Genomic DNA, 542,366 nt, shown 5'->3' on the forward strand with positions numbered 1-542,366 from the left:
CCTAACGGTCCTTTTTATTGAATGTGAATGTTTGAAGATGGTATGTCAACTCCTTGGAATTCAAAGAAAAATATTAGAGATTGTTTGCAATTTCAGAAAAATATAAAAATTTAGTTATTATGCTGTTTTTGTACAAAGATAAAATATCATTATGAATCAAAACATGCACATAACTGTAATTTTATGCTCTGTTCTACAACCACAGCAAACTAAACGTATGCCCATTTTAGCAGTAACTACTGGTTCCCTTCTCTTTTCCCCAACTTCTGAGTACCCCTAACACTGTTCATATCCAACACAGTTACAAATACTGTGTAAAATTGATGTTCAACAATTATCCAAGATGCATTGAAAATTTATAATTTCATGAAAAGTTTCCTCATGAGAATTTAACCATATATTTTTATTATGAACTGCAAATTCAGATTTCAGACCACACAATAAAATGGTAGTATATGGTCAACATTCACATAAAGTGTAAATGTGCCTTTTGCAACTATAAAACCTTTTGATCTGCTAGTCGTCACCTTAATTTCTGCATAAAAGTTCTTTCTCAGAATAATAACCGCAATGGCATTGTGAATTGGTTGCATTCTTACAGCTGAGGGATTTGTTGAAAGATCACGTGAAACGGATAAAAGGTGGTACGAAGGAAAGGAACGGGAAAAAACTGCTAAAAGATCAATCACAATCACACACTTTTCATTCTTGATACTAATCTAGTGTTAGACTTCTTTTTCCGTAATTTTTAATTTTAAATCTGCCTTCTACCATCATACTAACATACTACTATCCATTATACTCATGTACTAGTATTTACCAGTAAGTATGAATCCAATTACTCTCCAATATTAACCAAACTTTTTTAATACTGTTAAGTTTAATTTTTTGTACATTCAGAGCAGAAGATGAGAGGAGCAGACTACCCTGGAGTTTTTTCTTTTCTGTGACTTATGCTACTTGGTGACATCAATAGTATTTTCATTATCTACTTTATCAGTTATAGCTACTTTGTGCAATATGCTCATGGCTTTTATTCACTGGTATGTTTCTTGACAGAGAACCAAAATTTGAGTTATTTTCAAACACAATTGGTTTTTATACGTATAATATACAGGATCCAGTCCAGCTTCTATAAATATTCTCCCTCCCCTCCCCCCCCTCTCTCTCTCTCTCTCTCTCACACACACACACACACACACACACACACACACACACACACACACACACACACACTTTTTATAAAATTATAAAAAAGGGCAATTTGTTAAATCTTTGTTACCCATACAAGCTGACAGAACAGTGTGAAATAATATAACAACAATGTTAATGACAAAATTGGAATATCTATTTACCAGCCATTTGCATATGGCAGACTGGAGCTAGTCTAAGACGAACATGAATTTAAAAACATCGTTAAATGTTTAGTTTTCAGAAATTTCAAAATTCTTCCGCTAGCAAAAAGGGAAAGATGAGAAGCAGGAAACGAAAGCGTAAAATGTAAACATGGTGAAGGGAATAAAAAGTATCATTAGTCTAGTTTCTCCAGATTTAGAGCTGGGTATGACTTCTCCTTCCTTTCAGCATCTATACATCATTTTCTTTTGCCTGATGAATGTCCTTTTATAAATTCTGTAAGCTCGAGAATATATATATAAAAACAAAGATGATGTGACTTACCATACGAAAGCGCTGGCAGGTCGATAGAAACACAGACACATACATACATACACACAAAATGTATGTATGTATGTATGTATGTGTCTGTTTGTGTTTCTATCGACCTGCCAGCGCTTTCGTATGGTAAGTCACATCATCTTTGTTTTTAAATATATTTTTCCCGCGTGGAATGTTTCCCTCTTTTCTACTTTGGCAGCCAGTAAACGGGCTCTCCTCTTTTATAGTAAATATTGATATTCATTCTGAATAAAAAGTGAGACAATTTTAAACCTTTTTTTAAGAATTATACTTCAAAATGGTGTCATATACTTAGTGATGTTCTGATCACTGGGCATTTGAAATGACTACCAGCAACATTTCTGAGTTCTAGACAGCTCAACTGATTTTCGTGTAGATTCAACAAACAATATGCAACCACATATGTCATATTTTCACGAGCTCACACCTGTTAGTATTCCACATGTTTCCATGAAACTTGCAGTCATAAAGCACTCAAGGACCAAGATATGGAGACTGTGACAATTCACAGTCAATAACTGAGCAAATATTTGATGTTTGTTGCTTAGTCAAAGTGAACTCCAGCAAAACAGTGTAATCAAACACACATCTTATGGCAGAAACAGTTATCTGCAGATCAATCTTCTTGTTGCTCTAAGTCACTATCTGATATATGTCAATATGAGTGTCTCAAAATTTTGATATGTTATGTACATAAGGACCCCTGTACCTGCAGCCATTACAGAATTAAATGTTAAGAATATTTGTTTGAGATGTACCACTCAAATAACACCACTACTATTCGCAAAATATATTGTGGGAACTGTAGTAACATCATTAGTTATCACTTGTTATTTCTTCCACTTATGATGGGTCATGTTATGATGTTTCAGCAGTTTACCTGTCAATATTTTCACAATACTAGCGTTCTTCACTCTTGGCATCATCACTAAGACATAGTGTAAATGGCCTTCTATGGAATCTGGGACGGGAGTTGGAATATTTTGTTTTTCTCTTTTGATGAAGGGTTCACCTTATGTTGTTGTTGTTCGAGGAGGAGGAGGAGGAGGAGGAGGAGGAGGAGGAGGTGATTAGCATTTAACGTCCCATCGACAATGAGGTCATTAGAGATGGAGCACAAGCTCGGATTAGGGAAGGATGGGGAAGGAAACCAGCCGTGCTCTTCCAAAGGAACCATCCCAGCATTTGCCTGAAACAATTTAGGGATGGCTGGAGACGTGATTGAACCATTGTCCTCCCGAATGCAAGTCCAGTGAGCTAACCACTGCACCACCTCGCTCGATCTTATGTTGTTAAGAATAAGATTTGACGGCGGTATGTCACAAATTGGCTTTTGTACTATACTGAAAGAGGAAAACCAGAAAAAAATGTTTCACAATTTACATTGTAAAGCACTCCCACACACATAATAAAAACTAGCTATGACCTATGTGATATGCAGAGTAGTCTTTCAACAAGATAAAACTACAACAAAAAGAATTATACTTCTTTCCCCCCCAAGTACTAAATAACGCTAATAATGCTAAGTGTGTGCCCTTTCACCCATTTCTGATCTCCATTAATTTCTTACCACATGGGCAGGCCCTCCACTCACTTTGTACTCTTAATTCATTCACCATTCACTCTCATTATTCCTTCAATCCCAGTCTCACTCATGCGGTGTTTCTTTAGCTGTTTGTAATTCCTGAATTCATTCTCTTATCTCTAACATCCAGTGCCCCATGCTCCTGCACCTGATCAGATACCACACATATTTCTCAAATGCTTGCCTACTAACTCTGTGTGTGTGTGTGTGTGTGTGTGTGTGTGTGTGTGTATTTTTTACTTCCCTTACAGGTACTTCACTCTAGAATTAAGTGAACACTTTAAAACTTCCTGGCAAATTAGAACAGTGTGCACATCTGAACCTTGAACCTGTTCATTGTTTTCAATGCTCTTACAGACTGAGCTATCTATTCTTTGTGGTCTGGTTCTAAAACTTTACTGTAACACTAAGACCAGTGTCTTAGTTCAATTCACAGTTTGGCACAGAGTTTTGATTTCTTAAGAAGTTTCATCGTGTGGTTTGTCTATGCCATTTCTAACACTTGCTTTCTTATGAAACACCATTAACAGAAATAAACTTGTAAGATATATTTGCTCCTGTGTACAATATAATGCAGTGACTCTCAAGCATAAACATTTAACTACGCAGCTCCAATATGGAGTTGAAAAAAACTGTAAACTGAACTTCACATAAATATATATACCTAACAGTGATTAACCTTAATGTTAATTTTGTGTGCCCAGTTGTGTTCTCAGCAGACATTTTTTTGTGCAACAGCAAGTGAAGTCCTCCTCATTAAAAGAAAACAACAGACATAACATTTATATATGTACATGTATATCACCAAGTAATTCAACAGCAACACAGTGACTAGTTTACACTTACAGCATATGATATGAAATGTACCGTTGCTCTACTTAATGTTTAAAAAATCATGAAGTAACATAAAACTAAGTGTATCTTATATACAATGACCTAGGAAACACTGAGAACATATATTTCTCAGACAGTTTATAAAATAAAACTTTCATTAGGAAGAGAGAGTTTCATTAACTTCATCTTGGACCAGGCAACAATAAAATAAATACTCAAGCTCTAGCCATAATCACAAGTAACAACTAGAAATATTTTGCAGCAACAGATTTGAATATGAATGCCTTTAAGCAACTCATCTTCCTTTCTCTTCCTAACATCTATTTGATAAACAAAGTTCACAAGTTCCTCAAGGAAAGAGAGAAATATATAACTAATACATCCTTTCCTTGTACAGTTACAAGTTTCTTTCTCAGCAGTGCTAATCTGACATCCACACCATTGACAACATAACATTTAAAACACTTCAGTAACATACAAAGTAAATGAGAAACAAACATCTACTGTAAAGTTGATAACTGGGATAATGAAATGTCTAATGGAAAAGCTACTACTAGCTGTTACATGCATAATATCCACAAGCAAATCACAGAAATCACTTTGGTCAGTTTACAATAACATGCCTGCATCCTTATTATAGTAATAATAATGATGGTGATAATAATAATTATAATTGTAAACCATTTGGTAACAGTGGATACCTTGAGAAAGGTACTCTATAAGAGTGAAAATAAAATTCTCAGAGGCGCAGCTATTAAATTATTTCACAACAAATGCTTAAAAAAAAGTGTTAACTAACAGTGGTTCAGTCAAGTGCTACATGCAGACATCTAATGGGAGTCAACAAATAATGCTCAGCTGATTCTCATGTTAACCATTTTCTTCATTACAGTTGTGCTAAATCTGAAATAATAAGCTATGCAACACTGAAATCAGAAACTGTAATGCTTAGCGTGCACAATTGTTAAATTTCACTTTCTTATTAAAAACAGTTACATTATAAGCAAACATGAGAAAGTTCACACGTCTTGAAAGGTGAGAATAATTCTTCTTTTGCTAAGATCTTAAAAAGTAGAAAGTTCATATTCCACAAATCCATATATATTTATATATAAAATATAATCATCACATTACAATATAATGTTCATTTCTCATTAACAGCTCTCACTTTATGTTTTGCATTATCAGAATAACATATTAAAAACTTTATAGAGATCAACTATATTCAATTTGTACAGCAACAGTTCAATGATGAGATGATGGTTTCAAATATGATTCGGATGCAGTCGAATAGAATGGCTGTGGATTCGCTGTGCTTGCGGTATGAGTGACTGCTACGTGCCCAACATAGTGTGATGTGGTTTCTTTTGGAGAGCTTTGCGGTATCACTGGTTCAGAATATGTCCCTCGAACCAGGTACTGGCTTTCAGAGATGCTGTGTGCTACCGATGCTGACTCTGAACTCTCAAGGAATGTAGCAGCTGGTAAGACACCAATTTTACCTTTCACTGGACTTGTGGCGACACTGCTCTTGGGATGAAGGCCTGCAGTAAAGGGCTGATAAACTTGTCCTTTCATTGAATACAATGGACTATATGCTGGCCCACTAACAACTGGTGCATGTAAAGTCGGTGTGTATAAGCCAGAAGAATAGTTTCCACTGTCAGAGCTGTAAGGACATATCTTATGGGCAGCTGAATAGACGCTTACCATAGGTGGTGATAACAATGTATTTGGTGGCATAACTGAATCTGAATGAGAGATAATCTGAGGTGGAGGATGAGGTAACAGCAGTTTCCGTTTTAGATCACTGTTACTCTCTTGCATTAAACCTGAAAAGAGAATACAATTATTAAAATGCATACAAAAACCACAAAATTTTATTGTTTCAATAATGGCTTAAATTATAAATTAAAAAGCACAAACAGCTGTCTTTTGCATAATAAATGAACATTCACCATGAAATAAAATTTCTGAACAATGAAGAGAGTTCTTTTACAGTGTCAGGGTCAATCTACTGCGTATAGCAGTAGTTTGTCACTGGATGAGGAAAATGTTATCTTTTTTCCTATAGTACTACTGGAATGAACAGTATTGTTTTGTGAATACATCATTACAACTAATTTTATTACTATGCCCTCAGAGTCTTTTGCTTTGGCATACCTGAATAAGATTTAAGTTTTCGAGCTCTGTCATTTCAAATAAAATCCTTTAGTTTGTGACAGCTCTCTCTGCCATCTTCCGAAGCAGAAACTACTGTCATGGTTGGCACAATGTTCCACTTATACAGGCATGGCATCAGTGTCTGGAACTTTCCAGAAGGCTGAAATTACAAATACCAGTGGGGAGACATTTTACACAGATTCTGGTAACTCTAGCCCACCATAGGGTTGAGTGATGTCTGCTGATGAGAAGGACTAGCATCATGTTCAAAATACTCCTGCCTTTCTGTAAACACAAGCAACTGTCTTTGTTTCTGCTCAGTGTCCAAAGCCTACCCCCATGCCTCACTAAGTGTATACACCTGATCTAGGTTAAAATTATTGCAGTTTATTCTACTCTCACCAGCTCCTTTATAACGGAATTCCAATATGATCACGCAGCACGAACTAGGATCTCATTTTTTGAAATTGTGTTTTGCATTCCTTTTCTAGACAGGGTGCAGAAAGAGTCAACTTCTCAAGCTCACTTTGCTTGATGCGTCATATGTGCTCGGCACAATGCTGACAGTGTGAATTGTTTGGCCTATGTAGATACTGTTTCATTTGCAAAGGACACCATAAGCACTGGGCACTGAAAGACTTATACTGTCTTTATGGGGTGTGATATGTCTCAGACCTTAAGAGGTGGTCTGGACTAGAGCCCTGCAAGCACATGGCCTATCTGTGTGGCCTGCATGCATCTGCAGGGTGCAAGAGAGAGAGTGTGAATATACTTAGCAAATGTTGGCGGAAGGTGCTGAATATGACCAATGTTATCTCGCCTGATAACACAGCCATGGAAGTGCTTGATGGCAGCCACAAAGAAGTCACGCACTTATCTACCAGCCACGCAGATGCCACACACTTGCATTCGCTTGCACATGCCTGATGCACAATGCTTACCACTACATCTTGTTTTTCCTTCCTCTTTCCGGTCAGTGCTGTTAGCATTGTCACTGTTACAGGTCATATTAGTTCATTTGTTCAATTTAGTCACAAGATGAGTGAACAGCAGTACAACATTGATGCAGGAACTCAACTGTGTACCTAAATATTAAAAAGAGTAGGCAATAAAGTACATGCTTGTCTGATGCCTTCATTTATTAAAATATTTTTCCCCTTTGTAATCCGCTACACAAATCATATTTTAAACTGCCACTTTGCAGACACAGCCGAAATCTAATCCACCATTACGTTCTTCACGTTGCTCATTGAAATTTCTTGACAGTTTCTGTCCAACTGCTTGTACTTGTTCGAGTCCAGTTGTTGCTACTGTATCTTCAGTTTCACAACCATCTCTCTGAAGCATAAAGTTATGCAAATAACACGGACCTTTTAAATTATCTACAGAAAAATCCAATGTATTCTTTCTTTTCAAACAACATTTAATTCAAACTCATGCAATCATTGGTTCACATTTCATTTCACTGGAACAGTGCTGAGAGACTGTGGAGGAATGAAATAAATGGAGCTACCCTATTGTGCTGCTCACAACAGCAGCTGCAGAAATGTGAAACAACTGTGGCAGCATGCCCTGTACATGATGCTGTTTAGACAGCTGCTAAAGAAGTGTGGCACATGGCTTTCACCCAGCTTAAAACTTCAGGTGGACCCCACACAGTCTAATAGGGCAGCACCAACTGTGCTGATGAGATGTAACTACTTCATCTGGCATTCCAAGCCACTGCCAGATAAATATGGTGCATTATACTTTGCCACACTACACGTCTGTGGAAAATAATGACAATTTATGAAACTTTCTCCTTTTGTTTTGCTATTATCTCTGTACTCAGGAGAGTAAGAAATGATACCGAGTTCAATATTCATACTGTTGGTCTTGTGGAGGATTATCCAAGTATTTATAATTGCAGCAGTGCTGTGCTTAACAGAGCATCGGGATGCAGAACATAAAGATTGAAAAATGACTGCAAATGAAATATCACAGGTAGGTGCAGCAACTGAAATTAATTTAAGGAATTTACGGAAAACAAAGAATATGTAGAACTAAACAGAAATATGTCATGTGGTTTCATATGAGCCAACACCTGGAACTTTGGCAATAAAATACCAAAAGAACATTCTACATTCCTTCCCCTAGTTAATCCATAATTAAATATACACCATTCATCACTTAAATATCTAGAAGGATTTGCCCTCATCACGGTATGTGTATTGAGAGAGGAAAACTGCTGTGTTCTTACAGCACTGGCATAGGATCTGGAAGTGAGACCTCATCTCTTAACAATGTTTTACCAAAAGAACTTTATCAGTACTTACAACATGACATGCTAGTTGTCCAAATGTATGCTGCATTTAATTTAAGAAACACAACATGTTTCAGAAAGTATACAGCACAGTGTCCCACTGCAGACTGTTAATGAAGGTAGGAGCATATGGAATAGGTTCCCATATTTGCAAGTGGCTCGAAGACTTTTTAAGTAATAGAACCCAGTATATTGTCATGAACAGCAATTATTTATTAGAGACAAGGGTACCGTCAGGAGTGCCCCAGAGAAGTGTGATAAGACTGCTATTATTTTCCCCCTTGTTAAAAACTTATACGGGTTGTTAGAGGGAAGTGAGAATATAATATTTTGAATAAGAATCCATGTCATGAGACATGCTGTTTCTGTTCTATGAAGGTTTCAATTCAGATGTTTAACTCATACACTTCTGCTTCAGAAATCAAATTAGGCTTGACACAGCACAATTATTAGGTACCAATTTGAAAGGAAACATAAAGAAACATAGTTTATCATTTACACACATTTTTTTGTATTAAAACTTGCACATTACACCTTTACACTAATCTGAAACAAAAGAACGCAGCATACTGTATGTACAGAACAGTATTGCTGCATTACAACAGCAGCTCAATGTGGCACGACCAATTTTGTTACAAACAATGTACCTATGAAGCATGTGCTGGTACACTCTCACCATTCCACATAGTGACTCTTCAATTTCTAGTGCACTGGCCAGAACTCATGCCAGCAGATCTTCCTCTGTTTCTATAGGAGTCTTGTAAGTTAAAATTTGCATATGACCCGACAATTAGTAGTCTATATGAGTTAAATCCGGCGATCGCAGTTGCCATGCAGTAGCACCACCTTGGCCTATCCATCTTTCACCGTATCGACTGTTGAGATGTGTCTGAACTATATGCGAGAAGTGAGGTAGGGCACCATCATACTGAAACCACATTTCCCAACAAACATTTGGTTGCACAGCTTCCAAGAACGAATTCTATATGTTTTATAGGAAGATCAGGTATGCCAGACCAATTAGCTTGAGTGGAAGAAGTTATAGCCCAATCACACAACTGTCCAGAATACCTGGACACACATTAATACCAAACCAGGGGTTGAAATGCCTGAACACATGCGGCACAAGGGTGTTTGTAAACTCAGACATGGCCGTTTCACAAATTCGGAACACAGTCCCTAGTGAACTCCATCTGCAAACAGAACTCAATGTGGAAACAGGGATATGTCAATGTAACAGTGCATGAACCACATGCAACAGGCCATATGTTGCGGAGAATTGGCTGGACCCATAACGCGTACCCTTTGTAAGTGGTACGAATGTAACTGTTGCCCACACACTCGTAGTCCCAGACTGTGCCTAACCCACTGTACGCACAATGGTTCAAGTACTAATTGAGGGGTTCTCTTCAACGCAATGCAGTACATCTTCTTCAAATTCGAGCATATGGCATTGCCGTGAGCATCACAATCCTCCCTCCTCATGATGAAGGTACCTGTTTCTTGGAGCCAATGTGTAACTTGGGCAAAAAGTTTGTGCAATGGCTTGCTACACTGTGGAAAACATTTATGATACAGAAAACTAGCAGCTCTTCCATTAACTTGAGCTTCGTCATACACAAGAAGCTGTCTGTGTATTTGGAAAACATGCACCAAACAATGTTTACTGTATCAGAGATGTACAGGCATTGAATAGGTCTCGCAGAAAGGCAGACACTTAAGTGACACTGGGTGAACCCCTGACGTAGTACATGTCATCTTGTCTGCCCTTTTCCATACCAGGACACGCAACTTTTGAGATTTTTCTCTTTCCCTCAGCAGTTGGGTATGCATAACACATCTGAACTGAAACTGTTACAGAACAGAACCAGTATGTTTCTGTACATGAGTTCCTGTTCAAAATACAATGTGCCCACTTTCCTCCACAAGTCCTGGAAGTTTGTAATGGGAATTCCCAACACCCTGTATACATAAACGATCTGGTGGACAGGGTGGGCAGCAATCTGTGGTTGTTTGCTGATGATGTTGTGGTGTATGGAAAGGTTTCAAAGTTAAGTGACCATACAGTATGACTCTGATAAATTTTCTACTTGGTGTGATGAATGGGAGCTAGCTCTAAATGTAGAAAAATGTAATTTGATTTGGATTAGTAGAAAAAACAAACCTGTAATGTTCGGATACAGCTTTAATAGTCTCTTGCCCAATACAGTCACACTGTTTAAATATCTGTGTGTAACATTGCTAAGCAATACGAAATGAAATGAGCAAGTGAGGATTGTGGTATGAAAGGTGAGTAGTCGACTTCCGATTTATTGGGAGAATTTTGGGAAAGCATGGTTTATCTACACAGGACACCACACCTGTGCATCCCTATTCTTGAGTACTGCACAAATGTTTGGGATCTGTACCAAGTCAGGTTAGAGGAAGATGTTGAAGCAATTCAGAGGCAGGCTGCTAGATTCATTACCGGCAGGTTCAGACAACACACGTGTTATGGAGATGCTTTGGGAACTCAAATGGGAATCCCTGACAGGAAGGCGAAGTTTTTTTGAGGAACACTATTTAGAAAATTTAGAGAACTGGCATTTGAAGCTGGCGGCAGAATGATTCTACTACCACTAACACACACATTTCGCATCAGGACCACGGAGATAAAATATGAGAAATCAGGGCTCATACAGAGTCATATAGACAGTTGTTTCTGCCTCACTTTATTTGTGAGCGGAAGAGGAAAGGAAATGACTAGCAGTGGTACAGGCCATGCAACTTAGGTGGCTTGCAGATTGTAGATGTAGGTGTTGACATGATCTCATTATCAAGTTCTTAAAATTATTATGCCATGCCACGCCAGAGTGGGATCATGTCTTCCTGAAACATGTTGTGTTTTTAAATTAAATACAGCACACATCTGGAAAACTTCTGTGTTATATTTTATGTACTGATAATGAAAAATGGACGTACTGTGACTTCAAAATGGACTTAATACTCTCGCATCACCGTTTCAGCCATACTCCCAATGCCAATGGATAAAAATGACCCATTTGCATCTCTAACAGCTAACAAAACAATAGAAGGAAAACCTTTGTAATTATAAAATGGAAATACAGATGTAGTAGGGGCTTTCAGTCTAAGGTAATTTCCATATAATCTACCAATACAGTTTGGTAGATTCCATAGTTCCCAATAGTGATCAGCAGGATTTTTTTTTTTTTTACGTTTCTAGCATTGGTGTTTGTTATAATGTCAAGTTTAACATATATATTTCAGAACGACACAACACATATAAGTCACAGAGTAAGTTGACAAGCAAGACATGTGTACACGTTAGCATTCGAATGAGCACCGAGTCCCAGTCTAGCGGCCGCTGCTCGGCTGGCCGCTTAGGTGGCGCAGCTGCTGCATGGCTGGCAGACAGAGCCGCACATAGAGGATGCACGTAATTGCGCGGCGGCGCTTTGAATGATCGGCGAGTCACAACATTTCCCCCCTTTGAAATTGTTGCACTGGTCTTGATGGAGGTGTCCTGGAGATGGCTAACGTCCATAGGCATTGTTTGACTCGCCGTAAAGTCTCGAGGAGGAGGCTTCCCGTACGGACAGAAGTGTCCCCGATGATAACGGGTCGAGATGACAGGAGAATCTGCTGGGGCCCCATGCATCAATCTGCCCGTTGCGGCAAGTCCAGTTGATATGACAGGAGACATGGGCGATGTGTCAGCGTCCGTTGGAGGAGGAGGCGAGTAGATTTGCTCTGACAGAGGATGGTCATCCGTTTCCTGCATGGGCACGTCTCCTGGTGGCATCCGTTCTTGTGCTGGCATCGCGATGACGGTGGGAGGGCTGCGTTGTGAGTATTGAGAGATGCCAAGATCCCGAGCATCAGGTAGAGCCAAGGGTGGTGTAGCGGCATTCGGAACAGATGTTGCTGGCACACGACGCCGAAGCTGGTCCGAATGACGCACTGCAACACCCGTGTCCGTCTGGATTTCATACAGGTGTCTGGCACAGTGTCTTAAGATGCGGCCCGGGCTCCATTTTGGCCGCCTGCCATATCCCCATACCCAGACGAGGTCGTCGGCGGTGAACCGGCCAAGTGAAGGCACCGGCGGCCGTGAGGTGGAAGGCCGCAGAAGATGAAGTAGCGTGCGGGGCTGTCTGCCATGTAAGAGCTCAGCCGGGCTGTGGTCGACCATGGGGGTGAAACGGTAAGACGCCAGAAACTGGAGAAGCGCATCATCAGCAGCAGAAGAAGTCAGAAGTTTCCGCATCTGAGCCTTAAATGTGTGGACCAGTCGTTCAGCCTCACCGTTGGATTGTGGATGGAACGGCGGGGCCGTGACATGCATAACGCCGTGACGAGCACAAAAATCCGCAAATTCAGAAGAGGCAAATTGCGAACCATTATCAGTAACAAGAGTAGAGGGGAGGCCTTCCAAAGAAAAAATGCGGGCGAGAGCACTGGTGGTTGCCGCGGTGGTAAGCGACGTGCAACGGACAATGAAAGGAAAGTTAGAGTAGGCGTCACTTACGAGGAGCTAATAAGTACCTAAAAAGGGTCCCGCAAAGTCAGCATGAATGCACTCCCAGGGCTTCTCAGGCGAAGGCCACGGTGACAAAGATGACTTCGGGGCAGCGGCCTGTGACGCACAAGGGCCGCACGCAGCGACCATGTGTGCTATTTCAGAGTCGATGCCAGGCCAGTACACATGACGGCGCGTCAGAGATTTTGTGCAAGACACACCCCAGTGTCCTCGGTGAAGGAGGCGCAAGACCGAAGCACGCAAAGATGCAGGTACCACAACACGCGGCGAAGCATTGTCAGTGGAGAGGAGGATAACACCATCCCTAGCCGTGAGGCGGTAGCACAAAGCATAGTAGTTCCGCAACGGATCAGAAGTCTTAGCGGATGGGCGATCTGGCCAACCCTTCCGAATACAGCGTAAAACCCGGGAGAGGGTAGGGTCAGAACCCGTAGCAGCCGCCAGCCTGTCCCCAGTGATGGGGAACCCGTCCACAACCCGCTGCTCGGCAACATCCAGGTGGAAACACAAAAGTTTGTCCCTATCGAATGCTTGATCAGGACCCATGGGAAGGCGAGACAGAGTATCAGCATTTGCATGTTGAGCCGTTGGCCGGAAATGAATCTCATAATTGAAACGAGACAAGTAAAGAGCCCAACGCTGGAGGCGGTGTGCAGCCTTGTCGGGAAGTGACGTTGATGGATGAAACAAGTGGTTTGTGATCCGTAACAAGACGAAATTTTGAGCCATAGAGAAAAACACCAAACTTATGAAGAGCATAAATAATGGCCAAAGCTTCTTTCTCAATTTGAGAATACTTTTGTTGGGCATCCGTGAGCGTTTTGGAGGCATAAGCAATGGGTTGTTCCGAACCGTCAGAAAAACGGTGCGCAAGGACTGCACCAACCCCATATTGAGAGGAATCTGTGGCAAGAACAAGATGTTGGCCAGGTCGATAAGTATCCAGGCACGGGGCCTGTTTCAGCATAGTCTTCAATTTCTGGAAAGCCACTTCGCATGACGCGTACCAGTGAAAAGGCACATTTTTATGCAACAGGCGATGTAACGGCTGAGCCACCGAAGCCACAGATGGTAAAAACTTGTGATAGTATGCTATTTTCCCCAAGAAGGCCTGCAGTTCCTTAACAGATGTAGGGCGAGGAAGGGCATTGATCGCAGCGACAGTTTGCTGATGCGAACGAATACCATCCCGAGAGAGTTGAAACCCCAAGTATGTGATAGATGCCTGAAAAAATTGTGATTTCTGAAGATTACACTTAAGACCGGCAGTCTGTAAAACATGAAAAAGTGTGCGGAGATTTTGAAGATGTTCTTCAGTGGTGGAGCCAGTGACTACAATGTCGTCCATGTAATTGAGACACCCAGGGACAGGGAGCAATAATTGTTCCAAGAATCGCTGAAAGAGAGCAGGGGTACTAGCAACCCCGAATGGCAAGCGTTGGTACTGATGGAGGCCGAAAGGCGTGTTAAAGACCAGAAACTGCCGGGAAGCAGCGTCGAGAGGAAGTTGATAAGCTTCCGACAGGTCAATTTTAGAAAAATACTGGCCTCCAGCAAGTTTAGTGAACAGTTCTTCAGGATGGGGCATAGGGTAAGTGTCGATGAGGCATTGAGCATTTACAGTGGCTTTGAAATAGCCACAGAGACGAATATCACCATTTGGCTTAGCAACGACAACGACAGGAGAGGACCACTCACTGGAAGTGACAGGAAGCAAGACCCCTGAAGTAGTGAGACGATCCAACTCCCATTTTACCCGATCACGAAGCGCCACAGGAATGGGCCGAGCCCGAAAAAACTTAGGCCGAGCAGTGAGTTTGAGCGTGATATGAGCTTCAAAGTCGTTTGCACGGCCTAACCCAGGAGAAAAAAGGGACGAAAATGTCGTCGACAAGGAATCCAGTTGAGCATAAGGAATAGCATCAGAGACAATATTGACAGAGTCATCTATGGAGAACCCAAAAACGTGAAAGGCATCGAAACCAAAAAGATTTTCTGCGTTGCTCTGGTCGACCACAAATATGGGAACAGTGCGAACGACGGATTTGTAAGATACCTTAGCATTAAACTGTCCCAAGAGAGAAATATTCTGTTTATTGTACATCTGTAATTGCCGAGTGACAGGTGACAGGAGTGGAGAACCCAACTGAAGATACGTCTGAGAATTAATTATAGTGGGAGCAGAACCGGTATCCACTTGCATGCGAACATCTCGACCAAGGATTCGGACAGTGAGGAATAACTTCCTTGAAAGGGAAGAAATGCAACTGACAGACAACACAGAATCAGACTCAGCGTCATGTTCATGAACATCATGTATGCGGTCGGATTTGCAAACTGAAGACACATGACCTTTCTTTTTGCAATTGTGACTCACAGCCCAACATTGGGGACAATCCTCGTGTGAATGTTTCGTAAAACACCGCGGACATGAAGGAAGTTGCCGGGGGTTTTGCTGCAGTTTCTTAGCGGGTTGTTTACGGCTAGGCCGAGGCTGCGTGTGGGAGCGCACTGCAGCCACATCGGCCAGCGGGGACGCGCCACACGCGTCGTCAACAGCGCACAGAAAGTTGTATTTCCCCATGCCTCTATTTGCGCCCCAGCGGCACGAGAAATTTCACGCGACTGCGCAATGGAGAGAACTTCATCTAGAGTCGGATTCGCCAACTGAAGGGCACATTGCCGAACTTCTTTGTCGGGCGCCAACCGGATAATAGCATCCCGTACCATGGAATCGGCATAGAATTCTTTGTGAACGTCAGTAACAAATTGACACTTTCGACTGAGGCCGTGAAGTTCAGCAGCCCAAGTGCGATAGGATTGATGTGGCTGTTTTTGACAACGATAAAAGGCAACACAAGAGGCTACCACATGTGTTTGCTTTTGAAAATAGACAGACAGAAGTGAGCACATTTCAGCAAAGGAGAAAGACGCAGGATCATTCAAAGGAGCCAATTGCGACAACAACCGATACATTTGAGGTGAAATCCAGGAAAGGAACAGAGACTTACATGGTTGTTCGTCCGTGACATGAAATGCCAAGAAGTGCTGTCGAAGACGTTTTTCATAATCAGACCAGTCTTCTGCCATCTCGTCGTAAGGAGGAAAAGGAGGTATAGCCAACGACGAGAAACGCCCTGCATTTGACGCCGCGACGAAATCGCGAATCGCCGCTGTTAGAAGCGTTTGCTGTTCAAGGAGATTTTGCAATAGTTGCTCAGCAGTAGCCATGGAACCCTGTGGGTCAACGGTGAAAAGGAAAAATCCACTACCTCGTCGCCAATTGTTATAACGTCAAGTTTAACACATATATTTCAGAATGACACAACACGTATAAGTCACAGAGTAAGTTGACAAGCAAGACATGTGTACACATTAGCATTCGAATGAGCACTGAGTCCCAGTCTAGCGGCCGCTGCTCGGCTGGCCGCTTAGGTGGCGCAGCTGCTGCATGGCTGGCAGACAGTGCCGCACGTAGAGGACGTGCGTAATTGCGCGGCGGAGCTTTGAATGATCGGCGAGTCACAACAGTGTTGGTTGCCAACGTTCCCTTGTTGCTTTTGACAGTTCACCAACAATTCTTTAAATGGTGGTGTGTTCTCAGAAAAAAATAACAGTCAAGCAAGGTACATTTTCAACTCTTTACACATGTTCATCAAAGTGCAATGTTTGTTCACATTAACATGCCAATAACGATGTGCCCAACAACATATTTTAGACATATGTTGATTAAAGACAGAAAAGTTTCTTCATCCGAAGAAGATGTGGTGCCGCGTTACTAACTATTCTCACTTCTACTAGTGTTGAACACAAGTGTAAGATGCCACATTTCATACTGCTTGCCACACTATATCTGTTAGCGGCATGGCAGGACCACGCACTGCACATGGTGAGCGAGTGCTGGGTGTTGGCGCCAGAGGCTACTGTTGGCCACGTGCTTGTGTGTGTGTGTGTGTGTGTGTGTGTACACAGCAAGTGATGGGCAATGAGTGCTGCACATGTGGTTTCGCCAAGCAGATGCAGTGCTATAGTCTAATCTGAACCACTAGTCTCACCCCATATCTCTGCAGCATGTGTCCAATTCCGCACCTCTTCTGTCAATTTAGGACAAATGTTTTGTCTGTGGAACTTGAAAGTGTTCTTTATTTCTCTCTTGCTGTAACCATATTCCCCGAACATGAATCTTAATTGCTGCAGTTCAGATGGTCATTGTCATAAATAATCTTTGCTGTGTTCACTAAAGTGTTCAAGATTGCTTTCTTGTGCACAAGATTGTGAAAACTATTTACTTTAAGGTAACAGTTGGGGTGGACCAGTTACCTGTACACTAAACGATCAAAGAAGTTTGCTGTTTTCTGCTCAACAAAAACATCCAATTTACATAGCTTGTCATTCCTATCCAGCTTAACTGTAAATTTAATGTTGAGATGGACACTGTTCATGTGATCAATGAACTGATGATGTGTACCTTCACTGAGAGGCCACACCAAGAAAATATTGTCAACTATCATATGAAGCAAGACACGCACAACATTGTAGAGTTGTATAACTTGTTCCTGAAAATTATCCATGAAGGATTTGTGACAGCAGGAATCTGATCACTACACTATAGTCAATTCATAATATTCATTGCAGTACACGAAGTATATTGTCATCAGGGTATAGCAGATCAGCTTGATGATCCCAGGTGGAAACGGTTTGTCTTCTACAGCCACATTTGTAAATAACCATACATTCTGACCAACAACTGTGTGTTTTGGCCTATTTTCATTTTTTTGAGTGCCTCAATAAATGCCTGTGATTAAAATAAATTGTTGTAACTTCCTCATAAGTTACATTAAGAAGTAAGTATCTTTTTTATTTCTTGACAGTGATTAGTTTTGGACTCACTGTCCATTTTCAAGCCATCCATACCATAAGTGTGAATGTACAAGCAAAAGTGCTTGCATTGATGATAAAAGCAACACTATGGCCAACTCGACAACAGTTAACAGATCGCATAGGACAGACACTGGAGAACATTATCACCGTAGGGACCATTTTTGTACATAGAATTTCACTGTATTGTCACACTTACGATACAGATGGTTTGAAAATACACATAACTTTTCAAAACTAGTCACCATCAAGAAATAAAAAAGATACTTCTTAATGAAGTTCATAAATTTCTGTGAGTTAACAACATAGTGTTCAAAATGTGCCATTTTGGCTGCTGATGATCCTCGCACATGTTTTGCTAGTCTGTAAGGTGGTGAACTAATGAAACTAAGAATGGTAATAAGAGGGACCCCATCCTTGTGTGGACTGCTGGAGCTCAAGAATTTTATTGAAAATAAGGTGGCTTGAAAACCAAAAGGATTTTACCTTTTTTACTGTTGGACTCAGGCCTCTTTTCTTTTACCTAAGAATATGTGCAATTTTTAGGATGTGAAGCACCTTGAGTCCTGTACTGCAAAAAATGACATATATAATACCACTATCATACTTTTCTTGTTGCCTTTTTTTCTGTGCACGTATAAGAGAATTATTGTTCATTAGTACATGCTGAGTATCTGTGAAGCTTGGCATTCTGACATCAGTTTATCCCCAACTGCCTTCCTGTTATTCTCTTCCCTCACACTGCACACACTAAATTAGGATATTTTGTCTGTCAATAACAAGTCACAAGTTACCATTCAAGGATCCATAATGACTATGTTGCTACAGCAGGTAAGAGGACTGGCAATATCTACAACTTTGTAATGCACAATTTTGATTTCCTGTAGACATCAAAAAGATCAGGTGAGATCAAAGATTAGCACGTGGCAACTCTACAACATAAATATTTTTTGGAATAAAAATCTTTGACACTTTTTTAGGCTTCCAATTTTTAAGGCTTTTCAATTTCTTTCATGCCCCTCGACTCATAACTGCCATCTGGTTTCTGTACAAATTGTAAATAGCCTTTCAAATCAAATGGTTCAAATGGCTCTGAGGACTATGGGACTTAACTCCTGAGGTCATCACTCCCCTAGAACTTAGAACTACTTAAACCTAACTAATCTAAGGACATCACAAACCACCATGCCCGAGGCATGATTCGAACCTGCGACTGTAGCGGTCGCGCGGTTCCAGACTGTAGCACCTAGAACCGCTTGGCCACACTGGCCGGCTTTCTCACAATCAAGGCTAGTTTTAGAACAATGAATTGTGCCAGAAGGTAAGATTTATTTTCTGGAATGCATATAAAAGAAATTAAGAACAGAAGCACTGGCTACATGATATTAAGAGCACAATAGAATATCTGTTGCACATGAAAACACAGAAAACATCCCCACACTATTCACCATATGGTACGCCACCAAATTTTAAAACAAAAATATTCTATGTCAAAAAGTCGTATGACACTGAAGGTTAAGAAAACCATATGTTGGATAAGTTACATTGAAAAACACTGAGTAATGCAGTATTCTCATACTGTAAAATAAAACATCCATGTTTAACCTTAACAATGCCACTGAACCTGGTTGTAATTACTATATATTCAATTTTAAGGCCTATAACACTGGAGTTTACGTCACAGGAATATTATTTTGTTTTGGACATAATTAAATTTAACACACAACACTTGTATGGTTAACATCCACCATGAGACAGCTCCTACATAGTTAGCCATATGACACAAAACAAATTTGTACAGTAGTTTCAGCTGTGTTGTACTCCGATGAATATCATATCATGGGAACCATGTAAATAGCATTTATCAAACTACACAAAATAATCACAAAATCTCTCACTTGCCTCTATACACAAATATCTTTGTTTGTCATTGCAGCAAACAGTTCGCCATGTTGGGATTGCACATACATTGCCTGCAGCTACCCATGTTGCTTGTTATTCCCACTACATCTGCCCGAGTCTGTTTCACCTACTGCCATGACTTGTGTGATTTTTTCGTTGGGCATATGGAGTGCACAAAATATAGTCCATTCATACATGAATTGTGATTTTTCCTCTTGCATTTTATTGGGCGTTTAAAGAAATGGACACCAGTGGCCTACCAGAGATATCAGTTTAAAGGAATCATTCACCTTATCACGGCTAGTGATAAACACTAGCCTTCCGAAAGATCAAATTAATTCAAAGTGGCAGAGGTTGAACATTTTCTTTACCACTGGTTACTTTGACAACTGTTCCACAGCAAACACATTTATTAATGTTCTTGGTTGTTACCAATAGTTCTCTTTTTCTATCTTCTCAGAAAAAAATTAAAAGAAATAGTGGAGAGCATACACATAATACTAAGACCCAAAACAACTCTACAACACAATATCAGTACAGGTAGCAGTCAGATACAGTGGTATACATGCAGACTAAGCATATTAACTGTCTTATGGATAATGTGGTGGAGTTTAAGACTAGATTAAAGAACTTTCTATTTCGCTGAAGAGTACTGTCACAGAAATTAATGTATTAGGTTACACTATGATTAATATTACCAACATAGCACTGTAACAGTTCACATGTCAAGTCATTTCAGTGAACTGCACTTAAATAAAATTGAAGTCTTTGACTACTTTTCATCTCTCAGAGATCCCTCTTTCCGGTATCCATGGAATATGATTCACACAGAGTAATGTAAATCCCTCAACATACAAATTAATGAAGAAAAATAAGGATAATATCAACAGTGGGTGCAAAAGTGTTTTGGACATAACCATGTGGCAATGGCAGAGGTAGATCTGGGCTAGTAACATGAGACGTATGGAAACAGACAACCCACGTGTTTCCACAATCCTATTAGAAGCTTGTTAGTAAGGAGAGGAAACTGTATCATGTCAGTGTGTCTGATACCCCAACATTTCCCATTATCAGCTTTGGGTCAGCTCCCATCTAAAGGTCACAGCTGTGGGAACCTCATCAAATACATCTTTTCCCAGATTCACAAGCATGCTACATCTTTAGAGGGAACTGCCTACCTGTACACAACACGTAATGGAAAAATTGTTAATGTCTGTCAATAATTCCAGCAACAATTCAGCAGCAAATGTTATGACAACTAAGAGTTAATTTTTGCAGTGCCATTTTGTGAAAAAGTTTTCTTAAATTTTATTTGTGAAGAAGTTTAATTAAATAATCACATTTTTTAAAAAAACATCTCAAAGTATATGGTATGATTTTGCATGCAACTGTAACAAAAACTTCGAAACTTTGTAACATATATTTTGTGGGTTCAGCTTTGCCTCCATTAATGATTTGTATTAATTTGTTTCCTGGTATGTACAGACTGTACTGTACATTATTGTGAATGATAATTCTTACACACTGGATTATCCAATAAGCTATTCTTCAATATCTATCTGTATAATTCAATGGGGGTGATGAAACAGCACAAGAGACTATCCTGCTTCTTCTCATACCACTCCTGATTTTCACATTACTTTTTTTTTTTTTTTTTGCTTAATCTCATTTTATTATTAATAATACATACACAATAGTTACTTCAAATGCCCAGTTTCTCATTTAAGCAGTGATTCTCAAAACTTTATTACTTACTGTTTCGTTTCTCAATTACTGATAATGATAGTATAGTTAGTACACCTAGGAATATTTTATTTACAGAGATATTAGTGATTTAGTAGAAATGCAAACCACGTAAAGATGAATTTTTCGGTGAGCAAAGAGCGGTTTGTTTCTAGATTGGTAATGCTCATTTGAAAGCTCTCATTACCCTCTTTTTAGTATGTATTTTACTTTTTCCAAAAACTTTATATTTCAGAAGTTATTCCAATACAAAATTTTTGTATTCTACATTGTTTCAATCTTAAAACATAATTATTTCCAAAATTCAGTGCCACTGTTATATAGAGCTGATTTTTCTGTTTCCAAAAATGCAAATTTTCACTAAAGTAACTGGTTTGTTTGTTAATTATTCCAAGTACAAAATTTTACTTTCTTAAAACATTTTCGTTGGGCCTCTGGAATCCTCATATACATCAAAATCACTGTCATAAAATAGTATCTATTATCTTTGCCATTTCTAGTTATATTGCTATTAGTTATTTAAATTTATGTCACTGCCTATTGTGTCTTTGTTTCTTTCAACTTTGTTGATTATTATAAAATTGCAGTTTTCCATATTACACGTGTTTATAAATAGGATTGATGCACAAAGCCTTATCAGTCAGATCAAAGTGAAATCACGAACAGCCTGTGTGTCATACAATTTTCAGTACAGTTTATATTATGTAATCAATTCGCACAGGAAAATGTAGCGTCTATTTTTGGCAAAATTCGCGCCTATATTTTTTTTGTAAATGATTAGATACACAAATTTAAAAGGTTGTCATGAGATATGAGTGAAGGCAAACAAAGCCATAGTATGTTGAAATTAACTGAAAAAAAAGTGTTGTTTGGGAACTTTTTGACTAAAAAGTTTGCTTTTGTGAAAACTTTAACACCTTTTTCTCCTGAAATTGTCTTTGTTTTCTTCGTTTGTGTGTATTTAAGCTTTCAAAAATGACTGTTCTGTTGAAAAATAGCAGCATTTTCCTGCTGTTTGCTGATGCGTCTCCAATTTAAGGTGTTTCTGGACATTATTTGTCTTTTCCAACTTAAGCCATTGATTTCCAACTCTATTAACCTATTAATTTCGACCTATGGTAGGCATTCAGTGTAAGAGTAGAAATAAAGATACGGTAACCCTAATTTAACAGTAGAGGCAGAATTTCAGGAGTCAAAAAACATTTCAGATTTTGCTTTGCAATCTCTATAGTGCACAGTACGGGCACTATAGCCTGTAGTGGCAGATATCACTGAGCATAAACAAACTATAATTTTGACTGCCAGAGGGGAGATGAGCAGTGCGTGGAAACGAGCCCTACCTTCCTCTTGCAGGGAACCAGCCTACAGCAGAACTGACACATGGTCACAGGAATTGCTAGTCTCTTATGTGGTTGTAAGAGTCCTTATTGAAACCCGTGATAGACCAGGATTAGTCGCTTCGCTAATTTCCAAATGAGAAAAGAGAGCAATGAGCAACGCAAAACACAAAGCAATGGGAAACGCCTACTCCACAGATTAGCAGTGTTTAGTTAACAATGTAGTTCCGGCCGAACCTCTAATAGTATTTCATGCAACCACAGTTCAAAAAATTCCGCACCTAATTTGCCACACTAAAAGTGTCTGCATTATACCATCTTTTGAGCTTTAGTTAACAAAGAAATGCACTTGTTTCTTTGTTATAAAATGCTAGGTCTTACAGCTGAGTATCACATTGCATATGTGGCGTGTACCTAAGAGAGACCATTCTACTGCTCACAACTGACATGGCATCTGACCATTGAGCTCACTGATATGTTGTTGCATTTGTACACTTTTTATCTCGCAAACAGATTCTTACACACATTATACTTATATGCAGAAAATAAAGATATTTCAGAACTATCTCTGATAAAATAGTTCATATGGATACAGTTCACTATAAAATAATATCTATTAATTTTGCTTTTTCACATTGTGAGGCAGAATTTACATCTACTTCACATTTATCGCAAAATGTTATTTTTCCAGTCCCTAGTAATCAATATCTAATAGTAAAATTGTACCATGTAGTTGTGTCAGCTAGTACTGAACTGTTAAAATGACAAGCCACTATGTTTTTCATTTGTGTAAATTAATGTGTTAATCTGCCACTGGTGAATTTTGTGAGCATTTGTTAATGAGTAACTTACCGATCTGTGTCTAATATTGTGGCTCCTTCAAGTTTCAAAGCTAATCATAATAGGGAACATTACATGTCAACAAATATGAAGAGATAGAAAATCATTTGTTGCAGTATTGTATATTTTCTTTAACCAATATCCCTGAAGCCCAGTAAAAGCAGGATGATTTTAGGAAACTGGTTATGAGACATCTGAGGTGGAGTTCCAGGCCAGTAAGTTTACAACTTGCACACTACTGTTTCAGCAGTAGTCCCTTCAGAAGACACTAACATACCACAATATTCACTGCACTGGAAAACATTCACTAAACTGGAAAACACCAATAAAATGTCTCCACAGTAATTATGCAGTGTTTCTTGTGGTCATTTGGCATACTGATGGGTTGCAATTTTCAAAAAGTAGTTATCCAATGCCTATGTTGGTTTATAAAAAATACAGGCATCAGATACGCTTTTTTGCGTGCCCAAGGTACACTACATCCCTCATTACTGTGTTTTCTCACATAGTATGTCCAGTTTTGGAAGTCCCAGCCCCAACTGTATTAAACACATTTTAAAACAACTCATTTATATGGTCACTCTCCCAACCTAGCATGTCCAAATTGGGTTGTATCAATACCATTTGACTGCTGCAACTTTAGCCACTGAGAATTCTGGGAGTGGGATGTTTGCAGATACGGGATGAAGAAATGTGTGGGGAGACAGTGCTTTTCAGTGCCAGCAACTTTGCACATCATATGGATCATTTGTTATGGAACAAATGATGTGTGGAAGTAGTTTGTATACATTGGCAGTAACTATGACAACTTCCAACTTCCGTAGCATCCAAACATAAATGGAATATTTACTAGTTTATAAATCGGTTGCTACTGTTCTCTGATCTTGTTCAGATCACAGAAATGGCAAACAAAAACAAGTGTAAGGAGGTCAGTTCCCAGAAATGGAAAACATGCTACTGAAGTGGACAACACAAGCTTGTGTTTCGAATATTACAACTGATAGTATTGTGGTTTGTGCTAAGGCAAGCTATTTGGTACAAAAGTTTTGACTCACAAACTTCAAAGCATTTAACAGCTGAATTGAAAGGTTTAAGAACCGACAAAATTTAGTGCATAAATGTGTTCGTGGTGAGGCTGGAGGCATAAACACTGATACTGTTCAGTCACGGAAAAATACTCTTCTGTTAATCATAGAAAGGTACAGACCCAATGATTTTTTTAATGCAGATGAAACGGGCTTATTTTGTCACCTTCTGCCTGACAAAAATCTTGAGCTCACAGGAGAGAAATGCCATGGCATAAAGAGAAGCTAACTGTCTCATTATGTTGTAATGAAAGTGGAACACTAAAGTAGGGATCACTAATAACTATAAAGGCAAACAGTCCATGATGCTCTAAAAATGTGCAGACATTTCCATGTAAATATATGTCTAATGCAAAAGCAAGGGTAATAACGATTATGTATATCTGAACAATTCTTGCATGCCTGGGATGCAAGGTCGGATGTCACAAATAGGAAAATCATCCTGTTTATTGACCAGTGTGCAGAGCATCCCAACTCTACAAGCTACCTCCAGCCACTGAACCAAGGCTTTACACAACATATAAAACAAAAATACAGTATGATTCTAGTACAGGAAATGCAGGCCTGTCTTCATACTACAATAAGAAAGGTAATGATCTTGGCCCTACACTTTTTGTAAGAGGTGCTTGGGATTCCATATGAACAAGAACAATCTCAAACTGCTTAAAGAAGGCTGCCTTTCATCAGGCTAAGAATTATAGAGTGAATGTGGGGCTTCTGAGCTTTGTTGTTTAGTATAAGAAGCACATTATAAATAACTAATATCGTAAATTTCTATGTGGATGTCATGGCAGAAAACAAACGAATTGCAGCTGAACAATGACAGCAAATAAAGATGTACAATACACCAACAGTTTGTTGAAATGACAACCCCTATTCTATTAACAGCAGTGATGCACTAATGGATAGATGCTAAATGAAAGATGTTCATTTATACCGAGAAATGGTACAGAAACTAAATTTTAGCATATTTTTGCTTTCCTACACAACATGCCACAATCATATTTTGGATGCTGGAGGCTACATGTTCTTGCATAACATAACTTTCTGCATTCCAATTGGCTGTTGGCAGAAGTATACACATCTGACACATTGGACTTAGCCAATGTCACCATATTTGACACATTTTTGCCTCTTGTATACTAACACACAGTTTTGAGTTTCTCAATGTGGTTCTGAATGTGTTCTTGAAAAGGCACATTTTGAAGTATAATATAATGAGACAGCGTGTAAGGAAGAGTAGTGTTGAAGAGATCACATACTACCCCAAATATGGCAGCCTTAATTTCGCATTTCCAATGACAAAAAAATCAAATAATTACCATATTAGGTATTTTTAGACAGTTTGTTTTTCTGCTAATGATGTCCAAAATCTGTGGTCCCTTCAAAAATGTGCTAACAAGATTCCATTGTACTTCCTTTCAGGTACCATTAAAATTCGATGTTTGAATGCTCTTACTTGAGATCATATATTTGAAGAAATGAGCTCTTTATCTTATATGAGCTCCAGTGCATTTTTGGTTTTGAAAAGCAAACCTAATATGGTACTGGAAATTAAAAACTGAACTAAAATAATTAAAACAGACACCATATTATCTCCTTCAGAAAAAAATGGAGAGAGACTATTTGCTGATAAAAGGTCTGCTTCTGAATGTTACTTTGTGTGTTCTTGGAGTCTGAGATATTGAGACAGAAATAAGAACAGAAAACAATGACAAAGGCCTTAGTAGTACTGTATCAGAAGTTTTTTATGCACGGCTAAATTTACAGTCAGCAATCTGGAATATCCAACGGATGAATTAAATATCAGCTTGCCATCCTATTGCTTTCTTTTAGCTGATTTATGTACATAAGGGGGAAATTTACACCCTACACATCTCTCATTAAAGCTGCAGAAGAGGCAGGGTAATCACACTATGCACACCAAGTATTCTATTAAAGAGCTGGCCACCTTTAATAAATACTTCTACTGGTCCCAGTGAAAGTTCCTTGCAAACAATCTTACTGACACCTACTTTTATGAGTCACACTTCAAGAAAAAGTTTGCATCTAAAGAATCATTATGAAATAAATTAAAAAACATTTCTGAGGAAATTCATAATTTATTCAAGTTTCTACTAATAAAGTGTGGTCTCAGTCGCACCAAATCACCACATGTGCAGCTGTATAATTTTCTGGTGAGGTCATTACACATCTAGCTCACTGAAACGATAAGAGTTCGGGCTTAAAATGTCTTCCTTAAATTACATGTCAGTAAATCTTGAAAATTGCCAAAATATTTCTTCAGGAAAAAAATGATAAATACATAAAGACATGTAGACTCAAATTTGCAAAATCAGTGCAAAGAAGGGATATGGTGTCCTGAATTTTCACGCTCTCCGTGCTGTGTACATCATACAATCTGACAATGCAGATACTTTGTTGCCATCAAATTCAAGCACACAAAAATCATTACATTCTATTGTACATTGAATTGTCAAATTGAATACCCATGATATTTTTGTTAATTATGGTCATTAAATGAACAAAAATTAATGTTCATCGGAGCTTATCAAAAATCACAGTGCTAAAGACTATTATGATATTAAACTTGCTAATGTATGATGATCCTGTTTGTGTGTGGCTTTTGATTCTGGATTTACAATCAAGGGGTTTATGTCCAACTGATAAATGTTTTAATTAAAGGCTGAGTGTTATGTATTTTTAATCAAAGGCAGTAGTGGAAGGAAATGAACACAATATTGCTAGAGAGATCAGCCTGACAATAACGATTTATGAAAAGCACAGAAATCTAAATCAAGATAACCAAACAAAAATGTGATTTCATCTCCAGAATATAGCTGAAGCATACAGATGAAACTGAAGAAAGGAACAAATTGAAGAAGGAAATTGTTACAGGTATAACACATTTACGGTAAGGAGCAAGAAAAGACAGTGGAGAATATACGAGGGCTATCCACAAAGTACATTACGTTTTGGAATTAAAAATAAATAAAGTATTGGAAATTTTTCTTATTATATACAGATGAAAGCCACACTTAAATACTACTTTTCTACATAGTTGCCATTTAAATTAAGGTACTTATTGTAGTGATGGACGAGCTTGGAAATTCCTTCGTCGTAAAATTCGGCCGCCTGCGCCTTCAACCACGTGGTTACCTCTTCTTGAAGCTGTGCGTCGTCATCAAAACGCTGCATAGCCAACCACTTCTCCATTGCTGGGAATAAGTGGAAGTCGCTCGGTGCCAGGTTGGGACTGTATGGCGGATGTGGAAAGAACTCCCACTTAAAAGTTTCGAGAACTTCACGAGTGGAATTTGCCGTGTGGGCCCGGGCATTGTCGTGAATCAGCCAGATCTTTGAGCCCAACTTTCCCCTGCGCTTGTTTTGTATTGCTCTTCTGAGGTTGTGCAGAGTTTGGCAATACCTTTGAGTGTTTATTGTTTTGCCTCTTTCCAGGAAATCCACAAAAATCACACCTTTTCTGTCCCAAAAGAAGAGGTAACTACGTGGTTGAAGGCGCAGGCGGCCGAATTTTACGACGAAGGAATTTCCAAGCTCGTCCATTGCTACGATAAGTGCCTTAATTTAAATGGCAACTATGTAGAAAAGTAGTATTTAAGTGTGGTTTTCATCTGTATATAATAAAAAAAATTTCTAATACTATACTTATTTTTAATTTCAAAACGTAATGTACTTTGTGGATAGCCCTCGTACAAGGAGATGGAGAGGCAGTATGTGTCATTTTCAAATGAAGGCTGACATGCAATACACAAGGAACATCCCGAACATCACAGGCTCTCAACTCAAAGAAATAAGTGTTTGTAAAACCGGCACAGGACTACCCATTTCTACCAAAACTGTTAGTAATAAATCATTATTACAGAAAATTTGCAACACAATAATATCTCATTGGTTTTCTTGCTGCGTCAATCCTCAGTCTGATATAAACAGCAGCAGGTAGCCTCCGGATGACTGATATGCAAATAAAGGTTTTCACGGGATGTCAATGCAATAAAAGCTTCTTGGGCTTCTTGCCAAGTCAACCTGCAATGGACACACTGATACAGAAAGGAACCCATGAAGAGTCGTGCTTGGGTAGCTGTTGGTAGAGCACTTGTCCGCAAAAGGCAAAGGTCCCAAGTTCCGAGTCTCAGTCCAGCACACATTTTTTATTTGCCAGGAAGTTTCAAATCAGTGCCTGCTCTATTGCAGAGTGAAAATTTCATTCTGAACCCAAGAATATCTTACTGCAATGACACACGATGAGACCCTTCATTTGCATACACAGAAACTTTGTCAATTAAAACATACAAGCAAATGCTGCAATTGCATTGCCTTGTTTAAATAGCAGGATTACAGGGAACATACAGCACTTTACACAAGTCTGAAGCTGAGAGAATATTAATGAACCTGATTAGAAATTCAAGTAGTGGCATGTTTCACAGCACGACTACTTCTGACCAAAATCTTGACAGCCCTCCACTGCAGTCCATTTTCTTTTAGAAAGTGGTTCACCACACCTCTCGAATTTGAGCTTTATTTTTCCTTTAGTACTTATCTACATCTGAAACTGCCATATTCATACATTTCCCACTCAATAACCGCAAGTTCTTATGCAATGATGAGGTTAAAGAAGTACCACTAAATTACTCAAGCAATTAGATTACTGTAAGAATCACAAGGCTATGCAAAAGAACAAAATCTTCTCCTTTCTCCTTTCCTTACATCCTCCACCATACCTACCTTACATGAATGGCACACATTGTTACAATCATCTTTAGGAAAAAAGAAATCACAAATACAGTGCCCTTCAAAACAATAAACAGAAAAGTACCTTGTCTTCTAGCTCTTTCCCGCTCCTCTTCTTCACTACGAAAAAGGCCAAATTCACGGCGCAAACGCGCTGTTAAATTTTCTCGCTCTCTCTCCACTAAAGTGGGAGCACAATTCCATCTCATGTAGTTTACATCATCAGATATTCCTGCAAGAATGACACAGTGAAAATTACCTGTTGTATACCTACAACTCACTGAAAAATGTTGTTGCTTTCACAGCTTAAAGAAATCTTCTCTAATTACATAATATGGTATTATTTTTTGAAGAGAGAGAGAGAGAGAGAGAGAGAGAGAGAGAGAGAGAGAGAGAGAGAGAGAGAGAGAGAGAGAGAGAGAGAGATTCCATAGGAAATTAATAATGATAAATTACAGACATGCTAATCTATCTTTCCTGTGGACTCATAAAGCTTCAACAAAGACACATAAATGTGGAAACATAAATAATGTACAAGAGTTTGAAATTCAATTCTAATTCTCAAATCACTGAGACACTGGGAAGAAGTAAAAAGGAAGTTTGGGTTTAACACATGGCCAATGATATAACTAAAACATTACCCCTCTCAGTGAGAGAGATTAGTCTATTAATGCGGAGGATCTACCAATTTTAAGTCAATAAACAATGAGCTGCCAAAGTTACTGCTACAATAAAATGGCACAGAGTAATTTTTACTGTATTCCAACTAAAACAAAACTGTCACACACAAATAATACAGCTACTCACCACATATTTAGTCATACATAAGATAAAGAAATTGTATAGATTAGTCACCACTTGTGCATGGAGACCTCAGTCAGCAAGAACTTTGCTCATCAAAGGCCGCGTTCTAAGTTTAAGTTGTTGACCGGCACATAGTTTTAATCTGATAGAATGTATGAAAATTACACATAGTACAGCACAGAGTAAAAGTTTCATTGTGCAAAGATAAATAAGCTGGCAATAGCAAAAATATTAAACTATAATCTGAGAAAATAAATTAAAGAATGTACTATGATAACTTGGCTCAATGGCTCTGATGAGTTTGGAAAGCAGTAGAGAGGTACTAACAGACTGAAATTTGTGCCAGGTCACAAGGAGTGTCTGGGTAGCAAAGCAGGTATGAGCAAGGCCTGTAAAATCCCCGGATCCAAGTTTAATTTCTTGTCAAGCATCCAAGAGGACCCACAGGAAGGACAGAGAGCTAGAGTGTGACGACTCATCAACAATTAGGTCATTAGAGACAGAGCGCAAGCCTGGATTGGTAGAAGTAAGGGAGCACACTCGCCATGCCTTTTAAAAGGAACAGTCCCAGTATTTGCCTTAAGTTATGGAATTGAAGAAAGTCTAGCCTAAATTTGGATTGCTGGGTGGGGATTTGCACTGCCATCCTTGGTCCTTAGGACCCAGAAGAAATCTATTGAAAAACTAGGATAGCCTTCTTAATAAAGGTTCAGCATTTTTCTATCAGGCACTCTCAGTCAGCACTACAATTTTGTTAACCTTTTACTTCTGTCACCACAGTTGTGTGCTCTTTTAGGACAAGTATAAAATTTCCCTGCTTGGCACTGATATGGCATTGAGGTCAGTTAAAATGTTTTTATTGTGTCGGTTCAAAAATGTTCAAATGTGTGTGAATTCCTAAGGAACCAAACTGCTGAGGTCATTGGTCCCTAGACTTACACACTACTAAAACTAACTTATGTTAAGAACACCACACACACACACACACACACACACACACACACGCGCCTGAGGGAGGACTTGAACCTCCGGCGGGAGGGGCTACACAATCTGTGAAATGGCGCCTCAAACTGCGTGGCCACTCCGCGTGACTATTTTATTGGTATATGATCTAAAACTACGTAAGTCAAGAATAAGCTAGGCAATCGTAATATTTTTGTTTAGAAAGCTTCTTAATGTATCAAGGGAATTCAAAAAGAAATAAGCCAGAGGCTCTAAAATGAAAACTGATAAGGGATTGCAAAGTCGTTTGTGTACGGAAGCAGGTGCGATCCCTACAAGAGCGTTAAGTTTCCAAACTTGACACTAGAGGAATACGGGCGCACACAGTGAGCATTTGCACAAACCTACCGTCCTTTTCTGACATAGCAAATTGGAACTATTCCATCTGTAATAATGCATTTAGTTTTACTGGGAATCAATTTAATTAAAACTTATTATGTAACAAGAAAAACATTGTGACCTAATTTCTGGGCCTGGTGACACGATAAGGTATTAAGACTGGCAGTTCAGCTTCTACATAACATACACCAAATTCTCTGAAATTAGTTTGTTTATGCAATAATTAACAATAAATTTCATAATTAGCCAAATTATAAATCACCCTTTTACCCCAGTGCTTATTAAATTCTTATCTTAGCCACTGTACTTTTATTAATCTGCCATTGTACTTTTATTAATCTGATTTTTATGCTGCAGGTGACATACTATTTGATTTGGTTATTATAGAGGGAAACATTCCACGTAGGAAAAATATATCTAAAAACAAAGATGATGTGACTTACCAAATGAAAGTGCTGGCAGGTTGACAGACACACAAACAAACACAAACATACACACAAAATTCAAGCTTTCGCAACAAACTGTTGCCTCATCAGGAAAGAGGGAAGGAGAGGGAAAGACGAAAGGATGTGGGTTTTAAGGGAGAGGGTAAGGAGTCATTCCAATCCCGGGAGCGGAAAGACTTACCTTAGGGGGAAAAAAGGACGGGTATACACTCGTGCACACACACACATATCCATCCACACATATACAGACACAAGAAGACATGTGTCTGTATATGTGTGGATGGATATGTGTGTGTGTGTGCGCGAGTGTATACCCGTCCTTTTTTCCCCCCTAAGGTAAGTCTTTCCGCTCCCGGGATTGGAATGACTCCTTACCCTCTCCCTTAAAACCCACATTCTTTCGTCTTTCCCTCTCCTTCCCTCTTTCCTGATGAGGCAACAGTTTGTTGCGAAAGCTTGAATTTTGTGTGTATGTTTGTGTTTGTTTGTGTGTCTGTCGACCTGGCAGCACTTTCATTTGGTAGGTCACATCATCTTTGTTTTTAGATATACTATTTGATTTAGTCAACAAGTAAGAATTTTGCATAATTTACAGTGTATTTCAATATGGTGTATGTACTCTTAAGTAAGGTATTCCCAATGTGGATGCACAAAGTACTTTGATCAACTTTTCTGAATTTCTAGATTACTGCAGTTCTTACAAAACAAAATTTAATCAATACTTATAATACATCCTGAATAGCAAAATTTAACCTAGCTGCTTTTCAATGACTGTGCAGTTTCTGAAATAAAAACTTGTTCATCCACCAGTCTTTAGATGGATGTCACTCAATGTCAACAGTCTAGGTCCAGTTTGTTGATGACAATACATGCACCTGCACTGCGAAAACTAAGCAATGTTGATATTTAAAAAGTTTCTAGTGATTTTTGTAACTCATACTCTGATTAAAACTAACTTTGTAATTGTCAGTTGCAATGGCCAGGAGGGGGGTTGGCAATGTTGCCGGAGTGCAGCCAGTCACACTTTACAAGGCGCTGCACATATCTACAAATCAAGCAACACAGTACGCACTTGGCACTCGAGAAACAACTATGACTGGATGGCAGCTGGCCCCTACCACTCTACTTGCTGAAATGTCAATCACAATACTAATTTTAATCAGAGTATAATTAATATTTTGACTGAACTCTCTCTTGGTTGGTAGGAGACTTTAAGTGAAGATGAGCTTTCATTAAGAGTAGTGATTTTTAATTAATGAGTGAATTAAGTGAACTGTTGCAGTGTACTTTTCTCTGGCAGATTTCTGTGAGCCAGTACTGTACATGAACTATGACATTTATGTAAACATGGAGAGTGTTTGCCCGATTTGATTACTTGGTTTAGGAACTTGATTATTGACAGTGCTTCATTAACGTGTGTTGTGATGATTTTGTAATTTATATGAGCGGTTCTGCCACTGAACTCTATAGTTATTTGTGGCTGCCAACCTGATTTTATGCACTAGTATTTTCCCCAAGTACGAAAATTGGTCATCGTCCATACAGGGTAACTCTGAGGCTAACAAAATATGTGTAAAAGTGCAGCCTATATTGTGGTGAAACTATGAAAAGCAGGTTGTTGCTTTACACCATGCACTAAGTAGTGGAGAAAACAGAGAAATGGATGCTTCGAAAGAAGAGCATAGGGATTTAAATGCATTTCCTTACAGCAAAAGGAGTGCTGAGAATGGGAATTCAATGAAAAATGGCACACTCTTAACATTCAATTAAACCTCTGGGGCAATGGCTGCCACCATAACTTGCTGGACAATAGTATCAGTAATGGTGTGGCATTTCAGATGATGTGTGATTGGGCAACGACATCTGTCCTTTCTTGAATTGCTTGTGTCATACCTTCACCCTTGTAATGGATGTGTAGTGCTCTTCACAGAATTGTGCCATTTTTAATGAATTTCAGTTCCCTTCAGTTATTCCGCTGTCAGGAAATGCACTACACTTCTTTTGAAGCCTTCATGCCGCTGTCTTCAGCACAACTCAGTGCAGTCAATGACAGATGTGTGCACATGCTCACTTTGTCATCACATGGGCATGGGCCCATGTCCCTCTAGTGGAGAGTTTGGGGCCTCAGTGCTTTCTTCCATAGGCATTCACATTATGAACCTTCCGCGGCTTTCATTTTACAGCCTCCAGCTCCTTTTTTTGTGAATGCCCTTATAGTCGTGTTGTATCTGATCTTTTTAAATGGATGTGGCAAAATATCACAGTGCTATAAATTTGAAATTGTAATGAAAAGGAAAGATTACAACTCGCCATACAGCGGAGATGCTGAGCTGCAGACAGGCACCACAAAAAAGACTGCTAGAGAAGTAAGCTTTCAGCCAAATGACCCTCTTCTGAATTACTAAAAAGCAGGCACATGCATGCGTGCTCCCCCCCCCCCGCCCCCCCGCCCCACACACACACACACAAACGCAACTAACACACGACCACTGTCTGTGGCTGCCCAGACCAGATTCTGGCCTCAGCAGCCAGAGACAGTGATCACCTGTGTGTGAGCTGCATTTGCGTAAATGTATGTGTGTGTGTTTTTTGTCTAATTCAGAAGAGGGCCTTTTGGTTAGAAGCTTACTTGTCTAGCAGTCTTTTTGTTGTGCCTGTCTGTGACTAAACATCTCAATTATATGAGTAGTAGCGATCTATCCTTTTCATTCCAATGTTGTTATTCCATCCTGGATTTACCACTGTTTGGTACAATTCTGTTTGCTTTGGACAGTTTACGGCTCACAAATTCATCGAAAGTTGGTGAAGGTTTATGATTCTGCTATTTCATTTTCAGCAGTTAAGAAATGGGCAGCTGATTTCACAATTATTTGTAACTTTCTTGAAAATAATCCACTTGGTGGACACCTGGCAACTGCAACTGCAGCTGGAAATATCAAGAAAGTATACAATACTGTACTAAATGATCAGTGAATAAAGGTATATGAAACTCCTCATCTCATAGGCACATCAAAAGCAAAGAGTGTGATTTATATAAAGAATTAAACGTGAGAAAACTATACGCAAGACGGCTGCTGAATTTGTTGAATACTGAACAGAGCAAATTTGAAATGACGATTTTAGTTCTTTAGAAATAAATCCAACTCTTTTTGGGTACCAAATAAAAACTATGTGGGCTCAAACCACCCCACACCAGAAACAAAACAGCACTCAAAGGCAATGAGTGAAGCCAGTGTTAGCTAAGATGAAAATGCGATTTTGCTAACTGATTACCTTCTGAACGGTAAAATAACAGCTGATCAATACTGGACTATCAAAAGAAGGAAAGAATCACTATTCATCAAGACAAAAGAAGCTAGTGACAGGAAATTATTTGGAATTCCTCAATTGGGTAGGTAGATTAGAGAAGTTAAAAAGAGAAATGGATACGTTGAAGTTACATATAGTGGGAGTTAGTGCAGTGTGATGGCAGGAATAACAGGACTTCTGATCAGATTAGTACAGTATTATCAAAACAAAATGAAATAGGGATAATGCAGGAATACGTCTAATAATGAATGAGAAAATACAAATAAGCTACTATGAACAAGACAGTGAACATATTACCATGGCCAGTATGGATACGCCAGTCAACACCCACCATAACAGTATAAGTTTATATCCATACTTGCTTTGCAGATGACGGACAGATTCACACACACACACACACACACACACACACACACACACACACACACCTATGCCCTTACATGGTGCCTGCTGGGTGAAAAAGAGGCCTTACCTTCAGTCCCACACCCAAGTTTAACCATACTGGACTTATCAAAGACCCACTCTCCTTTCCACGGTCCATATAGATGAAACACTTCTTTTCCACCAATTCCTCCAACCAGAGCTAACCTAATTTTAACACTGAACCTTACCTCTCCCAGTTAATACCCTCCACCCAACTGTAACCATCCCACTCTGCCACCTAACCACCCCCTGGGCATCTTCCAGGAATTCCTTATCTCCAACTTTGTCTCACCATCACCATCATTCCCCATATCCCTTCCTAAGAACACTAACCCTTTGACAGAAGAAAGGGCAGCCATGCACATGTAACCTCCAATCCCTACTGAAATCCATAAGCAGTTTCCAGAACCTCTGCTCCGAGTCAATCTCCCGCAACACCCACCCTCTACTTGCTCCCTAAAATCTGTGAACCCCACAATCTTGGATGCTCCATTGTAGCTGACTATTGTGTTCCCACTGAATAAATTTCTGCTCTTGTTGAACAGCACATCCAACCAACTGCCCGAAATCTAGCCTCCTACATCATCAAAGATATTAACCACCCCTTTACCTCCTGGACCCCTACTTGTCACTATTAAAAAATGCCATGTCCCCATACACTGGCATCCCTCATGCCTCTAGTCTTGTCCCTATCAACCTGTTTATGGGCAATCTACAGGTAACTTTCCTAGCCTAGCCTAGCCTAGCCTAGCCTAACCTCCCATCCTCCTACTCTGGTTCTGGTTCACTGATGGTGTCTTCATGATCTGTACTCATGACCAAGACATCTGATCCTCTTTCCTACACAACTTCAACACCTCGTCTCCTACCTGCTTCAACTAAGTCCTCCTCAACCCAACAATCCATTTTCCTGAACATTGATCTCCACCACTCTGATGGTTCCATCCACATCTGTCCAGATTAAACCCACTAACCATCAACAACACCAGCATTTTGAAAGCTGCTATCCCTTCCACACCAAAAAATCCCTTCCATATAGCCTAATCACCCATGGATGATGTACCTGCTGTTACAAGAGCTCCCTTGCCCAGTATGCTGAAGGTCTCAAGAAGACCTTTGTAGACAAGGACTGCCCCCCCCCCCCCCAAACCTAGTCCACAAACAGATTTCCTATGGCATATCCTCACACACCTGCAATCCTCCTACCACCCCCAAGTACCAACTACCAAGTAGTGCCCCTCGTTACCCAGTATCACCAAGGACTGCAACAGCTGAAGCATATCCTTTGTCAGGGCTTTGACTACCTCTTGTCATGGCCCAAAATCAGGGACATCCTATCCAAGATTTTCCACACACCTCCCGAATGGTGTTCCACTGCCCAACCAACCTACACAACACCCTAGTTCATACCTATGTCACTCCCATTCCCAACCCTTGCCACAGGAATCCTATACCTGTGGTGGACTAAGATGCAAGACTTGCCCAATCCACCCACCCAGCGCCTCCTGCTCCCCTCCCGTCACAGGCTTATACTATCCCATCAGAGGCCGGGAGACCTGTGAAAGCAGGCATGTCATATACCAATTCTATCGCAAATACTGGCCAGTTTTTTATTTCGGTATGACGACCAATCAACTGCCCACCATCATGAATGGTCACAGCCAAACTGTCACCAAGAACAAAGTTCACCAACCAGTGGCCAGCATGCTCAATTTCAATGGCTGCTTCACAACCTGGGTCATCTGGATCCTTCCCTCCACCACCAGCTTCTCTGAGCTATGCAGATGGGAGTTGTCCTCTCAACACATCCTTCACTCCCATAATTGTCCCAGATTCAATCTTGAATAATTCGCTTTCCCCACATCCTCCAACCAACTGTTTCCCCTTCCTCTGTCCTGTCACCCACACCAAGTTCATATCTCATCAACTTAAGCGTGTGCTGTTCTTCACTGGTTCTGACAACGGTGCACCCCATCTCCAGCCTGTGTACCTGCCACCCCTGCATCCCTACCCAGCAAACCAACTGCCTCCCTCTCAAGCCATAGCCACCAACTCCGCCCCCCCCCCCCCCCCAAAAAAAAATCCCTCTCCCTGTCTCCTACCTCTCCCCAACCCACATTACAAGCTTGTCCATCTGCCGAATGCAGCACTGTCACTGTTCATCCAAATGCTGCTGTGTAAGGGTATGTATGTATGTATGTACAGAGTGGTCCATTGATCGTGACCTGGCCAAATATCTCACAAAATAAGCGTCAAACGAAAAAACTACAAAGAACGAAACTTGTCTAGCTTGAAAGGGGAAACTAGATGGCGCTATGGTTGGCTCGCTAGATAGCGCTGCCATAGGTCAAACGGATATCAACTGCGTTTTTTTAAATAGGAACCCCCATTTTTTATTACATATTCGTGTAGTATGTAAAGAAATATGAATGTTTTAGTTGGAGCACTTTTTTCGCTTTGTGATAGATGGCGCTGTAACAGTCACAAACATATGGCTCATAATTTTAGATGAACAGTTAGTAACAGGTAGGCTTTTTAAATTAAAATACAGAACGTAAGTACATTTGAACATTTTATTTTGGTTGTTCCAATGTGATACATGTACCTTTGAGAACTTATCATTTCTGAGAAAGCATACTGTTACAGCGTGATGACCTGTAAATACCACATTAATGCAATAAATGCTCAAAATGATGTCTGTCAACCTCAATGCATTTGGCAATACGTGTAACGACATTCCACTGAACAGCGAGTAGTTTGCCTTCCGTAATGTTCACACATGTATTGACAATGCACTGACGCATGTTGTCAGGCGTTGTCAGTGTATCAAGATAGCAAATATCCTTCAACTTTCCCCACAGAAAGAAATATGGGGACATCAGATCTGGTGAATGTGAGGGCCATGGTATGGTGTTTCGACGACCAATCCACCAGTCACGAAATATGCTATTCAATACCGCTTCAACCACATGCAAGCTATGTGCCGGACATCCATCATGTTGGAAGTACATCGCCATTGTCATGCAGTGAAACATCTCATAGTAACATCGGTAGAACATTACGTAGGAAATCAGCACACACTGCACCATTTAGATTGCCATCGATAAAGTGGGGGCCAATTATGCTTCCGCCCATAATGTCGCCAAGGTCGCTGATGTTCCACTTGTCGCAGCCATAGTGGATTTTCTGTTGCCCAATAGTGCATATTATGCCAGTTTATGTTACCGCTGTTGGTGAATGACGTTTCGTCGCTAAATAGAACCCTTGCAAAAAAAATCTGACATCGTCCCGTAATTTCTCTCGTGTCCAGTGGCAGAACTGTACACAAACATCGAAGTCGTCACCATGCAATTTCTGGTGCATAGAAATATGGTACGGGTGCAATTGATGTTGATGTAGCATTCTCAAGACCAATGATTTTGAGATTCCCGATTCTCGCACAATTTGTCTGCTACTGATGTGTGGATTAGCCGCGACAGCAGCTAAAACACCTACTTGGGCATCATCATTTGTTTCAGGTTGTGTTTGACATTTCACATGTGGCTGAACACTTCCTGTTTCCTTATATAACGTAACTATACGGCGAATGGTCCGGACACTTGGATGATGTCGCCCAGGATACCGAGCAGCATACATAGCACACGCCCGTAAGGCATTTCGATCACAATAGCCATACATCAACACAATATCGACCTTTTCCGCAGTTGGTAAACGATCTATTTTAACAGGGGTAATTTATCACGAAGCAAATACCGTCCGCACTGGCGGAATGTTACGTCATACCACGTACTTATACGTTTGTGACTATTACAGCGCCATCTATCACAAAGCGAAGAAAGTAGTCCAACTAAAACATTCATATTTCTTTACGTACTACACGAATATGTAATAAAAAATGGGGGTTTCTACTTTAAAAAATGCATTTGATATCTGTTTGACCTATGGCACCGCCATCTAGTGGGCCAAACATAGCGCCGTCTGGTTTCCCCCTTCAAGCTAGACGAGTTTCGTTCTTTGTAGTTTTGTCGTTTGATGCTTATTTCATGAGATATTTGGCCCGGTCACTATCAATGGACCACCCTGTATGTCAGTGTGTGTGTGTGTGTGTGTGTGTGTGTGTGTGTGTGTGTGTGTGTGTGTGTGTGTGGTTTTTTTTACTCTAGCTCAAGAAAGGATTACCTCTGAAAGCCGGAAAGTTTTCTTTCTTTTTGCGTGTGCCTGTCGAAGACTCAATGATCCTGCTTTTCAGTGATTGGTCTCCTTTACTACAAAAACAGTAGATGAAAATGGACTGGGGTAAAGGAATGAAGGGGAAGCAACCGGGCAGAATTTTGCACAGAGCACAATTTAATAACTGCTAATAGTTTGTGTAAGAATTACGAAAGAAAGCTGTATCTCTTGGAAGAGACTAGAGACACCAGAAGGTATCAAGTAGAAGAAACTGCAGATAGGTTGGAAATTAAGTACATGGGATATGGATTTTTTAAAAAAAAACAGATGTTGTTAACGAGTTTGAAAGGGAGCGTTAAGCAACAATTGATCGAAACAAGGGAAAGGAATACAATAACAGCCAAAGGGCGTAGCATCGTGTCATGAAAAAGTGAAGGTAGTAGAGGTTTAAAAAGACCAAACCCAACAAAACCATTGGCCTTGCCGCAGTGGTAACACCGGTTACCATCAGATTACTGAAGTTAATCGCTGTTGCGGTGGGCTAACATTTGGGTGGGTGACCATGCAGTCTGCCAAGCACTGTTGGCAAATGGGGTGCACACAGCCCTTGTGAGGAAAACTGAGGAGCTATTTGATTGGAAGTAACAGCTCCAGTATTATAGATTGACAAAATGGCTCGGAGAGTGGTGTGCTGCACATGTGCCCCTCCATGGCGTATTCGGGTGGAGTAGAGTAGCAGACCCAGTAAAATCCTTGGATAATATATGAAATATTGAACTAAACTGACGAAAGGAGAAAATATAAAGTAGCAGCAAATAAATAAGGACGAAAGTAAATACATATTTTTAAAAATGAGACTGACAGAAAATGCAAGATGGCAAATGAGTAATGACTAAAGCAAAAATGCAAAGCTTTAGAAGCATGTATTATGAGAAAGAGAGATGCCAACTGTAAGAAAAGCAAAGCAAGCTTTGCAGGAAAGAGAAGCACCTGTATACCTATTACTGGTATGCTATTAGAGCTCTTAATATTCAAAGGAAAGGCTGAAAGGTGGAAGGAATATACAAACATTCTATTTCAGAAAAACAAACTTGAAGAGAATATTATAGAAATAGAAAAAGTAGTACACAAATATGAGATGAGAGTATGACACTGTGAGAATAATTTGACAGAGTACTCAAAGACCAAGTAGAACAAGGCCCCTCAAGAGGACGACATTCCTCAAGTTGTTGGGCTCGGTAGAGCCAACCATGAGAAATCTATTCCACCTGCTACACAAAATACATGAGAAAGTCAAAACACTGCTGGACTTGAAGAAGAATATAATAATTACAATTCCAAAGAAAGCAGGTACTACAGGTGTGAATATTACTGAACCATCAGTTTAATAAGTCATGGTTGCAAAATACTGACACAAATTATTTACAGAAGAATGGAAAAACTGGCAGAAACTGATCTCAGAGAAGATCACTTTGGGTTCTGAAGAAATGGTGCAAGCCTAGTTTTATCACAGCAGCTAGTTTTATTCTATCAACTTCTTAATACCAAATCTTATTTGTCAACACTGGGCAACTATTTATTAGCTACTTTGCAGTAATAAGGTTAATTAATGGCACAGGGATCCAAGTTTCATCCATTCGAGCAACTCTATAAAGAGTTTTTGGACTACTGGCGGGCAGCTCAGATTGGTTGGTTGGTTTGTGGGGTTAAAGGGACCAGACTGCTACCGTCATCGGTCCCTTTTTCCAAAAAACTAAAGCCACCCAAAGAGAATAAAAAACGAACAACAGGAAACACGGCAGACGACACAGGACAAGAAATACTCCGACAGAGAACAGACAAAACAAATTAAAATCACACCAAGTGTGACGGTGGTTGGCCGACCACAGAGAAAAAAAGGAAAAGCCAACCACCGAGAACACATTAAAAACTCAATTTAAAATCGGAGGCCAAAAGCCAGAATCAACATAAAAACAAACACTCAGATTAAATGATAAAAACCCCCTGCTCGAATAAAACGTAAAACTAAGCTAGACATTGCATTGTCGTCAGTTAAAAGGGCAGGGAGCGTATCAGGCAGTGCAAATGTCTGCCTGACCACATCTGCCTGACCACAGCTAAAAGGGGACAGGCCAACAAAATGTGGGCCACTGTCAAAGCCGCCCCGCAGCAACATAGAGGAAGGTCCTCCCGGCGCAGTAAATAACTGTGTGTCAGCCGGGAGTGGCCAATGCGGAGCCGGCATAGGACTACAGAGTCCCTGCGAGTGGCTCGCAGGGATGACTGCCACACAGCTGTCGTCTCCTTGACAGCACGGAGTTTATTACGTGTGGTCAGTTCGCGCCATTCATCGTCCCAAAGTGCAAAAACTTTGCAGCGTAAGACTGCCCTCAAATCAGTCTCCGGGAGGCCAATGTCCAGAGATGGTTTACTGGTGGCCTCTTTCGTCAGGCAGTCAACATGTTCATTGCCAGGTATCCCAACATGACCAGGGGTCCACACAAAGACCACAGAGCGGCCGCAACGTGCAAGAGTATGCAGGGACTCCTGGATAGCCATCACCAGACGGGAACGAGGGAAACACTGGTCGAGAGCTCGTAAACCGCTCAGGGAATCGCTACAGATAACGAAGGACTCACCTGAGCAGGAGCGGATATACTCTAGGGCTCGAAAGATAGCAACCAGCTCAGTAGTGTAAACGCTGCAGCCAGCCGGCAAGGAACGTTGTTCGGAATGGACCCCTAGAGTTAGCGCATAACTGACACGACCAGCAACCAATGAGCCGTCAGTGTAAACAATGCCAGAACCTTGATACGTGGCGAGGATGGAATAAAAGCGGGGGCGGAAGGCCTCTGGAGGGACTGAGTCCTTCGGGCCCTGTGCCAAGTCGAGCCGAAGGCAAAGGCGAGGAACACACCATCGGGGTGTACGCAAAGTGGTCCGAAAAGGAGGTGGAACAGTGAAAACCCTAAGCCCGGAGAGAAGCTCTTTGACGCGGACCGCGATCGTACAACCTGACCGGGGCCGACGTTCTGGTAAATGGACGACCGATTGCGGGAACAGGAGATGGTAGTGCGGATGCCCGGGCGAGCTAAAAACATGGGCAGCATAAGCGGCCAGTAGATTTTGGCGCCTCAACAGCAATGGAGGGACACCTGCTCCGCAAATATGCTGTCCACTGGGCTGGTCCAGAAAGCACCAGTGGCAAGGTGTATTCCGCTGTGTAGGATTGGGTCCAGTACCCGCAGTGCAGATGGGGATGCTGAGCCATAAGCCAGGCTCCCATAATCCAGACGAGACTGGATTAACGCCTGGTAGAGCCATAACAGGGTAGATCGGTCGGCGCCCCAGCGAGTGTGGCTCAAGCATCTCAGAGCATTTAGATGCCACCAACACGCCTATTTAAGCTGCCGGATATGAGGCAGCCAAGTCAACCGGGCATCGAAAACCACCCCCAAACACCTGTGTGATTCCACCACTGAAAGAAGTTCGCCGTCAAGATAAAGCCGCGACTACGGGTGGACAGTACGTCACCGGCAGAAATGCATAACGCAGGTCTTGGCTGCCGAAAACTGGAACTCATGAGCTACAGCCCAAGACTGCGCCTTGCGGATAGTGCCCTGTAGCTGACGTTCAACAGCTGCAATGCCAGTAGAGCTGTAGTAAAGGCAGAAGTCGTCAACATACAGGGAAGCGGAGACAGACTTTCCCACCGCTGCAGCGAGCCCGTTTATTTCGATTAAAAACAGGCAGACACTGAGGACAGATCCCTGTTGTACCCCGTTCTCCTGGACTCGGGAGGAACTATGAGAGGCCGCGACTTGCACGCACAAGGTACGATATGACAGAACATTTCGGATAAAGATCGGCAGAGGGCCCCGAAGACCCCATCTATGAAGCGTAGAAAGTATGTGATGACGCCATATCGTATCGTACGCCTTCCGCATGTCGAAAAAGACAGCGAGCGACCAGGTGCTGACGGCGGGCAAAGGCAGTACGGATGGCCGACTCCAGACTCACCAGAGTGTCGGTGGCAGAGCAGTCTTTACGGAACCCACCCTGAGACGGAGCCAGAAGGCCCCGAGACTCCAGTACCCAATTCAAGCGCCGGCTCACCATCCGTTCGAGAAGCTTGCAAAGAACGTTGGTGAGGCTAATGGGGCGGTAGCTGTCCACCTCCAAAGGGCTCTTGCCCGGTTTCAAAACGGGGATGACAATGCTTTCCCGCCATTGCGACGGAAACTCACCCTCGACCCAGAGACGGTTGTAAAGGTCGAGGAGGCGTCGCTTGCAGTCCACTGAAAGGTGTTTCAGCATCTGACAGGGAATGCGATCTGGCCCAGGAGCGGTATCAGGGCAAGCGGCAAGGGCACTGTGAAATTCCCACTCACTGAATGGAGCATTGTAGGATTCAGAATGGTGGGTGTGAAAAGAAAGCCTCCGACGTTCCATCCGCTCTTTAATGGAGCGGAAGGCCAGTGGGTAATTGGAAGAAGCGGAACTAAGAGCAAAATGCTCTGCCAAGCTGTTGGCAATTTCGTCGGAGTCTGTACAAACTGCTCCATTCAGTGAGAGCGCAGGGACGCTGACAGGGGTTCGATAGCCATAGAGGCATCAGATCTTGGCCCAGACCTGCGATGGAGAGACATGGGGGCCAATGGTGGACACATACCGCTCCCAGCACTCCTGCTTGCTTTTGTGGATAAGGCGGCGGGCCCGCGCACGCAGCCGTTTGAAGGTGATGAGGTGTTCAATGCAGGGATGTCGCTTGTGACGCTGTAGCGCCCGCCGGCAATCTTTAATCGCCTCAGCGATCTCAGGCGACCACCAAGGCACTGTCCGCTGCCGAGGGGACCCAGAAGAACTGGAAATGGCAGATTCTGCAGCAGTAACAATGCTGGTGGTGACTGAGTGAACCACCGCATCAACGTCGTCATTAGAGAGGTTCAATAGCGGCAATGGAGGAGAACAAGTCCCAGTCAGCCTTATTCATAGCCCATCTGCTGGGGCGCCCAGAAGAGTGACGTTGTGACAGTGACAGAAAGATCGGAACGTGGTCACTGCCACACAAGTTGTCATGCACACAAGTTGTCATGCACACAAGTTGTCATGCACACAAGTTGTCATGCACACAAGTTGTCATGCACACAAGTTGTCATGCACACTCCATTGGACAGACGGTAAGAGGCGAGGGCTACAGATAGAAAGGTCGATGGTGGAGTACGTGCCATGCACCACGCTGAAGTGTGTGAAGGAACCATCATTTAAAAGTGAAAGATCGAGCAGCTCAGACTGTTCCACAACTCTTCAATAACTTGTATAATGAACTGAGAAAAAACCTACAGGAATCTACCACACTTATTCAGAAAGACTTTACAGAAAGAAGGAGGCTGTGGCAGTGATGCAGACTGGACTTCAATCACAATGAAAACATAACAAAAGAGCTCCTTGCCAGGCCGTGAAGGCCCAAGAGATGTCTACCAGCCACCGTGTCACCCTCGTCCCTGTGGCATCGTGCAGATGCTGTATGAAGGGGGATGTGGTCAGCACACTGCTCTCCTGGACGTTTTACACACTTTCCAGACCATGGAGCTGCTACTACTCGGTCATGCAGCTCCTCAATTGGCATCACGACACTGAGTGCACCCCATACCAGTCATCCCACCAAGAAATATTCACTGTCAGTACTGGGAATCAAACCAGGTCCTCTGCATGGTACCCTTCTACACTGATCGCTCAGCTACTAAGGTGGACATGAGACTACTCTGCATAAATGATTTATAATGAGTTAATAGGTGACTGGTCATCTACAGCAAAAAAAAAAAAAAAAAAAAAAAAAAAAAAAAAAAAAAAAAAAAAAAAAAATTGTTGGTTAAAACTCTATTGTAGTGCTATTCCCATATACCCTGAGGGAGACCTAAGGTAGCAGTGTTCAGGAATCACAGGAGGAAACGTCAGTGAGCTGCCATTACCAAGGTCTACGTATAATCTATTGGCAGATGTGGTCTGTTGAATACTCCACAGCAATTCTTGGTGACAATGTTGAAATGTGTTAGTCATGCTCAATATTCATTAAAAAAAGTAAATGTTAGATATAAGTTTTCCACCGAATACCAAACAGGCCATCATCACAAATGGATTCAGTTTGCAATGACAACAGGAAAGGAAACATTTACCCAACTGAAGGCAATATCGAATAACGAGTCCACTCACAAACAGCATCATAAACAACTGCCAGTAAGGGCATCCACGGTCATTGTCTGTCAATAAAATTCTTCTGGATATGTGACCGCATTATCAAAATGTAAACGTCTCCAACATTTTGGCTATTGTTGCAAATGCTCTTCCTCAGGTGCTGAGCTGACAGTCAGGAGGGCCATTTGCAACAGTAGTCGTACCTCAATGTTTCAGCTCAGAAACTACCACCAATAACAATTTTCGTACTGAACATATTAATTCTAGCCAACAAAACTGTCATTGGTATACATCATCCTGCAATAAACATCTACAAAGAAATTCATCAACACCCATCTTCAACCTCATGGCTGAAGTCTACAATCAATATATACTAGAACTATAGCATATCAGGATAAGATACTTTAAACACGAACTGATAGCCACACAGTGGCTGCAACTATTGTTTGAAATAGTCTTTTCAACTATACATTCAGGTGATACATTCATAATGTCTAACACACTAGCTCAAAGGACAGCATAACAATGATTTTTTTTAAAATGATGTCATGTTTGCTCTTAACTGTAACTGTTACAGCCTAAAGTAATCATGATATCACTTAAAAAAAATTAATGAAAGCCATGATCTGTTTTACATGAAGTTAATAATAATGAATCACCGACTTTTAGTTCAGTTAACGAACAGCAGTTAATTCAGAAGGTATTGTACGTTATGATAATTTCTCATCTCTGAAGAAGTAACGAATTTCAATTCTTCCCCCCCCCCCCCCCCCCCCCCCCCAGACTCGGCCATATTAGTTAAATACTATAGTTTCAGAAACTGGTTTCATTGACATTTAGATTTTTAATAATATCTCACCTCTTTTATCATCAACACTTTCAGTATTTACAATCAGCGGTAGAGCTGCTGATTCTGGAGAACTGTCAATAGTATTTCTTTGTGGGTGATCCTCATCCTGTGACACGGATGAAGTGCTGCTTGTACTGCTTGAACGACTCCTTATAATTGTTGGTGAACAACATGTACTTTCTTTTTTAATGACCCCCTGTTCTGACCCACAACCACTGTGTTGTTTTCTCTGACGGTATTCAGATATGGAAAGCTGTAAAAAAATAAAATAAAAACGGAAGTTTCATACCACATTTAAACAACCAATATGTCAAACAAACATTTAAACCACATGAAGAACTTAAACAGAAGGCATGCACACTCCTACCGTTCTGACCTTGCGCTTGGCAGGTTGAACCAAGACTGTGTTCACTCTCTCTTCTTGTTTCGTTTTCTGTTCTTCAAGACTTTTCTGAACTGACTGACATGGGTTTATGATTCTAGTGTGTTCCTCATCTCCTTCTGCACTTTTACATGAACTTATCACAGAACATTCTGCAGATGTAACTCTATAGTTATGAGTTGTTTGCAATATGCCTCTTTCCCTCCGAGTTTCATTACAAAACAGTGAAGTGCTGCTTGTTTGTTTGGCTGCTGGTGCACACTCATCGATATCTGTGTCATCCCTTACAGACACTTCATCATCTTCTTCCTTCTTTTTGTTTCCTATTCCATTGCCTTCATGCTCCCCTTCCTCATCCATTACGTCTGTCCCAGAGGTTCCTCCTCTTCCTCCAGCTTGTCCTTCACCTGATACTGCTTCATAACCACCAACATCACCATCTTCTTCATCCCCATTATCATTAGCATCCTCTCCACCAGCAGCATCATGATCATCATTGTGGCCACCATCACCATCACCATCATCATCATCATCATCATCATCATCATCAATGTCATCACCCACTTCTTCTGTCTCTTCATCTTCTTCAATGTCAACATCCTCATCTTCTTCTTCATTGTCACCTTCACCACTACCACCAGCGCCACTACCACAACCACCAGTGCCATCATAATCATCATTTCTCGACTCCTTATAAGGAAATTTGCTGGCCTCTCCACTTATTATTTCATTAGGAGCTGAATCACAATTTATTTCACAGTCCTGTTGTGAGACATAATTCGCTTTTGGTTCTGCATTCCTGAAATTTTTGTCTAATCCGGCAAATTCAGATTCAGCATACTGAGGATAAGACCCAAAATTATGTTGCTGGCGTATAACAGTGGGATGTGCAGCCTTGATGACATGACTTTGGTTTTGTTCAATGTTTACACTGTATGTCAGTTCTACAGCAGAATCTTGAACTGGCCGTAATTCTGGTTCTTGTGCTTCACAACCTGATGCACCATACTGATCCTCCTCTTCCTCCTCCTCCTCCTCATCCTCTTCTTCCTCTTCCTCTTCATGAATAGAATGGCTGTCTTCCAAGGAGGCATTAGTATCGTCTTCATCACAGCTCACCTAAAATAAAAATGACTCATTACACAAAACAAAGAACATTATATATTTAATCTTTCCTATCTCTCAAATTCTAGTAATGGAAGCCATTAAAGCAAATGAGTACTCTTCCAGTTATTTTAAGCCATTAAAGTAAATGAGTACTCTTACAGTTATTTTTTTATCATGCAAGATCCACAGGCAGGATGTACAGGAAGGAACTAGAGGGATGCACAAGTTGGAAAGTAAGTACATGATGTATTCAGCACAAAGAGGGATGGAAAATGTCCCACACCACACGCTTAAGCTGTTTTCACCCCTGGCAAATAGCAACAATGCATTCTGTTCCACAAGGGGACACTGTTTCAGCTTCCAAATCTGTTCTGAAAAATTAATCTACTCTGTAAACAATTGCCGTCATTTGTTAATCTCAAAAACATTGTGCTTGTTTTACTTGCCCATAATTAACACTGTGATTGCTAAATAGTCTAACATTACCTACATTACAAATATAGTGGGGAAAGTTCTGGCTGGATGCAAATAGTTTAGAAGGGTCAAATCGCTTACTTTCGGAACACTTTTCTGCTTGACCATAATGGATTTTGATGAAATTTCATTTGAACATTTGCACATGTCTCTAATGAACACTGGTACAGTTTAACATTCATCAAAGAAATACCAGCTGCAATATTGTCGCTCGTTTGACTCCACGTGCAGAGTGAGGGTGAAATTCTGGTGACTTTGATATGTTATATCTCGGGCAATATTTTGTTGAAAGGGAGGGGAGGGAGGGGAGGGGGAGGGGGAGGGGGAGAGAGAGAGGGGGGGGAGGGAGAGGGAGAGGGGGAGAGAATGGAGATCATTGGTAAGTAGTAGGTGAATGAAATTTTTGTATTCCACAGCCTTGTGCTACCAACTTATTGCATATTAGAGGATGTCAAATTAAACACCTTTCATCTGTCAAATTTCCAAGCTTAGTTTACTTGGTAACCAATTTCAGCATTATACTTCACCATCTTCAGGCCCCTAAGCAACGTATAGGAAGACTCTATGTCAGTAGATACATGCTACAGAGATCACTTCAACTATCACTGATCAGCAGGTGCTAGTTGAAGTGATCATTGTAGCAAGTATCTGCTAATACCAGTATTGCTGGCCCTTGTTTAGATCCAACCAAGGTAGATTCTTCCCACACATCAGTCAGGAGCCTGAAGATGGCATAGTGTAACACTGTAACTGGTAGCCAAATAAAATAAGGTCGGAAATTTGACAGCTGAAAGTTGTTCAATTTGCCATTCTCAATCAAACAACTGAGTTCCGCAACCATCTTTAAAAAGATGGACATACTGAGTATTGCATATTAAGTTTCATGTTTAGTATGAATGTACTCTAATAGATAAGATATTTTAGAACCTTTTTTCATGCCGCTATTTTTGTGCCCGACTTTGATTCAAATTATCTACACTACTGGCCATTAAAATTGCTACACCATGAAGACGACGTGCTACAGACACGAAATTTAACCGACAGGAAGAAGATACTGTGATATGCAAATGATTGGCTTTTCAGAGCATTCATACAAGGTTGGCGCTGGTGGCGACACCTACAACATGCTGACATGAGAAAAGTTTCCAACCGATTTCTCATACACAAACAGCAGTTGAGCGGCGTTGCCTGGTGAAACGTTGTTGTCATGCCTCGTATAAGGAGGAGAAATGCGTACCATCAAGTTTCCAACTTTGATAAAGGTCGGATTGTAGCCTATCGTGATTGCGGTTTATCGTATCGCAACATTGCTGCTCGCGATGGTCGACATCCGATAAGTGTTAGCAGAATATGGAATCGGTGGGTTCAGGAGTGTAATACGGAACGTTGTTTTTTTTTTTTTTTCGGATGAATCCAGGTTCTGTTTACAGCATCATGATGGCCGCATCCATGTTTGGCGACATCGCAGTGAACGCACATTGGAAGTGTGTATTCGTAATCGCCATACTGGCGTATCACCCGGCGTGATGAGCTGTAACTGTACACGCCATCAAAGCTCTGTTTGACTCAATGCCAAGGTATATCAAGGCCTTTATTATGGCCAGAGGTGGTTGTTCTGGGTACTGAGCTCTCAGGATCTATGCACCCAAATTGGGTGAAAATGTAATCACATGTCAGTTCTAGTATAAAATATTTGTCCAATGAATACCTGTTTATCATCTGCATTTCTTCTTGCTGTAGCAATTTTAATGGCCAGTAGTGTAGCATTATTAACATGCATTGGATAATGAAATAAAGTTTTCTTTGTGGTTAAAACTATGGTCTTTCTAATGAGCACAGTTTGGAAAGTTTTCTAGAACATAGTTTTTTGCAAAATCAGGCCAAAACTATTGAATTTTTGATCTTTTTACAAAACGTTCAACTATGCACTTCATTTATTAATTTTGAAAGTGGTACACATCCTGTAGTGCATATTGCTGATAGGTGTAGCAGAATGATGTTACTGCTTCGTGCAGCCCAAGGTAGACTGCTCCTTGCTACTATGCACTGTCCCACGAACCACCCTCTTACAGTTACATCACTTTAGATGTAGTTGTCATGATGATGTTTATCATTTCTTAACACACAGTATTTTAGATTTTCTCAGTGTACTATCATTTTGAACTATTGTTGTTTATTCAGCTGAGTGTTATCTTGCAGATGGTGTGACAATCTGGCAAGCTGACTCTTTACCACCTTCAGATTGTCCTTATGACAGATTGCCTTCCACTGGCCACCACAGATAAATCACCTACTGATGGTCATGGGCCTGTAAATGTCTGGGAGTGCCTGCACTGGGAGAGCGGTTGAAGTAGTGCCTAATTGGGACACAAGCAGCAATCCTTACTGACCCTGTGCTGCTGACACCAGGCTCGTGACATTGCTGATGCGAAGGGGGTGGGTTTCGTAGTGTGGTCTTAGCTCTTCAGATGGTGTGGCATGAGTGATCTTTCCACTAGTTGCCATTGTGCTTTGAGCATGCTGAAGGCTAGTACTAAGCCTTAATTGGTTTTGAATCGATCTTTATTGCTGAATTTGTCATATAGCAATATCTCTACAGATTCTTTTAAGGCACCATCCCAGAATACGTCAATCTGTTGTAACAATTTAGTGCTGTCATAATTAACGAAGTCTTTATAGCACACTGGATATGGTGGCTGTCCTAACTGTTCTTAAAGGAAAATGTTTGTAGGTGCAGCAATTCTGGTGCTAAACTCTACTGGTCGGAGATTCAGCATGCTATAAACCGAAGAAACCTACTATGCCACAGCTTGCAGAGGAGGAAGGAAAACCTTTTTGCGACATTGTCTACCCCTTACATCTGGAACATCTTGGTGAAAATTGGAAGAATAATTTAGAAATATAATGTTGCGTATGTATTTTGCTCATCACATATGACAAAGATGTTGGGACACCTGGGACTCCAGATACCAGGAGTTGACAACAACCCATGGCAGTGCAGAAAAGCTGTGTAGAGCAAAGTGTTACAAGGATAACGACTAACTAACAAAATCAGCTGTCACAGAATACTGCATCTCTGAAGGACATATCATGAATTATGATGACACCAAGTTGTTGCAACAGACAAATACATTCTGGGACTGTATCTTATGATAATTTGTATAGAACAGTACATAAAGAGAGCATTTTCCATCTACATAAGGACTGGGACCCAAGTGTTTAGTTTGCTCATAGCTGAGATCATTTCATACAGATGCCCCTAAGTCACATTAGTTGTGTCCTGAGCTCAGCAGTGGCTGCAAAGAAACTGAGGACTACGACTTGTGCTCCAATGGCACACTTCTCCCTCGATCTTTCCAGTGGAGCTGTGCCATGGCATGCAGGTCCATGACCAACAGCAGCAGAAAGGTGATATATATGGACTGTGCCCAGCAAAAAACAATTAGTCCTCAGGACAGCCTGAGGAAGGTAACAAGTCAGCTTGCTGAAATATTGCACCATCTGGACAACGGCACTAAGCTCATTACCTAACAACACTTAAAAACAATTTATGACTATGTTTTTTTTAAACAGTTTCATCAAGTATTTGTGGCAGAACTAAATTTAAAAATATTACCATTTTACAGATATGATAATACAAACCTATCAAGAATCAGTGAGCAGTCTGGGTATTTAGACTTCCCAGACAAATTTCTTTAGGAATGGAACAACAGTTCTAGATGACATGTGAAATGAATTCTGACTAATATCATGTGTAATGGCATGACGATAAGCAACACTGAATGTTTTCGGAGGATCTCACTTTCATCATCATCATTATCATCTCAGCCTTTTCCCACGTCATGTGAGGTCGGCATTGCTTTGCTGGATCCTTCTCTTCCATAAATGCCTATCCAGTGCTTCTTCTCTTAGCCATCCTTTCTCCTGTAGGTCCCCTGCCACCTTGTCTTCCCATCTCAGTTTCAGTCTTCCTCTTCTCCTTCATCCTTTAATTTCTAGGTCTTCAACTCTTCTCCCCACGTAGTACTCCCCTCTTCTTTGAACATATCCATACCATCTTAGCCTACTTTCTTGGATCTTCTTCCCTATGGGCCCCACTATCACTGTTCCCCTGATGTACTCATTCCGCAGTCTATCCTTTCGTGTCACCCCATTCATCCACCTTAACAATCTCATTTCTACAACTTCCATCTTTTTCTCTCAGTATTTTGTAATTGGCCAAGTTTCTGTGCTATACAGCATCACAGGCCTTAGCACAGGCGTGTAAGGCTTTCCTTTCATTCTACAGCTAACCTTCTTATCACACAGTACTCCACTCAGGAATACTTCGCAGGACCTCACTTTAATAAGGATTAAAATAGTAGTTGGAAAGTCTACCTGAGTAACATGGTTTTTCAGTATTTTTTTCCAAAGTTTTATACAGAATTTATAATTTATATAATGATATGAAGTAACTTCATCATTTGTTATCAATAAATTCAGCTGCGACACTTTCCAGAACACTTTTTAACTTGAGTAGAGCAACTAAGTGTATTACTGCAACTTCACTTCAGCAAATCTTGCAGAACAAAGCAGCAAGGGTACATCCAAACACACATTGATCAGAGTGCTTAAATCTTCTACACAACAAAGCACAACAGATCAGAGTACACTAGAATAGGACAGAAACTGCTGCTACTATAATCTGCCTATTTAGAAGACATGGTGCTAATTAAACTTATATTTTGCAAGAATTTCCGTGTATTAAATGTGAACATGTCAATACGTAACATTTCAAGAGTACAACCCACTGAAAGAAAGTGTGGAGTAAAATTAAATGTGTGAGAAAAGAAGCTAATGAAACTTAGATTCTTCGACAACCCTCCCTTCCACAAAAATTATACGTAACTTTGACAAGAACTTAAGTGAAATGGTTAGGACATTTTCTGAAGAATTTGGTTTATACATGGTGTTTCAATGATGACAAAGGTGACAATAATACATGCATTGAGTAATGGTAGTGAAATGTAACTGCATCAATTTGAGATGGAAACTCTGGTCCAGAAGCGACTGAGTGTAACATTAAAAACAAAAATTCAAATTTACTCTTGCTCTCTCAAGAATGGTAAAGTCCAAGTAGATGCATTAATTTTATTTCTCTGTGGAACTTACAGAAGGTGATACATCTAGAACAGCTGTTCAAAGTGACATCCTCCAACTTCTATGCAAGCATGACATTGCTATGCCAACACATTCAAACAACGGCACACACAGCAAGAATTCTTGCCTGATCCTTTTCAATCTTGACAGGTACTTAATCCACAAGACTTTTCACATGACCCTAGAAGAACTAGGGTAATATCACGTGAATATTTGAAGCATAAAACATAATCTCACTCTTTCTATCCAAGGAACACCTGACACAACTCTTCCAGAGCACAATGTTCACAATGAGTTGGGATCCATCATGTACTAACATATGTGCACAGTCAACAAGTGGTTTTTCTTTAATGTGGGGAATATTTCACACAGAAACACTGGATATTGTTGCAGTGAAGAGGGAAACAAGTAGATATGGGCCTATTATCCAATCACTGAAGATATGTATTCATTATAGAGTGGGGATTCTCAATGGCTGAGTTGTCCCACTACACGTGTGACATTGTAATTTTAGACTCAGCACAGAATTATGGAAAAGTATTCTGAAATTATACAGTGGAAGAACTACACTACATCAACGTCATAAACAGATAATTGAAAACAAAAACGGGAGGTTCAAAGTATTTGAAATTCATAGTACAAAGTTGCTGCAAATTTAATGACACACAAAACTGATAATGAAGAAATGCAAAGTAAAATAAATGAAGAAAGACACCTAAGATAAAGCTTTACCAAAATAAGTGACACAGATAGAAAATAACCTAAATTTCTCTGATCCAGGTGTAAAATAACTTACACATTTTATACAGTAGTATTACAGTTTTCTTTAAGAAAAGTAAGCAAAGAAATGAGATAAATCAGACTAAATGTAAGAAAAGATTCATGGCTAGAATTCTGAAGATAATTTGAGGCATTACATCCACTCACTGACTGGAACCTTTAACTGTTGATGTACTAATTTATAACCAATCTCCATTTGAGTATTCTAAACCACAACACAATATACTGATGGGAGAAAAATAAATAAAGGTTAAATAGTAACAAATGATTACTAAGGATTATTATATTAATCACACAAACTAAGTTGACACTCGGTGCGGTGGCTGATGGGAAATGCCTTTATGGTCGCTCCCATCAGCCACAGCGCCGAGTGTCAACTTTGTTTGTGCGTTCAGTACATCAAAATATTCATTGAAATACTTACCCTGAAATTGTCACAGTTTGCATCATACTGTGAAACACCTTTCGTTGCATCAGCTGTATGGTGCTCTGCTAACATCGTTGGAGTAGTGGGTGGTGTAAAAGAACGTTCTGATGATACAGATGTTCTAGCCAAACGGCGTTTCTTCAGCGGTGTTACATAATCTTGAGAAGGTGGTGAGTCTGTAAAAGCATGTTCTCACTTTAGACCAACATTTGTTATCTTTTGTACTATACACCCATTTATTTTCAACATATAATCTGCTGTTTCCAGTGAATATCTGATGCAGTTAACAAGTGGGGTAGGTTTAAGACCAAAGCTGAGAAGAGGCACCAGGTATGTCCATGTGTTGTATACAGGCTACATCTTAATTGGTAGTGAAAACTTATATGGGTAAATGTAGTACAACACTACAAGGAAAAATGTTCCAATAAACATGGGTCCTCAAATGAACCATTTGCGAAATGCTTTTGAATGTGTGATAACGAACCATCAAAGACTTCACACTGAAACACTGTCCAGATTAGTATAAATGTATTTGAAATTAAAAAACTTTTCAGTCGAATCCTCATATAATTGGGTTCAAACTTCACCCGAGGCCTACCTTAAAGTAAAATAAAATACTGGTGCAGCACTTTAAATGGTAAAATTTATTGTACACATGTACCTGTCAAAAGAGATGTTCCCTCTGTCATCCTCACATCTGGTTGCAGTATGCACTAGTCTCTGCAGTGAGGTACCAATTCTGTCCAACATCCAGCAGATCACCTCACAACTTGACAATACCAAACAATTTGTTGCTCCAGTTCTTTAACTTTATCAATGGGAGTGCTGCATTCCTTACTTCTGAGATAAGCCCAGACAGAAAAATATGGAAGACAGGTCAGGAGAAATTGGAGACCAAGGTACAGGCCCTGTTTGAACTATCCACCTTGCAGCATTCTAGTGTGTTCGATGTCATCTTACATCATCAGCAAAACATGCCTGTGTTCGATTATGCATACATCGCATCCCCCAATGCTGCACAAGATATGGTAGGATGTGGGTGAAAGCTGAACCCAATTAAATGGGGACTTAACTAAAACATTAACATTCCATCAGCTATAACGTAAATTATTAGAGCTGCAATTCTTTGTGGCAGTAGAATGGCTTCCAGAGGGCATTAGTGTTGTTCATGTGTTTAGAGTTGTTACCAGGTCTGGAAAGGTACATAAGGAGTTTGAATAGTGTCAGATGTGGAGTGATCACTGTAAAGGACATAGAGATGCTGCATACTCATGTGAGACAGCATTATCAGTATCTGACAGTGTCTGTAAGCAGCCTCACTGTGGGTCTCCATTTGAATGGCTGGTTGAATCGTGCAATATCCATATTTCTCGGGCATTCGGATGCAAAAGTGGCCCGATGTTGTACTGCATGGGAATGTAAGGGCAAGCATACTTGTTGTCAAGATCATCTGAACAATTCGCATTTGATCACCGCAAGGGAACCACTGTTGTATTGTGCACAATACACACAGTAAACCATGCACGTCTGTGCTTGCCATCCACAAACAAGTAATGGCCTCCCTGCAACATTCTGTCTCATTCTGCACGATTGGTCAGAGCTTATATACTGTTCATTTACTTCCTCCTCCCTTTCTACAATATTGTCTTTTGAGTTCATTTCCCTTGTATTGCGATTCTATATATTCCTTTCAGCTTTCCCACCATTGCTTAGTACTGGCTTGCAAGCCGACAAAGTAGCCGCACCTACTCTTCATCAGTGATTTCACCTGAATTTGTGGTGTATGCATGGCTTCACAAGAAATGAAAGTGACAGAAGTCCGAGCTCCAGATGAGCAAGCGTTTGGAAAAAAATAGCATTTTTGGCATGGGCATAAGATATTTGTGGCCGTACTGGTTATAGGCAGCAGTTGGCACAGCAGACAGAATGCAGAACAATAATGCAAGGGCCATGGGCAATCGAAATACTGTTTTTAATGGCAGTTATAGTAAGATATTTATATTCATACATTTTCCTTCCTGGATGCCAGTACCAATCAATTTATAACCAAACAATGGACCACAGATGGGCAAAAGTAGTTCTTGTGAAATGACAGGATACGAATAAAGTAACCCACTTGTATACACTGGCCTATCCTATAACCCATTCTGGAAAATCGTTGTTGCCAACAATCTAGATACACATACAAAAGAGTACCAGCTCTTTCGGACTCAAGATTCAAAACATGATTGATGAGTACACCACAAAATACAGAACTATTTTCTTTACTTCATCAAAATCTGAAGAACTTGTAACAGCCTTAGATAAAAAAAATGTTGACTGAAATGATTAAGCCCTTTGTGCTTGTTAACTGACTTGTGGGGAGCACAAACAAAGCCACAATTATAGTATGAGATTTTTCAAGATGAAGGATTGCCTTTGTGCAGTATTAAAGTGATTCACCTCAAATGCACTCCACTAGTGGAACCCTGTGGCATCTATTTTTATCACCAGGTAAAGAACTGGATCAAACAGCTTCAAAACTGCTCTCATCCCACAGAGAGCAAAAGCGAGATTGCACCCTGACGAAGAAAACTGCATCAAAATACATTCCACACTGTACTTCACCAGTTATCCTCACCAATATTTGGCAAAATGATGTGCTACACATGCTTTGCTGCCAAGCTGTGGAATGAGAGAACCTTTCATGAATGTAAACCAAGTTTGTTTTTCCATTCAAATTTTAAAACAACCAGGTAATTGTAAAAATGTGGTGTTTATAAAGTGCGAAGACAATGAGAAAATTACCGATTCCCTTGTTTTTACGATGAATAACACCCCAACACTTGTACATCATGAACTCATACACTAAGCTCTTGTGTATGATTTACAATACATTCCTGGAATTTATTTGCAATCCTGCATTTTCCTTTGTCTTTCTTTTTCCTGCCTTTTATGAAAATATTAATCAGTAGTGTATAATGAGCACAATTTCAGTTTATTTGCAGCTGTACTCACTCTCTTTCCACTGCACCAGCCGCTGTCTGGAAACTATGCTAAAATAAATGGCTCATGCCTCACCTTGCCCATGCCAAAAATTATACTTTTTCTAAATGTTTGGCCACCTGGAGCTCCCACTTCTGTCACTTTCATTTCTGTCCAAGCCCTGCATATATAACAGATTTGGACAAAATCCACAATGATGTGATATTGAGACAGCTGCTTCCCATTCCTACAAAGCTTTCTTTAATTTTCCCTTAGTCACATGTGCTTCTGCTGTCTTGTATTTGTCCTCCAACCACATCTTTATTTTTTAAGGTTGTATCAGGGGCACCCGCAGGGGAGGGGGGGGGGGGGGGGGGCAGTTGACCCAAGTGAGAATTCATTTAGTTTACGAATATAAAAAATACCTGTAACTTTAGGGCTCAGTTACGTATGATTTAAAATACCTGTAAAATTATCACTAAAATAACTGGAAAATATTGATAAAATGACGTAAATATGATATAAAACATATGTAAACAGAATTACAGGATGAACTAGGGCAATGAAAAACTTTAAAGGAGAATCGAACTAAAATTAAAAATTGATGATAAATTTAAAAATTGTGTGTTTTTCTTTAAGAAATCTCGTTTGTTGAAGATGTGCAAAATTGTATATATCCGCCTTACAGCTATTGCCTACGAAGTATCTTTATTTTTATTTCTACACCCACATGTGGTAGAAATTAACAACAGCAAGTGAGGCAACAATGGGAATAATCAGATTAACCAGCAGTTTATTGTCAACTTTTACAAATGCATTCTTGAGTAACATTTAAGCATTTTTCCTGAAGGCAGGCCCATTGTTCGTTCTTTACATATTAAAAGAATCATTTGTGTCATAAAGGGATGTTAAACACAAATGTAAAAAAAAAATCTTCCTTGAAAAATAATCTACGATACAGTATCTATATGACGAAAAATACAAAATTAAAGATAGATATCTATAGCTGGAATATTCGAGATTTTAGTAACTGTAAACAATGCATATCTGATAAGGAAAGACCGTTTACATGTTAACAAACTCTGGGCATTACTAATAAGCTATAATAAAATAAAGCGAATCTGCCAATCGACAAACTACTACATGTGTACGTGGTCCCATTAAGAATGGTACCCATGGTGAGAGTTTCATCTCGAAAATGTTGACTTATAGGGTACTAAAATGTCACCTTCTCTGTTCCCACCTCAGTAGGTACAAACCTCTTCATAAACTTCAACTGGCAACACAATACAGTTGCACAACAAAACACACTCGGCAAAATTTTATTCTTTCAAATTTCAAATAATGGTTAACAATTGTCAGACGCTAATTTCAATTAGCGTATTGTATTATGTTCCATTTTGTTTGCTGAAGAAGTGTTCGAGGGTACTGTGTGGCCACTAATATCGCTACTTGTCTATAGAAGTAGGCAATATTCGTCATTGGAACTACTGTCAATGAACGTGATCTAGCAGGGTGTGGTGTGAGCTGCCTTCATTTCTGGAACATTCTAGATGAGTCTTGCTATGTTCTAATAGGAACATATCGCATAAATATTTCCACATCCATCGCAAGAAACCGCTCCAAATGATCACTCGAAACTCAAAGTCGCTGGCTTGCGGTCTAATGGACACCGCACTGTTTCATTGTTGAACCGAAACCCTGCCCTCCCTCCCACCACTGTGATACGATTTCAGCTTCTGTTCTTTAGACAACGCTCAGTTCGGCTCGGCATCACATCGCGTTAAGGGTTGTGTAAATTCATTGTGAGTTTTAAGTGGACAGTGGTGCACGATTGTGGTTTGCATAGACGTTTGTGCGTTGTGGATGTAAAAGCGCAGTGTATACAGTGGCAAAATGACCGATATACGTAAGTTTTTTGTACCTCATAAGCGAATCAAAACTACAAATGAAAGTGGAGGTGTCGAAGAAGATACTGTTTATGATAAGATATCACAGGAAAAGGGTGAGTCAAACACAACCATCACTATTAAAAATTCTAGTAATTGTGCTGATGGAGAAAGTAGACGAAGCCAGTACCTCTGCTGGTTTCAAGTGCGTTGATGAAAAGGGTAGTAGTATCCTGGTCAGTATTCCCGATGTCGGAAATTACATTGAAAAAAAGGATATTGACAACTGCCTAAAGTATAAGATTTTATTGAATCCATGGCAACCTGAAAAAAGTTATAATTTTAAGAATGACATAGACAGCACAAAAAGAACATTTCGACCAGACTGGCTGTCATTATATCCGTGGCTGGTCTATTCTAAAGCAGTTAAAGGTGCCCTCTGCACGTTTTGTGTGCCTTTCCGCCCATGCATAACGCATGTAGTCATCATGGTGCATTCAGAAGCCACCCATTCACAAATTTCAAAAAGTTCCATGAATGTGCAAAAATGCATATGAATTCCGAGTGGCATAAAGATGCAATAGAAAAGCCAAATAATTTCATTAGTGTTGTGACAAACAAAACTAAAAGTGTGGAAGAACTCGCCAATGAGAATCTTGCGAAATTAGTACAAACTAATAGTGCAAAGTTAAAATAAATTGTTTCTTATGTATTGTTTTGTGCATTACATGAGGAGGAGGAGATTAGTGTTTAACGTCCCGGCAACAACGAGATCATTAGAGACGGAGCGCAAGCTCGGGTGAGGGAAGGATGGGGAAGGAAATCGGCCGTGCCCTTTCAAAGGAACCATCCCGGCATTTGCCTGAAGCGAGTTAGGGAAATCACGGAAAACCTAAATCAGGATGGCCGGAGACGGGATTGAACCGTCGTCCTCCCGAATGCATTACATGACTTACCTTTAAGAGGAAAAACAAATTCAAATGCTGTATTTGATGATTTGTTACAATTTAGAGTACATCAGGTGATGAAACATTGCGGAAACATTTTGAGGGTGCACCTAAAAATGCTACCTATGCTTCTCATAGAACCCAAAATGATTTAATTGATGTATGCGCCGAAGTACTAAGAAATGATTTGATTAATACCATTCAAAACAGCAAATCATTTTCAGTTTTGGCAGACGAAACAATGGATATTGCAGGCACAGAACAACTTTCTCTTTCTGCACATTATTTTGACCTTGCAACTAATGTTGTCAGAGAAGACTTCCTTGGATTTACACCATTAGCAAGGTTAGATGCAAAACATACCTCCAACACAATAATATCTACTTTATCTGCTTGGGTTTTAAATCTAGATCAAATGGTAGGACAAGGCTATGACAGGTGCAGTACGATGGCCGGTGGTGGTGGTGGTTGTTGGGATGTTTAAGGGGGACTAAACAGCGAAGGTCATCAGTCCCCCATTCCAAAATCAGGCGAGCCGAAAATAGACGGAGCAGGTAAAAACCAAAGGGGGAGGAGACGTCCCCCCAGGCGCTAAAAGAACACAAATGCAGCAACAAACACTACAGACAAGAACAGGACAGAGGAACACCAGACAGAAAGAAACAGAAGAAAGGGAGATGGCCGGAGACTGGTTGACTGACCACGAGAACAAAAAAGGGAAAGAGTCAACCATCTCACGGCACACCAGAACAGCAACAGACACAAGGACAAAAGACACAGAAAGGGAAAGGTGCAGGACCTCCCTAAATCGAACCATAAAACGGACTACCACGGATAAAATTTAAAACGTCATCAGCCATGGAGGCATCGTCGAATAAAACCAAAGCCAAAGTGCCCGGGAGATTAAAAGATTGCCGGAGTGTGCACAGTCGAGGACACTCCAGCAAAATGTGGCCGACCGTCAGCCGGGACCCACACCGACACAGGGGGGGATCCTCCTGACGCAACAGATGGCCGTGCGTCAGGTACGTATGGCCGATGCGCAGCCGACACAGGACCACCGAGTCCCTGCGAGAAGCCCGCAGGGAGGAACGCCACACAGCGGTCGTCGCCTTGACAGCCCGCAGTTTATTCGGGGCTGTCATGCCACGCCACTCAGCAGCCCACATCCCAAGCACCTTACGGCGCAACACCAGCTGCTGGTCGTGAGCCGTAAGGCCGATCTCCAAAGCTGGGGCGTCGATCGCCCCTTTGGCCAGCCTGTCAACACGTTCGTTCCCCGGGATGCCAACGTGACCTGGCATCCAAACAAAAACCACCGAACGACCAGAGTGGGTAATGGTGGAAACAGACTCCCGAATAGAGGACACCAGAGGAGAAGAGGGATAGCAGCGGTCGATGGCCTGGAGGCTGCTCAGGGAGTCACTGCAGATGACGATGGACGCACCTGAGCAGGAACGCATATGCTCAAGAGCGCGCAAGATGGCCACCAGCTCTGCAGTAAAAACACTACAGCCAGCTGGCAAGGAGCGCCGTTCAACATGGGCATCGTGAGCAAAAGAGTAGGCAGTGCGACCATCAACCAGGGAACCATCAGTGTAGACAGGCTCACAGCCCGGAAATGAGGCGAGGAGCGCAAGAAAACGGCGACGGAGGGCCACAGGCGGAACCGAGTCCTTAGGTCCCTGTGCCAAATCCAGACGGACGGACGGCCGGGACAAACACCAGGGAGGCGTAGGTGTACGGACCCGGAAGGGAGGCAGAAGAGGGAATGACCCCAGTTCTGACAGCAGGGACTGGACATGGACAGCTACGGAAAGCCCAGACCTAGGTCGCCGTTCGGGCAGATGGAGGACCATAGCAGGGAAAAGCAGGCGACGATTGGGATGGTCTGGCGAGCAATGAACGTGGACAGCATAGTCGGCGAGCAGACGATGGCGGCGAATCTGCAGCGGGGGAACCCCGGCCTCCACCAGTAGACTATCCACGGGGCTGGTGCGAAAAGCGCCAGTTGCAAGCCGAACCCCACAGTGGTGTATGGGGTCTAACAACTTCAACACTGAGGGGGACGCAGACCCATAGGCCAGGCTCCCATAATCAAGCCGGGACTGCACAAGGGCCCTGTACAACCGCAGCAGCATGCAGCGATCTGCACCCCAAGACGTGTGGCTAAGGCAGCGGAGGGCGTTGAGGTGCTGCCAGCATTTTTGCTTCAGCTGAGTAACATGAGGAACACATGTGAGCCGGGCATCAAACACGAGTCCCAAGAAGCGGCAAGTGTCCACCACTTCAAGCAGGTGGCCGTCGAGGTAAAGTTCAGGATGAGGGTGGACCGTCCGACGCCTGCAGAAGTGCATAACTCGAGTCTTGGGTGCAGAGAACTGAAAACCGTGAGTCAGAGCCCAGGATGCTGCATTGCGAATGGCGACTTGCAGCCTGCGGTCGGCGACTCCCGTAGTCATGGAGCTAAATGAGATGCAGAAGTCGTCAGCATACAAAGAAGGAGACACCGACGACCCCACTGCTGCAGCCAGACCATTAATGGCCACCAGAAATAAGGAGACGCTCAACACTGAGCCCTGCGGGACCCCATTTTCCTGTATATAAGATGAACTAGAGGTGGCACCGACTTGCACCCGGAAAGAGCGGCGCAATAAAAAGCTCTGAAGAAAAGCCGGGAGCTGACCACGAAGACCCCACTCATGCAACGTGGCGAGGATGTGATGCCTCCATGTTGTGTCATACGCTTTCCGCAGATCGAAAAATACAGCAACGAGATGCTGACGTCGGGCAAAGGCCGTACGGACAGCAGATTCCAGCCGCACCAAATTGTCCACTGCAGACCGGCCCCGACGGAAGCCACCCTGGGATGGAGCGAGGAGACCGCGCGACTCAAGGACCCAACACAAACGCCGCCCCACCATACGTTCGAGCAATTTGCACAAAACGTTGGTGAGGGTAATGGGACGATAGCTGTCCACCGCCAGTGGGTCCGCACCGGGCTTCAAGATGGGGACAATAACACCCTCTCGCCATTGCGACGGGAACACGCCTTCGCTCCAAATGCGATTAAAGATCGCGAGAATGTGTCTCTGGCTGTCCCTGGAGAGATGCTTCAGCATCTGCGCGTGGATGCAGTCTGGGCCTGGTGCTGTATCAGGGCAATCGGCGAGGGCAGCGAGGAATTCCCTCTCGCTGAAAGGAGCATTGTATGTTTCAGAACGACGCGTGTGGAATGAGAACGGCGTCCGCTCGGCTCGCTCCTTGAGAGAGCGAAAGGCGGGGGGATAAGATGCAGTCGCAGAGCTCTGAGCAAAGTGCGCGGCAAGCCGTTCAGCAATGGCGGCAGCGTCCGTGCAGACAGCGCCGTCCAAGGAGAGCCCAGGGACACGCATAGGGGTCTTGTATCCATAAATCCGCCGGATCCGGGACCACACGAGTGAGGGGGAGACATGGGAGCCCAAGGATGAGACATACCTCTCCCAGCACTCCTGCTTACGCCGTGCAATAAGACGACGGGCGAAGGCACGGAGCCTCTTAAAGGCGATGAGGGTCTCCAGAGACGGGTGCCGCCTATGACGCTGAAGAGCCCGCCTACGGGCGCGAATAGCCTCAGCAATCTCCAGCGACCACCAGGGGACAGCCTTCCTCCGAGGGAGGCCAGAAGAACGGGGGATGGAAGCCTCGGCCGCTGAAATGATGGACGTGGTTAAAACACGGACCACCTCGTCAATGTCACCCTGTGGGGGAGACTCAATGGTTGCCGCAGAAGTAAAACCCGGCCAGTCTGCCCTGTGGAGAGCCCAGCGGGGCAGGCGCCCAGAAGAATGGCACTGGGTCAGTGACAAATAGATGGGAAAATGGTCACTACCACACAGGTCAGGATGCACTCTCCAGTGGAGGGATGGGACAAGTCCAGGGCTGCAAATAGAGAGATCGATGGCCGAGAACGAGCCCTGGGCAACACTGAAATGCGTGGGAGCACCGGTATTCAAGAGGCTAAGGTCGAGCTGAGCCAACACATGCTCCACGGCCCGACCACGGTCATCGGAGACAGTCCCACCCCATAGAGGGTTGTGGGCATTGAAATTGCCCAGAAGCAGCAAAGGTGGCGGGAGTTGAGCCAGCAGTGCAGCCAAGACATGTCGGGGGAGCTCCCCATCCGGAGGAATGTAAACAGAGCAAACAGTAATAGCCGGCGAGAGCTCAACCCTGACAGCGACTGCCTCTAAAGGCGTCTGAAGGGGTACTGGCGAGCTACAAACAGAGTGGTGAACAAAAAGACAAACCCCACCAGACGCTCGTTGACAGGCAGCGCGGTTCTTATAGTATCCCCGATAACCACGAAGGGCGGGGGTCCGCAGTGTCGGAAACCAAGTTTCCTGCAGAGCAATGCAGAAAACAAGGGACTGGGAGGGCGTGAATGCGACTAAGAGGCAGACAGCGCCTCAGAGCCAACTGCCGCCACCGGGTGAGAGGCAGCTGAGTCCATAGGAGAGGCCCCCAAGGGTTCCGTGAGGGCGAGATCCGCGGCAGAGGCGAGGATCTCCACCTCATCCCCGGAGCCAGGACTATGTACAGCAGGCGGTGCTGAAACCGCCGGAACGTCCTTCTTCTTGGACACATGCCGTTCCTTCTTCTCACGTCGGCCCTTAGGGTGAGAGGGCTGGGAGAGCTTCTCTGAAGGAGCGTCGGAGGCTGACGACGACGCAGAAGCCCTACGACCAGCAGGTGGCGGAACCTTCAGCCACTGGCTGACATCTGGCTGGGAAGGAGAAGAAACGGAGGAAGGGAGAACCCCGAGGGACCCCTTCCGCGAGAGAGGAACCGGCGGAGGCAACGCCGGCGGAGGAGGGGGGGGAGGGATCGAGCCTCCCGGTTGTGGAGCAGATGTCACTCCCGAAGTAAGTGTGGGGGGAGCGACAGAAGAGGGTTTGCCCCCAACTGCTAAGGGGGCAACAGAGGAAGGCTTGCCCCCAGGCACGAGGGGGGCAGACAGAGATACATGGCCCCGAGGGCCCACTGAAGGCGGCACAGATGAAGCGACAACCGTCGCTCGCGTGGGCGACGATAACGTGGCTGCAGCATAAGATGTTCGAAGGGAAGCAGGATACAACCTTTCATATTTCTGTTTAGCCTCTCGATAAGTAAGCCGGTCCAGGGTCTTAAATTCCATTATCTTCCGCTCCTTATGAAGAACGGGGCAATCCGGCGAGCATGGAGAGTGGTGCTCCCCACAGTTGACACATACAGGCGGAGGCGCACATGGAGAATCAGGATGAGAGGGGCGTCCGCAATCTCGACATGTAGTGCTGGATGGGCAACGGGAGGACATATGCCCAAACTTCCAGCACTGGAAGCACCGCATCGGGGGAGGCACGTATGGCTTGACGTCGCAACGGTAAACCATCACCTTGACCTTCTCGGGCAAGACATCACCCTCGAAGGCCAAGATAAAGGCACCGGTGGCCACCCTGTTTGTCTTGGGTCCTCGATGGACACGACGGACAAAATGCACACCACGTCGTTCCAAGTCGGCTCTCAGCTCGTCATCGGATTGCAACAAGAGGTCACGATGGTAAATAATCCCCTGGACCATATTTAAGCTACTGTGGGGAGTGACGGTAACAGGGACGTCACCCAGCTTATCACACAAGAGCAACGCTCGTGACTGGGCTGGGGAGGACGTCTTGAGGAGGATGGACCCATTCCTCATTTTTGACAACCCTGCCACTTCCCCAAACTTATCCTCCAGGTGTTCCACAAAAAACATAGGCTTCGTCGGAAGAAAGGAGTCACCATCAGTCCTGCTGCAGACAAGGTATTGCGGTACGTAAGGCTCCCGCTTGGCACTAGATCGGCGTCCCTCCCATGGCGCAGCCAACGAGGGGAACGTCTTAGGGTCATATTGCGCAGCATCGAAGTCGACTCTACCTCGCTTAGAGACGCTGGTGGCTGTGCGACCACCAGCTTGGTGTGATTTATTGCGCTTCATTGCGCCACATCCGCCCAGATGCCACCTACTCCGAACGAGGGCCCTCCCCAAGGGCGCCACCCAGCCAAAGCAACGGGTACCTGGCCGATATCCCGTTGCCCGGAGTCCCCGTGCCCCAGACAAGATGGGCACATACTCCTTGGCATGCATGGGGAGGAAACAGCTCTGGCATCTGTAGTGCGATCCCTGCGTGGTCAGGGGGCTACCACCAAGAGGGTACATGACGACCCCACCACAACGGACTGGCTACCGTGCTGGATTTTAGGTGTTGAAAGGGTCCACAGTTGTCCTGGGCGCTAAGAAGAAGAGTGCGCAGAAGGCGAGAAGGAGACAACCCAGAAGATGTTGGGCGCAGTCCCCCCCCCACACGACAATAGGTAACATGCAAGATGGTGGAGCAAGATGGACCAATAGAAAAACACCACGTAAGGTGTCCTTCCCCAAATGGCACGCACTAACAACGGAAATTTGGAAAAAAATAGGTCAAACCCAAGAGGGGACCATCACAGAAGGCCGAAACGTTTGAGACTCCTTTTAGTCGCCTCTTACGACAGGCAGGAATACCGCGGGCCTATTCTTACCCCCGAACCCGCAGGGGGGACGATGGCCGGTAAAATTGGCGGAGTACAGAAGATAATTGCTGAGAAATATCCCAAGGCTCGCTTCTATCATTGTGCTAGCCATAGACTTAATTTAGTTGTGAATGATTTGAACGCCTTACCAGAGGTTAGAAATGCCATTGGTACTATCAAAGAAGGAATTTCTTTTTTCCAGGGGAGCATGCAAAGGAAAGTCCAAGTTGGGAACCTTCAAAAACTGTGTGAGACACGCTGGTCTGAGAAGCTTAAGTCTATAAGGAAATTTAATGATAAGTTTTTAGAAATTGTTGAAGCATTAGCAATTTTACATAAATAAAGAGATCATGAAATTAGGCAGAAAGCCTGGCAACTTTACTGCACACTTACTTCTCCAACATTTATTGTTACATTAAAAGTTATAGCAAAATATTCAGCCAAACTAGAACCTGTCACCAATACCCTACAATAAGTAAACATTAACTTGTTAGAAGTTTCAGAACACATTCGAGGAATTGTAAAAGTGTTATTGGATGACAGAGAAAATGCAAAGCCGAATTTGAAATGATAATGAAAAGTGCTGAAAGCAACTATAGTGCACTTGGAATAGATGTCACTGGCATTCGACAACCGCAAGTTGTTGCACAACAAATACATTGTTCAAATCATCCATCAGTTTCTGTAGCTGAGTACTACAGAAAATCTCTCTTTATCCCATATTTGGATTCCCTAGTCCAGTCCTTGCAAGAACAGTTTTCAGAAGAAAACAAGGCATCTTTTGAGATTTTCTGCTTGCACCCAAAGGTAATGAAATCCCAAAGCGACCTAGATATGAAAAGGATAATTGAAAATATCAAAATATTTTATGGCGATCTTTTAGATAACTTCACTGAAGAAGCACGGACATGGATCAGTACTTGGAAACGCGATAAAGTAACTGAAGGAGATATTGATGAATTAAGTCTGACTGATCTACTGGACAAAGCCAAATTCTTGCTCGCCATAGCTTCAGCCTTGAAGATAGCCCTTAGCTTACCGGCAACCGCCTGCTCTGTGGAAAGATCGTTCAGGTACTTAATTACCACAGCAACATTTTTCTGATTGTAGTTACTTAATTAGAAAGACATTGAAACAATTTCTTAAGTCAGATGAAACATTTCTTCTAATTATTTTTCAATCTTATTTGAAATATTATCACAATAGAGTAATTGAAGAAGGTTACGCTGTATGAATTAGCATAGGCCTACGTCATGTTTGTTTGCAGCACTCTCAGGCGCGTGAAAACGTGGCTAAGAACTACCATGGCAGATAATGGACTCGGTTGTTTGTGTATGGTGTCAGTTCATCGTGATAAGATAAAATCAGAGGAGGAGTCCTTTATCGAAAAAGTGGTAGATAGTTATGGGAAGGACCCGAGACGAATTCAATTTCTGTTTAAGTAATGCAGGTATGTGAGTAGTCAAGTTTTGCACATTATTAATAACAGAACCGATTTCTACAATCGTATGGCTTCTATTGTTCTTAATATTAAATTTACAACAGTATTTCAAACTACATTAATATGTTTGTAACAGTAAAAGTCACATCATCCTTACAACCAAAGTTCACAAAATTTGTTAAGACATGAATCTGTTATGGGTTGGGAAATTATTGTGTACGTTTAGTTTTTACTTTACAAAATAGAAAGTAACTTTTTTTTTCACTTTTCAGAGGACTAACAGAGAAAAGTGTAAATAGCAAGAAAATGTATTAAGGCAGGCGAAAATGAACGATTTATTCTTACTTAAAAAGAGAAAATAATTTATTTTTACCTATTTAACAATCTGACATGGCACTGTGCCTAAAAATGTGCATTTATGAGAGCAATTCAGAATATTCCCACAACATTAACTCTTAAAATGAGACACCTTAACAGCAAATGTGTGAGAAACAGCAAATTCATCTAAAACCGATGTGGCTGACACTAGGGCGTCTGCCTGTAAGAATACAGCATAGGACACGAATCTAAACTTTGCAGAGGTGCCAAATTTTATTCGGAAATGCGTTTCCAGTTTTATTTGTCTCCACTCTATGACCATGTGGAGTCGCCAAAATGGGACAAGTTTGAAACATTTGCCAGTTGCCATTTACTTCAGTATTGCAAGCGAGGGTACGCCATTAATCACCCAGGCATTTGATCGATACGCCATATTGCAGAGAGATGGTAACTAATAAGTGACTGATGATTAATGAGACAATGATGGCTTGTTTGTGATAGTTTGATAATGACTTAGAAATGAGTGGTCTCAATCCCTTAGGAGTCACAAGGGCCACCTGTGTTTTTAGGCTTCGTTCCTATAATATATCCCGGATGTGCCAGTTTCCAAACATACAGGAAAGATAAAAACTGATTTTCAGTGTCTTGAAGGCCTCGTCACACACAACGCCGCAGTCTGCCTGTGCGGGTCAGGCATGGCGGATGACTGGGGCAAGGAACGCCGCACAGGCAAAAGCGGTTGCTGCTGCGTCAGCTGTCACACCATGGAAACGGACATAACCTTATCACATAGCAGCCTGCACATGTGGTGTGGTATCAAAGATCTGCCTCGCGCCGTTGCTGTCAAATGCGCCAGCAAATGCAAACAGCCGCTCCATGCTGCTGCGAATCTGTCTGTGTTGAAACTCGACGTCAGCCGGTGCGGCGAGCCGGCCAGAGTCACGCTCTGTGTGACTGACACCTATATACAACAATGATGTGACCTGGCCGTTGCCGTTGCTGTTCGAGGCCACAGGTCAGACCGCCAGGCCGTGCTCTTTCTGACTAGGTCTTTAAGGCCGGTTGCACTCACAGCGGATATTTTCTGCCAGGTCAATTGACCGTCGCCACTGCATGAGTCAGCAGATTAAAGGCAATGTAATTTCATCATCAAACACATTGATTTCATTTAAATGTGTTACGTAAATCATTCACTGTTTTTAAACGTACAGTTTTGTTTGAAATGAATAGACAGTAAAATCTAAGTATTGTTATAGTATTGAATAATGAAAAGGTGAAGGAGAAAACGAATAATTTGGAATCATCGTCCAATTAATTTAAGAACAGGGGAGGATGGAGCTTTCTAAACGTTGTTTGAAGGGAAGGATGACAAGATATTCTTCAATTACTTCCAAATGTCGATTTTTAATAGCAGGAAAACAAGTAGTTCAGAGAGAAAAAGCTTAGGACAAGACCAAACGAAAATGGCGGCAAAATGTAAAGTCTGATAATGTAAAAACAAGTTTTACTATAGTTATAAAGTTAAGTTTTTTATGTTCATAACTCTGGCATGGTACTAAAAGTGCATCAGTATTTCTAAATTGCATATAAGGGGAAAACATCTGGCTTACCATGAAACGACAAATGCTCTTCGGGGAACAACAGTAATTCAGTAAGCATATTAGAATGCGTAGGCCTATTCCAAAATAGAGCTACATCACATGAAAGAATCATTCTTAGTTAGTACGCTATGCAGCTGCAGAACACTATTGTTAAGTGCATAAAAGAAGCTTTCACAATATTGTAAGTGAATTTGACCAGGTTTACACAGTTGAGTGTAGTGAACCGTTTTTTTTTTTCCGGACTGTTAATTTAAATCCAACTGCGTTCACTGCATGAGCAGTGTTTTTAAGTGCTTAAACAATTATTAATGGTAAGAAAAAAGGGAAACATTCCACGTGGGAAAATATATCTAAAAACAAAGATGATGTAACTTACCAAATGAAAGCATTGGTATGTTGATAGACACACAAACACACACACACAAAATTCAAGCTTTTGCACCACACGGTTGCTTCATCAGGAAAGAGGGAAGGAGAGGGAAAGACGAAAGGATGTGGGTTTTAAGGGAGAGGGTAAGGAGTCATTCCAATCCTGGGAGCGGAAAGGCTTACCTTAGAGGGAAACAAGGACAGGTATACACTCTCTCTCTCTCTCTCTCACACACACACACACACACACACACACACACACACACACATATATCCATCTGCCTACGGTGAAAATTTTTTGCCCCTACCGAGACAAAAACCTGCGGGCGCCCCTGGGTTGTATATGGATATAAAATCTTGACACACTACACAATTTCATCGAGGAATTGGTACACTACCAAAAGATGCTTTGCTGCTTTATGAACATAAAATGGGAGATTTGCGTAACCAGTGTTACAGCTCTTACGAGGGCATGAATCACAAATCCTGTATGGGGCTGTTAACGCCTCTCTGGGTTTTAAGACAGTCATCTGATGCATGGATTATAGCGAAAGGATCCACCAGTGTAGGGAGCTTGAGATAAAGGATGATTACAGATCAACTGCCCATTGATGACAAGGCCATTAAAGGAGGAGCACAGGCTCTTGTAGGGGAAGGAAATCAGCTATGCCCTTTCAAAGCAACCATCCTGCAACTGCTTAAGAATTTTTGGGAATTCATGGAAAATCTAAATCTGGAATGTTGGATGGAGATTCGAACTACTGTCCTCCCAAATATGCCTAGTGTCTCTTGGTGGTGGTTTTGGTGTATGATCATCTGTTTGTCAAATTCTGAAATAGTGCACACAGTTTGCTCAGGAGGGTACAGTTTCTAGTAATTTCCATCATGTTTCACTCTTTCCAGTAAAGTTACTGAAAATAACTGAGCACATTTATTTGGTAGTTTTCATACAAACACGCACTATTTTTGTCACTGAGTTGCAATCATTATCAGGTTTAACTAATTTTGATGTTGAAAGATCATAAAACATGAAAACAAAGAGTCACATGGTGTTAAAAACAAATATAAATATAGCATTGTATTATTATAAATTATAGCATCAAGTATTTATAGGTAATTGGAAGTAAAATGGAAGTGACTACAATATCTACCAACATGTTTACCTGGTCGACTGTTGGGACTTGGAGAATCGCATTCTTCACTTATAGCTTGACGAAGCCACCTCTTTTTTGCTGAAGCTGGCCCTTGTACCAGCCGATTTATTCCAGGTTCTAAACCAGCTGAGGACCTTGGGCAGTCACTTGGTACTGGTGGTGAAGGTAAAGGTGGTACTGCAGGAGGATCTGGAGACTTGCTTAGCCATTCATTCATCAGAACCTAAAGTGAAAACATGTGTGCCATTCAGTTCTCATAAACAGTTTTTAAAACTTTTTCTCGCACTACAGAATAAATGGTTCAGACTCTTCAATAGAAAGAATGGTAATGAAGCTGACACAATCACAATTGAAAATGGGTACTATGTCTTCTGAAACTGAAAACACATGTTCAATTACAAGAACTACTGCATTTCATTAGAATGTACAATAAATTTAAAATTTTATAGTATATTACACCTGTGTGCTGGACAAATAACAGGACAGAACTCTCGCACTGAAATTCATTACATCAAATTAGTGTAACTATTACATAATTTCAACCTAGTTTGTTGAAAAATACAAAATGGAACTCCAAGGAGAAAAATCAATAAGATGAACCTCGTATTTTAGTTCATTCAGTACACCTGCAAAGGACGTTCACTAAAGCGGAAGAGTGGTCTATTTTTGATGAAGGCCTTACTGGCCGAAAGCATTATTTGTGACAGTCTTTTTGTTGTGCCTATTTACGACTCAGTATCTCTGCTATATGGTGGGTAGCAACTTCCCTTTTCATAATACTGATATGTAACATACTATTTATTACAGAATTTTGATCAACAAAATAGATAATTTTTTGCAGAGAAGTAATAATGGAAGTTGTAGTCACTTAATTTTGATGTAGAACAACTGGAAAATATGGGATGGACTACAATGTGTGTATGAGAAGAGATCACCAGTCACCAACCACAAGAGGCATTGAGCAGCAATGTGTGCATTGATTGGAAACTTCCTGGCAGACTGAAAGATTAAAACTGAGTTCCGGATTGGGATTCAAACCTGGGACCTTTGCCTTTCATGGGCAAGTGCTCTATTGACTGATGACCCATGACCCTAACTCACACCTTTACTTCCACCAGTACCTCATCTCTATCTTCCAAAATTAACTGTAGTTCTCCTGCATACCTCTCCTGGAAGAAAGGATATTGCAGAGACATGGCTTGGCCACATCTTGGGGGACTGTTTCCACTCTGCAGAGGAGTGTGTGCCGATTGGAGTCCTGGTCCAGCATACAGTTTTAATCTGCCAGGAAGTTTCAAATCAGCACACACTTCACTGTAGAGTGAAAATACATCTGAGAAAGAATCCCTTCTGTGGCTAAGATACGCCTCCGCAATATCCTTTCTTCCAGGAGTGCTAGTCCCACAAGGTATGCAGGATAACTTCTGTTAAGTTTGGAAATAGGAGCTGAGGTACTGGCAGAAATAAATTTATGAGGGCAGTTATGAGTTGTGCTTGGATAGCTCAGTTGGCAGAGCACTTGCCTGTGAAAGGCAAAGGTCCTAGTCCTGAGTCCCGGTCTGGCCCACAGTTTTAATCAGAGAGAGCAAGAGAGAGAGAGAGAGAGAGAGAGAGAGAGAGAGAGAGAGAGAGAGAGAGAATTTGGTGAATAGCACCTGTCATCAGGTACAGACTGAATGTACGGGTAGCATATTTTTATATTGGGACAAAACCGACGTTGGATATCAATTACATTTTACTTTATGTTTATCCATCTTCAATTTCTTGGGACAAGAACTAAATAACTATATCAATATGTTGGACTTAGGAGAAACGAGAGATAAGGTATCATTTTTTCCAAGGAAGAATAACCATACACAATAATTTACGGAAATATCTTTTGAATTTAAGTCATCAACAAGGAATGAAACATTCAAAGCAATTGTTGAACTTACCCATTTCCACAAACAATAGTGATGTATTCTGAGTAAAATAATTTTGGGTATTAGGTTGCATATTATAACTCACTAAAGAAGCTACATTGCCAACATTTCGACCAACGTACTGCAGTGTTCTTCAGAGCAGTTAACTGCTGGATACTAGTAGAGACAGACACAGATAAATGAAATTGACAAGTAACAAAATCTTCTTGGACTTAAAGCAATGTCAGGTGCATAAACTCCCACAACCTTTTGGTCAGGTATTCCCTGTCCATTGTCAGACAGCAACATCATCGTTATTTAGCTTTTCTGCCGCTTGTGGCATCACTGGTGTTCAGTCTATTGGAAAATTAAATAATATTTACGTTCCATACTCACTTGAACCCTACAACTGCTGGATCCCACACACTACAATGGTGCCCACCACCATCTTTGTTGTTGATGTTTTCTATTATTACGTTATCCCAGACATTACTTAACCTTCAAATTATAAAAGTATTGATGAAAGAAATTTGGTATCTATATTCTTGAGCATGTTCTGCCATGCATGATTTCTCAGGATAATATAGGTGTAAACACATCTCTTGTTCTGTTTAACATTGCTTCACATGCGCCCTTCTTCTTTGACCAGACATGATAGTGGCCAAACTCACAAATTATGTTATTTACGGCGGCGATCTGAATCCTGTATCAACCTTCACATGCGTCTTCAGTTCATTTACTGTAATGTTGTTCCGCTTTGACAGCCAGCTAATTTTCCTGCTCACTAAACACAAAATGAAGAAAATCACAAGCTTATAACATTGTTCTTTAGGAGTGTTTTATCTGCACATTTCCTCTGGAATGGCTTGCCTGCAAAATCTGCCAATGATTGTAGCCATTTTCATGGAAGAATTTTTACATGTGGCTCATTTCTTGTGGCAGTTTTTGGCATCGGAAGTGGATAAGGAACTAGCATCTTGGGAACACTACACTGCTTTGCCAGATGATGATGGCCGAGAGCATGCAGACACCAGTTCATACGGATAGACCCCCACATACACTACAGCTCAGATAAACATTAGTTTTATCCATTGATCAATATTGCTGTATTTGTTGATGGACCTAATACAAGTGACTTCATGGCCAGCAGAACAATTAAACACGGATTGGACCATAGATGACATGGCAGTCAGTTTCCACTTGACTGTGACCAAAGAGTACTTGGCTAAAAAAGAAGTCAGAATTTAACCACTCCACGTGGCTGGAGGTGTGAGCTTTAATTAATTAATATCACAACAGGTCTGTGCATTTCTAAGTTAGGAACTGTTTGAAATTTGTCTTAAACACCTTAAAAGCACAGCTGATTACATCATGGCATAGGTCATCACACCTGCCAACAGACAGTTTTATACAGCATGTTTCAAAATGGACTTTACAAGTTTGTAGGGAAATACATCAAGTTGTGTCTCACGTAAATTGCCAGTGCCGAATTGCACCATAAGGAGCGCTAGCAGCGGTTGCGTTAAAGATGGCTGTAGGGGTAGTCTGCTGCAACACTTGTGCCTGCATCCTCATCGTACTCTGTTGTGAGTTCTGGCATACATCACCGCCTATCCTGTTTCACATGGAGGGAGGGGGGGGGAGGGGGGGGGGGGGAGATGAGGCAAGCCTCCAATCTATACATTCTTTGATGAAGTGTAGACATCCAAACACCTTGTGGCTTACTCACGCTTTCAATATTTCCACCACTTTCCATAGACGCTCACATCAGCAGCCTATAAAAATTCAACACGTTTGTCATTTCTAAGATGCTCATTTCCAGGTGATGGGCCATAACAATCTGCCTTTTGTGAAAGTCACTAATGTCAGAGGATTTTCTTATTTGGCGTCCATGTTGTCATTAGAGTGATTTCCCATCCACCTCTCGTGTGCCTCACTGAATCACTTGTCTGCAACACTAACAGGTGCCATTCAATCTCACAATATAGGCAGTGGTCATAATGTTTTGACTCGTCAGTGAGGGTGTGTGCATGGTTCAGGTTCATTGATGACATCTTTATGCTCAGAACACAAGACCAAGACACCTATCCTCATTCTTTCATAGCCTCAATACCTCTCCTTTTTGCTTCATTTGGCCCTCCTCAGCCAAATGTGCCTCCTTCTTAGAGACTGACCTCCACTGCTCTGAGGGATCCATCAATACTTATGGCTTTATCAAGCCCATTAGCCCATTATATCTGCAATTTGATTGCTGTCATCCATTCCACACCAAAATATCCCACCCATACTGTCTGACCACTTGTTAATAGCCAACCAGAAATTTCCTTACTCTGATGCTGAAGGTCACCAGACTATGGTATTCACGGACAAACGCTGTGCCCCCCCCCCCCCCCCAACAAAGTCTACATATAGATTTCGCCCTCAGAAACCAGATGCAGAGAAGCACAAGTCTCATCACTCAGTATTACCTCGGACTGGAACAACTGAATTATATCCTTCACCAGAGCTTTGATTATCTATAATTGTGCCCAGAAATGAGCAACATCCTTCCCACAATATTTTGTGCCTCTCCCAGAGAGGTTTCCTGCCGTTCAATCAATCTACGCAATACCCTTATCCATCCATTTGTCACATCCGCTAACAAACCCCTTGCCATATGAGTCATATCCCTGTTTAATATCCACGTGCAAGAAGTGTCAAGTATACCAAACCATGATATCCTACTCCAGTGCTATCACATGATTTTCCTATTACTTCAGAGGCAGGGCTCCCTGTGAAAACAGTGATGTCATATATCAGATCTACTGCACTTTCTTCACAGTATTTTATGAGACTATGACCACCACCCAGTTGCCCAATCAACTGAATGGGCACCACTAAACTGTGGCCCAGAACCAAACTGAGCACTGAGGGCCAAACACACTGTTTAGCACAACAAGCTGGATTTCAATAGCCACTTCATAACTCATGCCATCTGGACACTTCCCCCAACAACAGCTTCTCTTAACCACATAAATAGACATTATCTTTGCAACACATACACTTTTTCTCTGCCATCCTCCTGGCCTCAATCTCAGCTAGTCCTGGCTTCACATACAATGTATCCTGTCCCAGGACCCAAACTTAACTCATCCTGCACCTACAACCTCTTCCCCGCAGTCTCCCCTTCCTCAATGTCATGCCCTCCTACTCCATTCCTCCAAGTCACCATCACCTCCGCATGCTGCGGGAAAAAGAAAAAAACTTGTGCCAGTGCCCATGTTACATCTCTATAATGTCTGCCTACTGCCTCTCCCTACTGCATTCTTATCTGGTGAACCTGTGTGTGTGTGTGTGTGTGTGTGTGTGTGTGTGTGTGTGTGTGTGTGTGTGTGTGTGTGTACTCTCTTACTAGAAAAAAGATTTGTCCAACAGCTATTGAAGTTTTCAGTCTTGTTTATGGATATGACAATGCCTCTAGTATTTGGAGAGTTAGTACTTTTCCACCAGAACTTTCCATTACCACATTTGTAATTATATTTCTTCAACATGTTACCAGAAACACACAAAAATTATTACATAAACAGTTGGGATAAGTCAGTTCAAGATGTTGGAGGCTCTGTAATGATGTGGGACGTGTGCAGTTGGAGTGATACCTCTCGATCAGTCTATTTCAAACAAACAATGGAATTCTGTGGAACTACTAAACAAAATAATTTGACTTACCTTCTTAGTTTTTGGGAATTTGAAACCTGGTGCAAGAGGACCAACAGCAGCTGCTACAAGCAGACAAGCTGAAGAAAGATTGGTTGGTGGAGTTGAGCCCTGTGAACTAATGCTTCCTCCACTATCACAAACAGTGCCAAACATGGCTGGATTTGATGAAATTTGGGTCTGTGGTGTAACTGGTGCTGACTGCTGCAATTTAATTAAGAAAGGCGACGTTTTAGAATTGAATACGTCACAATATTATTTTAAACACACATCTAAACAATAGCATAAATAACTTAGACAACACCATGATTATATTCTCTTTTCAGATTCACACCTAAAGACAGAATGAATGCTACTGAAGGTCTTTGGCAAATTTTCCTTTTAATTAAGAAGATAAATCCGTAAATATCAGTCATTAAAGGCAATTCGGATATTTAATAACTCTCTCAACTAATCTAACTATATTAAACAACAGTACCCTTGAAAATAAGATGGTAATATATTAATATTTCTGTGCCATTGTGCTTAACTTTACTCTTCCACATAGCAAAGATTAGGTCATTTCATATAATGTAACATATAGTGCCTTGAACTATCGAGTTACGTCAGTTCAATCCAGACTCGATAACAATGCACTGAATCAGAACAAGAGTGCCCCATGAACTGGCACTACACCACAGCTTTTCTGTAAGTTATATTTAGGTACTTGAAAAGTCTGTATTTTGTGATCAATCTGAATATAGATGCAACTTTTCCCCAAAATTTGACAACACAAAACTACCTAATAAATGTGGATTTTGCCCATAAGGGATATTTTATAGAGACAGTTTGAAACAGTTTTTATTTTCTGCTAATAAACAGCAAAAATTTAACAAATTTTCAGTTACTGGTATTGCACATAACCTGATGAAACCCAATTTGGAAACATAATATGGATAAGGACCTGTTTGCCAAATACAAAGAGCACGAAAGCAACAATGTATCATGTGTGTGATCACATTGTTTCTACGCAACACAGGCCTGCTAGCTAAAGTTAAAAAGTTGGTATAATCACAGCATTTACATGTGAAAACTTCCAGAAGATGAAAACCGAATTTTGGAAGCCATTTTTACACGTTATGAAGTGAAGCAGTTTTGCTAGACCAGTCAAATAGCACATATGGAATCCAGCTGTTTCAGTTTCTTATTTAGTCAGACAATGGCGCTTTATCCTCAGTTTAATGTTTCTACTTCCCACCATCTAGTAACCGGAATCAGATTGGGTACTGCAGGCTGACTGGCTGAGGGTATTGACGGTGAGTCGCCAAAACCCACAGAAAAACAGCTATGGACGTATGAGGACAACAACAATAAGGAAGTAGACAAGTCCATACAGAACACCAGATTGAGGGCCAAGATGTAGTGAGATTCAAGAAGCAACAATGATGCATATGGCATAGAACACTAGAGCGCAGTCGGAATACGACTGACTTCCGACCTTTATAGGGCTCCCGTAAGTGCTGACACTCGCTTGGCAGGTGTGGTTGGTTGGTTAGTTGGTTGTTTGGGGTTTAAGGGACCAGACAGCCAGGTCATCAGTCCCTTGTTTCAAATGTGGTCCATTTTGATAGTGTGACATCTCAGAAAAGTCAGAACGATGAAAGGGAAAGAGCTAAAAAATGTAAAAGGGCAGTCATGTTGTCAATGGTAAAAACAAAATGAGGTAAGTCAGCAAGAGAGAGAACCCAACGCTATGATAGAGGCAGGGAATATCCTACCTCTGAAGCAGCAGAGGCAAGACCACCTGCGACTTAAAAGGTGCAACCGCTAGAATGTAGAAGTGCGTATGGGAAAACGAGACTAACCAATCCTAAAAAATGATAAAAACAGAGTAAAAGGGCAGAAAAGAGAAGCTCGGTCAGGGAGGGGAGTCGGGAATCTCCAAACACGGCTTACAATGGGAGATACCCCAACACTCACCGCCCTGCCCCAACACCAGAGAGATGAAAAACCTTAAAACTGAGAATAAAAACCACTTTCCCAGAGGAAACCGAGGACCAGGTTGACCATCCGGGAATCGTCAGCCAACATCAAAGGTAAAGTGCAGGGGAGCCTGTACTTAGCACGCAGAGCCAAAAGAAGGGGGCATTCAACCAAAATGTGGGCTACTGACTGGAAGGCTCCACAACCACAAAGTAGGGGTGGTTCATCACACAAAAGAAAACCATGGGTCAGCCTGGTGTGGCCAATGCGGAGACGACACAGTGTGGTCGAGTCCTTTTGGGAGAGGCGAAAGGAAGAACGCCACGGGCCTGGTGTCACCTTAATTGCACGAAGTTTATTAGACAGGGAAGTAGCCTCCCAAGAGTTGGCCCATGATTGTGCGAAGTGGGACTTGATGTGAAGCCATAAATCTGCTGTAGAAGGGGTGACAGAAAACGGGGGGTAAGTGACTGCTCCCCCAGCCAAACGATCAGCGAGCTCATTACCCAGAATACCCACATGGCCAGGGACCCAAAGGAAGTCAACAGAACAAGCAGCACGGTGAATATCAGCGAGATGGTCATGGATGGCAGAGACCAAGGGATGGCGTGAAAAACACCGGTCAATAGCCAGAAGGCCACTCATTAAGTCCGTACATAACAAAACGCGGTTGTGACGGGACTGTTTAATACAGGTAAGGGCCTGGGAAATTGCCATCAATTCCGCAGTAAACACCCCACATGTAGGTGGCAGCAGATGATTTTCCGTTCCAACAGGACGTGAAGGCATATCCCAGCGATATGCGAAAGGGGGGGGGGGGGGGGGGGCGAGGAAGACAGGACAAAGAAGGAAGCTGAAAATCACGCCAAAGAGACGCAAGGCGGAGCCCAACCGGTAAACCCGCCTGAGGGCAGGAATCAGGTGGGCGACGTCCATAGTCTTGGAACAGAAAGGGGGGGGGGGGGGGGGGGGGGAGATCCCAGCTTCAACCATGAGACTATCAACAGGGCTAGTAGGGAAGGCACCAGTGGCCAAACGGGTACCACAATGGTGGACTGAATCCAGCACGTGCAGTGTGGAAGGAGCAGCCAAACCATAGTCCAAGTGAGACAGAACTAGAGCATGATAAAGACGGAGAAGGAGGGAGCGGTCAGCACCCCAAGAGGAGTGAGCAAGGAAGCGAACGACATTGAGTTTACGGAAACATCCTACCTTCAGAAGTCTGATATGGGGCAGCCAAGTGAGCTTGTTGTTGAAAAGAAGACCTAGGAAACGAAACTGTGGGACCACAGGCAATCGATGTGCATCAAGATAGAGTTCCGGATCAGGGTGGATTGTAGTACGGCGACAGAAGTGGACCACCGGCGATTTTAAACGAGAGAATTGAAACCCGTGTGAGAGGGTCCATGCAGAGGCACGCCGTATAGCTCCCTGGAGCTGCCGCTCTGCAGAGGCCATCGAAGAGGAACTAACCCAAATGCAGAAATCATCCACATACAGGGCAGGGGCGATCAAAGGACCGACAAAGGCCACAAGTCCATCGATAGCAACGAGGAAAAGAAGGACACTCAAGACAGAACCCTGTGGCATGCCCGTCTCCTGGGTCCGTGGAGAACTAAAAACAGTACCAAACCGAAACCTGAATGACCGATGGAACAGTAACTGGCGGATTAAAATCGGGACTGGGCCCCGAAGACCCCACTGATGAAGTGTGAGTAAGATGTGATGGCGCCAGGCCATGTCACAGGCCTTGTGTAGGTCAAAAACTACTGCAACCAAATGGCGGCACTGGGCAAAAGCCTACCGAACAGCGGATTCCAAGCGAAAAAAAAATGATCGATCGGAGACTGTCCCTCTCGGAAGCCACACTGGTAAGGGGACAATAGATCCCGAGATTCGAGGAACCAATTGAGCCGATGGGCTACCATCCGTTCAAGTAACTTGCAAACAACATTTGTCAGACTAATTGGCCGATAGCTGTCAACAAATAGGGGGTTCTTACCAGGCTTAAGGACAGGAACCACAATGCTATCCCTCCACTGAGAAGGGAAGTCATTCTGGAGCCAGATACGGCTAAACACCCAGAGAAGATGTTGCCGTTGTGGAGCACTGAGATGTTGAAGCAGTTGGTTATGAATGGAGTCTGGGCCAGGGGTCTTATCATGAGAAGAAGAAAGTGCGGAAAGAAATTCCCATTCAGTAAAAGGTTCATTGTAAGATTCTGACTCACAATGGGTAAAACATAAGTTGGAAGCTTCAGCCCGCTGTTTCTGGTGAAGGAAACCAGCCGGATAGGAGGCTGATGCTGATGCCATTGCAAAATGGGTCGTAAGATGTTCCGCAAGAATCAACGGGTCCGTACAAAGTCCATCTGGGAGGTGAAGGCCTGGGAGGCTGGACTGCCGATGGCAACCATGGAGAGAGCGAAGAGTAGCCCATACCCGTGACAGAGGGACAGTAGAACCGAGGGAAGAAACAAATCGTTCCCAACATATCCGTTTGCTCTGTTTGATTAAATAACGGGCTTTAGCGCGAAGGCGTTTAAAGGTAATAAGGCCGGCTACGGATGGGTCTCTCTTAAGATGTTGCAAAGCTTGACGGTGATCACGGATGGCAATGGCAATGGCCGTACTCGACCACGGGACTTGCCGGCGACGAAAGGGTTCAGATGAGCGCGGTACAGCAAGGTTAACAGCGCAAACAATCGCATCAGACACGTCACGTAGGACGTCATCAATACAACCCGACACAGAGGGAGAAAACGCAACCTGTGCAGTGTAGAGAGCCAATCGGCGCGTTGGAAAGACCAACGAGGTAACCTGTCCATCGGGGAGCGGGAAGGGAGAGAGAGAATTAACGGGTAATGGTCATTATCACAAAGGTCATCGTGTGGAGACCAGTGTAATGAAGGGAGGAGAGAGGGAGAAGAAAGAGAGAAATATCAATGGCAGAAAAGGTACCATGACCGGCACTGAAATGAGTAGGGGAGCCATCATTAAGAAGGCACAAGTGGTGGTCTGTAATAAACAGATCTAAGAGAAGACCTTGTCTAGATGGAAATGCACTGCCCCACAAGGGATGATGACCATTAAAATCCCCAAGAAGGAGGCAGGGAGGAGGAAGTTGCTGAAAAAGGGCAGTTGAGGCAGCAGGTGTAAGAGTCCTGTCAGGAGGGAGAGAAAGATTGCAAACCATGACCTCAGAGTCCAGGTGGACCCTAACAGCAACCGCTTCCAATGTAGTTTGAAGAGGAATCCACGCGCTAGTGATGTCTGTACGGACCAACGTACAAACGCCGCCAGAAGCCCGCAGGGGTCCAACCTGATTTTGACAGAAAACACGGAACCCACAGAGGTTCGGTGAGTGAGCATCAGTAAAATGAGATTCCTGTAGAACCACACAAGCTGCAGAGTAAGACAAAATAAGGTATTTCAATTCCGGGAGGTGACAGTAGTATCCATTAAAATTCCATTAGATAACCACAGAATAATGATTTAAAAGGGGGCTGAACAGGCTAAAGCCAGTCACACCACCGGGTCACCACCCATCACCGACAAGGAGGGGGTGACATCCATGAACGACAGGTCAGAATCTGGTTGTGAAGCTGGGGATGGGACCTCTGGTGACACCAGAGGCTCTTTGTGCCGGGACTTATGTTTCTTCTTCTTTTCAGGTTGAGATCGAGGAGGGCTGTGTGGCATAAAGGAGCCAGCTGCAGTAAGATCGGGAACAGAAAGAGATCGGGCGACCTGGGGGCCAACAGACCGCGATTCTCGCGGTCATCGCGTAGCAGCAGACCTATGGCCTGGAAGATGCTGGGAAGGGGCATCACGGGAGGGGCGCCCTTGACCGGCAGACGCCGAAGGAGTGGGACGCTTCTCTGGCTGGGGAGGGGGAGCAGCACCCAGAGGAGAAACGTACGGGAGCCGCAGGGGAGGGGGGGAGGAGAGGGGGTCCGGGACTGGGGTAAGGAAGGGGGAGGAAGGGGTGAAGATGTAACTAAAGCATAACTAGATGTCATGAACACAGGGTGAAGACGTGTATACCACTTACGAGCCTCTGTGTAGGTTAAACGATCAAGGGACTTATACTCCTGTATCTTCTTTTCCTTCTTATATACTGGGCAATCTGGTGAATGCGGAGAATGATTGCCATGACAATTAACACACACAGGAGGGGGAACACAGGGACTCCCCTCATGGAGTGGACGTCCACAGTCACCACAGAGAGGGGCCTGCGAACAGCGGGAAGACGTGTCCAAAACGCAAGCACTTAAAACACCTCATAGGAGGTGGGATGTACGGCTTCACATCACATCGATAAACCATAATCTTTACTTTCTCAGGGAGGGTATCCCCCCCAAAGACCGGGATAAAGGCACCAGTATCAATGCGATTGTCCTTAGGACCCTTCTGAACACGCCGAACAAAGTGAACACCCTGCCGTCCGAGATTGTCCCTAAGTTCCTCATCAGTTTGAAGGATGAGGTCCCTGTGAAAAATCACACCTTGAACCACATTTAGAGACTGGTGGGGGGTAATGGACACAGGAATTGTGCCAAGATGGGTACAGGCACGAAGGGCCGCAGACTGGGCAGCTGAAGCAGTTGTGATCAGCAACGAACCCGATCGCATCTTGCTCAGGGAGTCCACTTCGCCAAACTTGTCTTCAATGTGTTCCACAAAGAATAAAGGTTTGGTATTGGTGAAAGTATCCCCATCAGTCGTGGTGCAAACCAGACAGCGGGGGAAAGGCTTTGCCCCTAGCCGACGGGCCTGACCCTCTTCCCAGGGGGTAGCCATGGAAGGGAAGGCTGAAGGGGCAGGAGAAGCAGCACTAGAAGAATCAGTTCCCTGCAGAGAGACGGCCGCAGAAGAACAGCCAGAGGTCTGGACCCGTACGCGTTTCATTTTCATAGTGTCCGCCCTGATACCACCCACTCCGATCAGGAGCCCTCCTCACGGGCAACACCCAGCCACAGCACGGGCCGTCTGGCACGGCGGCCACTGCCGGGAGTACCGATGCTCCAGGATGACGAGCAGCCCCTCCAAGGCTTGCATGAGGTGGTCACAGCTCAGGTATCAGAAGTGTGATCCTGTGTGTTCAGGGGGCTCAACCAAAAGGGTACGTAGTGACCCCACCACACGGGCTGGCTACCGTGCTGGCTATGCACCCTAGCATCAGACAACGACGTGAAAGAGAAGGTGAAAGGAACTAGGAGGGCACACGTCGGAGACACTAGGTAAGGTGCTCTTCCCCAAATGGCTCACACTACGGAAGAGAAATTTAGTAATGGAGGTCAAACCCCAGAGGGGGACCAGGGAGTGACAATAGGAGGTGATTACGCAACAAAGACAAATTGCAAAACCAACATAACCAGAAGGATAGTGGGGGCCAACATAAGCAAGGACACCAAGAGAGAGAGAGGAGAGGGCGAGGGCGAAGGAGCAAGGAGAGGAAAGGAGGGAAAGGGGAAGGAAATGCAGCCCTGGAAAGAAGGAAGGCTGCAATAGCTCGGGGCCCCATGCTCGCCACGCACGTATCCACAAGAGAGTTGAGGACCCACTGGGGGGTTGGCAGGTGTGGCCCACGCACAGCGCTGTGGCAGCATCAGTAGCACTCCCTGGTTACAGGGGTGCAGCCTAGCGGCTGTCATCTATGTCTGTCCGCACCTTCTGGCGGGCCGTCCAAACTGTCAGACCGGGGTACCAGACACCACTACACATAAAATCACTCAGTCTACATTAGCCAAAACTTTTCAACAACGAGACCTAACTGGAAAACCTGCGTGTGTTTCAGACACAGTTGTGTATTTACATGGAAATGAAAATTGATTGTGGAATTTGAAACCCATCAACTAGAAACAGCACTTCCAGAACTGGCACTAGAGTGTTTACATGACCAACCACAAGAGGAAATTCGGAATTGGCTTACAGAATCCAGTTTTGGAAGCCACATGTCAAACAAGTGAATGTAGTTTTCGGCAGTGGTTGTCTTGAATTGTGGTTGTGTCAAACACTGACAGAGGCTGTACTACATCGTTTATGACACTGCCAATCTTTGCAAGCAACTGCGCGATTATTGCTACCACATGCTTTTTACTATGCCAAGGAGCTTGTCGGTTTTGTCTGTAGTGTTGTCAAGTATGAGATGGGTGGCAATGGATGCCCACAAAGGGTCAAAATGAATATTTCGCCAATTCTGTAACTATCAAACTAGGTTGGAAATGAAAAGAATTTTGAGAAAAATCATTAATCAGAGAAGCACTCTGTTAACTGATGGGAAAATGCTGCTGATTCTCAACATATGGATGCACATTTCACCAAAAATGAAAGTTAATTTTGCCAATAATAGATGTTACTCTTCAGGTTCCTAGTTATGTACTCAAATTAGATCAACACTACCTTGCATCTACCATCTGCAATATACACTGAAGTTCCAAAGAAACTGATATAGGCATGTGTATTCAAATACATACCCAGACACTAAGTGTCTGGTGCAGTTCTTAGATCGGTTACTGCTACTACAATGGCAGGTTATCAAGATTTAAGTGAGTTTGAACATAGTGTTATAGTTGGTGCATGAGCAATGGGACACAGCATCTCCGAGGTAGTGATGAAGTAGGGATTTTCCCATATGACCATTTCACGAGTGTACTGCGAATATCAGGAATCCAGTAAAACATCAAATCTCTGACATCACTGCGGCTGGAAAAAGATCCTGTAAGAACAGGATGAATGACAACTGAAAAGAATCGTTCAACATGACAGAAGTGCAGCCTTTCCGCAAATTGCTGCAGATTTCGATGATGGGCCATCAACAAGTGTTAGTGGGCAAAAAATTCAATGAAACATCATCAATATGGGCTTATGGAGCCGAAGGCCCACTAGTGTACCCTTGATGACTGCACGACACAAAGCTTTACACTGCCCGGGCCTGTCAACACTGACACGGACTGCTGACGACTGGAAACGAGTTGCGTGGTTGGACTAGTCTCATTTCAAATTGTATCGATCCGATGGACATGTATGGGTTTGGAGACACGCTCATGAATCCATGGACCCTTCATTTAACCAGGGAACTGTTAAAGCTGGTGGAGGCTCTGTAATGGTGTCGGGCATGTGCAGTTGGAATGATATGGGACCCCGATATGTCTAGATATGACTCTGACAGGTTGTTGTTGTTGTTGTTGTGGTCTTCAGTCCTGAGACTGGTTTGATGCAGCTCTCCATGCTACTCTATCCTGTGCAAGCTTCTTCATCTCCCGGTACAGGTAACAGGTAACAGGTACATAAGTGTCCTGTCTGATCACCTGCATCCATTCATGTCCATTGTGCATTCTGACAGACTTTGGCAATTCCAGCAGGACAATGCGACACCCCACATGTCCAGAATTGCTACAGAGTCGCTCCAGGAACACTCTTCTGGGTTTATACACGTCTGCTGGCCACCAAACTCCCCACACATGAACATTATTGAGCGTACCTGGGATGCCATGCAACGTGCTGTTGAGAAGAGATCTCCACTCCCTTGTAATCTTATGGATTTATTGACAGCCCTGTAGGATTCATGATGTCAATTCCCTCCACCACTACTTCATACATTAGCGGAGTCCATGCCATATTGTGTTGTGGAGATTGTGCATTCTCGCGGGGGCCCTAGACGATATTAGGCAGGTGTACTAATTTCTTTGGTTCTTCAGTGTACTTCTCAGGCTCATTAATATCTTCAAGCAGATTTCCTCAATTCATAGCTCTTATTCACAAGAGATACCTTTTGTAAAATTTGCCAAATGCCTAACTGTAATACCACTTACGTTACCACTAGTTACTCCCAAATTTTACATAATGTACATGAGGTCCTACTCATACATCAAAAAAGTTCAAAGGAGAGCAGCTTATTTTCATTATCGTGAAATAGAGGAGCAATTGTCATGGATATGATAAGGCAGTGTGGGAAATCACTAAGGCAAAGGTATTTTACGCTGTGACGAGATCTTTTCATGAAATTTCAGTTATTAACTTTCTCCCCTGAACAGCAATATATTTTCTTACTTTCACCAACACAGAGAGAAATGACCATTACAATAAACTATGAGGAATCAAGAGCTCACATGGAAAGATTTAGGCATTAATTACAGCTACAGGAGACACTAATAAATGGTGAAAACTGTCAGCTTTCAAGTCTTAAAAAATGCAAATCACTTTCTGTGGCAGCTTAATGAACCTTTGTGAGTAGGGTGAGCTGTTTTACACCCACCTGCCTATATTCCAATACAATTAACATGTGACTATTATTCATGTTCATAAGAGCTTCATTTTAATATATTCATTTGCTCTGCCCAAACTTGCATTTTTAAACAACAAACAGTTTACCAACCTCTACTGACATCCTTTTGCTACCTACTAGTATCAGTTAGTACAGTCACTTACGAGCATTAACATCACTGCTCACTGCGTAGATCACAGCAATATTTGAAAAGAAATGATAAATGGTGCAGTACTGTTTACACCTGTGCCTATATATATTGTATTTACAATAAATTATTAAATGGACTGTCCTTGCTCTATATATGTTAACTGTCAAAGTGTTACATTTTGATGTAACTAGACAGATATTTCTGGAAGCTGCTAGGACAGTTGCTTCTTTGCATTTCATCGGTGGCTTGACAGAAGTATACAACATTTCATCCAGGCATATCACTACGGTCATGGAGCGCAAAGAGACTGGGAAAGACCATATTATAACAAAGAGAGCAGAAACATTTGTGGTACATGTAAACATGTTCATTAAAGACAATTTTTTTTTCTTATAAAGTGTTACATTTGTCAACTAACTGCAAAAGTGGTGAAGAAATTGCGAAAAATGTTTCCGAAACACGAGACAAATGACTAAGATGATTTTAATACAATCAAGACAGATATTTAATGCATAAATCATAATTATGAGCTGGCAATTGGATTTCTTGGCACAGTCATAAATCATACCAGCACTCTATGACAAATAGCTGGAATTACAGAAACAAAAGAGAAGACACAAACAGTCAGTCAAAATTTTAAAAACAATGTTAGAATTATAAGAACAAGGGGTAATTCAAACATGTAGGACAATAACAGGTACAATTTTTTCAGTAAAATAAGCTAAAATTTATATTTAAAAAATATGACTCACAGTTCCTTCTTGCTGTGTTAAGTTTTCCTGCTCACAGGTTTCATCTGTATGCTGAGGTGAACTTGCACTTGCAAATGCAAGTAATAAATCAGCTGCTGATGATAGGCCACCTGCCTGTGTAGAATCAGGTACATTGCTTTCAGGAGCTCCAGCACAGTGTTCTACTTCATTAGATTCTGGGTTTTCAGCCGTTTCATCAACTGACGATGCATTTGAACTAATGGAGTTCAATCTTGTATGGTGCTTTTGTCGTAAAGATGCTTGCTGCTGGGAGCTGCTACTTCTACGCCGACGACCCTTTCGCCTACGAACAAGTGCAGAATGCCTGAAAATAATGGTGGCATGCAATGTCACACATCAGTTAACACTATTTTACAATAAAGGAGCTCATTTTACAAATCATGAAATTTAATTCTAAAATAGTCTGGAATACATTATAATTTCTTTATAATCTCTTAAATATGAAAATGATCTGGGCCTGAGTCATAAACACGGTCAAGTCATACTCCAAAACTGTGTCAACACTTCTTAAAACTGCAACAACGTGAATCGTGAATCATGAATCTACCTGTAACGTCCCCCTCCCCCACAGCCATGTTCTCCATTGAATCACTTAAAGATGTCAAGTATTTTGAGAGCTTATTTTAAGATCATGACATTTCAAAATTGTATCCAATATAACTCAAAAGAAAAAAAGAAAATTAACATGCTGTGCTCTCAGACAAAAAATGAATACTTATTTTTAGTGTCTGCAACACCAGTCATAGCTGATGAAATGAAGGCACGAGACTACACGAAAGACAAAACATGCAGACAAATAAGGAGTACTGCACAGGACAATTCACTGTAAACAATGTAGCAACTACAAATAATGTAACACTTAAAATAAGACCTATCCCACTAGGGATACCATCTTGCTAAGGAAAACAGTCAGAAAGTGTTCTGGAATGGAACCAAAAGTCATATTTGCATATAAGCATCACAAGAAAATGGTGAGGTGCCCATAGAAACCCCCACTCATATAAATGAATAGTTACATATCTCCAACCAGTATCATGTATCTTAAATAATTTCTATTTAGTCGAACCACATTGTCCTTTAAACTAACAATAAAAGCAATTTTTATGCCTTTGAAAATTATTGCAGACAACATGTGTTGTAACAATGTGAAGAAGAATGCAATGTTGAAAGCTGAGGTAAAATGTTTGTTTTTCACTCAGGATTCTCCATTAGTGTAGTAATTTTTATACAGGTACTTCTAGCAATGCTATGTTAACTATATGGGCTGGTGCAATCCTCTCCTGGTTTCAGTATGGGGTTATAATGTCCCCTTTATGACTCATTGTATAGGTTCCTACTCCAAATTTGACTAAAAACATCAATGATTGTTTCTTTGGATAGGAGACAGATGCAGAATACTGAATTCAATAGCAACAAATCAAAAAGCAGTATAATGAGTCAATAGTGCTGTATGCATCTTCTAGATGAGAGCCAATATAGCTCTTCATTCATGAAATTTCAATTAATCGCCTTCTATCCAAAACTCCATTATTGGTATGAAAACAAACAACTGGGTGTGCTAATCACATAATGCGTTGAAAGCAGTGTGCCACTGCCCATCATTTTGGTTAGTAGCTATGTTTACTTTTCCTTGAAATCCTATTCATCAAATTCTCTCTCACTAGGAAACATGTAATTACTAACAGAGTCTGGAAACCAATGCTGTCAACTTTTCTTGCTGTTTTGAATATCTATCTGATTTCAAATGTTTTGAGGTCCTTAGCAGAAGTATTTTTTCTCTGCAGTGCCACACACTTACCATTTGTTGACAGACACTGCTCACTCTACTGATGGTCATGCTTTATTCTACCCTCCCTCAGTACTCTTGCAAAGGTGTAACAATGATATCATGCCAGTAACAACTTATCCAACTATGAATACTCGCAAGGACAGAATGGCAGTTCGAATGACTAAAACAAACTGGAAACACATTTAAAATATAATGTTGTATCTATTTGAATAGCTATCCATTTCATTCATCTGTAAAACTACATCTATGGCCACTAGCAATATCTGAAGGTCCACGCACTAGCTCCAAAGTGCTACAACTATACAGACAGTACGATCGTGACCGTTGCAGTGTGCGATTGAAAAGAGCTTGTACTGACATAAAACATGAATAAGCTGAAGCCAATTAATCCTGTGAACAGGGAACTTGCTGTGTGAAAATGAGGATGTAATTGGAGTGGAAGATGAGCCATTTGCACACATGTTATATGGCAACGGAACACAAAAATACTATGGAGATTTAACAGAAATGTATTTGACACACAGGGTAGGAATAGTGATTGTGGGTCTGATAGCGGAGAAGGAACTGCGCATGTTTATGACAGTTATAACAGTTCTGGAATGTCATCACCAGCAAATGAAGGAACTGCAAGTCAAAGTGAATATACACCTTCACTCCCAAATATATCACAACCCTGTGTGTTACAGTGTATTGATGACCGAACACTGGACAGTATTTATGAGGATTATTTTAATTGTTACCATTCTTCCAGAAAACCTATGAACCATTATAGCTGCATGTGTTTGAAATCCAACTGCAATATAATTTTAGATCATGTGATGTGCAAAAGGCAAGACCCAGGCCACTCAAGGGAAACAAAACATCAAAATTAAAGGCTGTATGAGAATCTGCCACAGCACAATATGACGAAGCCAGAGACTATGGGTCAGAAGTCCATGTTTCATTCAGGCATATCATTATGGTTAGAGTGCACAAAGAGACTGAAGAAGCCCATATTATTAAAAAGTGAGAACAAAAATTTGTGGCAGATGTAAATGTGTTCATTAAAGACAAAAACATTTTTAATGTACATGTATGGAATAGTAACCATAGCCAATTTTTTCTTTAGTTTTTTTTTCAATACTATCACACAGAGGTGAAAAATCAACAGATGGCAGGATACGATTGGTTCACAGTGGCACACACAGTTACACAATATATGTGGCTGTGTTGATGGATAGTAGATTGGCGAACAAGCTTCACATTCATATGCAGGAAATGAGGGATGTTTTGCTACAGGTTGCAAAGAAACTAGCAGCAATGTGTCCAAAAAACATCCATACTGAAGCAAGTGTAAGTAGAAAAATGACCAAAGAGCAGAAGAAAAGCTTTTTTCAATTTGGTCCTTTGTGAATGCATTGGTGAAAATGGTCTATTACTTTGTGATTCATGATCGGCACACAAAAATTACATTCTGATAGAAGAACATGTTCTCAATAAAATATTACATTACAGATACTGCCACCAAAGACAACCAAATACTGCCAACCCATGGATGTATGTTTTTTTAGACAGTACATACTGCAGACATCTTGTTGATTTCATACTCTTGCAAATTGACAAACCACAGGTCACATTACATGAATGATATTTTATAATCTGCCTTCATTCTGTTATCTACATCTAACTTCCGACCTACAGTATAACCACACTTTTATGTTCCTGCAATTAATGTTTTCCCGCCGTTTACAACATTTTTTTATCACTCCTGTCAAATTTCGTATGTCCACAACGTTAATTCATACCCGATTTTATGTCAACATATTTATAATTTTCTCGCGATTTACGCTTTATGAAAAAATGTTCACGGAAAAAACTGACGTAAAACGATGCTGGCATGATGTTGGCCATCACGTAGTGTTTACTAACATTATGTGGTTAAGTTTCTTGACACCAGGGTGCTCTACTTAGCAGATTTAAACCGTTAAATGTGTAAAGTTGGAACAATTTGTGCTGTATCTCCTACCACTGCCAAACTCTACTCTGCAAGGTGGCTGATAGGAATAACTAGGTTCATACAAATAAAGGTATCTTGACCAGTCACAACCATATCCAAACTGTCTCTACAGTGCATATGCAGTTTAGTGACTGTCGTAATCATTGTCACAGCTCTGTCGAACAAAATTAGTGTGTTTCGTCTTTTGGCCACTTGTAACGCTATTTGACACCTTGATTCAGTTTGCATTGCTCAAATGTTTTTGGTTTGAACACAATGTAAATTACATATATTCTCATGCTGAGCAAAACGTGTTTCAAGGATTTATTCTCGTTGTTAAGTGGAATATTTACATATGTGTTTTTTGTGATGTTACAAAAAAATACAATGTGAGTGATGGTGTGTGTGTGTGGTTTTCTACGTAACTGAGGAAGCACAGTACCGGATAACCTCAGAGAGTCCAAGAGACTCGGAACAATACATATGCAAGCACCACACGAAATACTTGACATCAAGAAAAAATTCTTGAAACACGCTGTGCAAAGCATGAAAAAATATGTAACTGATGCAGTGTTTCATTATTAAATAGTGAATGACAGCTGCAGGCATTCCAAAAACATCGATAATGATGTATGAAACTGAGTCCAACATTTCTGCTTCCCAATTATCAGTTCCCATTATATCAGTGGTTTTCATTAGATAATAAACCATTATCAGATAATAAACAAGTCCCTGATATGAGTATTTTGATGCCTATTATGTGCATATACATAAAGCGCAAAAATGCAAGGGGGTATCCTATACATAACTTTTACAGCTTAAAACATTACTTCCTGCATTTTACACCATTTTTTTGAAGTCCCTTGAAATGTGTAAAAGCGGGGTTTCACTGTATGTTGACATATGCCTTGCAAAGGTCTGGATATGATGATGTTGATGCTCCTGTTGCATCATTTGATAATGTAGGCACTGTGGCTTTTGATACTGGACTACAGGATACACTGAAGACAATGTAGCATGTCCACACGGAACCCTTGTCAACTGTGCACACTGTCCCATTTCAGTGTGTTTTAGTCACTACACTGAAACTCCACTTTTGCACACTGATAACAAATAACGGAAGAACACTCCACAACACAGCATCTACTAGTTTGGAAAATAGAGACAGGTATGTACTGCATATGTTAACATATTATATTGTTTACAGCAAATTTCATGTAGCTTTCAGCCACATAATACCTAATTTATGTCTTTTGTGTATCTGCTGGTCTTAACTGTCTGTTACATGGTATTCTTTCATCAGCGACTTGTGCTTCTCTAGACATTAGACTTGTTATCCTTCAAACATTGATTATACACAAATGTGGAGTTCTACATATAAATAACCCTGATGGGTGGTGGAACAAGCACAGCTTCATATTGTAAACACATTTGTACTTGATTTTAGATGTTCAAGAAGGGGTACTTCCTCTGTCAGTATGAAACATAGGCAGAAGACAGGAAAATCTGTCTTGCTGAGAAACCACCCTGCAATTCTATTCTGCTATTTATGTATGGTGGGATAAAACAGAGAAGCAGTTTTAACTAAAAACAACTGTGCAGCATGAGTAATGACTGAAGATACTATAAAAAAAGGTGATTTCAAAGACAATTACACAAGAACTTGCATGAACCATTTCTAAGGTATTTAATGAAGTCTCTGTTCTTCGTGAACAGAGGCGGATAGAAACTTTAGTAACAGTTATCATCCATTTAGTTGTTGTGCATGAACCATTCCTAAGGTATTTAATGAAGTCTCTGTTCTTCATGAAAAGAGGCAGATAGAAACTTTAGTAACAGTTATCATCCATTTAGTTGTTATATTATTCATTTAAAAGTTACTTCAGTCTTGTGACAAATATTTTGTTTGTAGTTCAACCAGTTGTAATATTTTTCCTAGTAAAGAGTAGAGGACTAGAGTGATTTGGAGAGTTTTATTAATAATAAATCATTTGTGCGAATATTTGCCCAAAAGTAACACTAGCTGGTAAATATTAGTCAGACCACTGAGCATATTGTTTGAAAGCAACAAGTATATCACAACAGATACTATTTTTGTAAGCGTAGACTGAGCAAGAGTTTCAAAACTTCAATGTGAGTTCTTGAATAAGTTATGCTTCATTGTAGAACAGGAACCATGTACTAGAAAGTTTTTTTCCTCTCTCTGTATTGGAGGCAGCTGAGGAAGGCAGTAGAGACATGGGCATTTTCAAACACTGCCAACGATTTCAACAACAGCCATAATGTCTGATACAGTTCACATTTTTTTCCCTGTAGCTGGCTGTTCTGTACCTTTATTTTTCTTTAAAGACAAGGAAAGCAAACAGGCAAGTCTCTGCAAAATAGTTGTTTGTAGGAGAGCAGATTGATTATATCTGAGATGGAAAGCAAATTAACTAATGTTAATTCCAATTTGATACTCCCATAAAATGACATATTTATGGTTGGTGTTTGGTGCATGCATTTATTTTTACTATGAGCATTTTGAAGATCCACACAAGAAAGATAGCCATGTTACGGAGCTCCAAACCTTAATGAACAATTCACCCTCATGTATAGTATTTGTTTAACAATCCCTACTTTTGGATCTTATCAAGTTTGTGTTACCTAAGCACACTTATCACACACAGCATTTTCATTTAAATGAAGTATTACACTTTCCTTTCTTTGTGTAATTTAGTAGGATGCACTTTTTAGTGCATCTTCTATCAGTCTACTATATATTGTTTTATCTATACGCAAATTGAAGTCACCTGCCATGGTTCTGTCTGTATATTTGGGCTAATCTCTGGAACTACTGCAAGGACTTTAATATGGTTTTCACTAATAGATAGGCTGGTTTACAAGGAAGATTTATGTATACTTATTTTTTATAAATATTTTGTGCAAATTGGATGAACTATTGTCAATTAGTCTCCTGTCACCATGAGATTGATGCCATTGTCATGTAGCAGTAAATGGCACAACTCCTCGGAACCACAGCTCTGTGAAGAGCAATGCAGGGACTGCCAAACTGAGTGCACATGAATGTTTTGCTTGCCTTGATGTACTGGCAACAGGTGGAATCTGTTTGGTGTAGTGCAGTCAATATCAACATGACTTAATGTAATCAGACTCTTTTGTGAACATTTTTAAGTTATACAAGGGATTGGTAAATGAATCTCCACTGGCAAGAAAGGGATAGAGATCTTTTATGATCATAAAAAACATTTTGATATGTTAGATAAATTTTGTGCACAGCAATGTATAACCTAAAGTGAACCGACCTGAAAGAAGCAGCATTGCTTATAAACAGTGGTGAATTTGTGAGCTTCTTATAGAAGGAAACAGAGATGAGCATATTCTTCTTCACACCTTAAAAACGGAGGACGGAATTGGATTCAGAAATTCCTTGCTGATGACTATAGATTTTGAAAGACATCTACAGATGCTTGGGGGATGTATTTTTTAAAAAAAGGTGACAATTTCAGGCTACCTATTTCTTCCTCAGTCAGATTACCAACCACATTTCACATTCATCATCCACTGAACAATCTTCAAACAACGCTCATTGAGTTACTTCACTTCAGAGTATAGTAAGCAATAATTTGAGAACAACTGCGAAGTGAAAAAAACACGTGAACACAAAATTTGTGATTTTTAATTTTTCATGCAGAAAGTAAAACTTTTCTGAAGAACTACTTGTCAAGGAATGTAGCTTTGATTTGTTTATATAAAGAAAGTGTTTTCAGCAGTGTAGCAGATGACTCAGCTTTCAGTTTTCCTTGAATCAACCCTTGATGCAGACATGATTCCTTGTTTGGTAGACACACACACACACACACACACACACACACACACACACACACACGCGCGCGCGCGTGCGTGTGTGCACACAATAAAATTAAGTGGTTATTTACAGAAAGAAACTGTTTAAATAACACTGTATAACTATGAAATAAAACATTTTTAATTTCTCACCTTCTCCTTCTTGGTTTCTCAGGTCCTTGCTTATTCATATTTTGTGGCAATTCACTCTTCTCTTTTGGACTATCCTTTTCTTTTGATTTAGTCCTTTCCCTTCTTTCCTTTCTAGTACGTGACTCTTTCTTTACAGTGTCATGATCCTTCTTCTGTGCTTGTTTGGCTTGATTTTCCTGCCGTCTCTGCTCAGCTTTTTCAAGTCTCTCAAAAGCTTTCATTATTGCCTCCATTTTTCGTTCTTCCCTGGTCTGGAAGTATCAAGAAAATGTCCTATGATGAGAGTAAAAGTGGAGCTTGTTCTCACAAGTTTCTTCGTGTCGTACTGTAGCCCAAATTGTGTGTGTGTGTGTGTGTGTGTGTGTGTGTGTGTGTGTGTGTGTGTGTGAGGATGAACAGATCACATATCAGCACCATTAGATCATCCACATATTAACATTATGGATCATAGCAAATTAAGGCTTCATCAAATGCCACTGCATGATAATGGTAGAAAATGAAATTGGACACAAATTTGCAATGGCAAATATTGTAAACCTGTTGTTCAAGATACACAACATAATTAAGATGAAGAAAATGGACAATGAGTGCTTTATACTCCAAAGTGCAAAATAATCATTAAGAACAAAATGATACAATAGAACATAGCGGCATTATAGCTTTATATCTCCCACCCATACTGTTAACTACTCACATGGAATATTTATGATTTGAATTAGGACAGACAGGTGCTCACTACATGGAGAAAGCATTGGGTAGCATACAGGCACATTTAAAAGCATACTGTTGGATATTATTCAGCAATCAGAAAAGATCCATCAAATGTAGAAAACACATCCATGCATGCACACGTGCTCGCCTCCGGGCAGTATGGCCTGAATGTGACTGATTGCCACTTAACACCTTCTCTATACGATGAGTAGCAATCTATTCTAGTTCATATTACTGTTATTTCATCCTGGATTTTCCAGTGTTTGGTTTTAAATGGAATATTTGCTACTCCTACATAAACCATAGTTTTATTCTTCAACAGTCAGATATCAATAACACATATAAAAATATTTATCACATACAGTTAGGTAGTAATGAAATGAGACCTGTTTCATGACTGAAATCAACTAATTATTCTTGTTTATAAAAATTCATACAGTCTGGCCCCCATGGTAAACTGCACAGTTCAGCTTTAATGCCTCAGGGAATGACAGAACCATGTAAAATGACAAACCATTTTAGCCACAAACTCATACTTTTTCTACCATGATGATAAGTATGTATTTCACTCTGTAAATATTGCCATGGTGTATCAAATGTTTGATCTACACTATTATACCCGACAGCTACGATATGTAAACTAAGTCAAAAGGGACTTGATGGGCGATGGTATATAATTCAGACAATGAAAATCCAGGATGGAATGCAACAATGTCATGAAAAGGATAGTCGCTACTCACCGTATAGCGCAGATGCTGAGTCGCAGATAGGCACAACAAAAAGCCTGTTGGGCTGTAGACCGTAGACTGACTTCAGCTGCCAGAGACTGTGGCCGCAGCGCGCGCGCGTGTGTGTGTGTGTGTGTGTGTGTGTGTGTGTGTGTGTGTGTGTGTGTGTGTGTGCGTGTGTGTGTGTGTGTGTTTTCGATGAAGGCCTTGTTGCCTGAAAGCTTACTTCTCACTTTCCGACAGTCTTCTTGGTTGTGCCTACCTACGACTCAGCATCTTCGTTATACAGTGAGTAGCAACTATCCTTTTCATAATATTATAATACAATTCTGTCGTAAAAGAACCAATTTCAATAACCATTTTTTCGAAACACAATATGACACACAATCCAACATTATTCTAGAACAGATAATGTCACAACACATAAACCAGGAAATCATATAAAAACTAAGGAGATTTTAACAGTGGCTACACATATAAAGATACAGACGACAGACGGATAACTACAACTTTTTATAATGAATTGAAAAAGTCAACAATGCAAATATCTAATGGCAGTTTACAATATTCAACTCCAAGTGGAAGTCAGGTGTGAATAAGAAGAAACACCACAGCAAAATGATAATGGAACTTGTGGTCTGTAGAATTGTACTACCAGCAAATTGATACTAACTGTAAGCATCCAGGTACAACTGATACTCATTGCAATATCCACAACTGAGAGGTGAGGTGGCCATAATTAACTCAAGGCATCTTATAATTCCACACATACTAAGATCAAAAGACATATTTGTGGTATACTATTATATATACCTAACTGAGGGACTGAATGCATTAATCCGTTAACATATTTTCTTCCAAATTATGTTCCAAAAATAATATTTTTTATTCATGAAAAACAATCTATAATGAATGATATTACATACAGACAAATAAAGATACCTTTCGAAGCTCAAAATAATGAGTTACAAAATTCTTAAGATACCTATTAATAAAATCCTGGGTATAGTCATGCACTGGACTTTGGCTAAAACAGCCTGACACTTTAAGTCATTTTTTAGTTTCTGTACAGCTATGAAGTCTAACCATATATTTCACAATGGTTTGGTGTGAACATGAATCTTCAAGGAGCAGGCTGGAGCACAGTGGATGTCTTTATCTTGTACCACTGTCACTCTGCTGATGAACTGTTGTCACTCTCAATCTCTAATGAAGTAACATCACATTCTTTTTCACTCTCTGAGACACTAAATTCAATGTCAAACTCAGGATTACAATAGCCACCATTTTGTGAAAACACTGCCAAACTACAATACAGAAGAGACTCAAAGCGTGCATTTTGTTGTAGTGTGTCCAAAACTGCACACAGTAAAGATGACACCTAGTGGCAGCTATTACAACCAAAACACGACAGCCAGGCTAAAAATGTAGGACCTGCTACCATCAACATGGATACTGCAAATGACACTAAAGTGCCTGGCATAGGCTGCATCAAACCACCTTTACAATAATTCTCTATTATTCCACTCTTGAACAGTGTGTGGAAAAAACAAACACCTATACATTTCTGTGTGAGCTCTGATTCCCCTTATGATGATTGTTTCTTCCTATGAAGGTCGGTGTTAATAAAATATTTTTGCATTTGGATGAGAAATGCTGGTGATTGAAATTTCATGAGAAGAGTCCGTCATGTCCATTCCAAATCCTGTATCATGTCCCTGACACTCTTTCCCCCATTTCACGATAATACAAAACGTGCTGCTCTCCTTCAAACTTTCTCTATGTACTCTGTTAATCCTATCTGGTAAGGATCCCACACTGGACACCAGTACTCTAAAATAGGGCGGACAAGCATAGTGTAGTCGATCTGTTACATTTTCTAAGTGTCTGCCAATAAAATACAGTCTTTGGTTTGTCTTCCCCACTACACTTTTCCATGTGTTCTTTCCAATTTAAATTGTTCATGATAGTAATTCTTAGGTATTTAGTTGAATTTACAGCTTTTAAATTATACCGATTTATCATGTAACCAAGTTTAACGGATTGCTTTTAACACTCATATGGATGACCTCATTGTTTTGGGTCAATTGCCAATTTTCACACCATGCTTTTCTAAATCATTTTACAATTTGTTTCGAACTCCTGATGAGTTTACAAGACGATTATGGCAGCATCATCTGCAAACAACCTAAGATGGCTGCTCAGATTGTCTCCCAACTAATTTATATAGATAAGGAACAGCAGAGGGCCTATAACACTACCTTGGGGAATGCCAGAAGTCACTTCTGTTTCACTCAATGACTTTCCATCAACTACTATGAACTGTGACCTCTCTGACAGTAAATCACGAATCCACTCACATAATTGAGACGATATTCCATAAGCACGCGGTTTCACTACAAGCTGCTTGTGTGGTACAGTGTCAAAGGCCTTTTGGAAATCTATAAATACAGAGTCACTTTGAAATCCCTTGTCAATGGCACACAACACGTCGTGTGAGTAAAGAGGTAGTTGTGTTTTACAAGAATTATGTTTTCTAAATCTGTGTCTATAGACTGTTCTCTTCGAGGTAATTCATAATGTTTGAACACATTATATGTATCAGAATCCTGCTGCACATCGATGTTAATGATACTGGCCTGTAATTTAGTCAGTTACTCTTACTACCTTTCTTGAATATTGGCGTGACCTGTGCAACTTTCCAGTCTTTGAGTACAGAGCTTTCGTTGAGTGAGTGGTCGTATGTGATTGGAGGAGGAGATTAGTGTTTAACGTCCCGTCGACAACGAGGCCATTAGAGACGGAGCGCAAGCTCGGGTGAGGGAAGGATGGGGAAGGAAATTGGCCGTGCCCTTTCAAAGGAACCATCCCGGCATTTGCCTGAAGCGATTTAGGGAAATCACGGAAAACCTAAATCAGGATGGCCGGAGACGGGATTGAACCGTCGTCCTCCCGAATGCGAGTCCAGTGTGCTAACCACTGCGCCACCTCGCTCGGTGTCGTATGTGATTGTTCAGTATGGAGCTATTGTATCAGCATACTGTGAAAGGAATGTAATTGGTATACAGTCTCGACCATAAGAATGCTTTTATTAAGTTATTTAAATCGCTTTACTACTCCATGGATATCTACTTCTAAGTTCCTTATGTTGACAGCTATTCTTGGCTCGAGTTCAAGAACATTTTCTTCGGCTTCTTTGGTGAAGGAATTTTGAAAGGCTGTATTTAGTAATTCTGCTTTCGCAGCACTGTCACTGATAGTATTTCCACTGCTACCGCACAGAGAAGGCATTGCCTGTGTCTTGTCACTAGCACACTTTACATACAACCAGAATCTCTTCGGATTTTCTGCCAGGTTTCAATATATGTTTGCTGAGGAAACTATTACAGGGTGTATACGGGGACAAGGGAAAAAAAATTCCCGGATTTTTTCCAGATATCCCATTTAAAAAAATATGCTTTTTCCCATGCGAAAATACACTTTTTCTATGCTAAGTGACAGTAAGTTTTCCGTAGATTTTCCCTCAGGACTGTAAAACTTATCAATACTTTGAATGGTTAACATTACACACACTCGCATAGAACTTCCCGTAAAAAAAGGAAGAGACAGGGGAGAGAAGTTTTAGAAAGACTTTTAATGGAAAAAAAGGGGAAAGTTTTGGAAAGACCTTTGATTTGCAGCAACATATACACTGCATATTTTCGTATTACGAAAGTATAAATTCGAATTGCACCAAACACAGCGCGTTAGTTTCCGGAGCGTTGAAACCGAGGCTGTGATGTCCTTTGTAAGCCAATTGTATCTCATGCCATGTGATCTTCCCAGCTGATGACAGCAGATATTCAGAGCATAGGACACGTGTTACTGTCAGTCAATAGCAAGATAACTGGTTACGTAGCGCAAACACACAAAGAGGAAAAGTTAAAGGTTTATATTTATACACATAGCTATAGCTACAAGAAAAGTTAAGCTCTCACATATAATATTAGTCTCTACGATTAACAAGCTACAACAGAAGCTAAGCTTTCACATGTAATATTGATCTTTTTATGCGTGTGTTGTGCTTTATGTGTTGTGCTTTAAGATACATCACACAAATGTGCCAGTAAATTTAAAATTATGACATAAATGTCTGGGCTCGAAATTCTTTTACGTGGCTGGTCCTCAAAGTGTTCAGTTTTAAACGCTCTGTGATTCAGAAAATCATCGCACTTTCTCACACGTAACATAATTCATCTTGAGTAAAAAGAAATTTACTTTGAAAGTAACGCTTTTCGAACCACCGTTCGCAATACTATCCGGAGACGTTAGAAATAGGTTCAATTGAGCAGTAGTCAGAGAGCACCAGAAAAGAGGCATTACTGCGCATGTGCAGCTGCAGTGGTGTAGGAAGCCCGCATGTTCATATGTATAAAGCACTAAGAGAGCTTACATTGCACCATAAAAGAAAATGGGCATCAGAGGATACTCCCATGGGGCATCATAATTTCGTAAACCATACTAAAATGCATAATTCGGCTTGAAGTGCACATTCGTTTTTTCCAGATTCAGAATGAAGTAGGTCCCATCTGATACTATACGATCTCATTTTTTGGTTCTTTATTATGGCATAATCCCATACATGGCAGAAAATGATAATGTGCACTTGAAATTCAGCGAACAGTTGGAACTAGCCAATACTGTGGTATGAAACATTTCATTTCAAATAAAATGGTTGTCTCAGTGGAAAGATTAATAAAGCCTAATTTCTTTAGCAAACTTGCAAAAATAACTTATACTGTTCTGCAAGGCGATTAATGCTTGACTGCTAATAACTTGCAAATAAAAGTAAATCAGAAAACTGAAACTAATAATATATTTTTGCCCTCCGTAATTTTGTGAATGTATTTTAATTCACTTGATAGCTCCCAGCCACAGAAATCTGTTTTGTTTTCATTTGACGTGGGAGCTGTAAACCAAGAGAAGCGAAATCACTAAACGTCACTTAACACAAATACGGGTCACATGGAGACTAACCCCCTCCCCACTTCCACTCAGACAACTCTGCTCATGCGCGAATCTGGCAGCTAGGGCGCGCGGGAAAAATTTTTCTCGTTTACATCTGGCTGTTTGCTGCCACTGCCCTTACAGCTAACAGCCACACTTCAAGTAGCAGGAAGCGGGAGAACGTACTGCTCATACGCGAGTCAACTACGCATGCGCATCAGCCCGCTGGCAAGTGGTCAAAAGAACCTAATGCGAACAGTTGTGACGTCATGCTCACAGCAAGCAGTTTATTGTTACGAAGAATTACGTAGTCTTCCCCCTACGGCCTTTGACATATTTTTGCTTTTTGCAGACACTTGTGCGTGTACGGTGTTTTGTTGTTGTAAATTTCACATTTCCTTTGCTACTAAAGTTTTATTTTTTTCCTCTCTTTTATATATTATTGCTGCAGTATCATTCTCCAGTAGCAGGATACAGTAACATTCTTTGCTAGAGAATCCATTCTTACCAGTAAAAATTACAAAAATTTAACTGAAAGCTAAAACAATTAAAAATTCCCAGAATTACAAAAAAATTCCCGGGTTTTTACCGGTTTTCTCCCGGATGAAAAAATTCCCGGGTTTTTCCCGGATATCCCGGGTCGTATACACCCTGTATTAAAAACACCTCACATTGATGTCCACGCTAAATTTCACGCTTTTATAGAAGATCGCCAATCTCGGAGATTTTGCATTCGTTTGAATTTGGCATGCCTTTTTAGTTGTTTCTGCAACAGTGTTCTGACCTGTTTTGTGTACGAAGGGGGTAACCTCTGTCATTTGTTAATTTGTATGCTATAAATCTCTCAATTGCTATCAATACAATTTCTCTGAATTCAAGCTACATCTGGTCTCTACATTTATATTGTTAATTTGGAAGGAGTGGAGATTGTCTCTCAGGAAGGCATCACATGAATTTTTTTACAGCTTTTTTGAATAGGTATATTTTTTGTTTTAATTTTTGGATGATTTGGGGGTTACAATATTCAATCTTGCTTCGACAACCCTGTGTTCACTAATCTCTGTATCTGTTTTGATGCTTGTTATTAGCTCAGGATTATTTGTTGCTAAGAGGTCAAGTGTGTTTTCACAACTGCTTACTACTCACGTGACCTCATGAATTAACTGCTCAAAATAATTTTCAGAGAATGCATTTAGCACAATTTTGGATGCTGTTTTATGCATACCTCTGTGTTTAAACACGTATTTTCGCCAACATATCCAGGATAAATTAAAGTCACCACCAACTAAAACTGTATGAGTTGGGTATGTGTTTCAAATTAAACTCAAGTTTTCTCTGAACCTTTCAGCAATTGTACCATCTAAGTTGGGAGGTCAGTAAAAGGATCAAATTATTATTTTATCTGAGTTAACAAGAATGACCTCGCCCCATCGGTGCTTTCTATTGGTGTTTGGAGCTCTGGTACTTTCCCAACACAGCTACAACAATTTACACTGTTATATTGATGGTTCCTGTATCTATGTTCTTCCTGTATCCAGTCTGGGAGTCTGAAGCCCTCTTTGTATTTCCCCCCGAGAGCCTCTATCCTAAAAAAACCACCCAGTCCATGCACACAGCCCCAGCTACCTGTGTAGCTGCCTCCTGCATGTAGTGAACTCCTGGCCTATTCAGCAGAACCTGAAACCGACCAATCTGTGGCACAAGTCGAGGAATCTGCAGCCTAAAAGGTCATAGAACCATCTGAGCGTCTGATTCACACCCTCCACTTGGCTCTGTATCAAAGGTCCGCAATCAGTCCTGTTGACTATGTTGCACATGGTGAGCTCTGCTTTCATCTCGCAAGCAAGATTGGCAGCCTTTACCACTTCTGTTAGCCGCTTGAAACCAGAGGGAATCTCTTCGGATCTGAAGTGACGCACATCATTGGTACTGATGTGAGCCACCACCTGCAGTTGGCTGCACCCTGTGCTCTTCATGGCATCTGGAAGGACCCTTTCCATGTCTGGAATAACTCTACCCAGTATGCACACGGAGTGCACATTGGCTTTCTTTCCCTCCTTGGCAGCCATGACTATAAGGAGCTGCATAATGGGCCTAGCATTGGAGCTCCCAATTACCAATAACCCACCTTCTGCGATTGCCAATATCTCGCAGGCTGAGAGGTTCCCCCGAAACAGGACAAGCAACTGCACCTCGGTGAGGGACAGTGTCAGCCACAGACAGCATCTGGAACCTGTTTGTCAGAATAACTGGGGAAACATTATGTACGGCCCCCTGGGAAGTCTTCTGCTGCCTGCCGCACCCCGAAGCGACCTCCCACTCGGTCACGGGTGAGTGGTCAATCTCAGTCAGAGCAGTAACGGGGCTGATCATCGGTGCAGGCCAATCGGTGGATTCAGACATGCTGGACGTCTGTTGGATCTGCATGGCCAGCCCACAACAGTGATGCCCATCCACTGCAGCTTCAAACTGTGTAATCAAAGCCATCACAGCCTGGAGCTGAGAGTGAAGTGCCACCAACTTGGCTTGCATCTGCACACAGCCATCACAGTCTCTAGTCATACTAAAGACCGTGGAAAACTACACTACACAGACAAAAAAGGACAATCGACACGCGCTATAGAACTCTACTGTAGACATGGAGGAAAATTCAAGAACTGTGTCTTATACATTATATTAACACACATCGATTCAAAGACTGAACTACCAAAGCACTCGGGTAACACTAAATAATTATCTCCCGATTAGGAACTTGTAATACATCACAAAATTGGTTTACTTCCCAATACAAACAAAAACGTGAAAACTGTCTCTATTAAATATTAAATTAACAAACATAAACCTAAAAAAAACTGAACTTCCAAAGCACACTGATGAAACTATACAATTCACTCTTGGTTAGGAAGTCGTAAAATGTAACAAAATTGGTTACTTCCCTGTGGCTACGTGTGTCTTAGCCAGTCGCTGCTGACTGACTCAGATGCTCTCTAGTGGCTGAACACTTAATTATCAGTACTGAAACGATATAAGTGGGTCTTTATTTTTTTCAAACGTCTGTTCTGAATTTGCCCGAGGATACTTGAGATTTTAACTTTCTGTCAGAATAATAAAAATGAGAAAACTCGGAGTTTGATGTTAAGGGGTTAATGACAGTTAAGTTGCTATGGGTAGAACATAATATACTTACGAGTTTTCTCTTTTTTTCTGGCTCTTGAGTAACGTCAGACGATGAAGCAGGTGATAGTTTCTCTGGCTGAGGTTCTTCTGTCTTCTGAGTAGGTAGTTTTATGCTGATCACATTTCGACGGGGAGCTGCAGTAGAAGTGTTCTGTTGTATCTGCTGAGTTGCTGGGGATGATTCCCCATCTTCTGAGGATGTAGTGCGACGACTCCTGCGGCGCTGCTCACGACTGCAAAATCAAATATTCAATTTCTAACAAACAACATTCTGTTACAATACCATGGTGTGCTCTGCTTACAGTTCTTGAGAGGTTGAGTGAATCTTATGGCTGTGACTTACTCTGACACCTCCTGCGTAGGTTTTTTAGGATTGAGTGCCAAACATTCAGCAGCATTTCCACAAGCACATGATGTAGGGTTCCCTTCTGAATCCTGTAGTGTATCATGACTGATGGTTATCTCACTATTTTTTTCAATATTAGTTGTTGTGACAATGTACAAATGTAGAGTACCTTTTTCAATGCAGTGCCTAATCTGTAAAGAATAATCACATTATTTAACACACAGTATGTTGTTGGTGCACTATAAAATTTCACATTAAAGTATTTCCTATGGAAAAAGAACATATTGTTATAAGTTTAAGTCATTAACTAATTTTTGTATTACAACCTCTGCATTTGGTCTGCAGGATCTTCGTACAAATCTTGCATCATTCCCATAAGTTCTTGTATCTACACATACTTCAGATCCCTCTTTTGGTAACCGATAAAAAAATATAAATGGTCCTGGGGGCGGTCTTGCACGCTTCATATGCCCTGCAATTGACTGGGGTGATTTGTGCTGAGATGAAAGCATATATTTTCCTCGCAACTCAATTACTGGCTGGTTTGTTGACAACTGCACAGTTGAAACAAGGATCTGCAAGAAAAAAAGTATTTCAATCTCACACAGATAAAATAAGCAATTACAGCATGGCACATGGAACAACCACACATAATAGAGAACTTAAATATAAAATAGAATCACGGTCATCTAAACGTATCATCCTATGTATGTTACTAAGCAATCAAGTTATGCCAGTAACTATATATCGAAGTACACATTGTTGAAAAAATATCTATTACCAATGAATTATTAATGTCTACTGTTTACATAAATATTTTTCATCCTAAAGCTGAGTACAGTCTTTCATGAAGATGACACAAAGTTCCTTAAATACTTTTAGTATCACATGCAGCACACATCTGTTCTATGTACAAGAAAATGTATGGTAGTAGATAGAAAAGATTTCAATTGTTGTACAATTTAGTGGGGAGATATTTCTAACAGCATGAGGAGTTTCTTTAGATGTATACCACCCAATTTTGATTAACTGAAACTGACATTTGTTTCTGATTAAGCCACTATAGCAAAATGACACACACCAGACTGTTGAAAACAACATACTGACATTATACTGACATTGTGTTAGTTAACTGGAGTACTTTAGGGGCTAGTCGTAGTTTCTTAATATTAGTGTTACAAGATTTCTGAATATGGGACTCCAAAATGTTAAACTAAAACAACAAATATAATAGCATAATAAGCACAAGGAAAAAAGGGCCAACTTCTGTGTGTGTGTGTGTGTGTGTGTGTGGGGGGGGGGGGGGGGCGTATTTCCAGTTGTCTTCCTCCTGAAATGTATCTGCCTTGCCATACAAACACTTACTGGGTCAAGTTTCTAGTTTGGTTTGGTTTGATGAGTTTAAAAGGAAGCCAAATTAAAGATCTGGGTGCAGTGCAGTATTCTTTATTATTTTAAGTTCTGGAGGGTAAAAATGTGTATTTTATCATAGGTGTCAGAGTACTGTTTACTTAACAAATATAACTTGTATGTACTATATGACAAGTAATACACAACACTGTACTGAATAATTAAAATCTGCTGCTATTCCTAACACAAGTCATCTGGAGCATTCTCTCTGGTATTTCACTATGTATTAGGAATTTTGTTTCTGCATTATGTAGATCGAGTCAGTGCAAACAAATACTGGTATTCATGAGTTTTAATAAACTCTGAGCATTAACGAAAAATTTCCATTTGTTTCTCTTTACAAAATATTTTTCCAGCATGAATTTTATGTACCCACTCGATGGAGTGGCCCCAAATTACTGCAGTGTGATGTTCAGTTTAATGATATGTGTTAATAATGACAGAAAAACATGAAGAATAAAAGGTGCTTCAGTGACTACTCAATAGTGTTAATATATACAATGTTTCACTCACCAAACATCTAACACAGCTGGTACAGTTTGCATTTGCAACAACTTTATAATGAACCCTGTTAAGAGCGCCTTTTTATATAATAAGTATTAATTACTTATTTGAAAAGGTGCTCCCCCTTAACTTTGAAAGAACACAAAATATTCAATTATTTACAGGAAATAGAACAATATCAATGAAAAATGTAGCACATAAATAGGAGTCAGAGAGCATACCCTAATGTTACAAATTTTTTATATGAAAACACTGATGAAAATTGGAAGAAACACAGTATAAGGCTTCCCAAGCAGCGAAGCTAAGTAACTTTTGCTTTTCACAAAAGTGTTAGTTTTGGAAAAACACAAATAAACATCTAAATATAATTTCACTCACATTTTATTGCATAACAGTTTGGCACATAAAATCACTTAGGACAAAAGCAAGAAGTGTGAATGAAAAGCACTCTTCATCTAATTTCATCTTTTAGGTACCTTTCAATGACTTGGAACGTCTAACTGCTACCTAACAAACATACAGCATGTTCCTGCAATGCAAACTTTCTGAGATGACAGAAACGAGCACATTCAGCAATTTATGATCAGGAACACTGATCCAGAAATGATTAAGTCAAGCACTACACAGCCATACCTCATATGATGAACCTACAAATTATTGTTTGTATGATGTTGTAAATTCATTATTGCATAAATAGTTGCTAACACTGTACAGTAAGCAAACATGATGAACATAGGGGTGGGGACAGGTACCTCCACCAACAACCTGCAGATAAGATGATGCGTTCTCTGACATGATCAGTACTGAAACAGAAATGCATAGTACTCCAATGTATATTTACAAACTGAAGTGTACAATCAATCAGCCTTAGCATTTTAACCAGTTAATGGCTTAGCAGACATGACTTTTATGTGCAGGCAGGCAAATGGAAATAATACAGAAGCTGATAGGTTAAATTGGGCCAAGTATCCATGTAGAAGAAATTTGGAACATAACATATTTCCAGGACTGTTCTGACAGTTAAGGGGAAAATGGCAAGTGATACCACAATATGATAACTAGGGAAGACAACACACTGTATGTACTACAACCTGTAAAAAGCATTGCTTGCTCATTGGAATGAGGAGTCTTCGATTAATACTTGATCAGTAACACTGCAACAGTTTTAGATGTTTCCATGATGTCTTCTTTAACGTTTGTGAAAATACGAGGGTTGTATCAAAAATAAGGTTCCCCCACTTTTTTTAGACACAAGGAACTTTTTACTCGAAAAAACGATTACATCATTAGAAATGTTGACCTTTAAGCTATTTTTCCACAGTCCCCATTTTGTCCTACGCATTTTTTCTGTCGAGTAATCCACTTTTGGATTCCCACTTCAAAGAAGTCCGCCGCCAACCCATTGAGAAACTTGGAAACTACTTCTTGCAGCTCCTCGTCCGTCTGGAATCGTAGACTGTCTAGGTGCTCCTTCAATTTCAGAATCAGATGGTAATTGCTGGGTGCCACACTGGGGCTGTAAGGGGGTGGTCAATGACATACCAGCCAAATTTGTCGATTAACTCCTTCGTTTGTTGTGACACATGTGGACAGGCATTGTCGTGGTGTGGCCTCACACCTTTGCTGAGTTTTCCCCTACGTAATTTTGGACTGTGCGCCTGAGCTTTTTCAAAGTCTCACAACAACCTGTCGAGTTTATGTTGGTCCCTCTAGGCATAAAATCAATGGGGAGTACACCATGCCAGTCCCAAAACACCAATGCCATGATTTCTCCTGCTGACAGCTGCTGCTTAAACTTCTTTGGTGGTGGCGATCTGGTGTGTTTGCATTTGCGTGATTGTTGTTTTGTTTCCGGAGTAACATAATGGCATCACGATTCATCCCTCATAACAATTTAATCAAGGAAGTCTTCCTTATTCTTGACGCATTCACTCCAGAACTTCCCAGCACAGTTGACACGTTGCTGTTTGTGGACTTCTGAAAGCATGTGCGGCCCCCAGCGCGTGCAAACCTTGTGGTAGCCTAGCTTTTCATTCAATATCCCGTCAATTGAAGCTTCAGAAGCCTCAGGAATTTGAGCAGCCAGTTGCCAGATGGTGATTCACCAATCTTTGAGCAGGATTTGCTCAACTTTCGCCACAATTTCATTGGAGATTGACGGCCTCTCATTTTGTTGTTCGTCGTGGACGTCCGTACGGCCATTGGCAAACTTGCTACACCATTTGCGGACGTTTTGAATGCTTATACACATTTCCCCATACACTTCACCCAATTGCCGATGAATTTCTACAGGTGGTAACTTTCTTGTGTGCAAAAATTGGATGTCCGCACAAATTTCACACCTGGTGGTGACGGCGATGACAGGCTCCATCGCTTATGGCTGTCCAGCTGGTACTAACGATTGCAGATCCAGGCTGGTTGTTGGAATCGGTGGTGGGGGATCCGGTGAACACAGTGGTGTTGCCAGATTTTGCATTGCACCAAGCACGATAAGGGTACAGAGTTGGGAACCTTACTTTTGAAACAACCCTCATAGATATTTAAATCCCTTAATATAAACTGATGACCCAAAACATTAAGGCCACTATCCACCACAAGACTGAATGCCACCTGGTGGTATTGCAGTCACATGCCGCAAGAAGGAAAGTATACAAGCAGTACAGACACAAATGAGTAATCATTATCGATAACACAGGGCAACAACAGGGAAATACACTGACTAGTGATTTTGACGAAGGGTAGTGTGTTATGGCCTGGCACCTGGGAAGAAGCATCTTGGAAACAGCAAAGCTGGTCAGCTCTTTACATGTTACTGTAGTGAGCACCTAGGGTACATGGTGGAAGGAAGTGAAACCACGAGTATCCAATAAGGTGTTGGACATCCATGCATCATTACTGAACATGAAAATCACAGGCTTGCCTGCTCTGTAAGACAGGATAGATGGCAATCTGTGGCAGATCTGATGAAAAGAGTGTAATGATGGCGCACACAAAAGTGTTTCGATGCACATTGTTCAACACACACTGTAGAGCGTAGAGTTCTGCACCGGGTATCCTGTATGTGTTCCTTTGTTGACCCAACAAAATCATCAGTTATGATTGTAGCAGGCACAGGATAATCAAGAGTGCACCACATATCATTGGAAACACATCACCTGGTCATGTGAATCATGTTTCTCATTACATCACGTCAATGGTCATGTCCTGACACACCATCATCGAGGTGAATTGCTGCTCGAAACATACATCTCACCACAGATGTGGGCTTCTGGGGACAATATTATCCTATGGGGGCTAGGCCTCTATGGGGTCTATAGCAGTTATCGAAGGCATGATGATAGTTGTAGACTATGTGACCATTATTGTGGACCACCTGAATTCCTTCATGTTTGATGTCTTCAACAACAGTGATGGAAACTTCCAGCAGAATAACTGTCCCTGTCATAAGGCCAGAATCCTGCAACAATGGTTTGAGGAGCATGACAGTGAACTCACATTGATGTCTTGGCCACCAAATACATCTATCTGAACTCTATGGAACACATCAGTCCATAATTTATGGGAACTGTATAACCAGTGCACAGTCCTCAGGTGCCACATACCTCTGGAAACACATTAAGGATGTGCTGAATCCATGCTATACAGAAAGGTGGACCAACAAGTAATCAAGCCAATGGTCATTATGTTTTGGTTCAGCAGTGTATTTGTTTGTTTATAATGACATTTCGGTTATCACCAGATCAAAACTTCCATAAGTTAACAGTTGACACACTATATGGCTTTTACTGCAACTGACTATGAAATTTGTTTTACGAGTTTAAAGTTTTAATCTGATGATTGGAGTAGCAAAAAACATTGTTATAAATAAAGAAATATAATGAGTGATCTACATGGCTTTATTCACAAAAATCTCAAAGATCCCAGGCTCATTTTGGAATTCTTTTATTGGTAAATTTCTTTCATTAAACTTTGCTTTTTATCATGACGTCAGTTTTCATTTTGCTGTAGAAAGCTCTTAAAGCTTGTCAGGATCACTAAGATAATTTGCCCACATAATTTAGATGGTACTTCGTTGTAAGGGCTTAAAGTTATATGAAGATTGTAACAAGTGTACAATATATTGGAAATGTGGACACATTGAACTGAGGATATATTTTTATCACGATATTTTGTTCTGTAGTAGTCTGCCTGAGAAACAATGGAGCCGTGAGGGGTAGCTGTGTGGTCTGAGGCATCTTGTCACGGTCCGCCAATGTGGCGCATCAATTAAACCACATAATTATATAACACACAAGTATGAATAAAAAACACCAAAAATGGCATTTCAGCTTCACAAACATATGGTGCCAGCTTGGTTTGCATCTATAAGCCAGTCTGTAGGCCAATCACACTACACAACAAATGATGACAAGCAAATGCGTTTCTGCCAGTAAAATGGCACACACAGAATATCTATGTCAAAATTTAAATATTAGTCATATCATTTCGCAAAATAAAGTTTGTGACGAGCCCAAGGTCTATGTTAGGCTAAAAGATGATACTTGGGTTGCCTGCTAGCAAAGCCAATGAATATGACTCCATAAGGAGTTATAAATACTACTACTCGATTTAAATTTTTCCATCTGTCATATGCAACAGCAGTGATGTCCACATGACATCACCTACCCCGTGCTATGGTTGGCTGATAGAAACCATGCCTTGGTTCCATGCTTCAATTAGTAAAACTGGAACCCTTCTTGTCTGCCTGCCTGCCACTTTTTCTTATAAACGGGTGAAATTTATGTCACATACTATGGTCTACGGTTCCTCGGTGTGAAAAATTTAAGTTTCTACAGCCATAGGCACATGGACTGTGCATTCGAATGTCAACACTGAGCAAGTCGAGTTTCTTATGTCATAGTGTGGAAAAAGCATGTTTGGGAGTATTTCTGAACATGTAGAGTAGTATCTAGCATGTACAATATTCTGGATGTGTGTCTGAACATAGACCAATGAGATGGACGAATGCGACCTATGTCACATGATGCCATCTCTCTTCATACACTCTAGAGATGCCATATTGGCTTGCAGTTAAGTCCATAATTATGGGTATACACTGTTTCAATCTCTCAAAAACCTGTTGTCAATTGTACAGTTTGTTTGAGGACCCATCAAAAATGCATTGCTCTTGGTACAATTTGTTATAATCAAATGTCAGTTAGTAACATACCTATAATTAAAGCTTTCAGGAGATTGTAAGATGCAAAGTACAGTTCTACCTCATCCATTGTTTGTGCAGCATAACTCCCAGAAATGCAGGGTTGTAAGGTAATGGGTGATGTGTTGCTGTTTATGTGTCACTAGAACCAAACATTTATTTACTCACCTTTACATTGTCTAATAGGTTCTGATACTTTCTTATTAGTTTAATGTAAATATAGTCTATAATATTCGAAGCTATGTAAATGTAAGTGTGCCCTCTCTGAGTAATGAGTTTGTTAAATTGGCTTTGTCTAAAAGACAGCTTGCGCTTCTTGCAGGAACATATTGTGCACTTCATTGTTTCAAGTCTTCTACTTCACATGTTGTAAATATTCTGCTACTGAATAAGAACAGTGATCAAGTACAAATGACCTTAGGGTTTTACTAAAAAGTGAGAACAATGGAATAATTTTTATCTTATGTGGAGAACTAGTGCAAATTTATATCACACTATTTTAATGGAACTTTTATAAGTCAATGTCATTACTGATTGGACATGGTACTTTCCTTTTTTGCCTTCAACATGTTCATGACATCGATGCTTTTATTTATGTACACTACAGACAAAGATGTGACTAGCATATAGGCAAGGGAGGAAATGTTCATTTTAACAGAGCTAATGTAGGAAGTTTACACCCTTCCATTTTGTAGTGTGATTCGAGAGCCAGATATGGCAGACAACTGCCACTGGAGTGTGCTGTGACTGCATACACTACACTGAAGTACATACAGGGCATGCACAAGTTGCATTGTTTCTGATATTGAACTCAGTATGCTAAATTTTGACGTTTGAAAGTGCGGTTCGTATGCCGACAGCTTAATTCGATGCAGTCGAGTGATTTGTCACATATTTCGATACTTGCAAACTCACTCATCAAAATTGTTAAGGCTTTCATGGCCACAAGTTGATAGAGTGACTATTTGCTTCTGTCTTGGGTTCTTCGGCCGACATTTGTCTGATGATTTTACTGATGTTTTGCCAGCACTAGTGGCTGGCATTGTCAAAGCTTCACCCTCCATTGCCGGTGGTGAACTGGAGCCGAGCTCGTGGCTGCGGACTATATGTACCTGGCGTGCCAACATCCGAGGACTTCTCCGCAGTCATTTCCAGTGCAGTTCTCGTCTTTCTACCTGCATGTCTCGCCACGAGCTATTTCACGTGGAATGGCAATTTCTATGAACAGCTGGAAGGCATTGCTATGGGTAGTCCTCTTAGTCCAGTGGTGGTCAGCTTCTTCATGGAACATTTCGAAGCACAGGCATTGGACTTGGCAACTTGTAAACCTAAAGTGTGGTGCAGATACTTTGATGATACTTTGGTAGTGTGGAGCCACGGTGGAGAACAGCTTGGTGACTTCTGAAGACACTTGAACAGCCCCCATGCCAACATAAAATTTACCATGGAAGTAGAAAAGGACAAAAAACTACCATTTCTACATGTACTGGTCACAAGGGATGGTGAAATCCTGGGACATAGCATGTACCGAAAACAGACACACACAGACCAATACCTGCACAAACTATCATACCAACACCCGAGCCAGAAATGAGGCATGATTCAGGCCAGTGTAATGCGAGCGGGACAAATATGTGAGCCGCAGCACCTCAAATGCAAAATGCAACACCTTGAAAGTGTTACGAGGAGCAATGGCTCTGTTACAATTCTGATATAATTTGTGGAGTACCCAAACACTCGGCAAAGTAAGGAATTAGAAAAAGAAATGTCAGGTATGGCCTATCTGTCATACATTCCCAGAGTGGTGGACAGAATCAACCGTATATTGCACAAACATGGTGTAAAGACAATTTTCAAACTGACAAGGAAGATCAAAGAATGTCTTAGATCAGCAAAGGATAAAAGGGACCCACTTGAAGTGTTGGGAATATACTGCTTACCTTGCACATGCGGAAAAGTTTATGTCGGAATGACTGGACGATAAATCAACACCAGAATCAAAGAACACAAGTGATATTCCAGGTTGGGGCAGGGACAGCAATCGGCCATGGCAGAGCATGCACAGAGTCAGACGGACCATGTAATAAAATTCATCGACACGGAAGTTCTGGCTGTAGAGAAGCACTATCACACCCGTTTGTTGAGAGAAGCAGTAGAAATACACAAACACGGTAATAGCTTGCTTGATTGTTTGAGAGAGTATGGAACCAAACAGCGTGGTCATCAGTCCCGCGATTCCAAAGGGGGTTACATAAGAAAGAGTCTGCTAAAAGTGAACGGATTCAGTCAGAGGAGTCAAATTATAAAAGAATGAACATTAAGCACACACAGTATAAGTATAAAAGGTGAGATCAAATCTAAAAACTGGAAAAAGAGGGGCGGTCATGGGGTCACATACCATGAAAACTGCAAAAGGAGTCCCAATCACAACCAACCCACCCCTGCTCCAAGACAAAAGGAGAATCTTATATCTGGAAATACACTCCTGGAAATTGAAATAAGAACACCGTGAATTCATTGTCCCACGAAGGGGAAACTTTATTGACACATTCCTGGGGTCAGATACATCACATGATCACACTGACAGAACCACAGGCACATAGACACAGGCAACAGAGCATGCACAATGTCGGCACTAGTACAGTGTATATCCACCTTTCGCAGCAATGCAGGCTGCTATTCTCCCATGGAGACGATCGTAGAGATGCTGGATGTAGTCCTGTGGAACGGCTTGCCATGCCATTTCCACCTGGCGCCTCAGTTGGACCAGTGTTCGTGCTGGACGTGCAGACCGCGTGAGACGACGCTTCATCCAGTCCCAAACATGCTCAATGGGGGACAGATCCGGAGATCTTGCTGGCCAGGGTAGTTGACTTACACCTTCTAGAGCACGTTGGGTGGCACGGGATACATGCGGACGTGCATTGTCCTGTTGGAACAGCAAGTTCCCTTGCCGGTCTAGGAATGGTAGAACGATGGGTTCGATGACGGTTTGGATGTACCGTGCACTATTCAGTGTCCCCTCGACGATCACCAGTGGTGTACGGCCAGTGTAGGAGATCGCTCCCCACACCATGATGCCGGGTGTTGGCCCTGTGTGCCTCGGTCGTATGCAGTCCTGATTGTGGCGCTCACCTGCACGGCGCCAAACACGCATACGACCATCATTGACACCAAGGCAGAAGCGACTCTCATCGCTGAAGACGACACGTCTCCATTCGTCCCTCCATTCACGCCTGTCGAGACACCACTGGAGGCGGGCTGCACGATGTTGGGGCGTGAGCGGAAGACGGCCTAACGGTGTGCGGGACCGTAGCCCAGCTTCATGGAGACGGTTGCGAATGGTCCTCGCCGATACCCCAGGAGCAACAGTGTCCCTAATTTGCTGGGAAGTGGCGGTGCGGTCCCCTACGGCACTGCGTAGGATCCTACGGTCTTGGCGTGCATCCGTGCGTCGCTGCGGTCCGGTCCCAGGTCGACGGGCACGTGCACCTTCCGCCGACCACTGGCGACAACATCGATGTACTGTGGAGACCTCACGCCCCACGTGTTGAGCAATTCGGCGGTACGTCCACCCGGCCTCCCGCATGCCCACTATACGCCCTCGCTCAAAGTCCGTCAACTGCACATACGGTTCACGTCCACGCTGTCGCGGCATGCTACCAGTGTTAAAGACTGCGATGGAGCTCCGTATGCCACGGCAAACAGGCTGACACTGACGGCGGCGGTGCACAAATGCTGCGCAGCTAGCGCCATTCGACGGCCAACACCGCGGTTCCTGGTGTGTCCGCTGTGCCGTGCGTGTGATCATTGCTTGTACAGCCCTCTCGCAGTGTCCGGAGCAAGTATGGTGGGTCTGACACACCGGTGTCAATGTGTTCTTTTTTCCATTTCCAGGAGTGTAAAAACCACTTTCACGAAGGAAACCAAGGACCAGGTCTACCATCCGTGGATCGTCCGCTAATATTAAATTTAAGGAAGCAGGAAGACTATACTTAGCACGAAGGGCCGAAAGAAGGGGACATGCAGCCAATATGTGAGATATCGTCATTCTGGCACCACAACCACATTATGGGGGCAGGTCGCTACGTAGGAGGAAACAATGGGTACGGCCAATGCATAAATGCCATAAAACAGTGCACTCCTTCATAGAGGGGTGGAAAGAAGTGCCCCAAACTGCAGGACTCCTTGACTGTGCGGAGTTTATTACTATGAGCAGTAGTGCTCCAGATGGCATTCCACTGTTGGGCAAAGTGAGATTTGACATAGATCCACACATCTGCAGCTGGAATCGTGAAAGGAAAAGGGGGTAAGTATCTGCTTCTCTAGCCAAACGGTCAGCCAATTCATTCCCTGGGATTCCCACATGACTTGAGACCAAGAGAAAGACGACTGAACAGGCGGCAAGCTCAAGGACAGAGAGAAGGTCATCAATGGCAGAGACCAAGGGGGTGACGAGAGTAGCATTGATCGACAGCCTCTAGGCTGATCATGGAGTCTGAACAAATTAAAACACTATGGAGAGAGGCCTGAGAAACAAAAAGGAGGGCCCTGCTCTGCTGTAAATACACTACATGATCCTGGCAACAAATGGTGCTCGAAGCTGGTAGATGTAAAAGCGTATCCCACCTTATCAGTAGTCTTTGAACCATCAGTGTAAAGGATGGTCGCACCCTGGAACTCTGCAAGGATGGCACATACAAGACACCAGTAAACCATAGGAGCAACAGAGACCTTAGGACCCTGGAAGAAAGCGGTTCTAATCTGTGGTCTAGGCACAGCAGACACGTATAAAGGCCAATTGGCCCTGCGGAATGGCAAACGTGGGGGTATGTCTGCCTAGAGGCAGCAGGGGAATGATAGTGTCACTGGGACGTGGTCACTGTCACAAAGGCCATCATGGGATGACCAATGTAGGGACGCCACGAGGGCAGGGGAGGAGATCGTGAGATCGATAGCAGAGAAGGTGCCATGAGCAGCACTAGGACTGGTTAGGGGAACCATCGCTGGCGAGAGACAAATCAAAGTCCGTGATAAGTTGGTCGATTAGGATACCCCGACCCACTGATTGACACTCCCCCATAGTGGATGGTGGGCACTAAAATCCCCGAGGAGCAGAAATGGGGGCAGGAGTTGCTGAAGTAAGGTAGATAGTGCAACATAAGCTAGTGGCCTACCTGGAGGGAGGTAGACATTGCAAATGGTGATTGGCGGAGTTGTTTGCACTCTAACTGCTATCACTTCCAAGGTGGAACGTTTGGCGGTCCAGTCACTAAGGACATCAGAGCGAACCAGACCCTAGCAGATGCTATCCCAGGGGCAGCATGGTTCCGACACAATGCCCGATAACCACATAAAGTGGGAGAGTGGTCGTCATGGAAATGCGTTTCTTGGAGAACAAGGCAGAACGCAGAATAAGAGGAGACAAGACGTTGCCTTTCTGGTAGGTGACGATAGTAGCCATTGCAGTTCCACTGGATGATCATATGGCGTGAGTCCAAGGTAGGCACGAAGGAGCCGATGAGGAGGTCAGGTCACTTGGTCAGTAGTTGTCACCGGCAAGGTTGGGGTGACATCCATAAATAAGATGTCAGAACCAGGTTGCGAGAAGAAAGTTGGCACCTCTGGCGGCACCGGAGACGCCTTCACTTGAGATTTATGTTTCTTCTTCTCTTTCTGAGGTGGAGGAGGACAGGACACAGGGGGAGTACAGATGGGGTAACAGTCTTCTGGTCTGAGAGACGCTGCGGAGAGGGTTCCCGGGAGGGAGCCCGATCACCGGCAGATGCTGAAGAAGGGGGCAATTCTTCGGCCGGGATGGGCGAGCGACTCCCTGATGGGAGGTCGTGGGAATGGCAGGGGAGGTGGAGGGGAGAGTGGGGCGGGGCTGGGGTAAGGATGAGGGAGAGGAGGGAGGAGGAGGAGGAGGAAAGGAAGCAACAGAGGCAAAAGTTGAAGATAGTGACACCAGATGGAGTCTCTCATACTTTTAGTGAGCCACAGCGTAAGACAGGTGATCCAGGGACTTATTATATTCTTGTATCTTCTTTTCTCTCTTGTAAGCAGGGTTTTCTGGTGAGCGAGGGGAGTAGTGGGTCAGCACAATTAACACACACAGGCAGCAGAACACAAGGGGTTCCCTCATGGATGGGGTGGCCACAGTCACCACACAAAGGGTCTGCCGTACAGTGGGAAGACACGTGCCCAAACTGCAGGCACCGAAAGCACCACATAGGTGGAGGGATGTATGGCTTCACGTCACATCTGTAGCACATAACCTTGACCTTCTCTGGGAGGATATCCCGCTCAAAAGCCAGGATGAAGGCGCCAGTATCAGCGTGGTTGTCTTTGCGACCCTTCTGCACATGTCAAACAAAATGAACGCCACGCCGCTCCAGATTAGCCTGGAGTTCCTCATGAGTTTGCAGGATGAGGTCCCTCTGAAAAATGACTCCCTGGACCACATTCAGAGATCGGTGAGGAGTGATAGACAGACACTGGGACGTTGTCAAGATGATCACAGGCACAAAGAGCTGCGGATTGGGTGGCAGAAGCAGCTTTCATCAACAGGGAGCCCGACCGCATCTTACTAATAGACTCCACTTCGCCAAACTTGTCCTCGATATTTTCCATGAAAAACAATGGCTTTGTGGCAGTGAATGTGTCTCCATCCATCCTAGTACAGACGAGGTAACGGGGAAAACGTTTCAGCCCAAGATGGCGAACCTGGTCCTCCCCCCATGGTGTAGCCAGGAAAGGAAAGGCTGCCGGGTCATACGGACAGCATTTAAGGATCCTTCACCATTCGAAGAGACGGCCGCATGAGAACAGCAAGATTTTTGCAGCCTGATACACTTCATGCGCCAAGCATCCGCCCTGATACTACCCACTCCTCTCCCCATGGGTGCCACCCAGCCACAGAAAGGGCCGTCTGGCATGGCGGGAGTTCCGATGTTCTATGAAGACAAGCAACCACTCCTTGGCATACATGGGGAGGGAACAGCTCAAGTATCAGTAGTGTGATCCCTGTGTTGTCAGGGGGCTCAGCCATATGGGTACGTAACAGCCCCACCACAGGGACTGGCTACATGTGCTGGTGACCTAGCAGGGTCGAAGGGGTCTACAGTGTTGAAGGGAGAGGGAAGAGGAATCCACACCATAGATGCTAGAGAGGGAGTGCTTCCCCATATGGCTCACTCTAAAAACAGGAAATTTTGAAGTGGAGGTCAAACCTCAAGTGGGGACCGAAATGCCAAAAGGGTGAAAGAAATGCCAAAAGGGTGAAAGAACCAGCAAAAGGAACAAAACTGCAACCAATACAGGAAACCAGGGGAGTAGCCAGGTCGACATAAAGCAGAACACAAGAGAGGGGAAGAAGGTGCCAATGGGGAAGGAGCGGGGATAAGGAGGGAGGGGGCAGGGAGAAGGAAAACCAGCTAGGGAATGAAGAATGAGCTGCAATAGCTTGGGGTCCCATGTGCACAACGTACGAACTCACAAAAGAACTGTGAGCTCCCTGGGGGGCAGTAATAGCTTCAAGAAGAAAGAAGAAAGCCTTAAGGTAAACAGATCCTGGCTTCCCATACTGCAGCGAACGACCGTCGCACGTAACAAGAGGAGAACCGCACCGGAAATGACCGCGGAGAAGCCCTCGGACGTTGGCGCACCAGGTACATATAGTCCATGGCCACAAGCTAGGCTCCAGTTCACTACTGGCAATGTAAGGTGAAGCTGTGACAATGCTAGCCACTCATGCTGGCCAAACATCAGAAAAATCATCAGACGAACATCGGCCGAAGAAGACAGAAGCAAATAGGCAGTCTATCATTCATCAAAACCTATAGTGTACATCCTGTTGGCCTAGAATCATGAAATTTGAGAAGAAGCAAGGTTTCAAAGTAAAAGTGAAGGAAAAATCCAGCAATTGTTAATTTTTAATTATATCTTATAAATTAGGTATTTTAAAACCTCCAAACTCACTCATCAAAACCTATAGATGAACTATCTGTATACATGTTGGGCCTGGTGGTCTAGCAGTAAAGCATGTTTCTTGAAACTGAGAGGTCACTGCATTGAATCTTGGTTGGCTCACAGGTTTTTCAGCCTTTGTTTTAACCTAGCCTTCATCTCTCAATGACATGAGGATTCTACATTAAACTGTAGGTCCCTGTTCCTCAGTCGGATAAATGGATTAGGATTGGAATATGCAAGTCGCTGAAATGGTGACCAATAGAAAGGCTTGCAGCAGGCCTTCGTGCCACATGAAAAAATAATAATAATAATTATTATTATTATTAGTAGTAGTAGTATTAGTATATATACACAATTAAGTTTGTACGGAATGCACAGAGTGAGAGTCCTACTCAGACTTGTCCAGTTTTTGTATTTATACTTGTGTATTACACAAGAAAACAGTACACACTTTAAACATATCTTCAGAAGACAGGTTTTGTTATAATTTGTTGTACAAGTGTCAGAAAATCTGATACCTATGAATAAAATTGTGACCAGAATGGATTTCACTTGAAGTACTGTATTCTCGTTTCACATCATATCTTGGACTTAAGTTCTTCATGTGGAAAATGAATAGTCATTTTAATGTTATGTGAAAACATAAGGCCTTTAAAAAAAACAATTTCAATATTAAACACTGATGTTTACAATGTTAGTAAACTTTTGCCTTCAGATTTATGTAATTTTTACTCAAAATAACTGATTTCACATTATGTCATTAAAGACTGCCAACTTCTCACCATTATTTGTATTATCATTAATTGAAATTTTCGACCCCCTATGTTTCACCAATATTTGAAATTTGGATGTGTTGATATAGATGCTGTATGGATTCAAATTTATCTTTTGAAAACTACTATCCCTTTGTGTCTTTTACACTCCTACCAGATCATCTGTACCTTTGTTATTCTTCTTTTCTTCATTAGTAATGCAAGGTTTTCCTCTGAGCTGTACACTCTCTCTGCTAACCCATGTGCAACAGTATTATGTAGAACAGAAATTAATTAAAAAAATACATGATGAACTGAGAAAAAAATTACTTACTCTCACACTTGGTGACAACTGCTGCACACGGCATCTGACTGCACCAGTGTTTAAACTGCCAGGTCTCAAATCGGAATGCACACCATTTACTCTAATGCTAGCAATCCTTGCACGAAGCTCTGGTGAATAATGATTTGTTACAGCTTCTTCATAGTGGGTAATCCACTGACGTAACTGTTGCATTGTTTCAATTTCTGGAGTATCACTGTCACTATCAAGATTTTTACTCTGAAAAAAATTCAAGTCATAATTCACTATAGAAACAGTATGTGCCAAAAGATCATGGGAGCTTTATTATGTGACTTCTTTTTACGATTAGTTTTATTTGAACACAATGCATTTCATATATAATGATGAACATATTAATAAGGATGACAATTTAAAGCTCTCTGAGATGTACTAACAATTCATTGTTGAGGTTTTCCTCAATTTCCATCAAAACTGTTAGTATTTTGATAAGGAATGGGTGGTAGCATTTATATTAAGTCTTTTCAAGCCATCTGGAGATGCAATGTACTTTAGTTTCCAGTAGGTATTAAGTCCAATGTGCTGCATGCCAGATATCATAGCTAGATTCATGGGGGTCACTTAAGAACTGATATACTTATGAACATAAAATGTGCCGTAAGTGAGACTGCCAGCTGGAATATTAAGATAAATCAGGGCACTGGGAACAATTTACCTGACCACTTCCCTTACAACAAATGTATTAAAAATGGGTGAAAGCTCTTGACGGTTGGGAGCAGCGCCATTCCACAAACCAAATGAATCTCAGATCTAGCGAGAATCACAACAGTAATGAAGATGCATTCCAAACAAAAACAGGTAGGCCACTGCAATTAAAAACAGCTAAAATGCTGAGACGAGAATTGTGTGTAATGGGCATGGAGAACAGTGAAGAGCTATATAAAATAGTGTTTCTACAAAAAGCATTTCTATTAGAGCAAAACAGTTGTAACTGATGCCTCCCAATGATTAAGGATATGTAAAATGGAGTGATCAGTTTTGTTTATGCCTGTAGTATAATTACATATGACAATAATTTGGCTGCAATCCAATGGAGGCTTTTAATTACACTGTGTTCACCAAAGGAGATCTGGAAAACAGAGAGTAACCAAAGTGTCATAACATAGCATCATCATCATCATCTTGTTACATGTTGCAAAGGTTCTGAACAAAGACTGTCAACACTCAACAATGAACAAAACTATTTGTAATGTAAATAGCAAAACACTTCAAAAGGTAGAAAACAAATTAATACAATATAAGATATATTGCACTGATTTTACCATTAGTCTACATTACACCAATATTTACATCGGCTGTGTTTCATACAAATAGCAAAAATACTTGGGTACAGCTTTTGCAACAGAGTACGATACTGAAACAAACCTTTATAATTTTTAGTCGCATTGAGACTCGTTTGTTCTCTGGTGAAACAGCAGGTTTAGCAGGTACTTCTTTTCGTCTATTCTGAGCAGTACTGGAACGCCTTTGCATTCCAGAACTGACTTGTTGTGGTTGCTCCTTTGTGGAGTCACGACGGAGTCTTTGCCTTGTAACTACTACAGTTACTGGGGACTCATTACTACTGACTTGCCCTTTATTCCGATTGCTAGAAACGCTTCTCGTTTTCCTGCGAGAAGTCAATGGCCGTTTTCTGCGGGCAGTTACATTTGGCACTGCATCTACAAGGAAGAATATGAAGATGAGCTTGGAAACACAACACGGTTGCAAGCACACATGTATACACAATACACACTGACCTCCCTTCCCCCCGCCCCCTCTCTCTGGAATAAAGAGGTGGATAAGTGTGTGGAGACAAAAAGCAATGTAGGGAGGGGAGGACATAAATAAAAGTTATAAGCATATTGTAAAAGCATAAAGATAAACATATAAGGCATTTTTACTTGAAATTAGACAAATAGCAACAGCATTACACTAAAGACATTCAAGTTCATGTACCACACTGTCTTACATGTTGCAGAACCTAAACATAATTCTGTAACTCTAAATCAGCTGCATGTCCAACCATAACATACACCTGTAAGTTTCTTTCTGTTATGATGATGGATGTTTGATGTTCCATGAAATCTCTCTTTTTTCCAACAAGGAGAAAAAGAAAAATACCACACTTGGAGTTACAAGAACTTACAATTATATTTTGAAAGGCATTTCAGTTTTTTTCTGTTATCATGTAATGATAGATTACTCGAACTTTATTGAAACTAATTTTCTGCTGCACATGAAATGAATGTAAAATTCTCTATCTAAATATTCTGTTTATGAGTGTAAAATCACATAAAATATGACAAGATACTCAGTGTTCCAGTTCTAGTTCAGCAATAAAATGTGCAAGTTAATGCAACAGCTACACTACTAAACAGACATTACTACTACTACCTTCACAGCCAAAATAGTCATATTGCAGCTAATTTACTTACTGCTGACTGAATAAAACAAATGACATATCAGTATTAATTGCTTAGTAATCGGCAAATAACCTTCATGAATAAATCCTTCACAGATTTCGTGCAATGATATATTTGTCAATATCAAGCTTCTGATGAATTCCTCCATCAACATCGTCACGAGATTAGTTTCAGTAGACTGAATTGTAACAGAGACATCACAAGGTCATGGAACTTACATACACTAACAGAGATTATGTCGCTGTCTATGACTGAAGGACAGTGGTAGTAATGCTAATTTTGTTAGATGGTGGAAGACGAAACTTATTCTTTTGTTGCAGTTCAGCATCAAGCACTTGTTTACATGCACCACTAAGGGTGTAGCCACTATTCCTTTTAAAGTTGTCACACATTCCGATTTCAATGGTGTCTTTGATGGCTGAATCCCAGTAGGTGAATAATATTCTCGTTATATCAAGTATAATCACATGTTCGTTCAGAAGGCTGTGTTCGGCAACAGCAGATTTGTTGAACACATAATATTTAACATGGCACTGATTGTCTGTGGCACATGCTAAAATTGTTCTTATTATCTGACCAATGTAACTGCCACCTCATTCACAAGATATAATATAAACTACGGGAAATCTGAGACCAAGGCTGTCTTTTACTAGGCGCAACTTCTCTCATTTTCTTGGACTGTTAGAAAATGGATTGAATACTGTGTCTCCCCAGGACTTGATCTCATAATCCAGTTGTTCCTTGTCATAGAGCAGATATCTCAGAAACATATTCCAAAAGAACCACCATACTGATCGAGACAAAGACAGAGTACCAGGCATATATGGTATTCAGTCCATTTTACAACCCACCAAGAAAACTGAAGAAATGCTGCATCCAGCAAAAGACGTCACTTGTCTTTGTGTTCTTGGAGTTTTTAATGTATCTTGTGAATGTGGCAGCAGTTACACTGGTCAGACAATAAGAACAATTTCGGAATGCTACACGGAGAACCAATGCCATATTAAGTATTGCGATTTCAACAAATCTGGTAATGTCTAACACAGTCTAATGAACAGACATATGATTATCTTTGATAAAATGAAAATACTATCCCACTCATCTACCTACTTGCATTCTGTCATAAAATAATCTGTTGAAATCAAAATGTGTGACAACTTTAAAAGAGACAGTGGCTACACTATCTGTGATGCATGGAAACAGGTGGTTGATGCTGAACGCCAACAGAGAAATCAATTAGTCTTTCATCATCTAACAAAATCAGCATCGCTACCAATGTTCTTCAGTTATAGACATCATCATTATCTCTGGCAGTATGTGAGAGGTCCTTAACTTTGTGATGTCTTCATGCCATAATTCAACCAACTAAAATACCTAACAAACTACTGAAATGTAATCTCATGATGATGATGGAGGAAGTAATCGAAAGCTCAGGACTAACAAATATAATGCAGCATGAGCTCAATGAAGAATTTATTCAAGAATGTCATCACAAAAACACCAATATGTCAAATAACCTTCAAGTTACTTTTAAACAACTGCCACTGAATGTTTCTCATCAGGTATAAAGGATTCCTCTGAAACAATTACAAGAAATAAGAGCAAGAGGGAGCAGGAGGGGCAGGGAGAGGGAGAGGGAGAGGAGGAGGAGGAGGAGGAGGAGGAGGAGGGGCAAGGGGGGAGAGGGAGAGTGGAGAGGGGAGGGAGGAGGATGGGGAGAGGGGACAAGGGGGGAAGGGGAGGGGGAGAAGGGGGAGGGGGAAGGGGAGGGGGAGAGGGGGGATGGAGGGGGGGAGGGGGAAGGGGAGGGGGAGAGGGGGGATGGAGGGGGGAGGGAGAGGGGGGAGGGAGAGGGGGGAGGGAGGGGGGGAGGAGAGAGAGAGAGAGAGAGAGAGAGAGAGAGAGAGAGAGAAGATTGTCTGCCTCCACATGCATATGTCTGCCTATTCCACCAAACATGATACAATATAAAAAATATTATGAAAACTCATTAACTCTTCGTGAACTATTCTAAGTTGTGAGGAACTGCTATGTCATTATAGTAGTATTTTTCTGTATTTGCATTGCATCAGATCTGAACAAATTTTTTCAAACATTATTCAAATGTGTTGAATTAACACAAAAGATATGTTTCCTGGATTGTATCTTTTGCTTCTCACCAACAAACATTATATAAATAATAAGTTTCTATACATGGATCATGATAACAAAGTGATTGACAGCTAGCTGTTTACAGGAGAGCTAGCATAGCAACAGCTAATCAGAGAAAGATGTTGGTCACGACTTCTGTTGTGTTCAATGTTGTCATATCATAGTGTTCTCTCAGGTTCCATTTGCCTGCAGTCAAGGATTAATGCTGGTAGTGTAACAACTGTGATACATTTTATGAAACATTGCAGTACCTGTGTTATTCAGAAGTATGATGTTAAGTTCCTTTGGACGTGTATGGACGCCTGATGGAACTTCGCATCATACTTCTGAATAGCGCAGGCACTGCAACATCATATTTATCTGCTGACACCAGGCAATAGACTTTCAGTTAAAAATGTATCGCCTGTACAGGAATATACACAATGAAATGTATGAGTGCAGGTGTAGACACATGGTTGATGACATGGAAGTTTGGGTCTGGCCATGAATCTTGTATGGATGTCCTAATGGTAAGGCGACTGCTTGAGATGTGCGGGAAATCTAGGTTCCAGACCCAATCCAACACAAATTTTCATTGTCGTCATCTCATTATACAGCTGATGGCTGTCCATATTTGCAAATGTGAATAAATTACATGTTATACATTTTTTGTTGTACGCATTGTTTCTCTATGCAGCATGTTTATTTCATGCCACAGGATGTCCTAAACCAGTTGAGACAATGCACAGATAAGTGGTAACACTATTAGTACTATGCTAAATAACCCAACACTGCATGTTAACGGGCAGCGTATGAATGCATACAAAGAAGAAATGCACAGCTGTTCCTGTGGCAGTCATATTGCACGTGCAGACAACCTAGAATCGACATCGCCCCATCCCAGGCTTGACTGTCAATCACTTTATTGTTTGATCATGACATATGTCTATTTTTTATTGCTGTACAGCTTCAATATTCTGAAATTTTAATAGCTTGGTACCACGCAGCAAAAAATACACTATTTCTAAATACTTAGGTTCAAATTATCAACCAAGTAAGATCTTTAGCAAAGCAGTATATGAAGCATGTAAGTAACTTCATCCATCATTTTAAGATAATTATATGCGCCAGTAACACTGTTAGTAGTAGTAGTAGTAGTAGTAGTAGTAGCAGCAGTAGTAGTAGTAGCAGCAGTAGTAGTAGTAGCAGCAGTAGTAGTAGTAGTAGTAGTAGTAATAGTAATAGTAATAATAATAATAATAATAATAAATAATGCTGAAACTCACCATCATTACTGATGGCATTATCATTACTGCTGCCACCGCCAACACCACTACGTCCATCATCGTCATCATCATCATCATTAGTGTCATTGTCATCTTCACCAGCACCATCACCATCAGACGTAGTTTCAGTTGACGAATCACCAGAAGTGCTACTGTTCAGTAACTCTTCCCTTTTACGTAGCTGCAAAGCCCGAGCTCTATGGCGATCAACCCTTCGTGGTTGACACTTTTCACACAGATATTCTTCTGGTATATTTGTTCTGTCAATTCCCATGCAATCAACATGCTGCCACACACTGCAGAAAGCACATTCAAGCATGTAGGAAGAGTAATTCAGACAGAAAAGACAACTAATATTTTTTTTATATACAACCTCTTCAGATAGCTCTTTCATATTCTAAGCCAAATGGCGGCCAGTACATTAATTAGTACAATACATGGCTAGAACATATCTCATCTACTCAAGCAAGGATCAGAACTTTTTAGGGTCCACTATGCTCTTACTGGCAAACATTTGCAACTTTCAATTTAAGGTAACACAAGAGGTAGAACACGTACTTTCTGCATTTCGTAGAATTTTTGTTTTGCATGTTGGTATTCTGGTTGCTATGGGTTTATTTACTGACTGTCATTTTGAAATAGTGATTAGCACTGTGGACACTAGAAAATGGAGTGCCAAGTGGAGAAATCAGAACATTTTCAAGATATTCTGCTGTTTGAATTCAATAAAGGGGTGAAAGCAGCAAAGGCAGCAAGAAACGTCTGTGCTGTGTATGGGGATCATGCCATTGGACACATTATGGCAAGGAAATGGTTTTCTCATCTTAAGGAGGATCTTTTGACACTAGTTACTCTGCACGTTCAGGAAGAGATTCAGTGCTTGATGAAGAGTGTGTAAACACATTAATCCACAATGATCCATGTCAGTGCACTCGAGAACTGGCAAATGTGATGACCTGTGATCATTCCACCATCGTGTGACATTTGCTTGCAATGGGGAAGGTTCAAAAATAAAGTGTCTGGCTACCACATGCTCTACGCCAAAATCGCAAAAATCAGTGGCTGGTCAGGTGTGCATCTCTCCTTGCTTGACATCATTTGGTTCATGAACAACACTGACCATTCCTATCCTGTATCTTTATTGGTGATGAGAAATGGTGTCTTTATGCTAATATAAGGAAAAGAATGGAATAACCGAGCCCGAACAAGGGAGTAACTCCCGCTACAAGGACCAGTGCGCATCCACAAAAGGTAATGTTATGCATCTGGTGGAACTGTGATGGTGTGATATACTACGAATTGCTTCCTCGAGGCATAACCATCACTGCTGACCTCTACTGTCAACAACTGAGATGCCTCGCAGACGAAATTCAAGGACGACAACCAGGAAGACTGTGTGTGAATTGATGCTACTCCATGATAACGCCCTCCCATATGGAGCTACACTGGGGGGGGAAAAAAAACAACTATACAAGAGTTGAGTTTTGAACAACCTTCAAGAAACTTCCATTCCGGATGAAAATGCTTAATGAGTTCTTCACTTGAAAACCATGTGATTTTTAGTTTCGAAATCAAAAACATACCCCAGCATTGGCAGGCTGTTGTAAATAGTGAAGGAGAATGTACTACTGAACATTCAAGTCTGTGTTACATATATCATTTAATTTATTAAACTAAAAGAAAAATGCTATGAACTTATGCAGCAACTTAATATTATTGTTAATCCCAACCCACATGTATCAACAGAGAACTGTAGAGCATATTTTGTGGATATTAGTTACTAGATTTCAACAAATAGCCTTATGACCTTCAAAAAGACTGGGAGAATGTCATCACTGAGACAGTGTCTCATCGAGAGCAAATGCAGTACACTGAACTACCATGAATTCCCAAATCTAAGCCTTTTTTTTTTTTTTTTTTTTTAATCCTAAAAACCGCCTGGAGCTTAGAATCGAGTGGCAGCAAATGGAAATTCTGAACAATGGCACTAGCAGCCGTACAAGATTGGAAGGGAAAAAAAAGTGTGTGTATGTGTGTGGGTGGGTGGCGGGAGCGGTAGAATGGTAGAAGACGAGGCTACGCCCCCCACCTCCCCCCCCCCCCCCCCCCCCCCCTCCAACCACTGAATTTTAATTTATCATCCAACGAAGGAAAAAGAAAGTCAGTATTGTTCATCTTTGAATATAGCAGCCTTTTGAATATTTATGGCAAAAATAACAAATTTCTTCACACGAATATCAACAATAAATAAGGCTTATAATTGTTGCACGTAAGCTGTGGCTCATTCTGAATTCCCATATTGTTTCATTGAAGATTGTGAAGTGCTTGTGTTAGTGAACCATAATGAAGCGCATTCATTATAGCGCCAACTTGAAGAAGGAAGTTATTTCTTTTGCCAAAAGAAGTTCTAATCATGCTGGAATATGGGATTGATGAGTGTAACATCAGAACATGGCAACTGCAAAGAGACAAATTATTTTAATGTTCCAGAACATGGCAACTGCAAAGAGACAAATTATTTTAATGTTCCACTATCAGGAAGGCCTTTAGTGGGCGAAAATGTGGCCAGCATCGTCACTTGAAGCAATTTCAAATGAGTTTGTTATGGAACAGTGGCAGAAATTAACACTGAAATTTTAAAAATTAAGGCACATGAAATTGCTCAAGTGCAAAAAATCAAAAATTTTAAGGCTAGCCACAACTGAATTGGTCTTTTTATGGAGCACTGGGATTTTTCACTTTGGAGGTAAACTTTAGTTGTAGAGAAGCTGCCAAAAATTATGAAGAAAAACTTGTGGAATTTCAGTGCGTCATAATCAGGTGGGGCACACTGAAAACCAGTACCTTCTTGGCCTGATAAGAAATGCTGACCAAACTCCCAACTATTTTGACACGCTATCGAATTATACGGTCGATTCCAGAAGAAAGAAAGCAATAAGTATTTTTATATCAGGGGGTGAGAAACAGAAGATGTCCATCATGCTTACTTGCACAGTAGATGGGCATAAATTACCCCCATTTGTAGTTTTCAAACGAAGACTTTACTGAAATTGGAAGTGTTGACAAATATTGCAATTGCATAAACAAACTAAAGTGGGTGGTTTTTGGAGGATATTATGCTGGCATGGAACAAGCTTGTATGGAATCGTCGTCCTGGTGCAATGCTTGGTTTACACCGTCTGCTGGTGTTAGATGCATATGCAGGCCATACAATACCTGCAGTACAACGAAAATTATTAGATAGCAAACCAGAACTGACAGTAATTTCAGGCAGGTTGATGTCAATTCTGCAACCACTTAACGTCTGTTTGAATAAACCATTTTAGGAGAAGCTTAAACATATGTACATGGACTGGCTCTCGAAAAATGACAGACAACTGACACCAACAGCATATGTAAAATGCGCAACTTTGTCAATGGACTGATGAAGCATGTCAAATCAGACATGTTTGATATCCAATGCATTAGATGGTATGGAGGATGATTTTCTGTATGAAGAACTGAGCAACAAGGAATTGAGTGATAGTGATTCAGAATTATCCAGTTGATATTTCAAACATTTTTGTAAAATTTGTACAATGAATTTAATAAAATTTTCTTTTATGTTTCTACTTTTAATTTCTAAGTTATTTTCATTCATTAAGTGTTGCTAGTCATACATTTGAAGTCTACCACAAAAAATCCTGTGTGTACATCCATATGGTTGAAGCTGCGTCTTGGATGTTTTCCTACCCTATAAGAGATGGTTCCTACAAATCTTCACCACGAGGTTAAGAAGAATATAAATGTTACATCATGTATTCTTCCATGTTAGCTGTTACCTCATTTAAATTCTGTCTGCCTAACAAACTTGACTGAGACAACAGCAAATGCGAAAGAATATACATAACATGTAATGTTTACATTCGTATTATTCTAATGCAGGATAGTGATACAGTCAGAAAGAAGCATCACAACTGACTTCTAGTATTGATTTTTAAATCTTCTGTGATTATAAATTCTGTGCAAAAAGTTATGTGGTTTTAAATGTTTGAAAGAGTAAATTAATCTACAAAATAATCTTGCTTAAGCTTGACTAAGCTTATGACTCGAACCCTACTACTGTAGCGATATCTATCTAATTTGTGTCTCATGTTCGAATGAAGTAACTTGTCCGTCTTGAATTTCGAGTCTCATTTTTCGGGTGTGGCTTAGATTTGGGTAAATAGGTACATTGTGGAGTTTCTACAACAATATCTACAATGTTTATACCAAGTAAAATTGCCATCTTCAGTGACAAAATTAAGCAGCTAACATATATCTTATACTTCAATTCTTTAACACACTATGGCCCACAAAGGGAATGGTACAAAACTGCTCAGAATAAAATTCAGTCATCATTTGGTAATATATTTTTATTTAAAACTGAAGACTGAATTTTCTTAATAAATACTAAAGTTGCTGAAAATTACAGCCATGAATAAAATAATACAGTGGTATTTATTGCTGCATGGCAAGAGTCTTCATTACAGATCTGGAAAAAGTACACCTGCAGTCACCGTTGCTTTTAGCTACACGTGAATAAATTTGTCAATGTCGCAAACCTTATGGGATGCCTCAGACTTTCCTCAACTACACTTTTTCTCAGAAACAGTGAATGGAACTGTTCTGGTGTAGCCACAAGCACCGGAACGAATATGAAGAATGCAGGAGAAGAGATGGTGGCGAAAGGATATTGGCAAACTGTGCACTGATTAGGACCACACCACGACAGGAGCGGCCTCTACAAGAGGAGAATATAAGCGCCGTTCCTGCCTGCCTCGGCTGCTCAGTATTCGGACAGTATACGGATAGGCCTAGCAGAGAACACTCGTATACAGGGTGTTACAAAAAGGTACGGTCAAACTTTCAGGAAACATTCCTCACACACAAAGAAAGAAAATATGTTATGTGGACATGTGTCCGGAAACGCTTACTTTCCATGTTAGAGCTCATTTTATTACTTCTCTTCAAATCACATTAATCATGGAATGGAAACACACAGCAACAGAACGTACCAGCGTGACTTCAAACACTTTGTTACAGGAAATGTTCAAAATGTTCTCCGTTAGCGAGGATACATGCATCCACCCTCCGTCGCACGGAATCCCTGATGCGCTGATGCAGCCCTGGAGAATGGCGTATTGTATCACAGCCGTCCACAATACGAGCATGAAGAGTCTCTACATTTGGTACCGGGATTGCGTAGACAAGAGCTTTCAAATGCCCCCATAAATGAAAGTCAAGAGGGTTGAGGTCAGGAGAGCGTGGAGGCCATGGAATTGGTTCGCCTCTACCAATCCATCAGTCACCGAATCTGTTGTTGAGAAGTGTACGGACACTTCGACTGAAATGTGCAGGAGCTCCATCGTGCATGAACCACATGTTGTGTCGTACTTGTAAAGGCACATGTTCCAGCAGCACAGGTAGAGTATCCCGTATGAAATCATGATAACGTGCTCCATTGAGTGTAGGTGGAAGAACATGGGGCCCAATCAAGACATCACCAACAATGCCTGCCCAAACGTTCACAGAAAATCTGTGTTGATGACGTGATTGCACAATTGCGTGCGGATTCTCGTCAGCCCACACATGTTGATCGTGAAAATTTACAATTTGATCACGTTGGAATGAAGCCTCATCCGTAAAGAGAACATTTGCACTGAAATGAGGATTGACACATTGTTGGATGAACCATTCGCAGAAGTGTACCCGTGGAGGCCAATCAGCTGCTGATAGTGCCTGCACATGCTGTACATGGTACGGAAACAACTGGTTCTCCCGTAGCACTCTCCATACAGTGACGTGATCAACGTTACCTTGTACAGCAGCAACTTCTCTGACGCTGACATTAGGGTTATCGTCAATTGCACGAAGAATTACCTCGTCCATTCCATGTGTCCTCGTCGTTCTAGGTCTTCCCCAGTCGCGAGTCATAGGCTGGTATGTTCCGCGCTCCCTAAGACGCCGATCAATTGCTTCGAACGTCTTCCTGTTGGGACACCTTCATTCTGGAAATCTGTCTCGATACAAACGTACCGCGCCACGGCTATTGCCCCGTGCTAATCCATACATCAAATGGGCATCTGCCAACTCCGCATTTGTAAACACTGCACTGACTGCAAAACCACGTTCGTGATGAACACTAACCTGTTGATGCTACGTACTGATGTGCTTGATGCTAGTACTGTAGAGCAGTGAGTCCCATGTCAACACAAGCACCGAAGTCAACATTACCTTCCTTCAATTGGGCCAACTGGCAGAAAATCGAGGAAGTACAGCACATACTGACGAAACTAAAATAACCTCTAACATGGAAATTAAGCATTTCCGGACACATGTCCACATAACACCTTTTCTTTATTTGTGTGTGAGGAATGTTTCCTGAAAGTTTGGCTGTACCTTTTTGTAACACCCTGTATAACAAAGGACTCTGATTTATGTTGTATGTCACACATCACTTGGGACACCACTGTAAATTCCCAGTTAAGTATCGTTGGTCTTCTTATTTGTAATAAATTACTAATGTTATTTGCTTGAATTGTTGTATAGCATTCTGAGAACACAGCATCCCTTAGGTACCCCATAAGCAACAAGTGGGCAGGACCACACAGGAACTTTCGTTGCGTAACATGCATTTTAGGCAAACTAATAAAGGTGAAGAGTAAGCCAGAAGCAGATGGAAAGTGGTAGACGCAAGCTCAACTTCAGAATTTCAAACAGGAATAATACTGTCAGAATAAACTCACAACACTGAATATTTTTTGTGCATATAAGGAAACAAAGAAAGTTTACACATAATGAATGTTCTAGTTAATGTTGCAGTGAGGATTAAGAGAACCAAGAAGAGTAGACTCCTATGTCAGATCAAGATGTCTACACTGTGAAGCTGCTAATATAAATATGGTAACCATCATGACAGATGTCAGGAACAAATATATATGGACTGCTTATCCACTCAAGTTGTCATCAGCATGGTGAGTTTGTAACTCCCCAGAGTAGATTTGAATGTGTAACAAGCCATACAAGGACTGCCTATCTGCTAAATGATGACACTAACTGGAGACTTCAGGGCTTTGGCAGCAGGTTACCAGCATGTGAACTAGTTGTATTCATCCCAGGCACTGAGCTTCAAAGGATCTCAGTTCTGGCCTAAGACTGCTACGTCAAAACAGATGGCACTGTTCAATGTCTTGCCAAATACCTTCAGGTTACGCCATCTTAGTCTAGCATGGACAGGGTTTCCACAGGTCCCACTATCACAGACAAGATTCTTGGATGTTAACATTCCAATCCATGCAAAAGAACATTGGAAGCAGTGAACCAAGAGCACAAATACCCTGGCTTTGGTCATTGGCTATATCCTACTATTTATGCACTTAACACTTTGTTACACTACATTTTGTTAAAATGAAAACAATATGGACCTTAGGTACCCACTTGTTTCTACAACTTGTATTTAGGGACAATAAACTTTTCATGGTTTATGCCAAAATTGGATTTGCTAGACAATGGCAAAGTTTAGTGAAACATCTACTTATGTTAAAGTTTACAGGTGCTTCCTAAATAAAGTAGCGATAAGGCTTTACAAAATAAGGTAGTGGAGTTCAAAGAGGAATTAGATGAAGAAAAACTGATTATCAAAAGTATGGCAAAAAACAAAGATCAATTAGACTTAAAATCGTGTCACATATGAGAGGTGTTCAATAAGTAATGCAACACTTTTATTTTTAGTCAATATCAATTGAAGAAATGCAGAATTTGCTGTGGACCATCATGGAAGATTCCTGCTTTTGGCCCCTATAGTTTCATGAAGTGCCGATAGGTGGCAGTGCCTTCAAAATGGCATCTATAATGGAGGTGCATTCCAACAGAGAGCTACCATTGAGTTTCTTTTGGCGGCAAACCATAGGACCTGGTAGTGAACAAAAGCACGGTGATTCACTGGGCAAGGTGCCTGTTTTCATAGCAACAAGGTGCACAAACCTGTCCACCTCCCTGAGTCTAGCCAGCTGCACACAGCTGTAACTCTAGCAATGCCGGAATATGTGGACACACTCATTTGAGGTGATCAATGGATCACAATCGCACACCTCACTACTCAGCTTGATATCTATATTGGTATTGCTGTCACACTCATCCACCAGGTGTAGTGTTCAGAGGTGTGTGCCCGCTGCATTCCTTGCCGTGTAACAGAAGACCATACATAAAGAGCAACCACAGACCATCTGTGTGGAACTGTTTGCACATTATGGGGCTGATCATGAAAATGTTTTGTCACACACTGTCATAGGCGATGAAACATGGGTTCTCATTACTTCGAACTGGAAACAAAACAGCAAACCATGGATGGTGTGTTGCTACACCACCTCTCCTCTGGCGTAAAAGTTCAGAGCCACACCCACAGCTGGTTAAGTCATGGTAACAGTCTTCTGGGACTCGTGACGAGATTATTCTGATTGATGTCCTGCCTCGTGCTGCAATGGTCAATTCTGAAGGCTATTAAGCTAATCTCAGGAAACTGAAGTAACGACTGCAATGTGTTCGTTGTCACATAAACCCTAACAAACCACTATTTATCCATGACAATGCAAGGGCTAATGAAGGATGCACTGCATGGGAAGCAATATGTGGATGATGGGGCAGTTATTTATACAGCAAGATGTTGGCTCTGACGTCAACTAGTAGAGTGGTACCATACAGGCATACAGACCCTTCCAGTAAGATGGCATAAGGCCATCACATTGAATGGAGATTTCGTTGAAAAATAGGGTTTTGTAGCCAAAAGAGTGGGGAAGGATATGTTGTACTGGAATCCTGAATAAAACCAAGCTGCTTATGAAAGAAAGATGTGTTGAATTACTTATTGAATGAACCTCTTATTTTACTATCAAGGAATAGAGCAGTGAGGAAATTTTAAGTGTAGTCTTTATTTCAAACAATAAAATTAAAAACTGTATTGCTGTTCCTGAATTAATCTCAGACAGGAAAAAAAGACATGTTTTATGAAAAAACAAAAGAAACTAAAGAATGATTTTTCAGTGGTGAAGCTGGATATATTACTATGAATGGTGGAACACTTACACGTGTGAAATTTGCCAAGAGGAACCACATATATACCTTGAACACAATCAAAAAACAACAAATAGAAAATAGAATATCAACAATGTACGAAAAAAACAGATTTCTATTTACTGTAAAGGACACACAAAACACACCATAAGCTTTCGGCAGCTCAGGCCAGAATGCATCGCATGGGATGGGAGCAGTAATATGGAGGCGGGCAAGGAAGGGCAAGGGATAGGAATGTACGGGCAGGGGGTGAGGGATTGGGGGAGAGAGGAGTGCTGTCTGGAAAAGTGTGCTGAGACTAGAAAGATAACAGGAGCAGCATCAGGATGTTGTGGGGCAGGAAGGTGGGGAAAATTGAGCGAAAAAGGAGAGGAGTGCGGATACATGCGTGGGTGTGTTGGCAGAGAGTGGCAAACAAAGAGTGTGGGAGATGAGAATGGGGAGGAGGTGATAGGACAGAAGGTGTGGGGACACAGTATGTTACTGTAGGTTGAGGCCGGGATAATTACAGGAGCAGAGGATGTGTTCTACGGATAACTCCCATCTGTGTAGTTCAGAAAAGCTAGTGGTGGAGGGGAGGATCCAGATGCCTTGGGCTGTAAAGCTGCCATTGAAATTACTGTTTGGATGCATGTTTTGCCACAGGTTGGTCTACTCTGCTCTTGGCCACAGCTTGGTGGTGGCCATTCATCCTTGCGGACAACTGGATGGAAGTCATAACAATATTAAAAAATTGTGCAATGACTGCACCAGTTCTGCTAAATGACATTGTTGTTTACACAGGCAGCCCAGCCCCTGATGGGGCAGGATAAACCTGCGACAGGACTGGAATAGGAAGCACTGGGTGGGTGAACTGAGTAGGTCTTGCATTTGGGACATCCACAGGGATATGATCCTTGTGGCTTAGGGGTTGGGGCTGGGAATGGCATAGGGATGGATTAGGATGTTGGAAGGTTGGGAAGGCAACGGAACATCACTTTAGGAGAGATGGGAAGATCTTGGGTACGATGTCCCTCATTTCAGGGCATGATAATACGTAATCAGAGCTCTGTTTCAGTCCAGGGTGGTATTGGATGATGAACAGAGCACTCCTTTGTGGCCGGTTCTTGGAGGGGGGGGGGGGCAGGGGGTAGGAGGGGAAATGGCATGGGAGATCTGTTTGTGAACTATGTTTGGAGGATAGTGCCTGTCTGTGAAGGCCTTGATGAGACACTGGGTGAGGGAGTTCTTGTCACTGCAGGTGGGGTTTACTGTGGGCAGAGGTGTGGGTGGAGCCATCAGAGAGGAGATGGTCAATGTCTAGGAAGGTGACATGCTGGATTGAGGTGAACCAGGTGTAGCAGAAGGGAGACGTTTTGAGGTTTGAAGGAATGAGATAGTGTGTCTTGGACCTCAGTCAAGATCATGAAGATAATAACGAAGATATCATCAAGAACATGAACCAGACTAGTTTCCTCTAGATGGTCCATAAACAGGTTGGCATAGGGCGGTGCCATGTGGGTGTCCATGGCTGTGCCACAGGTTTGTTTGTATGCCTTCTCTTCAAGGGAGAGGTAGTTATGGAGACAGGATAAAGTTAGTAAGGTGTAGGAGGAACGAGGTTGTGAGTTTGGAGTCTGAAGGATGTTGAAAAAGGTAGTGTTCAATAGCAGTAAGATCATGGGCATGAGGGGTGTTTGTATATAGGGACATGACATCAGCAGTGATGGTAAGGGATCTACAAGGTAAACAAAGGGGGATGGTGGAGAGTTGGTGAAGGAAGTGGTCATTATCTTTGATATAGGAGACTAGATTATGGACAACTGATTGGAGGTGTTGGTCAATGAGGGCCAAAATTATTTCTGTTGGGGCACAATAATCAAATGCACAGAGGAATTCAGGATTGTAGAACTTGTGGATATTGGGGAGCACGTAGAAGGTGGTTTTGGGGTGTCAGAGGGGTGAGGAGGAAAATAGATTCAGGGGAGAGGTTCTGGGAACGGCCTAAGGCTTTAAGCAGGGACTGGAGGTTGTGTTGGATTTCTGGGATGGTATCGATCTGGCAGAGTTTATGGGTGGTGGAATCAGAGAATTGGCAGTGGCCTTACACCAGGTAGTCACTGTGATTCATAACAACTCCCATACAGGTGGCCACCTGGGGAACAGATGAAGGCTGTGGCCAAAAGCTTATGTGTAAGTTTCTTAATTGTGCCTGCCTGCAACTTGAGATGTCATCTTTACAGTAAGTAGCACATTGTTAGAAAATCAAATAGTTATTAATGAGAATAATAACATTCCTGAAGTAGTTACATGTGAGGCCTATAAAGCTATTTGTGTTGTGAAGGCAAGAAACACACTGGGAGGTAATTGTGTTTCACAAGAAATGTTTAAAGTTGGAGGAAAAATGGAAGAAAAGAAAGTTGAAAAATTATTTAAAGAATAGAATGAAATTTTCACTCTACAGTGGAGTGTGTGCTGATATGAAACTTTCTGGCAGATTAAAACTGTGTGCCGGACCAAGACTCGAACTCGGGACCTTTGCCTTTGGTGGGCTAGTGCTCTACCACTGACCTACCCAAGCATGACACACAACCCGTCCCCACAGCCTTAATTCCACCAGTGGCTCGTCTCCTACCTTCCAAACTTCACAAAAGCTCTCCTGCGAACCTTGCAGAACTAGCACTCCTGGAAGAAAGGATATTGTGGAGACATGGCTTAGCCACAGTCTGGTGGATGTTTCTAGAATGAGAGCTTCTGTGAAGTTTGGAAGGAAGGAGACGAGGTACTGGCGGAATTAAGGCTGTGAGGACGGGGTGTGAGTCGTGCTTGGGTAGCTCGGTTGGTAGAGCACTTGCCCGCAAAAAGCAAAGGTCCTCGAGTTCAAGTCTCGGTCCGGCACACAGTTTTAATCTGCCAGGAAGTTTCTTATTTAAAGAATGTTTGCGAAAGAAGACAATTTCCCAAATGTGGAACAATGCTGTTAATATACAACATCCTAGAAAAGGAGAGACAGACAAGACAGGAACTATAGAGAAATCATTGTTCTCTCTGTAACGTGCTAGATATTCACTAGAATCAGTACCAACTCCATAAAAGTACTTTGGATTTAAATCAAGTAATAGGCAAAAAATCAGCTGAAGAACTGGATAAAGCAGAACCGACCACTTGTGTGGTACTGTCCAGAGATAGCAGTGTCACAGCAAAGTCGGCAACACGAATTGATACCACAGCCATTAGCAATAACATATGGGAGGTGCTCCAGATGAGCACGCCTCCCTCTCAGCAACAGCAGCACCTCATGCTGAGGTGAGTACGAGATGGAATCCAAAATTTTTGGGACTGGTGCTGCAATCTGGAAAGTAGGAGTAGTAGATCTTTGCACCGCTAGGTGGCAAAAGCTGCATATCTGATGAGCCAGTGTGTGGAGTGGCATTCAGCTGGGGGGTCATGTTGCATGTCTACAGTGATTTCTGTAATAATCTGTGTTTGGTGTGTGGCGATTTTACAATGGATCTGAGAACACAACTGCGCATGTGTATCAAATTCCGTGCAAATCTCAGGAAAAGTGCTATGGAGACCCTTGCAATGATTCAAATGGATTTATGATTATGACCCCAGAGACAAAGCAACAACTGTCCCAGTGGAAGAGCCTGGGCTCTCCAAGACCCAAAAAAGCGAGACAGGTGAAGAGCAAAGTGAAGAGCATGATCATCATTTTCTTTGATACCTAGGGAATTGTGCACAAAGAATTCGTCCCATCCAACCAAACAGTGAATTCCACATGCTAATGTGATGTTTTGCGATGGCTCCATGAAAACGTGCGGCGGCGACGGCCCAAACTTTGGCGTCAAGGGAACTGGCTGCTGCATCATGACAATGAGCCCTGACACACGCCTTTGCTCACCAGGACCTTTTTGGCAAAAAAAACAACATGGCAGTTGTACCCCACCCACCGTACTCGCCAGGTTTGGCATCTTGTGACGTTGTGCTATTCCCAAAACTGAAACTCAAGTTGAAGGGCCGTTGGTTCGATACTTTAAAGAGGATTCAAGAAGCATCGTTGGCGGTGATAAACACCCTCAAAGAACAGAACATCCAGAAAATGTGGCAGAAGCACTGGGACCGGTGTGTACATGTGGGTGGGAACTACTTTGAGGGTGATTGTGACTATTAGTCCAAAGGAAAAGTTTTCAACAAATGGTAGCACCAGTCCCGAAAATTTTGGATAGCACCTCGTATAGTGCTGAGCACGCAAGAGGTATTCCCAGTTCGAGATCTCAGCTACACTGGTCAACATTGTTAAGTAGGACAATGACAGTTGAAGTTTCAAATGTTGAACATTGTACCTCAAGAGAACAGTTTGTTAATTAGTGCATCAAGTAATGCTCTGCTAGTCTATGGCAGTTGTAAATTACCCAATACTCCTTTGGTAAAGAACTAAATCACACGTAAGTAAATCTTTCATTCATTTATGAAATAAAGTGAACTAACATTTCGCGTGTTCTATTCTGATGAGCCTTCTCCCAGAGCAATCAAAGAACCCACAGTAGCCTGGTCAAAACAAATGGCAATGATGATCAGCATTTAATTTCTTCGTTATTCACACCAGATATCTGCCTGTGCAGAAATTGTGCACAGTTTTCTTGCTGTTTCCTGTTTTATTCTGTTGATATAATTTGTCTCCTATTTTTCACCATGACTGGGCTGCCACAGAAAATATCTCTAACCAAAATTGCACAGTTTCAGGCACAGCAAACAAAACACCTGCTGCTCACTGTTAGCCAATTGATGTCACTACTCAACAAACAGTACTGCTGCTCTAAAATTTTGCCTATACCACAGCAAGGCAAAGAACGATCACACTACGGGGTTCAATTAGAGGCACACTTCGCTCCCTACAAAGTAACAGGTATAGAGCACAATGCTTATTGTCCACTGTTGGTCCCAAAGTGTATTGCCTCTGTATTAAACTCTATGGAGGAACTGTTTCCTAGAAAGTCACATGTGACAACAATGTGAATCTGTTAGATAAATATTTTGACAGTCAAATCCACATAGCTGCTGCTTGGCTTAAATTTTTTCCTGCAAATCAGCAACCTGCTCAGACAGTCATTAAGAGGATAACAGAACTTGGAGGTCTCACAAGATATTGTAAGTTTAAATGTTCATGTGGAATTAACTATAGTGACATAATGCCATTACACAGAATGTATCTGACGCACACATTCATGCTGCAATTCTAAAATTGCCTGACCCTGATTTAAAATACTGCACTATTTATAGTGGAATCTCAACAGAGATTGATTTTGAAGTTCCATTTATTTCTTTTGTTCATAGTGTGCTAGACACTCAGGCTCATGTATGTTATAGTGTTTAAGTAGTTCAGAATACAGCTCAAACAATAGAAACAGTAATACTGTTAGAAGTAAAAACTTAAGAGCCTTGTAGCACATGGAGTGTGTTACAAAACTCTTGAGAGATAACCATGTTCTCAGTGTTTTTCAGGGCATGACCGAAAAAATTGTCATTGTCGTATTACTAGTTGCTTTCAATGTGGACATGAAGGTCACATTCAAGTCGTGTTCCTACATGGTAGGCAAGGCAAAGATAACAGCCACTGTCATTTTAGTGTGCGGTGAGCATAGCCTTGCGTAAAGTGTACACTGTACAGGCCGTGGCACTCACTCAGGCACGAGATGAACTTAGTACTTCAGCATCGCGGAAAGCTTTCCCTGCAATACGCAGGCAGGCAAACACACTTTTCGTCCATTTACAAGTGGTAAAAAAAAAGACAATTAAGTTGCAGTTGGACTCTGGTGCCACTGTTTCCCTAATAAAGACACTTACGACAAAATCGGTAGACCATCTCTACAGCAGCCTACTTCTATTATGTCTCCTACACTGTGCAAGGAATTCCAGTCCTTGGTGGGTGTATGTAGTTTGCCAGCAACTTTCCAGGGAGTGACAAAAGTGTGCTTCTTTTCATGTACTCAATTCTAGAAACATTGTCAAGATATTTGGATTGGCATAACAGTGTCCTACTTTTTACTAGTGTTGTGTCACTTGTAACAACAACAACGCTGTACTATTGTACATATAAGTAAATTTTTTTTCCATCTGATTTTTCGATAAATTAGTGTAATCGATGTTCTGATTTCATTTCTTTTTTGTTTCATGCCATTGTGTTAAGAAAACTGTAAACAAATTTTCAATGTGAATATTAATGTTTATGTAAAATGTCAAGCAATATTGTAATAGAATTGAAATGTAACAAATTTGAGACTGTTGTAAGATATTTAAAATTGTAACTGTGCGTCTGGTCCATACGTAGGCAATGTGTTAGGATATGTAGAATGCAAAACCTCGGGTGAATACCCTGTCTGTAAGGGAGCGGTAAAAGGAGGATGGCAGGCGAGCGCAGGAAAATGCGCACGGGCGCTGCACGGCACAACGGGCTCACCAGTAGTAGTTGGAGTTTGGCATTGGTCTGAGCAACACGTTCTGGATCGAGGAGGCTCTCCTGGAAGACGTAGTTTCATTGAGCCTCGGGTATGCTATTCCAACGCCCATACAACATGGCAAAATTCCATAGGCACTAAACGGAAAAGTATTGCGACGCTATGAAGAAATAAAGTGCCGGTACGTCAAGAGCCATAGCTGTGGTTGTATGTGTGCTCTGTGCCTCGCCATCTCGCCGCCTGCCAACCGCCGCATCGATACAAACAGGTTGAAACTTTTAGTACTGTACTCGTATGGACCAGTGTTACTTTTGTTCCATACTGTTCAACAACAACTTAAATTTTACCAGAACTTTCCTATCATTTAATTATCCTCACAACTAACTTAGACAGGGTCCTTTCCAAATGTTGTGGAATCCGAGTGTCCCAAGATGAAAAATTAAAATTTTGTGTTAATAATAATTACTTGCAGACCTAACTATGTAAGAATGGTGTTTAAAGAACTGTTTTGTTAATGAACCAGTAAATGAATAACGAAGGTCTGACAAAGTTGGAAGACAACTTTAATATTGATTTAGTAATGAAGTTTAATTATTTCGAGACAGATATAATGGTATTTAAATAACCAGGAAATAAGATAAAGAGAGTAGTAACTCATATACTGGAAATCTTGAGCGCATAATGATGTCAGTAATTAATTTTTTTAATACAGTGATCATAACAGTTTCAGGGTCCCCCCCCTTTTTTTTATTCATTTGACTTCTGAAGTGTTCTAAATTGATTTGACCAGCAAAAGTTAAAGTCAATATAAAAGCCAAAATTTATCAGTGTTTTATCTTTATCAAAATTGACATTGTGTGTGTGACTCGAAAGTGCTGTTTCTAGGGTAACCTATGCCCGATTTTAATCAGATCAATAGACAGTACGAAGTTTTGTAGTATACATTATAGTGTAGTGTTATTTATTTATGGTTTTTCCATATCAGTACAGAACGTGAAACTACCAGTTCAATAGATTTTCTGGTTCTAAAATTCTACTATATTATGCAGTGTTACTACTTGTTGCTTTGCACGAATATCTGCCAACTTGTACAGGGAAGAAACTCAGTAAATGCCTAATTAGGCTGGCGACCGTATTATTAACAAATTGGTAGCATCTTCTGTGTTGTTTTTTTGTCCGTCCTGACATGTAGTTGCATTTCGGACTTACTTGACGTATCATTGTTATTACAGAGTGGGTGTAAGTCTGATTAGCCACCATTCAGGTACACGCGGTCAATATCTATACAAAAATCCTGTCTTGTAAAGTCAACCCCCATTCACTTATCATAGTACAGGTTTTAATGAGTATTGTGTGCTCCACACGCGCACATTACACACTGAATTTTTCAATAGGCACCATCTTGATTAAGTGGTGAAATTGTCCTCGTAACCCCCTATTCAGTAGAAAAGAAACCATATGACCATTGCAAGAACCAGAACCACAATTTAGCACAGTCACTGCTACATTCTGCATATGGCAATACATGTTAGTGTTCAAAAAAATCTTCAGAGAAATATCGTACTGTAGTGGGGCATCCTCCTCTAGCATTACTTTTCCTCAACAGTAGTTGTTGATACTGGAATTATTTTTCAAATTTTGGAAATGTCAATATTATCTCAGCTGCTTTTCTGAAAACTTTCATATAATTTTATACACAGTATGTTATATTTCAAGCTTTTTTTGATGTTACATTCGGTAAGTACTAGCTCTGAATGTACAGTTAAAAAAAAAAAAAAAGAAACATTTGAAATTATGAATTATTTGGCACACTTAAAATTTATATTATTAATTACACAATCTATTACTGTTTACTATGTTTATTTCTGGATTCACTTATGAAATAATAATGGAAACTAATAGAAATTCATTTGTCAAGAAAACTTTTAAACCGTCTGGAATATTGTTATTACCGCAGAGTGCGGGAGTAGTAAGCATGCCTCTGATGTGATCAGATGTATTTTTGTATTTTGGGCGAACAATGTAATTTCGGCTTTGTTAATGTAAAAATTCAAAAGACTATGTGATATACTAAAATACAACAAAATATAGTAAAATAACAACAAAAATTCTGCAGCAACAACCTTCAAATTTATTTAGATCAATTCAACCATGAAGACCTAAAATGTGAGAATTTCAGCTTCAAGAATCAGACCCCCTAGACAAGAAGAACTAGGGCTAGCTCTACACGAGAAGCTAAGTAAACTAAAAAGTTTATTGCAACCTTTGCTCCTCTCAAATTTTTCATAAAAGACTTTGCTTATTGTAGTGGAATTAGGAAGGAGAGAGGAGATTACAGTATGACATACAGATATTTTGAAAGCCACAAAACCACATACTATTATCCTAGACCAATAACATTGGTTTATACACAACTGAGGTAGTGCCCTAAATTCGTTTAAGCAATATGCACAGAGTCACAGTGTGAGAAATAATATACTGCATAACTCTTTGGTGAGGTCAACAATGGACCTCTCCTGATGTTCCAGAGTGTTAAACTCTGTCTGAAGGCCAAAATGAGACTGTTAGCAGATTGCTTTGAGTTGGTGGACATTATGTATGTTTTCTCCTTCAAGTAGAGCATCTTAAATAGTTTTAAAGGCATTTTTATGAGGACTAACACGATCTGTACCCAATCAAACAACCAAGTTTGAAAGCAATGAGATTTGCATAATAGCGTATTCTGCTGTGTCGAAGTTTCATATTAACTACAAGCTCTACCTTCTATGAGACAAGTGATACAACTACACATGGTGGTCAGATATTTCTGGTATGACTACATAAATATACGAAAATCATCTGAAAATGTAAATGTCCAATACAGTGAGCATGTCATAAAATAGTAACTGTGAGCCTTTGATGATTTCTGCAATTGTGCTGCAAACTTTCAACCTCCAGCTTATAACAGATAAAGTTAGAAAAATAATAAGATAGACTAGGTTGGTTGGTGGTTGTTTGGGAGAGGGGACCAAACAGCAAGGTCATTGGTCCCATCAGACTAGAAAAGGATGGGGAAGTAAGTCCACCGTGCTGTTTCAAAGGAGACATCCTGGCATTTGCCTGAAGTGCTTTAGGGGAATCACAGAAAACCTAAATTAGGATGGCTGGACGCATGTTTCAACCGTCGTCCTCCCGAATGAGAGTCCAGTGTGCTAACCACAGCGCCACCTTGTTCAGTGAACATATACTACAATTTATTTAACCCATCTAAGGAGGACAGTACATGTAACATTCCTGTGTATATAGTTTAAAGTGAAACAGCCCGAAGTTACAGCATCTCCTTTTCTTTCATTTCATTTCTCATCCATAACCAGACATACACTTTATATGGAACGTCTGATAGCAGATTACTCTCACTGCACCACAAATTTACATGCAAGATCCAAACATATACAATGGAAGTTAGCAACTTCATTGTTTTTTATCTGACCATATCCTCACTACTTAGTAGCTACTGTAAGTAATCCTTACCTGGAAGAGAAAAGGGAACTAAGTCATACTGCACTGCTGCTGCTGCAGTAGTATACAATGAAAGTTATCTCCTAACAACCAGCAAGTACAGTATGCAACAGATTGAGAAAAATAATTCATTTTATGGCTATTTTCATATATGACAATGTGTTTCCTGTATGGTGGGTGAAGCAGACACCAATACTGTGCACAGAAGTTTGCATGTCTTCTACTCATATTGCCACAGAAAAAATTAATTTTTAATGTCTATACTAAAACAGGATTTCCTGGACAATGGTCAGAGTTTAGTGAAACATCTACTTACGTTAGAATTTACAGGTGCTCCCTAAATATTATGTCTGGAATACCAGAGGAAAAGAAGTCTTGTGGGTTTAAACTTGAATTCTTGGTATGTCCTGTGGACATTGTATTTTCTACTGAGATGATTATAAGTTGATTGTGTGAAATTTAATGTTGTCTCATACTGTAACAATACTTGTTAGAAAACATTCTGTAGCACCAACTACTGCTAAATGTGTATGAAGGAATTAAGTAATCACAAGGGAAATATGCCAGACACACGTATCATCAAATAAAATGTCTGTGGATAAGACCTGTCCAAATGTGTACTTGGAATATTCCTTGCTATACTAAAATTCTGAAAAAGAAGCTCAACATACATAACTGACTGTCACATTATCTAGTAGACATTATAGAAACCTAATACACTGCCATTATCACTGCACTGGAACATATAGAGTTCAGTAAAAAGTACTTCCTATTTCATACAGTAGCATTTTGTTTAATCACCTCTATCAGAACTACCATTAACCATTCAGAACAAGGACAAGGGTTTGTTATAAAACATTATACTTTGTATCATTTTCACAACTGCATGAGAGTTTCGGGCAACAATATTTCACCACTGTAGTAGTGTCCAATCTGAGCTCTCAACAATCATCTCTTCAAGCTCTGTTTCTTCTGCAAAAATCTTTATACTCTGGTACTCATTATAACCATGAAAATAACTCTGCTGTATTTCTGAAAGTCATTAAGCTATACAGCCTGTTCCCTTGTTGCTTACAACAGCTTTAACAAATACATATTTCTGAGGCCTGCTTGACGGTACAGATACTTGCATACCTTTGTGCCTAAATACAGGAGTTCGCTTCAGGATATCTGGTTGGCACTGCTAATTATAGTTGCCCAGAAATAATGATTTCTCAGAAAAAATTGAATGTCCACATCTACAGCATCATTGAGTAGAAAAGTATTCATTGCTAAAAAACGTGTAATCAGAATAATTGCTGGTGCCCACCCACGGTCATCCTGCAGACATCTATTTAAGGATCTAGGGATCCTCACAGTAACCTCACAGTATATATATTCAATTATGAAATTTGTTGTTAATAATCCAACCCAGTTCAAAAGTAATAGCAGTGTGCATAGCTGTAACACCAGGAGAAAGGATGATCTTCACTATGCAGGGCTAAATCTGACTTTGGCACAGAAAGGGGTAAATTATGCTGCCACAAAAGTCTTTGGTCACCTATCAAACAGCATCAAAAGCCTGACAGATAGCCAACCAACATTTAAAAATAAATTAAAAGAATTTCTAGATGACAACTCCTTCTACTCATTGGCTGAATTTTTAGATATAAATTAAGGGAGGGGAACAAAACCAACTTAAACATTAGTGTCATGCAATATTTTGTGTAATGCAATATCTTGTACAGACATTTTTTATTAACCTGACACGTTCCACATCATTACGAAGTGTCGTATTCATGATCTATGGAACAAGTATTAATTTAATCTAATCTAATCTAATATTTAGAGAATACTGTAATACACGATGTCCTGGTGTACTGGCTTCTTACATCCACATATATGTGATTGTCTATTGCTTATTTTATACAATTACAGACGATGGGATCCATGCCTCATTTTGAAATGGATTATGTGGGTTAACTTATTGCAATCTAAGTCTTTCACAAATTTTCAGTACAGTTAGTAAAAACGATGGTCAATCTTTATATCATCCCCGTCCCTGTATCATTCTACCAAGTACCAGTTCTAGAATGTGACTTTATTTATAACATGGTTTCCAGTGATCTGTTTCACATTGTCGATGTCCCCTTTCTGTGACTTAGTACCATGTAGCTTCCAACATGAGAGTTATATTGTCAGGACACATTTTCGTAATTATTAACAATGCTTCCATCAGTTTGGTTCTAAAAAGCTCTTGTTAATCTTAGACATATACCTCTCTGCATACATCCAATGTGCACTTTTCAACAATGGTAGTGCAACTGTAGGTCCAACTACCTTCTGCAATGCCTCAATGTTCACAAAGATGGCACTATTGCATAGTTATATTACTGTTTTATTTGTTTTGTTTTGTTTTAGGGCACAAAAACAACTCTGCTCATATGCGCTCATGTCAGAACTGTAGAACATGAAGACAAAAAAAAGGAGTTAAAAATGGATACAAGTTAAACCCAATCAATGGGCGGAAAGGCAGCTAAAAACAGGGACTTGGAGAAAGGTTCATAAAATACGCCATAGAGACAACGAGGGTCCTGAACAAAAGATTAAATGTTCTTCACCATATTGCTACAATAGATAAAAAATAAAACAAGGTCGACAGCCCACGAGTTGTTCACTAAAACGGCTGATAATTCAGGCAGCATAACATAACTGAGAATGTAAGTGGTTAACAAAAGGGCATTCTGTCAGGAAATGGTGAACCATCAAAAGTTGAGGGGAATGAGCACAAAGTGATGGGGATCACCACTTAACAAATGGTGATGGCTAAAAAGACAGTGCCCAGTATGTAACCTAACTAAATTGATCTTGTGGCGAGAGAGGCGGGAAGAGGCTGACCAAACCGTTGGGAGTGGTTTAATTCCCCAGAGCTTGTTCCCACGAAGGGATGGGAGGGTACGGATGAAGTGAGAGCATTATCTAGCTCCCTCATAGTAAAGGTGTCATTGTAGCACTCACAATTCTGAGAAGAGAAGGATATCGCCCAAGTGTCCTCCACACATTTCCGATGGAGGAAGGCAGGGTGATACTGGGTGGAGCTCGAAATCTCTGTGAAATAGTGACCCAAGGTGTTGGAGACAGTAACAGGTCCACTATCACATCCTCTGCTTTAGTCAGGCTAGGAATTGGGAAATGGAAGTTGGTCCCAGAGAGCTGTCGGAGATGGGCCCACACGATGGAAGAGGGAGTGGAACTATTCAAAGAACTAGTAAATGAAATCCAGCTAGCTTTTTTGCTATCCTGAAGAACGCGACGACACTGCGCACGCATCTGTTTATAACAAATGCAGTTTGCCATCGCATATCTGTGTGCGCGAATTGCATTTCAGTTCACCTCACTCCACAAAGGGACTGGGACACAGCACAGTAAAAATGAAGTGCGTGGAATGGAAAATCGAAGGTTGCCAGGGAGGAGTAAAGCCTCCAGTTGGGCTTAGAAAGCTGTCATTCGGGCGTGCACATCGGTGGGGTAAGAGTTGGCAAACGGATAGCACACGGGAAATGGTTGCTCGAGTATGTGTCAGAGAGAATGGACCACTGTTGACGACGGGCAAGCTGGGCACTGCAGAAGGAGAGGTCCAAATGGGAATAGGTATGCGTGGAGTCTGAATGGAATGCGAGTGCTCCCGTGTTAAGACAAATGAGGTTAAGTTGATTCAGGTGGTCAGCCAAGGTGGCACCTCTTGAACAGGTTCTGGAAGAACCCCAAAGGGGATGGTGCTCACTAGTCACCGAGCAGCAGAAAGGGGTGAGGGAGATGTCCAATACATGGGAGGAATATGCCCTGGTGATACCGTTTGACAGAAGGATGTAAACGGTACAAAGGGAAAAAGTGAAGTGAGGAAGGAAAATGCGAACTGCCACAGCTCAAAGCCGGGTAGTCAGGGATATGGTTTCAACTACGAACACCATCCCAGATGAGCAGCATGACTCCCCATGAGACGGAATGCCATCCTCAGGCGGAAGGTCAAAGTGGACCAGAAAGAAATACAAGAGGTCAAAGCGGTCATTACGACGCAATTTTGTTTCCTGGAGGCAGAGAACACATGGACACTGCGATTCAAAGAGCAACCGCAATTCCTCATTGTTGGATCTAAGGCCACGAATGTTCCATTGGAGGAGACTCACGACAAGGAAACGGAAGGAGGGATAAAATGAAGGGGTATTACCTCGGCGGCTGCCAAGTGCCAGCCTTCGAAGACACACTGTGACAAGGCACAGAGGCTGAAGGATCCTGCTCCCTGAGATCGACAGAGGCATCGGCATTCTCCTTCTGTTGGTCTGTGGAGTACAGGGCAGAAAAACGATTGGCAGTGCGCACCGGTGACACAGAGGTAGGCTAAATGAGGGTATCACATGGTGACACCATTCAAGAGGATTCTGAGTTGGAGAAGGAGAAGACTGTTTGCCTCTGTTTGACTTATTGGAGCCTTTGTGGGTGGCATATGATGAGTCAAATGTTTGTCGGATGGAGAGTCTTAACAGTGTAAGGCACCTTTTCCTTCACCAGGATCTGGTGAAAGGCCCGCTCATCAAGATACATGGGGCAATCTTGGGATGTGGCTGCATGGTTGCATTGCAACTCATGCAGCAGGGAGGTGGTGGACAATCACCCTTGTGAGCATCCTTACGACAGGTTCCACATTTGGCCAGGTGTTGATGGAACATGGTGTGTGGTTGTCAACAATGACACTGGTAGCAGTGCATCAGGATGGAAATATACCATTGGTCTGTGATAACTTCATAGCCTGCTTTGATATTGGAGGGAAGTACTACTCTATCAAACATCAGAAAGAGAGTGCGTGTGGGCACTAAGGACGCATCTACCTTTTCCATCATCCAACAGACTGCAGTGACGCCCTGATCAGAGAAGTACATTTGGATTTCTGCCTTGGTCAGACCACCGAGCAGCCAAGTGTAAATAACACCACACGAAAAACTCAGTGTGTGATGAGCTTCAACACAAATAAGTTAACTCTAGAGGAGCAAAGCTGCAAGCAGTTGTTGGGCTTGAGAATCAGACGTCGTCTCCAAAAGCAAAGTGTCATTGTGTAAATGAGCAGTATTTCACAGGACTGGCAACTGCACCAATGCCTTTCTGAATAATAAATGGATTTACTGTTGCACAGACTGACTGACTGAAGTACTTGAAACCATGAGAAACCATGGTGCAGCTGGCATTTAGTAGACATAGTGTGAAGAAGATGAGTTGCAAGAGAATCCCCCATGATTGCCAGCATCTATGATGGCACACTCCTCTCAACTGGGGTCCCCCCCTCAGAAGGGGGTGCACCTGCCTTAGGTGATTGTTCACACCTCAGCTCACACCACCTGAACACCTGACAAGAGGGACCAATTGGCAATTTGGCAAGGTAGCAGCTCAGGCAATCACCCCTCCCTGGGCATGGCCTGTACCTGGGGGTATGTGCGAACCCTACCTATTGACCCGGGGCTGGGAATTACGCTTTAGCCAGTCACCTGTTATATGTCAGACAGGTGGGCTGGCCTTCAGGAATGCACAGGCAGGAAGAAGAAAAAGAGGAACCTCAAACACCGAAGCGGAGGAAGAATAGGAGAAGGGGTAAGAAGAAAGAAAAAAGGACGAAAAACAGTGGAGAGAATGTTCTGATATCTGCTGCTGAAAATGCAGAACACATTTCCAAAAACATCCAAGACATGTTCCCCAAGGGAGGGGAAAAAGAATAGCATGAGGGCAGATGCGCAGCATGGAAGGGAAAAGATGCTGCAAAGGCTGGGGCCTTGTTGTAGCCAAGCATGAACCTGCCAAATAGTGGTGATCCCCCTGAGGTGATAGTTATATTATTGACAACAGCAGTTTGCAAGACAGAGTTCCAACTTGGGCAATGTTCTGCAAACTTCCTGAGAGATTTCACCAAAACCTACATATCTTTTCATCTATATACAAACCTGGCTCCTCCAAGTTCTCCTAAATAAACCTTTCAGTAGTAAGAAGGTTGTCATGTGGGCAGCACTATGAGTTCACACCAGTACCGAGTCAGTAACAGAGCACTTTTCACTTTTGGATCCAGCTATGAAGCAAGATCAGAGTTCAATGTCCTGTAGACAGTGTAGTCATTAGAAATGGAGCACAAGCTCAGGTTATGAATGAATGGGGAAGTAAATCAGCTGTGCCCCTTTCAAAGGAACTGTCTGGGCATTTGCCTGGAGCGATTTAGGAAAGTAACGGAAAACCTGAATCTCGATGGCCAGGTGGGGATTTGAACCACTGTCCTCCCGAATGTGAGTTCAGGGTGCTAACCACTGTGCCATCAGTCCTCTAGCTAAAATTTCGAATCTTCTGAAAGGTATACCAGTATGACAACTGCACAAGCTCCATGATTTTATTTATATCATCCAGCCCACCCAGTAAGAGATTGGTTAAAGCTTTAAAAACATGGATCCGCTTGTGTGTTCATTGAAGCATCTTTACCCTCTCCTTTTTTAAATTTCTGTGGCTCTTAGTGTTTTTCAGATCTCCAGAATGCAACCCAGTGAGCGTGTGTGACATAGCATGATGGATTCTTCCTATCGGTTTTTCTACTCCCATACATAACCAAATTTTTTTGTTAATTTTTATCTAATTTTCAATACATTTATCTGTTGACATGCGACATCTACATGCGAATCTCAAATTCTTATTTAGACTTAATTTTAATGGAATTTATTAGTCAGATTTCTATTTTGATTGTTTTGATTTCATTGGTGTAATTGCTTTTCATTAGGGCACTTATAGTTAGAAAATACAATTACTTGATGTTAGTACTACAGTTCGTCACACACACAAAATCTGTAAGCTAATCAATATATTTCAGAAAAGTGACCTATGCCATTCAAACGTTAAGCATTCTGTCTTTCCAGTAGAGTATTTTAAATGAATTAAAACTAAATATTTTCTGAAATAATTAAACTTGAATTTCAGAGCCACTGTCAATTTCTATTGCAGATTTCCTCACTACCACTGTTAGATTCTGATCTTTGATCTTTGACTATCTATCTGGGTTAACAGTTTCATAATGTGTAATTCTTCCGACTGAGTATCTTAATCAAATTCACTGCTGATCAGATGCTTTATTCTCTCTTTTAGATAAAGCCATCACTGAATACAGCCAGCTTTCACCTTCCTCTTCCTTCCCAAAAGTCACAATATTCACCTGTAGCTGGTTGATACATAATCTGGGGATTGTTAATATGTGACACACAGATATCCATACTAGTACAGACATCTGTCTTTTGAGCTTCAACTTTTTTTATAGTGTAATGAAAACACATATGCAAACACCTCCCCCCCCCCCCCCCACCCCCCCCCCCCCACACACACACACACAGAGAGAGCAACCCAAATGCAAACATCCATCACTACAGCATCTCTCATAGACATGATGTTGGACAGATCACGTGCAGAGATAAGAACTGTTTGACAAAGGGTTTTACACGAGGTTTTGGCAGGTTATGGTCACTAGCATGTGTGGCAAAGAAATGAGTGTTACCACAGCCATGGGTGGGTGTGTATCACAAAAGAGCAGTATATCAAAAGCTATGAACATCTCTGTGGTGTTACATTTGTGTATGTGCCCCATATCAATCAACTACACGCGAGTAGTGACCTTTCCTTGTGTTTTATTATTTCCATTTTAGAATTTATGTTCTGTAGTTATTTGTGCTGTTTACAGTTTGTTGTCATAAACGTGAACTAGCAACAAATTTCAGCTGTTTTTTCCCCCTTCCAAATGCAAAAATTGAACTAGGAATTTGGCAAGATTCTGAGTCAAAATTACTGACCCGAGCTTACTTCGTAAGCTTGACAGGGCTACAAATTATGGCTGGTCAATTTTAGCACATCACACAAATACCAAGGATGCAGCAATGTCTCTAACTGCAAAATATACACATCGTTCATTTTTACTGGTCTTTTAACTTCACTTTTTTATGGCCCTTCTGTGTATTGAAAATGTCTCCATCCTGTATCCACAGTGTTTAAAAAGGAATTAATTTCAATCTTACAGGTTTCATAATGAACAAGAGAACAGACCCATGCATGTTATAGCTATATAATAATTTATTTACACGGTGCTATACTTACAAACATCTGTCACAGCATATCATGTAACCATCATCATGTTGGAAATTGCTGCAAAATCAATACATTATGTCAGAGGTCAGGTTTGGACACTGCACTGTTAAGTAATGTTTAAATATTTGGTTTAATTAATCTCAGTAACAATAAAAATGCTACATAATTTGATCTCCAAATAGAAAAGTAAAAACTAACACAGAATGTTTTTCACATTTTAAAAGGAAAAATACAAAATGCCATTTCTTCCCGAGAGCAGTATTTGTTACACTAAATAAATGAAAATAGCAACTGTTCTGCTCAGGTATATCAAGAGAGATTACTTTTGAATCTGTTTTCATTGACTATGGAGACAGCATGAAGTCAATTTTACTGTTCTTTGAGCAGAAGGTACATCTGAGTTTTGAGGGCAATTTCAGAAGCATGGTTTTTGCTGACAGCAGTTAAGAAATTCAGAAGTAGGTAGAATGAAATGATTTTTGTATGATGGGCTGTTAGTGTATCCATCATCCAGTCTATCATTGCTACTTTTATGCATAGCTTTCACCACCAATTTTCCAGCAGCATTAACCAAAATTTTTATTTTATTTTTATTTACTTATTTATTTTTGCAGAAGTAACAATGAGAAAGAAAATATCTGTCCTCACACCTGAAGTGGCATGAAATGACAGCCCACTGTATCGAGTAAATCTTCATAATAATACCATTCATCTTATTACAATATTGACATTAACTGACAAAATAATATTCATCAATTATTTCCCCCAATTTTACTGTTTCTACCTCTTGCCCATCTGCCGATAGTGTGGCCAGGCAGTCATTTGTTCCAAAATTAAGATTGTGCTTGTGAATCTGGCTTTGGGAAGCACTATAAATTTTCACATAGAGGTTCCTCAACTTCACAGCAATTTGTCTTCATTCTAAAAATTTTGCATGCTGTAAAACTGTTAATACATCTCCTACAGAAGACAACAGCAAAAGCATAAATCACTGTGAATCCTCAAACATACAAATTTACAAGGCAGTAGTAAGTACAGCAGCCAACAGCATTGAGGCCATGGTAAAACCGGTTCCGTCAGATCGCTGAAGTTAAGTGCTGTTGGGTGGCCATTCTGAGTCTGCTGAGTGCTGCTGGCAAGCGGGCTGCACTCAGCCATTGCAAGGCCAATTGAGTAGCTACTTGACTGCATAGTAGAGGCTCCGGTCAATGAAACTGACAATGGCAGGGAGAGCAGTGTGCTGACCACAAGCCCCTCCATATCCGCATCCAATGTCGCCTATCAGATGAGGATGACACGGTGGTTGGTCAGTACCATTGGACTTTCTGAGGTCTGTTCAGATGGAGTTTAAGAGTTAAGTTTGGTAAGTATAGCAGCTAATCACAACAAAGAAAGAATTTCATTGAACTCCACAGAGGACTGAAGAAACAGTTTTCTTTAAACGTTACTAAGAAGGCAGAAGCAGCTACCTCTGGCAGTTAGTAGTAACTAAGGCTAGTATTCAATTTCAGTTAATCGGCACAAATAAATTGAAAAAAAAAATTTAAAAAAAAGAGAAAGAAAGAAAGAAAAACTGTGGAGCAATCTGAATACCATTATGAATACGCCCTTCAAACAACTTCCTAAGACAGCTTTCCAACAACTAGGTAAAAGATAAGATAATGTGTGTGATGTATAAACTCACTATGTTTAAACCTCTCTGAACTGTTTATTGGACCTGCTCTGTAAAATACAATACAATGAGCTGAACAAAATAGTGTGCCTTCCCCAATTTATTAAGTACGACTGCTCACTTTTTTTAACCTTGTGGTGCACAATTTTCACTGGAGTGAACAGTTTTTAAGGGTCACTTCTCTGGTGTTTTCGGTCAGACATGAGGTTGCAAATGTATGCATGGCACAACACCAGAAGGGAGTGCCAGCTGCAGTGGATTGAGTGCATTTGCAGCCTCAGGACTGACTACCAACTTAGAGAAGTGACCATTAACAGCCATCCACTGTAATGGACACTACATGCCCCAGGGTTAACAGCTTGTAGTTTTTATTATCGTAGGTGATGATTTATTGCAACAGGAAAGCTTTAGTTTTTGACAGAAATAAAATTGCTGTTGCTATACTGTTGGTACTGTATCGACAATTTTGTCTCTTGATGAAGAGATGGCGAAAAAAATAAAAATGTGTAACAAAAATTAAATAATGTGTTTATTTGCAATGCAGCACAATAAATTCAATGAAAGATTATTTACAATTGAATATGTATGAAAAAGACTTACCACACACAACGTGTAATACTGTCCTCTTCATTCCCTTCGTCCTCAGGAGCCGTTTCGGTTTCTTCGCCCAGAGGATCTATTTCACGCTCACTGCCACTGCTGATTGCACTATTTGTCTCATCATCATCATAATCATCATCATGAACAACAACATCTTTCAACTTACGTACATTCAGCAGGAAACCTACAAGCAAATACTTAATGTTTGTCTGCATCATTCAGATTTTGTATTAACAAACAATATAAGAAAAATTACAAATTATAACATTTTTTTTTTGTAAAATTTATCCTTTGAGGTCTTGTTTTCGTATTTGTTGCACTCTGGTTTAATTTAATTATTGCAAAACAAAAAATACATACTTTAATCGAACCATCATTTAGTGGTCCAAATCATTTAGTCTTATTTGTAGACTATCATGAATGAAAAACAGAATGAGACTTCATAGGAAAGATGCACGTAGCTACTTATAGCTGACGAAATGTTGAACTGAGCAGTAGCAGTAGTGACAGATAATACTACTACATAAATTCAAATTGTTTCTCTAATGTTTCATATCATTCTTGCATTTAAAAAATCAAATTAAATAATCTGGTAGAATCAACTACTTACTGGTTCTTTTGTCTCATCACAATTTAGTGATGCCAATCTTCAGAAATTATGTTAGAGAGGTTAACGGTTCATCATATGTCATTCAAATACAGAAATATTCAACATTTTCAATTATCAGTTCAACACAGCACAAATACTCTTTCGTTATGATCCAGATCTCTAACAGGATAAATATGTTTTGTGCCTTCTTTTAATAGCAGATATTAAGCACAATACCAAATATAAAATAAGATGATAAAGATCTGTGCATCTTAAAATAGCATTGGTTACTTTTGAAACATAACTTTCCAGGATTGTTCTCTGCGCCCCCCCCCCCCCCCCCCCCCAAGAAATATTTAAATATTTAGCGGAGAGACCCCTCCATCACAAAAGCGCCATTGTTTTTTATAACAAACTGTGCAGTATGATACGTTTTATTTCTGCAATCAAAACACACGGCAAGCTTTCCAATTCAGCCCAGCTGGCTTCATAGCTGACAATTTAGTTAGCGCTTCCTGCATGAAATGACAGAAGTTAATACAGGGGCTGGCAAAGAGACCTCCCATATTTGGAGAGGCTGCTGTATGAGTGGTGGTGAGGTTACTGATGTGGAGGAGGTATCAATCGATTGCGGTGTTCGTGCCATTTCCATCAGGCATAATGTCTTTTCTTTTATTTCTAAGTTGAAGACAGTACGTATTTTCTTTGGCCTGGCAAAAGCATTTGATTGTGCAGACCATGCAATACTGTTGCATAGTTGGAAAATTATTGTATTAAAGAAAAAGCACAACAATGGTTCACTTCATACTGCAAAATACGAAGCATAAGGTTGTCAACAGGGAAGAGGTCTGAATCTGACAGGGTAATGTAAAGAGGTGGATGCCAAAGATATCTGTTCTGGATCCAACGTTTTTCTTTACGTGTGTATCAATGATCTGCCACTAAATACAACAAGTGGTTCAAAAACTTTTCTCTCTGCAGATGACAAGTGTTACTACGGACCTGCCTCAATAGCCATGCATGTTAAAGCAACACCTCTGGGATGGTAAGTATGTGCCAATTCAGACAGCATCTTCTGCCTGGTAGATTAACAACGAGGGTCAGGGTCCTGGCCAACCTGGATGTGGTTTTTAGGCAGTTTCCCACATGCCACTAGATGAATAAAAGGCTGATATGTGAATACCAGGCTGGTACGCAAGTTCTGCTTCAGTTATATGATTTGCAAACATTTAAAAACCTTCTGATCACTCTCACATGAATGATACAAGACAGTTGGGGTACACATATTCCATCCTGGGGGTTATGGCGTGCATCTGGCCATCCCTTAAAATTAACCATGCCAAATCCATTAATCACCCTGCTGACCCTGCTTTGATGTGGGTCATAAGTGCAAGAAGAAGAAGAAGAAGAAGAAGGTGTTACTGTGAAAGATAGGGAGCATAACATACATGATATAGCTAATAGGGTAATCAGTAACATCAACACATGGTTTTCAGGGAACAAATTAACACTTAAACCGTAACAAAAAACAATGCCCACAGTTTCTGATATTGAACCTCTTGGAAATGCGAACATTTATTGTTCAATGTTGGTCAAATAGTAAAGTCTACCATTTTCATTTCTTAGGACTGAGGGCAGGTGGAAGACTTTCTTGGAAGTATCACATTCAAGATCTTGTGCAAAAACTGCATGCTGTTATCTTCACTTATAGAATGATCGCCACTGTCTCTAACATTGAAACACAAAGCTTGTTTCTTTCACACTACTATCACTATGGAGTTATTTTTGGGGCAACCCTGTCATCCTTTAAGAATGTTCTTAGGGGTAAAAAACTACTCTACCGCATAAGTTAGTGAACTTCATGTAGGCCGTCATTTAGGTGTCTCGAAATTCTAAATATGTCATTCCTGTGCATACATTCCATTATGGGATTTGTTGTTCACAATAATGCCTGATTCAGAAGAAACTGCATCTATCATTAAGCAGCTACTAGACGTAAAAATGATACACACTTGGCTAACACTTCCTTAAGCACTGCACAGTAAGCTGTGCATTATCCAACAAGTTTTGTTTTCAATAAGCTTCAGCAGAGCTGAAAAAAATTGAGTGATAAGCCCCACATATCAACATTCAAGCTGAAAGGATTCTTTTTGGCACACACCTTCTATTCTGCACAAGAGTTTCTTGCAGTAGTTGACAACTTTTTTCTGTAACGTATTATTTATCTGTATATTCTTTTAAATTTTGTCATTTTTTGTTAATTATTTCATTTATTAATTTTCTAATCAGCATTCTGTTCTATGCACAGACTCATTTCATGACCAAATCGCTGTGGCTTTCTTGGTCTCATGGAACCTGATAGATAGACAAACAAATAACTATATAAAATACTTGACTTTATCCATTACTAAGAGATGTATGCTACTGATCAATTCAGATAGCTGCCTTGAAGCAACTGTGTAGTGCATCTGTTTGAAAGTTTCAAATGAACTGCTAATGGACCCAAACAACAGAGAGTGCATCAGTAACATCTCACAGTGTAGTCGTGGCACTGAGAAACTGATATCCATGATTGGAATTGTTATTAACTAAGTGCAAAGCCAATGTTTTCCGCTCCCGGGATTGGAATGACTCCTTACCCTCTCCCTTAAAACCCACATCCTTTCGTCTTTCCCTCTCCTTCCCTCTTTCCTGACGAAGCAACTGTTGGTTGCGAAAGCTTGAATTTTGTGTGTATGTTTGTGTTTGTTTGTGTGTCTATCAACCTGCCAGCACTTTCGTTTCGTAAGTCACATCATCTTTGTTTATATATATATATATATATATATATGTGTGTGTGTGTGTGTGTGTGTGTGTGTGGGTTGAGGGGAATACATTGATCGAACACCTGGGGATTCTATTTTCTATATCTGCTGTGTCTAATGCTCAAGCACCTCAAATTCATAGTGGGTGGCTAACATTACTAATTTTCATTGTTTGTATTTTATCCTGGATTTTTCAGTCTCATATTAATGTCACCAAGTATCACGTTTACCAACAGTCATGCTACTTAATAAAATTTCTGACAACTGTTTAGAAATAGCACAGACTTCCGAATACAATTTTGATAAGTGACCACATGAGCAATTAACACAAACACGTTTTAGTTCCATAACTAGCTTTGCCACGTTTACTACAGTTCAGCTGGTCTTTACACCATCAGCATTTACAGATATTAAAGACAATTAAGTACAGAAAATGTAACTGGATGTACTCTACCAATCAAAGGGATTTGAAAGCCAGTAAAAGTAGTTGGCTCCCCGAATCTCTAAGCAACTGCTTTGTACTCTCTTTACTTTTGTTATACCATCACTCTGTTACTCACCTTACTATCATTACTATTGTATGCTTCTCAGCTCAATCTTATCTTTTTTTCTCCAGCTGTCTCTTTCTTTCCTAGACCACTTTATTTTCATATAAATCTTTGTAATAGTTACATAATAAGCTGTTAGTTTTAACACCACCACCAAAATTGAGTGTTTTATGTATGACTGACTCTTAGTGAAGTTGGCTAGTATATTTATTTTCGAACACAAAATAGCCTGAAAGACAAAGGTGGTAGTCTCTCAGTGAGAAGTGTATTGTTCTGTAGGCCTACAATAGATTTCAAGTTTCCCCCTATTTGTTATATAGATTTCTTGCTATAAAGTGGCGATTTCTTTTCAAATACAGCTCTTCTGGTTCCATGAGAAAAAATATGTTGTGCAAGAATGTCTATTTGTGTTGTTAAATTTCAGATGAGGTCTTCAAGAAAAATTAGGTGCGTGCCTTCTAAATTTTCAGATGCTACCATTCCCTGATGAACCACCCCCTGAAAACTAGAATAAGCTAGTTCTACATGGAACTCACGTGATGGTAAGAAGATAGCCATCCACGCAAACTGCCTCATATTCCTAGGTCAGCCCAATAAACTGAGGTGTATTAAGGTTGACCAATTGTCCAAGGTGTGCATATTAATGAGCATTTTACTTCAACACTCTTTTACATGACAGGTGTGTAAATGTGAATTTGAAATTCATAAATGCATCTAGTTCTCATTCGTGACCCTGTTTGTGAGGAATGTGAAGGTCTTTCTGAATGCGATAAGTTCTAAAGACAAAATTATCACGTAATTAAATAGTGACGTCAAAACTCTCAGAAAAGAAACAATAATCTTGAAGTGAGAAAACACAAAACTTTTAAATAAGAAAAAGGTTGTGGACTCGTGGAAACAGTGACAGATTATAGCCACAAAAACTGTTGAATTCAATGTGTTAAAAGTGATGTGCAAACTGAGAAGACTGATAATCATCACAAAGCAGGGGTACAAAGTAATTCAAAATATGTTGAACTTACAAGTGAATGTAAGTGGACTGCAGTAAAGTAAAAAAAGGAAAAAAAAGGGAAAAAAGTATAAAAAAAAGTGACAAATGAAGTACCAGAAATAACTTCTTAGTAATGAACAAAGTGTGTGTAAATCGCAGTGAAAATGTTTTCACTTTAAAACAACAGTTAACAAGAGATCATAAATGAAGCATGAAATCTGATCATGATCATGACAAACGTGTATCCAGCATCAAATTTAACTTTTAGAAGGTATCCTGCACAGAAAATCGGTGAGTGATAAATACATAGGCAGAATAAACAACCACATCAGACAGCAGTGCAACAGACATAGTGCAGTTTTCATTGACTCTAATTTATTAGTAATAAATGTTTAGGACGAGATGGGCTACATCTAAATAGATAGGCTCAGCTGCATTCAGTAGTCTGTACAGTGATATCTGTAAAGTTATGGTTAACAAGGGGAACTAGCCCACAGAGGTGGGGGTGTAAAAATGAATAACAAGGGTTGAAATGAAAGTACATAAACAACCTTCTGAAGTAGATTCTCATAAGGATATTCAAAACAATAAAAATGCATTCCTAATGCATTTAAATATAAATGGTCAACTGCAAACTATCCAAATGGCAGAGACAGAAAACTTGACAAATTGCAAATCATTCTATCAGAAAGGGTAAATATCGAAGTTGTTTGCTTGAATAAACACTTGCTTACAAATGAGAATATCAAAATCTTAAATAACCTTGGAAATTTACACGTTGCCAGTGGCTTTTGTAGGAGTAATTAACATGAGGAGGACCCTGCATACTTGTAAAAAGGTCAATGAAATATAAAGAAAGATACAATTTCGATTCTCTTAATAAAGAATGTATGTTTGAAATCTGCTGTTTACAGCTGGGCCACAATATTGTAATTCTGTCAGTGTATAGAATTTCAGGTACAAAAATATCAAATTATTTTTCTCGAAATTCCAGAGTCTATTGCAGAAACTAACAAAGAAACCAAGAACAGAGCCATAATAGCTGCTGATTTCAACGTAGATTTAGCTAGTGAAGTCAACAACTCAACAAAATAATTGACATGATTCAAAAACTGGGTTTCCTTACTAATTTTACTGATTTAACTCTAGTGAACGAATGGTCAGCAACACATATGGATAATATTTTAACTAATTATAGTAACAAGGAGAGTAACAAGGAGACAAATAAGTTTTGTTTTTGGATTTAGGACTTTCTGATCATTGTAACCAAACAACAGTGCAGCACAGAACATTTGAACTTATTTCTCCACCAATTAAATGAGATGCAGTGGACTATTGAAAATAGCAATTACAAAATCCGAAATTTTTTCAAAATTCTTGGAAAACTTCCTGCACACTTTTAATGAAACTCCCCCTTACTGTTAAAAAAAAAAAGGAAGTAAAGTAAAGTGGATTACTGAAGGAATACCAGCATCTAGTACAAGAAATAGACAGCTACAGAGGAAACTGAAACATAACAAAAGTCCTAATTTGTTACCTACATAAAAAATTACAAAAATATTTTTAAGAAAGTTGTAAAGGCAGTAAAAGAACTGGTAAATAATAGATTTATTCTGGATAGTGAAAACAAATCAAAGGCACTATGGCCAGTGATCAAAGCTAGAAACAGGCACTACAGTTAGAGGCCACGAAATTTCCAAAATCAAGAGGGAGGACAAAAGTATTGTAAATCCTGCTCAAATTTCAGAGCTCTTCAATGAAGTCTTTATAAATGTAAATGTATGAGACATTAATGTAGAAAATCACACAGATAAGGTAAATTTCTTTGGCACTGAGGAATCTGAAGGTGAACAGCAGAGTACATTCAGAAAAACTACAGCAAAAGATATATAGAAAATGCCATACTCACAGTAAAAAGTTAAACATCAGCAAGATGGGATGGAATGCCAACAGAAGTGTTAAAGGGAGTCTCTAAAACACTTATCTAGCCACTATCCACAACAGTTAATCAGTCCTTTGAAGAAGCCTGCTTTCCAAATACTCTGAAGTATACAATAATTAAACCCCTATTCAAAAAAGGAACAAAAGAATATATGGGGAAACTACTGCCCAATCTCTTTTCTTCCATTACTATCAACAACATTTGAAAAGGTTGTCACAGTACAAATTCAAATTTCATACAAAAGTTTAATACAATTTCATACAAAAGTTTAATACAATTTCACACAAATCAGTATGGGTTTCACAAAGGCACATTTTCTGCTAGCAATCAGTTTGTACACAAAAGTGGTTCCTCTCTAAACAAATGCCTGTATGCCACTGGCATTTTTTGTGACCTATCAAAGGCGTTTGATATCTACATCTATACTCTACAAATGACCGTGAGCTGCAAGGCAGAGGGTACGTCCCATTGTACCAGTTATTAGGGTTTCTTCCCATTCTATTCAAGTGTGGAGTGTGGGTAGAATGACAGACTGAATGCCTCTGTGCATGCAATAATTATTCTGATCTTATCTCGTGATCCCTATGTGAGCTATTAGGGGAGTGTAGTATATTCCTAGTCATCATTAAAACTGTGAACCACTGCTTGCTATTCTCTAGAAAAATATTGAATTAGGGGCACTATATTACAGTGTTTTAAGTCCCACCTAACCAATTAAAGATAAAGAGTGATGATAACATCAGAGAGGGGAAATTTTGCTCCACAATGAAAAACCATTTCACAAGGAGTATCCCAAGGTTGGGTCTTAGGCCCCATTCTGTTTGTGTTTTCCATAAATGACATGCTGCTTAATATTGAGTGCCACTCAGATTTATTTGCAGATAAAACATCTGTAATCATTAAAACTAACAGTACTAACTAAATTCCTCAAACTGTCATCAGTACCTTAGAAAAATTAGATGGGAATTAGATTAAACATGGAAAAACTCAGTTAATGCAGTTTCAAAAAAGTATTTGCAGCAAGTTAGCTGTGTGAAATTCCTCTGGATGCAATTAGATAAAAATTTATCATTGGGTTCAAATATACAACACCTTGCAAACAAATTAAACAACCAACCATTTGCAATGGTGATACTGTACAATGCTATCAGCTTGAAAATAAGGAAAGTAGTATATCACAATTACTTAGAATTAGTAATAAGGTATGGAACTATAATTCGGGGTAGCTTGAGTCATATGCCTTATATATTAAAACTTCAAAAAACTATAATAAGAAATACGAACACTGTAAAAACTGTAAACAAATTTTTGCATTCTGACAAGTCTCCTGAACACAAATTCAATGTTATGGGACAACAAACTTCGACTCTATTCTATTCTCTGTACCACAAGATGATGTAACAATCCATTCAATGGTAGTTACTGAAAGATGTACAAAGTTTATGTAACACTGGGGTGACTGCTGTCCAGCTTCCAATGCAAGAATCTGGGTACAATAAAACCATACCCAACCAGCATTAGGTGAGCTGCCTAAGTTGCTTGTGAATTAACATCACTAGGAACTATATGGAGCTTTAAGATCACTATGGACATGGGAAGGATTATCATGATAATATTAACTAGGTACATCAGCATCTTGTACAAAGGAAACCACTTCACATTGTAACATCATCAACCTCATGAAATCTTTGAAAGGCTAATTAAAATAGTTTGATTTTTCTTACACTCTGAGATCTTTCTGACCAATAAATAGACCTATTTCTTAAGAAACTTGCAGGACCAAGATCTGAGCTCAACAGTTAAAATTTATTAAAACCTTTCTCACAGCTATTACATAGCATTATCAAATAACTTAGCTATTTTAAGTATTATAATGATGGTGATCCCCCCCTGAAAATGCCAACCAAGACAAACTTTTTATGTAAGTAATCACAATTATTACATTTGATCAGAAGAGCAAATGATTGTGTGCCTGTTTTTCAACTCTTTTCTTCTGGAGTATACAGATTTGTTACCTAGCATTATCCACTGTGTATATACCTTTTCATGTTGAACACAACTGAAATCAGGAAATAAGCTTGTTACAACAGTTTCCAAGAGTACCATAATCCATTAATTTCCTTACCTTGACTATATGAGTGACCAATAGATGAGCTACTACCAGCAACTAAGGATGATCCTGCTCCAGAATGAAGAGCATATGCAGTACTATGTCTTGAATGTTGAATCAGAGCAGCTTGAAGCTGTGGACTCGGTGGAGGTGCACCATAATTATGATCCTGAAGTATATACTGAAAGGGAAAAAAATACTGTGATTTGCCGCAAGATACAATATAAAAAGTAATTTACCAATATACAATGCTGTCTGCTGTTATACGTAGTTTATTTCTTCATGTGGATCACAGTTTCCAATGTGGTATTTTTGTTGCAGGAAGCAAGTTGTTAGTGATCAAATTTAATTCAACTGCACTAAATATAAACTTCGGGGTTTGGTCAACAAAGCTTCATAGTAAATATAGTACAACACCACACAACACTGAAAGGACCACAGTATTTAAACAAGAATGCTACCTGACTGAATACTTAACGTAAAAATTTTGCACTCTTTCTACCATTTCATAGTAAGGTATTGTGGTGCATCTTTCCAAGTATTAATACAGTAGAACTTCAATAATCCAACTTCGAATGGTCTGACTCCCTGCTTAGTCAGACCATACCATTTCCGGTGCCTGCTTACATACTCAGGCCACTACGACAGTCAGGTCTGAATTTGTCAATGACTCATCATCTGTGATACGGATCAGTAGGTAGTTGACTATTGCTTAGTGCAATAGTGTGATCAATTTTAGTATGAAATAACTTGTTTCTAACTCGATCAATGGGCATTATTATGCACACATTTGTTTCATAAATTAGTGACAGTGTTTTTCTTACATATTAAAGTATGTAAGACTAAATTATTGCACCAACTAAACACAAACATGTGACGCTGTCTTTATAAATAGTTATTGAGCCCAGTGATTTGAGTAAGTGGATCAGGACAGCTGACATTAACTGCACAATGGAAGTAGAATTGACAACTGAATCATTGTCACTAACTCGAACAATCAATGAGAATGAGAAAGACGATGCTGACAATGAAAACAATGAATCTACAGTTTAAATATCACATGCTAAAAACAAATTTGATATAGCCCTTCAATACACTAAACAAAGTTCTATGTCCATGACAATAGAAATTTTATGGATTAGTAAAAAAAAAAAAAAATCAAGATATCATCTGCTAAGCAAAGAAATATTACAGACTTTCTTGTTCTGCTTAAGAACAGAACATTTTTATGGTGTGATTTCTCATATTTTAAACAGTAAAGTACAAATCAGCAGTGTCAATGCAGCACTGTAATAAGGTATGTAAAGATGTTTAACTTTGACTCAAGTCCGTCCCCGATAGCTGAGAAGTCAGTAAGACAGAATGTCAATCCTAAGGGCCTGGGTTCGATTACCGGATAGGTCGGAGATTTTCTCCACTCAGTGACTGCTGTTGTGCTGTCCTAATCATCATCATTCCATCCCTATTTACACGCAAGTCGCCGAAGTGGCATCAAATCTGAAGACTTGCACCCGGCGAATGGTCTACCCGACGGGAGGCCCTAGTCACACGACACTTACATTTACTTTGACTCACAGTAACAATATCTTACTACACAATACAGACATATATTACAGTACAGGCAATACCGTACATTACACATTCATAGAAGATTTTTTTGTGCGTCAACATTTTCTCTTCATTTTGTTACTGTTTTAACGTGTAACAATATTTTAGACAGAATTTCTAGTTGAAAATTAAAGTTATACTGTAATGTTTTGTGATGTTACGGGTCAATAAAAGTGTACCTCTGATAATCCGACCTTTTTTGCATTGACAATGCTCCCGGCCTCATAGGTGTTGGATTAATGAGGTTCTACTGTGCCTTAGAAATATTCTATTTCAAGGAAACAATCTGTGAATTTATCCTAGCCTGCTATCTCTCTCTCTCTCTCTCTCTCTCTCTCTCTCTCTCTCTCTCTCTCTCACACACACACACACACACACACACACACACACACACACACACACAGAGAGAGAGAGAGAGAGAGAGAGAGAGAGAGAGAGAGAGAGAGAGAGAGATAGAGAGAGAGAGAGAGAGACTATGTACTGAACCTTGGTCCAAAACTGCATAAATTTCACATAATACAACTAATACACAACTGTGAATGCTTCTCTGGTTTCATATTAAGTTTCATGTAATATACACAAAAAGAAATGATTTCTCATTCAATAGGACTCGACATTAGGTTAAGAAACGAGACTAGCCACATTTCATCCATAAGCAGCAGACAGTTAAGTTAATCTGATACAGTCCTAAGCACCTTACTATTGGTGTTAAGAATGTTGAGATTTCATATGTGGTGAACAATACACAAGCAAAGAGAGAAATGAAAACAACACTGAACTTAAAAGACTGCCACTGTCTGTATGTTGCACATTAATGGTGTCATTATTAAAAGCTACACAACCTTACAAAGCACTACATTTTCTAGTGTAATTGTTGACTCAAAAGAATTCCTAGTCTCAACAGGAGCTGCCAAACTCAACATTCTTTCCCAATGGCATTTTTACTGCAACCATTAATAAGTGTGTTGATTTCTTCATAGTTGTATTGAGTATTTGATTCCATCGGTGTTGCTGTTGCACAGTACCAGTACCTTTCGTGTTATTTGGCTACAGTTAGGATCCAGTTATGATGCATGACACATTACCTGCTCCCCAAGTGCAGTTGTTCTTTCCAGACATATATCAGTCTAACAGCCGACCTATGCCACGAGTGCAGTCACATGGTATGAGAAGGAATGCCTATGCCGCTCCCATCATAGGAGCTAACTTTGTGGAGCAAGAGTCATTAAGCTATTCCCAAAAAGATACTTTAAATCATCATCATCATAAGCGTGGACACTGGTGACAGGTGTAATCTTCTGACATTACAAAGATCAAGACCATGATGCTTCCCACATAATCTCCCCCCAAAGATCCTTCTTGCCTGTCATCTCACTAGTGATATAGTCTCAACCAGCCTGACCACAAGCTCAAGGACATCAATATTTATGAAACAGGACACTTTGTAAACAAACTGTATGCAAGAATTATGAGTGAACAAATAAAAACTAGCAGAAATATTCCACATATCAAGCACCACAAGCCATTTATATGTGATGGACAACTGAGATGTCACAGTGGACCAACTAGTCATCAAATTCTACAGGGGGTATCAGGTGCATACATAAATACACTTGTGAACAATATTGTTCATAGGAATGGTCACTGAATGCTAATGAAGATGTACAGCTGACCACGTCTGCTGGGAATAAAAGGTTTGCCTTCTCTAGTGAATCACTTTCCTCTGTTTTGTGCTGGTATGAATGTATGCATAGTGCTGTTCAAACAGCAGAAGAAGAACACTGCCATGACTTCTGGAAGATGCAGCTGATGGCAATAACATCAAGGTTTGAGAAATTTATGCAGGTCATTTTATGAGATAACTCGCTTACACCAAGTTGGGATCTGCCACTTTCTTTTATGGATGCTACAGGTTCTCTCAACAAACTCGATCATAAATTCACAGTTGCATAAAATGCAAACTAACGCAAGCTAAATTTCTCCTCTGAAGTTGACTGTATCTATCAGAATAGCCATACAGCCAGTAATACTGGCTGGAAACGTATCGACACAGATTGGCAAAGCACATGCATAATACGCAAGTGTTCTCCTACCCATTGAAATCCTTAGACGTGAATCCATCTGAGTATGTTGGACAACTTCAAGTGCCATACTCATTCACTGCATCCTCTATCAAAAATCTTACAGTTATTATGCATAGCTGGCAGTCAGCAAGCTCTCAAACATCTTTAATTATCTTCCATTATCTTAAAAGTGTTTGTATAACATCCATTATGTTAACTGTAAATACTGTTTATTGGTCAAAAAATTTATTGTGTACATATTAAATGATTGGGAAATATGGAAAGTGGAAGAATTGATAACTAAAAAAAACCCTCATTAAAGTGAATCCTACAGAACACAATATTCCAGATGGCATGGGATTGGTAAGGCCCATAGGAACCTCTGAATAAACATGAGCTCATGGACAGGCATTCACAACTGCGCATAAACAATGCTGGCTAATGAAAATGAAAAAATACAATCATTTTATTTTAGTAAAGATAAAGTAGTCATCGATCTGAAGACTAGTTTGAATGCCACAGTGCTTTACTAGGTTTGATCCTATTGGAGGTGGTACATCCTTGCCTTCTGCAAGTATTTGAAGTGAATTACCAGACAGTTTAACATTGATTTCAAAACCTAGTGTAACTTGGCTTTTTCACAGAAAAAAATAACTGCAAGATGTCAAGGATCCTAGGAGTGACATCTGGATTTGTGATCTGACACTAATCCAGTGAGCCACCAAGCCATTTTATTATGTTTGTGAAACAGGATATTTATTTTTATTTTAGAGGGACAAAGTACCTGGTTCAGAGGTTCAGCTACCACAATATCAAAACTTTTTCCAGTGTTGGTTTATAACACTGGGCCCTTTCTACACTTTCTATTCTCCCCATGATGGAAAATTGTTGTACAAAAAAATAGATTGAGCCACCAAATATATGAAGGTCGTCCACAAAGTAAGTTCCATTTCTATTTCTATCCACGGCAGCACTACGACTGTAGTTCCTAGCGTGGGCGGCAGTAACTGTAACTCAAGGAAAAGAAATGTACACCATTTTCAGATTGCTGCTGCCGAAGCGTGCTTTGTAGTCCTTCTTTATAATGTCAGCCATAATTGAAAATGCCACCGCGTGAGAAATCAGATCTGTGATTCATTTTCTAAATGCAAAGAAAGTTAAAGCAAAGGAAATTCATTGGCAAATCTACGAGGTTTACGGACAAAATGCTATGAGTGATTCAATGGTCACAAGATGGGTCAGACTATTCAATGAAGGACGTGATCAAGTGCACGATGAACAAAGTGGACGCTTGTCTGCACTTACTGATGAACTGGTTCACACAACTGAAGAGAAGATTAAGCACAACCATAAGTTTACATGTCGTGCCCTTGGTATGGAAGTTCTGCAAATCTCATGATCACTAATTCATGAAATTGTTACTAAAAAACTGAAATTTCGAAAACTTTGCTCACATTGGGTACCCAGAATTCTTACTGAACAACACAAGAAACAATGGATGGGCAGTGCACTTCAGTTTTTGGCATGCTACAATGAAGAAGGCAATGATTTTCTTTCTCTGATAGTCACAGGGGATGGAACTTGGGTATCGTACGACATCCCTGAAACAAAACAGCAATCGATGGAATGGAACCACACTTCATCCCCAACGAAGGTTAAGCCTAAGCACATCTTGACACCTCGAAAAGTCATGTGCATCCTTTTTTTGGGACAGAAAAGGCATTTTGCTGATTGATTTTTTACCATGAGGCCAACCAATCAATGCACATGGTTACTGCGAGACCATTAAGAAAGTGTGCCGCGCAATACAGAACAAGTGCCGAGGATTACTGTCAAAAGGTGGTGTTTTTTTCCACGATAATGCCTGACCTCATACGGTGAATGTGACCAAACAACTCTTACAGGAATTTCACTGGGACGCATTTAATCATCCACCGTACAGCCCGGACCTCGCTCCTTGCGACTTTCATCTCTTCTAATAGCTAAAATCTGTCCTTGGTGGTTAACACTACAACGATGATGGGCTGAAAGAACATGTTAGCAAATTATTGAATACACAGGCGGCAACCTTCTATGAAGAAGGCATACAAAAACTTGTGCCAACGCCTACAAAATTTCGGAAGCTATGTAGAAAAGTAGTTTAACAGTTGTAGATTTTTGTACAATACATATTTTTTTCTGTATTTGTACACATTTGTTTTATATAACCAAACGGAACTTACTTTGTGGACATACCTCATCAATGTTACATCAGTTGCTTTTCTTTGTCACTTGGTATTATCGTGACATGTAAGTCACAAACAAGTTCATGGTGCTAAAACATCAGTTCTTTAGTACAATGAGAATTATCAGTAATTGAACTGGCAGAGATGCACTATGCGGTGAAAATGAAAAAAGAGTACAAAATATTTACTTTTAGTTTCTGACACAATACAGACCTTGAAGCATTCTTTCAAGACACTAGTGAACTTTACTGTGTGTTAACTTTTACTATCCCCTTAACATTTCTTTACATACCATTTCACTGAGGGTAATGCAAATGTTCAGTTTTTTTGCATGTGGCTCTGACATGATGTATGCTACAGCTTCTGAGCTGATTATTGTGTCTCACTATACAAAAAGCACTTGGTTGTATGTTCTGATATAAATACTGACAGCTATTGATGAGAAAACCAGGGATCACATTTTCATTAGCTTATGTTTCAGAAGAGAGATTTACATACATTATGAATTTTGTATGCTTTTATATCAAGGAGTCAAGGCCAATAAGACACAAAACCCACAACTTTGCTTTTGTGTCAAATGTCTGGAATAATTTTGTTGAAAATTGTTTTCTGCTTTAATGTCCAAGACAAAATATCGCAACTGATGAGCAGCCATTTCCCACGAAGGGAAGGTTAGGAATTACATGCCTAATAAATTGAATAGTGGCATCAAATTTTGGTTCACCTGATGTAAACACCAGATATTTGTTCAACACACCAGTACATACCTGGGAAAAGGATGAACATCGACCAGAGAATCAAACCTTTTCTTAATATGTTGTCACGAAGCTTATGGAATCCATTCCTAAGAAGGGAAAGGAATGTGACAACAGATAATTTTTTCACATCTTTGCACCTTGCTGAAATATTGAAGAGTAAAGGTATAAGTGTAGTGCACACACCCAACAGTTCAAGAAAAGAAATACCAACACTAGTAAGAATATCAAAAGCACCACCATATGAAATTACTGTAATGAAGCACGGAGCGAGAATCTTGCCCATTTATAATGGAAAGAAAAATAAAAATGTTCATGTTCCTAGCATGCTTCATTATTCAAATCATCATCCAGAAACTGTAGAATTTTTGTATAAAACCAGATCTGAAGTGTGTATACTGGACCAGATGGTTGAAAATACTTAATGAAAGCAGCTTCATGGAGATGGGCAATTCTAGTGTTTTAAACTGGACTCTGCAGGAATAATGCATGCATTCTTAAACACTTGAAAAATAATTGCCAAAAAGTGTTTCCTGCAATCAGCAGGTGAAATAATGGGGATGAATCAGTGAGTAAGTAATGTTGACAGCAATGCAGTGTGTCAAAATGCAAGAACAACACAACTGATACATGTGACACCAGGAACAAACCCGTGAGCGAAAAAAATGTGACAGTAATCTCATAGCACTGCATTGCTTGCAATCAGTACTCACAATAATAAGGAAAAACAATTTTATTTTCTAATGAAGCCTTATTTCAAAATGAATACAATCACAAATAAAAATTAACTACTAATGAAAACAATGTGCAGATTCAAAGTCTTTTCATAAACAAAGTTCCTTTTTACAACTACACTTATCAGCCACAACATTATGACCACCAACCTACTACCATCAATATAAACCCATTCAGGCAATAGCAGTGCCACACAAGCATTTTGAAAACTGTGTGACTAGTCAGGTGTTTGGAGAGTGCTGTGGTGAGTGTCTTGATCATGCGGTGAAACCGAGGTGAAACAAAGCCTGGATATTGTGGGGCTGGGTGGCCACCCCTCATTACAGACGATGGATGTCGTAGGCTGGACAGACTGGTAAAACAGGACAGGCAGCAAACTGTGGTGGAACTAAAATCAGCCTTTAATGCTTGGCAGAGTACAAGAGTGTCTGAACACACAGTACACTGAACACTCCTGACAATGGGCCTCCACAGGTGACGATCCATGCATGTGCCAATATTAACACCATGATAGTGGCAAATATGACTGAAGTGGCTATGTGACCATCAACACTGATGAATAACAATATCTTCTTAATCATGCCAATGGGAGGGTGCGAATCTGTCGTCTTCCCCAGGAGAACAGCTCCTTGACACCTGTACTGCGGGACAAAGACAAGCTGGCAGTGGCTAGATTCAGCACTGGGGAACATTGACTTGGGGATCTATGGATCCAGTGGAGCCATGCAAGGCAGCATGTTGGGCAAGGAGTATCATACACTAGTTGCAGACCACATACACCCACTCATAATGATCGTTTTTCTTGACGGCAATAGCATTTTTCAATAAGATAATGTGCTATGTCACAAGGCCAGGAGTGAGGTGGAGTAGTTCTAGGAACACAGTGGTCATTTCCAATTGACCCCTCCCCCCACCCCCCAAACTCACCAGATCTGTACCCGATTGAACTCATCTGGGATGTGACTGAATGTGGTGTCAGAGCACATCACGATCTCCCCCCCACCCCCACCTCACCCACCCGAATTTATGGGACCCCCCCCCCCCCCAGAATTTATGGGAATCAGGTGACTTCTGAGTGCAGATGTGGTGCCAACTCCTTCCAGTGACCTACTGAGGCCTCATTGCTCCCATGCCAAAATGTGTTGCCGATATTATCCATGCAAAAGATGGACATACTGGCTATTAATTAGGTGGTCATAATATTCTGGCTGATCAGTGTAAATAGAAAAATGGGTAACTTTGCCACTGTGGTTAATTTGATCTCTGTCCCAATTTGAGGTAAATAAAAAGTGACGCGATTCTAGTGTTAACGATCAGCAGATTCTTTCCTTAAGCTAACAAACGTAAGTTATTTAAATGCCTTATTATATCAACAAGAAAAGTCAAGCCCACTATCCATTTATCATCTCTCAATGTTAACTCAGCCTCTACTTTAATTTCCATTAGGAAGGGGATTTTTTTTCTGAATCACAAAGAGCACATTAAGAACGTTCTCTATAAATACACCTTACCAGGCACCTGTAACATTAAATCACAATAAGCTGTTTCCACAACATTCGAAAAGCCTTGAATTATTGTTGAATGTCTGACATCATAAAAACTCGAGAAAAATGTACTATGATTTCATTATGTGTGGAAAGGACAAGCCAGGCAGCTTGTCACATGCATCAACAAGTGCATGAGTAGTCAGCACTTGCAGGCAATCTTATCATCATGGGCAGATTTGAAACAGCCTCCAATAGATATTACCTACTCAAATATTACAATTATAATACAAAATGGATTCCAAGCATAAACTGTGTCAGAAAGATATATGAAAAAATAGTGTGACTCAATGGCTGTGTGGGCACGGTAAATCCAAAGGTTCAAGATCCAATCCCTTACACATCCTAACTTTGCCATGCTTAGTTAAGAATTACTGTGTTCAAACTAATCTTCATCTAGATGATAACTTTATACTTTGACTGAAGTATAAAGTGTTCTGTAATAAAGTGAAAACACCAGATACACAAATAATATGCCGCTACACAAATAATATGCCGAGACACAAATAAAGAAGTGACTTACGTGTCACTGTGGTGAAAAACATAGAAATCTAAGAAGTGAACGAAATTCTCATTTTATTTACATTCACTTAAAGCAAATAAATATCCTCAGATCATCAGCTCCAATCAGCACTGACCATCTTCAGATCTACATAAAAGTATAATGTAAGGGGAATGAAAAACCCAGTACAATTTACATCTGAATAATTTTACTGTTGACTGCTATCAATAATTTATGGCTATTTATTCGTGATCACTGAAGTAAAAAACATTTCCAAAGGAATGTCAGGTCACACTTTATATTACAAAAATTACTAAGAACAGTACAAGCATATTTCCATACAATAATTTATAATTTTTAACTGCTTCAACAAAGGCATCAGACTGTTCTTGTATCACCCTGCATTTGCTGCTCTACATTATTTGATGCATTACCCACTCTGTAGTGCATTCTCTGTCGTGAGAATGTGCAGTCATTTCATCCACAGAGTTTGTGAGTTGCAATCACACATTGCACACATCCTGGACACTAGCACACCAAGACAGTGGTCTCCTTTGGCTCAAGCACAGGCTGTCGCTGAGTAAAACATGCACATGCAGAAAACATGCAGGAAAGTCCATTGTGGTACAAGGGCTTGTTGTATGTTCAGAGCATAAATTGTCAAGCAACATATACAAAAATTCCAATATGCTGATACATGCCTTTATTATGCCCGACACTCAAGTGCATTCCTTCTACTTGATAATTGTGAAAAGTCTTGCCAAGAAAGGATATGATCATCAAATGTTTTGTTTACCCCTCCCAAACACGATTAGAAGAGAAAAACAATAGCAATACAGTATTTACAAATAAATGGAGATTTTGCAACCTATGTTCTGGGGAATGCCCTGCACAGTTGCCAACTGCCCTGAATATGAGGTTGGAAAGTTTCAAGCACAACTTTACAGTGTTCACATACGAGTCACTGAGAAACAAAGGTGATGTTTTTTAGGAAGACAAAATCTGTTCTTGCAAAAAAATGGAAAATAGTCTTCCTTGGAAACTGAAACTCATCTAATTCTAAAGGGAATTTTATTGCCTTCAAATATTATTCTCATTAGATTTTTGCTCCAACATAAACAGAATGTTTGAAAATGATTCACACAATTCCACTCCTACGTGAAGGGAACTTTTGCATCGAAATTAAAATTTTACCTTTGCACTATTTATAAGTTGCCAATCTGTGTGACTGCTTGTAGAGAATCTTTCTGGCGTGGCTATCTAGCTAGCTACTAGCTACCTCGTTGGTTCATTTGTTACCCATAGAATACAGTATTGCACCTCCTACAGCTCGAAGCACTTGACAGTGGCACCAGCAGTTTCGAGAAACAGGTTATTTATGTAAGGGGAAATTCACAGGTCACCCCTATATGCTCACTGAAGACATAGAGAACAATCAATAAAGTTTTGTGTGTAGTCCATAGAAGTCTATTCCTTGTGCCACCCAATAGTTACGCATTTATTTATTATATCTGTATCTGGCATTTTTTCATCCCTTTTTTCCAGCCATGTTTGTCTTTTAAACCAAACCAGATTCCACTGTTGTAAGTCCTTTCTGATGGCAACAAACAACATGTAGAGTTCTGTGTCTTCATTCTCTACATGGAGATGGAAGATAACAATTTTCATTCACATTTAGTGTTCAGCAATGAGTGGAAAAGTGAACCAACAGAATGTAATAATGTAGGGAACACGGCAGCCACGTGACATAGCACAAGACTTTCGAAAACTTCAAGTGTTTTGCGTCATTTCATGAGAAAATATATATAGGCATTTTTGTTGTGGAACAGATTGTTACAGAAATTATGTACCTGGGAATGTTGAAAATTAGGATTTTCCTCAACTGCAAGAAAATGCCAAAAAATTAGTTTTTCTTTAAGACATAGCACCACTGCACTAGCTCCTGCTTATATCGGCATTTATTGGCAATGGCCTGTCTTGATGATGGATTGGCTACAAAAGGTGCTGCTATACCTCATGTTTTATCACGGGCCTCCAAGGCTGCCTGATCCCAAAGTGTTGATTTTTTTTAAACAAAAAATGCAGTAACTACAGATATGTTCATAGAAATAAGGGACAAGTGAATGACAACTCTGCTCTTAAATGTAATTTTAAAACATACCACAACGTTGTATGGGCAGGCATGTAATAGATATAACACCTGTAAAATCAGAAGGCTCTGCTAAAGACAAAAACTTTGTCCTCCTGTGCACAAGTTAATGCACTACTGGCCATTAAAATTTCTACACCATGAAGATCACATGCTACAGATGCGAAATTTAATCGACAGGAAGAAGATGCTGTGATATGCAAATGATTAGCTTTTCAGAGCATTCACACAAGGCTGGCGCCGGCGGCGACACATACAACATGCTGATATGAGGAAAGTTTCCAACCGATTTCTCATACACAAACAGCAGTTGACCGGCGTTGCCTGGTGAAATGTTGTTGTCATGCCTCGTGTAAGAAGGAGAAATGCGTACCATCACGTTTCCGACTTTGATAAAGGTCGGATTGTAACCTATCGTGATTGCGGTTTATCGTATTGCGACATTGCTGTTCGTGTTGGTCGAGATGCAAAGACTGTTAGCAGAATATGGAATTGGTGGGTTCAGGAGGGTAATACGGAACACAGTGCTGGATCCCAACGGCCTCGTATCACTAGCAGTAGAGATGACAGGCATCTTATCCTCATGGCTGTAACAGATCGTGCAGCCACGTCTCGATCCCTGAGTCAACAGTTCGACGATGTTTGCAGCAGCATAGACTATCAGCTCGGAGACCATGGCTGCGGTTACCCTTGACACTGCATTACAGACAGGAGTGCCTGCGATGGCGTACTCAACAACGATCCTGGGTGCACGAATGGCAAAATGTCATTTTTTCGGATGAATCCAGGTTCACATCCGTGTTTGGCGACATAGCGGTGAACGCACATTGGAAGCGTGTATTCATCATCGCCATACTGGCGTATCAGCCGGCGTGGGTTACACGTCTCGGTCACCTCTTGTTCGCATTGACAGTACTTTGAACAGAGGACATTACATTTCAGATGTGTTACGACCCGTGGCTCTTCCCTTCATTCGATCCCTGCAAAACCCTACATGTCAACAGGATAATGCACGACCGCATGTTGCAGGTCCTGTACGGGCCTTTCTGGGTACAGAAAATGTTCACCTGCTGCCCTTGCCAGCACATTCTCCAGCTCTCTCACCAATTGAAAATGTCTGGTCAATGGTGGCCGAGCAACTGGCTCGTCACAATACGCCAGTCACTACTCTTGATGAACTGTGGTATCATGTTGAAGCTGCATGGGCAGCTGTACCTGTACATGCCATCCAAGCTCTATTTGACTCAATGCCCAGGCGTATCAAGGCCGTTATTACAGCCAGAGGTGGTTGTTCTGGGTACTGATTTCTCAGGATCTATGCACCCAAATTGCGTGAAAATGTAATCACATATCAGTTCTAGCATAGTATATTTGTCCAATGAATACCCATTTATTATCTGCATTTATTCTTGGTGTAGCAATTTGAAACACCCTTTATATTTAATTTTGTTTACTATTTTTCCATCTCCGGTTCTAGAGCATATCCGCAAACTCAGAGGAAAACTAATTTCATTACTTTTGGATTTTTTTCTGTTTTGTGTTATTTGCAATAAAATGAAAACTCATAAAGTATATATTACACTTTGTATCTGCATTTCATTACAAGTATTCAAACAGTGAAGTTTGTTGAGTGCATTCTTTTCCTGTGATGTTTAAAGGACAATGGATCTAGCTTTGACTTCCAAAGTATCAAAAAGAATGAGTTAATGTCATGACTGTTTTAACTGTCACATCAAATCTATGGCAGTACATTACCTTCTACTTGTAAAATCTTATGCAGCTTATTTTATAGTATGTGTCAAGTGAAACAGAATAAGAAAATAATTACTGCTGCAACTTTACACACTGCCCAGAGTCAGAAGTATTGTCTTTCGTGTATACTCTAGATGACCTATTTGACAGTGTTCATCAAGATGCAGTTACAGACAGGACAGAAAGTGTCACTCCAGAAAGAAACGATGTCTTGGCAGCATGGGAGGTCTGATGTGAAATTTGTAAAATCAGAGCAATGAAGAGAAATGAGGTGGGCAGCTGAGATGTAAGATTGGAGAAATCAGTAAAAAAGGTGGCGAGTTTGAGGTTTTTTTTCCAAGTTATTTAGCACTACGTAGGCAGATAGTTTGACATTGAACTAAAATTTATATTTTATTTTTACAAGGTGAAAAAGTTGTAGGAGTGGAATTTGTACCAAACACTAACAGCACATTAGAGAAAGAAGAGCCACTGTAAGAGGGTATGGAGGATAATTTTTTCCAACTAGAGGAAGCAGAATCAAAAACAAATAGGAGGAAATGGGGCCAAAAACAAACAGGGGCTGGTACCAACAACAGTACAGAAGAGATGATTACTGAGAAACTGTCTATGTCTACATCCACACAGATACTCTGCAAACCACCATACTGTGCATAGCACAGGGTACCCTGTGCCACTACTAGTCATTTCCTTTCCTGTTCAACTCACAAATAGAGCAAGGGAAAAACAACTGTCTATATGCCTTCACATGAGCCCTAATTTCTCATATCTTATCTTCGTGGCCCCTGCATGCAATGTATGTTGGCGGCAGTAGAAACGTCTGGCAGTCAGCTTCAAATGCTGGTTCTTTGGTTCTTTAAATTTTCTCAATATTGTTTCTAATAAAGAACGTTGTCTTCCCTCCAGAGATTCCCATTTGAGTTCCCAAAGCATCTCTGTAAGATGTGTTATTCGAAACTGCTGGTACTGAATCTAGCTGCCCGCCTCTGAATTGCTTTGATGTCTTCTTGCAATCTGAGCTGGTACGGATCCCAAGCACTCTAACAGTACTCACGAGCATTCTATATATGGTCTCCTTTACAGGTGAACCACTCTTCCCTAAAATTCTCCCAATAAACTGAAGTTGACCATTCGTCTTCCCTAACACAGTTCCCACATACTCGTTCCATTTCATATTACTTTGCAAAGTTATGTCCAAATATTTAAACAATTTGACTGGGTCAAGCAGGACACTAGTAATACTGTACCCAAACATTACAGGTTTGTTCTTCTTACTCATCTGCATAACTTACATTTTCCTACATTTAGAGCTGTCATTCATCACACCAACTGGAAATTTTGTCTAAGTCATCTTGTATCTTCCTACAGTCACTCAACTTCAACACCTTACTGTACACCACAGGATCATCAGCAAACAACCAGTGACTGCCACCCAACCTTTCCACCAATGACAGCAGAGGTTCATAACCCAAAGAATTTAAGCAGAAATTAAAGCAGAAGTGTCATGGTACTCACCACACTGGACCTGATCAAATACAGATTGAGCACTTCACATTTAATGGCCTCTGTTGTGCACTGGGATCATAAATTACTTTCCAAAATGCGAAAGGGGGGGGGGGAGAGGCTGCAGTAATTTTGATTATTCGTGAGAATATAGATTAGCTGATTGGTGGTTCTCAGCTTGAAGACTGTGTGAAGTTTACTCAAGCAAAAACTTTTCATCAGCATTTGCATGTGTTCTGATAAATGGCACTAAATGATAATCTCCCTTGAAAATAACTAAGTTTGGCTAAACCAATTCTTAGAAAACTTTCTGCATATAGGATGTTAGTGCCATATTTCTGAAAATGTCACAAACTGACCATTTATTGGACCTACAAGGTGATGTTTTTGCTTATTCTTGCACTCCCATTTTTTAAGAGGTTTGAAATCAGTAATGACTGACATTTTCAAACAAAGAGAACTTAATCTCAAGTATTTGTTAAAATGTAAAAAATCTTATATATGTATGTGATGTAGACAATTGACACATTTTTGAAAAAGTATTCTTTATATTTTACTAGATTCAAAATTGATACACAATTATTAAACACTTATTCCTAAGTTTGGTGTAACAAGCAAGATAATTTAAAAGCTAAGATAACAGAGCCAGTTTACGGGTTTTTGATGATAAAGCCTCACTGGATACAAATAAATTCGAGACTTCAACTGCTGTTCAACAGAAGTTGACAAATCGTGGCATTTTCTGTTACAAGTTTTATTTCAATATACATAATTTTTTCCCAATTTGTCAGAAGTCACGTTATCAAGCTAACCCCAGAATTTTATATAATTATGATTATGGGTTTAAATGGATTAAACTTCTTGATAATTAGCCCCTCGATTCACAGGAAAGCAATGTATAAAGATTTGAGATAAAAAGAGGAGAATTGTCAGCTTCAGGGTCTGTGACCATGTCATCACAGTTGTAAATGGACAGGGTGGTTATAATTTAACTCTTGTTACTTGAGAGGACTCCCACAAAAACAAGTAATCATAGGGCAATGGAACTTTGTGGAAACATTGTAATGACATGCTGAAGAGAAATAATAAATAAGCCACTGAAAGAAATATTTTAATTTCCACATGAGAGGTTACATTTGTTAATTGTGTACCACTTTTCTGTTCAGGTTACAAACATTGCTCAATGTGACGAAGATCTGGAACTGCACTAGAAGTTGCTCCATTGCTGCCCATAACATCTCAGGTGGGATGCTGGCTACCTCCCTTGTTATGCTCATCTTCAACCTCCAATGTGTGTTAGTGTCCCACTGATAAACCCTGGACTTCAGGTAACCCTACAGCCAGAAATCACATGGGTTCAAATCTGCTAATCTTGGTGGCCAAGCAGTTTCGAACGATAGGCCAATGATTCGGTTTTCTTCAAATGTATTACAGAGTCAATGATTAACCTCATGATCACTCTGATGTGAAGCTCCATCATGCATGAAAACAGTTGATTCCAAAGCACCTCTTCTCCCACAGAGCAGGGATCAGATGTTGGCAAAGTAGATCACCGTAATGTGTTCCGATCATGCTACATGCCTTTTGTCCTTGCGATCCGAATTCCTCAAAGAAAAATGGGTGAGTCACGAATTGTGCTGTGAAGTCACACCACACAGTGGTGCGTTCACTATGCCAGGGAACTTCATGAACGTGCATTGGTGGTGATGAACCCCAAATGCGACAATTGTGACTGTTCACTGCTCCAGTGAGCATAAAGTGGGCTTCATCACTCTACAAAATATTCCAAGGCTGCAGTAAACTTCAATCCTTGCAAGAAACGAAAGAGCAATGTCCACTCGAATGTCTGCATCATGTGGCAAAAGTTAAATGTGTCATGTCGCACAGGTTATTCAGTAATGTGAAGTTTGTACAGATACCATTTCATAATTGTTCACAGCACTTTTCGACCATGGGATGTTCAGATGTCATGACACAACTCACGCACTGCTTGAAGATTGCACATTGTGTCCAGCATTCTCAGCCAAGGCAAAAGTAATTCCAATGATTTATGGCACAACTGGACACTGTTCTCTCCCAGAAGCAATCCCCATGTCACCAATTAATTCAAACTTCCGATTCATGTTCTTCAACATCAGCCTGGAAAGAGGACCTCTTCGTTTTCCTTTAATGCATCGATACTGGCGAAGAGCAGCAGCACTACTGCTGCTGTTTTGCTAAAAACAGCTTTACGAGCAAAGACCTCCTCCCACCTTGTCCAGACCCGTGTTGACTGTCTGCAACTGTAACACACGCTGATGCTTGTATTTCAACCCTATGTTGCTGTACCAGCGCCAGCACTTAACAGCAAGTGATAACACTAACACTACTAAAAATGCACATCCTGTGACTCATAGTGTCATTTCTATAAAGTTAGAAACCTGTACAGTATATGGCTTTCTGTCTACACAGGCTCAAGTAGTTAAAGTTTAATTATAACCATCCTGTACATGATAGTAATGTTAGCTAGATAGTTAAAAGTGAGATAAAATCCAGGCAGCTAAAACCGTAGCTGGTCACTGAAAGATATACCATGAAGGATTGTCATAGTCAGTACAACTAAAATAGGGTGAGAAACTAACATGTTATACAAAAATAGAGACTGTACAAACTGTAGAGAACTACGCAAGAGGTAATCCTGCCACAACCAACAGACACCGAGGTGCATTAAATTTTGTAGTAAAATCTGCTTTCCCTCAGGAAATGTATGACTGTTTGGTAGCTGCTAACATACCGCCCGCAAGTCTCTGAAGTAAAGAGGAAGACAGGTTAACTGCTCATCTCAGATCGACCGGCAGGACACACACTGTGAGAATATGAACGACTGTGAAATGACTACCACAGCTACACAGAATTCCTCTTGATGTAAAACGAGCTCATGGGTTAAGTCTGTTGTGGCCAATATGCAGTTGGTACAGTACAATGGCATCTTTCTTGAGGCTTGGAGAGAAGTATGTCACTCCCTTGGAGGTCCATGTCTTGCTCTCAACTTGTTATGGGTCGTGGTAGCCTGCCATTCCATATCCCAGGCAGTTTTTCAAAAGTTTATGTTGCAGTTGCAATTGTACTTCTGTGCTGGGTACTCCCTCAAGTTCAAGGCTGCTTGGTTGACTAGGGGTTTAAGGGACAAAACGAGCCAACTGTTCCTCGATCTGGGGGTAGGGGAATTAGAGATGTCCATGACGTACGTGTTCTCATGATGGAGAGACAGTAAGACTGAGGCATTGAACGCGTCACTGATGCCAGAACTGAGAAAGAATTTACAAATAAGTGTATGGATCAGGGTGGTATGCAGGCAGATGAGGGATCTCCCCCAGGGCTCATCAAGCGGTGAGTAAAGCACTACCTCACATGCAACTTCTGCCAGCCTGGTGAAGAGTGAAGACAAGTTACAAAGGAAGAACATTTTATAGTTGGCAGATTCAGAAAAGCAAATGTGAGAAGGCCAAAAATGTAATGGATGTCAGCTGGACTGTCAATAATAAAACCAAGAGGAGAGAAATAGGTTAGTCAGCAGATGGGCATGTGATGGGAGTCATCCCATCCACAACTGTCCCACATCTACTCCAGTGCAGTCATTGGTCAAAGCGTTAAAGAGTACCCCTACTCAACAGAATGCTACAAAACACAAAATAGGGTGTAGCAGAAAAGGGAAAAACCACATCTAAAAGCAATTAAAACAGAATAAGAGACGGATGAAAGGGTGATCTTGTGGTCAAGGAGGTAATATTGGGGGAACCCCAGACCCAGCATGCAGTTGGAGACAAACCAACCCCAACAACACTGCCCCTGCCCCAAAGGTAGCTTGGAACCTTACACCTGAAAATGAAAACCATTTTCAAGGAGAAAATGGAGAAATTGTTCAACTGTCGATGAACTGTCTGTCAATATTTGAGGCAAAGAATCTGGAAGGCCATGCTTAGCATGGAGGGCCAAAAGAAAGGGACATTCCACCAGGCTATGAGCTACTGTCTGTAAGGCTCCTCAACTACAATGTGGGGTGGCTCTTTACGTAAAATAGAACTGTGGGTTAGCCTGCTATGACTCACAGGGAGGTGACACAGGATGGTGAGCTCCTTCTGGGAGGAATAGAAGGAAGGATGCATGCAGCAGTAGTACGAGTTTATTAGAGGGGGCAGTAGCCAACCAGATGTTCCATCTCCAAGTGTTCAAAAGTTTTATTTGCACCAGCAAATATGCACTAGGGATCGGCAGAGTGAATGGAGGAGAGGGGGAGGGGGGGAAGCAATTGCTCCTCTAGCCAAACGGTCAGGCAGTTCGTTCACTGGGATACTCACTCTAGCCAAACCGTCGGGCAGTTCATTCACTGGGATACTCACATAACTTGGGAGCCAGAGAAGGGCAACTGAGCAGTCAGTATGACCAAGTTCAGAGTGAAGGTCATGAACAGCAGAGACCACAGGGTGACACTGGTCAATGACCTTAAGACTGTTTATTGAGTTATTACATATTAAAACACATTCAAGAGAGGCCCATTTAATGAAGTGTGGGACTCCATTTATGGTTATCAGTTCAGCTGTAAAAACACTACATGTTCCTGGTAACACATGATGTTCCAGACTGGCAAGGAATGTAAGAATGTATGCCATCTTACCCACACTTCCAGAGCTATCAGTGTAAAAGGTGGTAGTGTCTTGAAACTCCTGAAGAACTAAACATACACTGAAGCACCAAAGAAACTGGTATAGGCATGCAGATTCAAATACAGAGATATGTAAACAGGTAGAATACGGCGTTGTGGTTGGCAACGGCTATATAAGACAACAAGTGTCTGGCACAGTTATCAGATCTGTTACTGCTTCTAAAATGGCAGGTTATCAAGTGAGTGTGAACGTGGTGTTATAGTTGGTGCACGAGCGATGGGGCACAACATCTCCAGGTAGTGTTGAAGGGGGGATTTTTCTGTATGACAATTTCAACAGTTTACAGTGAATATCAGGAATCCGATAAAACATCAAATCTCCGACACTGCTGTGGCCGGAAAAAGATCCTGCAAGAACGGGACCAATGACGATTGAAGTGAACCGTTCAATGTGACACAAGTGCAAACCTTCTGCAAATTACTGCTGATTTAAATGCTGGGTCATCAACAAGTGTCAGGGTGTGAAGCATTCAACAAAATGTCATCGATATGGCCTTTCGGAGCCAAAGGCCCACTCGTGTACTCTTGATGACTGCATGACACAAAGCTTTACGCCTCGCCTGGACCTGTCAACACCAACATTGGACTGTTGATGACTGGAAATTTGTTGCCTGGTCAGATGAATCTCATTTCAAATTGTATCGATCGGATGGACATGCACAGGTGTGGAGACAACCTCATGAATCCATGGACGTTGCATGTCAGCAGGGGACTGCTCAAGCTGATAGAGCCTCTGTAATGGTGTGGGGTGCGTGCAGTTGAGTGATATGGGATCCCTAATACATCTAGATATGACTCTGACAGGTGACACATACACAAGTATCCTGTATGATCACCTGCATCCATTCACTTCCATTGAGCATTCCAACAGATTTCGACAATTCCAGCAGGACAATGCAACACCCTACATGTACAGAATTTCAACAGAGTCACTCCAGGAACACTCTTCTGGGTTTAAATACTTCCACTGGCCACCAAACTACCCAGACATGAACATTATTGAGCATAACTGGGATGCCGTGCAACAAGCTGTTTAGAAGAGATCTTCATCCCCTTGTACTCTTATGGATTTATGGAGAGTCCTGTAGGATTCATTGTGTCAGTTCCCTCCAGCACTACTTCAGATATTAGTAGAGTCCGTGCCGCGTCACGTTGTGGCACTTCTATGTGCTCGTGGGGGCCCTACATGATATTAGGTAGGTGTACCAGTTTCTTTGGCTTTTCAGTGTAACATATACCAAAAGGTCATGGTGGTGACAGACTTTAAGACCTTGAAATAAATTTGTCCAAATTTCTGGCTCGGGCACCAACCAAGGAAACATTATGTGCCAAAACATGGGGATCACATTTCAAGAAGGAGATGTAGAGATCCTGGCAGAGGGATGTGAGACGCATTCCAAATGGTAACCTGACCCCAAGGGTGTCAGCAAGTCAACACCCCTCGTATCTAAAAATCATGCGATATGTTTGATCATGAGGGAATTGATAATTGCGTAAGAGACCAAGAGTTGGGTACCCTCAAAGCTGAAGAAACAAGATTCCTACTCCATCAAAGAGACTGTCTACAGGACTTGCCCGGAAGATGCCAGTGGTGAAATGAACTCTATGATGATGGACTGAGACTAAAACTTTCAGAGATGCAAATATCTCCAAGCCATAAACCTGACAACCATAGTCCAGTCAAGATAATATCAGGACCCAGTAAATACGGAGAAGAGTAGCATGGTGTGGTCATGGAAACGGAGAATGTTAAACTTCTGCATGCAACTCGTCTTTAGCTGATGAATATGGGGCAACCAAGTCAGCTTTTTATCAAAAAGGAGGCCCAAGAAATGGTACTGTGCCACAACTTCCAAGCACTGGATACCCGGGTAGAGTTCTTGGTCAGGATGGACCACAGTACAATGATAAAAATGCATGATCTGCACTTCTGCAAGAGAGAACTCGAAATCATGGGAAATGGTCCATGCAGAGACCAGTCCCGTTGGAGGTGGCATTCAGCCGAAACTACTAAGTGGGAGTTTTACCAAATGTACAAGCCATCAACATACAGTGCAGGGGTGATCAGTGGCCCGACAGAGTTCACTAGCACAGTAGTGGTGGTGGTGGTGGTGGTGGTGGTGGTGATGAGTAAGAATGTGGCACTCAGGACAGATCCCTATGCAATACTGTTTTCTTGGACCTGTGGAGAGCTGAGTGAAGTACCAACTACAACCTTGAACAACCATTGGGATAAAAACTGACAAAAATTGATGGGGAGCCTTGAAAGCCCCAATCATGTAGGGTCAGTAAAATGCAACAGTGCCGAGCGGTGTCGTATGCCTTATGTAGATTAAAACAGACTGCAATGAGGTGTTGGTGTTTGAAGAGAGCTTGCCCATTTGCCGTTTCCTACTTGACCAGATGGTCGGTTTAGATCGTCATCCTGGAAACGACACTGATGGGTAGGGCTGTGGGCAGGGAGGGAGGGGCGGGGGAGGGGGCAAACAGCCTACTGGCAACCATCCTTTCAAGCAGTTTGCAGAATATGTTGGAGAGGTTAATCAATCAGGAGCTGTCAAAAGATGTTGGGTTTCTGCCTGATTTAAGGATTGGGACAATGATAGGATCTCATCATGGCAGAGGGAACACACTTCCAAGCAAAATGTAGTTGACGACACTGAGCAGATGCAACCCTCGAGTATGAATTGAATCAGGGTGCTGGGCCATATTGTGAGATGAGCCTGATGTGGTTCCCAGTCAGTGAAAGGTTCATCATATGATTTGGCTTGGCAAGCATAAAACATGGGGAACCTCTACAACTAGTTGAATCTGTAGTAGAAAGGTAGCTAGATAAGAAGAGGATGCCAACAGTATTGCAAAGTGGGTCACAAGGTGTCCAGTAAAAGTCGATGCAGAAGTATAAAAACCATACTGGAGGACAAGACCTGAAACAGCTGTCAATCATTGGCAGCCTAGAAGACTACAGATTTGGCTTACACCTGGCATGAAGAGGCATATTTGTGACCAGGGAGGAGACATAGTGCTCCCAGCATTCCTTCTTACTGTATTTAATTACATAGTTATCCTTAGCACACAGTCGCTTAAAAGCGATAACATTTGTATACAAAAGACGTGACTTGAAATGTTCCAGGGCTGTTCAGCAATCCTGGACAGCTATTGCAATGTCTCTGATCCACCATCGCAAGCACCGGTGGAGGACGGGACCTGTAAAAGGGGAATAGCCATTCCACCAGCTTGGCTTGATTAGATTGGAGACCACTTTTAAAACTTCACTGATGCAATCTGACAGAGAGGAGGCGAAGATAACAGCTGAGGCATACAACCGCCAGTCGGCTCTTCGAAGCACCTAGCACTTGCAAGGAAGCAACAGGATCATCATAAAGTGTCCACTGTCACAAAGATAGTCATGTAGTGACTAATACAGTGAAGCCATGAGACTCGGGAAGAGATCATTAGATTGATAACAGAAAAGATACAGTGACACCACTAAAGTGGATATGAGGTCAATAACTGAGGGGGACAGATGGTGGTCAGTAAAAAACTGGTCAAACAGAATGCCTCAACCAGACGAAGTTGTGCATTGAAATCCTCATGCAGGAGGAAAAGGTGATTGGAGGAGGAGAGGTGCGGGTGGTGGATTAAGGTGTCAACTCAATGTAAGGAAGTGGCCTGCCTTGGGATATGAAAACATTGGAAAAGGTGATTGATGAGGTCACTTGCACTTGCACAGCTATGGCTTCAAATGTGGTACGAAGGGGACCAGATGCCTTTGCAGGGTCAATGCAGTTCTGACAGAAGGCACAATAACCTTGGAGTGTGGAGCAATGGTCGTTAGTGATGTAGATTTCTTGTAGAACAACGCAAAATTGCAGAAGGAGAAGAAATAACTTTGTGTGCTTCTGGCAGGTGACAACAATATCCATTATAGTTCCACTGAATGATTATGTTACAAGTATCCACATTAGGCATGAAGTGGCCAGGAGGATAGATCACTCCCTAAGATCACTGACTGTCGCTGATAGTCATGGAACATTATGAATGAGCAATGATTCCGAAGCTGACAGCGTGAGGGGGATGTGGCGCCTCTGGGGTCACCGGGGTAACCTTGCTCGATTCTCCTCCTACTGTTCCTCATTTGCAGCCTTTGGCGGCTGGGATTCTTGCTTGAGCCTAGCCACGACGAGAGTGTGGACAGATGAAAGGGCAGCCTTGGAAGCCATGGCTTGTTGGGCCTTTTGGCTGGTGTTGGGCCTCCGATCTGTGGGTTTCAGCAGCGAGGGTTCTGGAGAAGGAGCCCTATCACCGGTAGACACCAGAAGAGGAAGCTGCTCTTCCAGCTGGGTGCAGGAATTGGTTCCCAAAGGTGATGCCACAGGAACTATAAGAAAGGAGGGCAGTGGGAGGACTGGTTTTGAAAAAATTAAGGTAGTTGGAATGATGGCTGTGACTTTTGAATAATTGGTTGTCGTACCAACAGGATTTAGGCACTCATATTCTTTTTGTGACACAGTACATGACATGCAGTCAACAGATTTATACACCTATATTTTCTTTTTTTTTTGTTGAAGTCAGGCAAACTGGTGAATGTGGAAGATGGTGTTTGATACAATTGACACACATAGCAGTTGTTCATAAGAGCTACCTATGTGGAGTGATCATTTGCAGTTGCCGCATTTTAGGACCACATACATCTACATCTACATGATTACTCTGCAATTCACATTTAAGTGCTTGGCAGAGGGTTCATCGAACCACAATCATACTATCTATCTACCATTTCACTCCCGAACAGCGCGCAGGAAAAACGAACACCTAAACCTTTCTGTTCGAGCTCTGATTTCTCTTATTTCATTTAGATGATCATTCCTACCTATGTAAGTTGGGCTCAACAAAATATTTTTGCATTCGGAAGAGAAAGTTGGTGACTGAAATTTCGTAAATAGATCTCGCCGCGACGAAAAACGTCTTAGCTTTAATGACTTCCATCCCAACTCGCATATCATACCGGCGACACTCTCTCCCCTATTACATGATAATACAAAACGTGCTGCCCTTTTTTTCACCTTTTCGATGACCTCCGTCAATCCCACCTGGTAAGGATCCCACACTGTGCAGCAATATTCCAACAGAGGACGAACGAGTGTAGTGTAAGCTGTCTCTTTAGTGGACTTGTTGCATCTTCTAAGTGTCCTGCCAATGAAACGCAACCTTTGGCTCACCTTCCCCATAATATTATCTATGTGGTCTTTCCAACTGAAGCTGTTCATAATTTTAACACCCAGGTACTTAGTTGAATTGACAGCCTTGAGAATTGTACTATTTATCGAGTAATCGAATTCCAATGGATTTCTTTTGGAACTCATGTGGATCACCTCACAGTTTTCGTTATTTAGCGTCAACTGCCACCTGCCACACCATACAGCAATCTTTTCTAAATCGCTTTGAAACTGATACTGGTCTTCGGATGACCTTACTAGACGGTAAATTACAGCATCATCTGCAAACAACCTAAGAGAACTGCTCAGATTGTCACCCAGGTTATTTATATAGATCAGGAAAGCAGAGGTCCCAGGACGCTTCCCTGGGGAACACCTGATATCACTTCAGTTTTACTTGATGATTTGCCGTCTATTACTACAAACTGCGACCTTCCCGACAGGAAATCACGAATCCAGTCACACAACTGAGACGATACCCCATAGGCCCGCAGCTTGATTAGAAGTAGCTTGTGAGGAATGGTGTTAATAGCTTTCCGGAAATCTAGAAATACGGATTCAATTTGAGATCCCCTCTCGATAGCAGCCATTACTTCATGCGAATAAAGAGCTAGTATGTTTGAATACAGTATATGCTCCAAAACCCTACTGCAAACCAACATCGATGATATAGGTCTGTAGTTCGATGGATTACTCCTACTACCCTTCTTAAACACTGGTGCAACCTGCGCAATTTTCCAATCTGTAGGTACAGATCTATTGGTGATTGAGCGGTTGTATATGATTACTAAGTAGGGAGCTATTGTATCAGCATAATCTGAAAGGAACCTAATCGGTATACAATCTGGACCTGAAGACTTGCCCGTATCAAGCGATTTGAGTTGCTTCGCAACCCCTAAGGTTTCTACCTCTAAGAAACTCATGCTAGCAACTGTTCGTGTTTCAAATTCTGGAATATTCCATTCGTCTTCCCTGGTGAAGAAATTTCGGAAAACTGCGTTCAATAACTCCGCTTTAGCGGCACAGTCGTCGGTAACAGTATCATCGGCACTGTGCAGCAAAGGTATTGACTGCGTCTTGCCGCTTGTGTACTTCACATACGACCAGAATTTCTTCAGATTTTCTACCAAATTTCGAGACAATGTTTCGTTATGGAACCTATTAAAGGCATCTTGCATTGAAGTCCGTGCCAAATTTCGCGCATCTGTAAATTTTAGCCAATCTTCAGGATTTCGCATTCTTCTAAACTTCGCATGCTTTTTCCGTTGTCTCTGCAACAGTGTTATGACCTGTTTTGTGTACCATGGGGGATCAGTTCCACCTCTTACCAATTTACGAGGTATGAATCTCTCAATTGCTGTTGCTACTATATCTTTGAATTTGAGCCACATCTCGCCAACATTTGCACAGTCAGTTCGGAAGGAATGGAGATTGTCTCTTAGGAAGGCTTCTACTGACACTTTATCCGCTTTTTTAAATAAAATTATTTTGCATTTGCTTCTGGTGGATTTGGAAGAAACGGTACTGAGCCTAGCTACGACGACTTTGTGATCACTAATCCCTGTATCAGTCATGATGCTCTCTATTAGCTCTGGATTGTTCGTGGCTAAGAGGTCAAGTGTGTTTTCGCAACCATTTACAATTCGCGTGGGTTCGTGGACTAACTGCTCGAAATAATTTTCGGAGAAAGCATTTAGGACAATCTCTGAAGATGTTTTCTGCCTACCACCGCTTTTGAACAAGTATTTTTGCCAACATATCAAGGGAAGGTTGAAGTCCCCACCAACTATAACCGTATGAGTGGGGTATCTATTTGTTACGAGACCACATAGCAGAAATATGCCGTATGACCAATGCGGACACATCATAAGCCCCTCATGGGCGGTGAGACATAAGCTTTCACATCATACCTGTGCACCATAACTATTTCTGGAAGGACATTCCCTTCAAAAGCTCAGATACCCTTGGGACATTTTTTGTTGTGTCAGAGAAAATGTACGGCTCGCTGTTCAAGATTGGCCTGAAGCTCCTCATCTGTTTGCAGCAATAGGTCTCAGTGGAAAATGATTCCTTGGACCCCATTCAAAGTCTTGTGTGCGACAATGGTCACTGGTATGTCACCCAGACATTAATGTGCCTGAAGAGCTGTCGATTGTGCAACAGAGGCAGCTTTAATTAACAGCAATTCTCTGCAAATTTTTCCCAATGTCTCAACTTCTTCAAATTTATCTTCAATGTGTCCCAAAAAAGATAATAGGTTTTTGGCAGTAAAAGTATTACCATCAGTTCGAGTATATCCCCAATATTGGATAAATCATTTCACTCCTTGAAGTCTGACTTGTCCCTCATCCCATGGAGAAGCCAGGGCAAGGGAAAGCAAAAGGGTTATAACAATCCATTCCGAAATGGATCTCTGATGAGATGGCCAGATCAGAACAGCCATTGTTTTGATGTAATTTGTTTCATGTGGGAAACGTTTGCCCTCATATCATCTACTGTGATCAAGGTCTCTCCATATGGACATCACCCACAAGCAGCAAAGGTGCCATCTGGCACGATGGCCATTGCCAGGCGTGCTGATGCCCCAGAAAGACAGCCATCTACTCCTTGGCATGTGTGGGGAGCTAGCAGCTCAGGCACTGGCTTTGAAGCACAAATAAAGAGCCTGCACAGTTTGGTTGGTTGATTTGTGGGGAGGGACCAAACAGTGAGGTCACCGGTACCATCAGATTAGGGAAGAGTGGGGAAGGAAGTCGGCCGTGCCCTTTCAGAGGAATCATCCCGGCATTTGCCTGAAGCAATATAGGGAAACATGGAAAACCTAAATCACAATGGCTGGACGTGGGTTTGAAGGGTCATAATCCTGGATGTGAGTCCAGTGTGCTAATCACTGCGCCACCTTACTCGGTGCCTATGCAGGTACTGTGTGCAGATGATCTTTAACATTGCATGCAGTTGTCACTATTTAAGGTGTTCGTCCCACATCAGTCCACACTACAAAAAAATTTGGAAAATGAAGGTCAAATCCAGAAGGGGACCTCAAATTACTTCATCCAAAAGCTGGTAAATGGAAAAAAAATCACTAGAAAGGAAGGCAGAACTTACAGAATAGCCTAGTTGACACAAAGGCCGCCATCATGAGAAAGAGAGCAAGAGGAGGAAGGATAGTCAGATATGAGAAATTGCAGTACAGGAAAGGAAGCAGTCTCTACAAAAGCTCATCACACACATACTCATGAGAATATGTGCGTGGCTGCAGCCAGCCCATCATGTGTGTGTGAGCAGCAGCACAGCTGCCCTCAAGTGCAAGTGAACTAGCAGTGCACCAGTGGAAGAAACAGGCAAAATGATGTATCGCTGGCAGCACACTAATTAAAAGAACCGAACTCTAATTAAAAGAATCCGCTGGTCAAAATGAAGACTGTTGTTGTTTAATGTCACATAAAATCGGATTCAGAACACAGTACCAGTAGCAGGAAGCAGGAGCGATAATTTGCGTCTCATTATACATCTTATGTCTATCGTTAAAACAGTGTTCTGCGACTGCAGATTTCTCTGGCTGGAGCATACGTGTGACAATGGTGATCTACATATCAGACCTCAATAGTCGAGATTATCTGGCCAATATAAGCAATTCCACACTGAAAGCAATCTTGTATACTTCAGGTTTCCTCAGTCCCAAGTCATCCTTTACTGATCCAAGAAGGGTTCTAATCTTACCCGGTGATTAGTTACACAGTCATATAAAATAGTTCTGGCGTCTGCCCTTAATGGTGGAACACCAGGATCCAGCAGGAGGTTGTCTACAGAGCTCGTACAGAACTCTCCACTTGCCAAACACACACATTGTGATGCACTGGGTCTAACAAGTTCAGTACTGATGGTGTCACCAACCCATAGGCTTCCATCCACTCACTCACTGACTGACCAGACTGGTCTGCCAGTTGAAGACAGCAAAATGAAAGCTAAAGTTTTGAATTTTGTGTTTAATAAGTCATTCACACAAGAAAATCATACAAGCATAATGTCTTGACCATCAAACAGACTCCTGTATAATTGACATAGTAACAGGCATCCCTAACATACAGAAACAACTGAAATAGTTGAACACGAAAAAAAGACATCTGGTCTGGATGTAATCTTTATTCAGATTTACGACAAGTAAGCTACAGTAATGACCCCTTACTTAGCTTGCATTTATTGCAAATCTCTGACCCAGCACAAAGTCCCGAACAACTGGAAAAGAACCACAGATGACACCAGTAAATAAGAAGGGTAAAAGAACAGACCCACAAAATTAGAGACCAATATCCTTAACATCAGTCTTGAACATATTCTCAGTTCAAATATAACAGATTTCCTTAAGGCTGAGAAGCTTATGTCCGTGAATCAGTATGGTTTTAGAAAGCATTGCTCATGTGAAATTTAGCTTGCCCTTTTCACACTATATACTGTGAACTACGGATGAAGGGCAACCGGCAAATTTATAGATTGCCTGCAAAGCATTTGACACAGTGTCTACTGCAGACTGTTAACAAAGGTACAACCTTATGGAACAGGTTCCCCAATACATAAGTGACTCAGAGACTTTTAGGTAATAGAACCCAGTATGTTGCCCAAGATGGCAAGTATTCAACAAAGACAAAGGTGTCGTCAGGAGTGCCCTATGGGAGTGTGACAGGACCACTCTTATTCTCTATATACGTAAATGATTTGGTGGACAGGGTGGGCAGCAATCTGTAGTTGTTTGCTGATGATGCTGTGGTGTATGGAAAAGTGTCAATGCTGAGTGCTTGTAGAATACAAGATGACTTAGACAAAATTTCTAGTTGGTGTGATGCATGGCAGCTAGCTCTAAATGTGGAAAAATAAAATTTAATACAGATGAATAGGAAAAACGACTCTGTAATGTTTGGATACAGTATTAGTAGAGTCCTGCGTGACACAGTCACATCATTTAAATATCTGGGCATATTGTTGCAAAGGGATATGAAATGGAGCGAGCATGTGAGAACTGTGATAGGGCAGGCAAATGACTGACTTAAGTTTATTGTGAGAATTTTATGTGTGGATCATCTGTATAGAAGACCGCATATAGGATGCTGGTGCAACCAATTCTTGAGTACTGCTCAAATATTTGGGATCCATACCACGACCGATTATAGGAAGACATCAAAGCAATTCAGAGATGGGCTGCTAGGTTTGTTACTGGTAGGTTTGATCAACACGCAGGTATCACAAAGGTGGTTCCGGAACTCAAATGGGAATCCCTGAAGGGAAGGCGACAGACTTTTTGAGGAATATTACTCAGAAAATTTAGAGAACTGGCATTTGAAATTGACTGCAGAACGATTCTACTGCTCCCAACATCCATTTTGCCCAAGGACTACGAAGATAAGATACAAGAAATTAGGACTCATATAGAGGCATATAGACTGTGTACCCTCCACCATGCACTATGTGGTGCGTAATGATGGAGTGCTGTATTACACACAGAAGTCACGCACATATAGTGACAGTGAGACTGTGGGTCCCACTAAAGTCACAATACCATTGATCGTGATAGCATCAAAGGTTATGGTCATAACCAATTCCTGAGGGGAAAATGGCTCTGAGCACTATGGGACTTAACATCTGAGGTCATCGTCCCCTTGAACTTAGAACTGCTTAAACCTAACCTACCTAAGGACAGCACACACATCCATGCCTGGGGCAGGATTCAAACTGAAGTGCCTAGAACTGCTCAGCCATAGTGGTTGGCAATCCCTGAGGGAATTCAGTTTCCTGTACATATTGGTATCTGAGGGTCTACCAAGAATCATCAGAAGGATATAAAATTCTGGGTAAAAATGGGATAAATAGCCCCAGAAGCCACATTTGTGCAATATATACTGGGTGTTATGGTGCCAGGTGATATTGGGCCCCTTCGTGCACTGCACATTACAGATGAATCAATTGGTCGGTGGTGGACCAGACCACTGAAATCGTGATGTATGTTCTCTGCCAACCAAGCACAAACACAGTCGTTTCAACTGTTCGTTAGAGAGATTGGTCAATAATGAATAAAAATCTGAGCGTCTTTTCTTGGCTTCTGGACAGGAATAATAATACCCTCCACCACTGTGAGGCAGGGGGAACTCCCCTTCCCAACAAATACAATTGAAGACCCTGAAGATACGTATTATGCTGTCGTCAGAGTGTTTAAGCTTTTCATTATGGATTTTACCTGGTCCAGGGTCTGTGTCTCAAGACTCTCCTAAAGTGCTACGGAACTCCTGCAGTGCCACACCAGCTGCAGTAGCCTCACAGTGCAGTGCGAGGACCTGTGTTCAAACCTCTGGCACCATAAACATCTTATAAGAGAAGAAAAACAAGGTTTGACATCACACCTATAAACTACGACCATAACTTTCACACACTAAACATTTTCTATTGAAGGCTAGGATGAAAGCACCAGTGTACACCCTACTATCCATACGTCCTAACTAGATGTGATGAACAAAATGGACTTCATGTCACTCTAGGTCAGCACATATTTCCTGATCTGTATGTAGTGTTAGGTACGGATGGAACATGAGTTTGTTATCCCTAAGTTTGTCATAAGCCTGAAATACTTGTGATTGGTTAGCATTCAATGTTTTGATCAAAAAATATCCATTTCTCATCTTCTCTATTGTAGCAATTTCTCCAAACAGATCATTAACATTTTACAATGAAAAAAAGAGGATTCATTGGTGCAAAAGATTCCCTATCAGTTCTGGAGTACACCAAGAACTGGGCGGACTGTCAATTTCCATTTCTCTTTGCCTGACTCTGATCCTATGGCATGGCCAATGACAAAAATGCCATGGAGTTGTAAGCCTCTGTATTAAAATCTTACTTTCTATCTGCTGTGACGGCCATGTTGGCTTGGTCACTGGTACGGATGAATTTAATCCGTATCATTACGAATTATCCACCATTATACGACTTACTCTGATCGGAGGCTCTCTCCACAAGCACCAACCCGCCATGGCAAAGGATACCAGGCATAGTAGCTGATACCCAGAGTTCAAGTGTCAGAGACTGGACAGGAACCTACTCCTCGACATACAAGGTGAGGATGCAGGCATCAGCAATGTGACCCCTGCATTGTCAGAGGGTACAACAGTGAATGTATATGACACGGCTACCACAATGAATTTTGAGTGCAAACATAAATCCACTCTAATAGTATTTGCAGAAGATTACTATGGACAGATTATGCACCGCATAAGGCGCCATTCGCCACAGAACCCACACTTCTGTGACAGTTACAAAAGTAGGGGTCAAAGTCTAAAAGGGGATCATAAGTAATTAAGCCAAAAAGATTGAGGAAAAGATTGTGAAATGAGCTAAAACTGATGGACATCCTTATAACGTCCAAGTCATCAACATAAAAGATAGACACAACAAAAAGATTGTCACAAATACAGCTTTCAGCCAGTAAAGCCTTCATCAAAAATAGGCAAAACACACACACACACACACACACACACACACACACACACAACTGCAGTAACACGTAACTGAAACAGTGTGTGGTGTGTGTTTGTGTCGTCTATTTTTGACGAACCTTTATTTGTGACAATCTTTTTGTTGTGCCTATCTGCGACTCAGCAACTCCGCAATACGGTGAGTGGCAACTTTCCTTTTCATGATATTGTTACATTCCATCCTGGATTTTCAATTGTTTGCTTCATCAACCTAAACGCTTCACTAGGTACAAGACTCCTTTTAGTCACCTCTTATGATAGGCAAGGAATAGCCATTGGTCTATTCTAACCCCCCAACACTGTGGGGGGGAAAAATTTTATGACATTAATTTAATGATATGTGTAGTGTATAATTGTACAATGTAATGACATGCATTGAATCACTATCATTTTTACCAATTCCTAACCCTCCTTTTCTCCAAATTCATTTCCAATGTGGATTTTGTTTTATTTCTTTTCAAAACACCTCCAATTAAACCCTTTTTAAACAACAGAACTAAAAAATTCAAAATATAAAATCTGGAAAGCAGATTTAATTAAATGTTTTGATGGTTTTAGGACTTTGCGTCAATTTTGAGGTTATGCAAAACATCATCACACCAAAAACACCAAGTGCCACTAAATCTACAAGTTTTAATTAAAATCTGATGACAATGACACTTCAAGAAAACAAAATTTCCTATCAAATGGGTCACGAATCAGGTTTCTTGGACGAATGGTTTCCATTACCATTATCAAACTAAGCTGCAACTCCGGAAAAATTATTTTAAGGACAGTTGGCAACTTTAAGGGATGAGATTGAGGCAGCGAGTGTAGTGGCAAAAAAATCAATTTTTTTTTCCTTTTTTTTTGTTCCACCCCACTGCAGCAACTTACTGCTGACCAAAGAAGTCAAGTACAATGACAATTCAAGAGATGATGATATTAAGTATCTGCTGTTGTCCTGTACTATTATACAAAAGAAAAAAGGTGTCATATGTCTGTATAATACACCACTCGTCACTTAATTAGAAACTCAGTAGCACAGTCTTCTGTATGCATCTGACAGGGATGGCGTCAGTTGAGTTACAGGTTGACATAATTAATAATTATTGATTTTGGTACACAGATGGCAGTTTAGTGTGGCCTCACTGAACATAAACAATGCATTGATTGTACAGCAAAAACAGTAAAAGCTTCATTTCAACATATCAAATAATATAAAAAGAGCTTTCCACTGTGCAACCACACATGCATGTCACAAAAATAATACATATGAATGCATGGTTTCATGGTGATATATAGTGATTAAATTTCCTCACAGCTTCCAACTGTGTCAAGTGATCAAATATTGAAATGCTTTCAGCAGAGTGCTCCTCAGACATCAGAAAGTGGTGATCACCTGACAATAGCTGAAGCTCACTTGACCTAAAGCTCATCGATATTCAGCCACTGGAAGGAGCTGGAAGCTCCAGAACATTTCATCAAAAAATATATGTTGCACACTAGAAAAGTTTTTAAAAGAACAATTTACTGGAACACATCACACATTAATAACACCACAAAGTGAGTCTGCACAGTTTAAAGGAAAAATAGGTCAGACAATCACAGTTAGTATCATGCTACAACCAACACAAATGCCTCATGAAATTTCAAGTACACCATAATTGTAAACTTTAGAGATACAAACCAAAATAATTTATATCATATATGTAAATAACCACTCATTCATTGGCCACTTGAGCTATGTATCTTTATTCTTCATCCATACATTTTTTAAATTCATATCTTTTCCCCCTTCTTAGACATGCAGTGCACTCATTTCATGAGGAAACATGGCAGCTACAAGCACTGACACTTCAATTTATTACTGGACCCTCTTCTGAGCAATTTCAGAAAAGTTGCGTAGCATGGTGCAGCACTCTGTTGGTTGTGAAACATTTTCAGTTTATTATTCTGTTGTCATTAGTACGAGAAGTCACTGGCATAAAAAAAGAAACAGTTTGTTAAAGAGTGAATTTATTTGGTGGAGTTTTATGTGAAAAAAATATTGCATATCCACACACAGTATAAAAGTGTGTGTATGAATTCATGTTTCTTTCACATCTCCTCCTAAACCACTACATTGATTTCAACCAAACTTGGCACACATCACTTACTGTCTGGAAAGAACCACTGTGGAGGCTACGACCCACCGACTTTTGAAAGGGCTGGTGTTAAAAAATGAGGGTAGCTCACAATGCGGCTACATTCATCCGGTATTTGAGAATGAGAGCACTTAGTGACTTGCAACCAACTTGACACATTTCAAACCTTTATGAGACTTTTTCTCGCTCACACCCTTCCCCATAAAATGATGAAAGAAAAAAAAAATGTTATCACTTACTACAATTAAACTGTTCATGCAGTAACTGTTCATGCCGGATTAGGCATCACATTTTAATTCATTACTTCTTCACAACTAACTCCATCTGCAACACATTCCACAAACTGTGTCCCCATATATCACTGTATGTACCTGCAAAATTATATCATTATACGACACAGATCAGGAGACACATCATCTTAAACATCGAGCTGTGTGAAAACAAAACAGCAGGACAAAATTCACTGGAGATGTAGGGGAAATGTGTGTGATACATGTTAAATATATGTGAAATGCAGGTGATGGGCATAAGTGAGAAAGCTAGTGGTAAAAAGCTCCTCCTTAAAATCTCAGTTGATTTCAACTGAACCTTGTATACATATTACTTACTGTGCGGTGAGAACTACCAACCCCCTATTGGGGTGCGGGTGATGATATACAGAGAGAGAGAGAGAGAGAGAGAGAGAGAGAGAGAGAGAGAGAGAGAGAGAGTGGGGAGGGGGTGAGAAAGAGTGGGGAGGGGGTGAGAAAGAGTGGGGAGGGGGTGAGAAAGAGTGGGGAGGGGGTGAGAAAGAGTGGGGAGGGGGTGAGAAAGAGTGGGGAGGGGGTGAGAAAGAGTGGGGAGGGGGTGAGAAAGAGTGGGGAGGGGGTGAGAAAGAGTGGGGAGGGGGTGAGAAAGAGTGGGAAGGGGGTGAGAAAGAGTGGGGAGGGGGTGAGAAAGAGTGGGGAGGGGGTGAGAAAGAGTGGGGAGGGGGTGAGAAAGAGTGGGGAGGGGGTGAGAAAGAGTGGGGAGGGGGTGAGAAAGAGTGGGGAGGGGGTGAGAAAGAGTGGGGAGGTGCGGAGCAATGGGGCGGTGTACACGGAGCGGGAGGCGCATAGGAAGTGGGGCGCAGATGGGGGCAGCGAGAGGGGGAGGGGGGACGGGGGCAAAGGGAGGGGAGACAAGGGCAAATGGGGGAGCAGATGGAGGCACAGGGAAGATGAGGTGCAGAGGGGTGAGCAGATGGGGGCACAGGGGGGGGTGAGGGACAGAGGGGGCACAGGGAGGGCGAGAGGGGAAGGCAGGGGGCAGAGAGAAGGGAGGGGAAGACTGGGGAGGGGGAAGATCGGGGCAGAGGAGAGTGGGTAAGGGGAGGGGGTGGGGAAGAATGGGGCGCAGAGGGAGGGGCTGGCAGGGGGGCAAGGGACGGCCAAGGGGGAGGGGGGGCAGACGGGCAGAGGGGGAGGGGGGGCAGACGGGCAGAGGGGGAGGGGAGCAGACGGGCGGTGGGGGAGCAGAGGGGCAGACGGAGGGTGGGGGGAGCAGAGGGGCAGACGGAGGGTGGGGGGAGCAGACGGGCAGACGGAGGGTGGGGGGGAGCAGACGGGCAGACGGAGGGTGGGGGGGGGGGGGAGCAGACGGGCAGACGGAGGGTGGGGGGGGGGGAGCAGACGGGCAGACGGAGGGTGGGGGGGGGAGCAGACGGGCAGACGGAGGGTGGGGGGGGGAGCAGACGGGCAGAGGGAGGGTGGGGGGGGAGCAGACGGGCAGAGGGAGGGTGGGGGGGAGCAGACGGGCAGAGGGAGGGTGGGGGGGAGCAGACGGGCAGAGGGAGGGTGGGGGGGAGCAGACGGGCAGAGGGAGGGTGGGGGGGAGCAGACGGGCAGAGGGAGGGTGGGGGGGAGCAGACGGGCAGAGGGAGGGTGGGGGGGAGCAGACGGGCAGAGGGAGGGTGGGGGGGAGCAGACGGGCAGAGGGAGGGTGGGGGGAGCAGACGCGAAGAGGGAGGGTGGGGGGAGCAGACGCGAAGAGGGAGGGTGGGGGGAGCAGACGCGAAGAGGGAGGGTGGGGGGAGCAGACGCGAAGAGGGAATGTGGGGGGAGCAGACGCGAAGAGGGAGGGTGGGGGGAGCAGATGCGAAGAGGGAGAGTGGTAGCAGACAGGCAGAGAGTGAGAGACGGTGGAGTAGATGTGTAAATCTTGGGGGGGGGGGGTTGATTGGTAGAGCATGAGGGTGGAGGTTAAGGAGGTGGACTGAGTGACAGGTGAGAGGTGAGGAAAGGAGAGAGAGAGAGAGAGAGAGAGAGAGAGAGAGAGAGAGAGATGAGGGTATGGCAAGAGGGGATGGAAAGAGTGGGGTAGGAGGGGATGGATAGAGGGGGAAGGAGGGGATGGATAGAGGGGGGAAGGAAGGTATGGGAAGGGGAGGAGGGGACAGAGGAGATGGAAAAGAGAGAGGGAGGAAGTAGGAGATAGACGACTAGAATAAATAGATTCACAGGCGACACTGAGTATGTACTAATTTTTTACTTAAATTTTCCAACAAATCATTTACTTTAAAGTTTTGCTTTTCAAAAGTAAGGGAAAGTACCAAACAATGTGCTTGGTTTGATACAACTAATAGTGAATGGAAAAGTTATAATAAAAATTGAGGAAAGTTAAGGATTGTTTTTATCACAAAAAACACCTCTTGATACTATCACAAACTCGTTGGTAGTGTGTGCTACTGCATAGTCCTGCATGAAATTACTGTAAGGCATTTTATTACTTTTTGGTATTTTTTCACATACATATCAGAGGTTATTGTTTGGTTTGGTGGAAAACAATCGTGCAGTAGCTCTTTGTGTAACTGCTGATGATTTGCTGAACTAAATGTTGACTCATGTACCCTGATAAATGCAGCCATACTTCATCAGTAAAAATGAGTGTGTCAAAATCAACTTTTTCATCATGCGCAGATTCCAACAACCAGTTGCTGTACAGATGTTGAGCGACATTATCTGAATTGGTCAGATGGTGTACTACAGGTTGCGTTTGTGCATGGCTCTGTGAGCAGATGCTACTGACACAGCAGTATGAAGTGCTTTTTCAGCCTTCTTTTCATGGCCAGTCCTAAAGCATGTAGATTATTCTTGTTTAAAAGCAACATGCCATCTGCCACATGGGTGGGAGCATTATCATTAATTGCAGCCTGCCTAAGGAAGTAATGGTTTCTATGAAATGCCAGATATAACACTTCTCTCATATTTGAAAGACCCTGTACCACAGGAACTTGGAGCAGCAAGTTTCCTCAAAAATTCATCACACCAATACATTGGACATTTTAAGTAAGGGAAAAATCATTAACAACATGATAGCCGATGGATTGTTTTATTTATTTAATAAATGACTGTATTCCGCTCGGCTATCTTCACACAATTTGAGAAAAGCAATTCCACCTCTTTTTTCTTTACACAAATTAAGCATACAATCTTCATATGTGTAATATACCACGATAGGTGGTATTGAGTTAACAATTAATACAAAACAAATCTAACTTCCAGTATACAGGATTTTAGTGATCATACAAGTGATAAGCGATTGAATTTACTGATATTACAACTTATAACAGTAATGCATCCAGCGATCACAAGGTCTGACATCAATGGCTAACACTACAAAATCCTCTAGTGTCAAGAACATTATTTCTTGAATTCTCACAAATGGCATGTTACAGAGCTTCTTGTCCATTGGTAAATTGGTACAAATACATACCACTCTATTTCCTATTTTTTCAGCCTGTCTTTCAACTAGCGTACTATAAATATATTTGAACAGATAACAATCTTATTTAAGTATAAACTAGAACGAAATAAAAACAACACCCCCACCAAACAATTCAGTACTTTTTATGTACTAATGTGTCTACCTTGAGACAAAAAATAACTATGCTCAGACACATCAGTTTCATCATCAATGCAAAAACGTCCAACCCAACATGTGAATAAGATGTTATTCAAACTGTTTAGCAAGCATGTCATATGTACATAATTCCTAATAGCAATCTTGCATGAAAAATTATGACACATAATAGTTATGTTAGCACACATTTACTCCTAAATTTGTAAAACTACTGGGTTTGTAAGATGATGGCACTATAGTAAAATTGGAGAATGTGTTAAATATCTCACTTCCCTTCTTTAGAACAGCTACTGTACTAATTTTACACCTACAGTGGATCCAGAATTGCCAATATCTGCTTCTGACCATGAACTTTACTAAATACAAAAGTTTTGGTTTCCTAACAAATACCTATCAATCAAGTCTGGCAGATACATCTGACTGTTATTTAAATTTCTGCATATGACCAACTATTCTATATGCATCTGCAGCTGCTGAAGGTAATGATGAATGAAAACACAGCTGACAGCTGTCAGCGGTATTTTCAATCTTAATTCTGCTTATGAGTTTAAAGCCCTATTAACAACAGTCTCATCAGACCTGTCCTAATTAGAGGTCCATTTGTTATGCTATGCAACTCTTACTCTTGCAAAAGTTCATCACAATTTTAACAGTGTTCACCCATGGAACTGTGTAACACTTCATCAATACCAAAATATCTTAAAAAGAGAGTGCAAATTTGATTTATTGGCCATAACATTTCAATACAAAGTTTCTGCTTTCAACAATGTATGACCATTGAGCGCAGTGAAAGGGGCTCCTCTGTTATATTACATATGGTATTTAGTCACTGTCTATCATGGAGATGCAACTTCTTAGCGTTACTTACTGGAGCTGAGTGTGGAACAAACTCTTGAACAATTGTACTGAATATTAAGGGATTCTTATTCTTCCATTGCCATTGCCCCAACTGTTCAATTAATTCACATTTGACTGAAATTCTCTGAACGATAAAAACGTGTTTGGGAGATCAGCAACAGTTGCTACTGAATGAAATATTCAGTGTTAGAAAAATTATGTAAGAAGAATCTGGCAGTATACCCTTGCTTAACTGTCTCTAGAATCTCCCACAGGAATTCATGTCACTTAGATTGCATACCACATTATGTAACTCAGGAACAGAAATTTATATGTAGTAGTGGTAACACTATCAGCAGTATTTACTGGAGGATAGATGCGTGGAGACATTCACAGAACTGTTACCAACTGGACGGAAAGTTGATAGTTTAAAAGCCCAATGAAATGAAGGTGAGTTGCACAAAGGTAGTAGAAGGAACTACGCATGGCCTCATTTTGGGATACTGTTCAGCATTCACCTAAGTGGTTACTGGAAAATAACAAAAACTTACATCATGACAACTGGGTGGAATCAATCCAATTCCTTCCAAAGTAAGTTCAGTACCGTTAACACCCTTATCCTACATCATATCAGCATTTCTTGATGAGAATAGAATCCAAACACCTTTATATTTACATTATGCCTATATGTGGACCCAACTGATTTCTTTCTTATCAGAAATGAGGAATAATCATCTGTAAGCATCCCGCTCTCTCCCGTGGTCCCAGAAAGTGGCTATCACACAGCCTTCAAAGTAGCTTAAGAGGATGGACTAGAGGAGATAACATGAAATCTGCATTTTTTTGACAACTTATGTGCTACCCCAAAAATTAATGATGTCATAAATAATCAACAACATTGTTTAAGCCAAAAGAGGCAAAGAACAAAATGCTCAGCACTGGGATAACCAGTAACCACAACCCAATATATTTATTCTGAATTTATATTTAATCTCCTTACATAAAATTAATAAATTAACCTCAAATGTTAGACTTTAACCCTCATAAGGAACTTGTTAGAATCCTCTCCCTATATGAAGTTATTCTGCAGGGACAGTGCTATTTTAAGGGGCATCCATTAATGTGATATGGCTTGACAGATAATCTTATGGGTTTCTGTTATCTAATATTTATTCTCCACATATTTACATAATATGACATGTCACATGCAATGTTTCAGAAAGAAAATTCCTATTTGATTTCAAATTAGTTGTAGGCATTCCATTGTGCATAACACACAACACTGATCCATATGACATCTGCCCAAAAATTAGAGAATCCTAATGAAACAGATAAGATCTGAGAAATCAGAACTATTACCGGTTGAAAGTGCACTCACTCCATTTTTGTATTCCACCCAAAAAGTCCCCTTTATCATAACAGGTATTAATAGAGGTAGTTTTAATTCACTTACACAGATTAACAAGACGACGAATGAGGTTACCTCAATGAACAGACTTTAAGGTCAGCAAAAACGTCATCGGAAACAATATCATCAGATAGTATAGAAATGTAGAATAGAACTTTTTATTTTAGTTTTACAATGGAAACATCAGGGAATCAGGAAAACCAAACTGTTTAGACCACCCTAGTAAACTTGTAATATACCTACATGAAAATATTTGTCATTATCACAGTGGCAATTCATCTTTCATTTCATAATACTACCCACACAATATAACAACTGAGGTCAAAAGTGCAGTATTTGCCTCACTAATGTCTCTGTGAACAGGCACACCACTTATGAACTGATTCTCATGTAACTCAAGTTTGTTATCACTCTCTCAAAACATAATTACTAGGGGGCATTCAATAAGAAATACAACACTTTATTCCATGCCAGTTTCAGTTGAAAAAAGGCGGAATTTGTTGAGGACCAAGGAGGAGTATTGCCACTTCAGCCCGTATAGTTTCATGAAGTTCCGATACGTGGCAGTGCTATATGTAGCCTTCAAGTATGTAATGAGAGGGTGTTCCAGTGCAGAGCTGTCACAGAGTTTCTTTTGATGGAAAACCAAAGCACCACAGCAATTCATAGGAACTTGCAGAATGCCTATGGAGTCTTGACAGTGAATGAAAGCACGGTGAGTTATTGGGCGAGGCCTCTGTCATCATTGCAAAACAGTCGAGCAAACCTGTCCCATCTCCCATGTGCTGGCCAGCCGTACACAGCTGTGACTCCTGCAATGTTGGAATGTGTGGTCACTCTCATTCAAGATGATTGATGGATCACAATCAAACACCTCACTGCACAACTAGATGTCTCTGTTGGTAGTGCTGACACACACATCCACCAGTTGGGGTACTCAAATTGTGTGCCCACTGGGTTCTTTGCCGCCCAAAAGAAGACCATAAAGAGCAACAAAAGACCGCCTTTGTGGAACTACTTGCATTTTACGAGGCTGACCATGACAATTTTTTGTTGAATATCATTACAGGTGATGAAACATGGGTTCATCACTTTGAACCCAAAACAAAATGGCAACCCATGGAGAGGCTCCTCATCGCCTCTTCCCAAAAGAAAACATTTAAAGCCCCACCCTCAGCCGGTCAAATCATGATGATGGTCTTCTGATAGTCTGAAGACATTATTATGTTTGATATCTTGCCTTATGGTGCAACAATCACCTCTGAATTGTATTGTGCTACCCTCAAGAAATTGAAGAAATGACTTTAGCGTGTTCACTGGCATGAAAATTCAAATGAACTTATCCTTCTACATGAGAAAGCAAGGCCTCAAAACAAGTCCTGTGCACACAAGAGCAACTCGCAAAACTACACTGGCCTGTTCTTCCTCATCTACCCTACAACTCGGATCTTGTACCTTCTAACTTCTATCTGTTTGGCCTAATGAAGGATGCTCTCCAAAGAAAGCAGTACATGGACAATGGGAAGCATATTGATGTAGCAAGACACTGGCTTCGACACTGACCTGTAAGTTGGAGCCATGCATGCATACAGACCCTCCCAGTAAGGTGGAATACAGCCTTGCATAGAACAGATATAATGTTGAAAAATAGGGTTGTGTAGCCAAAGAAGTGGGGAATTATATGGTGTATTGGAATCCTGAATAAAATCAACCTGCTTTTAGAAAATGAATGTATGCACTATTTACTGAATGCCTCTCATAAATAAATCTGTCTATAGGTTTGAGTTAGTTCAAACAAAATAGTGATTTACTAAACATGGTCTCGTTCTAGGCAACACACAATTCCAACTGTTGGGTAGTTTATTATTGTGAACTGCCAGAAGAGATCTTATGATGAATCATGGAATAAAGTTTGGAGTTTTAAATTTGTAGTCATTAATAGCACAGGCCAACGATGGAAAAACGTTTTTGCTGAAATTACCTTATTCTTATGTTTTTAGGGTGGGAAATCCTAATATGATTATTAAAAAAACTGTATCACCTCCCATTTATTCACATTTTGCAGTTAAATTTATTAAATTAAGCGATTTTTTAAAGAATGTAACAACTTTTATATAGTTAAAATAATTTAAAAAGGAGGTGTAATGAATGTAGATACCATTGGTAGCACTGCTGAAAAACATTTGCTGGCAAAAAAGGTCAATTCTATTTTTGTGTTAACAGATGGTGTTTTGTTTACTGTCAACCTAACCTCAGTTTCCTGTTTCCGGTACATGTGCTCAGTACAATGTCTAATCATGGTTGTTAAAACTCTGCTAACAGTTTTTGTTATATTTATGATTAAAAAACACCAAAGAAACATTACCGACTTTGTGAAAAAGGTTTATCTATCATACTTTTGATCTAAACTTGGTGATCAAGATAAATCTCGGGCACCCCATAGGGTATGTTATGTGTGTGTTGAAGATCTGAGAAAATGGTCCAAAAAAAGAGAAAAAAGCCTTTAGATTTGCTGTTCCTATGATATGGAGGGAGCCAAGAAATCATTCCAATGATTGCTACTTTTGCAGTGTTGATATTACTGGTCATAATTCGAAAAACAAGAAGTTAATAAGCTATCCTAACCTTCCATCCGCCATCCGACCAGTAGGGCATGGTGTAGATTTGCCAGTCCCTGAACCACCAGATGATTTAAATTCTATTCCAACAGAAGTATTTTCTGATGTACAATCCGATTTAGATGAACCAGATTATACTGAGTTCCATTGTAATACAGAAAGACTACAGCCCAAATTGTTTACTCAGACCGAGCTTATTGAATTGGTTAGGGATCTGGGCTTAACAAAAGAAAAAGCTGAATTGCTTGGCTCTAGATTATAAGAAAAGAACTTGTTGGCAGTTGTAACCAGCATATACATGTATAGAAAGAGAGAGCAGCAATTTTCCAAGTTTTTTCAACAAGAAGGTGATTTAGTTACCGCTCCGACATTCCCGGCCTGATGAATGAGTTTGGTACTGAATACAAAAAGGAACACTGGAGGGTGTTTATTGACTCATCCAAAACTAGTTTAAAGGCTGTTTTATTACACAATGGTAACATGTATGCATCATACCTGTTGGACATTCTGTACACATGAAAAAACGCTATGAGAAACTAGAAATAGTGCTAAATAAAATAGGCTATTCTGCTCATTGTTGGATGATATGTGGTGATCTAAAAGTAAAATGCATGCTTCTTGGTCAGCAAGGTGGCTTTACCAAATTTCCATGTTCCTTGTGTGAATGGGACAGTAGGTCTAGGGATCAACACTGGCGCAGAAAGAATTGGCCTGTGAGGGAGTCTTTAAAACCTGGTAAGAAGAACACTCTACGCAAAAACCTTGTACATCCAAAAAATGTACTCCTACCACCTCTACATATAAAGTTAGGCCTAATGAAACAGTTTGTAAACGCTTTGCCTAAAGATGGACTATGTTTTAAGCATCACTGCCAAAAGTTTCCACACGTTTCAGAAGCTAAACTAAAAGAAGGCGTCTTTGTCGGACCTGACATTAGAAAATTGACGTTTGGTGTTAACTTCGAATCCACAATGACCTTAAATGATAAAGAAGCACGGGTATCATTCAAGCAAATCATTACAGAGTTCTTAGGACATGAAAAAGACCCAGAATATGTTCCTATTATAGCTAAATGTTAAAGAATATTAAAACTTTAGGATGTTTACAGAGACTCAAAGTTCACATTTTGAACAGTCACCTTGATTACTTCCCAGACACTATGGGAGATGTTAGTGAGGAGCAATGAGAGCGTTTTCACCAGGACAATAAAGTGATGGAAAAACGCTACCAAGGCCGCTGGAACACCAACATGATGGGCGACTACTGTTGGTCACTTCACTGAGAAGTTCAGCAAGCGACTCATCGTAGAAAAAGCTACACAAGAAGCTTCAATGAAAAAAGAGAAAGAAAATACAAACCAATTCCAGCTGACAAGTGAAACCCCTATTAACACATATCACTGTTTTAAGTAGCTTACTGTAAATACAAAGCATGCTTATGTTGTAACAAAGTGTTCCATTAATTTCCTCATTTACCATATAGCATAGGATTTTTATACTATATAGTAAAAAGCATTTTGCTCAAAAACTATGGGTGTTTTAAAAAAACTACGGCTAGATTTGGATTCACCACATAAAAATCCATAAAGATCAGCTATCGAAGCAAAAGAAAGTTTTTAAAAAAAAAAATTTTCACTGTCCTGTGTAGTTATTAATTATGGTATGTGTGGTTACTATGCCATACCATCCATGGCATGTTTAACTTCTGCACATTTAGTTTTCCTGTATTTTGGAAAAATCAAACACTCTCTTAATGGATATCCGCACTCCAGGGCTACCTCCTAGTAGACATATAAAAATGGAATGATTAGTGAGCTGAGCATTGTGTACGTCAGTAACACGGTCCAGAATCTTCTTCCAGCACCACCTTTATCACCTGCAGCATACACCGCAGCAGCCATGGCTGTTGGAACAGTCATCCTGATGCCCACATCAGCAAAGTGCCCTTTCCCCGGGAGGGGGGGGGGGGGGGGGGGGAGGTGAGCTATAGCCCAGTATGTAACACTTGGACATGCGCCATGCTACCAGGCCGCTGACGTGCTATACTTCGAATATTCTGCCAACAGCATCTCTGCAGGTCAGCCACCAGATGCCGCCAGCAGTGGGCCACATAACTTGTGCTCACTGCATGGCATCCACCACACCGGGGCCCTGCTCTTTATAAGCACAGGACAGCAGGCACTCATTCTCATATTGTGTTCATATTTATTGTCAGCAACTGCTTGTATCAGGACCTGGATTGTTTCTATGTTTGTGTCTATATTCCCAACAGTTGTTCGCTTGTATGTAGAAGAAGGATAAACTTTGGTTCGTTGTGGCTGTGCTGTTGTTTGCATCTCATAGTACAATACAGTTTCAGAGATTCAATTCATACACAACATTGTCACATGGGCACAATATGCAAAATTTGACATAGCAGTGTAAAATACATAACAGTCAGGTTCGTTCCTACCAAACATTGATGTGTGAGATTTGCTGACTGCATGATACCCAGAACATCTTGAAGGTAAGCACTGAAAACTAAATACACATGCCGAAAGAATTTCAGCCAAATCATACAATCCACTGCTTCTCCAATACAAAAGTAAGTTAGGAAAAAAATTACGGCTAAACACATCATCATTGGTGCGATCCTTACAGATGGAGTACATGCTAGGATAGTATTAACAATATTACAAAAAGGATAGATTGCTGCTCACCATAAAGGTAACACATTGAGTTGCAGACAGGCACAAAAAAACATGGTTACACACTAAGCTTTTGGCCAAAACCTTCTGCAGAAAGGGAAAGAAAAAAAAAAAACACATGCACTCATTCACACAAGCAAACGCACCTCAAGCACCACCTGTGGCTGATCTGGCCACAACACAACTGTATCACAGTCCAGTGTGGGGCAGGGAGATTAAGATGGTTGGTTTTTCGGAGTTGAAGGGACCCAACTCTAAAGTCATCAGTTCCTTCATCCTATATGTATCAAACCAGGAATAATCCTCAGAGGAAGGATACAAAAGGGAAATCCTAGGGACCCCACCTGTAACCAAGATACAATAACACAAGAGATAAAAACAAGGAGAAGTATGATAAGAAAGAGAGGGAGTAAGGTGGGTGAGCCCTCCAATGGGGTAGGATAACCCTGTGAGAGGACTGTAATAGGAAGTTCTGTGTGGGTGGAATGGACAAGTCTTCAACAGAAATATGATTCTGTAGCAAGGGGTTAGTTGTAGGAGTGACATAGGAATGGACTAGGATATTGTGTAGGTTGGATGGGTGGTGGAACATTACTTTAAAATAGATTTGGGGTAGGATGTCCCTCATTTTAGGGAATAATGAGAAGTAATTAAGAGCCCCGATGAAGGGTATGGCTCAGTTGTTCCAGTACAAGGTGAGAATGGGTGACAAGGGGGATGTTCCTTTGTGGTTGATTCTTGGGGATGATGGGAAATCTGTCTGCAGACTAGGTCTGGTGGTAGTACCTGTCTGTGAAGGCATTTGTGAGAGCCTCAGCATACTGTAAAAGGTAGTTCTTGTCACTGCAGATATGATGTGCCTGGGTGGCCAGGCTGTATGGGAAGGATTTTTTGACGGGGAAAGGATGGCAGCTGTCAAAATGCAGGTACTGTTTGTGGTTAGTGGGCCTAATGTGGAAAGATGTGTGGGTGGAGCCATCAGAGAGGAAGAAGTCAACATCCACGAAGGTAGCACACTGGGTTGAGGAGGACCAGGTAAGGCGAATGGGAGAGAAGATGTTGAGAATGTAAAGGAATGAGGAAAGGGTGTCTTAACTCTGAATCCAGATCATGAAGATATTGTCAATGAACCTGAAACAGACCAGGGATTTGGGGTTTTGGGAGGCCAAAAAGGTTTCCTCTAGATGGTCCATAAGTAGTTTGGCATAGGAGGACGCTATGGGGGTTTCCATGGCTGTGCTGCAGATTTTTTTGTATACTTACCCTTCAAAAGAGAAATAGTAGTGTGTTGGGCTAAAGTTAGTGAGGGGTATGAGGAATGGGGTAGCGGGTTAGGAGTGTGGAGGATATTGGGATAGGCAGTGTTCAATAGTGCCAAGACCATGTGCATGTGGGATGTTGGTGTATAGGGAGGAGGCATCAACAATGACAAGTGGGGATCCAGAAGATAGGAGTGGGAATGGTGAAGACTCAGTGATGGAAGTGGTTGGTATCATTGGCATGGGAGGCTATATTTTGGGCATCTAATTGGAGGTGTTGGTCAATAGGGGCAAAATTCTTTCAGTGGGGGCACAATAACCAGATACAAAGAGGTGTCCAGGATTGTTGGGTTTGTGGATTTTGGGGAGCATGTAGAAGGTGGGTGTGTGGAGTGTCATAGGGTCAGGCGGGGAATGGATTCAGGGGAGAGGTTCTGGGAAGAGCCTATGACTTTAACCAGGGACTGGAGGTTGTGTTTGACTTCTGGGACGGTATCACTCTAACAGAGTTTATATATGGAGAAGTCAGATAATTGGCAGAGGCCTTCTGCCAGTCAGTCACTGCAGTTCATAACAACTCCCACACAATAACCAGCTTCATCTGGTCCTCCTCAACCAAGCATGCCACTTTCCTGGATGTTGACCCCTCTTCTCTGATGGCTCGATCCATACCTCTGTCCACATTAGACCACCTAAACACCAACAGTATCTGCATTTCGACAGCACACATCTTTTTCACACCAAAAATAAATACCTCCCATACAGCCTGGCCACCTGGGGACATCATATTTGCAGTGACATGAAATCCCTTTGTTCGGTAGGCTGAAAGTCTCACAAAGACCACAGACAGACACTACCCCTAGACCTAGTCCACAGACAGATTTCCTGTGCCTAATCCTCCCACCACCCTCAAGAACCACCTAGAAAGGAACGTCCCCCTTGTCACCCAATATCACCTTGTACTGGAACAACTGAAGCATACCCTTCATCAGAGCTTTTGATTATCTCTCATCATGCCCTGAAATGAGGGACATCCTACCCAAGATCCTTCCTAGCCCACCTGTAGTAGTGTTCCATCACACATCCAACCCACACAGTGTCCGAGACCATCCTTATGTCACTCCCACTCCCAACCCCTTGCCACAGGATCTTATTCCAACCACACAGCACTTTCTATTTCAATCCCGTCACAGGTTATCCTAGCCCATCAGAGGCTGAGCTGCCTGTGAAAGCAGCCATGTCATATACCAGCTCTGTTGTAATCACTGCACATTTTTTTATATTGGTACGACTACCGACCAGCTGTTCATCAGGGTGAATGGTCACCACGAAACTGTGGCCAAGAGCAAAGTGGCCATTATGATGTACAACATGGAGCTGAATACAAGATGCTTAATTACAATGGCTGCTTCACAACCAAATTGCAGTGAGGAGAGTTATCCTTACAAGACATTCTCTGCTCTTGAAATCATCCTGGCATCAACCTATGGTAACATACTGTCCCAACACCCTCCACCCAGTAGTTACTACTCCCTCTGTCCTATCACCTCCTACCAATTCACTATTCAGTAGTGTTGATATTCCAACATGGACTTTCCATTGTAGGATGGTACAAAGATGTAGAAGTAGAAGGATATCAACCATGCCCTTTTCAAGGAAACCATCTTTGCATCTGCCTGGAATGCTTTAGGGGAAACCAAGAAAAATATAAATCTGGATGGATGGATAATGATATGAACCTCATTCATGTACAAGGCAAGTCCATTTCACTAACCATTGCATTATGCTGCTCAATTCTCCAATGAAGTATTAATGCAATTACTGGTTTGAACTGATCAGTCACATTCAGTTTCAATAAGCCATAAAGCAAATTTTTGCAAGTAACTAAAAAATACAATGTAAGTGCAAGAATACGGATAAAGGTGGAGTTACCTACTGCGATTCAGATACAGCATACCAGTCAGAGTAACAATTTCATATTTGACACATCACAATGCTTTTCGGTCAGGATATCAGGATTTTCCCCCCCTTCTTTCTCTGTAGCTTCTCGGGTAGATATCTCCAGCGGTTACTGTGTGGGAGTTGTTATGAACTGCAGTGACTGCATGGCAGAAGGCCTCTGCCAATTATCTGACTAATCCACATAATCCTGATCTAATAGAGAGCGTCATAACGGATACAGGGATTAGTGAACACAAGGTCACTGTGGCGAGGCTCAAAACCGTATCAACCAAAACCACTAAAAATAAATGCAAAATATATCTACTTAAAACAGCCGATAAAAATTCGCTTGATGCCTTCCTAAGAGAGAGTCTCCATTCCTTCCAAGCTAATTATGTAAGTGTAGACCAGATATGGCTCAAATTCAAAGATACAGTATCGACAGCAATAGATAGATTCATACTGCATAAATTAATAAGAGACGGGACTGATCCACCATAGTACACAAAACACATCAGAACACTGTTGCAGAAGCAACGAAAAAAGTATGCCAAATTCAGAAGAATGCAAAATCCCCAAGACTGGCTAAGTTTCACGGAGGCTCAAAATTTAGTGCGGATGTCAATGCGAGATGCTTTTAATAGTTTCCACAATGAAACATTGTCTCAAAATATTGTAGCAAACCCAAAGAGATTCTGGTTGTGTGTAAAGTACACCAGTGGCGAAAAACAGTCAATACCGTCACTGCGCAACAGCGATGGAAATGTTACCAATGATGGTGCCACTAAAGTGGAGTTACTAAATACAGTTTTCCGAATTCCTTCATGAAAGAAGACGAAGTAAATATTCCAGAATTTGAAACCAGAACAGCTGTTAGCATGACTGACGTAAAAGTAGATATCTTAGGTGTTGCGAAACAACTCAAATTACTTAAGAAAGGCAAGTCTTCCTGTCCAGATAGTATACTAGTCATGTTACTCTCAGAGAATGCAGACACAATAGTGCCTTTCTTAGCAATCATATACAACCACTCACTTGACAAAAGGTCTGTTCCTAAAGACTGTAAAGTAGCACAGGTCACACCAATATTCAAGAAGGGAAATAAGAGTAACTCATTGAATTACAGACCCATATCACTGACCTCATTTTGCAGTAGGGTTTTGGCGCATATACTGTACTCAAACCTTATGTATCCCCTTGAAGAAAATGATTTATTGATACGTAACCTACACGAATTCAGAAAATATCGTTCTTGTGCAACACAGCTAGCTCTTTATTTCCATGAAGTAATGAGTGCTGTTGACAAGGAATCTCAGATTGATTCCATATTCCTAGATTTCCAGAAGGCTTTTGATACCATTCCTCACAAGTGACTATTAATCAAATGGCATCCATATGGAGTACCGTCTCAGTTGTGTGACTGGATTCATGATATCCTCTCAGAGAGGTCACAGTTCATAGTGACAGACGGTAAATCATCAAGTAGAACAGAAGTGATATCTTGCATTCCGCAAGGTAGTGTCATAAGCCCTCTGCTGTTCCTGATTTATATAAATGATCTAGGTGACAATCTGAGCAGCCCCTTTGGATTGTTTGCAGCTGACACTGTAATTTACCATCTAGTAAAATCATCAGACGATCAATTCCAACTACAAAATGATCCAGAGAGAATTTCTGTACAGTGCGAAAAGTGGCAATTAGCACTAAACAAAGAAAAGTGCGAGGTCATCCACATGGGTACTAAAAGAAATCCAAGAAATTTTGGGTATACGATAAATTGCACAAATCTAAGTGCTGTCAATTCGACTAAATACCTAGGAATTACAATTACGAGCAACTTAAATTGGAAAGACCACATAGATAATATTGTGGGAAAGGCGAAACAAAGACTGTGCTTTGTTGGCAGAACACTTAGAAGATGGGACAAACCCATTAAAGAGACAGCCTATATTACACTTGTCCATCCTCTGCTGGAATATTGCTGCGTGGTATGTGATCCTTACCAGTTAAGGATTGACGGAGAGCATCGAAAAAGAAAGAAGAAGGGCAAAGAAGGGCAGCTCGTTTCGTGTTATCGCGCAATAGGGGTGAGAGTGTCACTGATATGATATGCGAGTTGCGGTGGTAGTCACTGAAACAAAGGCGGTTTTCTTTTGGCGAGATCTATTTACGAAATTTCAATCACCAACTTTCTCTTCCGAATGCGTAAATATTTTGTTGACGCCCACCTACATAGGGAGAAATGATCATCATAATAAAATAAGAGAAATCAAGAGCTCTAACAGAAAGATTTAGGTGTTCCTTTTTCCCACGTGCCATTCGAGAGTGGAATAGTAGAGAAGTAGTATGAAATTGGTTAGATGAACCCTCTGCCAGGCTCTTAAGTGTGAATTGCAGAGTAGCTATATAGATGTAGAAAAAGAAGACGGGGGCGGGGGGGGGGGGGGGGGGGGGGGCACTGCAACCCTTCTTTAATTGAAATTTCCTGTTCCTGCAAGTCTAATGTCACTGTCATTTTGGTAATCTTTACGAAGTGATTTTCACTTACGTGCACCTGGTTATTAACGTCATCTTTAACTTTGTGTAACACTTTGGAGAAGAAAAAAAATATATATATATTACTACACTACTACTGGTCAAAATATTTTTCCTAACATAATTTTATATTTTAACATTACATAATATTCCATGGACATCTTGTGCTCCCCAAGGATCCAATGACAAATTCACAATATCTTTTTCGTCGCCTTCTTTAAGTTGTTCATTTGATGCTGTCATGTCACTGTCATAACCTCTATTTTCAGGCTTTAGCATTTATATTTACTGCTATTTAAAAATTCTCAACTGATCAACATTTGTAATTTCAATTTTTTGTCAAAAATTAAATTGTTCAAAATAAAAATCTTGTCTGCTATCGAACTGTTTAATGTTCATGAGCTTCCAACCAAGTGCTTCTCGGGATTTTCAACTATTAACCTACTGTAATATGTTAGCAGGCATCACCACCTCATTTTTACATAGCCATGGTATTGGCCAAGATGTTGCCACTGTTGAGTCACTGCCGTATATGACAATATTTTCACCCTGCATCTGCTGCAACTCATATGTGCCATATGATTGTTAGCTGCGGGTGCCGTATGATTGTTCGCTTGCCTGGGTTACTTCCCTTCAAGTGGACTCTCCCAACATTCGACTGTTTCGTTTATCTCAGCCAGCATCAGTAGTACCGTTGGTGTGTGTCGTTATGTGTTGACATGAATGTTTAAGTTTACTTCTTTTGATCGTTTGTTTCGTTTTCGTCACTGTTAAAATGCTAACCACTGAAGAACGTGTGTTTTCAGTTGAACAAGTGCTCAAAGCTGGCGGTAAACACACAGTTTTAGTTTGTCAAACATTTAATTCAGTTTTCCCGGAGACAACACTTCCACATCGCGATACTGTGCAGGATTTGATTAACAAATTTTGAAGTACGGGTTCTGTGACAGATGCATTGAGAAGTGGTCGTCCTAGCATTTTGTCTGAGGATAAACTACTTGATATTTCTGATAAATTGTCCACGAGTCCGAACAATTCAGTAAGAAAACTCGCCCAGGAAATCGATGTTAGTGTCGGATTGGCCCACACAGCTGTAAGGAAAAAAATAGAACTTTTCTCATACAATGTGACAGTCGTGCAAGAACTAAAAAATACTGATCATGGCAAGAGACTGCATTATTGTCAATGGTTCAAAAAGTTCGTTCAACAAAATGGAAGGGATATTCTTAATGAAACACTTTTCACTGATGAGGCATGGTTTCATTTATCCAGGTACATGAACTCGCAAAATTCTCGTATGTGGAGTATCGCAAATCCATTGTGTATTCATGAGGATCCACTTCATTCTGTGAAAATACGAGTTTGTGTTGCAATTTCTAGACGTCAGATCGTGGATCCCACATTTTTCAATGAAACAATAAACACACAACGATACTGCAGTGATATTCTGTACCCATTCATACAGCTTGTGTTAAGTGAAATACTGAACGGTTATTTTCAACAAGATGGTGCAACCGCGCATACAGCTCGCATTTCAATATCATTGCTTGCTGATGTTTTTGGTGATCACATAATTTCACAGGGACTTTGGCCTCCACGATCGCCTGACCTAACAGCACCCGACTTTTTCTTCTGGGGTGCAGTGGAAGCAATTGTCTATAAAAACTGTCCAAAATCCATCGATGAATTGAAAACTGCAATATCCACTTTCACTGCTTCTGTTATAGAAGAAATGTTACAGCTTGTGTTTGGAAACATGATTAGACGAATTGAATTGTGTATTCAAGAACAGGGGGATACTTTAAACATTTAATGTTAAAATTTGTAAGTAAAAATGAATATTCAATGAATTAATAACTTGTATTTCACTGAGTTTCATTTCGGTATATTCACTGTGGCATACGGCACGCGCGGCTAACAATCAAACGGCACTGCGGAGAGACTTTTTGAACACCCCGTATAACCTAGCAACAGTCAGATACCATGCTGTACTCAGCTGCACACTACTGTCTGTATTGATGGCATTACTAAATTATTTTATCCCTACAGCTCCTTAAATAATACTATCTCAGAAACCACTAGTCTACATGATGATAAGAGGTGTCGTTGAATAGCGTGTTGTGTACACTTGCCAATTCATATTCAGATAAAGTCAATTTCCCCGCATAGCATAGTTGAAGACACATCTACCATTCACTCTGACATTGGTCTCAGTCTTTACAACTCAGTACTATTACACACCCCAAGATCCTTTTAAACAGCAGGTGAATGAAAGATTTCTGTAATGGTCTCTGGACCCCTGCTACTGAAATAAGCATTTTAAAATATGTCACTGCATTTTAGGTGCTACTTAATGTTACCGAGCAGCAGAGTTTGATTTCACATATGAGCACTTTCGAACAGAGTGCCTTTATTTCGGTTAGCATTTTGGCATTAGATTACTGTAATTTTTTTAAGTCCCTGCTCACCTTGAATCTACACCCACAAACACCCACTGACATGCAGGTAGTGCAAAACTTTGTTTTGGTAGTTTTTGTAGAACTTTTCATCCTCAATTTTAGACATACTAATGCAAACATCTCCCCTCATCCAGTCAATGTTCACTGAGCCACTTCAATTGTGCTTTATCCTATATCCCTGGTGAACCAACAGAGCAAAGAGCTCTATAAGGAGTAGTAGAAAATGAAGATGAGTGTTCAGGTTGATTACCACACAACTGTGAAAGAATACTAACTGCAATAAAGAATAATAATAATTTGTAGTCTACCGAATACAAAAGTGTGTACATATTTTATACATTCAATTAATCTCTGCAGCAGCTAGATCAGAAAACAAAATGATAGATCCACAGCTACATTAAAACATTTAATTCAGACAATATAATGAGTACGAATTCACAATCAACTTATGCTTCCCCTGGCGGAATGTTTCTCTTGATAAACAGAAGATTTTTAAAGGCTTGAAGTTCTTTGTGTCTATTACATTGATTGAGATAGCTCTTTATTGTGAACAATGTAATGGCTGAACACCCATGTGAGACTAAAATATACAAAATTTTATATATTTCAGAGACTGCACCTAAATTTCATATTTCATTTTATTTCTGGTGTTACTGTTTTGCATATTCCATGAAAATTCATTTTACCTCTTCTCTGCCTTTTGTATCCAAAAGTACAGACATTTCTTTTCCCTCCACCCCTCTTAAGTACATGAGAATATATGCTTTCATATGGAACACACTAGAAGAAAAAAAATTAAGAGCTCTTTGTAAATAATTTGGATATGGGCTGGGGAGGGTGGTATGGGGTGGGGTGGGTAGACGGGGAGAGAGGAGAGGCAGGAAGAGGAGTTTGGGGATGGGTATCTGGCAGCTTGTAAGGAAGCAGTCAGCTTGCTGGCTATGAATGTGGGAGAGAGAGGTGGCAGGTGCATGGGCTAGGGATGTTATGCATGGGTGTCAGACCTGGTGTGGAGTGACACACAATGAAGGTGATGGGAGACATGAATTGGGTGGGGGTGACATGACAGACGAAGGGGAAGCTATACGTTTGAAGGTTTGGGGACAGTTGGTTACGGTGATTGAGGCCAAGAGGTTCACGGGAGCAAAGGAAATGTTGCAAGTATAACTCCTATTTGCATAGTTCTGAAAAGCTCGTGGCGAGGGGAAGGATCCAGGTGGTCTGAGTTGTGAAGCAGCCACTGAAATTGAGCATGCTGTGCCCAGTTGCATATTATGCTACCAGGTGGTGTTCTTTGTTTGTGGCCACAGTTTGGCAGTGACCATTAAATCTGATGGACAGTTGGTTGGTTGTTTGGTTGGTTGTCATACCGACATAAGAAGCTGTGTAGTGATTGCAACAGAGTTGGTACGTGACATGGCTGCTTTCAAGAGTGACCCTGCCTCTGATGGTGTAGGATAAGCCTGTGACAGGACTTGATTAGGTAGTTCTTGATAGGTGGATTGGTGGATTGGGCTTTATGACCCATGTGGCGAGGGACTAGAAATGAGAGTGGCATAGGGATGGGCTTGGATATTGTATAGCATGGGTGGCCGACTGAATATCAGAAGCTGCTAAATTTCATTTGTCATGTAAGTACAAGTCCCAGATGATAACAGATGTCAAAACTAAAGTTAAGGTAACACATTGTTTGGTAACACCCCTGAGTGAAAATTTTTTCCACAGCTTTCACGCCATATGCATCTCCAGAAAATGATTCTTTAATTGTGAACAGTGTAGATTGTGTGTTATGTACTTGTAAACAAGTTGTGTGTCAACTTTAGCTTTTCGGTAAACACTTTGTCTCTCTCACTTGGTAAGAGCTTCCCAGGTTTCAATGCAACTCACCAACTAATAACAGCATATAGCACAAAATTTATTCAGTAATAATACATATACTGCATTATTGGAACAATATTTACATACATTACTATTTGACTGTCACTTAGCCGCTGTGTTGGCAAGACAGTGTTTTTGTCAGCATGGCAAATGAATTGGTTCAGCATGACACTGATGGAAAAAAACCCGGAACACAAGGGGGTGCAACATAAACAAAAGATGGTAGGCATGTTTCTACATCTGAAAGGTGATGTCTATTCAAATTTTGTGCCTGTTACATAAGAGTGGCACTGCTAATGTCACTATGAGAATGCAAATCAGGTTTGTTTTAAATATACATTGTAATGGTTGTGAGTGGTAGTTACCTCTGAGATTGGATGTGATGAGTTGATGTTGGTCAAGAATGCCTTTAAAGCAACAACGACACCACAGTGTTTGAACGAGGACATGTAATAGGGTTACGAGAAGCTAGATGTTCCTCCTGTGATACTGCAGAAAAAATTGGCAGGAATATAGCCACCATATATGATTGCTAGCAGTGGTGGCCACGAGAATGTATGGTCACAAGAAGACCGGGCTCCGGATGGTCACATGCCACAACTGAGAAGAAAGACCGTCGTGTTTGGCGCATGGCTCTGGTGCATCATACTGCATCTGCAGCAGCAATCTGAGCACCAGATGACACTGCAGTGATACAACAAAGTGTTAAAAATTGGTTACTTCATGGACAGCTCCAAGCCACTGGCCCCAAACCACAGCCACTTGCGATTTCAGTGGTGTCAAGCGAGAGCTCAATGGAGGACAAGGCAGAGGTCTGTTGTGTTTTCTGATGAAAGCTGGTTCTTCCTTGGTGCCAGTGATGGCTGTGTGTTGGTTAGAAGGAGACCAATTGAGGCCCTGCAACCAACTTGTCTGCTTGCTAGACACACTGGACCTACACCTGGAGTTAAGGTCTGGGGTTCGATTTTGTATAACAGCAGGAGTACTCTCATGGTCATCCCATTCACCCTGACTGTACATCTGTATGTCAATCTCTTGTGCTGCCATTCATGAACAGCTTTCCAGGGGTATTTTCCAACAGGATAGCACTTGCATACATACTGCTGATTTGCATGGGTTCAACACGCTCTGCAGTGTGTCGACATGTTGCCTTGGCCTTCTTGGTCACCAGATCTGTCTTCAGTTGAGCATATATGGGATATTCCTGGGTGATAATTCCAGCGTCATCCACAAGCAACATAACTGCCCTGTGTTGATCGAACACATGCAACAGCCATGGAACTCCAGCCCACGAACTAACATCCAGCACCTATCGAACACCATGCACGCACATTTGCGTGCTTGCATTCAATATTCTGGTAGTTACACCTGTTATGAATGTGGTAGCATGTCACATTTGCAATTGCTTATCTCGTACTTAGATTAGCCTGTAGTCTTTCAATGTTGGTCACTTACAGAATGTTATCTAGACAAATCTATTCCAGAAATTTCATTACTCTACGTAAATTATTATTTGGTCTCGTGATTTTTATCCATCGGCGTGTCTTCAGAACCGGTACTGGTCACCACAATGACAGTCAAGTGCAGTAAGGGCGTGACACATGGTATCAGCACACTTGATGGTAGCGAGATTGTTGTTGCCACACAAATGGGGCACTCCATTTGGAAGTGTCATACAAGCAATGGGATTTCTGAATGCCACCATACCTTGGTGTACTGTAAGTACCTTGATTCAGAGAAAACTGTCACTGACTCCTCCAGAGTCAACTACCTTGGCCACACCAACTTCCACAATGGATTAGTGGACCACAGTGCAGCAAATCTGTTATCAGTTCAATTTATTGACACGTTAGAGCTACAGAGATACTACGGGCACAGTAGTCAGATGCTTTAAATCATCATAGGCAATGGATCTACATGATTACACTCTAATTCTGGCAGAGGGTTCATTGAACCACCTTCAAGCTATTTCTCTACCATTCCACTCTCTAACAGCACCAGGAAAAATGAAAACTTCAATCTTTCTGTGCTAACTGACTTATTTTATTATGATGACCATTTCGCCCTACATGGGTGGGTGCCAACAAAATATTTTTGCATTCAGATGAGTAAGTTGGTGATTTAAATTTCATGAGGAGATCCTGCCACCCAAAAAAAACTGTATTTTAATGATTGCCACCCCAAATAGTGTTATCATAACTATGGCACTCTCTCCCTTATTTTGGGATAATACAAAACAAGCTGCCCTTCTCTGACCTTTTTTGATGTCCTCTGTCAATCGTATCTGATGCGGATCCCACAACATGCAGCAATATCCCAGAAGAGGATGAATAAGCATAATCTAGGCAATATACTTAGTAAACCTGTTCTATTTCCTAGGTGTTCTGCCAATAAATTGATTTGCTTTCCCCACAACATTATCTATGTGATCATCCCAATTTCAGTTATTCATATTTGTAGTCCAAATGCATTTTGTTGAATTCACAGCCTTTATAATTGGCAGGAAATATTTTCCAGCATTGTACATAAATTACCTAGCAACTTTATCCCTTTTGTCTGAGTCTGTCTTGTCTTTCTTACACTAAAACATGCAGCACTCTAAACCCGCTATTAATCACACATTTGGGGAAATTTGTGACTCAAAAAGTACCCACTTGTTATGTCAGAAACGTATGATTTTTTTCTAACAATTTTGTGTAGTTTGTAAGTGTATTTGTGAAGGTAGTAAATGGTGTTTAACAAAAGCTGAGCGCCCTTACTTATGAGGTTTTACTTTAAGATGATGATAAAATACAGTTAAATGCCCTGGCACACAGAAATTGGTTGCAGCTTATTCTGGATCTTGGTTAGTTTGTAACATTCCACACACTTACATACAAACATATTTTCTTCAGAATATCCACAATTAGTATCAAATGGAAAATGAATGAAAATGTACAAACATTAAATCCTACTGTATGAAAAACAAAGCCTCACACTTACAAAACAGTACATGAGTACAGACATTGCTTTCAATTTCATGAATTAATTAGGTATAACACCACACCTTCATTGGATAATTATGTAGAATACCTAACCCTATCAACAGGATCATTCTCAAATTAGCTCCCTCTCTTAAGATATCTTTACCAAAATATAAACTTCCCCACACAACTGTCAATTACTACAATCCTTTGTAAGTCTCTGATGTTAAGAGCTTAGGAAAATTCCAGTCTCCTATTTATCAGAATATTCGTAAATATAGCAGGTGCTCTTGTTTAGAGATGTTAAACCCCCATTTCTCCCATGTTTTTAAAAAAAATTTCAATTCCCTGTGATATGCAGCTGGAGGCTGAATCAGTCCAAATAAATATAGCTCGTGGGGTGTTTCACGCAACAACCATTGTAAAAGAAACTTTATCACTTTGGCTAACTAAACTGTGTTTCACCTATTATTTCCCATTCAGTTCACTGGTATGCACTGATGGAGAACGCAAAAGTCCAAAACTAATCTGTATTTGCAGCAAAAGTGAGAATGGTAGGTGTAGCACTTACAGGGTGGCGCACGGTAAGTCACCCAATCGAATTTTGACCCTACAAGTATACTATTGGGGCAATAACTTTCAAATTGTACGTTCAACTTTGTGCAGTTTATGGAAATTATGCCAGATGTCATCACGAGTTGATAGCCTCCATTGTGAATCAACCATTTCAGTTTGCCATGATGGCAGACAAAGGATGGTTGACCGTCATACGAAAGACAAAGACTGTGTTACAGTTTGCAGCGACGAACAGCCTCACATTGACAAAGAGAAGGTTTTGTGCTCATTTCGGCACATGGTGGGCTCCCAGCCCACAGACAATATGCATTTTGCATCAAAAATTTGAAGGTACTGGATATGTTTTGGAGTGTCAGCAGTCACATGCACGTACAGTATGTTCGCCACAAAACAGTGGAGCAGTTCGAGTAGCTCCGACTTGCAGTCCTTGTAAATCAACATGAAAAGCCAATACCGAGTTGGTAATTTCACGCCAATCTATATAAAAAATTATTCAATCCAACCTTCGCTTGAATCCATAAAAGATGACTGTGGCGCGTAAGCTTACTGCGAGAGGTGAGTGGAAACAGCAGTTTTCAAGGTGGGCAATAGAGCTAGACCAACAGGCAGTGCTACACAACACATGCTTTTCTGACGAAGTTTATTTTTACGTGAACGGTGTTGTGAACAAACAGAATGATTGATTCTCGGCATGTGAAACTCCGCAAATAATCCACACAAAAGACACCTATGGGGAGAAAGTGTGCATGTAGGTCGTGATGTCAAGCCATGGAATCATCAGTCTGTTCTTCTTCGATGCTACAGTAATCAGTGAAAGCTATTTACACATGCTGCAAAACCAGTTCTTTCCTCAACTCATGGCCTCATGTCTTCCACTACAGACACAATGGTTCATGCAGGATGGAGCACGCCTCCATACTGCCAACACTGTGCTTGATTTTCTACATGAAAGACTTGGCCTTAGGGTATTGTCAAACACATTACCAGAACGTTAGGAAGAAGGAGGAATGTGGCTGGCCCACAGCTCGGACATTAACCCATGTGACTTCTCCCTTTGAGGGTTCCTTAAGAAGAAGGTGTACCACAGAAAACCCGACAATGCAGTGCAACTTAGAGCCATGATTGTAGAGTTATGCTGCACCATTCCAGAAGATTTGTGTCGGAGAGTCATCACAAATGCATGTGTGTGACTTGAAGAAGTTGTAAATCAAAATGGCAGTTATACTGAACATGTAATTCATTAGGTTGTATTTCCAAGTTGTATTCCTTACTTCTACATCAATAAATTACAAATCTTGTCAACAACAAATATGTTATTCATGAAACAAATCAGGTGACTTATCATGCACCGCCCTGTATGTTCCATCATGCTGTGTCTCATCTGCTGTGTTCAGTTGCTGATGGTAACACAGATCATTTTTTGTCTTTTGCTATGAATGTCAATAAATAATCATGAACCGAGTATCACATAACAACAGTAACTCAAGTTTGCTCTATCAATTATTCAGATGAAATTAAAGTTATAGGGGAACATTTAATTTATATTGTGAAAGCAAATGGACTATTTCCACAGACACTGGTTGTCACACGTAACCCCACAATTAGTTTTTGATTCAACTACCCCCCCCCCCCCCCCACACACACACAAATGAAACTAGGAACACCAGAAAAAAAGTACCTGATGACTCTTAGGACGTCCTGTATACAAGAAATAACTGATGTGTCACATGCTCAAGTTTTGAGTAATCTCTGAGAATATTCAAGAACGCATGTCTGATGCTTGCTTTGGTTCCAATACAGAATCGAATCTCATACCACCATTTTAGCTATCATGTTAAAATTATGACTGAATGGGAACTGCAAGTTGTGAGCAACTCTTACTGTGATTGGGGGGCGAGGGGGTGAAATATTATTTCACAGTGACATAGACAAAATAACTTCCCAATTTTTAACTTACAGTTTCTAAATGTGATACACATATATGTAAGGCAACAAGTTGCAATAATTAACACTTCTGGCAGAAATTGTAATTCTTCTGTAACCAACAAGAAATGTACATTATGTCACTAGTTGTGCTTAGGCAATATCTAATAATTTTAAAACAATTGTGTGTCTATATATCTCTAATATTGCCTTAATCTTTGAAAACCAGAAATGTTTATTTTCTGTCATCAACACAATAAAAATCACAAAGATAATGGCTCATCATGGATGCAACAACAGAGGCATAAGCTTGATTACAGATGTGATGTGACTGCTGCTGTTGGAGTTATTCTTGACACTGCTGATGTGGCGGCGGTGGTTGTGGTGGTGGTGGTGGTGGTGGTGGTGGTGGTGGCGCGGTGGCAGTGGTGGTGCTTGCTTGTAGTGAAGGTGGTGGCTGCCGCAGCTACTCATGATGTTGAAGATGACAAAAACAAAACTGCAGCAACTTGTGGTAGTGGCAGCAGTGTTGAAGGTAGTGTGTAACTACCCAATTGTGGCTGTATATCCACCATAATTACCATCACGATAGTCAAGATTTTTGTTATTTTGAATAACAACAGCCATAACTGTTTACAGTGATTTGTGTAAGTTGAACTATGAAATCAATGAATAATCTAAGAAAAGTAATATTTTCCCTTCAGATAAAAATTTGGGACACTAACTGCACAGAAATTTCATTTCAAAAGCTTTGTTCTTTGTACCATAATTACTCAACATGACTTCTTTACACTGTTGTTACTAAAATCCTTATAAAGTTTATGTATTATTTCTGTGGTCAACTAGCTCTGTAGTAAACTTTCATCAGATCTAAAAACTAAAAAAAAACTAAAAGAATTATTACAATAAAGGAAACTGTGCTTAGAAAATAAAATTATTCAGGGGGAACAATACCCACTTTAAACTGTCCACTGCCATATAGGAACATTAATACTAGAGGTAACTCTTACTAAACTACCAACTCTTCAGGACAAGAGTGTTTAAACACTCACTCTCTCTCTCTCTCTCTCTCTCTCTCTCTCTCGCTTGCTCGCACTATATATTTTGTAGATCAGCTCAACTTTTGCAAACTATCCACAATCACAGGTTCCATCTCTCAAAATTTTGATATGGAATACGTAACAACTTCAACTATCATAGTATTTCAAAATGCTCATGGGAAATGGAAGAGAAGACTTATAATCCCACAGCCTAACCAAAACTGAAACCACAACCACTGCACTAATGAATGTACTGCAATCAATTTAATGAATTAAGTAATAAGAAAGAAAAACAAGCAGATGGGCGATGAACAGACGACTGCGGATACCACTCATGAAAAGACATGTCTATAGACTGTGATAAATTCTTGCTTCAAACAAAACCTTCGTACTGGTTTTTATTCACTGCAAAAGACCATTTGAGCTATTACATCTGAAACTTCCATTGAAGCTCAAGTTCAATCATTCTCAGAATATGTGAGCAACCCGTACTTTGCTTTTTGTGAATCGCAAAGCCACAGCCATCAAGAACAATGAATGAAGATATTAATAATCAACTCCAAACATTAACTCATCCTTTGGTAACCAGCAATTAGCAAAACACTGATGTATTAAAAAAAACATGATAAAGTACCTCACAAAACTCTGACTCTGAAGAAAATAAAATACAACTACTAATAAATCAGGATGTGCACCTTCACTATCTCCATTCTTGTTTCCTTTCTCTGCACCCGGTATGGTGCTGTGCTACTGTTCACTGGTACTGTTTTACCAGTTCTTCCATGAATTTCTGCACTTTGTTCTCCATCTCTCCTCGAGTTTACATCATCCTTTTGGTCATGACTGTAAAGTAAAGTCAATGTAAACACGTGAAAATAGTAAAATGACAATCCTTTGCAGTGAATAAAGATACTTACCATTTTTGTATCTATTTCTACACTTTAATATCCATCCACATACAGTGTTTCATACAAGTCTGCCTTATGTAATTATTTTAATCATTCAATATAAGTATTTATGTTCATGACCCTGGACTATTAACAATAAAACGAAAACTTTGTGTGTTAGTAACTGTCTAAAATTCTTATTACTTTGAGAACGAAAATGATCTAAAGAGACTACAAATATTTTCATGGATATCTTACAAATTTGCAAAGTTAACAGAAATATTTCAAGTCTGATACTTACTCCTGTGGAGTTAACAGCTTTGGTGTTTGAACTGCAACTATGCAAGATGGTTTAGGCATCACCTGTGCAACTTTTGGTATTACTCTTGCTTGTTGCTGAGGAAATTTTGTGTTGGATGATGATGTTCTTTGTACTGGCTGGGATATTTTTTGAATATTTATCTGTGCTCCAGTGTGACGGCTAGTATGTGTTTTGTTTTGCACAGAATGTACAGGTTGTGTTTTTGAAACATTAAACGTATTCGATGTCACTTGTGCATCAGATGATACAACAACATTTGCCCCTAACTGAAAAATCAGCCTCATGGATTCTTCAGGAGATGATTGAGAATGAAATGGAACAAGTGTCCTATTAGATACACAATTTTCTCTTGAATTATCCACAGACTGTGTGACTGCTGCTGATGTTGCCTGGTACACAATGGAACTCCTGGTAGGGTTACAAGTGGGCCTACTAAGGCTAATATGGGCAGGTTTTGAAAATGGGGTGCAAATGAGATGAGTTGAGGCAGTTTTCTGCACCATATCGAACACACTTTCAACAACATGGCTTTTATTCTTCCCAAATGTGATGCTTTTGACCTAGTGTTCTCAAATTTGATCACTATTTCCACATGAGCTATTTGTTTCATGAAGCAACAGAACAGAAATTTGCCTCTATCTCAATTTCAAACTACCTACATTTGTCTTTAATCTCTCTTCGACCCTGTAAAGAAAAAAAAAAAATACATTGTACTTACATATAAAAAATCATATAGAATTTCTGGAAAAATTCAGTCTAAGATGTCATGTTAGTCTTTTGACAATATCACAATTTTTTCACGAGTAAGGAACTGCTCAGAATTAAAAATATATATAATGGGAGATGTCTAGACATAAAATCATTATGCTTTGACTGACTATATCTGATCTATGACTTCAAACATAACTTTTATTTTCTTGCAAAAAATAGGAATAAATAATTAATAAATAAATAAATAGATTTGCTAAGGAGCCAATGGTACATGGAATAGCAAATAAAAAAATAAAAATAATATGCAAAACCAAATACGACAGGCTGATCATATTTTCAAACTATGTAACTACTGTTTTCCGCAGTTTCAGCAGGATTATTTTTTGTCACTTAGCAAGGGTCAATACAATGAAAAGTAACTTAAAACAAAATTTTAGTAACAGGGAAATTATATCAGCAAACAAGGTGAAAACTTAAAAATGTTGTCTTAAAAGCAGAAATTTTAAATTCGAGTTCTCAGTCTGAAAGCTATTTACAAAGTAAGATCTCTATATTTTAACCTAATTCAGGATATATAACCAAACTATAACAGTTTAAAAAAATCATTTACAGGTAGTTATGAAAAGAGTGGTACTGTCTGTGATAAAACCAGACACTGTTACCTGAATACTGATTAATCACAAAAAGTTAATGATGTAAGTTCCCTCAAATAGATTTTATATAATGTTTGTATCGCCTCACTTGTTTACAGTATGTATTTACTTCAAATATATCATTACATAGCACTTTCATAGCATCAATAAGGACATGAAGTTTTTCTGTAGACTTTCTCCCAATTCTTTTGCGTCAGCAACTGCCTGTTACATCAGCCTCATTGCTTTAAACATCAAAGGAAACAATTCATCAATTTAATGAGATCATTTGCATATTTCTATTAATTCGCCCTCTAAAAGTCTGGCTTTGGGTATAGAATAACAACTGAACCATCAAATCTCAGTTTTGAGGTAGCATTATGATTCCTCCACATTAAATCACAATTTTAGCTTTTTAACTAGTGAGGAAATTAAAATTCATTTCCTCCAATGTTTTACCTAAACACACAATAATCTGTTTTTATTATCTACATCCTTTATTTCATGATTACCAGCTTTTTTTACCACTCCTCTAAATCGCAAATAGTAAAGGGAAAATTTATTCTTATGCCTATACATGTTCCTTTCCTATATTTCTGAGCAGTTTGATTTTGTCTGCACAGTTGACACTCTTCCAACTCATATTCCAAGGTGCATCAATGCTAGTAAGTGTTTTCCACATTCCAATTCCATCAATACAGTCTGCAACTCACTAATAATTAATAACTTTGAAGTTACCCATACAGGTTTCTCAACTATTGGCCAAAAGTAAACGGTTTCCTAGCTACAGGTGTGATACATCAAAGTAAGTCGCTGTACCACATTCACACTGGGAATCCGTTACATCTAGAATAGAAACCTATTATAGGTGTTTTTTAATACATCCGTCTGCTTCAGGTATTATTCTCTAATTCTTCACATTTATCACTCCAATACAGCTATTTGCTTCGGGTGTTATTGTCCTATTCTTCACATGTATCATATAATTACTATGTCTAGAAGTTTCTGTAGTAACTTAGTGAAAACTTCAGGGTTCTTCCCTTTATCTTTTCTACAATTAATGTATGTCTCTAACTGCACAGGTAGTCTTCTGGTAATAATTCTGATAGATTATAAGTAAGACATGGGGTTGCTAAGAGGTTGATCTGTTTGTACGAAGTATACCAAAAACACTACCCAACACTTTAAAGTCACTGTTACCACGTACGAGGGCTATCCACAAAGTACATTACGTTTTGGAATTAAAAATGAATAAAGTATTGGAAAATTTTATTATTATATAGAGATGAAAGCCACACTTAAATACTACTTTTTTACATAGTTGCCATTTAAATTAAGGCACTTATCGTAGCGATGGACGAGCTTGGAAATTCCTTCGTCGTAAAATTTGGTCGCTTGCGCCTTCAACCACGTGGTTACCTCTTCTTGAAGCTGTGCACCGTCCATCAAAACGCTGCATAGCCAACCACTTCTTCATTGCTGGGAATAAGTGGAAGTCGCTCGGTGCCAGGTCGGGACTGTACGGCGGATGAGGAAACAACTCCCACTTAAAAGATTTGAGAACTTCATGAGTGGCATTTGCCATGTGGGCCAGGGCGTTGTCGTGAATCAGCAAGATCTTTGAGCCCAACTTTCCCCTGCACTTGTTTTGTATTGCTCTTCTGAGGTTGTGCAGAGTTTGGCAATACCTTTGAGAGTTTATTGTAGTGCCTCTTTCCGGGAAATCCACAAAAATCACACCTTTTCTGTCCCAAAAGAAGAGGTAACCACGTGGTTAAAGGTGCAGGCGGCCGAATTTTATGACAAAGGAATTTCCAAGCTCGTCCATCGCTACGATAAGTGCCTTAATTTAAATGGCAACTATGTAGAAAAGTAGTATTTAAGTGTGGCTTTCATCTGTATACAATAAAAAAATTTCCAATACATTATTTATTTTTAATTCCAAAACGTAATGTACTTTGTGGATAGCCCTCGTAATTACATGTTGAATGTTAGATGATTTTGAGGTGAAATAAACTGGACATTCTGAATAGCAAGGTAGCAAGGTATGGGAAAGCAGCAAAGAGGAATCCAACGAGTGTTACAGCAAGGAACAGGGAAAGTGGCAAAATGTCACTTCTTTAATCCCCCATATTCCCTCCTTTTCTAACTACCAATGAAAATTTTCTGACACACACCATGACAGTAAATGCACACTGTTTTCACAGAGTCATTTAATACTGTCACTGTTTTTCGAATAGCATCATTAGGAAACATGTACCAAAAGCAAACTTCCATAGATGTCAAGGTTCATGGGGTGAAACTGAGCTTAATACATACTACAACTCCCACAGCTTTGCTAGTCTGTTGAAACTGATTCAGTCAGTGTTATCTTCTCCTGTTTGCAAGCATGGTTTGTTTTCCATGACATATTTAAATTTCCTCATATATTTACTTGTTTTGTGCTGTTCTCTTGTGTTCAGGTTGATACAGTTCAGCTCCTTCCAGAGGAAGGGAGCCATGTGTAAGGAGTGCAAATTTCATTGTGAGAAAGGAGATTTCAGAATAGACAGACTTCTGTTGTCACTGCAGACTGCTGTGACAAAAGCATGTTTTGCTGTTTTACTCTGACCAGTACAGAGAAAACGCAAGAGATGAGGGATGATGAAACCTGTGATGAGGAAAAATATTACTGGAAGAACTGTTACTGATTTGGCCAATTTCCAAAAGTATGTTGCTTGTTACATTTGCCTTAGAATTCTACAATTTCGACTAGAACCTGACATGCCTAAATGCAGCATTTGGCACAAATGAAAATGTTAATGACTCCCAGAAGGAAGGCATCTGAGAGAATTTCAAAGACAGCATTGTCATTGTTTTACTTATTCATTCCAACAGTAAATCTTTGAGTATACTTCACTGTTTTTCAGGAAAGGACAGTTAAAACTATATACAGTGTGTCTTATACAGTGGGTAGAGAAAAAAAGGGAAACGACAAAAGTGCAACAAATCCAGTCACCTCCAAATGAATGAATACAGATCATGTATGGTTTTCAAGGGAACCTTACACCACTCTTCCTGCACAATAGTGGCAAGATCACATAACAATGATGGAGGTGAATAGCACTCATGCAATCACACCTAAGAGCCAAAATTGCAATAGTGAAATAAATAATTTTCTATAAGCAACGGCAAACACAAAGTCTATCAAAAAAATTTCAGCATGTAGGTTACTTACACTTAAGATCATCGTTTGTCCTTATCTTGATGCTATTAAGACATTTTTGCTCTTAAGCATGCAAAGGTATGTATCATGTGGAGGGATAGTATGGCACAGACATCAGATCAAAGAATTATCAATTACTGCAGAGTCAAATAACTGTAAGAGGAGTACAATATGCAAACTATCCTGCTATCCTGTCTCCATGATGATTATTTCCCACTGTTGAAGTAATTTCCCTTCAACAACATCCAGACTGAGCACATTCCAATTATGTATCAATTTCTTGAGCCTTGTGTCACTGGCAGACCAATGACAGACTATTTGTTAGGTGTTTGATTAAATGATAGGTGTTTCATCGCAATGTGTGGTACCCAATAATGTCCCAGTATTTTTATGGAGGTGTCCATCATCAATGAGTGCTACCTGGTGAATGCACTGAGTTTGTAATGTGTTATATCATACTGATATCTCTTCATATACATACAGCTATCCTCAACCCAATAATTTATTTGAAGATCCGTGTAGTATTCTTAAGTTTCCAAATGTTTTGAATGTAATCTTAAGTAATAAATGACCTCTTCATCCTCTTAAATTTGATATATTCTCTCTTTACATTCTCAGTACAAACTTAACATGAGTTTTGTTCGTGGTGTATGTCTAGCCGATGAAGAAATATGCAGCAGTGCTGATATTATGAGGATCTGGTGTACTTTGATTTTTAATCTTTTGACTTCTTGTAGAAACACAGTTTTGTGATGCATAGCACATCTTTCATTTTCCAATGGAAATTTGCGCATCAGCTCCAGCTCAGTATTCTCGTTTTTTTCACTGATTCCAATACTAACTCAGTACATAAAAAGAGAGAGGGAGACAGTTCTGTCCTAATGACAAGAATGTCATTTAGAGATAAAGCATTTGTTCTGACTGACAGAGGCCAAAATCTGACACACAAGCTTCAAAGTAACTATCCCAGAATTACCTCCGAGCAATTTAAGGAACCCAAAGAAAACCTGAATCTAGGCATCTGGCTGGGAATTTAAGGCCCACTCCACCGAAAGGAGAGTCCAGCATCTTAACCACTCTGCCATCTCGTCTGATTCAACAACATGTAATTGCTGACATGGCTTCATGGGTGAGGGAAAACCCCATTTCATTGTAAATAAACTACTGGCCATTAAAACTGCTACACCAAGAAGAGATGCAGATGATAAACGGGTATTCATTGGACAAATATATTATACTAGAACTGACATGTCATTACATTTTCACTCAATTTGGGTGCATAGATCCTGAGAAATCAGTACCCAGAACAACCACCTCTGGCCGTAATAATGGCCTTGATACGCCTGGGCATTGAGTCAAACAGAGGTTGGATGGCATGTACAGGTACAGCTGCCCGTGCAGCTTCAACATGATACCACAGTTCATCAAGAGTAGTGACTGGCCTATTGTGATGAGCCAGTTGCTCGGCCACCATTGACCAGACATTTTCAATTGGTGAGAGAGCTGGAGAATGTGCTGGCCAGGGCAGCAGTTGAACATTTTCTATACCCAGAGTGGCCCGTACAGGACCTGCAACATGCGGTCATGCATTATTCTGCTGAAATGTAGGGTTTCGCAGGAATCAAATGAAGGGTAGAGCCACGGGTCGTAACACATCTGAAATGTAACGTCCACTGTTCAAAGTGCCATCAATGCCAACAACAGGTGACCGAGACGTGTAACCAATAGCACCCCATACCATCACACCGAGTGATACGCCAGTATGATGATGACGAATACACGCTTCCAATGTGCGTTCACTGCGATGTCACCTAACACAGATGCGACCATCGTGATGCTGTAAACAGAACCTGGATTCATCCCAAAAAATGACGTTTTGCCATTTGTGCACCCAAGTTCGTCGTAGAGTACACCATCGCAGGCGCTCCTGTCTGTGATGCAGCGTCAAGGGTACCTGCAACCATGGTCTCCGAGCTGATAGTCCATGCTGTTGCAAACATCCCCATCTGTTGACTCAGGATTCGAGACGTGGCCGCACGATCCGTTACAGCCATGTGGATAAGATGCCTGTCATCTCGACTGCTAGTGATACTAGGCCATTGGGATCCAGCACGGCGTTCCATATTACCCTCCTGAACCCAACGATTCCATATTCTGCTAACAATCATTGGATCTCGACCAACGCGAGCAGCAATGTCACGATACGATAAACCGCAATCGCGATAGGCTACAATCCGACCTTTATCAAAGTCGAAAACATGATGGTACGCATTTCTCCTCCTTACACGAGGCATGACAACAACGTTTCACCAGGCAACGCTGGTCAACTGCTGTTTGTGTATGAGAAATCGGTTGGAAACTTTCCTCGCGTCAGCATGTTTTAGGTGTAGCCACCGGCGCCAACCTTGTGTGAATGTTCTGAAAAGCTAATCATTTGCACATCACAGCATCTTCTTCCTGTCAGTTACATTTCACGTCTGTAGCACGTCATCTTCGTGGTGTAGCAATTTTAATGGCCAGTAGTGTACATTCTGACAGTTTCATGAAAATTATGTTGTTATGCCAGAGTAAGAATTAAAACCAATTATTGATGTGAATATAATCATCATCCATCACGAGTAAACACTGCAACACTGGCTATGAATCGCAACCAGAAATGCCGAATCTTGTTGAGAGAATGCAGCCCAATTCTCTGCAGAGATCAGAAAATAAAATCAAATTCTATTTCACAATGAAGAAGTTCACGTCAGGGACAGTGTAAAAAAAAAAAAGTGAGGGATATACCTAATGGTATGTGATTCAGGGACAATACTTTGTACGACTGGAGATGAGGGAACATAATGTTAGTAATCATAGGAAAATTATTTTTCAGATACCTGTGGTAAACCATGGGCAGTGGAGGGAGCTCCTTCATAGCTTTTAGTATGATCATCACTGGCAGTAAATGGAACGAAGATCTACAGTATATACAACTGTTTTGTGGAGATTAATAAAATTTATTATTCTTATTTCCTCAGTAAAGGAAGTGGTCTATTAGCTTGGGCCAGAGTAATTATTAATTATAAATTTCTCCATGAGGTCCGCACTGCTGCTGACATTTTCATTTCATAGGTCCCAAAACAGTTGAATGGTCTATCCCTCTGCTGTCTCTTCGGCTGACAAAACTCAAGTTGGCATTGAAAAGATATTTCACTGAAAGTTGTGAAAACACCCACAAAGCTGGAATGTGGACCTGAAGGCTACAGCTCAGTAAGTCATACTCAGATTGGTCTTTAATGCTTCACATTATTATTCTCCATCAGTACAGGATGGATATGCAATGAGAGTAGCACATGTTACTTTCAATCTGTGTATAATAACAGTTCAGTTTCCCTATGCAATTTGGAAGCAGATTTCTGTATTCTAGTTGACATCTTTACTTCCAGTACCAGTGTTTAACTTAAAAAGCAGATGATGTCCCCAATCTTCAATTTATTATATCCTCTATCTAGTCCATAGCATCCTAGATACTCAGTATTGTAGTTGGACTTCTAAGCAGTTCAATAGCATTTTCTACACATTACAGACTGTATAGAATCATACTAGAAACATTTTTTTCCTACTGCTGCAAGAATTTTAGACATTTGTGACTGCGCAACAAAGAATTGAAGTTTTCTTCTACATTTGAAATGTATGTGTGCAGTGACAGACTGATCTTTGTGCAGAAAACAGATTATTATCTATTTCATGACTGACTCCTAGCTTCACATCCCTTTTCAAGCTACATCACAACTAGCATTGATGTGTTCCATTTTGTCGGAACCACGGAAATGCCCACTTTCATTTGTCATTGAAAAGGGAGTGTCCTACAAAGAACTATTTACATTTTTGAGCATTGTGAGTGTCAACTTGGAAGAGTCACAGAGACCCAGGCTATACTTTTGTGAACAATCACCTATGCATTCTTTAAAGACACAATTCTTCTCTATTGACTGGAGGATTGTTGTTATTAGTGAGTTGTTTCACCATGACATTCACAAATGCACAATTAAGTTTACCACTGTAGTTAGTGTGATGTGGAGAAAAAAAAAAGAGAGACTGTAAAATTTGGCCTCCTGTTGGTTCCATCATATGCAATATATGCTAAGCTGTGATGGAGCACAATTTACACACCAATGTGCTGCCATCACTGTCATATAGAATAAGTGACTTAAACAATCAGAAAAGACAGTGGCAACTTTGTTTCCATGCTGAAACGCTGTGTTGCTAAATACTATTACTAACGTATGAGTTTAAGAAGCATTGAAGTGGGAAATCACATATGACAATTCAATACACAAGTAGTTCTCAATAAATGAATTGCATTTTCGCAACAGAAAATGAAAACTCTAAATATGGTGTGTAGTAATAATTTGGAATAGATTTTGCGGAACACAATGATAAATTTAAAATAAAAATTCACCCTAATTACTTTTGCTGTTGTCTGGTGTTTTGCTGCTATTATAGTCACCTAACTGAATCAGCAATGTTTCTGTTACTGTGTCAAGACAATCTGCTATCTTTTCAAGTTTGCGCACATACTGAATTCCTCCTAAGAACTTGAGTAACACTTTCGCAGTACCTAATTGAATCTCTCCTCCATTCCACAGATGGATCCACGATACCAGATTTATCATCATTTGACAAGGAGTCTGATCTAAAACAATCACAGACCTATCGGATAACATCTGAGAACACTCCTGAACTGCTCCCTGTAGTGTCCCGCATTCATCCTAGAATGGTAATCTGCATGATCTTTTTTTTCCAATAAAACATCAGCCAGCATTTCACATGAAGCCACATTTGCTCCACTGTGGCACATTATAACTCTCATCCCAGAATGAGACAGGATCTGAATTCCACCTTTCCATCCCACAATAAACACTTCGTTTGTGATAATCGTATCCACTTTCTGGTGCATAGGACCTTTTTTTTTTTTTTTCAATCCAAACTCTCTGCAACAATTTGCAGCACACCATGTCTCATTAGTGTAATAAACAGTTTCTACAGCATATCATAAGTGTTTTTAATTTCCTTGAAGAACTCTAATTCTCTCCCAAATATTACATTATTTTCCACTGGCGCAAGCTTTCTGTTGAACATTTCATATCTGAAGCTCAATTTACGAACAAAATGCAATAACACTGTGTCATTCAAATCGGGAAAATCTTCCTTATCAATTCTCTACTTTCCCTAAATGTTTGCTGTACTGTTGAAAATCGTTTTTCCCCATAGAAGCTATGGATTTTTTTCAATAATTCCCTGTCAAAACCTGACCAGTTCACACTTGTCACCTGCCAGAACTTTTTCGCTGACATAAAATATCAAGTTTCTTGATATTCTCCTGAAATTTGTTTCACTGTACTTTCACAAATGTATTCAGCAGTTCTCTTGACCAAAACATGAACAGCAACAATCTACATCCACCATCATTATGACACAGCAACTCACAAAAAAAAAAGGAACAAAAATCCACCAGTAAATAGATAAACCAACCACTCTGTCTACAGGCCACAAGTGGCCCATCGGGACCATCTGACCGCCGTGTCATCCTCAGAGGAGGATGCGGATAGGAGGGGCGTGGGGTCAGCACACCGCTCTCCCGGTCATTATGATGGTATTCCTGACCGAAGCCACTACTATTCGGTCGGGTAGCTCCTCAATTGGCATCACGAGGCTTGAGTGCATCCCAAAAAATGGCAACAGCACATGGTGGCCTGGATGGTCACCCATCCAAGTGCCGACCACGCCTGACAGCGCTTAACTTCGGTGATCTCACGGGAACCAGTGCATCCACTGCAGCAAGGTCTTTGCAGTCAATAGATAAGGGTTATACATATTTTTTATGTGTTTAAAAGAAAATGTTCTCCAAAATTTGGTCTAGCATCCATGGCTCTTCAAATTTGACAGTAACAATAAATACCTGAAATCCCCACGCTCAAAGTTGGTCATTATGAAACGGCGGCAATTTCATGGTGATTAGAATTAGTGGATACCAGTATGGTATAACAAATTTAAGAATAAATAAACCACCAAATCTATGCAACATATGTAAACTTTTAGTTACCATGAAGTTCCCGAGTTTTGGAAAAGTTGCAGAGTACTGTGTGTATAAAAGATTATGTAATGGATTATAGATTAGAATGGGGGGGGGGGGGGTGATAGTTGGCTGTGAGTTGATGAAGCCAATGAATATGAAAACTTAGTTGTGGTAATATACTGATCATCTGCATAGACCGAGCTCTAGGTTAGGTTGGAAGATGAAAATCTGGTTGCAAAATTGGTGAAGTCACTGAATTTGATGTCAAGAGAATAAAATTTTTGCTATGGTGTGTACTTTAAACATATTGGATTTCAGTGAGTAGTTTGTGCCTGCCATGTAACAAATGTACATCCCTCATGCATACAATAGTATTAAGAGGGTGTTTCAACTTTTTCTGTCTTGCTCTTCTAAAAGCTACATGTCATCTACAAATCATTGACTATGAGTGTGCTTTATCATAATTCTATACATGTACCAATCACAATATCACTGCTACTTACAGATCAAACTATACATGATGAAGCACCTAACACAGAACCAAAAGATTCCAGCTAAATGGAAAAATGTATACCTGAACTGTACCTCCTTTAATTGTGCACATGACCTGGTGGTCATGTGTGAACATGAGTTCCAGGAAGTGGTTATTTTGAAATTAGAGGTTTCTTCTTTTTCTTTAAAAGAAAATTTAACTGCACTGAAAGCATGTTACTTTGGAAAAAAACTGTTTGTGAAACACAACAGGACCTAAACTGAACCAAATGTATAACAGACAACATGTACTTTATGTAATTCAAAATTACCTAATTTGTGTGAGTTCATAACAAAAATCATGGATGACAATAATCTTGACCAATAACTGTAAGGCAAACATTTAATTTAAAAAATGTAAGACATAATACTATCAGGCATGAATTCAATTGTGAAATGTATAATATTCTTTGGCTCATTTGAGAAATCATGCAAAAGAAAAATAAGAGGAAAAAAATAAAGAACATGCAAAATGGAAGAACATAGCATTTCTTTTGTTTCCACAGAGTAAACAATTTCTTGCACAACTAATTCTGAACAGAATTAATTGCATTTAAAAATGTTTGTGTGTTGACAGAACTTAGAAAACTCAATATTTAAGTATAGAAACTCTGACTGTGTAATAAGTACATATCCTGCAGAGCATAAATCTGTGTGTCTGAAGAACTACACAAGTTCAACAGCACTCCCTGAGTAAGGAATTTACAACAGATGATGGAGAAACACTACTGTAAACAACCTTTGTTAAGCTCTTGTCTAGTCTGATTACGATAGTCCTTACCAATACTCGCCAATGAGACATGTAAATTTTAAGTTTTGGATCTGGTGTATATATCTTTTACCTTAGGCCTCTCAAAAGGTTTACTTTTAAGACAGAATCCTCCACGGGCCCCCTTTGGCTCACCTCTACCACAGACACCGTAATACCAGTAAAATAATCTTCACTTTAGTAATCAATAACTAGTACTAAAATCCATAAATTTACTTGTGCTGCAAATTTCTTCATTGAAGACAGTGAGTATAATCTAAAATATGATCTACTTCTCAAATAATGAATACTAAAGTCACTTGCTGCATTAATCACGTCATGTATAATGTGTTGTATGTGGCAGAGTAAAAAATAAATAAATAAATAAAATAAAAAACATCCAAATACATGTGACAGTTATTCATTCTGATGAAATGTTGTTATGATGGAGTGCATGAAATTTAGACATTTTAAATTTTAGTACGAAATTTAACTTTCATGTTAACTAACACAAAAAGGATTATGAATCTCATCATCTCTTGTAATATTTTCTGTGTCTGTTGTGTAATACAGACAATTTATAAATGTACAATTTCATTGGAATATGACTTAATTATGTGATGGTATTCAGTGCTACTTTAATAAATTTTTCTGGGACTCATACTAAAACAAGTCTAAGGGTGAGGTAATTTGTTACTTTGTCTACTCCTTTATGCTGGGCTAGGGTTTCTGAACAAAGATTTGTATGTTTTTCTAATGTGTTCAGTTCTATGTTTGATTTGTTTTACAAGTTTGAGCATTACTGAAGTAATTAAATTCAACAGTTTATCATAGGGAACCACAATAAGTGATTTAAATGGCAGAGAGGTGATGTGCACATAGGCCCAACAGCACTCTCTCTTGTGTGATGAGACAGGTCTGTGTTACACAACACTCAATTGATGCGAAGCCATCATATGAAGTGGAAATGCGTAATCATGTGCCACTATGCATTGCAGACATCACATTGTAGAATACTAGCATGAGTGCACTCAAACACGGTTGAATGATTGGTCTCCAAGAGATGGGTCTGTCATCCCGTGACACTGAGAATTATACAGGGCACACCGCTTCAACAGCAAGGCATTTGTATAACCAGTGGAGAGACGATGACCATACACAGCGCCGACAGGGTACTGGACGGAACAATGTGACCACAGTGTGAGATGACTGCCATCTTTCCCACATGGCCGTAACAGACAGAACAGCTTCATCCACAGTATTGGCACAGTGTTGGAGCACTGCAACAGGTGTGGACATATCTGTGTTCCACAGACTGGACTCGTGGCACATATGCCATTGCATCAGCTTCCACTGACCAGAACCCACCAACATTGCAGATTGCAATGTGCAGATGAACGCCTACAATGACGTGCTGAGTGGCAAAATGTAGTTTTTTTGGATGACTCACGCATCAACTTGTCCTACAGTGATGGCTGCAGATCCATTATACGCCACCATGGTGAACACAATGTAACAGACTATGCTGTTGAGCGGAAAGTGGACAAACACCAAGAGTGATGGTCAGGGGTGCCACTGCCTGTAACGTGCGACCTCACCACCTATGTCTTGATGGCAAACTTAGCAGCTACTGCTACATCAGGGATGTTTTACAGCCTGAGGTACTGCCCCTCCTGAAAGTCGTTGCACATAACATATTTCAGCATGATACTGCATGTGGCAAATAAAGCGCAAGCCTTCTTCGAAGAACGATGGGTACCATTGTTTCCCTTGCCTGCCTGTTAGCCTGAAATGTTGCCCATTGAACATGTCTGGGATATGGTGGGTTGACAACTTGTTTGTTCAGATACTTCTGCAGTCACAGCTGCTGCTTTGTAGACGCATCTACGAACCAAGTGGCAGAGTACTCCCCAGCAGCATATTCAGGCACTTTTTGATTCCATGCCACGACTTCTAGTGACTCAGATTGCAGCAAGTGATGGCGCTACTCTTTACTGAATTTCCACAGTCACAGTGCTTGAACAGGTCTGTAACGCTGATCATCTACGTAGCATTATGTTCCCAATTGGTGGAATAAATTTCATTTCAATTTTTCCGAACAGTAGCGCAGCAAATAAAAGTGTCAACCTGCTAACATATTCCTTGCATTGTGTTGCTTTACACTTTTGGAATTGGGCATTAAGAAGATTCTTTCACATAAACTACAATACCTCCTTGGTGATCAGTGGTTTCATGTAATTTCTGGAAGACTGTATGTTACTGAAGATAAACCAGTATAAAGTAACAAACTGGTGTTACTGTTTTACTGTCTTACTCACTGGAAGCTAGTTGCACTAAGTGCTAGAAATGATCAACTACAGCAAGTGAAAGAACCTGATGGACAACAGTAGTGTAGATACTCCTTTGGAAAGGATTTTAAAGATTTAGTGATCAAATTGTCAATATGATACTGCATGTGGATGGCATGATTCCACGATAAACAACTCCTGCCTTCATCGTAAAATGCCTTCCCTTTTTAAGAAAAAGACACTGCACATAATATTCAGAACTGTGGGTTATGTTGCTTATGGTCACAACATAGTCTTATACTGTTATGTCAAACATTCGTACATATGCTATGAAAAGACTAAAGCTGTTGCGTTTTAACATAAATGTAAAACGTAATTCAAGGATGTTTAAATGTACAGTGTGAAGTACAAAAAACAGCTTCATTTCAATGCTCCTTTGTTCAAATTAAACTTTACTTTACTGGGCATGGACAAAAATATGGAAACACCAAAAAACACAAAACATTACCATGCCTAGTACAATAATGTACTTATCCATTCGGAGATAGCTGAAAGCTGTTTTGAGTACTAATGGTTTTCCTGCACTGTTTAGGTGTGGTAATGCATGTATGGTATTCAAGGAAATCTTATACTAGTCTTCCTGCCAAACAGTGGCAAGATCAGGTAACACAGATGCAGGTGAATAGTGGTCACACACTTTTCTCTCCAAAGTAGACTATGAAGTCTCAATAATATTGAGAGCTGGTGACTGTGGTGGCCAGGGGAGATGTGAGCTGTGTGAACGAGTGGCCTGACATCTTAGAATACGAGGGACAAACATTGTACCATGGAATGGATCCGATCAGCCAAAATGGTCACATAAGCCTTAACAGTAATGGGACCTTGTAGAGTACCAGTGGAGCAAACAGAATAACACGATATGGCTGCCAACATCACAAAGTCCCTGCCATTTTTCACTCTTGGGTCATAAGCTCAGCCATAAGTTGGAAACAGTGTGAAACAAGACTCATCCAACCAAATAACATTCTTCTCTTGCTCCATAGTCCATGTGTAATGGCTTCAGCACAACGATTTCCTATTATGGGCACTTTCATAACTGATGAGTGATTCTGAAATTCTAGCTTGCCTGCAATTCCCTGCTTATGGGACTTTCTCCAAGCAGTTTTGGTGCTGACAGGGTTCATGAGCGTGACATGCAGTTCTTCAGTGACATTGGCAGCAGTCATCCTCTTTTATCAAACTCCTCTTCAACGACTGTCCATCATGATTACTCAACACGCACTTTTGTCCGTGTTGTTACTTAGGGGATGATGTTTTTCCACTTTCCATGTATGCGATATAGATCTTTAATATGGTGCCTTTTGAAATACCAAACACTTTGGCTCGCTTGGTTACAGAAGCACCCACCATACGAGCACCAGCAATCTGCCCACATTCAAAGTCACTTAGCTCCGACATAACGCATTCACAACTACACAGAATACTGTTCTGACCATGACTGACACTTGCTACATATTCAGGACACTGCATACGTGGCATTCATGGTCAAATACAACAATGCAACCTGAAGGCTGGGCAAGCATACGAATTTATGTTCAAGCATGTATTTCTCGTAGTGTTTCCATAAATCTGTCCAACCACTATACACCACAGAGTTTTAAATTGATGTGAGAAGTGTAGTAATTCAATAATAGTTTTGTGAAAGGGAAAAATGTTCAACATCTAATGTGAATATATGTTTAGACAGAAACAAACACCTGAAGATTCACTAACAAAGCTCAAAATGCATTTGAATCAATAAAAGCAGCAACTTGTGACTAAAATGTCTGAACATCTAAAAACAATTATATGGAAAAAGTTTTGAGATTTTGACAATGAATATAATGCCAATCAACTAACATTTAACACAGCTCAACCCCATGATGTACCAATATATGGGTACCAATTCTGCCAACTAACCAAACAGCAAGTACTGGGCTGAAGGTAATTCGTAGGGATTTTCAGACAAACAGGGTTTATTTGGATATGTAATTTGTTTAGGAAAGATTTATTTTATATTACACACATTGATACTGATTACTATAGCCCTGTTCTTCCTTCACCTTAGCCATGTTATGACTTTTCCTTCAAATGAGAGGAACGATTACATTATTAAATAAAATTTTGAAAGAACTTTGTTACAGCTTATGGTGTAACTCCCTCCCAGATTCCTCACGTAAGCTCTGCAGAGAGCAGTTTGAAGAAATTCATACTTGTTTACCAATAAGAATGGAAAAGCCTATCACTGTAAAACTTATTAATGTTCTGAATAGTAGAAGTTTTATACATTGGTGTAGAGCTCCCCAGCACTTTAGGAAATGAAACTGACCAAAAAACAACATATTCTGGAATGATCTTTGATGAGCGTCAACAAGAATTCCACCAAATACAGCACAGAAGCTTCCAAAGCACTGAAATCGAAACTGTGCTGCACAAATCACTTTTGACAGCCAATAATAGCATGTCACCGGACCTTTCCAGCAAACGACAGAGGATATTCAGAGAATAGGACACGTGACGTAATCAGCTGACAGCAACATCACTGTTAAGCATCAAGAACACACAAAAGGGGAAAGTTAATGATTTAAATTAATATACATACAATACAACTACAAGAAAAGCTAAGCTTGCACATAAAACATCAGTAGTCAAAAGCTTTTTGTTGTTTTTTCCCCTGGGGTGTGGTTAGGCAGGATCTTGCACCTTTTGTTAAGAATAATTATACTTTTTGCATCATTATTGCATAATTTAAAATCTATTAAAAACTAACCTTGAAGCTTGGTCTCTTTTAGCATTTGTTGCCCTTTAGGAGGTATCAAACACAAATGTGCCATTAAAATTTTAAGTATCTTGCATAAATGGTTGGGCTTCTGGGCTCGAAATTTTTGTAAGCGGCTCAAAGTGTTCAGTTTTGAACGAGACTCAAACGATCCGTGATTTAAGTAATTCATCATCCATTCTCACGTGCAAGACAATTCATCTTGCATAAAAGGAAATTTACTTTGAAAGTAACACTTCTCAAAGCACCATATTTCTGCGTGACCTATTAGAAATGTACACAGTTGTGATTTCACACTAATCAAAAGCCGTTTGTGGTGTTGCATAGTCATCCTCCTAAAGCCTTTGGTGAATTTTTCTGTAGGCAGACGTTTGTGTGTGCACAGTGTTTTGTAGTTGTAAATGCTGCATTTTGTTTGCAACTTAAGTTTTATTTTGGTGTTATTCTTTTGTTTCTGTTTTACTGTTGCAGTATTGTTCTGCAGTAGTAGGGTAAGGTAAAAATCTTTGTTAGGGTATCAGTTCTTACTAGTCAAAATTACAAAAATTTAACTGAAAATTGAAACAATAAAATATTCCCAGAATTCTAAAAAATTCTCAGGTTTTACCCAGATGAAAAAATTGCAATGTTTTCCCGGATTTCCCAGTGGGTATACACTATGCAACACCAATCACTATAGCCATGTAAACCACTGCACTTTATACAGCAAAAGGTCACAGAACTCTTTGGAGGTCCACGCGATGCTCCCTCCAAATCCACATTTTAGCCAAAATGAACCTTGGCTATCTTGTAAACAGATAATAATTATTCAGGTATGTGTATTTCTTAATCTCGAATTATTGGTCACACTGACTGGCACCATTTCACTGAGACTCATAAATAACTTTTTTCCCGTTAGTATATATTCAGTAGCAGGTAGCAAACAGCGTATATGCCTCACTTCCACACCACTACCAAGCTCCCTCCAAAGCCCCTAAATCACAATGTAGCTACATAGCTTGTTAAACAAGGAACCTGGATTATTCTCCCTAAAAGAACATTTCATGAGAATGAAGGTCACATACAAACAAAACTCTTCACGATAACGGCCTTTCAGGCTGACATTTGTTTTCACATTGTTTGACACAGTATCACATTAAAAGAAATATAAATATGCACAAAGTCACTAGCTTCTTGAACATATGTCAAACCAATGTGCTCTAATTGATGACTGTCCTACATGTTAGAACAGAGCAACAAGTAATACATACTTACAAATTATACTGACAACCTTATTCCTTACACCCAAAACTTTTTACGCTTCTGTTATGTAACTCTCACACCACACAGCAGGTTTTTTCCATTTATGATATATCTCAGAAGGTCTATGAATGTTTCTTACTACTTAAGATACCTATAAGAACCCATGCAACTTTTCTGCACACACTTACTGGTAACATAAAAAGAAAATAAACTAAAAAATAAAGAAAATAAAAAGGGAAGAAAAGAATACAGGCTTTGTAGTAAATTTATTGGAGGTTTTAAGTGCATTACTAGATCTGAAGTCCCTAAGGAATGGCATAGTTTTCAAACAAGCTAAGCAATATCTACAACGATTTATACACTAAACTGTACCAATCAACTCAATTTTCTCCCAATTAATGTAAAGTAAGCACTCTGATAAGACTAACAATGAGATTAAAAACTACTCAACACACCATATTTTGCTGGCTCAACACATGTGGGCAGTGGGAACTTGCAAGCTTCAGTTTTGGCACTCTTCATCAAGGACATCTGAAAATTACCAATGAGATATCCTACTTTGAGAAAGTACTATAAAATGATAATAAATTGAATGTATATTTGGCAGCAAGCAACTGCTGCCTCAATTGTACTGTACAGAAAATAAGACTTTTTAGGCTATGGATTGTATCCAACAAGGAAAAAAAAAAACACCAACAAAATTAAATTCCTGAAATGAAAGGGCCAGAAATGTTTAAAATAAATTTTTAAGTGACAGTAATTCATCTGTGGAAGCCTATGCATTGGTAAAATTTTGCTTTATTCCTTCTTGCCCACTGATGCCAGTTACTAAACTATGAGATTCAAAAGTCAAGTAGCTAATTAATAACTCATTATGACAGTAACAAAAAAGGTTCTGTGCTATTTGCATATCCCACCTAATAGTACATCAAAAGGCAGCAATCAATTTAAGCTGAGCATTTAATAACAAAGACTGTCATTGCAAAGCACTTGTAACTTCTGTCAGTCATCAGCAATTAAAAACGAACAAAGAACAACAACATAATAATAATAATAATAATAATAATAATAATAACACAAATTGAAATCATATAACATAAATGAAAAATGCATCTCAACTTAGCGATAAGCACAATGCTTCTACAGAAAAACAGTTATTTCACTGATTCTTTCGGAGTGTTCACCAATATCCCCTCACAAAACAGAAATGTCAATACTTAGCACGAAAAAAGATTCACAGCTGAATTGGCACATTTTTAGAATGTAAAACTGTGCAGTAAACAATGAAGGTTTATTAACAACATTCGTGAAACAAAGTTCATCAAGCTGCAACTCATTGCTGAATCTGATTAGCTAAGATGAAGGTTAAAAAAAAAAAAAAAAACATTAAGAACAAATCAAAGAAGACAGTTGAATGATGTAACAATTGTAAAATGTTCTGTGGCATGCTAATGTTTTTTTTTTTAACTCAAAGTACTTACTGGTAATAAAAGTTACACCATTTACCAGTTACTGTATCAACTCTAAAAAGATTTTTTCCACAAAACCTCAATCGGTGCACTTCGTGTATGTGGGGGATGAGGCAGAGCACTTACAGAATAACTAAGATGTACATCAATGCAAATATTAAAGTTCCAGGATATTATGAGTGTTCTGATCAAGATTAAATGTGTGCCAGTGCATACCCACTCACATCTATCAACTGTCACAGAATATTACTATTTAATCTAGTATTAAGAGCAAGATAACATAATTTTTGTTTCCCACAGACAATCATCATCTTTTTGTTTAGCAGCAACCCCTCCCAGTATCTTAACTATAGAAAAACAGCAGCTTGTCACAGTGAATAAAAATTGTATACCCTGCATGAAAGAATGATTTTCATTCTGTATTTTTTCAGTGGCCTAAAAATGACTTTTTTTCCACATAATAGATTCGTGCAAGTCCATCTGGCGACATAGGATGGGTGTTCTCAAAATATTTTATTCCATTATGGTACCAGCTAAATGTCGCATTATGTATCTGGAAGCTACATGTTGCATTATGTATCTGACAAAGAAAAAGCAAACAAAGCACGGTTATCAGTAATGTGAACATTGACACTCACAGAATAAGATCTGCATGACTGAAAAGGCACAGTTACTAGCAACATTTCAGAAAAAAACTCATTCCAGTACAGCTAACCTCATCTGGACAGTGAACTTGCATCCTTTCTTCTTTGCAGTAACTATCAAAACATATGTACATGGAAATACTGGAAAGCTTTTACTCAGTATTATTTCTTGTAAGACAAAAGATGAATATGTCCCAACTAGCAACCAATAATTGCATGTTGACAGATAGAAACTGTTTAGAATTTTGAAGTACTCCAAGAATGCTAGATGTTAAAGCAATATCTCCTCTACATTACTCAGGCTCACATTTCTGCCTTTACTTATACTATTCTGAACGCGTAAGGCTATTTAGGGTCAGTTACAGAAAAACAGATAATGCTTTTGAGAAGCATTTGGAAAATCAGATATATGTTGCCAGTACTTTCAAAATAAATTCCAATGCCAAAGAAAACATCCGAACTTCCAGTTATACAGATTTCACACCATATTGTTAAGCATGTGTAAATGCCTGTAGGGTCAATGTGTGTACAATGTTTGGTTCACAACATGACAGTATGAAATTACATCATAAATCAGCCAGTGTTGTGTGTGTGTGTGTGTGTGTGTGTGTGTGTGTGTGTGTGTGTGTGTGTGTGTGTGTGTGTGTTTGGAGCTGTTTTGTAACATATGCACACATTAAAAAAAACAAAAGTACATTACATTCCAGTGCTGCAGTGAACTAGTAGTGCAGTACATAGAATTAGATCTGCTATGTATCAGATGTTCCGAATAAAGGGACTGACAATGTGGTTATAAAAATATGATCCCTTCCATAATTTGTTTTCTGTGCAAAATCAATACACTTTGTTTATTTTCAACTTTTACCACAACCCTTTCTTACAAATTTGTAAAATATGCACCATTAATTAGGGGATAAAAGGAAAATTTTCCACAGAGCACAACGGAAAAGGTAAACTAATGCTCTTGAAAACCATATACTGTACCAACAGCTCATTCACTCTACGCGGGTGAGTAATATGATTTGCAGGTCCTTTACTCACAGTAATGAACAGCTGTGTTACTGTGGTGACAGACTGTGTTGGTGAAGCAAAATCTCATACTTGTTAAAATGTAGTATTCATAAAAAAAAATGCTCAAATAACAGGCACATTATATGCATCCAACTGTTTGCAGGTGATAACAAACCAACACTACAGAAAAAGAGTACTCTCACTCATATACAACAGTATCTTCTTATACACATTGGGTCTTGATGGTGTGTGTACTGAAGAGAGGGAAAAAAATCAGGGTTATTTTATCATTCATACAGTATCACAGACAGACATGTTAAGTGCAGATACTTTTGTTTGAGCTGGTGGGTGTTAAGAGAATTATCAGTATTCTGGTAGTCCCCACAAGAACTTCACTGCTTAGGGATACAGGGGTGACAATCATGTTACATACTTTGTGCAATAGCAAGGAGGAGGGATAACTCTGCACTAGAACAGTGCCTATCTAAAAAATTAATGTCTAGCCAATATATGGAGGAGCAAAAAAATTAAAATAATGAGATGGCTAGACCAAGTCTCAAAACCAGCCCTATCAAGGACAAGGGAAGATGAAGGTTTATCATCCTGTTGACAAAGAGGTTAAAGATGAAGGACAAGCTCAGATAGCAGGAGAATGGGGAGGAAACAGAAGTGTCCATTTCAAAAGACCTAAATCAATTTAGGTTAATTTTTATTAAACCTGATGCAGATTCACTGGTGTATAAAAAACATTTTCTTTTCTTGTAGGCATTGTAGCCCTGACAGACTAAGCACAACATTCCTGCACCAATTAATCACTCAGTGTCACCTTATATTTTCAAACAGTTGCATTATATTTAGATTTTTATGTATTTATGACTTGTCTTTTAAGGAAGATGACTACTGAAGAAATACTGAAAATATTGGATGAATAGTCCAGAAAAACAAAAGCCACAGTCATACATAGTGGGAAATCTAAGAAGAAGAAGAAGAAGAAGAAGAAGAAGAAGAAATAAGAAAGAAGTGGTACAGAAAATTCAGTGTAGCAATGATTTGAGCTAGACCAATGAAACTGATATACATTACTGGCCATTAAAATTGCTACACCACGAAGATGACGTGCTACAGACGCGAAACTTAACCGACAGGAAGAAGATGCTGTGATACGCAAATGATTAGCTTTTCAGAGCATTCACACAAGGTTGGCGCCGGTGGTGACACCTACAACGTGCTGACATGAGGAAAGTTTCCAACCGATTTCTCATACACAAACAACAGTTGACCAGCGTTGCCTGGTGAAACGTTGTTGTGATGCCTTGTGTAAGGAGGAGAAATGCGTACCATCACGTTTCCGACTTTGATAAGCGTCTGATTGTAACCTATCGCGATTGTGGTTTATTGTATCGCGACATTGCTCCTCGCGTTGTTCGAGATCCAATGACTGTTAGCAGAATATGGAATTGGTGGGATCAGGAGGGTAATACAGAACGCCATGCTGGATCCCAATGGCCTCGTATCACTATCAGTCGAGATGACAGGCATCTTATCCGCATGGCTGTAACGGATAGTGCAGCCGCGTCTCCATCCCTGAGTCAACAGATGGGGACATTTGCAAGACAACAACCATCTGCATGAACAGTTCGAAGACGTTTGGAGCAGCATGGACCATCAGCTCGGAGACCATGGCTGCGGTTACCCTTGACGCTGCATCACAGACAGGAGTGCCTGCGATGGTGTACTCAACAACGAACTTGGGTGCACGAATGGCAAAACGTCATTTTTTCGGATGAATCCAGGTTCTGTTTACAACCCGCCGATGAGGTCATTAGACAGAGCACATGCTCAGACTGCGAAAGGATGGAGAAGGTAATTGGTCATGCCCTTTCAAAGGAATCATACCAGCATTTTTCCTTAAGCAATTTAGGGAAATCAAGGAAAACCTAACTCAGGATGCCCAGAGACAGGTTTGAACCATCATCCTCCTGAATGCGAGTCCACTGCGCTACTTCACTCAGTCTCAGAATCACTGGAAGAGTCACTTCGTGGTTCACCTACAGTGACCCACATCCTGAAAGGGAAAATACATTTGGTAAGAGGCAGTGCAGTATATGCTGTAAGCCCAGTTTGTATATTTGGAAGCCGACATATCAGCAGCACTTATATCAGCCTTAATACTGATTTATCAACTTTGCATCAATTGCTGACTGTGTCAAAGTTTGCTTACACATGTGTCATTGGCATATAGAGCACTCTCCATGTATGCTTATTTATGCGTGTCACTCATGTAAAATCACACAATAGGGGCCTAGTTTTGAAATTTGCAGAATGACACCTGGTGCATCTAATAGACTATTTTCTTATGTTAAAAATATGGTTCGGATTGTTGGTATTCCAATTGATTACAACATTTAAATAGCATTTATGGTCAATATTCCACAAAATACCTGTTATTTCTATGTAATTACTGCTTAAAAATCACCGAATATCGAGATCTGGTCACATGATCAAAAATTCTCTGTTATTGGCTGATGCTCTAGTGAAGTCATTTACTAGGAGTAAGACAAAGCTATGTGTGTGTTACAGAAGCATTAGCCGAAGTTAAGACGTTTTTACATACTTTTTCTGCCAACAGTTTAGCTGTTGAGTGACAGAAAATGCATTTATTGCTTTTAACTAACAACAGAAAGGAATATTGGAAGCATTAAAAAAGCTGATGCGTTTATGCTCCACACATTTAGAGTGGCAATACGTGCAACAACAGATATTCTTTTCCCTGCTCTCTGTAACATCATTAAACTCACTCAAAACTAACAAACTTTACCACTTTTAAAATGGATCCATATATTATAACTAGACTGCCGACTATCAGTCATGAGGTACGGCCCAAGGCACAATAAAATTATTCTTGGCAAAACTTAGTGCTCTGCAGAAGACGCCCAGCAGAGATACTGCACACAGGAGTTTGGTAGTGCAACAGATAGTGCATCAGGCTACTGATAAACAAGATCACATGTTCAAATACTGGAAGAGAGATAAATATATTTGAAAGTCTTACACGAAATACAAAAATATATAGCTGCTCATTAGTTTTAGTCTGAGAAATGGACAACAGAGGATAAATGCATTAACTTTGCGAACAAAAAATTCACCTTTTTGGAAAGCATTGCTAGTAGTACAAATATCACCATACATCCCAGTACAACGAGGTGTAGGAAGATGAGGTTATACGGAGAGATATAAACCACGTACAACATGCAGCTGACACAAATGTAAGAACTGTGATGTTTGCGAGTGTAAACTAATGTTAGTGTCTGAAGCAGACTTACTTCATCTTTATGTAAGACAGTGAAATTGCAAAAGTTTCAACAATAAGGATCCTAGCTGGACAGTATGAAGATAAAAATATTGTTTCTCATGAAGTAAAACGTGTGTGGTCACATTAATTAGAAAATATTTTGAATGTGATGTGTGAACAGCGATTGCAAATATAAGCACATGTAAACAGCATGGAAAACACAATTATATTCTGTTTCTGATCGGTGTGTTGAAGTTCTGTAATTGTGATTTAGTTTTCGTATGAGAGGATTGTTGAGTTGTTTTAAAAATAAGTTAAAATGTTCTTTCAGGTTAGAATCGAATTAGCAATCTATGATCATCATCTTACAAAATTCAATGATACTGAGCTACCGAAAAATTGAGGTATAGTTGGGAAAACGACATGTTTCATTAGGAGTTTAATTTTGCTGAATGACGCTATCCTTCATTGTAACAGTGGTAGAGCACATCTCATAGATAAGTTACTGTTAATCTCACAGTGCAACACATTTGTGATTAAGTTAGTGATCTTGTGTGTCGATATTGTTGCAATTTGCCAGAACAGTGCAACCATATTTTACACATCTTCCCATTCACTGGAACACTCAAAAATAATTTTCAGGAGTTTCTATAGATGTATTAGTACAGTATGGTACTACGCACTATTTGTAGCCCATTTTCCAAAACAAATTCCAAGATATCACTGTGAATTAGCATTATGACAGTAGGAGCAGCGAGCTAGCCAGTGACATCAAAGGCATCACAAGACTCGAATGGAGTGTTTTAGCGGGCTTCCAAATTATTTGAATTTCATTTCTGTTTTTATAAAAGAGTACTGAAATTCAAGAGGAAAAAATGTGTGTTAGGAGCCAAATGACATAATTAATCATTTAAGAGAATGGCAGAAAACAGTCAAATATCCTATTATGCTGTCATGTTATTCGTCAACAACTTCTACACTGAAAACAAGTTGAGCATGTACCATGATGTCCTGGAACATTTAACTAACCTTTGTACTAAACAATTATGAAATATTTTACCAAAATGCTACTTCAGTGTTGAGAATGACTGTCCCATGTCCTTCACACATGGTTCAGTACTTTCAAAGGCCAAGAGTGCCGAATAGTGCACTATTCTGTGTGAAAACTACACACTGCCATGGGCTGATTATTGGCTTTTCCCCTTCAGCAAATGGAGTTTGGGCTTTTAGGAAAACACCTCCAGAATGCTCTAAGTAAGAATGGGATAGTGTGTGCAGCTGTGAAGTGTAAAACTATTCTTTATATTATAAGTTATCTGGAGTAAATTGTGTGTAAATCAAATGACATCACATATAGAGACCAACCAAATGAGGCAGCGTATTTATTAAGATACTGATCTCATATTCAGAAGTTCAACCAAATGATGCAGTGTAGTCATTAAAATACTGACCTCATATTTCGAAGTTTTCTCTATCTGGCCATGGCAAATGCTGAGATGGTTCAAGGCCATGGTTGACCACCTGTCCTATCCTCATAAAAGCATACTTATACATAGTGACAATTATTGAACTATATGGGGGAGGGGGGGGGGGGGGGACGTAAATTAGTTACAAACTATGGTGTGCTATGGTTATGCTGTACACCCCGTCCTTAATATAGCCCCACAAAAAGGAGTCACGTGTTCAGATCTGGAGAACACAGCAGCCAATCGAGGCCCATACCAGTGGCCTCTGGGTACCTCTGAGGAAGAATGCGGTCCCAAAAAGTGCTCCTCCAGGACATTACACAATCTCCTGTTTCGATGAGCCTGAGCTCCATCTTGAACAAACCACATCTTGTCCAAATCAGGCTCACTTTGGATAATGAGGATGAAATCATCTTCCAAAACCTTCACGTACTGTTCAGTAGTCACTGTGCCATCAAGGAATATCACACCGATTATTCCGTGACTGGACACTGCATACCACAAACTCACCCGTTGAGGGAGAAGAGATTTCCCAATCACAAAGTGTGGATTCTCAGTCCCCCAGATGCACCAATTTTATTTACAAACCCCTCCAAATGAAAGTGGGCTTTGTTGCTAAACCAAACCACAATGTACATAATAATTCCCATAATGCCCTGTGGCCAACCGTGCAGTTTGAACGTCAGAATGCAAACTGTTAAGAAGTTATGATGATTTCATTTTAAATAGTTCAATAACTGTCACCCTGTATATTCTGTATGTATGTATGTGTATTTTGAACTATTTATTTTCATTGTATTACGACAAATCCTAAATCATTGTTAGATAATCCCTGGATGAATAAGTTAATCAAATCAGTAAAATCAGATTCTTGGCAGAAAAGTTGATATAGTTTTGGGTAAGTGTAAAGGTCTTAATTCATTGAGGCAGCATTGCTATCTGTGCAGTTTAAGTTATAATGAAAAATATTACAGATAAGCAGTCATCAAAGGTTGTGGTTGGGGAGGTAACTGATGTTTCAAGTGTAGAACATTGGTTATACCCAGACATGGACCCACTGTTCCTTGTATACGTGAAAGAAGGATATACTCAAGTTTTCAAAAACTGGGCAAATACAATATGGCGAAGTTACAACTAGCACCTACCATTTCCTGCCATTCATTATTGTCACCTCAAATGAAATGAGTTCAGAACTGTGATGCCAAATAACTCTGTAGCACTATACCTGTTATTCTCCACTGTACTGTCACCCAATATTATTTTGGAGCATTCTGTCCACCCTGCTAGTAACCTCTGTTTTTTGCATTTTCTGCAGAGTTCATTTTTTTCTGAAATAGTATATGGAAATGTAGGTTCACTGTGCCATCAACTGCAAGATCATTAGTGATAGAGCACAAGCTCGGATGTGAGATGGACGAAGAAGGAAATTAAATGTGTCCTCTAAGGAACCATTTTAGCATTTGTATTATCAATTTAGGGAGACCACAGGAAACATAAATATGGAAGACCAGGCAGCCCGCGAACTGGAAGTATTTCGTTCCGGCACAGGTCTACTCTCTCAGTCTTTTTTAACATAGGTGCTTTGAGTTATGTAAACAATCAACAGTTCATATGATTACAGAACCAGTGTCATTCAATCTCCTTGCACTGTTTAGGAATTGCCATATTCCATATGTTGTGGATCAGACCTTTAATAACAGGTTTAATGTTTAGCTTGAATGCACATATCCCAAGTACAGCCCTGGAAGACATATATTTGATACCCAGCTGCAGTGTTCAATTGTCCTTCATTCCACATGGCTGAAATTGTCTCCAGGTGATCTGGAAACTCAACAATGCAATTTTTCCAGGTAGTTGAATTGGTTGCTTTTTTATGTCAGAAAATTTATATCCTTAACAACATCAGCTATGGTCCAAGTACAGCTCTTCTTAATATGTAGCTGGCAAAACTACCTTTTTATCTTAGGGGTTAATGGCTCATCAATGATGAGGTCATCAGAGATGGAGTCCAATCTTGGATATGAGGACAGATATTGAGGAAACCAAGCTGTGTTCTTTTTTCAAATGAGCCATCGTGGCATTGGCTTAAGTAATTTTGGGGCGAACCTTGGAACCTCCAACATCTGGATACCCAAACTGGGATTTAAATTGCTGTCCTCCTGAATTTAAGTACAGTGCGTTAACCACTGTACCCCACCAATAGGTATGACTATCAATCACTGTGATAGATGCTTTCATATGAAGATTTCCAAGATATATATCCTCTCTCACATATGACTTGTGATGTGAATCAATTTCTCTCAGTGAGTGATCACCCTGGTATTCTCACCTCAACGATACAGTCATCATTTGTCATATTATGGCCCCAGTCTGAGATGAGAATCCAAGTCCCCTGCTATCACTACTTGCTCTCGCGTGTTAGTAGTAAGAGTAGTAAGAGGTCTTGTACCAGAGGGAGTTATTTGATGAGAAGTACACACAAACTGTGGCCAGAACTGTGTTCCCTGACTAGTATTTATTCGAGTATCTGACGGACCATGTTTCTCTGGCACAGTCAAAACGAGGTTATTCTCCAGTTTTCTCACCTGACACATTACCGGGGGTCCTAATGGCAACTGAGTGTACTTACTGGTCACGACAACCATCAAAGAACTATTTAACGCCAAACAGTACACAACAAACTCTTACAAATGCATGAGTTTTCACATGCAGCAAATATGTAGAGACTAACCACCTTGGAACTGTACTTTTAAAAAACTCATCTAATAGTTCTAAGGTTCAACTTTATGGCAAACTGCTCCAATATAGTCTGTAAATAAGAAATCTTACATTTTTGCAAGCAAAGTCTACCTTCCACATCAATGTCACATGGTTACTCACAATTCTGCCATTTGTCTGTTCATGACACACTTTCATCTCAGCAGAATATGAACAGTTCACATACTGAGCTGTTACAGAAATGTCACTGGGCTCTTTTCCCTAAAGTGAAGGTGTTAATTTCTGCAACAACTACCCTTCAAAGAAACCAAAGAATTTACTTTTTGATACTGATTTTGTGTGTACAGAATTATTATTATATACCTTTAACACTAATTACATCTGTTCATAACAAGTGGCACACTTCCTAAGCTATACATCATGTATACTCAACCATTTGTCCCACTACAATACCTTATTGCAATGGTCTGGAAGATATTTTGTATTTGAATACAGTTGGCTTCACTGGTGCCAGGCATACTGTTTACTGAAATTGTACCATGGGAACAGTATTTGCGTCAAATTCAGTTCACTCTCTTCATTACAAGATCCAAAAGAAGGTGAACACTACCGATCAAGCGAACACAGTGTTTCTTGACTATTGGAAACTAACTGGCACAGTTCCACATTCAATAACTAAAACACATCCTTATTTCTAATAATATCTGTAAATGCAATGAGAATTTTGGAAAGGTAGAGCTCTGAATTTCTTTCCAAATTGCAAGTCATCATCAGCACAAATATAAAATTCAGTTTATCCCACAATAATGTGCAGTCGTCACTGCTGTTCACATTGCTCATAAGTAACTTAGTTCAATCATATAATATGGATGATTCTTTCCTCGGCTACAGTATATACATTATTGTATCCTCTGTACACATCATTAATAAATAACTCAGTTGCAAAGAGCACAAAAAACCCAAAACACAACATAGATTAGAACATATACTTTACACATGAAGAAGAAACAAATCAAACATGAATTTCTTAGATCCAAACATCAAGCACATGAACAACAAACATGACCTTCAAATTTTCTGCAAACAAACAGCCACATATACCATTATACATAGGCAATCAAACCATCTACTGAATAAGAAAGTGGTAACTCGCCAACTACAAAACAACATAATATGGCAAATAGATGAAAAAAAAAAGAAAGACTAAATACGCAAACACCAAAGCACACAGAAACAACAGAATATACACACCACATTCCAGAGCCACAAAACACACAATGATAAGACATTAAATACACTCGTCAATAATTTTTTCCAACAATGGATCAAAATAACATTTAAAGTTGACAAGACAAAAAACATATCAAAGGTGTGATGAAAATGAAAGATGTGTGTAGAAACTCAGAAATATTTATGCTATAGCATAATGTACGCAGATCAGTGTACACTGGAAAAATGAGCAGAAATTTAGAGGGGAAAAAAAAGAAAAACACCTTAGTACTCTTAGCAAAATTGCTCAATCAACATTGTGTTGAACAAATTACACAAAATCACTGTCAAACAAAATTAAAAACTATCTTGAAAATATACTGTACATAAATAAGCAAAAAACAGTGAAACACATGATAATTAACATTAACCATGCAGAAATCAGCTCAATACTTCTTTGGATAAATGAATAAGAGTGTAACTTCAGTAATGAGAAGTAGTGAAGTATATTGGCTGCATCATTTACCTAAAAGGTCAGTGAAAGACAGTCTCATAAGTGATCATATGCTAATGGGGACAAAATAAAAAGTCTCACATCCATGAAATGTGTGATACAGATAACTTACACACAGAATTTTCCAGTGTAGCAGACATGAAGACACAAACACAAAATGTACAGTTTTAAAAATTAATTTTATAACTACACACCTCAATGAACAGCCAATGAGACACAGCTGATGGGACTATTATTCGTATGCTCATCACCTGTAGAAGCCATCAAGTGGGGTATCCCAAGAGGCACATTATCATAGGGTAACAGATAAACTGTGTATTAACATTGTGTTTGTAAGCACATAGGACAAAAAAATTTGGTCACCTGGAGATATCAAACAAAAAACTGTCAAACATCATCTTTATCCCTGATAATGGCCCCCAATTTAATGAGGACGGGAGTCCATAAATTTCTTTAAGTATGCCACAGCTAGCAGAAGCCAGTTATTGATGATTATATCTCATAAAATTACCAAACTACAAGGTATTTTTATTGATACATTTTAGACAAAGTTACATATGTTCCTAGACAATTTCTATGGTATCATGGGACTTGACGGGCCAGCCACAGTGTGATAGGATGCCTGACTGTTTGACAGGCCAGGATTTTAGGCATACAGCTCTATGAAAACAGCAATTACCATCCTGGAAGACAGTAGTGTCCATATCACACTCATCATTAAGATGTAGAAGAGAAGACAACACTTGATCAACAAAAATGTTGAAATAAGCATCTTCATGGCCACAGGACCCCCTCTGGCCACAACTACACCCTCTCCAAACTAGTTTAAAATGTCTCATCTGTTGGTGCAGTCAGCATCTTGCATCATTTAAAATGAGGCCAAATTGCAACTCTTCAATCCACATTGCATGCCTCCAGGTGCCTACTGTTCAGTCTCTGTGCTGTTCGACTCATTAAAGATGTGCAGCTTTATGTAACAGGGAAAAAGCAATGGCCTTTTGCAAGGTAAAAATTACCATTGTTTGCTCTTTCCAATGTTCAGTCTGAAACTGGTTGAGATGTACCTGCACTCACACAGTACAAACTCCTCTGAGGTTCGAATCAGGCTGTCATAGGCATCGTATGACACTAGTCTTCGGTCCTGCCTGTGAGGATCTTTCTACAAAACTGCTTTTAAGCTGTGTTACAAGGCAGAGAGTTGTACACCATTCCTTGTAGATATGTTGGACAGTTCATTAGGTACCTTCATTCCTACACAGTATCAAATTAAGCATGCTCTAACACAACAGTTCCTTTCTGCCATTCTGTCACATCAATTCATCTTGCTGCACTAACCCCTTACAACCGACTGGCACACGGGCACCATTTACTGCCATGACTTACATAACTACTATTGGGTCAAATGACCACCTTGTACAAGTATTACCCATCTATATAACTCAAAAATGAATACTGTGCTCTTTTGAAGTAATTTATTGTAATTACAAAGGTTACGCATAAAATACTATTTATTTTTCAAGGCTCCTCATTACTGTCTTGGATAATTAATGCGAAACGTTACGTACGTATTATTTGAAGTCACCTGAGTACGCGTGCCGAGTTTCCATCACTTCCGACAGATAGCATAGCTGCAGGACAGTTTCAAAATGGTGTCTGTAGGTGTTGAACGTTACAAGCAACGTGCTGCCATTGCATTTTTCTCTGCAGAGAAAGAAACTGTGAGGAATATTCACAAACACTTGTGCAAAGTGTATGGAGCCTTTGCTGCTGACAGAAGCACAGTTAGTTGCTGGGCACAGTAGGTGAGGTCATTAGAAGACGGTTCTACAGGGCTCCATGATTTGCAGCTGTCGGGGGAGACCATCCATGGCTGTCACACGAGACATGTTGCAGTGAGCTGTTTTCATTTACAAGGACAGACACATTACGACTCTGCAGTTTGTGCTGCATCTGTCACTCAGCAAAGGAAGTGTGGATGCAATTATCCGCATTCTTGGATATTCAAAAGTTTGTGCAGATGGGTCCTGCAGTGTCTAACGTTGGATCACAAATCGCACAGAAAAAACATTTGTCTTGCTTTGTTGCAACATTTTGAAGCTGAGGGGGAAGCCTTCTTGTTTGGGATTGTGACAGGTGATGAAACCTGGTTTCACCATTTTGAGCCCGAAACAAAATGACAGTCGATGGAATGGCGTCATTCCCACTCCCCACAGAAGAAAAAATTCAAAGCAACTGCTTGTGCTGGTAAAGTCATGATCACCGTGTTCTGGGAGTGTGAAGGTGTGATTCTCATTGATGTGATGCCAAGGGGCGGTACTATTAATTCAGAAGCATATGTCAACAAATTAACAAAACTCAAGACACACTTCCGGCGACTTTGGCGCCACAAGCAACCCAGGAGATGTTTTGCTGCAACACGACAACACCTGAAAATCTATGTGGAACCAGCAATTTTGGAGATGATTTCTTGTGGTCTGAGTTACCTTCAAATCTTTGTCATTTCACAGATCTTGACCAACACTTTATGGTAAATGGTATTATATACAGCAGATACCAGGTGAATTAATGTGAGGCCCATAACAATTACATTTTCATATCCATCGTAATTATATAGTGACAGACTGAGAATTTGTGATATGGTACAAGGAGTGTTTTGATATATGTGGAAATGTGACACAGGAGATGTGTTGGGGCACAGTTGTGTCAGCCTGTGAAGGTGTCGGTTATAGGTTTCACCATAAATAATTCTCTCTATATCACTGCATAAAAAACATATTTTGTGAAGACACCATGTTCCAATATACAGTTCCAGAGAAGTGAGGACAAAACTGCACACAATTTATTTCAAAACTGCTAGCAAGCTCTGAAAATCTGCTGCCACTGGCTTTGGATGTCTTCAGAATACCATAAACTGAAACTACTTTGCCACTTTTTGAATAAGAATATCTTTGGCATCCGGATCATCGAACAGCAGCATCAATGCTTTTACTGCACAAGGCAACAATTTGTTGTGCATTTTTCACTTATTCATTGTTTCCTGGTCTTTGTCAGCGCTTTTTCTTTTGGCTTATGCTGCACACATTTTCTGGTAGTCTACAAAAGCATCTTACCCTGCCCACTCATTCTCATGTAAGTGAAAACTATTTCTTTTGGTCAATGCAGTACATCATCACATTTCAGAATTACTTTTTGAAACAAAATTGTGTGGTGTATTTAGTACAATAACATAACTTGGCAATGTTGCACCAGGAAGTTCGGACAAAAATGGGAAAACTTTGCCAACCTAGAATTCTGCCCTTTCCGTACCTCTTTCACGCTACCTCAAGCATTTATGGGTCTCTGTATAGGTTGTTAAGATGCCAAGACTCATTAGAACCAAACTAGGAGCACGCAGGTATCAAAATTATGACGACACTATGCTACAGCTAGCTTTCTCTGCAGTGACTGATGAGCAAATGATCAGTAGAAAAGCAACAAAAAGAGCACAATATTCTTCGAAGAACAATTGAAAACAAAGTATACAGTCTCCATTTAAAGAAACCAGGGCATCAGACTGCACTGAGCAGTGAAGAAGAAGATGAGATCCTTGAACAAGTCCTCGTGTGTGCAGATGGGGACTGCCTCTTGATGCCCTTGATCTATGGCTCATTGTGAAAAATTTCTCGGATTTGATGAGACAGCAAAGTTCTCAATTCAATAATAACTTATCTGGTGATGACTAGAGCCGTTCTTTTGTGAAACGGCATAAACAAAGATTTTCTACATATAAATGCCAAGAAGAAATTCCTCCATCCCACATAATCCACTATGATAAGACAAATTTGACTGATGATCCAGCATTTAAAAAAATGATATTTCATAGAGGTTGGAGGTATCAATAAAGCGTTATAAATTCTACCAAAGGAAGTGTTTCTTTAATGTATGCACCTTCAGCATCAGGAGAAATACTTCCCACTTCTATGGTTTATTGTTCAAAGCAATTATGGGACATGTGGATTTTGATAGGAACAAACCACAGTTATACAGCAAGTGGGTGGTTTGACACTCTGCATTTTGCAAAGTGGTTTTTTCATGTTGTACCATGGGCAAGAAACCTAATCTGGCCCCAAATGTTTAATATGAAATAATCTTAGTAGCCATGTGAATGTAAGAGTTATCAAGGCAAGTAGAACTCACAACATTTGCTTTGTGTTCTTGCCCCCAGCTTTCACTCATCCGTGTCAACCTCTGCATGTTTCAGTCTTTGCTCCCTCTAAAAGGAAATGAAGAGCCATACTGACAGATTGTAAGATGAGAAACTCATCTAGTTCCAAGACACTCGAGGAAAGTGCATTTCCCAAACTGTTGTCAAATTCTTCTCACTGCTTTGGATGAAGGTGAGAAAATGAAATCTATCATCATATCAGGTTTCAAGAAATGAGGCAGTGTGCCACTAAATCCGGAAGAAGTTTATTCTAGAATCCAAGATGCTGAGAGAGCTAACGGTAATGGCACATCTACAAGAATTAGTGATTCACTCATGAATTACCTTCAAGCATGTCACAGAAAAAATAAGAGTTGACTGAAGAGGAGAAGAAGGAGAATTGATGTGCCAACAGGGGAAGCTGTTGACAAATCACACTTGATGAGCCACCAATCTCTTCCGAGTACCTCTGTAATGAAACAAATTGAGGGGACTGGTAGAAGGAAGAACACTCAGACAGATAGCCATCACAGCAACAATGAATCTGACTGCGCATTTTCTTTACATGACACATATGACTGAACCTGAACAAGATGCAGAACCTACGGAAGAACTAGGTAGTCAGGAATTAGTTGATCCTGTTGATCTTGCTTTCTGCTGTGAAGAGGGATGGAATTCAGCCATTCATGGACATAATTAATTTAATTCCAGAATGATCCAAGGATCTTACAAAACCAAAGCTTGGAATATTTGTTGTAATAAATTCCTGACAAAAAAATTGTCAAGCATTTTGTGGGTAAACTTATTCAGTTCTAGAGACGGGGAGTTGGAGGTGTCTTATCTTTGCGCAAAAGACATGGGGAAAAGTTTTTACTTCCACAGGTGTGTCAGATGAAGCATCCCTGAATGTAAAAGACATTGTGTACATAATTAATAATCCCTACAACCAAACTTAAGTAAATTTTTCTTTTCTGGTGAAAATGTTAAAATTTTCTTTGAATTTGAAGAGTTGAATTTTATGTGTACCTTTCTGTGTCACTTTCTATGTAACTATCTTTGCATTTAAGTGTTTAATACTAACATTTAAATTGTTTTCGCTGCTTTAAACTTCTTTTTTGGTAATTTCTTTTTAGTGATTTCCACTGATTTTAACACAGTTGGCAAAGTTGTCTGGTTTGCCAGGTGACTTTGCCAAATGTGTTTCATTTTTTAAATATGTGAATACATAGGAAAGATGTCATCTGTTTAAAAACATTTTTTGGATTATTAGGTAACAAACCAAGCCGAAGAAAAAAAATGTGGCAAAGTCATCCCAGTTTATGGTACAAACATTGTTTCCCCTAACACAACAGAAAATGCAAATAATAAATTACAGCTAAAAATGATACAAAGTTGCTAATTGGATTGCTACATTCCTTCCAGCAATTTGGTGAAACTAATGAATTGGGGTCACAATATAAGGATTTGAACAGAGCTCTTTCTGATCACAGTAACAGCAACATCCAATTTCATGTACTGTACCTATAAATTCCTGAACAGTATACTTTATACATGCTGCAATTCGCTTTATTGATAAATTTGGTATTTCAACATTTAAGACACAAAAACTTTTTATAACTTACACCTAACTGCCTGTAATGTAAGAATACAAACCGACATACACGTAAGAAAGAATTTTCGACACAGAAAATCTACGGATCCAGCACAAAGGGGACAAGTAATAAAGGCACCAGAAGCCACAGAAAAGCCTCCAATTGCATCCCCTTTCAATGAAAGTATACCTTAAAAGTCCCCCCCCCCCCCCCCCCCGAGAGGTAGTTTATTTGATGAATGTTTACTTCCATAATTACAGCACATTGTACCTTTAAAGTATTTATGATATCTAAAACAAGAAACCCCCCCCCCCCCCCGAGAGGTAGTTTATTTGATGAATGTTTACTTCCATAATTACAGCACATTGTACCTTTAAAGTATTTATGATATCTAAAACAAGAAATCAGTTCATAAAGGACATGCAGCTATAGCAGCCAAGGCCAAAGCTACTTGGTCATAGAATGAGTCTGAATATCATTTACAGGATGCTGGCTAAAAAATAAGAAAATAAATAAAATAAACTAAATAATTTATAAAACTAAATAAAACAGATTATGCAAATAAATAATTATTACAGAGAACAATTTTCAACTACTGCGAGGAGCTCCTGTTCAGAGTAGAAAGTGTGAAGCCTAGTGAAAGTTAAATTGAAACCTGTTGAATAGTCGAACATTTCTGTACAAAGTTCAAGTATGTACTATTCAAGTGCAAATAGTTTTTCCATCTAGTGTTAACTGAATGAATGTTGCAATGTCTTCTGAATAAGATAATACTGTCAACAACAAATTGCACAATGGGGTATATGTGGAGTGTCACCACAAATTATGATACCAGCAAGCAAAGTAAACAAGCCTTCACTTTCAGTTTTAAAGACAGTGGAGATTATTCTTACAATGAAGATAGCAGCCAGGTTTCTACCTAAGTCCAAGAACATGACAATCCCACTGGATACTGCAACTGGATGCTTGCAACAATATATCAACAAGGCAGGAATAACCATATCATACATACATTTGTTCATCCGGTTAGGAATATATTGTCTCTTCAACTACAGTGTCACACACTAATAACTTAACAGAACCTTAAAAAAGAACAGCGCATCCAGAATTATTACTGCCCATCAAGTGACATAATATGCTTTTTACTGTCATATCCACAAATAACATATATTCCACAATAACTCGAGACTTTGATTTTGCAACCTAAAATAAAATTAATGCAGTCAGAAGCCACAAATATCACACCATCTTTTCTTTTCAAGAGGAACAACAGTTTTAGAAACAGAAAACTGAAAAGGTAATCTGCCATGACTTTTCATTTGCAAAGAAAGTATTCAAAACAGATGGTTAACTGCTACCATTGGTTCTAAACATCTACCACCATTAAAGTGGAAAGTATTGAACTGAAATGAATGAAATATCCAAAGAAGAGTTGCTATACTAACCTAGCTGTAAGCAGTGGAATTGTAACGTCAAACATAAGACAATTCCCACAAAGATACTACCATGGGCTGCAGGTGAGATCAGAGAATTTCTGAAAGTATAAGCCTACTCATGCTTATTTACTTGGATAAGTGACAGCATTAATTCCAGCCACACTGTTGTCAAGGAAACATTTCAAAGGGTGGAAAAGAAGCTGTAGCTTAAAATAAAAGGGAAAAAGCTACATCTTCCATGTTTACACATAACTGAAGGATGTGCACCTATATATGATCTCTTCAAGTCACAAGCATCACGAACTGTTTTGAAACTGTCATCTTTAAAAACTCCACTGCCCAGTACATCACAACAAGTAGCCAACAATAACATCCTCTGTGACAGAACCTGTAGTGTTAACAAGGCTATGAGACATAATTCAGTGCCAGAAGCAAGTAAGTTAGTGAGTTCTCAATAACAGTGCCCAAGTTGAAAGATAAATGTGATTGCACTAATTCTGATGCTTGCCTACAAAGAATACATCAGCTGAAGCCAAGTAGCAAGATGAGGTTCCATTGATGTTATGAATGTACTTCATTGTAGGGTCAGTCTGTGTCAAATCAATCTATTTTAGTTAACATCTGGACCTTCATGTTGCACATTTCTCTGATTTTTTAAACTAATTAACAATACACATGCAATTAACAAACATTGGAAATTCCAAAACTTCATCATCCCAGTGTTCTGCTTTTGGTTCTCAAAATAGGAAAAGTGGTATGATTTTCCAAGTTTTTTGAGGAACAAAATTCACTAAAGGTCCAAAAATTGTGAAGCTGCAGAGTTGACAATGTTGCCATTTTTAAAGCTCTTAAAACTCAGCTTTAATGTAACAAACAACACAACACTACTGTGAGATTAATTTAATACTGCAGCCATCCAAAAACTTTGGTATTTCTGAATCTCAACAAAAATACACCCCCCCCCCCCCCCCCACGTTTTCTCATAATAATATACATGGTGTCCCAGGAGGAATGATCAGTATCCAGAAACAAGACACGAATGCTCATTTGAAGGGAAAAAAAAGAGGAAAGAGAAAAAAAAAATCATACGGAACTACACCTATTCCAAATGGTTTCCAAAACAGAACACATTTTAATGTACATTGTTATTTATGGAACTGATAACTTTACACCCACCTGGTTTGGATCATATTTAACAAACAGAATGCTTCAAACAATGTTGAAAAGGTAGAAAATTTTTGTGACTAGGGGGAAATCACAAAGAGAATCCCACAGTTTTCAATTTTGTGTGCATTACTACTAGAATAAAATGGCAAAGACATTAAGTGGCTAACACACACGTGTGTGCCATTAGCCAGAGGAGAAATGTATATTAAATGTGTTTTATCTCAGACAACATTTTGTAGAATGCATAGGCATATACCAATATTAAGTTTTCTGCTTCAAATGAGCATTCCTGTCATATCACTGAATACTGATGATTCCTCCTGGGACACTGTGTACATATTGTGATGTTATATATTAATGTATCACAAAGGATAGGCTGAAAGAGAAATTAATTTTTAAGTACAATGCTGCACCACATTATGTTTCCTTAGCAGTTGATACTGCAAGAATTTGTAAACAATAAACAGAATTGATTTTTGTAGTAGTTTATACTTTGCTATTAGATGATAGTTTTCCAACTGCAGTGTTTTCAGATATTACTTCCTGTATCACACATGAGAAAGACTTTTAACCTGTCAAGTGTGGATTAATTCATTTTCACTCTAACTGGCAACATTAATTTAATAACATTGTTGCTGCTTTTGAAAATAATTAACCTCAGCCTCCACTGTTAGTTCATATTTGGTGTACAAAGTGAGACAAACCAGTTTTCCAGTTGTATAAAATAGTTTGCAAGAAACCCAAGTTCTCATGCTCAAACTTACTCCTTTGTGTTTCAAGATGGAGATGGGGCTCCGTCTTACCACAGAACACATTGTATCTTTTTGTCGTGTACTACAATAAAGATAATAGTGAACTATACCATTTGTCTTATGTCTTCGTTTATGACTGCTTAGAACACTATATAGTGGCATTTAATGTTTTCAGATCAAAGCTGATCTAAATATCAAAGGAAAAATTGTCAGAGACTAAAAAGATGTTCTATTTTTTATGGTAATTCTATAAAAACAGAAAAAAATCTCAGCACATTTTCTCACAAAACTGATTATAATATTGGTGTAAAACGGCACTATTTTTACACAGTACATTGCGAAAATGCTTCTGATGGACATGGGGCCACTGTCAAAAGATTTGCTGCACAAGCAAGTTTAGAAAATCAAACCATCGCCACCCAAGCAGCTGCACAATTTTGTTCAGGAAATCATTCCTAGAATCAATTTGAATTATGTACAACAGAGGAATACTTACAAAATGTAGGGATATTGCCCCAATTCATTAAGTCAAAAATCATGCAAGGGATTCAAATTATTAATTTAGTTTTATCCACTTGTGTGAGGATAAAAAAAATATTAAAACTCTTCTAAAAAAATGCAGATTGTGTTCTTTAAAGTCATTTTTATGACATTATTTCAAGTAACTTTTATTACTTAAGTACCTTAAAATACATAATTCAATTCTCAATTCTCAGTAATCCTAATACTCCAGCTCGGTTTTTGAAGGGAAGTACTGATTTCAAGATCTGTCACTAAAATCTCTTAGTTATTTTGGTTGCAATCATGAATCCCTCAATCGAGGGGTAGTTCATCGAGATTAGTGTTGTCCATGAAATACTTGTTCTTGTGATGACAGCTTGTAGGAGCAGTAAGACTTAGGCATTCAAGGCAAAACTGATGCCAGAGGTGAGAAGGAGTCTGTGTAGAACTTCATGGATTGGACTGGTATGTAGGTCAGAGCAAACAAGGAGTCTCCCAGACCTCATCCAATGGTGAGAAAAGCCACACCCTGCATCCAACTGCCCCACCAGCCTGATGAAAGGCGAACACACTTGCAGAGCAAATCAGGTCTTCTAGTCAGCAGATTCAGAACAGTAGAAGTGGTAAGGCTAAAAACATAACAGACACCAGTTGGACCATCAATAATAAAAACACAAGGAGAGAAATAGGTAAGGTAGCAGCTGGATGCGTCTGGAGCTCTGCGTACAGTGGGAGTCAGCAATCCACGGCCATCCAGCCCCTGCTCCAGTGTAGTCAAGGCATTAAACAACAGCCCCTATTCAACAGAGTGCTACTGTTAAAACAGAAAATAGTGTGCAACATAAAGAGAGACCAACAGAGTAAGAGAGTGATGAAAGAATGAGCTGGTCAAAGAGAGAAGGTCAGCGATCCCCCAATCCAGCATGAAGTGGTTGACGCTCCAACCCTAACCATCCCACCCCCACCACAAAGATAGCTTAAAATGTTGTATCTGAAAACAAAAGCCACTTTCATGGAGAAAACTGGGAACCTGTCCAACTGTCCCTGTATCATCTGACAGTATCTGAGGCAAGGAATTTGGAAAACAATGCTTAGTGCAGAGTACCAGAATAAAGGGTATTCCACCAGGATATTAACTATTGTTTGTCAGACTCCACAACTACAGTGCGGGGATGCCTCGTTGCATAAAATAAAACTATGGGTTAACGTTGTACAACCAATGCAGATACAGTACAAGAAGATGGATTCCTTTTTGGAGGTATGGAAGGAAGAGCTCCATGCAGCATAATTCTCATTGATAGAGCAGAGTTTATTAGAGCAAGCAGTAGCCACCAAGATGTCATTCCATCTCAGAGTGAGCAGACGTCTTTCTTCCACCCGCAAATCTGCACCTAGGACCAGTGAAGCAAATGGTGGCAAGTACTTGATCCTCTAGGTAAACATTTGGCCAGTTAATTCCCTGGCATACCCACAACTGGGGACCTTGAGAAAGGCAATCGAGCAGTCAGTATGACCAAGTTCAGCGGAAAGGTCATAAATATTAGGGACCGCAGGATGACGAGTAACAATGGTCAATGACCTGAGGACTGCTCATTGAGTCACTACACAATAAAATGGAGTCAACGGAGGCATATTTAATAAAGTGGAGGGCTCTGTTAATGTCTATCAGTTCTTCTGTAGAAACTTCCTTGGAACAAATGGTGTTCCTGATCATCAAGGGATCTAAAGGTTGTAGCACACTGAAGAACTGAATGTACCAGATGATGTCATGGGGGTGAAAGACTTTAGGGGCTTGACACAGATCACTCCTAATTCACAGCTAGGGCACCTACCAATGATGGGGGGAAGGGGGATGCAAGAGTAAACACAGAGAGAATATTCCAGGGGTGAGAGGCAGAGACTCTGTCAGAGTGCTGCAAGGTCCATTCCAAGTGGTAATCCCACACAAGGTTATCAGGAAGTTGACATCCTTGTATGTAAAAGGCATGGGATACAACAAATGATCAGGGAAGTGTCAAATAGCAATTGTATAGGAGACCAACAGTTGGAAGCATCAGAACTGAAGAGGTATGATTCCCACTTCAGCAAGGAGACCATATACAGGACTAGTGTGGAAGGTGCAAATGGCCAAACAAAATCCACAATGATGGTCTGGGCCTAACACTTTGCAAACCAAAGATATGTCGAGCCATACACATGGCAGCCATAGTCCAGTCAGGATGAGACAAGAACCCAGTAAAAATACAGGAGAAAAATAGCACAGGGTGTGGGCAAGAAAGCAGAGAGCGATAAGCTTCTGCATGCAACTACTCTTTAGTTGACAAACATGGGGTAGCCATGTCCGCTTTTTATCAACAACAGAGCCAAAAAAAAAAAAATGGGACTGCGCAGCAACCCAAGTTGAGATCTTCATCAGGATGGACCATAGTGCAACAACTGAAATGTGTGACCTGCACTTTTGCAGGAGACAGTTGGAAACCATGGGAAGGGTCCATTCAGAAGCCCGTCAGACTGCAACTTCGAGATGGCACTCGGCTGAGGCTACTGAGTGGGTGCTGTACCAAATGCAAAAATCATCAACATACTGTGCAGAAGTGATCTGCACCCTAACGAAGGTCACTGTCCCACTGACGACAATGAGGAAGAGTGTGACAGACAGAGCCCTGTAGGATGCTGTTCTCTTGGATCTGTGGAGGGCTGAGAGAACTATCAACTCGAACCTGGAACAACCAGTGGGAGCAAGAAATGGCAAATAAAATTTGGTAGGGAGTCTCGAAAATGCCAGTCAGGGAGAGTAAGTAAAATGGGACTATGCCAAGCAGTTTACTATGCCTTACATACGTTAAGAAAGACTTCAATGAGGTGTTAGCATTTAGAAAAAGCCTGTCGGATTGCTGTTTCGAACTAGGTCAGATGGTTGGATTGGATCGTCCCTCCTGGAAAACACACTGATAGGGGGACAACCATCCTTTCATGAAGTTTGCAGATCAGGTTGGTGAGGATAATCAGTCAGCAGGTTTTAAGAGATATTGGGTCTTTGCCTAGCTTAAGCATTGGGACAGTGATACTATTTCACCACTGTGAAGACACCTTCAAGCCAAATACAATTCTAGACTCTGAGTTGATGCAGCCTTTCAGTAAGAAGTGTTGCATCATCTGACTATGAACTGAATGCGAAACGAGGCAAGAGCCTGAAGAAGTAGCACCCATTCACTGAAATGTGCATTATATGATTCACTTTGGCATGGGGGGGGGGGGGGGGGATGGGACTAGAATAGTGTCTTCAACTTGCTATGCTGTTTCTGCAGCAGAAAGATAGCTCGATGAGGAGAGGGTGCTGATGCTGTTACAACGTGGGTCTCAAGGTGTTCAGCAGAAACTGCTGATCAGTATGATGACCATCCTGAAGGGCAAGACCAGAATAGTTGGTGATCATTACAAAGCTTGGCCTACATCTAGTATGAAGAGGCATATGCTCGCAGTACTCTTTCGCAATCCTGAACAGCTATTGCAATGTCTTTGGTCCAGTATGATGGGGGGGATGACGACACAGCGGCATGGTCGATCACATCGAAGACATCTTGCAAAACCTTGCTGATGCCATCTGAGTGAGAGTGAGAGGGAGAGGTTAACAGCTGAGCCACACAACTGCAGTTGGCTCTTCGAAGCACCTAGAGTGGTAGTCAGCCCGTGTGGCAGTGACAAGGAAGCAACAGGATGACCAAAAAGTGGTCACTCTCACACAGATCATCATACAGTGACCAACGCACTGAAGCCATGAGACTTGGTTGGCTGGTTGACGGGAAAAGGGGGGGTGGGGTGTTATAAGGGACACAAAACTGGTCAACAGTCCAAGTATCTGAGACTGACACATCCAGAAGTAGAGATGTCCACCAAAAAAATTTTATGATATAGTGGGGAGATTCATAACAGTAAAAGCAAGACGACTAAAAATGTAACGGATGCCTTTAGTACCATCAATAATAAGAGCAAGATATAGGAGATAGGGAAGTCAGCAGGTGGGCATCCCGAGGACTGGGGAAACGCCCCACCCCCAGCTGTCCCATCCCTTATCCATTACACACAGGAGTGCTCAATATTCAAAAGTGTGACACCCAGAATAGAAAACTGGATACAGTAGAATGGAGGAAAACCAAGCAATTAAAGCAGAGTAACAGAGGGTTGAAAGAGTAACTTTGTCAAGGTTGGTTGGATTGGAGAAAGGGACCAAACTACGCGGTCGTCAGTTCCTCCGACCTTGGAATAACTAAAACCGATAAAACCTTGCACTATAAGAGGGAACTACATTGGCCATAAAATTACAAATTATTGACAGAGAAGGAAGAAGAAAGCGGAAGAAGAGAGGAGTGACTCATGACAGGGACATGAAGGAAGAAGCACAGGTAGACAAGATACAAACTCAAGATAAAACAGACCCCATAAGGAAAGGAGTGGCAATGCAGCAGGCGGGGGTGAACCACCAAGCTCAGTCAAAGCTAGTCCAATCAGTACGAGAGGGGAGCAAGACGGCATGCCATCCCCTCCACCCACCAATAAGGTTGAAGGTCCCACCCTCAAATAAAGCAATAAAAAACCCCATAATGAAGAAATTGTAAAACTAATCAGCTAACGCCAGGGGTATCAAGTCAGGAAAGCTAAAAGTCTGTTGCAGGGCGGCTAAGTCTGGACTGTCTAGTAAGAGGGAACCACAGTCAACAATGATCCACGACGACAGAGAGGGGAGTCCTCACGACAGAGGTGATAACCGTGAGTCAGCCAAGTATGGCCGATCCTGAGCCGGCAAAGGACGACAGAGGCTTTATGAGAGGCCCGTAAGGAGGACTGCCCCATAGTTGTAGAATCCTTTATCACCCTGAGCTTGTCCAGCAAAGAAAGAGCGTGCCATTCTTCATTCCAAAGTCTCAAAACCTGACAATGAAATGCTGAGCGAAGGTTATTTTCGGAATGCTAATAGCAAGAGACGGCCCATTAGTAGCCAATTTAGCCAGTCGATCGGCAAGTTCATCACCAGGGATCCCAACATGGCCTGGGGTCCAAATGGAAACCACTGAGCATCCACGTTGAACAAGGAGAGAAAGGGAGTCCTGGATAGCAATGACAAACAGGTGGCGAGGGAAGCACTGGCCGATAGCTTGCAAACTGCTCAAGGAGTCACTACAGATGGTGAAGGAGAGTTTTGAGCAGAAGTGGACATGGTCCAGTGCGCACAAGATGGCTACCAATTCCGCAGTAAAAACACTACAGCCATCTGGCAAGGAACAAAGTTCCATGTGTCTCGCATAGGTGTAGGCATAACCAGTGTGACCAGCAACCATGGAACCATCAGTATAAATGACTTCTGAACCCTGGAATGAAGTGAGGAGACAGTAGAATTGGTGGCGAAGAGCCTCTGGAGGGATAGAATCCTTTGAACTGATGGAGGGATCAAAACTGAGCTGCCACCCAGAGACACACCACCGAGAGGTATGTGCGGGAACGGAGAAAAGATGTGGTAAAGGGAAGTGCTGGAGCTCAGAAAAGAGCGACTGAATGCAGGCAGCCATGGTATGCCCACAACGTGGCCACCACCGCGGGAGGTTGATCTCTGTGTCTGGATAAAGGAGACCATAATCACGGTGCTTTGGGGTACAGCAAATGCGAAGCGCGTAAGGTATCAGCTGTTGTTGGCGCAAAACTCACAGCGGTGGAATTCCCACCTCTGCTAGAAGGCCAATCACGGGGCTAGTCCAGAAGGCACCAGTCGCAAGTCGTACCTCCCTATGATGGATGGGGTCTAGTACCCGCAATGTCAAAGGTGATGCACAAACATAGACAGGACTCCCGTAGCCTAAACGAGACTGGACCAGCGCTTTGTACAGTCACAGGAGAATAGAGTGGTCTGCACCCCAGGTGGTATTGCACAGACATCTAAGAACACTTAGATGTAACCAGCTCATCATCTTCAGCTGGCGGAGGTGAGGGAGCCATGTCAACTGGGCATCAAAGACCAGCCGAAGAAGTGATCGGTGTTCACCACCTCGAGGGACTGGACATTGAGGAACAGATCCGGATGGGGCTAGACTGTACGGCAATGGCAGAAACGCATGACATGCGACTTGGCCAGCAAAAACTGAAAGCCATGGGAGAGAGCCCAAGATTGCGCCCGGTAGATTGCCCCCTGTAGACGGCGTTCTACAGTGCCCATGACAGAGGAAGCGACATACATATACACTACTGGCCATTAAATTACTACAGCACGATGATGACGTGCTACAGACGGGAAATTTAACAGACAGGAAGAAGGGGTGCTGTGATATGCAAATTATTAGGTTTTCAGAGCATTCACTCAAGGTTGACGCAGGTGGCGACACCTACAACGTGCTGAAATGAGGAAAGTTTCCAACAGATTCCTCATACACAAACAGCAGTTGACTGGCGTTACCTGGTGAAAGGTGGTTGTGACGCCTTGTGTAAGAAGGAGAAATGCGTAACATCACATTTCCAACTTTGATAAAGGTCGGAGTGTAGCATATCGCAATTGTGGTTTATCGTATCGCGACATTGCTGCTCGCGTTGGTCGAGATCCAATCATTCTTAGCAGAATATGGAATCGGTGGGTTCAGGAGGGTAATATGGAACACCGTGCTGGATCCCAACGGCCTCGTATCACTAGCAGTCGAGATGACAGGAATCTTATCCACACGGCTGTAACGGATCGTGCAGCCACCTCAACAGATGGGAACGTTTGCAAGACAACAACCATCTGCACGAACAGTTCGACGAAGTTTGCAGCAGCATGGACTATCAGCTCAGAGACCGTGGCTGCGGTTATCCTTGACGCTGCATCACAGACAGGAGTGCCTGCGATGGTGTACTCAACGACAAACCTGGCAAAACGTCATTTTTTCGGATGAATCCAGGTTCTGTTTACAGCATAATGATGGTCGCATCCGTGTTTGGTGACATTGTGGTGAACGCACATTGGAAGCGTGTGTTCATCATTGCCATACTGGCATATCAGCCAGCGTGGGTTACACGTCTCGGTCACCTCTTGTTCGCATTGATGGCACTTTGAACAGTGGACATTACATTTCAGATGTGTTACGACCCTTCATTCGATCCCTGCGAAACCCTACATTTCAGCAGGATAATGCATGACCATATGTTGCAGGTCCTGTACAGGCCTTTCTGGGTACAGAAAATGTTCACCTGCTGCCCTGGCCAGCACATTCTCCAGCTCTCTCACCAACTGAAAATGTCTGGTCAATGGTAGCCGAGCAACTGGCTTGTCACAATATGCCAGTCACTACTCTTGATGAACTGTGGTATCGTGTTGAAGCTGCATGGGCAGCTGTACCTGTACATGCCATCCAACCTCTGTTTGACTCAATGCCCAGGTGTATCAAGGCCGTTATTACGGCCAGAGGTGGTTGTTCTGGGTACTGATTTCTCAGGATCTAAGCACCCAAATTGCGTGAAAATGTAATCACATATCAGTTCTAGTATAATATATTTGTCCAATGAATACCCATTTATCATCTGCGTTTCTTCTTGGTGTAGCAATTTTAATGGCCAGTAGTGTAAAAATCATCAGCATACAAAGAGGGGGGACACTGTCGGCCTAGCAGCCGCCACCAGTCCAATAATGGTGATGAGAAAGGAGGGGACGCTCAGCACGGAACCCTGTGGAACCCCATTTTCTTGCTGATGGGAAGTGCTGTAGGAGGAACCACCTGGACCCAGAAAGAGCAACAAGAAATAAGTTAGGGATAAAAACAGGCAGAGTGCCACGAAAGCACAGTTCATGAAGGGTGGTGAGGATGTGGTGGTACTAGGTAGTGTTGCAGGCTTTATGCAGGTCAAAGGAGACCGCAATGAGGTGTTGCCAATGGGCAAAATCCGACCGGATAACAGACTCCAGGTGGACCAAGTTATCCACCGTAGAGCGGCCACAGCGAAAACCATCTTGAGTCGATGACAAAATGTTGCGGGATTCAAGGATCCAAAACTGCCGCCGACTCACCAGGCATTCAAGGAGCTTGCAGAGGGTGTTGGTAAGGCTAATTGGATGGTAGCTATCCAATTGAAGAGGTGGCTTCCAAGGCTTCAAAACTGAAATAACAATGCTTTTCTGCCACTGGGTACGAAATACTCACTCACTCCACAGATGGTTCAAAAGGGTCAGTATACAATGGTGGCCAGCCACCGATAAGTGTTGGAGTATTTTGGTTATGTATCCGATCAGGTCCAGGAGCCGTGTCGGGACAAAGGGCGAGGGTGCTGGCAAATTCCCACTCACTAAATGGGGCACTATAAGGCTCCAAGCAGTGAGAAACGAAAGACAAAGGCAGTCGTTCCGAGCACTCTTTCAGGAGGAGAAACGTGGGCAGATACTGAATCAATGCAGAGGCTTGGGCAAAGTGTTGAGCAAAATTCTCTACAACAAAGTGTAGATGGGTAAGGACAACACCATTACACAGTAATTCGTGCAACACTGGTGGGAGGATGATGGCCAAAATTTCACCTGAGTTTCACCCAGACTTGTGAAGAGGGGGTGTGCGGTCCAATGGCAGCCACATATCATTCCCAGCAAATCGATTTCTGAAATCTGATTAGGTAACGGGCCCCGTTGTTTAAAGACCAAAAGGAGAGCAGTAGAAGGGTGTTGCATGAAGCATTGAAGAGCACGCTGGCGGTCTTTTATGGCCGCAGAAATTTCCAGACTCCACCAAGGAACCATCTTTCGATGGACGGGGGGGGGGACTGAGGAAAAGGGGATGGCTAAACAGCAGCGGAAAGAATGGCGGCAGTCAATATTTGAGTAGACTCATCAATACTACTGTGTGTTAGTACAAAGGTGGGGGGGGGGGGGGGGTTAAGCAGAGGAGAAGGCACCCCAATGAGCTTTAGAGAAGGGCCACCTGGGAGGGTGACGGAGCAAGTTATACTGAAGGAAGGTCAAAACAATCGGGTAATGATCGCTGTCACATAAGTCATTGTGGACACCCCACCTAATGGAGGGAAGAAGGCTGGGACTGCAGATGGAGAGATCAATGGCAGAGAAAGTGCCGTATACCACACTAAACTGTGTGGGAGCGCCGGTGTTTAGGACAAAACAGCTTCAACTTTCCTGCCAATGGCAGTAATTGTGTGACTACCCCAAAGAGGGTTGTGGGCATTAAAGTCCCCTAGAAGCAGGAAGGGAGAGAGGAGTTGTTGAAGAAGTGTGGTTAGGGCAAGGGATGTGGTCAACCTGTCAGGCGGGAGATAGAGATTACAGATTGTAATTGGAGTGGCCAGATGGACCCTGACAGCAATTGCTTCCAGAGTGGTATGGAGAGGAACCCATTTACTAACAATGTCCTTGTGGACCAAGGTGCAAATGCCACAAGAAGCCCGCAAGGGGCCAGTTCGGTTTCGATAGAAAGCGTGGAAGCCACGAAGCTTGACAAAATGGGTCTCCTGGAGAGCAATGCAAGCAGCAGAGTAGGAGGAAAGAAGGGGGCTGCAACTCCGGGAGGTGACACAAATAGCCATTACAATTCCACTGGAGGATTCTCAAGCTGGAGTCCAAACGGGAAGCAAGCGAACCGGAGCCGGTCATGCCGCTTAGTTGCCATCCATCACCGATAACGATGGGGTAAAGTCCAAATAGGTGGGGTCAGACTCTGTTGGTTCATTGGCTGGAGGAGGGGGAGGCAGCACCTCAGGGGGTACTAGAGGGCCTTGCCCTGCTTCTTCTCTTGTGAAGGAAGAGAAGGGCAGGGCAGACTGCAGCGAGGTCAGGCACGGAATTACACCTGGCAATCTTGGCGCTCACCAGCTGCGGATCGCGCATATGATATGGAACTGCAGATCGCCTTTCAGGGGGGTGCCAGGAAGAGGAGTCCCGGGAGGGAGCTCCAGTACCGGTGGCTGCCGAAGGGGAGCACTTCTCTGGTGGGGGAGGGGGAGCAGCACCCGAAGGGGTGGATATGGGTACTGATGGGGAGGGGGTGTGGGAGAGTGAGGGTGAGGCAGAAGGTGTGGGGCAAATGGGGCGGGGCTGGGAAGAGGAGGGAGTAGGAGGGGGAATGGACATAACATACGGTTTGTCAAAAGTAGAAGTTACAGGCACAGGATGGAGCCGGTCACACTTTCGACAAGCCTCGGTGTAGGTAAGTCGGTCTAAGGTCTTGTACTCTTGAATCCATCGTTCTTTCACATACACTGGGCATGCTGGTAAGTGTGGAGGATGCTGCACATTAAAATTTATAAACACTGGTGGGGGAGCACAGGCACTCCCCCATGGAAGGGGCGCCCACAGTCACCACAGAGGGGATCATTGGTGCAGTGGGAAGACATGTGTCCAAACCATAAGAATTTAAAGCATCTCATCGGTGGTGGAATTTAAGGTTTTACATCACACCGATACACCATCACCTTTACCTTCTCTGGGAGAGCATCCCCCACGAAGGCCAGGATAAAGGCGCCTGTATCGGAGCGGTTGGTTTTACAGCATCACTGTACACGGTGGATAAATCGGACTCCTCGCCGCTCAATGTTTGCACGGAGCTCCTCGTCAGCTTGGAGAAGAAGATCCCGGTGGAAAATGATGCCCTGTACAGAGTTCAAAGATTGGTGGGGTGCAAAGGAGACTGGGATGTCACTGAGATAGTCACAAGCACACAGGGCTTTAGATTGGGCAGCAGACAATGTCTTTATGAGCAAAGAACCGGACCGCATTTTACTCATGGATTCCACTTCGCCATACTTATCTTCTATCATCTACACGAAAAACAAGGGCTTGGTAATGGCAAAACTTTCGCCATCTGTCCTGGCGCAAACCAGGTACCGAGGGAAAGGTTTCAACCAGAGCCAGCGAGCTTGACCCTCTTCCCACGGGGTGGCCAGGGAGGGAAAGGCCGAAGGATCAGAAGAAGGAGTGTCATGTCTTCTATAACTCTTAGAGGTGGCCACAGAATGGCCAGAATGTTGAAGCTTTTGTCACTTCATGTGCAAGGCATCCACCCTAGTACCACCCACTCTGACCAGGGGCTCGCCCCATGGGCACCACCCAGCCACAGCGACCGTCTGGCACAGCGGCCATTGCCAGGAGTTCTGATGCCCCAAAGTGATGAGCATCGACTCCTTGGCATACACAATGGCCAATATTAGAGGCAATAAGTTTGGAAATCTATACCTAGCACGGAGGGCCATAAGGAAGGGCCATTCTACCAAGATATGAGTTACTGTCTGTAAGGCTCCTCAACCACAATATGGGGCTGGCATTGCACAACACAAAACTATGGGATAACCTTGTATGACTGATGTTGAGACAATCTATGACTGTGGATTCCTCCCCGGAAAGTTGAAGGAAGAGCACCATGCTGCAGTAGTCTCCTAGACTGTGTGGAATTTAGTAGATGGGGCAGTAGTCTACTAGAAGCCATTCCATTTTCTAGTGAGCAGAGACCTCGTGTGCTCCTGCAGATCTGCACCTGGGGTCAGCAGGACGGCAAAAGCAAATCGAGAGCGGTCCTCTGGTCAAAAGGTTGGATTAGTTCATTCCCTAGGATACTCACATGACTTACAACTCAGAGAAAGAAAACTAAGCAGGCAGCATGACAGAAGTCAGCAAGAAGGTCATAAATAGCAGAGAGCAAAAAGTGGTAAGAATATCATCAGTCAATAGAGTCAATAGCGTGGAGGCTGCTGACTGAGTTAGTAAATAATCAAACACAGTCAAGGCAAGCCCATTTAATAAAATGGAGGGTTCTGCTAACGGCTACCAGCTCTGCTATGAACAAACTACATGTTGCTGGCATCAAATGGCGTTCCACACCAGCAGGAGATTTAAATCATATCCCATCTGATCCTCAGTTTCAGCACCATGGAACTCTTGAACTGGACATAATGGCTGCTGAAAGGTAATGGGGGTGACAGAGACTTTAGGACCTTGGAAGAGATTGGTCCTAGTCCATAGCCTGGGCACCATCTGAGAAGGAGTGCATGAGAAAACAAGGGGAGCACAATACGTGGAGGGGAGGTGGAGACACTGGGAGAAGGAGGTGAGGCACTTTCAAACTGGTAGGCCCACCCAAGAGTACGCCATCAGGAGAATGGCACCTGTAATAAATAAAGAGAATGGGATATATGGGGTGATCTAGGAACTGTCGAATGGTGATTGCATAGGAGACTCAGAAACGGTACTGTCGGGAAGAGCCCTGCTTCAGCAAGGAGAATGTGTGTGGGACTAGTCTGAAAGGCATCATGGGCCAGATTCATGCCAAGATGGTGGACTGTGTCTAATAGTTGGAAAGCTGAGGTGGCTGCCAAGCCATAACCCTGACAACTATAGCCTAGTCAGGATGAAACCACAGCCCTGTAAATACAGATGAAAGTAGCATGTTCCGTACTCCAAAATTAATGGGCAACGATGCAGAAAGCATTAAGGTTCTGCATGCAGCTAGTCTTTAGGTGAAAAACATGAGGCAGCCAGGTCAGCTCTTTTATCAAAAAGGAGGCTCGAGAAAAGGGACTATGCTACAATGTCCAGGCACTCAGTATGTCCAGGCACTCAGTACCTAAGTAGAGTTCCAGGTCAGAATGGACTGTGATAAAATAACAGAAATGTATGACCCTTAATTTTTTTAAGGAGAGAACAGGAAACCATGGAAAAGAGTCATCCAGAGTCCTGCCGGATGGCGCCTCGGAGCTGGCATTCCACAGAAGTTAAAAAGTGGGAGCTGGAATTCCACGGAGGCTATCAAGTGGGAGCTCTACTGAACATAAAAATCTTTGCAATACAACAGAGGGGTGACCAGTGTCCAATAGAGGTCACTAACCCATTAATGGCAATGAGGAAAAGAGTGACACTCAACATAGAGCTCTGTTAATGCCATTCTCTTTGACCCATGTATAGCCAAGTGAAGTGCCAACTCTAACCTTCAACAACCACTGTGATAAAAACTGATGAATAAAAATTAGTAGGGGGGATTCAGAGATCCCAGTTATGGAAGGTGAGTAAAATGTGACGATGCCAAGCAGTGTCATATGCCTTATGGAGGTCAAAAAAGACTGCAGCAAGGTGTTGGCACACACAAAAAGCCTATCAGATTACCGTCTTTGACCTACACAGATGGTCGCTAGTGGATCATCCCTCCCAGAAACCACACTTACAGGGGGACGACAAAAGGCCCCAAGATTTGAGAACCCAGCATAATCTGCAGTTGACCACCCTTCAAGCAGCTTACAGAGTATGTTAGTCAGGCTAATCGGCCAGTAACTATAAGAAATGTTGAGTTCTTGCCTGGTTTGAGAACTGGGGCAGCTATACTACCTCACCATTGTGAGGGGAAGGCACCTTGAACACAAAGATGGTTGAAGACCCTGATAATATGTTGCCTTTGGTGAACATTCTGGTGCTTGATCATCCGAGTATAAATCGAATCAGGCCTTGGTGTTGTATCATGAGACGAGGCAAGAGCCTGAAGTAGTGCCCAGTCACTGGAATGTTCATTACATGATTCGGTTTGATGGGGAGGGGGCATCTTCAACTTGCTGTTTCTGTAGTAGAAAGGTGGCTAGATTAGAGGGGATGCCGATGCTGTTGCGAACTGGGTTGCAAGGTGATCAGCAAGAACCGAAGCATCGATATAAAGACCATCCTGAAGGACAAGACCCCAAATACTACACCGACATCGGGCGAAATTCAAACCAGATCAGCAACATGTCATTTGTTCGCACCAGAGCGGCCTTGTCCTGGGACTTATGTTCCTTTTTCTTCTCTTTTATCGGCTGAAAAGGCCAGGGCACAGAGGGAGAGAAAGCTTCTGCAAGATCAGGAACGGAAAGAGAGTGGTAGTCCTTGGGGTGCACAGACTGTGTGTCCCACAGCCAAGTTGTGGTAGCAGGCCAGGCCAAATTGTGGTAGCAGGCCTCTGACCTGAGAGACATCGGGGTGTGAGGTCCTGGGAGGGAATCCTACCATCAGAAGGCACTGAAGAAGGGGAAGGGGAAGGGGAAGCGGCACACGGAAGTAAGGACATGGGAACTGCACAGGTGGGGCAGAGGAGAGGGAGATGGGCCTGGGGTAAGGAAGAGGGAGGAGACGGAAAGGACTTAATGGAGGCAAAGGTAGAAGTCATTGACACAGGGTGAAGTCGATCGTATTTTGGACAAGCCTCAGTGTACGATAAACGATCAAGGGACTTATACTCCTATATCTTCTTTTCCTTTTTATAAGCCGAGCAGTTTGGTGAGTGCGGAGAGTGACAGTCACGATAATTAACACACATGGGCGGCAGAATAAACAGGCTCCCTTCATGGAGTAGGTGTCCACATTTACCACATACAGGGTCTGCCGTACAGTGTGAAGACATATGCCCAAAACATAAACATCGGAAACACCACATGAGGGGTGAGGCATACAACTTCCCATCACACTTGTAGCACGTAACATTGACTTTCTCCAGGAGGGTATCTCCCTCGGGATTACAGAAGCGTCTGATTCCATCCATTTGCTTTGACCCACGATATCATCAATATGGCGGAAATGACCATTCTCAGCGTCACCAATACTGTGCCTATGACGTCACTACATACATACGGCAAGAAATACTAAAATACATATAAATAGGACAATAACATCTCCCTCCAAAAACACAATCACAAATGAATGAGAGAATCATGTGAAATTGGGGGTTTTGAGGTGGCGACAAACACAACAGTAAAAAAAAAAAAAAAAAAAAAAAAAAAAAAAAAAAAAAAAAAAAAAAAAAAAAAACCACGATCCCAAAACATACAAAATAATGAACAAAAAATTAAACATTCCACTACATCAACAAAATTCACAAGAACTGGACACTCCCCTTGATCTAAGGCTAAGCTGCAACTGTCAGTAAAAAAAAAAAAAAACACCTACAACTACGAAAATTGGAATCCGATATTTCCTTTGACCTATTACAGGTCAACCAAAGCGGACAATACCAAAACACCAGAATGTACAACTAAATCTACAAAAATTGGAATCCGACATTTCCCTTGAACTTTACAGGTCGACCATAGATCACGATCCAAAACACCAATACCTACAACTAAAATTATGAAAACTGGAATTGGATATTTACCCTTGACCTATATAGGTCAACCACAACTATCGATAGCAAAAAACCAACACCTACAACTATGAAAAATGAAACCAAAACAACAACACCTCAAAAACCCAGAAGTCAATGATCCCTACAGAAATAAAAACACTAACAATACACCATAAATACACAAAACATCACAACTCGAGAAGCCCCACCACACAGACTTGCTACACGTGCTGGTGACCTAGCGAGGCACAAAGGGGGCTACGGCCGAGAAGGAAGGGTGGAGTGGAATCCACATCATAGTCACTCAGGAGGGAGTTCTTCCTCAAATGGTTCATACTATGGAGAGAAAATTTATAAGTGGAGGTCAAGCCTCAAAGAGAGACCATAAACGCCAAAAAGGAAGCATGAGAAAGAAGTGGCAGGGGGAACAAAACTAAAAGGAATGCAGGAAACCAAGTGGATAGCCAGGTCGACATAAGTAACAACACAGAGAGTGGAAGGAACACAGAGAGTGGAAGGTGGTGGTAAAGCCGAAGGAGCAGAGGACAGAGGTGAAGGAGGGCACAGGGAAGGAAATGCGGCCCAGGATAGAAGAATGGGCTGCAATGGCACAGGCCCCCTGGGCAACACGCATGAATTCATGAAAATCGTGAACCTGGGGGATGACGGGTTGGGGAATTATTATCAGTAAAGTGTGTTTTTGTAGAGCAATGTAAATTTTGAAGAGGAGGTTATAAGGTGGTGTAATTCCAGCAGGTGACAGTGCCAGGTTATATGTGTGAAGGGGCCAGGGGGACTAGTCATGTTCCACAATAACTGCCTGTCACCGATAGCAGCTGAACAACATTAATAAGCATTGGTTCAGAACCCAGTGTCACCAAGGTAGCCTTGCTGTGGCTGGCATCAGGCCTTTGATCTGTGGGTTTCCTGGGAGACAGCGCCTGTGAAGGAGCCCTGTCACTGGTAATGCCCAAAGAGGAAGCTGCTCCTCTGGCCAGGTGTGGGAAGAGGTTCCCGAAGACGGTGCTGCAGGAACCACAAGAGAAGAGGGCCGTGGGAGAACTGGTTTCGGATAAAATGAATTAGTGGGAGTGATGGCTGTCCCTTTTGCATAACTGGATGTCACATCAACAGGATGGAGGTTTTCATATTTTTTACATGCCTCAGTATAAGAGAGGTGGTCAATATGTGGTATCACTTATCTATACCACCCCACGGGTGTCAAAGTTGGAAAACAAATTGTAAGTTTCCATCAAACACCAATAGCAGTCATGCAAGATCTGGCTGAGCCAATGGTGCATGCCATCTAAGGCACGCCTCCAGCGACTCCATACTACAAGAGCCCTCTGCCCATTCGCGATTTAGTTTAGAAAGCCTCATCCTTGTTGACACTGAGAGCTGGTCTTTATTTATTGCTGCAATATTTGAAATGAGTCTTTGCTTGCTTGGAGAAATACAAGTTAAGTAAATCTTCTGTTTACTGTGTTAACTTGTTAGCTAATCATTTATGCTCTTGTCCAGTTTTCTTTAACGACAGTTGCCGCACCACTCTATAGCTCACCTCTCCTTACCACTACTTACAAAGTCCAACACAACACAATAGATTTACACTCTATTTTCTTTCCTTTCTTGAAGACTCAAACCGGTGAATGTGGAACTTGGTGTTCTGTGTAACTGACACATAGACGTTTGTTCACAAGGACTACCTTCATGGAGTGATCGTCCAGAATTGTCATATTTTGGGCTCTCTGTGCAGCGATATGAGGTACAACCAAAGCACTGAAAGCACTTCATGGGCAATGGGAGAGAAGGTTTCACGTAACATATGAACACCGTGACTAAATTTTTCCAGGAGGACATTTCCTTCAAAGGCTAAAATAAAGGTACCTGTTGGAAAAATGTACACTACACCGCTCAAGATTTGCCTGTAGTTCCTCATTTGCCAGGAGCATACGGTCTTAGCAGAAGATGATTTCTTGGAACATATTCAAAGTCTTGTGTGGGGCAATGGTCACTTGTATGTCATCCAGACATTCACATGCCTGAAGAGCTGTTGATTGTACAGCAGAAGAGGCTTCAATAAATAACGATGCACTGTGCATTTTTCCCAAAGACTCTTCTCCAAGTTTATTGTCAATATATTTCACAGAAAATAATGGCTTTATCACAGTGAAAGTATCCCCATCAGTTTGAGTATATATTGAATATTGCCTACATTGTTTCTCTCCAAGATGTGTGGCTTTTGCCTCTTCCCATGGGGTAGCCAGGGTAGGGAGAGCAGTAGGGTTGTAACTGTCCCTATTTAAGTTACAATTCCTATCTGAAGAGAAGGCTGGATCAGAGTGGCTATTGTTCTAATGTAATTTAATAGCTTCAAGTGCAAAACATCTGCCGTGATGCCACCTACTCCAATCAAGTCATCTCTCCAACAGTTAACACCCACCCGCAGCACAGGCCATCTGGCACGATGGTCATTACAGCGAGTCCTCATGCTCCAGGATGACTGGACATCTACTTCTTGGCATGCATGAGGAGCTAGTAGTTTTGGTATCAGCAGTGTGATCCCTGTGTGGTCAGGGAGCTAAGCCACAAGGGTACAAAACATCCCCACCATGTTTGACTGGTTACTGCATTGGCTTTGAAATGCAAAGAAGAGTTTAAGCAGGTATTTTGCACAGATGATCTTTAACAGTGCAGGCAGTAGGCAAGGTGTTCTTTTCAAGTCGACCCACACTACATAAAAACTGGGAAAATGAAGGTCAAATACAGAAAGGGACCACAAATTACTTCAGCCAAAAATGTGCTGAATCAAAGACTATTGTACGAAAGGAAGAGAGAACTTAGGGAATGGCCAGGTCAACGTTAACGACTGCCACCATAAGAAAAGTGCAAGAGAAGGAAGGGTAGTCAGAGATGGGAAATTATAGCACAGAAAAAGGAGGAGATGCTACAATATCTTTGGGCCTCATGCTTGCCACGCACTTTTGCATGAAAGAGCTGTGAGCTCCCTCAGGGGCCCTTAGTTCTTTTATGTAATATGATACTCTTAATTTTATATTTCATGAACAAATTCATTCTTCACTTTGAGATTTCAACAACTGTTTATGAGCTTACACATGAACATTTGTTTCAGAACAAACAACAGCACTGTTCCCAAGATGTTCCCAATTATATTTTAGTTTGGTAAAACCCAGCAATGTTAAACCATTACTGTTTTACATATCAAATTAAAGATTAAACCAAGAGCCTTATGATAACATCAATTTCAGCTATCAATAGTTCTGAAGTTGGAAATACAGGGCGTACAGTAAGTCCAGGAACACTTTCAATTATTTATTGTACAAGAACTAAACATTGTACAGATGTCATACATATTGCATTTTGAAGAGAAACTCTGAATTTTTTTTTTTTTTTTTTCCAAACACTCAATATGCGAACCATGAGTGACCCGGCAGACGTCAATACGGTAATCGAATTCTTGTCATACCCATCCTTACATGGCATTGTCGACTGTGGCAGTCGCTTCCCATATTCTCTCCTGGAGCTCTGCTAGATCACGTGGTAGAGGCGGTACTACACCAGATCTTTAATGTGTCTCTACAGAAAAAAGTCACGAAACAGCTGTCCCCTTCTGTAGCACGGCCGATCCATAGATGTGGCAGCTTCGTGTTCTGCACTAGCTCCAATCTGAACGGTTTCATAGACAGCTTCTGTCGCAGGACTTTCCACGCTGTCATCGGAACAATTTCGAGTTCACGGGATGCAAGACGCACCGATTTCTATGGACTTCCTATGAATGTGTCTCGTACGCGCTCCACATTCAGTTCACTCACACTGGGATGTTCGCTTCTCTTTGCTGGGCACAGGCAATCCATCAACGAATTTGTTGTGCCAGTGGTAAATGGACTTCCTTGTTGGTGGCTCCTTACAATACTTGGCTCTAAACATCCATTGAGCAGCTGTAGCACACTTCTTTTTGTCGAACTCCAACGTACAGAAAGCTCGCTCTACAACTGAACTCGCCATGTTCGCGACTAGCACTGACTATTGGCAAATTACCAAACTACGCTGTGGCGGTATACATGAAAAAAAACTTCCAGGGTTTCTCTTCAAAATGACATGTGTATGATATCTGTACAATGTTTGGTTCTCGTGCAATAAATAATTGAAAGCGTTACCACACTTTATGTACACCCTATATTTTTGTTTAATAGCACTCTCATGACAATGAGAAATTTTTAGCAATTGGAAAAATAAATGATCAAACATCATTAAAAAGTAAGAATTCTTTTGTTTACCTAAAGGGCTCAGACAACAAACAAATAGTAATAAATATTTGACACTGTGATGTCCAAATATCTGACTGATTTGATACAGACTGACCCTGTAATAACTTACCCACAAATTAGATGTTTTAACATCACATTAATTATGAAATTTCATTCATTTAATAAATCAATGAGCACAAAGTGTTGCATTGTCGAAAAGATGCAAATCTGTTAAAAGCATTAATAATGATCTAACACAAAAAACCTGTAACAACATACAACAGAACATTTTCTTATAAAAGCTTACCTGCATGCTGCAGATGACTTGCAAACTTCTACCGATTCAAAAGGCGTGTCCTTCTTGCACAGATCTTCTTGCAAATGTACACACTTTATACCTTAATTAATAATGGATATTGAAATTAACAGTATTATGAAGGCATTACTAAAGAGAAAGCAAAAATGGTGTACGACTGTTTAAATCAGGCATGAATAATGGCTGTTCTAAATCATAGTAACAAATTAAGAAACAACATACTGTGTCAATGTATATTGAGGTGTACAAATCAATAAACATAATAATTTTTAACAATGCGACCACAGTTTTAAGCATCAAAGGAGTACAACAGTTACATAAGAAGTTAATGTACAAAATGACAGACATTTCTTGGCTATTTTAATTTGCACCACTCACATGAAGACAATCACTGTAACGAAGATTGTAAATAAGAACAAAGCATACCTCCAGGGCACCTCAACCATCAAAAACATGTCTAATACAATTGTTTCAGTCTGTGAAGGCCTAAGATATTACACCCTCTGCATAAAATATTGAAATAAAAAGTTGCATATACAAGGGACAGATGAAATACGATAGACAGAAGTAATCTTTTGAACACTGAAGTCATTGAGACTGCAGTCATTGAATTCCACTGTTACATGTGGTCCAATAATTTATAGTATTGTAATGAGACCTTTTGCAAATTAATGGCATCAAGTAAGAAAATTAAATGTTTTGTACATTATCATTGTAGATCATTTTAAAATAACGAAAAAATATTGGCACAGAAACAGACAAAGGAATGTAGAAAGAGCAGAAACTACAAGATGTAGAAGACACGCATACAAAACCACAATTCAAGCTCATATAAAAGGAAAAGAGCTTGAGAAAATGTTGCACTTGCCAACTGAGAGCTACAATTAAATCAATTAGAATAACCATATACAGACTGACAGTAGGACCCAATGAATCCTACAAAATCACAATTTAGTTGTAAGAAACTGCTTCTGTAGCACCAGAGTCACTAACAATAAATTTATTCGTATTTGTCATGTTATTGGCAGGGACACCCATGAATACATTACTTTTAACTATAAAATTTACTCCAGTCAGAGCTCACATAATTGTTAAGCACCTATACTGGTTTCGACAGAATAGTCATTATCAATAGTCCGTAAATATTCAATAGCAGAGTCAAGAGTATGTTAAGACTGAACACTTCTTTGAGGTTCAGTCCTTTGCGAGGAGCCTCACAGAAATGACAACTCCTGAAATGTTATGACGCGGCCATTGACCAACACATATTTATGGGTTATTAACAAAGAATAGTCATTCGAAACTAGTATTGGCATTTAAGAATTTTTGTGAGCACTGACTGAAATAAACTTTATAGTTGTAACAAGAAATATCAGGCTACAACTACTATGACATCACTGGTCAAATTGGCTGCATATGAGAGCCTAGAAGTTCTGAGTATTGCTACTGATTGATTTTGAGCATCCATTTCATTTATAACCTTCCTGTTACAGAATTCAACAATTCATCAATAGAATGTGCATGGGCCAGAAGGGTGGAGAGTAACATTCTTAAGAGGGAATACAAAAAAGTTGCTCTACTTCCACTTTTTTCTAAGTGGAAGTAGAGCAATGCCATGTATTTTTATCAGAAGTAGGTACATCTCCACACAGATATTTGTTCTACGACTTTCTGAAACAGTCTTGCTATCATGAAGGCCCATCACACTTCAGAAGAAGACAGCATATTACGTAACAGCAGACCTTATAGTAGTTAAAAGCTTTTGTCAAAGTCATGGAGAATCAGTGGCATTAAGTAGTGTTTAATGTGACAATGTTATGACGACGTGAGACTTCTGCTACCCGAGGAACAAGGAAAATTACAGGATTGAGAGAGATGATACCACAGGAGTTTGAGAGATGCAGTGATTTTAAGAACAGCAGTAAATGGCATGTGGAAATTATAGAAGCAGCCAAATTAAATTCTTTGTCCATGAAAGAACACATGTGTAAAGCTCTAAGACAATCCCCTCCTTCTAGCACGCATTCCTTGTCCTATGTCCTCATCTTCATTATCACAGATTTCCAGTAGAAGGCAGTTCCTTAACCACAAATGTTTTGTGTGTAAAAATACCCACACACACACACACACACAAACAAAAAAGTTAAACAATATATATTCACAGTATGGCCAATGCATTCCATCTTTTCTGCAAAATTAATTTCATCACGTAACACTAAACATTTGTAAAACATTGCTTACTGTGTCTGTCAAAACTATGCTTGAGCATGCCATGAAAATAGATTTAATCTGTTGTACCACTTTCTTAAGTCAGAACAGCTTTCTCACTGTTATACCCCACAAAGCATTTGCGTAACACACGTTAAACTATTACATATGATGAAAATTTGCTGCTGAGGAGACTGGATACTGTTATTTTTACGATTATTTGCTTTCATTCATCCATGTTTTTAATTATTTTCTTTCTGTCTTCTGCATTCTGGTTTCATATACATCAGTCATTTTTCTATGTTTCTTTCCATTTCACTCTATGTAGTATCAGTGTTTCTCTGTTTCACTGAAAGGAACCTGCACTTGAACAAATTTATGCACATAAAAACAGAAAATAAAAGAATCTACCATTACATTGTGAAGCATGCCCAACAGCCACAGACAAACAAAATACAGCATTCTCTGGTACTTTGATACAACTGAATAGCAAAATGTTCAATCAACCTTGAAGTTATTTGATGATGATGATGATGACAAAATTGTTCATGTTCATGACATCAAAGTCTGTAAGACTCATCCAGAAGCCTGATGAGACGAGTGTGATTAAGTGAATAAAGGTGCTAAAAAGTTGTGCTGCAATGAAATAGCAAATGCTTTCCTAAACTTTCTTATGTGAAATGACACACACACACACACACACAAAAATCATGTCATATTTCAGTTCTAAAAAAAAAAAAAAAAAAAAAAAAAAAGCTTTAAGTAAGGACAGAGCTCAAAGAAGAAGATACTAAAACACTACAACAGGTACATGTGGCTGTCTGCTAAATTTAACTAAAATCTGAGGAGCCATGTAATATGCAGCCCTTTAAAATCTCCATTCTAGGAGTTTAGACTGGAGTCTGGACAAATTATAAAATTTTAAAACACATACCACACACTGTATCAGTTAAAATATAGGATGGGTGCCCACATTTACTGCTGCCCCCTTAGAATACAAATCATGTTCAGTTAAAATGTGAGGTATTGAAATGTATACTCAATAGGCTCCACAAATTGTTGACTCCTCTCACTGGCATAGAAAGTCATGGGTAACGAGGACAATGGCCTATACAGAGATGGATCCGAATTGCTTCATCTCATCTCACTGACCAGAAGGAGAATCGCCACAGCTGGACAGTTTGTTTCACACACTGCAGCTAATTTTCCATCACTTCCAGCCATTCTTCCTCCCAATGGTGTATGATCATCAGTGAGAAAACGGATGACACAGTGTCTGCACATTTTTCTGAAGGCTGATGCTGACAAGCTTCCTGGGCTACTATGTTAGTTTACCATATTCCCCCATACTAAAACGTGCCATAGTACCCAGCAGAACACAGTTTCCATTCCTTGTTCATGTATCTGAATAAGTGACTACTGGATGATCTGTCTATGGAATCACTTGGAGAGCACTAAGAGATTTAAAAAAAATGGCTCTGAGCACTATGTGACTTAACTTCTGAGGTCATCAGTTGCCTAGAACTTAGAACTAATTAAACATAACCAACCTAAGGACATGACGCACATCCATGCCCGAGGCAGGATTCGAACCTGCGACTGTAGCGGGCGCTCGGCTCCAGACTGTAGCACCTAGAACCGCACGGCCACTAAGAGATCAGGGTAGATGAGAAAAATGCTTCCCTCTGACACACCTGATCAGCCACAGTGTCTTAAGGACTGCGTACTGGTCTACACTGTACAGTGTAAATTTATCTGGCAAGTGAAAAGGGAAAGCAACTGAACAGCCAAGAGTATACCCCTTCTTGGATCTATCAGCACACACTGGAATAAAATTGCAGTGGTTGGGTGAAATACGCAAGAAGGGCAATTCACACAATGTACAACCAAAATTCAGCATTGATCATATGAAGGTTCTACAAAATTGGAGTGGACATGTTCTGTCTTCTCTTCATGTCTATGGCTTACATATATTAAGATACTGAGGTTTCACATCCCTAAGGTGTGGCATGCAACAAAGTCATCAAATTGAGCTCCAGGAATCTCATTCAGTCTTTAAAATTAAAATGCTGTTCCTCATTTAAATTTCTAGTTGATGAAAAACACAACATGGAAGGTTAAAAAGATATGATTTTTACTGGAAGACAAAGTCAGTACTGTCTGTACATTTCTCCAACTTCTTAATAATAAGTTACTACTGTTGTGTGATTTCTGGTTCGTTGGAAGCAGAACCGATATTTGTAAATTTGTTCTGGGCTCTATGCTATTGACGCAATGCCATTAACCGCTATTAAAAATACTCACACTAAAAACATATTAAGAGCCAAAGGACCACAGCAAAAGAAGTAAACATCCAAAAACCCAACATATAATACTTTTGAGGATATTGTGCCTCCAAGTAGTGTCACAGCCCTCCTCAAGGTCTACAAACAAATTTATCAGATGGTGCTTGTGTAAGAAAGCCTGGACTACAGTAGCCCTTAGCAGGGAGGAAGGAAATGACTTAACATCCCATTGACGATGACGTAATTGAAGACAGGGTACAAACTTGTATTGATGATGGATGGAGACAGAAATTGGCCCTGCCCTTTCCGACAAAAAAGCCAAGAAATCGCCTTAAGTGATTTGGGAGCTTGTGAAAAATCTAAATTAGGATAGCTAGACAAAGAATTGAGACACCACTCTACCAAGTACAACTCCAGTGCCTCCAGTAAGGTCAGGTTACAATTGGTAGAGTGATCTCTCTTCCACTGACACTGAAAGCTGCTAAAGAGTTGTCTGGATTCCAGATGAGGTGGTAGTTACTTATGGTTTTCAGCGCACAGCTGTCAAAGGCATTACTATATTTAACATGTACAATACTTCCCATATTTAAAAAAAAAAACACTCACTTAAATGAAACTAGATATTATCTTACTTGACAAATGAAATTAAACAGGCAGAGGATGATTCTTTCAGGTTTTCTATTGAGGTTCTGCTATATGCTGTAACGAATGCTATCATGACCTAGTGATGTTATCACATACCATAGCCAATTCCAAAGCCAGGTTTCACATTGAGAAAGAACAGTTATAAACTTCATTGATGGTACAACTGAATGAACACAGGAGCCACAAATGTGTTTCCAAGTACAGCTTCTCCTCATTTCTGTATGTTGCACATCTACTGCATGCTACAGCAGTTTATCCAAAGTGCTGGTGCTTTAAACTGCACATTAGGTTCACAACAAACAGTCCCACTTTCCAGCAGATGAACCCAGCTATTATGTTCACTCACTTCATTGTGCTTTTGACATCTGTCACGCCAATATTTTCCTTCAGTTCCTGTACCTCTATAGGCATTAAGCCTCTGTATGAGGCCCCCCCCCCCCCACCCCACCCCCGCAAGAATTTAAGGTGGTATGCAGATCAGTTGCAAATGGGTATTCCACGAAGCACTTTTGTTTACTGTATATGTTCTGCTGGACATGATGTAACTGTTTGCATCAATGGTGGTCCATTCCTCAAGCACTTGAAGATTTTAGTGCATCTACTATACATCACAACACATTAAAATATGATACGTTTTCAAAGCTTCCTTCCTATCTACTGGCTATCAACATCTGCAGCCATTTTTGTTGAGTGGGTGCTACTGCAACCAGATGGTACAACCATCATATTGGCAGTGCTGAATTTGCCACACACAAACATCAATCCACACAGGGAGCCTTTTATATGGATGAGTTTTGCACAACTGGGCAGCAGCAGCTGTCTCAAAGGTTGCCCATTTTGACCATAAATGTATTCCTTCAATTAAAAAAAAGTACAATGTTTACAATCACTAATACAGACAAGAAGAGAATAAAAGGTTTTGAAATATGGTGCTACAGAAGAATGCTAGATAGTAGATGCACAGTTTGAGTAACTAATGAAGAAGTGCTGAACAGAACTGCGGGGAGAACAGCTGTATGGCACAACTTAAGTAATAGAAGGGGTAAGTCAGTAGAACACATTCTGAGGCATCATGAAATAGTAAGTTTGGTAATGGAGACAAGTGTGAGAGGATAAAAACTGTAGGTGGCGTTCAAGCAAGACAGTAAGTATGCTCAGATGAATGTAGGCTGCATTAGGTATGCAGATATGAAAGGATTTACATAAGATAGACTAGTATGGGGAGCTGCAACAAACCAGTCTTTGAACTGAGGTCAACAACAACAACAACAACAACATCATGGAAACAATAAGACAAAGAATCTAAGCTTTAGGTATCTTACTGAAGAGATTACCAGTCAAATTGACGTATATCCCCTCATCACTTTAAAAATGTGTGGATCAGTGTTTCCATTAGAGGGAACATCTTTCATTAGCATTTCAGGGTACAATACCCTAAATGTCCACCTGAAGAATTTGTTGACAGTGCCTTCATGGCAACTCACATTTTTGGGACAGAAAGTTGTTTTTTTTTTTTTTTTATTTTATTTTTTTAATATGTAATGAATGTTCTGATATTGAAAGGATTTCAGAACTTGGCACTCCCAATGACCCACAACTAACTTGAAACACATCACATATAGAGCACAGTATTGGGGACAAATGTGATGACTTTAATCCACATCTAACTTCAAACACACCACATATGGAACAAAGCATTTGGAAAAAATATGATGACTTATTGCCAGAGAATCTTCTTCTTTTTCCTGGCATTATCTTGTGACTTGGGGGGGGGGGGGGGGGGGGGGTTCACATGTTAAGGTGCGTTTGCCAGTGTTAGTGGTATAAGGTGGCTTAATGATCTCCCAGTCACCAAACCCCTCCCCCTCACCCCCTACAGGACAGAATTTGTGTAACCTATCTGTTTGCGTCTACTGTTACCTCATGTCAAGGTGTGACAATGTGTTTGAAATGTTTGTGAATTCTGTAACTGAGGTAGGATGTGGGTATCAGCCCAGTATTTCCTGAACCAGATGTGAGAAACTGCCTAAAAACCACATCCAGGCTGGCAGGCACAATGGATCTGTCATAAACCCACCAGGCACATTCAATCCACGGCTGACGCACCTCCCCAAATCCAAGAAGTGATGTGCTAATGCTGTAGCTATATGGGCAGCTATTGTCAGACAACCAATGGAGGTAGGGGAAAAGTGAGCCAGATACAATTAATACTCCACATCAAAACAATACATGAGAGCGGAGATCATATCAGTTTGTGGTGGTAGGTACCATTACTAATCTCTTCATTATATACTCATGGGAAGAGAACTGAAGAGCTCTGAAGAAGAAGAAGAAGGTAACACTCCACTGCATGAACCATGCAGTTCTCCAGGGCTCATGAATAACCAAATGAAAAATTAGATTGAGCCAATTGCTCAAATACTCTCCACTTACAAAATTTAAAGTTTCTGAAAAAACACTGGAAAGTTACATAACAGTTTTTGTTTTCTTTTGCAATACTTTACAGAGAGATATTTCAGTGCGTAACATTTCTTTAACCCCTCACACTTTTTTGATTATGAGATACAAAAACAGTTATTGTCATTAAAACATATCAGTGCCACACACCAGACTGATATAATAATTTTGCTGGTACCTATTACATTATCCACATTTTAATAATTGTGTAGCTGTACAAAACCAAGCATCTTTAATTATGATACATGAGTGAGGCATTTTGTTAAATTTCGGGAAAACAGCTAAAACAAGGAGCCAATACAAATAATCAGTCATTTAGACAGTAAATGGTATTACATAACGTAGAATGAAGGTACTGGAAAGTAAATGGCAAACCTTACACAATGCTATGTAGTAATTAAATTAAAATAATATTAGACACAGGAGATAATAGGTCAGGGTTTTGCAAGTGTTACCCTTATTTATAGAAAAAATACAATGCATTTGCAAATAAGCTCAACTGCAGTTTCCGCACAGTAATTGTTTCAATGAGATATTCATGGGTTTGTGTTTTTCAGAAATTATTTACAGATGACTTAATTTGCTCACAAGAGTTCAATTATATATTAAATAAGTTAACAGCTACACCCTTCTTCTTTAGTGTTCTGTAGGCCTCCTTGCATCTACTGGTGTCATACTACTGGTGCCATTACCTGCACAGGCATACAAACATATGTCTGATAGGAATATAAATATGTAGAGTTGGAAATATGCTGTAATTTCTAATATTACTGCTCCAGTAAAAATGCATCAGCATCTTTATAAATTCATGAGTACAGTGAAACCATAAACAAGTCCTTAACTCATATGATACAGTATTCTCAAATTTCCTGCAAACTAAAGAAAATGATTCCACTAGTTTACAGCTCAGTCTTCATCATTTATAGAGTGTTCATTACAAGATTAAATATTACTGCACTGCACAATATAACAGTGACAACTATCTGCAGATATTATTTCAGGAAAAATAATTACAGTTTAACTGAATGCTATAAATCCAAAGGCAGTCTGAGTAAATCAATAATCACATTGAAAATAGACAAAAAAAATTACAATGAAGAAAGATGTCACATCAGAAGGTTACACTTTGTTTCACACACTGCAAAGCAGGCATTGCAGCCTACCTTTTCCTACACATTTTTAAATCTGACAACAATAAGAGATTTACAAATGTGTAAAAGGTACTTGTTTTACAGTGATATCCATCTTACTTGGCACAACACTTAAGAGACAGCATAAACATTAACCATTAACTTTTTGAATAAAACAGCACAGCACCTGAATCTGCAGTGTCAATAATTGTGATACATACAAAACACACATCACCAAATGCACTCTTTTGGCAGCAGCACCAGAGACTTAGCACACTTTAGACTTCGAATAAAGTATACAAATCTAAAGTGTACTCTCTTTCTCAGTAAGGTACTTTGTGTAGTAAAAGACTACAGCATTTAGTCACTAACCATTGTAAAACCTATATTTCAAGTACAACAGAGAAAAATGGTGCACTGTCTTATAACTTTCTCCTTTACATCATGAAACATTACAACACCAGTGATAGGAAATTCACTAGTTTTCATTACCAGTTTATTAATAGCACTTTGCTACTAGTTATCAGTTTCAAGTTCTAAGTCAGATGTCGAATCAACAGCAGAAATCCATTGAAAAATGTGGAATATGGAGAACCCCAACACTGACATGATGCTATACAATCTAGGACAACAAATTCATAAAACTGATGATAATATCCTTGTATAAGTGATTCACAGATGAATAAAACTAATACTAACACTTTATCACTCTCACTTGCCAATAGAATAATTTGCTGAAAAAGGATATCAAACATGTCTTGACATGATATTCAACGATCTTTTAACACCGAGTATTATACATGGGGAGTACTACTGTTCAAAGCAGACTGCAGTCATCATTAAGGAGCAGCACTGGCTGTATGCCTCAAATTATTTCATGGCATCATTAATACTCTGAAATAATGCAGTTCTATTTGCAAGCGATACTGGTTGTTCCACAGTCCACCATGCACTTGTGTTGTCACTGCAAGATATCTGAGTAAGTCTCAATCAGGTATGTGTACTAGAGCAAAACAAACATCGTCCATTCAAGCTTTCGGAACCCAAGATCTCTTCACTATGAGTTTGAAGATCAGGTACAGGGCGTGAAGTTAGGAGAAATATACATCTGGACAAAATCCACATTTTGAAAGTTTACAGCATATGTTTCAAGTAACAATACATTCAATAACTTCTAGAGGCACAACAGTCCAGCTAATACAATGTACAATACTAGAAATATTAATATGTCATATGTCAAGTATTTCCACCAGTGAAAATGTGCCACAAAAGCACACATACAGCAGCTACCCCAAACCAGTAATACGTAATAGCCAGTAAACACTGAGCCACTTCCACAAAGAAACAAAACCTACACTGATGTAATTCTTCATGCTTTCCCGACGATCTGTTGACATCTTGGATGTTTGGGAATCCAGCCAGATGTTCGCGGCGTTCTCACACGATATTTCAACAGTGTGCCTTGCTGTCTTCTTCAGGTGCTACCTGAGACTGTCTCAGGTTTGAAATATCGTGCAAGAACGACGTGAACATCCGGCTGGATTCCAGAATATCCAAGATGTCAAAATCTACACTGCCAATATTTCAGATAATACTGTAGTACGTAGTATTAGTCAGCCACATTCACACCTTCTCTATATTAAACCATTCGTGGTAAAGAAAAAAGCTGTTATTTCACACAGTCTCACAACTTGAGCAGCAAGCTAGTAGGACACCACAGGTCAAATGAATTCAAGAAGACTTCTTGAAACACTTGCAACTCCTTTCAAGTGCCATCTCCAATTTTTGAACCCACAGAGCAACTGTAGAATTTAAATAAGGTTCTTACAAAGACATGAGTCCTTTCAAGGTTGATGCTTTCAACACATAGCAGAGTGTATGTGTTTGTGAAACTCCCTGACAGTAAAGTTGTGAGCTAGACCAGGACTAAAAATCTGGCCCTAGCCATTCTTGATCATTGTTCAAACAAGTAACGTCTGAGGATGACTTGGGTTACAACTTTAATTCTGCCAGTACCTCACATCTACTTTCCAAATTCTACACACACTCTCCAACATACTCCTGCTAGTATTTTTGAAAAATTATGGAAATTATGAGACAAGTTCTGGCTAAAAAGAAGTCGTGAAGGAGAGCTGTGAGCCCCCAGTGACAGCACTGCCAGAAAAAGGCAAAAATCTGAGTCCTGGACCAGTGGGGAATTTTAATCACTTGGTATATTTCACTGGAACTCCACATTTCTACTGACACAATGAATTGGTAAAAACCAGAAGTTCAAACTTCTGAATACAGTGGTTAGCGCACAAACTCTGAGTGGAACTGCATCTACTGATAAATTAAACTTTTTTAAAAAACCATCCAAGCAAACAGCCCAGTCCGACAGGGGATGGAACTGCACTCTTCCCAAATGGAATTCCATGGTTTTAACCACTGCCACCTTGCTTCTATGGGAAGAAACAAGAGATTCTACAAGTCACAGCATCAAACCAAAGAGACACTGCTGAGTTTCCAAGATACTGCTTGACAGACTACTTTGATCCAAGTTCAAGTTTGAATTCAGTTTAACACGCTTTTTGCGTGGTAGAACATCTTGCTTGACTCATTCATAAACACTTAGTTTTTGCAGATCCATCATATAGATGTGGATGTGGGGCTGTGGCTGATCAACAACTCGTACAAAAAAAGATACTAACAAGTGTAATTCTTCCTGGAAATTTTATTATTTAAGCAACCACGTTCAATGCTTCATTACCATTACTTTCAGGCCCCTATCTGAAAAACAAATGGAGACATCCAAATATAGGCGCACATAGAATATGTACCATATATATTGAACTGAATACCATGGACTTCTATTTATTTGACATGTCAGTTGTTGTGTGTTTGGATTTACACGTCAAATAAATGTATGTCCACGTATCCAGTTCAATATATAAGGTAAATATTCCTTATACACAAATATTCCGCACGTACAGGGCTTCGCTGCGATGGAGCATTTCCTTTCACGCCGATCACCTGCCACCCTACCTAAAACCTCTTTCCTCATCACCTTAGCCAGCTTCATCCTAACCCACAACTTCTTCACTTTTGAAGGCCAGACATACCAACAATTAAAGGGAACAGACGTGGGTGCCAGGATGGCCCCCTCGTACGCCAACCTATTCATGGGTCGCTTAGAGGAAGCCTTCTTGGTTACCCAGGCCTGCCAACCCAAAGTTTGGTACAGATTTATTGATGACATCTTCATGATCTGGACTCACAGTGAAGTAGAACTCCAGAATTTCCTCTCCAAGCTCAACTCCTTTGGTTCCATCAGATTCACCTGGTCCTACTCCAAATCCCATGCCACTATCCTTGACGTTGACGTCCACCTGTCCAATGGCCAGCTTCACACGTCTGTCCACATCAAACCCACCAACAAGCAACAGTACCTCCATTATGACAGCTGCCACCCATTCCACATCAAACAGTCCCTTCCCTACAGCCTAGGTCTTCGTGGCAAATGAATCTGCTCCAGTCCGGAATCCCTGAACCATTACACCAACAACCTGACAACAGCTTTCACATCCCGCAACTATCCTCCCGACCTGGTACAGAAGCAAATAACCAGAGCCACTTCCTCATCCCCTCAAACCCAGAATCCCCCACAGAAGAACCACAAAAGTGCCCCACTTGTGACAGGATACTTTCCGGGACTGGACCAGACTCTGAGTGTGGCTCTCCAGCAGGGATATGACTTCCTCAAATCCTGCCCTGAAATGAGATCCATCCTTCATGAAATCCTCCCCACTCCACCAAGAGTGTCTTTCCGCCGTCCACCCAACCTTCGTAACCTGTTAGTTCATCCCTATGAAATCCCCAAACCACCTTCCCTACCCTCTGGCTCCTATCCTTGTAACCGCCCCCGGTGTAAAACCTGTCCCATGCACCCTCCTACCACCACCTACTCCAGTCCTGTAACCCGGAAGGTGTACACGATCAAAGACAGAGCCACATGTGAAAGCACCCACGTGATTTACCAACTGATCTGCCTACACTGTGATGCATTCTATGTGGGAATGACCAGCAACAAACTGTCCATTCGCATGAATGGACACAGGCAGACAGCGTTTGTTGGTAATGAGGATCACCCTGTGGCTAAACATGCCTTGGTGCACGGCCAGCACATCTTGGCACAGTGTTACACCATCCGGGTTATCTGGATACTTCCCACCAACACCAACCTATCCGAACTCTGGAGATGGGAACTTGCTCTTCAATATATCCTCTCTTCCCGTTACCCACCAGGCCTCAATCTCCGCTAATTTCAAGTTGCCGCCACTCACACCTCACCTGTCATTCTACATCATCTTTGCCTCTGCACTTCCGCCTAGACTGACATCTCTGCCCAAACTCTTTGTCTTTAAATATGTCTGCTTGTGTCTGTATATGTGTGGATGGATATGTGTGTGTGTGCGAGTGTATACCCGTCCTTTTTTCCCCCTAAGGTAAGTCTTTCCGCTCCCGGGATTGGAATGACTCCTTACCCTCTCCCTTAAAACCCACTTCCTTTTGTCTTTCCCTCTCCTTCCCTCTTTCCTGATGAGGCAACAGTTTGTTGTGAAAGCTTGAATTTTGTGTGTATGTATGTGTCTGTTTGTGTTTCTATCGACCTGCCAGCGCTTTCGTATGGTAAGTCACATCATCTTTGTTTTTAAATATATTTTTCCCGCGTGGAATGTTTCCCTCTATTATATATATAAAGTCATTCAAAAACATGGTTAATATATCAACAAACTTTATAAAACAGAACTAAGGCAAGGTTCAAAGATAAGATTCATGAACTACCATTTGAATCTCTATTCACAGCAAGACAGTCCTCAGATAAATGTTCAAACGACTGTAGTAGGCAATGTTAAAACAAAGATGCCATGCATCACTGAATGGCATTTCTGTATTTCCACCTGACTAAAGTTTGCAGCCATGCAACGTATAACTTTGGAACATTCTTATTCTGTTAATATATTTCACCTAAATTTAAATTTAGTGGAAATATGGTCAACAGATATCACAATATGTTATTTCAGTTTAGTATGTATTTTCCTGTACACCCAAAAATTTCCTTGATTCTTTTCCACTTGTCTGTCTCATATCTGGAACTGGATTTATTAAGTGCAGTACAAGAAACTTCCATAAGCTTATTACTCTTATATTTAAATTTTATTTGTCAGTGACCTTGAAAATACATTTGAACTCAACTCTTCATGATGACACTTCCACATAGGTGGAGACCAATAAGAATTGTTCATTTGCCTGCATGTGAAGCACTAGTTTTCAAAGGAGACACACTGTCTATGTATGAAGAAGCGGTATACGGCCGTCATCTTGAGCAGTAACAACAATGTAAAGCTTGTAAATGTAGGACGATGCCAACAGGAAGGTGAGCGCTAATGGGGTTCCTAATTAACTTGTGCATATGCACATGAATGTTTATCCCCCCTCTCCTCCTCACTCTCTCAAACCCCCCCCCCCCCCCCCCCACACACACACACACACACACACACACACACAAAACCATCTCCACAGCATAACAGCAACACAAACTTCTTTCTATACATGCATATCACTTTTATGACATCATCTTCCCATTTAGTACTCAATGAAACTTGGGCTACAAAAATGCATCTGCATTTTATTCACCATGTTTAAATACTTGTAACTGCCAGTGCAAGCAGTTAAGCGAGTTCTTCTTAACCATGTTTCTGTAGCTGTCACAATCCTATGCCTATTATGTAACACTCACCACAGATAACTGTGACACATTTTGTACAATCTAGCACACATTTTTGATATTTATATACGAGCTCAATAGTCACACAATGGCAGTTTGTAGACACTCAGAACATTATACTACAGTAAACAAGCAACCACTCATGTACCACACAAGCAATCATATTCACTTACTCAACAGTAAACATGTAGGCATTTGCAGCACCATCACAAACTCTTGCAGATTCATTTCTAAAGGGCGACTGATTACCTCACCGTTTAGTCCCATAAACCCCCCCCCCCCCTCCATCAATCAATCAATCTATTTCTAAAGGCACAGTTTCCCACGATTTCCTTTCCAGCACTGATTATCTAAACATGAGGGCATTCTTTCATCTAACTTATATCCTCTACCTAAAATCAATACCCATTTTAGCCCTCTTTTACGTCTTTACAGTGTCATCATTTCCTTTCTTGCTTATGATTACCTTTAACATTGTTTAGTTCATCGCTTCTCTTCCAACTTTTTAAGTGATTAGCACATTCCACAACCCTATAGCATCTTATTCTTTTTTGTTTTTCTTTTCTGCAAACTGCATTGTCTCCTGGACCTCCAGTTCTAAGCGTAATATCTGCTAAATTTTCTGGTGTGCTCACTCTCAATTTCTTTCTCTTCACTTCACATTAAGAACACCTTAGTTCCAAGAACTTGAAGAGCTGAAAACTCCACTATGCAGGCAGTCACACAGCAGTTCCATAAAGTAACAGTCACAATTTAGTTTGCTATTTCAACTGAATACACATAATTAACATACAGTAGATGCAGCTGGATTAAGTAAGAACAGCTGAGGCAGATTTCCTCTAACATACTTCTTAAATTTTACTGATCAACAGTGTTTTACACCAGGCTGATCCCTTAATGAAAATCATTGACAATTTCTTCTTGGAAAGCCACCTCAATACAGAATAATAAATATTACATTCATAAAGTTATTACAACAGACAAATGTCACAATAATGGTACACTAGGTGTCACTGACATATGAATTCAACAACAAAGTATGAAAAATGCAAACAACAAAAAATGCTTGCTTGGAAAACAAAACATTTTGCAGATACAGAGTAACAATATTCTTATCTCAGCATTTCACAATCACATGACACCACAGCACTGTATTAAAACTATAGTAACTATACAATCTTGTCTTTTCACAGCTCCAGACAAAGTTCTTTTTCCAATTTTTCTGGTATATATGTAACTTGCAGCTCCTCATTCACTTAATAATTGCAGTGACAATAAAAGATGTATTTGAAACCCCACCTATCAAACTCACAATAAGCCTTTTGCAATAGAAGGCACTGATACCAAGAATGTACATATCACTGATGATAACCCCTTGCAATAGAAGCCATTGTTACCAAGAGTGTGCATATCAATGGTGATACATCTGGCAAACCCCGCTGACATGTCATATTGTGATTGTACAATTAAAGACAACAAACCGACTAGTTCATATTGCATACTCAGATCCTGGCTGGTGAGCTGCATAAAATGAGTCACTCCAGTACTGGCATGTCCATACTACCACACATCTATGCATTATTGTGTCTAACACAAGTTGGTCTTGTCACGAAGAACAGAAGAAACAAAAGCACTTTTTCAACCACTTATCTTCTCCAATTAACTCATGCACTCTGCTCTGCATTGTAAGCAATCCCTGCAGAAAAGAGCTGACAAAGCATACTTTCAAATGAAACACCTTGCAACCACTGATAAAACAGCTGTGTAACAGTCTCAATGGCTAAACAACACCTTGCAAATTACTATTTCATGCCAACTGCAGAGCAGTTGTCTTTTCCCCTTTATTCCAAATCTACATCTCTATCAGTGTGTACCCAAACCTTCAAGTCGGTCTTGCTCTATCATTGATTCTGATCATTTTGAGAGTAAGAGTAGCTATCAAAAAGCATTTAACTGAAACTCATTCCAAAATTCTATCTCCTTCCTATTACGATGTTGTGTAGTTAGAAATACATGTAGTAACTCCATTCTCTTACTTTTCTTTGGAAAGGTCCATCCTGACCACATGGTTTGTACAATTCACAATGACCAGTTTTGTCTATTGCCATCTTTAGATACGTTACAAACAGAAAAACTGTGGTGTGAAAACTAACTTCAATTAGCTGAGGTTAAATCTTCAAAATACTTTGGAGTACACAAGGAATAAATAAATAAAATACAAAATAACTAACAGCCATTCATACCAGCTATACATACCATAAAAAATATTCTGATGCAAGTATCAATGTCAATATTTATACAACTAAGTACATAGTGATTGCTGGTGATGGCCCGAGGGTGTCCTGTAATTATACATATAACTGCAGCCAGCAGAGGGCACTAACGCTATTGTAAATTCAATGATTAAAATGCAATATGTGCAGTTATAAATTAAAACTATTTCATATGGCAAAATCAGTATCTGACACTAAAACATAATTGACATATAATATGTAAAATAAAATCCATACTTAAAACACACATAATGGGTAATACTAGAAAGCTCCTGGACTGGTAAAATTAAAAAGAATAAAACATGTAAAAATAACAAAGCAATTAAACATGACCGTAGATGAAAGATAGTTAACAAGATGATGATTCTTTAATGAAAGTCTCTACAGTCAGTAACATATTCAGATTGGAATGTAGCAAGTTCTGCCACAAGATAACTAAAACTTCTTTTGAACAGAATATGAGGCAGTGCCATCTAGTCCACCCTGAATGTGCAACCAAGTGTAGAGACTAATTAATCGCTGTCTTACTAAATTTGTTCCACTTACATCATATTTAATTGCTTTGTAAGTTTTACACCTATTATTCTTTCACATGACAACATGTTTAGTTCATTAGTTACATGTTCCATAAATAATCTGAATGATTCTTTTATCAAAATGATGTGGAATGAGTTAGTTTACAGGATACACATACATGATTAGTGTTAACATTAATGATTACACCATTTCCTAGTGCAACTCATGCACTTAAGAATTGGCTTTAAAAAACAGGTTATCAGTTAGTAAACAGAAATTGATCCATGCAGCAAAAGGAGCTGTCCATGAAAAATAATTGTAGGTTAGATTTAAAATTTGCTTTGCTATCTGTCAGACATTTTATGTTATTGGGCAAATGATCAAAGATTTTTGAACTCCCTTCTGTGCTACTGAAAGTTTAATAACATATAATAATTGTCGTTTTTCACTCTAGTGTTGTAGGTATGGACTTCATTTTTTTTAAAACTGCGATGGATTATTTATGACAAATTTCTTTAGTGAATATATGTACTGTGACAGTGCAGTTAAAAGTGCTTAGCTCTCTGAAGAGGTACCCTACATAACGTCTGTGTGGGCGAACACCACATACTGCTCTTACTCCTCACTTTTGTGCTGTCAGTACTTTCTTTCCAAGTGGAGAGTTTTCAGAAAATCATTCCATATACTAAGTGGAAATATGCAAAATATGTAAATAGGTTAATTTGTTTGTTTCCAAGACTAGCAATTATACAAAGAGCAAAAGTCACTCAACTGAATAGTTTGAGAATTTCAGTAATATGCTTTCTCCAGTTCAAGTTTTCATCAATATGTGCACCCAAAAATTTGGAGCATTCTACCCTATTTACTAACTCCTATCAATGTGCTACATCAATCGCTGAGATGACTATTTGTCGTAAAGAATTGAATATAGGATTTTAAAAAACAGGCAGTGGGGGTTTTTCTTCTGAGAACCATTTTAAAATTATTTTGAAAACAACATTTACGATCTCTTCTGTTGCTTTCTCTTTAATAGGATTTATTATAGCATTAGTATCTTCTGCAACACATACCAGTTCTGCTTATTGAAAGTTGAGTGGAAAGTCATGGACACACAGGCCTATAAGGAATAGGAGTGGACCAAAAATTGAACCCTGTGGGACTCCCTTTGTGATTTCTCACCAGTCACTAAAATTTTCTAACCTTCTGGAATATTTTGAATTACTCAGCACAACCTTTTGCATTTTGTTTCTTAAGTATGATTCAAACCACCTGTGCGGAAAGGCATCACTTCCATAAAACTTGAGTTTTTCTGAGAGTAGCATGATCTACACAATCAAATGCTCTGGAAAGATCACAAAAAAATACCAACAGGTGATATTTTATTATTTAAGTCTTGTACGATTTGACAAGGGAATGTATAACTAGCATTCTCAGCAGAGTAACCCTTCTGGAATCCAAACTGTGAAATGCTAAGTAAATTGCTTCTATTTAAGTGAGAGACTACTCTTGAGTATACTATTGTTAGCTTTCTTATGAAGAGGTTTACCAATGGCATATTTTAATCTGCCTGGAACAATTATTGTAAGGGCATTACAATAAGTAATAAGCTGGAACAACTTTTCAGAATTCTGTTTGACATTCCATGAACAACACATATGCTTTTGTTTCTGGAACTTTTGTAACCCTACTAATTTCAGTGAAGGATGTTGGTATTACTTCTAGCTTCTTAAAGTTCTGTGAAATGATATTTTTAATACAGCCTCTCACTTCTTCAACTGCACTAGTTAATCCTATTTCTGCTGCTACATTTAGAAAGCGACTGTTACAAATACTTGCAACCTGTGAATTATCTGTCACAATATTGTCAATTAATTTAACTGTTATGGTATCTTGTACACTGTATGGCTGCCCTGTCTCCTGTTTGACAACAACCCATATAGTTTTAATCTTAACAAGTATTATATGTGTTATTAATTTCTGTCAGTATGTACATGCTTCATGGCTTTTTAATGACTTTCCTTAATACTCAGGTAATGTAAGATCTTGACTTATTCTGGCCTTTATATAAATCTCAGCCTTCCTCTTACATGTGATTTTAATTACCTAAGTTAGCCACTGTTTACTTTTTTTATGAATCTTCTTGTTAACTTCTTAGAAAAGCAACTTTCAAACACTGACACAAATTTATTATTGAATAACTTGAATTTGACATTAGCGCATCTTTCTACAGATACCTCACCCCATACCACCTCTTTTAACTTACTCTTTAAATGTTTTTGTTGTTCTCATTAATAAGCCTCACTGCTTTGTATAAACCTGCTTCAGGGCTGTAAGGTAACATATGCTTTATTTCCATTAATTGTGCATCATGATCAGATAATCCATTAACTATTGGGTACACATTAATTGCTTGAGACTGAGCACTGTCTATAAAAATGTTATCAATCACTGACTTACTATCTTGTTGTACACAAGTTGGAAAACTGACTACTTTAATTAGAATGAAACAGCCAAACAATGATTAGAGTTGATTTTTCCTGTCCATTATGTTTAGGAAATCTATGCTGAAATCTCCACAAACTCTTAACTGTTTCTTCTTGTCTGACAGGTAGTTCAATAATGCATCTATATTTCTCACAAATAGCTAACAGTTTCCTTGAGGGGATCTGTAGACTGTTACAATTATCAGAGAAGTATTCTGTAGGAACAACTCAGAAGCACATGCTGCTAGGTTCTGATCAATATGAAAACCATTTGTTGTGATATTTATGACTTTTGGGTCCAACTTTCACATATCATGTCTCCTCCTTTTTTGATGTAAACTAAACACAAAAATGATGGTAGTTTACAATCCCTAATATTTAACTTACTCATCCCTGTGGTTATGTGGTGTTCAGAGAGGCACATAATATCTATCAGTTCAGAATTTTCCACATCTTCTACACATAAAGAAGATAATCTCGTTTTTCAACTCTCAAATGTTCTGATGAAACAAATTAATTCTACTTTTCTAGAAACTGATACATATATTACGATCCCGTTCTGCTTTAATTTCTTTCAATGCTGTTTGTCTGTAGTCTGACTGTAACCTAATAAATGTGCCCCTTCAACTCCAGTAATCACAGTTTTTTGTCTTGTGCAGTTGCAGTCCCCCTGCAAGATGTTGAGCTAATCTTTGCTTCACCCTTTTATACAGGTGCAGGCCACAATTTGTTTATCCCCATCTCCCAACTGCAGCAACAGGCATGACACAGATGAGATGTTATTTCTGTCAAATGCAAAATGCTAAGCTCTTTGTTAACATGGGTAACAGCTGTGATATCCCAGGGCTGGTTATGGCACTGTAAAACCTCCACAAACCTCACATGAATGTGTGACGTTTCTGCTCGTATTTCCTCCAGGTCACCTTGAATGCTATATTAGAATATAACTAGCCCGCTACTCCTACTGTAGTTACCTGATCATTTCCATCAAAATCTCTTCCCTAGGCCATTATGTTCTCTGTCACTCGGCTAAGCTTGGCACTAGGTTTGACAATGCTTGTAACCTGGTATTCTACACCTAGCTTTTTCTGTAGCAATAGGCATTCACCTATCCCATGACAGCTACCTAGCAGCAGAACTGACTTCCTTCTACATGACTCTTCAACTGACCTGACCTTAAAGTTGTTCCTGTGACTCTGTTGCACTCTACTTTTCTCGAAAACTGGTTGAGGCTCTTCTCCCATTTCAGGTCACAACTTCACCAGGCTAGAACCTTTATATCATTAGACTTTACACATTTTATGAAGCTTTTAAGTATGGATTTTATTTCTACATATTGTATGTCAATCTACATTTTATTGTCAGACACTCAGTCAGCCATAAAAATAATTTTACTTAATGACTACACATATTGCATTTAAACTATTGAATTTGTGGTACTTATTATTTGTGTACCCTAGCAATATTGTCCTCTCCTGGCTGCAGTTGTTTGTGAAGTACAGGATGCCTCCAGCCCATTCACGAGTACTCACGATGTACCCTGTTGTGTAGATATTTATGTTAATAATCATATTAGAATATTGTTATGGTATGTATGGCTGATATGCATGGCTGCTATTTATGTTATTATTTTCTATTTGTTATTTCTTATCTATTCTCAACTTTTTGCAGTTTAACCTCACCTGACTGAACATAATTTGTCACATCACTGTTTGTCTACCTGTAACACCTGTAAAGATGGAAATAGCCAAAAGTGTTAATTGTGAATTATATAACTTACATAATCAAGATCGACTTTACAAATAAATTACAGACTTTATGTCTTCAAGCGACTTCTTTTCTTCTTTGTGCCTGAGCAACAAGATAAGATGCATCATTCTACCTGCAATTTCTAACAGAAAATTTCACTAGTTTAAGTTGTTCCAAGAGATTTGTTCCCAAACAACAGTAAACTTTTCTCACAAATTCAATCCAAAGCAGTCGAATTCAAACCTACTATGTGCAGAAAAATAAATCACACATTTTAAAAATATTAACACAATTATTTTTTGTAAAGTGATGACAATCAACTATGACTGGGTTATATAATAAAAACATTATTAATAATTTTTTGATTTCCAAGGTAATTATGATAACAACAGATTATAAAATGCTGATAGAACAGTTGCACACGAATTCCTGTGCCTTTTCTATATAGACATCAATTGTGCTAGTAAAGAATGTATGATAAGTTTTCTGATATGATAAAAACAATACATGGGTATTGTTAAAGCATTAAGTCAGCTATCTGCATAGATATTATATCTGGGCATCCACTTTTCGTATCCATCCCATCACATATTATACTTAGGCTCATATACACAATCATAATTCCTGTCCTGTAATAATATTCCTCAGTTTTCCAGTCTTGTAGCATTTCTGTTTCGAAGCAAACTTTTAACTGAAGGCTTCACATTACAACTTCAACAAACTTTTGTTTTCAGAATTGCTTGTTCACCAGGTAACCCCTGCACAACTATGCATTTACTGAAAAACTCAAATCTGATGCTTTATATATACACTTCGATAAATTATTAGTGAAATCACAGTTATGTCATTAACTAACATACACTGAGGTGGCAAAAATCATAGGATACCTCCTACTATTGTATCACATCCCCTTTTGCCCAGCATAGTGCAGCAACTCAACATGGCATGGACTCAACAAGTTGATGGAAGTCTCCTGGAGAAATAGTGAGCCATGCTGCCTCTACAGACATCCATAACTGCAAAAGTGTTGCAAGTGCAGGTTTTTTTTTTTTTTTTTTTGCACAAACTGACCTCTGGATTATGTCACATAAATGTTTGACGGGATTCACGTCAGGCAACCGGGAAGGCCAAATCATTTGCCTGAATTGTCCAGAACATTATTCAAACCAATCATAAACAATTGTGGCCAGGCGACAAGGCACATTTCCATCCACAAAAATTCCATAATTCTTTGGGGAACATGAAGAATGGCTGCAAACTGCCTCCAAGTAGCCAAACATAACCATTTACAGTAAATGATCAGTTCAGTTGGACCAGAGGACCCAGTCCACTCGACGTAAACACAATTCACACCATTATGGAACCCCCACCAGCTCGCACAGTGCCTTATTGACAACTTGGGTCTACGAGTTTGTGGGATCTACATCACACTCAAGCCCTACCATCAGCTCTCACCAGCTGAAATCAGGACTCATCATACCAGGCCACAGTTTCCCAGTCATCTAGGATCCAACCAATACGATCACGAGCACAGGAGAGGTACTACAGGCGATGTCATGCTGCTAAAAAAGGTGCAAGTGTTGGTCATTGGCTGCCACAGACCATTAACACAAAATTTAATCACACTGTCCCGATGGACATTTTCGGTGTATGTTTCACATTGATTTCTGTGGTTATTTCAAACAGTGTTGTCTGTCTGTCTGTCTGTCTGTCAGCACTGACTACTTTACAGATACTGTTGCTCTCGGCTGTTAAGTGAAAGCTGTCAGCCACTGCATTGTCCATGATGAGATGTAATGCCTGAAATTTGGTATTCTCAGCACACTCTTGACACTGTGGATCGCACAATATTAAATTCCCTAACAATTTCTGAAATGGAATGTCCCTTGCTTCTAGCTCCAACTACTTATGTGTTCAAAGTCTGTTAATTCCTATCTTGTGGCCATCATCATGTCAGAAACCTTTTTACTCAAATCAACTGAGTACAAATAACAGCTAATCCAATGCACTACCCTTTTATATTTTGTGTATGTGATACTACCGCCCTCTGTATATGTGCATATTGCTATCCCATGACTTGTCAACTCCATGTAGTTGCTTATTCCCATTGAAACAGTACCAAAACTGTGAAATATGTTATTTCATTATTGATGAACCATCAACAGATGACAATCATGAGTATAGGCAATAGTTTTAAACGCACCTGTAAGTTGTTCTCACAGTTATGCAAAATTTTCTTTGCTTTATGTGCATACTACAGCTTTCCCTAAGGAAACATATTCACTATGTTGATAACGACAGTTAATACCCTGTTTTCCATCTTTGCATGTAGTATATTTTGACTGCCAGTTCTTTATCTATGGACCTCTTTTCTGTTTCGCGCGCATCCTCGATGATCTTATGCCCAATCATTCAAACCAAAAATCTTTCGCATTGACGTGCAGCTATAGGACATTACCTGCTCAAATAAGAGAGGGCACAATCTTGACCTATAGCAGGTGTCTTCACAACTTACCAATTTCTATCCTCAAAATGATTTCTTAGTTCCTTAGTTACTGAACGTGTTCGCAATCCACAAGTTGGCCACACTCATTCCAATCTTCAGATAACTTTTTAAACTGTGAAAGCATAAGTTGAATGACATTAAAGATTACAAAACACATTTTTGCACTTGTGAGTCAATATTTTCACCGAAGTCTTTATTGATTGGCAATAATCATTCTTTTTCTGGATTGCAGTTGTATGTCTATTTGTTGGTAATTGATGTTCAATCACAGTCAGAAACATACCAAATATTCTTCATGTCTGCTTTCATGTGTGAACGATTACCGCCAGTACTATAACAATTATCATGTTACCAAATTTCTCTCCAATTGGTGTTGTTCTGTATCTAAGCACTCATTTCACCACAATGGCAATAATATCCATTAATCTTTATAAATGCTATTCCTGCTGTGAGAAACTGTGTTTCATTCACACTACATAATTTAAATTAACAGATTACATCCCTCACAAAAGGGTTTCAAAGCACAAAATCTTTCTGTTTGTCCTTCAGCAAGACCTCTGCTACAAGTGATGTTTGCCATTTAATATGTTCAGCTACCCTTAATTCCACATGTTATGTTGAAAGCACAGAAATGTTCAAGTCACTGTCCACTATTTCTTGTTGCATGTGTACACTTCATTCAGAATCTCTGATGTTTAATCACATCTCCCGCATTGCAGAGAAATATTTTTTTCCTATTGTCACAGTAACTACTGTAGAGTGAACTACCTTTCACTTTCATCATTTATTCACTTTAATAATGCCGTTCTTGTACCAGAGATTTATCAGCTTCACAGTGGATGTTTCTTTTCATCTTTCTCAAGATATGAGTGGCAATTTATAAATAATAGCTATGTGACTTCATTTTTTAAGTCAACAAACAAATGGATACACTTCTCTGTTGGTAGACATCATCTGTAGCATCACCTTGGGAAAAATCCACCTTCTGCTACACAACCATGTCTTAATAGTCATTTAGATTTCAATAACAACTTTATACAGTGGTCCACAACAGTCACCCTCCACTTCAACAAAAAAAGTTTGGATTATACACAGGATTCTGCATTGTACAGTGTGTCAGTTTCCTTCCAACATCAATAGTAATGCATAAAGTGTGTGTACCAGCATAGATACATTTATTTATTTATTCATTCATCAAAGCATCTTCTCACGATGATATAGGATTTGTCAAGGCAAAATAGTGCAAATCAACAGGCCAAAATATACAAACCATAGCATATATAGCGTGCTTCATGAGTATAGAACAGGTAGCCCATTGCCACAAAACAATATGTTTGACACTGGATTCTCTTAACCATTTTTACACAGCTCCATGTATAGCAACCAAAGTTCACTGATAACCACTATTCCAGAAAGGCAACATGGATATCATCATCTGCAGCCCATTAAACTAAATCTATAACTTTCATTAGAATTGACTGCAGTGTTTCCACTTTTTTCTGTCTGTAATTGGCCTTTGTCCCATCCCCTGTAGATGAACTGGGTTATCTGAAAACAGCACAATTTTGGCAAATGTCCAATGCTTTGGATTCTCTGGCACTGTTTCTACTTCATAATTTGCATAGGTACAATATTCTGGGGTAATACTTTCACCTTCGGCCAGGAGAGAGAGAAAAACTGTAGTAATGAGGTTCTTGCCCTAATTTTCTCTCACAGAACAAAACAACTGTTTACGGCGACACCTAACCAAAAAATGTGATTATAGAAGAGACATCACACAGTTCATCCAGTTTGTTCCACCAGTGTTGTCAACCAGTCATATGTAACATATCTGCAGGTATTACTTTTAGTAGACAAGAAATACAACTGCAGAAACCTTTCAAACAATGATCACTACAATTTTATTATTTATCTATACAAACTGGTAGTGAAATGAATTAATGTATGGACAGGAGTTACATCTGGCCATTTTCCATCAGCATGCTAGTGCTGAGCTGAGATTTCTACCCCATTCCTACTAATGGATAATCTTGCACTGGTGTTGGCCATAACACTCCTCCATATGCCCTCATTTAATCTCAACACTGTTTTCTTCAGCTGCTTCTTATTTCTTCTTCCAATGATGTCCACTCTACAGTGCTCTATCTGATATTTGATCTTCTTGTCACATGTTCTACCTAGTACCATCCCAGAGCCCACAGCCTGGTGATGAATGTAGCTGCCTCTAGGTCATAGGAACCCGAGTTCAATTTCTGGCTAGGTTAGAGATTTTCTTCATTCGGCGGCTGGGTGTTTGTGTTTCTCTTATCATTCCACTTCATCTTCACTGACACACAAGTTGCCTAAGTGGAATCAAACAGAAAGACTTCAGAGCAGGTCTTCAGACCAATAGTGCCATACAATCATTTCATTTTCTCACAATTACGGCAATTTAGCTTGGGTCAATGATTGATTTACAATGTTTTGTTTCATCTTCCTTTATTTCTAATTTTTTATGTATGTTTTCTCCAAACAATAGAATGGTGTATTTTTCATATATGATACTGTTAACAGTCCCTCACCAGTTCCCACACAGGTCACTTGTTTCCGGCTTTCTTCTTTTCAGGTTAATGTGTAGACTAGCATGTTTACTCGCTTTGTTAAATTTTTCAAACTTCCCCTGCAAATGAACTGATCATTTGAGAACAGCACAATGTTTGTAAAATTCAGATGCTTTGGATTCTTTTCTACAGTGATGATACAATGAGCTTCACATCCAACAGTCTTAAATGCATCTTTTGTAGCTGATGTACACAAATTTGGTGAGATAGATTCTTCTTTCGTTGAATCTTGTTCCAATGCTCAATTTACTTTTGCTCCCCCCTTTAACTGTATTTAATTGTACTGCACTGTTATAAAAAGATTTTATTTGGCACATATATCTTATAGGTCTCTATGATTATGTATGTATCTTGTAGGTCTTTATTTTGTTGTAATTCGTAAGTACTTTATAAGAAGTCGAGATTCAATGGATGTAAAAGTTGAACCATATTTTATTCACAATATTTCTCTGCAAAGTATTTAAAACCTAGTGTACAGATAATCAATTCTGAGGAGTCCTTCCATAAACTGGTTTGTTCTGCTGAGAATGTAGAAGAATATGTTGTTGATCATCTTGATAAACAGATTGTAATTTTACGAGTTCAAAATAATACAGCGGAACAGACTAATGGCAATTTTACTCCATTTTATTTTAGACAGAAGCCACTGAAAAGAGCTACATAAACACACAGATACTATGACTAAATTAAAAATTTTGAATTTTCCAACTGATTCTATTTCAGAGAAACCAATAACCCAAACAAGCTGGTGAAGAGCTGACAATGTAAAGTTCTGCATTCTGGCCCTAGACAGGCTAATCGGGTCTGACTGGAGGGAGGGAGGGAGGGAGGGAGGGAGGGAGGGAGGGAGGGGGGGAGGAGGAAGGGAGGGAGGGGGGAGGGGGAGGGAGGGGGGAGAGTGAGATGGGGAGAGGTGGGAGAGGGGGGGAGAGAGGGACTTAGAGAGCATTAACACAGCTCATAGTTTTCGGAGTTAATATCAATCCAAAGACCAGCACTGACTCAGCATGACTATCATAATGCAACTTACATATATTTTCTGCCAACATTCATTATGTCATAAGGTGATACAAATTAACACATTATATGTGCAATTTCAGCACTATGAATGGCTGCATAAAATAAATCTCTCTGTTGAAGCTATCTTGGAAGGTTATGGTGCAAATAAATATTTGCAAAGCTGGCAACAAAACAAAGATTTAGAAATATGATGATGATGATGATGAAGAACAAGAAGAAGAAGAAGAAGAAGAAGATAATGATGAAGTCCAATACTCCAAGGAGCGTAGGGGTCGAAGCGGGAGACCCGCACCACCGACTAGGCAAGGTCCTAGCGGAGGTGGTTTGCCGTTGCCTTCCTCTGGGAAATACAGGGTGTTTATAAATGAATATCAGGGTTTTAATGCTTTATACTATTTGTTACATTAAACTTACATTTATAAATGATATGTCAAATGAAAGAGAAACTAAAACAGTTTTACCAAGAATCCTATAAATGTTCAATGTGAAAAAGCAAAGTGTACCCAAGTGCTGGAGAGGTTGCAATAGGGGGCCCAGTGACAGGGCTTGCTTTGCATGGCCTCCACATTCACCCGACCTAATGCCATGTGAATTTTTCCTTTGGAGCTTCATCAAGGATCGTGTGTATGTGCCTCCGCTACCAGCAGACCTCCCTGAATTAAGAAACCGAATTGAAGCAGCTGTTGCTACAATCACTGAAGACAAACTTATCAACGTTTGGGAAGAACTCGGCTATAGAATTGATGTGTGCCATGTACAAATGGTGCTCACATTGAACATTTATAAGGTTCTTGGTGAAACTGTTTGAGTTGCTCTTTCATTTGATGTATCATTTATAACTAAGTTTAATATAATAAATATTATTAAGTGTTAAAACCCCGATATTCATTTATAAACACCCTGTAGGATAATGAGACACAAATGGAGCCTAATGTGACGAAATAATTACAATGCATGGAGGAATCCAATTCCCAGTTGGCAAAGTCATTATAGTGGAAGATGACAACCAGTTTCCAAAACCGATGCAAAGAAACAACTTTTGCGCTTTTTCCAACCCATCAATACAGACTAATATTGCTGCAGAGACAAGCATATGCATAAAAAATGCTGTATAGATACTGAAGAAACATTATAGCATCTATCCAATAGTGTTTTAATGAAGCAGCACAGAAATGGAAGTAAAAAAAACTACAAATATGAAGAAGAAGAAGAAGCTATTATTACATAATAAGGAAGTTTAGTTCTGCCTTGAGCAATGGATTTTTCTTCTTCTAGTACCCTTCCAGTTTCAGAGAAGTTTCTTCAGCTTCAGTGGGCTTTACTTATACTCTGCTGAACAACATACAAATAATATTTGCATCATGATATTTATGTATTTTTGTGGTTATAATATTTATACTGAGAAAATATTAACAGAAAAAATAAATACATACCTTAGTATTACATACTGTTGTTCAAAAGTCTGTATGGTACTTGCAGCATGGCTATAATTATTGCCTTCCAGTATGTCATCCGAAATTTATAACAATTGATCAATGTTCTGTTACCTAATTTCCCAAATTTTAGGCGTACCATGATATTATCCATACTTTTATGTTTCTTCTGATTCCTTTTCATAGCACTAATTACATTATATTAAGTTGTGTTGTATAAATGAGATATTTGTTATTTTACTCTCTGACTAGCATTTTTTTGGGTTACAGTACTATTTTTTCAGAAAAATGTGTTGAAAGGAATGTTGATTGTGATTAGGCTTTGTAAAATCGCGAGTGGTGAGGAGATGAAGAATAAAATCGCGAATCTTTGTTTACAACACAACGTAATACAATGACAATAGTGCTATAGAAACAAAATAGAAAAATATCAACAATATCACATTTAGCCTTTGGAAAATTACACAGCAAAACTGTGATATATGGTTATTAATTGCATATGACACACTGGAAGGCAGTAATTATAGCTGTGCTGCAAATACTAAACAGACTTGTAAACAATAATATATAATACTAAGGTAAATATTTATTTTTTGTGTTAATATTTCTGTTAGTACTTTGCTTAATGCAAATACTATAACCACAAAAACAGGTAAGTATCATAATGCAAATATTCTTTGGATGTTGTGTACCAGAGAATAAATAAAATCCACTGTAGGTGGAGAAACTTCTCTGAAACATTTATGGGTACTGAAAGAAGTATGTTTGCTCAAGACAGAATCATATTATCTTCTTACATATTAGCAAGAAAACTCTGACAAAAAAGCTTCAACCACAAAACATATTCACAGATGTACAAGTCTTGAAGAGCTAGGAAAATAATTCCAAGGGTATGTTGAGAATCATCATTACATGAATACTTAAAGATAATAGCGCAGTCATATATTTACTCAATAACCATTCACTACTGATTAAAAATGACACTGCTTTGTTAGAACCTGGGATGGGAACACCTGGAACTATGACAGCTGTTTTGAATTCAATACAGTCAGAACAACAGAAACAGACAACAGCTAGGTCCTTGCAACTGATTTGCAGTCTTTAAAAAAAAAATGAGTATGGAAATACACAACCAGAAAAAGCACGGCAATGTTCCAATGCTGAGGAATTAAGTTATACAGGGCTTAGGTGCACTTTGTGCATCATAGATACACAATGCAGACAAAATGATAAAATGTAAATTGCACAATTATTTTGAGGCATGTAAATGCCTCAGCATCACCATGTGTGGAGAAAGAGCTTGAGTTTTTGCAACCAAGCTAGAAATATCCACATCAATTCAGTGGTAAAAAACTGCTTCAAAGCACTAAAATGCCATTCACAACCATGACAACTAAACTAAAGGGTCAGGAGGATAGGGAAAGTATTTTCTGGACACACATTACAGTAAAAACTGTTCATATGCTATTGGATTCCAACATTTTCTGTAGGGTGGTATTGTTTACAACACCTCACAGCCCACTAAACTTGGCTGGGTTACTAAAACTAAAAGCGAAGGTGAGAGACAAGGCTAATGCATTAACACTGGGTCGACAGAAGTGTCCGATCACACGCGTCGGCTTTGACCTGGGACGTAAGTGTGTTGTCGTGTGTGACGTCATGACGGCGCGGAGTTTGGTTTGAGTGTGGCTGTCTCCAGTTCTGTTTTATCTTATTTTATTTACTTTTCTGATCTGGTTGTTCTATCTCGTGAGATTTTTTTCTTTTAAATTTAAAAACACTTATTACTTATTTTAATTATCTGTTTCCTCCAATTTCTGTTTTAGTTTATTATATTTATCTTTCTGATCTGTTCGTTCTATCCCGTGAGATTTTTTTTTTTTTAAAAGACAAAAAACACTAATCAGCATCTGAAGCATCTTTACCTTCTATGGGTTGCAGGGGTTACGACCCCTGGGGAGGTGGGTGGGTATTCATGCATGGCTGTCATCACTTACACGTTTTAGTTACGCAAGGCGTCTAAATTTGTTTATATTTAGTTTGCCCCTCACCCAAAACACCCCATTTCCCGCGCTTGTCCCGTTAGTGTCAATAGGCTTCTTGTGGAATGTGTGTGTGTTTGTTTTTGTTTCCGCCATATTTGTGACGTCATGGGTCAAAGCAACCGGGCGGGATCGGATGCTTCCGTATTTCCTTAACACTTCTCACACTAGTTCCCTACAATTCATGGAACAATGTTGTATCCAAAATCCTATACATTACTTCGGAAAAGAAATGTCAAAGTTACTAGTATTGTCATTAGCATTAAGTTGTATACCATGCATATGGAACTCACTTTAATAACGGTTTTATTTGGTAAATGTTCATCTAAAAAAGTTTCTAACTCAAGTTTCCTTGTACCAATAACAATAATTAGTACGACTCTGCTTTCAATTTTGTTACAGACATACAGTTGAAATTGCTACTTCTTCAGCAATTTAGTACTTTCTCTGCACTAATGGTTTAGTAGCAAATATTCATTGCTTTCACAGCCATGTCAGCACCCTTCAATTGATACCTTTTGTCCTGTGACCAACACCTTTTAAAAAAACTTACCAAGAAACACAATAATGTACTCAAAAAATCTAAAAGATATGGGAAGTATTACTTCTTGTGCAAAATCATTTGCATTTGACAACTTACTTCCTGCAAGCCCTATAGTCACTTTTCTATTTAATTATTCATCCAGTGTACATTTGACAATGATGTAAGATTTGTCATCATGATACAATGAAAATAAGCAGCTTAATATACAGGCACACTGAACATATGATTTTTAAGACAATAGGACACATGGTCAGCTGTGTCCTTGTCGATGGAACCATCCCATCATTTGTCAGAAATGGTATACAGAAACTACAGAAAACCATAAAAAGGCTGACTGAATATGATGTCCATCTGTTAACAACTACACTGCTTCATTCAGTTGGTGGTTAAAATGCCAGTGCCAAGTAGACAATGAGACTTTAAAAATTTCTCACTATTAACATTATGGCATGTTTAAGGCAATCAGCTGATCTTAAAGTCACCGGCAACAATGTAGCTGTTACTTTAACAGAAAACATGTAAAAAAAAATTTAAAAAAACTGATGCTCACCCTATACGCTTTGCTGAGAAAACATTCATCCCACTATGCAAACAGGATTTCTTATAAAAATAATCATAATTTATCATCTAAGAGACAAGCTGTACCTAATGTTACAGTACTACAGAGAAATATATGAAAGACACTTCTGGGATATCCAACATATACTTCCTTCAAAACCAAAGATAGTCTCTACAATGTTGTACTGTAAAAATCTGTGTGTGTTCTTGCAACAGGCCCTGAGAAACCATCTGTGCAAGAACAAAGTTCACGTAATAATAAGTACAACTATTGAGTAGGAAATCGTCTGTAATTGCAATATGAAACTTTTAAATAATATAGCTGTACAAAATATTTGCAATTGCACATCAAACAGCTGTGCAATATATATGCAATTGCACATCGAATACATAAAAAAGAAATGCCAAAGTACAATTCCAGCTTTCTATATCCCTGAGTTTCATATATAAAAATTAAATATTGCCAATCTGCTATTTCAAACTGAAACAAATGATCAATGAAAGCAAAATCTCATCTTAGGTATTCCCAAATAACCAGTACAGAGTGTTACATGTTACTGGTTTATCAAAGATGATACCTACCAATGATTTTAGAAGGGTGCACATAACTTATATTTTTGAAGACACTTGTTCTTAACTTATAACACAACATAATAATACAAAATCAGGAAAAATGTATACATGTGAGGCATGATATAGCCTTCTTTAATGTGTACAGTAAAGGATCTGCCTATAAGAAAAATTTTCTCAAGTGTATTACAGTTTCTAATATTTGTGTTTAAGAGAAATAAATAAGTGAAGTCTTTCCTCCAAAATAAATGAGGGTTCAAACTAACCACATGAAGTGTACAAGACATGCTGTATGCTACATGGCATTCTAAAAACACCCTAAATTAAGGAAGGATTAAATCTGCCAATGCATAATCAACACTTATTTATATTTTTGACTCTCATCTGAAAATTGTCCTCTGACCGCTAATTTTTCAAAAACAGACATTCTACACCATGGCTGTGTACAAAATATAGGTTGACTCTTACATTTATTTATTTGTTCATTTAAATAGCATCATTACATGTTTCGAACTGACAGGTTCAGCGCCAGACGGTCTGTTCACGTTAAGATATACTTTACATTAGCTATCACTTTGTGTTCTCGCAAATGAGGAAACTTCCTTGTGGTGGTGGTACCCTACAGATACATAGACAGAGTCTCACATTTTGTTTTGGTTGTACCGCATCACCACCACAAGAAAATTTCATCACTTGGGAGAACAAAATTTGAAAGCTAATGTAAAATGTATCTTAATGTAAACAAGTCGTCTGATGAACCTGTCGGTTCGAAACCGGCAACGGCATTATTTAAATAAATAAACAGAATTATAAAAAGTGGCTGCTGTTATCTTCTCTCTAATAGTCAATTTGTCGTTCGTGACAATTTAGGTAGGCCTATCATGTTTTCTCATACAAGCTAATAGCACAAATAAAGGTGAAACAGATTTCCACAATATGGGGCACTTACCTGGCAAACCTCTAGAAGTAAAATAAACACAAAAGTATTTTAAAATCATTACATAAAAGTGCCACTGTGCTGAATGATCTAAGGCTCACTTAAGCCCTAAAATGACAAACTATGCTGAACACACACACACACACACACACACACACACACACACACACACACACACAAATGTATAAAATAAACGCTTAAGTCCATATGCCCCGCCCCCCATGTTAGCACCAATTAGCTGCCTTTCATACTTTGATAAATGTGATTTACAAGTCCTGGACAGGGCACACATTTTCAACAGTCCCCATTGCCAGAATATCCAACTTCATACTGCATGGCAATTAAAACATTTTCACAAAACACCATACACACAACCGTAAGCTGTGGGTTCTGATTGTTACACTGTAAATGCTAACAAGTGATATCACAAGAAAATTTACACACTTTCACAAAACCCTAAAATAGGATAACAAGTCATAACCGTAATAATACAGTGAACAACATTACATAAATGACTATACAGTTGCACTGGACTAATCAGTATGACAAAGCCTCTAAATTTTCTTTAGCCAAGTTATCTAGTCAATACAAAATACAACTGACAACAAACTTTGTATTTCTATCGTCTTGTGTCGCAGTTATAAACTTGGCTGCCTTGAATACAGTACACATACTAGTCACAACACATCACTTTATCAGTCACAACAGATACACTGGAACAAAACAACCCTCCACCGCTAAAATTACAGCTTAAGAAAATTGGCATCCAATCAAGAAATTGTAATGAAAACGACAAAATCTCCGTATCATTTCCATCACTGCAAAAAATTCACCCGAGTGTCAAAAAAATCTAGATGGAAGCATCGAAATATAATATATATACACAAATTCGTAATACGAGACTTCGAAAATTTCTTGTGTGCAATTCCTACTGATAGCGTCCAAGAACTGGCGCGAAAACTGTAAATATGTAAATTATTGCAAAACAGTGTACTACCAAACTTACATTCTTTCCACTAACACTTCCACGAGACGCAAGTAATTACTTAAACTTATTATAGCATAATGCACTGGCCATTGCGTTACAATCAAAGGTTGAACTACCTATACAGCTGGTTTAAAAAAAAAGGATGGGCTCCTTAACGTCAGTTTGTAGATACAGAAAGGAAAACCCATAACAGAGGTTTCAGTACTGCATTATGACCGAAAACAAACAATTCAAACACCAACCCGCATCAGGGTCTCAGCAACAAACTACCTTTATGAAACGCCATTTTGCCGCACTGTTTACAAAGACACGCAAATGCATATGGTAACAACTACTACGCTAAATGAACAATACTAGAAGTTTACGAGTAAATAATACGACTTACGCACTACACCTACCTGTCACTGACAGCAAAACAGTTGGTTTCAGCCCACACACAAGCATATTTAAAAGCCGACCGTCGCACGCGCACTCACTTCTTTAACACACATACCCAACTTTTATAAATGGTATATTTACATACTATAAAGATACGGAAAGCAAGATGTTAAAATTATTGATTACTTCCACGACCTCCGTGTAACTCTAAACAACACAAGATCCAGTGATGGCGGCCATCAATTGCAACAAAACAAAGGTCTACCTATACAACCCTAGGCCGTACAACCAAAGATAAAATTTGTATTATGAACGCACTTCGATTATATCATTCTCTTTGCTATAAATGTGAAAAGTAAAATTATCCTACAATTTTTACCGCCCACCTCCCCCGACGTCAAGTTAAAATCGTTACAAAATGGTGATTTCTGGATGCTCATGATGTATCCTATCGACCTATTCCTTCTTTTAATCAAATTGTGTCATAACTTTCCTTTTTTAATTCAGTACATCTTCATTCGTTACTGCTTATACCATACAAATCATCAGAATTCTTCTTTAGCACCATATTTCAAAAGCTTTATTCTCTCATTTTTATGGATTGCTTATGCCCAGTTCTAAAGACAATATATCTTTTTAGCTGTGTTAATGAGGACACAAAGCGCAAGATCTGGGTGTGCAATAAATGTGACGACAATGGTTCAGATGGCTCTGAGCACTATGGGACTTAACTTCTGAGGCCATCAGTCCCCTAGAACTTAGAACTTCTTAAACCTAACTAACCTAAGGACATCACACACATCCATGCACGAGGCAGGATTCGAACCTGCGACCGTAGCGGTCGCGCGGTTCCAGACCGTAGCGACTAGAACCACTCGGCCACTCCAGCCGGCTGTGACGACTATGAATTAGGCTTAAAAGTTAGGAATGAAGACCATGTAAATAAAGTCGTCACTGTGCTACTAAATAAGATCATGCGGTTGAAACGTAAATATGAAACACCACTACAGCAAAAAACAGAGCACGAACTTAACTTGCAAAACAAATGTACAAAACGCGGCAGTATAGTGAACCGTCTTTTTTTCGAAACAATTTCCGGTACTGTAGAGTGATGGACTGTGTAAGTAATGCAACAAACAGTGAAAACTGGTATCACTTGTAACTAATGCAATACATAGTTTTGTTTTAGATGTGCTAAAGTTGATCCTTCAGTGAGGAAGAACAAAAAACTGGCACTGAACTGGAAATGAAGGGAGTGCGAATCTAAATTTTGGCTAATTAGCAGTGAAGAGAGAGCAGAAGAGTGCCACAGAACGGTTGGAGAGGGAGCTGGGTCACTTTCAGTTAATATGAAGGACAACTGCAGACATGCAAGAAATTTTTGTAACAATTATTTTCACGACAGTGTAGCTGAAAGTGTTCATTCACTTGCAATTTATCGAAGAAAACGAGTAAGCAAGCAGAAGAAGTAAGTCTCGTATCTTCACTTGTGTTATCTAACTATTCACTCCAGGATCTAGGTGGTGAGAAACCTTACAAACAAAACAATACATAGTAAGCTGGCCAATAAATCTCTAAACCGAAATGTTCAAATGTCAAATAAGAAACCTCCTAACTTATGGTGATAGCAACGGAAAAATACTCTCCGTTTCACTTCATGAAAATATGAACTCAGATTATTCTGTGTTTGCTAAGGTCGAAACTGGTGCTATAGTTAATTCTGTGGTACAAAGTTTAATCATAGAAACAAACAAACTGAACTAAGACGACTGTATTGTGATCACAGAAGGCACCAATGATGTGTACAAAAACGAAAGCAAATCAGCACTTTAACATTACAGGAAGTTAGTGGCACAACTGATCCACACCAATGTAGTCATAACTAACATACTAGTATGGTACGACCTCCCAGAGTGATCGTATGTTAATAGGGAAACAAATGATCACAATCCAGTGCAACAGAAAGTATGTAAAAAATTAGTAATGTATGCTTAGTAGACGTCTGCAAACTGAACCGAGATGAACACACATAGCATGGACTTCACATGAACAGGAAAGGGAAATTAAGGTTAGTGAACGAAATTAAAGGTCTCTGTGCCCTATTCAGAAAGAGGAAGGAACCATTCACACTACATTATAACTGCAAGGCTCTTTTAGAGAAAATAAACATTTCAGCAGTGCTTCATTAACAAAAACTACAATAAATGATAAGGTGACATCTGCAAATATGTATTCCTCTATATTAAATGAGAATAATGTAGAACAACTAGAACTAACAAGTAGAATAAATGGTCCCAGTAATTCTGAGGCAGGCGTATTAGCAACAGCTTACACTGAAAAAAATGTTCATGTACAGTTAAAAGATAAACTCCTGGAATTCCAATACTGGCTGGAAAAGTTAAATGGTAGCATACTTATGATAAAAGTAAGCTGGTTATCATATAATGAATTAGAGTTAAATGTACCAAATGGCTGTGAATCAGTTACAGGTTACTGCAGAACAAATATGAAACATATTGGAGTGTCTATTTTCATCAACAAAACACTGAAGCTAAGTTATGAAATTATAGATGAAAGTGTACTTTATATACAACCTAAATTTGAAGTTTCTGCAGTACAGTTTCCAAGACTGGAAATTATAGCAGTGTCTATATATTGTCCTTCCAGACAAAATGAAGATTTTTTTATAGAACACCCTCAGAAACTTGTAGTCTTGTACGAGGGCGGTTCAGAAAGTAACCTCCGATTGGTCACAGTGCGGGTTGTGGGGGGAGTAGCGACGCCATCTGTGCGTTCACGCACTCAACAGGTCAGTCGGCATCAAGCCGTGGTCGAGTGAACGTCGTACCTGCGCTAGTTTAGTTTTTGTGGCAGTTTGAAATGTGTGCTGCAATAGAAAACCCCGCCAAATGTGAAGTGCGTGCTGTCATAAGGTTTTTTACAGCCAAGGGATATTCTGCAGCAGCTATTCATCGTGAGCTTTGTGCCGTGTACGGACCAAGAGTTATGAGTGAAGGAGTTGTCCGTGAATGGGTACGTTTATTTAAAAGTGGACGAGAAAACGTTCATGATGAAGAGAGGAGTGGTAGACCATCATTGGTGAACTCGTTCAGACAGTTGATGCAAAAGTTCGTGAAAATCGACGTTTCTCAATGTCGGAGTTGTCTACTGGTTTTCCACAGATTTCTAAGACTCTCTTGTACGAGATAGTGACAGCAAGATTGGGTTACCGTAAGTTCTGTGCACGATGGGTGCCCAAAATTCTTACCGACCACCACAAAACTCAAAGAATGGCCTCTGCATTAGACTTTCTGTCACGTTATGAGGACGAAGGAGAACCATTGTTAAACAGAATCGTGACCGGTGACGAAACCTGGATTAAGTACGTGAACCCTGAGACAAAAGAACAATCAAAGATGTGGGCACATTCAAATTCGCCTACCAAACCAAGAAACGCCTCGCAAGATTTTTCTGCCAGAAAACTGATGGCAACGGTGTTTTGGGATGCCAAAGGGGTGTTGTTGGTTGAATTCATGGAACGTGGTACGACCATTAATCAAGACGTGTACTGTGAAACAATAAAAAAGTTACGACGGGCTATACAGAACAAACGCCGTGGTATGCTGACTTCCGGTATCGTTTTTTTGCACGATAACGCCCGTCCTCACTCTGCTCGCAGAACAACGGCCCTTCTTGAGTCCTTCAAGTGGGACGTTATCAACCATCCACCTTACAGCCCAGACCTGGCGCCAAGTGATTATCACCTCTTCATGCATTTGAAGAAATGGCTCGGGTCACAGCGGTTTGATGACGGCGAAGAGCTCAAAGATGCGGTCACAGGCTGGCTCCAGGCACAAGCGGGTGATTTTTATGCAGAAGGAATTTCAAAGCTTGTGAAGAGATACGATAAGTGCCTCAATCGCTATGGAGACTATGTAGAAGAATAGTGCAAAGATGTAGTTGTAAGATGTATATATTAAAATATTTTTATTTAACTTGGTGTATTTTTTTAAATCAACCGGAGGTTACTTTCTGAACGGCCCTCGTATCTCAAGTATAAAAACAGCAGAGTTTTAATATTTGGTGATATTAATATAGACATTAGGTTTTGCAGGAACATTGTAAGCAATTTACTCAATACATTAAGGTCACAAATTTTTACTGTATGAATGACAAGGCCACCAGACTGAATGCATGTTTGGATAACATTATCCATAATTTTCGTATGAAAATATATCAGTTTAATACAATCATAATATGTATTTCCGCCCATGAAGTGCTGTAGATTAGAATTCCTTTGAATCATAAAACAGATACTAGTCAGGAAAGAATAATCAGGCCCACAAATGCACAGAAGCCAAACAAACTAAAATCTAGACTAACATTAATAGACTGGAATGAACTACATATAGATGTTATGGCTCCTAATAAGTCAACCAAAACATTTTTAGAAGTGGTAATTGAAATCTTTGAAGAAATATGCCTTAGGTATGACAAGAAACATTACAAGCGTAACCCCTATTCTAAACTGGAAAGTTTGAAACATTGGTACACACCACAGCTCAAAGACTTAAAAATTTTGATGCTCCTGTATTTATGACAAGTCACACAACAGTAAAGCACATAGGGATAAATACAAGATCATAAAAACGCACTAAAGGTATGCAGCCAAGGCAGCAAAACGCAAGACCAATGATGGATACATTCTTGACTCTTTAAATAAATGTAAAGCAGCAATCAGAACTGAAATAAATTATCAACAGAAAGATTACAGTATTCCAGTTCCTTGTGATCCACTAAATAAATATTTTACCAATCCTATATCAGGATAATGTGAGCAAGGCAGAAGCACTACTGCCACCATTACTCAATAAGGCATCTGAATTTTTTGAATGGAGTTATGTAACTTGCGACATGACAGTGAAGCAATAGCTAGACTCAGTAATTTCTGAAGGGAAGATCTCTATGGCTTTTCTAAATTTATTATCAAACAAATAAGGAAAGAGATAACAATGCCCTTATCAAAATTATAAACAAATTGTCAACAGGGGGAGTGTACTCATAATGCCTAAAAATATCCACAATCGAGCTGGTTCATAAGAAAGATAGCATAATATCACCTGACAATTACTGACCCATTTCAGTAGTCCCTATTATTTCTAAAATAACAGAGCACTGTATACACCAGCAGATGAATCAATATTTTGAATTTAATGACCTAATCTGCCCTGCACACTATGGATTTAGATCTACTCCCTCTACTGTGAAAGGAGTTGATAGTATCATGACAGAAGTATATGACTGCTTTGAGAATAAGTCAATAAGTTCTGCGACACTATTGGATTTAAGGAAAATCTTCCCTATACTATCCTAATAAGAAAACTACAGCACAGTGGAGTAGGGGAGAAAGCTCTCCTCCTACTGCAGTGATACCTAAGCAATAGAATACAGTTAGAGTGTGTGAACGACCAAAAATCAGATTTTATACTTGTTAAAAAAGGAATGCCACAGAACTCCATACTTGGACACTTTCTGTTCATTGCACAGGGTTATCAGAATTTGCGTGCATGACGAGGTGATTGCCTAATTTTAATGCTAAATAACTAGGACATGGTGGCAAGGTATCGAATTTTTTTCTCAACTTTTATGTCTTAGTACAGCCTGCCATGCAATGTCCCTACAAGCTTTTCTGATATCTTCTGACCACCCTGTATATACACTCCTGGAAATGGAAAAAAGAACACATTGACACCAGTGTGTCAGAGCCACCATACTTGCTCCGGACACTGCGAGAGGGCTGTACAAGCAATGATCACACGCACGGCACAGCGGACACACCACGAACCGCGGTGTTGGCCGTCGAATGGCGCTAGCCGCGCAGCATTTGTACACCGCCGCCGTCAGTGTCAGCCAGTTTGCCGTGGCATACGGAGCTCCATCGCAGTCTTTAACACTGGTAGCATGCCGCGACAGCGTGGACGTGAACCGTATGTGCAGTTGACGGACTTTGAGCAAGGGCGTATAATGGGCATGCGGGAGGCCGGGTGGACGTACCGCCGAATTGCTCAACACATGGGGCGTGAGGTCTCCACAGTACATCAATGTTGTCGCCAGTGGTCGGCGGAAGGTGCACGTGCCCGTCGACCTGGGACCGGACCGCAGCGACGCACGGATGCACGCCAAGACCGTAGGATCCTACGCAGTGCCGTAGGGGACCGCACCGCCACTTCCAAGCAAATTAGGGACACTGTTGCTCCTGGGGTATCGGCGAGGACCATTCGCAACCGTCTCCATGAAGCTGGGCTACGGTCCCGCACACCGTTAGGCCGTCTTCCGCTCACGCCCCAACATCGTGCAGCCCGCCTCCAGTGGTGTCGCGACAGGCGTGAATGGAGGGACGAATGGAGACGTGTCGTCTTCAGCGATGAGAGTCGCTTCTGCCTTGGTGCCAATGATGGTCGTATGCGTGTTTGGCGCCGTGCAGGTGAGCGCCACAATCAGGACTGCATACGACCGAGGCACACAGGGCCAACACCCGGCATCATGGTGTGGGGAGCGATCTCCTACACTGGCCGTACACCACTGGTGATCGTCGAGGGGACACTGAATAGTGCACGGTACATCCAAACCGTCATCGAACCCATCGTTCTACCATTCCTAGACCGGCAAGGGAACTTGCTGTTCCAACAGGACAATGCACGTCCGCATGTATCCCATACCACCCAACGTGCTCTAGAAGGTGTAAGTCAACTACCCTGGCCAGCAAGATCTCCGGATCTGTCCCCCATTGAGCATGTTTGGGACTGGATGAAGCGTCGTCTCACGCGGTCTGCACGTCCAGCACGAACGCTGGTCCAACTGAGGCGCCAAGTGGAAATGGCACGGCAAGCCGTTCCACAGGACTACATCCAGCATCTCTACGATCGTCTCCATGGGAGAATAGCAGCCTGCATTGCTGCGAAAGGTGGATATACACTGTACTAGTGCCGACATTGTGCATGCTCTGTTGCCTGTGTCTATGTGCCTGTGGTTCTGTCAGTGTGATCATGTGATGTATCTGACCCCAGGAATGTGTCAATAAAGTTTCCCCTTCCTGGGACAATGAATTCACGGTGTTCTTATTTCAATTTCCAGGAGTGTATAAAAGCCCTGCCCTCCATATTGCCCTGTGACATTGTACTATATGCAGACGACAACACATTAATTGCTCAGAATAACAACATCTACATCTACTTAGATTCTTCACAAGCCACCATACGGTGTGTAGCGGAGAGTACCCTGTACTACTACTTGTCATTGCCTTTCCTGTTCCACTTGCAAATAGAGCGAGGGACAAACGACTGGTTACATGCCTCCGTATGAGTCCTAATTTTGTCATATCTTATCTTTGTGGTCATCACGTGCTTTTTATGTTGGTGGCAGTAGAGTCTTTTGGCAGTCAGCCTCAAATGCCGTTTCTCTAAATTTTCTCAATAGTGTTTATTGGAAGGAACGTCGCCTTCTCTCCAGAGATTACCATTTAAGTTCCCAAAGCCTCTCTGTAACACTTACTCGTTCAAACCCACTGGTAACAAATCTAGCAGCCCACCTCTGAATTGCTTCGATGTCTTCCATCAGTCTGACCTGATACGGATCACAAACACTCGAACTATACTCAAAGATACGTAGCACCAACGTTGTATATGCGGTCTTCTTTACAGGTGAACCACTCTCTCCTAAAATTCTCTCAATAAAGTGAAGTCGACCATTCGCCTTCCCTACCACAGTTCTCACACGCCCATTTCATTTCATATCGTTTTGTAACGTTACGCCCAGGTATTTAAACCACTTGATTGAGTCGAACAGGACACTAGTAATACTGAATTCGAAAATTACAGGTTTGTTGTTCCTACCCATCCACATTAACTTACATTTTTCCACATTTAGGGCTACCTGCCATTCATCACACCAACTATAAAGTTTGTCTAAGCTGTCTTTTATCTTCCTACAGTCACTCAACTTCGACACTTAAACGTACACCACAGCACCATCAGCAAACAACTGCATATTGCTGCTCACCCTGTCCATCAAATCCTTTGTGCATCCAGAAAACAACAGTGGTTCTACTGCACTTTCGTGGCGTACTCCTAGCAATACCCTTGTCTCTGATGAACACTCGCTGTCAAAGACAACATACTTGGTTCTATGACTTACGAAGTCTTCCAGCCACTCACACATTTGTGAACTTATTCCATATGCTCATACCTTCGTTACAGCCTGCAATGGGCCACCAGGTCAAATACTTTACAGATATCTAGAAATATGAAATTTGCCTATTGCCCTTCATCCATAGTTGGCAGTATAAAAGTTACATATATTGGAACTGAGAATATGTTGAGGGACTCTGCAGCAAACTGAAGTGAGGTATAGCGGTCTGTAATTTTATGAGTCCGTTCCTTTACCCCTCTCATATACTGGAGTCTTCTCCACTTTTTTCCAGTCACTTTGAACTTTGTGCTGGGCAACAGATTTACGATAAATGCAGGCTAGGTAAGGGGCCGATGCCATAGAGCACTCTTCGTAAAACCAAACTGGGATTCCATCTGGAACTGATGATTTATTTACTCTCAAATCTTTCCATTATTTCTCTATGCCAGGGTTTCTTATTACTATGTTGTCCTTACGGGAGTCTGTCCAATGGTCAAATGACGGTATATTTACACGATTTTCCTGTGTGAACGATTTCTTGAAAGTAAAATTTAAAACTTCGGCTTTCATTTCACTGTCTTCAACTGCCACACCAAACTGGTCAACAAAGGACTGAATAGAAAACTCAGACACACTTAGCGATTTTACATAGAACAAGAATGTTCTCAGGTTCACTGCCAGATCTTTTGTTGAGGTGCGATGGTGGTAGTTGTTGTATGTTTTGTGCATAGATCTTTTCACAGAGATACGAATCTCTACGAACATTTCCTTGTCGACATTTGTGCATTCTCTTTGGAACTGAGAGTTTAACATCGACTGCTTCCTCAGCAGTCCACAGCTCGTGGTCGGGCAGTAGCATTCTCGCTTCCCACGCACAGGTTCCCGGGTTCGATTCCCGGCGGGGTCAGGGACTTTCTCTGCCTCGTGATGATTGGGTGTTGTGTGATGTCCTTAGGTTAGTTAGGTTTAAGTAATTCTAAGTTCTAGGGGACTGATGAGCATAGATGTTAAGTCCCATAGTGCTCAGAGCCATTTGAACCATTTTTTTGCTTCCTCAGCATCTTCTGAATTTGGTTATTAAACAATGGTGAATCTTTTCCATCCTTTATCCATTTACTAGGCACATAATTCTCCAGACTTACAATATGCTGAAACTTTGCCCATAATTCCTCTACATCCATCTTACATGGATGAGTCACAAATGAATGTTGCCATAGCAATAGAATGGTGGTGTACCTCCTCATTTGAGGTTAATGCATTACATATAAACAGTAGCAAAACAGAAAACATTGTATTTAATCAGCACATCCCTAAGAATGAAAATAAATCAGTGAATCTTCTTGCATTCCAGTTAGATGAAAGTCTAAGCTGGGATATGCTCCAGACCCATATGTGTGGGTTTATGTGCTGTATAAGATGAGAGGCTGTGAAACAAACTCTGGTGCTATATGCATCTAACATATGGAGTTTTGTTAGGATGAAATTCAACTGGATCAAAGACTGTATTTAAATGACAAAAAAGACCATCATATGAATTATGGGACTCACACCACGAAAATCTTGTAGACATTATTTCAAGGTAATGAATATTACAACAGTAAATAGTTTATGTATTTACAGTTGCCTAATATACACCGAAGAAAACCAGAATAATTGTGATATTAGGATGTCAGTACACCATTATAACATTACAAATAGACATGAAATTAACAAGCCACATGCTAGACCAGCAAAATTCGACAACAGCTGTGGGGAAACTCACATACTTTAACAAATTACCTAAGAATGCCCACTCAGTGCCCCTGAATGTATTTAAAAGTACAATAACAAAGTGGGTAAAAAAGTTTTCTATGCAGTGAAGGAATTTAAAACATGAAATCATTTGTGCACTGCTATTCCATATTGTATAAGACTAAATGGCGATAAAGTTTATGATTACTATGATTATTTACAGATTGTATAGCTACAACGATATTAACATGATATTGTAATTTTAAAAAGGGTTTAACTAATGTACTAAGATGAAACGATATTCATCATATATTTTAACGTTATTTGCAGTTGTAGCTTTTATACACAATGAACCAACAATTTATCCACATAGTTATAAGACAGATCGAATTATAACACTGTTATATGAATTCCTAATTTGATATTGTTCATCTCACAGTAAGGAGAATTTCCTAAAGAGTGGCTAGAAGTGATCTCAGTGAGATAGTGCCCTCTTCAAATAATAGTAACTTTCAATCAATAACATGACATTCTCTTATTTATAGGGAAAATGTGGTCCTCTATATATGTTGTGCATGTAATGTAGCTTTTACTTAAACCTAAGGAGAACGTTTAACACTTTTGACAGGAGATAAAAGCCTTAGCTGCGTTAATGCTGGCACATATTTGTCAGTCTGCAGTCTGGTGCACCTAAAATTTACTGAAAGTCTGGAAAATCTTAATAGCTGCACTAATGTAATAACTCGTCTTTAGTAATGACTTCGTTTTTCTCTGAATAAGCTGAATGTATTTAAGCAACTTAGTAAGCCAAGCATAAATGTCTGCCAACAGTGAAAATCTTTATCTGAAATTAATTCTGCATAACTCAGAGAGACAGAATATTAATTTTTACATAAATAAAATCACATATCACTGTAGCAAACATAAGTTATAGTTTCAAGGTAACAAATACCCAATTTCCTGTTGTAGATACCTTTTATCAGCTGAGCAAAATAAGAGCATCCAGATAGCACAATCGTGCAGTGATAATAAACAAAGCAGAATAATCACAAAGAAGACCATAGCTTCTACATTACAAAAGAAACATTTGTCTTTAAGTATTCTTTGGTTTCGTCACATCATAGATCCGACTTGGGTATCCATTTGCAAACCCCAACAAAACCTCTGCCTCGTGTCTCTGTTTTTACGCCATTTTCACAGAGTTCTCTTGTACTTTTCACTAATTTTTTCCAGAAGACGCTACAAAGCCCACTGGAAATGTTTTGTCCATCATATAACTTATGTGGCTTTAACATTTCCACCTCATTGACTGGAAAAAGCTAATATTTACATCGATAACAACAATCAAATACTTTTCAAAGTAGATAATAAGTAAGAAAATACACTTGTTTTTGCCATCATGCAAGTGTTGAACATTAAATATTCTTCATTTCATACGGTAATCATATACCAGACAAATGTATACAATCATTGTGATAATGAGAACAGTTATGTTTGATGTTAACATCTTGGGTGTAGTTTACTGTGCAGGGTAAGTCGCTGTGAATACAGCTCGGAAAAAAATTTGTAAGGTCCCCAGGATGTAGTTGTAAATGCTCCCCCATTTGGGTTTACTGGAGCCTTCAATCTACATCATCTGACTGTGTGATTATTAAGTTCATGAGTCACTGTAATTCCATGTGGATTGGTTTTCAAACACATAACTATGATTACACATGAACCAAAAATCATAATTTAGGGACATCAGCCACAATTGAAAATATGTTGTGAGAACATTTTGCTGTTGAAAAGTTGGTTTGTAGATGTTTACGTGAGATATGGCAGTTGTTGAAATTTTGCAGTGATCATACATTCATATTATTAAACGAAATTTACTGTCTTCTTTGTTAGTGACATTGTTTGTAAATAGTTGTTAGTTCGTGACAATCGGCTAGCCAGAAACTGGGCTCACCAGAACATTACGTGGACTCGACTGTGAGAGGAGCTGGAGCTTGCACCACTCTGCTTTCCACGTAGTCCACACTGCAAACCTCTCCAGAACCATATCTCGTAGAATGGTCATGAAAATAATGGATAGTTTCAGTTCACCCAATAGACACTTTAATACACTGCAAGGGAAGGATTAATGTCATTTAAATCCAAACTCTACTCACACCTAGTTTTTCAATATCACTGTTTATGTTGATGCTGTGCTCGGTTATCTCAGTGGGTGTGCTATTCGCTTATGACACTTTGCCTTGCACGCTGAGCACTATGTTTTGCACTAGAATGAGTGTATTTCGTAATGAAAATGCCGAATATTTATATCTACTTCATATGTCAGCGTCAGCAGCGCTCGCAGCTTCCGAGCAAATGCATGGAATGTTCATAGCTGTGCGCTGCATGGATACAGTGTGTCTCGCAACTTATGAAACTGACTTCATGCTTTCACAGTTTATTACTCTTAAAAAGGATTTGACTGCTTTTTTTAACTACCTATACACGTAATTACACTGTGAATGTCCCTCCATCCAGATTAAAGTGCTGTTTGTGTTTGTAGAGCCTCTTTTATTGGACTCATATACATGAATGTGAAACGAAATCTTTATAAAAAGAAATTAAAACTACTCCATTAAATAACAAGAGTGTGGTTCTCACTTCAAATAATATCTCAGGGTTTACTCAAAAAAAAACAAAATTTTCTTGCATAAGCAATCTCTAATTAGCTTTTTGTCACTGGTATGAAAATTATTATGCATTTACAACTAAACATACACATATATTATAAGTACATAATACTAAAAAGAATATATATATATATATATATATATATATATATATATATATATATATATATATATATATATATATGTGTGTGTGTGTGTGTGTGTGTGTGTGTGTGTCTGTGTGTGTGTGTGTGTGCATGTGTAGAGCGGTTATAGGTATTTTTTCTTATACACACACACACACACACAAATATATATATATATATATATATATATATAATGTTTGGTTGCTGGTTCGGGAAATTAATTTCTTTTATGTATAAAACCTCTTGAGATCCAGGTGAGAATATAATCGTCTTACTTTATTATTATTAGGATTTCCCAGCACAAAGCAACCATCATTAGGTATGTGGAGAATGCTATGTGGCCATTGTACAATAAAAACCATTTTTTATTTTTAATTAGGGATGCCTTCAGATGGTATCCAAGCAACACAAAATCTCCAACATTGTGTTTTTGTTAATCTTTTGTCAAACTGTTTCTTACATAGCCTAGCTTGCTTGGCAAGACACTACTTGAATATGACATGATATTGGGACGAGGCAATAACACACAGGAATTTTTTATGAACACTAAAGGCACGCTACCAGTCTCGGTTAGAGAGAAACTATTTCATGCACCCAACTAAGATTTCGAAATTTTTTTTCTGCGATCGATTCTTTAGACTTCATACAGGAGGATGCGACGAGTTCGAGTGAGAACGATGTGGGAAACCACAGTAATGGAGAGTGTTCCTGGAACCACAACAGCCAATGAGGTGATGGTAATCAAAGGGGAAGTGGTTTCAGACCGAGTAACAATGAAAATGGAAATAACAGCTACCATAATCAGGAGTCAAATAGTAGCACAAACAATAATAATGGTAGGCTGCAGTTTGGTAACACCAGCAGTAGCAGCAACCAGAATAACTATAACAATTCTAATCTTCAAAGGCTAAATTAAGATGGGTTTAATTCAAATAGATATAAAAACATGTGATCTTCTTGAGGGACATGGTGGAACCCCGGACCCAATGGATGGAACCCACAACAACCTCAGTATGTACCAGTTCATCATGTCACTGCATTTCCGATACCTGATGCAGGACATCAGTCGCACTGACAGGCTTCGTAGCAAAATACTCAACATCAAACACAGCTACATAGTGCACATATTGTGGAGGTGACTGATAATAATCAGAGTAAACCTTCATCAGTGTCAAACTATGCACAGTCTCTGTAAGCATTCAGCAGGCGATCATGACACAGGGAGAAGGCACACAGTACAATGTTCCAAACATGGTAAGGTATAATGATGGACAAGACCTCAGATGGGAACTGTCCAAGAAACCCATAACTGTCATAAAGAAAGTGTCTGGAAAATCCAAGCTGCAGTAAATGGTAGCATAAATGACATTCAAGTACGATTGGCAACTGATACTGAGGCATTGGTTTTGGTTAGGGATACCAGTTTCTTTAGACATGTGAATCAATTTAAAAGGCTGCCCATGTTGCCTGTGCAAAATTGTAAACGAGTTGGAGCCATCAGTGTAAATGGTCAAAGAATTAAGCGCCAGGTGCAGGTTGAAGGGATATTTGGAAATGGAGCAATAGTATGCACTTTTCTATTGGTAAATAATTTAACGATCCCTGTTATCCTGGGACGGCATTTTATGCACAAGGGATATGCACAGATCGACCTCTCACGTGGACTTACTAGCCTGATGGACCAGGTAAAGAAATTAGCACTGGAAATGGTTAAAACCGTAGATATTCATAGCAAGTTTTGTCATGTAGCATGAGCATGGCGAACCCGATCGATCGTATTATTAGTAGGCAAAGGTGGCCTATTGTCAGATCGAAAACTAGTCACATGCAGGTAACACAGCAAATTGTCAATTTGATTGAATCCAAAGTACGTAGTTGAATCTGACTACCTAAGTTTGACAAAGTTGCTGCATCAACATGAAGAGATATTTTCAGAAAAACGTGGTGGTATCCGTGGATATGTATATGATACGCAAGTTTACAAGCATCAGACCTACTGTCGTGATGCGTACTCGGCGTTGTGAACCCAAAAAGAGGCTGTCACGACGGAGATAAGAAAGATGTTGGCTTGGAGTGTAACAAAAACATCAGCCGCACTTTACAGTAGTCCATTGCTGGCTATTACAAAAGCAGATGGAAGCATTCACCTAGTACTCGATGCATGAACATACAGTCATTATTAAAGTGCACACTAGATCAGAAAACTTAGAAGAACAGATTCAAAGGTTTTACAGAACAAAATATCTTACCTCGATCGACATGCGTTCTTCTTGTTGACAGATTCCGTTGTCAGAGTCACCGAAAAAGTCCACTGCTTTCGCATTTGATGGACCTAGTTACCAGCTTAAGACGTTACCTTTTGGTTGCAATGTAAGTACAGCTATATTTATTGCTGTACTTGACGCTGTGTTGGGGCCAGAACTTCTAGACAAGGTAACTGTCTATGTAGAGGACTTACTTATAGCCACAAATGCTTGACAAGAACATGTGGAACTTGTTGAGACAGTCTACGTTTGCAAATACCGGTGTCACAGTTAACTTGAAGAAGCCCACAGTCGGACGTGAACATATAAAGTCTCTGAGCATATAATCTTACTCAGTGGAATTGTACATGAACAAGGAAAGATGGACGCAATTAAAAATTTTCCATATCTCAAGTTCAAGAGAAAATTAAAAGCAGTTTCAGGACTCAGCTGATTTTTTAGGCATTTATGCAAGTGTAGTTACTAAATAACGATGCGCTTTTATGCTTGCTGACAAAAAAATGCTCATTGCCACTGAACCGAATGCGAGACAGCATACAGTGGTGTTAAGGATGCCCTGGGTAATTCATGAATGCTGCAACACGAAGACATGAGTAACGATTTCTGTCTGGCAACGGATGCTTCAGGCTGTGGCTTGGGCGTGTGCCCCTTCCAGAAGTATCAAACATCTGGGAAAACTAAAGTTAGAGTCATTGCTTTCGTGAGTAGATTCCTGTCAGGGTGTGAACGAGCATATTCAGTGACAGAACTCGAGGCCCTCGTTATAGTGTGGGCATTTAAAAAGCATCATTATTATGTTTATGGAAAACATGTTAAGGTATTCTGCGACCACCAGGCGCTCAGTTTCCTTTCGTCATGCAAGTTCCTGCATGTGCAGCCTCTTCCTTATAGGAATATGACTTCGATATCATGTGAGTGGGCAGTATAAAATAGTGGTGGAATTCACCAACTTGGTAGAAAACTTGTCAGAATACAAGGTACTTCTAATCAACGATGCTATGTACAGACAATGAGCCCTGAATACGTGCAGGACGCAGACTCTGTGAGGAAAAACATAAACGAAACGTTAAGAAATGATCCTGTGTTTGTGTTTAGTCAACACTACCAGGTGCATGAAAAAGTGTTATACTATAGACATAACACTAAACCTGATAAATGGAATTTGTGTGTGTGTATGCCTACTAGTCACCTTTGTTTCATACACCCATAATACCTGGGGACATTTTGGCATAAAAAATACACATACAAGATAACCCAGTTTTGTCATTACCCCAACTTGAAGAAGCAAGTACAGATGTTTATAAGACCTTGCTTTTTTTCCAAACGGCAAAACCCATAAACGTGTGCAACAAAACGGAGCTGCATCCAATATTGCCGATAAAGCACTTGCAAGTCAATGCTTTGGATATAATAGGACCCCTTCCAACTTCCTGTGGGACGTGTTACATACTCAGTCACTATGTATGACATCTGTCTTTAGTAAATACGTAAATGTGAACCCAATAAAATCTGCAAGATCCATTTCAGTTTTGAATAGAATTTTTTCTGGTTTCCAACCAATGACAGGAAAAACCATTTCCTTATTACCTGATAATGCTTCCTATTTTGTAAGCAGGAACTGGAAAAAATTTGTGCCGTTACAAAGGATATAAAGCATATTTTAATATCCCTCCTCAGTCTAAGTCATCCGGCATAGAGCATATTTCGAGAGCTGAATCGATTTACAAGATCTTGTGCTCACGCTAAGCAAACCAAACGAGTCGACTACATCATTCCATTTGAAACAATTTATAATAATCTACCTCCTAACTCAACAGATCATATGCCTTCAAAGCTTATTTATGTTTCCAGTCACAGAATGCATGCAATCACTAAATCATCCATCTAATATAACAGAAATGAAACAACCCTTTCTTAGGGTTATAGATCTCTGGGCTATATACAAGTTTTCTCGACCGTTCTTGCACAGAACTTGTCCAGTAACGTCCTAAAAACACTTCCCAAATTCAGTGAAGGTATTGCAACTATCAGCAGTGTGGACTGTCCACAAAGAGGCATCTCCCGTTATGTGTGAAATTGCAATCGGAATCTTTTGCCATTCGGTCCACAACTGAGGCAAAATACTACTTAAGTCTTTAATAAAAACTACAAGATGAATTATTTTCTTACCCTGGTTAAACATCTGAAACTACCACAGCCTTCTTAAGTTTCTTCCTCCATTAGACTGTCAACGTTGGCATGGTTGATTCTATGCTGATCATACCCTTACTCACTTCCTTAAAATGTGGGCTAACTTGACCCACATCTCCATGAAACATGGGTGCAAATCCAAAGTGTGACAAAGGTGTGTTCCCATACTGTAATACAATATGAGATAGGTTCCTTTGCTCAAACTTTTTACTACTTCTTACATCCTGTTCATGTTCTCCAACACGACTTCTGTCGTGTTTTTGCATTGCTGAAAACATGGACTGAACAAGATTCCTTATACTCTCTAACTCTTTTTGCAAACTTTGGCAGGTCTTCCCCTTGCCAAAGGCTGCTTCAGCAGCTGCATTCTTCAATTCTGCTTTAATCTCTTCCTTAATAATATCTCTCGTATCTTTATTAATCTCATCCATAGATGTAGTTAACTACTCAAATTTTCCTTCTACATCGTCCTGGGTTAACTGCACGTTTGCCACATCCACACTGAGCTGATCCACAATTTGTCATAAATTTTTGCAAATAGTTCGCAAAGAGCTGATCTCACTACAGTTACTAGCTAATTCTTCCCTGATGCTTTCAACAAGAGCTTTTTTGCTCGTACTAGGTGCATGATTTAACCATGTCACTATTCCCTAGGAATTTGTTTTTGCCCTCATTCCTCCTCTAAAACTCTTTGATTTCTTCTTACTGTTTTTCAAAGTCGGTGAGAAGTCGCCTTTCTGTAATCGCCTGGCTTTCATCTCGTTACTTCTCACACAATACCAGCTTTTGTAACAGCATGGCGATTAAATCGTTTTCTGGTTTTGTTATTGCCAAGGGATCAATTGTTGCCCCTTTATGTCTATCTAACACTGCAGGTACACTTTCACTGTCAGCTGAATCATGTTCAGAATCCAGTGTGGCTAAAGGCGCACTATGATCTTCTGTTGCTTGGATATATAATTTAGAAGTCATCCTGTCACTCATTACATTACTATTAGATTCTAATATAGTGTAGTGGTATTCTGCACCTGGAATTTCTTGCATGTCAGCTTTACCTTTCCTTTTTGGTCTAACCATTTCACTGCACTTAGGTAACACATTACACAATGTTGCACAACTTAAGTCTAAAGACATACAAACATACTGAAAAATTCTTCAGCTGCTAGCAAAAAATTATTCCTAACAGTTGACAACTATCAGCAGCTGATGTTGAGCCGCAATTATATCGTGAGTTGTTTGTGGAATCTTTACACAAATGGATAACTACCAGCATACACTGCAGGCTCATTGATACACGAAATAAAAACACAAAGACACACAAAGTGACCCTTACCTTTTGTAGACTATCGATCTATTTTTTTCATATATATTTATGACTATTGCCCCTGGATAATTCTCATATATTATTTTTTTCCCTCAGCATATTTTTCATTGGTTCATGAAAGAGAAATTACACTTTTATTAATATACAAAAAAGATGTCTACATACACATACATTTTACTTAACTAAAGACAAATATTGTAAAGTCTAACCCCACGTTTCAGGTAGCAACGTAATTCAAAAAAAGGTTTCACTAATGTACTAATATGAAATGATATTGGTCGTATAGTTTAACGTTATTTGCAGTTGCGAGCGTTTATACACAAAGTGCTAAAAGTTTATGCCTATGTAGCTACAAGAGAGGTAGCATTAAAACAATGTCATATGAATTAATAAGGTAATATTGTTTGTCTTACACCGGCCGAAGTGGCCGTGCGGTTAAAGGCGCTGCAGTCTGGAACCGCAAGACCGCTACGGTCGCAGGTTCGAATCCTGCCTCCAGCATGGATGTTTGTGATGTCCTTAGGTTAGTTAGGTTTAACTAGTTCTAAGTTCTAGGGGACTAATGACCTCTGCAGTTGAGTCCCATAGTGCTCAGAGCCATTTTTTTTTTTCGTCTTACAGTAGGGAGGATTTACTAAAGAACGACTAGCAGTGATCTAAGTGAGACGTTGCCCTCTTCAAATAACAGAAATTTTTCAGTAACATACTGATTCATTGTGACAGACTATATTGGGTTTGCAAAAAAATGATCAGTTTGTGTAACAATGTATTTTCCTAAGGTAGTTACCCTTAAAAAAGCCACCTTGTAACACAATTACGTAAGTAGCCATGTAAAATCACTGTTGTATTGTAACTACCTGTAGAAGTGTACATACCAATTTCATCTAAATATGTTCAGATATGAATAAATATTCTGTTCTATTATATTCTACCCATCTTCTCTACAAGTCTACATTACAAACAAATACCTTCAGAAAAGATTTCCTAACACTTAAATGTACATTAAATGTTAACAAATTCCTCTTTCTAAAAATCTATTACTTGCTATAGGCTGTCTGTATTTAACCTCTGTAATTCGGCCACCATCAGTTATTTTGCTGCCCAAATAACAAAACCTATGAACCACTTTTACTGTCTCATTTCTTGAACTAATTCCTTCAGCATGTTGGAAACGACCTGAGACATTCACTTCATAATGGGTTAATGTCATGGTTAACTTAACGAATAAAAACATGAGAAGGTTAATTAAGACTTGGCAGAATGGAGCGGAGTGTCAAAACATAGCACAATGCATTTCAAATGGCATCATTCAAATGGGCTATCAATCGAACACAGTGGGACTGAACGAAACACGGCGTCAGAGTCAAAGTGTCGTCTGTTTACATTGGATGAGGACCTATTTTTGTTGTCCTCACTCACATCATCGTGGTGGATTTTATGCTCAGTCACAATTGTTCCATGTTACCTTGGGCATTTCTTCCACTGAGTGTACTTCAACAGGGGAGGCTAGATATCTGGAAGCAGAAAGTTGTTTAATCTGTATAATATGTGGACAGAGAAAAAGCATGAAGTGTGTATAAATAAGAATCTAAATCGAGGAAACAATTTTCATTAGATAATCTTTCATTGCTGAAAAAAAGAAAGATAGCAAATGTGCTAAACAGGCTCTATGTATTGCCTAACAAATATTGTTTGATGTGTTTTTATATATGTATTTGTGCTATCAAGTAAATGTTGATATTCTGAAATGTTTGAATGACATTTCTCTATTATTTCATTTCTCAGCAGTTTATGATACAAGTCTTATCAGGAACATCTTTTACAAAGTTTGCTTTGCCTATCAGTGAACTTTGTAATTGATAGCTCCTTAATTCTGATACTAAATTCTGACTTTCAGTATAGATGTTCCAGTGTCACTTATAATCCATTGCCAACATGAATTACTTAGAAGTAAATATCATCAGTGTAGTGATGCGGCTTAAAGCACTTAATAAACACGAGTTGCTGGCCTGGATAGCATAACAATAAGGTTCCTTTTACAACTGCACTAATACTTTGGCCCCATACTTAGCAATCATATACAACCAATCGTTCTACAAAAGATTCATGCCAAAAGACTGGAAACCGTTGACTTACAGAGCCATATCACTAACATCGATTTGCAATAAGTTTTTTGGAACATACACTGTGTTGGAACATTATGAATTATCTCGAAGGTAACGGTTGATTGACACACAGTCAACACATCTTCAGAAAATATCGTTCTTGTGGAACACAAGTAGCACTTTTGTTGCATGAACAAATGCATGCTATCGACAGGGGATCTCAGATTAACTCCATATTTGTAGATTTCCAGAAGCCTTTTGACACCGTTGTTCACAAGAGACTTCTAATGAAATTTCGTACCAACTGAGTATCGCTTCAGTTATGTCACAGACGTAGTAATCGATGGAAAGTCATCAAGTAAAACAGAGCTGATATACTATGTTCCCCAATTAAGCACTAAAAGCCTTCTAGTGTTCCTAATCCATATAATCGGTTTAGGAGGTAATCTGTGTAACGTTATTACATTGTTTACAGATGATGCTGTCATTTACCATCCAGTAAGGTCATCAGAACCTCAAAAACCACTGCAAAATTACTTACACATGATATCTGAATGTTGTGAAACGTGGAAATTGTCTCTCAGTAAGGAAAAGTGTGAGGCCATCCATATGAATACAAAACGAAAACCATTAAACTTCACTTACACGATAAGTCACACAAATTTAAAGGCTGACATTTTGACTAAATACCTAGCAATTACAATTACTAGTAACTTAAGCTGGAGCAGTCAGATAGATTACGTTGCAGGGAATGCAAACCAAAGAATACATTTCATTGGCAGATTACGTTTTATAGGCAGAACACTTAGAAGAATCACTAGGTCTACTAAAGAGACTACCTACGCTACCCTTGTTCGTCCTGATCTAGAGGGATCCTGATGGAGGGTATCAAAAAAGTTCAGAGAATGGCACCTCGCTTTGTATTGTTGCGATGTAGAGGTGTGAGTGTCACGGACATGATAGGCGAGTTGGGACGGCAATTATTAAAACAAATGTTTTTTTTCCCTTAAGGCGAGATCTTTCCAAGAAATTTCAATCACCAACTTTCTCTTTTATTGTCGCCAACCTACATAGGGAGAAATGATGATCATAATAAAATAAGAGAAATCTAGAGCACATACAGAAAAAATTAAGTGTTCATTTTTCCCACTCTCTGTTAGAGAGTGGAACGGTAAAGAAATAGTCTGATGGTGGCTTGAAAACCGTGTGCCAACCACTAAAGTGTGAATTGCAGAGTCGTCATGGAGATGTCGATGTAGAAAGAACAGAGATCCAAAATAGAACCTTGTGGTACACATATCTGATTGCTTCAAATTCTGAATGCCTGTTGTTGTGTGACTGATATGGAACTAATGGACTTTACTTTCTGCTATTCATGTAAGATTAAAACCATGAACGTGTTGTGTCTACTGTTTCATAATAATGTAATTTCAAACAATCAAAAGCTTTAGCCAAGTCGCAAAATAATCACAATGGTAGTAATAGATAACTGTTTCATTCTAGCACATAATCTGTCAAAGAAAATATAGGCCTTATTTGATATCAAAACTGTTAGTTAATACACTCCTGGAAATTGAAATAAGAACACCGTGAATTCATTGTCCCAGGATGGGGAAACTTTATTGACACATTCCTGGGGTCAGATACATCACATGATCACACTGACAGAACCACAGGCACATAGACACCGGCAACAGAGCATGCACAATGTCGGCACTAGTACAGTGTATATCCACCTTTCGCAGCAATGCAGGCTGCTATTCTCCCATGGAGACGATCGTAGAGATGCTGGATGTAGTCCTGTGGAACGGCTTGCCATGCCATTTCCACCTGGCGCCTCAGTTGGACCAGCGTTCGTGCTGGACGTGCAGACCGCGTGAGACGACGCTTCATCCAGTCCCAAACATGCTCAATGGGGGACAGATCCGGAGATCTTGCTGGCCAGGGTAGTTGACTTACACCTTCTAGAGCACGTTGGGTGGCACGGGATACATGCGGACGTGCATTGTCCTGTTGGAACAGCAAGTTCCCTTGCCGGTCTAGGAATGGTAGAACGATGGGTTCGATGACGGTTTGGATGTACCGTGCACTATTCAGTGTCCCCTCGACGATCACCAGTGGTGTACGGCCAGTGTAGGAGATCGCTCCCCACACCATGATGCCGGGTGTTGGCCCTGTGTGCCTCGGTCGTATGCAGTCCTGATTGTGGCGCTCACCTGCACGGCGCCAAACACGCATACGACCATCATTGGCACCAAGGCAGAAGCGACTCTCATCGCTGAAGACGACACGTCTCCATTCGTCCCTCCATTCACGCCTGTCGCGACACCACTGGAGGCGGGCTGCACGATGTTGGGGCGTGAGCGGAAGACGGCCTAACGGTGTGCGGGACCGTAGCCCAGCTTCATGGAGACGGTTGCGAATGGTCCTCGCCGATACCCCAGGAGCAACAGTGTCTCTAATTTGCTGGGAAGTGGCGGTGCGGTCCCCTACGGCACTGCGTAGGATCCTACGGTCTTGGCGTGCATCCGTGCGTCGCTGCGGTCCGGTCCAAGGTCGACGGGCACGTGCACCTTCCGCCGACCACTGGCGACAACATCGATGTACTGTGGAGACCTCACGCCCCACGTGTTGAGCAATTCGGCGGTACGTCCACCTGGCCTCCCGCATGCCCACTATACGCCCTCGCTCAAAGTCCGTCAACTGCACATACGGTTCACGTCCACGCTGTCGCGGCATGCTACCAGTGTTAAAGACTGCGATGGAGCTCCGTATGCCACGGCAAACTGGCTGACACTGACGGTGGCGGTGCACAAATGCTGCGCGGCTAGCGCCATTCGACGGCCAACACCGCGGTTCCTGGTGTGTCCGCTGTGCCGTGCGTGTGATCATTGCTTGTACAGCCCTCTCGCAGTGTCCGGAGCAAGTATGGTGGGTCTGACACACCGGTGTCAATGTGTTCTTTTTTCCATTTCCAGGAGTGTAAGTATGTTCCCATCTACAAAGTATTAATGAACTCTGTTGAACATAATTACGAAAATATTTGAAAATACTGGTGGTAATGACATGGATCAGTAGTTACTTACTGATGTTTGGTCTCCTTTTTTAAAGTGGCTTGATTACAATATGCTAGTATGAAAAGAACCACTGTGAAAAATTTCATTGCATAAATAACTCAATATATTAGTAAATCCAGCTGGCGATCATTTCAAAATGTACTGATTTCATCACAATCGCTTGAACACCAATTCTTAAGAGAGCTGGTATATCTGAAAGCTACTTTTTGAGGATTAGGAGGAAGTTGAAATTAATCAGACTTATTTTAGGGGATTTTTCTTAGAAATATTTCCAAATACCACCAAAAATATTGAAATATGTATTGTTTAAACAAAAACACATCTAAATGTACTACACACATATTCACAACATCTTCAAAGGAAATGGAAGATACTGCGAAACTTGTTGATTTGATTTTGATTTCAATGCTTCAAATTGTTGAACAAATCAGTGATTATGTTTTTTACTGCATTATGACACAAAAGTATGTTTGGAAAGACTTCACATTCATTGAACAAATAATTTTTCATTGTAATTTGCCAATTATTGACAAAGTTAAAACAAGCGAGGTGGTGCAGTGATTAGCACACTGGACTCACATTCAGGAGGATCATGGTTCAAACTCACATCCAGCCATCCTGATTTAAGTTTTATGTAATTTCCTTAAATCGCTTTAGGCTAATGCTGGGATGGTTCCTTTGAAAGAGTATGACCGACTTCTTTCCCCATCCTTCCTTAATTCTATGGGACTGATGACCTCACTGTTTGGTCCACTCCCCCAGATCAACCAACCAAGAAAGTTAAAGTTTTGTAAGTGTTTTTGTAAACTGGAGGAAGCAAAGGAAAGGGAAGGAGTTACTGATTTCAGCTGCTTTAGGACTTTGTGCAGTATCGGCGACAATGAGTAAAAATGTGTGCTGAACCAGGATTCGAACCTGGGGCTTCTTGTTTACTAGGCAGTTGTGTTAACCACTGTGCCACCCAGACAAGGGGTTTATCACAAATGCATGGACTGTTTTGGCATGGATCTTGGCCAACCCACATTCTCATCCTGCACCACCTGTCTGCAGGCCCTGCCCATATCCTCTATGCTCGCTACTTCACGATTCCTGGCATGATGTCGGATGTAATTCTGCATCTGCACTGAATGTCGTGGATTCATTGCCCATCAAGGCAAATCAGTTATATGAATGTGCGGTGTCTGTCCTTTCAGATATGTCCAAAAGAATAGACTCCATACATTCATATTATTCAAAGTGTTTAGTGATTAACTATAAAAACATATAGTTGGCATATGCTGCTACTTGACTTTCGTTTGGCAAATTAAAAGCATGAACAGATTCTTTTTCATCCCCAGCTTCAGTTCTCTCCACTTTTTGTCTCACTATTCCCACAGAACTATTAGATTTTAATTCACAATGATGTCTTACACACTAATATGTTATATTAACAGATTTGTTACATATTAAGCGGCCTACTTAATTCTTACTTCACAGCAAAACTAATCAAATTACTGCTTTTCTTGCAAATGTTGATGGCCATCAGCAATTTTGCATTTCTAACTACCACTAACTTTGGTAGTGACTTAAAGAAAACAAATTGGTAAAATAAATTAATAATTTTTACCTTAAGTAAAAATTAAATCTTGTAAAAAAATTTACATTTTTCTCTGACTGTAATATATTACACACTGAATAACTATATGTATTAATAAGAATAATATAAGTAAGCTTACTTTTGGTATTGAGCTAAAGAAAAATAATTCCTACAAATGGCCACAATACAAATCAGTTCAAACAAAGTAAGGTTATGTCTTGGCAACTGCTTGTAGCATTGTTTGTAGCAGAAGTGATTCAACTAGAAAGACAAAGTTACAATTCGTGTGTAGCAGTAACCCTTTTTTTCGACAGTTTGGTATTTCATTTTGAGAAATGAAAAGTTAATTACATGTCAGTAGAGCTCACCTAACGACTTCTTTAAGCAGTTATTTCTACTTAATGGAACAGTTTCAGGTCATTTGAACAAAAAGTCTGGAACTAGTCTGAAAGGATTACCTGTAATCTCCAGCACACTTTTCGAAATCTCAAAGGCATATGCTGAGGAACACTACCTGCTAGAAGGTAATCGGTGTTAAGGCATCTTCGTCGATAAATAATTTGAAGTTTGATATAACAGAACTGAAGTACAACCAGTCTTAAACGGCCCTTCTACAACAAACACACATGGAGAACGTGACAAGTTTGTGAGTTGAAAGTCTTGCAGTGTTCCAATGTTCAGCTCTGATAATTGAAATCATTATTATCCAGCCAGTTCAAGAGAATATTTCCCTGCTTTGAAAGTGTAAAGATTCATTACTCCCATTTGCTGCATGGTATCTTCAATGGGTGGTACACAGGAAGTTATACGAAATCTGAGATACTTTGGTTTGCAAGTCACTTTCACAAACTTCTATTAAACATTAGCACTGCCCTTTATGCAATATCACATTTATCATATACAGCTGTTAGAGGCATTTGTTTAAAACTTTTGCAATGACACCTTTGTGCAGACTAGCAGAGGCAGATTCCATCTGCTGCTTAGGATAGACGGGTAAACCGGCTGCTTGGTGTATACTGCCTGACTACTCCAGAACAACACGAAGATCGTTTGTGGACACGAGTGACGGATGGAACATTTAATTTTCTTGTAGTGAGCCCTCTATTAAAGGCTAAGAAAGTTTCCTCGCATCATACAAAAATCTAAACAGCTCTTCCAAATGAGAATCTAAGTTGATGACGAAGTTTTAGGTAGCAGAGGAAGGTCTTCTGTATACTATGGTGTTAATTAGAGTCTTGCAACCCTATAAACGCGAAAATTGTAATTTTTCAAATGGAACTGTTGCAGACTTTCCCTTCAGAAATTGCTAATTCAAAAATCTCTGTACCATAAAAGACCTTGATTACAAACATAAAATTAATACAGCTTCATTATATTATGTAGTAAATATAATGCTTAAAATTATTGTCCATGAGTTAAGCCAAAAGGTTTGACCATTTATAACATATTACTGTTTTTATGTTGAAAATATGCTCTTTACTTAATAACGTGTAAAACACTGAAAATAATTAAATATAATTTTCAAGTTGATATTTTCTTACTCAAATTTAGATGTCATTTAAGTTTGAGGTTTGTAGCTTCTACATTCAGAGGAACTCAAAATCAGGAAATTATTTGTTTTTCTATAGACTACTAATTGTACAGTCTTCAAACTTAGAATACTTTACTTTTGTATGCATCTGAACGTCTTATGTTACTTCTCATATATGCTATTTAATAATATTTTATGAATGGTTTTGTGCATAGGCAAATTATAGCAAACAAAGGGGAATTCCCCAATTTCTCTGTATATGAAGTAAATCAGGATATCTCTATTGCACTACAAGCACACATGCTTCCCCACAATCCTTAATGTGATGTTTATGAAAGCAGCAAAAGATGAAAGTGGGAGATTCATCCCATCAATAGTTAACGGATAATGAAATGCTTGTTCTGGTAAAAATTTGAAATTAGAAATTCTGGAATAAACTAACATAGTTGTCTGCATACAGATGCTGAGCACTAATTTGTTACCCATCATCCAAGGAAATATAAATTTTTAATATGCTCCTGTCAATATTTCTTCTAATTTAATGCCAGTATCATAATAATCATCTCACAGAACAGATGATTCAAAAGCAGATGTGCTTGATTATCCTATGCACAAAAACTTTTACTATTATTCTTTAGATTCCCCCAAAATCTGTTAAAGACTTCTTGAAATACCTCTTCGAATACTGAATACCTTTAGGATAATTACTGGGGGATCATGAAATCTATTTCTCTATTTTTTTTACTACTCGTTTCGAAATGTGGTGCTACAGAAGAATGCTGAAGATTAGATGGGTAGATCACATAACTAATGAGGAGGTATTGAATAGGATTGGGGAGAAGAGAAGTTTGTGCCACAACTTGACTAGAAGAAGGGATCGGTTGGTAGGACATATTCTGAGGCATCAAGGGATCACCAATTTAGTACTGGAGGGCAGTGTGGAGGGTAAAAATCATAGAGGGAGACCAAGAGATGAATACACTAAGCAGATACAGAAGGATGTAGGTTGCAGTAGGTACTAGGAGATGAAGAATCTTGCACAGGATAGAGTAGCATGGAGAGCTGCATCAAACCAGTCTCAGGACTAAAGACCACAATAACAACAACAACAACGTTTCTATATGATAAATGTTTTTTCAATGAACCATCATTCATGTATCCATTCATTGTTTACATTTGTTCATCTAAATACATTTCACAGGGGTTTCACTTTACTTTAACTGACTAATGTTTTCTGGCATAATCATTAAAGCATGAAATAATGATTAACCCAGTGTTTGTTTTCTTATTTTGAAAGTAATTCTCTATAAAAAATTATAAGCAACTTATACTTGTTTCTCTAATATTTTCAAATATAATCCTAAAAATGTATTTTCTGTTAAAAGAGTCATTGATCCACCAATTTTCTATTAAACGAGTCACTGATCAGCCAATACCATTGAACATTACACCACTATAATGTGTTGTGGCGAAATAAATAAAAAACATTTTACTTTTTATATTTTAAATTCCACGTCATTGTCGATTTAATCAGAGTTCTCACCTTAGACGTAGAATTAGTCCTTCTGCCACAATATTAATTCATTAGTCGCCATCGATGTTCTTCTCTTTGCTGACCGTGTGTACCATCATGAGTCGGCATCGGTTCACTTCACGAAGACGGTGGAAACCAAGGAATACTATGCTACGTCGCTATAAATAATTTTCGTAACACTTCGATACTTTTCACTATTTTTTTTATTCACAACACAATAAGACTTGCTGTGCTCGTCGCACAAACCATAATTACCAACCATATGGCTGCCTTTCCGCACAGTCCAAAAATCACGTCCATCCTCCACAAGGCAACAATCGAAAGTGTCCCTTAGCTCCTTGGAGTATCAAACAAAAGAGAATCCAATGTGAACTTTACAAAGATTATAGTATACGTGCCTCTCAATTTATCTTTGGCGCAGCTTTTAAGATATTGTATGTCTCTGCATAGGAATGTGTCATTACAACTGCCCCCCTGCTGTATACTGTCACTAGAAAATTTTATTTGATTGACAGGATACAGTAGTCGACCTTGCAATTGATAGGTTTGGGGGTCTTTTATTTACACACTTCATTTTTATTGTCTCATTTTTATGGCACTGTGAATTCTTTGGTATTTCTGAGTGTGTGTCAGTTTTTTGGTATACTTATGCTAATATTTACAAACCTTAATCCTAATATACAAAGTTCTGGTTAATACTGAGAAAATGACATCATGTAGTAAAGTTTGTACAATAAAATATACACTGAATACAACGTTACATACAAATGTTTCCTTCCTCATCAGAGGTGAAAATTAAGTCCTTGTATTGCTTTCTGTATTTATTCTGGGGCGACGAGCTTTGTTCGCTAGCCCGTGTTGAATATGGGCGGGTGATACGCGCGCCTGATTGTTTGGTCGTCCGTTAGCGGGCGACGTTGGTTGAATGCGCGCGCCAGTGCACTGAATATACACCGACGTGCGGGTACCGTCGAGACTTCCGAACCTCAGTATGCGTGTGCTTTTTGTAGTTCCTTCCAGTACTTAGACTGGATACGACGAGGTACATTGGAATACGTGCCCCGAAGAACACACCACACTATGTGCGAGGCGGAGGACGATCCCGTCGATTCAGCTCCTGGTAAGAAGCGTACCATGTCAAACTTGTTTGGCATTGTCCTTTCCTACTGTGACGCCATGGGTCGTTTGACGATACAAGCTTCAATTTTCGATGTCACTTGTTTAGGCTCGCTGACACTTGCAACGTAGCACTACTTTGCACAATTTTAATTTCTACACACACCACTTTAACCGCGAGTATTGCGATCGAAACTTCCTTTTCACTACACTTTTTTTTTTCTTCGCATTAACCCCTTTTACCTATTGTACTGAGATTCATTCCCCTCAATACTTCTGGTCAATGCACATAATTTGTAAGTCACGGGACTTGGCATGAAATACAAAATACATCACATACAATGGAATAACATATAATATATACAATACATTGTTTACATTAACTACAGCAAAAAACTATCGACTAAAATTGAAAAAATTTTTGACCACTCATAGTGGCTTCTTCGTCTTGGATTTTACTGACACACACACACTCGCCTTTTTCCATTAATCTGTTAGAAGGAACAAGTCCTTTGTTTTCCTTCTTGAACTCGAGTATAAGTTAAGGTTTACCTCCGTTACGTATTCTTCATACGCAACGACATGCATCAGCATGCAGAGAATGCAGCTGTAGCCGCTCCACTGAATTTTCTACCTTCTACTTAGGGTAGTGGCAACGACTACGTGTATGCTACGGTTTTTTGCGTATAAAATCTGAAAATGCACGAAATAATCATTTATATGCAGCATAACCCTAATATGTACAGTGTTTTGTGCTTAAGCACGTTCTGGTGTGCTTGTAAATTATTACCTCTAATAAAATTTCCTACATTAACATAGACATATAAACATACAATCTTGAAGTTCAGGGTCTAGCTACTATTAATATGTACAGTGTTTCATAATAGCGGCACGCCCTTGTGTGCGTGTATCATTTTCAATTAAAGTGCGCTTATAGGCGTCTTGTGTTATCATGAGAGAAAAAATAGACATTTTAATGCATCGGTTGTCATGAAAATCTATGTACACGAACAATCAGACCTTCATAGCTTCAGTGCAGCATGAAATTCTTTATGACGTTTTTGTTCATAATTCATTTTATAGACGATTCCTTTGCTTACAGGTCGTCGATCACACTACTTACCTGTTTCTCGTATAGCGGCGATGTCATTTTCATTCTTCGTGACCGTAAATCGTTATATGTATGAAAGATATAATTTTAACATGATTTATCCTTTCATGTTTCAAGTGGGTAAAGTAATTCATACTTTCCTTCTGCATACATGAGTGAAGCATCGCTAATGTTGCACTTTGTATCAGGTTTTTCGTATTTTCTCGTAAACTCGTAGAGTCTTACGGTTTTAATTAAGTTGTTTCTTGATGTTAGGTATACATGTTTATAAGAGGTCGTCTTAGAGTTTAATTTTCCTTATACACTTCTACGTTGTTTAAGTTCCGTACATGTACAGAGCTTCTTTCGCCTTTCACACATTCATACATACGTTTATACACAAAAAAATATCTACCACTATAATATACACTTTGCTGGTGGGGCCCTTTTTCGGTACCCTGCACCATTCCTTCAATATTCCAAAATAATTCAGGGTGTGCTGAGCATCGTCCCTTATACTAATAATACTTACAACTAAATATTTCTTCTTACATACATAACTGCCTTACAGTCCATTAATATGCAACATTCCCTATTTTCCTCCTTTACACTTTAGCTTTCGTACATGTACCCTCGTGTATAGCTAATATATTCTACAAAGTTGTTTGCTGAGTGCTTCAGGTGTTTCCTAACGTTAATGTGTGTCTCTCTCTCTATAAACCCTAGGTATTTGTTTTGAGAGCGATTCAGTTCATTACTCACGCTGCATAGGTCTGTTTATTATTACCCTATTTTAAAGCTTGTGTCACTCTTTTCCTTAGTCACAAAAATTCCCGCGTTTACCTTGTTCATTCTGAAAATCGCTAGCTACTGTGTAATGTAAATGTATGCGTTATCTCTTTGATTTCCTCTTTGCTGCTTTTTCCCTATATGTAATTGTGTGCTGTTCTCGTGTACATAGCCTTTCTTCCGGTTATATATCTGCATTATTTATTTATTTATTTATTTTTCTATTTTCTTTCTCCTTCCGTACAAGCTAAGATTTTACTCAGTATAATATAATATTACAATACCGTCCATGACCAGTATGTACTTGTATGTTCACTTTTATTACGTAATACCAGCTTATAATTAAATTTTCTAAGTTACTATTTACAAGACTTGTGTACCCTTTCCTTTCTTGTTTTTGAATGACTTTCGTCTCTGTGTCTCATAGTAAGAGTGGTCTCAAAACTTTTAAACTTTCCGCGCATGCGCGCTTACGTACCACGACTGGACTGTAGGTGCGGGGAAATCTCTGCATTGTTGGTGAACATTATTCGTGATAGCCACCATCGTGTAATAGTCACGTGACACCTGGACTCGACCGCGCATGCGCCTTTGCGCTTTGTATACGCTCAGCTGATCGGACATGGAAGGGGGGAAGATTTCTCCCCGGCTCGCTGCCTACAGCGCGGCCAATGACCTCGTCTTGACATGCAGCTATCGCGTGCTCCTGAGCTGAGCGTTGGATTGCAACTTCGACGTGTGGTTTGTTGCTCGTCTCAAGCGAACAAACTCTGACCTTCGCGCTAATTTGTCTTTGTTCCCCTCTCTTAAATAACTAAGTTAGACTACAAAAGTACCGTATGGTTTATTTTATAGTGTTAAGACTCACAGTAACACATGTTTCATTAGGTTTGGTTAAATATGCGTTTTTAAGCTGGCATATGCCCCCAGCTGTTCGCAAGTTTCTTAGGTTAATGACAGCAATTTTACTATGTGATCCAAGGTTGTACAATTTCAATTTTGCTAAAATAACATATAACCTTTAATGAAAAAATTCCTTGATGTCCTTGTGGGGGTATAACCCTTTCACCTTGCCCGTTCGTGTGTTACCTAACAGATAACACCCTGGGTGAGGTTTGTCTATTATAATGAAAGGGCCATCATACAACAACTGCCACTTTTTGTTTAATGCCTTAATTTTAGAGGATTTTGGGTGGGTACGTAATAGTACTTCCTGTCCAATGTTAAATTCTGTAACCTTTCTTATCTTTTTGTTGAACTGCTTTCTCCTTATTTCTGCTTGTTCTTCCATCTGTAGTAATGCTTGACGTACCTTTTCGCCTAGTGTTATTTCCTTTGTGACTAATTTAGGTAAAGGTTTAGCCCATTCGTCAAGTTCTGTGCCTTGAAACATTAACTCTGTAGGTGTAAAGCCTGTTGAAGTATGAATTAAATTATTTACAATATGCTGAAATGGAGCTATGTATTCTACCCATTTTGTCTGTTTATTTGGTAAATAAGTTCTTATAAAGCGATTAAATTCTTTAAAATTTCTCTCAATCGGGCTCGATTCTGGGTGAAATTTGGATACCAATATATGTTTTGAGATTCGAGAAATGTTTTCCATTTATTACTAGTGAAGTTTGTTGCATTATCAGTTAATATAATTTTCGGTTTTCCCACTAGTGGTATGTAGTCTTCTATCATGCGTTTGATTATTGATCCCAACAGTACTGCTTTTATAGCATACATTTTTAAATACTTTGTGAAGACATCATAAAATGCGATCACATATCTAACTCCTCCCCTAGCTCGTGGATATGGTCCTGCTGCGTCCACGGAAACTAGTTCTCTTGGTCTAGTTGGAATGATAGGGTGTAATACGTCCAAACAAGATCTATTAAGATGTTTAACCTTCTGACATATTGTACACTTTTTTATTAATTGTTCAATCCTGCGTCTGAGATTCGGGAAGTAACAATACGTTGATATTTTCGCTGTACATTTTGATACCCCATAGTGTCCCCATACTCTATGTGTGTGTCTTATCAAATTGTCTATGTATTCTTCCGGGATGCAGACACACCAGGTGTTGGATTGTGGATTGCGCCTGTAGAAAAGAACATCGTTTGACATTGTGTAATATTGTTTCAATGTACTATTGTCATCTGCCTGCAGTTTTTGCATAACTTGTCTCCATCTATTGTCTTCCTTTTGTAGTTTGCTCATGTCCTTACACATCTTTCTGTAATATGGTTGAAATGTGCCATCATGCATCAGAAAAACTCTAAAATCGGAAGTCTGTTCGATCAATTCATTGAACTCGCTCAAGCCTTGTGGCAAGCGCGATAATGCGTCGGCAATTACATTCTGTTCACCCTTGATATAAACTATCTCGAAATCAAATTCCTGGAGGAATAAACACCAACGTGCAATCCGTTTGTGCAACAATTTGCATGTGAGTAAAAACGATAGTGCTTGATGGTCACAAAACACTCGTGTATGCCTTCCCCAGAGATTGTATTGGAACTTGCGGAAAGCCCACACTACAGCTAACGCTTCAAGTTCAGTTGCCGAATAGGCTCTTTCACATTCCGTTAACGTTCTACTGGCAAAACTAATTATGTTTACTTTCTGTTCTCCATTGTCATTTACTAATTGGAACAGACAAGAGCCTCATCCCTGACATGATGCGTCTGTGCTCAAACAAAAGTTGTAGTTCATGTTAGGATGCTTCAAAATGGGTGCGTTTATGAGTGCCTGTTTGATTTTTACGAAATCTTCCTCACATTTTACTGTCCACAACCATGTGTGGTTTTTCCTTAAAAGGTTGAGTAGGGAATTACTATTCAGTAACTGTTTGGGCACGAATTTTCGAAAAAATGACGTGAGCCCCAGAAAAGCTTTCTATTGTTTACGTGTTTGTGGTGAGGGGAAATATTCTACGGCATCAAGCTTTTTTGGATTTGGTAAAATTCCGCCTGGTGAAATAATGTGGCCTAAAAATTTTATTTGATCCCTTCCGAATTCGGACTTCTTAAAATTTGCTGTGACGTCATATTCTCGGAACTTTTGGAACACCTTGTGTACCAAATCTACATGCTCTTGCCAGGTGTCCGTGGCTATCAAGAGATCGTCTACATACAACGTCACTTTGCTAATCAGTTCTGGACCCAATACTCTGTCTAAAGCCTCTATAAACACCCCAGCACTCACGTTGAGTCCAAATGGCAGTACTTGGAATTGATAGCTTCTGCCAGCATGAATGAACGCAGTATATTTTCTGCTATCACTATGTAGGGCTATTTGCCAATACGAAACCTTCATGTCAACGGATGTTAAATACTTCACTCCATGAAATTTAAGCAACTGCTCATCTAAGTTCTCCGGCCTAGTGCGTATTGGTACGATGATCTTATTAATTTCCCGCGCATCAAGTACTAATCTGACTGATCCGTCAGGTTTGCTAACAGCTAGGATGGGACTGCAGTACGGTGAATGTGAAGGTTCTATCACCTTCCACAGAACCATTCTATCTATTTCTTTGCGAACCGCTTCCTTCTTTGCCCATGGTATCGCATATGATTTATGGCAGTACGTTTTATGTGGGTAGACTTCCATTTTGTATTCATACTTTTTGATTATTGTCGGCTGTTTTCTAAAAATGTCGCGGTATTCATAAATAAGATCTGCTAGTTCATTTTGTTGAGTTTCTGAAAGACAAGTGGATTTTCCTACCTTCTCGTGGGCGGCCTGTTCGTTAATTATTTCCGTGTCTAATTGTTCGGGGAAAGGAATATCTATCAATAAAACTTGTGGGTAAACTAATTTTACTTCAGCTTGTTTCTGTAATTGGCCATTACGATCTATTGTTGACCTTACAAGATTGACCTTCACACTACGACTGCCCACTCGGAAATAGCAAAGTCCACTGCCTATGTCGATGTTCACTTTATACTGCCGGAAAACTTCCATGCCTAAAATACAATTGACGATTAACTTGTCAACGATTAAGAATGTACAATTTATCGTGACATCGCTAATGGTAACAGGTATTTGCGTCTGCCACTTAATACTTTTTGACTTGTTACCTATAGCTGTCAAGATTTTACAATTTTCCGTTGGCAACACTGGTACTTTTAATACTTTCGAAACTTCTTTAAATAAACTGTTAGAAATAATATTCGTAGATGCGCCTGTATCTAAAATTACGTTGGTAATTATAGTTCCTATCTTTGCTGTTATTACAGCCTGCACGAGGTCACTTACCTTGTCCGGTGCTTTCATCTCTTCTTCACATAGATCATCTTCTACGGTCGCATCCTGATCATATCTTAAAAATAATTGTCTAAGATGTAATGTGTGCTTGTTTGTGCCCCCTGTTGTCAAATCGGTCGGCCGGTGGGGGCTCATTACGACCGATTGTTGTTTACCGGGGGAGACAAAGGCGTTGCTTCAGTAGTGTCCGTTACCTCTACAAAGTGTACTGAGTGGTTATTCTGTCGCCAATTAGTTTCCGGACCGCTGTGTGCAACATTTTCTTGCGACCGGCCGTCGCTATTCCTCCTTGGTCTATCATTCCTATTACTGTTACTATTGTAATTTTCATTTGTGTGCCGCCTTTCACCACGCGGGCCTGACCAATCATTCACGTGATTTCTATCATTTCCATACCGGCGTGGACCGTAATCTGTACTGTACCTTCGGTCTTCACGTCTCTGTGGCGCCGAATTCCTCCGATTTCCGTAATTCCAGGTTCCATTATTTGGCCTTGTCGCATACGGATGCCAACTGTGTGGGTTTTGTCCACTGCCATTAAAATGATATCCGTTACCGTTGTTTTGATTGGTTCCGGAATATTCATTCCGATTACTTGTGCTCGGCTCTTCTTCGTATATTAGATCAATTGAGTCAAGCACGGAAAGAAAGTATTCAAGGTCGTTCTCCGGTATGGTTACCAATTTTTCGCGTAAGTTCGCGGGTAGTCTGTTTTTCAGAATTTTGAGAACATCTACGTGCGGTATTGGATTGTTCCAATAGCGCGTCTTATTCAAGTACTTTTCGAAATACTTTCTCAACCCGCCGTTTTTTAGGTTGAACGGTTGTGGGTTGAATACTTCACGGCGCAGTCTTTCTTGGGCCCCAGCAGACCAATATTTCTCCAAGAAAGCCCGTTCAAATTGTTCGTAGGTGACGCACTGTTCAGCCATGTCTGTGGCCCACAAAAGTGCGTCGCCTTGTGTGAAGCCTACTACATATCTAATCTTCTGTGCCTCAGTCCAGTTTCTTGGTAAGACATTTTTAAATGCTCTTACGAATACGACTGGATGAGTTTTTCTGGATTCTGTGGAGAAAACTGGAAACTGTCTATGTTTCAACAGGCTCTCATCGACTAGAATCGTCGAGATGCAAGGCGACACACCTACTGCCTGTTGCAGCACCGCGTTTGGCGAATAGCCATTGTTTGCCTGTGCCGGTGCGTGCACAAACGCCGGACTGGGCGCCTGATGTTCTGCGTTGTTGACATCGTAATCTGGCACGGGCGTATAAGTGTCGCGCTGCCTGCTGCTTGACGTAGGCAAGTCATTTGAAACATTCAGTCTACCAGCAATTTCCTTGCGTATTCTGTCCTCGGCTACTTTGATTTCATTACCTAATTTTTCAAAAAGTTTTGTTTCCCGGTCAGTTATTGATTCATTTACATTACCGTTTTCTAAAGTTTCATTTATTTTGATAATGTCCGCGTTGATACGTCGAGTCTCCTGTTTCAGAAAACCGACTTCTTCGTTAACTTTATTAACTTGGTCAGGCATTTCTTCACATGCGGACTGTACTCTTGTTAAATTTAATTGAATAGCCTGTACGTTTTCATGTATTTCTTTTTGTACGGTTTGTGTTTGATTGTGTGTTTCCACTATTTCTGACAGTTCCTGTTCCTGTTTGTTTGTAAGATCTGACAATTTCTTTTCTAAGTCATTTGCCAATACATTGTATACACTATTGACGGTTTTGATGACTTTGTCTTCGATCTTTTGATCGATTTCATTGGTGAGTTTATTTAAGCGTTGATCGAAATGTCTGTGTATGTTTTCAAATTGCGTGTTTACACTTGAAAACTGCTGTTGGAGGTCAATTTCCATGTTTGACAATTTTGTGTTTGTCATGTTGTGGCTGATTTCTAGATTCGCCAGTTGTGTTGTGGCTGATTTCTAGATTCGCCAGTTTTGTGTTCGTTGTGTTGTGGCTGACTTCTAGATTCGTCAGTTTTGTGTTCGTTGTGTTGTGACTCATCTTTAAATCAGATAATTGCTCGCTCACGTTTGACATCAGACTATATAATGCCTCAAGCGTAACTGACGAAGCTTGTGTGTTTGTATTTATGCCATTATTTGTTGCCATTGTTTCTCTGCCACGGTCTGATTGAATCGAAACCGGGCTAGGTTCACTGATTTCACGCGAAATATTTTCATCTGATCTGGTAATCGATGCTTCATCGACTGTGCACAAGGTTTCATTTGCAAGTGATTCGTTATTGTTAATCCCTGTGGAGTGCAATTGAATTGTATTTACTTCTACATTATGTTGTGCTGAAAAACTAATAGCGTCATCATTTACGTCACTATTGTCAGAATCGGTGACGTGTCCATGAACATTTGTTAAATTAAAGTTCTCCGATTCCATTGTGAAGATGTTATTTTTATCTGTACTTTACTGTTAATCTAAATCTTTAAATTCTCTCGCAGTTGAATTAACAAAAATATCTCGCGATTGTTATTTGTTGCGCGTCGGAAATTTACAAGATGGCGCACTACGTCTTCTAATTCTGCGATTGTTGAACATAAAAAAGTAATTATCAAAGTGTAATTGTGTGTTGCCACAAACACTACCAGGATTTTAATATGGACAGGAAAAGGTTCTGCTTTAAGTGGAGCTAAGCCAAGGTGCAGCCACTGCATGCGTTTTCGCTTTCCTACCTTAATTCCGGCTCAGCTGCGTCACTCACGATTACGTTAGTTTTGTAAATCCTTGTCCTTGTTCCTTCTGGTTATTGTGCCATCCGTTTATACAGTTAATACTGTTTCACTTTATTCGTCATTTTCCATGTGCGTCATGTAACAGAGAAACAGTAATTAGTACAAGTACGATTGTAGCACAACAATGAAGTACTTACTCTTTGTTCCACCAGCACTGTCCCTGTCAGCGGTCGCCAGTGTGGCGAAATAAATAAAAAACATTTTACTTTTTATATTTTAAATTCCACGTCATTGTTGATTTAATCAGAGTTCTCACCTTAGACGTAGAATTAGTCCTTCTGCCACAATATTAATTCATTAGTCGCCATCGATGTTCTTCTCTTTGCTGACCATGTGTACCATCATGAGTCGGCATCGGTTCACTTCACAAAGACGGTGGAAACCAAGGAATACTATGCTACGTCGCTATAAATAATTTTCGTAACACTTCGATACTTTTCACTATTTTTTTTATTCACAACACAATAAGACTTGCTGTGCTCGTCGCACAAACCATAATTACCAACCATATGGCTGCCTTTCCACACAGTCCAAAAATCACGTCCATCCTCCACAAGGCAACAATCGAAAGTGTCCCTTAGCTCCTTGGAGTATCAAACAAAAGAGAATCCAACGTGAACTTTACAAAGATTATAATATACGTGCCTCTCAATTTATCTTTGGCGCAGCTTTTAAGATATTGTATGTCTCTGCATAGGAATGTGTCATTACAGTGTGATCATTGATTTTAACAAAACATCATTAAATCTGAACAGATCTTAACTCAAACATGATATTTTTGATGTCATTAATGTATTCCTAAATTTTTCAATTCTTTTTATGTTTCCAACCTTTACAACTACTCATCTATATTTTTTCTACTTCTGGTCTAGCCACAGTACTTGGTTACCATGTTCCCTATTTATAATGCATTTAATGATTTGTTATTGCAAGTAAAAGGTAATTTTATATCAAAATATAGCGCTTCTTTGTGTATTTTTAGTACAGTTTAACACATTTCAACTGTTTCTCCAATTCTTTCTTTACAGTTTTCTGTGGCATTAGTGACAGATTGAGATTATGTATAAAAATTTTAAACTTATGTATGAGGTGAAACTATAAAATAATGTGACTGATGCTGTCACAGAGCATATATGCATGTGCCAAAGATGAGTGACCAATAGCTGTGTTTCGCCAGAAAAGTGATACAGATAAGTGTAATAGTAGAGCAATGATTTGTCGTGACATGTCATGTGCAACTTGGAAAAACTGCTACTGAAATCTATACTTTACTAAAAGAGGTGTACAGTGAAGACTGTTAATCATGTACACGATTTTCTGAGTGGTTAAAGCATTTCCAAGATGGCCGCGAAGACGTCGAAGATGACTCAGGCCCTGGACGCATTTTAACATCAAAAACAGATGAAAATATCGAAAAGTAGGGATTGAAAAAAGAATGTGTTTTGCAAAACTTATATAACCAGGTTAACATGAGAAAAGTGTATGTGAAATTGGAGCCGAAAATTCTCATGCGTGAATACAAAGAAGCCCATGAAAATGCTTTACTGACACTTTGGATAATATGGAAAATGATCCTAGTCTTGAAAGTCTCTTCGGGTTTGCTGCCGGATCCTAAAATCAACTTGACTCGATATTTCGGCGATCCAACTGTTCGCCATCTTCAGGAAAATGCTGCTTCTGCGGATGAGTCCCGCTGAGAACTGTTCTTCCAAGTCCTTTGCTGTCTCTGACAGAATTATATTGTCATCGGTGAACCTCAAGGTTTTTATTTATTCTCCATAGATTTTAATTCCTACTCCGAATTTTCCTTTTGTTTTCTTTACTGCTTGCTCAATATATAGGTTGAATAACATCAGGGATAGGCTACAACCCTGTCTCACTCCCTTCCCAACCACTGCTTCCCTTTCATGTCCCTCAACTCTTATAACTGCCATCTGGTTTCTGTACAAATTGTAAATAGCGTTTAGCTCCCTGTATTTTACCCCTGCCACATTCATAATTTGAAAGAGAGTATTCCAGTCAACATTGTCAAAAGCTTTCTCCAACTCTACAGATGTTAGAAACGTAGTGTTGCCGTTCCTTAATCTATCTTCTAAGACAAGCCATAGGGTCAGTATTGCCTCACGTGTTCCAACATTTCTACGGAATCCAAACTGATCGTCCCCGATGTCGGCTTCTACTAGTTTTTCCATTCGTCTGTAATGAATTCGCGTTAGTATTTTGCAGCTGTGACTTATTAAACTGATAGTTCGGTAATTTTCGCATCTGTCAACACCTGCTTTCTTTGGGATTGGAATTATTATATTCTTCTTGAAGTCTGAGGGAATTTCGCCTGTCTCGTACATCTTGCTCACCAGATGGTAGAGGTTTGTCAGGACTGGCTCTCCCAAGGCTGTCAGTAGTTCTAATGGAATGTTGTCTACTCCCAGGGCCTTGTTTCGACTTAGGTCTTTCAGTGCTCTGTCAAACTCTTCACTCAGTATCATATCTCCTATTTCATCTTCATCTACATCCTCTTCCATTTTCATAATATTGTCCTCAAGAACATCACCCCTGTGTAGACCCTCTATAGACTCCTTCCACCTTTCTGCTTTCCATTCTTTGCTTAGAACTAGGTTTCCATCTGAGCTCTTGATATTCATGCAAGTGGTTCTCTTTCCTCCAAAGGTGTCTTTAATTTTCCTGTAGGCAGTATCTGCCTTACTCCTAGTGATATGCCCCTCTACATCCTCACATTTGTCCTCTAGCAATCCCTGCTTAGCCATTTTGCACTTCCTGTCGATCTCATTTTTGAGACGTTTGTATTCCTTTTTGGCTGCTTCATTTACTGCATTTTTCTATTTCCTCCTTTCATCAATTGAATTCAATATCTCTTCTGTTACTCTAGGATTTCGGTTAGCCCTCGTATTTTTACCTACTTGATCCTCTGCTGCCTTCACTATTTCAACTCTCAAAGTTACCCATGCTTCTTCTACTGTATTTCTTTCCCCCATTCCTGTCAATCGTTCCCTAATGCTCTCCCTGAAACTCTCTACAACCTCTGGTTCTTTCAGTTTATCCAGGTCCCAGCTCCTCAAATTCCCACCTTTTTGCAGTATCTTCAGTTTTAATCTACAGTTCATAACCAATAGATTGTGGTCAGAGTCCCCTGGAAATGTCTTACAGTTGAAAACCTTCCAGTACTCCAGGATTCTTCTAGGTATACAACCTTCTTTCATGATTCTTGAACCAAGTGTTAGCTATGATTAAGCTAGGCTCTGTGCTTATAATTAATATGTTGATTAAATTAATATTTGATATCTATGATTAAAATTTACATTTGTAATGTTATGAAATCTTTGGTGTTTTGACATTACCCTTTGTTAGATCTTATATGCAAATCAGTTGTTATAAAACTCAAAATCATACTTCCTAAAAAATTTTAATTTATGCTGGCAAAACTTTTAAAGTTTTAATATGTTTAAGTTTTTCAATTTAATTGTTTATGTTTAATATGTTTAACTTTTCAAATTTAATTATTTAATCGCCAAATATGAGTCTCAAAAAATAAAATTGCTTTACTATATTCACTTGAAAAAAGAGCTACAAACATTATAGAATTCTGTAATAATTTACTACCTTAATATATTTTCCTTCAGCTGAAGCTTTGGTTTCCAGTCAATACTATTTTCTAAATAAAGGGAAAGGTCATTTAAATGTCCTGAAATAAATCTGTGATTAGAAAAATGATTAAATCTTAGCATAAGAGAAGTAATAATGGAAATGCAGTAGTTTGGTTTTATTGAACATTGTAATAAGTAAAAATGTCACTAAGAAAAAATCAATTACATTGTGATGGAAAACATTTCTTACAATATGTTACACTTCAGTGTAGCCTATATCAACCTGTTGTGATACTAGTAGTGTCTTTGAATTTCCTTGATGTGTACTGGTACAACTATTTGCTTATGACTCTCAATGCAACAACGGTACTCTAGAATGAGTCCCTTTTAGAAAAACAGCATCATGAAACAGGAAGAAATCAAGTGTACTCTTGGTTGTTAATCTTGGAGAAACTATCCAAGAAGTGGAAGAGGTCTTCTCAGGACTAATTGAGAGTATACGTTAGTCAGATGCGACCTGAGCATCAGTTTCGTCTTGAGAATATTCTTGGTTTTTTTTTTTTTTTAAGAGTAACACTAGTGATGAAGATGCCTTTCCTTCCCATAGGTGTCTCAGCCTGCTGTCCATTTTCTGCAATATTCTGACCACCTACTTTGTCCTTTGGTCTGGGCCTGAGTGGCGGTTCTGAATGAGAGATTTCATCAGGCCTATGTAGAGCTCAGCTGTACATGCCTCGACCTATACAGGGTAGAGATTTGGAAAGCTGCGATGGACAGGTTAAGTGTGCATTATACACTGGAAGGAGTCATTGGGTCACAGAATGCATGAGGAATGCATTCGTTCTTTTAGACTGGATCAGGCTCTCTGGGTTTGGTTGGTTGCAGAGAAAGGAAATTTTAGAAAATACGCACATCAGTCAAGAGGATAGATTAGAAAAAGTAAGAAATATTTGTGTTTAATGTCCTGTTGATGGTGATGTTATTAAAGATGGAGCACAAACTCGATTTGGGAATGGGAGCCCATTGTATACTTTTCACATATCTGCATTTGCTTTAAGTGATTTGGAGAAACGACATCAAACCTAAATCTGGATGCTCAGACAGGTATTTGAATTGTTATCATCCCAAATACAAGTTAAGTGTTTTACCTCTGCACCCATCTCATTCAGTAATTTGTTAGATTCCCTAGGAAGTGAAGTCTATTTACCATCAACTGAAACATTAATTCTATTGAGGTCCAAAATTAGTGTGCTGTGAACGCATATAGATAACAGTAATTGGGTTTGGTGGTCTTTGATTAGTAGCTAAATATTTCTCCACTATCCAAAACTAGCTGCATTATTAATAAAGATAGGCTATGAAGCATATCAGGCTAGAGCTAGCCTGTTTGATTCTAAGTAAGAGTACTAGTTACTCAACTGACAGATAAAGAGATCCTTTTGATGTTTGTCTTAGCACAATCTTAAACGATGATTGTGAAGGTTGCAATTTCCCTCTAGCAAAATATTCTCCGTTACTTGTGCATTTATTTGTACATTAGGATGGCTAGGGTTTCTTTCTGAGTCATAATCTAGGCCTTCACCAAACACAGACAGCAACACATTCCTGGAGGGCAGAGTGTGTGGCCTCGCTGCCATATTTGATTCCTCAGATGAACAAATTACCAGTGCAATGGGTCTTCAGTCTTTAAGCCCCTTACTCAGTCATCCATGGCACACAATGACACCCTTGTATGAACTGGAAAACAGAGGCATCACCCCATATGCCAAATATGTTCAAAATGGCGGATCTAATATGGCAGCATACCTCACTCCTCAGATAAACCTGTTGCCAGTACAATGGGTCATGTGGTCTCCCAAACCCTTAGTCCATCGTCCTTGGAATGCAATAGCATTCTCGATAGCAGTAGGGCGATTGGGGCATCGACTCACTCTGCATTGTGGCCAGATTTCTTCAAGATGGCGGATCAAATATCGTGGCCATAGATGTGGCAATTCATACTCACATCATAGTGGGAAGTTAAAATTTTGAGGGGAAGATAGGCAGCTGGGTTACCTCAACTGACTGAACTACACCCATTCCTACCCTTGAAAAAGGTGGGAAATTAAAAAAATGGCGGGAAATTCAAATTTCTTGACAGCAATATCAAATTCTGTGTATTTATCTGGAGGTCAGGAGACCAACTGACCTAGTTCACAACACCACCACCAGAGGGCGCTGTTGGTCGTCTCCCACTCCCCCCTCCTCTCCATGCCGCCCTCCTCCCGCCAGCCTTGAAAAATTCGCTCAGTCTGTGCTGAGTTTCCTGGGAGGACAGATCAAATTGTTTACAGTGTACAATGTTCTCAATGGGTGAGATGTCTATGTCGGCGAAGGAGGAGATTCATGGGTATATTCGCTGTAATCATGCCTGTGAGGACTGTGTCCATAGCCACCCATGCAATGCTTGGAAAGTGAGAGAGAAAAAATTCTAAGTCCTACAGCTACTGTGATGAATACAAGAAGAAGACTCAGTATGTGCTGTATAGGATGGATGTAAGTCTTTATTTTGTATGCATTGTGTTATTTAACCAATTTGAGTTGTCATAGACAGTAGCTCCATCTGGTGTGTTCACTATGAGGTTTGGAGTCCAACTGACCTAGTTCATAACACCATCACCAGAGGCGCTGTCGGCCCTCACCCTCTCCCATCCTGTGACATAACCCAAGATGACGATCTGGGGAAAAATAGCGGGGAAAGAACTCATTCTGTGTCTAGCCACCAGACTAGGAGGACAGACGTAATTGTTTACTGTGGTCAATGGATCAGATGTCTGTGCTGGTGAAGGAGGAGTACATTATCTGTAAGCATGGATCTGGGGACTGTGTCAATACCAATGATATTTGGTGAAGATTAATACGATTCATGAAATAATAAAGATGCAGCAGTGTGGGGCTAAGTTATACTTCGCAACTCATGCTGATAAATGCGTGAGCTGTAACTATAGATCATTCGATAAAAGTACAATGCGTCTACCAAAGCATTAGAGGCAAGACGTTCACTCCAGTGCGTGTGCTCTGCTGGAAGAACTCACGTGCCAGCCTCCCTACCCCAAGAGTCTTCGTGCCAGCTTATGGCAAGGACACGGAAGTAGCTGTAGGAGAGGCCACGTACTTCCTGTCTCTTTGGAAATGCCCGCGGCCTTCCTCTTTCCCATCCTGGCACACGGATACCCTTTGTCATTGAACACGAACTATGTCGGGAGTTATTACATCTGGTGTTGCGGAATTTTGTCACCAAAATTACTTGAAGGTGTCACAGAAACTAAATGTACCACTAAACAAAGAGGGAGAGAACTGAAGATGACGTGCGAATATTTAAACAATTACATGTTTTATTTCGAGGAATAACACCACCTTCACACTTGAACACAGAATCTAAGATCGGGACACACTTGTAAAACCGTCCCTGAGACACACAGCGCGCTTTGGTGGGAAATACACTTGTCGTTGAGCACGAACTGCTTCAAGAGTTACTAAATCTAGTTGAATATGTCTCTAAAAATACTTTCAAAAAGATAGCTGCACAGTAGTTGGCCACAGATTTGCGATGTATACCGCCACATTCGAACATGGACTCTAAAAAGATCGTTGCGCACTTGTGATACCTCCCTGAGACACATCACACGGTTTTGTGGGAAACAGATCCCGAAATCTATGTCAGCTGCAATATCTGATTTTATATGCCAAAACTACGATATTTGGAAGTCGAAATAAATACACTCCTGGAAATGGAAAAAAGAACACATTGACACCAGTGTGTCAGACCCACCATACTTGCTCCGGACACTGCGAGAGGGCTGTACAAGCAATGATCACACGCACGGCACAGCGGACACACCACGAACCGCGGTGTTGGCCGTCGAATGGCGCTAGCTGCGCAGCATTTGTGCACCGCCGCCGTCAGTGTCAGCCAGTTTGCCGTGGCATACGGAGCTCCATCGCAGTCTTTAACACTGGTAGCATGCCGCGACAGCGTGGACGTGAACCGTATGTGCAGTTGACGGACTTTGAGCGAGGGCGTATAGTGGGCATGCGGGAGGCCAGGTGGACGTACCGCCGAATTGCTCAACACGTGGGGCGTGAGGTCTCCACAGTACATCAATGTTGTCGCCAGTGGTCGGCGGAAGGTGCACGTGCCCGTCGACCTGGGACCGGACCGCAGCGACGCACGGATGCACGCCAAGACCGTAGGATCCTACGCAGTGCCGTAGGGGACCGCACCGCCACTTCCCAGCAAATTAGGGACACTGTTGCTCCTGGGGTATCTGCGAGGACCATTCGCAACCGTCTCCATGAAGCTGGGCTACGGTCCCGCACACCGTTAGGCCGTCTTCCGCTCACGCCCCAACATCGTGCAGCCCGCCTCCAGTGGTGTCGCGACAGGCGTGAATGGAGGGACGAATGGAGACGTGTCGTCTTCAGCGATGAGAGTCGCTTCTGCCTTGGTGTCAATGATGGTCGTATGCGTGTTTGGCGCCGTGCAGGTGAGCGCCACAATCAGGACTGCATACGACCGAGGTACACAGGGCCAACACCCGGCATCATGGTGTGGGGAGCGATCTCCTACACTGGCCGTACACCACTGGTGATCGTCGAGGGGACACTGAATAGTGCACGGTACATCCAAACCGTCATCGAACCCATCGTTCTACCATTCCTAGACCGGCAAGGGAACTTGCTGTTCCAACAGGACAATGCACGTTCGCATGTATCCCGTGCCACCCAACCTGCTCTAGAAGGTGTAAGTCAACTACCCTGGCCAGCAAGATCTGCGGATCTGTCCCCCATTGAGCATGTTTGGGACTGGATGAAGCGTCGTCTCACGCGGTCTGCACGTCCAGCACCAACGCTGGTCCAACTGAGGCGCCAGGTGGAAATGGCATGGCAAGCCGTTCCACAGGACTACATCCAGCATCTCTACGATCGTCTCCATGGGAGAATAGCAGCCTGCATTGCTGCGAAAGGTGGATATACACTGTACTAGTGCCGACATTGTGCATGCTCTGTTGCCTGTGTCTATGTGCCTGTGGTTCTGTCAGTGTGTTCATGTGATGTATCTGACCCCAGGAATGTGTCAATAAAGTTTCCCCTTCCTGGGACAATGAATTCACGGTGTTCTTATTTCAATTTCCAGGAGTCTATCTCTGTAACTCTAAACAGGACTCCCAGCACTTTAAGAATTTTAGCTGCTTGTTTGAAGGCACTGTCAGAGAGAGAGAAAAATTTCTACGTCCTACAGCTACTGTGGTGTTCATCACTTATCTGAAACAGTGTGTGGGCTTAATTTTATATTTGCTGCTGCTGGAATCAATGATGTTATTTTCCCCACTTCTAGAAGCACACACTGCTGTCTAAGCACAGACGGGAAAATCAGAACAATTACGCAACTATTATACGAGGCACAGTCCTACAGATGAGAAAAAGGGCTGGAATTTTCGGTGTCCTATAGCTGCTGGTCTGGAGATGCTCTAAAGCCACAATGGCGGATGAGGGACAAATCCCACCAGAACTGGATGGTCTGCATGGACATGTCTCTGAACACTTGAACAAAGAAGACTTCACGTTACTCTCGGACAACACAGAACTTTCCATGAATACCTTTCCCACTGTGTTGTTCAAACCAGTCTGTAGAGGCTCTTATGCCCCACACAAAGGATGTCTTGTAAATGGAGCATTCTGAATTTACCAGTGAAACTGTTGCTGCTGCCTGTGTGGGAGCACTTCTGCAGTTTTTTATTGAGATGGACCAATTACGAGACTTTCAGCAGCAAAACTATTTTGCACAGATCGAAAAAAACCATACCGCAAAGATATTGCACTGACAGTTAAACCCTGCAAAAAGTGGTCTACAGATCATGAAATACGGAAACTATTGCCAATGACAATTCATCAATTACACTGTTCTTCTTCTGTCGAGGAAAAATTGAATTTTACAGTGCGAAACCGACCTCCAACTGGGCTATATCACCACATACCATATCGATGTAGTAAACACAATTCGTGCCCTGCACCATACAAAATCATCACTTCAGAGTGCTGCACATAAGTATCGAGCACCAGGCACTTGACACTTGTACATAAATTGCAAAGACAGACAGACCCCAAAAACATTAGCACATGGACTGTGTATAGTCCTCTCAGCACTTATTTTCCACTAGGTCAGTCGGTCATTCAGCGTGGCCAACACTCACGAGTCCACTGACCCTGCACACACACTGGTCCAATGCGTGATCAGAGCGGTCTCCATGGACAGCGGTCACTCTCCTAACCATTGTACAAAGGCTGGGCTGGTTCCCCTAGCACAAAGACTTTACTGCTTCTGGTGGCGACCTGCTTGCTTGCTGGCTTGCTGCCAGGCTTTCTACACCCATCTCCATACTCTGGGATTACAAAAACATATGTATTTTCTCATGGTTTGTAAGAATATCAGACCAATTAGGCGATAGCTCTCGATATCAAGCTCATAGCAGTATGCTGCCAATTGCTCGCATAGTATTATTCTGAAGATAATTTTCTTAGGGCCTTTGTCCCAATTCAACGTGGAGTCGGCCTTGTTACAATGGATTTGGCAATGTTATTGTCAGAGGGTGGCTGGATGCCCTTCCTGTCGCCACCCCATACCTCCCAGGATGGAAATTAGTGTATCCCAGCTGTCTGCATCTAGTGTAAGCCATGAAATAGTGCGAACGTTTTTAAATGTCTGCGAGTCGTGTAACTGAGGCAGGACGTGGGAACCAGCGCGGTATTCACCTAGTGGGAAGTGGAAAAGCGCCTAAATACCTCATCCAGGCTGGGCAGTACACCGGCCTTCGTTGTTAATCCGACGGGTGGATTCGGTCTGGGGCTGGCGCGCCTCCCTGAGTCCAGGAAGCAGCGCATTAGCGCTCTCGGCTAACCTGGCGGGTGACTATAATTCCAAAGATAAAGAGTGGAAATCATTTCTCTAGAGCCAAGAAGCTTTAGCGAGATGCAGCGAGGTGGAACGTGCTGCAAACCACTGAGCAACTAAAAAATTATATTGTCTGCCAATATCTTAACATGAAAACTCGAAAAAATAGAGGAAACTTGTAGTTCCACTCGCATTTTTTTAATGAATACCGATGTCAGTGGTATAACAGAAAACAAATCATTCTTCTGCTTTACAAAGTCAACTAAGGTGAATCTCATGTCTAGAGAACCAGCAAATGTCTCTTCCGCCTGTCTGTCACTATCTAGATGCACGCAACACGCATCACAATCGATGTTCTCTCTACCAAATAAACACGAGAAACGTATAGAAGCAGTCAACTGGACAATAACATGGGAGGGAAAGACTGTCCAGTGCAAACGCATGCCCATATTGAATCTTCTCAAATTTCCACACAGAACACTCATGATCACGAAGGCTGCCCAACACATACTGAGTATTAGGTCGCTATGCAGCCGCCCAGAGGGCGACAGGGTGAGGTCAGCTGCATTCCTGTATCCCAGCCGGCTTCCCCAGTTTGGATGACTCCCGCCATAAGCCGGAAACGTCAATCGCTCTGGCCACAGGCTTACGCCGCAACGTGCGCTCTCGCACCCCAAACAGAGTCGTCCTAGGAAACCAACCGCATATATTTTATTATTGTACTTTCAGTTAAATATCACGATTGGAGTCTCAATCTCTCGACATTCGACAATGAGCGAAGTATGGGAAATAGCCTCTCCTGATGACTGTGGCTATGGAAATATAAACATCTGTATCCTTCTTATGAGTGGACATAATTTTTTACGTAAGTAAATCTTTCTTCTCACCTTACAGCTACTGCGATTTTCCATGTCAAATCCATAAATTCCTTCGTAGTCATTTTCTTTGCACACGTTGGAACTCTGACCATAGTGCACATTCCTTATAAGCCTGCTGATCACAGTGAATCTATCACATATCCCCTACTAAGTATAATACTTCACCAATAACTGAATGCTGATGATACCAAACAATATTAAGCGAAAATCCGTGATGAACGGACATGCCTCATTTGCTTTTCTTGTGAGTGGAACCAGTATGTCTTAGGAACTGAGACGTAATCGTCTTATAAGCGACCAGTTATTAAGAAAACATGACTGCAACGGCTATGTTACTGTGATAAGTGGTCTTTGTTCCACCAGAGCTCACAATTATCCAGGTTAAAAACTATACCAGCTATAGAAATCGAGGTATGGTTGTAATGAGTTACTCTTTTCTAATGTAACCTTTTTTTATAGAAGTAGCCGATACCAGGATTAATCCAAGATCTGGTATAGGTGAACATTCTCGGCTGTTTCACTGAAAGAATTTCATTTGATTTTGTATACAGTGTATTATATTTGAGCCTGAAGTTTATAAAAAGAAATTAAGTTGTTACAACTGTTACAGCTAAAATTATCCTTCTTTTAAAAAATATTTGAAATTACGAAATTTCTGGCATATTTAAAACTCATTAATTGCACAATCTGACGCTAATTAATTATTTATGGACTCATTTATAAGCTAATGTTATATTTTGGTGATGATTCTTCTTTTGTCAAGAAAGTATGTAAACTCTTTTGCCTTGTAAACTCTTTGGAACATCGTGAGTACCGCAGAATGTGAGGAGTAGTGGGTATGCCTCTGATGGAGACAGACTTATTTACATGATCGACACTAACAGTGTAATTTGGAATATTAAGTGAAAATTGTAAAAATGGTGTGATATTTAATAATGTGACAAAGCATAAAATTCAAGAAATACACAGGCAAATCTTCATCAGTTATTTAGTAATCAGGAACCCACAACGTTAAATCAACGTTAAATCAGCCAGAAGAATGTACCCCTAGATGCAAGACTTGGAGCCAACAACAAGAGATAATAAAGATAAGAAAAAAGTATTTCTTTTGTATATCTCATGCCTCTCGAAGCTTTTGAAACTAGTGGAGACACTAAGAAAAATTTAATAGTGATGTGTGGGAGGGTAAAATTATATGGTATTACTTCCAAATGCACTGGTTTTCCACACAAATACTGCGACATTGAATATAGATGGTGATCCCTCGGGTGTGTATTAACAGACAGAAAGTGCAGGTGCACATTGCTAGTGGGGTAAGCTTGTAATAAAGTCACTGAAATTAGAAAGTGATTCGGCTAAGGAATGTCGTACGAAGAAGATGTTTGCAACCCCCTCATGCCACCGCTATATATTTCTCCAGTATTTGTAACGCATTCTATCTCAATGACATATCAGAGGTTCTGTGATATATCCACTATGTTATAGGCGAGGAAGGATGATGGTTAATTTGTATATCTTATGCCTCTCGAAGCTTTTAAAACTAATGGAGACACTAAGAAAAATTTAATAATGATGTGTGGGAGGGTAAAATTATATGGTATTACTTCCGAATGCACTGGTTTTCCACACAAATACTGCGACATTGAATATAGATGGTGATCCCTCGTGTGTGTATTAACAGACAGAAAGTGCGGGTGCACATTGCTAGTGGGGTAAGCTTGTAATAAAGTCACTGAAATTAGAAAGTGATTCGGCTAAGGAATGTCGTATGAAGAAGATGTTTGCAACCCCCTCATGCCACCGCTATATATTTCTCCAGTATTTGTAACGCATTCTATCTCAATGACATATCAGAGGTTCTGTGATATATCCACTTGTTATAGGCGAGGAAGGATGATGGTTAATTGAGAATGATCACACACAGTAGATGGTGTGCTATGCGATGAATCACTGGCTGTCACAGAAAGCTAGACATAGCATGGTGTAAATTATGTTCCTGCTGCTCTCACAACACACACACACACACAGGACGATTTTAAATAAAAGACAGTAGCAACATATGGAAACTGCAAGAGTTTTGCTGCACTGTGGAGCATTTCCAACAGCTGTCTGAAGGTGACTGGTAACACCTACATTTAAACTCATCTTTCACAGTGATTGGGTAGCTGATGGCTCGGTGTTCCATTTCGACTGTTCCTCATGTTACAGACATGTACGTGATCACTGTTTCAGTGCTAGCCATCCCTGGAATGTGCTGTCGCTTCACCCTATCCCAGATGTAGTATACTGTGGATCTGCATCTCAACATCGTCTTGGGTATTATGCATGGGAGATCCACTCAAACACTGACTCGGGGCTACTCTGGGTCATGGGAGCTGTCTGTGATACATACACAGACACAGACATACAAAAAACTGAGCAATCGTTCTCCAACTGTAGAACACGTACGATAATGATGTTAGCTGAAGAACCGAATTAACATTTGTCCTATGGCAGGGACTTGAACCCATGTCTTCTTGCTTATTAGGCAGAAATGTTAATCATTACACCACCGCAGCACTACGGTCAACATTTCTGCACAAACTACCCCAGTTAAATGCTCTCCCCAACACAAACTTCAAACATGTGCTCTCACACTGGCAGCAGCAGCAGTTTGGCAGGTAAATTCAGTAAGAGCCAATCAGAATGCTTCATTTACAAGACATCCTTTGTGCGGGGCATAAGAGCCTCTACAGACTAATTTGAACAACACAGTGGGAAAGGTATTCATGGAAAGTTCTGTGATGTCTTTGTTCAAGTGTGCCAAGACATGTCCATGCAGACCATCCTCCTCTGGTGGGATCTGTCCCTTATCCGCCTTTGTGGCTTTATAGCATGTCCGGACCAGGAGCTGTAGGACGCCGAAAATTCGTCGAAAATTCCAGCCCTTTTTCTCATTTGTAGGACTGTGCTTCATATTCTGTTTTCTTAATTGTACTGATTTTCCCGTCTGTGCTTAGATAGCAATGTGTGCTTCGAGAAGCGAGGAAAATAACGCCATTGACTCCAGCAGCAGCAAATATAAAAGTAAGCCCACACACAGTTTCAGAAAAGTGAAGGACACCAAAGCAGCTGTAGGACTCAGAAATTTCTCTCTCTCGGGCAGTGCCTTCAAAAAAGCAGCTAAACACGAAAAGTGGTGGGCGTTCTGTTTAGAATTACAGAATAATTCATTTTGACTTCCAAATATCGTCATTTTGGCGTATAAAATCAGTTATTGCAGCTTATATCGGTTTCGGGATCTGTTTTCCACAAAAGCGTGTGATGTGTCTCCTTACGGCGTAGAGTTAAGCGGCAGCACGCCAGTCGGCAACGATAGAGAAGAGATGGCTATGAGAAGAAGTCAGCCAATTGCATGCTGACCGACAAGGAAGACAACGCGACAGCAGCGGGCCCTGTCTGAAGAGGACATAAGTGCTGTGACAGACTGGTGGTGACCCAGTTGAATAGCAGATTCAAGACTAGCGACTTGGATAGAAGCGTCAACCCTCCTCACTTCGCCTATACTCTCCATGTAACACAGGCTTGTGATAGTTTATACTGAAGAAAATTGATTATTTTGTATGTCGCCCTTTTCTTGCGACACATCTGTGTAATTGCAAAAGTTAAGTATTGTCTCCTTTCTTTTTGTAGCAAAACTCATTAATACGATTTGTTTGATCTGACTGTCTAGCGAACTGTATCAAAAGGAGTCCTGCACACCCCATATATGGTGAGAAGACTGGTCATAATATTTGATGACGAATATGGAGACATAATATTTGGAGACGAGATTTAAGAAGGACCCAGCGCCTGGCTGCCACAAATTTTAATTTGTCGTGGGGTTTTGTGTTTTGTTGGGGCCTTAGTTCCACCTTGTCTTTTCTTTGAAGGGATGTGCTTACACGTTTTAACAGTGTGTCTTATAGTATTTCTTCTATTCAGAGTTTTGAAGGTGGGCGTTGCAGAAGTTTTCTACGCTTGTGTGCTTCTTTTTATTGCTTGCATTGTCTGTTTATGTCATTTGCCTAGCAACCCACCTCTTCTACCCCTTGCTCAGGCACCACAGCTGCAAGCGATAGATTCAACGCAGTTAACACAGATGTTTCAGTTTCAGACGCAGCAGATCTAAACAATACTACACTCGATACAGCAGTTCCTAATCACTCAAGAGCCAGCACAGGGCAAAATGCAACAACTGTCGCTCCTAGTGACCCGGCCGCTGTGGCCGAGCGGTTCTAGGCGCTTCAGCCTGGTACGTTCCATCTATGCATCTAATTAGTTGCATAGACGGAACACATCTCCATGAACCTGAAAAATTGTTTAAGAGAGTGTAAAAGAATAAGAAGATGCATAGAATGTGGTTGTAACTCGCTCCTAGAGATCCAAATGATGAAGTAACCAACTTCCCTATACGACAGATCAACGATTCGGTTCATAAAAACAAAATTAAAAAAAAAAAAACGCCTTTTCAAGAGCGAGAATTTCCTTGTAGTTTATAACAGCATCTGATGAATCACAATGTTTCATATATGGTGGTATAGTCTGAAAATATTGTGGCGGGAGTCTTTCATCTCTGTCTACTGTTATTAAGGATAACAGGTAAATACTTGTGAGAAGCTAGAGTATAAAGACGACTGCTGTTTGTTTCATTCGCAGTAATTTACGTTGTGCTCTTAGAATCCTGTCTGACCACACTCTCAAAAATCGCTATGTATTCAGAAAAACAATGATGAATTATTTGTGACAAGAAAAACTATAAACGTCACTGTCAGTTGTTTCACACACAGCAATTTAATCTTTCATTTCTTAAACATATGGTAGTCACGAAATCGAACATACTCATTAATGAGAAAGCGTACTCTTACGTGTAAATAACAAAGAGTATTTCAGCAGAATGTGTTACAAACAAGGAGAGGAAAAAAATATTTCTGTTCCCAGCGGTATGCGAAACTACGACCTTGGACAAAGCATTTCTTGCCTTACCAACTTCACTCGAGAGAGACACGGGCTGACTTCGTTGCTGAATGATGCTGGCATAAGTTGTAAATGCATGAAATTTTTCTCTATCAGGCTTAACAAAATCCCTTTGCATTGTTACTTAAAAGTTTTAAACGTGTTTAATAAGTAAACCATTTGTGGAAAAAAGTACACAAATTCACTAGTAATTTCAACTAACACTGGTGTTATGAACGTAAGCAGAGCCGACTTTTTGAAATTTAATGGTTTTTTTAAACTCTTGTTGTTGTTGTGGTCTTCAGTCCTGAGACTGGTTTGATGCAGCTCTCCATGCTACTCTATCCTGTGCAAGCTTTTTCATCTCCCAGTACCTACTGCAACCTACATCCTTCTGAATCTGCTTAGTGTATTCATCTCTTGGTCTCCCTCTACGATTTTTACCCTCCACGCTGCCCTCCAATACTAAATTGGTGATCCCTTGATGCCTCAGAACATGTCCTACCAACCGATCCCTTCTTCTGGTCAAGTTGTGCCACAAACTTCTCTTCTCCCCAATCCTATTCAATACTTCCTCATTAGTTATGTGATCTACCCATCTAATCTTCAGCATTCTTCTGTAGCACCACATTTCGAAAGCTTCTATTCTCTTCTTGTCCAAACTATTTATCGTCCATGTTTCACTTCCATACATGGCTACACTCCATACGAATTCTTTCAGAAATGACTTCCTGACACTTAAATCAATACTGGATGTTAACAAATTTCTCTTCTTCAGAAACGCTTTCCTCGCCATTGCCAGCCTACATTTTATATCCTCTCTACTTCGACCATCATCAGTTATTTTGCTCCCCAAATAGCAAAACTCCTTTACTACTTTAAGTGTCTCATTTCCTAATCTAATTCCCTCAGTGTCACCCGACTTAATTAGACTACATTCCATTATCCTTGTTTTGCTTTTGTTGATGTTCATCTTATATCCTCCTTTCAAGACACTGTCCATTCCATTCACCTGCTCTTCCAAGTCCTTTGCCGTCTCTGACAGAATTACAATGTCATCGGCGAACCTCAAAGTTTTTATTTCTTCTCCATGAATTTTAATACCTACTCCGAATTTTTCTTTTGTTTCCTTTACTGCTTGCTCAATATACAGATTGAACAACATCGGGGAGAGGCTACAACCCTGTCTTACTCCCTTCCCAACCTCTTAATAAAGTAAAAATAATAGGTCTTTTGTGAGAATAATGACCAAAACTTTTTTTGTGTTATAATCATTCACAGTAACAATAATACAAACCACATTTCTAACAAAGGAAAATAATCTATTACGAAGTCATTCTCCACCTGGACGCATCCTGGTGATTCTTCAGTAACACAATCAGTAAATCCGAAGCTAAATGCACTCAATATGTTTAAAATAACAAAATCCAAGGTGTAAATAAATCACACTGAACCGAACGAGAGGGCCATACCGAAATCCAAAACCTCTCGGTACAGTTGTCGAAAAAGCGGCAGGATGACCGATCGGTAACAGGACTCAGAAGCTTATTGAATAGGAACTTCGGATAAAGAACGGAAAATGACGTCCCTACCGAAACTAACAGAAAATGTCCCAGAGTTCACCAGTGTGTGTGTGTGTGTGTGTGTGTGTGTGTGTGTGTGTGTGTGTGTGTGTAGTGAATGAAGTGTTATGAAACAATGTGTGTATAGTGTGTACAGTGACTGATAGTGAAATATGATTCAACTGTGTGGCATTTCATTATTAAATACGTTATTTGTAAGAAAATTATTGTATACCAGGAGTAAATCTAATGATTGTCTCTAACTAGAAGTCTGTAAATATATGTGTATGCGAATTAGCTTACTTTAAATTGGTCTAAACTTGTAAATACTTTGACATGCCCTATATCCTTGTAAAAAGAGATCTAAGGATGAATAAAGCTACTACTACTACTACTAATACTACTAACCTATTTCCCTGATAGGTATGAATGGTACAGAATAGCTACCCAGGCCTGTCTAAAACCAGCACACACCTGACGACTTATAATGGACAAGACATTCTCGTTCTCCGAAAATGTACTTTACCTGCTATGTGTCACTCACATACACAAACTGAGACTTTCACTGTGCTACAATCATGCGAATGTGAGAATATATTTGGCCTTCATTCGTTTGATGTGTTTGGCTTTAAAATTCAGGACAATGTGTTGTTGTGTCTCTTTTCTAAACGTTTAGGCAAGGCTAACAATTTTTTTGCACATATTACTATGAAAGACAATGCTCAGCCGAAAATTTACCGGGCCACACTCGGTTCCATTGCATTAAGGGACAAAGTTGCTGCTGAACGTAAAGAATTGCGAGATAGTTGAGCTATTGGGACCATACAAGCTAGTCAGTGAGCAAGTCCACTGGTTTTTCTCCACAAACCTTCAGGTTGCATTCGCCTCTGTGTTGACTTTAAGTCTACAGTCAACTCACAAACTGTGATTCCCACGCCCAGAGGATCTCACGGACAGATGAGGCACTGGTCACTACATTTCAACAATTTATTTACCCAACGCATACCTTCAAATACCGCTAGACGAAGAATCTCAAACCGTGTGTGTTTTGAACACTCATTTGGGTTTATTTAAATATTTGTGTTTGTCTTTTGGCAGTGCTTCTGCACCCACCATTTTCCAACGGTATTTGGAACAGCTGACTGCTCAAGTACCAAACTGTTCAAACTATTTGGACGATATTGTAGTAGCAGGACGTACACCAGAAGACCACTCTGCAAATCTGAGTGCTTTGTTTCGTGTGTTATCTGATGCAGGACTAAAGTGTAGACTGCACAAGTATGATGCAGTATCTTGGTCATGTTATAAACAGTCGAGGTGTACATCCTTTTCAGTCACATTTGTTAGCCATACGTAACCAGCCAGTTCCTCACAATGTCGGAGAATTGTAGTCAGTCTTAGAGAAACTGGACTATTATATTTGGTTCATACCGAATGCTGCACAAATCGCAGTTCTATTGCATCGCTTGCGCCACAAGAACGTTCCTTTCGTTTGGACAGATGAGCACCAAGAAGCTTTTCAAAAACTTAAAACTGCATTGCTCAGTGATCGATGATTGGTTCACTTTGATCCGGAAAAATCAGTTGTAAGTCGACGCTTCCTCTTACGGAATCGGAGCAATGCTTTCACACACATTTGGTGATAAAGACAGGCCTACTACCTTCGCATAAATAGTGTTGTCCAAATCTCGATGTAACTATTCACAAATTGAGAAAGAGACATTGGCTATTGTGTATGGTCTCACCAAATTCCACCACTATTTGTATGGCAGAAAATTCTACTTAGTAACCGATCACAAGCCACTGCAGTCCTTGTTTCATCCGACGAAGCCGGTTGCTGTACGAACTGCATAAAAATTGCAAAGATGGGCTTTGTTGTCTCAATACCAGTACGAGACTGTGTATCGTCCGACGGCTCAACATGGTAACGCGTACGCAATTTCATGTCTTCCGATTGGCCCTGATATATACTTTGACGCTTCTACTCTGTCTTGTTGTCACATCGGCGCTCACGATTCTGAATTGCTTCAGTTTTTTCCTCTGAAGCTGATTCATATTAGAACATTTCGCTAAAATACAATAGTACATCTTGGCCTCTGTCATTGCATAGAATAAAGAACACTGTAGTACGCCGATACTTTGCACATGGGCATAGCTTCGCTACACAGCAAAATGTTATTCTTGTTCAAAATGACAGTGGGCAGTCATGTATGCTGATCCCCAAAGCTTAGCAAGACGAACTGTAACAGTTACTACACCAAGAACAATGGGGTATTGTTGGTACGCAACAGTTAGCGCGTCGACACTGTACTTGGCAGGATATGGACACCCAAATAGATCAGATGACGTCACAGTGTCACGCATGTGAGGAAAATAAGTCCGCTCCGCCACAACAACTCTCTGCTTGGCCTAAGTCACAATCACCATGGCAACGTGTGTGCATTGACTTTGTAGGACCTTTTTGGAACACTAATTCGTTGATTGTGGTAGACTCTTATAGCAAGTTTCCTTTTGCTGTGTCAATGAACTCGAGAACGTCACTTAGCACAATTAAGGCGTTGGCGTCTATTTTTAGCCTCGAAGGTTTGCCTGAATTTATGGTGTCAGACAATAGTCCTCAGTTCACGTCAAACAAATTTTGAACCATTCTGCGAACACAGCATCTAACTAGTGCACCGTTCCATCCACAGTCAAATGGCGAAGCGGAACGTTTTGTCAGAACATTCAAGCAGCAGATGGCCAAACTTCGCACTGCACACATCAGAGATCAAGCATTGCAACTGTTTCTCGCCTTGTATCGTTCGCATCCACGAGATGGACCGTCGATGGCAGAATTGCTTCACGGGCGCCGCCTTCGGACACTGCTCCACCTTCCACATCATCCGGCGCCGAAGGACGGCCGCAAGAATGCTCCGCGCCGCATGATATTGTGTTTTTCAGAGTTTTTAGCGGCAGCAGACTGTTGGCGCGGGGCGAGATCCTTCGTCGACTTGGAGCATGCATGTATCTCATTTCAGGCCCAGTCAGCAGGCCGAGGTCGCCGAGCGGTTCTAGGCCCTTCAGACTGGAACCGCGCGACCGCTACGGTCGCAGGTTCGAATCCTGCCTCGGGCATGGGTGTGTGTGATGTCCTTAGGTTACTTAGGTTTAAGTAGTTCTAAGTTCTAGGGTACTGATGACCTCAGAAGTTAAGTCCCATAGTGCTCAGAGCCATTTGAACCATTTCTGACCCAGTCGGATTCCAGCGCTGACATCAGAATCAAATTCGCCACCGTCATGTGCACGGTGATCATTCTGTATCTCTTCCCCTAGATTCACAGAGCCCCAGGACAGTGCGGCCACAGCAGCCGCCAGAGAGTGTCATCACAACACCGTGGACGACCCCATGGAGACGGAGCCTTCGGCTCCACCACCGCTACTCGGCCTACCGATCGAGCTGAACCCGTCCACACTGCAGCAACCGACGCTTTCTACATCTGGTTATGGGCTTCAGGAGGTGAAATTGTACCCATCTGGTCATTTTCCAGGGGACGAAGGCCGGATGACATGGTACAACTGGAAGTCAGAAGTCCTCTACAGCCACAGCTTCCAGTCCATCACTGTGTCCACGCTCCTGCCTTCCCCACTGTTGTTGCACTCCATATACAACGATGGTCCATCACTTTGGAAGGGAGGAACTTTACGGCGTAAAGTTAAGCGCCGGCACGCCAGTCGGAAACGATAGAGAAAAGATGACCAGCCAATCACACGCTGACCGACCCCTCTCCAGGACGTCAACATGACAACAGCGGCAACTACGTAAAGAGCACATAACCGCCACGACCGACTGGTGACGACCCAGTTGAATAGCAGCTTCAAGACTAGCGACTTGGATAGAACAGTCAATGCTCGTTACTTCGCTTGTACTCTCTATATAACATGGGCTTGAGATTGTCTATACTGAAGGAAATTGATTGTTTTGTACGTCGCCCTTTGCTTGTGATACATCCGTGTAATTGCAAAAGTTAAATATTGTCTCTTTTCTTTTGGTAATAAAATTCATTAATACGATTTGTTTGATCTGATTGCTAGCGAACTGAGTACAAAGGATTACTAGACATCCCATATTTGACGAAAAGACTGGATGTAATATTTGACAATGAGCATGGAGATACAATATGTATCAGGAAGTTTCACAAGTGTGCAGGAAGTTTTTTAGAATCCATGTTCGAGTGTGGCGGTATACATCGCAGAACAGATTAAACAACTGTGCAGCTATCTTTTTGAAAGTGTATTTAGAGACATATTCAATTGTATTAAGTAACTCCTGAAGCAGCTCGTGCTCAAAGACAAGGGTATTTCCCACATAAGCGCGCGTTGTGCCTCGGAGATCGTTTCACAAGTTTGTCGCAATGTTAGAGGTTGTTTTCAAGTGTGACGGTGGTGTTATTCTTCGGAACAAAACACGTAATTGTTTAAATATTCTCGTGCCATCTGCAAGGCTCTCTTTTTCTCATTGTTCAGTGGTACATTTACTTCCTGTGATATCTTCAAGTCATGTATGTTGCAATATTCCGCAACATCAGATTTATTAACTCGCGAATCAGTTCATGTTCAATGACAAAGTGTATCTGTGCGCTGGGGATGGGAAGGAGTAAGGACGTGGGTATTTCCAGTGTGACAGGAAGTGCTTGGCAGCTCCTGGGGCTACCACGTGGCCGGCTTTAAGTCAGGGTGGAGACTCTTGCGGCAGGGAGTCCAGCATGTGACCTCTCTTCCTGAGGACGACACTCACTGGAGTAAACGTCTTGCCTCTTGCACTTTGGAAGACTCACTGGACTTTTATCGAATGATCTATAGTTACAGCTCACGCATTTATCAGCGTGAGTTGCGAAGTGTAACTTACCCACCTGCTGCAGCTTCATTATTTCATGAAGCGTATTCATTTTCACAAAATATCATTAGTATCGACACAGTACTCAGATTCATGGCTACAGCTAATATACTCTTCCTGTCTTTCTTCTCCAGCTCAGACATCACATCCATTGAACACAATAAACAATTTCGTCCATCCTCCCAGTTCAGTGGCTAGATACAGGGTGAGTCTTTTCCCGCCATTTTCCCCCCAGACCGCCATCTTGGATTACGTCACGGGAGGGGAAGGGAGAGGGCCGACAGCGCCCTCCAATGGTGATGTTGTGAACTAGGTCAGGTGGAATATGGACAGACATCATGGTGAACATACCGGATGGAGTTACTGTCTATGACAACTCAAATTGCTTAAATAAAACAACGCATTTTCCAGATGGACAGGGGAGGGGAGGGGAGCAATGCATGAAAAATAAAGACTTATGTCCATTCTTTCTAGCAGCCCTTCACAGACTGAGTCTGTTTCCTGTCAGTTTCCTGATGAGGGAGGGGATGGGAGAGGGAAGGTAGGGAGAGTGGGAGGGTAGTTAGGCTAGTAGAGATAGCCAAATTGATCTATTTTCCCATCAAAATTTTAACTTCTCACCATGATGTTACAGCAACATTGCTTCATATATGGCCGCCACCTTGGATCCGCCATCCTGACAAAATTTGGCGACAATGGGGAGTGGGGTGATGCTGTATTTGTCCCACTGCTGGGGTTAAGGTATACTTCGCAGCTCATGCTGATAAATGCATCTGCTGTATCTGTAGATCATTCTATAAAAGTCGCTGGTCGATGTGGCCGAGCGGTTCTAGTCGCTTCAGTCTGGAACCGCGCGACCGCTACGGTCGCAGGTTCGAATCCTGCCTCGGGCATGGATGTGTGTGATGTCCTTAGGTGAGTTAGGTTTAAGTAGTTCTAAGTTCTAGGGGACTGATGACCTCAGATGTTAAGTCCCATAGTGCTCAGAGCCATTTTGAATTTTCTATAAAAGTCCAGTCGGTCTTCTGAAGTGCGACAGGCAAGATGTTCACCCACTCTGGCGTAAGTATACATGCGTGCAATTGAGGTAATTCCGGTGACCAGTGGCTACGAATTTCATAAGTGTATTACACATAATCACAGAGATGAGGATTGTATCCATAGCCTCTTACACAAGGAGTGGAAAGAAAAGGTAATTAATGAGATTGAGGTGAATACTTTTCGGCAAATCATGGCAATGCAGTGGTATGGAGTGAAGATGCATTTCAGATCTCACACAAAGAGATGCTTGTGTTGGAACTGTCTAACACCCCACATCAACTTCGTTCTATTACACAATGGATTACAGACGTTCACCTTGAGTTTCGGACAGCAATTGTCCTAGTTCAGAACATCATCACCAGTGGGCGCTGTTGAGGTTCTCCCACTCCTCTCCCCCTCTCCTCCCCTCCAGAGACATTATCCAAGATGGCGGTACTGAAAAAAGTGCGAGAACCAATAGGAACACTGAATCCAGTCACTTGACGGCCTTGTCCAATAGGACTGCAGTATATAGTGATGTCATTGTAGGAGATATAGGTCAGGCTGAGCAGCTCTGTAGTAGAGTTGGGCAACACGATTCTTTTTCCCGATTCGATTCCTACGATTCAATCTCACATTGCAAATCGATTCCTACGATTCGTTCACGATTCTTTCACGATTCATTCTAGTCTGCGATGGCACGATTGTTACGGAATGCAAAAAGTTTTTCATCTTACTCACAGATGGCAGGACAAGTCTGAAATTGTCAATGGGGTTAGAATCGAACTGTGTCATGATAAGATATGCCAGAAATAGTTTATTTATGAGTAAACGTGCATGTGACGTTAGAAGTGTGAATCTCGATTTATACGTGTAATGCCTTAATTGATGAAAGGTCACGTTTGGTTTGATTGCATCTATTGTTTTATTTCAGTATGCCAGGAAAGAGGAGTCGATTTGTGCGAAAGGTGGTGCAAAATTACGTGGTATGCCAGTTTGGTTGTGTGGCTTGAACGTATCTAACTGCAGACGTCTGTTTTATAGTAACAAAATCCAGCAGTGAGGCAGATGTGGTTTGGCTCATATCATCCTATGTTTTTCTGTGCTAAGATGTCTTTCCAAGTCCACATCACCCTTGTAATTCATAACGCTGCTGACAGCCCTCCCACACAGCAAATTTAGCTTAACTTTCATTTCTACTAAATACAAAGCATAGGTATTTTGCTTTTAATTTGTCTGAGAACTTGTCGCTGTCACTACTATTTACGTGAGAAGACGACATACTTCTAAACAGCAGGATTCAATCGTATACAGCGACATTACTTCATTAAAATTTGATATGAATCTGAACATGATAACATTCGAAAACTCGAACTCGAAATTATTAATTAAAAAGCTTTTGTTTAAAGATAAACTTAAAAATCAAAATCCGTATCTAAATATAAAATTTTATCCAAACTGTTAAAGCCGTTCCCAAGAAACACGAAATTCGCGTTTTTATTTAAAAAATTCTTTTGTGTAAAATCGCGTGCTGTAAGGAAAGACACCTATATACAGATAAACATAAAAACCAAAACCTTAACTACATTCAGTACGTACCAACAAAGTTTTACGAGATGACGTTATAAAAACATGTGAAATAGCGTTTTTACGAATGGAACTATGTAGGATATATATATTGCAAAATTGACTTTTTACGAAAGAATAGAACTATGTAGGTGAACTCAAAAAGCAAAAACCAGTCTAAATACAAAATTTCATCCACATCGTTAGGCCCGTTTTCGAGATACGCGAAATACAATACATAATCCAAGTGCTATTACTCGTGTATACAGAAGGTGTGTGTGTGTGTTTTGCATTGCATCTGCAACAAATAAGAGGTACGTATTTATTCATCATACTTGGATTTCTTGATTTTAATCGTGTGTATTGGGAGCTGTGTACTCGCTGTATATCGTTTCTGTCATCACTAGTTTGTGTATTACTCGCGCAAACTAAGCGGACGTCGGCGCGGTGGCTGATGGCAGCGATAGTAAATGGGAAATGCCTTTACGCCCATTCCCGTCAGCCACCGCCAAGTGTCAGCTAAGTTTTCACGAGTAATATTACGGCCCTCGAACTTCGTTTGTTTGTTCCGAGCTTCCTTTGTTCACACGCATCCTCCACTTGACTGCCATCTGGCGGTCATAATCATTCGGCACGACTCGGCATGATTCGGAAGTTGCCTTCGAAGCTAAGCTTACCAAGAATCGATGAATCGTTGGAACTTGGAATCGTCACGACTCGGAAACACGCAATCGCTCTTACGATTCTTTTGAACGACGATTCGTCCGTATCACGATTCGATTCTCACGATTCTTCATTTGGAGTCGTTCAAATGAACGATTCATTCACGAATCGCCTCAACTCTACTCTGTAGTCTCAGTCTCACTCAGTCAGCCAGCAGCAGCAGAAGAAAAACCATGAAGCGTTAGCAGCAGCTGTCGAGATCCCTTAACAGCCTAGCAGAAAAGGAAGAAGCGGAAAATTAAGTATCACATATTATATCCTCGCCTGTAGTTAGCATTATTATTGGCTGTTTTGTGTGTTGGTGTTTATCTGACACTTCCCCCTCCTTGTTCAGTAGTAGCCTTCGATCTATCGAGGCCTGCAGTGGCAAATACCACCATTTCGACCTCTGCTGCATCTAGACTGTAGCATCATCAGCCACTATCATGTCGAGACCTGCATTGACCTCTGGATCTGTAGTAGCAACCTCAATTAGGTCCGAACTTGCAGTGACCACATGGTGTCTGTGCACCACATTGCCCACATCCTGGAGCGAGACAAGGGGGTGGTGCTGTCTGTCCCGCTCATCAGTTTGGGTGATGATATGCCCAGCCTGTTCCTGATGCCTCGAACGCTACTGTTGTTCATAAACAACAAGATGGAGGACAGTACTGGTCACCAACATATGATCCATCGTAGCAGAACATCCTGTGGTAGCGCAGGGACAGAGTGCAGTTACTGTGCACATATATACTCCAAATTTGCGTGGGCATTACCTGTTAAAACGAAAACGGCGAGAAATTTCACGCATGTGTTTGAGTATTTGTTGCAAACAGATACGAATCGATGCCCAGACTACCTCCGAACCGATCACGGTGGAGAGCTTTTAATAGGTATTTCAAGACCATGATGCAGCGGTATGGCATCCATCACTGCTCAGTATTCACCCACCTGAAGGCGAGTATCATGGAACGTCTGAACAGAACAACAAAAGGTCAAATGTGGATGCATTATAATTCATGTGGGTCATACAAATAATTGCTCAATATAATTGAACCAAACATAGCACGAAAAAAATGAGACCAATTGATGTTCACGATAATGGCCTCATGGATACGGTGTACTACCGCATTAAAATGGTGCATCGACGTAAGCAGAAATTTAATGCAAGTGATTCGATACATGTCTCAAAACGCAAGACAATATCTGAGAAATTATACCTGCTAAAGCGGTCAAAGAACGAAGCCTAGAACTCATATCTTGAAGGATAGTAAAGGTGAAGAAATCGCAGGTTGTTTCTACATCGAAGAGTTGCAGAAAAGCTCAGAACTGGATGTGTTTCTCGTGGAGAGAGTCATGAGACGTCGCGGAAATAGAGCGCTGGTCAAATGGCTTGGTTTTCCTGCAGCACAAAACAGTTGGATTGATGCTAACTACTTGCTGTACTATGGGACGCCCAGTCCACAGCCACCGCAGTAGCATAAAATGTGTGTTGGGAGTTTCATTAGAGGAGGTGGTTGTATTCTAGACAAACTGCCAGTGGAGTTACATATTCTTGGATCTAACTACCGTGGACCTGGTGTGCTGGCGTACGCTGGCGCCAGCACACCATGCGGCATAGAGGTTACGAGAGTATCGATAGAGGCCAACGAAAAGACTCGCTTGAAACACGCTGCCATCGCCATCTCAGCCGCCAGTATTTAGTATCGCCTCTGTGGACCGGAGGGCCACTTTAGCCAGTCAGTTTAGCCAGTTAGTTAGAGGCTGTTACGCCAGTTACTTGCAGTCTGTACACTGTGGAGTTCCAGCATATCACCGAGATGGAGCCACAGATTTAGCATCTAGCACAGAGACAGACAGTACATAGCAACCTTATAGGGAACATAGCGGACTTCTAATTCAACGGCGTTGAGGCTACGTGGACTATACAGAAGAGAGCTTGTAGCACAGTACATGGAAACTCGAGTTAAGTTGCCCTTTCTTTATGAATAAAGAACCCAATTATTAACTGTGAGTAGTTTGTGTTCTAGAACGAGGATACTGGCCACCAACGTACATCCTCTCCTTGCTTCCCATGGAACAGCTCTACAGAGACAACGAGATGACATAAAGGAGGCTAACGAGAGTACAACAGTGGCGACGGGAAACCTTCAGTGACGAAGAATTTGCTTGCTTCTCTTGTGTTTCAGATTGCAGAGGTTTCTAATTGCATATTTGCGTTTTGATCTGGCATGTATTCCAGTAGGGGACCCACACAACTAATCAAACTTCTCTTTTCAAAGGTTTTGCTTGCTTAGTTTTTTGCTATAACGCATTTGTGTAAACCATGGATACCCCACCCCCTACCCCTGCGCCACAGCCGCAGATGGCCTATGTAATAACCCAACACAAGCTTTCAGTTTCAGAACCAACAAATTGCTGCCTTACTGAGGACGGTACATCTTCTGGCTGCACAAGCAACGGCGACCGCACAACAGACTGGCTGACAAGCCCAACAAGTGACGCAGCCAAGCATACCTACGTTCCGGCAAGTTAACGACACGGAAGAGGAATGACACCAATACCTGACCCAGATCCACGCTCATTGTGCGGTTCATCGCGTTCAAGGTACTGTGAAGCTACAGTACTTTCTTTCGATTGCGGGTTTCCCGGTTTTCAGGTTAATACAAAAACTATTCCCAACTGCGTCTTTCGACGAACTCAGTTACGACAAAGTAATCGCTGCATTAACCAAGTACTATGACCAGCAAGTTTAAGTAGCTGCACCCAGATATACGTTCTTTCGTTTGCATAAAAACCCGGAACAGACGTACCATCAGCGGTATACAGCATTAACGGGCATGACTAGGAAGTGTAAATTTAAGTGTAGTTGTGGCAACTTTTACAGTGATTTCATGGTTCGAGGCGCTATTACATTCAACGTCCCCGATAGTAGAATACGCGAATAGATACTAAAGTACTCTGATCCTTCACTTCCTCAAGTGTTGCAAATCTCACATTAGAGCGATATAATTCGGCTGTCATAGTGGCCGATATGTTTGACCAGGCCCCGATTTGTCGGGTCGAGTCGCCCCTTGTTGTCGACCGCTCCAAGCAGGCACAACAGTGAGCGCGTACGCAGCCTCGCGGACAGCCACCTAAACGCGGAAACAGACCTGTGAACTTAATGAAGTCTTGCCATAGATGTTTTGCTCGTCATAAAAGACAGGATTGCCCATCACGTAAAGCAACGTGTTACACGTTTGCAAAAAAAGCCTTGTTCAAGCAGTTTATTTGCAACAGCACAAAACCGCCAATTTTGCCCGCTCTCAAAAGGAAAAGGTTCTTGCACGTGCAGTAAACGTTGTGTTTTCCAAACCTACAACAGGTCCTGACAAACGTAAGATTAAGGTTGTCTCTCATTCTCGCCGTAGTGCTGTGCAAAGACGTTCTAACAAACTATTTGTCTCATTACACATTGCTGATCGTCGTGTGAACTTTTTGTTGGGCACAGGTACATCTGCCACTTTGCTTAATCGTGCCATGTACGAACAGTTAGGCTCACCACGCCTTTCTAAATCTAGCAAGCGCCTCACTGTTTACAACGGACAGGAAATTCCAGTGCTTGGACAGTGTAGTTAGCTTGCCACTTACAAAACTCACACCAGGACATTGAATTTTACGGTGTTGAAGTCAAGAGACAGTGTGAACATTTTCGGTTAGATGCCTTCGATTCGTTTCGCCTTACCATCCAAGACAATGTACTTTCCATATCGGCTTGTGATCCAAAAGACAGCTTGCTTAAAGAATTTCCTGAATTACTTTCCGAAGGAATGGGAAAAGATAATAACTTTGTAGCACATGTTAAATTGAAATACAATGCACAGCCTAAGTTCTTTTGGGCCCGCCCATTCCAATTGCTGTAAAAGACAAAGTAGCGAGTGAATTGAAAGAACTGCAAGATAATTCAAGCTAGTCAGAGCGGAAGACCACTAGTTTTGTTGCCTAAGATTTCTGGTCGCATTCGCATTTGTGTTAACTTCAAAGTCTATAGTCAACCCACAGGCAATAGTTGACGCTTATCAGTTACCTCGCCCTGAGTAACTCATGCACAGGCTTGGTGCAGGACGTTACTTTTCTAAGACAGATTTGCGTGATGCCTCTGTGCAAATTCCATTGAATGAAGAATCACAAAAAGTATTTGTTGTAAACACACACTTAGGACTGTGCAAGTATTTGCGTTTGCCCTTTGGCAGTACATCCGCACCCACCATTTTTCAACGTTACTTGGAACAGCTGACTGCCATTTTGTTCAAACTTCCTTGACAATATTGTTGTCTCAGGTCGTACACCAGAGGAACACTTTGCCAATTTACATGATCTTTTTCGAGTGTTGTCAGAAACAGGACTCAAGCGTCGTGTCGAAGAGTGTGCCTTTTTTCAGACTGAACTACAGTACTTAAGCCATGCCATAAACAGACGGGGTGTGCAGCCCCTCCAATTTCATTTGCTTGCAATCCGTGATCTGCCTGTTTGTCGCAATATGTCTGAATTGCAGTCAGTACAAGGCAAGATGACATGCTACATTCGGTTCATACCGAATGCCGCCCACATCGCGGCGCCATTGCTTTCGCAGTATCAGTATGAAATTGTGTACAGACCTACAGCAGAGCATGGCAACGCAGATGCCCTATCTCGCCTTCCGATAGGCCCTGACTCTGATTTTGATGCATCTGCCGCATCTTGTTGCCAAATCGATGCGCAGGACTCTGAGTTGCTGGAATTTTTTCCGTTGAACTAGAGAAAAATTGCACAGGCCACGGAAGCATACCCAGACCTCAAGACTTCGTTGCATTTTATTCGCACGTCTTGGCCTCGTTCACTGAACAGAGTATCCAGAACTCTGTGGTGCGCCGATGTTTTGCACGTCGGCATGGCCTTTCAGTTCAACAAGGTGTGATTCTATTTCAAAATGACAGTGGACAATCCCGTGTGCTTATTCCCAAAGTATTGCAAAAGGCTGTGTTGCGGTTGCTCCACCAAGGTCATTAGGGAATTGTACGCACTAAACAGTTAGCGTGTCGGCACTGTACTTGGCAGGGCCTGGAGACCCACATTGAACAAAAAATGGCTCTGAGTACTATGGGACTCAACTTCTGACGTCATTAGTCCCCTAGAACTTAGAACTAGTTAAACCTAACTAACCTAAGGACATCACACACATCCATGCCCGAGGCAGGATTCGAACCTGCGACCGTAGCGGTCGCGTGGTTCCATACTGCAGCGCCTAGAACCGCACGGCCACTTCGGCCGGCCACATTGAACATATGACGTCAATTTCGTGCTCTCGAGGAGAACCAATCCGCTCCGCCGAAGACTCAATCGCAATGGCAACGAGTGAAGATAGACTTTGTAGGACCATTTTGGGACACTTGTTGATTCATAGTGGTAGACTCTTTTAGCAATTTCCCATTTGCGGTTATTATGGCTTTTACCATATCAAATAGCACCATTCGAGCGTTGTCAAATGGTTCAAATGGCTCTGAGCACTATAGTACTTAACATCTGTGGTCATCAGCCCCCTAGAACTTAGAACTACTTAAACGTAACTAACCTAAGGACATCACACACATCCATGCCCAAGGCAGGATTCGAACCAGCGACCGTAGCGGTCACGCAGTTCTAGACTGAAGCGCCTAGAACCGCACGGCCACAACCGGCAGGCCCGAGCGTTGTGTTCAATATTTTACATCGAAGGTTTGCCAGAAGTACTTGTGTCGGACAACGTACCGCAGTTCACTTCACGTGACTTTGAACAGTTTTGTGAACGCAATGGCATTTGTCATCTAACAAGTGCTCCGTTCCACCCGCAGTCCAACGGCGAAGCAGAACGCTTCGTTTGCACTTTCAAGCAACATATGGCCAAGCTGCACACCACGCACACATGGGAACAGGCGCTGCAACTCTTTCTCGCCTCCTATCGCTCCCACCTATGAGACGGACCATCACCGGCGGAACTTCCGCTTGGCCGCCGCCATCGTAAACTGCCCCACTTACTACACCCACCGCAGCATCTGGCGCGCCAATGGTCTGCAAGTATCGCTCTGCGCTGCGTGATCTTGTTCTTTTCAGGGATTATGGCAACCGTGTCGCTGGGAACGAGGCGTAAGCCAGGAAGGCATTGGCTCGTATATTTACTTGACTACAGGGTCAAAATGGCTCTGAGCACTATGGGACTTAACAGCTAAGGTCATCACTCCCCTAGAACTTAGAACTACTTAAACCTAACTAACCTAAGGACATCACACACATCCATGCCCGATGCAGGATTCGAACCTGCGACGGTAGCGGTCGCGCGGTTCCAGACTGAAGCGCCTAGAACCGTTCGGCCACTCCGGCAGGCTTGACTACAGGTCCCGATGGTCTGCAGCACCGCCACCAGAACCAAATTCGCGTATGTCATTTGCCCCATGATTCTGCTCCATTTCTTCTCCCAGATACACGGCTTCACGGGACCGCGCGGCCTTCGCAGCCGCCCGCTGGTGCTACCAGGGCACCCCAGGAGGAGCGGATGGACGATGCGCTCTCGCCCCCGCCGTCCCCGCTCGCCAACCCCATGGACCTGGACCTGGTCCCGCCACCGCCATCGCCGTCACCGTCATAGCCCCAGCACACGCTCTCAGGCCTGGACGTGTGCCCTGGCAGCAGTTTTCTGGAGGATGTTTCTGTTATCTAGCAAGCCAGATGGTGGGGTGCGGTCGGGAGTTCACTGTCCTCCAGAGTCACGACTCTCAGCCCATCACGACGTCCAGCGTCTTGTCTCCCTCCCCGTTGTCCTTCAAGCCTTACTACACGACAACGGTGCGGCATTTCGCCGGCCGAAGTGGCCGAGCGGTTCTAGGCGCTTCAGTCTGGAACCGCGCAACCGCTACGGTCGCAGGTTCGAATCCTGCCTCGGGCCTGGATGTGTGTAATGTCCTTAGGTTAGTTAGGTTTCAGTAGTTCTAAATTCTAGGGGACTGATGACCTCAGAAGGTAAGTCCCATAGTGCTGAGAGCCATTTGAACCATTTGTTTGGTGCGGAATTTCTGGGGGGATGAATGTGCTGTCGTACGCTGGCGCCAGCATACCATGCGGCATAGAAGCTAAGAGAGTATCGATAGAGACCAACGACAAGACTCTGTAAGTAGGCTTTTAGGTTTTTATATTGGTAACGCCTAGTAGCGCTCTGTATGAAAATCACTGGCTGTGCTGTGTGCAGTCTGTGGCTGGTTGGCATTGTTGTAATAATCGCTATTGTAGTGTTGGGCAGTTGGATGTGAACAGCGCGCAGCGTTGCGCAGTTGGTGAGCAGCCAGCAGTGGTGGACGTGGGGAAAGAGATGGCGGAGTTTTGAGAGCGGATGATCTGGACGTGTGTCCATCAGAGACAGTAAATTTGTAATACTGGATGTCATGAGCTGATATATATATTATGACTTTTGAACACTATTAAGGTAAATACATTGTTTGTTCTCTATAAAAATCTTTCATTTGCCAACTATGTCTATCAGTAGTTAATGCCTTAAGTAGTTAGAATCTTTTATTTAGCTGGCAGTATTGGCGCTCGCTGTATTGCGGTAGTTCGAGTAACGAAGATTTTTGTGAGGTAAGTGATTCATGAAAGGTACGTATAGGTTATTGTTAGTCAGGGCCATTCTTTTGTATTGATTTTTGAAAGTCAGATTGCGTTGCGCTAAAAATATTGTGTGTCAGTTTAGTGTTGATCAGAATAAGTAAAGAGAGTAATGTCTGTTGTAGAATAATGGAACATGTTTTGTGTTCTCGTATTATGACGTTCTTAGATAATACAAATCTCCTTCATCATAACCAACATGGATTCCGCAAACAGAGATCATGTGAAACTCAGCTCGCCCTATTTGCCCAAGAAATTCACAGTGCCGTAGACACTGGCGAGCAGATTGATGCCGTATTCCTGGACTTCAGGAAGGCATTTGATACGGTTCCGCACTTACGTTTAGTGAAAAAAATACGAGCTTACGGAATATCGGACCAGGTTTGTGATTGGATTCAGGATTTCCTAGAAGAAAGAACACAACATGTCATTCTTAACGGTTCAAAACCTGCAGATGTAGAGGTAATTTCGGGAGTACCGCAGGGAAGCGTGATAGGACCTTTATTGTTTACAATATACATAAATGACTTAGTTGACAACATCGGTAGCTCCGTGAGGCTATTTGCAGATGACACGGTTGTCTACAAGAAAGTAGCAACATCAGAAGACTCGTACGTACTCCAGGAGGACCTGCAGAGGATTAATGCATGGTGCGACAGCTGGCAGCTTTCCCTAAACGTAGATAAGTGTAATATAATGCGCATACATAGGGGCAGAAATCCATTCCAGTACGATTATGCTATAGGTGGTAAATCATTGGAAGCGGTAACGACCGTAAAATACTTAGGAGTTACTATCCGGAGCGATCTGAAGTGGAATGATCACATAAAACAAATAGTGGGAAAAGCAGGCGCCAGGTTGAGATTCATAGGAAGAATTCTAAGAAAATGTGACTCATCGACGAAAGAAGTAGCTTACAAAACGCTTGTTCGTCCGATTCTTGAGTATTGCTCATCAGTATGGGACCCTTACCAGGTTGGATTAATAGAAGAGATAGACATGATCCAGCGAAAAGCAGCGCGATTCGTCATGGGGACATTTAGTCAGTGCGAGAGCGTTACGGAGATGCTGAACAAGCTCCAGTGGCGGACACTTCAAGAAAGGCGTTACGCAATACGGAGAGGTTTATTATCGAAATTACGAGAGAGCACATTCCGGGAAGAGATGGGCAACATATTACTACCGCCCACATATATCTCGCGTAATGATCACAACGAAAAGATCCGAGAAATTAGAGCAAATACGGAGACTTACAAGCAGTCGTTCTTCCCACGCACAATTCGTGAATGGAACAGGGAAGGGGGGATCAGATAGTGGTACAATAAGTACCCTCCGCCACACACCGTAAGGTGGCTCGCGGAGTATAGATGTAGATGTAGATGTAGATGTACGTTCAGTTTTGCTCAGCTGTTTGAAAATCAAGTAGCGTAGAGGTTTATCAGCACAGTAATTTCATAAATTCTTCTAAGGGGACGTTTCAACTCGATTGAAACACGGCGCCGACGCCCTCTCAGCGGCCAGTATTTAGAATCGCAGCCGCGGACTGGAGATCCAGTTTAGCCAGTCAGCTCATTCCTAAGGAAAACAGCAACATGTATTTCGAGGGATGCAGCTGGCACTGGGTGTCAGACTATCCATCTGTCTCAGACTGAACAAAGACCGGTTTTCTTTTTTGGTCTTATGGGAACAAACTGCGGAGGTCATCGGTGCCTAAGCTTACACACTACTTAATCTAACTTAAAGTAACTTATGCTAAGATCAACACACACACCCATGCCCGAGGGAGGACTCGAACCTCCGACGGGGAGAGCCGAGCGGACCGTGACAAGGCACCTGAGACCGCTCGGCTACCCTGCGTGGCAGAGGTTGTCTACAGCTATCAGCTATATCCAATTTTTCATCCACTTGCTGGCAAACACAGGATGTTTGTCTCAGATCTTTCTTTCCTCCCACCACAGATGCGATATTTTCCTCAAACAGATGCACCAAGTCTGCTTGAAGGAAAAAAAGAAGGCAAGTTACAACTTGCTACTATGGCACTCTGAGTTCCTATTGGTCCTCTACAAAATAGGGGTGGAGTCTGAAGCTATATAAAGCCCAAACCCCCCACACAATCATCACCAGTCTGTGACGGTGCATAGTTGTGGCATTGTGATTCCTGCACCATGAAACGCTCAGCCAGCAGTGATTCCGGTAGGAGTGGTGGTGGGAAACGACAAAACTTGAGTCATTTGCCATGTAAGTGCTCATTAGAAAAATCATGAGTTCAAATTGCGACAGTTACTAAATTTTGTAGTAAAGTATTCAAAATTTTTTCGAGATTGTGATACATTTTCGTAACGAGTGGTTACAAAAGTTCTTTTTTCTTACTATTACAGCATTGATTCCCGAAATGTTGATGGAATTAGAACGCCAGCGGGAAGCTGAAAGTCTTTAGAAAGAGGAAGAGGTTGTGCCACCATCATGTAAGAACATCTCCAAATTCTGTGTTGTAGTTTACATGGTCAGAAAACAGCTCTTGATGTATTCAGATTGTAACAAGGGCTTATAAAACTTTTGATGTCGCTGTTGCAGCATTAGAGCAGCAGCTGGTGGACATTGAGCTGCTGCTGCTAGAGTCTGAAATGCAGCAAGAAAGTAAGTACAGTTGTCATATATTGCCATGAGACTTTTTTTCACCGTATACAGTTGTGTGAGGTATCTGTTGTTCATTGTTGTAGATGATGCTACTGCTCAAGAGAAAAATAAGATTCCTGTAGGGGTATGCGTCGAGAATGATGACCAGGAGTCATCACTTCCATGTGGTATAAACTTCTTACTTATTTATTCAATTTTTTGTAGTTATCTAGAATCAGTATCTGGCTGTAGTCAAAATCAGTACAAATCTTTTGTTGTTGTTTCTGATAATCAATATCTTGTTGTAGGCGACTTCCGAGAGATGGATCGATGGCTCCGCAACAACGACAACAACAATTCCGGTGAGGGTGAGATGCTTGAGTGTGAGCGTGAGATGCTGGCTGCTGATAAACAGTGCGATCTCTCCCTTCTGGAGCAGGAGATGGAGATATTTGACTGGGTGGGTGAACTACCAGAAAGACCGACTGGACAGCTCAATCCTGGGACCCAGAATGTAAAAGGTGATTATAATATGACCATCATCATTTAAGCATATAATTATCATTCAGGAATGGTGATTTACTTAATTGTTGTTGTTAGTTTACATCGCCGGCCGCGGTCGCCAAGCGGCTCTAGGCGCTACAGTCTGGAACCGCGCGACCGCTACAGTCGCAGGTTCCAATCCTGCCTCGGGCATGGATGTGTGTGATGTCCTTAGGTTAGTTAGGTTTAAATAGTTCTAAGTTCTATTTGAACCATTTGTTAGTTTACAGCATATATTTAAAAAATCTTGAGCACTGAGCTTAATTTTTTCCCGGTATTCGTATGTTACAGAGGCGATACCGCCACGACAAGAGCTTGCTGTGGCGCTTACACCTAGAGTGGTGGTTGTGGGGGCAGGCATCAAACACAAACCTGAGGGATGTGCACTGCCATACAAACTACCGCTTGCTGCCGCGCGGGAAGCGGCTGTGGCTGCTGCAGTGTCCGCCCCTGTACCAACACATACCATCTGGCGTCCTTGGGTGGTTCAGTCAGAGCAACGATCTCTCACCCCCCAGGATGGCGATGTGGTGAAGGCTCCAATATGCAGGAGCATCAAGGAGTGCATTCGCCACATCCTGGGTGCTTCCACAGATCACCACCACTGCCTCCTATTACTCACGCTCCGGCTGCTCGCCCTCGCCGGCAACGAAACGTATGTGTTCCTCAGTGTATACCCCTTCCCCGCAAAGGCGCCTCATCCCCAGCGCCCTCATCCACCAGCTGGACGCAGTCGTCACCAAGCTGTAGTATAAATGATAATGGACCTGTGGCTAGCGGTAGTGCTGTATTCCGTCCTGATAGAGAAGAACATCAGATTAGCGGCGTCATGACCCTTCTAGAATACTCGGCGGGTGCTAGGGCCTTTGAAGAGCGTATCTTATTTACTAGGACTGAGCATCCGGCTGGGGGTATAGTGACCCAGCCAGGTTTCTAGGAGCGTGCCTCCTGCTGTTAAGGGCGGAGCTCCTGAAAGCCCTAAACGATCAGAGATATATTGCCATTAAATGCAATGCAGTGCTTTGCTGCGAGTTGACTCACCCGCCCAAACAGTAGGGTGCTGCTGCGGAGAAAACCTTACACTACATCTGGGGTGATAATGGCGTTGTATCTCGGAGTACATCAATGAACGAGTGGTATTGTGAATCCACCTTCGGTGCTATACTGGCCCAGTTTTCCGAGATGGAAGTAAGAGGTTCAGCTAAAGCACTCAGCCAGATACCACACCTCGACATCCATATTCACGACTATGATCCGTTCAATGGAGGGTCCAAGTTTATCGAACTCCCTGAGGATATTAAGAAGGAGGCTAGCAGTAGCGTTGAAAATGAAAAAGATAACGCTTGTTTTGCATGGTCAATCCTGTCTTGTGAAAAAAAAAATTAAACAGCATCCCGAGCGCACAACTCGATGCGGAATAGGTCTTGACATTCGTGGATGTTACAACTTTGATGGTATCGAGTTCCCCATAAAGATTCAGGACATACCAAAATTTGAGGCAGAAAATCCCAGAATATCAGTTCACGTTTATATCCTGAAGAAAAAGCAGAAAAGCAAGCCAAATGAGCAGGACGAACATATTCTGTATCCAGAAAGGCCCGTTCAGGACCGGCAACATGCGGTCGTGAATTGTCCAGCTGAAATGTAGGGTTTCGCAGGGATGGAATGAAGGGTAGAGCCACCGGTCGTAACACATCTGAAATATAACGTCTACTGATTATAGTGCCGTCAATGGGAACAAAAGGTGACCGAGACGTGTAACCAATGGCACCCCATACCATCACACCGTGCGATATGCCAATATGGCGATGACGTATACACGCTTCCAATGTGCGTTCACCGCGATGTCGTCAGAAGCGGATGCGACCATCATGATGCTGTAAACAGAACCTGGATTCATCCGAAAAAATGACGTTTTGCCATTCGTGCACCCAGGTTCGTCGTTGAGTACACCGTCGCAGGTGTTCCTGTCTGTGATGCAGCGTCAAAAGTAACCATAGCCATGGTCTCCGACCTGATAGTCCATGCTGCTGCAAACGTCGTCGAACTGTTCGTGCAGATGGTCGTTGTCTTGCAAACGTCACCGTGTGTTGACTCAGGGATCGAGACGTGGCTGCACGATCCGTCACAGCCATGCGGATATGATGCCAGTCATCTCGACTGCTAGTGATACGAGGCCGTTGGGATCCAGCACGGCGTTCCGTATTACCCTCCTGAAACCACCGATTCCATATTCTGCTAACGGTCATTGGATCTCGACCAACGCGAGCAGCAATGTCGCGATATGATAAACCGCAATCCCGATAGGCTACGATCCAACCTTTATCAAAGTCGGAAACGTGATGGTACGCATTTCTCCTCTTTACACGAGGCATCACAACAACGTTTCACCAGGCAACGCCGGTCAACTGCTGTTTGTGTATGAGAAATCGGTTGGAAACTTTCCTCATGTCAGCACATTGTAGGTGTCGCCACCGGCGCCAACCTTGTGTGAACGCTCTGAAAAGCTAATCATTTGTATATCACAGCATCTTCTTCCTGTCGGTTAAATTTCGCGTCTGTAGCACGTCATCTTCGTGGTGCAGCAATTTTAATGGCCAGTAGTGTATATTGAGCGACGACGTCATTGCGAGGTTTCAAGCCTACTGATTTAAGAAACTTGTGGTTCGCACGTGTTATCATCTTGCGGTTCTGCTGCAAAGTGCCATCTTTTGCGCTGCGTGCGCTGGTGTTATACCTTACGCCCATCTTGTCGTAGATGTAGTCGTACGATGATTTCCCCACCACGAAAGTCAACAAGTTGGTTATTCTGATCCACAATACGCAATTCTAGATACTCCAATGTCTGAACTGTCACTGGAAGGTATATAGCGGTGGTAGGAGTCTCAACAATCTTATACCCTGTTCCAACTGATGGGAAAAATCCGTAAATTGAATGAACCAATCTATCGTTGAGATATGAGTTCGTTTCAATGTTACACTCAATATCGATTGTACTGACAGGAAGAATATCCACTGTCTGATCAAATTTGTAAAATTTATTAGGATCCGTCTTCAAAATCTGTCCCTTTGTGAAACCCAGTAGTGGGCCTATTGAACCTTCTGCTTAAAGTCAGTCGAAGCATTCACCGTCCTTATTTCAGATTTAAGTGTACTGATGTTTGCACGGAGCTTAGTCCCTTTTCCAGACTGTTTTAAAATTTCGTTTAATTCGTTAACAGCGTATGCACCAGGTTGAATTTCTACAATTTCTTCTTTGCCATTAATTTCCAGATGCAGTTTATTGTTAGCCTCTGTGATATTTAGGATGGTGTTGTATGTCTCCAGACCAATCAGCGCGATGCTCCAATCTCCAACGCTTAAATCAACTGGCGGGAAGTAATTCGCACGTAGTACAGACAATCGTTCTTTTAATGTCAGAGTGTACGACATTTCATCTAAACACCGACTGGTGAGTGGGTGCTTAATACCCAGCCTTATATGTCATTCGTAAAAGTCAGTAGGAACATGATGCATAGATGACCACACAGGAATGTATCACAGTCTTGGTAGCGTCGAAAATTGTAGAACGCATGCCTTCTGCCTGTGAAGTATCGTTGTAATTCTTCTAGGGGTTGCAGGCCGCCGAATGAGTCGAAATAGTAGACATTATTTGTATTTCTTTTTTTTAATATATGCTACCCAGTGAGTTCCAGGTCCTCCTGCTACATCCAGATTCACAATTCCGCATTCTCCTGATTTCTACATACTCTTCGGTAATGTATTCAGCATGAACACACCTCCGAATTTCGGAACGTTGAATTTCTTCGTAACAAACTTAAATAAATCTGTATTTGAAAGCGCCCTGTCTGGTAGGACTGCTAGGGGGCTTTTTTTTTTTTTTTGTTTATGAAGAGACCTAGTCCTTTCTTGTATAGTTTCAAGTATAGCCCTTTTCCGATGGCTGCTGCCTCCATCATGCGGTTATGTCTTCGTGCCTCCTTCAGTTGCTCCTCAGAGCTTTGTGCATTGTTGACTGTCCTGGCAATTGCCGCAGCACCCCCAGCCAGTGAACCCACTGCTGAGAGTCCGGCTAAGGCAGGAATAAGGAAGGGAATAATTCCACCCGACGTCTTGGGTATTGGTAGAACCCTGGGTGGTTTGATCGATCTTTTTTGTCTCACTCCTGTCTGCTTCGGGGCGTTTTTAGCTGCATACAACGCTGTCATGATACAGTTTTTTATGCACCCTTTAGTTTTCATCTCCTTCCTTACACCCTAGTGCAGCGCTCATGACTTGGCTGCCTTCCCTGTTTTCACTTTCACAGGTAATGCCCAGGCATATTTAGAATAAATATCAACGACCATTAAGATACATTTGAATACGTTATTCACACGTGAATATTCCCTCATGTCGACAAGATCCGCCTGCCACCGGTCGTCCAAACCTTTAATCATAACATATTTTCGAGGGTATGTTTTACGGGCTGGTTTGTGTAGTTCTCGAACTATAGTTTCCATACTTGTTCGATCATGCCACTCTCTCTAAGCTCAGAAACCACTGAAACAACTTCATTCGAATGAGCTGTATTACCAGCGGCAGCTGATGCCATGAGCAGTCGTAGCCGGTCTGTTAGCTCATTGGGGTCGTCGTAATGTATATACTGCGGGAGTCGATTGCTCACTCTTTTATGCTGAATGTCAATACCATCACCACTACTAATTTTTTCACCATCCAAAATAGGTCTTATAAAGCATTTGTATTTCACATTGTTCGAATTCTTGATTCTTATGTAGATCAGTTAAAAGCAATATTTCACGATACATTTCGAGATCTTTAGCCGAATAATTTAGAGTTTTTGTGGGTCTTAGGAAAATAAGGTTTAGTAGACTGGGTGTTCTTTGAAATTGTTTATCGCCGATCTGTATCGTTTCCTCATTTAAAGTTATAGGCTGTGTGCCCAATATGTATGGTTTCTCACCACTAACACCAAATGTTTTGTCTATCCTAGCGTCGCTGTGACGGTTAAGGAAATCAGCAATAGCATCATCGTCGTCGTTGCGGAATTTCGCTGAGAGTTCCCCGAGAGATTCAGAAACTTGTTTAAACGTTTGTTGCAGTGTCTGCGCCCGCTTCAAATGCCCTAACCTCAGCAACCGCAACTTTTCGCGAACGGCCTTTTGTGCCTCGATGACTTTGTTGGTCGACATCTCGGTGTATTGTGTATTGAACTGGGGACCTAGAGACGATGGACAGGCTTCGTCCCGCCGTAGCCCTCAGTGGTTCACAACCCACCCAATGAGTCACAGTAGTCCACCAACCTCACCCCGCCCCACAACGAACCCAGGGTTATTATTAGGCTTATTGTGCGGTTCGGCCCTCAGTGCAGTGGCCATTGCACCCCCCCCCCCCCCCGCCCCCGCCCCGGGAACGTCTCATACCAGATGAGTGTAACCCCAAATGCTTGAGTGGTAGAGTAATTATGGTGTATGTGTATGTGGAGACAGTGTTTGTGCAGCAATCGACGACATAGTGTAACTGACGCAGAATAAGGGGAACCAGCCCACATTCACCGAGACAGATGGAAAACCGCCTTAAAAACCATCCACAAGCTGGCCGGCACACCGGACCTCGACACTAACTCGCCGGGCGGATTCGTACCGATGACCTACAAGCCCTCCCGCTCGGGAAGCAGCGCGTTAGAACGCGCGGCTAGCCGGGCGGGCTTCTCAGTGTATACTAATCGGACTTCTGCGCAGTGTGAGGTTTATATATCCGCTCTTCTTCTCCTTATGCTGTTCCACTTCTCGGTAACAGCTACTTTCCCTTCAGTTAAATTGCCTATTTTCATCTCAATTGCGTTAACCCGTTCGCACAATGTCCTTTTCTCAATGACAGCTATTCCCCCTCCAGTTAAACCGTTTACTTTCTTCAGGATTGCATTAATCCGATCATTCAGCGTATTATTCAGTCTCAGAAGGGTTTGACGATATGTTTCTAGTTCCTTACGTGCACCTCCAACTTTATGTTCGAGAGTTTGAATTTTCGCGTCCAAGTACAAGCTAATGTTTTGTATATGTACACCCATCTTATCAAACCGAGCCCCGCCATGCAAGCGAATTTATCCATGGTGATGCGTATACTGATGTACTCACCTCTTTGCATGGCTATATATATAGGTACTCCTGGAAGTTCCACCTGTACCTGCCATCATTCAGTTTTCTTGTTTTATCAGCAACGAGAAACCCATACTGTGATGATTCCAGCAATCTGCACATCTTTACAAAACCATTGAACGACAAGTCGGTTCCTACACGGGCCTGGTAAATGTGTTTTAAATTCAGATTGTCTTGTTTATATGCTATAATTAGGTTTGCAGTATACCACACCAGCTATTTTGGGATTCTGAAATATGTCTGACTCAGACAAAATACGTCAACAACCATATGGCGACCGAAACAGAAACATTGCCTACTTAGATCTTGATTTTCCACAGCAACATCGTCAAATATGAACACTGTGTTTGGCTTTACTTTTTCCGGTGGAGGGATATCACTGCTCTCACTGAATGTTGTGTACGTCACACCATCCAAACCCTGCAGAATCTCCTGTAATAGTTCGTATTTGGGCTGAAACAGTGTTTTCGAAAGTACACATACATGCTCAAAGCGGACTCCATCTGGATGTATTAGCAGCGACGTGAGAACATTTGTCTTACAGCACATGTATGTGTCGGGAAGGAGTGCGCCATTCTTCTTCTTCCGGTCTTCTTGCGCACTGTCACAGCTCCAGTCGCTTAGAACAAAGTCTTGATGCTTCACCCACCCTACCACGATACATACTACGTCAGGTACTGGCGTACAATGGTTTTTTTTAGAACATAATGAACACTATGTCCTTTCCATGACACCGACCATTTCAGGTACTGGCATGCAATGGGCTTTTACGGAGAATTTAGTTAAATGACAATTTTCTGCTGTTGCATGTTTCCAGTGAAAATACTGCGGCAATAGCTTTAGTACTTGCAATATATACTATGTGATCAAAAGTACACGAACACCCCCGAAAACATACGTTTTCCATATTAGGTGCATTGTGCTATCACCTACTGGCAGGTACTACATATCAGCGACCTCAGTAGTCATTAGACATCGTTAGAGAACAGAATGGGGTGCTCCGCAGAACTCACGGATTGGGAGTTACTTGCGTCATACGTCTGTACGCGAGATTTCCACACTCCTAAGCATCCCTAGACCCATTGTTTCCGGTGTGATAGTGAAGTGGAAACGTGAAGTGACAAGTACAGCACAAAAGCGTACAGGCCGACCTCGTCTGTTGACTGACAGAGACGTCTGACAATTGAAGAGGGTCGTCATGTGTAATAGGCATACATCTGTCCAGACCATCACACAGGAATTCCAAACTGCATCAGGATTCACTGCATGTACTAAGATAGTTAGGCGGCAGGTGAGAAAACTTGGATTTCATGGTCGAGCGGCTGCTCATAAGCCACACATTACGCCGGTAAATGCCAAACGATGCCTCGCTTGGTGTAACGAGCGTAAACGTTGGACGATTGGAAAGTGGAAAAACGTTGTGTGGAATGACGATCGACGGTACACAATGTGGCGATTCGATAGCAGTGTGTGGGTATGGCGAATTCCCGGTGAACGTCATCTGCCAACGTGTGCGGTGCGGTGGTATTACGGTGTGATGGCATCTGTTCTTTCGGATATGTAAGAAAGAACAGATGCCATCTTCATATCGTTTAAGGTTAACCGGCTGATGACCTTCTTCAGTGCGGATGCACACGATTTGCCTGAACTCATACGGGACTCTGCCGCGAGTAATGGGTATAATGGCAGCGGCACTACGAATGTAATGTGTGGACTATAAGTTGAGAATGTGGATCTCACGGGAAGTGTGCGGGCGATAAATCTCTGCAGTCGCACTATCCTCTCTGCCCTCGGTGGCTCAGATGGATAGAGCGTCTGCCTTGTAAGCAGCAGATACTGGGTTCGAGTCCCGGTCGGGGCACACATTTTCAACTGTCCCCGTTGATGTATATCAACGCCCGTCAGCAGCTAATGGTATTGATTTAATTGTAATTTCATTGTATTATGGTGTGGTCGTGTTTTTCATGGAGGGCGCTTGCACCCCTTGTTGTTTTGCGTGGCACTATCACAGCACAGGCCTACATTGATGTTTTAAGCACCTTCTTGCTTCCGACTGTTGAAGAGCAATTCGGGAATAGTGACTGCACCTTTCAACACATTCGAGCACCTGTTCATAATGCACAGCCTGTGGCGGAGTGGCTAGACGACAGTAATATCCCTCCAATGGACTGGCCTGCACAGAGTCCTGATCGGAATCCTATAGAACACCTTTAGGATGTTTTGGAACGCCGACTTCGTGTCAGGCCTCATCGACAGACCTCGATACCTCTACTCAGTGCAGCACTCCGTGAAGAATGGGTTGCCATTCCCCAAGAAACCTTCCAGCACCTGTCTGAACGTATGCCTGCGAGAGTGGAAGCTGTAATCAAGGCTAAGGGTGGGCCAACACCATGTTGAATTCCAGCATTACCGATGGCGGGCGCCACGAACTTGCAAGTCATTTTCAGCCAGGTGTCCGGATACTTTTGATCATGTAATAAGAGGTAAGAAATAAAAAACGTATACATGGTTATACACATTTTTTATTCAGTAATTATACACAGAATGCACTACGTCAGCTGGTTGTTTCTTTATGTTAACACCAGTACAGAATATAGAAAATGAAGCCTTCTTGTAAGGACAGAATTCAGCATCTATTTCTGTCAAACTTATTGGCAATACATTAGTCTTCGCCAGTACCATCCTGACCCACTGTTCTAAGTCGTCTACATGCACACTGTTCATACTTAGATACCCTGCAATGTCTCTATACACATCTTTAACGCAAGGCAGCCATCGGTTCAGTCTTTCCAACACAATGGGTAGTACCATTTGTAGATCGAAAAAGTTTTATTCGGTGGAGTGCTGTAGATAAATGGATGTGCTACGTGATTTCACATGGACTGCAGAGTTATTGTACACTGTTGTAATGGACAGAGTTCGAGTAGCACAGTAAATGACGGGGGAGGCCGGCTCCGGTGATACTCGGCGGTCAACTGCTGCATAATATACACCTTTGCACGACAGAGATCATCCCATTCCACCTCTGTAAACCGCACGTAATTACTTTTAGCTGCATTTTTCAATCTCTATTACAATACACCACTCTTTCAAAAAAATGGCTCTGAGCACTATGGGACTTAACATCTGAGGTCATCAGTCCCCTAGAACTTAGAACTACTTAAACCTAACTAACCTAAGGACATCACAGACATCCATGCCCGAGGCAGGATTCGAACCTGCGACCGTAACAGTCCCGCGGTTTCGGACTGCAGCGCCTAGAACCGCACGGCCACCGCGGCCGGCCTACACCACTCTTTGCCTGTGGCTGCATCTATACCAATATGTCAACGTTTCGAACAACTAGCGGTTAAATTATACAATAGAGAGAGGAGTAGTGGTGTACAGGGCTTAATTGGAATATTCTCATCCACTACATCCTTACTCTGTCCATGCAGTATCACTGGAATATTCTTCGTATGATGGAGGCCAGTGTCCACCTGCGTCATGGTGATTAGGACCCTCGGTGCACTCCAGCGAGTCAGGGGCTGGCTGGGTACATTCAACCGACAATAACAGCTGATTGTTTTGCTCCATCACAGTTCATCCCATTCCAACTCCGTAAACAGCACTTGAACACTTCTCTACGCATTTTCATCTCTAACACAACGTGGCAATCACTGTCCACTGATGCTTCTATACCAAAATTTAAGCGCAATGGACGGGCAGTTGTTAAATAATAAGTTGAAATGAAAAGCAGTAGAGCACTGGGAGGAATCGGCAGCTTCTCATCCACCACCGCAACACTCTGTCCTTGCAGTAACATCAGGATGATCTGGGATGGTGCATGTGTCAGGGACCACTACTGACCCGCTCCATGTGCCCCCAGCACAGTTCTTCCGAAAATCAGAGACTGGCTGAGCGTCTTCAACACACAAATCGACGAGCAGTATGGATAATAGTAGCTCGTTGTACTGCTCCAACAGGCTAGTCAGATGCGCTACATCATCCTACAGTGCTGGTACTGCTGCTGGCCCTGAGAGGCCAGAGGTCGCTTCAGGTCCCAACAAGCCGATGGCTGCTGCTAGATCACACGTGCTGGAGGTAGCTACTGGTCTGAGCATGCTGGAGGTTGCTGCCTGTCTGGGCTTGCCAGAAGTCGCTGAACAAAGAAGAAGAAACAATAAGAATCCACAGAGAAAGATATGGGGTTGAACAAACTTTTAGGCTTCTTCTGTGAGATGGAGGCAGCTGAGGATCTCGGCTGCTGCTGATGCTTCATAATTCTTCCACTGCCTGCGACTGAGAGTGCATCTGTCTTATATCCCCCTAACGACACAATCACATGACTGGATGTAGTGTTCCTGAGTTTCTATTGGCTCCTGCCATTTTTAAGCTTGGGGAGGGCGGATGCTACTTTCCTGTTGGTTCCCAAGGGAAGTGGTGCAGGGAAAAAACCTGTTTCAAGCATCCTCAATTGAGCTCCACAGGCCAAAGAGAACACCTCTGGTTTATTCTGTCTGGGGTAGTGGAATAGGATGACGTTGTCCTCGATGGTGAGTGTTCATCGGAGGTGAGAGTATCATCTGGAGCGCCCCAGGGAACTGTGGTAGGTCCGCTGTTGTTTTCTATCTACATAAATGATCTTTTGGATAGGGTGGATAGAAATGTGCGGCTGTTTGCTGATGATGCTGTGGTGTACGGGAAGGTATCGTCGTTGAGTGACTGTAGGAGGATACAAGATGACTTGGACAGGATTTGTGATTGGTGTAAAGAATGGCAGCTAATCCTAAATATAGATAAATGTAAATTAATGCAGATGAATAGGAAAAATAATCCCGTAATGTTTGAATACTCCATTAGCAGTGTAGCGCTTGACACAGTCACGTCGATTAAATATTTGGTCGTAACATTGAAGAGCAATATGAAGTGGGACAAGCATGTAATGGCAGTTGTGGGGAAGGCGGATAGTCGTCTTCGGTTCATTGGCAGAATTTTGGGAAGATGTGGTTCATCTGTAAAGGAGATCGCTTATAAAACACTAATACGACCTATTCTTGAGTACTGCTCGAGCGTTTGGGATCCCTATCAGGTCGGATTGAGGGAGGACATAGAAGCAATTCAGAGGCGGGCTGCTAGATCTGTTACTGGTAGGTTTGATCATCACGCGAATGTTACGGACATGCTTCAGGAACTCGGGTAGGAGTCTCTAGAGGAAAGGAGGCGTTCTTTTCGTGAATCGCTACTGAGGAAATTTAGAGAACCAGCATTTGAGGCTGACTGCAGTACAATTTTACTGCCGCCATCTTACATTTCGCGGAAAGGCCACAAAGATAAGATAAGAGAAATTAGGGCTCGTACAGAGGCATATAGGCAGTCATTTTTCCCTCGTTCTGTTTGGAACTGGAACACGGAGAGAAGATGCTAGTTGTAGTACGAGGTACCCTCCGCCACGCACCATATGGTGGATTGCGGAGTATGTATGTAGATGTACATGTAGAAGTTGTCTCCTCCACTTTGGATTAACCGACTGTGGTCCTTTAGTGCAGAGCCGAGTGGAGGGTGTGAATCAGAGGCTCAGGCGGTTCTGCGACAGTGTAGGCTGCGGATTCCTTGACTTGCGCCATCGGGTGATGGGTTTCCGGGTTCCGCTTAATAGGTCAGGAGTCCACTACACGCAGGAGGCTGCTACACGGGTGGCAGGGGCTGTGTGGAAGAGACTGGGCTGTTTTTTAGGTTAGAGGGTTTCAGGGAACCACAGATGGGGCGTCCGTCTAAAAGTGGGCAGGTGAAACACAATAAGGTACTTGTAGAAACAATTGGTATTGTAGTTGTAAATTTTCGTAGCTGTGTTGGGAAAGAACCAGAACTCCAAACCCTAATAGAAAGCACTGAAGCTCAAATAGTTGTAGGTACAGAGAGCTGGCTAAAGCGGATTCTGCCGAAATTTTTTCAAACGATCGACCGAGCGAGGTGGCGCAGTGGTTAGCACACTGGACTCGCATTCGGGAGGACGATGGTTCAATCCCGTCTCCGGCCATCCTGATTTAGGTTTTCCGCGATTTTCCTAAATCGCTTCAGACAAATGCCGGGATGGTTCCTTTGAAAGGGCACGGCCGATTTCCTTCCCAATCCTTCCCCAACCCGAGCTTGCGCTCCGTCTCTAATGACCTCGTTGTCGACGGGACGTTAAACACTAACCACCACCACAAACGTCCGCCCCGGTAGCTGAGTGGTCAGCGTGACAGACTGTCAATCCTAAGGGCCCGGGTTCGATTCCCGGCTGGGTCGGAAATTTTCTCCGCTCAGGGACTGGGTGTTGTGTTGTCCTAATCATCATCATTTCATCCCCATCGACGCGCAGGTCGCCGAAGTGGCGTCAAATCGAAAGACCTGCACCAGGCGAACGGTCTACCCGACGGGAGGCCCTAGCCACACGACATTTCCATTTTTACCACCACAAACGATCGAACAGTTTTCAGAAAGGATAGATTAAATACAGTTGGTGGTGGAATATTTATTGCTGTCAGAGGTAGTTTGCCTTGTAGCGAAATTGAAGTAGATAGTTCGTGTGAAATAGTACGGGTAGAGGTTATACCTGACAATCGGACTAAAATATTCATTGGATCGTTTTACCGACCTCCCGACTCAGATGATATAGTTGCTGAACAGTTCAAAGAAAACTTGAGTCTCATTTCAAATAAGTACCCCGCTCATACAATAATAGTCGGTGGTGACTTCAATCTACCCTCGATATGCTGGAAAAATTATACGTATAAAGCAAATTTCCAGTCTAGGTACGGCGGCAGGCATAAAACGTCATCCGAAAATGTACTGAATGCTTTCTCAGAAAATTATTTTGAACAATTAGTTCATGAGCTTACTCGAAGCGCAAATGGCTGCGAAAGCATACATGACCTTTTAGCAACAAGTAAACCTGGACAGACAGTGAGTATTGTGACGAATACAGGGATTAGCGAACACAAGGCAGTTGCTGCTAGGCTGAATACCGTGATACCTACTACCATCAAAAAGAAACGCAAAGTATATCTGTTTTAAAAAAGCTGACAAAAATATTCTTAACGCCTTTTTAAGAGACAGTCTTCACTCCTTCCTATCTGATCATGTAAGTGTAGAAAAGTTGTGGAACGTTTTCAAAGAGCTAGTATCGACAGCAATTGAGTGATATTTTGTTGTTGTTGATGTGGTCTTCAGTCCAGAGACTGATTTGATGCAGCTCTCCATGCTACTCTATCTTGTGCAAGCTTCTTCATCTCTCAGTACCTACTGCAACCTACATCCTTCTGAATCTGCTTAGTGTATTCATCTCTTGGTCTCCCTCTACGATTTTTACCCTCCACCCTGCTCTCCAATACTAAATTGCTGATCCCTTGATGCCTCAGAACATGTCCTACCAACCTATCCCTTCTTCTAGTCAAGTTGTGCAGCAAACTCCTCTTCTCCCCAATCCTATTCAATACCTCCTCATTAGTTATGTGATCTACCCATCTAATCTTCAGCATTCTTCTGTAGCACCACATTTCGAAAGCTTCTGTTCTCTTCTTGTCCAAACTATTCATCGTCCATGTTTCACTTCCACACATGGCTACACTCCATACAAATACTTTCAGAAACGACTTCCTGACACTTAAATCTATACTCGATGTTAACAAATTCCTCTTCTTCAGAAACGCTTTCCTTTCCATTGCCACTCTACATTTTATATCCTCTCTACTTCGACCATCATCAGTTATTTTGCTCCCCAAATAGCAAAACTCCTTTACTACTTTAAGTGACTCATTTCCTAATCTAATTCCCTCAGTGTCACCCGACTTAATTCGACTACATTCCATTATCCTCGTTTTGCTTTTGTTGATGTTCATCTTATACCCTCCTTTCAAGACACTGTCCATCCCGTTCAGCTGCTCTTCCAGGTTCTGCTGTCCCTGACAGAATAACAATGTCATCGGCGAACCTCAAAGTTTCTATTTCTTCTCCATGGATTTTAATACCTACTCCGAATTTTTCTTTTGTTTCCTTTACTGCTTGCTCAATATACAGATTGAATAATATCGGGGAGAGGCTACAACCCTGTCTCACTCCCTTCGCAACCACTGCTTCCCTTTCATGCCCCCCGACTCTTATAACTGCCATCTGGTTTCTGTACAAATTGTAAATTGCCTTTCGCTCCCTGTATTTTACCCCTGCCACCTTTAGAATTTGAAACAGAGTATTCCAGTCAACATTGTCAAAAGCTTTGTCTAAGTCTACAAACGCTAGGAACGTAGGTTTGCCTTTCCTTAATCTTTCTTCTAAGGTGAGTCGTAAGGTCAGTATGGCCTCTGTATACCACATTAATTAATAAGTGATGTTACTGATCCCCCATGGTACACGAAACGGGTCAGATCGTTGTTGCAGAAGCAACGAAAAATGCACGTCAAATTTAAAAGAACGCAAAACCCCCAAGACTGGCAAAGTTTTACATAAGTTCGAAATATAGCGCGTACTTCAATGCGAGATGCTTTTAATAATTTCCACAACGAAATTCTGTCTCTAAATCTGGCAGAAAACCCAAAGAGATTCCGGTCATACATAAAGCGCACCAGCGGCAAGACGCAATCAATACCTGCACTGCGCGATAACAACGGTGAAGTCACTGACGACAGCGCCACTAAAGCAGAGTTAGTAAACACGGTTTTCCGAAACTCCTTCACCAAAGAAGACGAAGTAAATATTCCTGAATTCCAATCAAGAACAACAGCCAAGATGACAAACATAGAAATAGATATCCTCGGTGTCGCAAAGCAGCTTAAATCGCTTAATAAAAGCAAGGCCTCCGGTCCAGATTGTATACCAGTCAGGTTCCTCTCAGAGTATGCAGATAAAATATCCCCATATTTACCAATTATATACAACCACTCGCTCACAGAAAGTTCCGTACCTAAAGACTGGAAATTTGCTCAAGTCACACCAATACCCAAAAGGAAAGTAGGAGTAATCCGCTGAATTACAGGCCTATATCACTAACGTCGATTTGCAGTAGGGTTTTGGAACAAATACTGTATTCGAACATTATGAAGTACCTCGAAGAAAACGAATTATTGACACATAGTCAGCACGAATGGAAATGGCTCTGAGCACTATGGGACTTAACATCTGTGGTCATCAGTCCCCTAGAACTTAGAACTACTTAAACCTAACTAACCTAAGGACATCACACACATCCATGCCCGAGGCAGGATTCGAACCTGCGACCGTAGCAGTCGCGCGGTTCCGGACTGAGCGCCTAGAACCGCTAGACCACCGCGGCCATAGTCAGCACGGATTCAGAAAACATCGTAGTCATCGAGTAAAACAGAAGTAATATCCGGCGTTCCCCGAGGAAGTGTTATAGGCCCTCTATTGTTCCTGATCTATATTAACGATATAGGAGACAATCTTAGTAGCCGTCTTAGATTATTTGCAGACGATGCTGTCATTTACCGTCTTGTAAAGTCATCAGATGATCAAAACGACTTGTAAAATGATTTAGATAAGATACCTGTATGGTGCGAAAAGTGGCAATTGACCCTGAATAAAGAAAAGTGTGAAGTTATTCACATGAGTACTAAAAGAAATCAGCTAAATTTCAATTACGCGATAAGTCACACAAATCTGAAGGCTGTAAATTCAGCTAAATACTTAGGGATTACAATTGCAAATAACCTAACTGGAACGATAACAGATAATATTGTGCGTCGAGCAAACCAAAGACTGCGATTCATTGGCAGAACACTTAGAAGGTGAACAGGTCTACTAGAGAGACTGCTTGCACCACGCTTGTCCGCCCTACCCTAGAGTATTGCTGTGCATTGTGGGATCCGCATCAGGTGGGACTGACGGATGACATCGAAAAAGTACAAAGAAGGGCAGCTCGTTTTGTATTACCACGAAATAGGGGAGATAGTGCCACAGACATGATACATGAATTGGAGTGGCAATCATTAAAAGAAAGGCGTTTTTCGTTGCGACGGGATCTCCTCATGAAATTTCAAGAGCACCAGTTTTCTCCTCCGATTGCGAAAACATTCTGTTGGCACCCACCTACATATGGAGAAATGAACATCACGATAAAATAAGAGAAATCAGAGCTCGCACAGAAAAATTTAAGTGCTCGTTTTTCCAGCGTGCCGTTCGAGAGTGGAATGGTAGGGAGACAGCCTGAAGGTGGTTCATTGAATCCTCTGCCAAGCACTTTATTGTGAATAGCAGAGTAATCACGTAGATGTAGATGTTTCAAAAAATAGCTGCAGCACAGGCAATAGTCTCTATCAGTTGTGAAATGCATCTTCAGCCCATCTCACTCCATTGCAATTATTTGCTGAAAAGTATTCACCCCACACTCATCCATTACCATCTCCTCCCATTCCTCCTGTAGTATTCTATGGACGCAGTCCTCAGCTGTATGCTCAGAAGTAATATACTTATTAAATTCCTCTCTGTCTGACAACAACATCTCTTCAATTGAACACATTACGACAGTACCTTCTCAGTAGGGGACTATACAGGGTGATTCAAAAAGAATACCACAACATTTAAAAATGTGTATTTAATGAAAGAAACATAATATAACCTTCTGTTATACATCATTACAAAGAGTATTTTAAAAGTTTTTTTTCACTCAAAAACAAGTTCAGAGATGTTCAATATGGCCCCCTCCAGACACTCGAGCAATATCAACCCGATACTCCAATTCGTTCCACACTCTCTGTAGCATATCAGGCGTAACAGTTTGGATAGCTGCTGTTATTTCTCGTTTCAAATCATCAATGGTGGCTGGGAGAGGTGGCCGAAACACCATATCCTTAACATACCCCCATAAGAAAAAATCGCAGGGGGTAAGATCAGGGCTTCTTGGAGGCCAGTGATGAAGTGCTCTGTCACAGGCTGCCTGGCGGCCGATCCATCGCCTCGGGTAGTTGACGTTCAGGTTTCATAACTAACCTTTTTCGTAGGACTCTCCATACAGTTGATTGTGGAATTTGCAGCTCTCTACTAGCTCTGCGAGTCGATTTTCCTGGGCTGCGAACAAATGCTTGCTGGATGCGTGCTACATTTTCATCACTCGTTCTCGGCCGTCCAGAACTTTTCCCTTTGCACAAACACCCATTCTCTGTAAACTGTTTATACCAACGTTTAATACACCACCTATCAGGAGGTTTGACACCATACATCGTTCGAAATGCACGCTGAACAACTGTCGGCGATTCACTTCTGCCGTACAAAAAGCTTTCTGTTGAGCGGTCGCCATCTTAGCATCAACTGACGCTGACGCCTAGTCAACAGCGCCTCAAGCGAACAAATGTACAACTGAATGAAACATTATAGCTCCCTTAATTCGCCGACAGATAGTGCTTAGCTCTGCCTTTTGTCGTTGCAGAGTTTTAAATTCCTAAAGTTGTGGTATTCTTTTTGAATCACCCTGTATACTGAGTTTGGATAGCACGCTACAGTCACGTTCTGAACAAAGCTAAAAAATCCAGCAAAAAGCATGCTATGCCATAAAAATCTCTATTTTTTTCATCACACGAGCAATCCATACTGAGATCCATACTGTCTGACAGCTCAACACAGATTGAGCGATTTAGGGGTGGGAGTCGATTGGAAAACTGTTGCTACCTAGCGCCAGCGTATGCAGCAAGAGCATCAGCAGTGGGCTGAACTCCACGGCATGAAGATGCACATGCTCGGTGGTCTGCACAGTGCCTGGTGGTGTCCAGCCGGATGATATATGCGTGGAAGACCCAAAACAATGACTCGTATATCACACTTCATTCCATTCCTCGAAACTTACAGATATGGAAATTGGGGGAGAGGTGGGGAAGAGTCCTGTGCCCCATAAACTGATTAAATAAGGAATATGCAAACTGAACTGAACAATATATTGTTATATCAAATTAATATTTATTTGAATTTCGTGTTGTGAGAGCCTTCCTCTCGAATAGCTCACCACAAAAAATGGTTCAAATGGCTCTGAGCACTATGGGACTTAACTTCTGAGGTTATCAGTCCCCCAGAACTTAGAACTACATAAACCTAACTAACCTAAGGACATCACCCACATCCATGCCCGAGGCAGGATTCGAACCTACGACCGTAGCGATCGCGCGTTTCCTGACTGTAGCGCCTATAACCGCTCGGCCACACCGGCAGGCTGCTCACCACAATCTGAGTCTTTTTCCTGTCAGTTCCCAGATGACGGAGGCGAGGGGTGAAGTGATACGGGGGAGGGTAATGTTGGGGGATTTCCTGTGAGGGGGAAAAGAGGCTCAGAAATGTGGATGGGGTGATAAAAATGTGTCCCTTTTCCCAGAGGGATTGGGGAGGAGGAGGGGGAGGGGGAAAGGTGAAAGGGCTATCAGAAGGATGGATTGGTGTGTGGACATTTGCCACGCCGCACATTTGCCACGGCGGACATTTGCCACGATTTTACCTGCGCCGAAGGGTTGGGTCTCTTGTCTCCCCCTCCTTTTGCTCCTCCTCCTCACTCGCCGCCCGACCCGCAGTAAAGGTACTCACTGAGCCTTTCCGCTGGTTTACCTAACATAAGATCAGAATCTCTATGGATTTTCCACCGCATTTCTAGAGAGAGTTTCATTGTGGAAACTATTAAATGCATCTCGCATTTAAATCCGCACCTTATTTCGAGCCTCAGTAAAACTTCGCCATTCTTGGAGATTTTGCGCTCGTCTAAATTATACGTGCCTTTTTCAGTGGTCCTGCAGCAGCTTTCTGTCGTGTTTTGTGTACCATGGGGAATCAGTTCCGTCTGTTATTAATTTATTTTGTATGAATCTCTCGAGTAACTCCGCCATTGCCGGTCCCAAGCCCGGATGAGAAAGGAGGAGGGTTAGAGGATGGGCCAACCCCCCATCCTCTGTAAAAAAAGATTCTGGTTAAAGAAAAAGACAAAAGGAAAAACTGGACGGATCAAAATGGTGACGAAACTGGATACGTAAATGGATTTTCTGGATTTAGAATTGGAACATGGAATGTAAGGTCAATCATGACGGGGGGAATGAAACAACTTGGAGGAGAACTGAGTAAATATCAATGCATAGTGGCAGCAATTCAAGAAACAAGACTTCCTCAGGGTGTTATGAAGATTGGAGATACTCACACGCTCTTTAACAGCAATGAGCTAAGCCCAGCCTGGACTTCTGGAGTTGGTTTTGCTGTACACAATAAAATGATATCGGCTGTCAACAAATGGTCTCCTGTAAACGACCGAATCTGTTGGATGATTTTACACGCTAAACCATATAAGATCTGCCTAGTCAACTGTCATGCCCCATCAGAGGATGCCGATGAAGAAACAAAGAATAACTTCTATCTAGAACTAGAGAATGTAGTAGACAAACTCCCAAGACACTCAATTCAGTTGATAATGGGAGACTTCAATGCCCAAGTGGGAAGAGAAGTGCAGTATCGTCCAACGATAGGGCCTGATAGTATCCATGAAACAAGCAACGAGAATGGTATCAAATTAATTAACCTTGCCGATACAAGGAGAATGATCGTTAGAAGCACATACTTCCCCCGCAAAGCAGTGCATAAAGTAACCTGGATATCCCCAGATGGAAGTACGATGAACCAGATCGATCACGTTCTTGTTGACCGAAGACATCATTGTAGTGTCGAGCATGTAAGATCCTTTCGCGGGGCAGATATGAATTCAGACCATTTCTTAGTGGTAGTCAAACTACGTCTGAAACTTTCAACCATGTGGAGAAGAAATTCTGAAATGATGGTCCGCTTCGACAAGAATAAGTTGAAAGATGTAGAAGTGAGACAGCGCTATCAAGAAAAAATTGCAGAACATCTCACAATAACAGAGAACCCTACCAGTGTGGAGAACGCATGGATGCTGCTGAGGAATGCAGTGTTAGAAAGTGCAAATGAAGAACTAGTTTGCGATGCAAAACGAAGAAGTAAACCTTGGTTCGATGAACAATGTCGAGAATCTGTTGAGATTAGATCAGCGAAGAGGATAAAATGGCTACAGCAACTCTCGGAAGAAGCAAGGGTAGCTTACTACGAAGCGAGGCGTAACACGGACCAACTCATGAGAAAGAAGAAACGGGACCACCACAAAAGTCTGTTGATTGCAGTCGAAGAAGCAAAGTCGTCACGCTCGTTTTTCCAGGCCTCAAGATTCGCCAGAGGCGCATACAGACAACGTACATTGGTCCTAACGAATGAGACGGGTGAAGTTGTACCGCCAGAAGAGCAAGCAACCCTATTTAAAAAACATTTTGAAAACCTATTGAATCCCGACAACCCACCAGTAGGGACAACACAGACGGATGCCCGTTTTGACAGAGTTGAAGTCCCTGAACCATCTGAGGAAGAAATCAGTGTTGCCCTAAAAGCACTCAAGAACAACAAGGCTCCAGGAGGTAGTGGTATCACAGCTGAGATGCTTCGCTTGGGAGGGGAAACACTGGTGGGTGCTTTGAAACGATTAATTTCTACCATCTGGGAAGCAGAAGTTATTCCTGAGGAATGGAAGGGAGCAATCATATGTCCCATATTCAAGAAGGGAGATGCTACTCATGTATCCAACTACCGAGGGATTTCGTTACTTGAAATTGGCTACAAACTTTTTACAACACTGCTACTAAACCGCATGAAACCACTGGCTGAAGGAATTGTAGGGACCTATCAATGTGGGTTCGTTGCTGGACGATCGACAATTGATCACATATTTACTCTGAGGCAGTTGATAGAAAAATTCTACGAATTCAATAAGGATCTACACCTCATCTTCATCGATTTTCGACAAGCTTATGACAGCATTGACCGCGCCACGTTATGGGAAACGTTAGAGGAACTTGGCATCCCATCAAAATACATCCGCTTAATTGCTGCTTGCTACTCTCAGTCTACGGCCCAAGTGCGGTTTGGTAATCAACTATCACCATCATTCAGTATACAAAATGGATTGAGACAAGGAGATCCATTGGCGCCAATATTATTCAATTTGGCCCTGGAAAAAGTAAGCCGTGACACTTGTCGAACCAGAGAGATGGAGATGGTGGGAGCAGACACAATCTTGGCATTTGCTGATGATGTTGTGATCCTTGGCGACACTCTAGAGCAAGTACGCAGGGATACTTCCCGATTCCTCCACAATGCAGAGAAAATTGGGCTGGTGGTGAACGAGGAAAAAACTAAATATCTTGTTGTATCACGTCGCCGAGATCTCCCTCCTTCCATTGGTGTCGACAGGCATACCTTCGAACGAGTTGAAGAGTTCAAGTACCTGGGCTCCATACTAACAAATAGAAGTGAAGTAACGAAAGAAGTACAGCAACGTATAACAAATGCTAATCGCATGTTCTTTAGCCTGAACAATCTTTTCAGATCTCGGCTGATATCGCAGAAGAACAAGATCCACCTATACACGACACTGGTGAGACCAGTACTTTTATACGGCTGTGAAACTTGGGCAACATCAGCAACAGCAGAAGAAGCAATATGTGCATTTGAAAGGAAGGTACTTCGGAAGATATATGGACCCATCTACAATGCCATGGAAGGTAAATGGGAACGAAGAAAAAAAGAAGATTTATACCAGCGGTATGGAAAGCCACACATTGGACGAATATTGGCGCAGAAGAGACTCCAATGGTTTGGCCACATCCTACGGGCAGACGGATCCCTTCCAAACAGAGTCCTCCACTCTCAACCCACAGGAAAACGCCCTAGAGGACGCCCAAGAACTCGATGGAAGGATAGGATAACAACGATCCTGAAAGAAGTGGAACCAGCAGCCGTGGAGGAGGACGCCAACGACCGGATGAGATGGACTGCCATCTGCAACAGCTCCCTCCTCTCGTGTAATTGACAGACACTGCGTGTGTGTTTTTTTTTTGTTTTTTTTGTTTCTGTAATGTATCCCTCTTGCCTTTTAAACCTTTGATTGAATGCCCTGTTTATTTTTTTCGTTTTTCTTTAAGCTGTAATGTACATATGTAACTTTTACTACTGTATAGAGTACTTTTGTAAGTCTTTTTGTCTTTACTTTTCCTTTTGTTCTTCTTGCTGTAGGCCTTAAAGGCCCGATAAGGCAATAAATGATGATGATGATGATGATGAATCTCTCGAGTGCTGTTGATACTATTTCTTTGAGCTGAAGCCACATATGGTCTTCACTTACGTAGTTTGTAAGGACTGTCTCTTAGAAAGACGTAAATCGAATTTTTAGTTGCTTTTATAAATAGATATATTTCATGTTTAGTTTTGGTGAATTTCTTTGTTACGGAATTGGGCCTCGCTACGACTGTGTGTTCACTAATCCCTGTATCCATCGTGATGCTCAGGCTTATTTGTGGCTAAGAGGTCAAGTGTGTTTTCATAACCATTTATAATTTGAATGGCCTCGTGGACTAATAGTTCAAAATAATTTTTAAAAAAGAATTTAGTACAATTAAGGAAATTGTTTTCTATCTACAATAGGGTCTGAAAATGTATTTTTGTCAACATACATAAAGTAGATTGAAGTCACTGCCAACTATAACAATATGAGTAGGGTGCCTATTTGCGATGAAACTCGAGTTTTCTTTGAAATGTTCAGCAACTGTTTCATCTGAGACGGGGGGAGGAGGGAGGGGGAGGGGGTCGGTAAAAGGAGCGAGTTATTAATTCATTCCGGTTGTCGAATATGACCTCTGTCCATACTAAGTCACAGGAACTGCCTGCTTCAGTGTCGCTTGTGAGCTGGAACACACATTACATTATTTTTCCTTAAGTTGTGCTTCTTGTTTCTGTTGCAGTGGAGATAATTACAATTACGGCTTTTCCCTCCAAAACCTAGGATGCTTGCTCTGTGACCCTGTAAACACCAGAGCTAAACAATGTAGAACAACAACGTACGTTACAAGCATAGCATTCTGTATTACTTCATTTCCTTATTTCTAACATTTTAAAATTGTACGTCGACTTTAGATGATATGTCAATCATAGATGTTCTTATTTCTGTTTATGAACGTACTTTCAGTCATGTTTTGAACATTGTCAAAAATGGCTCTGAGAAATATGGGACTTAACTTCTGAGGTCATCAGTCCCCTACAACTTAGAACTACTTAAACGTAACTAACTTAAGGACATGACACACATCCATGCCCGAGGCAGGATTCGAACCTGCGACCGTAGCTGTTGTGCGGTTCCAGACTGTAGCGCCTAGAACCGCTCGGCCTCCCCGGCCGGCTTGAACATTGTCCCGCTACGCTTTATTAACTAATGTTTCGCCGCAAGGGATATCAGATTTTAGAGAGTAAATTAATACGGAGTATGTCGTTCTTCTTTTCAAACATTCACATAGAGAGTAAATTAATACGGAGTATGTCGTTCTTCTTTTCAAACATTTACATACCCATTTCTTCTTTCCTTATTGTCTTTTGGGTATGCAGTTGTAGTAATTAAAGTAGGCACAAATCCAGTGATCAAAAAGATGATTGGCGTACATTCGCATTCTCTTTACATCGTTCCTTTCTTGTTGCTCTCGTGGCGTTGGACTGTACAGACAGAGGGATCTATATTTATACTTGGCAGAACTAATTACAGACTGACATAATAGTCGGAATTGCTTACGTTTCCAAAAGTTTATAAATATATCGATTTTGAAAAGAAGCTCTGTATTTCGCCAAGATGTCAAAGAAGAAGGTCCCTTACGTACTGGCTGTATTGAGTAAGATGTGGAGACGGCGGTTTGAAAGCAGACAGAAGAAGTACGAGGAAGGGCGTCCCTTACCTGAGGGATCGCTACTCAAGCTACCTGGCGAAGGGGCAAGTGTGGCAAATGTCCGGCGTGGCAATGGTCCAGCATTCGGATGGATTACCCCCAGGGGGTCATAAATCAGCCTCCAAGTAGTCATAAACCACTTAGCAGAACAATATATTAAGGAGGGAGGAGTGGTTTAATTGATCAGTTTAATTAAATAGCATATTAATTTCATATCAAAAATGCACCAGAACGAACTTTGTCTCATTATTGATGTGACCATACCATAAGCAGACAGTCAAGTGTGAACGGCATGGACGCCATGGATCCTACTGATCAAATGCTAGAAGCAGGTGGGGCTGGAGTATTTATCTCTCCAAGGAAAGGCTGTGCTGTACGACGTCATTTGTAATGACTGAATTGATTTTCCTCTTCAAGTCGTCAGTGATGTTCAGTTCCTCTATATTTGCTTAATGAATTTGCTGCAGGGTCATTACTGCTTAGTCAGACACTCGCTAGTCGTTGTTACGTCCTACCTAGTGTCCGTCGTGTAACATTACAGGAGCAATGAAGGTGGTTCAGTCTGCACTGTTCTAACCATTTTCTGTTGAGCTACTTGCAGTCTTTCTTAAGAGTGTGGAGATGGTTATTTTACCCGACCCACTGACAGCATTGAAATGTTGTAGTTCCTGGCTATCAAAACTTCGGCATAATTGAGTAACGCTGGCTGTTAGAACTTAGAAAAACTTACTTTTACGTCCTCTTACTAGTTTTATCGGCAACATTCCGCTCCACTTTAATTCGTCCTGAATTTTACTCTCTTTTAACTGTTTGGTTAACAGCCTCACATATTTACATTCAGTTTAGACACTTTGTTTACGAAAATACTTATCCTAGCTTAACCGTATCTATTAGCTTGCTTCTTTTTACATTTTACTCTAAAAATCTCTTACTTAGTAGTATGAGTCTAATCCAAAGGAATTTCATAACAGGTGTCCCTTTTGGATGATTTATCCTCTTAATCAGGCAAAAGTAGGCTGCACAAATTATAGCTAGTACCTCCCTAATACTGGTAGTCGATACAGTGATTGTTATGATTTGTTGTTTACTATTCTCTTGAAATCTACAAACATTTGATATACCGAAATTTTTCCTTTTTCTGCTGTAAGGTGTCAGTATTTTGCACCTTAAAAGAAGTCTTTACCTCCAATATTACTTGGTTAAGCGCCTACAAGGATGTATCAAATAGGCCCTAATCCGTTATTGGATCATCTGTGTGACTAACAGCGTCAAGTACACTTAATTTAACTCATACTGTTTGCGCATGTAGGGTGATTGGGTAGAAACAATGCTGTACTAGCTCAGTGTGCCGGCCGCTGTGACCGAGCGGTTCTAGGCGCTTCAGTCCGGAAGCGCGCTGCTGATACGGTCGCAGGTTCGAATCCTGCCTCGGGCATGGATGTGTGTGATGTCCTTAGGTTAGTTAGGTTTACGTAGTTCTAGGTCTAGGGGACTGATGACCTCAGATGTTAAGTCCCATAGTGCTTAGAGCCATTTGAACTAGCTCAGTGTAAGCCACATTGGGAGTGTGTGCATATACCAAGCCGTTTTCCTTCCGGGAAGCTCTTGAGAAGGTCTTAAAAAAAGAGATGCGTAGCCGTGGGAGGAACTAGCGGTCCGTGGCGGCCGTCTTTGCAGAGTTCAGCGGTGATGATGATGATGTTGGTTTGTGGGGCGCTCAACATCGTGGTCATCAGTGCCCGTAAAAGTTCCAATATTTCCATTTCCAGTCTCGCCACTACCCGAACGATGATGAGATGATGAAGACAACACAAACACCCAGTCCCCGGGCGGAGAAAAATCCCCGACCCGGCCGGGAATCGAACCCGGGACCCCGTGATCCAGAGGCAGCAACCGTAGCCATTAGACCACGAGCTGTTGACGAGCTGGCAGTGAACATGGGCAGCAGCGTGAGATGCAGTAGCGTCTGGCACCTGGAAGTCGAGACAGTAGACAATACAGCGGATTCCGCACGGCTTGAAACCTGCTACCACGGCGCCGCTAGGCCTTAACTTGTTGAGCATGTAGGCATGGCGCGTTCCCACATTTCGTCGATGACGTAGGGAGATATTCCAGAAGTTTTGAAACCAAAACCAAAATCTAAGTCGGTTGGTGCACGGAAGAAATCGGCTTCCAGAAATAGGATTTGCCACCCCCATTTAAAGAGGTTGGGGGACCGAGACTTGCTGTCGGAAACGCAGAAGAAAAACGTGGTCATTCTGTCGTCTTCGATCTTATAGCTCGTTCAGATCAGATGTGCTCTGTACATACGACAGATAGACTTTCCGTCTTCTGCTCTTTTGTAGCAGATAGCTGTTAGGACGCCCTACTTACTTCCTACTATACAGGGTGATTATAATTAATGTTAAACTTTCAAAACGCTGTAGAAATAACACCTCTGGTCACAGAATGACGTCACATTGCATCGGAATGTTATCGGAGATGGGAGAAAACGCATGGCAGAAGAAAAGAAAATTGTGTGAAAATTGACCAATAGATGGCGCTGTATAGGTCAAAATACGTAAATGAAAACAGCTGTCATCCGCACGACTCACTGAAGTTAGCATAAACACTCCGGGTACACGGGTTTTCCCCCTTTCGCGTCTGTGACGTTCGCCATGACTGTCTCAGTGCAGGATCGTGCTCTGCTTGTAAATCTGTATTACAAGAATGATGACTGTGCACACGTTGCTCTGCAGAAGTTCTGGACACTGAAGGGTTTGAAAAAAGACGTTGGTCCGATGACTGCTGTGGGTCTGGAGAAAAAATTCGGAAATTCGAAAAAGACGGGTTCTTTTGGAGTGCAACTTGATAGAGGGGGGAAACGAATTGATTCGACGTCAGTGGAATCAGTGGCCACAGCAACGCAGAAGGAGACGTGCGGAGGTGTGCAAACGTGTCGTGCACGGAGAATTGCCCGAACATTGGACATACCTGTGAGCACGGTACGTAAAATCCTACGAAACATCCTTCTTTGCTACCCAGTCAAAATTATACATGTGCACGAGTTGCTTCCCGTTGACCTGCAAACAAGAGAGACCTTTGCTTAAGAATTTGTTGCCCGCATGGAAAAGGACAATGACTGGCCGTGGAAGATTTTGTGGACAAACAAAGCCCACTTCCATATGACAGGATATGTCAATACACAGAAGTGTCGGATCTGGGCAACGGATAATCTACACGCAAACCAACCAGTATCACTTCATCCTGAAAAGGTCACTGTGTGGTGCGGGTTTACGGCATCATTTATCATAGGGCCACATTTTTTCGAAGAGACAGGTGCTTCCGGTCCTGGTACCTGTATCGTCACTTGTGAGCACTATGAGTGTCTTTTGCTCAACCACGTCATTCCAGCTCTCCAACAGCGTGGATGTGTGGTTGGGATCATTTTTATGCAAGATGGCGCACCTCTGCACGTTGCAAACCCAGTTAAGCAACTGCTGAAGCGCCATTTCGGAAATGCTAGAGTTATCAGCCGTCATTTCCCTACAGTCTGGTCATCCCAATCACCTGATCTTAATCCTTCATTTTCCAGCATGTCCAGATACACGTGTCCTGTAACGTTTTTTTCGCAGAAGAAAAAGGGGCCGTAAACTTTAAACCGTGAGATTGCACAAAACACGTTAACTTTTGGTGAATTGCGAATTTGCTGCACGAATGCGTGAGGATTCTCTACCGCCCAGAATCCCACATTGTGTCTGTTCACTTCACCATTAAGAAAAAATGTTGCTTCATCACTGAAAACAAGTTTCGCACTGAACGCATCCTCTTCCATGAGCTGTTGCAACCGCGCCGAAAATTCAAAGCGTTTGACTTTGTCATCGGGTGTCAGGGCTTGTAACAATTGTAAACGGTAAGGCTTCTGCTTTGACCTTTTCCGTAAGATTTTCCAAACCGTCGACTTCTGAGTCTAGGGCTATCAGAAAGATGTTGTGTTCAATGTTCCGATTGCAAACTTAGCTCCACTGAAGGCACACATTGTGCAACACATTCTGAACGTGACACCGGAAACACTTCAATAAGTTGTGGAACATGTTGTTTCTCGATTTCAACTTATTGCAGAAACCGGCGGACAGAGTATTGAACATGTTATGCGCCAGTCACGCGTAAATTAATAATACGATATGATTTTGATTGATGCTTTTTATGCTGTTTTTGGCCTCAGGATACTTAAAAACCGATGTGATTGATGCTTCTTATTCGGTTTTTGGCCTCAGGACAATTAAAAACCGATATGAGCGATACTTTTATGCTGTTTTTGGCCTCACGACAGTTAAAAACCGATTTTTCCTATCCGATGTGATATGGCCTTGCCGTGGTGGATGGGCTTACGTAACTAACAGTATCACACCCGTACACCCATGCACACTGAGTAGTACAGTTTATTTAACGTCAGACGTACACCTCAGGCATTGTGTATCATTCATTTGTCATTTGCAGTCGATCATTATTAAATTATGATGCCTACAGCGGAATCTATTTCTACATTTTGTAACTATTTATTTTTCTTCTGATATACGTTTTCCTCCTTCTCCGACAATATTCCGTTGAATTTGACGTCATTCTGTCCAGAGGTGTTATTTCTACAGCGGTTTGGAAGTTTAACTTCAATTATAAAACTTAGACGTTGTCTGAACTTCGCTCCACGGCAGGTAGTTCGCCTCTGGATCAGTAAACAATCATGGAGAGCACTTCATCCGCTGTACAGTGACGTTATAAGACAGCATTCGTTTAGCAGTATTCGGACTGCAGTCAGCCATCCAATGTTTTCGAGTCACGCTCCAGCAGTGCTGTTGGCGCCGACCTCTTTGAGAAACAGCGCTCTGTATTGACACATTTTTACGTTTATGGTGATATAGCATATGCTCTGGTGGTGTAGGGGCACAAGTACAGGGTTATTACAAATGATTGAAGCGCTTTCACAGCTCTACAATAACTTTATTATTTGAGATATTTCCACAATGCTTTGCACACACATACAAAAACTCAAAAAATTTTGTTAGGCATTCACAAATGTTCGATATGTGCCCCTTTAGTGATCTGGCAGACATCAAGCCGATAATAAAGTTCCTCCCACACTCAGCGCAGCATGTCCCCATCAATGAGTTCGAAAGCATCGTTGATGCGAGCTCGCAGTTCTGGCACGTTTCTTGGTAGAGGAGGTTTAAACACTGAATCTTTCACATAACCCCACAGAAAGAAATCGCATGGGGTTAAGTCGGGAGAGCGTGGAGGCCATGACATGAATTGCTGATCATGATCTCCACCACGCCCGATCCATCGGTTTTCCAATCTCCTGTTTAAGAAATGCCGAACATCATGATGGAAGTGCGGTGGAGCACCATCCTGTTGAAAGATGAAGTCAGCGCTGTCGGTCTCCAGTTGCGGCTTGAGCCAATTTTCCAGCATGTCCAGATACACGTGTCCTGTAACGTTTTTTTCGCAGAAGAAAAAGGGGCTGTAAACTTTAAACCGTGAGATTGCACAAAACACGTTAACTTTTGGTGAATTGCGAATTTGCTGCACGAATGCGTGAGGATTCTCTACCGCCCAGAATCCCACATTGTGTCTGTTCACTTCACCATTAAGAAAAAATGTTGCTTCATCACTGAAAACAAGTTTCGCACTGAACGCATCCTCTTCCATGAGCTGTTGCAACCGCGCCGAAAATTCAAAGCGTTTGACTTTGTCACTGGGTGTCAGGGCTTGTAGCAATTGTAAACGGTAAGGCTTCTGCTTTAGCCTCTTCTGTAAGATTTTCCAAACCGTCGGCTGTGGTACGTTTAGCTCCCTGCTTGCTTTATTCGTCGACTTCCGTGGGCTACGCGTGAAACTTGCCCGCACGCGTTCAACCGTTTCTTCGCTCACTGCAGGCCGACCCGTTGATTTCTCTTTACAGAGGCATCCAGAAGCTTTAAACTGCGCATACCATCGCCGAATGGAGTTAGCAGTTGGTGGATCTTTGTTGAACTTCGTCCTGAAGTGTCGTTGCACTGTTATGACTGACTTATGTGAGTGCATTTCAAGCACGACATACGCTTTCTCGGCTCCTGTCGCCATTTTCTCTCACTGCGCTCTCGAGCGCTCTGGCGGCAGAAACCTGAAGTGCGGCTTCAGCCGAACAAAACTTTATGAGTTTTTCTACGTATCTGTAGTGTGTCGTGACCATATGTCAATGAATGGAGCTACAGTGAATTTATGAAATCGCTTCAATCATTTGTAATAGCCCTGTATCATTTTTTCTAAATTGTGATTGCTTACTTCGTACAATGGTGATGTCAGTCATTTCGTGTGTATTAGTAGGTCACGTGAGTTAAACAGGACAGAGATAAGCAGTGAAGGGCCAAAAACAATACAGGGAAAATCTGCACTATATATATTATTTCTGAGAATATTAATTTTATCAGTGATTTCATTATCTATGAGTTCGATATTAAATAAATGTGATGAAGATAACTATATTTGTTCTTTGGTAGGTATTAATTGAATCACTGATTGGAAAAATGAAGAAAGTCGAATCAACTCTATTTAGAGACAATTAAAAAAACACTTGTTAACACTTACAATATTGTTCCTACAGTTTTGTGAGCAATTACAAACTTTTAGAACTAGGTTATCTGTACACAGTGATGAGTCGTTCCCGCGCATTCGATGAATATTATTTACGCTATCCTCCTTGGAAGTTGGTGGATATTCGTCACTTTTCCATTAAATGATCCTCTCGTGGGGAGTTTGCAAAGAACGTCACAGTAACATAGGTTTACACAAACTACACTCCATCGAAACAGACCTTGGAAGGCGTCACAGGATGCAGATATGGAGGTGCATGTGGCCAGCACACCACTTTCCTGGCCATATGTCAGATTACGAGACCGGGGCCGCTTCTTCTCAATCAAGTAGCTCCTCAGTTTGCCTCACAAGGGCTGAGTGCAACCCGCTTGCCAACAGCACTCGGCAGACTGGATGATCACCCACCCAAGTACTAGCCCAGCCTGACAGTACTTCGGTGATCTGATGGGAACCGGTGTTACCACTTCTGCAGGACCGTTGCCATATAAGTTTTCACTACTATTTATTTTTATTTATGTTACTAACTATTTGAAAACGTTGATATTTATTTAGTAAAACATCTTAAGAATAACAGTGTATTGTTATACAATAAAAATTTTTTTGTTTAACAATATTCTTTAACACTTTTTAATCTTCTTCATCAGATTGTACTATGTTGTCTTTTTGGAAGTCCTAATCTTCTCCATCAAACTGGAAATCATTATTTCCTGTGGGCCACAGAAGAATGTTGTTAAAATACTCTTGATATTCTAGTGGAATGTACTTCGTTATTTTATTAAGATCTTTCAGCTTCTTCATATTTATAGCAATATTATTGTTGTATTCTATAGTTCTGGGATAATAAGGTATTTGTTTTCATTTAAAAATCCTCTATGTATTGCGAAGCAGTCCATCTACCCATTCCGAACAATCGGCATGACCTGGATTCTGATGCTTATAGGTCAAACGCCGGAATTTAGCAAGCGAAAATCTTCCCTTTGTTTGACAATTTATGGCAAATGAAGATTTTTTAAAGTGGTGCGGCCACCATTCCTTAAAGTCAATAATATCTTTATGTTCAATAATCTTGACTTGAAACGAATTCAGTGTTTTTCTTGAATTAACTATCATTTCAACGTCTGTTTGACAGAGTAGATTCTATCTTGCTGTCGTATGACTCTCTTAATTGTGGCAAAATCGCTATCACTTGGGAGGAAGGAGTAACCTCGAACAGGAAAATAATGCTGAATTATTTGAAATTTTCCAGTCATTGCGAGATGCATCAGGTACCATATAATAGTTTTGTTTTTATTTTGCACGCCTCAAGAATAACTGGACACATGTAATTCTTTCACTGAGCCAGGTAGTCCACTTATATAGTCACTGAGAAATGTACACACTTCATTGGTGTTAAGCGTACAACAGCGTTATCACTCACAGCATGCAAACTGCAAAATGCTTCACGACATACCTGTATCCTTTCGGTCTGTTTCATAACAAAGAATCTGTATGTACCTTTCTTTTCTGCTCTTTCTCCTTTGTACAGGTGAAAGCTCTATCAGCTCCATTAAATGCAAATCTTTCTCCCTCTTAGTTTTACCATCGTACAATCTCCTAATTATTTCAATTTGATCCTCATCTTTGAAATGTTCAAAACACATTTTGGGACAACTTCAATAAAACAGAATGTTGGACCAAGATACAAAATACTTCACTTAAATATTTAGCAGTAAAATGAAGACAAATATCACATGAAAATATTTATATAAAATTTACTTGCATGATGGACCAGACCGTTTTGCTGGCACAACTAATCCTTTAGAATTTATGTATTCCTGTCCTAGTGATCTAGCTCTCTTACGTCTTTCTTTGACATAGTCATCAACATTTCTTACACCTTTTCTTCTCCCGTGCACTTTTTCAATTTCAGAGTCACTTCCGCTCATTATTCTTCGAGTCTACAAACAGCAACTTACGTAAACACACTGAGAACAATGTGGGACAGTAAAACTGAAACAATGTGTTTAATGCCACTTAGTAGCATTGTTGTAACATTCTTTGCCTGAAATCTGGTGATGCTGCCTACCTAGTGAGTGGAAAACAGAAAGAATGTCCGGATATTCTTCTCTATTCCATTAATTACAAACTTTAAAAGGTTGTACTTTCCGTATTATTACTGGTTTTTTCCTTCCCGTTTCCACTCATCGATGAGTGGACAGCTCCAAAATTAAATATATATCTCACCTTATTTTCGAAAAAACTTGACTTTCTTCCTTTTTCCAATCAGTGATTTAATTTATCCTGATCATTTAATGTACTTGTGTTTGATTTATCTGATGTAGTATACCTTTTCAGTCAGAAGCGCAATTTGTCTGCACATCCTGAATAACTAATTATATGCAGAATAATTCTAGGAAATGGATAGGCAAACCATAGGAAATTTACTAGATTACTATAAATAAGATTAACGAGCTGTTACTGGGGTTACATATAAGAGTCAGGACACGCATCACGTTGCATTATAAAATCCGTTGCGTTAAGTAAATCACTTGTATGTACCTATAAACAGTCTCCGCCATCGCTAGCCGGTGGGGTCAACGTTAGGCTGCAAGGACTAATTCGTCTATTGTCTGTAATAACATGTAATCTAAAGTATTATTTAGGAAGGTTACATTTTGCGTAAGTAACACACTAAAAGGTACCTCCAGCCAGGAAGGTTACGTTTTGCGTAAGTAACACACTAAAAGGTACCTCCAGCACCATACAACATTGGCCGAGTTTTTGTACTTATTGTCATCTGTAATCATAGCAGGAAAGTGAAACTTTGTTCCAGCTATATCCCATTTGATTCCATTTACTATTAATCCACTTTGTTTTGACTCTAATTTTGTCATCCTCGTAAATATCTTATTTGGTGTAGTAGATTACTATAACACTCTCTGGCGGAAACATAGAACATAACCCGTGCCACTCAGTCCTCTGGAAATGTGGCTGTGGCACTGATGATAAATTTTTACACTCTTGTGCTTCTATATTCCCTACGAACAACTACATTTCACACGACTGCTTGTCAGTTCGAACCAGCTGTACAAATGGCGACTAACTCCTTGACACAAGTGCTAAGATCTCCCGTCGTCATGACAACATGTGTACCTCTTTCTTCTGACACAAGTAGCACTTCATTCGTTCACACTTGTACTCACTTATCAACAATTTTCCATTTTACCAGGTATGGATGGTTTGTGACACATTGGTAACAGAAATTTAAACTTGCATCTAGAAACTGTATGTTAATACACACCCTAGCCCAATCTGAATAGACCTTAACTGTAGCAAAATGAAAGAAGAATATTATAATCCTTTTCATTAATGGTACAAAATGTCTTGAGAACAATATTCTGCTTTCCAACGACTGGATGATAATTACTTCTGCTTTACATACGTGCAAGATCATTATACCTATGATAATACATCGCGACGTCATCTTCGACACCACCCAAGTGAAAGAAATTACCATGAATTTTCCACATAGTAATTTCTTTCTCTGTGGTAACAGTGTAGGTATTTGTGGTAACACAATAACTGTATCCTTGAAAGGTTCAACTTGATTGCAAATGTACAACTGACGTTTTCATTCGTAACTGCAACTTGACGTTGACTGGTGTAGTCATGTCCACTACCTGGTACAGTCCTTGAGACTTTGTCAATAATTTTTTGTTTTTACACTTTTGGGTATACGGATTTGCTAGTAGAACTCATTATCCTACTCTGTACTGAGATAATTTACTTATACCTTCCCCAATCCTGTTTGAGACGGGTATGCCTTTGTGTTTGCACGTTTCACTCGATGCCAAACTTGTTTTAATGTTTTCACAAACTACTTCACATTTTCACCCTGCGTTTCCTACCTTTGGTTGCACTAAATAAAAGAGTGACAGCATCTTCGGATCCCACAGCACTTCATACAGTGAAAGAAAGACCTGTTTCTGTGTAGATTTGTGAGTTGTGGGGACTCACCACATAGAATAAATAGACATCCCAGTCCAAATGTTGACTGTTCATGCAGTGACTTAATATCTTCGCTATCGTGTGGTGTACTCGTTCTATATGACCGTTAACTTGTCAGTGGAATGGACTACTCTCCAATTTCTTTGTCCTCGATAGACGAGGTAATTGTTACATCAGATCACACATAAGGTTAGTTCCTTTATCTGTGAGTAAAGTCTCTGCTACATCAGACTTAAGAAAACAATTCTTAACCAAGGCTTGAGTAACAGCATTCGCTTTCTGATCTGGTATTGCTATCATTACAAGGTACCTTAAGAAATGGTCAATTTGTCAGTATAAATTTATTATCTGCTAAACCTATATTAAGCTCTCCTAACATGTCGATTACTATCATTTGAAAAGGTTCTTCTGAGTCTGGCAGTCTCTGAACTTATATCTTTCAGTAACTCAAACCTGTTCATTGAGCACTTGGAATGCATTTTTTTATGTATTGCTATACATCACCATGTGATGCTCTCCACCAAATATCTCTGTGACTCATCTGTCAGGCACTCTCCTACAACTATATCCTGATAGTACATGGCCATATGCTTCTCATAACACTTCAGTTTGTAGTGCTGTAACAATGAGGATGCATGACTTGCATTTAATTGACATACACAGTACGCTTTCTTGCATAAGAAACTATGGTTGTTTATTGTATAGTGGGCAGTCTGTATCCACAGTTTGTGCATTTTTCAAATGTAATGGATCCAGTTACATTACTTGCATCATTGCAATTTTCCTACTGAGTATATCTGCATTCATGCCCTTGATACCAGGCTTATTAACTGCTTCATTCTGGAACACACTCTATTACAGTGCCCATCTTGTTAACTGACTTGAAGCGTCTGTCAGTACTAATAACCATTTCTCGTATGTATAATCTGTAACTACCTTAAATTTACTCTGATCAGGCAGAACATTATGACCACCGACCCACTATCAATATAAACCTATCCAGGTGATAGCAGGGTCACCTGGCAAGGAATGGCTGCTAGACAGACACACGCATGGTGCATATAGAATCAGTGAGTGTTCTGTCAGTGTGCAGAATGGGTTTGACCGATTTTGACTGAGAGCAGATTGTAATCACCTGGAGGCTCAGCATGAGCATTACGGAAACTGCACGACTTGTTTGGTGTTTGAGGAGTGGTGTGATGAATATCTTCAAAATGTGATGAAACTAAGGTGAAACCACGTCCAGACGTCGTGGGTTTGGATGGCCACCCCTCATTACAGATGTCAAACATTTGAGGCTGGACAGAAAGGTAAATGAGGACAGGCAGTGAACTGTGGTGGAACTGACATCAGACTTTGATGCTGGGCAGGGTACAAGCGTGTCTGAGCACAAAGTGCACCAAACATTCCTAACAATGGGTTTCCATAGTCGATGACCCATGTATGTGCGAATGTTAACACCGAGACGTAGGCAACTACAACCGAAATGAGCACGTGACCATCCATACTGGACATTGGTGCAGCGGCAGAGCAATGCACGGTATAATGAATCCTGATACCTTTTTTTATCCTACCAATGGGAGTGGGAGAGTGTGAATCCGTCGTCTTCCAGGGGAACAGCTCATTGACACTTATACTGTGGGATGTAGGCAATCTGGTGGTAACTCCGGTGTGCTCTTGGGAACATTCACGTAGGCATCTATGGGTCCAGCGGAGCTCGAGAAAGGCACCATGACGGCCAAGGAGTATCGTACACTGGTTGCAGACCACGTACGCCCCTTCATGACGATCATGTTTCCCGCCGCTAGTGGCACTTTTCAACAAGATAATGCGCTATGTCACAAGGCCAGGAGTGTTGTCATGGAGTGGTATGAGGTACACAGTGGGGAGTTCCAATTGATGTGCTGGCTCCTCAACTCGCCAGATTTGAACCCAATCGAACACATCTGGGATGTGATAGAACATGGCGTTAGAGATAATTGCCCCTCCCCAGAATTTACGGGAATTAGGTGATCTGTGTGGGCAGATGTGATGCCCACTCCCTCCAGCAACTTACAAGGGCTTCATTACTTACATGCTGCGCCGACCGAGGTGGTCGAGCGGTTCTAGGCGCTACAGTCTGGAACCGCGCGACCGCTACGGTCGCAGGTTCGAATCCTGCCTCGGGCATGGATGTGGGTGATGTCCTTAGGTTAGTTAGGTTTAAGTAGTTCTAAGTTCTAGGGGAATGATGAACTCAGAAGTAAGTCCCATAGAGCTCAGAGCCATTTGAACCATTTGAACTTACATGCCACGACGCGTAGACATTGTTATCCATGCCAAAGGTGGACGTACCGACTATTAGGTAGGTGGTTATAATGTCCTACTGATCAGTGTACAGCCATGAAGGTAGCAACGGAAGTATAAATACCTTACGTCAAAAGTATCATCTCTTTTTCTGTAGTAGAATAATTGTACACAGGGTTATTCAGCTGAAAGATGCATAAGCTACCAGATCCTCTTGTTCACCTACATTTTGACTTAAAATGATACCCAAAGCTGTACTGCTTACATCACGTGACAGTATAAATTCCTTAATAAAATCAGAAAATACAATATCTGAACACAGTATCACTTTCAAATTTTGGAAGACTGCTTGACATTCTGTTGTCCACTGAAACGTAGCTCCTTTTTTCTAAAACCTAGAGTACGGTTGCACATTGCCCATAAAATTTTTGACGAATTTTCGGTAATAATTTACCAGACCACGAAATGATTGCCATTGCTTAACCGTTTGTGTTACTGAGGCAACGGCCTTGCCGCAGTGGATACACCGGTTCCCGTCAGATCACCGAAGTTAAGCGCTGTTGGGCGTGGTCGGCATTTGGATGGGTGACCATCCGGGCCGCCATGTGCTGTTGCCATTTTTCGGTGTGCACTCAGCCTCGTGATGACAACTGAGGAGCTACTCGACCGAATAGTAGCGGCTCCGGTCAAAGAAAACCATCATAACGACCGGGAGAGCGGTGTGCTGACCACACGCCCCTCTTATCCGCATCCTCAGCTGAGGATGACACGGCGGTTGGATGGTCCCGATGGGCCACTTGTGGCTTGAAGACGGAGTGCTTGTATTACTGAAAAGTCACATATAGCTGAAGTGACACGAGGACCTGTCATCACTCCATCTTGTCTAATAATATGCCTTAGGTAATTAACTTGTGGGTGGGCAAAATGACATTTATCAATACTTAACTTGATATATGCTGTGTTTAATGTATCAGATATATTACTTAAGAACTCCAAGTGTTCGTCTAGATCTTTTGAAAATCAGATAATTTCATCCCAATAGACATCACTTATTTTCGGTTTCAAGTTTCGGAGGACTCCATCTAACAAGCGCTGAAATGTTGCATGTGTGTTTTTTAACCTGAAAGGCAATCTGCGATACTGGTAGTAATCAGATGATGAAGTATGAGTAAAAGTTGTTTTCGGCCTATCTTCTGGACATACTTCAATCTGGTGATACCTACTCTTTAAATCTATCGTAGAAAAGAATTTAACTGCCTCAGGTTATCCAAAGTTTCAGTTATATTTGGAATCAGATCTGCACCGGTTACTGTCGGTCGTTTAGAACCCATAATCACAAAAGAATCTATATTTTGTTGATGGTGTTAGGACAGCAACCAGCCTCTAATTTACTTTCAGTTCCTTTATTCAAAGGGTACCGATACCGGTTTCGAATGGTTGTGATTCATCTTCAGACGCTTTCCTTATGACATGTGGTGTGTTTTTTCAGACTAATTGTCGTGAAATGTCGGTTTGGAGTGTTTGTTTTCATAACAATCGTCCAACAGATGTGAATACATTCCCACTGCATTCTTATTGTTGCACACGTAAATTTTTCTCACTGAACACTTTAGATTTGTCACCGAGAAGATTTCTACCCCGCACCACATGTTTTGATACATACAAAGAGCTTACAAACATATATGTTTGTGCACTCATATGTATGTAAGCTCTTTGTATGTATCAAAACATGTGGTGCGGTCTCTATCATGTCATATATGTTTATACACTCATATGTTATGCGTGGTAGAAATCTTCTCGGTGACAAATCTAAAGTGTTAAGTGAGAAAAATTTACGTGTGCAACAATAAGAATGCAGTGGGAACGTGTTCACATCTGTTGGACGAAAGTTATGAAAACAAACACTCCAAACCGACATTTCACGACAATTAATCTGTATAAAACACACCACATGTCATAAGAAAAGCGTGTAAACCGTCTGAAGATGAATCACAACGATTCGAAACCGGTAACGGTACCCTTTGAATAAAGGAACTGAAAGTAAATTTGTGGCTGGTTGCTGTCCTAACACCATCAAAAATTGTCTTCAAATAACAGCCACGGTCTCCATCATGTCATCACATGACAAAATTGCAAGAATCTATATTTTCTTGTTCCATTAGGTGGCTTCTTTGGCATGGTTACTATACTTTTTGGTCAAGGACTATCGCTGCACTCTATTATGCTTTCTTCATGGTGTTGATATATGAACTGTTCTATTAAGAATGGTGGGATGGTTACTTTGCCTGACCCGGACACGGTGTTAAATGTTTATGCTTCCTGGCTGGTGGCTGGCGACACTTCCACATGCGTGAGTAATGCTGGCTGTTAGAACTTAAAAAAAAAAAATTATTTTCACGTTCCCTTCTGGTTTTACGATTACTTTTACCGGCTGTTGCACGTGTCTAGCGAATATAGCTAGGAAATGGAGGAGTGAAAGTGATCGACATAAAAAGTGATCTCGGTAGGCAGAAATAGGATACAGAAACAAAACACATGGAGGCTGCCTGAGGCGCCTTGCCACGGTTTGCACGGCTCCCATCGTCAGAGGTTCGAGTCCTCTCTCGGGCATGGGTGTGTGTGTTGCCCTGAGCGTAAGTTAGTCTGAGTTAGATTAAGTAGTGTGTAAGCTTAGGGACCGATGTCCTCAGTAGTTTGGTCCGATAGGAACTTACCACCACCGCTGGATCCAGTGAAATAAACAATGAGAAAATTATTCGCGTATGTGAAGCCTAGACAGCGAATCCTACCCATGACGATTTCTAACGGAGAATGGAAGACGGCGCTTCTTCGCTGTGGCCACCTCTGAGAACAGAGGGAGACAGTGAGTCAATACGGAGCTGTACGAGTCAACAAGTTGCTGCGTAAACTCACTGGTGTCAGCTCGCCAGAAAATACTACAGCAGGCGATACCCACTGTCATCAGTGTCGCCATAGCTCCACTGCTGCCTGCATTACGTCGTGACACGTGGCAACACGACTGCTTGTACAACGAGACAAAATCGCTCATCGAGGTCAAGCAAATAAATTAAATCGAGAAATACATAAATTACTGCTTCTAACCAATTGTTAAAAATGGAACCTACTGGAAAGAGGGATGTAAAAATTCAAGTAGAACCACTTTCTAATGTCGATGGGGTAGATACAGACAGTAACTCATAGACAGAATCTGATGAAGAGGGCAATGTTAAAGTAAAACGAGAACTGAGTTTGGGTGATGAGTTATCGGAAGTGCCAAGTTAAAGTAAAGATGGAACCAGCTTCTGATGATAATGTAATAGAGTCTGTAGTTAAGAAAAGTAGAGTTACTGAATGTGACAGATACTGAAACAGGGTTTGATATGCCTGAAATACAATCGAGTCACGTAATAACAGGGACTTTTTTGAAACCAACTGTAGTGCGGGATGAAAAATGTAGGACGCCAGATAGATTAAAGTTACTGTTTTCAAAATTTGAAGGAATAAACCGTAAATTGGAATTCAGTAGTAATGACTTGCACAATAGTTTGAAGTAGGAATCGTAATCCAATAATAATGAATTGCAAAATAAATTAGAGTCCAGTTTAAAATATGAGTTAGAATCCAGTAGCATATTCAAAGAACACTTTAAGAAGTAAATTAGAATCCAGTATTGGAAAATTGTAAAATAAAATGTAATCCAATCATAATGCACTAAGGGATGAATTGAAAACAGTAATAGATAGCTTAAATTCGAAAACTGATTCAGATCATAATGATTTTAAAATCAAAGAAGGGGAACAGTTAACAAAATTTTATAATATTTTAAAAAGCAACATCGTATAAGTTCGCAATGACATAGAAAGTAATGTAGTCTCTGGTAATTTGCGTAACGATGAGCAATATCTCACTTCTGTTGATGCTGCTTATATTTCATGTCGGCAATTTTTCGTTATGATCCACATAAGCAAATACATCCATCCCAGGTCTGGAATCATTTTGAAGATTTGTTGCTAAACAGGTGGACTGAACGCGCGAAAATCTCTTTTAATAGGAGTCATTTGTTGTGAAATGCTTTGTATTGTTCCACCGATGTCATCATAAGGTGCAAAACATTGACTGGATTAAAATCTGCTTTCCTGAGTGATATTCGTACCACAATAAACAAAATTGTGTTTAAAGGGAATCCTGGAGTGGTAAAAAGTACATTCCTGATCGAGAAACTAATAAAGAATTCTGTAGTAATTAAGTTTCGCGTCTGTCGCATCTGACAGTAAAGATGAAATCGGAAATGATTATGATGGCGTCAAAAGGTAAACTTATAACACTTTTCCCTAGTAACTGAACCTTTAGTTCTATCATGGGGAAAGCTACGTATAACACTAACGTTCCATGAAACGCACTAATGTTACCTCTGACAGGATTTCAAAGTTCGATCGTGCGTGTGTCTAATGGAAAAGGCTATCGGACTGTAATTTAGAATTTTGTGAAGTTGACAGTAAAACCAAATAGGCCTCAACATTGGAAGTTAACAGAAGTGGTAAAATTATAAGTGAATGAAAAAAATGAACGGTCGCCAACCTAATTAGGCTCAGTAATTTGGAAATATATATTTGAGAGAATTGGATATTAGTTATTGAAGTTACTTTTGTTGAGATTTCCCTTTGAATAGCAAACAAGATACAAACTGACACAGTGCACTCTGTGCTGTGTGTAGCAGCAGTCACCAATAACACACACACACACACACACACACACACACACACACACACACACACACCAGTAAATTATGGGGAGCAAAATTGCACCGCGCTCAAACTAATGACGGCCACAGTCAGTAGCATAACTTAATCAAAATACTGAAACATCAATGCATGAAGTGCAGAACTAATTTTGGACATGAGGGGCTTCTATCTTGACTGACACGCTTAACACAAATAAAGATGAATAACATCTTAAATACACTGGTTATACTCCTCTGCATATAGGAGTTTTCCTTAGTAACAGTAATATTTCATTTCTTTCTTAACAGGAGGACAATACGATGGGGACCCATAAACTGGTATAGTTTCACTAGCCAAGTGTCTTTGATTATTGCAAAAGTAAAAACTATCCCTAAAAGCTAATCATTCACTTAAATTACTTCGCAAGGTAATAAAATGCAACACTGGGCTCAAACACCATCAGGGAACCGTTCATGATGGATACAAAAACTACACTATCTTTGAAAATGTGCATAAGTTGACTTCAACACTACTACCGTAAATCGGTTAGTTAAACATTTATATGTACTTGTACTTTAATCACCTGTGAAGCAGGTATTATTGGCAATAATATTTACACAATCTTGCACTGTAATCCTACAAAACTATATTACATTATAAAGTAAGGATACTTTAGCAAAATCCAACTTCACTTTTATGGTTTTTAAACATTATATAATTAAGGTTTTCACTTTCATATTGATTGATCTTTAAATTTTTGTCTTTAAACTTCCTACCTTAACAATTTCACTTGAAGTAATCCATAAACGAAGCATCCAAATTTTACTCTTACTTTAACTTCTACTACTCCTTTTACTTTAGACAAAAAATCACTTTTAAACACATGAATGCCAGAATTGTTCATTTAAATCAGGATACTCGGTTTTAGTATCACTTAGGTGAGGACCCTGCGTGGGTTCGTGATCAGGATTGGAGTTATGCTTTCGAACATGAATTGACGTTTTATGTGATTTTTATTGTAACAACACACAAATTAACTGGTCCATGCCAATATACATTATGTAACTGAATGTATAAAGTCTGTGAAGCCGTGGCGAAAATTAGTGGCAGGCGAAATGGCGGCTAACTGTACTCACGGCTCTTGTGCGAATGCTCTATAAAATCTCTTCTTGGCGTCGGGTTTTCAACATATTAGAGCCATTCCATTATTCTGTGAATACCAAATAAGAGCCAGGTCCACATCCGAGGCAAATCCCTTCTAATCCAGCTTCCAATTGCCTCTCTTAGCACCGTCGAGCTGTACTATACTAAGGCTAGCCACACGCTGCGTGCGTTCACACAAAGAAACTGCTCAGTTCGACCGCCATACCCACCTTTTACATCGCGCCATGCCCCTTTCGTTGCGGAGGGACTTCCCTTTACATGTTACAAATACAAGTGCCCTAAGCATGAACCCGCTTGTAACAAACATACTTCTTTCATAAACATATTCTTTTGCTTTTTTCATATATACATTACAGAACTCTAATTTTCTTGCCATACTACATCAAGGAGTTCAAAAAACACAGAATACACACTTCATAAATTGCAGATAAACAGTTATTTAAAATAAACCTTCTCCTAATCGATATAAGTGTTACAAACTGTCTAGGTATTGGCAGAAAAGGAGCACTTCCGCACCTAAGGATAATGTGGATATATTTATGGAATACTTAAAATGTGTAGAGGCAGTGGCAGTTAATGAGGAACAGGTGCACAGTAATAACGTAAATGTGCGGATCTCAGAAGTTCGAAGTAAGAAGTTCAATTATAATGGACGACGTAGAGGAAGAGAAGGTCGACAGCCACCACGTTTTTACAGTTATGACGATAACATACAGGTAGAGAACGTATGGCTGAGACAGAACAGAAATCAAAATGCGCTCCGTTTTAAAAATACTGTTAATGAAAGGAATAGGGTGCGTAAAGGAAACTAATCCACTTCCATGAGGAAACACGCACTCGCCAGTCAGAGATAGTAACACAGATAATAACTGACAAACAGGCCAAAGTAAACCAACACACAGACCAATGGCAGGGATGATGTTTCAGTAGCAACTACCAGTACTGATATTTTGTTCAAACGTACTGATTATCAAATAGTAAGTGTTTTGTACACATTAGAAAGATGGGATAGGCTTGAAAGCGAGAAACAGCACAAATCACAGGGAGAGCAAACTAACTGATGTGTAACAGGTCGTAACAAAGATGAGATAACTGCTTCTATTTTTGATAATGATGAAAATTGAAGGCTAAAATTCCTCTGCAGCAAGTAGATGCAGTATTGCAAAAATGTGAAGAGGAGGAGATAATAGATGAAAGATGTAACAAGTACAGTATGGTTGGAGAACTTACGAGCTGTGATAAATTGTCAAAATAAGTAGAAGCAGACGATAATTTGTATATCAATGATGCGAAGGAACGCAATTGTTCAAAACGTTTACCTGATGTGCAGCAAACAAAGGTATAAAAGGTCTTTAAATGATTTGATTTGAAATTGGTGACAGGTTAGAAAAGGCAGCTGAAAAAGTGATTATTTATTACTCTAAGAGTAAATGTAACTGCAGCTGAAAGAGACTAAATAGCTGCAGACAGACCGAAAAAGAATTGCTAGACGAATTTCATGAGGCACCTGCACAAAGTTCAATGAGCCACCCTATTATAGAATTAAATATTTCAGACATACTAGTGTGCTGTCTTCTGGACAGTGGCAGTGAATCAAGCGTGTTGTCCCACGCTTTCTTTGATTCCATTCCTAACAAGAATAAGTTAATTCTAATGAGAATATCTGGTTTAAGAATAGTAGATGCTACTGGAAAAGTTTCTAGACTAGTGAAGCAAGATGCATTGATACCCAAATGTATAAGAGAAGTAATTATAGATCATTCTTTTCAATTGTGTTAAATTTAAGAGTGGATAAGACAATTGGCGTTGATTTATGATCGTAGTACCAAGGAAAGGTTGACTTTGATCAGAGCCAAGTAATGTTAACTTTGGCAAATTCTGATGTAATTACTGTGCCTTTCATTGGAATGCACTCTGTTAGTGATAATGAGATATGGGAGATGCCTATTAGGGTAAGGAAACTTAAGGGGCACGTAGGTGAGCAAAGGACAGAATTACGAAAAGTGTTTTCCAGCTATCACAATGTATTTTCCAATACGCAAGGTGTCATAAAAGTTTATGAGTGTCATTTAAATGTAAAACCAGAGCAGTGTTGCTAGGAAGGAAACAGTCAAGAAAAATATTCGATGTATGTTACATTGTGTGGTCACTGAACAGGCAGTTAGTGAATTTAAGAATCCCCTTGTTGTGGTAATCAAACACGACAAAAGTGGCAGAATGGTGTTGGATACTCATTGCTTAATTGGAATCATAATGAGAGAAAGTGACCACGTCCAAAATATGGACGAGTTGCTGCAAAATTCCAAGCGGTTGAGTATCTCACTTCAGTGGATATAACGTGGGGATACTGGAAGTTGCCTTTGACTAAGGAATCTCCAAAATATGCTACAAATGTAGAGTATTCTCGTTTGAATTAAATATTTCTGTTTTTTCTTTTATGAGAGTAATGGCTCATATAGTAGGAAAGAAATTTTAGATCAGATGACAGTTTATGTAGACGATATGGTGCCAGCTAATTCCTCATGAGAAAAGCATATAAATCTACTAGACAGGATGCTGGAAACAATAGGAAAGGGAGGCATGGAGAGTGTTAAAGACAAACTATACTTCTTGGAGCATGAAATTAACAGAGAAGTTATTTTATCACATTTTTCAAGATAAAACCAACTAGATCTATCTTTGAATTACTTAGGTTACTAGTGGGACAAAGACAGTGTCACCCCACTTTGCATATTTGCTAAATTTATTCAAGATAGTGGATGCAAGATGGTGGCCATAGATGTGGCAATGTCGCAGTGATGTCATGGAGGGAAGTTCAAATTTTGATGGGAAAATAGGTCAATTGTGCTAGCTCCACTAAGCTAACCCCACCCTCCTTCCCTCCCCTTCCCCATTCCCTCTCTTCTACTCCCCTATCCTATCTGGAAATTGGTGGGAAAGGACTCAGCCTGCGCTGGGCTGCTGGATAGGGTGGATATAAGTCTTTTTTGTATGGATTGTTTATTAACACAATTTGAGTTGTCATCGACAGTAGCTATCCAGTGTGTTCACCTCGATTTCTGGAACTCAGCTGACCTAGTTCGCAGCACCATCACAAGAGGGCGCTGTTGGCCCTCCCCCCTCTCCTCTCCCTCCCCTCCCATGACATAATCCAAGATGGCGGCCTGGGGAAAATGTTGGGAAATTCGCTTTGTCTGTGCTGAGCTTCCCAAGAGGATGGACATAATTGTTTACTGTGTGTACTATGTGTTCAATGGATCTGATATCTGTGGTGGAGAAGGAGAAGTTTAACAGGTATATTAGCTGTAATCATGCAACTGACTGTGTACGTAGCCACCTGCACAATGCTTGGAAAGCAACGATATTTGGCGAATGTATGAAAATGGCGAATACGCTTCATCAAATTATGAAGATGCAGCAGGATGGGGCTAACTTACACGTGCCAACTGATGCAGAGAAATGTATGTGTGTTGGTCATTCGATAAAGTAGTCAGTCTTCCGAAGCGCAAGAGGCAAGACGTTCACTCACTTTGGCACAAGCATCCATGTGTACAATTGAGGAAGTGCTGGTGATGAGCTGGGAAATATTTAATACGTGTACTACATGCAAGCCGGAATGGGTCCGACAGCCGATCAGTTCCAGTTATTCCACCAGGAAGGAGGTAAACGGCTCGTGTTGTCTGTAGTTCAATCATGCCTAGACGGTCATTACCGCAGTTCGATCGAGTCCGCATTGTTGCTTTGTGCCAGGAAGGGCTCTCAACAATGGAAGTGTCCAGGCATTTCGAAGTGAACCAAAGCGGTGTTTTTCGGACATGGAGGAGATACAGAAAGACAGGAACTGTCGATGACATACCTCGTTCAGGCCGCCCAAGGGCTACTACTGCAGTAGATGACCGCTGTCTACGGATTATGGCTCGGAGGAACCCTGTCAGCAACGCCACCATATTGAATAATGCTTTTCATACAGCCACAGGACGTCATGTTACGACTCAAACTGTGCGCAATAGGCTGCATGATGCGCAACTTCACTCCCGATGTTCATGGCGAGGTCCAACTTTGCTACCACGACACCATGCAGCGTGGTACAGATGAGCCCAACAGCATGCCCAATGGACCGCTCAAGATTGGCATCACGTTCTCTTGACCGATGAGTGTCGCATAAGCCTTCAACCAAACAATCGTCGGAGATGTGTTTGGAGGCAACCCAGTCAGACTGAACACCTTAGACCCACTGTTCAACGAGTGCAGCAAAGTAGAGGTTCCCTGCTGTTTTAGGGTGGCATTACGCAGGGCCGACATACGCCGCTGGTAGTCATGGAAGTCGCCGTAACGGCTGTACGATACGTGAATGCCATCCTCCGACCAATCGTGCAACCATATCGGCAGCATATTGGCGAGGCATTCGTCTCCATGGACGACAATTCGCGCCCCCATTGTGCACATCTTGTGAATGACTTCCTTCAGGGTAACGACATCGCTTGACTAGAATGGCCAGCATGTTCTCCAGACATGAACCCCATGGAACATGCCTGGGATTGAAAAGGGCTGTTTATGGACGACGTGACCGACCAACCACTCTGAGGAATCTACACCGAATCGCCTTTGAGGGGTGGGACAATCTGGACCAACAGTGGCTTGATGAACTTGTGGATAGTTTGCCACGACGAATACAGGCATGCATCAATGCAAGAGGACATGGTACTGGGTATTAGAGGTATCGGTGTGTACAGCAATCTGGACCACCACCTCTGAAGGTCTCGCTGTATGGTGGTACAACATGCAATGTGTGGTTTCCATGAACAATAAAAAGGGCGGAAATGATGTTTATGCTGATCTCTATTCCAATTTTCTGTACAAGTTCCGGAACTCTCGGAACCGAGGTGATGCAAAACTTTTTCTGATATGTGTATTATGACGAATACAATGAACTGATATATAAACTACGGATGCTCATGGCACCAGCTGCAGCAGGTAATACAGCTCATTCGAATGATGCTGTTTCACTAATCTCTGAGCTTTGAGAGAGAGGTATCATCGAATAAGTATGGAGTCAGTAGTTCGAGAACTGTACAAAACAACATGCAAAACATACACTCGTAGGCATGTTATGATTAAGTTTGGATGACTTATGGCAGGCTAATCTTGTAGATATGAGGGAATATTCACATGATAATAATAGATTCAAATATATTTTAATGGTTGTTGATATATACTCTAAATTTGCGTGGGCATTACCTGTTAAAACAAAAACGAGGAGAATTGTTTCGGATGTGTTTGAGCGTTTGCTACAGACAGGGACGAATCGATGCCCAGACAACCTCCAAACTCACGCCGTGGTGGGTTTTACAACAGTCATTTCAAGACCGTGATGCAGTATTCACCCACCTGAAGGCGAGTATCGTGGAACGTCTGAACATAACAATAAAAGGTCAAATGTGGATGCGTTTTAATCCTCGCTAATCGTAGAAATGGACAGATATGCCCCCAGAAATAGTGCTCAGTATAATTGATCCAAACATAGCACATTAAAAATGAGACCAATCAATGTTTGTGATAATGGGCTCATGGATATTGTGTAATATCGTATTTAAATGCTGGATCTACTCAAACAGAAATTTAAATGTAGGTGATTTGCCATCGTATCTCTAAACACACGACAGCATTTGAGAAATCATTTCTGCCAAACTGATCAACAGAGATATTTACAGTTTCAAAGGTGCAAAGAACGAATCCTAGAACTTATATCTTGAAGGGTAGTAAAGGTTAAAAAATTGCAGTTTTTTTCTACACCGAAGAGTTGCAGTAAAACTTATTCGGATGTGATTCTCGTGGAGAGAGTTATAAGACGTTAGGGAAATAGAGCCCTAGGCAACCGGCTTGGCTTTCCTGCAGCATAAAACAGTTGTATTGATGCTAATGATTTGCTATCAAATGGGACGCGCAGTTCACAACCACCACAGCGTCGTAACGTGCATGCTAGGAGACGTATTAGAGGAGATGGTGATATTCTAAACAAACTGCCAGTGGAATTACACATTCCGGGATATAACTACTGTATACCTGGAACAAAGCTTCAAAAACGTTTGGGGTGAATTGCTAAGGGTATTAATCTGCCCGATGAAGCGTGTATGGAACACAACATCGCATACGCTTCAAATAAAAGTCTCCCAAACCGTCACATTGCAGACAGAATTTTAGATGATAAGGCTAAGGCGATACGCAGAAGAAGAGATATTGGTATAGGTCAGTGAACTGCAGGATCCGCAGTTGATAAAACCGTACGCGGAAAAATTAAGTTGGATTTAGGAGTAATGAATTTCAAGCGAGTTAAGGAATGCTGCACGTTGTGCACTAAAGAAGAAGTGTGGGGAACACAGGTGTATGAATAACTGTATCCTGACTGTTATGTATGCAGCTCAAATCGCTCTGAAGCAGAAAGGAGCGGGAAGAAGAAGAGAATTCGTTAAAGCCTTTCGAGTTCTATCAATATCCAATATATCTGGTGGTTTTCTTCCATTCTTCATCCCAGCCCTCTACGTTCTCTCGGCAGTGGGGTCCCTCCCCACCGTAAAGGAAACCGTAAAGGAAAGGGATTAGTCTATTCATAAATAAAAGAAAAGCCCATTAGCGGTGCTACAAGATCGAGCACTCACAAATACTGATCTAATTAAGTTTGTTAGGAAAAAAAATTCATCATTCCAAGATTGAGTGGTGTGTTTATGCAGGATACATTATCGAAGACTATGTGGAAAACTAGGGAATATGTTACTGTGAATTTAGGAGTTGCTGGAGGTCCCGGCACCCACTGGGTGTCATATGTTAAGAGAAATAGAGCTGCCATCTACTGTTTCGACTCATTTGGTGACCTGCAACCGCCAGAAGAATTACAGCGATACTTCACTCGCAGACGACGTGTGTTCTACAATTTTCGGCGCTATCAGGACTTCAAAACACACTTCTGCGGGCAGCTATGCATCATGTTTCTCTTGACGTTTACAAAGAAGAAGAAGAAGAAGAAGAAGAAGTTCAAATGGTTCAAATGGCTCTGAGCACTATAGGACTTAACATCTGAGGTCATCAGTCCCCTAGAACTTAGAACTACTTATACCTAACTAACCTATGGACATCACACACATCCATTCCCAAGGCAGGATTCGAACCTGCGACCGTAGCGGTCACGCTGTTGCAGACTGAAGCCCCTAGAACCGCTCTGCCACACCGGCCAGCGAAGAAGAAGTATATATAGGGAGGAACTTTAAACATACCTTCAGTAGTTGACGTTCAAATGGAATATCTCACACTCTGACGTTAGAAGAACGATTCCCTGTATTACATGCAAATTATTTCCCACCAATTGATTTGAGCATTTGTGAATGGTGTACTGCATTGATTGGACTGGAGACATCCACCGAATATCACCGAGACCAACAACAAATGGCATCTGGGTATCAATGATGAAAAACACACTGTGGAAATAGAACCTGGTGCATACAATATCGAAGACTTATACGAAAACTCAATACAGTCTGGAAAAGGTATTGAGCTACGTGCAGAAATCAATACACTTAAATCTGAAATAAAGACTGTGAACGCAACGATTGACTTTAACCAAAACGGTTCCATAAGGAGTCCAGTGGGTTACGAAAAAGGACAGGATCTGAAGAAGGATCCTAGTAAATTTTACAAGACTGTGGACATACTGCCTGTCACCACAATCCGAGTCGATTGTAACATTGCACCGAGCTCCAGTCTCATTCATATTATTTACGGATTCTTCCCCTCAGTTGCGACAGGGTATAAGATTATTGAGACTCCCACCAATGCAATACACCTTCCACTGACAGTTCAGACACTGGAGTATCTGGACTTGCGTACTGTGGACCAGAATAATCAACTTGTTGACTTTCGTGGCGAGGAAATGATCGTGTGATTACACCTAAGGCAGGATGGGCGTACGGTATAAAACCAGTGCACAGCACGTCACTTCACTGCTGAACCGCAAGTGATAACACTTGTGAACCACGAGTTTCTTAAATCAGTTGGCTTGGAACCGCGCAATGACGTCCCCACTCAATATAACTAGTCCAGTAGAGTATGATGAGAAAAATTATACATCAGGAATACTTCTCGCATCTATCTTATGCTTCAACCACATTGAACAAGAATGATGAAATTAGGATTGTCATTCACTACCAACGCACACTGATGCTTCCATGTAAGAGTTTCATATATTTGGAGGGATCATTCGAGAAAACCGACGGCAGCGCTACAGTGGGATCCAAGATTACACGTAATGCTTTAGCATTCCTGTTTCGAGAGATATGCTAAGAACTCAGTGGGTCTGAGATTGACTGTACACGCAATGTCGGCACAACAACAACCCTTAAAATACTTGTCTCTGCATCATTCATATCATCCATGGATCTGATCGGTTTAGAAAATACAGAATGGTTCATAGACGATCCGATGGATAGAACAGTTGCAGAGTACAAACGATTTACTGCATGCATACATCTAAAATGTTTATGGGCTACTTTGACGACATGAAGCAGATTATTCTGAATGCTAAACAGAAACTCAGTCTGGTACGGAGTGCGACGGTTAATAACTCATACATTCAAGGAACTCAAGAGGAGGATATGATCACAATCAGCAAGATAATATGGAAAATGCCTCACATCAGTGTATCAGACGAGGAGTGTTTGAAGCTTCTACAAGTTCTGAATTTCGGTACATGTCTATCACTAACGTTCCGCTCTTGGGAGGTTTTCGAGTGCTCAGTACTACCCACTTCAAGCAGACAAACATGGGCTATTGGAACCTCTTCGCAGATAGAGACACCTCCACTGTATTTGACAAATGCAAGTTAACTAATGCCAGAGTCTACCTGAATTCAGAATTCTACCCATATGACAATTTACACCTGCAGTGGGATGAAGATATATACAGTCTAGCAGTCTAGCATTTGACATGTATGAGTGGTTTCGTGTTTCTTACTATGAAAGTGCTGAAGAAGAAGGAGGAGGGTGTCTACTCAGTCCACGGAAATTCAAGGAGTTATCACTGATCATCGTAATAGACTGCACAAAACAGAACAAGATAATTAAGTCTGTACCTGTAAATGTAAGAAATGAATTTGAATCTACAGCAAATTTCCCGGAACACGCTGCGTAGTATGTTCTAGTTCTACATGACCATGTGATTAACCACTGCCCGCTCACTGGTGTTGTGCAACGAGCTGTATACATGAACAGTTGCTGCGCCATTCCCAGAGCATTCCATAATGGTATCTCAGAGTGTGAACATCATTGCAGACACTCAGAGTTTCTATGATGATGAGCGTAGACAGCTCATATTTAAAGATGATGCATTTGTAACATACACAAAAGATGCCGGAATAATGAAGACTTTATCAGTAAACATTACAGCACCAAGGTCGTTCAAAGATGTGAAGTGTGCTAAACACAGAAGAGTGCGAAGTGGTTAACACGTTGCTACCGTGAAACGCACTGGAATGATACTGGCATACCGCATTAGGATATGGTGACGTCGCTTCGAATATTAGACCAAACGGATACCATCATCTACGTGAAGGGGAAGGAGAAGATCTCATGGATGCTTCGAATCTTCAAGTTTGCTGCTATTCAAGACCTGGAATTCTACGGGTGTCCTGCTCTCCATCTACTCAAGAAGAAGAAGCAGATGTGTGAAAATAATGTTGCTGTGTCTGCTTATGAAAATGTAAAATTGCTTTTAAGTTGGATGAGAAATAATTTTATTTTTACCTCATAATCTATGTAGGATTTCTCTTCACCCTGTTCCCTCTTTGAGAGTAAACAGTTTTGTCCAGGTACTGTCTGAGGTTTTCTTCTCAAAACACAGGAGACAATTTTAGAAATGTTGACTACACAACTTTGGAAGCAGAAGTGATCACTTGCCTCCTGCTCACATATCCCAATATGTGCTGCACCACAGGCATAATTCCATGCGACCACTCTATACATTTTTGTTACCCTCTCTCTTAAATTTCAGCCCGTTAATAGCACTTATTTTCAGAAAAACTAATGTCATTTGTGTGATGCACAGTCTTAATATATACACTACCGGCCGTTAAAATGGCTACACCGCGAAGATGATGTGCTACAGATGCGAAATTTAACCGACAGGAAGAAGATGCTGTGATACGGAAATGATTAGCTCTTCAGACCATTCACACAAGGTTCGCGCCGGTGGCGACACCTACAATTTGCTGACATCAGGAAAGTTTCCAACCGATTTCTCATACGCAAACAGCAGTTGACCGGCATTGCCTGGTGAAACGTTGTTGTGATGCCTCGTGTAAGGAGGAGAAATGCGTACCATCACGTTTCCGACTTTGATAAAGGTCGGATTGTAGCCTATCGCGATTGCGGTTTATCGTATCGCGACATTGCTGCTCGCGTTGGTCGAGATCCAATGACTGTTAGCAGAATATGGAATCGGTGGGTTCAGGGGGTTAATATGGAACGCCGTGCTGGAACCCAACGGCCTCGTATCAGTAGCAGTCGAGATGACAGGCATCTTATCCGCATGGCTGTAACGGCAGCAACGTCTCGATCCCTGAGTCAACAGATGGGACGTTTGCAAGACGACAACCATCTCCACGAACAGTTCGACGACGTTTGCAGCAGCATGGACTATCAGCTCGGAGACCATGGCTGCGGTTACACTTGACGCTGCATCACAGGCAGGAGCGCCTGCGATTGTGTACTCAACGACGAACCTGGGTGCACGAACGGCAAAACATCATTTTTTTCGTATGAATCCAGGTTCTGTTTACAGCATCACGATGGTCGCATCCGTGTTTGGCGACATCGCAGTGAACGCACATTGGAAGCGTGTATTCGTCATCGCCATAATGGCGTACCACTCGACGTGATGGTTAGGGGTGCCATTGTTTACACGTCTCGGTCGCCTCTTGTTTGCATTGACGGCATTCTGAACAGTGGACGTTACATTTCATATGTGTTACGACCTGTGGCTCTACCCGTCATTCGATCCCTGCGAAACCCTACATTTCGGCAGGATAATGCACGACCGCATGTTGCAGGTTCTGTACGGGCCCTTCTGGATTCAGAAAATGTTTGACTGTTGCCCTGGCCAGCACATTCTCTGGATCTCTCACCAATTGAAAACGTCTGGTCAATGGTGGCCGAGCAACTGGCTCGTCACAATACGCCAGTCACTACTCTTGATGAACTGTATTATCGTGTTGAAGCTGCATGGGCAGCTGTGCCTGTACAGGCCATCCAAGCTCTGTTTGACTCAATGCCCAGGCGTATCAAGGCCGTTATTACTGCCAGAGGTGGTTGTTCTGGGTACTGATTTCTCAGGATCTATGCACCCAAATTGCGTGAAAATGTAATCACATGTCAGTTCTAGTATAATATATCTGTCCAATGAATACCCGTTTATCATCTGCATTTCTTCTTGGTGAAGCAATTTTAATGGCCACTAGTGTACATACATAATGCAACAGGGGACAGGCTTCTTGTGAATAACAACAATAACAACAACAACAACAACAACAACAACAAAGACCTATGGTAACGAAGTTTTTCGTTTATTCAGTTCACAGAGATAGAATATAGTTCTTGAGATTACATCTCAGGTCTTGAGGTACAGTTCAGTTCATGAGGTACGATGTACGAGGGTTGGAACTTTAATAGTAGCAACTATTTATTTACAGCTCGTATAAAATAAATACGTGTTTCAAAGTTTTACTGATCTTCAAAGTAGTCACCAGTATTGTGTATAACTTGTTGCCATCGGTGTGGAAGTCGTAGGATACTCTTAATAGTGCCAGTTGTGTTGACAGTTCAAGTGGCGCGGTCTATTGCCCGACGAATTTGTAGTAGTTCTGAAGCGAATACCGTGAAGTGTTTCCTTCAGTTTAGAAATCGAGGTGAGCTTACGAGGGCTTAAGTAAGGGGAGTGTAGTAGATGGTATAGCACTTAGCAGCCCCATCAGTCAAACAAATCAGTAACAGCTTGCACTGTACGTGCTTGAGCATTATCCTGGAAAATGATGGTCAGGTCCTGCAGAAAGTGTCATCACTTCTATCTCTATGCTGTTCATTTTTGGAATACAACCTATGACCAGCCTTCGATGCCACACAACGCACAGCCTTAGCTCGTCTCTTTGTGGTTCTTTCCAATGCACGATACGCATACATACTCCACAATCGGTAATCCATTCGCCTCGTCTTTCATATGGCTGATAACCTACTTGTTCTGTGGAACAATACCATAAGGGATTATTGGCGTGTGTGAGGAAGAGTCGAATTCATTACCATGGTACCTAATTACCTCATATTGTTCGCAATTCTTCACCCAATAGGTGAATCTATCCGTATCCATATAAAATAATTGGGAATCTGCGAAATGAGTTTTCGCAAACTCATAATGAAAGCAGTATATGTGAAGTTTGGATAGGTCAAGTACATATACCCCACATAAATAGGTTTCGTAAACTCTACTGCAGTCTTCGCCATCTCCACAGTAACCAAGTTCTTATTGAATGTGGTGACCCACTTAAAATTTGGTGTAGCAATGCATTTTCTTACGCCATAACATCTACTCCATTCCATTCTAATCAAAATTTCACGTCGTTCCCTCAAATTCTCCATTGTTTTACCGAAAATTGAATTATTCATTAATTTATAAAAATCTTTTTCAAAGTGTTGGGTCTTGCCCACCAGTCTCGTATAGGGTGCGTGTGGGATGCTGTGTTCTCAGAATGCTATACAACAATTCCAGCAAATAAAATTTGTAGTTTTATTTCAATAAAACAGATTGACAAAACTTAACTTTCTATTTAGAACAAGTGTCACAAGCGATGGGCAACATGCAAACAGTAATGTTCTTCGTAATCGATGAAGTCCAAACAAGCAATGTATATGGATCACTAATAGCTGTTCCCATGGCACTCTCTGCTAGGCTGTGCTAATACTCTGTGAATACTGTCCAGTAATGTCCCTGAGGCTGGCAGAAGCGGCGCTTAGATTCACTTCGGCTAGATTCCACTCCTATTGTGGCGACATCCTGTTCAGCGCGCTATTGGTCGACTTCACCTCACCGCCTTCCCTGGTCTTGCATTCTCCGTCTTCGTTCCAGCGCTTGCGATTACGCCAGAACAGAAAGTTACCTGTCACAGGAGCTCTCTGTCTCGTATTGAAATCAATATACTCTTTTAACCAGGGGGACTGCTTGAAGGAGATAGCCCAGGTTATTCTAACCAGCTACATCCCCAGCCTGAGACATTGCTGGAGATTATGGTAATGAATAATATGTCTCCGCTTATTCACCAGGGTTGTCCGCAGCTCGTGGTCGAGTGGCTGGTGTTGCTGCCTCTGGATAATGGGGTCCCGGGTTCGATTCCTGGCTGGGTTGGGTGATTTTTCTCTGCGCAGGAACTGGGTGTTCGTGTTGTCCTAATGATTTCATCATCGTCATTCGTGACAGGGGTTCGATTGGACTGTGGAAAAAAACTTGGACTGTGTAGAAATTGGGAATTTTGTATGTGCGCTGATGACGGCGCAGTTGAGCGCCCCACAAACCAAACATCATCGTCATCATCATCCTTGTGGAACTAGTTGCTCTGCTTACAGCAGCAATTCGGCGTTTGCATCACGCAAACTAATAGGATATGAGAGTTCTGTCTCCACCATGTATCCTACATCAGCTGCCATACCCCTCCATGATTTTTCCACCTAATCCCTTGCATTCATCTTCGGCCACCCATCGAAATTAATCAATCGCAATGACTGCTGCACGGCGTGCCCATATCATTTTTTTAAAATCCAAGTATTATATGTAGCTCAAATCATGGATGAGTTGAACCTGTCACCCATCCATGGTTTCTTTGTTTTCGCATGGCTGTGGACACATTGACAGAGTCTCCCATGGATTCCTGGCTCAAAGGAAAGAAGCATGTCAGCATCGGTCAGTAATTTGATACTGCACTTTGTTTTCTTGAGCAAAGTGTCCCAAGACAAACCAAACGCCATGTAATAAAAGGTGGGATCCAGAGAATATGTGGCCACGCATAGACTCATAAAGCGGAGATGTTGAATTCCTGCCAGACATTCATGGCATGCTCATACTCTGCATCTGTTATGGCATCGCCTGTAAGGTTGCTGGAGAATGAAGTTATGTCACGTAGCCCGGTTTTGTTGAGTTTTGCCGCTATTGTGATAGTGTAATTAACAATTTTTTTCGTGATGTAGGATCGTCTTCAGAGTTTCGATGCTGTGTATTGGCGCTCATTTATTTCAGTTTCAGTTTATAAACAACATTCCCTCGTGATGTATTTTCGAGTCTATTTTCTGTAATGTATTTCCATTCCATATGCACCTGGGAAGACAGTGGTGTGCTTTGTGTGCAAGTGTATTTGAAACAAATTGTAAAGCAACATTTCCAAATGAACAGAGGCGTTAAACACTTTACCTAATTTGTTTATGCACCCAAATATTACAGAACAGTTGTGGAAGACTGAGAGGCCGCGATCTTTTTAGAATCTGTGTTCAAGTGTGGCGGTATACATCGCAAAATTGAGGTGAACTTCTGTACAGTGATCTTTTTGAAAGTGTATTTAGATACATATTGAATTGGATTTAGTAACTCCTGAAGTAACGCATACCATAGATAAGGGAAGGATGTGATATTTGCCACAAAAGAGCGCGAAGTGTCTCAGGGACAGTTTCACAAGCATGTAGTGATTTTTTTCTTAGACTCCGTGTTCAAGTGTGATGGTGGTATTCCTTGGAATAAAATGTGAAATTACATCGAAAATTGTTTAAATATTCTTGCGTCATCTGCAAAGCTCTCTCACTCTCTTTGTACAGTGATACATTTAGTTCCGGTGACATCTTTAAGTTATGTGTGTGACAATATTCCGCACATTGCTTAAACACCCGATGTAATAACTCCCAAATCTGTTCTTGTTCACGGACAAAGGGTATCCATGGGCTGGGGATGAGAAGGAGGAGGGCTGTGGGTATTTCCAACGTGAAAGGAAGTACGTAGCACGTGGCCACTGCGGTTACCGTGTCACAGTGCAGTGAGCCCAGTGCATGGCCTCCTCCAGCAGGGAAAGGCTTAGATTTTTTAAAATGTGACTTGTAAGTACTGCATCTCTTTCCAGTCAGTACAAACTTTAATTTTATTAATGTATTATATACCTAATATGTTTCAGAACAGTTAGTTTAATTCTGAAGACGATGCTGGTCAATTTTGAGTTAAAATTTGTGACTGAGGGCTTATTTGTTCTAATATAATTCTGACACGGTCACTGAACCTTAGCAGCTGTGTTCAAAGCTTTATACATGCATTATTTTGACAAATTACTAGTTGTTTTTTTTTATCCCGCCTGGAAGACGGCGCATGGGTCTGCTCCTGAAAACTGAATGGTAGGCCGAATGTAGGAAGCTAGGAGGAGCGGGTGAGGTATAACTCTCGGTACTGCTTTTAAAGTAAAAGTGGTTTTACTATGTCACAATGCAATATTAACTTGAATAACTTTGTACTGAGGAGCACATAGGTGAAAAGCCGGATATATCAAAGTTAACACAGGCAAACTCTGTAGTGGCTCGCACACTGTGAAAATGAAACAATGTTAGTTGGTTGTCTGCTTGTGAACAAATGGGCTGAATCTCGAGCGGCGCTCGTCGAGCTCCACAGCATCACCTAGAGGGCGCTGTGGTCGGCGTTGTTCGTCTGCTTTCGTAGTGCCAACCTGCGTTGTGGCATCGTAGCTATCGATACCACAGTTTTCGTGTCGATGCATCAGTGTCCTGCATTTTTTCAGTGATTTATGAGAAGTTTGCTGGTTTAGTGAGCGTGTTTGCAAACCATTATAGAGGCATTATTTTGACAATTTACGAGTTGTTTGCGTGTCTGTACATCAGTGTACTTCATTTTTCCAGTATTTTACGAGCAGATTGCAGGTCTGTAGGCTATGTATTGTGACCCCAGCGGAGGTCAGAGCGAGTGTTTTGTACCAGTGTAATAAATAAACTATGTGAAATCCATTCCTAAATAAATTGTTCCAACTTCTCACTGTTGTTGTTGTTGTGGTCTTCAGTCCTGAGACTGGTTTGATGCAGCTCTCCATGCTACTCTATCCTGTGCAAGCTTCTTCATCTCCCAGTACCTACGGCAACCTACATCCTTCTGAATCTGCTTAGTGTATTCATCTCTTGGTCTCCCTTTACGATTTTTGTGGTGTCACCGCCAGACACCACACTTGCTAGGTGGTAGCCTTTAAATCGGCCGCGGTCCGTTAGTATACGTCGGACCCGCGTGTCGCCACTATCAGTGATTGCAGACCGAGCGCCGCCACACGGCAGGTCTAGAGAGACTTCCTAGCACTCGCCCCAGTTGTACAACCGACGTTTTGAGAACGTGTATCGTAGAGTAGCAAAGAGGCTGGCTTCCTGTGTCATATGTCTGTAGGTACATACAGTAAATATCATAGTTCAAGGCGATTTGCACACTGTAGAACCAAGTGAACCCTAAGAATTAGTTACCCCTCTTCCCGCCTCTAGAGGAGGATGTACTTATGTTTTTGTGCTGATAGATAGTTTCAGTAAATATGAAAAATTATATACAATGAAAAGAGCAAATACCGAAACTCTGGTAGACAAACTGGACAAGGACTATTTTGTAAACGTTGGCAAGCCTAAGAGTCTCTTATCGGAAAATGGTGCACAATTTGTATCAGATCGATTCAAAGCATGTCGATTCGACACATAAAAATCTCAGTATATTTCCCTCAAGAAAACATGAGGGGGAGAATAAGTGTGAATTAAATCGATTATGTCGAATCTGTTATGCAATAAAATATTCAACATGGGCCAATTGTATAAAGAACTTGGTATATCTCCTCAATAACCTCGAACATGATGCAACAGGAGTTGCTACTTGCAAACTAATGTTCAATCAGGAACCGCATAATATCGTTTCGGGTATGGTGGATTTTCCAGTTCTGTTTAAAATCTCCCAAAATGAAAAAAATATGCAGGCGAAAGCAAACACTCATAAAAGATCAATGGACAGGAAAAGGCGTCATGGTGCAAAATCTTCTCCCACCAGTTTTAGGATAGGTGAACTAGTGTTAATTATGACGCAAGACGAATCTAAAAAAAGTTCTGCTTAAACCAAAATGTTTATGCATGCGTCCCAAGGACCATTTAGTATCATTGGTAATCCTCATGCAAGTTCTTACCGACTGGAGTGTCCAAAAAGTAAGAAAGAGTTGGATCTCAGAAACACTAAGGATCTAAAGAAATTAGAGTCTATATGGAATCTACCACTCTTTGGGGGATACGCAATCTGGTCAACTGAGCAGTCCCAGCTGAATGAAATCTTGTTTCCTTTCAGGTTTCATCCGTTTTTATTTTGTTTGCTATCAGGAGAGTAGAGTTTCCTGTCTGTAGTGAGTATGAATTATATGCCTTCATCTTTGATAGCAAGCTATTAATGAGTGGGAACCTTCATAATTGAAGTATTATTCCTGATTTGGACATACCTGATTTGAAACATAACAACCATAAGATGGAAGTTTGCATTAATTGATTTCAAATTTTCATTTAAATACTGGGACTAACGACAAGAGCAGAGAAGACAGTAGGAAATAAGGACTTTAACCTCTTAAAGTAATGGTTAGTACGAGAATTTTTAAATACTTTGCATGAAACACACTGAAAGCTAAATTTTCCTCAAATCTAAGAAATGGAATCTGGTACAGTTATATTTTAATCTGGTTAATATGTTGTCTGTAGTCGAGAGAATGTAATATACTTGTACCATATAGAAGCTAACAAAGCGTTTTTTCTATTACAAGGTGTAAAACTTTGCTTCTGCCGTTTGCCGATAGGTGGCGACAATGGTAAGTAACGGTTGAAAGAAACAGATCGCAGACATCAGGCAGTTAGCTTGGACCTCGGTCAACAAAACCTCATTCAAGCGTTAGTCGATTTGTGTCTGCATCATAAAGTTGTTCTTGATTGAAAATGTCAGTTTACGAGCCTAATTCTCGTCATTTGAGGGAGGTGTTAGTGGTTTGTTTCAATATGAAGAAAACAGCGGCTGGGTCTCATCGAATGCTCTCAAGTACGTATGGTAAGGACGCTATCAGTGAAAGAACGTGTCGTGAGTTGTTTCAACGCTTCAAGAACGGCGATTTTAAGTTTGTAGACCGGCGTAGTGGTGGAAGAGAGAATGTTTTCGAAGATGCAGAATTGGAGACATTGTTGAGTAAGACACGCGTCGAACTCAAGCAGAATTGACACGATTAGTGGGAGTGACACAGCAAACCATTTCAAAACGTTTCAAGGCTATGGGCATGATTCAGAAAGAAGGAACTTGGATCCTGTGTGAGCTGAAACCAAGAGACGTTAATCGGCGTTTGTGTGTTTGTGAACAGTTGCTTCAGAGGCACAAACGGAAGGGATTTCTGCATCGCATTGTGACCAGGGACGAAAAGTGGGTTCATTACGATAACCCTAAACGCAAAAAATCATGGGGATATCCCGGCCATTCTTCCACGTCGACGACCAAACCGAATATTCACGGCTCCAAGATCATGCTCTGCATTTGGTGGGACCAGCTCGGCGTCGTGTACTATGAGGTGTTAAAACCAAGAGAAACAATCACAGGGCTCGTTACCGAACGCAATTAATGCGTTTGAGCAAATCATTAAGAGACAAACGACCACAATACAGCGAGAGGCATCATAAAGTGATTTTGTAGCACGACAACGCTCGACCCCACGGTGCAAAAGAGGTCTAAACGTACTTGGAAACTTTTATTCTCCAGACATTGTTCTATCTATGACCTGTTTAGACCAATGGCGCATGGCCTGGCTGACTAACACTTCCGATCTCATGAAGAAGTCACAAATCGGATCGATTCGTGCATCGCTTCAAAAGATGAACAATTTTTTCGTCGCGGGATTCGTACACTGCCCAAAAGATGGGAGAAAGCAGTGGCCAGCGACGGAAAATACTTTTAATGATACATGTGTAACCAATTTGTTTGACACAAACTTGTCGACAAGTTGTCGTAGTAAGTTAATCTATACGCTAATTGAGCAATGCTTAGATTCAAGCTCACTGAGGTTTCGTACCTTCACTAAATACCGGAAGAGCTATTGCAAGAATAATATAATGCAAACTAATCAATATATGACAAAGTAATGTCGATGTGGACATACACTATGTGATCAAAAGTATCCGGACACCTGGCTGAAAATGATTTACAAGTTCGTGGCACCCTCCATCGGTAATTCTGGAATTAAATATGGTATTGACCCACTCTTGGCCCTGATGACAGCTTCTACTCGCACAGGCATACGTTCAGTCAGGTGCTGGAAGGTTTCTTGAGGAATGGCAGCCCATTCATCACGGAGTGCTGCACTGAGGAGAGGTATCGATGTCGGACGGTGAGGCCTGGCACGAAGTCGTCGTTCCAAAAAATCCCAAAGGTATTCTATAGGATTCAGGTCAGGACTCTATGCAGGCTAGTCCATTACAGGGATGTTATTGTCGTGTAACCACTCCAACACAGGCCCTGCATTATAAACAGGTTATCGATCGTGTTGAAAAATGCAATCATCACCGAACTGCTCTTCAACAGTGGGAAGCAAGAAGCTGCTTAAAACATCAATGTAGGCCTGTGCTGTGATAGTGCAAGCTCCTCCATGAGAAACACGACCACACCATAACACCACTGCCTCCGAATTTTACTGTTGGCACTACACACGCTGGCAGATGACGTTCACCACGCATTCGCAATACCCATACCCTGCTATCGGATCGCCACATTGTGTACCGTGATTCGGCACTCCACACAACGTTTTTCCGCTGTTCAATCGTCCAATGTTTACGCTCCTTACACCAAGCGAGGCATCGTTTGGCATTTGCCGGCGTGATGTGTGACTTATGGGCAGCTGCTCGACCATGAAATCCAGGTTTTCTCACCTCCCACCTAACTGTCATAGTACTTCCAGTGGATACTGGTGCAGTTTGGAATTCCTGTGTGATGGTTTGGATAGATGTCTGCCTATTACACATTACGACCCTCTTCAACTGTCGGCGGTCTCTATCAGTCAACAGACCAGGTTGACCTGTACGCTTTTGTGCTGTATGTGTCCCTTCACGTTTCCACTTCACTATCACATCGGAAACAGTGGAACTAGGGATTTTTAGGAGTGTGGAACTCTCGCATACAGTCGGATGACACAAGTGACACCCAATCACTTGACCACGTTCGAAGTTCATGAGTTCCGCTGGGCGTCCCATTCTGCTCTCTTAAGATGTCTAATGACTACTGAGGTCGCTGATATGGAGTAACTGGCAGTAGGTGGCAGCACAAAGCAGGTAATATGAAAACGTATGTTTTTGAGTCTGTCCGGATACTTTTGATCACATAGTGTATATAGAAAAAAATACGGAATTTTGTAAAGAGCAGAATTTGTGAATCAGGTCCTGCGATAAAAAGAAACTGAGATGGCTATAATAGCTTTGCCTGTTTTAAATAGTTTGTACTGTAATTAAGCATACTGAAAAGAAATATTTATTTTGAAAGAAACATTCATTTTGTTGATTTTTATTATATTAATCTAATAATGGAGAAAATTAATTTTTATTGTGTCCTCCCCTAGCATATTAACAGAACAGAAGCTGAGGTTGTGTTATCTGTTTCTCAGGGACATGGAGGCATAATATAATTTCAGGCTGCAAACTGTGGAGAAAGCAGTGGGGAGGACACCAACCAAAGTGACTTCTCCCCTTTCCCTTGTACAGAATGGAGCAGTTAGAAGAACGCTCACCATAGCAACTGTTCCCCTTTTACCAAAAGTAATTAGGGACTGATAAGTGGTACATTCACCATAGTGCGTACAATCTATGAAATAGATTTGTACTAAAGTTGCGTGTGTATAGTATGTATTGTTTCCTTTCTGCCAGGTACATTAAATAAAAAAGTAAACAGTTTTTCAAAGACAGTATCATCTGAATGTGGAAAATGGCTAAACTGAAAAAAAATCTAAAATCTTCTTTCATATTTAAGCACATGTATGTAATGATATGGTGACCTATGTATTCACGCATCTATAACTGTTTTTTTATATCTAACAAAAAATAAGAAAAATTTGCTGGTAACAGATTTTAGTAGGAATATGAGTTCTTGCTAAGTACTTGTTCATTATTTGATTTTGTTTAAAAAAAGATGCTGTCACAAATAGACAGTAACGCTCGGAAGCAGCACTTGTTGCTGTGTCTAGTGTGGCGGGTGAGTATTGATTTATCTCCGCAGCTCGGCCAAGGTCAAGACGGCTGTGTCTGACGTTATGTCAGAAACAGAGCGAACAAAGAGATTGCACAATAATCTTGTGTATTTTAAAAGCCTGTGATATAAAACTTAGAAAGTTGTACTTTTGGAATTAGGCTCAGTTGGTTATAAAAACATTCTGTAAAGGTTTTTATGAAGCTAACTCTTTTACTTTTTGAATTATTCCATTTTTCGGAATACAAAATTAAAATGACAGCACTTTAAGTGGGATAAGCAATAATTAAACAGTACGAACTTTCACTTGTAATTAAAAATGGTACATAAATTAGAAAGAGACTGTTAGGGGGCCGACATGTACCCTCGGTTCCGCTTGAAAAATTCTGGAGGTTAAAGTTTCAAAGTTATCAGGCTGAGAATTTTATGCAATATAAACAGTGTATACATTAACTTAGAGAAAAATTGGGATCGTTTTAGGTCTTCAACTAATAACCATATAAATAATTTTGTAATCAGAAAGGGTTAACGCGAATGGCGTTAATGACGACTGACACGACTGTTTTTCCATCGAATGAGATGTCGCGTATATCTTGTGAAACTGTATAAAACTGAATTTACTTGGAGTAATAATTTAACTGGAAACCATAAGTTACATTTTCGATGTTCTGTTGCGTGTGCTGTCCACCATGTTGTAGAAAACTGCGTGGCAAGTATCTGAGACTGTTTACCACCTTTATGGCGAGCAGCTAACTTTACGTAATTAGGAATAAGGAGCAGAAATCAGCTCTGAACTGTATCGAGTACTGAGTACGATAGTACAAGCTTTAGTAATTTTCGTCACTAATACTTGTGCGTGTAAACTTTTGTCAGAAATACTGCTCAGTTTAAGAACGGTAGACTTTTATTTGGCATCATGATTCCTGACTCTTCTGCATTATTGTTAGAAAGTTAGAGCACTTTGTTTCAGTTTCGGCGATCTGAATTGTTGGCCTGTGGACTGAAGATTACTGAACAGCACCTTCTCCATTGCTAGTTTTCGGGCACTTGTAAAACGCTACTGTATCCAAAAATCGCCCAAGGCTATCAAACATTTCAACTTTTTTAAAACTAAATAATAAACATAACACTTTTATCCGCCATCGCACAACCTGTCATATTAAAAGGCACATCATTTATATGTATTAAGTACAGTAGTGATATCAGCACCGGCTCCTGATGCACCCATTACTTAACCGTGTCCCACTCAGACTCTATATTTTAGACGTTCTCATTACTGTGGAAAATCACCTTTTGCTGTTTGAGCTACCCCTTTTATTCCATAACGGCCCAACTTCTGCAGTACTGTTTTGTGATAAACACAATAAAACACCATAGTTAAATTTAAAAAAAATGCGGCTAGTATTGGTCAAGAACTTTCCGAGGTTTTTGGTAGAACCGTTAACCTTCAAACTGTCTTATATATATGTTCTTGACCAATATATATCAAATTTTTACACGATAAACTAATAAGTTCGGACGGACGTAGGCTACACATTTTTTCAATGTATATTGTATTATTTGTGTGTACAACATAAAAGAGAAACGTTGTTAGCGAAATTCTCCAAAAGTTTTCGAACAGTTTACTTCAGATTTTTACATGAAACTCTAACAAAAGTTCAGACGGACATAGACAACACATTTTTTTTAATATACAGGCTACATAAAAAGCTATGTACATACTTCTATACAAAAATAAGTCGTCGTTTAACATTGTGAGCAACAGTCTCGAATAGTTCTTGACTGATTTATTTCAAATTTTTACGCGATACCCTAATAAACGTTCAGATGGACACACGCTACATACATTTCAAACAACTATGTCCAGATTGTCTGAAAAGACCGACTGCGAGAAAGAAAATGCTTTGCCGTGAGAATTTGCGGTTTCGTTTTCATACTCGCAGTCAGTTTTAACTTGTCATGTGCTCCACGTTTATTCACACAAGTACTTCCACAAATAATGCTGTCCTCGACAAATTTGTCATTCTCTTTGAAAGTTGTTTTCCATTAGAACGTTTACAACAGTGTACTGGCACTAACTGCAGACATGGATGGCGATATAATGGGATAAGGATATTATGTAGAACAAAGTGGGAATTATAACAGAACGTAAGGCGCAGCAGCAACCGTGCTGCAGCGCTGCACTGCAAACAGTATTGTAAGTTGCTTACAAATGTCACTATGAAGGCAAAAAGCATATATTACCAGTATGCAAATACAATATGAATTTCCCAGGAAATTAAAACCACATGGGCAATCGTTAAGTAAGTGTCTGAGTTGCAGCATAAGGTCAAAAGTATAAAGTTACTACATACTAAAAATATTATGTTACTGATAAGTCAGATATATGCATACTATTTAAGAACTCTCCCCTTCCTAAGCTGTCCCAATGCATGATGCATTTTCCTGTGCCATGTCAGAAGTGCTCATCTATGCATCGTGCTATTGAAATAGCTATACATTATAGAGTGTGTAGATTACGCAAAAAATAGTATGGAACTATGGATTAAACACAATGAAGACTGTATGAGCATTGTATTCATTACTTTGAACCATACCATGTAGCACATATCAACTAATAAAAGCTTTTCGACAAATATGATAAAGATCAAGAGTCAAAGGGTGAGTAACATTTTCGAAGAGGAAATATATTTCCATAATTCAAGTAATATTCTTCCAATAAATATGTATCTTGTGCTACACATTTTCTAAAGTAGCCTATATTTTATCTCAGTATTCAAGATATCTCCACACCTCATTTTATCGAAATCAGTGCAGTGGGTTTGTTGTGAAAACGTAACAGACAGAGATACTGTCGGATTTTTAATATATGTAGCGATAAAATTTTCAATTACGTTACCGTTTTCGCTGTCATCCGATGTTGGTGAAATAAAGCCTATACCGTGCCCCAAGCTATACTCAAGTTACCTGTGAAAACCTGATAAAAATTTATCGAGTAGTTTTGGAGATGAGCGTGTTCAAACAGGGAAACACGAAACTCTTAGGTAAAACTTTAAATCATTATCTCTGTTTTTCCGTGATTCGATGTGGATGAATTAAAGGCTATATGATGCCCCAGGCTATGCTCAAGATAAATGTGAAGACCTCAATAAAATTCATCCAGTAATTTTGGAGAGGCATGTTCAGACAGATAGACATGAAAGTTTTACAAATTAGGTAGCGAACCTGACAGTGCTTTGCAGTTGCTAAACATGTATGGGAACTATATACATCCCAGTCTCCTTCTCCTCCCTCTCACTGTCCATCTCCTCCTCCTCCTTTCTTTGTCTGTCTCCTCCTTTATCCCCTCTCTCTGTCCATCTCCTCCTCCTCCTCCCCCTCTCACTATTCATCTCCTTCCCTTCCTCTCTTTGTCCATCTCCTCCTTTATCCCTTCTCTCTCTCCATCTCCTCCTCCTCCCCCTCTTACTGTTCATCTCCTCCACACTCCTCTCTGTCAATCACCTCCTTCCCCTCTCTCTGTCCATTTTCTCCTCCTCCACCTCTCCACCCATCATCTCCTCTTCCCATCTCTCTCTGACCTTGAGCCTTGTTTATTGTTACTGCAAACTAAACTTCGACTGGGAAATGAAATCACTTAAAATGAATGGGTAAATTGGTTGGGATCATTAACATAAGGGTTACAGGAGAGACCTCTGCAGCTGCTGGAAATGTGAGGATAGTGGCTTCAATGACAGTATTTCTCATAATTTTAATCTGTGTGTGTGGGCTGCAAAGTTTCGGATGATTAAGATATTATAGTACTATTCTGAAAATAAGTTGATGAGCCATAAAAACAACGTTCCTCTTCCACATAAAACTGACTGTCACGAACAAAAAAAAAAAAAACAGTACACTGTTGTGTATATAATTTTTGTTTAAATTCATATACAGGGTGGTCAGAAAATTTCTGAAATGCTTGTAGGGATGTTGCAGAGGAGACTGTACTGAGACATAATTGTTAAGAAAAAAATCGATACGTTGCTCCGTTTCCGAGTTATTTAGCAATGTAATTAGCCAATCGGGGCGTCGCGCGCTCACATTTAAGCGGCCATGCGAAGGGTGGTGTTACCCAACGAGTGCTTTGTTTGGCTAGCTGAAATTTGAATTTGCGCGCACAACGACCTGATTGGCTAAATTCAATCCTAAATAACTCGGAGACGGAGCAGCGTATCGATTTTTTTTTCTTAACATTATGTCTCAGTGCAACCTGCCCTGCAGCATCCCTACAAGCGTTTCAGCCATTTTCTGATCACTTTGTATAAGGAGAAAGAATATACAGGGTGTTACAAAAAGGTACGGCCAAACTTCAGGAAACATTCCTCACACACAAATAAAGAAAAGATGTTATGTGGACATGTGTCCGGAAACGCTTAATTTCCATGTTAGAGCTCATTTTAGTTTCATCAGTATGTACTGTACTTCCTCGATTCACCGCCAGTTGGCCCAATTGAAGGAAGGTAATGTTGACTTCGGTGCTTGTGTTTACATGCGACTCATTGCTCTACAGTACTAGCATCAAGCACATCAGTACGTAGCATCAACAGTATAGTGTTCATCACGAACGTGGTTTTGCAGTCAGTGCAATGTTTACAAATGCGGAGTTGGCAGATGCCCATTTGATGTATGGATTAGCACGGGGCAATAGCCGTGGCGCGCTACGTTTGTTTCGAGACAGATTTCCAGAACGAAGGTGTCCCGACAGGAAGACGTTCGAAGCAATTGATCGGCGTCTTAGGGAGCACGGAACATTCCAGCCTATGACTCGCGATTTGGGAATACCTAGAACGACGAGGACACCTGCAATGGACGAGGCAATTCTTCGTGCAGTTGACAATAACCCTAATGTCAGCGTCAGAGAAGTTGCTGCTGTACAAGGTAACGTTGACCACGTCACTGTATGGAGAGTGCTACGCGAGAACCAGTTCTTTCTGTACCATGTACAGCGTGTGCAGGCACTATCAGCAGCTGATTGACCTCCACGGGTACACTTCTGGGAATGGTTCATCCAACAATGTGTCAATCCTCATCTCAGTGCAAATGTTCTCTTTACGGATGAGGCTTCATTCCAACGTGATCAAATTGTAAATTTTCACAATCAACATGTGTGGGCTGACGAGAATCCGCACGCAATTGTGCAATCACGCCATCAACACAGATTTTCTGTGAACGTTTGGGCAGGCATTGTTGGTGATGTCTTGATTGGGCCCCATGTTCTTCCACCTACGCTCAATGGAGCACGTTATCATGATTTCATACGGCATACTCTACATGTGCTGCTAGAACATGTGCCTTTACAAGTACGACACAACATGTGGTTCGTGAACGATGGAGCTCATGCACATTTCAGTCGAAGTGTTCGTACGCTTCTCAACAACAGACTCGGTAACCGATGGATTGGTAGAGGCGGACCAATTCCATGGCCTCCACGCTCTCCTGACCTCAACCCTCTTGACTTTCATTTGTGGGGGCGTTTGAAAGCTCTTGTCGACGCAAACCCGGTACCAAATGTAGAGACTCTTCGTGCTCGTATTGTGGACGGCTGTGATACAATACGCCATTCTCCAGGGCTGCATCAGCGCATCAGGTATTCCATACGACGGAGGGTGGATGCATGTATCCTCGCTAACGGAGGACATTTTGAACATTTCCTGTAACAAAGTGTTTGAAGTCACGCTGGTACGTTCTGTTGCTGAGTGTTTCCATTCCATGATTAATGTGATTTGAAGAGAAGTAATAAAATGAGCTCTAACATGGAAAGTAAGCGTTTCCGGACACAAGTCCACATAACATATTTTCTTTCTTTGTGTGTGAGGAATGTTTCCTGAAAGCTTGGCCGTACCTTTTTGTAACACCCTGTATATAGAAGAATAAATTTGTCTAATGATTTAAATAACCAAACAATAATGTGATTTGAAATTGTTATGATTGCTCTCACACATTAAGTAAGGGTCGGATCCTAAAGGCAAACAAAATGGTCAGATACATAATCATAAAGTAAACTGTGTGAATAAACGTAAAGCACACAAAATATAATTGAACAACAACAATTTGGTGAATCTGATACAGTAAGTAAGACTTGGGTTGATTATAAAACTATGCATATGGCAGTTATTAAGTCTACAAGACAAAGCTAGGCATCTCTGAAGTGTGGACCTACCATGTGGAGATCCACTCCCCTCCCCAAAACATATTTCAGTAGAAATGTGTACATTTTTACATCCAACATTTTCCAAATTCCACATAAAAAGTAGCACAAGATGGCAAGAAATTATATAAATTACGAGACACATTTTATACATGATACTTTTTAGTTGCTTATGTGGAGCTAGTCTTTGTGAATGAGTCAAGCACAGGTGCAGATTCTCAGGCTGACTGTACGTGGTATGAACCGCAAATCTGTCTCGGTTAGTCAGTCCAAAGCTGTAATGGGCAAACCACAAGACTTCGAATAAATGAAGATAGAAAGGGGAAAAACTTTCAATGTTGTTGCTGTGGCCTTCAGTCTAAAGACCGGTTTGATACAGCTTTCCATGCTACTCCTCCCTGTGCAAGTCTCTTCATCTCCAAATAACTACTGCAACTTACATCCTTCTGAATACGCTTTCTGTGTTCATATCTTCGTCTCCCTCTACGATTTTTACCCCCAACACTTTCATCCAATACTAAACTAGTGATCCCTTGATGTCTCAGAATGTGTCCTATCAACTGATCCCTTCTTCTAGTCAGGTTGTGCCACAAACTTCTTTTCTCTTCAATTCTGTTGAGTACCTCCTCATCAGTTACGTCATCTATACCCATCTAATCTTCAGCATTATTCAGTAGCACATTTCCAAAGCCTCTATTCTCTTCTTGTCTAAATTGTTTATCGTCCATGTTTCATTTCCATACATGGCTACAATCCTTACAAATACTTTCAGAAAAGACTTCTTAACACTTAAAGCTGTATACGATGTTAACAAATTTCTCTTCCTCAGAAGTGCTTTTCTTGCCATTGCCAGTCTACAAGTTATATCCTCTCTACTTCAGCCATCATCACTTATTCTGCTGACCAAATAGCAAAACTCGTCTACTAATTTAAGTGTAATCTAATTCCCTCAGCTTGACCTGATTTAATTCGACTACATTCCATTATGCTTGTTTTGCTTTTGTTTATGTTCATCTTATATTCTCCTTTCAAGACACTGTCCATTCCGTTCAACTGCTCTTCCAAGTACTTTGCTGCCTCTGACAGAGTTACAATGTCATCGGCAAAACTACAAGTTTTCATTTCTTCTCCCTGAACTTTAGTTGCTACCCCACATTTTCCTTTAGTTTCATTTACTGCTTGCTCAACGTACAGACTGAATAACATCATTGATAGGCTACAACCTCGTCTCATTCCTTACTCAACCACTGCTTCCCTTTCATGCCTCAACTATTATAACTGCTGTCTGATTTCTGTTCAAGTTGTAAACAGCTTTTCTGTGCCCTGTGTTTTACCCATGCTACTTTTAGAATTACAAAGAGAATATTCCAGCCAACATTATCAAAAGCATTCTCTAGGTCTAAAAATGCTATAAACACAGGTTTTGCTTTCCTCCACCTATCTCGTAAAATAAGTCGTAGTCTCAGTATTGCCTTGCGTGTTCACACATTTCTCCAGAATCCGGACTGATCTTCCCTGAGGTCAGCTTCTACTAGTTTTGCCATTCTTCTGTGACGAATTTCCGTTATTATTTTGGAGTCACAACTTATTAAACTGATAGTTCGGTAATTTTCACACCTGTCAGCAACTGCTTTCTTTGGAATTGGAATTATTACATTCTTCTTTAAGACTGAGGGTATTTCGTCTGCCTTATAGATCCTTCAGGTCCTATGGAAAGGCTCTGTCATGTCTAGCTCTTCAAAGCAATCAAAAGTTCTGACCTAATGTCATCAACTCCCAGGGCCTTGTTGCGACTTAGGTCTTTCAGTGCTCTGTCAAACTGTTCTCATAACACCATATCTCCAATCACGTCGCCGTCTACTTCCTCTTCCATTCTTATAATATTGCCTTCAAGTTCATCTCCCTTGTACAGACCCTCTATATGCTCCTTCCACCTTTCAACTCTCCCTTGTTTGCTTAGGACTGGTTTTCCACCTGAGCTCTTGATATTCACGCAGCTGCTTCTATGTTCTCCAATTTTTTTTAATTTTTCTGTAGGCGGTTATCTATCTTTCCCTTAGCGAAAAGTCCGAGCGAGGTGGCGCAGTGGTTAGCACACTGGACTCGCATTCGGGAGGACGACGGTTCAATCCCGTCTCCAGCCATCCTGATTTAGGTTTTCCGTGATTTCCCTAAATCGTTTCAGGCAAATGCCGAGATGGTTCCTTTGAAAGGGCACGGCCGATTTCCTTCCCAATCCTTCCCTAACCCGAGCTTGCGCTCCGTCTCTAATGACCTCGTTGTCGACGGGACGTTAAACACTAACCACCACCTTAGCGAAAACATTTCGAAATCCTTACATTTGTCCTCTAGCCTTTCCTGCTTAGTCATTTGCACGCCTGCTTCATTTGCTGCATTTTTATGTTTCCAACTTTCATCAATTAAATTCCATATTTCCTGTGATAACCAATGATTTCTACTAGGCCTTGTCGTTTTATCTATTTGATCCTGTGCTGCCTTCACTATTACATCTCTCAAAGTTACCCATTCGTTACCTGTTGCGATCCTTTCCCCTGGTCTAGCCAACCGATATCCAATGCTCCCTCTGAAACTCTCAACAACCTCGAAATCTTTCAACTTATCCAGGTCCCATCTCCTTAATTTCCTACCTTTTTGCAGTTTTTCAGTATTAATCTACAGTTCATAAACACTATATTGTGGCCAGAGTCCACATCTGCCCTCAGAAATGTCTTACAATTTAAAATCTTGTTCTGAACTCTCTGTTTTACCATTATACAGTCAATATGTAACTTTCTGGTGCCTCGAGGTCTCTTCCACGTATACAGCCTTCTTTCATGTTTCTTAAACCAAGTGTTAGCGAAAATTAAATTATGCTCTGCGCAAAATTCTGCCATCCAGGTTCCTCCTTTGCTCGTTTCCTCCATATTCACCTACTACTTTTCCTCCCTTCCCATTTTCTGCTAACGAATTCCAGTCCCCTATCACAATTAAATTTTCGTCTCCCTGGACAGTCTGAATAATGTCTTTTATCTCATCATAAATTTCTTCCATCTCTTCATTATCTGCAGAGCTAGTTGGCATATGAACTTGTACACTGTGGTAGGCGTGGACCAAATGTCTGATTTGGATACATTAAAGCGTTCATTCTGCTATTCATAGTAGCCTATCCATATTCCTATTTTCTTATTTATTATTGAATCCACTCCTGTGTTACACATACTTGACTTTATATTTAGAACCCTGTATTCACCTGACCAGAAGTCCTGTTCCTGCTGCCACTGAACTTCACTGCTGGCCGCGGTGGCCGAGCGGCTCTAGGCCCTTCAGTCCGGAACCGAGCGACTGCTACGGTCGCAGGTTCGAATCCTACCTCGGGCATGGATGTGTGTGATGTCCTTAGGTTAGTTAGGTTTAAGTAGTTCTAAGTTCTAGTGGACTGATGACCTCAGAAGTTAAGTCCCATAGTTCTCAGAGCCATTTGATCCATTTTTTGAACTTCACTAATTGTCACTACATCTAACTTCATCCTATCCGTTTGCCTTTTTAAATTTTCTCACCTTCACTAAGAGAAATAATTAACAGTGAGACTGATTTCCTGAGCGTTGGTACAACTGATTGATAACAGCACCATTACCTTAATTAATAAGCTCACATAACCAGGTCTTCAGATCTGCGTTCACAGTAGTGGACCTAAGGGAAGTTCTGATAATGAAGAGTGCACTCTTTGATTATATATTATGCAGATTATGATGTTGTGAAAGCTGTGAGACTTTATTATTCTAGTTTTTAAATTAATTTCATTTCTCTGAATTGAAATTTCTTGGACGTTATGCTAAAGGGATGTACTAAGTACTGAAGTAGACAAATTATTATTACATTTATTTAATAAACTAATTAAACATATTTTTTCTTTTACTGCTGCTGTTATTATTACAATCGTAGGCAACTGTGACAAGGTAAATTGTGTGGGTCTGCAAGTTACGTTTGTAAGTGACCTCCCTCAGAACCCAACTCTGTCTGTACCTACCTGATTCCAGCTACTACTGGCTCAGTCTATTGGCGCAGTTTTTTGCAAAATCAGACACATCAAAAGGTTACTCATGTCAGATGTACAAAAAAGCGTTACGTTCCTGCCATTTACATATACGCACTTCTCCAATTCATTTTTCACTTTGGCAGTCGATACTTTAGTATGCTGGTAACGATTCCAGTATAAAATGTCTCTTTGTTTAATTTAAAATATTTTTAGATAACCAACAGTTAAAATTCCTGAACACTGTTCTGTCATAAATGCAATTAATATTAGTTTACAGTTGTGTCTTTTTGTTCTTGGAGATTTGGTTCTTGTGGTACAGGGGCAGCTAAGAATTTGGCCCATAAGCCGTGTCTTGGCATCTGTGCCATAGCACTCCGTTGCACTGCACATTTCCCCATCGCCACGCCAAGCTGTCTGAGCGCAAGGAGGGGGAAGAGGGGGAACTGTGAACATGCTGCATTTAATACGACTTGGTTTTATATCCCACATTTCTCAACGATGTACATCATAAACAAAACAAATTATCAATATTATTTAATTATTTTGGGACGCTAAAGACATAATGTTTTATCTGGTACAGACTCTTAGAATATGGACAGATGCGAGGAAAGCAACGTAGACGTCATGGACGGTTTTAACATAAAAGAATTTGTCATTGCAATGGGAATTACGTTGCAGGTTGGTCAGTTACATATGCACATGTATAGGAGTGCTTTCAATTGAACTGCCAAACTGTCTTGAAAACCGCTCGAAAACAAATGTAAGATAGGCAATGGACTTAAAACTTTTAGGAAACTATCCTTGTAATTCATTCAAGGATACAATGAATTCTTGATGCCTTGTGTTTTCTTTAACAGCGTTGAGCTTAGGGAACTGGACTGTGTTTGTCAGAATGTGTCCCTTCTATAACGGCATTTCCTTTTTCAGTGCATCCCCATTAAATCAGATATAAGTTTTTTCTCACTTTGCAATGTCTAACTGTGAGCAGGGTCCAGTTAATCCACTTAAAGTGCGACACCGCAGTCTATCCCAGATGTTCTAATTTTCGTTCCTTCACTCCTTTTTTGATGATAAATTCAACGATAGGTTTAGGTTACGGAAACTCTCCCTTGGGATCAAAGATGATATGCCTGATAAATTAGCCTCAAAGCCCTCAGAGAATGTTAGCCTCACAGATCAGAGATGGAAAAGGTTAATATGAGTATTAGGACAACAGAGGAGCGGAGTAAATTTGTTAGTGTGAGTTGCATACATTTGGGGGCAAGCATACATTCATTGGCAAACTTGACTGATTTATGACCCCTGCCCCACCCCTTAACTTATTGTTCTACTAAGTAGTTTACAACACCCTAAGGGTTGATTTATGACACTCTGGGGATGATATGTCGTTCTCAGAAACCCCCCAACCCTAACCCTCCCCTCCACCTCCACCACCCCTCTGGGATATCCTATCGCCAATACAAGCACATCTTTGATATCAAATTAATTGACTAATTAAATCGATAAATTAACTAAACCTTCCCCTCTGGTAAAACATCCAGCTCTCCTCTTCCATTCCCCCTCCCCTCCACCATCTGGAAATTGGCAGGAAAAGGACTCAGTCTGTGATGGAGAGGAAGGATTTCACGACAGGAAATTCAAATCAATGTCAGTTACACAGTGGAGGATATACTGCTTATTTATAAAATTCAATTCACGGAACTTGGATCTCTCTTTTATTTGGCGGGAAAAGCTCATCATTCTCCATTGTTTCAGAAGATGCAGGTCACATGAAAAACATGGCCAGTATGTGTTCAAATAGATCTCTTTGTTTTCTGATTGTGCAAGAAATACCATCACAAAATCGGCATTAACGTAACTCACTGCACGTAGTGACACTGTTAAATATCTTAAAATCTGCTCTTCACAGCGACCGCAGGAAAGACGTGCCGACCGCTTCGTGTATTCCCACACATGAGGCCGGCATAATGCACGTCCATGCCTCAGCTGCCTCACATATTACCACGCACGCAGGTCAGGAGAGAGACCCGCAGACCAGATATCACGCTAATCCCCGAAAAAAGCGTTAGGTGGCCGCAACTCTTTCATACTGATACCTGAGAAATTGCTGTCGAAACACATTCTCTCTCTCTCTCTCTTTCTCTCTCTCTCTCTCTCAAGTGCTCAAGTGATTACTTCCTGCCCAATGAGCGTCTGTCATGTGCCACACTAACCCTTCTTTGGTCCTGAACAAAGTAATGGATACCTGGTAAATCACCAGCTGTGGATGTCCTGGAAATATTGCTTCACTCTAACAGATTGACTGACTAATTAATTAAATCGATACCCTACGTGAGCGACAGTTTTTCCTTGCACCCTATTGGTGGAAACCAGGACTGGTATGTTTGGCAGGGAATTCGATCCTGCAACTATCCTGTTTCGAAATCCTTTTGGATTTTCTTTACCACTTGCCTCCTATTGGTGGATACTGGCACAGTTACATCGTTTGGTGGGAAGTCCATTACGTTGGGGGTAGCTGAGAATTCCAAATTTCAACTCAATTGTATGCTATGTTCTTAAACAACCTGAAGAGAAGTTAGATTGAGGTGAGTGCCCCCAATACCACATTTGAAAACAATAGACTGACCAATCAGAAATTTGATGTCTCGTTTGGAAGCGGTCCTGTATAAAATGATAGATGGAATTTCAAATTTTGGCGTGAATTTATACCGGGACTGTTGTGGAATCGCGACCACTACAGGTCTGATAAGTGTATTTTATAAAGCACTATAAAATTCCTAAGTTTGTTCTCTCAGCTACACCAGGACAGAGAAGGAGGAGGAAAGGGTCTACCACATGATTGGATAGCAACAACAACAAATACACTACAAGACAGAGTGCACTGCAATGTAGTGAGAGTTGCTAAACCGATCCTAGTGTTTGTCATCGCTAGATGCCTGATGTCGCTGAAAACACTTGTACATACAGTCCACTTTTCTTCTAGAAGTCCACATGCAGTGCAGCAGTCTCCTTGTACACCGCCAGCGAAAATGCTCAGAGGTCGGAGAAAACTGTCACTGTGGCCACAGCAATGGGCATGGAGGACATCCGGGAATGACTGGAGTGGTAGGAATTCGGATGTTATCAATACGTCCAGCTCTAACACTTGACAGTGATCGATCTTGAATAACTCGATTTTCCAATACTCGTGATCGCCTAGACAGCACAATTCATGCAGAGTATTCGTTCAGTATTCAGCTAGCCAGAAGGCACTGCGAGGATCACTGACTGAACTTGTCCCCGTGGCTGCAGGCAAGAACCGACTAGCCGGCTGGCTGGAACTTCTCTTTGTACCTGCTATTCACCACAACCTTAAGCCAGAAATTTCAATTCGTTACGATCACCGGCTACCTCCGCCACTCATCCAGATGGCCGGCAGAGTCGTCCCAGAAAACCAGTCACATATTTATCACTGTAATTACAACTAAATATTACAATTCCAGCCCCAGTCTGGTGATATTATACACAATGAGAAAAGTATCTGAAATACCTCCTCCTGACGACTGTGGCTCTGGGACGAATCTCAAGTTAAAATATCAGTATCTCTACACTCCTTATGATTGGACATAATTTTCCATGTAAAAGCTTTCAACCCCCTTAGGGCTATCGGTGTGTTGATATCGCAATTTTCCAAGTAAAATCCATACCTCTCTTACAATGAGATATAGTCATTTTCTTTGCCCATGTCAGAACAATGACCACAGTAACTTTACACCCCAACACATACTTTATAAGCCTGCTGATCACAGCGAATCTATCACACCTACCCTACTAAGTAACTGAATATTGGCGGCACCAAACAATATTTAACGAAAATCCGCGATGGATGGACATGCCCCCTTTGTTTTTCTTGCGATCGTACCAGTGTGTCTTAGGAAAAGAGACGTAATCGTCTTATAAGCGACCAGCTATTGTGTGTATTTTGTGTGTTGTTTATTGAACAGGGGACCTAGAAACGACGGAGAGCCTTCGTCCCGCCGTAGCGCTCAGTAATTCACAACCCCACTACAGGCCACAGCAGTCCACCCACCACGCCGCCGCCCCACACCGAACCCAGGGTTATTTTGCGGTTCGGCCCCCAGTGGACCCCTCGGGAGCGTCTCATACCAGACGAGTGTAACCCCAAATGTTTGCATGGTAGAGTAACCATGGTGTACGCATACGTGGAGACAGTGTTGGTGAAGCAATCGCCGACGTAGTGTAACTGAGGCGGAATAAGTAGAACCAGCCCGCATTCGCCGAGGCAGATGGAAAACTGCCTTAAAAACCATCCACAGGCTGGCCGGCACACCAGACCTCGACACTAATCCGCCGGGCGGATTCGTGCCGGGGACCGGCACGCCTTCTCGTTCCGGGAGCAGCGCGTTAGACTGCGCTTCCCAGTCGGGCGGGCTGACCAGCCATTAAAAACACGATCACAAAGAATATGTTACCGTCACCCTACACAAAATGAGGTCTTGATTCTACAGGCACACACAATTATAGCTAACGACATCCATACACATGCTTTATAAATGGGGGTATGGAACTGCTTCCAAATCAAGTGATTTTCCACTCAAATACCGATACACTGAATATTGACAGTGATCGTTGGAGTATGTATTAACAGACTGAAAGTGCGGGTGCACGTCACCAGCGGTAAAGCTGGTTATAAAATGACCCCTCTCACCGAACTTAGCAAGTGATTCGACTAAGGAATGTGGTATTAAGCCGATATTTGCAACTCCCTCAAAACGCTGCTAGATCCCACGCTAACAAACAGTATTTGTAAAGTATTTTATATTGCTACCATGTAGACAGTGTAATAAAGGTTCTGTGATATATCCACGGGGCTATAGGCGAGGGAGGATGATGGTCGATTGAGAATAATCACATACAGCAGATGGTGTGCTACGAGAGAAATCACTTAAAAAATGCAGCGCTCGATTAAAGTTGTAAGAAATGCAAAAAATGCTATAGCCAATACACTGGCTTTTCAGATCTATACTGCTACGCTTTCTGGTAGATACTTTTTTCAGTGATTTGGAATCAAGTCACTCCATTCAACCACACATTGCGTTGGATCCTACGGAGATGGTTACAGTCAGTGATGAATAATATTCATGGCACTCTCATATTTCGAAACGACTCGCCTCTTTCGAGCCTTTCTGCTAAGGACCCCATACAGCAAAACTCCAACGTGGTTTTAGGCAGTCCCTCTACATCTTGTAAGTGTTCCTCAGTTTATGCCCTGCTCTCCATGCAGTTTTGTCCATGTCATCGTTCCAGTTTAAGTCTTAACTGAGCGGAAGTCGGAGAACGCAATATCTACCACCTTCTGCATCCTGTGAAGAAACAGGGTGAGCTGAGTTAATGCGACAGGACCGTATTTTGACCACTCCGTGGAAAATAGTAACATTTTGTCATAGCTCCGCCAACCGTGTACAATGTGTAAAGTCATTTTCAAACGAAGCTTTCTTCTGCAACACCAGGTAGTAGAAAAGGCGATATGAGCAGTTACGGTGGTGCTTCTTAGCGAGAACATTAGGAAGACTTCACATCATACGGGAACTGGAAGAAGGACGAGGATTTTGTTACTGCATTTCCAAACTACGTGCAGGTACTGCAGTCTGAAGATCTGCGACTCTTAAGAGTGCATTCATGTCTGTCACCCAAACATTCTCTCCCTCCTCGTAATTTTGCACCATTCAACAGAGAAAAACTACAAACAATGAAATCTTTGCTAGCGTCACCCAGTAGAGAACTCGATAAGATGTTACCACGTCCCTCTCTTTCAACATATCGAAAACACCGCCATACATATTGTTTGTCCACTACGACTTAGATATCTGTGTCAGGTGCTAAACCGACATTAATGCGTTTCGATCCACTGGCTCTCACAGAAAACTGGACATCCGATGGTGTAAACTGTGCTGCTCCCACAACACACAGGATGGTTGAAATAAAAGAGAGAGGCAGTGTTTCTTATTGATAAAAATGTGGAGGACATCACAATATATAAAAAATGGAAAAGTCTGCAGCATCGTGGAGAGTTTCCAAACAGCTGTCCATAGGTGATGATCTCTACATTTGATCTCATCTTCCACAGCGATGGGGTAGCAGATGTCTCGGGGTTCCACTTTTCGGCCGACCGCTGTGGTCGAGCGGCTCTAGGCGCTTCAGTCCGGATCCGCGCTGCTGCTACGGTCGCAGGTTCGAATCCTGCCTCGGGCGTGAATATGTGTGATGTCCTTAGGTTAGTTAGGTTTAAATAGTTCTAAGTCTAGTGGACTGATGACCTCAGATGTTAAGTCCTATCGTGCTTAGAGCAATTTGAACCGTATGGTTCCTCATATTGATGGCGCATATTGCACCCAGGTATATGATTGCTGTTTCGGTGTCCTTGGTGGTAGTCATCCTGACCTCCATGTCTTGAGGCACTGCATCTTTCATTTCTATGACTTCCAGTGCATGACTACATGGAGTACTAGGGATATTCTGTAAAACTGAAACCCACAGATAGTATGCACCATCAGTTGTCAATCCCACCGGTGGAGAAATGGAATGATTTTACACACCCAGGCGAGCAAGCAAGTACCCTCATCCCACCACATTTTTTTCGAATTTCCATCAATTTTACTTATTTTCCATTAACTTTCGTATTTTTGCAGGTTTTCCGTAATTTCAGCGCATTTTACTCAATTACTCGAGGTCCAAAGCATCACTTATTGTTGTCTAGACAAGACAGCCTAGACACAATGAGAGGAAGCCGAAAGGCACGCGTTTAAACTCACGCAGGCTGGCGTGAGGTCTGAAACAGGATACGTAATGAATGCTATAAAGAAAAGTACGTAGCTTCTGGAATACTTAACTTTAATCCACAATTGTAGAACATCGCTCTTGATGATACATGTTATAACCACAATATATATAGCAAAGGATTATGGCGCCTTGCTAGGTCGTAGCAAATGTAGCTGAAGGCTATGCTAACTATCGTCTCGGCAAATGAGAGCGTATTTGTCAGTGAACCGTTCCTTGAAAAGTCGGCTGTACAACTGGGGCGAGTGCCAGGACGTCTCTCTAGACCTGCCGTGTGGTGGCGCTCGGTCTGCAATTACTGACAGTGGCGACACGCGGGTCCGGCGTATACTAATGGACCGCGGCCGATTTAAAGGCTACCACCTAGCAAGTGTGGTGTCTGGCGGTGACACCACACTTTTGACGAGTAATCACATCAACAAAACCTCTCATCGCGTCGATTCATGATGCTGTCAATCAATGACACTGCGGCATGGTTCTCAATTTCTGTATCATTGCTAAACCACCCGCTCCATTACTTTGCAAGGATCACATACTCTGTTACACAGCCTACATCACATGACACAAACACTGTTTCTAAGTGTAAGAAATAGCCAACATCAGAGAGAACCTGTAAACACCACATTCCTTAGCCGAGACACTTTATAAATAAGATACTAAGATGTAGACTTTCACGGCCGGAAATATTATGTCCATTATAATTATCCGGGCTGTTACGCCGTGGTCGGTTGATGAATTCTGTGATGATTCCCAACGTTTCGTCTCCGACTGCAGGAGACATCTTCAAGGGGGTCCGTAGCTCGATGGAAGGTCCTACACACCCACTGGCTCGCTACTGACTGCCGCTAAATTCCGTGTCCGCACGTTCCCGCGCCGCGGCGTGACGTCACGTGTTTTGAAAACGTCAGTGCAATTGGCCGCTGTCCGTCGCCGTCGATCGCCGTTGCCATCACCCAGTAGTGGACGGGTGGTACACATCTTCTTTAACACCGGCATCCATATACCGTTTAATTTCACGCCCTCCTCCTTTCGGTTGAAATTATTTGGGTGTTTAGCGATTTCGATTGCCTCCCTGTAGAGCCTTTCGTAATATCCGCTTGTGGCCGCTAGTACTTGCGTCTCCTCGAAACGAATATTGTGGTTCCCTGGCTGGAAAGTATGCTCCGCAACAGCTGATCGTTCCGTTTCTCCTCTTCTACAATTTCCCTTGTACTCTTCCAAACGTTTAGAAACAGTTCTTTTGGTGGTACCCACATAAACATCATCACAGCTGCATGGGATCCTATACACTCCAGCTTTTTCCAATGGTTTGCGAGCGTCCTTGGCAGGCTTAAGGGATTCCTGTATCTTCCTGGCGGGCTTGTAAATTACGGTAATATTCCGCTTCGTCAAGATCCTCCCTATTCTTTCCGTTACATTTTTAACAAACGGCAGGAAAACCTTAGATTTTGCAGTAGCCTGTACGTCAGTATGATTTCTGCGTGGCTGCCTCAACGCACGTTTTATTTCGGCGGACGAATATCCGTTCTTCATTAGTGCATTGTGGAGATGTTCCATCTCAGCGTCGAGCAACTCAGGTTCACAAATATTTCTAGCTCTGTCCGCTAACGTCTTGATAACACCCCACTTCTGTTGTGGGTGGTGGTTCGAATCCCGGTGCAAATAACGGTCCGCGTGCGTGGGTTTGCGGTACACTGAGTGGCCCAAACTACCATTTTCGTTTCTAAAAACAAGCACATCGAGAAAATGTAATTTGCCGTCTACCTCCTCCTCCATTGTAAACTGAATTCTCGAGTTTATACTGTTCAGATGTTCGTGGAACCGGCTTAGTTCCTCCCTACCATGTCTCCACAGCACAAACGTGTCATCCACGTATCGGAACCATACATTTGGTTTCTTGCTGGCAGTACCTAAGGCCTGTTCTTCGAATTTCTCCACAAGGAAGTTCGCAATTACGGGACTTAGGGGGCTTCCCATAGCCACGCCATCCGTTTGCTCATAAAACTGTTCATTCCACTTGAAGTATGTGGTCGTCAAACAACACTTAAATCATCACAGAATTCATCAACCGACCACGGCATAACAGCCCGGATAATTATAATGGACATTTATAAATAAGGTAAGATTTCATTACAATCTGCCATCTCCCCCTATGTGCATTTGTGGGATGAAGTCAGTGATTCAAAGATCGAGGATTCAGCCCTCAATTTCGAAACGAGCTACCCCTTCTTAGAACTTTTAGGCTAAGAACCCTGTGCAAAAATCTATATGGCTTCCCTCTAAGCATCTCGTAACTCTTCCTCTGTCTTTAACCAATCCTCCCTGAATCCAATTTAATTTGAAACTGATCAGAAGTAGGAGGGTACTATACCCACTAAATTCGACGCCTTGTGAAGGAACAGAAAGAGCTGAGTTCCACGTAATCAATGCACTTCGATACTTTTCTTTAACAAAGATTATAACACCTCTTCCAAACTTGTACTGACCGGCGCTAGTGATAGAGACCGGTTTTCTCATTCCAATACTGTAACTGCCGTTCTGTGAAGACTATTCCATACCAACCTTACCAATGTCACCCATCCAATTACATACGATCTCTCTAGACGTTTGCTACAGAGGAGTTTAGCACTCCTTATTGTTGTGTAGTAAATACGAGCCTGATACATCTGAGAGAGTTGTGGTAATATAACAGATGATTAAGAAGAAGAAGAAGAAGAGACGTATGAGTTCTGATGATGGAGCTCCAGACGGAAGGAGTTTGAAACATTTTACATAAATCACTTGTGCTAACAATTCTGTAGAATTGTTGTAGTGTTTGGATTCCATATCAAGAAGGTGCTGGGGAGGGAGAAATGATCGTAGAACATAAGCACAAATGCATAGCAGCGGTGTTTGATATGTGAAATTACACGCCATGCTGCACTAGCTCTGTGAACAGAGCACACTCTCTTCCACATACACCCAATTGTCAAGCAAATGCATACACAGGGTACCTCACAAACCCCTGTCACTAACTTAGATGCATTGCAATTATGAGGCCGGCCAGAGTGGCCGTGCGGTTCTGGGCGCTACAGTCTGGAACCGAGTGTCCGCTACGGTCGCAGGTTCGAATCCTGCCTCGGGCATGGATGTGTGTGATGTCCTTAGGTTAGTTAGGTTTAATTAGTTCTAAGTTCTAGGCGACTGATGACCTCAGAAGTTCAGTCGCATCGTGCTCAGAGCCATTTGAACCATTTTTCTTTTTTGCAATTATGAAACTGAAGACTCAATTTATGTCCAACTGGTCGTCGGTTGTGTTCCAAAAATGAACAGCATAGAGACAGAAGTGATGACACTTTCTGCAGGACCTGACCATCATTTTGCAGGACAATGCTCAAGCGCGTACAGTGCAAGCTGTCACTGATTTCTTTGATTGATGGGGCTGCTCAGAGGTATACCATCTACTGCACTCCCTCGTGAGTTCAACTCGATTTCTAAACAAAAGGAAACATTTCACGGCATTCGCTTCAGAACTGCTACAAGTTAGTCGGGCAATAGCAATAGACCGCGCCGTTCGAACTGTCAACACAACTGACACTTCTAAGAGTATCCTACGACTTCCACATCGCTGGCAACGGGCTATACACAATGCTGATGACTACTTTGAAGGTCAGTAAAACTTTAAAACAGGGATCTATTTTGTACGAGTTTGAAATAAACAGCTGCCACTATTAAAGTTCCAACCCTCTTATTTAATTGTAATCTCAGTGATAAATACGTGGCTGGTTTCCTAGGATGACTCTGTTGGCCATCTGGATGCATGGCGGAGGTAACCAGTGACCGTAACGAATTGACATTTCCAGCTGAAGACTGTGGTGAGTGGCGGGTACAAAGAAAAGTTCTGGCCAGCCAGCTAGTCAGTTCCTGCCTGCAATTGCGGGGACTAGTTCTGTCGGTAGCCCTCGCAGTGCCCTCAGGATAGTTGAATACTGAACTAATACTCAGTATGCATTGGGCTGTCTCCGCGATCATGTGTATTGCATATACTCTCTGCAGAAAATTTAGCGATTCAACATCAATCATTGCAAAGTGTTGGACGTATTGATAACATATGAACTCCTACCAGTCCAGTTATTCCCAGATGTCCAGGATGGTGCACGCTGGAAGACACTTGCGTCCATGATTGCAGCTGCAGTCACAGCGGCAGACTTTTTCAGCCTCTGGGCGTTGGCGCTAGCGGTGTAGAAATGGATGGGCGCACTGCATGTGGACATTTAGTAGGTGAGTGGGCTGTATCTACGAGTTTTTTCAATAATCCCGGGCGTATAGCCATAACAACCACTAAGATCTAGGTTTAGTGCTTATCACTATACTGCAGTGCACTCTGTCTTGTAGTGTATTTATTGTTGTTAGTATCTTATCACATGGTGGACCCTTTCCTTCTCCTCCTTCGTCCTGATGTTGCTGAGATAACAGACTCAGAAATTCTATTGTGCTTTATAAAATACACTTAGCAGACCCTTAGTGGTCGGGAATTACACAACAATGTCGGTATAAATTTACACCAAAATTTGAAATTCCAACTATCATTTCATGCAGCGCTGCTTCATTCCAATAGTGGTACTGTGAGCTCACATATCAATCGAACACCTTCGCAGATTGTTTAAGGGCATTGCATCCAATCGAGCTAAAATCTGAAGTTCTCAGCTACCTCCAACGTACTAATGGACTTCCTACCAAACGATGTAACTGTGCCAGTATCCACCAATATGAGGCAAGGGGAAAAAAATTTAAAAGGGTTTGGAAACTGGGATATTGTGGGAGCGAGACCCTCTCTCAAAACCTGTGTGCGTGATAATACATGAGGGAGATGGCGATTGGGTGCTCAATGTCCTGGCTGGCGCGCACAGGAATACACAATGACAGGATCGGAAGATTTTTAACAGTGTAATTTTGTGCCGTGGGTTTTGTTGACATCTATTTCGTGACGGTATTCCTTGCATGATCGGACAAAAAAAGCGATCTATTTAGTTACTTCTTTTCAACGTATTTTACAAGACCTGTATCTTCCAAAGCAGCAGAGAATGATGAGCTTTTCCCACCAAATAAAAGATAGATCCAACCCCCGTGTATTGAATTTTACAAATAGACAGTATATCTTTTGCTATGTAATTGACATTGATTTGAATTTCCTGTCGTAGGATCCTTCCTCTCCTGCACAGACTGAGTCTTTTTACTGCCAGTTTCCAGATGAGGGAGGGGAAGAGGTATGAGGGGGATGGAAGGGGTAGGCTGGGGATTAACAAGAGGGGAAGGGATTAATTAATTTATCGATTTAATTAATTACTCAATTAATTTGATATCAAAGGTGCGCTTATATCGGCGAGGGATTTCCCAGATGGGTGGGGAAGGTGGAGGGGAGGAATAGGGGTGGGGGGTTTCTCATAAGGATGGATTATCCCTAGGGAGTCATAAATCAACCATCAGGGGTCACAAACCTCTTAAAAGAACAGTAGGTTAAGGGGGGGGGGGGGAAGAGGTCTTAAATCAAAGTTTACCCCTGAATGTATGCTTGCCCCTTAATGTATGCAACCCACACCAACAAATGTTCTCAGCACCATCGTTTGCCTAATACTAATATGATTTTAGCAAAGTGCAGGACCATCCAAGGAAAGGTCCCAGAATTGCTGTAGCTTACTGGAAGTTATAATGCACAGATAGTATTAGGAAGAGAAAGGTGATTGTACCCAGACGTTAATGCAAACGAAATCCTAAGTTGAGATTGGAATATTTATCCTAAGGATAGGTTAGTGCCCATTGTGGAGGCGTGTTCATTGCAGTACAGAATTCTATAAAATCTATCGAGGTTATCACAGATTCCAATTGTCAATTAATCTGGGTGAAGTTAGTTATCAGAGATCGCTCAAAAAAGATAATCGGATGCTTTTATATAGACCTCCTTGGTCACGATATCTAGTGGTAGAGCGCTTCAGACAGAACATGCAGAATATCGTTAGTAATTTTCCTGATCGTGCTGTTGTAGTAGGGGGTGACTTCAACTTGCCAAGTATAGTGTGGGTGTGTCGTACTATCAAAACTGGTGCCAGAGTCAGGGATTCGTGTGACATTATTTTGAATATCTTTTCCGAAAATTTTATGAGCAGATTGCTAGAGAACCAACTCGTGGGGGTAATATCTTAGTCCTCCTGGCAACAGACCTGAACTTATCGAATCAGTTAACGTAGAAGGACGTATCAGTGGTCATAAGGCTGTGATAGCATCTATGACAGCGGGTCTTACAAAAAATGTTAAGAATGGTAGGAAGATATTTTTGCTTAGCAAGAGTGACAGAATACAAATTTCAGAGTATCTGAGCAGTCAGCATCAAATACTATATTGTGTGCTGAGGACGAAGATGTGGAGAACAAATCGAAAAAATTTAAAGGTATCGTCCAGTATGTCCTAGAGAAGTATCTTCCGAGTAAGGTGATAAGAGATGGGAAAGACCCGCCATGACCTAATGGCAGTCTTAGAAAACTACTACGTAAATAAAGAGAACATCTGATTCAACAGAAGTAAAACACCTAGCTGGCAAACAGAAGCTGGACGAAGAGGAAATGAGCGTAAGGAGGGCAATGAGATAAGCGTTCAACGACCTGGAAAGTAAAAGTTTGTCAGCCAATCTGTGTAGGAATCCTAAGAAGTTTTAGTCGTACGTGAAACCAGTAAGTGGGCCAAAATCATCTGTTCATTCGCTCAGTAAGCATACTGTCACCGAAAAGGAAGATTACAGAGAGAAGGCCGAAATGCTGAATTCGGTCTTCCAAAATTGTTTCACCGCGGAAGATCGTAACACGCCCCCCCCCCCCCTTTAAATCGTCGTACGATCGTCGAAATGGCAGATATTGAGATAACCGACAGCGGAAGAGAAAAACAATCACAATCGCTTAGTATTGAAAAGGCGTCAGGTTCAAATGGCTCTGAGCACTATGGGACTTAACATCTATGGTCTCCAGTCCCCTAGAACTTAGAACTACTTAAACCTAACTAACCTAAGGACATCACACAACACCCAGTCATCACGAGGCAGAGAAAATCCCTGACCCCGCCGGGAATCGAACCCGGGAAAAAGGCGTCAGGATCACATGAAATCCCTATAAGATTCTACATAGATTATGAGAAAGAACTTGCTCCCCTCTAGCAATAATTTATCGTAGATGACTTGAGGAAAGAAGGGTATCTAGCAACTGGAAGAAAGCGAAAGCCATTCTCGTTTTCAAGGAGGGCCGTAGGACAGATGCACACAATTATATATCTACGTATATCGTTGAAGGCCATCTGTTGTAGAATTATGGGACATGTTATATGCTCAAGAATTATGACATATTTGAAAAATGAAAATCTGCTCTATAAAAGTCAACATAGATTCCGCAAACAGAGATCATGCGAAACCCAGCTCGCTATGTCCACCATGAGATCCACAGCGCCGTAGACAAAGGTGCTCAGGTTCATGCCGTGTTCCTTGACTTCAGGAAGCCATTTGACACCGTCCCGCACTGCCGTTTAGTGAAAAAAATGCCATCTTATCGAATATCGGAGCAGATTTGCGACTGGATTTAAGACGTCCTTGCAGACAGAACTCAACATGTCGCTCTTAACGGAACAAAATCGACAGGTGTAAAGGTAATTTCCAGATTACGCCATGGAGGTATGATAGGACCGATACTGTTAACAGTATCTATAAATGATTTAGCAGAAAGTGTCGGATGCTCTCTACGGCTGTTGGCAGATGCTGTTGTTGTCTATAACCAAGTAGCAGCACCAGAAGATAGTAACTTATGACTTGCAGGCTCTGACAGTTCGGCCTGAACGTAAATAAATGTAACATATTGCGCATAGATAAGAAAAGAAATCCACTGCTGTGCAGCTACATTATCGATGACAAAAAACGCTGAAAACTATACCTACCGTACAATATCTAGGACTAACTAGCCAGAGCGACGTTAAGAGCAATGACCACATAAAACAATTAGTGGCAAAAGCAGATGCCAGACTCAGATTCATAGGAAGAATCTTAATGAAATATAACTCATCTACGAAGGAAGTGGCTTATGAGGCGCTTTTTCGACCGATTCTTGAGCTTGGGTCATATATCTGGGATCTCTACCAGACAGGACTGATAGAAGATATAGAGAAGATCCAACGAAGAGCGGCGGTTCGTCATGGGATCGTTTGGCCGGCGCGAGAGCGTTACGGAGAAGCTCAATAGACTCCACTGGCAGACGTTAAAGTGAGGCATTGTGCACCACCGAGAGATTTACTATTGAAATTTCGAAAGAGCACTTTTCGGGAAGAGTCGGACAACATATTACTTCCCTCCACATAAGTCTTGTGCAATGACGACTAGGAGACGCTCTACTCGCGAGTGGAATAGGGTTGGACGGCTCAGTTAGCTGTAGAGAAAGTATCCTCCACCACACACCATTAGGTGACTTGCGGAATGTGATATAAATGTAGATGTAGATAGCGAGTTTTAAATAGAAAAAATCATCCCATTCCAGACATGGCCCATAACTTAAACAACGTACACTACTGGCCATTAAAATTGCTACACCATGAAGATGACGTGCTATAGACGCGAAATTTAACCGACGGGAAGAAGATGATGTGATATGCAAATGATTAGCTTTTCAGAGCATTCACAAAAGGTTGGCGCCCGTGGCGACACCTACAACATGCTGACATGAGAAAAGTTTCCAACCGCTTTCTCATAGACAAACAGCAGTTGACCGGCGTTGCCCGGTGAAACGTGTAAGGAGCCTCGTGTAAGGAGGAGAAATGCGTACCATTACGTTTCCGACTTTGATAAAGGTCGGATTGTAGCCTATCGCGATTGCGGCATATCGTATCGCAACATTGCTGCTCGCGTTGGTCGAGATCCAATGACTGTTAGCAGAATATGGAATCGGTGGGTTCAGGAGGGTAATACGGAACGCCGTACTGGATCCCAACGGCCTCGTGTCACTAGCAGTCGAGATGACAGGCATCTTATCCGCATGGCTGTAACGGATCGTGCAGCCACGTCTCGATCCCTGAGTCAAAAGATGGGAACGTTTGCAAGACAACAACCATCTGCACGAACAGTTCGACGACGTTTGCAGCAGCATGGACTATCAGCTCGGAGAATATGGTTGCGGTTACCCTTGAAGCTGCATCACAAACAGGAGCGCCTGCGATGGTGTACTCAACGACGAACCTGGGTGTACGAATGGCAAAACGTCACATTTTCGAATGAATCCAGGTTCTGTTTACAGCATCATGATGGTCGCATCCGTGTTTGGGGACATCGCGGTGAACGCACATTGGAAGCGTGTATTCGTCATCGCCATACTGGCGTATCACCCGGGGTGATGGTATGGGGTGCCATTGGTTACACGTCTCGGTCACTTCTTGTTAGCCTTGACGGCACCTTGAACAGTGGACGTTACATTTCATATGTGTTACGACCTGTGGCTCTACCCTTCATTCGATCCCTGCGAAACCCTACATTTCAGCAGGATAATGCACGACCGCATGTTGCAGGTCCTGTACAGGTCTTTCTGGATACAGAAAATGTTCGACTGCTGCCCTGGCCAGCACTACTCTTGATGAACTGTGATATCGTGTTGAAGCGGCATGGGCAGCTGTACATGTACAAGCCATCTAAGCTCTGTTTGACTCAATGCCGAGGCGTATCAAGACCGTTATTACGGCGAGAGGTGGTTGTTCTGGGTACTGATTTCTCAGGATCTATGCATCCAAATTGCGTGAAAATGTAATCACATGTCAGTTCTAGTAAAATATATTTGTCCAATGAATACCCTTTTATCATCTGCATTTCTTCTTGGTGTAGCAATTTTAATGGCCACTAGTGCACTTTGTAGTGCTATACAGTATACATAGTCTCTATACTCATCGTTCAGTTCCATCTAAAACTGCCAGTGGCATAATGCGAGGGACGTCAGAAATTTTACTATTCATTCTCCAATTTCTTCACATGCTGCATGGCTGCAAATTTAGGTCAAGGTGCTTCTTGATGTACAGAACAACGAATCCAATCTCTCAATAATTGTAATTTTTTGTTGTTTCAGTGTTAACTGAATCTTTCCGTACTGTGCTATAATATCATTTTATAGCGATTTTACAGCATCTGTCACTTATTCGACTGCATAATAAATACCGAGAATTCTCATCCCTCTTTTCTGTCACTCCCATTCATTTGTAATGGCTTGTGACGATAGATCGCTAGAGTGTCTCTTTTTGTACAGGTAGCTACAGGACCAGTGAACATCATTCACACCACGAGCAAATAGCAAAGGGTAAAAAGCGCTGACACACACGATTCTGAGGTACTGAAGACAGTTGTGCTGAACAACAAAAATGCCACAGTGCAATACTAAATGAAATCTCGCTCTGTACCGAGTACTTCTAGCAAGGAACGAGCAAAGCTGATACAGGCCGATCGCTGATCCACACGTGACCTGCATACCCAGCCGACGTGAAAGTCGCCACACTGTGGGAGACTTTGTTCAAATCCAACTAAATGAGAGGCTGTTTCTATTAGCAGTGAGGCAAGGGGGTAGTGGCACAAATAATTTATTCAAAATGGTGGCTGGATTTTCCCCACCCCCTATGATATGACATTCCCTCTACCTCCTGGAAATGGCGCGTAATTTCGACGGGAAATATGGTAGTTGGGCTATGTGCACTAACCTAACTCCCCCTCCCCCACGATTTCACCCACCCCCCGTCCCTACTATGAAATCACCCCTGGAAATTGCAGGAAATGGTACACCTCAGTCCAGCTGCGAGAGAGGAAGAATAGGTTAGTGTACTTTATTTATTTTTTGTGGGAAATGGTAATTCTGTGGTGGAGAGGATGGCACAGTATTTAGTTAATTAGTTAATTTATACACTCCTGGAAATGGAAAAAAGAACACATTGACACCGGTGTGTCAGACCCACCATACTTGCTCCGGACACTGCGAGAGGGCTGTACAAGCAATGATCACACGCACGGAACAGCGGACACACCAGGAACCGCGGTGTTGGCCGTCGAATGTCGCTAGCTGCGCAGCATTTGTGCACAGCCGCCGTCAGTGTCAGCCAGTTTGCCGTGGCATACGGAGCTCCATCGCAGTCTTTAACACTGGTAGCATGCCGCGACAGCGTGGACGTGAACCGTATGTGCAGTTGACGGACTTTGAGCGAGGGCGTATAGTGGGCATGCGGGAGGCCGGGTGGACGTACCGCCGAATTGCTCAACACGTGGGGCGTGAGGTGTCCACAGTACATCGATGTTGTCGCCAGTGGTCGGCGGAAGGTGCACGTGCCCGTCGACCTGGGACCGGACCGCAGCGACGCACGGATGCACGCCAAGACCGTAGGATCCTACGCAGTGCCGTAGGGGACCGCACCGCCACTTCCCAGCAAATTAGGGACACTGTTGCTCCTGGGGTATCGGCGAGGACCATTCGCAACCGTCTCCATGAAGCTGGGCTACGGTCCCGCACACCGTTAGGCCGTCTTCCGCTCACGCCCCAACATCGTGCAGCCCGCCTCCAGTGGTGTCGCGACAGGCGTGAATGGAGGGACGAATGGAGACGTGTCGTCTTCAGCGATGAGAGTCGCTTCTGCCTTGGTGCCAATGATGGTCGTATGCGTGTTTGGCGCCGTGCAGGTGAGCGCCACAATCAGGACTGCATACGATCGAGGCACACAGGGCCAACACCCGGCATCATGGTGTGGGGAGCGATCTCCTACACTGGCCGTACACCACTGGTGATCGTCGAGGGGACACTGAACAGTGCACGGTACATCCAAACCGTCATCGAACCCATCGTTCTACCATTCCTAGACCGGCAAGGGAACTTGCTGTTCCAACAGGACAATGCACGTCCGCATGTATCCCGTGCCACCCAACGTGCTCTAGAAGGTGTAAGTCAACTACCCTGGCCAGCAAGATCTCCGGATCTGTCCCCCATTGAGCATGTTTAGGACTGGATGAAGCGTCGTCTCACGCGGTCTGCACGTCCAGCACGAACGCTGGTCCAACTGAGGCGCCAGGTGGAAATGGCATGGCAAGCCGTTCCACAGGACTACATCCAGCATCTCTACGATCGTCTCCATGGGAGAATAGCAGCCTGCATTGCTGCGATAGGTGGATATACACTGTACTAGTGCCGACATTGTGCATGCTCTGTTGCCTGTCTCTATGTGCCTGTGGTTCTGTCAGTGTGATCATGTGATGTATCTGACCCCAGGAATGTGTCAATAAAGTTTCCCCTTCCTGGGACAATGAATTCATGGTGTTCTTATTTCAATTTCCAGGAGTGTAGTTGACTTTGGCTACCTCCATTAAGCTAACTCAGAGACGTGTGTGTTCACCTTGAAGTGCAGGGACTGACTGGGCTAGTTCACACTACTTCCACCAGAGGGCACTGTTGAACTCACTGCACTCCTCCCATTCATGCGATGTTACCCAACCCCCACTACCACCCCTCCTCTGGAAACAGTCGGTCTCTGTCCAGCTCCCAGAGAGGACCACTATCTTACTGGATTTTATTTATTTTTGGTGGGAAACTGAAGTAAAGATGATTCCTTATTACGCATGTATGTGCAGAGTGATACGCAAAAAGAACCTAAAATTATAATACTGCTCAAAATTGATGATATCTACATCTACATCTACATTGATACTCCGCAAGCCACCCAACGGTGTGTGGCGGAGGGCACTTTACGTGCCATTGTCATTACCTCCCTTTCCTGTTCCAGTCGCGTATGGTTCGCGGGAAGAACGACTGTCTGAAAGCCTCCGTGCGCGCTCTAATCTCTCTAATTTTACATTCGTGATCTCCTCGGGAGGTATAAGTAGGGGGAAGCAATATATTCGATACCTCATCCAGAAACGCACCCTCTCGAAACCTGGCGAGCAAGCTACACCGCGATGCAGAGCGCCTCTCTTGCAGAGTCTGCCACTTGAGTTTATTAAACATCTCCGTAACGCTATCACGGTTACCAAATAACCCTGTGACGAAACGCGCCGCTCTTCTTTGGATCTTCTCTATCTCCTCCGTCAGACCGATCTGGTACGGATCCCACACTGATGAGCAATACTCAAGTATAGGTCGAACGAGTGTTTTGTAAGCCACCTCCTTTGTTGATGGACTACATTTTCTAAGCACTCTCCCAATGAATCTCAACCTGGTACCCGCCTTACCAACAATTAATTTTATATGATCATTCCACTTCAAATCGTTCCGCACGCATACCCCCAGATATTTTACAGAAGTAACTGCTACCAGTGTTTGTTCCGCTATCATATAATCATACAATAAAGGATCCTTCTTTCTATGTATTCGCAATACATTACATTTGTCTATGTTAAGGGTCAGTTGCCACTCCCTGCACCAAATGCCTATCCGCTGCAGATCTTCCTGCATTTCGCTACAATTTTCTAATGCTGCAACTTCTCTGTATACTACAGCATCATCCGCGAAAAGCCGCATGGAACTTCCGACACTATCTACTAAGTCATTTATATATATTGTGAAAAGCAATGGTCCCATAACACTCCCCTGTGGCACGCCAGAGGTTACTTTAACGTCTGTAGACGTCTCTCCATTGATAACAACATGCTGTGTTCTGTTTGCTAAAAACTCTTCAATCCAGCCACACAGCTGGTCTGATATTCCGTAGGCTCTTACTTTGTTTATCAGGCGACAGTGCGGAACTGTATCGAATGCCTTCCGGAAGTCAAGAAAAATAGCATCTACCTGGGAGCCTGTATCTAATATTTTCTGGGTCTCATGAACAAATAAGGCGAGTCGGCTCTCACACGATCGCTGTTTCCGGAATCCATGTTGATTCCTACACAGTAGATTCTGGGTTTCCAGAAATGACATGATACGCGAGCAAAAAACATGTTCTAAAATTCTACAAGAGATCGACGTAAGAGATATAGGTTTATAGTTTTGCGCATCTGCTCGACGACCCTTCTTGAAGACTGGGACTATCTGTGCTCTTTTCCAATCATTTGGAACCCTCCGTTCCTCTAGAGACTTGCGGTACACGGCTGTTAGAAGGGGGGCAAGTTCTTTCGCGTACTCTGTGTAGAATCGAATTGGTATCCCGTCAGGTCCAGTGGACTTTCCTCTATTGAGTGATTCCAGTTGCTTTTCTATTCCTTGGACACTTATTTCGATGTCAGCCATTTTTTCGTTTGTGCGAGGATTTAGAGAAGGAACTGCAGTGCGGTCTTCCTCTGTGAAACAGCTTTGGAAAAAGGTGTTTAGTATTTCAGCTTTACGCGTGTCATCCTCTGTTTCAATGCCATCATCATCCCGTAGTGTCTGGATATGCTGTTTCGATCCACTTACTGATTTAACGTAAGACCAGAACTTCCTAGGATTTTCTGTCAAGTCGGTACATAGAATTTTGCTTTCGAATTCACTGAACGCTTCACGCATAGCCCTCCTTACGCTAACTTTGACATCGTTTAGCTTCTGTTTGTCTGAGAGGTTTTGGCTGCGTTTAAACTTGGAGTGGAGCTCTCTTTGCTTTCGCAGTAGTTTCCTAACTTTGTTGTTGTACCACGGTGGGTTTTTCCCTTCCCTCACAGTTTTACTCGGCACGTACCTGTCTAAAACGCATTTTACGATTGCCTTGAACTTTTTCCATAAACACTCAACATTGTCAGTGTCGGAACAGAAATTTTCGTTTTGATCTGTTAGGTAGTCTGAAATCTGCCTTCTATTACTCTTGCTAAACAGATAAACCTTCCTCCCTTTTTTTATATTCCTATTAACTTCCATATTCAAGGATGCTGCAACGGCCTTATGATCACTGATTCCCTGTTCTGTACATACAGAGTCGAAAAGTTCGGGTCTGTTTGTTATCAGTAGGTCCAAGATGTTATCTCCACGAGTCGGTTCTCTGTTTAATTGCTCAAGGTAATTTTCGGATAGTGCACTCAGTATTATGTCACTCGATGCTCTGTCCCTACCACCCGTCCTAAACATCTGAGTGTCCCAGTCTATATCTGGTAAATTGAAATCTCCACCTAAGACTATAACATGCTGAGAAAATTTATGTGAAATGTATTCCAAATTTTCTCTCAGTTGTTCTGCCACTAATGCTGCTGAGTCGGGAGGTCGGTAAAAGGAGCCAATTATTAACCTAGTTCGGTTGTTTAGTGTAACCTCCACCCATAATAATTCACAGGAACTATCCACTTCCACTTCACTACAGAATAAACTACTACTAACAGCGACGAACACTCCACCACCGGTTGCATGCAATCTATCGTTTCTAAACACCGTCTGTACCTTTGTAAAAATTTCGGCAGAATTTATCTCTGGCTTAAGCCAGCTTTCTGTACCTATAACGATTTCAGCTTCGGTGCTTTCTATCAGCGCTTGAAGTTCCGGTACTTTACCAACGCAGCTTCGACAGTTGACAATTACAATACCGATTGCTGCTTGGTCCCCGCATGTCCTGACTTTGCCCCGCACCCGTTGAGGCTGTTGCCCTTTCTGTACTTGCCCAAGGCCATCTAACCTAAAAAACCGCCCAGCCCACGCCACACAACCCCTGCTACCCGTGTAGCCGCTTGTTGCGTGTAGTGGACTCCTGATCTATCCAGCGGAACCCGAAACCCCACCACCCTATGGCGCAAGTCGAGGAATCTGCAGCCCACACGGTCGCAGAACCGTCTCAGCCTCTGATTCAGACCCTCAACTCGGCTCTGTACCAAAGGTCCGCAGTCAGTCCTGTCGACGATGCTGCAGATGGTGAGCTCTGCTGTCATCCCACTAGCGAGACTGGCAGTCTTCACCAAATCAGATAGCCGCCGGAAGCCAGAGAGGATTTCCTCCGATCCATAGCGACACACATCATTGGTGCCGACATGAGCGACCACCTGCAGATGGGTGCACCCTGTACCCTTCATGGCATCCGGAAGGACCCTTTCCACATCTGGAATGACTCCCCCCGGTATGCACACGGAGTGCACATTGGTTTTCTTCCCCTCTCTTGCTGCCATTTCCCTAAGGGGCCCCATTACACGCCTGACGTTGGAGCTCCCAACTACCAGTAAGCCCACCCTCTGCAACTGCCCGGATCTTGCAGACTGAGGGGCAACCTCTGGAACAGGACAAGCAGCCGTGTCAGGCCGAAGATCAGTATCAGCCTGAGACAGAGCCTGAAACCGGTTCGTCAGACAAACTGGAGAGGCTTTCCGTTCAGCCCTCCGGAATGTCTTTCGCCCCCTGCCACACCTTGAAACGACCTCCCACTCTACCACAGGTGAGGGATCAGCCTCAATGCGGGCAGTATCCCGGGCAACCACAGTCGTAGTCCGATCAGGGGATGCGTGGGACGAGCTGGCCGTCCCCGACAAACCCCCATCCGGACCCCCACAGTGATGCCCATTGGCAACAGCCTCAAGCTGTGTGACCGAAGCCAACACTGCCTGAAGCTGGGAGCGAAGGGATGCCAACTCAGCCTGCATCCGAACACAGCAGTTGCAGTCCCTATCCATGCTAAAAACTGTTTTGCAAAGAACGTCTGAACTAATCTACAGAGAGCGCAAACAAATCGACAAAATTTAAACGGTTATTAAAATACAAGATTGCCTAGTAAATGCAGTAATGCTGCTACTTGCGCACTGCTGACACTGCTCGGCGGCGGAAGGAGACTAAGCGAAATTACACTATTCAGGTACTAAAACGCGATGCTACACTCTCAAATACTATAATACGCCCGAAATTTATGAATTAAACAATGCAAGTACCAAAAACACGCAAAGAAATTAAGAATTAAACTATGTAACAAACGAATGAGCTAGGAGTATACGACTTGCTGCTCAGCTGCTTATCGAACGGCGGCAGGGAGCACAACTGGTGTTATTCTGCTAGAAAAAAAGTGACAATACTGCTCGAAACTAGTAGTAGGCGGACTCAATATAGTCAGTAACTCTACATAGGACGCTCAGTTCACCTACACTTCGAAATAAATCTCTCTGCTCGACTTGTGAATTAGCAGGAAAAAGGCGCAGTCTAAAACGGCAACTGAAACAACCCAATAAACTGATATACACATAAAAATTATGGGGTTTTAAGAAACGAGTAGTGCAGTAATGTTAAAGAAATAGGACTACATACATACATGCTACTGCGGTGATCATCACTTTTCTGAAACGCTGAGTGGGCTTAGATTATATTTGTTGCTGCAGTCAGGGTTATAAAGGCTCTTATATTTTATTTTCCTCGCTTTTCGAGGCACCGTTCTGCAATGGGAAACCCACACTTATCTAAGCACACACGGCAAAATCAGAACAATTAGAAATCTAAAAGTTCATGACATATTTCGAATCCCACAACAGATCGTGAATAAAAGCAAAGAAAAACACAGACATACAGCAGATGTGATGCCTGATACATTCTCACAGAATTCGAAGCAGTGTCCTACAGACGCGAAAAATGGCAGGAATTTTCAGTGAATTTTCGATGTCCTATAACTACTGGTCTGGAGATGCTCTAAAGCCATAATGGCGGCTGGGGGACAGCACCCCACATGTCTAACCCAGAGGAGGCTGGTCTGCTTGGACTTCTCTCTGAACACTTACACAAAGAAGACATCACGTGGCTCCCTAACTATTCAGCATGGATGAAGAACTGAACGATCAACAGCAGTGTGCTTTTAAACGTTCTGGATGTGCTGACACTATCTGAAAGTCGGTCTCAGCTAAGTAAAATCAGGGTCATGTAGAAAAAACAATAAGCTGGTCAAAGCTACTCTTCGATGCTTCTCACTTCCGATACCTATTTTCCCCCTCTTACCTATACATGCTAGAAACTTTTAGTGCTTAAATACGATCTCCTATGCGTATTCCCATTCGTCAGATTCAGTATTACACATTAAATGAGTGTTATTTCGCGTTAAGGTTTTCCAGAAGAATTTATCTGCATCTCTTCAGCTAGTTTGTTAGACTGGTAAAAGCTACTTTTTGTCGCTTCTCACTGGTGATACCTTCATACCTACTAGCTTTAATGGCCTGTCGATCATTGGATTTAATATCACATGAGAGATGTTCACAGTAACGCTTCTGAAAAAATTGATGGAAACGGTACATTGCTGTATAATCTAGTCCACATGATTTTAACGACAGAGTTCACTCAAAAATCCTTCCTAAACGTGCCTACAGGTCATGCACAAAGCACAGTCAATGCAAGCGGAGCTGCCTGGGCTGAAGCTACGGCAGTGGCGGGCGCACTTGGCCTCAACTGCCTGGTGAGACAGAACGCGGAGTCCTATTCACAGGAGTGAAGTGGTCCAATCTGCAGGATCCAAACACAAATATACACTGAGCCTCACGTTTATAGATGAACAAGAGCAAACAGAAGCTGTCACCAGTCTAAGACAAGAGCATACTTTCCCAACATCTTGTGTGTGTGTGTGGTATGCAGCCTGTGGTCCTCTCCATTAGTAAATAACGGACTCTGTCGATCATTTTCGCAGACAAAGTTATTCCTAAGATACAGCTCTCTAAACCCCCTGTTGTCAAAACTTTCAACAGCAGCCTCCAATAATACGACTATTTCCAGAGCATACTGCTGATGATGCTAAAAGCTTTCTCAGCAGACACAGAGAGGTAACAACTGTTGAAATTAAACAGTTCCTTGTAAACCAAATTCCTGTCCAGAACATCTCATGAACTGTTAAGCGTTCTGGCTTCAAAGACATTCCAGATCGCTGAGGGGAAATGATTTCTGAAAACGGAAACATGGCTGCATTGGGAACAAACGGTCTGCTGGCCACCCCTTCCCAAATGCATATCTCCATCTCGTATTCGTAGCGACCGAGTGAACACACGTTTTCACATCGCTAAGTATTGTAAAAAATGTGTACAACAGTATATCATATGCTGTATATTATGTCTATGATTTACGACACTACAAATACAATAGTGCAATGGTGTCACAGCATAACGTTTCGTGAGAAATACATCACTTTTTTTTTCAAATGGAGCATATTCCCTTAATACGAATCTAAAAGTATCACTGAATTTGCAGCACACTATCCATTGAATCATTTACATTGGTGCAACAGCCTCACTCCTCCACGCATGTTTCGGAGCTACTGCAAGAGTAGATCGGGATTCGGGGCTAAATCACAGCATTGTTGATTATTTACGCCCATGCGCTGTTCGATAGTGAACCGATCTTGATACTGTATTCCCTCGAGAGCAGAGTATATCCACATGGGTAGTACACATATACATAGTGGTAATATTTATTTATAAGCAAATCCTGTACTTACACACTCATCCAACATCGATACTTTGGTAATTTGTGGTAAGATCTTATGGGACCAAACTGCTGAGATCATCGGTCCCTGCCGGCCGTAGTGGACGAGCGGGTCTAGGCGCTTCAGTATGGAACCGCGCGACCGCTACGGTCGCAGGTTCGAATCCTGCCTCGGGCATGGATGTATGTGATGTCTTTAGGTTAGTTAGGTTTAAGTAGTTCTAAGTTCTAGGGGACTGATGACCGCCCGTAGTGCTCAGAACCATTTGAACGATTCCTCGGTCCCTAAGCTTACACACTACTTAACCTAACGTAAACTAACTTACGCTAAGAACTACACATACACCCATGCTCGAGAAAGGACTCGAATCTCCGATGGGGGGAGCCACGCGAACCATGACAGGACGCCCTATACCGCTCGGCTACCCCGCACAGCACCGTACATCGAGTGCCAATTAACAAACAAGTACAAGCCAGAACAAATCAGTGTCAATGTTTCCTCCAGCAACAGTAGTCATCTTACCACCTGTTACACCTCGATACAAACTGCAGCGCTTACAGTCTCTAGGTGACATACTGACGGGATTTGCGGTCACTTGCCTCCTAGACAGTTACTTCTTATTGGATGGAACACACGCCCCTTAAAAATTCACGCAAATGAATTTGAGCCTCACATATTTTTCTGCCTTAGCTCACCGACTTGTCAGTTCTTAGTGCTTGGATTGCTTTTGTTGTGGCGTAACAAGCTAGTTATGCCACACTGAGAAGGGAGCCGAAAGGCACGCGTACACACACGCCGACTGGCGTCAAGTCTGGAACAGGATACGTTATGACTGCTATCAAGAAAATACGTAGCTTTGGAATATACTTAACTTTATTCTTTGTTGGTTTACAACGTTCTTCTTGAGACATTTATACGATAACTCTCAAACTAGGTAAGGCTAATGGCGCCTTGCTAGGTCGTAGCCATGGACTTAGCAGAAGGCTATTCTAACTGTCTCTCGGCAATGAGAGGAAGGCTTCGTCCGTATTGTCGCTAGCAATGTCGTCCGTACAACTGGGGCGAGTGCTCGTCCGTATCTCGAGACCTGCCTTGTGGTGGCGCTCGGTCTGCGATCACACAGTGGCGACACGCGGGTCCGACATGTACTAAATGGACCGCGGCCGATTTAAGCTACCACCTAGCAAGTGTGGTGTCTGGCGGTGACACCACAGCTTTCCTTAAGATTCCTGTAAATGAACCCGAACCTCTTTCCGGGCGGGAAGGAACGCCGGTCCCCAGCGCGAATCCGCCCGGCGGATTTGTGTCGAGGTCCGGTGAGCCGGCCAGTCTGTGGATGGTTTTCAGGCGGTTTTCCATCTGCCTCAGCAAATGCGGGCTGGTTCCCCTTATTCCGCCTCAGCTACACTATGTCGGCGATTGCTGCGCAAACAAATTCTCCACGTACGCGTACACCACCATTACTCTATCACGCAAACATAGGGGTTACACTCGTCTGGTGAGACGTTGCCTGGGGGGTCCACCGGGGGCTGAACCTCACAATAACCTTGGGTTCGGTGTGGGGCGGCGGAGGGGTGAAGTGGACTGCGGTAGTCGTCGTGGGGTTGTGGACCACTGCGGCTGCGCCGGGGACGGAGCCTCTCCGTCGTTTCTAGGTCCCCGGTTAACATAACATAACCCGAACCTGACATATGCATCCTACTTCAGCTCGCTCCAGATGCTTAGTGCCAGGAATTTTACTGCAGTTTACGCTTCCTATGACAGTGTACAGGATTTCTAGTCTTATTATGTGCAACAGATTTAAGTATGTTCAGGCCAACAACTTACTCCACCACAGGTCTTCCTGCATACTTGTAGCAACTCCATCACCTACGAACATCCCACATCTAAAAAAAATACACTGCAAGCGATTGTACAGCGCACATTGGATGGTACATCACACCAGTATTATCGATTACTCTTCCATCCCAATCTCACACGCTGATCGAGTAAAACTATGCCTATACAGTATACATCCATACCTATCTTAATCCACCCGCACGATTCAGAGAGAAATACGTCGCCTTTCCCAAAGATTTTTTTTCCCGTCACAAATAATCGAATGGAGTATGCCAACCTATACGAGCCTAGCATCATCCATGTGACGCTTTTTCTTCGCAAATTAGTCACCTAAGATGAACAGATGTGACCTCACAGGATTGGTAGACAGTGAATGCGCAGTGTCGAGTTGTCATATCAATGTTATTGCTCAGCAGTATGCATCATTTAATCACAAACAGGTCTATGCATGTTAATGTCGGGATAGCAACTCAGAATGACCTCAAAGTTATAGTGCAAATTGTGAATGAACAGTGAAATAAGAAGGTGGGGCTCATTCAAATAGAGTGTGGGAAGCTGTGCAGCAAACTGGCGTATATATCGGGGGAGCCGGCCGCTGTGGCCGAGCGGTTCTAGGCGCTTCAGTCTGGAACCGCGCGACCGCTACCGTCGCAGGTTCGAGTCCTGCCTCAGGCATGAATGTGTGTGACGTCCTTAGGTTAGTTAGATTTCAGTAGTTCTAAGTTCTAGGGGACTGATGACCTCTGATGTTAAGTCCCATAGTGCTGAGAGCCATTTGAACCATATCGAGGGACAGTTGACAGCCTAAGTGCGACACATTCTGTTTCGGCATTCCTGTCTGCGACAGCAGCAGTGTTAGTGACGCAATTACTCACTGTGCTCGGTATTGCTGCGTTAAAGTTAACGACTCGAGAGGGATGACAGGACGTATTTCAAAGTGCAGTGAAGGCACATCGTCTGCGGCAGTGGTACACACAGCAGTGGAGAGAGAGTAGACCTGTGATATTGTTTTGCTTAAGATAGTGGGAGCAATGCGTTACAGATGTGCTGTTCTTGATTTCGGTTACACAATCATTCTAAGATTAACGAAAGCCAGTTGCAAGGTGTTGCGTGCTATACATGTGGAATTCAAAGCACACAAAGAAAGTTATTGCCGATATACTGTTGGATAGTTTCCAAACGTCAGTCAGTGCTATTTAAGTCTATTGATGCTATGTGTGGTATTCCCTCCAACCAGTAACAAATGTTCCATTAAAACTAGTCTTCCATGCCATATAAGTGCATACTGGCTCCATGCTGATTTCGAAATGTAATCTGCTTACGACGAAAATACAGCCCATCCAGTGAAGCAATGGAATCATATGTCTGTAGCAAACGTCTGTCAGGGCTATTTAAGTAAAATGATGCTGTGTGTGATATTCCCTCCCATCATTAACAAATGCACCATTGTAACTACAGTCTTCCATGCCATATACATGCATAGGAAATGTAATTTGCTTAGGAAGAAGAACGGTATCCAGTAACCCAGGGCTGCACTGGAATGAGATGCTTGTAACTTAATCTCCAAACGTCTCTTAGAGCTGTTTAAGTACAGTGATGATATGTGTGGTACTCCCTTCCGCCATTAACAAATGTTCCTTTAAAACTACAGTATTCCACGTCATATACATGCATACCGACTCCATTCTAATTTCGAAATGTAATTTGCCTACAAAGAAAAAGTACCCAGTAATCCTATGGTACTTCGGAATCAGTTGCGTGTAACATAGGTAACAAACGACTGTGAGGGCTTTTTAAGTAATGTAACGCTGTATATTGTACGCCCCTCCATAATTAATAAATGTTTCATTAAAGCTACAGTCTTTCACACCATATATACACTATATTGCTTTCTGAAATGTGCATTCGTATGGCTAGCATTTAGACAGAATCAGACTTGAACAATCCATTTCCATAGTATTAAATCAGATACTTTTTAACGAAGAGATCTTCCTATCACATTCCTACAGAAACAGGAAGAAGTCGCGACACGGTCATTGCCAGGTAGGTAGATTTCCGATGAGATAATGACTAGATGTTTGAAATTCTAGGAAAATAAGCATAAGCTATAGAAAAAAGAATTGCAAGAACTGGTAGCTACTGCAGTATTCCAGGCAGCTGCTCCATCAGAATAGCAATTTTAAAGTCAGCCATTTCCAACCCGTATGGTTTTGATCACGGGGCTTTAGATGCTTTCCTGCTATCACATTTTACATGAAATGGAATTTAACAATTTAGCTATTATTACTGCAGAAAGAGATATAATTTTTTCTAGCATTCTATTCACATGCGACATTCCAACCACTTAGAGGAAGCCTGCTATTTCTTACCTACATCCACCCCTACACCGCCACCCCTGAAAGGTCTAAGAGTTATACTTTCTTGTACAGCTCCTCACAGCTTCTTCTAAGATACGGCCATTCTCTACGAGCTTCCTATCGCATTCCTACAAAGTGGGAAAAGTCTGTGATACAGTCACTCCAATTCCGTCAATTTTTTCGAAAGCGTTATTGTGAACATCTCTCGTGTGATGTTAAATCCAATGATCGCCAGACCATAAAAGCTTCCAGCAGAGACAGGTATGAAGGTATCACCAGTGAGACTGTGATCAGCGACAACACCCTTCTTTGTCAGGGCTGTACTGAGACAGCCTGTTATAAGTTCTCACTCTCCATCTGGCAGGTTGGCGACTTCCAGAAGACTCTTGCACGACTGTGAGGTATACTACCATTCTACACATTTTTCGGCTTCATTTGGTTGACGGAATATCGCTTGTGATGTTTCGTTTGCATCGAGATGGTGAAACATCGTTGTAAGAGACATTTGCTGGTTCTCCAGACATCAGAAACACGTATGATTATGAGTATTAAAATCTGTGTTGACTTTGTAAAGTACAAATATTATCTGGAACATGTTATATCATTGACATCGATATTCGTCAAAAATGCGAGTGGAACTACCAGTTTCTTCTATTTTCAAGTATTCACGCAGAAGTCTTCGCAGATGAGATAAGTTTCTAGCTACTCAATGATTTGTAGCTCATCACACGCTAAAGTTTCGGCTCCTCTAAATATGTAATTTTTACTCTTTGTTTTCAGAATTACACTGTACAGGAGATCGGTAGCATATGGCTATGCGGTTGATATCGACAACAGTCGTGTAAATGGTATGATATTCCGGCAAACCATGTGGAAATACAATAAATTCTGGAAATCTTCATACGCATAAAAGTGTCGCAAATGTCATCGTTTCTTGGCGTGTAAAATCGGACACTGCAGCTGATATCGGATTCAAGATCGGTGACTTAATTCATGACTGATGAAGCATTCCTCATCGACAGAGCTCAAAAAGTAAATATTCTTATAATCCAAGAGACTGGAGATGGTCGCAACTCGTTGCAGAAACCATGGCGGCGAGCAGGCGTGGAAGGAAACATTACTGTCAGTGGACACCTTTGTGCTGGAGGAACCAGCGCAGCCTTTGTACACCAGTCCGCAGAGGGTGCCCCAATCACGCATCGTGCCAGTGCGTGCGGTGGCAATTGCCTCCTCACCGTAGGAAGCGTGGATGGCCGACAAACCTCGCGGGGAATATCTATCACTGCGACCATATACGCCACATGTGTTTCTATTTTTGGGATCTGTGTGTCTTCGTGGTATTTGTGGGAACGCTGGCGGTCGATAGCTTTGTGCATGTTGTGGAAGTGATGAATCTGTATGGTGCAGAATATGAGCTGTGTTTGCTACAGCGACGTAGCGATATGGCATGGTAGTATAATCGTTTTTAGTGACATAGTCTGGTTAGTGATCGGCTTCACGCCGAAAAATTCAAGTTTTCTTCGACAGTAACAGAGCAGTGTAATTGACTACATATCTTTCGCTATAGTTTCCATATTTCATGATATGTAGACCACTGTTGCAGGCTTTAATGTCGGTGCAATATGACTGCTACATGTTTTTTTTTTCGGTCTGTACAAAACTAATTTTCCGCCGATATTCTCGTAATTTGTCCATCTGTAGAAAGTCGCGAACAGTGCTCCCACACCAGCAGCAACATTTTGACGGGTAAATACATTAAGAATCAATCAAATAAGAACCAATCAGAACAGGAAGCACCATGACGTGAAGAGTCAAAAGATGTCCTTTTTGCGGGGCATAGGAGTCTCTAAGGATTAGTTCGAACAAGACATGGTCAGAACAAAGCATCTATGGAAAGTTATGTAACACCAGAGAATCACATAATGTCTTCTTTGTACTAGTGTTCAGAGACAAGTCCAAGCAGACCTGCCTCCTTTGGTTTGGACAGGTGGGATGCTTTCCACAGTCGCCGCCATTATGGCTTTAGAGGGTCTCTAGACCAGCAGTTGTAGGACGTCGAAAATTCACCAAATATTCCAGCCATTTTTCTCGTCTGTAGGACAGTGATTCGAATTCTAGGGGAATCTATTAGACATCTGATCTGCTGTGTGTCTGTGTGTGTGTTTTTTTCATCATCTCTTGGTTGGTTGTTTTGTGGGAGGGGACCAAATAGCTAGGTCAATCGGATTATGGAAGGATGGGGAAGGAAATCAGGCATGCCCTTTCAAAAGAACCACCCCGGCATTTGACTGAAGCGACTTAGGGAAACCAAGGGAAACCTAAATCATGATGGTTGGATATGGGTTTGAACTATCCTCCTCCCGAATGTAAGTCCAGTGTGCTAACCACTGCACCACCTCGTTCGGTCTACGATTGTTGTGGAGTTCGAAATGTGTCATGAACTTTTAGATACGTAATTGTTCTGACTTTCCCGTGTGTGCTCAGACACCTGTGTGGGATTCTCATTGTAGAACTTTGCGTCGAAAAGTGAGGAACATAAAAAATAGGTGCCTTAACATCACTGACTCCAGCAGCAAATATACACTAAGCCCACTCAGCGTTTCAGAAAAGTGATGATCACCACAGTAGCACGTATGCATGTAATCCGATATTGTTGTAACATTACTGCAGTTCTCGTTTTCTAACACTCCATAGTTTAAATGCATATATCAGTTTACTGGGTTGCTTCAGTTATCGTTTTAGACTGAGTCTTTTTCCCATCAATTCACAAGTGGAGCAGAGAGATTTATTTCGACTTGTAGCTGAAGCGAGCGTCAAATATGTTGAGTTACTACTTATTTTGAGTCTGCCTAATGTGATATTTTATTAAAACTGTGTAAACGTAAACACGAGAAGGTTGTGTAATAGGGGAATTTATGACGTATGTCCGAGTGAGCTTGATTTTGTAAAAGGCAGCCAGATGGGGCTTTGCATATTAAGTTCATTAGTAATTTATTTTATGGGAAGGAATTGTATTTTGTTTTCATTAAATTTTATTTAATTTCGGAATTACGAAATTTGTAGTCTTAATTACTTGTGGTAATCTGATTGAATGACATTAGAAATTTCGCGAATATAGAAGTACTCGAGATGATATAATTGGCTGCTTAACATACAAGTCAATAGGAATTCAGTACTTCCCGCGCGTCTGAGAGGGCTTTTGCACCTTAGATTCGTGAGTCTAGAAAGTCGCTAATATCTATGTTAACTCTCGCTGATCAAATTTGCACCTAAACGAACAAATCGGCGCGTTTGACTGGTTCTCGTGTAGTTGATGACAAGCGAATACAGTGTTGAATATTTTGAGAAAGTTTGATCTTTGTGAGTGATTTATTTCAGGAGATTTCGCGTGTAAACATTTCAAGCCGTGAATAAACTCCACGTGGTTTTTTTCGTTAAATAACGAGACATTATGGCGAGCACTTCTGCACAAGAAGACTACTAAACGACTGACTGTGTTAACTCGCTAATAGTTAAGGGTCAGTGACTGTTCAGGACGTTTAAAATCTCGGGTCCGACTATATATCTTCTGGCCGCTTTTAGGTGTGAACTTGTTTCAGAGACAGTCAGTAACATTGCATAATTAGTGTAGGGATATTAAATAAGGACTTCATAGCCATTTTCTGTGTTTTAAAGACAATAAACCAGCTTACAGTAAATTTTAGACGTTTTTCAAACGAGTCATGCAAGAATACCGAACTCCCGATAGTTTAATTTTCAGATGCTGCCCAGGGATGGAGTTACGTGGCCTTTGCGTAGTAGATATTTAGCTGACTTTCCGTCAATGCTGCTTTTATCGGCTAAACCAGTATCTACCATCGCATAGTGAAGGGGCAGACAATCTGAAGCCTATCCAGATATGTGGACAGATTGTTTAAAGGATAGTGAGGACTGTTGGTCAAAGCATGATCGCTTGTATCCTTTAAAAGCTGCTACTTCACGTGCTCTATCCAGGTGTAGAAAGAGACTACTTGGTAAATTGTCAAATGCCGAGAACTATTTTACCATTTAATGCCAGTCAGTCTATAACCATGGTATGTAAACAATTCTTAGAAAACCATGACATAAAGCGCTGTAGAATATCGAAATTTAACCTGAAATAGAACCCTTCGGCAAGAGTGATGAAACAGCTTAGGCGACTTTGTAGATGTTAGTGTGAGAACTGTCATAATGCATGGATCGAAAACTTAAGAGAATTTTAAATAATACTGAATGAATTGCCACATTTGAGTATGGGGTCAATTTCCGTGCAAGTAATAGGGAAAACATTTGTGGTGGAGCCACAGTTGTCTGTGCTGAAGTGGCCACCTACCTGTGCTGAGGGAGAAATCCCAACTACGAAACTAGTGAGGGAAAAGTTAAAAGCTAGAGCTCAAAAAGGGTTACATAAGCATAATCGCAGAACACAAAAACCCCAGTTAAACACTAGAGTGAACACATCATCAGTGCCCAAAATTAAATAAAAAGTTAGATTAGTTCTATTATTTCTATTATAAGAACGAGGAACCATGGGAGGTTCTGGAAATACTTCACCCCAAAGATATGGTATTAAGGGACCCAAATATGGGAAAAATCAAAGGCCTGTGTAGCTTTTACCACATGTAACCTGGCACAGTAATGATCACCAAAAAGGTAGACAAAAGGGCGACATGGGTTGGAATATTCCATGTAAGCTTGATTTAAATACATATTATTAAACCAGCAAAACTTGATTGGAATCTCCAACTTAGACATTAAGTACTTGGACATTAAGTACTAATAAAGACTAATGAATACAAGAAGTGACAGTAAAAAAAAATTTAGGTAGACTCAGTCAATAGCTGGTGTGGTTGCTATACCTGGAGATAAAATTGTCACACCAGACAAAATAACACTCGTTGGTACAGGGGTGGGTTCTTAGCTTTATTCCTGGAATGGCCAATATGATACTACACTATTTAAAATATTAGATCACTTTATCATAACTTTAACAAGATGAAATAGTTAACTTTGTTACAATCTATGTCCACAAGAATGTCATGAGTATTTGTAATGTCACTGTACGTTAATGTATCAATTGACACAGAACAAGATACCAGTCTCTTCTCATAGAGTGCAGTTTATTATAAACTTTTATGCAGGGTTCTGTCTAATACAATTGTCATAGGTAGAGACATGATGCTGTCGTCTATGGTGATGATTGCTGGCTGGCTCAGTGGCACTCTGCTCAAATGTAAGCAAGCAAGCTGAAATGGTGGCGTATGGAAACTCTTCTGAGCATGTTTACGCCACCGTTTCTCATTCGTCATTGCTTCTGGCAGTGACTATGTCTACTTGTCGTTCCATCACGTGGTACCAACCTTGTCTTGTCACCTGGGAAAACGCCACATTCCTCTCCCACAAACCACTTGTCGTCTTGTAGTGCTGTGTCACGCGACGACGGCAAGGGTGAGGTATGAACGTCGAAGGAATTTCCCTGTCTGCACCCCAGTAGCTATCTCGTGGCTGAACGTGAAAATTGGCCGAAATAGTGGCCACGGTTTGCAAGCCTGCATCCAGTGACGCAGACGCTACAGTCAGGCAGACAGCATGGGGATCTTCTAATCTAGGGTGACGTGATGCCAGTCCAGGGGTGGTGCCTCCACTAAAGTTGGCGCTGGCTGTAGAACAGGAGCCGACATCAGCAATGGTAGTGGTGGCAGCAGTGGTAGCGCCAAGTCGACTTCCATTGGCTCCGGTCTGGATAGTGCTCTCCGTGGATGGCGGAAGAGAGGAGAAAACTGCTGCCGTGCACCTCACTAGCGCGCTGGGTCTGTGGCCAAATATTTCATAGCAGAATGGCTGACTTACTTGTAAGAGCGCTGCAGTTGGTTCTGGCGATGGCTGATGTACAATGTAAGAAGAAGGTCCTAAGGCTTTCGATATAATAGCACGCTCGCAATACTGTTTCTTGCCAAACACGTTAAAGAAGACTTCATCCTGTGGCTGAAATTTTGTCCAACCTAGCGGACAGAATTGTTTTCCTGGCAGCTGCAGAAGATGCAACATGGTACAGTGGTGACAAAAGTAAAATAATTCTGCTAGCGACTTCCCATCATGTGACGAGGAGTGGTAGGAAGAAAGAAAAATCTTTAAGGTTGCTCCCACTTGTGGGAGGAATGAATTTTTCCCATGTGACTTTTGAAATTTTGAACGAAACGTTCAGCTTCACCATTAGAGTGAGGATGAAAAGGAGCAGTAGTCACATGGTGTATGCTATTCGCGGCACAAAATTTTTGAAAACTGGCTGGCATGAATTGCAGTCCATTGTTCGAGACAGGGGCCTCAGGAAAAACATCGAGACAAAAAAAGGCGAAGCCGATACCGTACTTACAGTAGTAGGGGATGCTGAAATGCGTTGACATTCTTGGGATCACACAAAGGGAACACCTCTTAGGCGCAGCCTGTTTAGCAGAACAGCAATTTGCACAGCATTCACAATAAACTTAACGTAATATGTTGATTTCCCCAGGATGGCCTCTATCTCCTTGATGTTAATGGAGCACTGTCAAATTTTTAATCGCAGACAAGCTCATGGGGGCGACAAAAGTAAATTTACTGTATCCATCTACCACCAACAATCATTGCATGTTCCAGAATGGAACCACGAAATCAATATGGATGCATTACCATGATCTGGACGGATGTGGCCACTCAAAAAAACGTTGCAGCGAAGCTGATTGATGTTACACACAAACATTGCAAAGAGAGGTCATTCGCTCTAGCTGTGCATCAACAGAAGAACATGTGACCGCATGAAGAGCACGCGACACTGTGAGAGGAATTTCCTTCAAACTACATGGCCAACCATGGCTCACATACTGCAAAACAACCTGCAAAGTTAGGTCAGAAGCAGTTGCTGCGGCATATACCAAAAACTGAGAGTAAAATTTTGAACACTTTCCAAATCCTGATTATCGACTTGATAACATGTTACTTCAGATAAATCAAACAATGTGTTGGAACAGGCCAGTGCCCAAGGCAGTAAGTCAGCATTCAAATGTTGCGCAGTGGGCCTATACAACAATTCATATGGGTAATTAGACAAAATCAGAGCCCGATGTTGCAATTTTAGTGGCGTCCGTGGAGCAACAAGCTTGGAAGCATTGAAAAAGGCCGTTAAAGAGCGATTATCTCTAAGAAAATTGAACTTACTATCATACATGTATTGGTGGAGCTTGGTAACATCATAGATAACGGCCAGCGCCTCATTTCAAACTGACTATAATTGCACTGCATTTTGTTGGGAGGTTTTAAGGCAAAAGCAATAGGCCTATCAGGAGAATCAATTATATGGGAGAGCACAGCTTCAGTCCCATAACGAAATGCATTCACAGCTAATACAACAGGCTAACAAGGACCAAAATGAATTACACGACGACGACTTAACAATGAGTCCGTTAACTGCTGAAATGCGTTGACACTCTTGGGATCACACAGAGGAAACACCTCTTAGGCGCAGCCTGTTCAGCAGAACAGCAATTTGCACAGCATTCACAATAAACTTAACGTAATATATTGATTTCCCCATGACGGCCTCTATCTCCTTGATGTTAATGGAGCACTGTCAAATTTTTTATCGCAGACAAGGTAAATTAATAATAATAATAATAAATGTGCATTTATGGTATGTCTAAATATTCACGTAATTCATGGAAGAAGAAGTATTTTTCCCTTGTTACATTTTAAGCCAACCTCAGCGAGCACTTTAAATAAACACTCTTCATTTGCCAAACGTTCAGCAAGTGTGTGACCCATGATGACGATATCATGTAGATTGTTTGTACAGGAAGGGACTTTGGCTGTTAACTGTTCCAGGAAACGTCGAAAAATAGCAGCAGTTGAAGCAGTTCCGAATGGTAGCCTTTGAAACTGGAACAATAGCAGGTGAGTATTTATCATAAAATATTGCCTTAACTGCTCATCCAGTGGCAGCTGTAAGTATGCTGCATGTAAGGCAGTCTTGAAAAAGAATCTCCCCTGTTCCAGTCTGTCCATTTCTTCCTCTCGTTGTAGGAGAGTAAATGAATCCACAACAGATTGTGGGTTTACTGTTGCTTTAAAATCAGTACACAGACGTAAACTTCCTGATGGCTTTTGAGAATGGCCGAATGTGATACACACTGACTTGTAGAAATGGGTTGCACAACCCCTCTGTCTTGCCGTCACTGCATTTCCTGAGCAACTTGCTCGTACTGCACAGACGCTTCAAAATCATTGTCTCTTCCTGAACCTGGCTCAGACAGTTAATGATACTTATTACATAAGTTAGAAACATTAATGTGAGGCTCTGAAACACTGATTTGTAATATAATGCCTTGAATGCACAGGTTAAACAAATCAGACAAGTCTAAAGCAAAACTGTTTCCACTGTTCCTAGAACTAAGTTCATGAAACCAAACACATGTGACTTCACGAAAAGTTACTGGCAAATTACGGACGCCAAGTATTGATATTTCATGCCTGTTACAGGCAGGCAAAAAAGAAGTAGGCTTCTGCAGCTCTAGACTACCGATCTTTTCGTATGTGCCTTTATTCATAAGGGAAACAGAAGCACCTGTGTTTAACGGAAATTGAATTGTCTTTTTAGCCAATCTTAATTCGACAACAAGTTTGTTCTGCTGCCTGTGTACTACAGCAGTAGATTTCTGCAGCATGCAAATATGAGCCTCCACTTCAGCCCTCTCTAGTGGTAATGCTGACATAACATGCACTTGTTGATTGTTTCGTTGAAGCCAAGTGTCAGATTGGCACTGGACCTAGCCCAAGCCTCGGTTGCGTTACAAACACATTGTTTGAATATGACCTTATCTGCCACCCTCCAAACACTCTGCGACATGGAAAAGCTTCTCTGTCGTGATCTGAAAAGCACTGACAAGATTTCCTCACCGTATTCTGCAGCACACTGCGTGAACCACGAGACTGAAAGTTTGTACCTCTACATTTATTTTTAGTAGGAGTCCTGTTTTTATTCTCTTTAATATTAGCATGGCCTTTAGACTGAGTGTCCTTTGCATTTTTAATAACACAAATCCACAGTCTCAAAATCAATTTCAGTTGGGTCCACAACAGTTTGTGATGTCACACTAAACAAAACTTTTTTCACATCTGGGTTTGGAAATTTGAAAATAGCTGAGTGAATACGTGCGTCTCACACGTATTAAGTGATTGCATCACATAACTTGACATAACTATAACTAAGACCACAAGAAAACTTGAACCCGCTAAGTCTTGTTAGCCCCGTAAGTTCATCAAACCACTGTTTTAAAGTCTGCTCAGGCTTTTCATATGCAAAATTTTAAACTTTGCTGCGGTGACGTGCAGCTGAGTGTCAAAATGTTCACTGAGCAGCCTAACAAGTTATTCGTAGGCCACAGTTTCTGGACGAGAACCGGGTCACAGTTTTAAACATAGACGGTTCCCTTCGGCTCCTATGGTTGAAGGAAAAAAAACGTCAGACCCGTAATGAAGTAGCTCGTATGCTGCAAAATGGGCCCCCACCTGCGCCCGATATTCTCACCAATACTCTTCGTTACTACTGAACGGACGAAACTTGTGTGCATCAATCGGTAGTGCTGCTGCTTGCTGAGTCATCTGTTGAACACTGAGCAGCAGTCGTTCAATTTCCCGCCCCTGAAACTGAACAGGTTTGCTTAGACACATTTCCTGTGGCGGCTCAGACAGGGTTTAAACATTTTATATGACAGAGAGAAAAATTAAATTACACTGGGCAAACGCAAGGCTGACCACACACCATCGCCGACTACGTACTGAAACGAGTAAAGTCTATATAATCACCACACTCGTCGTCATTTGTTGCAATGGATGAAATAATGCTCGTCAGTACAGTGGTGGGTTCTTAGCTTTAATTCTGGAGGGGCCAAGATAATATTACAACACTTAAAATATTAAATCACTTTATTACAACTTGAATAAGATGAAATGCTTAACTTTTTTATAATCCATGTCCACAGGAACGACATGAGTATTTGTACTGTCACTGAACTTAAATGTATAACTTGATACAGAATAAGATGCTAGTCTCTTCTCACAGAGTACAATCTACTATAAACTTTTACACAGAGTTCCGCCTAATACTGTTCTCGTACAGCTGGGTCGGTAGAGAGACGATGCAGACTTCGTCGGCGCTGATTGCTGACTGGCTGAGTGACACTCCGCGCAGGCGTGAGCTGATGCGGTTGCGTATGGATACTCCCTACAGCGACAGCCCCCCTTTGGCAACCTTGCATCTGTTTATCGTTGGCAACGGGTACATGACATTTGGCTCCTTGGATCATAATGCTTAAGGAATCGCATCGTAACGCCTGGCATCAAGCCTTGCCGAATCTACAACGCCACATCGTTTTTTAGTTCCCTTTTCGCCTATTTTTTTTTATCGCTTTCTGTTCATTTTTGTTTCCGCTTTTACCATTCGTGCTTGTAGATCTTTCTGTTTCAGATGTCGGGTGGATGAAGAAGAATAGTAGAAAGAAGTTTTGTGAGCTCCTCTCAGATGCACAGGCTTGTGTGAAGCCCTGCATCCAGTTGAGGAGCGAGATGTTTGATTGTGATCCGTCGACCACTTTGAATGAGAGTGTCCGCACTTTCCAAAATTGCGGGAGTCACAGCTGTGTGCGTTCGGTCGGCACGCGGGCGATTAGACAGATTTGTGCGACCTAGTCGTGATAATGACAGATGCAGCTCAATAACTCACGTTTCTTTTGTTCACTGCCAGGTCTCCGTAGACATTCTGCAGTGACTGTCAGTATCTGTGATGCTCTGGTTTCCCCCCAAAAGAAACTCAATGAAAGGTCTCTGCTTGGAACGCACCTCCGTTGCAGACACCATTTTGATGGTTATGTACACTCCTGGAAATGGAAAAAAGAACACATTGACACCGGTGTGTCAGACCCACCATACTTGCTCCGGACACTGCGAGAGGGCTGTACAAGCAATGATCACATGCACGGCACAGCGGACACACCAGGAACCGCGGTGTTGGCCGTCGAATGGCGCTAGCTGCGCAGCATTTGTGCACCGCCGCCGTCAGTGTCAGCCAGTTTGCTGTGGCATACGGAGCTCCATCGCAGTCTTTAACACTGGTAGCATGCCGCGACAGCGTGGACGTGAACCGTATGTGCAGTTGACGGACTTTGAGCGAGGGCGTATAGTGGGCATACGGGAGGCCGGGTGGACGTACCGCCGAATTGCTCAACACGTGGGGCGTGAGGTCTCCACAGTACATCGATGTTGTCGCCAGTGGTCGGCGGAAGGTGCACGTGCCCGTCGACCTGGGACCGGACCGCAGCGACGCACGCACGGATGCACGCCAAGACCGTAGGATCCTACGCAGTGCCGTAGGGGACCGCACCGCCACTTCCCAGCAAATTAGGGACACTGTTGCTCCTGGGGTATCGGCGAGGACCATTCGCAACCGTCTCCATGAAGCTGGGCTACGGTCCCGCACACCGTTAGGCCGTCTTCCGCTCACGCCCCAACATCGTGCAGCCCGCCTCCAGTGGTGTCGCGACAGGCGTGAATGGAGGGACGAATGGAGACGTGTCGTCTTCAGCGATGAGAGTCGCTTCTGCCTTGGTGCCAATGATGGTCGTATGCGTGTTTGGCGCCGTGCAGGTGAGCGCCACAATCAGGACTGCATACGATCGAGGCACACAGGGCCAACACCCGGCATCATGGTGTGGGGAGCGATCTCCTACACTGGCCGTACACCACTGGTGATCGTCGAGGGGACACTGAATAGTGCACGGTACATCCAAACCGTCATCGAACCCATCGTTCTACCATTCCTAGACCGGCGAGGGAACTTGCTGTTCCAACAGGACAATGCACGTCCGCATGTATCCCGTGCCACCCAACGTGCTCTAGAAGGTGTAAGTCAACTACCCTGGCCAGCAAGATCTCCGGATCTGTCCCCCATTGAGCATGTTTGGGACTGGATGAAGCGTCGTCTCACGCGGTCTGCACGTCCAGCACGAACGCTGGTCCAACTGAGGCGCCAGGTGGAAATGGCATGGCAAGCCGTTCCACAGGACTACATCCAGCATCTCTACGATCGTCTCCATGGGATAATAGCAGCCTGCATTGCTACGAAAGGTGGATATACACTGTACTAGTGCCGACATTGTGCATGCTCTGTTGCCTGTGTCTATGTGCCTGTGGTTCTGTCAGTGTGATCATGTGATGTATCTGACCCCAGGAATGTGTCAATAAAGTTTCCCCTTCCTGGAACAATGAATTCACGGTGTTCTTATTTCAATTTCCAGGAGTGTATAATGCCGACACCTCTCAGAACTTCACGAAACTGTAGGGGCTGAAGCGGTAATATTCGTCTATGTCCCATAACAAATTCCGCATTTTTTCAACCGAAACTGGCCAAGAAAAAACTATGCGTTGCATTTATTGTTCGCTCCAATATACTTTTATCCCAGACTACTGCAATGAACTATTTAACAAACAAATACGCTGTTACAGAGACTTTGACTGTCAACAAATACCACGGAGCAGTTTATAAACAAATTACATAATATTTAACAAGTCGTTCCTGAAAAGACTCTGAATGTTTAACAAATAAAACAGCGCAATATACACTTTTGCAGCAACATCCCTGCATTACATGTGTGTGTATGCGATAGAACGAGCTTGTTCTCCTGTTGGTAAAAATAATGACATCATAAGATCGCGATATAAACTAAATTTATGACGTTATAGTAAAACTTCCCTGGTTTACCAATTTCCAAAATGCATAAAAATGCTGCACATATAATATATACTACTGTGCTACGAAGACACAGATTACGAGGCACTCGCTGAATGAATGAAGGTTGAATATGACTAGCGTGCTGCCGGTAGGGTAGGCAACACTTGGAGCGCAGACGCGTTGAGGCTGATGGTGAATCCACTGTGCCAGCCCACCTCCTCCAAAAATTTGCAATATTTTAACAATGTACGCATGATCGTCCCCGTCACGACCGATCTGGCTGCTGGAGGCAAAGACACTGGTACAACAGCAGATACCCAAGCAGAGCCGTCCCACCCAAGTAAATATCGACAAAGAGGTACTGACATGCTGGTGGAAATATGTGGGTGGCTTCGCAGACAAGCACCATCCCCTCCCCACTTTCTCTTTGGACCAATAAAAAACAAGCTCCCCGAACCATCCTGCTGTTAATAATACATTAACTGTGTGGGCGACATCGGTCTTGGAGAGATAGCGTTCCTATGTGGAATAAAAGGGAGTGAGAAGACGATTAACCTAAAGTAACACAATATTTTAAACAAATATGAGGGTAATCCCAAAAGTAAGGTCTCCTATTTTTTTATAAGTACATAGACCTGTTTATTTCTACAATGGTTTACATCAGTTTACAGCTTGAACACTTAGCTATTTTTCGACATAATCACCATTTCTGTCGATGCATTTTTGTAGACGCTGTGGCAGTTTTTGTACGCCCATGCTATACTACCTCGCCGCCACCCTGTTCAAAAAGTTATGAACGTCTTCTTTCACCTCGTCGTCGGAGCTGAATCACTTTCTGGCCAAATGTTCTTTAACCTAGGGAACAGGTGATAGTTACTGGGCGCCAAGTCAGGACTATAGGGTGAGTGGGTGATTATGTTCCACTAAAACTGTTGCAGGAGAGCAACGGTTTGCCGAGTGATGGGTGGGCGAGCGTTGTCATGGAGAATGTGTACGCCCTAGCTCAACAATCCTCTTCTCCGGTTCTGAATTGCCCGTTTGAGATTTTTCAGAGTCTCACAGTATCTGTCAGCGTTAATTGTGGTCCCAGCGATTCAGCTCCGACGACGAGGTGAAAGAAGAGGTTCATAACTTTCTGAACAGCATGGCGGCGAGCTGGTAAGACATGGGCATACAAAAACTGCTTCAGCGTCTACAAAAATGCATCGACAGAAATGGTGATTACGTCGAAAAATACCTAAATGTTCAAGCTGTGAACTGATGTAAACCATCGCAGAAAAAACAGGTCTATGTACTTATAAAAAAATAGGAGACCTTACTTTTGGGATTACCGTCGTAACCTTGCATTATTAGTGTGTGACGTCATTATAAGACCCGTAATAACCACCAAAAAATCCGAACCATACAGAGTGAACATTAATAAAATCGACAAATTGCAGGGACGGATTCCTGATTGGAAATGGAAGGAAAAAAGTCCTAGTAACTTGCGCCTGGAAACACATCGTTGCCACGGTAGATAACTCTGACGAATGAAAGTTCTTCTAACAACATGCCGTGCGTTCCTTGTGTGTTGCAGGCTGTGGTTGACGCAGCGTACTGTAAGCTGCAGAATGGTCTGGTACCCATGTCGGAAACAAGCCGAGATGGTGTTTGTGTATAGCCAAGCAGGTGGAAATGACAGAGGCTATACCAAAACAAGTAATCGCACAGACACCAAGCACATCACACAAAATTTCAAGTCCTTTTTGGGCATTTGTGCAATAATGGGTCCTTCCAGACATGAACATGCAGGGAGACGGCGAACTGTGCGTACACCAGGTTTGGAGGACCGGGTTGTAGAGGATATTGCGACGAACACTAGTACAATATCCAGGCAAGTAATCTGCCAACACTGTGTAAGTCAAAGTGCGATTATACACTCCTGGAAATTGAAATAAGAACACCGTGAATTCATTGTCCCAGGAAGGGGAAACTTTATTGACACATTCCTGGGGTCAGATACATCACATGATCACACTGACAGAACCACAGGCACATAGACACAGGCAACAGAGCATGCACAATGTCGGCACTAGTACAGTGTATATCCACCTATCGCAGCAATGCAGGCTGCTATTCTCCCATGGAGACGATCGTAGAGATGCTGGATGTAGTCCTGTGGAACGGCTTGCCATGCTATTTCCACCTGGCGCCTCAGTTGGACCAGCGTTCGTGCTGGACGTGCAGACCGCGTGAGACGACGCTTCATCCAGTCCCAAACATGCTCAATGGGGGACAGATCCGGAGATCTTGCTGGCCAGGGTAGTTGACTTACACCTTCTAGAGCACGTTGGGTGGCACGGGATACATGCGGATGTGCATTGTCCTGTTGGAACAGCAAGTTCCCTTGCCGGTCTAGGAATGGTAGAACGTTGGATTCGATGACGGTTTGGATGTACCGTGCACTATTCAGTGTCCCCTCGACGATCACCAGTGGTGTACGGCCAGTGTAGGAGATCGCTCCCCACACCATGATGCCGGGTGTTGGCCCTGTGTGCCTCGGTCGTATGCAGTCCTGATTGTGGCGCTCACCTGCACGGCGCCAAACACACATACGACCATCATTGGCACCAAGGCAGAAGCGACTCTCATCGCTGAAGACGACACGTCTCCATTCGTCCCTCCATTCACGCCTGTCGCGACACCACTGGAGGCGGGCTGCACGATGTTGGGGCGTGAGCGGAAGACGGCCTAACGGTGTGCGGGACCGTAGCCCAGCTTCATGGAGACGGTTGCGAATGGTCCTCGCCGATACCCCAGGAGCAACAGTGTCCCTAATTTGCTGGGAAGTGGCGGTGCGGTCCCCTACGGCACTGCGTAGGATCCTACGGTCTTGGCGTGCATCCGTGCGTGCGTCGCTGCGGTCCGGTCCCAGGTCGACGGGCACGTGCACCTTCCGCCGACCACTGGCGACAACATCGATGTACTGTGGAGACCTCACGCCCCACGTGTTGAGCAATTCGGCGGTACGTCCACCCGGCCTCCCGCATGCCCACTATACGCCCTCGCTCAAAGTCCGTCAACTGCACATACGGTTCACGTCCACGCTGTCGCGGCATGCTACCAGTGTTAAAGACTGCGATGGAGCTCCGTATGCCACGGCAAACTGGCTGACACTGACGGCGGCGGTGCACAAATGCTGCGCAGCTAGCGCCATTCGACGGTCAACACCGCGGTTCCTGGTGTGTCCGCTGTGCCGTGCGTGTGATCATGGTTTGTACAGCCCTCTCGCAGTGTCCGGAGCAAATATGGTGGGTCTGACACACCGGTGTCAATGTGTTCTTTTTTCCATTTCCAGGAGTGTATATATCCGGCATGACAGCCCCTACTATCCCTATCACCTGCAATCTCATGGAGGCCACTTTGAACATGTGTTGGGACGTGGATGCGATGCAGCTCTGTACTGTCTTCCCGGGCGATCTGTTGCACTCATAACGTCCATTTCCGGACATATAATCACAGGATTTTTTTTCCTCCAATTCCAGTCAAAAATCAATCTCTGCAGTTTGTCGGTTTCATTAATGATCACCCTTATACACGTACCAACCATCCAAATGAGACTGAGTAATGGCCATAGTGCAGCATAAATAAACTGTTTCTACATGTTAATGTTGGAGATAACATCTTGGACCTACTGATAACAAACAGACCCGAACTTTTCGACTCTGTAAGGGAATCAGTGGCCATAACCTGGTTGCAGCATCCCTGAATATGTAAGTAAATAGGAATATAAAAAAAAGGGAGGAAGGTTTATCTGTTTAGCAAGAGTAATAGGAGGCAGATTTCAGACTACCTAACAGATCAAAACGAAAATTGCTGTTCCGACACTGACAATGTTGAGTGGTTATGGGAAAAGTTCAAGGCAATCGTAAAATACGTTTTAGACAGGTACGTGCCGAGTAAAACTGTGAGGGACGGGAAAAACCCACCGTGGTTTAACAACAAGGCTAGGAAACAACTGCGAAAGCAAAGAGAGCTTCACTGCAAATTTAAACGCAGCCAAAACCTCTCAGACAAGCAGAAGCTAAACGACGTCAAAGTTAGCGTAAGGAGGGCTATGCGTGAAGCGTTCAGTGAATTCGGAAGTAAAATTCTATGTACCGACTTTACAGAAAATCCTAGGAAGTTCTGGTCTTACGTTAAATCAGTAAGTGGATCGAAACAGCATATCTAGACACTCTGGGATGATAATGGCATTGAAACAGAGGATGACACGCGTAGGGTGACCATACGTCCCGATTAATCGGGATTGTCCCGTTTTTTGAGACTCAAAAATTTGTCCCGACTTTTTTTTTAAAAACAAGCAATTTGTCCCGATTTTCAAGGGTTATTTTCAGACATTTACAAAGTGGTTAAAATATTTTCTGAGTGTCAATTTTATAAACTATCAATTGAAACTGACATTTCGTACGTTGGTACCCCCTGATAATGTACAGCTTAAGCACTATAATTGTTGCGTACTCTTACTTTTCTTTGCTTTTGCTTGCCATTATTGTCAGAACTCAGTATGAGAGATGGGCAAACTGAAACACGTAACTGTTTCGAAACAAATGAAGCAGTACAATGCAATGTTTCGATACGCTGTTTCGAAACAGTGAAACAGTTTGTGTTTTGTAATCTAATATCCCTACACATTTTATCATCTTGAATGTCTACTGTATAAGTATGTCCATATAAACACAAATGAGGTGCGAGAGCGCTAATCATATCGCAGAAAGTATGAAACTATCACTTACGTGTCTTGGCAGTTTCGTATTTCCTGCAGCAAATGCGCTGCTTTCGTGTCGTGTGACTTTCATACTTTTCAATTGGCTGAGGACAGCCGTAGCTGAAGATAGAAGAACCACCACGAACGTAACTGGAGGTGGGAGCAAACTGCAGAAACAATGGATATGCTACTGGGATTCCCACATTCCGTTAGTATGAATAATATACCCATCCTGCTAATTTCCACGCACACAAAGGGAATCATTGTGGATAATAGGCACAGTGACTATAGACTCACAAGTAACGCCAAATAATTAGAATAAATAACAAAATATACAGAAAAAAATTTTGTCTTTCAACGTGTTTCGAACCGTTACTATAAATTCACGATGCTTCCCAGCCGTTCCTGTTCACCATTACACTATCAGTGATATGTCAAATAAATTGCTTGCAAGTATACCTACATCAAATTTATGTATGTGTCTAATAACTGTCAATCTACGCCTTTTTTTATTCAAAATGTTGTAGGCTTACTTGCGTTTCTTAATATGATTATTGCAGATGAACAGAGAAGCGTATGTTATAAAAAAGTGTAATTTAACTAAATGATTTTCACATATTTATTATTTTGCATGTGAATACTATGCGTTGTTTTACTGTTTTGTTAGTGTTTAAAAAGTAGATGTTAGGCCATTTCGGAATAGGACAGTCAGCTAGAAACGAAGCTTTATTTTCGGATATCTTAAGCCTCATGCTATTTCTTGTCAAAAAGATTTCGACACTCTTGAAAGTGTTTCATGAAGTGGTATGTTGTGTTTCAGTACCTGTGCCGAGCCCGAATCTCGTCCGACTGTGGCACAGAGCGGAATGAAACATCCCTGTTTCGATACAATTAGTCCGTTCCAAGCACAGGTGGACTGAAACAGCCTTATTTTGAAACAACGATACAGTTTCTGTGTCTGGCTCGAGATCGAATCTGGTCCGGTTATCCGAGACAGGGGCGGAATGAAACACCACTGTTTCGAAACAGTGAACCACAGCCGTTCCGAAATACTGAAACAGTTCCACGTATCGATACACTGCATCGAAATATAGAAACAGTGGCAAAGTCTACTCAGTATCATTTTCGTGAAGTGCTATCACGTCGTGGCGATGCCGAAACGAAAATCAAAGTTTTCGGAAGAGCTTCAGAGGAAATTTCCTTGCTTCACTGCTACAGACAATGACTGTTCAGCAAAATGTAACGTATGTAACTGTGCTGTATCCGTGTCTCATGGTGGTGCTGCAGATCTTAAGCATCATATGGAATCAGAGAAACACAGGAAGAATCTTCGATTGGCAGGTTCCTCGCAAAAAATGACGAGATATTTTGCAACCTCAAATACACATGAAAAGAAAAACGTAGCTACAGCAGAAGGAACCCTGTCATTCCATGTTGTTAAACACCACCAAAGCTATCGTTCTAATGGCTGCAGTGTTCAACTAAACAAAAAAAATTTTCCTGATTCTAAGATTGCAGAAAATGTTTTGTGTGGAAGAACAAAGTGTGAAGCAATTGTCAACAATGTTATAGCTCCGATTCCCAGAAACAGATAATAGCTGCTGTAAACAGTGCAAAATACTTTTCAATAGCAACCATGGGCATCAGAAAATTTTTCCTGTGATAGTTCAGTATTTTTCTGTAAGTGAGGGTGGACTGCAGACGAAATTGCTTGATCTTGATGAATTGCAGAACGAAAAGTCCGAAACAATTTCCAATTATCTTTCTCATGTTATACAGTCATTTAGTATCATCTCAAAGTGTGTTGCATTTGGTGCAGACAATACTAACTGTAATTTTGGGGGTTAATGAAGAAAGAGGGTATAATGTTTTAACACATTTGAAAGAAAAATTAAAAAACTCTAACATTGTTGGCATAGGCTGTCCAGCACATGTTGCTCATAACACATTTCAAAGTGCTTGTGATGTTTTACCTGTTGACATTGACTGCATTGTCATGAAGTTGTACAACCATTTTCATATTTTTTCTATTCGTGTTGCAGAACTCACTGAATTCTGTGAATTTGTTGGTGTCACAAAAATTTACTTTCCTTTTCCAAAACAAGGTGATTTTCATTGTTGCCAGCCATAGAAAGGATCTTCAAAATGTATGAACCTTTGAAATCTTGCTTTTTGTCACAGTCTAACTCAAAGTGCCCTGCAATCTTAGAGTTTTTTCAGTGGTCCTGTAAAGGAATGTTATTTACTTTTTGTACATTCACATTTGAGTGTTTTCCAACAATCCATTCTGAGCATTGAGAAACAGAATAATTCCATGTGTGAAGTATTAGCAGTCTTAAATAAAGCTTTGACAAGTCTAAATTCAAGGAAACATGAACATTTTGTACCACTAAGTGTAAAAAAACTGCTGAACGATTGTGATGACCAGTCTGTTAAGAAATTTGACATAGTAGTATCAACGTTTTATGATGCTTCAGTAGACCATTTATCCTCATGGTTACAGGGAATAGCTGAGTTTACTGTATTCTCATGGATGATGCTCACAGAACCACCAGAATGGTCAGTTGTTGAAAATACTTTAATGTGGCTAAATGAAAAGGGCATTCTAGTAAATGAGACAGCCTCTTATTTGATGAAATAGTTCATATACAGTCATTTGTAAAACAACAAGTGGAAACAGACAGTGAACAATGGAATCAGTTGATGGCACATGAAAAATGGTGTAGGTTTTTCAGATCTTGCCAGTGTAATGAACAGTTCAGAGAATCGCTTAATATAGCGCAGTACTTCTTTTCACTCCCTGCTCACAATGCAAATGTTGAAAGAGTTTTCAGCTTACTATCGTCACAGTGGACAGATGAGAGGAATAGATTTACGGTGAGGAGCGTTAAGTGTATTTTACTGACTTGTTTAAACTTCAGTAAATACAGTTGCACTGACTTCTATTCATACCTATTAGGCAAACCTGAGTTGCTGAATGAAATTTCATCTTCGAAGAAATATGATCGCAGTGTGGAATCCACAAAACCATAAATTCCTTGTGTTCACTAAGAACTTTTTTTGTAGTGTTTGTTACTGTATGTCTTTCTACATTCTGTGCTATAAATGTTACATTTTTTAATAAGTAAATTTCTGAAAACTTGAAATGTACTTCTTTCCAGTCTTTGTTTGGTTTTGTACACACACATACACACACACACACACACACACACACACACACACACACACACACACACACACAAATCAGTGAAGGCTATATTTGCAGAGGAAGAAGAAATGTTAGCATTAAAAGTGATATTTAACGAGAAATAAAAATTGTCCCACTTTTTGGCCAAGAAAATGTATGAAAGTCCCACTTTTGTCCGATGAAAATATGGTCACCCCAGGTAAGTGACACCAACCAAAGTGTACTGCACCAGTACATTATTAAAGACACTCTAATATTCTATAAGACATATCTCTCAGATAACTACGCAAAGGAGGCTGGAATCGCTTATCTCCCCGTTACTTATTTCCTTCGCTGTAAACTTTGTTTTACTTTGCTTGTTTCTAAGATTTCTGGCTGCACTTTGGTAGCAGTAAAAATTTTTTGCTGCCTGCGGAAATCTGTGACACACTCCTTACTAACGTTGTACAAGGCTTTCTCTAAATCACTTACATAGTACTAGATTTGTTACTGATATTATGGAGGTGCTTCATAATTTCATTTCGCAAAAAATTATGGAACTGACAATCACAGCTGACTACATACATTTCTCATAAGATAATAGAAATCAGGGCTCGTACAGAGGCATATAGACAGGGGTTTTGATCCATCGTTATATTTTTGTGAGTGACATCATCCTTACTAACGTGTGGTTTGCGAAATATGTGTGTTCTAAAAATTTAGAGATAGATGTCATAATCACGTGACCAACTTATATGCATTACATGTATTAACAGAGACATTTAAAAACACGAAAAAATTTGCGACATGTTAGTAGAATGAACGGGTGTTTCAGGTTGATACTTGCTTGGATGCATATAAATAACGCTGAAATTTGGGATACAAGAAGAAAGAAAGGTATCCAGTGTAACTTAGATGTGCAGAAGAAACAGAGAATTAAAGGGAAGGCATACAAAACATCTACGAACGAGCAAAGCCACCAGTTCCACAAGTGAGATACATAACCTGGAATCAGAATGCATTTATTGCTCTTGCATAACGTTTCACTTAAATTCATGGTGTAAAGCAGTTATTATTTTTACATTATGTTATGCTTTTAAAGATCTGTGTAACCTCTGCTCTTCTCTCCATATGGTTGCATGTACTTGTCGATACAAATGCAGTACTTTGTTATCTACAATGTTCGAACAACACAGGCACTGCATTATCGTACTTATCCGCCAACACCATGCAAGCGTGTAGCGTCGCAAGTTGTTCCGAGCGAACTTTTGTTTTAGGATAGCTTGCTGTATGTAACTTCGGGGGCTGACATCTAACTGCCTACCCAGGAGGCAGAGGTGCATCTGTCACTGCCTGCCGTGGGAAAACTATTCAATGTCTCTTACTGAACACGTACATTCACCACTTATAAGAATCCAAATAAAGGATAGTAGTTTGTGTGTAATCGATTTCAAAATTTGTATACCGCACTTTGTTATTAATAGAAAGGTAGTGTGAAAATCTCAGCTTTTTAGCGTGCATACTTTCGGAGATAGAAAAATTTACTTTAAAGTTAGAAAAACTACACTTAAGAAAGGAAATACACCTGGGAACATTCATGACTTGTTTTTGGTTGTCGATTGAAATACTCACCTGAAGTATCAGGGTATAGAATTATTTAATTGAAATTTAATTTAAAAATTTCAAATACGTTACAATTTTCATAGTATAAAATCTAGAATAACTTCAAAAAGAACTACTAAAATCAATATTTATTTTATTATGTGTTATGTGAGCCTGTGAGTAAATGAGAGTGTGTATGTGGGACATTCGTCAAATTTCAATATTGCATTATATACCGTCTTGAGTAACGTGCAAGAGTTACACAAGTCTGTCGTGGGAAAATGATCCCAGGGGATTTACTCACTATGCTGATGACGTACGTCTAGGTGTGATTGCTATTGTAACAGAGCAGCCAGAAAATCAACTGGAGTAAAATCTGTATCTAAAGAATATTTCCAGAATTATTGTGTTTCCTTTTTCGTTTATTAAACATTATTATAATATTATTATGTCAGATTGGGGCACATGCTTCTGTGTATAAGGATTGGTGCAAACCAGTTTTGACACGAGTATGATCACGAGCGAGTATTCTGATTGGCAGTCAGTATGGTCAGCTAATCAGAATTGAGACGGTTCCCGCTCGTTATCTAATAGTTATACTGGGAGTGAGGTTGGAAGAAGGAAGTCGCTCGCTAGCTTTGAACGCAGACGGTCATGTTACTAGTGCCAGTAAAAATAATGTGTAAGATGAAGAACTGCTTATGTTTGAGTTACTGGCGAGATAAGTCGATAGCAGTTGTTGTTTAGGACTGCTTGGCGAAATTTCAGCGGTTTTGACTAAATCTGTTGGACAGATATTCATGTGTGACATATTGACCTTCACATCCACGTGGCATGTTTCAGTATTCAACTACCGAGCATTTTTGGCGGGCAGTTTCTTTTTCAGAAATCCACAAGAAGGATCAAATGTAATAGCTCATATTACTGGTGAAATCAATGACTGTGAAAACATTGTTTAATTTGGGTCAGGTTTGGACAGATTTCTGGGTGCTGTGCATGTGAAATGTGTGTATGAATCGTGAACTGAAAGGAAATAGCCAATAGTTTAAATGTGGACTGAATAGTACCTTTTCTTTGGTTATCAAGGACAAAATAAACATAATTGTGTGGAATTTCGGACATTATTTTTCAGAAGCCAATCCATTTTCTTACTGCCCAATAAAATTGGCTGACAGTGTTTCTACAGAACTTTCTTTCATAACTAGAGTTGCGCGGGACTCAGCAATTGTAGATATTAGGTGGTATTTTTTATCAACGCTGCTTTTACATCATCTTTTAAGTATCTACGTTGCCGAGTGAAAGGACATAGAGCAGACGCCGTTCTGAGGTAGGTGAATTTTAATTTGCAGCCTGCACAGTGGTTCAAATGGTTCAAATGGCTCTGAGCACTATGGGACTTAACATCTATGGTCATCAGTCCCATAGAACTTAGAACTACTTAAACCTAACTAACCTAAGGACATCACAAAACACCCCAGTCATCACGAGGCAGAGATAATCCCTGACTCCGCCGGGAATCGAACCCGGGAACCCGGGCGCGGGAAGCTAGAACGCTACCGCACGACCACGAGCTGCGGACCCTGCACAGTGACAACGACGAATAGACACGATCAATTAAACTCCGACACGCCGCAAGCGACTTCCAATTATAACGCCTTCTCTGTACAGGAGTACACGTAACAGACATATGAGTGCAGGTTATAGACACCTGGTTGAGGACGAATAGGAGTTTGGGTCTCATCTTGAAATGTACTCAGATAATCTAATAATTACGCGACTGCCCTAGATAAGACGATATCCGGGTTCGAGTCCCAGTCCAGCACAAATTTTCATTGTCGTCATTCCATTATATAGATGGTTCGCCATATTCGCAACTGCAAATACATTTCACGTATATCGAAAAGGCATCACAAGTTTTACACAGTATGTCAAAAGGACATGCCATGAACGTCATAGAAGAATTAGAAATTTATACCCACACAAAAATCATCCGGACAATATACAGTACTTAATTAACAAATCGATTTCAACCACAAATATTAGCTAGAAAATTTTATTGACTTTTGGAAAATGAGAACACACAAAAAACAGAGTGAACAGAAAATAAAAGATAAAAATAAATACAACAGCAATGAAACCCATCTAACATCACTGACTAGCAGAAATTATTCTCCAAACATAAAGTGTCAATGAGAATAAACTGTCAATCCTGTCAAAAGTATTACACGAAAATATTTTATACAAACAGAACTTATATATTATGTAACTGGGTAACCTCTTTTGATGCTAGTCAATTGTCAGGATGAGCATTACTGCAAAGGGAATTTGACTCTAAAGCATTATGTCAAAGTGAAAAACACTAAATAAATTACTTTTTCTCTCTTAACAATATGTGGGCAGGGTGGGTTCTTCCTTGGCTCGAGTATGAGGTAGAATGAAACAGCATTTTTAGATAAGATAACTTTTATTGAAAGATTTGTACAATGGTTTCCTTACTGGATTGTTCTGGCTGGGAGAGCGGCAGCTGTGTCGTTTGCGAAGTCTTCTGCTGCGTGAGCGGCGGCGTCTGATTACGCCTGGTGGTGTATATCTCGTGTCGCTGTTTCGCACACTTGATCAGAGGCGCGCATCGTGAGGTGGCCCATTTAATTATTGAGAACGAAGTCGTGAATCGGATGGTGATACCTTGGATGTGGCGCCCTAGTGTTTCTCGTCTCTATGCGGCCACGTGTGTCAGTGTTGTGCGTCGGCCAGCGGAGCTGCGCGGCGGGGGAAGGCCAGTGTCCCGGACTCGAACAACGGACTCCAGCTTGCCAGTCTTTGGCTGTCAGATCTTCATCACCAGCTCACAGGTGAGTGCTGATGTGAGGCCGTCTCCTTCCCATCCTCACGAGTCACCCAGTTACATAAAAATCAGTCTTCAAATACCTTCTTGCTTCTGTCTTCTGGCGGCGAGGCTGCTCCTTGCTATTCCATTACAGCGGCGGACTTGGTGCTTCTGTGTACGATGTAGTCTCTTCCTGCATGACGGTCTTCAGCACCGACTGAACTGTATTGGAACTGAACTCGAACCGAAACTGAACTAAAAATAATGTCGGGCACACTGCGTCTCACGTATTTATTTACTTTAGTTCACTGGAGGTGAATGACTTCACGGTCATTGCCTCTTCTGTCACATTGAAAAGCTTCTCGAAGAATCTTCTTAACGTCGGTCTCTGGCTCTTGGAATGTAGGCGAGGGCCTTTGATCACAAGTGACAATTGAGAAACACGTGAACCGGTTGGGTGATGCCCTGACGGCTGAATCGAGAGCTTCCGCATATGTGGGGAGGGCGATGGCTTCTCCTAAACGTGCTGACTTGCAAGCACCAGTCGTTGCCACTGCTGCTCTGCTCGCTGTTTTACTTAGTAGAAATTAGAAAATAAATGAGAAACTTAGTTTAGTTTAGAATTGTTTTATTTACTTCAGTTCGCTGGAGGTGAACGACTTCACGGTCATTGCCTCTTCTGTCACATTGAAAAGCTTCTCGAGGAACTCTTCTAAACTAAACTAAGTTTCTCATTTATTTTCTAATTTCTACTTCACATTGATTTCACTAATTTATTTACCTGTCTTAAGTACCACTCAACAATTATAACGATCTAGCAAGTAGTAGACAGTCGACAGTTTACTCCCTGATGCAATATGGGCATCTATTCCAAATAGATGTAAGTATGTACGTAAATAGACCTCCTTGTACAACTTTTATAAACTGAAGTAGCCTCACCAAATACAACATCTACAGGTTTACTTGAGAATGGCACTGCAGCTGGAACAAGCTTGTAGTAAAGAAGAATCATTACTAATTGAACTATTTGCAGCTTACCTGGAATTATTCAATACAAAATGTCATATTATGATTATTCTGTGCTGCAGGCCTGGCGGAAAAAAAGATAGTGACTAACATCATATGAAGCTATGGGAAACATTCTATGTTACGTTTGAAAATTAAATTGACTAACATAATAGAAAGTGTGTGCTGCAACATACAATGAAGTATGTACAAAATTATACCCTCATATATATGTATCAAAATAAGAGTAACATCCAATTTAGTGACACACATCAGAAATATCAGAGCTAAAATATGGATGAAACAAGAAATCAACAACAAATTGCATCATAAAGTAGAATTGAATGAAGAACTGCATGTTGCACACTTACACCAACAATAATACAACACCACTAATACACAGTTATGTTGGTACATCTGTAGACAGATATTGTACAACACAGGAAAAGAAATTTAATAAGCTAATGCATGGATGACATCACAAAGAGGACCAACCTCAAGAAATTATGTCCCCTTTCCAGTTTTATACATATATAAAAAAATCTATCAAATATCGGATTTACAGATGAAGAAATAAACCTGCTTAACAAAGTTCTTAAGTACAACAAGGAACCAAAACTTCACATCACAACCACTAAACAACTTAGAGCTACGAGGTTGCTTTGGATACGTCAAAACCTCCATCAAGAAAACAAAATGAACTGACATTAATAGATGCAGAAATTACTGAAATGAAATTACAAAACAGAAAAACATACAGTAAACACAAGAAGAATGCAGTACACTTAACAGCATTAATCATAAATTACGAACACAAAATGCAATAGCAGTAAAATCTGATGAAGGTAGCAGTATAATTACTATAAATCAAAATGAATATATTACTGAGGAAACAACTTTTTTTTCAAATTACATTACAGAAGTGCCACAAAACCCCACAAATAAATGTACCATACAAATAAGGAAATGCATTAAAATTGTAACGTAGTGCTTAAAGACCAAGAAAAGAAAGCTTGCATCATGTACACCAGCTTTACACGTCCAACTAAAGACACATAAATAATTAATTCCAGTTCCTCTGATTATATACTGTACTGACTGACAACCATATCTTACAAGTAAAAAATTTAAAACATTTCTTTGCAAGCTATATACCTGCAACCAGAGATACACAATAAAGAACTCATGAACGTTAGCAGCAGCCATCAAAGATACACAAACACCAGAAAATAGCAAGTTTATCTCCTTTGAGATTACAAATTGTACACAAGCATACCAGCACAGGAATCAAACAAAATTATAAAAAAACTTCTAAAACATAGAAACATTCATGTCACAGGAACCTATGAAGTCATAGATCTCCTAAAACTAACTCTAAATCAAAAGTATTTTGAGTTCAACAAAAAAATTTACACACATGCCAATGGAATGGCGATGGGACCTTCTTTCTGGCACAGTTCCAGATATATACACACTGGAAGAGAAAATTTTCAGCTCCAGATGGCCACTATGTAAAAAAATTATATGTGCATATTACCATAAATATGCAGAAAATGAGAAAGATGAAGACATCCAGACAGGTCAACAAGAACTCAACAATTTGCATGAAAAGAATTGCAATGGAAACAGAAACAAACAAAACCATAAGCTTGTTTGACCTTAAAATCAGCAACAATAACAATCATTATGCATTTGAAATTTACAGAAAACCAACTACTACAGACAGCATAATCAGTGGAGACTCCTGTCGCCCAACATCACAAAAATATGGCTATTTCAACTCAGTGATCAACAGAATAATCAGTTTACCACTCAGACGCAAAGAAATCCAAAATGAACTTACAATACTCCAGTACATAGGATAACAAAATAAATTCAACCCAAATACAGTTCACAAATTGTATGAAAAACACAGAAAAAAGAAATAAAATTAATAAGCTAAAACAGAAACAAACAAGAAGCAATATACATAGTGATGGGGTACTTGGGAAAAATATCGAATAAAAGAAACCAAATCATAAACGAAACACTATAAAACTAGCTTTCCAAATAAACAACTGTCTGAAACCGAACATTCTATATGTATAAACCAAAATCCCGATTTTAACCAACACAAGCATATCCCAAATTTCGTGTAAGAACTGCACAAAATTGAATATTGGTCAAACAGGGCGAGCCGGCCGCTGTGGCCGAGCGGTTCTAGGCCCTTCAGTCCGGAACCGCACTGCTGCTATGGTCGCTGGTTCGAATCCTGCCTCAGGCATGGATGTGTGTGATGTCCTTAGCTTAGTTAGGTTTAAGTACTTCTAAGTCTAGGGAACTGATGATCTCAGGTGTTAAGTCCTATAGTGCTTAGAGCCATTAGAACCATCAAACAGGGCGAAATATTGGCATTAGACTCAAAGAACACACAAGAAATTGCGACAGTAATCAATCAATCAATCTACATGTGTCTCAGATACCAAAATCACAAAGCAGAACATATCGAAAATGCATTACATCTTCTACACAGAATACCAAAAGGACATACCATGAAAGTCTTGGAAAAATGAGAAATATATACACATAAAAAATCGTCCAAACAATATGCTTATGGGAAAAAATAGATCTCAAACATAAAAATGACACTAGACTTGCATTTGGGAGAACGACGGATCAAACCCACATCCAGCCATCCCAATGTAGGTTTTCCGTGATTTCCCTAAATCACTTCAGGCAAATGCTGGGATGGTTCCTTTGAAAGGGCACAGCCAATTTCCTTCCCCATCCTTTCCTAATCTGATGGGTCCAATGACCTCACTGTTTGTACCAACTAACATGAAATTATCCAGAAAATGTTACTGACATTTTGAAAACAAGAAGAGATAAAAAAGCTGAATAAACAGAAAACAAAAGATAACCATCGACTCAAATCATAACAAAATTATAATAGCAATGAAACGCAACTAATATCACTAACTAGCAAAGTTTATTGTAAGCATAAAGCATCACTGAGGCTAAACAATGAACCCAGCTGTCAAAAGTATTTCGCAGAAATGTTTTATACACACAGAACTTGCATGATAATAACGATCTAGCACGAAATAGACAGTCCATTGTTTACTCACTGATGCAATATAGGTAACCATTACAACAAGATGTAAGTATGTGCACAAATTGCCTTTATGTACAATTTTTACAAACTTAAGTAGACTCACAATATTATTGTCTACAGGTTTGCTTGGTAACAGTGCTTTTGCTGAAACAAGCTTGTAGTAAAGAAGAAGTTTACCTGGAGGTATTCATTACAAAACGTCATATTAAGACATAGTCTATGCAGTGGGCCTGGGCCAAACAGAAGAAATGCTGACATCTTATATTACCTACTTGTGTCCAGATTTTTCCATACTTTCTGTTTAAAGTAATATGTAAGCCATACCAGTTCATCTGAAGTGTATTCTACTTTTTCCAGTAAAAGTTTATATTCCTCCTTTTTTTCAAAATTTTTCGCTGTATGCTCCAGATATTTTTGTTGCAACTTCTTCCATTTCCAGTATTCTTTCCCGTACACATAGCACATTATTGTACTTACAGGAGTAGTTTCTATAATGGGCAATGGTTTAAGACTGTTAGATAAATTGCTTCATTTTCTTACGACTTGTGGAATAACATTATTTGGGGGAATCTGGCCCAGTTCAGAAATATCTATACATAACATTATTGTGGTGAATGATATCCTGGATTGCGAGAAATACGTTTCTCCTTTTTCAATGTAGCACTTCTGTATAATACTTATATCATCTTTGTTGGAGTCTTTGTTAAGATGCTCTGCATATTTAAAGACAGATAATTAAAACTCTATACAGACAGAACATAGTTCTTGATCATGATTGTCTTGAAGGTTTAACTGCTCACCATCCAATTTTCAGGTACTTTTTGTTCCCAGGAGACAAACTACAAAACACTGCTAAACACCACACAGCAAATGGTCTGTATGTTATTGGTTAATCTACACAACATAGACGCGATTGGTATGAAGTACAGGGGAGCACATTGAAAATACTGTTCCTTAGCATAAACAGTACTGCACAGGATCAATCACACAATTCATTCTGTAGTTGTATATTGTAGTCTCCAAATTGGTAATATCATGTTCTTTAGCCAAGGAGGATGTAAAATCTTTAGGGTGGTTATCAATAAATTTGTTCACTCCTTGACTTGTGGTTTGCCATATAAATTTGATATATATCTTTACAATTGGAGGTCATCCACATTAAGCAGTCTATTCCAAGGATCTTGTCGTTGTAGTTACATTGATTTTTTCCCTAGCACTCTCCTTCCATACATAGGATGAGGTTTGATATTAGGAGTTGCACACCTCCTAAATATTCCAGCAAGATCTTGTGTTATATCCTGATCCAAAAGATAATAGCCACCTACACGAAGATGCTGGAATATGCCAAGCAGCTCTTCCATTAGCACATTCATTTCAGCGTAAGCCAATTTCACTTTGTACAGTATAGACACGTGATTTTTGAATTTCTTCGAAATGGTTTCCATTGCTACCTTACCATACGGATTTCTTCGCGTATTCCTCTTGCTGTAATCTGTCATTCGCACATAGGAGAAATGGTAACCTCAATTTGACACTGTATCTCACAGAGATGAATTTGGGAAATTTACTGTGTTGATAATAGTTAAATGACCTACACAACTCCTTCTTTAACATTACAGACTGTACCTTCTCTATCTGCTCCTGGCAGTCCACTTGATCATAGATTTTATGCACCATAATGTTGTCACAAAATGGTTCTGTAGAGAACATTGCGAGCTAACATCCACAGATGTTCAGGCTCACATGCAGTTCCCCTTCATCAAAATGTTTTGGCTCAAACTCGTTTAGGGGTTGAACCGCACGCGTCGCATTACATGCCCTAAATTAGACACTTGTGACGCTATGGTTAAATTTTCTGGCTGATGGCAAGTTTGTGAAATACAAAGTTAAAATAACATATGAAAACAGTAATAATAATATCGGGAACTAAATTAATGACCCATAAATGATGTAGGCCACACAGTTGCGATTTGGTTAGAATAATGTTTATTCAGAGAGCAAATGAATAGTGAAAGTGGTCGTATTTAGATTTGCTGTTACTCTCGAGCGCATATCCATTTGGCACAGTTCGATCATTCACAATCTCATCACGCAATACAAGTTATCTACGCAAAAAGTTAGAGTTCACGCCAGGTGCGCGGCTGCTCACTGCTCATAGACTAAGTCGCTCAATACCACACAACGCGAAATTTTCTAAGTCGTTTCACTTCCTAGCTGCCTAAAGACCGACCGTCTGCTTTGGTGTCACCAGCCGAACTGTCCGCTTTCGCATCTCCACCAGCACTATCTCTCTGCCCGTTACCGGCCGCGTTTCCCGTGTGGCGAACATACTTGCTCAACTGACTAGTGCAGTTCCCTTTCCTGAAGCCGTCCATCTGATTGGCTACAGCTTATTCTACATTATTTTACATTTCAACATATTTAAATAATCAAAGCTTGACCACTTTCACGTTCTAAATTAAGTAACAATAACATCCATTACATAATAAACGTTAAATTCTTCTAATTAAACCAATACAATATCCTTCTTAGCTTTGGACGTCACGGTCTGTAGCCTTGCACCAACGTACTTTCTAATAAATAAAGAACAAAAATAACTACTATTCACTAAACTTTACAACAAATATTCTATTACCTCATGCTGTCATCGTTCAATGTGTTTTGTGTGGAGGAAATGATGTTCTGATGCTTAACTGAAAATACTGATAATTTAAATTTACTATATTTGTAAACAAATAAAGTTAGAGTTGATATTTACAACATTGGTCATTTTAATGATGTGCTTCTAAATGAAATGTCGATCGTTAAGATCGACCAAATCGTTCAGATTTAAGCATTAGGTCTTTGTTACAAAACTTGTTAACTTTACTTTAACAGTAAATCCTAAACTATTATAGATGTGATAAATATTCAAGTTTTATTGGGGTCACCATGAAATTTTATGAAGGATGGTAGATTAAAATTACTGTGGCTTCATTCTCTGCACTACTACAGAATTAAATAGTTTTCATAAGTGTTTCCCTTTATGGCCGATCTTAGGTCCGCCATATTTAACACTGCTACGCCTCCCTCGCCAACAAACGCCTTCTACTGGGTTTCCCTATGACGTAGGTTCTCGTCTGTCTCACTCGCACACTGCAGCACTTAGGCCTCAATAGACAATAGACGCCTGTGAGTTTCCCCATCGTTTGGTGAATCTGCACTCTTTGTGGCACCTGGTCCTGGAAGACAGGGTTCGTTTCACAATTCCTGAAGGCTGACTCTTTGGCCATACTTAAATGAGATCGAAATGCTGGTTAACTCACAATGTGAGCACTTTTAAATTCTTCTTGATAAGGAGCATAATCTATGTTACCAATATGAGTAGCAACATTGTCCAGGTTCTCATATAATAACTGCAAACGAAAGCGTTCGTCGGTTGGTCTTAGCTTCCTCCCTAATGGCTCAGGGATGTCAAGTGTTTTGAACGAATCCATGCTGACATTTTCCACTACCACAAAAGACTGATATGTTTCGGTTATCAGGCCTCATTTTACACTCTACAGTTCCATGATGGCAGCACTATGAGTCACCTGATCTTCTGTTCATGGCTTCTAAATCTGGTTGTACTTACAGTCCATGGATTGCAGTTATGCTGATTTTTGTCTCAATTTCTTGTAGCGGTTGTCACTGTATGGAGCAGGTTCAGATTATGAGTCAGAAGTTGTCCGAAAGTAAATCTACCAGTATCATGCCCAGAATATTGTTCTGGGTGTATCCATCCTTGTTAAGTCCGGGTTAACGTCCAAAAGTGAATACACCCGAAACAATATTGCAAGCATTATAATGATGGACCCACTATCGAACATCTTCTGAACCCTATCCGAAACTACTCCTGACAGTAGCCCCCCCCCCCCCCAATGAGAAACTGTTAGAAACTGTAACACAAAATGCCGTAACTACAATTACAATTAAATTTAGAAGACCTGTCCGGAATATCACATAACTGGAAGTTCAGTCTTGGATCTTTGGACTATAACAAGAGGCCTGATTGTCGCAAGTGATCGGTCTCCTGCAGTAGTGCAAGGTCTCAACATGGATTCCTAGAAAGTGCCAAACGTCCTTCAGCTGTTAGGGGGGAAGGCGAGACAAACCAACGAATGCTTTGGTTTGTTATTACTATGGGAGACCCTGGACAATGTTGCTACAGAAATGGTAAGAGCATATGGTATATTTTGGCTGGGAGTCCTCTTTCAGGGCTTTTGGCTCCCTGGTGCAAGTCTTTTTATTTGCAGTCACTTTGGTGACTTGCTTGTCGATGACAATGAAATGATGATAACAACAACAACCATCTCTGTCTTGAACATTGAATGACATGGTGGCATGTGTGTATGATGGACAGTGGTGGCTTGCAGAGCTTGAAAGAATAAGTTTGGAAAACAATGATGTTTCTGTGCATTTTTACCACCCTGCTAGCCCAAGAACATCATTCAAGAAATCTACTACTGACAAAGTTTGGATACCAATGAAAAATGTTTTAAGGAAACTTTCAGTGCTTGTACTTACCACAGCAACTGGGAGGTCTTATTCTATATCACAGAAGCTGTCTGAAGAAATAGTGTTCCTAACATTCACCACCAGGTTTAAGAACAGTCACATATCAAAGGTTGTTAATTGAAAATGTTTATTTTAAGTATGTCAAAATAATATAAATGTTAATTTCAGTGATATTTCCACTTTTTGTATATAATTCGGTACCTTACTTCAATAATAACTGATTATATCTCGCCAATATCACACAAGAATAGGCAACAGCCATAAGATCAGTTGTAGAGTAATGTGAATTATCGCCTCATTTTCAAAAATTCATATCTTTGTTCACAGTCAGATATCGATGTTGAAATTTTGACAGTACGTTGCTATCATATAGATGTACAAACTGTGCAAAAATAATATTTTTATATTCAGTACCACCTGGAATAACTAACCCCAAACCTTATAAAAAATGAAAATTTTCAAATTTCATATACATAAAAAATTAAGGAAACATTACTGAGTGTTCTTGCTCTATATGAGGCTAGTAGTATATGATATATGCTTTCATAAATCACTCCTTGTTTGTTATTTTTGGGCCTAAAAAGTGGATTTTTGAAAATTTAGATACCAAACTTTGGAGGTAATTTTGAATGATTATTTTTGAGTTTAGGGTATTTTGTGTAAAGATTCTACTAAAACCAATCATGTCAATTGCAATGTTGTAACTTAACCCAGTGCAGAGATATTCAAATTTTCACTAATGTCTCCAGACTGAAAAATCGTCCCCACCTACAAATAAAAATGACCGCCATTCAGTAAAGGTGGAAGATAAATTATTTTAAAAAAGTGTTTTGAAATTCTCAAATATAGAGCAATCACAAATTATAATATTTAAAAATGGTCAAGCAACCATCACTGGACCACTTCGTATGGATTGACTGATCGTGCAGAACATGCCTCAAATTCTGCAGTCAGTGCTGGAACGACTGTTTTTCCTCTGGTCAACAGCTCAAAAGATTTTTGGCTACATTTTACACTGGTATTTCTACAAGGTTCAGAATGTGCACCAAATGAAGCCCCTAAGATATGCCTTTGCCCTTCGTTTCTTGGCATGCATGGAAATGGATAACATGTGGCCAGGAAACATTATTTGGAGGGATGAGTCACATTTTCCTCTGCACAGTGCCATGAATGCACAGAACTGTTGCATATGGGATTCTACTCCACCTCTTGCTGCGCACGAACATCCACTGTATTCAGCTTATAGGACTGTCTACTGTGGTTTCACAAGATCCTTTATTCTCAGTCCATTTTTCTTCGAGAAGATGGCACCTCACTGTCCTGTTAGATGGACATTATACGGACTGACTGGCGCAACAAATGATTCCAATTGAGCAAGAACACCACACCACTATTTTCATGCAAGATGGAGCGACGCCACATGTACATTAAGAGGTGAAGAATTTGCTTTAAGAAATCTTCAGTAACGACCACATCATCTCCAGAAAATTTCAAAATTTTTGCTGTCCAGATCCCCTGACCTAAATGTATGTGACTTCTTGCTGTGGGACATCTGAAAGTTCATGTCTATTAGGGATGTATGTGGATCTGAAGGATAGCATACAAAGATAAATCACTGGATATGCTGTGAGCAACTGTGACCATTCCGTATTACGGATGCATCATGTTGCTGAATAGTGAGACCATATTGAACACATGTTTTAGCTTGTGACCATATCCTACAAAACGTGTTTAATCGTTCTTCTCCTTTTCCTGCACCCACACCACTTTCTGATTGTTTACAGTACCATATTTTCACCTGGTGTCAGAAAGTGGAGCTATTTTTTTTTTTTTCAGTATAGTCCATGAGCACACTGATTAATGAACATGCCCATGATATTTCATTATCCTGTGATGTATACAGCCCACACTGTAGCACTTGAAACACTATCAGTTTAATAATAATCATCCATTACATTTCTGGTATTTTGGTTCAGTCTTGCTGACATCCGCGATACAGTATTGGATGGGGTAAATTATTCAGTTTTTGTTTTTGTTTACAGGCGTTGATTTTGGTATTCTGTGGACTCTTGATACTGCTTACAAATCTGTGAGTGAACAGCTTGATTTAAAAGCATTGTGGGTATATTTTTTGTTTTGTACACTATTTTCTTTCACATCCGTTTTTCATACTTTCTGATATTTAATGGAGGCCTTCAAAAATTTCATTGAAATAAGAGGATGGTAATAAAGCACACTTGTGTACCTACTGTTGCATTTTTAGTATTTGCAAAGAAGAGTGCTCTAGTCGCTAAGCAGACTCATCTACATCTCCATTCGTGCTTTGAATATCACTGTGAAATGCAAGGCACTCAGTAGTGAGAAGCAATACCATTCACAGCCAAAATACTCATTCATGACAAGATGTAATATAGTTGAATATTAGTTCTGTCAAAAGCTGCTTATATGAAGCTCTCCATTAAACTCGAGGATTGTATTGAAAATGGATGCAAAAAAAGGAAAAGAATAAAAGCTATACACTTAAGTAGTAACAAATATTAAGCCCACGACGAAGCCAACTTCTGTTTCATATTAAGCAAAAACAAAT

At 41.1% G+C, this 542,366-nt stretch overlaps 2 protein-coding genes, 1 non-coding gene and 1 pseudogene across 3 annotated transcripts; 3 read left to right on the plus strand and 1 right to left on the minus strand.

The window, feature by feature from the left end:
* Positions 1–4,926: 4,926 nt before the first annotated feature.
* Positions 4,927–326,386, minus strand: LOC124722691. Its single transcript, XM_047247831.1, has 22 exons — positions 326,211–326,386; positions 249,939–250,014; positions 231,230–231,934; positions 230,737–230,884; positions 167,658–167,823; positions 158,659–158,842; positions 156,396–156,443; positions 129,232–129,527; positions 124,776–125,071; positions 123,384–123,611; positions 107,542–107,790; positions 107,213–107,406; positions 106,880–107,102; positions 97,268–97,518; positions 89,484–89,808; positions 78,363–78,554; positions 72,766–72,979; positions 55,504–55,682; positions 47,565–48,698; positions 47,207–47,450; positions 29,745–29,891; positions 4,927–5,949 (listed from the first exon to the last, which is right to left on the minus strand). Exons 3-22 carry the CDS (start codon positions 231,751–231,753, stop codon positions 5,363–5,365), a joined length of 5,829 nt encoding a protein of 1,942 aa, XP_047103787.1. The 5' UTR covers positions 231,754–231,934; positions 249,939–250,014; positions 326,211–326,386; the 3' UTR covers positions 4,927–5,362.
* An 82,983-nt stretch (positions 326,387–409,369) lies between these two features.
* Positions 409,370–409,444, plus strand: Trnat-ugu. Its single transcript has one exon. It is a non-coding gene; the product is annotated as a tRNA-Thr (tRNA).
* An 11,880-nt stretch (positions 409,445–421,324) lies between these two features.
* On the plus strand, positions 421,325–430,266 carry LOC124722692. Its single transcript, XM_047247832.1, has 2 exons — positions 421,325–422,047; positions 430,126–430,266. The coding sequence occupies exons 1-2, from the start codon at positions 421,325–421,327 to the stop codon at positions 430,264–430,266; spliced, it is 864 nt and encodes a 287-aa protein (XP_047103788.1).
* An 8,463-nt stretch (positions 430,267–438,729) lies between these two features.
* LOC124723523 lies at positions 438,730–438,847 on the plus strand (annotated as a pseudogene).
* The last annotated feature ends 103,519 nt before the right edge of the window (positions 438,848–542,366 follow it).

This window comes from Schistocerca piceifrons, chromosome X, assembly GCF_021461385.2.
Source record: "Schistocerca piceifrons isolate TAMUIC-IGC-003096 chromosome X, iqSchPice1.1, whole genome shotgun sequence".
In the NCBI taxonomy this organism is placed as follows: Eukaryota; Metazoa; Arthropoda; class Insecta; order Orthoptera; family Acrididae; genus Schistocerca; species Schistocerca piceifrons.

Bases quoted from the DNA above. Each gene is read 5' to 3' on its own strand.
- LOC124722691 (XM_047247831.1), bottom strand. From the start codon at position 231,753: ATGGTGCAGAAAACTGCCTCAACTCATCTCATTTGCACCCCATTTTCA. The intron at 158,843-167,657 runs GTAAGGAAATTA...ATTTGCTTGTAG, and splicing joins TGGTCACTCATATAGTCAAG to GTTTCCTGCTGAATGTACGT. The intron at 107,791-123,383 runs GTAAGTAATTTT...TTTTTCTTGCAG, and splicing joins AGTTGTCACCAAGTGTGAGA to ATCCTTGTTTCAACTGTGCA.
- LOC124722692 (XM_047247832.1), top strand. From the start codon at position 421,325: ATGTGGAGAAGAAATTCTGAAATGATGGTCCGCTTCGACAAGAATAAG. The intron at 422,048-430,125 runs GTGGGTGCTTTG...TTCGTTTAGCAG, and splicing joins GCTTGGGAGGGGAAACACTG to TATTCGGACTGCAGTCAGCC.